General features: G+C 40.9%; 26 protein-coding genes and 1 non-coding gene across 56 annotated transcripts; 12 read left to right on the top strand and 15 right to left on the bottom strand.

The window, feature by feature from the left end:
* Window positions 1–69,396: 69,396 nt before the first annotated feature.
* On the top strand, window positions 69,397–76,565 carry znf710a (zinc finger protein 710a). Of its 2 annotated transcripts, none has more exons than XM_030054351.1 (5): window positions 69,397–69,441; window positions 71,535–73,025; window positions 73,884–74,075; window positions 74,166–74,340; window positions 74,809–76,565. In XM_030054351.1, exons 1-5 carry the CDS (start codon window positions 69,397–69,399, stop codon window positions 74,973–74,975), a joined length of 2,070 nt encoding a protein of 689 aa, XP_029910211.1. In that variant the 3' UTR covers window positions 74,976–76,565. The 2 variants fall into 2 exon arrangements, with proteins under 2 accessions (XP_029910211.1, XP_029910210.1); XM_030054350.1 differs by having other exon boundaries at window positions 71,535–73,055.
* An 84-nt stretch (window positions 76,566–76,649) lies between these two features.
* idh2 (isocitrate dehydrogenase (NADP(+)) 2) lies at window positions 76,650–89,305 on the bottom strand. The gene is made up of 11 exons (XM_030054360.1): window positions 89,068–89,305; window positions 82,690–82,781; window positions 81,758–81,923; window positions 80,680–80,840; window positions 80,352–80,495; window positions 79,537–79,673; window positions 79,060–79,211; window positions 78,791–78,903; window positions 78,464–78,561; window positions 78,285–78,377; window positions 76,650–77,054 (listed from the first exon to the last, which is right to left on the bottom strand). Exons 1-11 carry the CDS (start codon window positions 89,180–89,182, stop codon window positions 76,970–76,972), a joined length of 1,356 nt encoding a protein of 451 aa, XP_029910220.1. The 5' UTR covers window positions 89,183–89,305; the 3' UTR covers window positions 76,650–76,969.
* A 2,788-nt stretch (window positions 89,306–92,093) lies between these two features.
* On the top strand, window positions 92,094–97,014 carry LOC115361085 (retinol dehydrogenase 13-like). Its single transcript, XM_030054364.1, has 7 exons — window positions 92,094–92,377; window positions 94,506–94,646; window positions 94,730–94,921; window positions 95,039–95,200; window positions 95,324–95,440; window positions 96,116–96,320; window positions 96,436–97,014. The coding sequence occupies exons 1-7, from the start codon at window positions 92,314–92,316 to the stop codon at window positions 96,533–96,535; spliced, it is 981 nt and encodes a 326-aa protein (XP_029910224.1). The 5' UTR covers window positions 92,094–92,313; the 3' UTR covers window positions 96,536–97,014.
* A 564-nt stretch (window positions 97,015–97,578) lies between these two features.
* On the bottom strand, window positions 97,579–99,253 carry ankrd34c (ankyrin repeat domain 34C). Of its 2 annotated transcripts, XM_030054357.1 has the most exons (2): window positions 98,629–99,253; window positions 97,579–98,592 (listed from the first exon to the last, which is right to left on the bottom strand). In XM_030054357.1, exons 1-2 carry the CDS (start codon window positions 99,251–99,253, stop codon window positions 97,655–97,657), a joined length of 1,563 nt encoding a protein of 520 aa, XP_029910217.1. In that variant the 3' UTR covers window positions 97,579–97,654. The 2 variants fall into 2 exon arrangements, with proteins under 2 accessions (XP_029910217.1, XP_029910216.1); XM_030054356.1 differs by having other exon boundaries at window positions 97,579–99,253.
* A 44,270-nt stretch (window positions 99,254–143,523) lies between these two features.
* On the top strand, window positions 143,524–168,525 carry rasgrf1 (Ras protein specific guanine nucleotide releasing factor 1). Its single transcript, XM_030054367.1, has 27 exons — window positions 143,524–144,145; window positions 148,360–148,466; window positions 148,789–148,936; window positions 149,931–150,023; window positions 150,123–150,376; window positions 150,878–150,957; window positions 151,182–151,375; window positions 153,492–153,601; window positions 154,684–154,802; window positions 155,447–155,607; window positions 156,475–156,538; window positions 157,340–157,482; window positions 157,600–157,682; window positions 157,765–158,013; window positions 159,808–160,178; window positions 160,313–160,432; window positions 161,590–161,760; window positions 163,624–163,730; window positions 164,551–164,663; window positions 164,770–164,830; window positions 165,158–165,261; window positions 165,373–165,457; window positions 165,572–165,769; window positions 165,857–165,936; window positions 166,024–166,141; window positions 166,260–166,328; window positions 167,115–168,525. The coding sequence occupies exons 1-27, from the start codon at window positions 143,870–143,872 to the stop codon at window positions 167,205–167,207; spliced, it is 3,771 nt and encodes a 1,256-aa protein (XP_029910227.1). The 5' UTR covers window positions 143,524–143,869; the 3' UTR covers window positions 167,208–168,525.
* A 1,818-nt stretch (window positions 168,526–170,343) lies between these two features.
* ctsh (cathepsin H) lies at window positions 170,344–174,256 on the top strand. Its single transcript, XM_030054282.1, has 12 exons — window positions 170,344–170,462; window positions 170,647–170,678; window positions 171,109–171,214; window positions 171,310–171,380; window positions 171,491–171,595; window positions 171,803–171,889; window positions 172,082–172,137; window positions 172,543–172,624; window positions 172,747–172,815; window positions 172,906–173,012; window positions 173,639–173,764; window positions 173,851–174,256. Exons 1-12 carry the CDS (start codon window positions 170,384–170,386, stop codon window positions 173,918–173,920), a joined length of 990 nt encoding a protein of 329 aa, XP_029910142.1. The 5' UTR covers window positions 170,344–170,383; the 3' UTR covers window positions 173,921–174,256.
* A 786-nt stretch (window positions 174,257–175,042) lies between these two features.
* On the top strand, window positions 175,043–184,771 carry blm (BLM RecQ like helicase). Of its 2 annotated transcripts, XM_030054281.1 has the most exons (22): window positions 175,043–175,411; window positions 175,617–175,674; window positions 175,765–176,383; window positions 176,474–176,606; window positions 177,640–177,743; window positions 177,829–177,943; window positions 178,036–178,742; window positions 178,877–179,053; window positions 179,775–179,893; window positions 180,071–180,184; window positions 180,295–180,393; window positions 180,484–180,632; window positions 180,748–180,854; window positions 181,173–181,333; window positions 181,559–181,754; window positions 181,949–182,139; window positions 182,231–182,375; window positions 183,043–183,242; window positions 183,370–183,565; window positions 183,701–183,823; window positions 183,959–184,169; window positions 184,307–184,771. In XM_030054281.1, the coding sequence occupies exons 1-22, from the start codon at window positions 175,317–175,319 to the stop codon at window positions 184,527–184,529; spliced, it is 4,242 nt and encodes a 1,413-aa protein (XP_029910141.1). In that variant the 5' UTR covers window positions 175,043–175,316; the 3' UTR covers window positions 184,530–184,771. The 2 variants fall into 2 exon arrangements, with proteins under 2 accessions (XP_029910141.1, XP_029910140.1); XM_030054280.1 differs by having other exon boundaries at window positions 175,617–176,383.
* A 4,119-nt stretch (window positions 184,772–188,890) lies between these two features.
* On the bottom strand, window positions 188,891–261,620 carry frmd5a (FERM domain containing 5a). Of its 2 annotated transcripts, none has more exons than XM_030053775.1 (14): window positions 261,287–261,620; window positions 205,698–205,802; window positions 203,688–203,730; window positions 203,320–203,398; window positions 200,076–200,173; window positions 199,006–199,129; window positions 197,804–197,891; window positions 197,548–197,636; window positions 197,045–197,108; window positions 196,752–196,843; window positions 195,204–195,278; window positions 194,470–194,538; window positions 194,162–194,268; window positions 188,891–189,678 (listed from the first exon to the last, which is right to left on the bottom strand). In XM_030053775.1, exons 1-14 carry the CDS (start codon window positions 261,386–261,388, stop codon window positions 189,092–189,094), a joined length of 1,722 nt encoding a protein of 573 aa, XP_029909635.1. In that variant the 5' UTR covers window positions 261,389–261,620; the 3' UTR covers window positions 188,891–189,091. The 2 variants fall into 2 exon arrangements, with proteins under 2 accessions (XP_029909635.1, XP_029909636.1); XM_030053776.1 differs by having other exon boundaries at window positions 196,752–196,834.
* Window positions 261,621–262,944: 1,324 nt separating this feature from the next.
* trnah-gug (transfer RNA histidin (anticodon GUG)) lies at window positions 262,945–263,016 on the bottom strand. Its single transcript has one exon. It is a non-coding gene; the product is annotated as a tRNA-His (tRNA).
* Window positions 263,017–264,127: 1,111 nt separating this feature from the next.
* On the bottom strand, window positions 264,128–273,641 carry malt3 (MALT paracaspase 3). 2 transcript variants are annotated; one of them, XM_030052733.1, is made up of 15 exons: window positions 273,259–273,641; window positions 272,527–272,644; window positions 272,305–272,429; window positions 271,976–272,111; window positions 271,643–271,818; window positions 271,286–271,382; window positions 270,686–270,721; window positions 270,333–270,536; window positions 269,168–269,345; window positions 268,949–269,023; window positions 268,559–268,686; window positions 267,359–267,508; window positions 266,471–266,625; window positions 265,009–265,125; window positions 264,128–264,862 (listed from the first exon to the last, which is right to left on the bottom strand). In XM_030052733.1, the coding sequence occupies exons 2-15, from the start codon at window positions 272,621–272,623 to the stop codon at window positions 264,530–264,532; spliced, it is 2,007 nt and encodes a 668-aa protein (XP_029908593.1). In that variant the 5' UTR covers window positions 272,624–272,644; window positions 273,259–273,641; the 3' UTR covers window positions 264,128–264,529. The 2 variants fall into 2 exon arrangements, with proteins under 2 accessions (XP_029908593.1, XP_029908592.1); XM_030052732.1 differs by lacking the exon at window positions 273,259–273,641 and adding an exon at window positions 272,961–273,077.
* A 1,891-nt stretch (window positions 273,642–275,532) lies between these two features.
* Window positions 275,533–290,920, top strand: alpk3a (alpha-kinase 3a). The gene is made up of 14 exons (XM_030053266.1): window positions 275,533–275,856; window positions 276,183–276,500; window positions 277,371–277,492; window positions 278,108–278,225; window positions 278,324–279,713; window positions 283,244–285,671; window positions 285,969–286,116; window positions 286,689–286,816; window positions 286,916–286,951; window positions 287,108–287,382; window positions 287,661–287,749; window positions 287,857–288,074; window positions 288,176–288,224; window positions 288,313–290,920. The coding sequence occupies exons 2-14, from the start codon at window positions 276,361–276,363 to the stop codon at window positions 288,656–288,658; spliced, it is 5,487 nt and encodes a 1,828-aa protein (XP_029909126.1). The 5' UTR covers window positions 275,533–275,856; window positions 276,183–276,360; the 3' UTR covers window positions 288,659–290,920.
* slc28a1 (solute carrier family 28 member 1) lies at window positions 290,897–300,274 on the bottom strand. Its single transcript, XM_030053546.1, has 18 exons — window positions 300,181–300,274; window positions 297,216–297,295; window positions 297,065–297,135; window positions 296,331–296,422; window positions 295,858–296,047; window positions 295,594–295,735; window positions 295,195–295,308; window positions 294,866–294,940; window positions 294,674–294,754; window positions 294,490–294,570; window positions 293,383–293,508; window positions 292,955–293,085; window positions 292,679–292,847; window positions 292,372–292,569; window positions 292,133–292,214; window positions 291,917–292,015; window positions 291,716–291,821; window positions 290,897–291,454 (listed from the first exon to the last, which is right to left on the bottom strand). Exons 1-18 carry the CDS (start codon window positions 300,272–300,274, stop codon window positions 291,343–291,345), a joined length of 2,043 nt encoding a protein of 680 aa, XP_029909406.1. The 3' UTR covers window positions 290,897–291,342.
* Window positions 300,275–301,133: 859 nt separating this feature from the next.
* On the top strand, window positions 301,134–311,384 carry znf592 (zinc finger protein 592). 3 transcript variants are annotated; one of them, XM_030053267.1, is made up of 10 exons: window positions 301,134–301,265; window positions 301,730–304,008; window positions 304,123–304,301; window positions 304,406–304,579; window positions 304,687–304,846; window positions 305,037–305,300; window positions 308,191–308,303; window positions 308,451–308,592; window positions 309,023–309,476; window positions 310,473–311,384. In XM_030053267.1, the coding sequence occupies exons 2-10, from the start codon at window positions 301,750–301,752 to the stop codon at window positions 310,574–310,576; spliced, it is 3,849 nt and encodes a 1,282-aa protein (XP_029909127.1). In that variant the 5' UTR covers window positions 301,134–301,265; window positions 301,730–301,749; the 3' UTR covers window positions 310,577–311,384. The 3 variants fall into 3 exon arrangements, with proteins under 3 accessions (XP_029909127.1, XP_029909129.1, XP_029909130.1); XM_030053269.1 differs by having other exon boundaries at window positions 309,023–311,384; XM_030053270.1 differs by lacking the exons at window positions 308,191–308,303; window positions 308,451–308,592; window positions 309,023–309,476; window positions 310,473–311,384 and adding an exon at window positions 305,661–305,779.
* Window positions 311,385–312,843: 1,459 nt separating this feature from the next.
* kti12 (KTI12 chromatin associated homolog) lies at window positions 312,844–316,337 on the top strand. The gene is made up of 9 exons (XM_030054730.1): window positions 312,844–313,099; window positions 313,965–314,016; window positions 314,120–314,172; window positions 314,276–314,331; window positions 314,474–314,553; window positions 314,712–314,871; window positions 315,021–315,083; window positions 315,218–315,286; window positions 316,134–316,337. The coding sequence occupies exons 1-9, from the start codon at window positions 312,949–312,951 to the stop codon at window positions 316,275–316,277; spliced, it is 828 nt and encodes a 275-aa protein (XP_029910590.1). The 5' UTR covers window positions 312,844–312,948; the 3' UTR covers window positions 316,278–316,337.
* A 2,650-nt stretch (window positions 316,338–318,987) lies between these two features.
* Window positions 318,988–319,977, bottom strand: ch25hl1.1 (cholesterol 25-hydroxylase like 1, tandem duplicate 1). Its single transcript, XM_030052774.1, has one exon. It carries the CDS (start codon window positions 319,954–319,956, stop codon window positions 319,132–319,134), a length of 825 nt encoding a protein of 274 aa, XP_029908634.1. The 5' UTR covers window positions 319,957–319,977; the 3' UTR covers window positions 318,988–319,131.
* Window positions 319,978–321,424: 1,447 nt separating this feature from the next.
* On the bottom strand, window positions 321,425–326,006 carry LOC115361298 (uncharacterized). The gene is made up of 12 exons (XM_030054708.1): window positions 325,868–326,006; window positions 325,068–325,684; window positions 324,691–324,750; window positions 324,522–324,574; window positions 324,281–324,425; window positions 323,774–324,165; window positions 323,442–323,670; window positions 323,186–323,300; window positions 322,674–322,794; window positions 322,469–322,580; window positions 321,762–321,874; window positions 321,425–321,637 (listed from the first exon to the last, which is right to left on the bottom strand). Exons 2-12 carry the CDS (start codon window positions 325,662–325,664, stop codon window positions 321,568–321,570), a joined length of 2,007 nt encoding a protein of 668 aa, XP_029910568.1. The 5' UTR covers window positions 325,665–325,684; window positions 325,868–326,006; the 3' UTR covers window positions 321,425–321,567.
* A 563-nt stretch (window positions 326,007–326,569) lies between these two features.
* ch25hl1.2 (cholesterol 25-hydroxylase like 1, tandem duplicate 2) lies at window positions 326,570–327,403 on the top strand. Its single transcript, XM_030053545.1, has one exon. It carries the CDS (start codon window positions 326,570–326,572, stop codon window positions 327,401–327,403), a length of 834 nt encoding a protein of 277 aa, XP_029909405.1.
* A 1,125-nt stretch (window positions 327,404–328,528) lies between these two features.
* tspan3a (tetraspanin 3a) lies at window positions 328,529–333,259 on the top strand. Its single transcript, XM_030054067.1, has 7 exons — window positions 328,529–328,725; window positions 329,202–329,393; window positions 330,351–330,425; window positions 330,684–330,785; window positions 330,940–331,092; window positions 331,227–331,310; window positions 332,269–333,259. The coding sequence occupies exons 1-7, from the start codon at window positions 328,663–328,665 to the stop codon at window positions 332,359–332,361; spliced, it is 762 nt and encodes a 253-aa protein (XP_029909927.1). The 5' UTR covers window positions 328,529–328,662; the 3' UTR covers window positions 332,362–333,259.
* A 910-nt stretch (window positions 333,260–334,169) lies between these two features.
* Window positions 334,170–341,825, bottom strand: pstpip1a (proline-serine-threonine phosphatase interacting protein 1a). Its single transcript, XM_030054572.1, has 15 exons — window positions 341,402–341,825; window positions 340,043–340,143; window positions 339,877–339,951; window positions 339,721–339,755; window positions 339,480–339,586; window positions 339,143–339,205; window positions 338,512–338,616; window positions 337,358–337,403; window positions 336,826–336,905; window positions 336,395–336,493; window positions 336,185–336,281; window positions 335,908–335,995; window positions 335,693–335,763; window positions 335,283–335,380; window positions 334,170–334,806 (listed from the first exon to the last, which is right to left on the bottom strand). Exons 1-15 carry the CDS (start codon window positions 341,429–341,431, stop codon window positions 334,675–334,677), a joined length of 1,227 nt encoding a protein of 408 aa, XP_029910432.1. The 5' UTR covers window positions 341,432–341,825; the 3' UTR covers window positions 334,170–334,674.
* Window positions 341,826–341,979: 154 nt separating this feature from the next.
* On the bottom strand, window positions 341,980–344,363 carry rcn2 (reticulocalbin 2). Its single transcript, XM_030054573.1, has 8 exons — window positions 344,298–344,363; window positions 343,665–343,813; window positions 343,464–343,566; window positions 343,157–343,353; window positions 342,952–343,065; window positions 342,694–342,787; window positions 342,461–342,603; window positions 341,980–342,287 (listed from the first exon to the last, which is right to left on the bottom strand). The coding sequence occupies exons 2-8, from the start codon at window positions 343,809–343,811 to the stop codon at window positions 342,144–342,146; spliced, it is 942 nt and encodes a 313-aa protein (XP_029910433.1). The 5' UTR covers window positions 343,812–343,813; window positions 344,298–344,363; the 3' UTR covers window positions 341,980–342,143.
* A 1,012-nt stretch (window positions 344,364–345,375) lies between these two features.
* On the top strand, window positions 345,376–406,055 carry scaper (S-phase cyclin A-associated protein in the ER). 4 transcript variants are annotated; one of them, XM_030053574.1, is made up of 32 exons: window positions 345,376–345,380; window positions 345,617–345,669; window positions 348,768–348,885; window positions 351,641–351,717; window positions 352,938–353,135; window positions 356,062–356,162; window positions 356,611–356,727; window positions 357,794–357,915; window positions 358,014–358,300; window positions 358,825–359,175; window positions 360,501–360,668; window positions 360,768–360,834; window positions 360,920–361,037; window positions 361,292–361,403; window positions 361,857–361,997; window positions 362,090–362,245; window positions 362,365–362,507; window positions 362,892–362,973; window positions 363,071–363,223; window positions 365,274–365,381; window positions 368,766–368,902; window positions 372,538–372,603; window positions 372,775–372,901; window positions 380,072–380,187; window positions 388,719–388,842; window positions 390,654–390,883; window positions 392,555–392,710; window positions 395,003–395,240; window positions 397,478–397,627; window positions 403,895–404,086; window positions 404,811–404,859; window positions 405,218–406,055. In XM_030053574.1, exons 6-32 carry the CDS (start codon window positions 356,071–356,073, stop codon window positions 405,313–405,315), a joined length of 3,900 nt encoding a protein of 1,299 aa, XP_029909434.1. In that variant the 5' UTR covers window positions 345,376–345,380; window positions 345,617–345,669; window positions 348,768–348,885; window positions 351,641–351,717; window positions 352,938–353,135; window positions 356,062–356,070; the 3' UTR covers window positions 405,316–406,055. The 4 variants fall into 4 exon arrangements, with proteins under 4 accessions (XP_029909434.1, XP_029909431.1, XP_029909433.1 ...); XM_030053571.1 differs by having other exon boundaries at window positions 345,380–345,669; XM_030053572.1 differs by lacking the exons at window positions 345,376–345,380; window positions 345,617–345,669 and adding an exon at window positions 346,527–346,879.
* A 2,606-nt stretch (window positions 406,056–408,661) lies between these two features.
* isl2a (ISL LIM homeobox 2a) lies at window positions 408,662–412,944 on the bottom strand. Its single transcript, XM_030054091.1, has 6 exons — window positions 412,872–412,944; window positions 412,248–412,437; window positions 411,483–411,742; window positions 410,533–410,819; window positions 409,191–409,358; window positions 408,662–408,796 (listed from the first exon to the last, which is right to left on the bottom strand). Exons 1-6 carry the CDS (start codon window positions 412,927–412,929, stop codon window positions 408,680–408,682), a joined length of 1,080 nt encoding a protein of 359 aa, XP_029909951.1. The 5' UTR covers window positions 412,930–412,944; the 3' UTR covers window positions 408,662–408,679.
* Window positions 412,945–415,895: 2,951 nt separating this feature from the next.
* etfa (electron transfer flavoprotein subunit alpha) lies at window positions 415,896–424,827 on the top strand. Its single transcript, XM_030053350.1, has 12 exons — window positions 415,896–416,016; window positions 417,734–417,883; window positions 418,278–418,359; window positions 418,758–418,840; window positions 419,058–419,157; window positions 419,376–419,486; window positions 419,669–419,770; window positions 420,042–420,110; window positions 420,210–420,292; window positions 421,762–421,827; window positions 422,663–422,743; window positions 424,332–424,827. The coding sequence occupies exons 1-12, from the start codon at window positions 415,978–415,980 to the stop codon at window positions 424,365–424,367; spliced, it is 1,002 nt and encodes a 333-aa protein (XP_029909210.1). The 5' UTR covers window positions 415,896–415,977; the 3' UTR covers window positions 424,368–424,827.
* An 85-nt stretch (window positions 424,828–424,912) lies between these two features.
* tmem266 (transmembrane protein 266) lies at window positions 424,913–451,144 on the bottom strand. The gene is made up of 11 exons (XM_030053349.1): window positions 450,818–451,144; window positions 449,084–449,201; window positions 443,392–443,580; window positions 433,467–433,621; window positions 431,142–431,215; window positions 430,014–430,070; window positions 429,697–429,835; window positions 428,696–428,811; window positions 427,843–428,035; window positions 426,732–426,794; window positions 424,913–426,655 (listed from the first exon to the last, which is right to left on the bottom strand). The coding sequence occupies exons 2-11, from the start codon at window positions 449,095–449,097 to the stop codon at window positions 426,015–426,017; spliced, it is 1,641 nt and encodes a 546-aa protein (XP_029909209.1). The 5' UTR covers window positions 449,098–449,201; window positions 450,818–451,144; the 3' UTR covers window positions 424,913–426,014.
* Window positions 437,671–459,907, bottom strand: lactb (lactamase, beta). 2 transcript variants are annotated; one of them, XM_030053346.1, is made up of 7 exons: window positions 459,264–459,907; window positions 459,101–459,167; window positions 457,373–457,563; window positions 456,934–457,243; window positions 456,673–456,838; window positions 454,018–455,851; window positions 437,671–437,697 (listed from the first exon to the last, which is right to left on the bottom strand). In XM_030053346.1, the coding sequence occupies exons 1-6, from the start codon at window positions 459,648–459,650 to the stop codon at window positions 455,326–455,328; spliced, it is 1,647 nt and encodes a 548-aa protein (XP_029909206.1). In that variant the 5' UTR covers window positions 459,651–459,907; the 3' UTR covers window positions 437,671–437,697; window positions 454,018–455,325. The 2 variants fall into 2 exon arrangements, with proteins under 2 accessions (XP_029909206.1, XP_029909207.1); XM_030053347.1 differs by having other exon boundaries at window positions 459,276–459,905.
* Window positions 459,908–460,590: 683 nt separating this feature from the next.
* Window positions 460,591–472,824, bottom strand: tpm1 (tropomyosin 1 (alpha)). 19 transcript variants are annotated; one of them, XM_030053046.1, is made up of 10 exons: window positions 472,600–472,822; window positions 472,070–472,195; window positions 471,753–471,878; window positions 468,057–468,190; window positions 467,478–467,595; window positions 466,978–467,048; window positions 466,108–466,183; window positions 465,808–465,870; window positions 465,613–465,682; window positions 460,591–461,637 (listed from the first exon to the last, which is right to left on the bottom strand). In XM_030053046.1, the coding sequence occupies exons 1-10, from the start codon at window positions 472,711–472,713 to the stop codon at window positions 461,555–461,557; spliced, it is 981 nt and encodes a 326-aa protein (XP_029908906.1). In that variant the 5' UTR covers window positions 472,714–472,822; the 3' UTR covers window positions 460,591–461,554. The 19 variants fall into 19 exon arrangements, with proteins under 19 accessions (XP_029908906.1, XP_029908896.1, XP_029908893.1 ...); XM_030053037.1 differs by lacking the exons at window positions 460,591–461,637; window positions 466,108–466,183; window positions 471,753–471,878 and adding exons at window positions 463,501–463,612; window positions 464,764–464,842; window positions 466,691–466,766 and having other exon boundaries at window positions 472,600–472,823; XM_030053036.1 differs by lacking the exon at window positions 472,070–472,195.
* Window positions 472,825–484,638: 11,814 nt separating this feature from the next.
* tln2b (talin 2b) lies at window positions 484,639–576,062 on the bottom strand. Its single transcript, XM_030053993.1, has 58 exons — window positions 575,977–576,062; window positions 539,825–539,998; window positions 539,634–539,731; window positions 538,483–538,612; window positions 537,654–537,809; window positions 537,026–537,168; window positions 531,463–531,590; window positions 531,077–531,140; window positions 530,760–530,864; window positions 527,871–528,026; window positions 526,618–526,719; window positions 526,434–526,510; window positions 524,130–524,313; window positions 523,307–523,420; window positions 522,741–522,849; window positions 521,895–522,103; window positions 521,559–521,657; window positions 520,684–520,851; window positions 519,985–520,279; window positions 517,977–518,143; window positions 516,590–516,718; window positions 515,263–515,376; window positions 514,938–515,051; window positions 514,621–514,755; window positions 514,228–514,356; window positions 514,005–514,107; window positions 512,252–512,460; window positions 511,706–511,825; window positions 511,248–511,445; window positions 510,485–510,624; window positions 508,167–508,260; window positions 507,527–507,616; window positions 507,278–507,400; window positions 506,359–506,502; window positions 505,923–506,114; window positions 505,596–505,736; window positions 504,670–504,851; window positions 504,018–504,150; window positions 503,800–503,901; window positions 503,487–503,657; window positions 503,203–503,349; window positions 502,612–502,713; window positions 502,366–502,485; window positions 501,528–501,674; window positions 500,174–500,340; window positions 499,467–499,650; window positions 498,878–499,003; window positions 497,552–497,668; window positions 496,407–496,592; window positions 495,758–495,865; window positions 494,251–494,356; window positions 493,319–493,324; window positions 492,684–492,808; window positions 490,344–490,469; window positions 490,178–490,240; window positions 489,520–489,702; window positions 489,292–489,417; window positions 484,639–486,974 (listed from the first exon to the last, which is right to left on the bottom strand). The coding sequence occupies exons 2-58, from the start codon at window positions 539,958–539,960 to the stop codon at window positions 486,846–486,848; spliced, it is 7,671 nt and encodes a 2,556-aa protein (XP_029909853.1). The 5' UTR covers window positions 539,961–539,998; window positions 575,977–576,062; the 3' UTR covers window positions 484,639–486,845.
* Between the last annotated feature and the right edge of the window lie 654 nt (window positions 576,063–576,716).

Below are 576,716 nucleotides of genomic sequence, written 5' to 3'. Positions count from 1 at the left end.
ATGCTCTTCCTATTTTACAAACAGAGCTTGGCTTGACTTGTTAGTAATATCCTCAGAATGATCCATATCTCTTATAATAAAATGATACATTTGTGTGTTTACTAAACATAAAAAATAAGTGTTTCCCAAGTATGTCTAGGAGAATGTGGATGAATAAGGAGAAAAGAAACTGCACTTATAGATTTTTGGGTTATATGCCAATAGATGTATTAGAGAAGTTTTTTTTTTAAAGTCCTGTTACAGAAGAGTGTTACCAAATAACTTTTACATTCCTCCTCCAAAAATATTTTCAGGGTAAACAGAGAGAGGTGTAAGATAGCGGAGGTGTTGAGACGGGGACGCCTGTTTCTAAAATAGCAGATGCTAATTATATATTTTAGGCACTGCTAAGGAGGCAGATGCAATGCCAAGTTTGAGGTGTTGGGATCTGGAATGCGAGTATCTCAGTGAAGCAGCACAGAGCTGAGATTCCTTCTGGTCACCTGAGATGTAGTCAGGGTGCAGCACGGCCACTTAGTGGATGTCTTCTTTACAGCGCACGCTTTGACATTCTGGAGTCAGTCGGATACCCTCGGTTCCTATTGGAGACTCGCTGCCTGGCACTGGTAACAAACCTCCAGTTGTGACGGATCACCTGCCCCAGCCATGCAGACGACCCTGTGTAAACAATCCACTGAACATGCAGGGGACCCCCTCTCTTACAGACGTCTAAACACGTGGCTTAGACTTGTCAAACAGAGGAAGACTGGCCTTTTTTATTGCCTGTGACCCCATTAATGTAATGGGGGCTTTTGATTGCCTCCAGTCAGCGCAACTCCCGGGCAAAGTGCACCCCACCAGTTACAATAGCAATTACAACACACGGCACAGTGAGTGGGAAAACGTTCAGCGGATGGCAATGGTTAAAAATCAATTTTAAACACGCGACTCGGGGCTTTTGTGATTCCAGGGGAGCACATGAAAATGCTAGTTTGATCGTTTTCTTCAGTATGGCACATACGCAGCCGGCAGAAGAGCTGACAGGTCATTCTATATAAATGAATAACACTCTGGGAATTACAACGCTGCGATAAGCCTCCTGTCTCACATATTAGCTTAATGGAAACACACAAGATAGTGAGACTAGGCTACTTAGAGTCACTGAGGCTGACAGGGCCACTAAGACAATTGAGCTACTCTGGCACTTCACTCGCAGCTTAATGTTATCACTTAGGAGCTCAGTACACTATTTGACTATGTCATCAAGATAAAATCTGTGTTTCACCTCAACTGCAGCAATGTTAACACTATCAAAAGACCTTCTAATGTGTCGAAACAATGTTATTCTTTTGAAACGCATTTGTGACTCGTGCGAGGAAAAACAGTCAGCTTAGAGTCACATCTGCCTCGCTCCAATCCCACCAACTTTCCTGTATTTTTGCAGTGATATCATCCTATTAGCAGAGAGATGTACATCAAGGAACTGCACAGTCCAGGAAAACTTTCCTTGCCTTTTCCGTGCCAGTGCCCACTAAGGCCTTGTCACCGCCAAGCACTTTCCTTTAAAAATACCGACTTTCAGGAAAGGAGGGCTGAGAGCTTAGCATGTTTTATCACTAAAAGCACAAGTTAAAAATATTTCACCACTTAGCAAAAGACAGCTGTGCTTCATACAGGTTGGCAACAGTTGCATGTTCACAGCAGGATATTTGGCCAGAACTACCACCTGCATCGAGCTGAAAAAGAGATGACCAATTGCTGTAGACCTCTACACCAGGGGTCGGCAACCTTTTTGAAACAAAGTGCCAGTTTTAAATTTTCTTCTTACTCCGTGCACTATACTGACATTAACATTAAGTTTATTTATGACACCACATGAAAATGATGTTGGCTTGCTTCCCATACCTGAACACGACATGTTTGATGGATTCAACCTTGTCTGCCTCATCCTTTAAAGTTTTTCCATGTTTTGCCTCGAAAAGGCGTTTAAAACTTGACATTTGCCAAACAAAACTTCAATATCCTTCCTTTAAAAAAGTTCCTCTCTTGTACACTTTGTTAGTGCACGTCTGGTTTGGCCACTGGTTGCTGACCCCTGCTCTAGACCAAAACAGTCTTTGTTCTCACAGCATTTACAGACGTCCTATGGTTTGATTTTTCAGCCTCAGTCTGGTGCATACGTTTAGGCTTGGAAGCATATACAGACTATGTGTGAAAGTATTGCTATTATGAGTACAATGCTAATAGATACTGCCATAGAAAATAATTCTCAGGATGATAAACAGCCATTTCACATATATAGAAGTTGTTTTTTTTTCTTCTTCTCTTTAATGTTTTATTTTGTTTAACTGTAAAGCATGTGATGGTACAGAAGGTGCCATATATATTAAGTTAACCTTTATTTTGTTAGGTTGGTTGTTGTGGTTAGTTTTTCTTTTCTTTTCTTTTTTTCTTTCTTTCCCCAAACTTGTTTTTCACAAATGTCTGACACCCAGGTGAATTTTCTCCTTAAACAAGCGGTGTAGCTCTAATTCGCCCCTCTCTCAGGTGAATGAGCTGTCCGGAAAAGTACCAGCAGAAGTGGCACAGTGTGACCCAGTTGGAGGTGAGTGACTCATTTTGGCAAATGAACCTGACTAGTTCAGTGTGTTGGATGGAGTACAGTATAACCACAATATGATCAATCATGCCTTTCTCAGGGCCAGGTGAATAAAGGATGTCAAGGTTGTTCATCTTGACCCTAATCTAGGTGCTAAAAACTTGAAATGAGGCTAAGATGGGTTCTGGCTCTAGTCTGTGTGCAGTGTTATCATTGATGTAACATATACATAACAGGTTCTTATAGTTCCTGTTTCCTAAGTGTAAAAGCAATTATTACATTACCATTATGGGATATAAATGCCATACAACCAAAATCCCTGACACTGTGGCTCTTAAGCAGAGCTGGTCTGTGGGATGAGTGCCCTCTGGCAGGGTAGTGATGCCAATGAACCATCCCAGGGGAGTGTGTGAGAGCTCTGCAATAATCTGTATGACTCACACCAGGTCCTTTCATTAGATTGTTTCCTGCATGATCCTCTCCTCTATCTCATCATTACTCACTAGTCTGACAACCCCCGAGTTCCCAGCACTGTCCACTTCATTTCTAGTCCTTTTACTATTTGTGCTCCCTCAACCCTTTGTTAATCTGTGTTTATGTTTATTCCAGAGAAACATTTATTTGTAGTGCATAATAGTTATGACTGCCAAACTACTTACTGGATTTACTATGTGTCAAACCACAGCCAGTGGCGCGGGTCCAAACCAAGCGGGCCTGTTTAAAATTCAACAGTGATGGAGTGAGAGGAACAGCTCGGATGCTCCTCAGGTGGCCCACCATGTCCATATCAAAGTGGCAGCAGCTCAACTTTCCTTTATTTTCTACTTCACTTCCCCTTCCCCCACACATACAGTATGCCGCCACATGACAACCATATCCGTTGCCTTCCAGTAACATGACTTCTCATGGCAGGTCAATTGATACTGAAGCCAGTAATACCTCTGATAAGATTTCTCAAAGTTCATATCATAAATAGGTGCACAGAAAATGTGCTGCACCCTCTCCAGCTGGAATCTTTAACCGTGACGAGAAGGGTCCTTTCCTTTTCAAGCCTCTAGGGATGCATTACAGTCAGGGGGAAGGCAGGTGCTGCTGGGACCAGAGGAGGTCAGCGCTTGTCTGAGATGGATTATTCCAGATGCTTAGCGGTTCAGACACAATCAAAAGTCTCTCACTTACGGCACATATATTAAATGGGTGTCTTTACAATGAAATACTAGCTGTATAATGTAAGGAAAATAAATGGTTTGATTGATTTGAGTCACTGATTTTCTTTTGAGCATTACAAAATAAAATGTGTAATCTAAACATGTTTAACTAAAAAACAACACAGGGTGAATTAAATCTCAAAATCTCACTTATTAATACTGCTAAGCGCACTGATTACACCTGGGTCCATGAAGCAAAAAGCTACAATGGTCTCCATGTTTCAATATGCAACATATCCCAGTCAATAAATAAAACAAAATCACCTCAACTCAACTGTAATTAATGGAAAATAACTGCCACAATAGTCCTACTTATGCCCCTGTTCCTCTGGTACAGCTTTACCCATTCATGCTATTAAACATGTACATTCAGATTACAAGTGAAATGAACCAATACATTTATTTAAGGAAACTCCTTATAAAATAAGCAGATGTGAAATACTTTTAGATATTACAAGATCCTCATTGCCTCGGGTGTGAGTGCTTTAAGACAAACACAACAAAAACACTTTTACTGCCACACAGTGGTTTTTGACATAATCCAAATGCTGTCTTTTTTTTTTTTTTAATCATTCCTAGTGAACATCTATTACTCCACTGGTCCGCTCTTGATTAATGTCATTTTGTCTATCAGGTGATAACAGCGAAGGTCAGAATGACAAGAGGAGGAGCAGCTTTTAATTTCAGCTGTCTATTAGCTGTATGCACGCTGTGGCCAGATAGCCTGTTCTCCAGCAAACACAGAAGAAAAATTGCCTCAAGGATAATATGTTCCGTGTCTGCTGTGTCTCAAGAAACCAATTACCTTCACTGTAAACATGACCTCTTTCCTATGGGGAAATCATAAAATGACCCTAAAAGCACCACATGGTTTCCCCTGACCAATCAAAGCAGGCAGTTGTTCTCCACAATAAATCTGCAGCCCAAAGGTCTTCAACATTCACACCTCCTGTCTGGTCACCTTAAGGCTAATGGGATTGTGATTTTAAGATGCGTTAGTTCATCAAGCTACAGTTAAACAAAAGAGAGATATTACGCTGCTAATGTACTCTGCACTTAGGAAAATGACCTTATGTACCATCCTTAATGAGATGAATGGATGGTATAAGACAGTATAAGTGATGGCATTCTTTTTCGCTTGATCTAAGAAGAGGGAAAATCCTGGGAATGAATTAGTTATAACCCCATCTACATGTGGGGCAGACAAGGCATGAAATATTAACCTCGCATCAGACAAAGTGCAAGAGTTAAGGTTAAGCAACTGCTGAAAATCAGCTACATTTTAAACAAACCCAGTGAAGTTTCTGTGCTAGAACTGCACATACCCTTCAAAGAAAATGATGATGAAGGAAAAGTGTTTTGTCTGAGGATCTGCATGAAACAGTTTCTCACCATCAGTTTTCTGAAGCCGTCAAAAAAAAAAAAAAAAAAACTGCATGCAGATAACACTTGCTGTATCATTCATTGAGGCTACATCACTGTCCATGTACACGCCCAGTTTCTTTAGGACAGAAAAAAAGAAAGACATATGTTTCAAGTACCATAAAGAGTCAACTGAGCAATTTTTTTTTCAGAGAAATAAGAAAGTACAGTGGAGTTCTGCTGTTTAATAAAATCTAAGTGAACAAAAACAACAAAAAAGCTTACTGTAATCTCCTATGAGATCTGCTTAGGAGAAAAAGCAATCACTTCTACAAAGGTATTGTAGCTTTCCGTGATACATGCTGAATTACCTCTGAGCCAGCATGGGAATCCGTCTCATCTTTACCATGGAAACCAACACCATACTACATGCACACACACTGAGGGAGCCACAGGGTGTAAAATTCATCTATTGCCATGGCATCCGGCGCCGTGGCGACAAGAAGCTTGCACCGACCAGACCAATTTACTCAGCATCTAACTGGACACTCAGGCAGCCTCCTGTCCTCTCTCTCTCTCTCTCTCTCTCTCTCTCTCTCTCTCTATTCCACTGTCTCTCTCCATACTCCGTTATTCCTTACTCTTTCACAATGCACTTCCTTTGTTATGAGCAAGAAAAATTACCTTTTTCAGAAGAGGACAAGGTCTTGCAGTGCTCAGTGGAAGCAGCTCTCGGTCGAGTGGTGACAGAGGAACAGAAGCTCTGCAGGGATCCCCAGAGATGCCCAGGGCTGCAGCTGAACCGGCACCACACACGCACACATCCACTACCACTATCACCACCAGCAGCAGTAGCAGGAGCAAATCGGAAGGGGAGGGGAAAAAATAAAAAGCAGGAGAGGGGGTTGCTCTATCAGCAGCAGGAGCATTACATCATAGGCTGCTTCTGTGGATGGGTGGGAGAGGAGTGGACCGGGGAAGGGAGGTGCTCCTTGTAGCAGCACTCTCTCTCTGTCACTGCTGAGCACGCTGAACGCATACATAATGCAATATTTATGATCTGTTAATTGTAAAATGCTCTCAGTGGCCAGAGCCGATTAAATAATTAGATCATATGTTCTTAATTTTGCACCATCTCTGGGGGTGACATCACTGTGTACATGAATATGATGTAGACTGTATATAATGTCACTTATTCCCTTAGAGCAAAGACTGTGTGTGCTTGTGTGTGAGTGCGTGCATACGTACAGGGCACAAGGGTCAACACAATGTCTATTTTGCAGCACAATTTGTTTGCGTGACCAGCTCTTTCTTGACGGTGCTCGCAGAGCATGCTGGTATTCAACCTTTGAAAGAAGAAAAAAAAAAAGGTCATTTGAGAATGCTTACAGCAATTGAGAGGGGAAAGGTAGAACTGTTAGGAGTAAACATCTGCTCAGACTGATTACATTTAAACTTGCCTGTCACAACAAATTTGTCCAAAACTGCTGTGTGAACAGTCCGACGCCTGTAGCACGTCTGGGAGGCAGAGGCTGACCATAATGGGGCGGATGTGATGGTTGCCTTTCTCAGTGGTCAGCTGTTAACCACCCACACACTGGCACACCACAAACCACCGCCGCTGACAACAATACTCACAACAATGGTAAGTCATGACCACAGGAGCTTAACGCTGCCTAACAAACATATATGCACAGCCACAAACACACAAGTCAGTACATGCTGCCATAAAGACACACACTGCTGAACTGGCCTGTTGGGGAGGTCCCGACACAGCATATTCAGTCGAGCAGCAGAAAATGACAGCATTCTCCCTCCCAGCAGGAGCCAGTTGTTGTGAGCAGCTCTTTGGTCTATACCTTGGGCTTCCCCCCACCACACTGTTCCCTGAAGATTGAAGCAGACATTGACATCCTTGGATTCCTGTCTTCTGTGAGTGTCACACTGAGTCAGAGAAGGGAAATCGATTGACATTTTAGAATGAAAGTACAGATACGATATGATAGAGAGGAAAATATGGAGCCATATGTGTGAAATCCTCGGGCTCATCACTGTACATCACCAGTAAACAGAGATTAATCAGATAAATCCTGACTGACACTTTGTCATCAGGTTCCTCAACATGCACTTTGTTTAAATAGAAAGCACTTAAAATGTAAAATTACAGAAGCATTTTCGGCAGAAGCTGGGTAGGTTTCAGAGTTGCACTGCAGACATACTGTAACTACTAAATTAAATTTAGAAAAAGAATTCCCAGGATGACTAGTGAGATCATTTTATTCAATTTCCAGTTTATTCTATGATGTCTTATCTGTTCAAAGGCATTAGAATTGTAGTTGACGGATGAACTGAAAAACCAAAGTTGCAATGCAACGGGTAAAAGAATTACAGCTGTAGTTTTCCTTTTTGCAGAATGCAATAACTGTTATCAACCCAAATAATTTAAATAAAAATGCATGGATCTGTTTCTCGAACTATTGCATCCAGCGTTATATAAATAAAGTCAAGAGAAATTCTGAGAGAGAGTTCTTCTCCCTGTACTTAATAACATCCCACTCCCAGCTGTATTCCAGCTCGGGTAAAGTAACAGTATGTCAGTGTCAGCTCCAACTTTATAACATCAAAGGAAAGCAAACCAATGAACACCAAATAAGTGTCACGTTTTTAATGATGAAGCCAGTTTAATTACTTTTATTACCAGCAGAGACAGTGTGAAGAGCTTTCCTCCCTCACCTAGAGATGTTTTTACACCTTTTATTGGTGATATTTAACCAACAAAAGATTTCCAATAGGACCCACTGTTAGTCAGACAGACAGTTCTTGATAATGTTGACTGATGCTGACAAATTGAAAGTCAGCAGGGTTATGCCTCAAGCTATATTGTATAGCTTTAAACCACCACTGAACCTAAGCACAGCCCCATCTAGAGACTACAGCCAACCAGGCATTTGACATTATAGCCCCACGCACATCATGTGGAATGACATGCGTGAAGATCTCCGACTAGTCTTGTAGTTCATTTATATAGATTTTCCTTCCATATGAAGTGGATTTATTTTCTTCTGCTGTCATATAAATGCACTCTGCAAACTGTTTAAAGATATGTGATCTATAAATTAAAAAAAACAAACAAACAAACAAGTAAAAAAAAAAACCTGGCGCATTGACCTTTGCTTGAAGGACAGATGTCTCAGCATGCCATGGTCGTTAGGTCCAAATGGATGGTAAACAGTTTCCACTGCAGCACTGATGACATGGCTGCTAGTGCTGGAGCGCAGCAATGACAGGCCATCGAGGCCTTTAATTTGAGCCCTGATGGCCAGCTAGATTCAAGCTTGGACCTTACGGTGGCCACAGAGCACATGCAGAGGCCATCTGTACCCCACCGAGGTCTCCCCAATAAAGAGAAAAAAAATAAAAAAGCACTGGTATCACATAGTTTCAGTGCCATCACATAGTGCATTTGAATATTATGATACCTGAGAGATAATAATTCAAAACTTATTAAGTCCAGGTGTTTCTTTTATTGCTAACAGACACTCAAACAAAGATTCAATACAGATCAGCCAATATAACTTGCAGATGTGCCCTTTCACAAACACATTAACAATATCATCTCAGTTACAATACGCCCAAACGGAATTAGAAAATAAAGGAGCACTGTGTACGCCGTGAAAAACCTAATAAGTGTGACACAGAACCGAGAACATCAATCCAGCCACTATTTTGTGTGTCTCTTTCATTGTGGAGTGGAGCACAGAGCATTCCTAACATGCTAAGTGTTGTAGGTTGCCTGGAATGTGGACTGTACTTGGACAAGACTGTATGACTTCCACTGTGTGTGTGTGTGTGTGTGTGTATGTGTGTGTGTGACACTGTTCTTCAGTCGACAACGCCCGGGGAATGAGGGTACCCCAGAATGTAAACAGCACTCCAGATGGACCTGACCTTTGCTAACACAAATTGGCTGATCCCTCATGACCGCAGGGGACAGCAGCCTTGAAATATTATTGCTGCAACACATAGCCCATCATTCTATTTCCCATTGCTATGAAAAGCCTCTTTCCCAAGGAATTGTTCTGCTACAGTGTTGCAAAAGATTCCATTATTTCATTGCAAAAGAAAAAAAAACAATGACATTATTGAAGAGCAAGGGGTGACCTTGACTTGAGACTCGTACTCTCGCTGAAGACAATGAGCTGTTTCAGTTGTTACAAACAAAGATTCACAGCAGACACACTGACTATAAGCATTACGACACTTTTTAATCCAATTTTGAAATCTGGAAGCCCTTTATGAGTATGAAAAGAAAGGCAAAATGCAAAACACTTTAAATGAAGTCAAGCTTATAATACATCAATGCTTGGAAAAAAGGGCCTTCTAGCAGCTCTATTGAATGAATACAAAGTCAGTTCTCATGTCTTTGTGTAAGATTATCATGCAAGAACAACTATGGGGCGTTGTGTCCATTCACTTAGTGGAATTTCAAAATATTTGTCTGACTGGACAGCGCAAAGTGATTAATACTACTGCCACTAATGATGTTAGGAATAAAAAAAAATAGCACACTGCTCATTGCTTTATTGGCATGAGCATTACATGAGCACTGACTGAAACTAGATACAGGGCAAAATTAGTACCAACATCCCAAAACTTTAATAAGGATAAAGTTGTCATCAATAATGACATATTCATAAACCATAGTTTGTGTGGTGATGCCCTCTTACATCATAATCCAATTTGAAAATAAGGCCTTCTCTCCTAGGCGGTTAGGTATCATATTTTAAGCATGGAGTAAGAAGTGATCAGCCATGATGTATGGTGCTCATTGATCACACTTAGCAGTAGCATCATCACCCCCCCCAGGCCCTGGAAACCACTTCCCAAATCAAAAGGTCAAAGGTGATTGCTTTGACATTTCTGTGGCTGCTGAACCGAAGCGAGAAAAATCAACCATCATGACAGACGCTCTTCAAGTACCATTTTCACCAATGCAAACAAGGATCTGGAGGTGACATGAGTATTAGTGTAGCAACATAAAGCCTTACACAATTAGTATTCATGCAACCAGACACAATGTCATTACAACAACACATCGTGTTTTCATCAAAAAGGCTAATTTTTTAAACTGGTAATACTCATAAGTGGCATATGCCAGTTATAAAAAATACAAAGCTCTATATTTAAGCTATACAAATGGCACAATAACAAAAAAAAAAAAAAAAAAAAAAAAAAAAAAAACCTGTCCAGCAACACTGCATGAAATATTCAGTAACATTATAATGTCAACATTATTGACATTATGACATCATTGTTAGTGCTGGTCCACTTGCTGTTGTGAATAAAATGACACCCTTTCTTTTGCAAAACTCTTGTCTTGGGCATCTTGTTTAGTCTGAGCACATCCATCGCCAGTCTTATACATAACTACACTTTGTGAAGTTAATTATAAGTTACGTGAACTGTATTAGAAATAATCAAGGACCTCCTTTTTGCGATCTCTTTTAATTTAAGGCTGTGGTTCCACTTGTCTTGTCAATGTGGCTTTTGGGATCAGATGTGCCAGTCTGGAATACAGCCTGTCCGCATACGTTTGTCCAGACTTGACACTTCAATGAGCCTTGCCTGATTGGAAAGTGAATGGATATATTTCCACGCAGATATATTCCACTATAAGTGTTGATAGTTTAACCGGCTTGTGCCCACATGCTGTCCACACCTCACTGGGATCTGAACTCAGTGCGAACCAGGCCATGTGGTCCGGCTGATTGGGTCCAAATACGAGCAAGATCTGATCTCGGAGCGTACAGACTTGACAGTTAATGCATCCCGGCATGATTGGATGGCAAAAGGGCTGTGAGGAGGCTGCTGTCACTAGAAAACTGAACAGCAGTAGTCATTAATATGCCTTGAATGGCCGTCTTAATCCCCGGCCTACACAGCGCCTCCAGTTTCAAGGTAACAGAGTCCTACCCTTGGCAACATACCTTGAAGCCCCTTCTGCTTGGTCAGAGTGAGAGGTTTATTATGAAAGGCTGAACATGTGACCTCCACAGCTTCAAAGGGTCTCATGGACCATGAGACAGCTGCTCCGAAGAAGCTCTGGTACAATGTGGGACATTCACAATCCCATCATACCGCTGCTGGGGATGATGGGATATTACCGGGCAGACTACAGCGGGGCTAGCTAAAGACAACAGTCCATAAACGCGAATATCTCGCTCTCCTCACCCAACCAAAGGACAACAGTTGGTGATGGATGTCCCTGGTGTGCCCACGTCCCACCATAATTTAGCTTGCCCTGTCAAAACAGTTGAAATATTTCTAAGGTGAAGACATGACACATCAGTATAGCTCCTGACCTTGGGATGTTTTGTCTTTGTTTCAAGTGTTGATTTGAAGTAAGAAAATAAACGGTTGAAAAACACTTGCATCAACATGTTTGATCTTTTTTTTTTTTTTTAAATCTGAACACCTAAAGTACATTTAGTTTCATGAAACAGTCACAAAAGCCTTCACAATTCACCTAGGCATAAGAAGTTCTCATGTGTATATTAGTATTTTTTGTTTTTTTATAACTGAGTATATTTCACTGAGAAAATCAGTAGCAGTGATGTGTAAAACATGTCTTCCTTCCTATAGATGAATTTTAACCATGAAGAGGTTTTGGCACACCTCAGAAATCAAAAAAAAAAAAAAAAACTCTGACTCCACATGAATTTCCAACCTGTCTTGGCCACTGAGTTAAAAGGCTACAGGTAACTACTGGGCGCTCTCCTGTTACAGCTCTGCTTCAGCGGTCGCCTTGCTCACCGACACTGCACAGTGTCATGTTCTGCGTTACCTCGGCAACACTGCGATTATGTTAGCCTCTTCATTCAAGTCCTACTCTCGTCCCCCCAAGAAACACTCCTGTTGTCACCACACCCTGAGCTAACAAAGCAGGCCTCTTACGGCACACACTGCCAGTTTCACCTACAAAATAAAAGGTCACAGCCCCACTGGAGGAGGAATAGACACCTCAAACAAATCACGTCAAAGGGTTTGATAAAAAAAAAAAAAAAAAGAATATACAACATATATTTTGCCACCTTAAAAACATAAAAAATACATATTTTTTTAAAATGCATATGCTCTGTTATGTGGATTTTCTTTAAACTCCTAATTTGACAAAATAGTGCAGTATTATATATACCGGTATGCACACTTCATTCAAGAGTCATACAAACACAAAAAAACACAAAAATCAATAATCTATTAAGAAAGGCACATATAGGAATGTAACATAATATTTGACTGATCTGATTATACTTTGATAAACTGTGCATTGGTGATCTGAATATAATAGGATCTTTAATTGTAGCGACATTATTAGTCTATCATATCCGTCATACTATAGATGGAAAAAATTGTGTAAACTATTTTTTTTCCTTCTTTGACTGATGGTATAGACTCCTCAACCATCGTCTCATGTGGGTGGCCCTCTGCCCTGATGGTACTTCTCACCTGCTTCACATCCATTTTTTTCCATATTGGGAGCCAACAGCAATAAATGAGCACAGCCGTTCCCCAGGCTAAAGATGAACTATTCTGACTCTGCATCCAGATCCAACCCTCCCCTGCACTCCTCAGTGACACCTCCTCTCCAAACTACGCATTACTCTGTTTTTCTGTCTCTGACTAAGGTGGGCCGTGTGAGCAGTGGTAATTTGAGGGCTCCACTTAAAGAGCAGGTATACCAACAGCACAGTGAACACACATATTGCCAGCCTGTTTATTTGCTCTGAGCGCCTGTCTGCCACACTTCTAATGACAGGCTGGGAGTCCAATAAAAACTGCGAATCAGCAGCCTCGATTTGATGTTGAAGATTACAGAGGGTGCATCCCTCTGCTCAGCACTGAACATGAGTAGATCTCTATACTCTGCTGCTCTCCATCTGAATAGTTATATTACCTGTACAAGCAGAGGTTCATTACCTACCTCCTCCTCTACGGAAAGCACTCTGATATACTGAGTGACATCTCTCGGTGCAGTTCTGAAACACAGTTAGCTGATCAATTGAGGACATAATCACAATTTTCACGGATACTGAACCTGGCTAAATATGATTAACTATGGCAATAAATGCTGCAGCATCTTATTTCATGCTCAAGTTTATGCATTACGCATTTCAAATAGAGCAGTGTGCCTACCTTGTTTTCTTTGATGGGATTATGTGAATTAATAAATTCCAACCCAATTATACTATTAAAAAATATACAATTTCAGAAAAGGACCATGTTGTGTATTTTTGCTTTCATCTATTAAATTTGTGAAGTATTTCATAACTTTCCTCCTATTGTTATATTTATTGCTTGCATTATCTTTTATTATTTATTTTTCATTGTCTTAAGCTCCCATTCTTCTCCTTTTTTTGTGTGTGCATTAGTCTCTAAAAACATGCTAAACATCCTACATTTTGTCAATTGCTTGTGAAGCACTTTGAATTGCAATTTGATGTGTTTGAAAGGTGCTATGTGAATAAAATTTGACTGACGGATTGTGATAACATGACTATGTAATGACAATGTTGCAGTGGCCAGCACTCAGTACACTCTGTACATTAGTCTTTTCATAACTCAGTATACAAATTAAATCAAACAAATATGACAGTGTTAATGTAATGATGGAGCAAAGGATGAAATGCTAGAGATTTGAGTAAGTACAAAGAGCTGACAGAGCCTTGCAGAAAGTATTATGTAAGCAGCAGGGAACTGTAAGACTTTGCACAAGCCTTCCATAAGTTTTACAGAAGTGGCTTCGTCATCAGTCCACCCTGAGTCATTTCATGAAATATTCAGTATCTGATGCATGGTTAGAGCGGTGCAGGCACGAGCACATACTTCAGTCACTCAGCATTAGCTGTAGCTGACTGAGACGGGAGTCACAGCTGAGTACAGATGAAGGTATGTTACATTACTGGATTCTGTTGAGCTGCTCTGTCCAAAATGTGAACCACGCTAAACCTTGATTGGCATTTGTTTTGCACCCAGAAAAAAATGTTGATCCAACACTGAGAATGGAGGGACAAATTCAATCATTGAATTAACATCAAATTAACACTGAAGCAAAGTAAATTTAGGCAAGTTTCATTAATGCATGATTTTATGTCTTGAAAGTTAATTGAAACCAAGTGGGTTTGAAATTAACAGGCCCAAAAATAACCAAATAAAAAATGAAATAAAACTACTTTCAAAAGCACATTAATTCACTAGAAAACTAAAAAAATTAAAAAAAAAAAAAAAAAAAAAAAAAAATATGTTGGTGTAAATCTGTTTTTAGTGTTGGATCAACATTATTTCCAGGTGCAAAAGTGAGGCTGATTCAGTGTGCGTTGAGCTGATGCATTAATACTAATTCTACATAGAACTGGGCGATAAATTGATTAATTCAGATTTATGTTTTTAGTCGATGCAAAAAATTGAAATTTGACTACATCTGTACTAACATTATATCAGCCACTAAGCACACTATCAAACAGGCCCCATTTCACTCATCTACCCAGAATCTGCATGCCCAGAAACACATGCGTAAATCACCAGCCACATGATCAAGCCCGCAAAGAGTTGGTGAGAAACAATGAAAATCTAGATTAAAATCATGAATCATGAAAAGTTTGAAAAGAAGAATATTGCCCATCATTAATCCTACATAAGTTCAGTTTTTACTCTGCTATCTGGGTATCTGCATCAACACTAAGCCTTGCACTTTGTAGGGCAGATGCAACGATATGAACTCAAATGACAGAAAGTGGAATGGAAAAACAGAGCTCTATTTAAGGAACATCACTTCACTTCCACTTTGTGAACAGATACTAAGAATACAGCAATGTGGGATTCTTCTCAATATCAGTGGCACTGCTGATAAGCCTGGGCCCTTTTCATCAAAGAAGCATGTGATTCGGTTTATGGGTATCCCACCTAGATTTCAAGTATCAGAACATTTCGACACATTACACAAAAAGCAGAGATACAGCATCTTAAACAGTTCCCTCTGCCCCTTTCAGCCAAGAGAGGGCCATGGGCATCATCTGCTAATGACAGCTGTTAAAGGACTGTCATCTGCTGGTTCTTACCCCTTTATTTTTTATTTTGCTGTATGAATCAACCATTTCTCAAGGCATATGCTGCTGAGACTGCGGACTATAGGCAAGGGTGGTGCTGGTGCATCAGAAGAGAGCCTGATTAGGCATTGTGCAGACATTTCGCCATGACCACCTCCTCTCAGTGATTACATGACGAGGACATCTGCAGAAGTGAAAATAGCTCTATGCAGAATGCACTCACTGCACAGATTTAGATTAGAAAATAATCTATTTACTTCTCTCACTGATGTCGCTCAAAGTTGGGGGGTGGGGGGTGGGGGGTACATAAGATAAGATAAGATAAGATAAATATTAAAAATAACATTACTATTAACTACCTGGGAATTGGAGTCTGACTGGAAAATAAAGTAAGTATTTTGTCAGTAAAATAACTTTTCAATTTCCGTTCACTTTGCAGAATCAAGAATGTGAGGACATAAGTTGCATTTTGAGGGCACATACAGCTCAACAGTAGTCCTCAGTTAACCGAGGTCAAACCAGAGTCCAAGCTGAATATGTAGTGTGTGTGCAAACTTTAGTCCCGTGCCAAGCCTAATAATACACTGACCAGAGCATGCACCACCACAGCCAATACGGCAGCACAGGCCTCCATTTCTGTGCCTTGCCCAGAAATCCTCTCAGGTCACTCCTCTCTGTAGGCCTCTAAACTTAGCTCAGCCCAGAAACAGACCAGATCAGAGGACGTCTGCCTGCTGCTGGGTCGCGTGGCAATCCCTCAAAGGGTGCAAAGATATGTGACAACTGCTCACATTCCCAGGCAACATCATGGACAGCATGGAACCGTAACAACAGTCTAATCCCCACCGGTGTGAGCTCTACCCAAGACCTGCAGATGTAGATCAACCATTAAGAAAACACACCATTTTTAAGAGAGCTGGAAGAAGTGGTAAAGAACTAGATCTACTGTACAAATCACATAAAAAAAAAATAAAAAAAAAATGTCAATATTATTTTAATTAACATTTTATCTGAATGTAATATCAGCTCTCTGGCCCCTTTGTTGACCAGCTGCCTTAATCTAATTGATGGAAAATACAATAATGTTTGGCTTGTGGGTTAAAGTTGCAGTCATTAGATAGCACATAGAAGTGGTGAGTGATTATAAAATGCCACAGAATGTGTTGTATTGTGATCCTAAACCAGATAAACCAGATTAAGCCATATATTGTGTGTCAACAGTCTTTGCAAACCGGAGAACCCAGAAGTTCTCACATTGTGTGATCATCTATTTTCATTTGCAAACAAAAAGGAGGATTACATTGCAAGTGTGAATAATGGTGATGTGAAAATTTATAATAACATTTTTTTGACAATAATAACGATCTTACACCCTTTTTAATGAAATGCTGCTGAACAAAGAGCACATGGCAGACCCTCCAGTTATTAAGCGTTGATTTTTCAGTGACAGTTACTTGGAGTTGCCCAAACGTGTTGATAGTGATGTTGTTTGTCCGCACACGGAGGTGACATGGCTCTGGGGGAAAAAATTCAAAGCTATGTGAGAGAGTTAAATTAACTATGATGGGTGTAGAGACACTGGCATGGGGGTGATTTTTACCCTCTGAGTTAACTGGGCTATATGTCATTGCCACAAATGCACCAAGGGGCAGTTCTACTGAATCTGTACTTGTCTAAAAAAACACATTCTTCCTCCACAATGCAAAGAAGTGATTTATATGACAATAGCAACAGCGTGCCATTACGGGAAAACAGTGGCTTTTTGCTCATATGCAAAGCCAGATGGGGCCTCTGTCACACTGGGTCATGATGCGTCTCGGAGACAGATGGACCCTCTGTCACTTTGGGTCACAGTGCGTCTCAAAGACAGTGACCTACGGCATGTTGTCTCAGGACCTCCGACTAGCTGACGAATAGGCTTGTGCATGCACATTGAGTGGGACTAGATATTGATCCTGTCATCCTGATTAATAAGGAGTCACACATCCAGCTGCAGGACATTTTATTGGTTGGTGAGTGTGGAACAGAACTGACGCCTCTGTAGCACAGGGGACAGATTTTTGGCACAGGATACTGTATGTGCAGATATGTGCATTGCATAAGTGATGTGTTGGAATATCAATGGTGTTCGCCCAATGACAGGCGAATGGCTGTGTCCAAACACAGATCAATCTCTGTGCAGCAGCAATTGGTGTTGCCATGCAGATGTGTTTCTAGTACCCTTGCAAATGCACCAATTAGCATGTATTTAATCACTTGAAAGACTGGTATAGTTGAAGCAAAAATTTACTCGTCATATAAGTTGAATTCACAACAAAAGGCATCCTGTATCCCCCACTTGAGAAATCATATATTCACCAGAGTTGGCTAAATTATTGTTAATTATGTTTGTGTTCTGTATATTCTCTGGCAATGTCTTATTTTGCCAGCTCTCAACAAAATGATGTTTTTAAGACTTGCTGTGACTTCTGACAGTCCACACTTTGGTTTCCATTCACTGATAATGAAACCAGGCTTAAGTGCAAGTATCCGTTGCATTTCCTAAAAACGCTGCTCAGTAACAGGGAAACATCAGATACATCTGATAAATTGTAGTCTAGCGAATGTGTACAGACACGTAGCAGACAATGATGTGAAACTTCCAGGTACTGCAGATCTTGTTACCAAATATTTGCACTTACCTAACATTAGGCAGCCAGTGTTCTGATTATACTGTCTTACAGGAGCAGCTTACATCAAATGTGGGTTTCAGATTACAGCGCTCTAAGTTCCATATGCCTTCTCACCGCAACCACAACATACTTCTGGGCTCTATGAAGATAAAGGTTGCCCATCTCATGTAAACATCTGGAATAACCAAATAGTGCCAAAAGCGCACATTATTGTCTTTTTTGTATACTCTGAATATATGTAAGCCTATGATGTCATTTCACTGTTGAAACAGCACCATCAGCTGACCACTACTCTGATGGTGACCTATTTAGAGCATGTATTGGCATATAGACAGTAGACACACTGTATGGTCTCACTGAGGGCATCGTGCAACAGCAACCAGTATAGACCCATGACTGATACGTTCAGTAAATCCTGGATTAAGACTTTAAAGGGTGAAATGTTGTTTTGGTTCTTGAAATGAATGAAGATTGCTGTCAGCACTTGCTGAGTGAGAAAACAAAATTAAGACACACCTGAATTACAGTTTTAGTCACTGGAGTGGAGCTACAGAGAACAGACTGGGAAGCAAAATGCTGTACCTTTTCCTTTGCATTAAGGCTTAGGTGTACAGTAGCTGGAGCAAAACAAAAACAACAACAAAAACAAACAAACAAAAAAAAAACACATTCAAGAGCTTGAGTCTGACCTCTCAGTGGTCTGAAAAATGGACATTAAGTCAGGAGCAGACATTTGCTTGTTACAAATGGCCCTGTTCAAAGTCCTGGAACAGAGTTGAGAGGCTATAGAAAGGAAAAGCAAGCTCATTAGTGTGCAGTAGGACAACAGTGATCACAGCATCACTGACAACGATACCGAGAACGAGAAAACAAAATGATGACCGTTTGTCCTTGAGTTCAGGTCTGGGGTAAATTTTCTATTTTGACCCAACATGCCCAACAGTATAAAACGCTGAATGTTGAAGTGCTTTTTCAGACATTAAAAGCCTCTATTCAAGCAGTAACTGTAATAAATACATAATCTACATAAATCCAAGCCAGTACAGTGTGGCTAGGGATGGGCTTGACAAAAACAAATAAGAAGTGCACGCATTAATGTGTTTGAACATGCAGACAAAATGCAAGATTTACAAGTTGGGTGTAATATGCAGTATTGTTGCAGGTTGTTTGCTTTACGATGTGAGATCTGACTCATTGTTTGAAGTGTGAAGCGCCTCAGTTAAACTTGCGGGGTACAGTAGAAAACCAGCTAGAGGTGTGGAAAACCCAAACATAAGTGGTTTTCTTTCATCATGAAAAAGTCCTGTCTTGAAAACCACACATTTGGCAGCCCCATCCACGCCTCACAAATCTAAACCTCAGAAATGAAACAGACGATGCGCACTTTAAGTGACAGATCCTTATTGTTTATTATCAAACTGCCTTCATGTCATCGCTGCTGGAGATCTTGGGTGCAAACACTTCTGCACAACAGGGAGACAAGAGGATAGAAATAGCCCAGCACTTAGCAGTTTGAAAATGACTCATCAGAGGAACGCTACTTGACACAGAGACAGAGAAAAGTGTCAAAGCCCTGACTTGGTACACGCTGAGATCTAGGCTGGCCAGTGTACTTTCTGACCATCTGTTGTACAAGGCCTCAGTGTTATTAGCACCTCCTGTGTATATTACCTCCGGTGTTTACTGAAATCGCTCAATGAAGCATCCTCTGAACAGATTTATTTTGACAACGCAGGACTCAACCTGCAAGGATTAGTTCTGACGACTGTCAGGAGGAGCCTGCAGAGATGATTTCAGAGGATTTCTTTTTATAATTTGAGCTTCCCCCATCCTCATGCTCCCTCAGCCCTACGGGTCCAATAATGCTGCTGCATAGTATAATTACACATCCATGCATGAACACCTACAGCATGCAAATCTAAATCTACTCACCCATTGTATTCTGAATCAGACTGCAAGCGTGTTTTGTGTCCAGTGACAATCATAATATGTGATATAATCATAATTTTCATAATTTTTCTTTCTTTGTCAAAGGTAACAAACATTTACATATATGCCTACACACCATTACATTCATAGAACAAAAGGCGTGGACAAGTGTGCGTGAAGGATGGATGGAAATTTGTTCTTTTTAAAGAAACAAATGCAATTTTTCCCACAAATCTGTCACACTACCAAGTACTGTGGCAGCAGCCATTTTACTCTCATTAATTAGAGGAAATTTGGATGTGCTATCATTGGTCAAGATGAGGACTTGTCCCATTGTTAAGACTGTGCAACCATTTTGCCATGATGAGGATTCATAATTGTCACAACTACCATTCACAATATAACATTCCCAGGCATAAAATTTTTGCCCCAAGCTGTCAGAGCAGTTCCATCTTAATTTTCCCCACTTCTAAAATCAACAGAAGATGATTTAAATCGCTGGATGACACCACCACTATCCATCATCTCCACTGTAAAGATCATGACATTCCCCAAAATCAATAACTTACTCACAACGATCCCATCCAGCCAACAACAAAATGGTTCAACACTGGCTCGATGCAAATGGTTAAAATCCTGCTCACCTTCTACCAGTTAACTGTCATTGTGGTATTGTCTAAAATGGTGTTTGATTGCTTATTGTCTGTCTATATATGGACCTATCCCTCCAAAATAAATAAATAAAATACATTGAAAAGTTACAGTGAAAAAAAAGTAAAATAAATACAACAAGGCTGTGCACTTCACCTTTCAGTGGAGCCCATAATGAATAAAAAACTTAAAGCCAGAACAATATTTAACCAGAAACCTTTCAAGATGTATAATGGGTACAATTTTTATTAGTTTTTGTTTTGTTCTATGTTAGTAAAAGGTCGTTTTTATTTTGGAGACTCAGGGCAACGTTGTGCAGCTAGGGCTACATTTCAGGGCAATCTCATGCTCAATGCAGAATAGGTCATTTTATGTAATTGTAGCATTTATCAATGTTTTTTGGTCAATATGTAAGCTGGTATTCACAGGAAATGGACACAAAACTGTTGTTTGGGAGAAAGGAGCCTGATCTATGGAGGACTAAAAGGGACAGAATGAAATAAATAAATACATCTTTAAATAAATACTTAAAAGTGTCATTAATTAATTAAAATGGGAATTAAATAAATAAATGTGTCATTAAATAAATAAATGTGTCATTAAATGTGTCATTAATTCATTAAAATACCAGTTCATTTAATGTAAAAACATATATATAATTATTTCATTATTTATTTAATTATTTCATGGACCGGTGTTGCAGTGCTTCATGAATTAATTTTATCTGTCAAAGTCACCCATCAAAGTCAGTGGGCGGGACTAACGTGAATCTAGCCTAATCGATTGCTTAGGTCTGAAGCCTGGAAGTCTGCCGGAGCCGGAGGAGTTTTGCTGAGAGCCTCTCCAGTTAAAGTTGCTGCTTCTCTGAGTAGTTCTGGGCAACTTCTCAACATTTTGTGGCTGCACCTATCTAGCACACATCGCGCACCGCAGTAACATTTGCTCCTGCAAATCCCCCATTTGCTTGAACCGAGTAAAGGTTGCGCCACCAAGTGTGTCAGAATATCAAATCAAATCAAATCAAATCAAATCAAATCAAGCTTTACTGTCATTAAGCTACACATACAGCAGTAGTGCACACAAAATGAGATAGAGTTTTTCACTTGGGATCCCCGAGTGATGGTAAAGTCAGCAGTTTAAAAGTCTAACAGCTTTCTGGAGGAAGCTGTTGCTCATCCTGGCGGTTTTGCTTTTCACCGTTTGCCTGATGGCAGCAGTTCAAAGTATTTGTGGAGCGGGTGAGAAGGGTCTCTGACAGTGTTCAGTGCTCTACTCCTGCAGGGATGGGATGTTTCCATGGAGCCATGTCTCCGCAAAAGCAACCCCACAGCAGTCTCTCTCCTGCGGGTGTCTTAGCAAGCGTAGCTCGTCCAGCTTGTTGTCGAGGGAGCGAACATTAGAGAGCAAGAGCCACGGTCCTGCTGGTCTGGAGGGGTTAGCCTTTAGCCTTTAGCCTGTAGCCTGTAGCCTTTAGCCTGAAGCCTGTAGCCTTTAGCCTGTAGCCTGTAGCCTGTAGCCTTTAGCCCGTAGCCTAGCGTGGATCCCGGCTCTCTTCCCCCTCATTTGTTTACGTTTGCACCGCTTGCGCTCCCTCCTCTCCCTGGTGACGGCCGGTGTAGACGCAGGTAAAATCCCGTGCTGGCGTAGTGGGTCCACATCAAAGCAGAGTGCCTCAGTTCTTGCAGCATGCTTTACCTGATGTTTAGTAAAGTCTCTCGGCTGTAGGTTATGCAACCTGAGCGTCTGGGTTAAGCAAAACAGTTAAAAACTTTCACTCTAGAATATGTTTACTTGCTCTGCATCAATCGATTATCTGAAGTCGATCTGTCTTGGCTTGCTGTGCCTGGTAACCAATCAGGTGTTAGGATCCGCCCACTGACTTTGATGGGTGACTTTGACAGATAAAATTAATTCATGAAGCACTGCAACACCGGTCCATGAAATAATTAAATAAATAATGAAATAATTATATATATGTTTTTACATTAAATGAACTGGTATTTTAATGAATTAATGACACATTTAATGACACATTTATTTATTTAATGACACATTTATTTATTTAATGACATATTTATTTATTTAATGACACATTTATTTATTTAATTCCCATTTTAATTAATTAATGACACTTTTAAGTATTTATTTAAAGATGTATTTATTTATTTCATTCTGTCCCTTTCAGTCCTCCATACTGATCGGGCTGTTGGGTCCATTCCTTTAGATACTGAGGACAGAGTGAGAGAGAGAGAGAGAGAGAGAGAGAGAGAGAGAGAGAGAGAGAGAGAGAGAGAGCTAGAGAGAGAGAGAGCGAGAGAGAGAGAGAGAGAGAGAGAGAGAGAGAGAGAGAGAGAGAGAGAGAGAGAGAGCTATTGGCTGACCATTTTGCCTTTACAGAAATCTGCTTCTGGACTCTTCTGGAAGCTACACACTGAGTCAGATGACACCCACAAGTCCCCCCTTTGGACAAATCACAAAAAAATGAAGTTGGTGTGGCCTGGGATGAAATGGGTGCTTCTTTGTGACATGCCACACCCATTGCCATGCCCCATTTTGGTCAAGGGGTGTGAAAAGATGGGAACTTCTTTCTTGGCCCATGTATCAGCCCAAATCCATGTATCTGTGCCAATGAGTGACGAACGAAACTGATTCATTTATTGTTTCTCTCCAGAGTGCAGGGTTCTTGAGAGGTTTCAATTAATTGTGGAGTATATTTATACCAAATCAGGAGGGGGCATGCTGCATTACCTTTTCAGCAAAATGTGATTTAGCATAGTCTTTCTCTGTCCAGTTTGTTCATCACCTCAGAGAGGTGATGAACAAACTTACCTGCAAGGCTGTGATGATAGCACATCTGTGTCTGAATCATGCTGACAAACCTACACCATAGAGTACTGCACATTAAAGGCCATGCAGGGATCCAGCTTCATGACCCAATGGAGGTTAAAATAGCAACTCTCTTGCCTTTGAAAACAAGCTGAAACAGCTATAAAACCAAATCAACAGCTACACATTACTTCCACTGCTACGGGCTCTTTTCCATCTGCCCAGAAAGGAAGAGCAGGTGTCAAAACATCTTTTTTTCCTCCTTGTTTCCTAGCATGTTTATACCAACTTGCAGATAACAATCAATATATGACAAAAGTAAAATTGGCAAATGAGCTCTCTAACCCATCTGACATGCTCAAATTCATCCATAGCATGGAGATGATAACGATCCACAACATTTATAGCAGTGCATGAAAGAAGTTGACTTCAAAGCTAAAACAAAGAGTTTATGGAGCTGCCATTCGACTACCTAGCAGCACCTTTTGCATCCCGCTTTACAGATACGGGTACCAGTGAATTAGAACATGAAGGCAGTGAAACACAATTCCTCATCATCGCATGACACTGACCTCAGGGTGACCTGCGGGTACAACTGCGCTCAAAGAGAAGTTTCAAGAAATCTGAGAGGGATTTTTCACCTGGCTCAGAGTAGCTCAGCCCATGTACTCTCGAACAAGATTGAGCACTTTCAATGTGTTTAACAGGTCCGCCAAATTACATATTGCTATTGTTGCGTGAGAGGTAACTCGGTGGGTTGGGAAATTCTATTTTATTTGGGCTTATGAATCCCCTTCATAATCACAATTTGACAAAAAAAATCTATTGAGTTGGAAAATGTGTAATGATCAAGCTTGAAAACAAAGCAAGATTTCTTAGTTCCTGAATAGCTGACATACCAGGTTGAACATACTAGGTTTTCATGACAGCATCAATATATAATCCACCAGTGATAGTCTGAAAGCTTAGAGGCTGCACTGCAATTTCGTGAGTAAAACAAAATCAGCTACAATTTTACCCTTGTAACTTAATTTCATTACAGTTTATTCACCATGGCAAAAGACCACAGTCAGCTTTTACAACCGTGGTGATGAAAAAGCTGACTATAAAAAAGAGAGAGGGATTATATTAAGGATCTACACATGACAAAGACCGAAAATGATATCTTTTGAAGTAACAGAAAGCCTTATCAAAGCAGGAATTAGGCCTGCAGCACAACTTGACAAGTTGCGCCTGGGCTTATTAAGTATCATTGACCCGAGGGGTCCATGTGATGGAGTTTCAGTCAGAATTAGACCTGTATAAGACCAGAAATTTGGTGAGATCTGCCTTTAGTTTGTGGCGGTTATTTTGGATACAGCACAGATCCGTTTACAGGGCTGTACCGAGATCAAACAAAACTGTTTCTGTCTGGCCAGATGTGAGGCACACTCAACCTGGCCAAAGTAAAGGGTGTGGAAACCAAATATCCTGACACAGGTAAAGCACTTGTGTGATACATTTCTGGAAGCCAAAAAAAATCTCAACCACATTTTCTCCAGTGCTCCTTGATCTTCCTGTCTTCCTGTTTTCAGTGTTGGCTCAGCAAATAACATTATGCAACAAACCCCTTCCCCTGAGAGATGAATCAAAACTACATCACACTTAATGCATCGTTTTAAAATCAAAGTTTACATGTTCAAGAGCTGAAAACATTCGGCATGCATGTTCTCAGAGCTCTAGCAAGTCCTCGAACCACTAAAACTGCAATAAAGCACGTGTCATTAGAGTGTCACAATACACAGTATTTTCTCCTGTGATTTCCTTTAGACTCTCAGGAAACTGTTAATGCAAATGACGACAAAAACGGAAGACCCTGCGGACAGTCACAGAGGCTGTTCATAGCTTTAGACGCAAACACACAAACATATTTGCCTAAAAGTGTCTCACTGCAGGACCGCCAGGATCAAGACACTTGAATGGACACTACCAGAGCACCCTGCCATCTGATAGGTCAAACTCAAATTAACAAATACCAGTTTGCTTTGGTTTTTAAGGCCTCTGAGACGTGCTTGTACTAAAGGGCTGTATATGTGGTGAACGATAACAGTGTTCAAGGCAAGTCCATGTTTGAGATGCAGTGTGTGTGTGTGTGTGTGTGTATCTACTGTATAAGCATCTAGCAACTAAAAATATCTAATTAACTAAAACACATCCAATGGCTAGATAGTTTAACTGATTGGATGAATTTCAACAAATTGATTTTTGGCTGAATAGAATTTGTGTTGTTTGCATTCAGTGTGAATTGGATAAATTATACATTTTGTAAGATTTTGTTGCCCGTCACAATTTACAATCACCAAGGTCTGTTAAAGCACTTCAGGCTATTTTTTTTCTTTCCTGAGCAGATAGCAAGGCTCCAGTGTAGGGCTTATTGGTGACACAATTTATTTGAGATGCACTCATGCTTACATAATTTGAGTTTCAGATAGGCTTGTGGAATAGTTGGGGGAAAATTTAAAAATGTATAAATGCGAGGCTTTCATTTTCCAAGCAGGTATGGTGTCTCCCTAAAATCATTTCCATTCAGTGCATACAGTCGGTACGGCCTGGAGCTAATCCTCATCATTCAGCAGATCTCTGCAGAGAGAGTACATATGACAGCGGAGATGGGATTATTATTTACTCTAGTATCTCCCCAGTCCCACTGCTGACTGAGAGCCATCACAACTCAGGACCACCACATGCAGATAGATTTGTCACATTTCTGTATTTATACTCATCAAGTGCCCACAGCCCACTCGCCCTTAAAAGCCTTGTATACTCATCATTCTGCTTAATGTCCACTAGGATATGAAGCTAGCTATCATAAACCATGAAAAACATCAGGTTTAATAAGCACATGTGTAGCAGAATTGCCTCTATAGACTTCTACATTTTTAAAATGAATCCTTACAGGTTCATCATTGAAAGACAATTCTTCATAGACATCTGTTACTGAAAATTGTAGCATTCACACTGGCCAGTTTGCTCAAATTGATTTATAATTATCTATTATTATTATTAGGTTACAGCTGGACTGTTAGTTGAGTTTGAAGGGATCACGAAAGAGTCAGACAGCCCATCAAATTTGCACTTTGCGTGCACTCCTGATTAGAATAATGGCATTTGGGAGGTTAAAAATTAAACATACCATTTGGGAGGGATTTTACAATTTCCCCACTCTGCCATAATAAAAATGAAAGGAATATTTTTAAGGCATAAATTATACGAAAGGAAGTGGTTTGTGGTAAATGGTTGCATGACATCTGCCAATGCTTATGTTTACAACCATTAACCTCCTCTCTCACCTAAAACCCACAAGTCCTGTGTCTGCCAGTATTACATGGTAGGTGTGTTTTTATAAAATTATCTAAATCAAAAGCATAAACTGCAAATGATACTTTTAACTTTATGAGTTAAGAGTTTTAACACTTTTAGCACATGTTAATTGAGAATAAACTCCTGCACTTGTATTTTCACCTCTGTTTTGCACCACAGCAGCTAAAGCGGTGAAGAGCAATAATAACCCTGTGACTGGAATTGAACTATGACAAAGAGATTGTAATGAATGATGTGAGTCTGTTTTATTCTATTGTGACAGGTAGGCTGCTATTTTGGGAGGTAGTTTTACAAGCTGACACAACAGAGGTGGTAAGTCAGGATCCAATTAAGATGTGTAATTGCTGCATCTGGAGAAAACCACCTCAACTGTTTCAGATGAATACAGAGTCACAACATCCCTGATAAGATTTAACACCTTCTCTAGAAGCAGACCTCACCTTGCTTAATTAAGTAATAGACAAGCATAGCATCAAATATGACCTTTGGGCCAAGATAATATTATAAGTAATGCAGCATTAACACCTGCTGTGTGTTATGAGTGGTTATCCAGAGGAAAATCAATTAAAATGTAATAATAAATATAATATAACTATAAATAAATACAAATAAACACCATTTCCTCTCATATGAAAAGCTTGCTTGTTAGTGGGCAGAAAACTTTATTTGGAACACATGTCGCATTTTTAAGAGGCAACAATTCAAACTTAAAATGAAGCACTTGGAATTCAGATGGGTAAAACGAAAACTGCTCCATTCTAATAAGCAATGACCTCTGAATATGTATTGCCCTTTTCTTTAAATGCATTGAAATCTTGTTCATTTAGTATAAAAATGAGGTAAGCAAAGCTCTGCAAGCTTGAGGATCTTATTATATTATATTTTCACACAATTACACTTCTGACAACCGGAGCAGGGTGTGCCACTCAGCAATACTCGCGTTAGTGGGTGATTTAAAAGGTCCATGGTGCCAGAGACCTGAAGCTATATGCTGAAACTATATCCCACAAATCATTCACAATATGAGCTGTTTCCATTTTTTAATTATATGAAAATTAAGTAAGCGGTTTACATTCAATTTTGCGCATTGGTCCATGCATACAAAAGAAGCCTATGCCATGGCACACTGAAGGCCATTGACATTCACAAGGTTTTACATCCCCACAAACCTCACACCTGCAGGTTCACATTATGTATGCACAAGTTGTTCTGAGGGAAAAATGCGAGTTGAGAGAAAATGCCTGCGATTTATAGTCAAGCACACTGCAACCCTGCTTTTGTGTAGGTACATATACACATACATACAGCATTTACAGCACACTGGGACACAATTTTAAATATGAAACATTTGTTTGAATCACTTATCACTTACCTAAACTGTGTATATCTCTAAATACCTATATCTATCTATATATCTATATATATATCTATCTATATATATATCTATATATATGAATGCCAAATTTTGAATGAGCATCCAGTTTACATTTGACCCTGAAAGCCAAAGCCTTTCCAAAGTGGTTGTGTGAGAGCAGGTTTCAGCATGATGACTGGACTGGAGTGCAAGAAATATAATATAAAAAAGAATCAAAGGACCATGAAATATAAACATTCTCAACATTTAGATTTGTTCTTTATTTAGGCCACATATAGATCATCCTCCCTCTTTGTAAACATGACAGAGGACTGAAAGACTAATACGAAGTTCCAGTTATGACAAGCTCGTGATTTTAAGACTGCATTAGCCCTTGGGTTTATTCTCTGCAGGCCGTAGCCTGACTAGCAAACAGGCTAAATTGGAATTCACTAAATTGATCCACTTTTTAATGATCTAGATTATCCTTGTAGTTATTCTATACTATCTTAAAAAATAAATACACATAACTGAAGACTCATGACCACCCTTGTAGCATGGATTAGTGGATGCACATCCTATATGTGATAACATCAGACTGAGCAACAGAGGATTAAACAACTCACACACAAGTGCACACACACACACATACACACACACACACACACACACACACACACACACACAGCCCCCTATATCAAAGAGCCCTTCTTGAAGCTTTTCATTGGCAAACAGGTGCTAGATTAAATCGGAAGGGTAAAGACAAAAGCTCAGTGTCTGTTACTTGGCTTGTCACCACAAAAGTCAAGTCAAGGCCTGAAACGATGGAGTGTAGCAGTGTGTATAAAGCAAGGAGTGTTGAAAGACAAATGTGAACGTAATGACAAATAAATCATATCTATTATCTGGTAAAAGCCCGACAAATTGAAGCAGTAAAGGTGATTTCCAACCCTTGATCCACACATTGTATGCACTAATATCAATCTAAATCCAGACAAAACATAACAACATAAAGAGGCAAAACACACAGGGAGTTAAAACAAATGACAAACACAGCAGTGTGCAGAATATCATTGTATTATACAAAATATGAGGTTTAATATCATGATTTTCTCAATAAATTAATTCTACAAAATCGCCTATACATTTGGAAGGCATAAACAGACATAAAAAATGAAAGATATGCCAAAGGACAGCTTTCCTCACACTGAAATGAATTTAACGCCGCTAACACTTTCCAGAAAGTCGCACTGCACAACCCATTTGAACATATAGCATAGTTTTGTGGACACTCCCATCCAAATCAGCTTATAATACCAAGAAGGCAAGTATTTATGGTCCTAATGCGAATAGAGCCAGTAATCCTGCCAGCATTAGTGTCATGCCCTTTCCTTTGGGTTACAGAGGACCAAGCAGTCTCAATCCAATTTTATTTTTTCAGCCTTTAAATTTATTGAAATTGTCCATCAGCCTTCTGTGGAAAGCATGTTCCTTTCAGGCATGGACAAAGACTTCTGTGGAAGACAAACCCGACAGCAATGGAATATTTCTAAAACAGAACACACTCATATGTTACTCCCATGCACCTTGGCCGTTGGGTTATGTCACACGGTTTTTGTAATAGCATCCAGTTTCACCAGTTTGGGCCTCTCTTTTCTTCTAGCTATATCTTCTTCATGTTTAACCAACTCCCACTTGCTTGGGTCAACAGGTTCTTCCTGCACGTTCATTAGCCTATAGCCCCCATATGTATTCAAAGCAATGCTCTGATACCATGATCATAAATATTGCATTGGGCTGGTGGGCTTAATGCTGAGGGCTCATAGCTCCCCTGTGAACATCAGGAGTAAATCAACAACAAAGTCCTAGCCGGGACAGGCCTGCACCTGTACAGCTGGGTGCTGCAGGCCATGACATCATGCAGGGTAACACAATCCTCAGAAAACCCTGTTGTGAGCAATATCAGCCCAGAGGGACATGGTCCACACCAGTAACAACAAATGAACTGGTTGTATCTCTGTGAATAAATAGCTATGTAGCTTTTAAATATTTCATCTGCTTTTTTAATATTATACAGTTCCAAGAAGTAGCACAGAATGCTCGCTGTTTTCTTGTGTCCAGCAGTTTTCCTTCAAGGTTACTGTTTCACTTTCATGCAGAGCTGCATCTCGTGAGCGGAGAGACCAATGAATTTTCTACTTCTGTCCTGCCTCATCTGTTCAATGTCAGTCTCAGTGGTGTCTCATGTATACCAAAGCCTCCTCACGCACATCAATCATAAAAAGCACACAGAGGTCGTCTGTGACTCCCAAGATTTGTAGATGCAGCTAAGGAAAATTTGAATTCTCCGCCTTTGGATTCTGGGTAAATCGATTAAGATATTTCAAGGGTGAAGCCATGCCGTGAGTTTACCGTGCTATCATCCATGGCTCAGAAGTAACAACTTACATGTAAATATGATTACAGTATTCTGATTACTAAAAGCTGGTGACTGCAGTCCATATAGGATTGCATCACCAATCCTACACAGTCAATTAAATTCTAGATATTTTATAAAAAGAAAATAGACCATAAATTGTAAAGGTTGTGGTGCAACCTACTACTAATGTTTGAAAGGCAAGGAATCAAGGAGTCAATTCCACCATTCATGTTTGTCTCAAAAAAGTAGGGAAAAAGAATGCTACAGTAATGTGTTTCAGTCTGTAACAGAATATCTGTTTTGATAGTATCCTCCCCTTCCTGCTTTGGTCAGTTTAGCCTTCCACCCTGAGTTGCACAAGCACTTGATTACTGTTTTGAGCATAGAATCTGTGGCTCCTGAACTGTCTCATGCTGCAGTCATACCAAAAAGTCGACTGCAGTGAATTGTCCCATATGATGAGTTCCCCCTAGTGGCCTCCTGAGTCCACGTCCAGGGACAACCTTGAGGTTTTGTTGGAATGGAACAGATGATGACCAATAAAATGACATCATCCTGGACTGATGTGGTGCCACACTGCTTAGTGGACAAAGACTCCCAATTCTAACCCCTGCCAGTTCAGAAACACAAAGTGTGTGCAGGACAACACAAGCATTAGCTCAGTTCTGGCAAGTTGTGCTACTTTGGCATTGCAGACGTAGCAAAGTAGCAAAAAGCATATGGACCTATAAAGTTTCCACTCTCCGCAGACAGGTGTTTCTCATTTTCTTTTCAGTTTCTGCTCCTTAAATGGGATTACTTACTTGTGCACTCAGTCAAATAAATTAAAACCACTAATTAGAGCAATATGAAATTGTGACTACAACTGAAAATTTCCATGCACATTACTACCTCGTAATTTTAAGGAAAAAGTCTGTGAACATTAAACTGAGTACAGAGGAGATTTTCATTAAATGGGAGTTAAGTGCAACTGGCATTCTTCTACTAAGGCTATGAAGGTAAGCATTAAACTGTGTTAGGAGTTAAATAGGCTGTTACAAAATCATTTTGTCACCTGTCTGGCAAGAAAAAAAACTATAAACCTTAGTTTGTTTGTTTTTTTGTGTGTGTTTTTTTTCCAGTTTCCAAACATATAACTTTGTCTTCTCTTGTCAAAATGCTTATTAAGCCATGTGGATAATTATGTGTTCAAATAATACTCCAGTAAAACTGATTTATCATTTTGTAATAGTAAGACCAGCTGACTGCTCCACTTAACATGACAGATGACATGCAGAAAAGCCCACAGTAGATGGTCTTTGATGGCAAAATACGAGAAACGCATTATGCTACAGGGAGAATTTCTTTTTATTTAGCATTTGGCTGTAGAAAATTGGCAAAAAGACATTATATCTTTTAATATATTCCTCCAGCCAACCCAGAGAGGTGAGGAAAATGTGTGGCAGTCCAATGTTTGTCCAAAATACTCTGTTTGTTGAGGTTTACTTCCTGTACTCTGCTGAAGGAAGACAGAAGGAGGATTCTTTTGGAGTGCATCCAACTTTTTACATGCTTGAACTGACTGGCTGGATTTGCATTCAGTTTGCTTGTGTTTTCCTGCAGCAAGGACACTAAATTTGTAAACATTAGCAGCGCTGAAAATAAATCACACAATGCCACCCCTGCTGCAGCCTGCTTCAGTCAAAAGTCCAACTACAGAGTAACAGAAAAACTACCCCTTCAGAGGGAGTAAACCATAATGAAGTGGAAAGCTGTGTGCACATTTAAAAGACAGAAATGGCAAAAAAGTACACAGTGAGTGACAATAGGTGCCTGTTTTTTTTATTGTCTCCCCTGTCCAGTGGACCTTCTTTCCTTCCTGCCTCCGTTTTCTCCTGCCGCTTTGAAAAGGACCTGATCCTGCTGGAACACGGTCGAATTTTGAGAATAATATGGATCTTTGTTGTACGTACGTCTGGCAGAATATAAATCTGCTAAAATAAAATGCAAATGCAGGCCCACGAACTATCTGCACACTGCACCAGCATCCATAATAATAAAGCCATACGTCACCTGCCAACTTTGTATTGACGTTGGCCTTGAATATGTCTGTTGCTGCCACTCATCAGCTGTAGGACTCGGTCCAGAGCTGAGGAGTCTGGTGCTGGACGGCAGCTCCGCACAGCCTACAGCCCAGCAGACAGCAGCAGTGACAGTCTGAGGAACACCAGGGGTGGGGAGGAAATCTGATTACTGACCCACTGAGTGTAAAGTGAGGCTTCAACACATGTAAACACTTTATCTGATTTCCTGCCCTAAACTCTGGTTTCTTGTCTCCATGTAAATGTAACATATTTTAAGGGGTAATTTGTTGACACGGATCAAAGAGGCTCAATTGTATGGACCTGTACGCCGATCATGGAACATTTCTGAATGTGCTCTCTGGTCTGTTTCCAGATGCCTCACTTGGTGGAAAGCCCAGTCTCCAAATGTGAGCTTATCTGACTAGACGGTGAGTTTTCTTTCAGCCTCCAGGCCGGTCCTCTATTAAAAAATAATGACCTCCGTGGAGGAACCCCACTGTGCTTCATGTCAGGGGTTATTCATTTGTAACATGAACCACAACAATAAATAATTACCACAGACACTGGTTAACTTTTACTTTATGTTTAATACTCCATTACGAGCAAAATTAGTCAGATGTTAATTCATCTTAACTGCTTTTACTAATGTTAATTAATGCACTATAACTCTTAATTGATATATCAGTTAGCACGATATTAGACCAGTGTTACCTGTTACGCTTCCTCTTTGTGCCTTGTGCCGCATACGGCCTTTAAACAAATGTCACCCTGTAGTTATATGGGTATTAGTTTGTTTACTATGCATTGTTTGCTTGAACATGTTGACATTGCTTCAGAAATAACAGAAAACTGCAATGCACTGTGGGTAACATGCACCTCTTGAGTGACTACTGTTGTTGATTCACTCCCTCAGCCTGGAAGGGCCAGTTTCACAGGGTTCACTTGAGGTTTTCGGACAAGTGGAAGGACACTTTGGATGGAGAAGCAGATTTCCCTGAGAGAAAGTCAACAGGGGCATGTTAAACTGCTAATGAAACGCAGCGACAGACTGTAGTGCTGCTTGGATCTGATGTATTGTTCTTGCAATTAAACTTTAGGCGTCCCATTCGTTCTCATCAATGGAGTTGCCATGCAGTGTATCCTTGGCGGACAAGGAAACTTCCAGGACCTTTATCTGTCCTTTGTCCTCTTCTTTTGTTTTGGGATCTTGCCTCAGTGGATAGATATTACATTTAATGTGTCACTTGAGGACACATGAAAGAACCAGTAGTAATTTTAGGGGACACCGATTTGCTGTTGTGCTGTGCTATGCAGTCTGGCAGCCGCTATATGAAGTTAGTCATGGGGAAAAGCCAGTAAAAAGTACACCACGATGTTATTAAGCTTTACAAATTTGACACCTTGTCCACACCTACCAATACAGTCAGAATGGTGGAGAATACTCCTGCAGAGATAACAGCTGAAATAACAACTCAAAATCAAGCTTTTCTACTGTTGCAGTTGCAATGTTGACCATGATTATGATAGAGTCATAACAGATGGAAACTGACTTCTATGTCTTTAATGCGCATGGTAATTCATAATTGTAACGCCAGCGCATGAGTCCTATTTATTTTAACATTCTCATGTTTCTACTTATTCTTAATGCTCTGGGATGCAGCATAATTTTAAGTTAATTTGTTTTTTGCTTTTTGTTTGTTTCTTAATAATTTAATTTTATTGGTTAGGATTTTCTACAACATACCATCTGACAAGAGCAGGTGGTATTTGTGAATCATTTTTACAACATGCACATGGTCCAAAGGGGTCGGAGTTTGGGTTAGATGTTAATGTTAATCACCCAGTTGAATGAATGATGTCATTCGTCTAAAACAGTGTGAGGTGTTGAAACACCGTTTGAGCCAGGTGCAGCACACTTATCTTGAGCAGAACACCGGTGCCATCTAGTGGAATATTTTCGGAAACACGTTCCCAGGGCCGCCTACGCTTTCATTCAAAACTGAGTCAAAGCGTTCATATGGTGCTTTCACGACAATCATCAAAACAGAGGAAAGTGTTTCTGATTTCAGACATTTCAACTATTTAATTTATGCTACAGGTCAAATGGCATTTTCCACAAATAGGTTTGTACTGTCTATGAATGCAAAACATGAATCTGCAGCCATGATCTACTGAGTTGATGAATAGAGCAGTTGCATTTCTATGGTCATGTAAGCAAGTGGGCAAAATTGTGCACATTTAAGCATGAGCAAATATGTTTATTAGATGGGGGTCAAAACATGTCACCAGTTGTTTCTGGTTTTACAATCCAAAGCCTGAAGCGAACACGGCTCCAGTGTTATATTTGGCAAGCAGACATATTCAGCTATAGTTTAAATTAATAACATGCTGTAAACAATAATAATAACAACGATACATTTGAGGAAGTTTTGTAACTGTTTATTTGTATTTCCTCATTATTTTAAACATGATGAACGTGGGTTTAATCATATCAAGCAGCTCTTTTCTTTTTGGATAATTTACAAGATTTACCAGCTTCAAGTCCCTGAGATACCAATTATTTTATTCCTCAGAAAGATTATGGCCACTGCACATGATAAAACTGTGCATCCTTTTTTTTATGACTGAATTCTTTAGACATAAATTGGCATTAAGATGTTATAGAATACAAAAATATTTTACCTTAGTGAGTGCTTAATTTATAGAGGTTTAAAAGAAAAACTGGCTTTGAAAACTTGCACCATGAAAACTAACCTTGTTGCGATGAAAAACTCGGACTCTTCCTGCAATCAAATTTCCTATATGTCCTGGCTCAACCAAGAAAACACCAGACTTAACCATTTGATCTACTGAATATAGAAAATGTCAACATAATACATGGAGTCATACATAATATTCATTGATTCTTCCTTGATGTGCATATCTTTTTTCCATTCTTGAATTCAGACAGCTTTGATATATTTGATCACGAGAGCAGTGTTGCAGGGTTGGGCCAGAGGTGTTACTGTTAACGTGAATGCAAGCAGCAGGGCCATGCAGGGCTGCTGTAACATGCAAGGAATCAGTGATCAATCGTACCTTACTCTTGTAAATTGTGATCTCATAATAATTCACTGTATATATGCATTTTACAATTTTAAAACATCTTTCCTAACTTATACAACCTCAGACTCCCATAGTGCAAATGTGTTTTCAGTCAAGTTAGAACTAATCATTTTAAAGCTTTTATTTTTTTTTTTATCTTCAAGGAGAAGCATGTCCCCAGGCCTTCAAAGAACTAATCTCCTACCTCTCATCATTATCACTTTAGAGTTTAGCTCACTATACCGTGAATGACAATACCTATTAGAGAAATGGTGGAAAGCACGCATGACCCCAGTGGAAACAGGGGTGGTGCACAACAGGCTATATATAGGATAAAACTATGCTTTTCATACAGGGTATGTAGTGCAAAAATGAATGCATCTGCTAATAGACTGATCAGCAATGTGGTTTCTTAAAAAATAAACATTATCAAGTAAATATCAAACCATTCAGTGTAGCAGATGAACTTGCTTATGAAAAATGAATCCTGAGAAACATTAGAAATGTCTGGCCAAGAAAGTGAGCCATCTTCAGAATAGCTGCTTGCTCCTTCACAGGATGACAGGCACGGATGAAGCTGCTGGCCAATGGCAGGCAACAGCCAGACAGACATCACACATTTCATTCAGTGATATTGTAGTCCAAGTGTAAAGGATTTGTCAACAAAAATACACAGTTTCCTATATTTGGGGATTCTCTGCATTAAAAAGAGGTCGGCCTATAGAGGAGGTAGGAGGCAGTGGGTGAGCCCAGTCATTTCCATGTATCTCATGCTCAGTGTCTGAATTAGCAGCCCTTGTCATGTTCAACCAATTATACACACACACACACACACACACACACATATATATATATATATATATATATATATATATATATATATATATATATTCAGAAGGGGGATGTAAGAGAACAGCACCACACTACACCACAGACTATTTACCTGATGTCATCTTCATATCAAATGATAATTTGATATGTCAACAATTAATGCCAATGGAAGCTGAAGGCTCAAGAACTCCCATTATAACATACAACAGTTTACCAAAACAATTCTTAGGTTTAAACAGGGATAATCAGGGATACCTTTTTAGGCTAAATGTTAGTTTTTTTGTTTATTTAGGGATCCCCCTTAGCTGAAAATTCAATCATCATGTAATAATGTAATACAAGCTCAGCTTGATGTGCCTATCTTAAGATTTCCAAATCAGTGACTCAAAAGAAAGATAAACACTGTGTATTTGTTAAAAAAATGCTAATTGCCTAAAACGTTGAAAACTATTCATATTTTGAACCTGTGAGTTTCTTTGTGTATGATTAGGGTGTCCTTGCTCCTCCTAACACAAAGCATCTTTCGAAGGTAAGTGGAACTGGTGCAAAAAGATGACTGTGAAAAAGTGGCACTGCAAAACATTGTGAACTCATTACACCAATTTTAATTAGTTCACAAAACTGAGCATTTTGGTATCATGTAATAAGAACTATAGCACTGCAACAGCACCATATGACCAAATCCTGCGGACAGCTCGTGGTAGTTTCTCTGTAGCTGGCTTTTTAACCTTAAAGGCAAAAATTCACACTGTATTGCATATTCAACAGCATAATAATGAATTCACAACTCTTTCACCTGTGTAGGTTTTTAGTTTGTGTTTCTCTTTTCATAGTGAGCTGGTTGTCATCCCTGCTGTGCTGTGGTAACAAGACTGAGTCAACAGCTTCCAGCCCTGTTTACATTATTTGCTTAAGAAACTGTAGCATGGAGGAGTGTGTATAGTTAAATGTGTTTTTACCTCACACAGAATGGGAACTTGATGATTTGACTGAGTGCCTTGCTAGAAGTTAACCTTTAGGCAAATGATGACAGCTGATGAGGATTTAAAGACAAAAGGGTCCCCGGTTGTGAGGATGACCAACTTACATTACATTAAAAATTGACCTAATTTCTTAATGCTCAATATTTGCTCACTATTTCAAAGCTGAAGCAAATGCTGGGAAGCCAGGCTGCCTACAGAGCGACCAGAGTGACTGCAAAGCTACACTTTTTAATTTACAGATATTATCATGAAAAACAAGAATATTACCGACAATATGCATGATGATGGATACTCGGCTTTAAAGTGGCATGTTAGGCTTCAGGGAGGGAGTTGAATTACAGACAGTGTAAAATAAATAATCATGTGCTGCACAAGCCAAATAATATTTAACATAATGGATTTTTTGTGTCAGGATGTTGTGAGTGCGGTCGGTAAAACTCATCACTGGTCTTGTGGCTTAAACCTGTATCCTGAAACTGTTAAATAATACCTAACTAACAACTAACTAACTGAGAGAGAGACAGGCACAGTTTAAACATGTCCAGGATGCTGTCAGGACAAGACAAAAATATGATTTATTTTGAGGATTGACACTTGATTTGATTTTCCAAAAAAAAAAAAAAAAAGGTCCTGTACCGACAGACGATGATTAAGGCTGATTTGATCATGCGTCACAGTAATTTAGAGCCAAGCATTGAGAGTGAGAACACGATGTGAGGTAATGCCACAAAGCCGCCATCTTTTGAGGATCACTCCCGTCTGACTGTACGCATTGACAGGCAGATTTTTTTGAATAAATGACTGGTTTGGAAGTCTTGTTGTGTCGTCTCGCATAGCCAGACCTATCTTCACACTTCATTTCCGTGCTGTGCCAGTGCTGGGGAAAGTTAGCGTGTTGTGTGGAAAGCTTCCACAGAAAATATCATGACCAATATCGGAGGAACCTCAGCCGACCCTCTAAAGATGGCGACCGGCGTCTGTAGCAACCCGCCTAACTTCCCGCCCACCTCACATTCTCCATAGTCACTGCTGAATTCTCATAAAGAGATGCAGTGAGACATAAAAATGCTTCAAAGGCATCCAGATAATAGCAGAATGCTGGTGTATTAAATGAATAATCATAAAGGGCTCAAGCACTTTTGGTTGCCTGAACTGGTGATACACTCAGATAAAAATAACTGAAACAAGTTAAGACATCAAACAACAAATTAGGGTTCTTTGACTTACTTATATGATACATAAGCTCAAATCGTGTACTTTTTCAAAGGAGAGAGACGGCAATGACAAGAGACAAGAAAGGCAGGGATGTATTAAAAAAGGAATATCAGGAGAGGGGATGACGTGCAGCAAAGGGCTCAGGCTGGAATCGAACCCAGACCACTGCAGCAAGGACTCAGCCTTGATACGAGCTCCACCAGGTGAGCCACCAGGGTGCCCTGCATGTTTAATACTGGCATTAATTTATGTGTGTCTCTGTCTCTGTGTGTCTGATGTTTCTGCTCATCTGGAAGGCACCTCAGTGGAAAAAAAGAAGGAAAAAAGAAAAAAAAAATGTGTGTGGGGGGGAAGGGATGGGCCTGTGCTGCCATTGTGGCAAAGAGAGATTTCATCATTCTGTCTGGCTTGACACTGACACACTGGCAATTTTTCACCTTTAGTTTCTATTGGTTTTTTGTTCAAGACTTTATTAGATGAACTCCAGTATAATTATCTACCACAGCGTGTGAAAAATTGGTTTGCATGCGGTAGTCAGTGTAACACTAGCTGTTTCGGAGCTTGCAGTCAGCCTTTTACGTTACAAAGGAGGTAATGTAAAAATGCCCACAGCCAACCAGGAAAACACACTGGACTTCCAGTTATAATCTTCACTGTTAACTTTTTTGAGTTGTAAAGCATTTAAGAAGGAATCTGTAGTAAATGAAAATAAAACTGATATGAAACTGCTGCTTTTGTTAGATAGTAGAATTGTCTTTATTCATTGTATGACTTCTTTTAGGAGATCATTTATAAATTTTTAACCTTATAGCTGCCAGAAGAAATTGAATTTGATGACTTTGGCACCCTTTTGGGTTTTTAATGCTTGTGTGTCACAGTTCCATGGCAACAACTACTAGTGCCTGGCCTATGAAAACTGCCATAATACAATTTGAATAATGGAATAAACTTGTGTCAGGATGTTAGTTACTTTGTTATTTTCGGTGAATTGGTTTGCATACAAACAAGTAGAGTACTCTCAGTCAGGTTTGGCTGCATTAGCAAGGATTTGGTTAAGGCACTCCCTTTGTGCTGGAAGTCTGTTCTGCACAATTGTACCCAAGGACAAATAGAATAAACATACAGAGAGCAACATATTAAATGAAATTTCTTGCCAATGGTTTCATTTTTCTGCAGTGCTTTTCTATTATACTGTGCTATCAAAATTAATTTGATTTAATGATAGGTCCCCTTCAGACAGGAAATATCTTACACCATGAAGCAATATCATATTGATAGGATCTAGTTTGCAGCCATAGTTTCACCTTAAATATTCTCTCACAATTACACTGCGAATTTTTCTGTGATTTTTGATGTTCGACATGCCCCAGTACTACTTTTCTCCTCCAAATGTGACACATTTTGTCACAATAAATAGAGTAAATAAATAAATTAAATGAAAATTTGCTCTGACTTCACAGCAAATGTGATGCAAGCTTTCCGTTATGGCTGAGATACCCTTACATACACAAAAACACACACAAACACATGTAGATAGGCAGTAAATATTAATTTAATGAATGTACATATGTACAAATTATTCATTTGTTTATGTGCATGCAGTTGCATGCATGTATGTGCACATCATGTTAAAAATTAATGTATTTCACTATGTGTGTGTGAGTATGAGTGTTAAAATGTAATAACTAATGTAACTATTTTAATTACTTCAGTGTAATGTAACTTATTTGATTACTTTTTGATTAATTTTCTGACATTTTTTTTTTTTGTGGGGGGGGGGGGGGGGGGGGGGGGGGGCTTGACAAACAAATTTTACACTGTATTGTGAGGTTAGAGCCCTTTTGTGATTTCAGAGGGAAAATACTGTTGATTTTTCAGCACAGAAAAGGTGTTGTTGTCCGAGGACATGGCCACCCGCCTTGACGTGGTTGCTGGTCACAGCCAGAATCAGGCTGCTTAGAGCAATGTGCACTGATTTGATTGGAAGATGAGAGGTGCAAATTCAAACAAGAGAACCAATCAAAAACAACGCTCGAAATCTGAGGACACACCGAGAATGAAATGAATAAAGTCTGTCTGGGTGCAGAGACAGCTCCGTGTGGACCCTCCTTCCCTTGATGGTGTTGCACTCAAATTTGCCTGAATGGCTGTTGTTAGAAATCTGACCAAAGAATAATGCATTCAGATGTAAGCCCTTTGTAATCATCAACATTTTGATTAATAACTCTAATTTAATCACATTTTTCTTTCTCAGTGACTGTAACTGATTACAGGTTTAATTATTTTGTAATTTAATTTCATACTCTTCAAAGCAGGGGAGCATTTCATTGGACTCTACATGGCTTAAATGGTATAGAATAGGTGTTGTACATGCAACCACAACAAAAATATATTTTCATTGGTGATACCACGGATTTACCTCTAGATAGCTACAGTTGATGGTGATGGTGATAAAAATGTAGGGAGCCATTTTATCTATATTTAATGTTTGATTTTGTTAAATTACCACAGATATTAAATTTCTGTTTTTATACCGAGCTTTTATCATCACACCCAACAAAACATGTCACTCTCTAGGACAAACTCAAAGTGCCCCACACAGGATAGAAGATAAGTGAATAAGGTAGTTGATTTTGACTAAATAAGATATAAATTAAATATTCATACCAAATCTCACAACAAGTACATAATTTATAGAAATCGCTAGTATAGCCTGAAGCCTCATAAATGAAGCAATTTAAAAGCTGTTGGAGGTCTTTTTTGATAATTGCAGTGCCGGTTGAAAAGAATGAAAACTAACGTAATCTAGTGGTGACACAAAACTCAAATATGTTAGAAAAACAAAAGTATAAAGAATGAAGCATCCCTAGTTTTCTCAGCAACGCTGATCTTAAATAGGCATGAAAAGGTGTGTATAGGATAAGAGAATGTAGCGGCATGCTTTTGAGAAGCTGGTGAATCAAAGATGATCTATAGTTATTCATGTATCTGTGATAATATGTTTGCACAAAGTAAAAATACTTGTGCAAAAGATGGTAATCTTCTTCATTAGCTAAATCCTGTATTTCTGTTACTATTGCTTGATTCAGATCTCAGCTGCAAACCACCAACAAGAGTTTTCAATGGTTTGGTGTCATTTTCAAGAATGCAGTGTATGCAGTGACAATTTTATCTTATGAAATGCCAAATTTAATGTCAAACCATTATAGCAGTTTCACACAAAAATATGTGCCTACTTTGATGTTGAATCTTTGAATTAGATTTTTTTGGAGACATTCTCAAGGCTTATTTAATTCAAAACATTTCACATAATATACTGGTTTATAAAGAAGTCAACTATAAAAGCCCTTTCGAATGTCACACTAAAAACACAAGCGTGTCAGGTGAAGTGGGAGAAATTTAAATATTTATAATGGTAATGCTATATGTGCGCATCATAATATGATTTGCAGCACAAAACTACAAAACAGCTTTGCCAGATCAGCCACGCTTATGGGCCGTAATTTCTGCAATATTGTTTGATACCATCTGTATATTTTTCGTAAACAAGTTTGATTTGTTGGCACTCGCAGCTCTCGACTGGTTAGAATTCACTTGGCTCCAAAATCCATATAGCTGTTGGGGTATTGCTCACTGTGAAGTGAAGACAAATACTTCTTAAAATGAGTTGCACAAGCTTTGCTAACAAATGCTAGCAAACATCTCAGGTATCAGAAGCACTAAAACACTGAGGCAGGAGCTTTTTGGACGGACTTAAAGGGCTCTCAGTTCATGATCAATCATTCTTGAACCTGAACTATCCTTTTTACTTAGCAGAGCTGTTGTGCCAAAGTGCACTTTAATTCAAGCCACTTTCCCTTTACAGGTGGTGGAAAACAGCTCGCCTGACTCACTTTACAAAAAAAAAAAAAAAAAAAAAGCTTTCTAGGACTTAGAGGGTTTTTTTTTTCTTCTCTATGAGTTTTCATGTAAACTGTGAGATATACAGCCTAATAGTACTTTACAAAAGTATACTTTTAAAGGTAGCACAAAATGACTATAATACATCAGTGGGGGTTAGATAGAGATGTGGATCAATACAAATGACGTGGTTACCTCACCATGTGCTGAGACTTCTGGTTTTCACAAACTCACTTTTTGAAATGAAAGTGATAAGCGGGATAGTATGTGAAACGTATTTATATATTTATTTTTAACCCAAATCATGATTTTCCAAAAAAAATACAGCAACATATCTGCATACACTTGGTGAAAACAAGCACAGATTCTGCAGATCCCCAAGTGTTTTGCATGCAATCGGGTCAAAGAATCCAGACGTCTCATGTTGAGATATATGTCAGTTTCATTTGAATTTAGGAGGAGGATTATGAGTTGTGTGGAAATTTGCATGTATGGTGTTACAATTCATAGTTGCAATTAAATTTTCAGAACAATGGAACTTTTACTGTCATAACTTGATACTGCTCAGTAAACAATGAAAATGATTGTCAAATGCAGTGTACGGTATATGATGAAGCATGCACAGAAACAGCAGGAGTGTCTCACACTTGGTTCATGTTTTCTGTGTGCTTTGATACCTGAGAGCTCCGCATGGGTACCAACGTGCCGTCTGCATACTTTGACATTCATGCTTTTTGCACCTTAAAGAAGACTGCACACCTGAGGAGTCAGCACTTTAGTGGTGGAGTGGGACTGACCGACTGGCGGGCTGAATCAATGACAGACTGACCTGAATTTGGCCCTTGGAAGACCACAGTGCAGTAGTGATAACATTATGGTAAAAAAGAGGTGGGTACCCAGACATATCCCTGCTGACCTTGGATCAAATACCAGAAGAACGGTACTTCTCAGCTTTCCCTGTCTCGATAAAATATAGCCCTCCTAAGGAGTGTACTGCTCACTCCCTTGAAGCTGGAGTGAAAGTAAGGATAAAATGTTATTGATTACATGTTTATGTAGTGAACCTTTCAGTCTGAAGGCCTCTCTAAACACATGCAAGATACAACAGAGTGGCTGAACTTAATCTGTCCTATTGCTGCTGTCATGTAGAAAGCTTATAACAGCAACTGTGCTGATTTTTCATGTTTGCAGTTGACGGATTACATGGTTCAGTATGGATTCAAATTCTCCATTCCTTGGGCATGTGAAATCCTTTACATGTTTTAGTTTATTCAGTGGACTTTTATAGTCGTCAGTCTAAAAATATAATTTAAAAAAGCTGGTCTGTGATGTTGACTGCCTGTATCATATATGACAGCATCCTAGCAGATGCAAAGATGAATACATCAAAACAATAAAGTAATGGTCTTCACCCCTCACCTACAGCTCTCCAATCCCTCTCCCCTCACACCTGAGTACACATACCCTTATCACAAATAGAGAACAGAGAATATAAGTTTATCACAGTGCCAATGGGGAAAAAAGTTTTGTATTTTACAAGAAAGGGCAGGGCTTATCGGGCTGGGATGCCATGCTTCTCTCCCTATTGGTTAACAATTCAATATGTACAGCAATTCTTAAGTATTGTTATTTGTTTCAATTTATTGCGATTATTGTTTACTGCAATTACACTGATTCATAAATTGTAACAACAAAAATAATAATTATAATAATTGTGAGGAGGTGGTACTTTGAAAACAGAGATTGCTGTGGATATTCATCAGCGACCAGCAAGCAATGCAAAACATCTAGCTCCACTTCTAGGGGTGCAGGGTAGCAGTTTCCCATGACTGTATGGGTCAGCGGTAAATGTGCAACAGCACACATCATATCAGTGCACACATGCTCTTTCACTTGGAATAAGATGGCCATCCAGAAGTTTCTTTGAATAACAGTGAGCATAGAGGCTTACAAGTGCATTAATTACATGTAATACTTACTTGTCATAACATCCTTGTTTGTTTCAGTCATCCAAAGGCAGCTATCCTTGTAGCGACTCTAAGTGAGGTTAGGTCTGAAGCCCTGGAAGGATCAGCAGACACGCATTTTTTGATGCAAGAGACCCACTAGTGCACAGCATACATGAGAAGCAGGAAGGAGGACAAATTCCAACAAGGCAGGTTGGTTTTGATTGGCTCCCTCAAGAGCTGCTAAAATCTACCCAGTCAGGCCTTTTGATCTGGAAGGCCTCTACTAATCAAGTTCTAAGTTCTTGACCTTAACCCTAACCCTAATTCAAATTAGTTAGACTGTCTAACTAATTTGAATCAGAAGAATTGGCGTTTTGGCCAATCAGAATCAAGTATAGTAATTCATTCAACAAATACCATTCTAATTCACTTATGTTTATTTTCAAAAATTATGTCAGAATGTAATGTTGCGAGCATGATGTTGATGCGACACAGGAAAACTGTCCTAACAAGCTTGCATCCTGCCAGGCTGATAATTGCAATTCCTACTAAAAGAATTATATTGCATTTTCCAGGGCAGGAAGTTCAAAATTTGTACCTTATGAAACACATAGATCTCTTCATTAACATTTCTTTTTGGATTTCTGAGCTAAGATTAGAAATAAAATGTCACTTAAAGGGGCATTGAACAAGCTCTTCACCTTTATTGACCACTATTAGTAGGAAATGCAACAACAATTACTGCATTTATGTGCACCTTAATAATCTCATGATTCGCCCTTCTGCAGCAGTGATCTGATGTCTCAAGTGCCACGTAAAGGAAAAAGCCAGTTTCCATAATCGGGGTAAAGGATTAAGAGAAATCAGAGTAAGGCAGCCAGAGTTTTCCTGGAGAAACACAAATACTGTCCCATGTATACCCTTACACCGATCTCTGACTGGGTTTAAGGTGTGCACATGTGCGAGGGGAGAGAGCCGATAGGGAAACTGACATCATAAACACAATAAATACACACTCTACAGTGCTCGGGGGAGTAAAACTACATGCTCTACTTGGCTGGTGAAGAGTGCTTGCTCATTTTAAGTCAACATTACATCCAATAAAAAAAAATATAAGGAAATGAACACATCTGCTGCCCCCATCAGGGAAATAACCACAAGAGGCTGGCTGATGGGTGCTCTCTACCAGCTGTGAGTCATCTGTGGCACCGATGTAACAGTCCAGGTAACGTTGAGGATGGGCAAACCCAATTATCAGGGAGTGCATGTATGCAGGGATATTCCTCAATTCCAGCCAAGCAGATGAACAATTGGGAATATATTTTGTTGTGCTCTTAGAGTCTTAGTAGGAGTAACTTGTTTTAAGTTGTGCAAGGGATGAAACAGACCTGACAGATTCTTGAAACACCAGATGGTGTGACATGGACACATCATCAGTGATCAATGCAGGGACATAGGGTGTTTCAGGTCTTCAATAATCCAACATCCTCCTCCTGAAGATTTTTTCTGCTGCTTCAGTGAGGTTTTTGGTGTCTCTTCTTTCCTGCAACCCTCTGATGCCAAGGGGACTCAGTGTCCAATGTAGAAAATGCCGTGCTAAACCCCTGCAGCCCACCTCAATGGCCTCGCAGCAGGCCACCACACATGCCTTCTATATTCCTCTACCAGTTCAAGATATGTAGCTTTCTTGCACTGGTGGGTCACTTTGATTTGGTCTTCCCAGGAGACAGTGTGTTCCAACGTAACCACTTGCTTAGAAGACTCAGATGTTAGGACTAAATCTGGCCTGAGTGTCGTCTTGGCAATGTGTTCCAGAAACTTCAGCTGTTTCCCTAGGTCAACCCTCAGCTGTCAGTCAAAAGCTGGGGCTAACAGCCTACTTGAGGCCCTGAGCTCCACCTGAGTTTTTCCTCCTGCCCTGACAAAGGCTGTGTTGTACCTCGTTGGGAGCTGATGTTTGCTCTGCTGGACTCTGGTGCAGATGGTGTCACCACCTGGTCATGGCAGCACCTGTTCCTGCCCTCTCCTAAGGCTTTCAGGCAGCAATTCAAGATGTGCTCCAAGGAACCTCTTGCCAGGCACTGTGGGCATGTCAGGGTATTGGCTAGGCTCCAACGATGCAGGTTGGATGGGCTTGGAAGGACATAGTACACTGACTGGTTCAGCAACTTGAGTCCTGCTAGTTTTGATTTCAAACGCTCTGCCCAGGTGATCTTGCAGGCAGTTGTATGGTCTTAGTTAGTCCAAACTCCTTGCTTGTGCATAGCCACTGTCCTTTCCAGCATTCCTAATCAACCTCTGCACAGCTCTCTCCCTGGATCAGCTGATGTCTCTCTCTACCCAGGACTTTGTTGTAGCAAGGTCTTTTGACACAACACACCGGAGCTTATAGTATGTGTGTGCTTCCCATTGCTTGTGGCACTAAATTTCATTCACTTTCTGAAACTGCACATTCTGCAGTTAAACATATCCAAATTTCAGGTCAAATGCACAAATGCAACATACAAAGGCATCCAGTTTGAAAAGCACTAAAATCACCAGCCCTAAGACTCCCACAGACAAACAGAGAACCAATGCAGGACTCTGCTACACATTTAACAAGAGAGCAGATTCCTGTGCAGCTGGACCCACTTAGTGCTTGCAAATCACTCAATGCTGTGAATGCAGCAAATATCCATCTCAAGGAAGTGAATGGATTTAGTGGTGATACAGAACAAAAGATTGTGGATTTGGTGACTAGTGTTTTCAGATATTTATAGAGGACAAATTTAAGTTTTAAAAACTGTGCTTAAAGTTACAAAAGTCATGTTACAGATTGTATGTCTAACGTCGACAGAGTTCTACATCGATGCTAGCAACACAGTGAGAGAAACGGTTCATTCAAACACAGCCCACCTTGTGGCTGAAAGTCTGCAGCTTCACTACATTTTCTGGTAGAAACTCAGACCAACGACCCACCAGTGTAGCGGCTGATAGACACAGATTCAGGACGTACTTACAAAGCATCCTGTGTGCTGATTGGATGAAACTTTGAACTGTGCATGTAGGCCCAACCGTTATGGAGACAGCTTGATGTTACAGTGTGTGTGTGTGTGTGTGTGTGTGTGTGTGTGTGACAGAGAGAGAGAGAGAGAGAGAGAGAGAGAGAGAGAGAGAGAGAGAGAGAGAGAGAGCTTGACTACACTGCACTGACAGACAAAAATACAGAACAGAAAGCGTCCCTTGTGTAGGTGTTCAATGCAGTAATCAATTACATTATTTATTTGGCATATTTTCCACCAGACATTTTGACCGATGATATTTACATCTGCACTTTGCATATGCCAGCTAAGAAAGACCCTGCTGCAGCTGCCTCATATCACTGTTGATGCAGACAAACGCCGCACATTCTGCAAAAAGCATATATTAACTATTTGAAACATCTAGTTAAGAGGCATTATATCACAACACAAAATACTGTTCCACTTTGTCATTTTCTTTTTTTGGCTTGAGAATGAGGCTTAACTTTGTAGATGAAATGCCTTGTAAAGCCTGTCACTCACTTTAGCACTATCCTCCATCAGTGAGCTGTTGAAAATACAAGTGGGAAGTGTGGAGGAGATCAGGGGTGTCTGGAAATTCCAGTGGGGAGTTTTTATTTCCAAAACTGAAAACATGGGGTAGAAAGTGAGTTCTGAGAGCCAGAAATCTCAGCACCAGCCAAAGTAATCATTGAGTCATTGGTATTGATCAGTAGCCCTAATCAAACCCACATTTTGTGCTTGGTGACAGTAAAAATCATACTCAATTCCTCTTTAATATCACTCAGTATAGTTCATTTACTTTCTTTAACAGAGGACAAAGCATTGATCTTAAATCCACATTATGCGCATTATTAGTGTGAATGCAAACATTAAAAAAGGTCAGGTTTGAGAAACCGCTTCATTGTTTCATGTGGGCGAAACTGCCTCACAGACAAAAGGCAGCTCATTATTTCATAACATATTTTACTTAGAAGTTTCAGCATAAGGGATGTAAGTAACAAAAATTTAATTATAAAAACAGATGCCATGAAAGTGCATGTGAATTGAGTAACATGGTCAAATTTCAAGAGCAGCAACAAAGACCATCAACAATAAATTTCAAATTGTCCTTTTGTTCATCACTCACACCACAAAATTGTCATTAAGATCTTAGTGTGAATAATTTTTGCTAAGTTTGGCCCATTTATCATTAAATATGAGTAATTTTTGTTATTACCTCCTTCATACCCACTCAAGCCATGCCAACCGATACTCAGAAAATTGCTTGACTTTCAACCGTCCCTGTGTAAGACAGACTCATCAAAACATGTGGCAGTGGTTTTTGATTCCTCATTGACTTGCACTGGCATGTCTAACTTAAGGCTGGAACAAGTTTCTCAGAAGCAGCTCTGATTTTTCTGAATGTCTTAAAATGGGTTTTCACTGCTATAATCAAAAGGACAAGCTTTTAAAAATTCTGAAATTTCATTTTAAATTGAAAACAAGACCAGCATGGGGAAACAGGCAGTGCTCTGGAAAACTGTTAATGTCTAAGACTGGTGAGAATCCCATTCTAGTACAGTAATGAAATAATAAAATTCAAAAAATGGCAGGGGAACTAAATTTCACAACCATAATCACACACTTACTGGGATCTTTGTTTGGCATTGTTGTTTCATGCATCTCCATCACAGCAAGCTAAAGATCCAATTTTTAACCTTTTTAAATGTACTGTGAGGATGACTGTTCCTTAGACCTATGTTCTCAAATGTTCAGTAACTTGAGCATTACGCATTTAAAAAAAAAAAAAAAAAAAAAAAAAAAAACCTGAATCCAGATATTCTAAGTGTAGGAGCCTAAATGTAGGTTTATTGATGTTTGACTAACTATTATCTAATCATTTAGATTCATATGTAAAACCACATTAGTTTACATGGTTAAGTAGTGGAAATAATATTTACAGTATCTATAAGTTGATGTATTTCCACCTCATATTTGCAATAGTGCAATTAGTTAATTGTGTGATTCACTGCATTTAAGACAGGTGTAGATCATTTGAAATGAATAAAATCTCATTTAGTCTACATTTGTAATGTTATGGATTAGGTGAATATGATTGTTGCTTTTATTGGCTGTGCATTTTTGATTGTTCTTAAATACTCCCACAAGAAAAGAGTCCCTGTGGTAACTTGGAGTCAGGGAGCCTATCAGGTAAGCAGAGAGTGGAGCCACAGTTTTTTTTTTTTTTTTTTACCTTTTTCCTAGTATCGATGATTCTTGTTTCAGTTTGGCTCAGTTAATGACTTTGAAAATGGACAAGTGTTATCTACCAATTATTTCTGTGGTTAAGTGAACAGTTCAACGTTATCGAGTGGCCCTGTGGATTTATTGTTGTGGATAAGGACAAGGGGATTCATTTAGAGCAGTGGTTTCCAACCATGTGCCTTAGAGGGCCAAGAGGCTGCAGGTTTTCATTCCAACCAAAAATTCCACCAGGTGATTTCACTGATCACCTCACCTTCAAGCAGAGAGGAGGAACTGATCAGTGAAATCACCTGGTGGAGTTTTTGGTTGGAATGAAAACCTGCAGCCTCTCGACCCTCCATGGTACATGTTTGGACACCCCTGGTTTAGAGCATCAAGATATGGCTTCAGTCATTGGAAGCCAAATTTTTAGTCAAAAAACTTGCTCTCCACAGACTCATGAAATGTGGAATGACCTGACTCAAAATGGATAGAGGAGGGAAAGTTTGCATGAACTGAAAGTCGAATCTTTCCTTGTTTTGACACAGATTGCTAACCAATGCTAGTTTACAAGGACGGCAGCGTGAGGGAGGATGTTTGACTGAATGATGAAGTGGAATGCATTTTATGGATTAAGCTGTTTATATGGTGCTTTGATAATTTTACTAATTAAGAGCAGAAAATTTCACTTGCTATAAACGGACAAAATGGATAGTAAAAATGACTGAGAAGGCTGAAGAAGGTGACAAGGCTAGACAAGTCCAGGCATGCAGGCACAAATTATCCCAGCTAAATAGCATGGTAAAGCAAATTGAGCTTTTAATGAAAGATGATGAAAACGTTGACACTGTTAAAAATTAATTGTGTGTCAACTTTGGTGGCATACTTAAAGAATTTTCCAACCTAAATGCCGGTTTGTAAAGATTCATGGCTGAGGATGAATTTTTGGATAATCAAAAGCATTGGTTGAACCTAAAAATAAATCAATGATTGATTTTCTCTGGAGATGTGAGGAATGGATGAAAGAGGTTATGAAACAGTCTGAGCAGGCTGAAGAGTGTAATAGACAAAATCAACCTCAAAACACCCAAGTAGAGCCAACTCACAATGAGTGTGTTGCCGTCATCTTCCTCAGTCAGAATAAAGGCCGAAATGGAGCGGTCATAATTAAAGGCAAAGGCTGCAGCTTTATTGGAGAAGTTGGCCATAGAACGAGAAGAAGCAGAGTGGCATGCAGGAAAAAAAAAGATACAGGGAGGCTCAATTGCAAACGGAAGAAAAACAGTGAGAGGCTGATTTTGAGGCTGGGCAAAAAAGAATAGAAGAAGCACTAAAGGCTAACAAGGAAATGCATGCAGTGCAGACTGCTCTTGCCAAGTCGGATACAAAATTCAAAGTTTTTCACAAAATATGAATCCACACAAATGGACATGAGCATCTTTGATGCACAAGGTTGACAAAGAAGAGGTGAAAACTACCTTTCAACCATTATCACAGCATGCCTCATAATCCACTGACGTTAAACCCAACATTCAGTCTGCAATGCCTCGTCAGCAAACAGCTCCACCGGTGCTGTGCCAAATGGGGAATCCAATGACCAACCAGTGATGGATAGTCTGTGCAAGGCCATCTATAAGCAATTTAACATCACAAAGAACCTTCTGAAGAATCACAAAGCTTCATTACTTCCTGATCTCACCATTCCAAAATTCAAGAGTGACTTGCTTGAATATAAATCCTTTATCAGATCTATTGAACATGGAATTGAAGGCCACACTGATGATAGTCGTGTTCACGTATGATTTTTGCTGCACTCCACAAGTGGACAGCCACACATGAATTGAGCTGCATCCATATGGAACCTTCAGCAGGTTATGCTAAAGCAAAAAATGCTAAAGTAGTTTTTTGATTATAACTACAAAAAAGCAGACACCTACATACAGGAGGCTTTGGATTGGCAGGCAGTTAAGCCAGAAAATGGCACTGTGCTACAGTCCTTCACAATGATCCTAAGAGGTTGCTCCAACACAATGACAGATATTACCTACATGGAAGACTTGGACAACAGAGCTAACATAAAGGCACTGGCTAACAAACTTGGAGAAAGTCTGCTTGCAACCCGCAAGAAAAGACAAAGAAAAGAGTACAGCTCAAGATGTTCTAAACGTCTTCAACTAGCAAGTTTTGTATTTACTATACCTGCTTTATGGAAACATAAAAGAAACTACCATGAGCACAAAAAAACCCAGTCGAACAGTAATCAAAACCACAATACACAGAAACACACACAAACCAAGTATTCGCAACAGTCACTGACAGCCCTAGAACTGAAAACAAAGTCGAGAAGGCAAACAAGCTGACAAGAAACAAGCAAAGGAGAACAACACCACCTCAAGGTCTGCAGAAAACTCAAGAGCAATCCATATAAATAAAAGACTGACCTACTGCGAAGCAAAGTTCAGTGTTTTGCATGTTTGAAACATGGTTACATGAGCAGCAGCTGTAAAGAGAAAGTTAATGTCAAGAATGCTCTTGACTGCATCCCATACTGTTAAATATGAACACTACTCGCAAGAAGAAACAGCTAGGGAAGGATGTGAGCAATAATCTATATCAAGTGCCGCTGTGCAAATGACAGAAACTTTTGGTGTCACTGGGGCTGGTATGGAAGACTGCATTCTTCCAAGCAGATGTTGGATTAGTTATAGGAGTAAATGTTTCCATGGTGATGGAGCCACAACAGGTGATCAGCACCATGGATGATGGACTATACGCTGTGAGAATAATATTGGGCTGGACGGTAAATGGACTACTTAGAAGTGGAAGCAATATAATCGAGGCAAACAAATTGAGAGAAGCCACTGTAAATTCAATCTCAGTAGCCAAGCTAGAGGAGCATTAGCAGCTTCAGTTCAAACAGGGCTTTCTTGAGGCTGGACAAAATAAAGACATTGAAATGTTCAAGGATGATCACCAGTTTATGAACATGGTGTCTCGATCTTCAAAACTTTTGGATAGTCATTACAGTGTTTGCCTTCTGGTGAGAAACAAGTCATTCTGCATGCAAAACAACAGATCAGTCATAGAGCAACATGCATTGATCTTTAGGAAAAGATTCATGAGAGATGTTCAAGGATTTAAGGATTCAAGGATTCAAGGGACAAGAATATTTGGAATCCAGTGGTGTACTGAATCAGTTCAAGATCAAATTCAAAGATCAGTCACACACTAGGAGAGGCCTGCTTTCCTTCACCAATTCCATCTTTGACCCGCTGGGCTTTATCACTCCAATAGCACTGCCTGCCTAAAAAATCTTGCAAGATGTATGCTGGCAAAAGTTTGGGTGGGATGAAGACTTGCCAGACAAGCTTAAGAATTTCGGAGTTGTCAGATGCATCAAGACAAGGCAGTATGGTGCACCAATCTTCGCACAGCTACATCACTTATGTGATGCGAGCAAAGTTTATGGAACAATCCATAAACAATCCACCCTGATTATAGCAAAGGCAAGGGTCACGCCCTTGAAGTCTCTAACTATACTAAGGATAGAACTGACCATGGCCACAAATGCAGTCAAGATGGATAAGCTGTTGAAGAAAGACCTTGAACTGGAACTTCATGATTCAATCTTTTGGATGGATAGCCATGACCTAGATGTCAGAAGGGTAGCTCAAGTATTATTCAGATGCAAGAGCCTAAAGATATAAAGGACCAGTGGATGATCTACTGTTCATCCTGGACAAAGATAAAACATGCTGTTTCAAGGTTTCTAAAACTGAAAGATTTTCTTAATAAACTGAAAGCATAGAGAACAAAACAAAACGCATTAAACAGAGAAGGCAGAACAAATTAGTTCAAGAAAACATTCAATGGAACACCTATAACCTGTGAAGATTTGAACAAAGCAGAAATAGAAATTGGCAAGTGCTGTCAAAAACAAAGTTTCAAAGGAACATTAGGGGCTCTAGTTTCGCAGACCAGGCGAGGCGGGGGCGTAGCGCAGATGCGCTTCGCCAACTGGGTGTGGCCAGGCGGATTTTCCAAGTTTGGCACGCCGTTCTCGGTGGCGCAAGTACTCCGCCGTCCCTCCTACCGGCGCAAGGGAGGAGAGAAGGCGTGGAGTGGGTTTGACACAGCCGATTCACATTTAACCAATCAAATGAGCCCCTGTCCTCGCCTTTAAAATGCGCTGCGCGAAGGCGTAATGAAAGTTTACACAGCTGACAAGGAGGTCTACTGCCGCAGGCGGAGCGGAGCCCAGGAGACAGGCGCGGAGCGGAGACCGGCGAGCAGTGCGCACACGTCACCAAAACCTCACAGGCAGGCTTCCGGGATGTCAGGCACATGAACGATGCAATAAATACCGAAAAAAAACACTATTCAATGCTACGATCACAATCAGCACATACATATATCTCCATATCAACTGTCCCGTCACAGCTGATGTCAGATCAAAGGAGATTGGCACCGTTTATGCTGATTGTGAGGTTTTGGTGATGTGCGCCAGCCAGCCAAACTTCCACTGCGCCGGCTCCGCTCCGCCTTGCGCGGAAAGTAGACGTGGTTTCAGGAGGCGAGCTTTTGGCGCACCTCGGCGAAGCCTTTTGGCACAAAACTGTCACTCCGCCAAGCCGAATCTGTCGGCACCTCCCCCCGCTGCGCCACCACTCCCATCTCCGCGCAAGTCCGTCTGCGAAACTTGGACACTGTCCGCCTCTGCCGTTTCGCCGGTCGAAACTAGCTCTGCGCGGGGTTCGCCTCACTGCGCCACCCCGCGCTGCGCCGGGAAACTAGAGCCCTAAAGGGTGAAGAAGTATCTCTCTTTATAAGTTGAACTCAGTACTCCAAGATGGAATCATAAGGGTTAGAGGAAGGTTGAGCCAAGCATCACTTGTAAAAAAAAAAAAAAAAAAAAATATATATATATATATATATATATATATATATATATATATATATATATATATATATATATATATATATATGGACACGCGAACAAGCAGCTCAGTGCAGAATGACCAGAATGGAAGCTCCTGCCTGACGATCTTCCATTCTCAGGAGTTGGCACTGACTATTTCATCCATTCCTGGTGATAAGAAGGAGAGGGAAAGTGAAAGGATAGTGTGTTACCTTCACATATTTCACCATATGTCATACATCTAAAAGTTGCCTCTTCACTTGACACTGATGCATGCCTCAGCGCAATTAGAAGATTTCTTGCCAGAAGAGGACAGGTCAAAGAGATGTATTCAGATAATGTAACCAATATCTGGTTGGCTGACAGTGAGTTTAAGACATTAGTAAAAGAATGGAACACCAGCAAGATTGAAAAACACACAAGAGGAGTATTCAGTGGCATTTCAAACCTCCGACAGGCTCCTACCACAGAGGGAGCTGGGAGCAGCTGATCAGCTCTGTGAGTAAAATTCTGAGCACCACAGAGAAGGAGCAACTCATGGAAGAAGAAGGCCTCCATACCTTGCGGTGTCAAGCTGAGGCTGTCCTAAACCTCAGGTCCATCACAAAGGTGTCCTCAGACCTCATGGAATTAGAGGCCTTATGCCTAACCTTTTGTTTCCCACGGTCAAGCCCAAGTTGCTACCAGGAGTACTCAACAAGGATGATCGGTATGCTAACTGAAGATGACGACAAGTCCAGTAACTCTCAACCATCCTCTGGAAATGCTGGTGCCAATAATACTTCACGTAGCTCCAAGACCATCAGTGGTGGTCCTCGCCTGGAAGGAACTTCTGTGCCGATGATGTGGTGGTGATTGTGGATGTGATTAATGTCCACTTGGAAAATTTGTAAAGACTTGTCCCGACAAGAAAGACTATGTCCCTGAGGTTAAGCATCTCAGCATTGACTATGTATCCCTAGTATCTGGAGGTCTGTTTCTAGAACCATACAAAAATAAAAAGTAAGCTAACGCATGATGAAAGAGCACCCCCTGCTGACAGTGTGCACTTTACTGCACCTAATTGTATTTAATTCCAAAAACTGTATTGCCTGACTATGAAAACATAAGGTAATCCTGTATTCGAGGACTAGACTGTCACATGACATTATGCATTCAAAACAACAGGTGGTAACATGGGGAAAGTTAGGGTCAGAAGTGAAGATGTCATTCTATGGGAGGAGCCAGTGGAACAAGAGTGTGATGACAGTGAGAGTAAACACAGCCACGCACAGGAATTCTGTGAGAAAAAAAAAAGAAAAGAAAAAAAGCTGAGGACAAAGTTGGACCAAGTTTGCCTGTAATCAAAACAAGTTAGGCTAAGGAAGTCAGCTTAATTCCATTTTTACTTTCTTCTCTGTTTTATCATGCTTGAGGTTGGGATTTTTTTTTCTCAGTCAGATTTGTTCCAAGTTCTGTGCCAGTCTACAATTAGACTACACATTTGCTGGTTAACACCCTTTTTAATGCACTGCAATGTTCTGATTGATCTAAAAGATGCTGTAAATCAGCACACCTTTCTTTATTTATGCTTCATTTATTTATGGAATTTAGAGAAGTTTTCTTAAAATGAATATGTTTTCATAACATGATGTTCATGATCTTATATAACCTCTCCATCTCCATAGACTGTCAGAAATGATAAGCCTTCTCCTGCACAAAGCACTTCACACCACAAACAACGCAAGCCTACAGCATTTTCTTGTATAAAAAAAAGACAGATGAATTGCTCCAGCTGTTTACTGCCAAGTGATTTTCACAACAGATGTCATACAAACTTGAAGACCAATTCTAATTAACCTTGTTTAAATATCCATCACTGAACAAAAATCACATTAGAGATAAGAAAATAATAGCTTCATTCACAAGCTAAGCTGCCCCACGCTTCACTGGTAGTGAATACCTGTCTCTAAGGTTTGACTATTTTTTTTTATTTTGAACTGTGTTCTGTTTAATCTATTTTTGTTGGGAAATTTCAACAATTTCCTTTTTTCATATTATTTTAACAATAACACAAAAAAGACTTTCTAAAATCTAATTTGTACACTTGCCATTTTAATAGTCATACATCTCCAATTTGAAGGCTTAGAGCTCATTCATGGTTTATCAGTGTATAAGCATTCAGCCTCATCGTGTTGAAGTGTCGGCAATGGTGTGAAAGTAGTCCTCTTTACCGCTCCCCCTGCCACAAAATAGTTCCACTGTCTCTGAACAGACAAATATGTGTGTGTGTGTGTGTGTGTGTGTGTGGGTGTGTGTGCGTGTGTGTGCATGTGTGTTATTCATATACGCTTAGGTGGTTGGAAGAGATCTGCAGCAGTTTTGTTTCATAGAGAAAGTGATATTGTGATATAACTAAAAATAGAGACAAAATATATCTATATCTATATTTATATGTCAATAGATAGCTTTTAATTTTGTTAAGCGTTAAGCTGTCCATGTGGTGTTTTTCATATGGTACAAGACATATCAGGAGAGAAATAAGCCAGTTTAGACAGGCATGGATTATGATGTCATAAACCTCAGGCACCAATCCCATCAACTGCTGGGTGGTACTTTCCAGCCTCGCCGGACACCTTAGTGTTTTATTTTCAAAAATCAATAAGACCAAGTCAAAATTGGCTGCTATTAGTGTAGCTCAGAGATTTGCTGCTTTTCTGTTGTTTGTTTGTTTATTTGTCTTTGTTTAGATGGATAGATTCTCAAGTACGATACAAGTTACAATTCACATGAATAAAATTAGTGAAGCTAAGAGATTTGCTGCTTTTTTGTTTGTTTGTTTGCTTGTTTTTGTTTAGATGGATAGATTGTCAAATGCGATACAAGTTACAAGTCACATGAATAATATTAGTGTAGCTAAGAGATTTGCTGCTTTTTTGTTGTTTGTTTGCTTGTTTTTGTTTAGATGGGTAGATTATAAAATACGTTACGAGGGGGGGAACTATTTGCATATTCACACATCCATGCATGCTAATTGTGGAGTTATATCTAAATCATTTTAAGGCATAAAAGGAATTTTTTCAAAAAAAAAAAAAACTTCTAAACATGATTTTTTAGGGGTTTAATCTATTGCTGGAGGGTGACTTTAAGGAGCACCACATTGAGATAAAAAGTAATTTTCATTGAAATGTGCCTGCTTTCTGCCCACATTCTCCAGTTTACAATAACATTTGTGTTTATTTTTTGAAATCATATTTGCTAGCCTAGAAACCCATTTTGTCACATAACTGCTAAACATGGTCAGCATAATGGCCAAATAAATGGCTCTATAGTGCACCAAAGGAACTTTCTGGTTGACTTTATTGTACAAATTAAGTTTTTCCATGAGGATTTTTTTTTTTTTTTTTAAATCATAGTCAAATCTGGCATACTCTTGCAATGGTAATGCATACAAGTGACTTAGCACTGCACCAGAAGGAGTTATTGCTAAAGTTGTAGTTGACTTGCTGTTAGTATTTTTTCCACTTAGGTTTTTTCAATGTTGCAAGTGACAGGCTTGAGGCTATTGTATCTTCTTGCGACCCCGTATCCTCATTTGAGGACATGATAGATTTGGAGCTGTAGCTCCCAGACTGCATGTTATCATGACGTTCCCTGATGGGTCTTCAAGAGAACAACCTAGGCTTTACAGAGATGTCACATGTTCGGATGTCGGACCTTGGGAACTTGAAACAGAAGGTGCAAAAGATGCCTGACATTTTATGGAGGAAAGATTCTTAAGTCCTAAAATATCACATTAAATTATATTTTAGTAAATTACCTTTATTTTTTTATTTTATTATTATTATTGAACTTATTTTTGTTGCCGCAAACCCTTGCCCTCCCCCCTCGGAGTCTCAGGATGCAATGATATATGGGACACTGCATATAAAGATTTGGTTACAAATTTCTACCTGATATATTTAGAATATCTAGTTCACTTTCCTTACAGTTAGCTGATTTTCTTCGCATTTGAGTCAGAAATCCAGCGAAAACAAGAAGTTATTTGTACTTGTTAACAATATGTTTATGTGTAAAAATGTATTTCCAAATTCAATTCAAATACAGATTTTAATTTTCAAGCAAATACTATTCATATTCTCTGTCAGGACTTTGGACGACACACCAGATGGCAGAAATGCCATCTTGGGGCACTTGGCTTCGTTCGCATATAAACTGTCCAGACCAGACTACTTACAAAGAAGTCTCCTGAAGCACCAAAATAACTGCAAAGCACGAACAACTTGACTATTCACTTAGAAAGGAAATTGGAAGCATTTTTACAACCGCAAATAAATGATCTTTGAATTTGCCATGAAGGATGTGCTAGGCAGAACTATTTTGCCTGGTAAGCTTTGCAATGTCCTCCTCAAGTGAAGTCAGAAGTGCTTTTTTTAAATGTTGCAGTGTGAATGTCATAATACATAAGCTAAGATTAACCTTTTATTGGAGACTTCCAGCAAATTTGACTTGGACTACATTCACTCCTTTAGAAGACTTGGTTGTTGCACTCTTGAGAGGGCCATTTGAAAGAATCAGATTGTTTGTAAATGATCCACATCTCTAGTTTTCAGTTCAGCTACTTGTTTTACCGTGTAGACTCATCATTCCGGTATTTTTCAAGTATGCTAAATGTTGATTTTCAGCAGCTTTGAATGTGGTATGATTGTTGGCACTAAGCACACTGGTAACAGCACAACTTAAGTTCACTCCACTATCCTACATACAGTTCCCAGATCTCCATTCAGTGGCGTACCTGGGATAAGGTTTATTGTTTATTGTTTGTTGCTTATTTGGATCCCCATTAGTTATTGCATTTTACAACAACTATTTCCCCTGGAGTTCCCCGGAGGATGTTAAAAAGTGCAACATTTAAAATACACAAACACATACATGCAATCCTCACATAGACATATACACAATCATGAACATTACACTACAGAAATTCATAAAACTCATACAAATAGAGCACAATGGGTCCATGCCACCAAATGAGCCGAACAACAAGGTTAGTAGTTTAGATTGGTAGAACCAAACAGATATAAAAATACATATTTGTGTAAATAATTCTTCAGATAAATAAACTTGTAGACAGAAGGTAGGAATTATGTATTTTAGTAAGATGAGTCAGAACCTACAATGAGGCAAGTTTGTAACACATTGTTTAATTTTTTCTTGTTTGACTGTATTATTTCGACTGGAAAATTGTTCCATTGCTCTTAATAGTGTCATTTTCATGTAGTTTGATTTAGGTAAATGAACTGTGAAGCGACATGTTCTGTGCAGTTCTTTAAGGAACACTATGCCTATTAAATGTAAAAGTCATTAAAAAAATAAATATATAAAATTGAACATTGGCATATTTGACATGACAAGACTTATTAAAAAGTAAAGACAGCCAAATTCAAGCTTGTTACCCCCTCTTAACCATCCAATGCACCAGCTCTACTGCAAATCTGGAGGGGAATGTTTGCAACACATGTGCTTCCAGAATATCTGCAGCATCTGCATAATGCTATTAAATCAAAAATCACTTCACATTTCCAGTGTAAAGTTTAAATCCTGCCTTGAAAAATCAGGCTCCTCTTGAGTCAAAATGGGGTCCTACCCAGTACTAGCCAGGTTTACCGAATAAATTGGCCACCATGTGTGCATCATTTGAATGGAAGGGATGGTACTGTCCAAATTATTGCTATACCCAGTCAATCCCACTGTTTGAACTTGGTCTATAAATTTTGATAGGAATAGCCCTATACATTATTAATTTACCAATGAAGAAATGCATGAAGCACATTTACGTCATCCAAATTCAGCCATTCTGACGTGTAGCTAACAACATGAACAAAATGTGACTTTTCAATGGTGTTAGGTTTGGGCAAATGTTGATGTGCTTTATCTTGTATTCGAGAGTAGTGTTTCTGGTGTTATAGACCATGTTCACATAACCTCTCTGCAAATAAACTGAAAAGAAACTCCTCAGATTTAGTGTGCCTACCATCCATATATGTAGGGTATTGTTGGAATGAAATGGAGATCAGACTTGCACCTGTGAAAAGAGTAAACATAGCTGGAGCCACTCATTACAGCATCTTTCATATTGGCCAACATAATTATTATTGTTTGTCACGTGCATCTTTCCCAGGGTAGAGCTGGAAGGTCAGTGTTTTCAATTACAGATTGTATTGCTGATACCCAGTATCAGATTCTTGATCATGACATCATCTGTGCCAGTGGACAGAGTTAACCTCCTGGAGGCCACAAAGGCTGAGCACCGAATACTGTTACTGCCACAGTCAGATAGAGTGGCTGCAATCACATCACTATTGTCAATTAAAGACTGATGCAGTTAGTCTTCATGGATAAGTATGATGTATAATAATCTTTCAAAAGTAGATTATATTCCATTATATCGGTGAAAATCCATAATTTAAAATTTTCACAGATGTAATTGTTTGAGATAGCCAAGTCTCCCTACTGAGAGACAAAAAGAAAAAAGAAAAATAACCTTTAGTTGTAATCTAAGGCTACTATGAATTGTAAATTATTTGTATGATATACTATCAACAAAAATATCTGTTAGTGTAGCCAACAATTTCACAATCATTTTTAAGCATTATTAGGGATAATTAGCACACAGTTCTCTTTAGATCTGCACAGGTCAATTTAATTTGATTGAGTATTTTACGTTATGAAAAATTAGCCCAAAAAACCCAGTGTGGTCTCTTAAAACAACAGCAATATGTTGATCAAATGAGAGAAAGCCTAATAGATCAGCCTTGAGGCTTATTTTGGCCAGTTGTGCCATTTCTTATGCAGCCATGCATTGTCAGACATGTAAAGCTCTGCAATGCAAAAATGTCTAAATCTTGCCATCTTGTCTTGAACAGCACAAGCATGTTTTGCTGAACTGTGTGATCACTGTGATTGTAATCAAACATGCCATAAAGATCCTGCAAATTATGAACATAATTCTGTATAATGATATCATACAGAATGAATAATATTATTATTATTGTAATTCAGTATAAACCATATACAGTGTTGCATAAATAGTACATATGCTGACAGTATTATGGGAATCATAAAATGTGTTCAAATAGTATTCTGAACAGGAAATAGTGTGCTTTGGTTGAATAGCTGAACAGCTCACATGAAATGGAGGAGGGAAAAAATCACACTACATAACACCACAGTATGAGCAGAAATGCTTTACTCATAAATAGTACACATTTTTAACATGTTGTTTACAGTTGTGGTTTGTGGATGTTTGAAGATTTAATAGCTTTAGTAGCATATACAGCGTAAGCCACATGTATTCTGTAGTCTTTATGGTATAAATGTGCTGTATATTAACAGTGATAGAAAGAACATTTTAACATTATCATCATCTCACCATCATGTTCTAGCAACACCAAGGCTACTAATAATGAATAATCTGTAGTAAAACACGGGGAGGTCAAATTTAGCAGTCAATGCAAAAGGTCAAGTGTGTTTGGTTCTCAGTTCATCATGAAATGTGACCAGTTTCAAATAGCACTCCAAGCAGTTCTGTGCCTTAGTCGTATTATGATTGAGAACAAGGACTTGAGCCAGTCTAATTCAGCATGATTGTTTATCCAACATGAATCAAAACAGCTTATAGTCTTTAGTATCCTCTGCATTTGTTAAGACTATACTGTAATTATTGATTTTGCAAACCCACTCAGGTCTACTCCAAATAATCCTTTTCCTTTTCATTCGATTTATTTCCCTTCATTTTCTTCTTAGAATTTATTTCCACTGAAAGGTTTCTGTCTTTTAGAACTTTCACTGTTTTTCTCTGCCTTTTTTTTTTTTTTTTTTTTTTTTTGCTATGCTTTTTCTCTGTCTCTGTTTTATGCTTTTGCTCTGTATCTTTTTCCGTCTCCCCTCCCTGTCTCTGTCCTTCTTTCTCTCCTTTCTTTTTCTTTGGCTGCTTTTCATTCTGTTTTCTTTCATTGTTTTTCTTTTCTTTCTCGCCTAGGGACCCCATTTTTTCTCTTCCTCTATTCAGGTTTTCTTTATTCTCCTTTCTGAATAGTTGTGGTACTTTAAGGGGAAGGGGAAGGAGAGGGAGAGGGGAGGGAGGTTAGTTTCAGTCAAAGCTGCAGCACAAAACTTCCTCCCACACCACATGCAGTGTCTCTTGGAATGAGTTTGTCACTGACTTGACGACACACTCCCCCTCCTATGTATACCACCATGGATGACAACCCTACAGTGAATGGGTATCAGCCCAAAAGACATAAGGCTGCACATGTAATATATTGTTGATTGTCCTTTTAAACATCAATGAGGCATGTTCCAAACAGCCTCTGTGTCCCAGTCACTGTCCCTGGTTAAGCGGTGTTTCGTTCAGTCCTCAGTATCACATGGTGACACATGATGTGGTAGTGCGTTCAACCAACCACAGCTGTGTGTGAATACGATTATCTCCCAACTGAGGTGCATAGAGGGAAGCATTTGTGCTTCACAAGAACATCTTCATCACTGCAGAGAAATGACAGGCTACCTTACAGGAGGCAGCCCCATGTAGGGGAGCGCTACCTACTCAATGGCCTCAGTCTCAGTGGGACTCCACTCAGATAAGCACATCTGCCAGTGCACTCCACTACCAAATCAAAAATAATAAAATGATAAACACCAAGTTGTAAATTTGTTGATGTAGCTGTTAATATGGTAATGAGAAAATAACAGCATATTGTAGGAAAATGCCAATCCATGACTGTGCTCGTGATAGACAAAGCCACACCAACCAGTTAATCTCTGGATATCATGACAGAAATGATTCCTCTGTCTTTATGATAGTGAAAGACTGTACAGCCTTTGCACCTATGGTTTCCGCCTCGGAGTCACACACACATTCTGCCCAGGACAATTTAATGCATGCCTCAATGGCATTGAAAGTGGGTTGGATAAATTGGAAATGATTAAAAATGCAGAATTGACAGGGAAACCGATAAAACTTTCTCTCTATAAGTAAGAACCAAAAACCAGCATGATGGAATGGCAGGCTTGAAGGGGAGAGAAAGGTGAAAGACAGATGAAAGTGAAGAGAGATAAAAGCCGGAGTGAGGAGGGTGTGGGATAAAGCAGGAGGAAGGGAGGCAGAGATGAAAGCAAAATGAGAAAGATAAGAACAGAGTGAGAGAGACAGAGAGGGAAACGGAGGAAGAGATAGATAGTGTACAGAGCAGAGAGAGAGGTAACCATGGAAACAGGAGGAAGGTACAAAAGAAGAGATAGACAAAGGGTTTGATTTAAAAGAATGAAACTTGGACGAAAGAAAAGTAATTCCGACTGAAATTTGTTACCGGGAGGTGGAGGAATAATACAAAAGAGTGACGGCCATAGAGGGACAGTGGCTCTGTCCCCACTGTCTGGTTTAGCCAGTTTGAATGTGGCTGGCTCTAAGCAGCATAAGGCACTCCAGAGACCTCTAGTGTTAATAGGCTTCTGTGGTTCATTGTGGGCCTCACCTTGAGTATATCTGGGGCCATTTCACTACGTAGGACACTAGTACTACTGACAACATTGCGTTTTTCTGTATGTACATCCTCCTGTGTGTGTGTGTGTCGCACAAAGAGTTGAGGCCCATCCTTATGTATGTATTATTGACAAGAGGGAATCTGGTGATATTTTATGAGCATACTTTTCCATGAATCACATAGTAAGAAGAGACTTCAGAGCGACTAAAATAGGATAAAGTATCCTGGTAAATTCCTCTCCCACCTTACTGCAATGAAAAACTGCATTCCTGATAAGAAGATATGAGTTCTCCCTGGTCCTACATTGTGTTTACTGACTTACTGAATGAACTTGAGGTGCATGTTGTATTCTGTGCTGTTGACTATCCTTTCCGTTGGATAAATGCAATGTGCCCGTATATATTAGGATTCATATTTGTATATCTATATAGAGTTACAGACAGACAGAGGGTTTTTATTCTGTGGTTTTTGAGTCTCTTGTGGCTATCCCTCTTTCTCCCTTCCCCCTCTCTGTTTTTCTCTTCTCTCTGTCTTTCTCTTTCGTCCTCTGTCTCTGTTTCTCTCTCACTCACTCCCCCTCCCTCCTCCCTCTTTCTCTTGATCTCTCTCTCCTCTCACTCTCTCTCTCTACTCACGCTCTCTCTCTCTCTCTTGCTCTCCCATGCCCCCCTCTTTTTCTCGCTCTCTCTCCCTTCTCTTTCTCTCTTTCCTTCCATAGCTCTGTCTCACTCCCTCGCCCCCCTCTCTGTTCCTTTTATATCCTCCTTGCTGAATGCTCTTCTCCTCTCCTCCCTCAACTCTGTCTTTTCTCCTTTATATTCAGTATTTTTTTTTTCAAGCTCTCCCCACACTCCTTTCTCCAGTGTTGTCTCCAAGCAGAGCTATTTCATTGCTAATATTCTGTCTTTCCATTTAGTACCCCACTACAGAATGGGGAGAGTAATCTTTTATTTAGGCTTTTGGCTCTGGCCATCTCTGCATCCTGTCTCACTGTTTCTCTGAGACTGATTTGTTGGGTGAATGAAAGACTCAATTTGTTTTAAATATAAAAAAAAGACAAGAAAATAGGTGAATATGGTAAACACTGGTGTTGAATCAGTAATGCAGAATATCCTGTATATTCTTGTTTTTGATGTTGTTGTTGTTGTTGGACTGTTGTTGTTGTTTGTTTGTTTTTTAGCTGGACTGGCGAGTGATTGTCCTGTAGTCCACCTTACTCTGCCCTCAGAGTGCAGATCATGTATACATCTAACATTTAAAGTTTCTGTCCTCTCCTGCATTGCATGTTAGCGAGTGAAGCAAAAATGATAAAGGAGGATGTATTTTTTTTTCCAGGTTTGTGTTCACCTGTCCGTGTGTCTGTCCACTCTCTTATTTCACTGACCTTATCAGTAGTAGCTGGAGGCTCGCAGATAGGGTGTGGCCGCTTTTATACAGTTTTTGCTATATTCCATCTGCGTTGCTCAGATTCAAGCTGTGCGGTTGTCTGTTCTGTGCTTATGAAAAAGCCTGCTGTTTTGTTTGTTTGTTTGTTTGTTTATTTGTTTGTTTTTTCTTTTTTTTTTTCTTTTTTTCTTTTTTTTGGTTTTGTTTTTGGTGAACACTTAATTATGGCAGCTAATCATGCTTGAGACTTACTATTATATCAGAATACCATGCAGAGGTGAGGTTGATCCAGCAGTGGAAAGAACAGAAGGTGTGTGGGCTTCCTTCCTCAGACACAGGTCTGAGACAGATGGCCAGCTAAAATATCAACATCAGTCCAATAACGTAAAGTTCAAAACATAGAGCAAACTAATTTCTCTCCCCGGGGAGCAGAGAAACGGGTCTTGAAAACATGAAAAGAGAATTCTCACCTGAATTTTGTGGCTATCCTAACAACCCTATACGTATCCCTACACCGCTTCCAGTTTGCCTGACAGGCAGAGTGAAAGGATGTTGAATTATAACCGTCACCGAGCACGTCACCCACAGTCACAGCAAACTCTGACTGTATCCAGTCTGTCACTGGGCTAGATGAAGAAACAATACTGACTATGTAAGCTCCCCAACCTATAGCAAGAGAAGAGGGATATATGTATAGGGACTAAGCTAAGGGCTATAGAAGACTGTATTTCTTTGGTAAACTGCCATTTACATTTGTCAGGATGTATGTGTACGCACATTTGTTTTTAACAGAAAAACCTGGGAGTTGTCATCAATGAGTGCTCTACAGTTTTGTGATTCATCGAGCCTCTCCCAGGGGTAAAAGAGACCGCCGATATCTGAACCTCTCTTCTCTCTCTCTCTCTCTCTCTCTCTCTCTCTCTTTTTTTTTTTTCTTTTCTCTGTCTTTCTGTCTCTCCCTCTCCCTGGCTCTCTTCCTCTTGCTCTCAATGGAAAAAAAAAAAAAAGTTATAACTTTGACCTATATCACAGAGAGGATGTGACACCGCACTGCATGGCACTCCTCTTATAGATAAAGAGCACAGAACCAGCCGGTTTGGAAACATAAAGGGACAAGTTGTTGTAGAAATATGCCTAAGTCACATGGACACCCATGTCAGAAGTGTATTGTTTCAGGGGGGAACTGAAAGTGTGCTGGTGTCAGTGGTGTGTGTGCTTGTCCCTGATCTCAGACATCAGATGCATGCACACACACACACACACACACACACACACACACACGCACATACACATACACACACACAAACACATTTGAAATCCCAGTTGAGGGTTAGTGCGCTGTTGAGAGCAGGGCAATGGCTCACTTCCCGCTCTCTCGCATATGCATATAGAAACCTGTGGACAGAGGCGAATGAAATTATTCTTTAATTATTCACTGTATTGTATCCTTTTTTCTGCTATTAGTTTACTGTAGCATTAAACATCCAAATGTAGCCTAAGTAAATGGACAAGTGAGCAGGTTTTGCTGTTATGAAGATTCGGGCCTGGAAAAGAGCCAGTGTATTCCTTCCCCAAACTTTTGTTGTCTGTGTCTTTTTCATTTTCCCCATAGGCTAGTTCTGTGTTGTTTTATGTACGTGTCCCTTGTTGTTTCTTCCATGTGGTTTCTTTGTCTTTCAGCCTCTTATCTCTTTGTTTCTTCCCCTGCTCTCCTTCTATTTTCTCTCCCATTCTCTCCCTCGACTTCCTGCTATCTCTCCCCCTCACTCACACCCTCACTCAATCTCTCTCTCTCCCCCTCCCTCGCGCTCACTCTCATTCCCTATCTCTCCCTCCCCATCCGCTCCCTCTCTCTATCTTTCTCATTCTCACAGCACTCCCAGCCGCTGATGATTGATCAAGGTTTTCAAGGTTTGCCCTTTCCTGTTATTTAGTGGGAAATGTTTATGCACAGTCTCCAGCCTTGCAGTCACAATTGGCATGTGTCCATACAGGGCTGTTGCATATGCACATACGTACACTGTTGTGACAGCAGCACTTTTCCCAGAGATACTGCGTGTGTTTACTAGTTAAAGGCAAGGTAAGCTTGGTTATAATAGCATACCTGTCTCATTATCAAGATCAGCTCCACTACAGACTACCTAAGCACACAACCTGTACTTAGCCCGCAGGTACTGTGCCGCACTGTTTCTCAACACAGCCTGAAAGAAATCTGGAAGTTCAATAGTTAATGTCTTCCCTTGCTGTTTTTCCTTTTCCTTACTCTCTCTCTCTCTCTCTCTCTCTCTCTCTCTCTCTATCTCCTTTCCTCTCTCCATTCCCTTTGCTCTCACCCCCCCTCCTCTCCTTCATTCTGCGCCCCCCCTCTCCTCCACCACCACCTCCACCCCCCCCTTTCTCTTGCTGATGGACTCTTCTTTTTTATTTTCACACTCCACCATCCCCCTTTTTTTCTTCTCTCTTTTTCTCTCTCCTTCTTTCCTCTAGCCCTCCCTCCCCCCTCTTCTCTTTCACTGCGTTTTCTTTCAACCCTCCCTCTATCTCTCTTCCCATCCCCACCCCCTCTCCAGCGCTCCCCCTCCCTCCTCTCCTTTCTTTTTTCTTTTTCTTTTATTCTTTCTTTCTCTTTCTTTTACCACATCCTTTCTTATGCCTCGGCCCTCCCTCCCCCGTCTCTCCTTTCCCTTCTTCCTCCTTTTTGCTGCATTCTCTTCTTCCCTCCCCCACCCCAGCTCTCTTTCCTCTCTCCCTTTTTCTTTCTGTCTCTCTCACCCCCCCTTCCTCTACTCTGCTTCGCTCCCCCTCCCTCCGCTTCTTTCTTCCTTATTCTTTCTCCCCCACGTCTGTCTCCCTCCCTCCCTCCCTCTCTCCTAACTGCTTTTCTCTCCTTTCTTTCTCCTTCTCTTTTCTTTTGTCACTCAATTTTTTTTTTCTTCTGAATTTCTCAGACAGTATACTTCAGGCTGTCTCAATTGTTAATTAGTTTGAATCTAGAAATAATGGCAGCAAACTACACGGTCTCTGGAAAGTTAAAAATTTTAGCATATCTCAGACATTATCTGTCTGACTGTTTGCCTCTGACAGACACACCTCCACCCATAGTCTCTGTGTGTTTGTGCGTGTATGTGTCAGAGAAGAGTGTGTGCCTGCCTATATGTGTGCCTGCATATATGTGTGTTCATGTTTTTGTGTGTGTATGCATACACATTTTTTTTTTTTTCTGCGTGCACACACTGAGGAACTACTGAGTAGATTTTATAATTGTTTGTGCGTTTGAGCACATGCTTGTAAAAGGAAATGCAAAGTATGAGTGTGATCAAGAAAAGATAGAGCTTGTGTCTCTATGTGCCTTAAAGAGAAATGTGTGTTGAAGGGTCATGCTGAATTGTATGTAGTGAGAAAGGGAGATAAGATGTGTATGCGTGTGTGTGTGTGTGTGTGTGTGTGTGTGTGTGTGTGTGTGTGTGTGTGTGTGTGTATGTGTGTGTGTGTGTTTTCTAAGAGAAAAGAGGAGAGAGAAAGAGAAGTGAGATGGGAGGGAGAGGGTGGGAGGAAGAGAAAGAAATGGGGTGATACTGTGTGTGTGTGTGTGTGTGTGTGTGTGTGTGTGTCTGTGAGTGCGTGCGTGCATGTGTGTGTGTGTGTGTGTGTGCGTGCATGTGTGTGTGTGTGTGTGTGTGTGTGTGTGTGGTGGAGTGGGGTGGGGGTGGGGGGCAGGCACAGTCAGTTCTGATAACAGCAACAGTAGGAGGAGGATGAGCCGTGGGACCGCCCCACTCTCCCACAGATATAAATAGGAGGTGGATTTTTTTACTCCACTCATTTCTCCTGAAGGATGAGATCCCTGAAACACCTAAAACATCACTCCAGGAACAATGTGGTGAGTTTGTAACCTAAAGATGGAGAATGTTTTCACTATTGGCAATAGGGGGGCAGTTTTTTACGTGTTGTTAGTGAGGTATTTACACTCTGCCTGTCTGTGTGAGGGGAAGCGAGATTACTTTTTCATATGAGCACCGCAGTGGGAACATCTTTTCACAGATAAGAGTAGACTAACTATTCTTTTTCTCTCCATCTCCGCCACACATCTTCTATTATTATTCTAATTGTTTGGGTTTTGTCCTTAGGTGTCTTTCACTTGCAACTTTAAATGTGAAAGTATGGACTCTTGCAATTACTATCCTTCCTCTCTTTCTCCTTGTCATTTGTCTTTTTCTCTTTCATTTTGTCAGCCTTTCATTTTGCTGTGCTTTTTCTCTTCTCTCCCTTCTCCAGCTCCCCTCCCTCCTTTCCCTCTTTCTCTCTCACTCACTCACTCTGTCTTTCTGTCTCTCCAGCTCCCCCCGCACACCCCTCCCTCTCCTTTTCCTTTCTCTCTTCCCTTCTCTCACATGCTCACTCAATCTCTCCCTTCCCCTCCCTCCCCTCCCGCTCCCCTCTTTCTTTATCTTTCAGCCCCTCCATCTCATTTCTCTCTCCCTCTCCCTCCCTCCACTCCTCCCCCGCCCACAGCTCTTTCTCCTTCTCTCTATACCTCCCTCCCTCTCTTTCTCTCACTCACACACACACACACACACACAAACACACACACACACACACACTTTCAAATACACACCCAGTCTCTCTCCATTTCTTTCTCACAAACACACAGTCTGTCTCTGTCTGACTACTTTAAAAGCAGTAATTATAAATGACGTGGTTATCAGGGCATCCAGGTCTACTCCCCTCTCCCAATACACACACACACACACACACACACACACACACACACACCTTTTTTCCTGCTTTATCTCCTCTTCCTTTTCCCCTCTCTCCATCCACTCTTTCTCCTCTCTCAGTATTGTATCAGGAAAGGGAGCAGCTCTTGCTGGTAATGTATGGTACAGAGTAAAGACTAGTGTGTAGTGTGTAAAGAGGCAAGGGGTCAGAGCTTCTTCATACATTTTCCCACCAGTCAGATTTGTGCTAAGGCAAAACCTGGGTACACCGGGGTACAATACTGACCTCTCGTTTACCAGAGAGGAGCAGTTTGAATGTACCATGACTTCCTCTCCATAGTTTCACTGCTGAGCTTTTTTCAGACAGGCTAGGGTAAACATGTGCATGTGGGTCTGAAACACTTTATCCCGATTCATACAATTATGTGAGCGAGTCTCGCGCTTAGGTCTGGAATACAGAATGAGCTCGAAGCTCAATCGAATGTCTGTTATGGATATGAGACTGCCTGCCAGCATATATCATCTTGTTAAGGAAGCCCAGTGTGGCAGGCATTATGAAGTAGGCAACGGTGAGAGTCTCTGTGTGTTGAACTGAGAGGCTTTGCTCCTCATGAATGGGACAGATAGCTCCAGTGATGAGCCAACCGTGGTCAGCCAGGCTGCCCCGGGACCCCTCAGGAAGTGCTGAGGACAGTCCACGGAAGTCTACTTCCTGGTTGGACCTGCATCCCTTGTTGTATTCTTTATTATTCTAAAGCCTGTCAAGGAAGGAAGCGGGGTGCTAACACAGATCTGCTTTATCTCCTCAATCTAATGTCCTCTGGATTCAGAGCAAAGAAACAAGGCGTAGTCAGAGCGAGGCTTTCAGAGTAACCGTGAAAAACACTATCCTAAGACTCTCCCGGAGACTTTTGGAAAGAAGGTTGTACAACTTTTGATATCTGTTTAGTAATGCTGAGCCCCAATAACTATCTTATATGATTAATTTAGTATCACAAGAACACAAGTTATTAATAATAATAGTACTAATATCATGAGGTTTCAATGAGGAAATGAGGTTACAAGAAGAAAGATTGTGCAACACAGGTTTTGTAATAACAGAATGATGACAAAAATAATCACACGTATATTATGGTTTCCTATACAGTTTTACTATGACAAATTCCTTGTATGCTCTTAAACTACCTGGCAAAAAAATGATTCTGGTTCTAATTTTTTCTAATGTGTGTTACATGTTTTATGTGTTTTTCTGCAGGAGGAGGAGAGTGGCCGCCTGGTGCGGACTTTCCCGAAGATGACTGAGGGCCAAGTGGATGTGGGCACACAGACAGAGCCTGTGGTGGTGCTGTCTCTGGCTCAGGCTGCTGTTCTGGGTCTCATCTCCCAGAATGAAATCTTTGGTGCCACCATTGCTCCCAATGGCTTTTACATGGGAGAGCCCAGGGAGTGTCCCCCACCTCCACCCGAGGCCATGGAGTATGAGTACGCTGACCAGCTGATAGGGGCCAACGGGGACTACCTGGCTGATCCTGCAGGGGAACCGGAGGCCCAACCACACTGCAGCGAAAGGAGGCGGCCCGGGCCCCGTGGGAGAACCAAGAGGCCCAGAAGTGATGGAGCACTGGAAGATCGCCCACACAAAATATCGAGTCCACATGCACAGGTTAAAGGTGAATGTCTTGAGTCTGACACACCTCCTTCCTGCATTCACATGAATGGCAGGCATAGCCCAGGCAAGCCAGAGGATCCAGCCATCCAACATGGCTCACTGAAAGAGGAGCAGGCTTGCGGGAGCTGTCCTGTGTGTGTTAGAGATACATCCAACCAGCAGACAGATGGACAGCCAGAACAAGAACAGGAAGAAAGTGCAGGTAGGGAAAGAGAGGGAAAAGAAGAAGAGCTGGTCGTGGAAGAAGAGGAGGAGGAAGCATTAAACCTCAAGACTAGTGGAGACACTGGAAGCCCCCTGATGAACCGCTACTATGAGTCCAGCGAGGTGGCCTATGAATCTGCTGATATGGCCATGCCTGGGGAGTACGAAGAGAGTAGCCAGGCCATGCTGTGGTCAGACCCAGAGGGCCTTGCCAGGCGCATGCAGATCGACCGGCTGGACATCAACGTCCAGATTGATGAGTCCTACTGCGTGGATGTGGGGGAGGGCCTGAAGCGCTGGAAGTGCCGCATGTGTGAGAAATCCTACACCTCCAAATATAACCTTGTCACTCATATCCTGGGCCATAATGGCATTAAGCCCCATGAATGCCTACACTGTGGTAAGCTCTTCAAGCAACCCAGCCACCTCCAGACCCACCTGCTCACCCACCAGGGCACCCGGCCCCACAAGTGCACCGTGTGTGAAAAGGCTTTCACCCAGACCAGCCACCTGAAGAGGCACATGCTGCAGCACTCAGACGTCAAGCCCTACAGCTGTCGCTTCTGCGGACGTGGCTTTGCCTACCCTAGCGAGCTGCGGACCCACGAGAACAAGCACGAGAACGGTCAGTGCCATGTCTGCTCCCAGTGTGGCATGGAGTTCCCAACCTATGCGCACCTCAAGCGTCACCTGACCAGCCACCAGGGCCCCACCACCTACCAGTGCACAGAGTGCCACAAGTCTTTTGCTTATCGCAGCCAGCTGCAGAACCACCTAATGAAGCACCAGAATGTGCGGCCCTACGTCTGCCCCGAGTGTGGCATGGAGTTTGTCCAGATCCACCACCTCCGACAGCACGCCCTCACTCACAAGGTACTGGCAGCGCACGCCCTCGCACTTAAGGTACTGAAACCCATTAATGTGCCTGATTGTCTTTTGTACCACTTTATGTGTTCAAAACCAAAACCCATTTTAAAGTAGGTTGGGCTCATGCAATCACAATACTGTTTAAAGAGCAGTAAACATTTGATTTAAAAAAAAAAAAAAACAATCACTGTTAACAAGAAGCATAAGAACTCTGTTTGGCGTCTAGTGATTAGTTATAGAATGTGAGCCCAATGAGTGAGACCTCATAGAAAAACTGAGGGTTATATTGCACACTTGTCTCACAGTCTTTTTTTTCCCAAACCAGTTGCTTTGTAAACATAGCCTTCAAAGGCCTTGATTCTTTGTGTGTGGCTCAACCCCCCACTTGCAAGTGTTTTGTGCCGTGTTGTTCGTTGAGCTACTCCCCTTTATGTCAAATGAATCATTGCAGTCTTTTTCTCCATTTAATTATACAGTCTGTGTGATATTCTATAGAATAACCCTCTTTCTTTTCATGACACTGGCTTTTGTTAAATGTTTGAATAAATGTTCAATAAATAGTAAAAGTTTATTCTCCTCATTGTTAAGACTTATCTACTCCATGTCTCAACACTTGGTGGGGCTAATGTAACCTATATGAGCTAGATCAAAAGCCAGTATGCAAATGCTTACACTTTCTTTCTTCTATGTATTGTTGTGTTTGGCACAGCAGTGAATCCCCCATTCCATTAGAACCCCATGACATGTAGCTGTTTCCTTTATGCTTTCCTTGTGTGTTTCTCCCTATGAGTCATTGTTTATTTTACTCTAAACCATATATTCAGCCAAATTAATTAAATGGCCCAAACACTTTTGTTTCCTCAGGGTATGAAAGAATTCAAGTGTGATGTTTGTGCCAGAGAGTTCACTCTGTCTGCCAACCTGAAGAGACACATGTTGATCCATGCCAGTGTGAGGCCCTTCCAGTGCCATGTCTGCTTCAAGACCTTTGTCCAGAAACAGACCCTCAAAACCCACATGATTGTCCACCTGCCGGTCAAGCCTTTCAAATGCAAGGTGAGCGGAGCGAACGGACTTCACAAGATGTCAGGCGGGTCCCCATTGTAATGGAGCAGGGTGAACTGACTGTTCTGCTCTTGTCTCCAGGTATGTGGCAAGTCGTTTAACAGAATGTACAACCTCCTCGGTCACATGCATCTCCATGCTGGCAGCAAGCCCTTCAAGTGTCCTTACTGCACCAGCAAGTTCAACCTGAAGGGCAACCTCAGCCGACACATGAAGGTCAAACACGGCATCCTGGATGCATCGCTGGAAGGACAAGGTGAGTAACTTCGATCAGCTGTCCTTAATTACACCATCTTCAACTTAGTTACCCTCAAACTGATTAAATGCATCAATGACATCTGTATTTGCTGATAGTTTGTGCATGGCTAATTTCTTTACTGGACGGCTTGGTGGGCTTCATGTTGCATTATTGTCACTCAGTCTGTCCCTAATGCACTTTGACTCGGCATGTACTGTAATCTAGTGGCCAAGTGTTTTGATGTTTCTCTGTCACTCCCTCCCTGTGTGTTTAGTAAATATAGCAGTGCCTGGATTAGACATGCCTGTCTCTATCAGTGGAGAATGATATGGAGGCAGGAGAGGAGGGGCAATCTACTGACTGCCCTCTATTAGGCCATGTGTCGTTAGGAAGGACTGTGTGTGTGTGTGTGTGTGTGTGTGTGTGTGTGTGTTACTGAGGACAGGGTGGACTCATTTATGTCACTTTACTTGCTTCCTTCCTCAGAAGCCCCCCAAGACATAGAGAGCCAGGAGGACTATGAGGAGGAGAGCTTTGAATTCAGCGAGAGAGAAAACCGAGCGAACAACAACACCCCTGATATTGCTAAAATATCTGAAATCGAGTACTATAGCAGCTATGGGAAGGGCACAGGGCGCTATAACACTGCATGAATTATTAAAATGACCCCAAATTGGGTAGAAGTGTTAACTAATAAAATGGGATTATGTTTTTTTTTCTGTTAAAAGCATAACACTTGGGTTGTCCTTCACAGGCATGAGGTAACCCAACAAAATCTGCACATTCATATGCACTGGAATCTCTCCTCATGCTCTAATAGTTGGAAATGTATACTGCCTACTTAATTCCATACTTTTCAGTGCTAAAATACTGCAAATCTACTGAAACAATGTAGTATTTGGAACACGTGGACTGTCTGAAGTAAAAGGATTTATTTTTAGCTGAGAAAAAGATTAGATTGTCAGTTGATTAACAATAGGACTATCCTCTGAGCCTAAATTGTAAAGCACATTGTTTTTTTTTTTAAGCTAAAACAAGCATAAAAGCATATGGTAATGTTACAATGCACTTACTCATCCAGACAATCCCAGTCTCTTTCAAGTGAGTCTGTTGGGGTACACTGATGTGTAGGGTGAACAAGTCTTAATATTAATTTCACTTGCCAAAGCTTATCAAGTTGCAGAGGTTAATGAATTTCCTCACTTTGATTTATACTGTGATAAGTTAAAATTGAAGTCTGTAAAATTACTTTGACAGGATTTGCAATCTAAGTTGTATTGTATTTTACTGTACAGAATGTATCAGTCATCCAGTATGCTGGCTGGTACTGTGATCAGTGCATTGCACTGAGGGCCACTGTGTGTGACCAGTCTGGTTTTAGGTTCCTGTATTAACAAGCATCATCCTGCATTGATCCTAGTCTATGAATGTAATTGTTGCTGTGGAATGTTTAAGACGCTAATAAAAAGAAAATCAAAATACCCTTTTAATAGCAGACCCCCCCTCACCAAAGAATTGGATCTAATTTTTTACAAATCTTGCAGCTGAGGGCAGCCACAGTCTCTTTCCCTTTACAGTTGTATTGAGCTGGGACATTGGATTTTGTGGGGGCCCAATGGCAAACCTCAATTACGTTTAGGTTCCCGTTCCCAGTCATCTGTAGATTTCTTCAAAAGATTATCAGAGAGCAATCTGTGGTACTGTTCTCTTTAAGAAACTTCACTATTTCCCCATCCAGGCCTTCATGGGACAGACTGCAACATTTTTCAAAAGCGATGCAAACCCTGCATTCTTATTGCAGTTCTGGTTTTCATGGATGAATTTCAACAAGAATTGTCCCAAAAACTTGGACAGAAATATTAAGTGCCCCTGTGTGTCTGCAAGAGCATGCCATCCATCATGCTGTACACTGGTCTAAAGTGATGAACGACAACCTCCCAACATGTGACAGGGCCATGGACCTCGTGGAAAATGATTTGGGAAATGCTCAATATATTCAGTTTCCCAGTGCTTAGCTTTTCAAACATATAACCTGCAAACAAGGTATCAATTCTCAATGTTGATATAGTGCATTTAAAATAAAATGCTACTTTTTGTGATTTTTTGAGCTTCTGTGTTCATTCCATCAGTTTTAGTGATGAAATAAAGGGGAACTACAAAATGTTCAACTTAAATGGCTTTCTGTATTGTTAGACATTAGTGTGGAGATAATGTGGATAGAAATGTATGTATAATGTTGTGTACCAGACAATACTGTAAAATAATAAATTTATTTACCTTTAAAACATTTGACCTTTCTTTGTTCCAATTCGAAGCAGAACATCATCGGTGGGTCAAACAAGAGGGATTTATTGGCAATTATATTTGACACAGGCTTCAGTCTTCCTCAAGGCATTATACAGTATTTGAGTACAGTACTTCACATTACAAAAATAAAACCCTGGAAATAATGAGACAGGATAGTGAAGGAGGCATTGGATGAAGAACAGCTCTCATCTGCAGAGCAACCTAACAGTACACTACATAATAATCTACGCAGTACGTTTTCCTTCAGATGAAATGTATGTGGTTTTCTTGACCTTTTAAGTTAAAAATGAGGTACAAAAAACAGAATAATGACAACGCCATTTGTACTCTTTCAAGTTGTTCACTTGCCAAGGGCTTTATCCAAATTTTTCTTTATGGCGTCGAGGAAGTCCGTGGTATTGACGTAGTGCTCGTTCAGTTTGCAGCTGAGAAGACAAGACAGGGCAGGGCAAATCACAAAACTCAGTTATGGATTTCAAATGGATCCCATGAAACACAAATGATAGACTCAGCGTCCACATTATTACTGTAATCATTATTACTATCATCATTATTGTTATTCTTATTGTTGTCATTGCTATTATCAATATTACTTATAATTATTATGAATATTTTAGGATGAGCAAGGTGTTTTCTTTCACCCACTTTGAAAAGGAAATGACTGCTGGAGCTAGACACACCTGTTTAAACATCTGAGAAATTGTCGTCCTCCGGGGATTTTCGTGCCACTACTTCAATTTACAGAGAATGATGGTTTAAAAAAATCGACTTTGTGGTACTGTGAGTGCCTCATTGATGAGAGTGGTCAGGGGAGAAAGGCTAGACTTGTTTAAACTAACAGGCGGGCCACAAGTATGTCAACCACAGATTGGCACACTATGAGGAGAAGAAGGGTTCAAAACTCTTGACATAGATGGGCTACAGCAGCAGAAGACCATGCCAGCTTCCACTCGTGTTAGTTAAGAACAGGGTGAAGCTACAGTGTGCATATTAGATACATGCAAAATGAGAATTTGGGAGTAAAGAGCATCAATCCATCCTGCCTTGTCTTAATGGCATGGCTTGATGCAACGAATATTCCCAGCACATACAGTATCAAGCCTCTTACTACCAACTGAGCATTGTCTGAATACCACAGCATTCTTAATTTTTGCTATTCCTGCTTATGAATCCCTTCATGACCACCCTGTATTGAGGGGATGCACCACTTTCTGGAGGATAATATGCCATGTCACAAAGCACATATTGTCTAAATATGGTTTTGGGAACATCAGGTTTACTCCAGCGCACTGCAGTTGCTAGATCTCAACCCAGTAGAGCATCTTTGGGATGAGAAGGAGTGGTTTGCAGCATGGGTATGCTGCCAAAAACTCTGCAGCATTTGTGATGCTACCAAGTCAGTATCGACCAAAATCCCCGTGGAATATTTCCAGATCCCTGTGGAATCAATGCCTTGAAGAATTCAATCTATTGTAGAGGTAAAACAGGGCCCTCCTGGTAGCAAGGTGTATCGAATAATGTGGACAGTGAGTGTATGCTGCAATCCTTACTAAGATGGAGTTGTAAGAGTGATGTGAACAAAAGAATTTTAATAGCGAAAATATTTACACATAAAGATGCTGAGACACAATTAATACAAATATTAAGGAGCTTACTTGGCCAAGCCATGGATGCAACCTGCAAGGTCCTTGGTCATGACTCCACTCTCAACAGTCTCCACACATACCTTCTCCAGAGTCTGGGAGAATCTGCAAATGCACAAAATCATTTAGAAAGACGGCACATTTCATTCTGATCTAAGTATGCTCAATACACAATCTTAAGTCCCTCTTACTTGATAAGGTCAGGATTGCCATCAAGTTTGCCACGGTGCTCCAGGCCTCTGGTCCAGGCGAAAATGCTGGCAATGGGGTTGGTGCTTGTTGGCCGACCCTGCAGGTGCAGAAAGGAAGGATAAAATCAATCTGCTCAGTTACTGCTGAAGAATATTTGTTATATTCCTATTTTCACCACATGATGGCAGTGTAACTACACAGATGATGCAGTCCGTGTGCAATAACAAATATGATATTGCTCACACATGCTCAATATTTCATTGCCAAGCTAAAATGTTTTCCTGTCATAAAGCCATAGGCCTCATACAGACTAAATGGCTAGTAACCTTCTGGTGCTCGCGATAGTGCCTGGTCACTGTGCCGTGGGCAGCCTCAGCTTCGATAGTCTTGCCATCAGGGCACACAAGAACTGAGGTCATCAGGCCCAGAGAGCCAAAACCTGAAACGGACAACAAAATGCAGATTCCTCTTCAAAAATCCACCTTAACACAGTCTCCTCTCTGCTCAAAAACTGACAGACAATTTTCTTCAGAACTTTCAGTATTTCGTAATGTCATTTCCAAGAAACTGCAGTGTCAGTTCCCAAAAATCTTACCCTGTGCCAGGATGTCAGACTGCACATCTCCATCATAGTTCTTGCAGGCCCACACAAAGGCGCCAGAGGACTTCAGGACTTGGGCAACCATATCATCAATAAGTCTGTGCTCATACCAGATCTTCAGTTTGTCAAACTCAGGCTTGTAGTTCCTGTCAAGAAATTTGCAAATGCAAGCCAGGAAAAAAAAAAAGACTTAATGAACACTGACTGCACAACAATGACTACACAAATAAAGCTGCTTTTCACCCACATTAAATAATACCTTAATCAAAGAAACCACTAAATTTCCAATGATACTTTTTAAAATAAAAAATAATACACTTTGTGGTAAAAGATTAATAAAAATGTGTATCAATTAACACATTTTGTACTATGTTCTCGCTGAAAAATAGCAGTCTTACAGGAATTCAGTCTATTTGTGCATAAATAAGCCAAAAGACCAACTGAACAAAGATGAAAACAGAAGACACTCACTTTTCAAAGATATCCTGGAAGATGTCTTTGAATCTACCATCATAGGCTTTGAGAATTGTGTTCTTTGTGCTCATGTACAGGGGCCACTTCTTGCCAATAGCATACTGGAAGCAGCTGTGTGCAAAGCCTGTAATAGACTGTTGGGGCAAAAAAAAAAAAAAAAAAAGCCAAAAACCCATGACTGCTAGAGGTAATATCAATGCCACTGGGGTTAACAACCTTCTGTGTGTTTGCCTGATTAGATCTCTTGCATACACCTCCACTTCACGGCTCTATTTCCCCTCGACAAGTTGAAAGTCATATCGCATGACCTCTGATGTTGTAAAATCAAACAAACTCATGCTGACATAGGCAAACAAGTAGACTGAAAGGAAGATAGTCACAGGGTCAATAATGTGAAATACCATGTGTCAAATTTAACAGATCTACCTATCAGGTTGTTCTTTTATCTGTGAGAGAGTTACATGATTTTACAGAATTACAAGTAACAATTTATATGCTGCAGTTGCTACAGTGGGTTTCCACTATGTGATTTGTGGAAATGTTAACACAAAATTACAATACTTTCGATTTGTTAAATATTCATTTTGTGGTTTATTTAGGTCAGAAAAAGGTGAAATCTGATAATAATAATGGTGGGGGCTGGAGTTTGGACATTTAGCAGACACTTTTGTCCAAAGTGACTTATAGTAAGTACATTTTGTTGTCAGATCTATTTTAAGAATAACAGCAAAACTAAAGCAAGTTGTTATTTATGGAGGCAGATTTTTCAGGAATACTAGAGACTTTAAAACTAATACTTTAGATGAACTCACCTCATCAGTGTTGTACATGCCCATTCCACAGCCGCCAGCAGGGAAATCATAGACTTCCCATTCCTTGCCGGCACTACCATCAGAAGGTGAGAAGATTATCTTGAATTTGCCCGGCTGGTTGACAACAAAGTCTGTTGCTCTGTACTGTAGAAGAAACAAGGAAACTGTTGTAACTTGAACAGAAAAAATCCGATAGCCATCGTGAACTTCCTGGACTTGTTCACAACAAAGTGTAACTTTGCACTCGAGAAGAAGAAAAAAAACATGTTATTGTGAGATGAAGTAAATTACATGGCGAGCACTTGATAGAGTCTAAAATGATGCTGACCTGGTCACCAAAGGCGTGTCTGCCAATGGTGATGGGCTGCGTCCAACCTGGAACAAGCCTGGGAATGTTCTTGCAGATGATTGGCTCACGGAAGACTGTGCCACCCAGGATGTTCCTGATGGTACCATTGGGGCTCTTCCACATCTTCTTCAGGCTAAACTCTAAAAATAAATACAAAAATAACTCAGAATGCAGTAAATGTCACAAGACATTTATAGAAAAACAGAAAATCTTCAGGAAACTAGGTTATCCCAGCCTCTATCTCAAACACAAGGAAGCTTCCTGTTTAGGTGCAATTTCAGACTAGGGTGTAGAGTTTTAAGGTGGTTAAGAGCGTCTCATTCATGCTATTATGAATTCCACTGCAGTTCTGGGCAAGATACACCCATAAGTGCTGTGATTGGTCAGAAGATTTGTTGGGCCTGTTGTCTATTCACTAAAACAGCTTGAATATGACAAGCTGGACAGCACTCACCCAACCATGACCCTAGCCATAAATAACCATGTGGGGTTCCCATGCCCAGAAGCCCTGTGGGTTTCATAATAGCAAATCTCATTCAGGCAGGATACATAGTACGCTCTCTGTTAATGTACCTTATTATCATTGTGAAGTGAGTATACGCTGGTTCCTTAGGTGGAATGGGAAATAACGGGAATAAATTAACAGTTGGCCAGGTGTCCCCACTTCAATCACTAATAGAAATGCTGTGTGAAAAATAACACACATCTGACATTTCCAACATATGTGAAAACTGATAATATGTAATCACGTCGATTCATTTTAGTTCAGTTAATAGTTTCCGGAAAACCACTGGGGTCACTTTTACTGATGATGTCAGAGCTACTTACAGCACATTTAGCCAGCTAGCTGTAAAGAAGGCTTGATTTCTATACAAACTGTCAACACGTTGATGTGTGGCATTCAACGCTAGACATGTGAAGTTTCTTTGTTGCGCTGTCTAAACTCACATAGCCTTTTGGACATCGACGACTCCTAATAAGTAATGTTGTTAACTCAGTGTCAAGCAAACAGGAAGCTTCCTTGCAATGCAGACACAGCTCTAGACTTGTTAAAGACCTTCAACTCTGGCTTCATCGGGCGTGATGGTGGCGCATTTAACAGCCACGCTGTACTTCTTGGTGGCCAGGGCAGAGTCAATGGTGACCTGGTCATCAGTCTGGTCACGGTATGGCAGACCCAAGTCAAAATACTTCAACTCAACGTCGACATTGGACAGGATGAGCTAAAGAACCAAAATAGAGAGAAATAGGAATTATTATCCTTGCTTTAGACCAGCAGCAGCTTTACATTGTTGTTCTCAAGGAAACTGTGTTCAGCTCAGCTTCCTGTGAGATAAAAATCAACAAACCTGACACTGGACACCCTGTGTTCTGGGGACAAAAACACTGCTAACAACTGACACTCCCCGAAAAAAGGACACGCAGATCAAAGCAGGGGCAAGTATAAATCATGAGTATGAAAAATAAATATTAGCAGCAGTAACTCAAATAATAGGCTTATAAAACCTATGGTGCAAGTGTGCAAAGTACTAATACAATCACAGTTCGAAATATTTGCATGGTTATATGATTTATATATTGCATGTTCACATTCTCTCAATAATTCAACAATAAAACCCATCAGCAAATGTCAGAAAACAGGGAGGGATGTTGATCCGTGATTCTCCACGTTTCCTTCGTAAGCCAACGCACCATCTGCTCTCTCCAGAGGCAACCAGCCAGTGACTGAATGAAACCTCGCAAACCCCTCCCCCACATCATAAATACATAATCTTCCTGTCTTCCTCCGCATACACCCCTCCTCCCTCCGCTCTATCCACGTGTCAGTCGGTGATATAAAAATAGACGAGTCAGACAGTGCGGGTAAGTCCTCCACAACGGCAGACAGGCACACACCGGTGTTTGTGAGTTCACCCCCCGAATCCCAAACCCCACCCCACGCGCACACACACACACACACACAGTCCTCCAAACAGACGCCACTTGCACCTTCTCTTTGATGAACTCCCAGATGATCCTGGTCATTTCATCTCCGTCCATCTCCACCACCGGCTTGGCCACTTTGATGCGTTTGTCGGCATCTGTTCATCATACATACAGGAGAGATCATATAAATGAGCTTTCATTGACAACACAGCCCTTAAATGGAAGCAAAAATCCTGTGCCACCCTGGACCAACTGTTCGGTTACTTTTGGGTCAAACGCTGCTGAGCAAACAAAATCATGATGATGGGATCCTGCATTCATTTGTGAAAAAAAGGTCTGATTTTGTTGTTAACTTGAGACCATTATTATATTAACTTCGCATTTCATGGATAGTGTCTGAGTAAAGAAGAACTTCTTCCATATTAGGGTAATCAGCCCAATTATCACATAAACACTTTTTATTGAAACACTTTAGTCTTAACTATCTTAACTGGCATTGATCCCATCTGCATAAACAATACCAATTCAAGGCATGCCTTAAAGATTTGAAGGGTTTTGTTCCAAGACATTATACTGAGCAGACATGAAAAAAAAAACAAAAAACAATGCTACCTAAAACTAAATCTTTCTCAATACCATGGATTATTTTACACTCAAAAACAAACCACTCTGGGCTGACTGTCCTAAAATGCCTCCTAACTTTAATGACAACTCAGCATGCTTTACTTTCGTGCCAGTGATGACTTTTTAATAGCAGTCTTTTTTACTTAATTGCTTTCCACTTGGATCAACCTAGATTTGTATCTCCAGTCATATCTGCTCTCATCCTGCTCAGATTGTGAGAAGCCTGCCAGCAGGACCATTTCAATGAATAGAAGGTACAGGGGGAGGTGCAGAGAATCAAGTGACTCTCTCAGTTCCCAGCCAAGTCAATGCACCCCCACTGCTACCCGAGACTTCCCAGAATAATGCAAGTTAGCATAAGAAATCCAGTGGAATATGTATACGACTGTAACAAAACTTCAAATACAAGACTTTTGAAACTTAATTCAATAGAAATCTGGGATCCGTGTGGGCCTGGGAAGACATTTAATCTTTTAGCAGGCACTAGCAAGCCGTGGTAGCACCTGTCAAAACAGACTCTGTTCTGTTCCCACGTTCTGGACAAGACACATGAACCCTGCTGCTAAGAGATACATGGTGACCATGAAACACTGAAAATAACCTTATAGCAAAGACAGTTGTAACCACGTGCTAAGGCTTGATAATCATGACTATGTTACGCAACAGGATAATGTGGAGTGTATATATATAAAAAACCATAAAGATTTAAGTTACCGTGGTTAAACTGAGTGACTTTTCGACAATGATTTATTTCTCTCCAGGACCACAAGATCAATGTTAATCATTGTCAGAGATTCCCCTAACAAAGACAGTGGTGGGCGCCCCAATTTACTCCAAACCCTAAGGTTAACCAAGCCAAAATGACCAGTCAAAAAGGAAAAAAAAATCTGTTGCTATCATAGGAAACATAATTTAACTACCGGTTCCATTGGGTTGTTGCACACCTTTCAAAGCATAAATCATGCAGCGAAGGAGCAGCCAATCTTGCTGTGCAGTGTAGAAGTCAAAGTCAGTCTCAAAGTCAGTCCAAACTTGCTTTAGCCTATAACTCTCTCTCTCTCTCTCTCTCTCTCTCTCTCTCTCTCTCTCTCTCTGTGTGTGTGTGTGTGTGTGTGTGTGTGTGTGTGTGTGTGTGTGTGCGCGCATGTAGACTGTGGAGCTTCTTTGTGTGGTGCAGCGACTGCAAGGGACACACACTTCACTCACCGACTGTGCATTGTGTATGTGTGTTTGTGCCATTCATAATCATGTGTTTGACTGTGTGTAAAGGTACAATTATTAATAGACAGCGCTATTTCCTTTCAATATTTTATCAGTTGAGATGTTATACTTTCTCTCAATCTGTGCCCAGTAGTGACCAGGTCAGTCCCACAGTCTGTGGTGCTGTCTCCTCTCTCCTTATGTCCTCATTATCATCATTATCATCTGCCTGCTATCAGCAAATATACAGTAGTTTGGATTGTAGTAAACCCATGAAGTCTGAAATAACAAACAGCCAATAGGTTGCAAAATGTAGATAAATAGGTCACTGTCCTTTTATTGGGAAGCAAACTCGTGTTTGTGTGTGTATACAGGGTATATGCAAGAATCTTGAAGTTCATTTTAATATCTTTTTAAGACTTTTACAAGACCCTTTCAATATTTTTTAATACCTCACCGCACAACAACGGAGTACTTTTTACCACGGATCTTTTGTAGCACAGAGGACGTATGTTGCTCAAACACTCGGTATGTAGTGTTAGTGTATGTTTATGAGCTGTAGAACATAATAAATTATCTTGAAGGAGTAGATGCTAAATTATTATTTGTTTTAAAAATGTAAATTAATTATCAAAGGGACCTAACAATTCAACTACCATGAGCAGTAGTATGCCTGTGTGAATGAGCAGTAGTAAGCCTGTGATAACATAGATTGAAAAATAAGCCGAAGTGATATCGCTTCTCTGAATAGACAAGCTAAGCCAGTGTGCCACTCTTAGCCAGTGAAAATAAAGAGGAGTGGCAACTCTTCGCTTTGTTACACAATCTATGTCAGTGCACTGCTGTAGCCTGGAAAGTTTCTTTGCCTTTTGGACTTGTACGGTGCCGGCGCAGTTGTTGTATTTTTTTTCTTAGTGGTGCAGGTGCAGGTGCAGGTGAAACGACTGGAGGGGTTGTGCCACCCAGATTTGCTTCCCTCCGTGTAATTTTCCCCAGACATACGTTCATATTCCACACAAAACAGCATTTAATTCAAAGTATGTCAAATTCCGCGTTAAAAAGAGATTCCTTTTTATTTGGCTAATTCCGCGATTCCGTCCGCGATTCGGCCCTAGTTAAGTTGAACGCATGGATTCATATAACATTTCGGTGCATTCGTAATATGCACTGGGAGCGCCAGAGCATACTTTGTGCTTCTGAATTTCCACCCACCCGCTTGCTCTGGCGCTCTCAAAGACAATTTACGAACACACCCACAATAGCCTAGTTTTTTATGTACCTGTTCATCTTTGTTTTTTAATAAAAATGAATAAATTCACACACTTTTACGATGTTTTGGGACTCAAACTCTTGGACAGCTAATTCAGAAAAAATACTTTCAAAATTTAAGACTATAAAGTCGTGATACGACTTTTTAATACTTTAAGGGTCTTAATTTTCCCAAATTTTTCCAAATTTTTCAAGACCCCACGGATACCCTGGTATAGTCCAAAAAAAAAAAAAAAAAAAAAAGACTCTCCAACGACACTGGCTTATCATTTTTAAAATCATGCATATTCCCCATACTGATGATGATTCTGGAAAACAGCATGTCAGAATGTGTTTTTTCCCCTAACCTAATGGCCTGTTGGAAACCACATGTGCCTTGCCCATAAGGTAACTGTCATCATTGCATTGGTCCTATCAAGAAAACACAATGTCATGGTGATTAAATCAAACTCACATTGTTAGCAGTGTTCACACTAATTCTTTGTGAAGACTGGATTCACTCATACCAGGACATAGATAAAACCAGTAAACCTGTAGAACCACAACCTCCAAAACCCTTTGCTGTTGTGGGATTTTCTGATGGCACTGTTTCATTTCTCGTAATTTTATATCTTAAAGTGGACTACAGATAACATGTGCCAACCCGGTTAACTTCTTCATGAGGGCCAGCAATAAAGTTATAAACTACAAACTGATAAATCTGCAGAAAAACATTTTGAGCAGCATTTTACCACCAGTACAGGTTTTACAACTAGCAAATAAAACAAACAGATATCTCTTTCATCTGCCACTGAATAAGTTATGTGTCTTCTGCAATGCATCACAGTAAGCCATTAAGACCTACTGTTTGGCGGAATTTGTAAACAGTCTAACCTAATTCTACAAAAACAGGGTTTTAACTGTCAAAAGACTCCTTGTGTGTGTGTGTGTGTGTGTGTGTGTGTGTGTGTGTTTTGGGAGTTATATAACTTGAGTTTATCAACAAACTGAATGCTGTAGGGTCAGATGAAACAAAGTCATGCAGGCCTACCCCAGCCCATAATTCACATTCATCAAGTGTTAACCAGCACCTTTTGCATGCATGTCAGTAAGTCAAATATACAATCCAGTATCATTAGATACAATTATGTACCACTGCACAGCCAATCATACTACACTGCATAGCCTAGCCTGTGTCATTTGATTGTAGGTGCCTTTCTTAAGAAACACAACAGTGCATGTAATATGTAGATTTAAAAAAAGAAGTTAATCAGTTTCAGTCTATGCCTAAAAACAAAACCCAACAAAAAAACGCTGAATTTAAAAAGGTCTCAAGTTTACCTATGCAATATTCATTACAGGTGAGCAGTCAAGGACAATCTAAACCCATGGGTGCTTAAAGGTCACCAGAATAACTTTTGGCACTGCCTCATTGCAAGAAAACCCTCAATCCTCTAAAATTACTTAAAGTAATTTCCACAGAGTCCACAGAAGAGGGACTCCAGCATGTTCAGCAATTAGCCATTATAAACAAGCCTGATTGCAGGCCTTTTGGAAAAGGGTTGGTTAATGAATTGTTACACCATACTCCCTAAATCACCTCAAAATGTTGACAAATGGTAAAAGAAGCTGTGGTAAGGCAGGACTATAAAGTTTACTATCTTGGAAGCCAATTGAACCAATATACCTTGTCTTTCTAAAACCCACAGCACAGGAACAGCAGGTTTACCACTTTTACAAGCAAAGTGAAATTTAAAGGGCATGTAATTTTCAGCAGAAGCTGCTGGCAAAGACGACAGCAAAGTGCAACTTGTGACTGCGGTAAAAGAGAAAAAAGGTTTATTATTCAGCCGGCCTCAGTCAGGCTTGTGTTGAAAATCATTATTTTCACCAAAACGCTGCTATATATGTATAAAACAAAAGGCTGTGATGCCACTGCACTGTATGTTTTAAAAAGTGTAGGCCTGCACTGATTAGTATTTGCCTTATGATTTGTCTCACTATGAGTAACCTTTTAACAGGACCAAATTTGTCTGTATTTGTTTACATACTAAGTAAAGTCACCGACTACAAATATCAAATGGCACGTTTATTCAATGACAGTTGTGAGTAGAGTCCTCCATGATACACAGCCAAACAAAGTGCCCTTCAACTGACCCATTGCTTCATAAAGTGGTGCTGGTGTGGGGTAGCTGGGGGCAGAGCAACAGTGAGCAGCACACATGCAGCTTGGTTGTAAATGTAACACCAGGGCCAAGGCCTCTACATATTCAAAAGTTCTCTGGTAAGATATTTATCTACGCCTGGGCTCCAAACTACAGTCAAAGGCATGCATGTGCACTGTTGTAAATTGAAGATTTTTCTAAAAAAAAAAATTATTGAGATACATTCTGCAATAAATAAACCGCATAGGAATATAAGGGCACCGGCAGTGGAGCTACGTGCATAAATGAGCTGTATAAAGCTGTAGTTTATATAACCCAGATGGAAAATATTATGTAGGGCAGACCACTCGTGGCAGCCATTGCTCTCTATAGCTCTGCCTCGTCTTCTGTGGCTGACCTTGCGAAAACTTTTCAACTCAGAGCCTTCACTGTGCACCGATGACCAAGACCACATGATAATTCTTGAATTTCGATGCATGCTTTTACTCATACACCTCTGCATGATTGTTTTATCTCGGTTTCACGTGACCTTATCTGCACTTTGCAGATAACTGCAAACTGACATCACCGCTTAACGCGATGAGGTCCCAGTCATTTGAGACCCAAATTTTTTTGCCTGACATTTTGTCCTTGATTTCTCTATTCATTCGAGCCAACGCTGGTGTATAATTTCGTGAGAATATAGTGATAAGGGTCCAAGTGAATTACACAGTTGAGAAGATGGAGGTGGATCCATAACAGTACATTAAAGGCTGTAACCACAAATAGCTTCTCGCTGTGCTGAAACTTTGTATGGGGAGGACAAAGGCTCGCCTGGTTGGCTTTTGGCTCTGCCGTAATCTTGGCGCTCGAACCCCCCAGATTATCTGAGCAACCTGCAGTTCAGCTGCCGGATAATCGTTTACAAGAGCCGGCGAGTATTATGAGCATCGTCGCTTGTGGCTTGGGAAACCAGCGGCGCAATTAAAATAAATCAGAGTTGGCTAGCAAACGAAACTTAGCCAACGTAGCTGTTAGCACGACGCCGGCTCCCAAGGTTGGATGATTTTTGAGGCAGTTTGACTGAAGCTACCAGCCCGCCAACGTAGCGCTACGATTTAAAACGCTATTCCCGGATTAAGATAGGTGATATGGCAAACGGTGATGATGATGATGATGATGGTGATGGTGATGGTGGTGATAACCTGGTTTGTCGCCAACTCACAGTTTCTTTGTTGCGAAGTCTGGCAAGTAGCAGCCGGCGCAAGCACCGCGGGGTTTCTGGAAAGAGCAGCCGCAGACCTCGACAGAGAGCTGAGGACCTTCAAGTATCCAGCCATGGCTCCGGCCCTTATCACTTTAGGTTGACACTCGACAAAACTCAGAGCAAAGAGGGGCCGAAACAGTCTGCGGCTTGCTGCAATATAGTCAGCACCTCCCCGGCGGGACGCGCTCAGCACTACGTCAGAGTCACACTGACAGAGGAGGGACTGAAACAGCGTTTACAGTTCACCGCTGTCTAGACAACAAAGAGGTCATGCCAGTACACTTTCACTTTCATCATTATCATCATAGCACACTTTTGCCATTGACACGGTTTATTTGTCTTATTCACCATCACCGTGTCCACAATTTAGTCTGCAGCCCACCACTGCATCCCACACACTGCCACCTACACAGCAGCTTTGCTCCAGATTTAAAATGCTCAGGCAGCCTACTTTAGGAGATTTGGGGATGCAGTCAAAGATGTGGTGCTTTTTATATATTGCAAGATGGACGTTTAACAATTTTCACTTTCATTTTCCATTTTCTGAAACAGATGACTGAGAGTGAACAGTGGCTCTGGTGGTACAGTTAAAAAATGAACTGCGCTCAACTCAACTTCCCCACACATTTGCATTCTTTTTCCTGTAGAATATTTATAAATACTTGTGAGGTTTTAGTGACCATGTCGAAGAGTACCTTATTATTACAATTATTTTGTAGCTATTAGTAATATTATTTTGGAAGGTATAACCAATATTCCTGTAGGTTGGTATATGTTTGCGGTGAAATTATATCTACTTGAAAAGTAGAATCTGGAATTACTATTGGATTTATTCGTAATTGTAGTCTAAATATGATGCAGGATCTTGCTCTGCCATACTATTTTTGCCTGTTCATATTACTACTAGTAGTAGTAGCAATAGTAGCATTAAGTTTATTGGTTGTTTCCCTTGCGATTACTCTAATAATTACCACTATATCACTGAGGACAATACATCTTTTAGTAATTACAAGATAAGATAAAGTGAAATCTAAATGATCCTTCCAGGAAATTGGGTCCTTACAGTAGCAAATTGTTATGTACAGACACTGTGCAAGCATGCAAAAGCAGTTCACAAACACCGACTAACCTTATCATGTAAAATATATGTAAGGATGCAGATAAAATACCTACAGAATTTGCAGATTTTTATATGAGCATTGCTAGCTGTTCATGATGTCAAAAACCCCATCTGGTGGTTCTGTATGTAAAGATAGACTGTTAGTTTTGGCACATGTGCAGTGTTGCTTGTTTCATTAACAAATCTAAACAAATCTAGAGAAATATATAGCACTACATACAGATCATAATTTGTAGAAGCTGATGAACAGACTGACCAGAGCATAGGAATGCCCAAAAAAGCATAAAGTCAGTTTTCATTTTATAATTTTTATTTTATAATAAGTCGCCTACATGCTTGTTTATGCAGAAGGAGAGGTGTTTGAACAAATTCACAGGTTAGATCCCAAATCATTTGCTGTCGAGGCTAGTCTCATTCTAAGTCTTCACGGCTGAGGTCCCTCTATATTTAGCTGGGGAAGGTTACCATACTGGGAGAAAGAATGGGAAGTGTGCAGTCACATGACAAGTTTGGAGGGGGGCCAGCAAATGAGCCAGCCCTCAGCTGAAACCACCCGGGTCACCTCTGCAGTACTCGCTCAGTTTGAGAATAGGGGACATGCACTGACAAAAAATGTAAAAAAAAAAAAAAAAAAAAAAAGCGGAAATAGCCCATGCACATATATTAGCCATTTCCACAAGCTTTATGCATGAAGTTCCTCAGCATTGTCATAGCATGCAAGATAATATTACTGAGAAGGTCAGTGAAGGTCAACTGTTTTTGGCTATTAGTTCCACAGTTTTGGTCTGCACCACATAGGGGAAATGCAGTGAAGTAGGCAGTTATGATTGTGTGGCCAGATGGGATCACGGCTATGACATAATCTTATGACTTTCACAGCAACCTTTGAACCTTTAGCATGTAAACACTTGGCACACGGTCCCCTCCTCCAGCGGCACACTGAAATACTTCTCTGTAAAGAACAGTCTCACATATCACCCGTTAAACTCTAAGGTCAAAGCTCAAATGTTAAGCTCTTGTCTGCAGTTAAAAAGTCAGGCACTTAAACCAAGGGTATAACAATTAACTTAGTGACACACAATTCTGACACACGGCATTGTTTTGTTATCAGTAAACCCAGATCCTGTTTTATTATTATTATTATTATTATTATTATTATTATTATTATTATTATTATTACAATTATTATTTCAAGAGTTAGTTGTCCAGTTTGGGAAATGATAATCACTGTTATTGCTGCTTGCATTGCTGATATGTGTTTAATTTTGTCTCCTCAGTGTTAATATGCTTATAGGATATCAATCAATGCTATATACTTGTTCAGAGCCCCTTGACCTCTCAGACCTGATTGATAAATTTGGCTCTGCATGAAAAACTGCAGTTTGGGGAGCTGTGTGGTGTATTTGCTCCATCTGCTGGACAGGATTAAAAAGCATGAGACTGTGTTGGTGAACGTACAGCGACCTCTACTGGAGAAACTGCAGAAACTGCTTGTTTGGCTATGTATTTATTCTGTCACCATCATTATTATTGTCATAGCAATGTTATTATGAGGATATGCTTTGCTAGAGTCACCTCGTTACATTTACCTCAGCTTGATGAATTTACATAATCTCACTCACTCTCAACCTTTTAATATGAAATGAGCTTGTGAGACGTTTCACTTTCACTTTAATGTTTGGATAACTGGTATCAGATGACCGTCAGTATATGAAGTGACCAGGGCTAAAACCCAAGCTGCAAGTTCATAGTTTATTATAGGCTTTTATTTATTTATGTTTTTTTTTTTTTTTTTTTTTTTTTTATTTATTTAAAGACCTTTATTGTGAACCAACAGGATCCCTTTACACGGCTGAGCTTGAGGCGGTACTTCCGGTGCGGAAGGCTGTTATGTAGCCGCACTCTATCAGTGTGAGGTGAGCTGACAAGAGCTGTAGTATTTGTTAAAACTTGAACTTTGCTAGTCATAATTTTCTCACTTGACGAGAGGTAACGTGTTCAAATAAATATAAAGAGTCAAGGTGACGCTGTAGTCGCCTTTCTATGGAGACATCTTCATAAAAAAGGGCAAACAGCGAGCAATAATGCAGAGTCTCATGGCGATTATCGGGCAATATCGCAAAACTATTGCTGTGGCCACAATAACAGGTATGACAGGTATAATTGTTGCTGTTCATAATCAGATATTAATTCACTTGGACGTAAGCATGCTTTTATTCAATGACTGAGTATAAGCTAATGCTGTAAGCTTGAAACTTAATTGTTTGGGTTACGAGTGAATGTGCTGGCAAAATTGTTTCCATTTGCTTGATTTTTTTCTATATTTTTATAACCCTTGTGTGGAGCTCAGTATCATTGTGTAAGTGAATGTAAATAATTGAACACACTCAGCTAACGAGCTACTAATTCAGTAACCACTTTTGATACTGACATATTTGTTGTTGCTGTGTGTTTTCGTAGGTTAATGAATAGGTTTTTGCAGCAATGCTCGGCGGGTCATTCCATGTCATTTCAACAAATTTTCAGGACATCCCACGTACTCGGGTCTCAAAAAATTCCGAAATTTTCGCCAGTTGTTCCTTATTTATCCAATAGGCACACTGTAAAATTTTAGTTTGCTCGGATGGATGCTTTTTGAGATATGGCCAATTTAGTGAGGAGGTTATGTGTCGGTTTTGGTCCTTATTTTTCCTCCATTTTCAGGTGTCAATATCTCAAGAATTACACCTCATAGTAAACTGAAATTTGGTACGATAATACACCTCCACCAACTCTCTCAGAATATACATATGTAGGTTAATAATGAACAAATAATAAACAATAAATGAATGTAAGACAGAAGCAAGCAACAATGGTCTAGTATTGAGGAATTTTTGCAAGTGGTGAAATAGCCCCATATTTGAGATCAAAAATAAAAATGAAGAACTTGCATAAAGCAAAAGTAAGCTTTGAACAGAGATCAGATTTTTTCATATATTCCCACATGCATTTAGGGGCCAATGAAAATCTGACACAAAAACTTGTTTTTGGATTTGGAGAGGCTGCCATCCAGAAACCAATGCATATATCTGACTAACCATTAATGCTGTGAACAGTCCATGTATGTATCTCAAAGCTCTGAAAAAATGAAGAAGCTGGGGCATATACAAAGATGTTTTCTGAAGGCCCAAACATGGGCGACCATGAAACCCGTGTAATTTTTTTCCATTTTTGAGGGGCTGGCATTCCTACCAGTTATGATGTATGACAGATCTTTTTGTATATTCTGAGAGAGTTGGTAGAGGTGTATTATCGTACCAAATTTCAGTTTCCTATGTGCTGTAGTTCTTGAGATATTGACACCTGAAAATGGAGGAAAAATAAGGCCGCACGAAAATCGCACCAAAACCGACACATAACCCCCTCGCTAAATTGGCCTTATCTCAAAAAGTATCCATCCGAGCAGACTAAAATAGTGTGTCTATTGGATAAATAAGGAACAACTGGTGAAAATTTCAGAATTTTTTGAGACCCACATGCGTGGGCCATTTGTTGAAATGACACAGAATGACCCCAGTGTAATATAAAATTGGCGTTGCTCATTGGTTGTTAAGTGTACCAACTGAGGCTGCATTGATATTAGAGGAAGCTGTACTTGTCAGAAGTCATGCTATTTTGAATTTTATGGGAGTTTTGCAAGTTAATTTATAGGACTAGACTGGTTGAATCAATAGATCTTGGCTGGCAGATTATCAGTGGATGTTGTATGTTCTTCGCCATGCTATTGTAGCCACAGAAATAGGAGACTACACAAGTGCATCTGCTAAATTGAGCAAGCAAAATGAGTTTGCATACAGCTATGCAGAGGGCTGATGCACCTGCCTGCCTGTGATTACAATGGTGAAAAACTGACAGAAAATCAGTTAGTTCCTACATTCCTGGAGATCCAGTGTTAGCGACCAGACTGTTTTGTTTTTATCATATGAAATGCATTTAGGAAGGCTAAAATCCCTGTGTGTGTTGATACAAGTTTGAATTTAAATTTTAAATGTTCTAGACTTTTTATGCGGATGTGCCCCCAAGCTGTAAGCTCAAATTGCTCTCATGAAATGTGAAATACAGTTGACAATACTTTGGCACAGAACAGGAAGCTGCAGAACCTGTTAGGCCTAAATAGATTTCATTGTATTCTTTGAAAGGTTCGAAGGCATTACACTTTATAAAGTGACCAGCTGTAGGGAAATATGTCCTTTGTTTGAAGATGTAAAATGACTTTAACTGTTTGGGCTTTCGTAAGGAGTGGGCCTCTTGGGTGTAAAGAAATGGCTGGCAGGCGGGGTGTGTCGGAGCAGAGCTCGGCTGGATGGAAAGACGGTCTTGATTACTGGAGCCAACACTGGGATTGGCAAAGAAACAGCTGTTGACCTGGCTAGCAGGGGTAAGCAACATATTTGATTTTCATATGCTAGCTTTTTGTCAGAAATCAATCCAAACTCACTGAGTTTTTTTGCTCTGCTACAGGTGCGAAGGTCATTCTGGCCTGCAGAGACATGGACCGGGCTAACAAAGCTGCAGAAGACATCAGGCAGAGGAGCGGAAATGATAACGTGATTGTCAAAAAGTTGGACCTGGCATCTCTACAGTCAGTGCGACAACTAGCCAAAGACATCGAAGGAAGTGAAGAGAGGCTGGATGTTCTCATCAATAACGCAGGCACATGTGCACATCATGCTTGACTTTTCTGTGATGTATCCCAACAGCTGTATGGCAATGTGAAAATAACTAAATGTGTGCTATCAGACTGATATCCATTGATGTTCTTACTTTTAGGTGTTATGAGCTGTCCAAAATGGCAGACGGAAGATGGCTTCGAAATGCAGTTTGGTGTGAACCACTTGGGTCACTTCCTTCTGACAAATTGTCTCTTGGATCTTCTAAAGAAGTCAGCTCCAAGCCGGATCGTCAATGTGTCCAGTTTAGCTCATGAAAGAGGTGCAGTATCGTCTCTCCCTTTCTCTTTCATTTCAACAGATACAGAGGTTTTCCTCTCAGAATCGCATTCTTTCTGTTTCGTGCAGTATCAGTAAATAAGGATTTAGTGTTTTCTCTCAACAGGTCAAATCTATTTTGATGACATACACCAGGACAAAGATTACCGGCCTTGGAGAAGCTATTCGCAAAGCAAGCTAGCTAATGTCCTCTTTACAAGGCAACTGGCCAACCGCCTGCAAGGTAGAATAATTTCATAATCTTTTTATATTTCACACCTGACAGTATGAATTATTTAAATCCTCCTATTATCTTTGGGGTCAGTTTGACCCCATTCAATATTTATCATCTCTAAATACATGATTAACATAGGTTTTTTTGCTTCATATTTAATGTCTTTTCCTAATTTAATGGCGATAAGAAGATAAACATAAAATTAACATGCTGATATATTTTCAGTGTCCTGGTTTTCAATGTTTGACCTCAGGCTCTTTTTACATATAAGAAATAGCAACATTTTTGGGTGACACAGAGGAACTACTGTTGTAGTGAGTGATTCCCACAAGAACTTTGATGTGTTAGAGGGGGTGGGTGTGGCGGGTTGTGTTTTATTTAAAGGGCTATTACAGTAGTCAACAAGACACATAAAGTAACTGATACATGAACTTGGGTCATAGTTTTTATTATTGGCTTTTTCTGGAGGTTTAAATTGCTGGAGTCAGATTGACCCCAAATGATTGAAAGAGCTAAGTGAATTCGAAGATAACAGGAGGGTTAAGGACTACAAACTGTTATCACTGAAGTATTGTTATGCCTGATACACAAGTTCTCATTTTTGGTTGTTAGTGGTAATTGGTGGATTATGTACTAATGTGAACAAAATGAATCCAGTACTTCTGATGTCTTGTCATTTTTCAGGCACAGGAGTGACAACATACAGCCTCCATCCTGGAGTCATCCGGACAGAGCTTGGCCGGCACTTCTGGCCCACAATGCCCCTGTGGAAGAGAGTTGTATACACACCTCTGATGCTGTTCATCAAGTCTCCAAAGGAAGGGGCACAGACAACTATCTACTGTGCTGTGGAGGAAAGCCTGCAGAATGAGACTGGACTCTACTACAGGTCAGATACTGTACATCTATAGAATATAGCTTCATGCCTCTTATATTTGCATGGCAGCTTTATTGCTCCCCTGATTAACTAACTCATAAGTCTTTGTCTTATATCTTGACTACAGTGACTGCGCCCCTAAAACAGCTGCCCCCCAGGCCCTAGACGATGAAGCTGCCAAGAAACTGTGGAATCTGAGTGCCTCTATGGTTGGCCTGGCATCATGACGATGATGATGATGATCACAGTACCAATAGACTGCCAAGAGGCCTCGGGAAAGAGAGACACCCTTTTTAATGAGCATCTGTGCAACAAGTAACTTTATCAGCTGAGCTCTTGACTAGTGTGACAAATGAACCCAACTAATGGGCAAACCAGAAATTCACAAGTGATAACATTTATTTAGAACGTACAACAAACTACATAGAAAAATACTATGCATTAAATTAGTTTTTTCTAAGCGAAAGAATGCTTCACAGTTAATTTACATGGAAGTTGTGTGATGTTACATTTTGATTGCCGTTAGTGTGAAATGACATTTTAAAAGACAAGTATCGCCAATGACTGTTGGGTAAAGGCTGTAATGTCATTTAATGTTCCTGGAATACATGATATAGAAAATTACATGTGCTTTGAAAGTTGTTAACTGTTAATAGCATCCCTTTTTTCATCTGGGCAATAAAGTGCTGTTTGACATAGCCCATCACCTGTTTTTTTAAGGCATTACATTAATTCATTCACATCCTCACATTTTCTGAGCCTTGTTAAGGTTCCATATGAGATCAAAAATGTTGAAACAAAACACATTTTGGTTACATCATTATGAACTGTGAATGGTCTTGACACTGAATTTAACATTCCACTCATTTTTTCTTTTTCTTTATCTTGAAGGCACTGTGTACAAATTTGCTACAAACAGTCAAATTTCATCTTACTCAAGCTACATCTGAGACAAGTGCATCACATTTTATCTAAAGTATGTCCATTATGGTACTAGTTACACATGCACAAGATGCATCCAGGTGGCCTGCTGGCTACAAATGTACCCTGTATGTTCCCTACACATTACATTATCATGTTTCAGAGCTAGTTTAGAGGAAATTACCATATCTTGGCATTTACATTGTAAGTGGAATACATTTACAGTGGATGCTTCAAAAGATGAAAATTCTTGGGTTTGAGGGTCACACAAGAAAATATCTATATTGCTCAGTTTATATGTAATTTTTTTTAAATTATACATTATTCAACAACATCTAGCATGGTTTTGTGAGAGCCTGCTTCCTGACAATATGGTGTAAACGCGTCCAGTCCCACAACATGTGCTGCATAAACACAAACACTAGCTAATGTGCCAGCTCTTCAAAATCAGAAAGCTGTTTCATTTGCTCCACTTGCATAGAGTGTCTTCTTATAAGTTTCTTCTTGGACTTGAGACCGCCTCTCTTTGGTGTGTTTGGTGCTACTGGAGCTATAGACCTAAAGCCTGCAGCCAGGGGTGAGGAGGGCTTGCTACTGGCCCCAATATCAGGGATGGGAGGGTTAGGATTAATGTTGAGAGGGGGTAAATGGCCCGGCCTCGTATGGGAGATGTGGTCTAGCAGCAGAGTCCCCGAGCCTCGCCTCTCCAGGAGGCTTGGTGCACGCCTGCGTGCTGTGCCAGGAGAGGATGCGCTGGCATTGCTGTCTAGAGATTCTCTAGAACTGGTCAGCATGGCTAATGATGAGGTGTTCAGTTTCCTTCGCTCCACTGGGACCTTAGGAGAGTCTAGCATGGCAGAGTCTGAATAGAGCTGAGAGTCTGAGTCATAGTGATCATTCCCCAGGTGTCTCCTGTGCACTGTGTCTCTCAGATTGGCTGTTCCACTGTTGCTGCTGCAGCTGTCCTGCTCAGTGGGGATGGTGCTGCGCCAGCCTAGAGGCTGGTGCTGACCTAGAGATCTGTCATATGATGGTTTAGATGTTGGAGGAACTGATAGTGAGGTTGTCATTTTGCAGGGTTGTTCACCCACAAGTGGGAATAAACTGTCCTTGCCATCCACACTGTTCTGTCGAGATAAAGCTGACTTCTTGGTTAGGGAGAGTCCATTCACGCCTGAAACAACATCTTCATCAGAGGTGGCTCTCTTACTTTGATCATGGGTAGCAGCAGCAGCAGCCAGGACAGAAGGAGCAATCAAGCCCCAAGGCTCTGATTGCAGCCGCTTTAGCTGAGGCAATCGTGCACGCTTGGGGTTGGTAGTCCGGCGTGTCGGAGAAGTGGGCCCATTAGCAAGCTTTGCTACTGAGCAAGAGGATGTTTTCAACTTTGTCTGGAAACTAAAAACTGTCTTTTGGTGCTCAATTTGGTTAGGCGAGGAAGATGCACTAACATCAATGTCAGAGGGAGAGGTGCAGTATGCAGTGGAGCATCTCTCCTCTAACTCTGGTGATGGAGGAACATTTAGATACTGCTTAGTGGTTTTAGCCCCAGATGGTGACTTGTCTGTGGTGATTATGATGACTTCCTTGCCTTTAGCTTTGCAGGCATCCAAGAGCAATTTTAGTGTCTCCTTATCATCAGCATTGATGGCATAGACCAGGGCTGAGGCCCCACTTCTGTCTTCCAGACTGGGGTCAGCTCCATTTGTTAGGAGGTGAGCCACCACCTCATGACCAGCCTTCTGGATGCAGGCATGCATTAAGGCTGTCCTGCCCACTTTGTCCTGTATGTTGGGGTCTGCTTGGTTGTCCAGCAGATATTTGACAAGCTTTGCCTTGCTTACACTTTGCTGGTCAGTGTGTTTGGACATACAGGCCACCATGAGTGGTGTCTCTCCTCGCTCATTGCTCTCGTTGATATACGCACCCCCCTCCAACAGGAGCCTGGTGAGTCTCAAGCGCCGGAGCCATACTGCCTTCAGTAGAGAGTTTCCATCTGTCCGCAGCTCCAGTATGTCTGCCATCTCCTGGACAATCACAGATCTCTCCCTCAGCATTGAAAGGCAGCTACAGCTCACAGCCCTGTGAACAAACCATTGAAGCAGTTCAACGTACATGACAAAATGCATATGGTTAAAAAATGCCATTGTATTTGTTCCTCAAAAGATTTGCTGACTGATTCACCACAAGATGATTACTACCAGTAGGTGGCAGCCTGTGTCCAAATGAAATGTTAACAATGAAACGTAAAAGTTGTGATTATTATCTCAAATCTCTGATATGTGCTATTTCATTTTACAACAATAGGTCAGACCTGGAATGGAACAACAAACGACAAGAAACAACAAAACATGTCTGTGTGGGAAAATCACGGTAGCTTTACTTGTTAGATCCACAAACACTGGTGATGAATGATCGAGGTGTGATGGTTGTACATCAAATTTAAAGTTTCCCAATGCTTTGTCAAGATAGCATCTATGTCTTTTTTTCATAATAACTGTGAAATCAACTAGTGAATCAATAAATGTATCCACAAGCTTTAGGTGAACCGAAAGCACCAGCTGCATTTCACCATTTCAATTTAAAACAGAACATTATAGTCAATGAGCGTCAGTGTTATTCTTAATGTCAGGATTTAATGGTGAAAAGACTGCCGATGTGTTTTTATACAGGCTGCATAACCAAGCTGTGCACTGGGAGCAGAGTCGCTGTCCATGGTGCTCATTTTGGATAAGTTGACAGAAATGCGCGCCACTGCAAATCATAGGGTGGTCGTTTAATTCTGTGTGATATTAATAAAATTTCCTTTACAATATAAAGTAATTTCCTACATAACCAATATGATGTTGTTATGTGTAATGCACGAAGTCAGATTACTTGTATGTACCAGCCTCCTGCAAATAATGGAAAGATGTAGCTGTAGATAATAAGGAAATTAAATTGAATTCAACCCGTTTGCATGTAAATTTGTAGTTTAATAATTTTGCACAACAACTTCTGTGATCACAAAGCGTCTTACCTGATCGGAGAACAGGTTTTCCATGTTCAAAGTAGCCACTGCTTTGACATGTAAGAGGGGAAGAAGAAAAAAAGACCATTAGCGATCATTAATGATTCAAAGCAGAAAGTTTAGTGATGCTCCTCACAATATCCTTATTTTTTTTCTGTCGTCGGTGTTTCAAACGGCGTGTCCCAGTTTAAGTTGCAGGGTGCAGCGCCTCTCTGGCACCATAGCGCGTGAGCTGTGTGGCTTTTGTTACGGAGGCATGCCACATCAGTCCAATAGGCTGCATTCCTGTCACTGCGCACTCAAGAATCACAACCTGGAGATGCTGCGGTTAAAAATAACTTACTTTTTTGCTTGTTGAATGAAACGTGTATTCTCTTGACGTCAGAGTCGACAAAAATACATCGCGTCTGGTGAAAACCTCTGTCCTGCGCCTCATACCTGCAGGACAAAAACAAAACCACTGTTACCCGTCCACAAGAAATGTAAATGCTCTGTGTGGTTTTGATGTATTTAAAAAGATCATTGTGTAATGAAGTGGAAACGAACGCGATGAACGGCTATATTATTTTTTCATATAATTGAGGGAATATTGGCATTAGTCTTTAATACTATTTTTCATATTTTTCCCCTAAGAATTTGTTAATCTTTCTCTGTAGTGAGTCTGTTATCCAGTGAGGTTTTACCTCTATGCAATGTGAAACATCAGTATCAGTTTTTAGAATAAAAGCTGGATGCTTTCATTCTTCCTATTTGTTACCATGTATGTGTGTAGAACAATAAAACCAATTCAGATGTAAAATCTGAGAAACATCACCAAAGGATCACCATCAGACTACTATCCTCAGCGAGTATGTGTAATACAGTGACATGCTAAACCTGTGTATATAAATTGGCTTCCTCACACATCCAAAATCACAATCTATAACCTCTCATCATTTATTTAATATGGCCGATCAATTATGTTATGAATGTAGACAAGCTGCAGATCACCAAATCACCATTTGTGATTGACTGGCATGCATCACTATTCAGTAAACTTGGACAGAAAGGAAAACCATACCTAAATGTTTACTGCACAATTAAAGAGGCCAAAACTTGCACCAGCCATCACAGCCATAGAGCCTAATAGGGACATTTCTATTTTTAGGTTGCTATGAGACAGCAGAGAAGCAGTTTCTAATGAGAACAGTGATGTTCTCAGCCCTGCAAGGAACAGGTAATCAGAAACATAACATTCCACTAAGGACTGGGAGGGCTCTTATGGCATTTATTCAAATACATTTTGACGGTGTTTTTCATTTGCACAAGTAACCCACCGGCACATTTGATCATTAGTCCTATGACCCCGACTCTGTTCCTCTGAGACTGGGACTAATCACTTTATTGCCCATCCAAACACTCATTTGATGTCTTAGGACTCCATCCGTCAATGCTGGCTGTGATTTCTCACCTGTGATTGCCTCTCAGACTCCAGGGACATGTTGTTTACAAGGCACATGGAGAAGGTGGTTTATAAAACAGCACATAGTCACTGACTCAGATGAATATGTACCTCCTGTTCAAGAGTGACTCTAGACTGTGGGGTATCTATCTGTATGAAAATAACACCAAGTTCCTTGTGCAAAGATCAGAATTCACTTCAGTCAAAAATAATCTGAGGTTAATGCTTGTACAAAATATTTTTTTTAAATTGGCAAAATGCTTAATATCTTTGAGTAGTGCAGCCCTTATTGTGCTTTCAAGTAGTGAGCATATTGTGTAAAAAAGAAGCTGTGAGATATGCATTTAAAACAAAACATAGGAAGTAGAAAAACTAAAATGTACATAAAATGTAGAAACACATAACTAAAAAAGTATACAATATAGAATAATCATAATTCTGATCTAGATTGGAAATAATTTGATCATTTAGGAGCTGGTGGGCCCTTTTCCAGAGGGAGATTAAGGACCAGGGATCAGGATGAAGGCCAAAGCTATATCCCCAAACGCACTGATTTAGACATATTCATTAGCAAGGGAACCACACGGGTGTCAGCAGCCCTCATACAGCAAGATCTTTGCCCCAGTGATGCTGTCGTCGGCGGTATATTAAAGGGGAAATAAATAATTAAAGTGGAGAGAATAAGCGCCGTCACCCATGGGAGCAGTTTCCATTTTCAGATATCTTACATCGCACCTGCTTCTCTTCCTCCTTCTAAATATAGCCTTTTCTTCCCTCTGCATTGTGAGGTTTTACTCAACAGACTAAAGTAGCACTAGGTCTATTTATGGATCCTAGCAGGGAAAATGTAAAAGTTCTATGTAACTTAAAGATGAGTAATAAATATCAGAATTCGATGTCTCCTAAACAGAAAATCCTTACGCCAAACTAAATTCAACCTTTCAGAAGAAGAAATTAAGTGGAAAAAGAAGTGCAAATAGAAATTAATTCAAAGTGAGATGAAGATCTGAGCCACATGAAACCTAGTATTGGTTATCCAGGTTTCAGACCCTTAATTTCCAGCCATGTCTCCCTTTAAAAATCTTCTTAGTGGCTGAGTGTCTGACCTCACTCACTCCTCAGAGGATAGAATAAAAATCCACATCATCCACAGCAAAAACCTTTTAGAAACATATGCTGATGCAAACCTGTGTATTTCAGACTTGTTTGTTGAGCCGCTATATTTCTATTAGTTTGAGGCATACATGATAATGATGAAAATTTTATAAAAGGGACACAATAGCACCTTATGTAAATTAATTTATAAACCTGCTACAAACTGATCAAGAAAGCTACAGGCCCTTGTTATTTTTTAAAGGATTTAAGAGTTAGATAGAAGGTGGCATTGTCTATGAAGTTGACTAATTTAGCAGTAAAGCATGGTGCTTTTATGGTAAACAATCAGCTTTGATCAGAGGGAGAAAACTGTGTCCACAGAAATTTGAATTCAGCACAGATGCCCCACTGCTGTCATAAAACTGATAGGAATCTTTCCTTTGAAATAAATCTGCTCATCTGCTGGTGTTGCGAAGAATGAGGTAAAAGACAGTGGGTATGGAAAGTCCACATGAGCTGTTTTTCTGCAATTAATTGTGAGGGGAGATCTCCCTTTTTCCCCCCCTGTTCAACCCCTCCGTCTTGACAGCGCCATTTACATCTCGATGGAGAAGTTGATTTTTCCAGAACAGAGCCTGTTATTGTGCCGTTGTTTGTGTTTGTTCCTCTGAGCTAGTTGTCTCTTTAAAAACTGAGTCTGACATTCCCATGGCATTTGGTGTCTCTGCGATTGTATCAAGTGAATGTGTGGGCTGTGACAGCAATGAACTGGCACGAACCCTGCTGCAGCTTTGCACCGGACTGGCTGGATGCATCCTTCCCCACCTCGGCAGATTTAGGAAATGCCTCCAGTGCGGCTTAAAAACCTGCCACCCCTCACATATGTTGGGAATGATTTTCCTCTTCCACTCATGATTATGTCCCGTGAAGTATAACACATTTTCAGACGCTTTGATCTTTTCATATTGCGAAGTGCTACTTTCTCATACTTGAAGTCTTGAAATGGTTCCACTCCTCCTCTCCTTCCCTTCTCCTTCATCACTCCCTCTGTTCTTTCACATCTCACAGTGCAAACCAACACCTGCCCTTCTGGCAAGCAGTAATTGAGTAGAGCATTATTCAAGAGCATTATACAGGCAACAATTTTGCGGGGTGATTATTGTGTGTTGCGGTCGTATCCTAGGAGATTGGTGAATATCTAATAAGGAGTTTGTTATTCATTTTGCAGAGTGGGCACTTTGATGTCCTCTGTGTTGAATTTTCTGTTTTAGTTCAACATCTTCCTAATGAAGCAGAGGGCTCAAAGCTTCAGAATTGGTTGCTTATCAAGTCTACACTCCACTTATCAGGAGGCGTTGTGGAGCCTTTAATTGGATATCGGAAGAGGCGGCATCTTAGTGGCCTGTCAGTAATCAAACAGTCAAGATATATCCTCAGATGACAGATTTGTTAGCATCATTAAGAATTTTGCCACCAGTATCTACCCTAAATGCTGGTGTGTGTGTGTGTGTGCGTGTGTGCGTGTATCCACCAGTGTTTCCAGTTTCAACAATTTCTCTTTGGTTGTTTTAGGAGTTGTGGATTCTCTATAGTTGTCTTACCGGCTACAGAAGTAATTAATGGCAAAATTGATGTTTTGGTAAGACCTGTCACACCCTTGTTCACACCACTAAATAAAAATCTTTCCAATGTGTCTGCACCCCATTGAGTGAACATGGTATCCCTGGACTCTCAGAATTTCTCTTCGTGGTATCAAACATGTTGTCTAATAAAGCTCTGTCAACAGAGAAAATACACATCTCCACCCATAGTTATCTGTATCTACCTACATGGATTCATATATACATGCATAAGGCTGTTCCTGTGTTAACATATAGCTGCAATATCACTTATAGGTAAAATACAGCAATATTTATACATGTCTAATGAGCAAATGGGAAATTATGTTTTTGTTTGGAAGCACTGTAAATTATCCATGTCTGTCAGGAGGTGCGGCACATCTAAAAATGTGGGCACATCAGTGTGGTTACACGGATGTTCTGACAGTGAGTTAGAGAGCTTCACTCTGCTTGTAGTTCACACCCCTGAGACTGTGACGTCTTTGACACCATGAGACACTCTGACCAAAATACACCTCCTCTGCAGCACAAGGTGGGAAACAATCTTTTTCTGTGTCTGTTGTTGGCAGTGACGTCAAATCACTCCTGTCTATCCTTAAGGATGTCAGGACTCATCTGCAGAATCGGACATGACAGCACCAAGCAGGATCAGCCTGGCCTCTGCAAAATGAGTCGCTCCCGAGGTGACAGAACTAACAATAGACCTGCAGCTTCATGAAGATTGCTGCAAGACAGGCTATCTGTCACCTTTCAATTCAACCGTGCACCAGTGGCTCAATCCATGATTAATTATTGAGCCACTGAATCAAAGCTAATATCAGCCTATAGTAGGTTGAACACTTTTATATATCTTCTCTTAACATTTTAGGTAGGAGTTGAATCAGCCATAATCCTGCTCCCATAATAAAAGGCCGATGAATGGAGCTTTTGTGAGGAGAGCTGATTGTTCTTCGGGTTCCAGATAGGAAAATGTGGCAAGTCGAAGAAGGCAAGAGAAGAAAACGTTGCAGCTGGGTTTAATCAACCGTGTTAGGGGGTGGGCAGTGCTGGCAGGTACAAGAGGATAAATAAAAGTCAGTAATTATTGCTGGGTGCTATAAGAACGGGGCTGTGGGGCCATACATTGAGAGTAATCACAGTAAGTGCTTTCTAACTCCATAGAGATGATCTCATGTATAAGCACAGGCTGGGAATACCAAAGGTTGTATGTCTGTATTAATGATATGAAATGACCACTCAGTCAACAGGCACTGGTCCAAATAGACCTTTCTGAAAACTGCTTCCTCTGTGACATTTTTTCTTTTCTTTATTTCTTTATTTATTTTTTACATCCGCTGATTGCACATGATAAATAATGACTCTTAAAAAGCCAACCACATTATCATCTGCCTCTCCCTCTTTCTCTTCCCCTCTCTCTCTCTTAATGGTTCAAGTGATATGATAGGCTGAGCTGTCTGTGTTTGGGTCCTGCTGTTTACGCGAGCAGGAACAGGCAGGACTGATATCAGAGATTCCAACAGGAGGCAGACAGAGCGAGGGCTGTCTCAGCTTGAGCTGCAATGCTCCCGGTTTTTAATCCTTCCCCTGTCTGATTTTGATAAACAGACGCAGGACAATAATACACCGCAAAGGTTATTTAACTGCTATCTTGTTAGACAAAATGCTCAGCATAGACGTGTGAGGCAGATAATGAGCATAATAAAAACACACAGAGCTCAGTAAAAGGAAAAGGAAATTCGTCCACATTCTGGTTCCCTCTGAGTTGCCGGTGTGCTCACAAGGCCCAGGATTGAGATCCCTGCAAGTGTTCCCCTGGGCCAGGAGCTCTCATACCTGACTGAGCAGATCGAGATAAGAACCAGTTATCTTTGCCTCACAGCACTCCATATCCCAGAGGGAGATCACCTCTCCGAGGAGACATGGCAGCCTGGGATTCGATCAAACCAGAACAGTGCCATTTCCTCTGTGTTCGTAACTACTTTCTACAAGCACCTTAAAGGCATGAAAACACCTGACAACTATAGTATAACTAAATACTTCATATCAATTTCATTAATTATTACTAATACTAGAGATGCAACGATACATTCAGTGCATCGATACATCAATTTTAAATTTTGCCAATTCAGTTGAATTGGTTTGCTGAAAGAAATTACTAAAACCAGTTCCTCTTATTTCAGCCTGAATTGATATGGAATTCTTTAAATCAATTCATTCATGATTCTTAAAAAAAATGAGGTTATGTTGTGTTGATGTAACAGATAACATGGATTGTATTTGTGACAAAACTGTGTTCTACAATCAAGTTTTTTTTTAAATATATGTAAATACTGTTAAAGCAATTATTTTTGTCTTTTCACATCTCAGAAGAAAAAAAGACACTCTTACCATATTGTGCATGTTTATTGATGGGTATTTGATTTTGGCTGAATGTACTGAATAACTGAGTCAAATAGCTGTTTGACTGACTTAATCTATATATATTAAAAAATAGCACTTAAATCAAGTCTCCAACTAGCAGTAAATTGTGAAATGACATGAATCTGTGTTAAGCCAGAGATTCATATGCCTAGTAATTACAATTGAGGTTTTTGATGAGTTTGTCTGCTTTGCAAGAAAGGGTGTGATCCTATTCCTGCCCTCAATATCCATTAGTAAGCCAGACATTGTATAAATGATGCAGCTTGACAAACAGATGTTATTATTATTATTTTAGCCAGACACTAAATTTTTTATCTGCAGGTCAGTGGCTGCACAATGATCACGTGAGAGTGTGCAGTGCGGATGGTGGCAGGAGTAGATGGAGTATAAAGAAATCATTTTGACTTGGAACCAGTCAGACCAGGTCTTGATTTACAGTGGAACTGACTGAGGTGGTGGCACCTATTGAACAATTTCACAAACACTGAGCTGCTCATGCACACTAGTCTTAATATTTTCCCCATCTGTTTATTGTAGCTTGGGAAAGTTTCACATTTTATCTGAATATCGGTTATTGTGGCTGTTGATGCAAATGAATGCCCACGCTATCATAATAACATCTACAGGATCTCCCAGCCCTTCAGTACAGTGACTGACATTTAATAACATTCTGATATCACATGGCACTGAGAGGGTATTTTTCATGAGTATGGCCGACTCCACTGGAAGAGAATGACATGAGGAAATCTATACGCTGATGTCCTGTTTGCTCTTCAAAACAGCTTTGGTGTTGTCAGCCACTGATTACTGCACAGAAAGGGGCACAATCAATCTGATGCAAAAACACTTAGATGAGGGGCAGCACAATGACGTCTCTGAAAATCACTGCTATTTTAGCTTTGCGTCATGCTTGTTAACAAAGTTGCGTTTTTACGTGTCACCCTTGACAGAGATTTGAGTGGACCTGAAGATGAACTGGACTAGCCCCTTCCAAGCATGTTCATATCTAAAAGGCTCTCGTGGCATTTGTGTGGGGAAAAAAAGAATCAGTTTTGTTTGGCCGTACACTCAGAGGGATTGAGCTCTAGAAAGAACAGTCTTTTGGCATCATCTCTTTGGGGAGAATTTCTTGTGTAGTACTTTGAGTGATACCAGTGTCTTGGTTTGAAGGATTTTTCAAAAGTACTCCTCTCCCTAGATAAGGAAATAGCAGTGGTATAGAATTAAGGTAGGGCACGGCCTCATTCAGAGGAGGTCAGACAGGCAATGTGCTGGCCCAACCTCGTCTTCGCTTCCTTCCGACCTCTGAATTGCTTTCAAGGAGAAATTTAAAACGAACCTCCAGTACAGAGTCTTTTGTACTGAAATCATGCCCTTCTGCATCGTTTTGTCCTTATTGCAATCATTTTTATTTGCACGGGCGTTTAAAATGCAAATAAAACCTCGGCGTTTCTCTGAATTATCAGCAATTGTGCGTTCTGCAAATGTGACTGAATTTAAAATTTAAATGCTTTATCTAAATCATCATGGCCTCCCCGGGGAATCCCAATGAGCACACATTTCTTTAAGGTGCATTTCTGATATCGCATAGAGGAGGTCAAAGGAGACATCCAACGTTAAAGGAGTGCTGTGATATTTACTATGGTACAACTGTGTCAGACAACAAGGGGACTCATCATTATCATTTGTCTTGTGCCTCCTCCTAATATGAGGTTTGAAGAATGTGGCAGAAGGTCTGTGTTTGTGTGTGCAGGTGTGCATGTGTTTGTCTATATTTGTGCCTTTGTTTATGTGTGTGCAAAATATATGGTGTTGTCAACATTTTATTGTAAGAAAATCTAGATAAATTAGCTTTAAATTAACATTAAATTAATGTATAGTTTCCTTTTTCGGCAGTACATATATCTTGATAGTTTCTGGAAAATTACTAAATGAACTGTGCATAATATACATAATTAATCTTTTATTTGATTGTCATATTACTTGTCTCCTTTTGAAACAGATTTGTTGTGTAAGGTCCTCCACCTCAAACTGGGACCCTGTTCTATTCAGTGGAACACACTGTATGGAGTGGGATCCTGATTACATTAGCACTGATCAAAGGGTTTACCATGCATTTGATTGTGCAAGTGTACAGTCACAAAATGGCCACAGAGCATAATCTGCTGGGCTGTGATATCACAGGCAAAAGGTATGATAAATATAAGACCCGATGTTGTGTTTTGCAGGGAATGATGCTCTGGCAATTAAGGTATTTTTTGAAAACAGAAGATAAAGCGCCATCGTTTATTTGCAACCTGCCTTTCCTTTGATTCCCATTGATTGAACATGTCTGAGGCAGCTTTGTCAATTATCTGCTACAGTCTGATAACGCTGGCTATTCCTCAGCACACACACACACACACACACACACACACACACACACACATATGCATTCACATGAACTTCAGGAATATCCAGTTTTTCATGATTATGAGTATGACTAATCTGGGTATTCTTCCCTTAGAGTTTTGGTTAGAAATGTTTACTCATCTGTGACCACAGCCACCTGGAGCCATCCATGCCCTGTGAATGTGTCTGCTGATAAGATATCCAGGGAAAAAATTTTGGGTCATCACTGTGAAATCAGTTACATGCACGGCACTTGCACTGCCAAGACACAGTTTTAAACTGACCTGCAATTTATCAAACTCTACTCGCTCCATATTGGTTCTGCAGTAGAAACAGTTATATCTGTTGTCAGGTGCTTTGTGTGTTTGTGACCTTTCTGCTGCTTACACTGAGTTGATTGCAACTTCTCTGAAGATTCTCAGTCATCCAGGTCATGGCTATCCAATGGGTGAGTGGACTCAGTGATAGATCCTTGAAGACATTTTACCTCTCATCAGTTTTTCAATTGATTGCAATGAAGAGGAATTTAAGTTTTTTAGTGGCACTTGTGGGCCAAACATTGCCAGCTAATGCCTGTAAATAAATAAAGTATGTTGCAGTAGTTTCCCTATATCACGTAAAAGTCAGTTTAGTGCCATTTTTTTGTATTGCACCTCAGCACTCGTGAGGAGATGTGCTTACAGTGTCACTGTTGATACAGGCACAGATGGAAGGGATGTGCCCTAAATAAATATGTAAGTAGCCATGCTGAGTTTCCCCGTCTCCCACTGCTCCTACTGATGTTATTGATTTAATTGCTGCTTTAAAGCTCAAATGCCTCAACTGAAACAGTCCCTGTGTAAACTAGTCAGCAAAAGCAGCAGGTTGTAGTCCCTAATTGTGAGCACCTCACTATGTGATTATATAACTCCCCTCATTTTAGCAATATCCTCGCCTTCATTCCCAGGTGCACCAGTTTGCCAAAGCAATCTTGTTCATTCTTACTACTGCAACTGATGGTAATGTCTCTCATGCAATTTTGTGGCTGTAAACTTCAGAGGTGGCTGCATTCATGCAACCATGTCCACTGCATGAATATTACAATCTGACGTGATGGTTTCCCTCTTCTGAAAAGGACTGGAATTTTTTAAATAACTTTTTTGTTTGTTTGTTTAACATTTCAGCTGTGATAGATAATATGTAGCAGATGTGTGCTTTAACCCACTGGCCCATGGTAGACACAAGGGAAATTGAATGGGAACTGGCCATTTACTTATATTCATATATATATATTCAGGTCCCATATAAAAGTTTCTGAACATAATAAAGCTAATAACTTACTTTTGACACCCACAATGCAACATCTCTGCAGTTTTGGGGGATGATAAATGTGATCCCCAATTCAGGGCGACGAACTACAGAGCACAGTCCAGAGGGGATTGTTGATGGAACTGAATCGGGTCATCCAAAAGAAAAAAAAAGAAAAAACAAGGGGTGAAGTTTGCAGATACAGTAGGATAGCAGTTTTCACTACCTCATATGCTGCTGTTTTTTTCCCTTCTTGTAACACTAGATAAATTTGTTATTGCAAAACTTTGAGGTGTGTTAGGTTGTACTGTTACCACAACTCAAAAGGTTAAAATCTAAAAAGACTTTATATACATTTGTAATAAATGATCCCTTTTGTGGTAAAATATTTACTACAGAATGGCTTAGACACCAAAGCATGAGAATTCTTATAATTGCTTAAATGCCAAAAATTCATTCTTCATCATTTTGTCACAAAGGGCGTCTGTCTTCTCATGGTAGATAGCTCTTTTATGATAGCTATTTTAAAGAAATTAATAGGTGACATACAAAATAACTCCATGCTTTACTGCTTTTCATTAATGTGCGACTGTGTGAATGTGTGACTGTATTTATGTTACGAGTTTTGCTGCAATATTAACATGTAAAATTGAGGATTTGTTAAGATCCACTGCTGAGGGATTTAAATTCGACTCAACTGATCAACAATAATAAGATAAACATGAAATGAGATTTGAAATGAAGACACTGAAAATAGAGGCATCTGATTTGAGGTTTTTGAGGCGCACTATGTTGGTGAGTGGTTATTGTTGGTAGAGGTCACCAGTCTGGTTCAATCAGTGTGATCAGCCATGCACAGACACGTGGACGCACTGCGGAGAGGCGCAGCGATGCACTGGGCCACAGTTTATAAATAAACCAAATAACGCAAGGTGCCGTCAGTGACCCTTGAGATGTGGCTTTGGGGGGGCAAAAGGCAGATGTTTATCCTGAAGAAACTAATAAAGCACTGTCTGTCAGCGGGGAGGTGAGTCAGCCCGGAGTAGCATCATTAGAGAGATGCCGCGCTCTGATCGTGTCTCTGAGGGGAGATGACCACACAGCCAGCCGAGACCACCAAGAAAACACACAGCGCAAGCATGCCGGCGATACAGTCTGTTCCAGAAACCCTCAGCTTCAAAGGAAATGCCAGGTCTATAGCAAACAAGAAAAAAAAGCATTCATCTTATCAAGCACCTATTGTTAGATAATTCCTAGGTTACTGGCATAAGCCGTTGTTACACGTCTGTCACACAAACTGTCATCTGGAGACACCATGCACGATGATACCTTTTAAGTTTTCACTTTTAACAGTCGCCAAATGATGTACCTAACAGAAATTCACTATCATCAGTCAGGCAAAAAGAAAAGCAGAAAATACAACATATCATAAGCCATCACTGATCTAGTCCCTCCAAACTCTCATCCTCAGCATCATCCTAAATGTTTTACAATTAAAAAATCAACTTAAATGAAAAGGTGTGCACATTAGAGGTAGATGTGACTTTATTTGAGAAAAATCTCGAGGCACACCTGGGCTTATTCCACAGCACTTTAATCTGCCAAGGCACACCAGCTGATAATCACTGCCGAGTCTGAAGTAGACTTCAGATTTGCCTTTATTCATCCTGCTGCAAGTCAACATATGTTCATCGCTCTGCTGTGTAAGACACTTCCTTCCCAGTATTAGGCAGTTTTCCAGTAGTCTTCAAACGCTACCATCTTTATTCAACCTGACGAGTCAGAAAATGCTTGGAACCCACAATGTTAAACAGAGAGCATCAGAATGTAGAGTAGGAAGGCCAGCGCCAAATCTGCAAGCCTAGGTTCAAGCCCCCAAGACAGCAGGTATCTATTGAAGTGCCTTTGAGCATGACTTTGAAGGCAGTTCCAAAGGTGCTGCTCTGTAGCTGACCCTGTGAAGGTGCCCTATTCATTTAAACCCCCAATGTTGTATGTAGTATTATTCCCTCAGTATATCATTCTCAGGTTTTGAAAGCATTGTATAATGGCTGCAGAAAAACTAGATGGCACTCAGTGGAGCATATACCTCCATCCATGTTGTGCTAAAGATATGCCAGTTCAACATATCAGATTTTCACAAATTAATCATTTCTTCCATGCCGCATTATCACCATGTTTCACATCAGAAGATGCACACATTTTAATGACTGTACCAGAAAGGGGACATAAGACATAAGATCTGCCTGTTCAAATTCTAGCCACTTTTAAGCATTTTAGCCAATTACTGCAATACCACGTGGCCTGTCGGCGCTATATTTGTTCATCAGCCACTGGGGGATCGTTTCTACCACACTGCCAAGTTTTGGAGAAATTGGCAGGGTGGTTATGTATAAACCAGAAATCTCTGTAGCTCTCCAGCACCTCGGTGTTGTTTGATAGGATCAGTAATGGAGGTTTTGCCCCTTATGTTTTCTCATAGAAACACAAAGTTTGCCAGACTTACATGAATGTGTTTGGAAGTTATATGCCTTTTTGTGAGAAGCAATGCCCACTGCCTCACCCCCCTTTGGCCAATCAGTTCTTCCTTGCCCCATGACCAACCTTTCCACAAAGCCTTTCATTCAGATCCATTCGCCCCTTTTTGAGAGATCCTGCTAAAAGACAAACTGGTATACAGACAGAATGGAGCAAACCAACCTCCAACTCTGTTGGCAGAGGTAATATGAGACCATCACAGTGAAAATTGGTTTATTCTATGTGTTGCTGTCTTTGTATTTACTCTGTGTCCCAGCTGGAGAACAATTTGGTGTGAAATGTGGCTGAAATGTGAAAACTGACTTAAGGCAGAAAAGTGGGGGCTCAACCAAAACAAGAGGAAGGCTGCCTCAGACAACTTGTTTGTAGCATGTAGGCAAACAAATACACAGACAAGTCCAGACATTGTCCATAGCTGAAACTATAGTCCTGGCATAATCAAGATATCACATTATTCACCCTTACATTGTCAGGAAGAAGAGATGCACTTTGCTGAACAGCTATAGTTACCTGTCTTTTCATAGCTCAAAATCCAAATCTGTCAGGCAGAACTGCATCACATTTCAGTCTGGTCAAAAAACATTTTTTTGCTGGGACAAAAATAATAATTTGTCTCAGATACATTAGCCATTCGGTTACAAATACACAATGCAATACAAGTGATAAATTCACTCACTTTGTATTTAGTGTGCCTTCCGCCCTATGTGCGCTGGGATAGGCTCCAGCAACCCCCTGTGACCCTTGTGAGGATAAGCGGTTTAGAAAATGAATGAATGAATGAATGTATTCAGTGTTTGTGTTTCACTATGTGGCATTGGGCTAACGGAAAACAAAACAAAACACAACACAACAAAACAAAACATTGGGATATTGTAAATGTGGGGAGAGTGGCTTGAATAAATGGTTAATACAAATTTGCATGAAAAAAATTACTTTTTATGCAAACCACTTAAACTGTAAATTTACCTGTTTGTATTTTACCACTGTGGGACAACAAAGACACAGCACTCTGATTATAATGTTGAGAAAAGAAAAAGGAAACCATGTATTAGAGAAGCTTTTGATCAGTGGAGAAAACAGGTTTTTAGCAAAGATTTCATACTGATGCAGATATAACGTTCTTCTTATTCAAATGGTAACTATGTTTGCAAGTTAGCTACCTTATTGTAATACTAGTTGAGGTGATGGAACAATGGGTAGCTGTTAGATAGATACTTTATTCATCCCGAAGGAAATTCACAGTTTTTTCAGCAGTATCCACAGATGTTATATAATTACCTAAAATGCCTGCAGTTTATTCTGTCAGTCAAATAAACGGGCTGGCGCTTCCTTGCCAAGCCACTAGATCTTACAATTCAACAGATATTCACAGGGTCTAAGAACGTACTCTGTATCCATTTGTGTGAAGCTATGAATGTAAACAAACCATGTTGTTTACATGGAAAACTCTTGCTCATCTTTAATTTAAGTATTACATCGGACGTGACTAATTATTACACTTTGAATGTTGCTCAGAGTCCTTCTGATGTTTTTCAACAGGCTGTTTACTGAAATTATGTTGCATTTAAATTATAGGGTCATCATTTTAAGTGCCCTCTTTATTAGATGCATCAGGCGTGCTCCGTTGAAGAAGCCGCATCATAACTTCAGGAAAAGATGAAAGGTGGTGGGATCCGCACCGGCTGTATTTGTGAGTTAACGTGAAAGGGGAAGGAAGTGATCCAGTCCTGTGTTGATACTCTTCCCACAGAGCTGCATAACACCTAAATCTGACAGTTACAAAATGACCTCAAAAAATGTGACGTAGAGTGTCAGACTGAAAATCAGCATCACTCAGAGATCATCAGTTTGTTTTTGTTTTTTGTTGTTGTTGTTGTTGTTTTTTTTGTACCACAGCACACATCTCTTTTTAAATCAAGCCGTGTGGGTAATGAAGGAGCCATGACATAAGACATAGCATGACAATTCACACCTCTGCTGAATCTGACCAAATAACCATGACACATTTGAAAAAGAGGCTGTGAAGAGAAATGTGTCACCAGCCATTACTTATCACTTCTCAGCGATAGAAGCTCTTTTTTTTTTTTTTTTTTTTTACCGGCTGTTACTACATAGATTCATATTTCACATAAAGAATGTGAGCAGTCCGATAGTAACAAGCAGTTTAGTGTTATTCAAATTTCCTAAATGTACACTCCTTAACATTACAATGTGCCTCACAAGGTGACAAACGACAGAGCATTCCAAAATAAAGTGCTTCAATCTTGACTGTAAAGGCTCATGAACTCATTCGGTTTCTTGTAGACAGATGCATAGGATGAAATGTCCATATAGGCAAGAGAGGAGAAAATTCCTGCCACACTGTCCAATATCAGTTTTTACCTGATAAAGGTCTAAGGGCTGAAACGAAATGATTAAATATTAATAGTTTATTGCAAGAATTTTCTCCTCTCTTGCCCCTATAAAGTGCTCACAATATAGATGTCAGGTGACAGTTTCAGAGGGTTGGAGTGACGACTGAAGAGGCACGATCTTCTTCTGATTTCCACCTGGACTAAAAGGCAAGCGTATTTCTCTGCTTCAACATTTAGGCACCATTACAGCATTTACACTTCTTCCCCTCTCCCCTGTATTTCAAACACAGTCAGAAAGGTCAATTGATTTGCGCTTTTGGCTTGCGAAAGGTCAATAAGGTGAATGGCAAAGTCTGCGTCTCATCTGGGAGAAGGAGGGGAGAGGTTCTGCGGTCTTTAGCTTCTCTCAAAGTGTCCAATAAAACGCATTGGCATGTCTTATAAAATTGTAAGGAGGCTCATTCAACATCATTGATAGATAGATAGAGTACATTACTGATCTCCAGAAAGGAGAGTTTTGTTATTGCAGTAGTTACAATGTCTCAAAGACAATATCAGTGGACAAGAGGGACTGTCCACAATGTCCAGAAGGCCAGACAGTGTCCTTCATCACATGCTGACCGCTCTTCCGATCGTCTCTGTCCACCTGCATGAAGGTTGTGCAGCCATGTCTTGGTGAAGCACATGATGCTGCATCCCTGAAACTCCCTTTGACTCCGTTAGCTCATCCATCTTTTTGGCAGGTGCTCTCACATTCCCCATGACAATAGAAAGGATAGCAGGTATATATGTCTTCTTCCTTTCATGCAATTTTACACTTACTCTGCACCCCGTCTCCATCTCCGAAGTTCTTTCACTTCTAGCTTCTCCCCCCTAGAAGACGGCCGACTCTCATAGTGCTGTCAGCTGGTCCAGTGCTGCTTCTAGATGAACATGTTGATTTGAGGGGCGCCCTGTTAGTTCACCTAGTAGAGCGTGTACCATTTTTCAAGGCTGAGTCCTTACCGCAGCAGCCTGGGTTCAAATCTGAGCCTGGGCCTTTTGCTACATGTCAACATCTCTCTCTCTCTCTCTCTTCTGCCTTTCCTCTCTATCTACTGTCAGTATCAGATAAAGCAGAAATGCCAAAAAATAATCTTCAAGCCAGTGTTCAAACAACAAACAGAAAGCAGAACCTTTTACCAGCAACCTGTTTCCATTGCTGTGATATCCACAGAAGGTTAAAAACTGGTAAAAACACTTATAAACACAATAGCGAGTAGTAAAAGAATTAAAACAAACAAGAGACACTGGAGCTGTCATCAATACTCTAGTCGCGTGCTCTATTTCTTTTCAGATTTTCTCGTTGAATACAAAATGTTTGTGTGTGATCATCAGTGCAAAGAAGGAGAGAGACGAGGTAGACGGAGAGTGAGAACAGGAAGAACCAGGTGAGAATGTGACACATGCGGACACATTCATGTATGCTGATGTTCATTTGTTTGTCCTGGAGCTGGAGAAGGACATTTCTGTTTGTTCACATCCTAGAAGTGTCCTTGGAGTTGCCTCCATTTGTGTACATGTGAAGTGGCTCATCTTTGTGAATTTTTATAGCTTTGCTTTTGCTTGTTCTATTTAATTAGTTTGTGGCGGTGACAGATAAAGCAAATAAGACAATTTGGTAAAAAATAAATAATAATAATAATAAAGCCCTTAGTATTCTTGGTGATGACTATCTCTCCTTATACGCCCGGTCTGAGATGATGAACTTGCGGAGGCACTATAGGCTGCCGCTGACAACCAGAAATGTTTCTGCAAAGATGTTCATTCCAAATGCAATCACTTTTTAAAAAAAAATAAAAAATAAATAAATAATGCAATAATTCATTTCCTTTGCCCCATGTTCATATGTTTCTTGTATTCTTACTTTATTTCTCCTCTTATAAGTGGTTTTGGAAAAGTGATTCATTCCAAATGTGCTCACTATTTTAAATTGCAAATGAGGCACTGCAATGATCCGCTGCTCTCACAACATGTACTTATGTTTTTAACTAAACCATTGGTATCTACTTATTCTTACCTTTTCTATGCTTTTATGTTTTGTCATTGTTTTATGTTATGCCATTTAAGTGAAATACAATACTGTTGTCCCCTACATGTGGACAATATAGTTGTATTGTACTGTATTGCATGGTTGACCATCTTCTATTAACATGTGCACACTGGACCCCCTGGAGCTGAAGTGTAGTGGCATGATGATGTGACCGAGCTGCACAAAGCATCTGAGCATCACGTGTTCCCTGTAATACAGAATAGCCTGACATTCAAAATGATTCCCTTGAATGAATTCAGTAAGTCACTTGTTGTTTAGGCTCAGGTGTGTCACTTCTTTAACATTTGCACACCATGTACACAAAAGAGAGCAATTCCAGTCAGATTACTGATTGTCACCGAAGTCCCAGCCCTACCGCGTTAGTGCTGGTGTCATTAATCCGTCCTGTGAGTAAGACTCTGACGTAAGACCTCACAGTAATTAGTGTCACCAGTCGCTTTGCCATGTGTCAAGCCATAGTAACTGCTGAGCTGCATACCAGCCACACGGAAGCAAACCAGTCCCAACAGGCACCGTGCAGCTCCACAAAAATTAATTGCAGGGCTTCTTCTGTGTGTGTCCTGAACCCAGCCTGGGATTGTTTCAATGAGATCTGCCATTCACCCCGTCCCCCTGAGGTTGGCTGGTGCAAAAGGCTGTTTTGTGGCACGCTGTCTGAGGCAGTGGAAGCCTGGGTAAACTCTTAGCACATGGCAGCAGATGGTGGCGGGGCGCTCCAAGCATCAGTGGGTGGTCTGCTGTTAGCTAGAGATGATGGGGATGTGTTACCCACTCAATTTGAGGTGTGCTTGATCTCTTCTTCTTTCCTCATTAAAAAATTATGAAGAGACCATTTTTCATCTCTGAATATCCTGAACATAATCACATCTCATTAAGTGTTCTATTTTTCGACCAGTGGAGATGCCATCTATTCAAATGGATATCATGCATCATTACATGGCCATGGCTGATTTGTAGGTCATGTCAAAATAAATTATCATTAGATATTAATAGGATTCAGATTACCAGTTCCACATCCCCAAATTATAGCCTAATGTATGTTGCTATATAGTGCCCTCTCTGCTTTGTGAGATGCACACCAACCCATCTTTTCCTCTATCGTTTCATTGTGTCGTCATGGTGATGGGTTTTCGTCTTTGTTTCTAATTAAAGAGAGAGCTGTAGATGTATTGACTATCTCAGATCACAGAAAACCTCTCCTCCAATACCTTTCTTCATGTTGTCATCAAGCCGTCAGTCTCTAATTATTACCGTGCACATGCAGCCCCGAGCAACATATATTTGGATGTGCTTTTCTTAGTAGCAGCCACTAATAGAAAAAGAGAACGGTGTTGCATCGTTACCGGCACGTTGTTGTTTCGCTGACACCTTAGAGGTAAACAACTCCTTCTCTCCTTCTTAATCTGTGGTAAACTCTTTTCTCCCCCCTTCTTTTTTGTTTTTGAATAAACTCCATCCGACCTCCACTGACAGACACTTGTGTCAATAAACATGTTTGTTTCCGCAAAGACAAAAACACAAATCTCCACATGTGCACGATTGCAATTTCATCCCAGTGTGTCATAAATCAAAAAATCAAGTTCTCAGTTATGATAGATAGTTTCCATAGTTACCAGGAGAATAGGAAAGAATGAGATTCCTATTTAAATGTGGGTTTTTACCTCATGTTTTTCATCACTTTGATAGGAATGGGCATTGTGTAAGAGTGTTAATAATAAAGTTTAAGTACAATGTCACCACCTTACACATCTGCTCTATGTCACCCTTACCTTGATTCAGTTTAATACCTCATACCTCCTAATAAGCTATGCCTTCCCTTTACTGTATTTATAAGCAATTTTGTGATGAGTAAACAGCACAAGTCTTATTTTCTGTAAAAACTTGTACCATAACACACTCAAAGATGATAAAACAGCAAAATTACAGTCACAGTTGCTGTTGTGCAGATATAGAAACAAACTGAACAGCAGATAATCACAGCAGCACTAATGCCAGCCTCACCAAAGGAAGACTTCAAAGAGACATTGTTGTTTTGTGTGTTACAAGGCAAGTAAATGTATCTCTGCATTATCTCCGTGTGAACACTGGCATCACCGGTTTTCCTATTTCAAATGGCGTTACACTTAATCTTCTATTCCCATTAATCCATAAATTATATGATTCTGCACTTAATCCTCTGAAAATCTTGTTTTTTAAAGTACTAAATAAGGTGGATCTATCTATCTATCCATAGACAGATAGATAGAACATTGGGCTTATTGTCAGCTATTTTAAGAAAATTCGACAAGGTACAGTATGTGTCACGCATCATGGCATGGCAGAGGGTACCCTCCATTACCAAGCTACCGTCACTAGCAAACAAATCAGCCTGGGCATAGCTAAAGTGTCCTTCAGTTGACAAGTGAGGATGCTTGACACTCAGATGTATAACACACATTTCTAATGTCTGCCCTGTTCCGTGAATCACCTTCATGTAACATTGGCTAACCTTGTGTATTTGACATGAATGATGGCTATTCTATTAGATTTGGCTAATCTAGGCTGATTGCATTTACTCCTCTTAAGAAAGCCGTGCTCGGTGTGTGTGCTCCATACACTCCACCTGCATCTGACAGCAAGTGAGGGGCTTTGCAAAAATAGTCTTACAATACCCTCTTGTGTTAACTAATGTAGCTGCAACACGGAGCTCCAAAACTGAGGATCTGTTTTCACTCTTCTAACCTGGAGATGGAAATATTACAGAAAATATTCTCAGGTGAAGACACTATTTTTTAAAATATCATTGTTTAATACAACACTTTATCATAACAAAAGCATAAAGGCATTTTACAAACAAATATGATTGAATTACATTTCTGGCACCCAAAAGAGAATGTTAATGTCTATCTGTGTCTGTGTGGTCGCACATGTAATTACCAAACCAAAAGTATCAGTACATCTAAAGCTCCAGAGTGATTTAATGTTACAAGAAACAGATATTAAAAGTGGCATAAAATGCTACTAGTAACACAATTAAACTCTTGCATGATCAGATGGAAGGAACAACCATAATCTGCACCTTTTGTGTGGCGCAGACCTCATGAAACTCAGTCATTCCTCATGTTTTATCTGTCAGATGTTATTATATCTCTTTGATTTCCTGATTAATGTATTTTATTTGATAGTTTTTCAAATAAACAAGGGAATTCCCTGAGTAGAGGGGCATGTTTTCAAGTACATTTATAAATTTGTCAAACACAATACATCTTGCAAACCTTTACCGTCTAACAGTCATTAATGAGCAAACAAAACGGTATACAGATGTTTTATTGTCAATTTAGCAGCATGTTGTGTCACATTATTCATGTTTAGCCGAGAAAACAGTTTCTTAATTCATCTTTTAGTCATATCTACACTGAAAGTAATGACCTTTAAGTGTAGAAGTCTATGCCTGACTGGAATGTCATAACCACATAATAGATTTAAATTAAATCTGTGCGAATAGCCCTGGGCACTTAACAGTGAATTCGTGTCAAGCCTGATAAACTGGTGGTGCTGCTGCCATTTGACAATATGCCACCACACTCCTAGAAATATTTACCCAGGACCTGTTAGAATGAAAACTTTTTTTATTATTATTATTATTTTGATAGTACAATTACAGTACAGTGTCAGCTTAGGAAATACCTCACTATTGTATTTAAATACTGATCAGTTTAGCCTAAAAGTTGTTTATTTGCACACTGGCAGATTTGTCAGTGAATGGAAATGTCCTCAGGCTCAAAAAATGTAATATAGAGCATGAGTTAATCAAGATTACTGTACATCACTCGCATGCTATGAAAACTGGAACAGGCCTACACTGTACATGTACACACTGCATGTATTAGAGCACAAAAAACATTTACTTTTAAGTGCCGTGAAGCCTTAAAGTCTTTATTTTGGAGGTTGAAAGTGAAACTTGATAAGGTTAAGACCCCGTTGCCCTAATGACCCTGTCACAGATTCACGTATTGAACCTTTTTTTCGCATGTGGCAGCACATAGCGTCCAGTTATCAGTGATGGGAAGTGTCAGACACATGCCCTTATCAGTTCTCCGTCCAACAAATTTTTGATAGATAGCTGGGCTGGAAAAGTGATAAGGAGATGTGCTCAACAACATCATAGCATATACGACATTGTTTAGTACAGCAACAGCATCTCAAAACACAATCTGACCTTAGCAACAACACTGGGAAGAGCCAGATATATATATAAATATATATATTTCACTTGGCTGCCATATCATCACCACAAAAGGCTTGTCCAAAGTGTTCATGCAGGTCGTCTGGCCACAGTTAAAAGCAAAAGCTGGTAGTAACGTACAATTCAAGGTAAAAGAAGGTAAAGTCAAACTTCCTCTGTGGAAGCTCACCAGAACTGTGTCACTTCGTTTTGTTCAGAACCCAAAAGCTGCAGTCACTGTCTTGGTCTTTACCAGGCATGGTAAGACATGCAAGTATCCGTTTAGCACTCATCTGCATCCAACAGGCAAAGTAAGTTCGAGGACACACCCCATGGAGAGTTTTATTTCACTCTAGCCCCACCTCACATCTGCCAGTATCTTGTCTCTTACTGGTTGAAAGTGAGCGCTCAAATTATCTTAACACTCACTGATCTATGTTTTGTCAGTCATCGAGTGTTGGCCAATGCTGTACAAGGGGATTGGCCTTGTCCCAGGAATAGCTTGAAAAAAATAAAAATAAAAAACTCTATTTCCACACATGTGGTTCAGCTGTGCATTCCAGCACACACATACCTGTCAGCTTTCTCTCTGCTCTTAAAAAAAAAAAAAAACAGCAACTGTGTGATATTTGATTGTGGAGGTACAGGTGTGATACTTTTTTCTTATTATAAAAGTTTTGTGAAAAGTTTTGTAATCTAAAATATACTGTGTTGACAAACTATCAATACTTGAACAACTGGGTGCTTACAGCAAGGTTTGGCAAAACTGAGGAAAGAGACCTTGTATAATGTGAACATTTTATTCAGTTGGACAGTTAAATTCTAACTTAACTCAACATGTCAGTATCCTAATCATTATTTTCTTTGCTAGTTAATATTTTCATGATTAGTGCTGCTTTTCTTGCCACAAGAAACTTGATTGCATCATATTACAAAATGAAGGTTTAATCCAAAATGCTATTTAACACTTTTTTGGGAAAATCACCTTAAGTCCTCACTCGCTCTTACAAAAACAGATACTTTAGACATGTTGTAACATTTTATTTGTAAAAGTGTTATATTTTTCCACCCAAGGACCTCAGCTGCTTACTACTTTTTAAAAAGAGCCACAAGTGTTTTTAAATTTGTGCTATCCATCTGTTTGGAACAGTAAGCAATAACCAAGTGTTTTTGAAAATATGGATATCTCATTTTGAAAAAAAGACTCTTCAGAGCTTATTCATTCATTGCAATACAATTTATTACATGAGGATCAGAGAGGATAATCACACACATTTGATAGTGGATGGCTTCGGTGACATGCTCTGACCCCGTCCTGCTTAGTCTGCTGATCAGTGCCTGTTATCTGGCCACTCCTGGGCACGCAGTTGGCAGAGGAAGGACAGCAGACGTCTCTGTATGCTTTAGTGCTGGTTATCTCTATATAGTTCCTCCCCTCAGTGAGAAAGTCCTGCACAAAATAAACATGGCTGGCTCGCTTTTTGATCCAGTTCCGGATTTCTTCTCCACACCAGCCGCCAGCAGCAGTCACACGGATGAGGGGAGATCTGCCTAGCATCTCCTCTGCAGTGCTCTGCTCTCCTCTGGGATTAGCCGCATTGCATTCCCACCGTCAGCAACACCGGGGCCTTCATCCACACATCAGTGTAGGGGTAGGGGGGGAGGTGAGGGGGGGTTGTCTATGCAAACACACACACACACACACACACACACACACACACTCACCACTCTTTCTTTCTCTCTCTCTGCCTCACACACAGTTTTCTCCTCATTTCTTTTCTTGCACTGATGCTTTTCCTATCTTTCCCTCTCTTTCTTTCTCTCTCTCTCTCTCTCTCTCTCTCTCTCTCTCTCTCTCTCACACACACACACACACACACACACACACACACACACACACAAACAAACACAGACAGTCTGATTCAGTCTACAGCACCATCCACTCCCACAGTTTGATGTTTGTCCTCTGAGATGCAAATGCTCTCTCTTTCAGCGGGGAAGTTGAGACACAGAGCAAAGCAGTAGGTTGACAAAATTTTATAGGTTGTTGTTTCTTTGCCTCCTCCCCGCACTGACTGGACAGAAATTCTCTCTCCCCTCCTACACTTGCCGAGGGACTAAGGATCAACTTGTAAGAGCAAAGAGTCAGCGAACACCTCATCACAGTGGCGCTGGAAGCCTGAGAGCAATTCTTTACATTCCACTGACTGCAGCATTTTGATGCAAAATCCTGGATTCCACTGCAACGTCAAATCTGGAGATGCAGTTAAACTACTGTTTCACAGGGCTGAATTCAGACTGTGATGACTTCTTTTGAAATATATGAACTGTCTTTATTCCAATCCTCATTTGTTAGCGCATGATCTTCCTGTGCTAGCGACATCAGAAAAGTGGTGCAAACAACTGTTATGCTTTTGTATATAATATTCTGGATATCTGTACAATATTTTATGTAGTATCTTTACCGAGGCACCATCCACACATTGTTATTATTCTTTGGACTTTTGCATGAAATTCTTTAAAGGTAAAAACAATAAATTTCCACCACAAAAGAAGTTTTGGGTGTATGAAATCACTCATCCTATATATATCAAAGTGATCTGCAGGAGTTAATTATGACCTCTCCCCTAAACTCATTTCTTTCTCTCTCTGCATTTCTCTCTCTGCATTTCTCTCTCTCTCCCTCTCTCTCTCTCTCTCTATCTCTCTCCCTCTCTACTGTCTCATCCTCCTTCCTGATCTAAAGAGGGCATCTCCCAGTGGAGGGAGTCTGTAGTGACCTTGGACCCCGCTGGGTCCCAGGTCACATTTGCTAATTGCTAAATAACGAGAGATGATTGGTTTAAGACAGAGGGGGTTTTCCAATCCATTATTTTGTCTGCAAACAAAAGAGGCAGTCAGTGAAGTGGAGGCTTGATTAGGCTTTTCCTGGGGAGACCAGGTAATTCCCATTAATGATGGCCTGAAGAGGGGGAGGCTTGGGGATTGGCTGACTGTAGGATGCCACTAGAGGTTTGTGAGAAATGTTTTCATGATGAAACAACCTAGCTCTCAACATTATAGCACAAAACAACTGATGTATATTACCTTAAATTCATAATTGCCAGCCGACTGATTCATCTTGCAAGAAACAAGTGAAGTAGCTTCATTTGCATAAAATCTAACATATCAGCAACCTAATGGGAACAGTCTTGCAGCGCTGCATTATGCTCCAGAGTACAGTACAGTGCACATCAGCAGCTGAAAATAATCTCCAGCAGAGGGCACCATGGATGCATTCTATTTATAGTAGTTGACTAAGATTTCTAAAGGGGATTAGAGGCTTCCTGAGGATGCCTTGCTCTGTTTTCAGGGAAAAAGGCCTATTTTCTCTCACTGAGCACTAACAGGAGACTGTGAGGCAGCCATTTATCTATTCTTCAGCATAACAGTCATATTCTCAGTGTTTTCAATGTTATCAATGTACACTGATTTTACTGTGTCTATTGAGTCAGAGTGTTTACCAAGCAAGCCACTGTTTATGGCAATATTTTGGTTTTGGATTTATTTATAGGCTGTGAGGACCACTGGTGATGGTGATATTGATTCTTACATTATTGTGGTGCTAGATCTGGTAGATGGCATCGGAGGCACTAGCATCTATAACACACATATCTCACATCTCTGGCAGACTTTCGCCTAAACCATTTTTGGCAGCACTAAACTTGACTCAGTTGCTATGGACACAGATCATGTTTTCTTTTTCCTCTTTTTTTTTTTTTTTTTTTTTTTTTTTTTAGTGTAGATGTCATTAGGCCTAAACCCTAGTGAAACAGTATTAAGGGTTTGAGCTGCTAGAGGTTAATTTTAAAAGAAAAAAAAGTTGGCATTCATAGACTTTAACATTAATTTGAAAAGTTGACTGGGTGCCTTAAATTTAGTCAGTGGACAGAGTGTGTGTGGGTGGAAAACAGTTGACGAATCCAACCCACCCACTGATGCATCAAGGTAAATGTTTCAAGGAATTCCAGGAGACTAAGAGGAGGAGCTAGTCATACAACACTATAGAGTAGGAAAGTGAGTACCTCATCAAAAGGCACCTGCATGTGGGGTGTGCTGGATGTCAAGCCCCCCACCATCAGCACCCAGCCCCTCCCAGTGATGTGTTTAATTGGTAAAAACTAATCAGAATCAACACAGAATCAAGGGAGTCTCCTGGATAAATTAACTAACCTCCAGGGTTATGCTATGGTCATAAATTGCAAATGTTTCAGCTCCATTTTCTCCAGTTCTCTATGTCAAATGGCACTAAAAATGTATTCAGTATTACATTATATTCAAGATTAGCGGTTGCAGAAAACTCAGATGTTTCTTGAGGCAAAGTACTGTGAGAATTGTACTTGACCTATGTTTTAATGTTACTAATCATACTTTTGTACCTTTTTTTCAGTGAATGTGATTTATTTCCTTGCAGTTGCCACATGTAATGATGATTCAACTTGGTGAATTTTGTACCAATCCAAGTGTTGGGAATGCTCAAGAAGTCGTTTAACAATGCTTTTCAGAAAATTAATGTGATTTTTTTATTCCAGAATCCTGGCCTGGAAGTCCTTCCCCTCCTGCAGTCAGATGTACTTGATGTCATCGCTGATTAGCTGGCAGTTTTGGGGAAAAGCAGTCTAGTGAGAAAATAAGCTGGGGTATATGGAGATGTAGTTCAAGAGTGGAACTGCTCCTGGATTAGCCCATACGTGATGTGTGTTTTTTTCGGTATCATGAAACATTTCTGAATGTGATTCCTTCATGCTCACATTGACCAAGCCAGTGATCTGACCCTCAAAACAACTAAATTCCTCCGTGTGTGCTGACTTGTAACATAATACTTCTAAAAACCATAATGAGCCATAATGAACCGCTGTATCCCATCTTTTCATCATAATTGGTCAGCTGCTAAAATAATAATAAAAGCAGTTGACATCGCTGGCCATGTTCCTGAAAAGTTAATGTTGTTTCAATTGACAAAAGAAATGCCAGCAGCTGCACATTTTGGGCATCGTCTTTAGGGAAGCTGCTTTTTGAGCATGTAACGGCTGCTTCCCATGAGATTTGCTTATGTGAGCTTGAGGTAAGACTGCATTACAATACCAGTGTGAAGTGCACATGCTCCCACTCTGTGCTTACAGTTTCATGAAATACTGTCCACCCAACCTTACTATCTAAAACTGCATATGTTTGAACCTGCATTTTTGTAATGTTGTTGTTGCTTTTACAGTCGGTATTTGAGGCTGAAATGGCAAAAATGCCTCAGAACCTCAAGAATGTGAATATCAGACTTGCCTGAGAAAGACCCTCAATGACAGCTATCAAAAACTCTGAGCAGAGAATGTTAGCCAGAACTGGCCCAGCTGCTGTATGCCATGTAACTCCATTGTCAAGCAAGCCTCACAAGGAGATGGAGTGCATTGCATTCTGAAGCTGTTTGCCCAGAGCTCCTCTAGCTATCAAGGACCTCCTTAGCAAGACTGCAACACATGGTAGGTATATCAAGAGCCCTAAGGAGGGTGCTAATTACTCCTCTGATTGGATTGTGGAATTACAAGGAGAAGAAATGACTCTCACACCCTCCATGCTGACCATTTGATAGTCAAAGTCAACGATCTGGAATCTAGACAAAGGAGAGACAGCAGATCCCCCTTCTGCAGTGCAAAGATGATCATAGCAGGTAAAAGGTGCTAGTGAAAACTGATAATTCATTCTATCCCAGCTCTGCTGTGGCATTATTATGGCACAGTCAGCTATATAGAAATCTTAAAATGTTCTGCTGCCACGTCGTCTTTGTTAAAGCTGAAATTTGTAATGTTTTTAATGAATACATCCTCATGATATCCATGTGGTGAAACTCTAAAATGCGCACATTTGGCTGGATGCCCTCTCCATACTCTATCAATAGGCTTGCCAGGTCACACCTGTGCTGACAGCACTAATAAAGTCTACTTAAAATAGAGCTGTTACACTATCAACCAGATAATTCAACCACAGATGCTCCATATGCAATCTCAGATACACACAGATACAGAAAGGTAAGCTGACACAACACTGAAAATAACCTTAAAACAAACTGGCTGAGCAGTGCTTGCAGCGTGCACACAATACGAACCTAGTGTCATCATCATCCCATGCTCTTGAGTTCAAATATCAACACACCAGTAAATAACAATATCTCATTCACATTAGCTGATTGGTTAGTGATACTTTTACTCTGCTGAACATGAAATGCCTCCCCACTTTTGCTGTAGTTTGAGTCCATGGAGTGACGACATACAGCAATAGGTTTCAGCTTTAAGTTGATAGTTTGGGTTCATACCCCGATGATATTTGAAACGCCATACAGGTGTAATAGTTCCTCCAATTTTGGCCCCTCATCTCCTTCCCTGTCATGAGAATAAGTGTTCCAGTGTTCTCCAAAATGAAGCGGATACAGCCCTGCAAACAAGGAACCAGAGCTCAACAAACATTTTGAAGGATGCACAACACAGATTGGTTGGAGATTTACTCTTTTCCAGCCTTCTTGCTTGCTAAGTGGTGGAACTACTTTGTTTCTGTATCAACACATGACTTATAGTTTTTATTCATGTCTTGTACATTCCTTGTTTGATTTATCAGCATATTGTCTGTGAGCACTTTCATTTTGTCATTTCAGAAATGGAAATGTTATGTCACTTTAGATAGCTAAACCTAAAGGCCCATTAAGCATTTTGTTTTTGATCCTAAAAATAGTTTACATGTAAAAAAGAACATATATTTTGTTAAATATGTTTTTTTTAAATGTACATGACGCATGATAAGTCAGTGGGTTAAGTTTTTTGTCTAGAAACAAAATAACAGAAGCACTACCTTAAACATAATGTAAATCACTGATCCAAGGTTTACATGGGTTTTAGGCTGGACAACACTTCCATATGATTCCCTTAGAAAATTAAATGGAAATCCAAAACCGCCAAATTTCTCCTTAGCTAAAAGTCAAAACTGCACAGAGTTGTTGGTTTAATAGTATCAAGTCTGTGAACAAGCTTCACAAGTATGCAACGCTCTGATTTGGCTTGAAACAACATGGCATTTTGAGTTGAGATCATGAGCGACCTGTTTAAATCAGGCCATGCAGAACATTTAGCCTTTAAAACAGAGGCAGAATTGTCAAAATTATGCACCAAATGCACCAAAAATCTTGAATATTGTGCCCTGGAAAGGATGCTATTTCATGTTATCTAACTGTAGTTTATTCACCTTTAGGCCAGTTTAGACCAATGATTCATTAAACAGCACCGAGTCACATTGACACAGCACAGTTATCTGAAAATATTTCCCTTCTCTCCCACCTCCACCACTCACTGTTACAAACTGCATCAGGCATCTCTGGTAACAAAGCATGCCACTCGTGGTGAAACCATTTACATGTTGTTGTTGTTTTTACTTGTTCCTACATAATTAGGTATCTAGGTCAACAAGTTGTAAATAATGGTAATACTTGTGTGTTTTTGGTTAGACGCCTACCAGGTTTATTCTTTTTACTTGCCCACTAGGTGGCAATCTCAAGTCAACCAGATGGGGCCTGTGTGGCCATCAGTGTCATTATTAGCACATGGTGAGACTGCACTTCTTGAAAAAGAAAGAAAGTAAGAAAGAAGGAATGAATGACAGAAATACAGGCTACCAGATGAAAAATTAGTGGGCTCTGAGTGATGAGCATACCTTCCCTGTAGCTCTCAGTTCCATAGCGACGCTGCTGTTTTCATCCTGGATAAATGATTGTTAAATTTTGAGGTTATTACTTGAGAGGGCTATTCACCATGACAGTTTTTTTACAGAATCTACAGGGCATTTCTGTAATGTAATGCCTATGTAATGCCGTCTTCACATGATGTAAGAAAAATCGGCTGGCAAAGTGCCGTATGTGGTGTTTGATACATATAACTTTGACAGTCATTGGGACTACACTGTGCCTGCTCTCTGTGCTGCTATCGAAACCCACGAACACCTGTCCACAAATACAGGTCATATAATGGAATGAAAAGGTCAGAGCCCCTTTTAATGTTTTAAAATAGTGGACTGCAGCATATTCAAATATGAGGCATCCACATTTGTTATGAAATGTACTGTAATACTCTAATATGCACTTTAAATTCTTTCACTTGAATTAAAAAACAAATCCCATCTGTCTTTTTTGCACTGTCAGTGCGCAAGTGTACTATTTTCTCTTATATTAGCCTTGTTCTAGTCTTTAGCCTCTTCTCTCCAATCACTTAATTTACTCTTCTGACTGACTAATGTTGTTACTACATAAGTCATTTTTGAACAAACTACTGCGCATGTATAACTTTTATGAGATGAGTGACAGTGGTGAGCTTTTGCAGCAGTTAGAATTAGTTGATGGCACTATGCCGGCAAAGCTTGCTTCAACAGGTTGCAGAATGCCAATGACAAATGTTGAGCAACTCAACATCAGTGATGCAGAAGTTTTTCTGAAAATGTTTCCTGCCATAGCAAGCACTTCCCCTATGTATTAGATTTTCTCTCATAACAACCACGTAATACACCCTGGCAATTACATTGTATCGCCCTAGCAACCACCTGGAAACACACTAGCAACCACCTAGTACAGTACACTCAAGGCTGGGTGATACGGTTTAAATTAATATCTCAAGTTCTCAAGGGCTCAAGTGATACAGCTAACGGAGGTAAACAGATGTAACATGTTTTCAGCACTGTCGTGAATCAGTTACTGAATTAAAACTGAATAAAAACTATCACTACTACATTGATTGCCATGGTTAATCTAGCCTGGCAAACTCTAGATTTGACCACTGCTACTACTGCCAATAGTGCAGCCACTTGAAGGACTCATGTCTAGACTCTTTAGCTCAGTGGAGCTTAAGAGTCTCAAACAGTTTCAAACTAAATGAGCTGCATATGGTACTTTATGCTGTAATGTTATGTATTATAGTAATTAATGCTGGGTCTAAGGCCAAATAGAGATGAATGACAGTGAGCGTGAGATAGATTTGGGATGTATACATTTAAGCACTACACCTCAGATGTTATTTTCATATGACAGAGAGATGCAGTCCAAAAAAAAAATGCATCTTGAATACAGAGAGATATTTTCTTCAGTCTTCCTGTGAAGAAACAAACATGTTGAGGGTGAGGGTGGAACAAACATACCAATGCATTTCCACAAAATACTGCAGTAAAAAAAGGAGAAAGGGGGTATTAAAGATCACAACCTCAAATATCAACTCTGCACAGTGTTGCCAAGTCTTGTTGCTATGGAGATTGCATCCTACTGCAGGTGTGAGTAACGACAGAGGAAGTCAACTGTGCTTCCCTCTCTGTCTCTCTCTGCTCCTCTGTATCTTACATGCTCTTCAGTGTATGTGTGTGTGTGCGCGTGTGTGTTTAAGCACGTGTCTGTTTGTGTCTTTGTGTGTGTGTGTGTGTGTGTGTGTGTGTGTGTCTCCACCAGACATATTAAAAACCTGCCTTGAAGATGAACCAGAGCTTTGTGTAAATATTCTTGTGTGAACTTTCCATGATGCCTGCTATATTGTTATTGCATGTTGTTGATTATTACAGTGCACTACAAAGACAAGTGGGCCACATTCACAGGCCGAATTAAGACAATCCTTCGTCCATACGTTAGCTGTCTGAACAAATGGTTTCTTCTCTGCCGTTGTGCTGTGTGTGTGTATGTTGGGGGGCGGGGGTCTCTCCAAAGGCGACAATGGAGGACCTCTGGACTGAACAAATGTAATTAGGCCTCAGGCAGAGTGTGTATAGTGTAGGCTGAAATAAATAGAAGCTAGCATCCAAATCCTGCAAGGAGATCTCCAGTGAACCGAGATGGCTTTGCTTTGCATCAACGCTGTTGGAAGAAATCCAATCTGAAAAGCCAAAGATCTGACCTCACAATGTCCGCAGCATCACACAAACATCAACATGCCACAGTGCTTTTCCTGCACTGCATGTTTTTTTTTTTGTTGTTGTTGTTGTTGTTGTTGTTGTTGTTGTTGTTGTTGGTTGTTTGTTTGTTTGTCTGTTTTGTTTTTGTTTTTGTTTTTGTTTTTGTTTTTACTTGTAGTGAGGCAATTGCTAGTTGAATGCTTATCAAACAAAACAAAATAATCAATAGGTCAGTGTCATCAATAAGGCATTGCATTTTATTTATTAACAATGCATTGTGCAAACAATTCAGTGACATAACTTGTGCATGATGTGTTATAATTAGGTGAACATGAGCCTTCATCACGGACCTGGATGTTAAAACTGGCACGTAATTAATGCAACAAAAAAACTTTCAACAGCAATATCTTATATGCTGAGAAACAAGATGTATTATCCACAGTCATACTCCTTTTGAGTGATTTTACAACAGAAATGCATGAAAACGTTAAATTTAAATCTAAATCAATTGAGTATTTCTTTCCGCAAGAATTACACCCTCACATTGACTTGTCCAATTCTATCAGATTTGGAGCTGTTGTTATGCACTGCAGGCGGCTGCTGCTTGGGTTCCTTGTGGCTTTGTGGCTTTGAGTCTAACCGAGGCAGACTGAGAGAGGCTTGTTAATCCTAGGGCTGCAGCTTCATTCTTTAGGCCACAATCAGGGAAAATGCACTTACTGTGTGACATAAATAGACTTCTAATTTTGATCAGCTAAATATACAGTATAGAGCACAGACATGAGCATGTACCATGTGTTTCTTTTCTTTGTTTTTTTTTTCTGAGGCGAGAAGGAATTTGTCATTAATAAGGGCTGACATTTTCACAGTTCATGGCTCAGTCTGTCTGTGCAAGCGTAGTGGGTCTGCACATTTGTTGCGCAATACGTAAAAGCTTACTGAAGTATCCACGTTTGTTCATCAATACATGTGAAATGAAGATAAAGGCTAAAGATAATTGTACAGTGAAAGGGTATGGGGAGGTGACACCATTATTATTGCTACAAACAAGGAAAAGAGGCTGAAAAAGAACTGTACCTACAGTAGGTTGCAGTACTTCATCATCATCATCATCATCATCAGAAAAACATATGGAATATTTTTACTTGCAACCCCTCTCCCCACCCCACACACAAATAAATGACAAATTGAACACCTAATGATCTGTATCTCATTAGCAGCAGCAGACTGGAAAGGGCACCAGTTTGATAAACAAATATAAATCAAAGATGGCAAGCCAATGATTGCGGGAGATACACTTTTAACGCTGTAGAATTTGGTGTCAGAAGGTCCTCGCCATTGTGCTAACCTGTTAAATCGCCAAGATCGACTGCGATCATTTGTAACCAATGCAGTCTGCAGGAAGAATGCTCCGGTAAAGTGGATTTATGGGTGTGGAGTACAAGAAAACAAAATAAGCCGGACAACAAATCAGATGACATGCCGTCTGTCTGAATGTCATCCAGACAAGTTAAACACCGATGGCGTGCGCAGGCTGGGATGCTGTGGTCATGCTGGGCAGGGTGAGGAGGGTGAAGGGGCTGTTGATGTACTGCATCAGCTGAGATAATAGCATTTTTATTGAGAGCACTCGTCAACAGTGGTATAACCTTGCCTGGGCCTGGTGAGCACTAGGCTGTAGTGTAAGTGATGGCTCTCTGCCAGGATCTGACCATTAAGGCTCATTAGTCCCTATTGATAGCCCTGATGATAGGCACTCCGAAAAGAGGCAGCCAAGGAAAAGGTCAGAGTATGGATCTTAATTTGACCTCACTAACCCATCACTGATTGGCAGCATCTGTCATCCTTAGATTTAATTTAGCAGTGATTGAGTGCTGCAGAGACCATATTGGCAATAACCCCTGCAGGCTGTCTCATTGCCCCTGTTCTTCCAGATGGAATCTGTGCCTGCCAACCTTAATGGCACCGCTGTCTCCTGTGCCCATTTCATTTATGCTATGAATACAGTAGGACTAGGGCTGTGGCCCCGTTCATGTCACCCATATACCTGAGGAGGAATTTGCCGTTTGTTTCCCATGTTAGTCTACCAATTACAGGACAACAACTCTCTGATATACAAACACCTGATCAAATTCAAGAATACAGTAGCTTATTGCATTTCACCTCTTTGTTTAACAATCAAATATCTCAGGTGATTTTTTTTCCCCTGTGATGTTGAACACTCAAAAGCATTTGTGTGTATTTTTATCCAAAGATGAAACTCATCTTGAACAGTTAAGTTTGCTATGAGCACTGGATGAGCAATGGATGAAGCACTGAGGCAGCTGTACATTGTGGACGCCAAGGGAAGTGGGGAATTAGGCAACATCAACAATTAATCTTCTCCAACTCCACTCTAGCCAGCTAGCACAGAGAGGACATGATGAGAAATCATAGGAACGAATGGATAAAATGAGGGAAGACGCTCCAAGGAGGATAGGGCTGATTATGTAATGGAAGGACTTGTTTATGTGTCCCCTCTGAGTTCATATTAGCTGATAGAAGACACCCTGCCTTTGCCGTTTTTCTTGGGCTCTGCCACACTGCATTAATGTCTTTATTCATAGTCACTGGTAATTGGCCTACTTTGAGGCGAGTGTTTGTCTCTAATGTGGACTTGTACATCAGAGAACTACAGTAAGGAAGAAAGGAACCACTATCTTAGGACCTGAAGGTGTAAACCCAAAACTAGAAATGTAAAATATGAAAAGGAAACAACATTACACTACATATGCTCCTGTATCATACTTCTCTGGTTTTTTGAGCTATATACGTTCAACTTAATGGCAATAAACATCAGGAAGTGACTTGACTTTTAAGAGTGAAACACTGAATTACGCATGTTAAGGCATGCATAAACGTAAATGAATGCTTTAAATGTCCAGACACTTTGTTATAGACGATCCAGTGTGCCATCCTAATGGTTTCTCAGCAATTCATTAATTGATATTAATTTGACGATAAAACGCCTGTTTGTTCAACGCCTGTTGCCTCGACTTCTCTCTCCTCACATCTCTTCCTTCGCCTCCTCAGCTGGGATCTTCAGTGGGAGGGACTGAGGTGCGAGGAGGATCAACTGAGAGGGAACCAGGAGCATCAAGCTCTGATTGTTTGCCTTCTGTTCCATGTTGTTCTCAAAACACACAGCAAATGTTGACAGTCATGTTTAAAACTCGGTAAGTGGGAAAATGTAAATGTCTGGACATCAGAGTTTGTAATTCTCAACCCAAACCCTGCCAGGCTCGACCTGATCGTGGCAGCTCAGGCTCAGATTATTTGATTATTCCATCGGGTTTGTTAGGGTCGGGCCCTGCACTGCATTACATAAATGACCTGGAACATGCCACTTTATTTAGGTATTTTAAAATCTATGTGTAGCTCATCTTTTCATTGATTCTTTTAACGTAAAGTATTAATTTGTTTCCAGAATCATTTTATTAAGTCCTCTTTTTATTGTCCAATAAAATATAAATTAATGACTTGCTCTTTAATGGTTAATGTGACACTCTGGGTCCTTGATTTAATTTGCTTCAAAAAAAGAAAAAAGAGTTATGAATCCAGCAATTTATTTCACTTTTAAAAAGTGGATTATGAAACTGATTTACCAGTCTTAATACTTATTTAGGTATTTAATAATCTTTATTTAACTGATGTATTTATTGGTTAGTGTATTTGGTAGATTATAAATCCTTTTTTATCCTTATTTTTAATGATTGATTGAGTGATTGATTCACGTGCAAAGTCTTTTTTTAATTAATTTATGTATTGTCAAATTAATATCAATTCATGAACTGCTCCATTAGTGTTAGGGTGACACACTGGATCATCCTTTGTCATACTTGTATGTAAATAGCAAACAATACACAAGGCTGATTGTTGCAGCCATTTGGGGGTGCTGAGTTTGAGAAGCTGCTGTGGAACCAGATGATGGAGCCAGTGATCTCTTAACAAATTTATTTTGATTTTGAATTTGTAACATATAATTTTCCAGTAATTACAAACCAAAGGACTGCTGATTCTGTGGCTGCTGGTGTACCAAAGAGAGGCCCATAAACTAGATGCTTTCAAATTTATACCAAGATAAAGGGGATGTTTCTCCACTGCAGGCAGTTCAGGTACATTGGTTACAGGAAAGAGTGATGGAGAAAATAAACAAATGAGTGTCCTGACAGTGGGAGACCCCAACTCAAAGTGGAAGGAAAATAAAATTCTGACAATAAAAGCAGGTAGAGGAGGGGATGGACAGGTAGCCACAGCAAAATAACAGAAATTGAATGGAGTAGAGTGGTCACTGAACTGTTTGTCATTATCATTTGGTTGGTACAAAATAAAATGGTGTGTAGATAAATGTTAATTGTTACCACCAACTGGAATGTGGAGGTTACAGCTCTTTACACGGCCACAGCTCTTTACAGTGGCAATGCTTCACATAAAAATGTCTGGCGCTCCAACCATCTTGCTATGTTGTTTAGAATAGGGAAACTCCAATTCAAGTTCTGTGGTTGTAATGAGGTGATCTTCGAACAGTGCTGCAGAAGCATCTTTGTTTGTTGGAATGCAGGTGGCATTCCAACATCAAACGTGCCCATGTGAATCCTCTTTTTTTTTTTTTTTTTTGCCTGACAAAAAAGGAAAGGTCTTAAGCCTGCTTTTAAAGGCAGACACTGTTGCAGATCTCAGGTCATCGAGCGGTCTGTTCCAGAGTGGGGCCATAATAACCGGCTGCACCCTCGCTAGATTTACTTTAAATTTGAGGTGCATGTAGGAGATCAGTGCTTGATGACCTGAGGGGTCTGATTGTTTTGCAGTCAGTGAGTGGGTCAGAGATTTATTTAGAAGCTAAACCATGTCGGGCCTTGTCGACAGGCAGTAATACTTTGAAGTCAATCCTGTACTGTACTGGAGCCAAAGAAGTGAATGAATAATTGGAGCAATATTGTCAGTATTTCTTGTCTTTTTCTCTAGCAGATATGAGAGATGACATGCAAGCTGATAACATGTACAGCAAGTGCAGCAGCAGGTAGCAAACCCCATCTCACAGAGGGCAGAGTGGTGTGGCAGCCAAGCACGGGAAAGGTCAGCAGGCAGAAACATAGTAAAAGAGCCTAGGGCTACTGAAAACAAGTCATGATAATGTGTTAGCATCTATCAGAAAACAGTGCAAAGTAAGTTAAGGAACAGCCAAGGATATGTTTGATGAAATTAACAATAAGTTCTATTTCTATGGAGTAAAAAAGCTGGAGTTGGACAGTAATAGAAGGTAGTTACAGAACCAAAGAGGTTCAGGCCACAGCAGGAAAAAAAAAAAAACTGAAAACATGGAGCCAAAGAGAAGGTAGCAATTAAGCAAAAAAGGCATCAGGAGATGAAAAATAAGATATACAAACAAACAAATAAACTACAACAGTTGCTTAATAGCATCACAGAGAGCTGAGAACAAAGTAAAAGCAAAGACAGAGATAGGACTGCATGGATCTTTCTAAATTGGTCAGATCACCTCTCAAATCTAAGCCCAAAAAGCAGAAGAGAAGGATCTGAAAATCAGTCCAAAAGGCACATGAAGAAAAATGAGCCAGATCTTCCTCCAGATACTCCACGAGCTGCAGAGATGGAACATTACATGCATGTTCATGGATGTGTCTTCCAAAATAAGTGAGTAATAAACAAATGAGCAGTAAGACATGCAAAAGAGCTGTCAGTCCCAAGACATTATAGAGTCTGTTGTTCAGTGCCAGATGTCTTGGCATCCCCACCTTTAAAATCCAAGGCTTTAACATAGTAACAAAATATCACAACAGGTGTTTACATCAGTTTAAGTGTATTGGTAAATGTATTAGACTCAGCTGTTAAATTGAAAATTTGTCCCAGATTTACTGTGCAGGAAAAAATTCAAGCAATTGTTGCCAAACAAGATGATTGCCCATTATAACAAATACTAGGCATTTACAAGAAAATAGTTCTGACATTTTTTTGACAAAACCAGCTATTTGTGGTATAGTTTTTGCACATATCTATCTATCTATCTATCTATCTATCTGTTTGTCTGTCTGTCTACATATCTATTTATCTAAACATGCGATCTGAGCTCATTCATCACAATCATTCTCAAGTATATCAAGATAAGATTTTCAAGGTACACACACCTCGCAGAAAGCCCTGTGACATGTGTGAAATTCAATTACAGACCTGCTGTGGATGCACTCTGTGTAACCCAGGGAGACTGGAGGAAGCAGCAGCCAGGTGGCGACCCTGTAGGCAGCAGCTAGCACAAATCACAATGGCCTGGGCCACTGCCAAGATCTGGGAATCTGCCATTGCACAGCCCACCAACACTCCAAGAGTAGCTCATGGTCACTCATCACAGACACTCTCCACATGTCTCTCTTTCAGCGCACACGGGTCAGTAAAAAGGGAATGCAATACACATTGTTGGCCACTTTGCTCTATAATTCATGTCCTGCTCCTAAAATAGAGCACTCTTAACAGTACTCACTGTTTCATCAGTGCCTGCAGAAAATAGAAACATTGCATCTGAGGTATTAAGAAAAAAGACAAATGCTGCTTATTTATGATTGAGAAACTAGGATTGTAGTAACACTATGCTTTACAATGTTGATGTGTTGCTGATATTAATGTATGTCTGTAGGTGGCTAAGTGACCAAGCTGGTGTCACTATGATGTTGTCTCTCACTCTGCCAGCTGGAGATGGGTGAGGAGTCAAAGGACCATTGGCAGGGCTGAGGTTAGTATGAACTGTAAGTAAATGGGAGCTCGTTCTGGATGGTAAAAGCTCACCCAGGCAGACACAATATCTGTATGTGCACACGCCCAGACTTCCTTACATGTGACCAAGACTCAGTGGCCACTGGGGAATTTGTAAAGTCTCTGCACTGTTACACAACTGTTGTCAGCAACATTAATCTCCACCGGCTTCAACTACAGGACCAAACCAAATCCATGCAAGTGCAGTGTTTGTCCTGGAAACTAAATGTGCAAATGAGAGCTGGAATCGATGGTTTGATGGACCTATTCTGTGGCGTGGCCAGTGATTACTGTACTGCTGGAGCAGAATGCAGCCAGTGTCTCGTGGGGTCTGGTTCCTCCCACTCCCCTACTGATGAGCTGTGAGTGGCAGGCCAGCTAACCGGTCTTGACACAGGAGAATCAGCCTTGAGTTGAGAGGGAGCAGCCGTGGGAGCAATGCCTGCCTGCCACATTGGAGACCATCAGCAAGACATGTCAGGCTCCATTCCAGTTGAAGTCCCAAAACCATGTTATACTGTACTGCAACACAACTGCGTTAGCATGCAGAAACATAGCACTGACCAGAAACTGAATGCAGTTCCATGTTAATTTGATTACAGGGGACACAGCATTTCTGCAACTTCACACATGCAGCTCTGGTTCACAGATGTCTTTCTCCTCCATGTTTAGTGTCATAGCCTGAAAATGATCTTGCTTCTTGTATTCTACTATGCATGTAGATCAGTTATATCTTTAATGTGCAGTAGCACATGCATAGGTCATCTGCATACTGTGGTACGACTGAACAATATGGTAAAAAATACTAATAATATTGTAGTTATTTTGACAGAATTGCAATCACTTTATGGTCACTGATTTTAGTAGAAATTTCAGTTTTTGCATTATTATTTTCATTGTGCTGCAACAACTATTAAAATGATGATTAAGTGATTTTTTGTTGACGCCTGTACAAAACATGTTCTCCCACATCTGAATACAATTAGAAGCTATTTGTAACACCACAGTATTTCACCTGTAAATGTAATTTGTCACATTTTACCTTTATTTAAAAAATACAGCTCCTGCAATTTGGATATTACACTTGGCCATATTGCAGTTTTGACAGTCTTATGATTCATTGCCCTGCTTTGTGGTAACACACTGGCACCACTATGAGGGGTACGGTGTTGCTTAAGCTTAAACACAGGACACAAGCCCTCTTTGAAGGGGTCCTCGTGTGGGCCCTGACAGACAACCTTCCCAACGTTACTGCACTGCAGATTTCCCCCCACATTTCGCTCTTTTATTTAATTCCTCTCTCCCCTTAATCCAGATTGTTTAACACAACATCATGCTTTAAAGGGATTTAGGATGTCTGTTTGTATGTTTGCTTACTCACTTTCAATCAAATAGGCTTTGACTGCCACAACAGCCAACTTGTTTGTTCCTACATGACAATGAGCATGAGGGGGCCTGGATAAAATCCAGATAGCTGTTTCTAAAAAAGGAAGGAGTAATTAGTAAATGTCATTTGAGAAGAGTATGGCGAATTAGAAGCCTGGTGGATCATGTAATTAGGACTCGAGCGTTTTCATAGGCAGCACAGGGAAGGACGGGGACACTATGGCAGCTTTGTCTTCTGCATACTGACAGCACCATGAGCTGTAACAGAAAACGTCAAATGACACACTCAGAAACGAATTCCCGCACAGACACACAGAAACACATTCCTGCAAGCACACACACAACATAATGTCAATCTCAGCGTGAATGTTGCTGCGTGTGAATTCAATCTGCATGCGCTTTTTGGACACATGTTGGTTTTTAAAAGTTTCCAGTGTTTTTCATGCCATATTCTGACATCGTTGTTTTATATGTGAAATTCTCAGTTCACAAGTACAAATTTGTTGTTTTTATTACATGTGAGCAATTTTTCATGTTTTCACCTACCATTACATATGACAACATTTGTTTTACACCTGAAAACCTTACATGCAAAGGCACAATTCATGTTTTTGCATGTACAGATGGAAGCCAACATGTGTTCGAAAGTGCATGTACGGCATTTCACATGTAACTTTTTTGTGCTGGTTCTACCATGAAAAAAAAAAGCTGATTGAAAAATTGAAACCCATTTTACATCTTAAAAAGTTTTATCAAAAAGAGCAAAATAATATATTGACCCACATTATGTAATAGACCATTTTACTGTAAAGCTCTCAATGCAAAGATCAGTAGTGTATGTAAACCACCACCACCACCACCACCGGGAATAAATAAATAAATAAATACTCCCACCTCATGTCAATTTGGGCCATGTTGGGTCACATGCAGAATGTGCTGTGAAAGCAGTATATTGAAGGTCACAAACAGAACACATGCCAGCTATTTTCACATAAAAAGGAATATACCATCATCAAACATTACTGGCAAATAATTAGCCACTCATTAGCTGCACACATGCCAATCCTCCTCCATCAAATGTTTACATGTGGGGGCAGACAGAGCATGTGGGAAGAGAGGGGAGTCTCCAGCAGAGATGCTGAGCCGCTCCTTTGCCAGGGCGCAGGAGCACAGCCGGTTTGATAGAAGCTCCAGCCGCATTTGCTGTATAGCTGCTGCAGGAATGCTGATTCAGATTGCATCAAACAAACAGATTTCATTTATGAATCTGGATGGAGTTGCACTCAGAGACATCATTATGAGTGATACATTTGCTTGCTATTTCAAGATTCGGTGATCCACAGTACAGGATGGACTGAGAATCCACACATGAAACAACAGCAGCAGCATTGTGTTTCAGCCTAGCTAGGGCTTGGTGCATACTGAGTAGACCAACAACAGTGTTATCAGCCTCTCACATGTGTTGTCTATGCAAATCTATTCAATAATTGGCCACATAAATTGCATAGTCATGCTGCATTAAATTAATGTTGGATCAGTTGATTCCAAAAAAAAAAAAAAAAATTGCATCTACTCTTATTTCACTACTTACAGTTGTATCTCAGCTGGGGTTTCATTAATAACCTAAAAATTTCACTTGTGATTAATATTTGGCTAATTGAAGGGGAAAAAAGGCTTGTTGAACTACACACCTCAGAGCTTGGAGGGATTTATGGGTGAATAGATCTGAGAGAGAGCAGATAACAATGGGGATGGAGTAATAAATAAATCTCCTCTCTGAGAAGTAGCCGGAGGACTGACAGGAGCAGATTAGAGCCTATGCCTTTTAAACAAATTGGGTGCTCAAAGAGGCATATTGGCTGTGTGCTAGAGCATGTTTTATAGGCTAGTTCAGCTCTATAACCACTGAGACACAGGATACCTGGCACCCGCCACACAGCATCATACTGCAGCTCTAACATCATGCTTAGCTTTTATTTATTTATTTTTGCAATTACCTATATTAACTAATTCACCAATTAACTACTGCCTCAACCTCTACATTGCAGCAAAACTTACATAATAGTATTCAGAACTAGGGCTAAAGGTGGTAATGGGTATGTAGAGGTAGATAGTCTAATAAATAGATAAACACGTAACATTAGGTGGTATGATGACTGAAAGAACCACAGTGGCAGATACACATTTATTTAATCTTTTACGTACATGCTTTGTAATGAAATTTGTTAACCCCACTTAGTGCGGATGTCCACTCATAATTGTATGCAATCGAAATGTAGGGTTTTTTTTCCCATTCTTCTATTCTGACTTTTAATAGCCATGTGTAGTTTATTTTTTAGTTTTTTTTATTTAATGGGTTCTAAAGGGGCTTTATTTCAGGATAATGTGCAATAAAGCGTTTTACAAAAGTGTTGTCCTATAGGACCAAGGTGAAGGACACATAAGGATGCTATTTTATGACAATGATGTCCTTTATGATAAGACTCTAGGTGCCTCATTTAGCTGCTGTTGTGTTTTATTCCATTTAATGTAATTTCTGATGCTTTAATTTATGAAATGTGAAGACTGCAATGTCTACATCCTAATATACCAAAGCACCAAAATGGGACAGCAGTCTATCTTTAACCATCTACTTTCTGTCACTGACTGGACCCTAATTTACTGTAGTCAGCTCCCCTTTGGGCTTAAAATGCAATAGAAGACATTCTTAGCAACAATCGATCTTCATTGCCAAGAGACACAAGACACTGTAGTCCTCAAGGGTCTAAGATTTGCTGAGGTTTTCCTGTAAGGGGCTACTACATTCTTATTCGTTACATAGCCATTTAAGATGTAAGTATTACACTAAAGAGAGGGGTTAAACAATATCGCACTGGCTTTTTTTTCTGGATCAAGGAACTACTTTTAAATGCAATGTGGAATCTCTTTCTAAACTAACTATACTTGCTTTGCTATAAAAACCATTTATACATGTAGTCTACAAGTGACAGTAAAGAATCAGTTGAGGCTCCAATAACAACTATGCATATAAGTGTAAAAAAGCAAAATAGAGACCACAACCCAAATTTTTGAGTGATAATAAAGTTATGACATATTGCACTTCAATGGGAAGTTTTTGGATGAAGTAAGCATTGTGTAAACTTAAGTAATTTAATCTTTTGAAAAAGCTCATTGCATTTGATGATCTTTATCTTCCCTCCTGCATCTGAAAATGGTCTGTAACCTGGGTTGGTAGGGTGGAAGGGTTGGGGATGGAGAATTCAATTCATCAACATATTTGTTGTATAATGCTTCTCATTACTTGAGGGTTGATTAGATGAATTGAAGCCAAATGTTTGGTATCCTCAATAAAATATATTTACAAGAGAACTAGCTCAGTACACACTGTTGGTTGTTTTGTCACTAACATGTTGATGGGGAAACAAAACTTTCCTACATGAAAAATAAAGTGAAATAATCAACAGCCTGCTAAATGGCTGCTTTCAAATTGAAGTGGCGACTGTATGTTTGTCATTCGAATAAAATGTGTCTCGATCACTAATTTATTCTCATAGCCCGAATGTCTAATTGGCTTAATGGCGGTGACATTGATTGGAAACACAACTTATGCGGCATCTTCAGTTCGCTGTTGTAATGTCCCTGTCCGAGGTCCTGAAATCTGCTTTCCCAAGCATGCGTCATGTGACTTCACCCAGCACTGCCGAGCTCAGCACCAAGCCTACTGGTTTCTGGAGATTTCATGTGAGAAAAGGACAACCCCGAACCCTTTCACTCTCATCTTGCGTTGTTGAGGTTATTTTTAGTCCTCCTGTTCTCTTTTTTGCGACCGGATAATGCGGACCTTCAAAGCCCTCGGAGTATGGCAAAAGCTTTAGGATGCTGGACTTGTGTTCTTCGTTTTGTTCCTGTCTTTTTACTTAAATGCCAGCACGGTGAATGCGTCGGACAGAGTGGACAAGCCTTCTGCTAGAGGTCCGCATTCAGAAAGTCAACATTTTTTTCGGGAGCGAGTTGAAAAGGATGTAACGACCATCTACCTTGACCAGCCGAAGTCTCTTCATCAAAATGCAGAAGGGAATACGACTTAATGATGGTCATGTCACCTACCTGGGGCTTTTGGCAAAAAAGGATGGTACAAGACGAGGGTGCTTGAGCAAAAAGAGCTCAGATAATACAAAATGGCACACAAAGTGGTTTGCTTTATTACAGAATATGCTCTTTTATTTTGAGAACGAGACCAGCTCTCGACCCTCGGGATTATACCTGTTGGAGGGATGTATATGCGACAGGGCGCCTTCACCAAAACCCTCACTGTCAGCCAAGGAGTGTTTAGAAAAGCAGGTATGAAGAGCGTGCGTATCCGCGCGCACGCACCCACACAAACACACGCTCCCTCTCTCTTTCTCCCTCTCTCCCTCTCCGCGCGCACGCATGCACGCAAACGCACACTGGCATTGCTTTATTGTTCCAGGTTTCATTTCACAATTTTGGCAACGTGCAACACTGCAGGTTTTATGCATCGGTGCAGAATCTACAAGCAATTTAAAAATGTGTTTACTGTTGATTCCGTTTTAACTCTATTTTAGTCTTGAACAAAGCGCTGTCTATGCATATTTTTCTTATTAGACTATTGCATGGTGACCTCAAATCCAGCGCAGCGAAATAGCACGAGGTTACAGATTCCTGTATTTCACGTTATGTAATCCATGCATGGCATTAATGATGAGGCAACAATATTAACACCTAATGATATTACAAGATGCCCTAGCAATGGGCTATGCAGCGTTTTGCTTTAGGTTGCAGCAAATCCGGGCTAGATCTTTCACAGTGGTGGGATAGTTTTAAATTTAGGGATAAAGCTCAGTGTTTTTCTGTGATTTTCCTTTTCACATTGAGCGACTGATGCATGCCGGTTGGTCACATATTTTGGTTTTGACTTTCAGTCATCATCCCTTTGAAGTTTTTGGGCCGAGTATCATATCTACTTCCAACAAAACGTGCAGGAAACAGTTATGCTCTCAAGGTCGCCACCCTGCGGGGAAATGGTGAAACAACAGCTGTGGCTCAAGAGCAGTAGGGTTCCAGTGATCAGCCTGCTCTGATGACCAGACAGAATTTATTCCCATTATGTTTCTCAAGGTCTCATTTACATTTCTTAACTACTGTATTGTATGGTATGAACGGTTTATTTGGTGGATTTTTCTAACCCATTTAGTTCTTATGTCAATCTGTATGGTCTTGTGTTGTCTGTACCTGATGCTATTAAAGTGCCATAAAGAATATATGCAGTGGGGTTTGGAAAGTGAAGACATGGCCAGTCTGCAAGAGCTGAGTATTTATGTGATACTGACAGCTTCTCTCCAATATGAGCATGGTAAATCAGAAGCAGAAATGAGAGGAAAAGAAAGGTTACTGTCATGATAATCTGTAAACAATGCTGTTGTGACAATACACTCGAGGAACATTATGCTTCACTGCTCAGGCCTCTGGCTCCCTTCTCTTCAGGCTCTGTGCCTGACTATGTAGGTAGGGCTGCAATCCAAAGTGAGTCTAGGCTCTTCCTGTGAACAGCTGCCCTTGTGCTGACAAAGCAAAATGCAACACACTGGCTAACGTTACGCTCTCCCATTTGCTTTGAAAACAACAACCAAAAGCTCCCTTGTGATGCAGGCTATTGCAAAATTTGGATTCTTTTGTAATTATTGTCAACAATGTTGTGCCCTCTGTTCAGTTTCATCTGTGCATTATTTAGAGAGATGCAGCGGGTGTATTATTTTGTTGTTAATGATTTTTGAGCATTATCTTGAAGGTCTTTTAATTACACAAATGAAAATGTGTGAACATATTCAGATAAGCCTGATCCACAGCCTTTTGATATCTCGGACTGAATTCAGAGCTAACTAATGAAAATGTGTCTGATTCACTTTGCTCAATGAATGCTGCTTTTTGACACTGAAAGAAACTGGAAGGTGCAGAAATAATGACAGACTGATATAAAGAGTTACCTTGCAATGTAAACAATCAAAGCATCCTGCATCCATGGCAAATTTCGATTGGGGCTGTTCAAAAGACAAATAAGAGTAAGAAGATATTACTTATATCTTCTCTCACCACCTAGATTTGTTTGGATTTACGGTTTTGCGACAATGTTTTCCAGAAATCCACCATAATCCCTACATTATATTTATCCTCACATGCAGTTAGTGTGAAAATGATAATGCGTTTGAGCCCAAGGTTTCTATGGCAACCCTTATTTGCATCCTAAAGAATGATGCAGTTGGAAGAGGCGGGGTAACTGTGGAGAGCAGTAGTGAGTTGCATCTCTCCTATTAATGTGAGCGCTATCTGGGCTAAATTTGTTCCTTGCAGTACCTTGGAGGGGTCAGAGTCCATTTATAGAAAACACAGTCCTCTCGCATTGGGAAACAGCAGTGTTTCAGCCCATTCCTCATGAAGCCAGGGTAGCAACTGATGGCTTATGTGCTCTGCTTTGATTTGCCACTTTTAGTATTTGCTCAGACAGATATGTACCTGTATGATACTGATGGCTGAGAGAATGATGAGGCAAGTTTTGGTACAAACCGAAACATAATCCAAAAGGTCTTTCTAACAATGTGGTATTACAATATATTTACATTCCACTTTCTGGGGGGTGATTTTTTGCATCCAGGATATATATTACTTAAGTACCATGTAGTTCAGCAGTCTTTTTTTGAATTTTCTGTAATAAAAAAGGAGTGTTTATCAGCCAGTGGCAATTATCCATGGTATAACTATTCAGTTTTTAGTTATGCCACCATAAAAGAAGAACATAACAGTGATTTTAGAGCAACCATTTATTAAAATCTTTCTATCTATGTAGGTAGGCTTCATGTAGAATCGGCTGATAGATAGATAGATAGATAGATAGATAGATAGATAGATAGATAGATAGATAGATAGATAGATAGATCAGTTCTAATCAGTGCCTTATAAGCTTATATATTTTAGACTTGTTAAAACATAAACCCATTAAAGGTGTTTGAGAGTGCATGACTCAGCCATAAACATAAAACAGACAGTGTGCTTAACATTGCCTCATACCAGACACTCACCCTGCTCTTCGAAAGAGGTTGAGAGAAAACTACAATAACAACATGCATGCCTCCCTGCCAGAAATAGATTTTCTTTGACGGTAGGATGAATACCTAATGAATGTGAAGATGGAAGAGCAGTCAGCCATGAATAATGATCAGTTGCAGGTTGATAAGTGCCTGTTGAACATCTGCAGGCCAAAGATTAGAGTCTGCTTTCACTCAACATGGCTGGCACGGTCCACAAGAAAGATGAAATTTTACCCGTGTCAGCTGGGGTATTCATTCTGCCACAGCGCACCTTGTGGTATTGTGTTTAACAGGCTGCTCTAACTGTGTTTTCATAAAAAATGGCCTTTGCTATATAGATAAACCCAAACATGCAAAACTGGTGCACAAGCAATTAAAGCTTAATAGGACATATTGATAGAAGGTCAAATTTACTAGCATTGTTTGGCATCTTACTGCCCTGATCAGGCGTGTTTGGCAGCTATTTAGGCATTACTAAAAGCTTCTTTTATGTGGGAATATGTGTTGTAATGCTTTGAATGCCTGCAAAAATCACCACATTTAATGAAAATGTCATGCTCCCTATTGAGTTGTCACCTTTATCCAAATTGTTGCCCCTTTGTATCATTTGACAATCTCCAGGGAAGACCTTCCTCTTCTAAAAAGCACCTCTTGAGACAAAAGAGGCACTTTTTTTTGTCTGAAGAGGTGCTTCTTTGCCGGAGAAGGTCTTAGAGGTTGGAAAGTCATTACCAAGTGGCTATTTTTGTTGGTTTGTCTTCATGAATCAGTATCAGCAATACTATCAAATATAGCGATGATGTGAAAGGACACAGAACAGCCTGAGGTACTGTACAAACTCCTAAGCAAAAAGAATATGGGACCCACATGTTAAAAAAAATGCTGGCGGTGGTTTCTCTGCTACAACTACACCACTCAAAATTAGTTGCGGTTAGAAATCAAACGCAAAAGGAAGCACGCTTATCTAAAATAGAGTGAGGCAAAAAAAAAAAAAAAAAAAAAAACGCAAAAAAACAGGCTATCCGTTCACACTGAGTGGAGTTGCTAGGTAACAGGTATCACACAGTTATGTAATTGGCGATGGCTCCAGCCTCCATGTCTTATGGCATTTCCTCATGGGAACCAGAGCCATCCCAGTAACCAGGTTGGGGGAGGTTTCCCTCAGCGTGCTCCATCAATTGCACTGGTGGGCGAGGAAGATGTGGCTTCCCCAGGCCCTATGTGGTTTTAAATCACCCTCTTGATGTCTTCAGCGAGGCAGTGGAACAAACACAGAGAAAAAACAGCTGAGAAGCTTCAGTCAGACCACTTCATAATAGATATATGTAGAGGGTATCCCACGATAAATGTTCCCTTTTGTGCGGCACACTAACCTGTTACATTAATGATGGTTATATCCTCTGTTGTTGCATAACCTAGAACTTTTCACCCTCTTCCCCCTCTTTGTTTCAGTATTATTTCACTGTCAGCTTCACCCACGAAAACCAAAAGGCACTTGAGTTACGCACTGAGGATGTAAAGGACTGCGATGAATGGGTGGCTGCAATATCACATGCCAGGTAAAAGAACACATCAGTGAAATGTGCAGACATGCTAATTATTGGTTTAATTAGCTGGTGCAGGGTAAGTAATCTTTGACCGATGTGCTTAAGCTGTAAAGGATGTTGCCATGGTTTCATGTGCTGGGTTACAATGTAAGGTATAATGCAGATTTAAAAAAAAAAATGGATTGTTCATGAGACAAACCTGATTGCTTTGATGTTAAATTCAATCACACACAGTAGCATAGAATTCGTTTCTCAAGTCTCAATAGTTAAATGTTACATGAGTCATATTACGTGTGTGTGTGTGTGTGTGTGTGTGTGTGTGTGTGTGTAACAGTTACAGAAACTTGGCCACGGAGCATGAGACTCTCATGCAGAAGTATCTTCATCTGCTTCAGATTGTGGAGACAGAGAAAACAGTTGCTAAGCAACTTCGACAACAGATAGAAGATGGGGAAATAGAGATTGAAAGGCTTAAGTCAGAGGTAATATTCACTGTGATTCCTTTATCCTCTGTAGTATTTATTTGGGCTATTTTTGTTGAATTGAACATGAATGGAGCCTCTGATGGCAGTCACTGCAGTGTTAAGGTCCTCAACAGTAAAAGAAGCTCTGGTAAATTTTCCAGGGTTTTGTCCTTTCTGACAAGACCGCAAAAGCTAACAACTGCTGGATTTTCCTTCTGTGGACTTATTCGTGGCGGCCCTGCACATTATCATCTAGACCCACCATAAATAGACTTCTGAACTGGCACAAAAAACATATATTAACAACACGTCTTGCATTATACGCACAGACCATCCCAATATGTGTGTGCATCACATGCTCCTCCAAACCTGCCAACGACACAAATAACAGGACAATCTGTGGGAAAACATTACATTGCAGCATACACAGATTATTTTTATGTTTATCTCATATGTGAAAAAGTATGAGAGACAGGGAGGATAAAAATGGGAGCGCCATCCTGACACAAAGAGATGTGCTCAGGCTAGCCACGCTCCCCTTTGCATCTCCTCTCAGAAACAATCGCACCAATAGGGCTGTGTTCCCTCCTGTGTTCTTCAGATCAAATAGTCATTTTACTTTAATGTGCAAATGTGATGCTTGAAATCAAATTATGTGCTGAATATGCATGAACAGGGCTTTATATTGCATCTCCTCTATGAAATGCAATGATAATTAACTCTCTCACTTTCTACAAAGTAAATGGAGACACTTACCTTCAAACAGTTCAAGGCAGTTCCAGTCTGTGCAGGACAGCTCGGTACATAGTAATATTGCATTTAAATGATCGATATAAATAAATATTCATGCAGAGTTAACCGCCAGTTGAACACAGCTAGTTTGGTCAGTTTAATGGTTTATCTTCAAAAAATGCTTACTGGTCCTGTCCTGTTTGACTCAGTTACTTTGTTTACATGCTGGGAAGTGAAGGGGAATATGTCACTGGGAATGATGATACTACTTTTGTGGCAGATTGCTGGGTTGCTCAAAGACAACGAGAAGATCCACTCTAGCCCTACAGCTGCCCCAAGTGAGGACGACTCAGAGATCAAGAAGATCAAAAAAGTAAAGCCTGTGATTTTAAACCTGTTTCCATATTCTTACCAAGTTTATTATTATGTTTAGAAACTGACCACGGCCTTAAAAAACCCCGCTCCACTGCAGGTCCAGAGCTTCCTACGAGGCTGGATCTGCAGAAGGAAGTGGAAGACCATCATCCAGGATTACATCCGCTCACCGCACGCAGAGAGCATGAGGAAGAGGAACCAGGTGGTGTTCAGCATGTTGGACTCGGAGGCCGAGTACGTCCAGCAGCTCCACATCCTGGTGAACAACTTCTTGAGGCCGCTCCGCATGGCAGCCAGCTCCAAGAAGCCTCCCATCACCCACGACGATGTCAGCAGCATATTCCTCAACAGGTGGGCTTCTTTATCCTCATTCATGCTGTGCTTTTAATTCTCTTGTGGGAAAACATTGATTGGAAACGCTGTCTGACCAGTCACTGTATGTTTGAAATGAAATGATTGACATGAATAAAGTCTCCTAGTTATATTCAATAAAAGGTTCCATGTTGAGTTTTCTGTCGCTACAGTAGGGTGAGTACAGTAAACAAAGAACATGCAGACATGCAATGGAATACAACAGACAGTACAACAATACAGTAATCTGTGTGAACCCCCACAGGCCTATTCAGAAGATAACCGCGCACTCACCCATGCACGCTCTCAGCACCTCTTTGCCACGCATGTAAACATGCACACACATGCGTGCACACACAAAGCCTGCACACTCGTGCTTTCATGCGCACTGTTTCACATCTGGGCTTGCACTGAATAAAACATGATTTGTGAGGTTGAATTGCATATATTTCATATCACTATCACTAATATTTTCCCCCATAATATCTTGCTTTTTTTCAGTGAAACTATCATGTTTCTACATCAGATATTTTACCAGGGTCTAAAAGCCAGAATAGCAAGCTGGCCAACATTAGTGTTGGGTAAGCACCATTTCCTCTTCTTTCTTCATTTCATTTTCATTTATTGTTTCATCATGTGGGTGTTGGGAAGCAATTTGAGACTGTAACTGTGATTAAGGGCTAAACAAATAAAGTTGACTTCTGTGTCAGTAATTATGATGATGGTTTAATCTACAGTAGATGCCCTCGGTGTTGTTTGCTTCATCGTTGAGACTCATCTCTCCTTGGTGTGGCTCTCTCCTCAGCGGACCTGTTTGACATCCTGCTGCCCATGCTGAACATCTACCAGGAGTTTGTGAGGAACCACCAGTACAGCCTGCAGATCCTGGCCCACTGCAAGCAGAACCGGGACTTTGACAAGCTGCTGAAGCAGTATGAGGCCAAGCCCGACTGTGAGGAGAGAACTCTGGAGACCTTCCTCACCTACCCCATGTTCCAGGTTAGCATCTTCCTCTCATCGATACATTGATACATTAGTTCATGAGGGGACGAATGCAGCACTATTGCACCACTGCCATTCTAGGTCTAGTCCTTTCCTCTATGTATGTATTTCACCATGGGTCATATAATTTCTTACCATAGTGTTTGTTTCCATGAATCTACAAATTGTAACTGTGTGTAAACACAAGCACTCACCACGTTATGCAGCTGTTTTCTCTATATTAAAGATGCACCATGTGAAACTGAGGGTTGATTCACGAAAGGACCATTTAGACTCAGGTGACATCAGTGAGTCAAGCCATTGATGAGAACCATGTACACTCAACCATCACATTTCATACTTATTCCGTTTTTTGTTAGTTGAGTCTAAAGCGTCCTCATTTCAGTGCAATTTTACCTTTAAAAGCTGTGTGTCTGTTAAATTTGTACAACTGAAATGGTGTGAAGCTGTTATCAGGCCCAACAATGTTAGCTCTAAAATGAACAACCCCCTTATCACATGCTCCAAGAATGTATCTTCAAATTTAAGGAGTCTTAGAGTTATTTTTAATTCACATCTAAATCTGGACAAACATGTTGAGAAAGGTGTGCGGTCATGTTTTCCACATCTTGTGAAAATATCCAAAAAAAAGTGCTTTTCTGTCTCTTAATGACCAGGAAACCATTTTTTTGTCCCCATGTTTCATCACACCTTGATTACTTTCCCTCCCTGTACACCCGTCTTCCCCAGCAGAGTGTAATACAGCATATTGCCCACTTGTTAGCCTTACATCAGTGGCAACCAGACTACCTTAAGTCTGAAATTTTACTGATCGCCTATAAGGTATGTCTTGGACTAATGCCTAGCTATGTCTCAGAGCCAAGTGCAGCCTGAGATCCTCTGGCATCTCCCTTTCAGTTGTTCAATAGTCTGAGCTGGAGACTGTGATCCAGCTTTCTACATCAGAGCCCTCAGGCTCAATGAGATCAGGCTGGAAAACTCACAAATATTCCTCTAAAAATGCGCTATTTAGGCTTTAACTTGGACTACAGTCCTTATTTGTTCTATTGTTGTGTAGTTATCATGTGCATTTTCTATTTTGCTTTAGGCGTGTTTTTCTTTCTTTTTTTTTTTACTTTGTTTTATGTCAGTATATTGGTTTGGTATCTTAATTGTGCCTTAACCTTCATTGTACCCTAATAATAGTCTCTCTCTCTACCTTACCCAATAATCACCATACGGGTCAATTTTAAGGGTTATTATTCTTCTTTCTGATTGCAAGGTGAAGGGATTCCTTGACCACAATAAAAGTTAAAAAAAAAAAAAAAAAAAAAAATTAAATTAAATTTTTTTAAAAAAAAAAACATAAATTCATAATTTTACATCATAAATTTACAACTTAAATAGAGAATTTGTGACTTCATAATCTGAAAATTTTCAAGTTTTTTTTTTTCTCAGAATTGTATTACTTTAATATTGGAAATTCTGAGTTTTTCCCTTACAATATAATGCGTCCTCCCCCGATCCATTTTTTTTTTTTTTTTTATATTCTAACCAAGTTTTAAGATTTCCAACCAAGGTAGTTAACTCATTAATTCCTGGTTTTGCCAAAATATCATTTTCGCTATTACTGTTTTCTTGTCTCAGTGTTACACACAATTTCTGTGCTCAGTCAAGACATTGTTTCAAAGATGTCACCTCTTCTTGAATGCTCTGACTCTGTTTGGTGTCTCTAAAACATCTCCCATATAGTAGAGTCACTGATTACCATAACAATTTGTCTGCTTTAGTTCAGAATATGACTCTAGTGTTTTTCATGTTCATAAAAAGTGGATGTTTTTGAAGCTCAGGTTTTAATAATGACCATTTTCTGGCAAAGCACACAGTTTCCCCACAGTGCGCTCTGCTGGGCCCTTCTTTGGGCTATGCTGTGTTGATAATAAATTTTGCTGATGACCATAGCTACAACAGTGCACCCCACTGATCTACTTCTCACCATTGTGTGTATCCACACATGTATATTCCTGTACATGTATTTATGTGTGCAAATGCTATTACATTACACCCTGTATGCATGCATGTAAGTTATTATTTGAGTGTAACTCCCCTGCTGTTTTCTATTCTGTCTCTCCAGATTCCCCGCTACATTCTTACGCTCCATGAGCTGCTGGCCCACACACCTCATGAACATGTTGAGAGAAACAGTCTGGACTATGCCAAATCTAAGCTGGAGGAACTCTCCAGGTACATCGGCACAACATCGCCATAACCAAACCTCACACAACACATAAGCTGAAGAAGAAAACTGATCTTTTTGTGTCACAGTGTGCAGACATGAGGACCCAAAACCAAGGAGATGACAGGCCGGCACATATTATGATAGAAGTCTTTTATTGAGTGTCTGAGCAGCGTAGTCCAAAAGACAGGCAGAGGTCATACACCGTAATAGCGGTTCTAAACAAGCAACACTTCCAAATCAGGATTCACAAGACAAAAAACAGGTGACAGGTAAACAGGAATGCAAAACAGGAAGGTCACGCAGAGGAAACAACAAGAACAAGCAGGTGAACAGGACTACAAACTGGCAGGGAAAATACACAAGGAAGAGGAACTAATCAGGAAGACAAGACACTGCTGGTAAGGAGGCAGGGACAGATACTGGAGGGGAAACACTGGAGGCGCTGGATAGGACAAAGCGGGTAAGGCGGAGACCAAGGGAACTAGAATAATAAGGCACATGTGATAACAAAAATAACGAGACTAAACGGGATAGGGTGAGAGCAAGAGAGAAACCGAGAGGCAGAGAGAGAGAGAGAGAGAGATAAAGAGAATAGAAAAATGCAGGAATATAAAACATTGACTGAACACATTTCTCTGTAACATGTCAATGCTTAACACTATCAGCAATGCATGAACAATGTTGAAGTAATGAAGTAAGATTTTTTGGCTACTGGGCATTCATTTGTATTTATTTATTTGAACAAAATCAAATGTGACAATATCTTCGACCAAATCCTTCCATATCGATATTGTGATCATACTGAAGGGATTGCTATTGATGCAATCATGAGAGATTTTTGATCAACAATCATTGGATAGGATATTGGAACAGCTACAACAGACTAATGAGTTCAGAAAATTGCATCCCTTTACTGAAATGCAGCCTTTTAAAAACAAATCAGGAAATCAGGAAATCCCAAATGATATCTAGTCTTACATCACAATATTGATATAATATTGATATACTGCCCAGTCCGATAGTATAGTAGTGTCGTGATGCTGTCCCGCACAGATCAAATTAGACTGATGAAATGTCCTTTCCCCAGAATTATGCACGATGAAGTGAGTGAAACAGAGAACATCAGGAAGAACCTGGCAATAGAGCGCATGATCGTAGAGGGTTGCGAGATTCTCCTCGACACCAGCCAGACGTTTGTAAGACAAGGTAACTCCTGCCTTCAAATGTTGTACTTCAGATCTGCTCCAAGCTGAGGAACCACAGATTACACAGAGCAGCACAGCTGTAGCTGTGGATTTCCTGTCCCTCACCTGTCTGACAGCCCTGATCCATGTTCTCACATCTTCAAACCTCGGCAGGCCTCTACCAGGGAAATTCTCAGATTTCAAAAAAAAAAAAAAAAAAAAAGACCGATCTCTCTCTGAGGAACAGCATGTACTCCTCGTGAGGCGACTCTTTAATTTCCAAGTGTAATTAGACTGTTCTGAGGCAAAACGATGATGAATCTGGGACTGTAAATGTCACACATCCCCAACAGGCCTTGATGGATTTAGAAAGGGAAGATAGAAATAGCAAATTATTTAATCCTATGTGTTTAATACCATATATCCCATATGAATATACCTGTACCTAAGTAAAGTAATTCATAGACAGGACAAGCAATTCTTATTGATACCGTGTTATTTGGTTTCCCCGCTCTGCATTCCTCTCACTCCATTTCTCTGTTCCTTACCCCCCGTCTTCTCCTCTGGCATTTACACATGTATCTCTTTCCCCATCTCTCTCTGTCCTCTATCTGTATCCTATTTACACACACACACATACACACACCCATTCATTCCCACATACAGGGTCTCTCATTCAGGTGCCGATGAGTGAGAAGGGCAAGATCACTCGCGGGCGACTGGGCTCTCTGTCTCTCAAGAAGGAGGGGGAAAGGCAGTGCTTTCTCTTCTCCAAGCATTTAATCATCTGCACCCGGGGTTCGGGGGGAAAGCTTCATCTCACCAAGGTGGGCCTTGAGCTGCTGACCTGGCCTTAGAGCTGCCCCATGCAAATATCACAATTTGTGGCACCACAGACCTTGACTCCCTGAGCTAAACTAAACAGATTAACTCACATGGGTTGAGAGCTACCGGGTTAAAGATGTCATGGCTTTTATCAGCAGCACTGACCACCAGAGCTATACATATGGGCCATGCTCATATATAGGCACTCATTATAGTACACGGTTGGATCCTGTAGCTGATACTGTCATTAATTTGTGTTGTGCAGTGACATTATTTGACCATACTACAACTTATTACTTTAAAGAAAATTCAAGGCTAAAAAACAATTTAAAAACTTAGATCAGTGATTTACATTGTGATTGTGGTGCCATTTTGTTTGTTTCATGTTGATTTCTTTTTTTTTTTTTTTTATTCCACAGTTAAGTAGCCAAAGTTAATCCAGTTACACCACTGGATGACAGTCTCAGCTACAATAGCGTTTAATAGAAAAAAGAAGAAAAAAGTCACATTTCTAAAACAAAATTAGCTGTCAGGTTTCAGTGCCAACCCACAAAAATAAAACAGCAATGGCTTCTTTGTAGACTCGGTGATTTGCAGCAGTTTTAAACAAAGACAAAAATAAATCCAGCATAGAAGACTTAGAGCACAGCTTTTTCTCCCATTAAGCTCCATTGTACTTGCAGCAGCTCTCTATGTGCATTACATTATAGTTTTAACTGCTATTTTCTTGTGTAATTATAATTATACGTATTTTACTGTAAATGTATTGTATGTTATGCTGGTATAGACTGCAATACCACTGATATTGGCTGTTGAGCCAGATGAGGCAGCTGTGCAGATACTAAATGTATACTGAATGTCATTTTCAGAATGGAGTGGTCTCGCTTATAGACTGCACTCTTATGGAGGACCCTGAGGGGACAGATGACGAGTGTGAGTACCTCAGTGTTTTATTCATACAGCAGCTTACAGAAATGTGCACCATATGTACCATGTGTAATGTGGTATATAATCTATTATTACTACAGTACGCTGGAACTTATTAATATTGTATAATTAATATATGGAACAGCTGAAGAGTTATGCTCCAAAGTGAGTCAACCATTAAAAGCAATATGCAGTCAAAGTAACTGATACCATAAAAATCTGGATTAACTATTGCAGTTTTTAAAGGATAGTGAGCTACTTGTTTCTTTTGTTGACTGAATGATGAAGTTTTTCATGTTCCTGGCCCTTAAGTGATTTCATAAAGTCACAGACCTCCATTTGCAATGATTTTGCCCAGTAGACACTGAAATGAAAAGTTTTTGGTGTGTGTTAAGTATTTAATTGTTTTACCATCATACTTGAACTTGAAATAGATTTAAAGAACTGAGATTAAAACATAAGGTTAATGCAATCACTCACAATTACATTTTTGTTTAATTTGTATTATAACAATAAAGTAGGTGAATTAAATTATAGGCAAATCTGACTGTTTTGCCCATGGAAGCCCCTGAAGGACCCCTGGGGTTCCCTGACCCCAGTGATGTAACACATGTTGAACTTCAAATAACAATTTTGCTTTTTAAACAGATGGATATTTTCGCTGTTTGGGGAAAAAAAACACAGAATTTTTGCATAAGCATTACCACTTATGTAAAAAATTGGAAATGATGTGTGTTTGTATTTGTATCTGTAACTGTATCTTTAAGTAAATCTGTGACTGAATGTGTATGTGAATTTGCCTTCAAGCCAAATCAGACAAGAGTGGCCAGGACATGGAGCACCTGGACTTCAAGATTGTGGTGGAGCCCAAAGACAGCCAGTCATTCACAGTCATCCTGGTGGCTTCCTCAAGGCAGGAGAAATCTGCGTGGACCAGTGACATTAGCCAGGCACGTCAACATGCATCACACTCTCCAGCAGTCAGGCAAGGGGGCAAGGATGTCGGCAGTAACCCTACACATTACAGTACTCGCTCACATTTCCCGTGTCTGCTCTGTCTCCTATAGTGCATAGACAACATTCGCTGCAATGGGCTGATGATGAACGCCTTCGAAGACAACTCTAAAGTCACAGTGCCTCAGATGATCAAGTGAGCCTCGTTCACATACGTGCAACTGCTTGCTGTTTTTCCTTGTTTTTCCTATTCTCACGCTGGCTCGATATTTGAGCAGGTCAGACTCCAGCCTGTACTGTGACGACGTGGACATCCGCTTCAGCAAGATGATGAACTCCTGCAAGGTGCTGCAGATCCGTTACGCCAGTGTGGAGCGCCTGTTGGAGAGGCTGACCGACCTCCGTTTCCTCTCCATCGACTTCCTCAACACCTTTCTGCACTCCTACCGCGTGTTCACCAGCGCTGATGTGGTGCTAGACAAACTCATCACCATCTACAAGAAGCCAATCAGTGCCATCCCTGCTCGGTGAGTCACATTAACTTGAGACACATTTAGACATTACTAGGATTTGACAACATTTACAGTAATTTCAGTTGTTTGGCATTGCCCCAGATATTATTACCATGCTGCATGAAGATGTGATTGTTCTGTTGTGTTTGAGAAGTTTCATGGCTGTGGTCCTCTGATCAATGCAATGCTTACTTGCATGTTTGACTGACAACAATGCCCCTTTGGCACAAATACAGGTGTGTGTATTGTTTTCAATTCATCCATGAAAATGCACAAATTTAATCATTTGAATTTCACCATTCATGGGATCGTCAGTGGTTTGAGTGAGGAAATATTGTTGGTCAAGGTGATAATGAGTTCAGAAAGCTACCCCTACAACACCCATTCCAATCCCATAAATGATCAAATTCAAATACTCACATGGGTCACAATCAAATACCAGTGAAATCTGAAATGGGTGATTCATAGCGCCCATGTTTGCAACCCTCCTCCTCCTCTCAGCTGGTTTTACATCTTGCCAATGACTGACCTTCCTACAGATTTGTTTTCTTCTCTCCTATTAACAGATATTTATCAAGTTGAGCATTTTCAACTCTTTTTTGTGTGTCTTGATATGTGGGGGGGTATAGGTAGATACACTGACAGACGGGTGGGGAGAAAGAAAGAATGAAATCCATGATATTATGAGGCATTTAAGAGCTATAACGGCAGATGGATGAAGTGAGCCTGTTTTTTTTTTTTTTTTTTTTTTTTTTTTTAACAGATCAGATCTGTCTCTGTGGCTGGATGGGAGGAGGGTTTAGGGGGTGTTCAGGGTCATGTGCTCTTGTAAGGGCTTTATGTGTGACAGCATTCGTGTTTAGGTTTGTGAGACTAGTGGAAAGTCCTATGATCTTAGAGGCTGTGTGCGTGTGTGTGTGCGTGTGTGTGTGTGTGTGTGTGTGTGTAATTTTGGGTTTGTTTGTTCCTGTTGGTGATTGTGGCTTGGTGAAGTAGCAGATGGAAGAGTAGAGGAGAACAGGCTCTATGATGCTTCTGTATCAGCATGTGTGTATGTGTGCGTGTATGTGTGTGTGTGTGTGTGAGTGTAAGCGCGTGTGTATACATGCGCATGTGTGTGTGTGTGTGTGTGTGTGTGTGTACGTGCGTATGGAAGCATGTGTGTGTTCAGTGGTAGAAGGCAGTAATTGGGTCCAGTCTCTCCTGCCTGCCTGGGAGTGTCTCAACTGGGCTCTGTCGCTCTATGGCAACCGACCTCCATGCTGCAGGACTCCACCCTCCCCTCCCCTCTCCTTGTCTGCAAAAGATCCATAGTGTGAAATATTGATGGCGTGTTGCAGTGGGGCTAACTAACCAGAGCCCCTCCGCAGGCCTAGAGAGAGAGCCCCACTCTGAGGTTTAGATCAGGGGGAGCTCCCCATGCCCACGCCCTGCAGCACGCTCTCCTGTGGCGCTTGTCATGTTTCTGTGAGACACCTCCACTCGGCTGCCTGTGTCAGCAGTGGCCATGCGCACTATCACTCGCTGTGCTATTTATGGGAACCCGTGAGGTCGCCAGGAGGGTGGCAGGGAGAGGGAGAGGTTTTCTGCAACACTGCAGCCTGTATCCTATTCTAAAACAACGAGACGCGGCTGCACAGGGACTTCTTGTTGCTGTGGCTGACTTGGTTTGCATAAATAATTTAGACTGTGTTCTGAATTTAGCTAAGCTCTTTTCACTGATGAGTAGATTAAAACATAGAGTATCCTTACCAAATATCAAAGAAACATATTCCTAAATTCAAACGCATATATCCTCCCTTGATGCAGGTCTCTGGAGTTATTCTTTGCTAGCAGCCAGAACAGCAAGCTCCTGTACGGAGAGCCTCCCAGCTCCCCTCGAGCCAGTCGAAAGTTCTCCTCCCCTCCGCCCCTGGCTATTGCCAAGAATTCATCCCCAAACCGCCGACGCAAGCTCTCCCTCAACATCCCCATCATTACTGGGGGCAAGGCTCTTGACCTGGCTGCCCTCAGCTGCTCTTCAAATGGCTATGCAAGCATGTACTCCTCCATGTCCCCATTCAGCAAGACCACCTTGGACATCAACAAACTCTATGTGTCCAGTCCGATCGCAAACAAAATCCCCGATGAGGGAGAAGCCAAGACGGACAAGGTAGAGGATGCCTCTGTGTGCAAACAAGGTATGTGAGCCTAGGGGGCTTTGTTTTGCTTAACCTTTCCCCAACCTCAGTCAAAATATTCCTATGTTTATTTTCAATGTTAGTTTTCCTGTATCTATGTGTTGCCTAAACTGTGTGCTTTTGGTTTTACACAGATCTCTCTGTACGGGAAGAAAGTGACAATGATCAAAATCAGAGTGATGAAGCAGACCCAGAATCCTCTCCTACCAAGTCACCAACAACCCCCAAAAATGTCAAGTGCAAAAACTCTTCAGGTACATTGTGTCCCAGACAACACAATGACATCATTACGGCTCAGTAGTGTGATCTCCAAGCTCCTGAAGCACACACTGGCATGCCACCTGTATCCCATATCCTAGCCAATGCCTCATTAATCAGTTAGCACCACACATTTTTGTGTTTGACAAAAGAAATAACGATGGCATGAAGAAAACAATGTGAGAGGTTGAAAATATCCTCACAATTTACATATTATTTCATTGCCAAAAGACAGGTAATTGTTTTTTATGGAAATGAAAGCTCTGACTCAGTGTTAGGTTGTAGCCGATCAACATGACAACATTTCTTTAGCAAAAAAAGTGTATTATATTAGAGACACTGCATTGTGCCCAGTATAAGCCATATGAAATGTATGCTGGTGGATGGGTGGATGGTTGTGAAGATGTGGGGAAAGCCAATGCTTGGCTTGAGTAGGTGTTAGGGAAACTTGTGTCATAGCAACTACATCAGGAGCGTGTTTTCCCTTCCGCCCCCAGTAATGAAGCCTGTTTCACTGTAGCTGAGATCCTCTGTGTCTCACAAATGTTATGACAAAATCATGTAACAGATTTTAAAAGCAAACACTGGCCTGAAAATCATGAATTAACTGAATCTGTGAAACAGTTGGTGTCTCACATATAGCCTCTTATGATGTCTCTTTTGAGAAACAGTTTGTGTCTCATATATAGCCTCTTATGATGCCTCTATGTTCTCAGGATTTAAACATAGCAGACTGCGGAGAATCTGTTGATTCCTCTGTTATGCTGATATTTGGCGGCTATATTTAGCTGCAACCATCTTGAATATCAAAGCCTCTTGTAAAGAAAATTCTGCAGGGAGAGAGAAGTGTTAGGCTCTAGTACCCCCTAGTGGAGGCCTCAGCAAAGAGAAAAAAAAAAACACATCCTGCCTCTATAGCCTGCACTGATTCACAATCAGTTAAATGGCCCATAGAAGAAACCCTGAAAGAGCCTGCGTGAAAACCACAAGCTTCAGATAATGACATTTTCTTTATTTGTGAAAGTCAGAACATTTTCCATGTTATGTCTCCATTCACAAAGTAAATCCCCAGATAATTCATGTGGCATCAAAGTGAATCTCTTGCCAGCTCACAGAGGCAGTCACGTTTCCCTATGGCTGTGCTTCCCCGTAGAGTTCTCCCTGTTTTCCTACAACAACGGCATGGTGATGTCCTCATGTCGAGAGCTGGACAACAACCGTAGCGCCCTATCAGCTGCATCTGCATTTGCTATTGCTACAGCCGGCGCCAATGAGGGCACCCCAACCAAGGAAAAATATCGACGGATGTCCCTCGCCAGCACAGGTACACAGACACACCTATCAAGACTAAATTCCAGCTTTAACCCTCCTGTCGTGTTCGCGGTCAAATCTGACCGGTGTACAAGTTTTCTCTCCAAAAAATGCAGTTAATTTCATCTGTTTGTCATGAGGTTCCATGACTTTGTTCACACATGGCATCTGAACACATAAAATAAATTTGGAGAATTTTTATTAATTTTTGAATGTTTTATTTAACTTGTATACACCCATCGTGTTCCCGGTCACAAATGACCGGTCATTAGAAATGAATGGGTAAGACTACAATTAGTCTATAAAATAGAGTTAAACACATTCCCACACTCCTTTCCCACAACATGCAGGTGTCTTTGAGCAGACACAGATGTGTGTGAACACACACACACATACACACACACACACACACACACACACACACACACACACCTGATACCCCTTTCTGGCTTCCATGGCAACCCCCACAGGAAAGTATCTCTCTGACTTCTTTCCCACATCCCAACATGTAGGTGTCTTTGAGCAGGCACACACACACACACACACACACACACACACACACACACACATACACACCCCCTTATAACCCCTTCTGGCTTCCATGGCAACCCCCACGGGAAAGTATCTCTCAGACTTCTTTCCCACACCCCAACATGCAGGTGTCTTTGAGCAGACACAGATGTGTGTGAACACACACACACATACACACACACACACACACACACACACACACCTTATACCCCTTTCTGGCTTCCATGGCAACCCCCATGGGAAAGTATTTCTCAGACTTCTTTCCCACACCCCAACATGTAGGTGTCTTTGAGCAGGCACACACACACACACACACACACACACACACACACACACACACACCTTATACCCCTTTCTGGCTTCCATGGCAACCCCCACGGGAAAGTGTCTCTCAGACTTCTTTCCCGCACCCCAACATGTAGGTGTCTTTGAGCAGGCACACACACACACACACACACACACACACACACACACACACACACACACACACACACAAACACACACACACATGGACACAGACACACACAACTTTGCCCCTTTTTGGCTTCCATGGCAACCCTCACGGGAACCTACCACGGGAACTGCCAACACCTGTCACCTGTCACCTGACACCTGACACCTGTCAGGTGTCAGGTGTCAGGAAGAAGACCCAGCTGAAGTTGTGGTCACCTTTCAGTCCAAAAATGGTCATTTTTCCTGGACCTCATCCCCACCTGAGAGGAATGGTCAGCTTCCATGTGAAAATGTCATGAGGATGACTAACTAAATCATAATGGTCAATGCTGACGGGAACACAAAAGATGCTATTTTTTTGCCACTATTTAGAAAATTGAAATGTTTTCAAAACAGAGTCCTTGGAAAACACTGAAATGAAGTACTCTGTGATAAATACTACAATATGTTTCATCTGAGTATTTGTTATAGTCAAAATAATATCTATATAATGTTTTTTTCCCTAAAAAACGAATGGTATGATCTCAGGTAAATTAGGCCTACAGCACATACATAGCAAATAGAAGTTAAAAACTTGTCATTTTCACAAGAGCAGAAGTTGATAAAAAGATCTAACACAACATTAGGTGATAATATGTATCATAGTGGATTTATAATCAAATATAATGTTACCGGTCACATGTGACCGGGAACCTCATGAGTGTTAGCCCAAAATGAACAGAATAGGAGGGTTAATGGAAGGATAAAATACCTGTTCTGCCAAGAATGACAAAGCACCACTGACCTTAGATTCCCTTGCTGTCAAAAATTCCCTGTCATTCACAAAACAATATACACCATAATGCTGATGAGAGCTGCCATGTCAAAACTCATATGAAACTTTTATCTCCAGGCTTCCCTACAGATCAGAGGAATGGAGACAAAGAGTTTGTCATCAGAAGAGCCGCAACCAACAGAGTCTTGAATGTGCTGAGGCACTGGGTGTCCAAACACTCTCCGGTAAAATAATACAAATACAACGTGTATTACAGTGCTAAAATCATTATCATCCATTCTGTAATCTAAACAGGCTGGGAGCAGGAGACAAAACCAAAGACAAAAACAAGAAACTAGTACAAACAGAACAGAAAACTGAACTGATCAAGGAATCAAGAACAGGTGGATGGACAAGGGAACAGGCAGGGAGCTGATTGGCTGGGAGAAGGGTGGAGAGCAGGTAACACAAGGCAGGTCAGCAGGAGGCAACAAGTTGGTATGTAATAACATGAAGGACAAAAGAACACAGAAAATACCACAACAGAGAAAACAAAGGCAAACACAAATATCATAAATATTATAAATATTTTTTTGCATCTGTAATGTCTATAAACAATGGAGTAAATCCCATTCTGAAAATCTCATTTTCCACCTATATGTCTGTCTGTTGAATACAGCTCAAATATAGATAATCGAGCATATTCTTGAGGTATCTTTAGAGGCAAAATCCACTGAAATTATTTAATGCTCACAAATTAGTTATCGCTTATTACTTATGTACCTTTTATTTCCAAGCCAAGATTTTGGTTTGTTGGCATACCTTGTTGCAGCAGATAACTGGTCAAATGTTGATCACATCGAGATATTTCCAGGGCAGCTGCAGTGGAGTTTGATATCCGAAATGTTTTTAACTTTCTAAAAGATAAATGGTAAACCTTAGATATTTGTGTCGGCCCTCGATAATGCAGTGCAGCCATAGATTGCATCTTTGCAGGCCTGACACTGGTAGCGTGTGATATTTCCTTTAAGGACACAAGGATATGTGCTCTCTCTTTGCTTCCAGGACTTTGAGAGCAACAACGAGCTGAAGACAAAGGTCATTGCCTTCCTGGAAGAAGTGATGCATGACCCTGAGCTGCTGACCCAGGAGAGGAAGGCAGCTGCCAATATCATCAGGTATTGCTATCTAGTTTTAGAAGAAGGACTAGAATTTACCACACATATTAACATATTTACTAGACTGTACGCATGGATCTTTACTGTTGTTTTTCCTCTGGATCAGGACTCTAACTCAGGAAGATCATGGCGACAATCAGATCAGCCTTGAAGAAGTGACAAAATTGGTAAGTAATGGCTGCCAGGAGTGAAGCTGCAATAAAAGACCATCCCCATCAATTGAAACCATAGATTCACTCCAATTCGGGTGTCTGGTATGCACACTTCAGCCACAGGAAGTGAAGAATTAAAACCTGATACCGAACCACAGACAGTCTCCTAAACACCTTTTAGTTCAGTCCAGAGAAAGCTGGTTCACTGACATGTTTAATGACTATTGGGAATCGAAGTTCTAATTTTTCAAATAGTTTCCCCACACTGCCATTTAATCCCACCGACATGTGAGGTTGCCAAGCCCAGCTTCAGGAGATTAAATGCTGTTTTGTCTCTTTTAGGCGGAAGGAGTGAAGGCCGAGCCCTTTGAGAACCACTCCGCCTTGGAGATTGCAGAGCAGCTCACCTTGCTGGACCACCTGGTGTTTAAAGTCATCCCATATGAGTGAGTGCTATCACACCTTCATGTTTGTGGTCAAGACGAACACACATAAAGATTCAGTGTTTTATTTTTCTGATGCTGAACCACTTTTTCTTGTACAACGTGATTTTGCAGAGAATTCTTCGGACAAGGCTGGATGAAGAACGACAAAAACGAAAAAACACCATATATCATGAAAACAACAAAGCACTTCAATGACGTATGTTCCAATCAACAATCGTCAGCCTCCACAATAACTGGCATAATGTTGCTTTTCTTTTTTTGCATAAGTTCAATAGTAAACTCTCGCCTTTTTTTCCCTATCCCCTCAAAGATAAGCAACCTTATTGCCACAGAGATCCTGCGCTGTGAGGATGTGGTCACTCGGGTAGCGGTGATAGAAAAATGGGTGGCTGTAGCAGACATCTGCCGCTGTCTCCATAATTACAACGCCGTGCTCGAGATCACCTCCTCCCTCAACCGCAGCTCTGTCTTCCGCCTCAAGAAGACCTGGCTCAAGGTTTCCAAGCAGGTGCGTATCTCCATACCGGCTGTGTCTCTTGAATCTTGAACGTCTACTGAATGTGTACTTGATGCCCTTTCTACCTTGTTTGTCTAGACAAAAGCGGTGATTGACAAGCTACAGAAGTTGGTTTCATCAGAAGGGAGGTTCAAAAACCTGAGGGAGGCTTTGAAGAAGTGAGTTCTGTTCAAGGACATTGTTTTGTACTGGATCAATAAAGCCAACATGTGGTACAAGTGGATGATGTGCATTTCTCTCACCAGCTGTGATCCTCCCTGTGTGCCGTATCTGGGGATGTACCTCACTGATCTGGCTTTCATCGAGGAGGGTACACCAAACTACACGGAGGATAACTTGGTCAACTTCTCAAAGATGAGGATGGTATGATGCTCTTGCCACTGTATCTTGTTCACTGCAATGTTACAAGGAATACTGTGTGAGTGTGCGTTTGTGTGTTTACCATTAGAGATTTAGACATCCTGCTTCTCATACTTTTCAGATTTCCCACATCATCAGAGAAATCCGGCAGTTTCAGCAAACAGCATACAAGATTGACTATCAACCAAAGGTACACTAATACTGATATATATATATATAAAAAAAGGAATTTTGTATGTTACCCTGAGTTGTCTTGCATGTCCAATGAAAAAGTTTTAATTGCATGCCTGAGAATGAAGGCTCCACACACTATATCTGCTTTTTTAAAGGATCATAACTGTGATTTTGAACCTTTGCTCTATTTACTACAATTTATCCACATTTTACATGGCAACAAATCAAGGAATCAAATACAATTTTCGTTCTTTCTTCTTTTTCTTTTTCTTTTTCTTTTTTTTTTTGGTTTAAACACCCACTTTATAATACTCTGCTTCTGTTGCTATCAAAATTGTTGCCATTGATGAACTACAGAGCTCACAATTGGCTGTGTGAAGCAAACGTTTCCCTGGGGACTATTTTCTGCCATGGAGACTGTTTGACTCCACCCACTTTTAAATCATCAAAACACAACAGTGCTGCTGCTTTTACTAAACTAATGTGGACGACTTCGTTACGGTGATGGAATACTGGTGTGAAGACAGTTTGAAGTCTCTGAAAGTAAATGTTTATATAGTAGTGGAATGAGTGAAGAGAAATGTGAGGTATATGTATCTTTTAGACATTACACTAAACATTCAAAATCACTGGTATGGTCCTTTAAGAAATCTTTCAATATTAATTCTCGACATAACTGATAGTCTTGGCTGTCAAAGTAGTTTTGTAATATCCCAATATACAGATCAAGTTGCTAAAAGAAAATAATCTAAACTATTATTTGGCTCTCACTGGTTTGTTTTTAACATTTCTCTTCACGTAGGCAGCACAGTATCTCCTGGATAACAGCTCTGTTCTGGATGAAGAAAGCATGTATGAGGCCTCACTCAGAATTGAGCCTAAGGTGCCCAACTGATGAGGATGGTGGTCCTCCGTGTTATTTTCTCTGTTAATATTACACATCAGTTAACATTAACTTTTGTATAGTTGTACATGTTTAAAGTATTTTCTCTTCTGTACAGTAGATGTCTGAGGTTGTTTGAGGACACAAAACATTATATAAATATATATATACATATATTTTGTTTCAAATGCCATGCCACCTGCTTTTAGGATATTTTTTTTTCAGTTATGTTGTGGTACTTCAAGCATAATAACAGAGGTCACTACAGTTGTACGCAATTGTGTCTTCTGTGTGACCAATGACATTATTTTGCATTGTCTCATACTTTGTTGATTTTGCACTTTGTGAGCACACATGCTGTCCGCCATTGTTCTCTTTGCTTGAGTTTGTTGATGACTGAGTTACTCTGCAACCAATGTAGCATTGTAAAAAAGAAAAAAAAAAAAAAAACCTAATTGCATCAAATCAGGTAAAAGAGCACAGAGAATATAACTATATATAACGAAGGGGAGGTGTGTTCATGAGAGACGACGGCAAGGTGTGTGAAGCATAGCTGTCTCTGTGCTTTCCAAACCAAAATAAAGGGGGATTTATTTCTTCATTTGTGTCTGCCACCCTGAGATTCATAACATCAACAATGCAAAAGTGGCAAATTCAGTGTGTCTTTTTATTTGTTGTAAATCAGCACTGTCCTGTCTGAGCCTGTTGTCATATCAACTCAGACCTCTTAGTTCATTTAAACACGATACCGCAAATCTCTCTCTGATGTATGCAGACCAACATACAGTGATCCAGCACGGTTATATCTCATTTGATTGCTGTGGGGTGATTTAAGGGGAGGGTTTGGTTGTCTGAATTCACTGTTATGCTCAGCATTGTACAATGACTGATTCATGACTTTTCCCTTTGTTAAAACCTTGTGTCCCTTGGTTTTAAAATTCATCTCAAAGTTACTCATGAAAAAAAACGAACACATGCAAAGACGGTACCGTGTTTTCACGTTTGGCGATACTAGAGTAAAAGGTTGTTGCTCTTCTGTAATTAAAAGACAATCTGTCCTTTTTTTGCTGTTCCAGTGATTGTGGAACGTGACTGTATATCACTCTGTTATATGCATTGCCGTTTAAGAATATGATAAAACATATGTGAATGATCTCTGCCTGCAGCATTCAAACACTATTTTTGTAGTAGTATAAGAGAGAGTAATCAGCTCTTTATATGAACATGGGGAAGTATTTTGTACTTTGTTGTTAATTCACCTTACTGAAGTGTGCTGTACATTTTGTACATGCAACCCTGCATATTTCTCAATGTGGAACTGTGTAATCCTTTCAAAACAATATTGTATCTCAAGCTTAAACACAAATGCTACAACAGTGTGGTCTTGACACCATGACTTAGAGGTAGGAGACAACTTCAAAGTGTTTTGCATTTATACTGTAATCCTGTCTCCATTCTGTTAGCAGGAATATAGTAACGTAGTGCTTATTCTGTGAATATTTGTATGTATTTTTACTATGTATGTACAGTACACTTTTGAAGCTCATGTGGCAGGCATGCAACACCTTCACAGACAGAATAATACTATATACTTATACTGTATACACTTATACATGCACATACTCTTAAGGAATATAAACAAATAAACATTTTGCTGTTAGCAATACCCAGTGGTATGAAAATTATCTTTCAACCCTCATGTTTCCACATCTTAAGAAATATTCCCAAATTTTTGTAATAAATAAAAAATAAATCAATAAATAAAATAAATTTAAAAAGATCTCTAAATATAAGTGATATGATGATAATAATAATAATAACTTAAAAAAAAAAAAGTATGTTTCCCAGTTACCTCTTGCTAATAAATTAATTCTATCTCAGGGGCATTTTGTCTCAAGTGTTTTTGTAGCTCATCAATCAGCCGACATCATGCTCACTATATTACTAATGTGAAATAAAAATAAGTTAAAATAAATGCATTAAATTTATTAAATGCCCCCGCTCTCTCATACCTGTTTCCTCTCTCTCTCTCTCTCTCTCTCTCTCTCTCTCTCTCTAAGCAGCTAATGAAATGATGAAGGCCAGGGGTTTTCAAGTCGACTTTCCTTGAGCTGTGAACACCCATCTGAAGCGATTTGGCCCCATGGGACCCTGATATGAAAAGATATTTTGGTTATTAAATTGTTCAGGTGTCATACTTCCGCACTGACAAATAGATTCAAAGTGGTGAGAATGCGCCAAATCAGCTACTCTTACATGATATGAGGCTCTAATAGTTTCTAGTGAATTAGCCCCTTGAGCTCTAAAGCCACCCTTAAAAGGCTTCAAAGGTAAATAAGCCTTTTTTTTTCTTTTTTTTTTTTTTTTTGCCACATCCTGTATCCTGTATCTGCTGTTTGCAGCGCTTCACAAAAGCTACACAGCTATGATGAGCAAAATAATCAAAACCAAGAATCCATTGGCTGCATCATTACATCATTGCATTAAATAGAAAAATGTCATGGTTATCATTTTATACACATTTCCCTTTAAAGAAATACTCCAAAGTTTTACCCTTTCTCCACCAGATGTTCGATACCATTTTCACCTCTGTATGCCCACTGGTTTGGTTCCTGTGGGTAGTATTTTGTGTTAGCTTAGCAAAAAGACTTGAAGTCTGTCTTATTTACACAATGTATCGTGTGTATTTGAATTAATAGTGTGGTATAATGGTATCAAACATGTTGTCCAAGTCTGGGTAAGTCATTAAAAAAAAGGTATTTTGCCCAAAATGTTGGCATATTCCTTTAATTCAGCAACACAAATTTGGTATCATTAGAAACCTTGGTATATCCACTAAACTTTATGAAAAGTCTGATAGTTCTGAAAAGAGCCCAGCAGCACAGTAATCTCTGCAGTTGGGAGTGGCAAGAGTTGAAGAGGTCCAATCCTACATTCCACATATACTACACAATGTAGGTATCAAAATACACGAGATAATTTGGCCAGATTATTGACTAATTTTTTTTTTTTGTTTGTTTTGTTTTGTTTGTTTTTGTTATCATTATGATATTGCACAACAGGAATAATAAAGGGGAATTCTGAGGAATAGGCGGTGTGAACCTCGTGACTCCTCATCTACTTCCCTGTTAACTTCACTCTCTTTATTGTACAGTAAGTCACCGGCTGCAGGCGGACACGCAGTCAACATGAAGGCTTCAAGTTTCTTTACTTTTACCTTTGTTTTTGTGTCCGCATTAACTGCGGCTTTTCCCCTCACCGAGCAAGGTAAGCCGTTGCGACCACCACTTTTCTGCGGCGAATTGTGCAAATTTTAGCATTTTAAAAACACTTTCACTTTCATAATTACGGCAGGGGGAAAGCGCACTGTATTTTGTGCAGTTACAAAGTGTGTGTTTTTAATGCACCGTAACCTCTTGCATTTATTTGGGGCAATATGATTTGTTTTCAGACGAAGCTCATTTCAAGTCATGGATGGCACAGGTAATTCTATCAAATGTTATCTATATGGCAATATGTGAACTGAACTTTTTCCAATGAGGATGCTTCACTATTACTGTAAAATCACTGTAATATTAATACCACAGTGATAGTAACATGGCAATACTTAAAGTCCAATTGGAACTACTTATGGACTTAAAGTGCTCACAATTGAGCTTAAAGTGTGACCTATCATACTTAATGGTATTTTTTATTTTATTTTCTATGTGGTTATCACTGTGGTGTGACATGTATTCTGTCCCTCTATAAATTGTAACTGGATTACTGTAATTGTGAATGCAAACTCATCTCATGGCCCTTACACCCATATGGACTGATTACTGTGTAAAAATGTTGTTTATCTTAACAGTATTGTTAAAGAGCGGTTGACTGCCTGAAACAATACTGAATTAGCAATTTACCTGATTTACAGTACAACAAAATGTATGACTTGGAGGAGTACTACCTGAGACTTCAGATATTCACAGAGAACAAGAGGAGGATTGACAAGCACAATGAGGGGAATCACTCTTTCACAAGTAGGAACTTCTCGTTTTCTTGTATCAGATCATTTTTGTTTGGCCCCTTGCAAATATTGAATTGTGATCGAGCCTTGTTTGATCCCATCTTACAGTGGGGCTGAATCAGTTTTCTGACATGACTTTCGGTGAATTTAGGAAATCCTTTCTCTTGACTGAGCCACAGGTATGCAGGAAGCCGTTTGCATATTTTATGCTGCAGGAATAAGTTTGCATATCATGTGTTGCAGAGGAGTGGAGAGTCAGTTGTTTTTGTTCACATACTTTCAAATTCAGAACTGCTCTGCCACCAAAGGAAACTACTTAAGCAGCAACGGACCGTATCCGGACTCAATTGACTGGAGAAAGAAGGGAAATTACGTGACACATGTGAAGAATCAGGTACATTGCTGTTGATCTCAATGGTCAAAAACATTGTTGCAAGTGGAACATAGCAGATTTATTCTGTCATAGGCTTTGAAGGGTGACAGTGAATATTATAATCAAATGCTGACATTAGCCCTAGTGTTGTCCTAACATTCGTCTATGTGTTTTTCTCAGGTCTTAGTCTATAAATGTATTGATTGATTGATTGATTTTGCACAAAAGGGACCTTGTGGGAGTTGCTGGACTTTCTCTACCACCGGTTGTTTGGAGTCGGTTACAGCCATTGCCACTGGGAAACTCCCACTACTGGTGATTCATTTTCACTTCTCTTTCAAAAGTGCCGCTCTTGTACTGCAGTGTTTTTACAGTTGCTGATAACGTCACTTAAGTTGTTATTATGGACATTTACTATCATTTTTGCCCCTCTGTGGCTGTATGACAGAGGTAAAATTTAATTATACTCTTTCATTCACCATTGTAACCTACTTTTATGTTGTTTAGTCAGAGCAACAACTGGTGGACTGTGCCCAGAACTTCAACAACCATGGATGTAACGGGTGAGTGTAACTTCTTAGGCTCGTTTCGAGTTGTTATTTGCAAGCAAGAGGGACTTTACAGAGAATGAGCCTATCTCGAGTTCACTAACGTCCTATGAGGAAGCAAAACAAAATACCAGACACACATCAGCATATTCTAGCAAAGCCATACAAAGCCAGCCTGTCTTACATACTGTAGCAGTGCCATCCTAGCCGGAACTACCAGTTTTAGATTGTCGGTGCGCACATGGAAAAAATCCCCCAAATCTGTTACAAATGTTAAAAGAGAAAAAAAAAATGGTCAGGTTAAACAGGGACTCCACAATGGGACAGTACTATTGAGGCTGTATTTGTATTGCTGCCTTTACAACAATAACTGTTTCTATAGAATTTAGTCCTCAAGCGAGATCTTTATTTCTCTTTCAGCGGTCTTCCCAGTCAAGCATTTGAGTACATCAAGTACAGCAAAGGACTCATGACAGAGCAGGACTACCCATACACAGCTGAGGTAAGTGACAGATTTGCCCTCATACATAAACAGAGCTGACTTAAAGAATAACAAATAATGATTTACTGGAATGCTTTGCAGTAATGGCATCAAGACATCAAATACTTTTTTTGTTCCATCAGGAGGGTGATTGCCAGTATAAGCCTGAACTGGCAGCTGTTTCTGTTAAGGAAGTGGTGAACATAACAGCGGTAAGTGTGTATCTATGTGTCTAAGCAAAGCAAATGTTTATGTAACTTGATCCAGTTTTGCTCAGGTGTTGCTATTCTGTTACATGGCAGTATGACGAAATGGGCATGGTGGATGCAGTCGCCACACATAATCCGGTCAGCTTTGCCTTTGAGGTGACCTCTGATTTCATGAGTTATCGAGACGGTGTGTACAGCAGGTGAGAATTAGAGTAATATTGTCATATTTATATTTGTTCTGGTAAATTGTTTGTCCTGTCTTGTATTCATTTCTGATTTACAGGATAAAAAGCTGGATTTATCAGATGCACACCCGCCACAGTACATAAACCAACATGTCCTCCTCATCTTCACCCGTGAATGATTATGCCTTAGCAATATTACAGATACAAATAATTCATTAGTAGTGGACTGTCGCAACAAGAAATCTGCTGCCACTGTTGGAAACAATATTCAAATAATGTAATTTAGTCACATTTCCTGTAGAAAAACAAACGTGTACCAAATTAGACTTAGTAGCGTCAACATGAAGTGTTGCATTTTTTGCAGAGCATCGTACACCAGACCTAAAAGTGGAACCAAAAAAGGGAACAGAGGGTAGAAATGAACAAACTTTTACCTCCAATCACCACTGCTATAAATAAAGATCAGAGAGAGCACTGCCTCTTAATATTTAATCAAAGTGGAAAAACAAGAAGGTCTCTGCACAATGCATATTGTATAAAGTTTCTTACACTCAAAGAAAGGCCATCACAGTCAGTACCATTCATTTCCTCATTCCATGTCCATGAAAAGTCACATGTCTGGTTTCTCCTCTCTCTTGTAGCACTACATGCCACAGCACCACAGACAAGGTGAACCATGCAGTGCTGGCTGTTGGGTATGGTCAGGAGAATGGGAAACCATACTGGATTGTGAAGAATTCATGGGGCACCGGCTGGGGGATCCAGGGGTATGTCCTCAGTGTAATCTTGTTTTAGGAAATGTAATTGAAGATATCAATGGGAGTATAACGACAATGCTGTGCTCCTCTTACAGATATTTTCTCATTGAACGTGGGAAGAACATGTGTGGACTGGCTGCCTGCTCATCTTTTCCTGTGGTGTGAATTGTTGATGATATCAAGCTGCAAAGGGCAGAAAAGGGAGATGGAAGCTGAGATTTTTTTTCCTTGATTCCTGATTTTTTTTTTTTTTTTTTTAATGAACAAATCAGTGGTGTCTGTTTGAATATTGACTACAATCGTTTTTTCCATCCTAACACTAAGTGAAATAGTTTTGTGGATGGATCATATGATTTTATACCAACCAATACCAATATCCTCCTATATATCATCTTTGATCTTCATCAAAAAGTCTACTTCATTGAATTGCTGCCTAAGAGGAACTGATCATTGTCATGGTGTTTCTTGTTACCATATACAGTAATAAAACTTTTTTACTCAGGTCATCTGGTCATCTGAGTCTTTCATCACAATGTAGTTGCAGATGTTCACAGGATGCAGGGTGTGTGGGCATTACGAAATAATGTGAGTGGCTAACTGATCGTATGACTGATATTCATCATCACACAAATAATGCAAGATACATCCTGATAATCTAACCTTACACTGAAACAAAATGCCAATGCATAAAGTATAGTCCCTGAAATGCTGTGAAGTTAAACAAAAACAAAGAGCATGCATAATAATAATTAATGGCTCTTTAAAACTAGACAAACTTAACTGCCTGACATTGCTGTTCAGACCTTATTTGATGGATTCCTGCACAATTTATGCCAGGTAACCATGCAGACTAAACTGTGTGTTGTTGGAGAACCCAGGTTTATTAACACATCTTAAAACATCTTGCACTGGGATGCTGGCCTGTGGTTTTCAGAGTCGCGGTTATGAATATAATAAGTGCAGTGGCTGGGTTCATTTCTCGGTTAGAAAAGGGCCCCTGCACAGGAGATATTACTTAAAACTATTAAGCATATTATCTTATTAACCATATAGTGATTCCATTTCCGTTTTTAAAAGTGCGTTAAAAGTGACATTTACACACACACACACACACACACACACACACACACACACACACACACACACACACACACACAAAAGTGACATTTACACGTTTATAACTGCTCGTGTTGCGCCAGTCGTATACGCCTACATTTCCCAGAATTCTCATTCCTTATTCCGGCCAGCTCTCAGCCAATGAGGAGCAAGCTCGCCGAATAGGCGCTAAACACGCAACACAAATCTGTTGTCTTCTTTTCGCCCTGACTTTCTATGTGGGAACACTGATGGAAACGTACATAAATACTGCCAAGGCAAGGTCGTCGACTCACTCTGGCGAATTACAATCCTGCTGCAAGAAAAACCAACGCCGAAGCGGATGTTTTCCTCCCTTGTCAGCGATGCAGAAGTTGTTCACAAGTTTGTAAACAGATACGCTATGCTAAGTTAGGCTAAACAAGCTAACGTGTGTTCGTCAGGTCATTAGCGCCACTTCCCAAAGATGTCCAGTCTTCCACTAAATAATTTGAAGGAGCAGCTGGCGAGGCACAGCAGTGCTGCTCAGAGCAAGCTGTCCTTGGCTAAACCTAAACCGGGGTGAGTTTTCCAAGTTAGCCAAAGCTACAGTTGGAAGCTATCTGCTCATTGACTGCAAGCTAACATTACTTATCATTTAGACTGGGGCTATCAGTGCCCGCGTCTGTCAAAGATGAAACAGCGTAATTATTTGCACGACGAGGTTAAACGGTGCTGTTAGAGACACACTGTTACATACATTTTCATCAACTCCTCTCCTTTTCAGGGCCTTTTCTTTCAAAAAGAAGTCCACATCTGGCACACCTAAGGCGGACCCGACGAAGGTAAACAACTCAGATGCTTTGGCAAACAGGAGTGTCAATATTCCACCCAACAGTTTTCTGACAAAATCTCCTTTGACGTTTTCAAACAAGCCCCAGAGACCTCCTGCCAAAATCAACAGCTTCTTCTCGGTTAATTCAAAAGCCAAGTCGGACTCCCTCAGCTCAACACTAAACTCTCCCAATGCATCACAACCTGTGTTACCCGTCCCTGCTACAAAGGTGTCTGCTTCTGGCACGAAACATGACAACACCAATTCTCCAAGTTTGGAGTCATCTTTTGGTTGCCCAGTGGATGAATGGGATGACCTTGATGACTTTGAAACCTCTGCCAAAGGAAAAAATGGTTTAGTCGGTCCAGGAGCCTCAGGGAAGAGTGGCAAGTCAGCATCGTTTTCCAATGAGGAAGAAGAAGAACTGACACAGACATTAAACCAAGATGCCTCTCTTGAGATTGTGGCTCCAGAGGTCAGCAGCAACACGGCAGACAAGAGTAGTCTTACTGGAAGAGAACAATCTAGTGGCAAAATGGATGAAGTGGTACACAGTGTGTCCCCTATACACAGTCCCATTGAGGAATCAGCAGAGTGGGAGCTGGAGGATTCGCCCATTAAAAGGACTCGAAAACAGCCACTTGCTCAGCTGAAGTCTGTCACAAGTGACAGTGAAGAAGAGAGTGTTGGAGTGTCTGGGCCCCTTAAAGATAGTACAGGCGAGTAGCTATCTGTATGTCATTCATATGTTGACTGTCAAATGAAAGTAAGTCTCTGGAATATATCTGTTGCCTCTTTTAACCTTGCAGGCGATACATGGATCGATCCAGATGTCATAGAAGTTGGTGACAGCTTGATGATAGCTGACGATGACCCAGATTTCATTCCCCCTTCCCCAGTCCACGATGAAATCAGCTATTCCAGTTCTACAAGAAGGAAAAGGTTTGTGCCTATTGCATTATTAACTTTACTGAGACATTAAAATGATTTCTCTTTCAATTTGGTGTATAACAACACTTATTAGCCTATTAGTAGCCTACTTTGTTAACAATTTTAGGCTGCTTTGACATGTGATAATGTTGCAATAGTAGTAGTAGTAATAGTAGTAGTAGTAGTAGTAATAATAACAATACATTTTATTTCTAATGAACTTTCAAGTCAGCCAAGGCCATTATGCATTTCACAAGACAGCAAACAAGCAATACAAAATAACATGGTAAAGAAGATAAAGCAATAAGTAAAAGTAAAGCATAACATAATGATAACAGTTAAAAACAAACAAGAACAATGAATGTGAATAGAAAAGTTGGTACAGACCTATCACAAAGAGCAACATGGTTATTGGATTACTTGAATAAAGTCTGAAATCAGACTAAACTACTGAGCTTTTTTTTTTTTTTAAATGTGTTGTTTCACTCAAGCTGTCCAGTAGGTTGAAGGCTCATTGCAACTGTGCTGATGATTTTTGTAAAACGTGACGCGGTGTTTTCTGTGGTAACTATGGAACTGCGTAGTTTTTTTTTTCTTCTAATTCTCTATTCTCATTAATAAATATTAATTTCAGTAAAACTTTTGTGTCAGTTCATATTGGCACCTTGCATAAAAACTGTAGTACCCAGGAGGGAAATCTTTACAGCGATTGTGGGAACTTTTGCAGTGTCAGCAGCTTTAGCTTACACCTGTTGTATCATTAAGTATCCATAATTACAATAAAGATTGCTCATTTCTATATTATTTTTTTCTTCTTTCTCCTCTGTAGCACTTTGAGATTGTTAAATGTAAAGTGCATTACAAATAAAATTTATTATTATTATTATTATTGCTCTAATATAGCATATATGCTTTATTTACCTCCTATGTTCTCTGTAGTCTGGACAAAAGAGAAGCAGTGAATGTCCTGGTAGCAATCCAGGATCCACGTTGTAATCAGCAGTAAATAATGTTCATTAACTGCTGATGTTTCTACTCCACGCAGATTGAAGTTGGCTGATTCTGAAAGTCGAGATATCCCAGTAAAAACAAAGGCACCCATCACAATCCTGAATGAAGTATCTAAGTGCCACCGTAAAGAGAAAGCAAGTGGGTGTTGCAGCATTTTCTGATTTGCCTAAGCCAGGTTCAGGCTTGTTTATTCATTTGTTTATCTCTTGTAATCACTTCCCAGATGAGGAACTCTTCATTATCATGGAGTCCATTTGCAGTCTGGTTGACTCCATTCCTGAACATGAACTGATTGCTCTGTCCTGTGGAACCGAGCTTCTGCTGAAAAGGGCTCAAAGGTAGTGTACATTTGAACAGCCACCACCTAGCCTACACTTCATTGTTTTTGACATCTCAGTTTAATTGCTGGTATTTGCCTTTTCGCCCCCAGGAAAAGGATTCTTGTAAATGGCAGTGACACGTCATCTAACCAGCAGCCAGATAGTACTATGATTTTGGAAACCAGTTTTAAAGAAAAGTCTTCACTGACTTGCGACAGTCCTGACATCATGTCATCCATAGCCTCTGTGCCTTCGGATAGAATAGACACCTCCAAGAAGTTTCTTCAGTGCAAGAGATCTTCAGGCGTCTCTGTGGACTATGACTGCAGTGTGTTTGAAGACTCTGGCAGCATTATTAATAGTGTCAAGCCTGATATCACTGGAGACCATGGGAGAACATCTGCTGGAAATCAGAGCACCTGTGATTCTCCATCAGCATTAAGTTTCACAAACCACTCCTATAATTTCTCCAAGAACACAACAACAGTATTTGATGACTCAGATTTATTTTACTCACCTAAGAGTTCTCGGGCAGTTTCACGAATGAGTGTAAGTGATAGTACAGCCAGAACCTCAGCGGACATTAAAGCAACAGAAAACACAGAACCAGATGATTTCTATATTGATGACTTTGACATCGACGACTTGGCTGACTCAGATATCCCTGATTACTTTGATGAACCTGCGAGCTCTTCGGTGTCAAACTCCATCACTGTGACTAAAACAGTCAAAGAAGGGGGGGCAAGCAAGTCATCATGGGAAAGAAAGCCAGCAACACCGGCCCCTTCACCCAAGCCTTCAATGGTTTGCTCCCCAGGTTAGTCTCATGTAAATCCAGCTGCTTTTTTTTTAATGTTTGTTTTCTTTTAATGAAGAATTATGTCAATTGTAGTATGTTGTGTTCTTGATCTTACAGTAAAAACTGTGTTGTTTTTATGCTGTACATGGCAGAACCCAACTTCAGAAACCCTGCCCATGATCGCTTTAGAGGGTTCAGTTTCCCCCACTCGTCAGAGATGATGAAGATCTTTCACAAGCGTTTTGGTCTTCATCAGTTCAGGTTCAATCAACTCGAAGCGATTAATGCTACGCTGCTGGGAGAAGACACATTTGTTCTGATGCCCACAGGTTGGTAATGATTATATATGGGACAGAAACACACTTGTTGAACTTTGCAGCAAAACAGTAGATTTAGAAGATCAACTTAGGTTATGACTTTTAATGTTCCCAGGTGAAGTTGATGCTGAGCCCAGGCTAGATTTTGATTTTACCCTAACCTTAAAGTGATTGTTTGGGTTATCAACCTCCTCAGTGGTATTTTATATGCCAGAAATGATTTTGAGCAGCAACCAAAAGCTGAAAAATGTTTGGAAGGATGCACGACACAGGGTTTATTGAGGAGTTCATATTGATGCTCTTTTCTGGCCTGCTTGCTTGTTAACTGATGGAACTATTTTGTTTCTGTTTCACTAGACAAATTCTTCACTAACCAGATGTATAAACAAACATACAGTGCTGAGGGAAACTGTATTGCTGTGCATCCTTCAAAAGACTTCTCATCTTTTGCTTGCTGCTCAAAATTGTGTTGTTTGCTGGGCCTGTTACACTTCATTCATTTTGAAGAGGAACACTCCCAGTGAGGCACTTGTTCTCATGAAGGGGAAGGAGCTGGCCGGTCAAACTTCGAAAACTTGCAACTGTTTACTTGCCTGAGTTAACCTTAACATGAACCTTAACAAACATTAGCCATACCTGTTAATTTGAAAAGCGATTGAGTCATGCTAAAAACCTGATCTGTGAACAGAGCTCTAGGGTAAATTCACTCTGCACCATGTTTTAATTTCTCTAGGTGGGGGTAAAAGCCTGTGCTACCAGCTGCCTGCCTGCTTGTCTCCAGGAGTCACTGTGGTGGTCTCCCCTCTCAAATCACTTATTGTAGACCAGGTCCAGAAACTCACCACTCTGGATGTAAGTGTTTTTGTTGCCACTTGATCTTTTGGAGCTGAGAGGAATGTGATGATAATGTATGTTGCATTTTCAAAGTCAACAAGTGCTTTTTTTATATTATTATTATTATTATTATTATTTTATTTATTTTTTTTTTTTACAAACTTTTTTGTTGTTTTGTGATTTTGTGCATTTTAGATCCCAGCTACAAGTCTGTCTGGTGATAAAACTGATAGTGAGGCAGGGAAGATTTACATGCAGCTGTCCAAGAAAGACCCCATCATTAAGCTGCTCTATGTCACTCCTGAAAAGGTGAGTTATGTATGATTAATAAATCTATGTTGTAATCGTTATCATATGTTAAAAAGATGATAAAAATGTTCATGTTACTCAAGCCAGACACTTCTCTTCTTTTCCCCAAGGTGAGTGCGAGCAACAGGCTGATCAATGCCCTGCAGAACTTGTATGAGCGAGGCCTTTTGGCCCGGTTTGTCATAGATGAGGCCCATTGCGTCAGTCAGGTATGTTTCTGTTAATTACTTATACAGTATTTGCAGTTTTATTGAGGGAAAAGGCATTGTCAGTAACCTCCATGTCGTTCCACCTTTCAGTGGGGCCACGACTTCCGCCCGGACTACAAGAAGTTGCATGAGCTGCGTCAGAAATTTCCCAGAGTGTCCATGATGGCTCTGACAGCCACTGCCACTCCACGTGTCCAGAAAGACATCCTTCACCAGCTGCAGATGACCCGGCCACAGGTGTATGTGTTCCACATCAGGCCATGGCGTGCTTGGACTTAGCAGCTGCCCTCCTTTGTAAATGTTGACAGCAACCAGACAACAGTAACTGTAAATTTTCATCTGTTATGTTTTCAGGTTTACCATGAGTTTCAATCGAACCAACCTCAAGTATGCTGTGCTGCCCAAGAAACCTAAGAAGGTTGACGAGGACTGCATCAACTGGATCAAGAAGCACTATCCACGTAAATGATTCAGTGATACTTTTAGTAGTCCTGATCCATATTTTCCCCTGGTTTTATTGTGCTGCATTGAACAATATTAAATTCATGTTGGCCAGTCTCCATCTATTCATCCATTATTCACTTCTGGAACTGGACACTGGTAGCGGGCTGAGGAAGGCACCCCAGACCTCATTGTGTCAATATCATTCATAAGAAGCAAGAGAGTGCTCCACTGTGTTTCGGGGGTCTTGAATCATCCTGTGGGCTTAATTTGCAATAATTACCAGCTTGCTCTGTGTTTTCCTCTGTGTATTAACCTCCATCCGCTGTGCACTGCAGGTGACTCAGGCATTGTGTACTGCCTGTCCCGTAATGACTGTGACACCATGGCTGAGAGTCTGCAGAGGGCGGGCCTATTAGCTCTGTCGTATCACGCCGGCCTGAGTGACAGCGACAGAGAATATGTGCAGAGCAAGTGGATCAATCAAGATGGCTGCCAGGTGAGTTCACCTCCCACTGAATGTGTTGTATAAATTAAGACAATGGTTGATGTTTTGGTTTTGTTTGCTTTTTTTAAAATAAAGTTTAGTATTTATAGAACTAATGGTAAGATTTTGTATCCCAGCAGATGTCAGAAAGTTTCACAATGCAAGTGTACACACACACACACACACACACACACACACTTACTTTGCCTTTTTCATTGTGATACCTCTGTCTGCCAGGTTATTTGTGCCACCATAGCCTTTGGCATGGGCATCGACAAGCCTGATGTGCGCTACGTCATCCACGCCAGTCTCCCTAAGTCAGTGGAGGGCTACTACCAGGAGTCAGGGAGAGCTGGCAGAGATGGGGAGATCTCTCACTGTATTCTCTTTTACTCGTATACTGATGTTGTCCGCATCAAGAGGATTATCAGCAGTATGTGGCTAAAATATAAAAGTGCAAAATATGTTTGATTACATATGTTTATCTTTTTAGTTATTTATCTTTTTTGTTAATTGCCTATCCTGTGGCTTATGAAATGGCTCCTAGCATGTTTCCATTTTGAAAATGATTACATTTATGATTTAGGTGGTTCAAATTTAAATGGGTTCTTTTTCTTTTAATCACAGTGGATAAAGAAGGTGACAGACAAGCCAAAGTCACTCATTTCAACAACCTACACAGCATGGTGCATTTCTGTGAAAATGTGATGGAGTGCCGAAGGATTCAGCTGCTCGCCTACTTTGGAGAGCACAAATTCAAAGCCAGCTTCTGCAAGGACCACCCAGACGTCACCTGTGACAATTGTGCCAAACCCAATGTAAGATTAATTTCTTCTTTCATCAAAAACATAAAAATTAATCTATTTCCAGGTTTTTCATTACTCATGAAAATTGCTGTGTATTTTACAGCAATTCAAGATGAGAAATGTTACTGAAGATGTGAAGAAGATTTTGAGGTTTGTCCAGGAGAATTGTGAGAAGGTTGGAGCAAGATATGGAAAGACTGCTCAGCAAAACCGGCTGACTCTCAACATGCTGGTGGACATCTTCCTAGGTACTTGTAATACAACATACAGCTTAATGCATGTTGCATTCAACTGTATTATGGCCATGAGGTTAGCATGATTGTATGGAAGATATTGAAGGTAACTTTCTACACAGTTTTGACCAGTCATTATACACAGAGGATCTGAGCCACACTAAATTCACTGAGGGAAAAAAAAAAATCTGGGCTGTTCCTGGGGCTGTAACCTCATTTATTAAAAATGCTTCTGTGCAAATTAAAAAAAAAAAAAAACAATCACCTCAAACAGGCAATGCAACTACAGTGCAAATCACATCTTGTGCACTACCACTGCAGATGCTTGCTTGTCTCCCCAAACAAACTAACTAAAGCTAACTCTTGCGATGGAAGTTTAGCTTAGCTTACCTTAGCTGTAGAATGACAGAGAAGGCAGCCGGTTAGTCAAATACTGTTCTGCATCGGCCTCTTGCATGAGTGTGCATGAGGGACTTGGCAGAGGTACTGAATCTCAGGTGAGAGGGTTGGAGAATCTATTTGACTTCAAATCTTTGACAAAGTTCTGCCCTTTCTGCAACTTTACCTATACAAGCTTTAAGAGCTGTACATAGGTTCATATTTCCAGTGGACAAAAACTGAATGTTTTCATAAGGGAGACTTTGAAAGGTTGTTTGAGTTGTCTTTTGTTTTTCTTTGTCAGGGTCTAAATCTGCAAAGATCCAGACAGGAATGTTTGGGATGGGAGCAGCTTACTCCAGGCACAACGCTGACCGTCTCTTCAAGAAGCTGGTTCTGGACAACGCCCTGGTGGAGGACCTCTACATCACCAACAACGGCCAGGCAGTCGCTTACATCTCTGCTGGACCCAAGGCCATGAACATCCTGTCTGGACACATGCAGGTCCCACATCACCACTCAGTTTAGCTCATATGCCGTTGGCTTTATAGCAGTGTGAAGAGCCACATTTATTTAGCTGTTTGGTGCTGCTCAAAACTCACATCACTAATTGCCTGTTGTCCTGTTCCAGGTGGAGTTTTATGAGACAGAGAGTGCATCGAGCATCAGGAAACACAAGGCTGCTGTGGCTAAGAACGTCTCCAAGAGAGAGGAGATGGTTCAGAAGTGCCTGAAAGAGCTGACAGATCTGTGCAAACAGCTGGGCAAAGTGTTTGGCATTCACTACTACAACATCTTCTCCACTGCCACCTTGAAAAAGATAGCAGGTAATTTCTGACTGTTATGCGATTAATTGCTGACTGTATTTCCTGATTTTATCAACAGTAGGCTTTTAAATTAGAGTTTAATTCGATTTGAACAAAATTTGAATTGCTTGTCAAACTTTTTTCCACTATGAACAGAGACACTGTCTGCTGACCCTGAAGTCCTTCTGCAAATTGATGGTGTGACAGAGGACAAGCTGGAGAAGTATGGAGCTGAGGTCATAGAGTTGCTGCAGAAATACTCAGAGTGGCAGCTACCTGGTAAGAGATGAACTCAAGTGTTTATATTTTTTCAAATTAATGTACCACATCTGCTTTACTGGCTGAGCTACTGTCAGGATACACATCATGTTCTGCACATGGCAGTGTATCAGCTATGTTTTAACTCTTCCTCAGTGGAGGAGCAGACTGACGGCAATGTGGAGTCTGATGGGTGGATAGACACGACTCGAGGACGCACACATGAATATGATGATTATGGGGACGACACAGAATCCAACTACTTCAGTGAGCACGCTGCCCAAGGACAGAAGAGGAAGAAAGCCCCCTTCTTCAAGTATGCCAAGAAGAAAAAAGGATTTCCCAACAAGAACACCAACTCTAAAGGGTCTGTAGTTTGTTTCACTTTTCATTATTTACTTGACAAGGAGTTTTTCTGAGAGGTCGTGTGTCAAAACATCAAATCTCATGGCTGAAACCGTTTTTTTTCCCCTTTGTGTGCTTGCTGTGGGTTTGTTGATTCAGTCGTGGCTACAGCAACAATAAATCGTGGTCATCATCCAGCTCTAGAGGCGGCTCAAAAGCTCAACCCCAGTCTGCAGGCCGTGGCTCCAGGAACTCAGCATCCAGCGCACCGACAGGCAGGAGACCAGGCTTCATGGCCATCCCAACCCCACAGACCAGCCAGAGACCTTTCCTTAAACCAGCCTTTTCACGCATGAGCTCAGACCAGAACCAGTGGATCTAACCTCCAAGATTCTGCACCAAGATTGCACTTCTAAACCTGTTGGTTTTTACAGCTGTTTACCTGTTCCCACTGTTTGTTTTAACCATTGTCTATTTATGTACAGTTTTTGTCATGTAATCTGACAAACATTGGATTATTTCAATTGTGACTTGTGTTTTTTGTGTGTCCATTTTGATGTACATTTTAATTTAAGGCATATTGACCAAATAAACCTGACTAATTGAACTAACTAAGAAACCTGACTACGAATCAGCCTTCAGTTGGATCTACACTTGCTCTGTCAACATGCCTCCTCTAGATGTCAGTATTGTGAGATTTATGTTTCTGGTGAAGCAGAGTGTGACATTAATCTCTGTCAAGCCATAAACCACCAGAAGTCACCTCACGTTTTTATTAAGTGTTTATTTCAAGTTTGAATAGTTTTTTATTTATTTTTTAATGGCACCAGTTACAAGGGACTATTGGAGAGAAACAATATTTTATACTGACTTGTACAGAAGGTTACCTACAGTACAAACATGGTTCGGAATGGATCAGACTGAACAAGAACTGGATTTGGCACATGGATTTATATATATATTTATATATTTCTATATAGTATGTAAATAAACAGCAACCTCCAATCCCAAGATAGAAAGATGCAGACTACATAAGACGCCACCAGCCATGGATTTGCATATACAAGTGTATATATGCACAGGTTTGTGTGTACTGGGGAGCTGACAGAGGGGCAAAAACATCAAGGTGTTGGTCCTCAATTATGATGACTGATCAGCCCCTCAGTTCTGCATGTATCATCTGCATTTTGACTTTAAATGGGATTTTGTTTGTAAAAGTTAGCCAGGTGATGTTTGCTTGACAGTACAAGAGCCAATCATATTTTTTGGATTCCAGTCCTGACAATGCTGCAAGTGTAATAATATTTGGGACTATTTTTGTAAAGTGATTTATGTAATGATTACTGAAATAATCGACAAAAAAAAAGAGTACAACACACATGACAAAATAAGAAACTGTTCATGAATGATAAATACCTTATGTTGCAATGGACCACAATGTATTTGAATGGCTGCACCTTTAATGCTGTTGTTTGGGCATGGACCTGCTGTTTCTGATTTGTAAACCATGGCTGATGATCACACTACCAGCAAAAGTCAGACATCTACCTAATTTGTAAGCCAACTCCCATGAGAAAAAAAAGAGAAGAAAAAAAAAGTAAACTGTAAACATGACACCAACACCTGAAATGTAAAGGTAAAAACAGGTTTGTCACCAAAAACATACCTGTACAGATAAATTAAGACACACAATAGAGCCAGACGTTTGGGGCTGCCCAATGTACATTTGAAACAGCTTCAGACACAGGCTTGCATTAATACATCTTCATGGGAGATCAATCTTAATGTTTTCACTCGTAGCCTATGAAATTAAAGGGTGGAGTCGTCCATAGTATAGCTGGGAGGGATTTCCTGCCTTTCTTTCTCCATTCCCTCATCTTTGTCACTTTGGTAAACTGCAGAGTTAGGATCCAGGCACAGGGGGAAAAAAATCTGTCACTTAAAATGAAACAGCAGAAATAAAATCAAAAATAAAACGGCAGAGCAAACACTAGCTATATAAGGAAATGGATTTTTATAAAATATCACTGAATGTAATCGTAACTGCCTCCACGGTCACATGATCATTGTAGTTAGAACACCAGTAATTTCGTAAATAGTCGGTTTTACAGAAACAAAGATTTTTTTTAAATTTTTTTTCAATTATCAAACATTATTCATTGTTGGATTTCCATACACAAGTTTGTAGTCATGTCTATTTGCTCTTACAGTTTTTACTGATTATTGCTCATTGAATAATGCTGCCTTAATTGTTGCATGTTCAGAAAGACCATTGAAGCTACATAATGCTGATAGATGAGTAAGAAACAGCTGACCTTTGAAAGAGAAGTCCTGCTAACAACCCTGCCTGGCTGGACTGCTCAGTGTTGTTGACCTTCACTGTACTGTAGATGTCAGCAAAGAAGTAATAAATATGAAGTATGCATGTCCACAAAAAAATCTCACTAACCAAGTCAACGCAGCCCACTCCACCCCGGCACCACCTCAGTGAGGGCAAAGCGCTTCATTCTTTGCAATTTACTGAATGTGACTGGCTTGGAAAAATATGATTTCATACTTGAATAATATATTCCTCAGTACCAAGTTCCTGTATGTTTCCTAATCTGGTTCTAATGGTGCAATTTTCTCTTTGTGCCAGAAATACTGGCGCTGCTCCCTCGGCCAAAGATAACTGATGTCCGTGAAGAATGATGAGCTACAGGAGTGGACCCAGCCACACTGCGTGAATGCCTGATGCATGCTATTGTGTGGTCAAGATGACACTTAACCAAGGACTGACATGCTCTGATCACATGGGAGCAAACTTGCACTCCACAAAGGAAACTAGCACCGTCAGGGCTTTCAGCGGAGCAGCTGTAAGTGTGTGGGGGTTTGTGGTGTTCAACAGAAGGCCAAAACAGGCAACCCTGTGCAGCCAAAAGAGTGATGAGCCACCAAGTGCTCACATCTTCCATTCTCAAGTTATTTTTTTCTACACGCTTTAAAAAGAACTGAGTGATCACTACAGCCTCACCAGAAGGCCTCTGACATCATTCCTCTCTGCCTCTCCTTTCATTTCAAGCCTTTCAATTTCCCTTTCAGTGATTCTTTCTCCCCGTTTGCAAAAAATACGACCGTTCTCTGCCGTCCACCGTCATCACCTTGAACTCTGTAACATTCCAACATACAATCACATTAACACACTCACACCTGCACTTAGTACAGGAGGTAGACACGCAGTACAAAAACAGATTTTACCCAGAATCCTGCAGCCATGACAAAATTATTGCTCTCTCGAGCTCTGAGGCAGAAGAGTCTGCACAGTCACCTCTCAAAACTATGAAAGTAAAAGAAGATGTGGGTTTGAAAGGTGAAAATATGTTTCTTGGAATATTTGGTATCTGTGGTGCTGTAATGACGCCAGGCTGTACATGTCTGAAATGACCATTTGTCTTGGTGTGTAGAAACTGTGCATACGCTGAAGGCTGCGTCGCTGCTGGTGGAGTGAGAGGTGTGATCGGTGTGGAGTGGATCTGGATAAAAACCCTGTTTTTCAGTCCCCCCCTTCCATATTTCCATAAATGCTTTTGACCTCACTTGAAACACAGCGCTAAAAAAGGTATAATTTAATCTTCAATAACAAAATAACATTTCAGTTCTGTTAAAATATACATGGAAAACCTGTCAATATATATTAGGAAACAAACTAATTTGTACAAAAAGTACATCATTACTCTTATTCTAATAATAATATAGTATGATACATAAACCTAAGAGCAAGGTTGATATGAAATCAAAATAAATCATAAATTCTTTATACAAAGAGATAACCGAAATTCACATTTCAACTTGATCAAAAAAAAATGTCAATCAAATTAATTTGAGAAATAATGACCAAACAAATGAGCACATTCAAACGTACTGAAGTATTAAAACCATATGAGCATTGCACATCTATCTAGACTATTTTCTATTGGTGCCAATGGTGCCTTGGTTGATCAGGAATATTTCTCTAAACCGTATCTGACACTAGTGGGTCACATAGCTCTATGGTTACTGGTTTATTTAACTGTATCCTTTATAAAACTTTAGAAAAAACAACTTTGATCTTCACCAGTTCTACTTTGTACACCATTGCATGTATACTTAAGTGTAATTGTCTCCTACAACACTCCACAATATTAAAACCTGCCATCAGTCGCCAGCATCTTCTCAGAAAAGGCATTTGGTAATCGTCCTGACTTTTCTCTGTGTCACGCACCAACTCTGAACCGCCGCTAATTCCACACAGATTATTGTTTTCCTGATGAGGTGAATCTGCTGTTTGACTGTCTAGTTCACATCTGATAATATCTGATGGGGATGAATTCATCTCAAAAGACACGACGTTACCTCACATGTCCCTCACAGCTGCATTAAGCCTAACCTAACTCACTTCCATCTTAATTCTGATGACTTCGCAACTTTCTTGGTTTCCGTTCACCCATATGCTTTCCTTATGCAAATACATGTTTAGAAAGAATAAATAATAAATGAAGGCAACATTCAATTTGTTGCAACAAAATCTCCCGTTCCTAAAAAGGAACTGTTTAAAACACTTCAGTTCTTTGATTTCAGTTTCATATTTTTTTTGTTTGTATTATTTGAAAAAATAAAAATACCTGAAATGACCTGAAATCAAAAAAAAGAAAAGAAAAAAAGGGGTCTTCTGGCTTCATAGAAAACTAAAAAAAAAAAAAAAAAAAATGCAAAACGGAAGGGGGGAAAAATGGGGAGGTAACTGAAAATGGAGGAGAGGAGAGATCCTGGCCTGGTGCTACCAGGACTGGTCCAAGGTTTATGTCTGCAGGAGGATGATGAGAGAAGCAGGGTTCATGGTTGGGACGAGGCTGCCCTCCATCACTCCGGAGTCCTAATCTTCTTCTCAGGCCCCCGAATGGGCTTATGAACTCTACGGCCTCACTCTCACTTGTTAATGAGCAATTCGCCCACCCAGCGGAGCTTGCAGGCAAACCACCGTCTGAGGGGACAAAAGTATTCGTAATGGAACTGCTCAAATTCGGGGGTCTGGCGGATATCACGTAAAAATGCAATGTCAAGGTCTGACTCGGTGAGGATGATGAGGAGGAGGAGCAAGACAAAGAGGAGTCCAATGGTCACAAGGAGCAAACGGAGGACACTTAAGACAAACTTATTCACCTGTTCCACTTCGCTGAGTGCCGAGTCCCCCCCTGCACCCTCTTGTGCCGATCTACCGTCCGCACCAAAATCACCCCCTTCCCCATGTGTGGGAGTGCCTGCCTCCGACTCCTTTTCCTCCTCAATGCTGCACGGTGCTCCATTGATCTGGCGCGACACAGCCAGCTCCATGCTGTGCTCGGCCACCGGGGTGGGCAGAACACTGTCGGAGGGACTGTAGGCCTCATCCGAGATCACCGCCGACCCCTCGCTGGCGTCCGTGGCCTGGCTCCGGGAGCGGGGCATGAAGCTTTCCCCGTGGGACACTGAACGCACAGGTGTAGAATGGGCACTGTCACGCAATGACTCAAGACCTTGCCAGGAGTGGAGGGAGGAGAAGGAGCAGGGTGGAAGAGAGGGAGGAGAGAATAATTAATTACATCACTTCTCACAAATTAGCACAGATTAGATTTTCATTTGGACTAATATTCACCTTAGCATCAACTTGGGCACTTTTGGTCACTCTAGTGTCACTTTATTTGCACTGTCCAGTGTTAATATGCAACTTATTATCACCTTTGCATCACCTTAGAATTAAATTAGTATCATTTTTACATCAACTTTGAATCATCTTAGTATCAACCTGGCATCACCTTAGAATTAACTTAATATCATCTTTGTATCAGCTTGGAATCATATAGCAAGGCATAACCAATAAAGCTGGCATGTTGGTGTTGTGTTCACAGACACAGTATACAGTGGTGCAGAGAGGCTTCTTCTACTATTTGCCCAGTCATTTAGTGAGTGCAGACATACAGGCTCCAAGCTGAGAGCAGAAATCTGATCATGCTTTCCCCAGGGTGAAGCAGACAGGAGGAACAGGGGGAGATATTGTCACTGTACAGAATGCTAATGAGCTGATGCGATAGTAATGTCATTTCCAATGGAGATGAGCCCAACTGTATTTTGAGTACACGTTTCAACGTGCTGGGAATTCAACAGCCATGCAGAGCGTATGCAGCGATGTTTACTTGAGAGGACACTGAGTGATATGATAATTCAAGCAAGCTTCTCAATCAAATGACCATGAAACTTTCTTTTTCATGACTACAACATCCAGAGCGCTCAAATCTGTGACCAGACAGGTGGCAAAAGTACATCACTGAGTCAGCTTTGGGAAATTAATATTTTCTAGGATGCCAATACTGGGCTAAAATAGAATCAGAGATTTTCCCCAACACCAATATCTAATACAAATAACCCTGAGTAACAAGTCAATAATAAAAGCAGACTGCCCAGATTTTTCTCCATTTTAGGAATACACAGAAGGCTGTATTTTTTCAAATGGTGGGAACAGGAAGGGTTTTATATCAGTTATGTTGTTCCACAACCCAACATTAAAGGTCCAAGCTGTCTATTCAGTAAAAGTAATAGATTGGACTGGTACTTGGTATCAGCATTGAATAAAACGGTGTCTGTGAATTCTTACATTTTAAAATAGGATACCACAAGTAAGACCCTACAGCATTTGAGCATCAAAACCTCATAGACGTAATCTAAAAGTGCAATATAGATGAACCAGTAAACGTACTCTTTGATTTCATCCTCATACAAAACCTATAGTCACTCTGACTACATTAAGCCCATGCAATCAGACTGGCCTTTGCCTAATTAAAGCACAACACAACAGGAAGAGGAATCAGACATAACAAAGATAGAGTATATATTTTTAACCAACAGCCATCCAACAATGGCTTATTTTCTAGACATGACGAATGTTCAGCAACAGAAGTAGCAGTACAGTACGGCTTAGTCTCAGCACAGTGTACTGTATCTGTTATTGCATATGAGCAGTGGCTGACTTACTGCTGACTCTGTCACATTCCCCAGAGTGTCACAGCAGCAATATTACACCTTCACTCTAAAGGGGAGGGATTAAAATTCAGCTTTTGAAGAGGAGGCAAATTATAAAACTACAGCATGTGCATTTCATTCAGACATGATAAAAGAACTCTTCCAAACCCCAGGAAATGTATGACAGATTATGTCCGAGGTACAGTCTGAGCCACTGCTGACACAAAAGTTCTGTCAAGGGAGAAGCAGGAGGAAGGTATAAATGCTAGACGGCTGTCAGCGGCCATCTTTATTCGGTGCTGATCTGCCTCAGTTTATCCTACATTGTGCTTACGACTGTAGGGCAGCGAGCAGAAAGCCGATGTCTCATTTAACTTGGCATCTTTCAGAAGACAATGATTGAAGAACTGCCAAGCTCAAACTCTTTAAATTCATAAACTAGAACATCTGACAATTTAAAAAGCAGCACATGAACCAAATGAACACCACTGGTCTATAAATCTAAAATTAATCATCTCATATTGACTCTTTGGAACAAAATACAGCAGCTTTATAAAGAGTCTGTAAATATAAATCAACAGAATAGAGCAGTAGAACCTAAAAGAAAAGTTAAATGTGTGCTCAATCACTGTGACTGTCAGGAAGCACAGGCACTAAACAGGCACGGCGTCATTCCTACTCTGCCAGCATTGATGTGGTAGGGGGTGATTAAAATAGAGACAGAGATTGGCTTCTCCATGTAAAGCGCTCTCCTGGCTGGGTCTGCGAGTTTACCTGGAGGTGTGCTGAGCTGAACGCAGGGCAGAGGGGTGCCAGGGACAGGGGAGGCGCTGGCAGACTGCGGCCCTGTCAGAGCAGGGTAGAGGGGCAGGACGCCTAGGGCCTTCCCCAGCATACGAGGCCCCAGGCTCAGCACGCGGACCTTCACATCCCGGTAGCAGTGGTTGATCATGCGCAGGTGGACATTCACCCTGGTGGTGATGCGGATCAGACACTTGACCATGGCTGTGGCGGACCCTACTGCTGCCGCATGCACGTGTATATCCTGCGCTTATGGTCCCTGTCCCTGGAGTCCAGGCCACGATCTTGCGGTGTGTTAAGCCGGTGGGGTCTGCCTTAGTTACGGTTGGTGGAGACGAGTGTGTGGGGGTCAAGCTGTCAGTTTCTGCGGCAGTTCTAGGATCACCAGCATTGGCCTGGCTGGGTCAGACCCCACCCAAGCAAGTGACATACATGGAGAGCAAGACCCTAGCTATTTTCAGCTGGGGTATTAATACTCATGTAAGACACCCTGTCAGCACACTTAGGGGGTGCACACCTCTCATAGCTCTGTTGAACCAACAGCAATATACCCTCTCAACACACAAGCATGTGTGTGCCGGCTACTGAACGCTAAAAGCTGGCATGTAGCTCGAGTTTTATGCACATGAAATGCGGGGCTCAGCTGTAGCAGTGACAGGTTGCGGTGGTCGCTTTCACCCGGGGCCGTGCAGAACTGTCAGCCTGCTCAGTTTGTCACAGAAAGAGAAGCAAGAAGGCCACCTGTTCTGGCTGAGAAGCCTGCAGGTGGGCTGAATAACTGACTTCAGCTGCCCTTGTATCAGCACAGCATATACACAAATGCTCAGAAATACACACACACACACACACACACACACACACACACAGTCCCACTGCTCTGGGCTCTGGCACTGAAACAGAACCGGCTGACTGACGCACACACCTGCAGAATGTCCCTCCAAGTATGAACTGGGCCAAATGGCTCTGGTTACGCTGTGTTTGTGTGTGTGTGCGTGTTTGTGTGTGTGCACATGCACGGTGTGTTTTCTGCAAAAAGGATGAGCTTCACAAATAGCAGTAATGACTCCCTGATCCACTTAAAAACTTTCTGAATTTCACGCCAGCCCGTCTGTTGTTGGCATAACACAGAATTCAAAAATGCATCTGAAAGGCACAGATTACAACTGTTTCCTGAACAGTATTACAGGTACAATAAATATAATAATTTACTTGCTATAAATTGATTTGAATGGCTGCTGAGATTTTAAGCTCTAGAAATAACTAAGCTATTCCAGCCTCTTTGTTTTGTTTGGGGAAACCTTCCCACACACACACACACACACACACACACACACACACACACCAAGCTATTGTGAACTGTGTGTGGGAACACTAGTCTGTAGAGTATGGTGTTAACCAGACTAGCACATGAATTTCCAGCTCTTGAATGCCCAGTCTTGTTCTGTTGGGTTTAAGTAATGTTATCATATTCACCTCATGCTGTGTGTAGCTACCCTTAGCCACACTGTAAGAAAAACACTGGCTGCTGATTGCTCATTGATGATGTCATGATGTCACATTCACTTCACATCAGAAGGAAGGTATAAAATAATTAAGTGAACAGGGAGGTAACGTAAGCTTATGCCGCAATTCTTCAAGTCTCTTTCAAAAGATATCACTATTAAACCATCAATTTAATCAAATATACTCTTCCTATAGTATGATAGGAAGAGTTGGTTTGTTGTTTTTTAAGACTTGGAGGATAGTACTTAGAAGGTAGCACAGTAAATACCATATGGTGAAACCAGTATAGCACAGCATTATGAGTTGTTGTAGCCAAAATATAGTTGTTTGCATTGTTTCCTATGGCGTTTGATTGACCTGATTTTACTTGTAGCTCCTTTAAACATCTTTAATTTGTAAACCTAAGTTGTGGTGTGGTGTAAAACTATTGCCTCTGACCATGATAAATGAAATATTATTTAGCTTATAACTGCCAACCTCTTGAGTCTGTATGTATATGTGGACAGAACAGCCACTAGATGGTGCTAAGACATCATACCTTTAAAACAATGAAGTGCTCATGTCACCGGACAAAGATGACTGATGAACAATAGCATACACTCTTATACTGTTGGCTTCATTCATCTTTTATGCGCACATAACTTCAATGGCAAAGGCTGACATGTGTGGTCAAAGCCAGGTGTGAAGCTCAGGCCTTACCCTCCATGATAGATATATGGACAGCTCTCCGGCGGGTGCGTGGTACACTGCTGAGGCGTGGGCCGTGTGTGATGGATGGGCAACTTCTGCTGGGCACTAGGCCAGCCCTGCAAAGACAAACACAGGTACAAAAGACAACCATCACTGCACCGAGAACGGCTATAATTGGAGGTTACTCATACTGTAGCAAGCAGAGCTGTTAATAGAAAGACATATACAGTGGTTTGGTGCCTAAAAAGTGAAAGAAAATGAAGCAAATCAACATCTGATTGAGAACATTCGGACCTCTCCTGAATCTGTAACTCTACCTGTGTATTTCTGGAGGTTCTCGTTTGATTTTGGCACTCTGCTCCATCACCTCTTTTGCCACTCGTCCACTGTTATAAAGCATAGAGACGATGCTGAGGATGAGTTACACATGCACAGTCACACACTCATGCATACAACTAGCCAGACACCCCGGTGCCACACAATGTCATGAAAGGCATCGCTGCAGTGCGTTAGTACAGTGCGTGAGCATCAAGATTGAATTAACCCGGTGAACTCGGCTTTCTCAAACTGAATTACCGCCCTTCTGACAAACACACACACATACTCACAGCCAGAAAAAGCAAAACAACAAGGTTTGCCCTTCAACAGCCAAACTCAGCATTCTGCTGACTTGGCTTGTGATCTAATTTCAGTCTTCATACATGAATACTGTTAAAAATGTACTATGTAAACTTAATCTTTAACTTAATCTTTATTTCTGATTATCTATCTGTGAAATCTATTGAATCTATTAAGTATCTATTGAATATAGGACACACAACATGACATGACTTTTCAAAACTGCCGAGTACTCAGTCCCCTTCTTTTTGCCCGTGTCCTCCAGCTTGCAAGGTGTCAGTCCTATCCTCTGGGTAAAGCAGGCTGACGTTATTGCACAGAGGGCCAAGAGGACTTCCCCTCTGGGGCCACCTCTCTCCACCTCCAGGTGGGCGCTTTCTGCAGTGTCCTCCCCTCCCTGTCATCAGTCATACTGTCCTGCTGTGTACTCTACCTGTAGCGGAAACGGCTGCCCTTGAAGAACAGGTTGCTGCTGGACACTGTCCGAACCTGACTTGACTTCTCAAGCCTGAAGAAAGGAGGAAGAAAATAAAGAAGAGGCAAAAGTTAAAAGACAGATTCGATGTCAGCATTTCTGAGTTTCAGGGTTGGATAGCTAATCTGTTTATTGTTAAGGGTGTGAATCTTTGGCTCTCCAGAGATTGAATTTGCTTCATGATTCACTAGTTAGTGATTTGATTTAAGATTGATTTTATTTTTCAGAATGATTCAGTTTGATTTGAGTAAACAGTAATTCAAGTCAACAGTTCACTTGATCTCTTTATTAAGTACACATACAATCCTGACAATAACAATTAAACATTAAACATTGTTTAGTCTACCAAAGACAAAAAAGCTGATTCAGTTCAAAGCATTTCATATAAATTCAGGTCAAAGTCAGAATGATTCATTCTATTTATTTATATTAACAGATCAATGTAGTTGCATGGTTACGATTTATAATCAGTACATCAATGCAACAAATGAACTGTTACATTAATAGAGTGGTAACCAGTGGGAGTTGAGCATATTTCAGCTTGAGGATTGGGGCATGAACTGCTAAAGAGGAAATTTTAGGAGCTCCGGAATTAAATTTGGGAATATGATCTATGAAAATAACAAAAAATCCCACCCTACCTGAATGTCTAGTTGTTTCGTTGTCAAGTGCTCCATTTTGAATTTCCTCGATAGCATACATTTGTTTTGGGAGCATAGGCTACTAATATGACTGCACTGGAAAGCCCTGTGTTATGTGTAACATTTGCCATCTGAGTCCCAGAACAAAGCAGAGCTAGAATCAAATATCCTTTTATTCAATTATGCATGTCCTCTTCTTGCGATATAGACATTACATTCTCTAATGGCTCCATACACTATTCACCATGTTTATATTGTCATAGTAAGTGCAGCATCAATGTTTAATGTCGCATGTTTGCTTTCAAACCATATGCAGGTTCCTCTGGAGCGCAGAGCGTCTCCATCATATGCCCTCCTGCCTTTTAGACCCAGAGACTCTTTATTAAGGCGGTATCATCAGTCTCCCACTGTGCCGAGTCATCAAAAGGTCATTTCATACTAACACCATCGCTGCTTCTGCTGAGCTCTGCCCTTCATTTGCCACCCCCTCCCTCTCTGTGTTACATCCCCTCCCCCTGGGTGCTCTTTTCTTCTCTTTTTTTCATCACCTTTCCAGGGTGTATGGAGAAGATGAGACCCACACCATTAGTAATGGGTGAGACAGGAGAGCTATATCTCAGAAGGAGTGCTGAAGTGCCGGCAGTCTTGTGCCATCGCACACTCATTCACTAAAGGTCAGCGGCACCACACACCTCATTTTCCCGCTGACAAACAACCCAGAGGGCAGGGCTTTTAAGGATCTCAATGTAGCATGACAGCTGGACAGCTTTCACAGATACACAACAGGTAACTATGCATCATGACATTATGGGGGGAAAAAAGAGAAAAACTGGAATGAGATGAGGGGGGAGATATGAGCACTTACTTGTAAAAAGCTTGGTTCTCCACTCCGCACTTCCACAGGTGCTTGCATGCCTCAGGCGTGGGCGCAAAGTACGTCAAGATGATCTTTTTATCCTGCACGTTGGAAATAAAAGGCCGTGCAGGACAATATAACAAAACTGGAGAGAAACCACGGACACTCTACTGCATGATCGCTTGGTGTTGCTCATATAAGTATTCAATGCAACATGACAAGAACATGCTACATCTCCCAGCAGTATTGTTACAACATCTGCTTCACGCCCACTAGCACCATTCAATAATTTATGCTCTCACCTCCTTCTGATTTGCATATATATGGAACGTCTTGCCTTCAAACTTCAGTTTGGTCACCTCGTTCCTGGCCAGGGGAGCAAAACAACAGTTACACCAACAGCCAGTTCAGGAAAGCCACAGCATCATTAAATATTCATGACAACCACTGTGAGATCACATAAGCAGCAATGGATCTCCGTGTTGGGCTGACAAAACAAATAACTCATAATATTCCCTGCAGACAGCGGACGGGGAATGTTGAAACCTGAGTGCTGTTGAAGGCAAACAAACAAAGCTATTATAAATCCTGGAAAACAGGCTGTGTTTAGTTCTACAGAGGAGGCCTGTCTTCATTGTCGCAATATCCCTGTAAATGCAGCTTTGTGATTTGTCAGTTAATAGTGAATAAACAATAAAGGCTGTACTTCGACAGATGTCTAAGTAGAAATAAGTAGGTGTCTATTATTGTCTAAGTAGGTGTCTATTATAAGAGAAGGCTACTGGTATCATACTTCTTGGCTCACCATTTAAGAAAATGAACTCTCTTATTTCCCTGAAGCACCACAAAACCAAATGGCGTGAAGGCAAGGAAAGCTGGGTTTCCAGATACATCCTGTAAGAAAGAAAGCATATAATACAGTCTCAAGTTTTAATAACAAATATATCCAATTAACATATTTAAAAGTCCAAGCTGGAGAGCTTTAAAGCTTTAAAAGATGAACCTACAAATAAATAAATAAATAAAGTGGAACAGCAGTGTTTTCAGAAATGCCACCCAACCTTGCATGGATGAGGATCCACACCATATGTTTCCAGCATCTGGGCTTTCTGCAGGAAATTCAGCTCTGATGTTTCAGGTGTCTGTCCACTGGGAGAGAGCAACAGCAAGCCAAACATCTGTGTTACTGCTCCGCGTGCATCAGCAATGTAATACAAAATGTGTTACAGTGATATTACAAGCCACAGTGAACCCAGACGAGTACATAGAAATGTGTTCCTCGTGATGCGACTCATTCATTTAGACAGAACCCTCTCTTTCGGCAAAGGAGACAGAGAATAGACAGAGATTATAACCAGGGAGGCCAAATATTGATATATCTGTTTATACAAAGTTGTGTAAAATATAGTTAAGGAGCACTTATTGGGTACATTGGATTAAAATCTGTTACATTTAGACTGTCAAGCCTGTACCTTATTATGCATTCATCGTGCTCTGTTTACACTAATCTGCTGCTCACTAGAGGGCAGCAGAGTCTCATAGTGACTGCTATACCGCTCCTAAAGCTGTAACACAAGACTTGGTTGATGTAGTTCCACCCCTATTGTGTCACTCTGCACAACACTGAACTGGCAAGAGTGATAGTTATGATCTCTTTTCCTTCCTGAACTCCTTATGCTTTGATTGTGCGAGCCAACATTAACCTCTAAGTGGCCTCTCAACTAATGGCAACATGACCAAGACGCGTAACACCGTGGCTTTTCACATTAGAAATGACAAAACACTAATTTCAGCTCAATTTGAAGGAAAGTGCTCTTCTCAGACAAATGGCTACATCGTTTTAGCAACAGCATTATCTGATTGGTTTCATTTACCTGACCTTGTGTGGGGGAGCAATGTCAGTGTGTGTCCACTGTGTGAATCATCACCAAGAGGCCAAAGGAGATGCTACATCAGCCAACCGGCTGCCAGAGAGAGTAGTGTGACCCCTCGCTAATAAATGTGCAAATAAAGAATGGGACATGTGCTCAAGACACTCCAGCCACCTCAGGCCTGTTCTCCACTCTCCAGTCAAATAACTGACAATATGCTGGACGGCCAATTTAGTCCAGTCCGATGGCTCCTCACAGGAGATTCTGTTTCGGCCAGTTAAATGTTGTGTCACATGTTCAGCCCAAATGAGTTCAATATCTGCATGTATGTGAGCCAGAGAGATTTGCTCGGCAGGAAGACAGTCTTGGGATAAAAATATTTCAGCTCTTACATCAGCTCTGTCTTGTGTATATCTGCAATCCTCCGCTCCAGCTTCTCTGAGTGCTTAGGGAAGAACTGGAATTTGGAGCTGTAGCCTTCAGGATGCTTCCCAGGGTCATAATCACCGATCTCAGCTGGAGGAAGGCATGGAAAAAAGCAAAATGTACATCTGTTCACAGACATTCACAGCAAATAAAAGGTGTTATCGCTTCACAGGCGGCCTAACGGCTACAATCTTCAGCACACAGCTCCTCTTGCCAATGGAGACATGCTGAATTTGCACAGGACTATTTGCGCTCCTTCATGCCACGCTGCTCTCCCTCAGATGACCCTGATGCTGATTTGTCTCTGCAAGGAGGAGCTGACCAGGCAGCCCATCTTTAATTCAGCAGCCCCTACTCAACAGAGGACCTGCCTTGCCTTCCTACCAACACTAGGCTTTCTGTGATGTCAGCTGCACCACCATACTGTGTTCTGAGAGTGTGTGTGTGTGTGTGTGTGTGTGTGTGGGTGTATATGTGTGGCAGGACTCAACGAAATCGAACTGCAGAGATGATAAGATGCCAGATAACACTTCAAAGACATAATTGAGCGTGACTTGTTGTTTATGAAAAAGAGTGCGCAAGGCATTGAACTAATTATAATGCACCCTATAACCTTTTGCTTTGTAGTAGTTCCACATATATATTGGCATGGAAGACGCATCCTCTGGGCATGAAATGCTTATTTTCTGTTTTAATGACTAGCAGTAGTCACATCTCCTTTAATCAGGTGCTGGGCAGGGAAGCAAGGTGTTTAAGGAGCACTAGATCGTGTAGGGATTTCACTCTCTAATATTTTATGTTTTAAACCATGAAAACCGATTCCGTGTGGAAAAGCACTGAAGGCATACCCTGCCAGGCGCATACTGCACCTTCACTGTATGAGCTAATTCAATTATTTTTCCCCAAAAAAATCTTTTTCTTTTGCAGGAGGGATACATCAGCATAGCGGGCCATAGGGCACTGCAGGGCAGAGGTCATGAACAAAGTGCAGAGCAGTGAGTGGTGCAAGCCAATTCCATCTGTCATCTTCTATTACCTTGAAGGATGTAGGCAGCCAGCATGGCCGCGTCCGAAGTTTTACACAGGAGCCGACCGTGGTAAAGATCTCTCTTGATTTGCAGGAAGACAAGATATCTGTAGAAAAGGACAAAGATGAAGGAAAATGACACTTACTACAACAATATTCAGAAATACTCCTAACCAGTGATATAATTAGGCTTATATTTCTTAGTGAAAACCCAGAAAGACAAATGAGAAAACAACAAGGAAGCAACAGCAAAACAACAAACCTGACAAACCGCAAAAGGATGTTGACTTCGCTTTCCCTTTGGGCGGTTTGAATATTTCTTTTTGATTTAGCTGAAATGAGGATTTTGTTATGGGGTAAGGAGGTTTAAATGACTGTGGGGACAAGTCTGAATAAGGAGGCCCTGAAGCATAAAGCCCCTGCCAAGGCTTTGCTTCTCTTTTAGCTTCAACCAATCAGCTCCTGAAGCTTGGGTGTTAGTCTCAGACAATGCACTGAAACAATTCATTATGATCAGTATCAACAGAAAAAAGTGAAGACTCCTGCACACAAAATTCACCGCTGATGTGTCTTTTATTGTCTGTTAATGTTTTGGCACAATGTATTTATCAAGACCTTTCTCATAGCAGAGGTGAATTTTGTGTTTGGGAATCTTCATTCGTTTTCTAGGCATGATTAAATAGGGATCAGGCGCTTTCCCAGCGCCATGTTCGGGAGTGCCCATGGCGTGCACGTTCTGTATTAATCATCCCATTATTACACCACGGCGCTTAATACCATTAGCAGGGACCATTTTATAATGATAGGTCCCTTGGTGTAAAATGACCTCAATTCTGAGAGTCCGTTAGGATTGTAAAATTCTTGTCAGTTTAGTGCTTAAGTGGGAATGAACTCCGGTAATGTTATCACACTTAGAAGCCGAGAGGAGAGAAGAAGTCATTTAGTGGAACTTCAACTCTCCTGTTACAAAACCTCGGCCATGAGCAGGAAATGAGACATTCACCCCTCTATTTTTCACCATCATCCTCGCAGGCCTGCTCGCCTCTAACTAGGCCACTTCTAAAACAGCTATTAATGCGTCCTGTATGAAGACGTGTTGAAAAAGCACTTACATTTCCCCTGTTGTTCACTCAGCAGCGAGTTCAACAGACCCCTTTTCAAGGTGTGACAAGTGCACGGGTAATGACGTATCCATCCGCCACTTAACAAACACGCCTTTTACACACAAAATCGTGACATAACGCAGAATTTTTACAACACCTTATGGATTTAAAGGAGTGAAAGTATGTAATTACTGTTTCTGGCCCAAGAGGTGGACAAAGAGAAGAGTGTGTCTTGGAAGTTAGTTCCTAAATGTCAGGATCAGATTAATGATGTGTAGATGGAAAGTGTGTTACAGGTGTTGAATAACAACAAAGCCATTTTCTATATTTAATGGGAAAACTGACAGTCTGCTTTCCTCCTCTACAGAATCTTAACATGTCCACATTATCCCCACCAAATGTGATGAAAGGTGACACACACTGAAGGGGACGTCTGTATAACTAATAATTTATTTGATCCCTCGCTCAACCCTTTCCACTCCCATCATATCACTGTCTCCTCCCTCCCTCCCTCCCAGCCTTTCATTCTCCTCCTTTCCTTTCTCCTCTCAATCAGACCTCTTTGTCCCATCAGCTCCAATCATTATGTACTCATCTCCCTGCACGTGAGAGTGGAGAGTCCTCTCTGTGGTCAGCAATAACTGCTTGTAGTTGAAGACAAGCATTTTTACATCCCTTATGTTTCACAAGCACATGCTGTGATGTCATTATCAGGCAATTCAGGGTGTATTGGTTGTGGTTAAACTCTCTATTCAGGGCAGAGTGTGGATTTTCTGGGTGACCTCATTGCAAGCGGTGCTAGGAGATGAGGAAGTCAGACAGAAATGCAAAAATGTGATCCCAGGCAGAACCGGCTGCATGTATATCATTTAGAGGAATTTGCTGGTCGGTGACCCTCAGTTCTCCTTCGTGCCGCTACAATCAGCCCGGCTGAGAGAGCAGAGCCAGGCCCAGATAGAAACCCAGCTAAGCTACACAATGCAACTGGGCATATTTGCAAATTGCATATTTGAAGCCCTCTTAGTGAATTATGAGACTCTACATGAGGTTGTGCCGGCCTAACTATCTAACTTAATTATACCCTTACAACCCTGCTTCTGTTGTCATATTGTCTGCTAGTGTGTTTTCTTTTGCATTAAGACTATATTGTAGTCAGCACCTACTGCACACCTGTCTGGCTATGACGGGGTCTCCTCTTTCTGTGGTCCTTCACAGGATTTATTACATTTTCTTCCCTGTTATATCTGAGTTTTCTCTTGAGGATTAAAACAGGTGGTGATGTCCTGTTTGTTGTAAACTTGTGGGCATGTACAGCCCTTTGAGACTGTAAATGTTTGAACTTCACTATTTTAATACTCCATTCTTTCAGGGTGGAAAAGTGTACATATCAAGGATTTCTTGTGGGCACATAAAGCAAATCTAGGAGGTCTCTGTTGAGTGAAATAGGGTGCCTTTGCCTACTGCAGCCCAATTTTGTCATTTGGTTTGAAAAATGTAGTGTATATGTACACAAAAATCTGGCCTAATGTACCTTTACATCTATATAACGATTTAAGATACCAGGCTCACATCATATTGGCATTCCTCTCAGCGTCACAATGTGCAAACTGTGTGATTTGTAATATTTATCACATTAATTTGTATCACAGACAATAAAGTACTGAGGCATTTTAATTATGAACACCTCTAAGTAATTTTTTAGAAGGAAGGGTGTTTGTTCTGTCCTAAAAACATTCTTGAGTGTACTCGCACGCAAGCCAGAAAAACATGGAGCAAACATATTTGCTTTTAAATAATCATACCAATATTACTACCAACTCTTTCCAAAGCATACCAGACTCTTTGAATGATTTTCTTCTTTTGATTAATTTCAATATGGTACAAAAATATTTTTTTGCAAAGATTTAAATCTTACTTGAGTGAACATATGAGTGAAATCAAGAAATTGAGAAAAAAAATTCATGCCTGTAATGTAGTAAAAGGCTAAAATTTCCAAAAACATTTGTCATTTTTTGAATGAAAACTTAAGTGATTTCTTCTCTGTCAAACCGGGAAAGCTGAATCAAAGGCAAACTCTTGCTGTGGAGAAAAGTGGATAGGGAACCTCTACCAGCTTGTGTGACATGAAAGCCGTTAGCAGGTGGTCATACCGGGTGATTTCCTCCTTGAGAGCAGCAGGATCAGGAGGGTAGAACTTGACTCTCAGACACATCGTGAATGGCGGCTGAGCTGGAGGACAGAAGCAGATGTGTGAGCATTTAAGAAAAGGGCAAGACCCCTTTCAACAAGGCTAGGGGGAAGAGTTCAAATGATAAAGTGGAGGGAAAAAACACCATATTGCATCAAATCACTGTAAGACAGCATAACTGAACTGTGTGGGACTGAGATATTAGTAATTTCATCATTCAGCTACGTAAGAGATAGAGAATAATTTTCCAAGCCAAAAATAAATGAACAATTGAATTGCTCAATTTCCAAAAATTACCCACATGAATAAACACCGACTGAAAATACTTACATTTCATTTGTTTGGCTATTGATTTCGTGAACTCCAACCAGTGCTGCATCAGCAACAGAAAGAAAGACACGCACAGAAAATAATTAGATGTGACAGATACGGCACATGCAAAAAAAATCACCTCTGATTAATATACACCACAGATCATTCATCTGACACTTTCGGTGTTAATTACCATAAGATTCAGCTGTTACTATTGACAGTTTCCAGAAGAAACCTGTTTGTGTCACACATGGTGTCATGTTAATAATGAGCAGCAGTCTCCGACTTCACTGTTCAAAATGAAATATCCACCCAGAATACGGCAAAGATTCATAGAGTATGGAGAATGAATGGGGCTTTCTTTTTATCATAAAATTATGACAATATCAAAGAATACTAGTGAATTAGATCTCACAGGGATCAAACGGCTCGCTGCCATATGACAGTGATGGTCTCTTGAGACATCACTCCAGCAGCACAGCTGATTAGCCGTCATGCTTTGACAGACAGTGAGCTCCAACTAGTGGTGAAAGTTACAACGGCTCCGTGTCTATGGCCAGGCCGGGATCCTGAATCATCCTTCATTCTCTCGGGGAATATTTTCTCTCTGCATCTTCCCCCTAGGTTGTCTCCTGCCCGACCCAGCCCACCCCCAGCAACAGCCACCAAAATAGTCCTGAGTGACAGCATAGCAAATGCAGCATCAGCAGGACCTGGTTCTTGTCTCCAGGACTAAAACATGATCTGAGAACATGTGAATTCTTCATGAATCAAGCAGTGCAGCTACAAGCCTCGCAGCATAACAACTCAAAGCACAGTGTGGGGCCTGATGGAGCAAGCGGCACTCTAAAAAGGGGTTCTGAATGAAGACAAGTTAGGAACACGACTCTTCAATCTGGCCGAGAATCTGTGCCCTGCTCTCTGTCTTCCCCTAAATCAAATCAAATAAATATTTTAAAGTGTATTTCACAAAATAAATTCATAGCAAAATGATTTACAAGGCAACAGGGGGACATAATTCAATTTACCTTCTCTCCTCCACTGCTTTCTTTCCTCTAGCCATTCTATCATTACCCCACCTCTATTTTTTCTATGAAGCACCCTTCTTGAAAACTGAGAAGAAAAATCCGCATATGATAAGAGTCCTTTTGTACTTGAATTGAGCCCCTTTTACTAACCACTGGGTGCGATTTACTTCTGTGCTTTACATTTGGTAACTAGAAAGGACATTGCTTTATATTTATCTCTAGGGGTAACTTTTGAAGTTGAACATACATATATTTATTTATTTATTTATTTATTTATTTACTAGTTTTGCTTTTCAATTCCAGTAATTATGTTACAAGATCACAGGACTGGTAAGTTGAGAAAAACATGAATTCTGAGCTTGTCAAGGCCAGTTTCTCCTATCATTTGCTGTATAAATTAACCGCAAAAAAAGGAAAAAAAGTAGACTGCAAAGCGCTTTGAAATTAGATTCTTTTGTCCTCTGCAGGGATTTTAAAGCAATGATATCTCACATTTTCAGTGTGAGATATCAATGTTTGTAGTTGCCTGTGCTTATGCTTATGCCTGTGCAGTGCTGATAGCTGGAACCTCTGCCTGAATGGTTATGTATACTTTTTATGAAAATAGATATTTGCTCTCAGGTCTCTCTAGAAAAAGAGAACTTGATCTGAATGGCACTACCTGATTGAATAAAGGGTGAATGAAGAAAATGTCAACAAGCATGGACATAAAGGCCCCATGCAAACACACTAGCAAGTCACTAAGTCTCATAAACCTAGTGACATTTTTTGATTCATGTGTCATTTCTTGATACTAGTGGACTGATCTGCCTTATTCCTTCAACATGTTTACACTTGCTCCCCAAAAAAGTCCTGAAACAAGTCGCTGGAAGAGGGGGATTAGCTCATCCTGTTTGCAGTTTTTTTCAGTTCTTTTCAGAAAAACATTTTTTTTTTTTTTTATGACTGAATAAGAGACTAAATTACTGGTTAAGATGTGTCTTCTTTGCAGTGTACATACCCTCTGCTTGTCTGGATCCACATATCTGATGCCAAAGTAGTCTTTCTCCAGCAAGTTGAGGTGGTGGCAGATGAGGTCAAACAGATACTGTCCCTTTGCATCCCGCTGCCATGGAGGAGAGAGGAGACAAGAAAAAAAAAATTTAAAAATTAGTAACTCAGCATGACCACAACAGCTGGGGAGATGAGGAGAAACTGCCCAAAGTTTGAGCGTGGGAAATAATTTCTGCTAGCAGACTGTGCCTCAGATTTTTCAAACCCGGCCACAGATATCTAAGATTCATCCAATATTAATACACAGACAGAGCCATCCACAGAGTCTGAAATAACCTCTTCCACAGCTAAACGAAGAGCTAAAAGAGAGAATGGATTAAATAAGATAACATATGGTTGGGTTTTTGCTAATGCCCTGCATTCTCAACATCCCTCCTGAGCAATGGAGAACATGAGAAACCGTCATGGCACAGAGAGAGAGAGAGAGAGAGAGCTGGGCATCCTCCACTGCTGCCAATACACATCTGATACTCCTTCCTTGCTGTTCACTGCATGCCAGGTTGCATTAAATAACGGATCAGTACAGAACAACAACTGCCCATCCAAGGCAAAACAGATGGACCAGACTGGAAATGTTTTTTTTTTGTTTGTTTGTTTGTTTGTTTTTTGCCTTCTCACTTTGAATTGGAGTATAATCTCAAGTAATCTTCTTCAGAATAATCTGCAACCCAAACTGTCGGATATTTCTGTGTGGTATCTTAAAGGCTTATGTGTAACAAGGCGGTATTTCATAACACTTATAGGAGCACTCCAGCGTTTTGGGCACAACATCCTTTTATTGATTTACCCAGAATGAGACAAGATGTTTGATACCATTTGTACCATCTGTATGTCCAGTGGTTTGGTTCCAACTAGCCTAGTCAAAGTCTGTCAAAGTGAAAAATCAAACTTACAACAACTCTGAAGCTGTTGAATTTACACATAATGTCATCCGTGTTTGAAATACACTTGGAATTACCTATACCTTCAGAGGAGTGCACATCACTGCAATTTATGAACGGACAATGAGTTCAGTGGTTACAGTTCCACCATCTACTTTCTCTTCACTTCTTCTTCTCCAAAGACTTCAAGTCTTTATGAAAAGGTGACATAAAATGCTACCTATAGGAATTGCACCACCGGACATACAGAGGTGAAAATGGTATCAAACATCTTGTCTCAGTCTGGGTAAGTTGCAAAAGGGTATTTTGCCCTAAACGTTCCTTTAAAAACAACAGCACACTGTAGACCCTGAGCTATGAGCGAGTCACCCGCAGTGCACACAGTATGGAGGTCACTGTACATGGCAAAGAGAAGACATATAAAGAGAGACATATAAAGGAATTTAAAGGGATAGTTCATCCAAGTACGAAAAATATATTTTCTCACTTACCTCTAGAGCTGCATATCCATCCCGATAGTTTCTGTGTGATTTGGCTCTATTGCATTCTTCCCTGTCTTCTAGTACCCCATTTGTTTGTGGGGAGTATTGCCTAGTGGAGAACACTTGCAAACTGTATCATTCTGCCTCTATTTCATACTCGGTGATGGCAGATAGATATAGTTTGTAGGTGTTCTTTGGCAGGAAATAGTTGCCAACTAAATTCTTCGCCCCCGAGCGCTGTGCATATCTGTGCCATTGTTTGTGGGAAAAAAAAGTTGTGACTGTTGAGTTTTTCCACAAGTGAATACCCATCTAGTGGAAGAAGGGAGACAGGGAAGACTGAAAGCATAATGGAAATTTTGCCAAATCACATAAAAACTATGTGGATGGACAGACTGAACTAAAGGTTAATATAAATCTAAGATGAAAGAACACAGAAAGATGGTTGAGGATCAGAGAGGACTGTCCACCCACCATTCAACTCTCAGAGCAGTGTTTTGCTTTTTATACCATTCACCCATTACAGATATTATTGGTATAAGTACATTTTAGAGTGATGATTACAACTGCAGCAAGCCAAAAAGCAAGGAAAGACACTGGAGATGGCACACTGTACATATATCAGTCAGTTACTCTGAAATGATTAAAACTAAACAGGAGAGAATCTGATTTGCACCAGAAAATCAGGGAAAAATTGGACTGCACAATCATGTCAGAAAAAATAATGATCTTTAACAGACATCTGGGTAAATTCACATGCCTGGGTATAATGTAGTCATGAGTGAGTGTGGATCTCATGTGCTGACTTTGACATTTCAGCACCTCGACTTCCGCGGCATTAAAGCGCTGTATCAGAACATGTTTCTGATAAATGTGAGGAGGTTGACGAGGTGGGAGTGATAAATCAACATCACCAACGGAGCAGAGATTAATGCTAGTGCCACTTTACTGCCTTCGCTGCTCTCCCCCTCCATGCCACGGGGACACCGTGCCCACGTGAACACACAGCCAAGCTGTCTCTCCGGGGGCCTTTTAAAGGAGCAAAGTAATGGGGTCAGTCAGCACACACACACTTCTTAAGCCTTATTCGGACAGGATTAGTTCTATGGCGGGAGGCGAGGTAATGTAATAATTACCAGGGCATCTACGCTATTTTAGCCCCCTCCGAATTCGCCATCTTGGTAACTTTTATGAACTGTCAGTATAAATTACAGCTTCTTTTAACTACAATGAAATGCAAGCCCCAGGAAATACTAATCCTATTCCAATTCAAATCCACATAAAATATTGCACCACTTAGTGTCGGAAATAACTTTTCTCAGTTTTATTCTTTGTTTGAGGTCTTTTGATAATGGACAAGGCACTAGTCCAGGACTAGTGCTGCACAGCCTCTCTACAAATCTGTATTAACTGTTGTAATTGTTTTATTAATCAATGGACAAACTTAGATGGAGTCGATATGCCCATCTCTGTTTTGACTGAGACTTGTTACAGAGATGCTTTATCCCATCTGAATGAGCCAAATCCATTACAGATGTTCTGTGATAATTACTTTGTACACTTTGTAAGGCTTTATAGTCACACTCCTCATGGACATGTCACACACAGCTGTCAAGAAAAAAAAAAAGCAGCTCAGACCGGTGAAGCTGTTCCTGATAACATGTCAGCCTTAAGTATTTTCACATTCTTGATACTGTACTGAAAAAAGGTATTAAAATGATGATGGTGTGATTTTTGCTGTGGTCTTATATCGGGAAAATACAATTTGTAGGGCCAGGGCATCTCTAGCATCATAATACTTTATTCAATTTTTTTTGTCACACATTTCACTTTTATGAACAAAACTGCAGCTCCTGCAATTTGGATATTGCACTTGGCCCTGTTGTGGCTGAATGGCTGAACATGATAGAGGAGAACAATGAAATGCGCATTTTGTAAACATCACCATCGTTAAACTGTTTATACCAGTTATATTGACTTTTTCCACAAAAAAATAATCAATCTTTCTTAACTAGTACAGAGCTCCAGTGATGTTACTGTTAATTATTATCAGGAGTGACCATTTACTCATTACTGATCATCATTATCATGTGCAACCATTAGCTCATCAACGATCATTATTATCTCGTGTGATCATTATTATCATTAGCTCATTAATGATCATCATTAGTTGCGACTTTCAGCTTGGAGGCACGTCACAGATCACTGACTCGTCCCAGCTCAGTGGCCCAGCCAGCGCCCGAATTCCACTCGACCAGTTTCACAGCAGCCATGTGACATGAAAAAGCAGGGAGAGACAGGTGTTACTGATGAAACTCAGTGAAGGGTCCGTTCAATTCAGGTCTACGTGAGCCAGGCTCCTGGTGTTGTGCATTCTGGTTCACTGGAACAGCTCTGCTTAACTTAAATAGAATTGAACCCTAATTAATGTCATTTGTAACACCCTGCTTTTTCATGTCGCAATGGCTGCTGTGAAAAGGGTCCATTCACTTCCCACTAAACCATGAAGGTCGGAAACTACATTTGACATCTACACCAATCTCAATACTTTTGTGGTCACAGAGCAGACACTATGCTGAAAATTTTGACTACCTGAGCAAAGTCCACCTACAGATGCTCTGTTGAAGAGAATGCATGCCCTCAAGTGTAAAAAATATAATATCAGCTGCTGGTCTCAGCCTCCAAAATGACTCTGGTTCTGAGAGGAGGCCATCCAAGGTGAAGGCTGGACCACATTTAGCCTCCTCAGTCCTCTTAGCTCTAAGTCTTTCTCTGCTCTTTTGTCCTGCGATGGCAGTAGGAGTGTCACTGGCAGCACTCTCCTCCATATCATTACTCGGGCTGCTGATAACAAGCACTTCATTAGGACAAAAGGTCTGTCAATGCTGGGCTTGTCTCTTAATGGCTGTGACTCTCCCTGACCAAACGTCGATAGGAGCTCCGTAACTCGAGGTAACTGACCTTTGTGTAGTGAGACCGAGGGCCTTCATGGGTGCCCACCACTGTCACTTCAAGATTATTCCCTCACAGTAACATTACCAACCAATCTGACATGCCAACTTACTGGATGTAGAAAAAACAGAAGGAGTTGTGGAGCTCGGACGTGCAAACACATGCACACACTGTCTCAAATAATCACACATGCCTGCTAACACACTCAAAAACATATAAATCCCACCAGACATGACAAAATTTCAGGTGATAATTGCATATTTCACTGTTCATAGTCACCACAGTCCATACTCTGTGAATAAATTAAAACTATGAGTCATACAACTTGAGCCCACTTGACTTAGAAATTCAATTTCTATGCACTAAAAGGATGAGAAGCAGGCTGAAAATATTTGTGATGTTGTGCAATGCTTCATTTCTCCTCCAGTGTCATCAGCGAGCCTAAAACCCTGCAAGAGGGAGCCAGCGACAAAGCTAAAAACCAAACAAAACAGTGAAACACTGCTGTATAGAGAGAGCACACTGAGTCAGAAAGGACACCTGCTCTTTTGTTGCAAGAAAGAGAGCAAGTTTGTTAGTATTCCACAGCGCTCCCACCACCCTCCTCCCCTCTTCGCCTCTCTTGCCCACCACCTCTGTCTCTGCTCAACACAGAGCACAGCTGCATTATTCCCCCACTGGTCTCTAATTACAAGATCGAGGTGATTGCAGGAGAGAAAGGATGTGCTGAGAAACGCTGGTGAATTTCTAATTAATACTAATGAACCATCTCCTCGCTTGGCTTGACATCTAAATATAACGTTAAAGCTTGACCATATTTGTGATAGAATTAGGTTTGAACTGTAGCTGAAATGTGTGTTTCACAACAGGTGCGATCAGATTTATAATATCCAACCCTGCCTTGGAGTATTTGTTGAATAAATAGACCCAGTCTCTCACCTTCTGTTACCAAAGACTTCAGAAATAAACTGTGTGCTCATGCATGGGAGTATGGATGGATTAGATCATTGAGACATTATTTCAGCCGTGGCCAAATGTCCCCGTTCTACAGTAAATAATGAAACAGCAACCAAATTTAATTAAATGTCAAACAGCATCATTAACAGATTTCTCTTGCATACTGTTCGGTAGAAACCCTCTACTGGTCGCAGTCAATTTGCTCATCCTGAGAGGAAATTAGGTGCCAACACAGGCAAACAAGAAAATGTTGTGTACCTCACTGGATATAAGGTGCAAAAAAAGGTAATAATCTAGTCTCATTGTAAAAATGGTAGAAAATTGTATCCAGGCAGTTTATTCAGGCTGCTCTGCTCCTTCTTAGCTGAATGCTCATCTAATCAGTTTTTAGGGTTTTTGTCAACAAAGGCATTTTCATTTGTCTGTCACAAATCCAGGATATAGCATGGTCATTTCGTGTGAGGTGGGATATAGAAAACACATTTTACATCGGTTATGCTGGCTATGATCTGAACATTTAATAGCCTAACACATGTCTACTTGGACCTATGGTGATCAGTGTATCCCGTGTGCTTTATGCAGAATAAATATCTGAATGTCCCCGAAACCCCCACAGGCTTCCTGAAAGGAGCCAATAGGCATCTCTAAATGACAGAGCAGGATTAAAAAAAAGTCTCTGGTGTGCTTATCACTGAAAACAACACGGCTGATCTTTTACTTCCTAAGGAGCCCCAAGAGGACAATGGGCACTTTCCTTTCAGATTAATCATTAAAATGGTCTCTATGTCAGCACAGGAACACAGACCATTAATAATAGATTGTATCACTTTATAGTGAGGGTGGGGGAAACATGATGCAGTTGAGTATGTGGGAGTGTGTGTGTATGTGTGAGTGTGTGTGAACAGTGTAAGACTTGGAGTGTACCTGCAGCATTAGAGCCCTAGGGTGATCGCTCTGGTTTCATAAGCAGATTACTTCCCCCAGTCCCAGGAGAGTGAGTGATCACAGCGGTTAGCGCAGCAGAGCCGCTGTGTCTCCAGGTCGAGCTGCATGAAGTTCAAGTCAAGACCCTGCCACTTCAGCTGGGGCCGGGAGCTCACAGAGGCCCCCCCCACATCCACTTTCAGCTGATAAAGAGAGCCTTTAAATGAGTCAGAGGTCTTCTCCATCCACACAGAGATGAATGTATTGCACAGCACAGTGAAAAGCTTCACATCAGTTTCTTGTTTTAAAGCTGAAACCGTGACTTTCTGCACGTTGCGATTCCATGGCACCTCAGCAAAGACGGGGGAGCATGAGACATTTGCAGAGTGAAAATGTCTTGAACGGGCCAGGTAAAACAAATGCAATTACAGTGAAGTGGAAAGTGAGTCCCATTTTCATTTCTACTGTACACATTATGATAACCCATGGGAGTTGTTGGACCATGAAATCGCTCAACAAAACCCTGAAATACTCTGGTGTTCAGATGAGAAAAACTGGAATGGTTGTTTAATTTTGATGTGTTTAAGTCCTCTAACTTTATGTCAAAACCCTGGAAAAGCAAGCAAGATAGTTTGTTTACTTAATAATTACTTTGATCTGTTATTAATATATAGTAAGCCTCTACCTGTGATTTAGGAGTTTTGTCCTCCTTGATAATGGTGTGATGTATCTGAAATTGAAAGATGTTTTAGTTGTCTCTTTGTTCCTTTATTTCTGCTGTTTGATAATGTATGCTGTACCCGACACAATAATAATATTTCATTCATTCATTTTTTTATTATATAATTTACTACAAGGTTGAATAAGGGTGTGCCAATTATCATATAATCGTGTGACTGCGATTATTTAAACCAACATAATCGCTTGATTACATAAACAGTCACTTTCATATACATCTCAGTTAGTGTGCTACCTGTCTTTCACTGTTTCATTTTAATAATTTTAGATCAAATTATTAATAAGAGTTAGTCATGTGTATTAACTGGAGAAATGCAGTGCACACCAAGAAGCCTGTGACTAACATCAAAAGATGTAGGCTAGGCTTGAGACCAATAAACATTATATATACTTAAAGCAGAATAAGTATGTCCTGTTATTAATTTTATTTGGTTTATTACTGTCACTTGTTATTTGTATGGGCTATATTGGTTTACTAAGCATTAAAATTCTGTCTATTGTGTTAATCACCAATAACTCAATCTTCCTTAAAGATGTGCTTGTTATTGGAGTAATATGCTTATTGTGTAATATTATAAAAATAAACAAATAGATTAATAATAAAAGAAGACCGATAAATTGTTAACCATGAGCTGATATTCTGCAATGGTCACAGCCCTAGTGTTGAAATCGTGAAGTAAAATTGCATGGGATAATATATGCCAGGCAAGCCAAAGATTATTTTCCATGTTGTAATAGCGGCATCTGAACACACAGCTGGAGTGTGTATGGTTGAATAATTTACTTTATAGTGTAGCAGCAATGTTTTGAATAGAATTCATCCACCTTATACGCCCCAGCCGTTTGTGCTGTTGGTTTTGTTATTTCTGGCTGCTGAACTTCACAGCAAAGACAAACCAAATAAACCAATCAAACCAATCAAACTGAATAAACAATGCATATGGACAAAACTGAAAACCTACATACTGGCAGACACTGGCACTGTCAACCAGGACAGGGGTGGCCCAACAAGCTGATTGATGCTTTTGACAGTTTTCAACAGCAGGCTATGTAGAGGCTCTCTGCAGTTTTACCATACTCCACCACACACATGGATACTGTACAACAATAAACTCATTAAAAAACACAAGGGATTTCAGGTTAAATGTATCCACAGTGTTACAATACAGTCAAGTGTGGAATGCATTTCACGACATCAGCTCATCAACACTCAGTAGGTAAGAGGTGTGTAAAACAAACCACCATTGTGTGACTCCACATATACAAATTTACACAACACTGTATTTATAGCAAGATCTTTATAAAGAATCACTAGAACATGTTGACATAGTGAATCAATGGGCCGCTGCAGGATTAGAGAAATACCAACTGTCCAACATATTTTGACACGTTTTTTTTGGAGCGCCAGATCTACTAAGGAAACAATTAAACTGACTTAGACTGACTTCTTTCTTAGGGTTTGTATGAGGACAGAACAATTCAGTCTATATGAAACCAGTCAAGTTCTTGCCCTGCGACTCCACACACACACACACACACACACACACACACACACACACACACACAGACAAACTAATCATTGCAGAACTATTAACATCATATACTCAAAAAGCATTGTTTGTTATGAACTGCAGTAATGGATATTTATTATCAACTAGTAAACACATTAATAATGCAGATATATTTTATTGATGGGCTGCCTGTGGGTATCTCCAGTGGCTGGGCCTAATGAGGTAAAAGCAAGTAAGACTAGAGTCAGACAGTGCTGACAGAGCTGTGTACATTTCCATATACTTCAGAGTAAAGTCTAAAACTTTTTCCTGTTTCTGGAACAGGAGTCTTCCTCTCCCCCAAGCAGCCAGTCATCATCACACTCTGCCCCCACAGCTGAGGAGGACAGGAGCAGGAGAGGACAATGTCTGATTCTCAATGTGGCCCGACATCATGGGCCATGCTGAAATCTAGGGGTCAGTGGGAGTATAGCCAATTAAACGCTTCATGTGCATCTCGACTTACTGTTCCCACACACAAGTCAAAAGGAAATTGTAGAAATGCACTAGTCTTGAAGATGCTGTGAACAAAAAAAAAAAAAAAACAACGTCTTTTCTCCCTTAGGTGCACAGCTGATTGATCAGCACATGGTCAGACTCTTGATGTCATTGTGGTAGCTCAATTGCAGCTTTTGATCAGGGTTATTAACTTATATGCAGCCCTGGGCAGTGGAAGGGGATGCATGTAATAGAAAGTGACAGAATATCTTGAGAGTGATTAAAAAGACCCACACAGACTATTTCACAATCATCAATCATCAAAACAGCATGCTAGAGCGACAGGCCAGTATTAGCAAAGACATCATGAGACATCATCATAATGATGCCTAAAGGAACAAAACAGAACTGTATACTACAAAGACAAGGCAGTGTGCATTTTGTGATTTCACACATATCACATGTTAGACTCGTATGCACAGTTTGCATGAACAGTTGGGGAAAAAAATCTGATTCCAGAAATTCAATTAACAGACATCAAGATAAGCACATATGAAAATGAAAAGAAGAAATCAATCACTAAACACTGTTTGGAATATAGCACAGTATATTATTATAGGCAATATGTGCAATATGTGCCAGTACAGAATAAAAGACCTTATTTGTCGTCTAGCCGTTAATTCATGACAAGTGGATTCAGTATGTAACAACAAACAGGTACAAAGTGATGCAGTTACAAGGAGGTTTTGTACCAACAGCACGATGCTATGAACTTGAGAAACAGCACACAGTTCAGACTCACCAGGCATAAAAGTGGGGCATCAAAACATAGCGAGACTGTGTATGGATTTGCCCCAGAAACGTGAGGAATCAAGGGAACAGGCAAAGCAAAAGAGAGATGTGGATAAAGAAGCAACTATTTCCAAAACTTCTTCTGAAAAGTAGATAGTCTGAACAGGTGAAATGAGTTGGCATTTACGATTAATAACAGGAGTACAAGGAAGAGAAATGTTCTAGTCAGCTAAATGCCAAGGCGTCAATTCAAGACCCTTAGCGCACAACATTTTTTTCATAATTGGCATTTTTATCAGTAACCTAACTTGACACAACTGGCACGGCTGTCAGCAAATCATTAATTATGACAATGTAAGAATCTGAATAAAGTTACAGTGATTGAAAACTTTACAATTAAGGCTTTATCAGAACATCCTCAGCACCGCCTTCTTCTCTGTTGAACTAAGCACCCCATTTGAAGTATGAAATGAGTTGATCTTTACCCCAGGCCACAATTCGTGGGCAGGAGCAGCAGGAAGTGTGCTGATCCACCCAAAGTCAGATTTGGCCTTGTCATAACTGTGGAGAGCTGCATTCTGCGACAGCCTCATTTCTCTGAATCATTTATTGAGGAGATTGCATCTCCCTTGGGCTTCCATTAGAGCATTGACACGCAGGGGCAGCGGTGGGCCTCTCACGCCTGCATGCACAGGCAGCTGGTCTCCAGGGCCACACAGCTTCCTGCATTTTTATGGCTGGATTCACCACTGGTAAGTGATCTTTCCTGGGGCTCCCGAGACAATGGAAAGGGTGAAGTGGCACCATGGAGGGACCTTTTTCTCAGCATGAGATGTCTAAAACAGCCAAAGGGTTCCCATTCTAGGAAATGAACCTCAACATCGTTCTCCCCTCCACCAGCCAGTCAATCAGCCTGCTAGTGAGCCAGACACATGCTCTTCGGCCACATAAAAACCTAGAAATGAGGACATATATCTACCAAGTCCACTGCAATTATAGCCGAAAATCTGTTGTCGCTGTTGTGACAAGTGCCAAAATAGCAGTGTACTCAGTGCCTGTGGCAAACTGGATTCAGACACAGCTACACAATATGTAGGATGTATATCATAAGGCACACTGAGTGAAATTCAGGCAGCAAAGCAGCAAGTGGGCAATAAAATATAAACCAAATGCAGTTTGCAAAGAAGCAATACATCAGAATTGTGGCATTATAAGGAACAGTGTGGCCATCTATCTCCCTCAGGTAATCTATGTCAAGCTGTAATCTCTGGCAGCTATTTCTGGCTGACCAGCACCGACTTCCTCTGTGGGTCCACTCTACAGTGTCACACAATGAGAAGAAGTGTGTCTCTCTCTTGCAAACCTCATGCCAGCTAGGAGTGACTTCAACATCAGAGCCAGAAAAATCAAGCATTCCACCTACTCACTACAAAAGCCTTGAATTCTTTCAAAAGCATTCTGCTGCCTTTGCCTCTTCTTGCTCACTTTATTGTGTTGACTTTACTTCAGATTACAGAAGCAATCTAGTTTTATCACTGCATCCTGCTGGCAAATGTGCAGTTTGCTTGTGTTGCCTGGTTGAGTAATGGATCCTCTGAGTGCTTTGGGCTTGAGGCAACAGGGAATACTGTCACACCACCACTACTTTTAGGTTTGTATTTCTAAAGCCATCTGTCAATATACAGTGCTGTATGTGCATGATTATGCTGGAAAAAGCTAGAGAAAGTCTGCAGGAGCTGTTTCGTTAGACTCACATCCATTTGGTAAAGTGCACTTTATACATATGGATGAGGTAAAAACTTTAATTCCACTCCACAATGCATGCAAGGCATTCAGTATTAAAATAGCCGCAGCTCTGTTAAAATGCTCTTAATTATGCAAAAGGGGAAGAGACTCTAACCATGCTCTGACCACAGAGATTGGTGTCACTGTATCCATGAAAATCAGATATACTAGATACACCGAGGACAACAAGAAAGCAGAGTCCACTTCTGTGGGTTTCCCCTGAGTGAATACAGAAACCAACACCGACTCAAAACTGACTCAGACAATAGAGCGCTCCATTACAAGGGATTGCATTTGGAGTGTACACCTCCTAATTTAGTGGATCATACAAACATCATACGTGTTTGAGAGGTGAAAAACAACTTAAAACAGATTGCATCTTGAATCCATTGTCCTCTGCTGAAGCCATTTACTAAGCACCTCAGACTAGGTGATGTGCCTGTCATCACCTTTCTGATCAACACTTTCCTATAGGCTCTGCAGGGGTCTATTTTGGACAAGGTAGCCTCACATCAAGGTAACTCAATGTGACAGAGGAGAAATTTCAAGGAGAAATATCTCCTGGGACATGCTCTTCACCAGAGCCAAGCGGACTCTGAGTTGCCAAACTATTCTTAATGGGAGCCCATACTGCACACACAACCAAGTCTGTATTTTGTATGTTTTGAGGAAGAGTTGGATACCACTGGGAATTACAGAAAGTTCTACCCTCTAAGTTGCCATTTCAGTTCATATTTTCACAATGCAGCAGTGATTCTGAGCAGCTTCAATTGATGCAGAGGTAAGATGGCAAGAAAGGCAATTCCCAGCTGATCAATTCTCCCGTGGCTTCAGATTCAATCAGCCCAAAGGCAAAAATAGGATGGGCTCAAGCAACAAAATATTTTTCCACAATAAAAAAGACTTGTAATTTGGGAGGGATATTACACATTGACAGTAAAAAGATAACTGTTTCTTAGTGAATGCCCATTTCCCACAGAAAGCCGTTTCTTTCTGCCCTTTATCTTGTGCACTCTTGCTACCCATTAAAAGATCTGACGGCAGCAATTTATTGAGGGAGACACACAATGCCTCTACCAGCTGTTTTATTTGTGTCAGCAGATTCTTTACGTAGCAGCAAAAAGGGCCGTTTTTACAAGTGAAGTGTGAAAAATAGGAGGAAAATTGAAAGTGTCAAGAAACACAGAGATGAAAATCTGTGGCGCAGGCTGGCAATCAGAGTTCATCAGTACAGTCAGGAGAGGATTGTGCGATGAAGCCACAGAGTGTGTGAACCCTCACTGGAGGGTTTATCACATTATCAGCACAGTATCAGTGACAATAATGCCAAACAGAGGGTGCCATGGAACTGGAACAATTCAGCCCAGTGGGTGTCCACGCATATTTTACCAACAGGAGGCTGGAGAGAAAGGGCCAGTGGTGAGGACAGCCTGCTAAGCTACAGCTGCCTTTGCCTGCCAGGGGGGAAGTTTTGGCAAAGAAAATGAGGCTGCATGGGGCTCAGTGAACCAGTTGCCTCATTGTTTAAAAAAGCTGAGGGCAGTCACAGACTGTGAACCTCATCTACACCCTGAAACCATCAGCAGACCATGTGGTGCTGCTTTTAATGGTAACCTTTCACACTGAACCTGCCTGGTAATGGATTCTGTTAAGGGTCAGTGTTCTAAAATGCCATTTATGAAATGGAGAGTGATGGAGGAAAAAAAAAACAAAACAAAACACTATCTTAAAAGGCTTGTGGCCACTAACAACAGCCACAAGAAGAAATCCAATAGTGCATTGCTTATGGCTATTGCACTAATAAACAGCAGGCATTAGTCAATGTGTGAATGAGTCTTTGCCAGGAACACTAACGTAAAATGCGTCACGCCTGTGGGCTAAAGCTAGATGTGGTTATGATAATAGTGTGTGCTGTAGGAGTACCCAGTTCCCATTACTGTGGAGGACAGCAGCAGATGAGAATAAATGTCAGGTCTGAGGGGTTGATGCAGTCTGAATTAGAGACATTGAGTCATTGCCCGACAGCCTTACACTACCACTGGGGGAGACCAAACTGGCGCATCACCATCAGAGCTGTGCAGATGCCAGAAAATTAAGTATTGTTTCTATGCTAATCCCAAGAATGACACCGATTGTGCTGCATAGTCTGTTTTGGGGGTATTTGTTACACTTTTTAGTAAGAAAATGTTACTATTGTGCAGTGGAAGAAAAACTGCAAGCCCCTAAAAATCCATTTAGTCTGGGTGACAACAGTATGGAGATGGAGAACGGTACTCTTACCACAGATGTGGATGGTAAAACACACAAAAAAAAAACAAACAAAAAAAAAAAAAACATTTCGAAACAAGTATCTAGCAGTATTTGGACAACATGGCCAAGTACATGGGAAAGTGTGATCCAATGCGTCTGTTATCAGAGCGCTAATGAAACTTGCAAATAATCTAGCTCTGCATGATGCTCTGCATGCAGCCTATTTTGAAATCACTGTACCCACAATGCTAAGCTGTATGTGCAGCTGAGAGATGAGACAGAAAAGCTATTAGAGCCGAGCTGGCAGAGAAATCCATCACTGGTGGGCTGTGGGACTCATGACTCAGAAATTCTCATTGAGAAACTTATTCATTTCCCTGTGCCTGCAGGAAAGCCGAGTATAATTTGGGCAGATGTCACATTTCTCCATCGAACGCGCATACAGGCCACACTGCAGGTGGCGGTGCTGCACTCATAGAAACAGAATTGGGTAGAACCTGTAAGGGCCTTTGGTTCAGGGAAAGTCAGAGTATTTCCAGGTGGTTCCCCTTGCCAAGGCAACAGCTGGACACATTTACTGATATCGCCGCATCGGCAGACGAGTTTGTAGGCCTGACACACGGCTAACAGAAAACATTTTCTGTTCTTCCAGGACGTATTTAACAATTATTTTTGTTTACAATAACTCAGCCCATCAGATTTATCTGACAAAATAAACGAAAGGTAAATGTGCCCGTTTTCCGTATACCTTGAGCGTGTGTGGCACATAACTGCGGTCTCTCTGCTGTAGTTTTGGTTCAGCAACAGGATCTCTCACGACATCAGCAGATTGAGTCACAGCAACATCTCGTGGCCAATGGCAAATGGTTTGTACATTTGTTCAAATAATCAGTGTAGTTATCTCATATTGCCAATATTTTTAATAGTGTTTTGTCATGATGGAAATGTCAGTAAATTTAGTCTACTCATTCCATTTCTGGAGCTCCACCACTTTCTCAGTAGCCACATACACACAGTCAGTTTTTGGGAGTGACTACCATGTTTATGAATGAATGAATGAATGTCATTAGAGTATGTATGGCCCACTTTGGACTGACACTGTGTTTGTACAGGCAAAGGGAGTCATTCCACTCCCCTGATCTCACAATGTCTAAATAACATGTAAACATGATTAAGTTTCTGCTTCAAACCAATAGAGCTGCTGCTATTACAACTTTAGTACTTTGGTACTTTTCAAGTTTAGATTTTTAATTCAATTGACAACAGCAATTGACCAGAGGTGTCAAGCTCCCGATCAAATTTTGGCAATGCAGTTTGCTTCTCTTTTTAGGGCATGTGCTGTCTGCAGAACTCAACATTTTGCATCATTTAGTTTTCTCTCTGATAATCACATTTAGCTGAAGAGTGCACAAGGCCAGAGAATTTTTCTCATATTCTCTCTTTTCCTGGTTTCACACAGGTACTGAGGTTAAATGCGGTGCTGTGGTTTTGAAGGATGGTATTGGGACTGGTAAGCTTTTAAAAGCTCAGTATTCTGCCTACTTAGGAGAGGTCTGGGGAAAAGGTTAATACTTGTTATGCAATGTTGCTCCTGTGTTCACAAAACAAAGGGGCATATCCTTTAGAAATTAGGCTTTCTTGGTTGCAAGCAGTTCTGGAGACCAAAATCATATAATCTGCAAATGTAATGCAGGCATTCTCTTAAATCTGCTTTGATAATGATTTGTGACAGCTGACACAGGGGAGACAGGAGTAAGACAGAGTTATGTTGATGGTCTGTTAGCACTCTACAACTATGCTGTATACAGGAGATGGGATGCATGTTGACAGACTGATCAACAGTCAACACCCACATCCCAATGCTTATCAGCCTGTGCTGGAACAAAAGCCTGCCAGCTGCAGTGTCATACTGTATGCTTAAACATTAGTATGCACACCAGACAGAGCTACCTACCAGACTCAGAGAGACAGTGTCAATCCTCTCATCCTGTAACGCTTAAGGTGGCCAATGGGCCAAGTCCATGTAGTCTTTTAAAAGTTGCTCAACACTAAAACACTTTTTTCAGCATCAAACTGGTATTTAGCACTATGAAATAAAAGAATGCTGCTCATACTGTATGTAGCATGAATGTGCCAGTGCAATATTTATCTCACTAAACCTAGCTCAGTTCATCCTCCACTGGTTAAAATGAACAGATGGCATTCAGTTGGAGATGCTCAAGGATGTTTGTCCTAAGATACATCATTTGGTAAAGAAATGTTCCATCCATTTCCTCTGCAGTCCAACCTCAGAACTCCCTCCTCTCTTCAAACTCACTGCCTTGCATTTTTTTTTTTAGGTTTGTATAGTGGGCGAAGAAACTAAAAAACTGGGTGCAAAATTGGTGGGAGGTGGCTTTTTAGAGTGAGCCTTAGCCCCTCTCACAAGGGAGAGCAAAACAAGGTTGAATGTAATATGTAAGTGTAACATATCTGTAACCCATTCTCCATTAAAAGCAAAGGTTTTTTCAGATGCAATGTGCATTGGGTTGCATTGCAGTATGCAGCGCTTCCATACACGGAGGATTATGGAAGAAAAGAGAGAAAGGGAGGAAGGAAGAGACAAGCCAGAATCAGGGTAAGAGGAGGAGAAAATAGGAACAGAAAAAAAAATGCTGTTTGGTTCATCTCTAGAATCCTCAGTCCACAAGGTGTGAGATCCATGTCGGACCTGCAACGCTTATGAGTTGCTTCCTCTCCTCTAAGAAGCTGAATCTAAAATAAGTCACAGTGCAGATGCCACATTTAATGAGACACAGAAACTTAACAGCAGAAATGTGAATGTCAGAGGTTTATTATGGGTAAACAGAGAAATGTTCACATATAGAACCAAACTGTATATGGATAATCATTCCCAGTAAAGATTTCCTCTCTCTCCTGATTCAGTTTCCTATTCATATAGCAAGTTTAAATCTGTTACTATTAGGGCGTTTGCATCGAGGTGACCTAACCTTCAAAAGTCAAATACGCTGTTTAAAGAGGGGTGTTCATGAGTGCTAGGCTCCACTATAACGGGGGAATTTGGGAAATTATCTTATTGGACACACACAAATGGATCAGCCACCGGGAAACAAAGGGACAGTTCAATGCCTCGGAGCTTTCCAGCGCCCTCTAAAACTGAGCCGTCTTTGATAACTCCCAGAGGACACTGCGGTGAGTCCTCATAAGCGACAGTCTGGCACAGTGATAATGCAACACGATTTGTCATCTGTTCCTTAACATTAGTCCCCTCACAAATCACCGGTATCATTACTTAAACATATAGAGGGACCTGCCCTGAAAATGTGAGAGAAAGTCAAACACATTTTCATGACGATTTACCACATCATCATCATCCCAATAATTACAACAGGATATTAATAATTATGTGTGTATTTAAATTATGTTCATGTTACTTGCAGTCACTGACTTGACATGGGCTGCAAGTAAGGTGAACCTACATTTTTTTAAGCAGAGGATGTGTTACCAGTTTTCAAATGGTCAAAAAGCAGAGGTTTTCTTTAGGAATTTATGCCCAACACATACAGCAAAGCCACTCATTATTAATCTTTAAGTATTATGCGATCCAAAGGAGCAATGCCATTAAAATCTCTGAACCATGTTTTGTTTTATCTAATCTGATCTGATGTAATCTCTAGCTACTTTGCATATAGTGGCCATGACACGCTCCACTCTGTCTTTCGGAGGTGGCACTGAGTTGAACTGAGGGCAAAACAACTCTCCGCCATCCTTTCAGTCCTCAGTTATCTCAAAGTTTCACAGACACAATTGCGAGCAGAGTAATTTCTTTCAGACCTTGTTATTCTCGTTGATTATTTAGTGTGACAGCCATGAAGAGTTTAACTATGAAGGCGAGGGAGGCTGCTGTCTCCGGCCCACAGTGCTGTACTTGGCAAACAAACAGCCAGGCAGGACAAGTTAAAAAGCCCTGTTGAGTTGTTGGCTGGGGATTTGGAGTGACAGCCTATTTGAGAGATTTACTGTGTTGTCACTTAGGAGGCTTCAAGGAGAGGTCTTCCTATTTCTTAAGCCTTGACACAGTTAAAGCTAAATTGGTCACGCTTGAAACATTTTTTTTTTTTCATTGATCAAATGTTTTAATGTGGAATAAAAGTAAACAATGTAATACTTGCTAAGCATGAGCCTAACAAAATGCAAGAACTAGCTTGATCCAATGACAAGTCTGTGCTGTTTCTTCTTAAGAGGGTGTGCTACCAACATCCTACAAGAATTGCAAGATCTGATGTTGAGCTCTTGGCATTACGTACTCTTAAAAGGCATGTGACATTTCCAAGATCAAGTTTCATTAAGTCCTGTAGATCTATATTGCACATATAGTGGCCAAGGAGGATGAAACCCAGTCATTTGAAAAATCATAGGCTAAATGTTGACGCAAAGTTTCTACAGAGCAAGCTGGATTGGAAAGATATAATATATTCATTTCAGTCTGATATATTTGCTGTGCTCTCTTGGAAAAGCAACATTAAAAAGTTATGTAATGTTGACTTTACATACTGTATGCCCGAGTCATGTTAAAGTAGCCCTATTAAATGCAGTCCTGCTCCAATTATGCCTTTTATACCGACAGATTTGCTTCACACTAGGCAACACACCATGACATATGAACCGAAGATTCATGCATTAATATCTTTTTTCATGTACTGCGAAGCGGTAACACAGAAACCGGAGAGAGTTGTTGCCAGCAGTGACTGATACTGGGTGAGTATGACCTGAAAGCAGTGCTTGACAAGAGTTTTCAATGAGATGATACGACATCAGACACGGCCATATTAGCCCAATGTGCCTGTAGCAGCAACTTTATCCTAGAGAGGCTTGAAAATCTGAGCACAAGCCCCGTCACAGTGCACGCCTCTGCAGCTAACCTTGTCTGAGGTTAACCAAGGGGGAAAACGGCTGCCATAAAGAGAGCATGACTTAATTGGTTTGCATGCTTAATTAAATGCTGGTATTTTGAGAGCAATCTGATTGTACAGCTAATATAAATTAAGCCTCTTAGGATAGAACCCAAAACTGGAGCAAAAATAGCACTTTCAAAGGCAATTGTCAGAATTCTTTTAGCCGTCTTTCAATTTCACTCTGAGGCAGCTTAGTTTGTTCTCCTCAGGGGAGACATGCTGGTGATTGTCTTATAGCCCGGAGGGACGAGAGGTTAAAAACATCCCACGCGATCGTACGTGATCCAACATAAATATGTGTGAAGGCAAAGCAGGAAGGAGAATATCTGCTGGTGACCAAGTCGGTCCTCAACCAGGCGGGAGATGACAAAGTAATGGCACTGGTGAGAAGAGGACGCCTACAAAGCTGACTCATTGTAGCCCTGGTGATTAACGATATCCTTTAGCTTCCAGTAGAGATTGTCATCATAAACACATTCTGTCATGTGCCCCCAAAGTTGTCCCCTTTCCAAACCAATCACCAGCATTCTGAGCGTATTCCCATAACCGCTCCCTTCAGCCTCCTAACACTTAGCACAAACCCGCAGGGACAAACATGGCCTTTTCACTCCTTTTATACATGCTGTGTTAAAAAAACTGTCCATCATAAGTTGAACAGACAGCAGTAGACAGCGAGAGACAGCGCAAGAGAACAGGAGAGGGGAGCTGCTTTAGAGAGAGCCCTAATGTTTGATGTAACTTTCCGGCGCTGACTTCTTCTTTTTTTTTTTTCTTTTTTTTTTTTTTTTTTTTGTATTCAATGGCCCATTGTTGCATGTACATGGCAGAGAGCTTAGCATGGTTTGGCATTCATTGCCCAAAGCAGCAGCAGTTAATATGTGTCAGCGTTTATTAAAAAAAAAAAAAAAAAAAAAAAGAGGGCAGCACTTCAAACAGGTTTTCAATAGTGTCATCATAGCTGCAGCAGTAGCCATGACCAGCACTCCTTACAACCATCTGTGTAGCACTGTGCCCAATGGATTCAGCACCCCACTCTTTAATGCATGACCTTGGGATAAAGGTAGGTGACTTTTTGCCGCACACAGCATACACAATATAAAGATAGCACCAGGTCTTCTTAAGTAACGGAGGCTCAAAAATACCTTCAGCTGTCTCCCACACAGCTTATATAAGGTATTGATTTGAGTGTGCCAGACTTTGGGGTGGAGAGACCAATGAGTAAGACGCACTCTGGATAGCTGGGCAAATTAATTCTTAGAGTCTTATCAAATAAATTTTTTTGAAGTTGGAAATGCTGCTACAGTAACTTTTAACATCACTTTGAATTATGACAGTGAAATGACTTTTTAAAAACTGAAAAGTGAGCTCGATAAGTGATTTGAGTGAAGCAGACAACAATACAGCGACCTCACCTTGGCCTGAATCTTTAAAAACACGAACAAAAACTTCTTAATTGAGTCTTTGGCTGCAGTGACTGAAAGAGAGAGTGACAAAATCAAACAAGACTGATCTTTTCCGAGGCAGTTTAGAATGACATCCGAGATGGGTCCGCGGAAACATATAGGGCAGCAAGAGGTCTGACATTACGATAAAAGAAAAATATTCCAAAGATAGGATACATGAAAAGGCGAGGAGAAAAAAGTGTAGGGAGAAAATATCTGACACACTAAATGGAATGTATAGAAAGTAAAAGGAGACGTTAACATCAGCACACCCATATTGTGACAATGAGATAAAGCTCTCCATAACTAATCATTTGAAGAAGACAGCAGAAGAGAATTTGAAACAGCACAGCTAGACCAGTCTAAGAAGTTCAGGAAATTGCATGCCTTTACCATAATGAAGCTTTTAAAAACAAAAAATGACAACACAATACTGAGATATCCAAAAAATCCTTATACCAAGTCTAATACCACAATATCAATATGTATCCCCAAGGCCTGTTTCTCATGGGCTGTTTTTTTTGTTTGTTTGTTTGTTTGGGGGGTTTTTTTGTTTGTGTGTGTTTTTTTTTTGTTTGTTTGTTTGTTTTTTTTTGTTTAGCAAATCATGGCAGTGCAGATGATGGTGCCCCGGCATGTTTGTGATTTCAAAACATTCTTGTCTATCATACAGAAGTGAGGCCTTCAAGTCGCAGGGATCTCCTCATCGGGAACAGAAAGAGATCTCATGGCCAGACACAAACACACAAACTCATAGCTATCAGAGCTACCAGCAACCAAAAGCATTTAGGAATAACACTCCACAGTCCACATTCAAGTCCTCCATGAGCCAATTGCACAAATAAAAGATGATGACTCAGGCAGTGCAACATATGCTCCACAGATCAGTGCATTGTCTGTTATGCCAACCCAGTTGAGAAGGAGTGTGCTTCTCCTGCGCCTCTCGTGCTGGCTTGTGGAGGCTATCGCGCTCATTTATAGCGGCAAGGCCATGGATGTGTCCACGCTCATTCCACGGCTGCTGCATCGGTACGGTTTAGAAAGGCTTCAGTTAACATGGGTTTGCTCGGATGTTAGCTGGGTCTCTCAACATACTTTCAGGAAATGTTATCGTATATAATGGCTCCTAATGTAGCTCATGTTCTATCAGCAGGGGGGTAATTGTGATAACGGTTTTTAGTATTACTTAGCTATTACTGCCATCATGTAATGAGGTGTGATTCTATAGCTCCATACTGACGTTCTGCACCAACGAGAACTGGATAACTAATGTTCCCTGGAGGAGGAAAACAATGTATAATACCAGATGGCCCCTCTCTGCCTGTTATGGCTTGGTGAAGTGCAGTTTTAGATTGAGGGGATGAGATCAAGCAGGGCAATTATAGCCTTAGGGTGAGGGTGGGACATCACTTGCCTGCTGCAGTCTCATTGCCCTTGACAGACATGATGAGAAAAATTCTTCAGATTTAGGATGCAAGAACGCAGCCACCCATACTGATGTGTTGAATTTCATTTCATAAGTTACATTTTTAATCCAATTTTTTAAAGGATTTTTTTTTCTGAAGTATGGCTATAAAAGATGGCCGTGTTGGTAGGTCCACCCAACCATCCATTCAACTTGAACCTAGTGGGCAGATCGCCATGAAATAATTTGGTGAGCACAGCCATGCTCCACACAGGATGAATCCTGTTTTGGTGACATCATCGCCCGCACTCTAGCACTACCATAAGGTACAATTTTGGCTTGTCCACAATTTTTCAAAATGTACTGGTCAGATAACAGTGAAATTTCCCATTCACACTCATCAGAGGATGAACTCATCAGAGAATTTTGGTGACCCCATGACCTTTCCTGTAGCACCACCCTGAGGCCAAAATGTCAACTCTGCACACAAGATATCATGAAATATAATCAGTGGATTGCTGTGATATTTGGTACGTGACTTCCTACTCCCCAAAGGAAGAGCTTTCTTGATTGTGGTGATCCAATGACCTTTCCTCTAGTGACACCCTTGGGACAAAATGTCAAAATTGATAAGTCAGATCATTTTTTGCTTTTTTTTTTTTTTTTGCAATCAGTTACTGCTCTTAGCAAAAACTGAGCCAGTACTGCTCATGCACATGCGTGCGCGCACACACACACACACACACACACACACACACACACACACAAACACAACATAAACATAGCCTTCATAGAACATTTGTATATTCACTAGGACAAGACAAGAATACTGTATTTTTGTGTTTCACTATGTTATGATAGGAAAAACAGTACAACTTGGAACAGTACCCTTTAAAGACAGCAGTGTTGTACAGACCAACCAAGTCATTTTTCTCAACTTGCTCATTCATCTGTGAGGAGACCAAATCTCAAATTTCTAATTAAGATTGCTCTATCTTCCCATTTCAAAAAGAACGTCTGAAAGAATCCACTTCACTGGATATAATGAGATTCTTCATCTCGGTGCTATAATGCCACAGTGGAAAAAGAAGTTTGCCAGTATGACTTAAAATAAAGAGCTCCTTGTTTTTCCCTTTTTACACTCTGCAATATCCATGATGGAAGGAAGAAAAAGAAAAAGCTCCTCTGAATTAAAGCTGCAGGTACTGACTGCATGGAAGACCATTTAAAAATATAATTTAACTGAGAATTTTCGTGTCTTGCTCATCCTCTTCCTCGGTTTAAAAACAAGCATGAGTTCCAGATCCGCAAATTACATAACAGGGATAAAGAGCTGAGATGGGAGAATGAAAACTCCGCGTACGCAAAATGCAAAACATCGATCGTTAATTTATTGCTGATCAGTCCTTCTTTACATCTTTAAAGTTCTGTGATGAATCTATCAATACTCAGCAGAGGTGGACATAAACATTAGCACTAGGCTAAATCAGCCTTTCTTGTGTTTAATCTGAAGGTTATGAGTCTTTGCTGATGAGCAGAGAGACAGTGAATGTGGAGGTGGATGCTGAAAACCAATAAGTCAATTTCCTGACAAGTGCATCTTAGTCAGCTATTGATTATTTTTCACAATAGATGAGTATCCAATGACTAAACTATAAAGAGAAACAGTTTAACACCATAAAACCTGTCAATGCAGCAGAATCAAATGGTCTATTGCGGAGAGCGGGTAAGTTCAAATGAGGCAACTGAATTTTATAGTATTGCCTTTCTGTCTTACTGTTTTGTTGATTGACACTGAACACAAACTGTAGCACATAAATTACCATGATTTCACTTAGCATCTTTAATTAGTAGTTAGTTAGGGCTCTAAAAAATGATAGATTCATTTACTAAAAACAAAAAAGGCTGAAATGTTCAGCCTCTTTCAAACAAATGACGTCTTGATGATCTTAAAATGTTGGGAGGACTCAATAAGAAAGGTTTTTATTTGTAAGGAAAAACATTGTCGACACCTTAGCTACAGAGAGTGACTTAATGGGGCCAGTGGATGAGTGGTGTGCAGGTAGACAGGAAGGGGAGGGGTGGGGGCAGCTGACTGACACACTGTGGATGTGACATCACCCTGCAGGGCTAATGGGAGTGCAGGTGCATGCTGGTCCAGACAGCCGTGCTCAGATCTCATCAGTCAAACAGCATCCTGGCCCCGGAGCATTCGGAGCGATCTAAGGGTGGGTAGAGTGGTCAGAATAGCCACGCAATACCACCAAAGACTTTTTAACTTTTAGCAGGTGTCCCACTTTCTTCTTAAGAGAATCAACATCATTGAGTCCCCAGTTTCCAGAGCTACAGAACTTGCAAAGCTACTGAAGTTTTCAACCCTTATAGATGTCTTTATGGTTATGAAATGGGATTACAAAGATGCTACCTGCGGTGTGTTTAAGGCTTATAGCATGTACTTTCATCTCTCCGATCAATGACCACATTGAGTGAATACAATGGCACATTGCCACAGAGAGTTGAGTGGATGGTTCATCTCAGCCTCTATGCCCTTTTTTTTTTTTTTTTTTTTGAGATGGACCAAGCAAGGAAATCAAAGAGCAGAATCGGTCTGGCTGGTTGAACGTTTGCACAAAACAGCAACGTTGTAGCAAGGAAAAGGCTGGGTCACTTCACAGTGAGCAGCCAAGAGGAACAGATTGCTTCTGCTCTGCATGATCACAGTAGGGACTGGCCTGAAAGGGGTCTTTGTTCGCCTGGGGGGGAAGCTATAATGGCATGGCTTGGCTGCACAGGGTGGCATGTGGTTTGGTCTAACTGGGACCGGGGTGGCGTGGGAGGCTGTACTTTTTGCTGCAGGCCCTTTCCCCTATCTCTCCAGCCTTCACTCATGCAGCTCTGGGATGCACTGGCGGCTATGATGTCATACAGCCTCCCTAGTAACCCCCTGGTAAGCCACATTAAATAAAGCCAATACAAAGTCTGAGATTTAAAAGAAAAGGATTCATATATTCCTGTCAGTCTGATTTCACTGCCCACTTACTTGTACAAATGCTAAACTTGGTTATTCCCAGTGTTAGATCTTGTATTCATTGTGCTCTTGCATGCATAAACAAGCTTTTCTGTCAATCCCAAGGATAACAGTCAGGAAACCAATTAGCGCGTGCCACAAAGGTTCAGGTTAGGGGGTGTTGTTTAGTATTCTATAAACCATGGGTCTGCAAAGGTCTTTGAGACTGTAAACAGTGAGTAAGGGCTATCGCTAAACTTCAGCTGGAATGAGGACAATGCTTTATGATGTTGGGTTTGATAGAAAACATCCGTCACTTCAGACAAAAGCACACAGAGGGGTGTGATACCAGAAGGAGCATGTACGTCAGAACACCATCATCACCCTCTTCATTCACTGCCACTGGGTCTGAGATGGATGAGCTGTCATAAGACTAAAATCTCACAGCCTGCAGGATGGTGCTTCTCCAGTCAGCACAGGGAAACTGTAACTGGAAACCAGGCGATAGATTTTTCAGCATTACACAGTATAAAGCCCCTGGGTGATTCAGACCATACGCCATCAAAAGGCAGGCAAAACTGATTCATTGGAGGAAATTAAACATGCCAAACATTTACATAACAATTAGATGGATGGAAATGCTAGATAGAGGTCTAGGATTTTCAACAAAATCAACATGCAGCTCATAAATAACATCAGAGAATTATCTGCCTTCTACAGGCTAAACAACCATCATCCAATGGAACATTTTACAGATTTTATTTTTCACCCCTTTTCCCTGCTGCTACTCACCACTGTTGGTCTAGTAAGAATGTAGACTACCAAGAGCCCTATTTTCATGGCATTGGTCATAGCATTAACTCAAAACCAACAAAAAAAGTCATGTAGGTTGCTCAACAACACATATATGTTTAGGATTTTGTATATTTGTTCACATACCTGTACCTGGCAAGTGAATCCTATGCCAACGCCCTGAAAATAGAAAAAAAAAAAAAAAAAAAAAAAAACTCTTGACAATAGTGATATTTAATGCCAAAGTGGTACCACTGATCTAAATAAAAAAAACAAAAAACAGACGAATTGAACCACTCCACCCATCTCGCCACTGGTTAGGTTACTTTAAACCTCAAAAATCCCAAACCAGCAAAAACATCCCAAAACCGGTTTAAAGCTGGAGCAAATGTGTAACTTGCCAGTGTTATGCCAGCAGAGTGCCTTAAGTTGGCTTTGTGCCGCCATGACAAGTGTCACCTCCAACGCACATGGACTCTCTTCACCTGACAGCAAAACCTTCCCATGGGAGAACATAACATGCACACAGGTTCATGCACACCCCCCACGCTAAATTTGAAAACACTGTGTTAGCGTCCCATCCACACTACACCATACTAGTGGGGTTGGGCGATATGTCAGATTTTTCCTTCCGCCAACTGTCAGCCCAACAACCAACGACTGCCAATACATTCGCTGCAGGGGTTGGCTGGGGGAGTTGGGGTCAGGCTGAGCAAAACTCAGGAGAGATGCAACAGTCAGACATTTCTCCGTTCTGTCTTTAGAAGCGGCTCAGATTGTCACTAAAGTGAGAATAGCTGGTTCACCTTACAGGCCTGTTCACCTTAAGTGAGCATGGTCATGTTAGGTTAACCCACGGTTGCTGACTCTGGGGTTAACCCCCTTCACTTTAAGCAAGAAACATGGGACATCAGTTTGGGTCTTGTAGAGTTGTAGAATTTATTCTATAAATAGCCTAAACTTTACACACATTGCTCTGCTACAGTCACAGCTACATTTGTCTTTGTCTCTTGACTGCACACTCACTAAACACACAACCTACACACTGAGCTGTCCCTTAAAGGTATGCTATGTTACTTCTATCGCGAAAAAAAAAAAAAAAATCCCTCAAAAAACAACCGGCGATAGACTCAGCCTGTCGCTGATATATTCATCCAATCACCCAACCTTACCTACTAGCATTTGCACCGGAATGCCCAAAACAGTTTAAATCCCCTATCACGCATTCACAGGCTTACGCAACTTAACATTTGTGCTAAGATGTTCAGTCACAGAGGGGGCTTTAAACAGAACTTATTGTCTTTAAAAATATTCAGTATCTCCAGTATCTCCCACCCTTTCAGTCAATTCTGTTTGTCATTTTTTCATTGTTATCGAACAACAGCAGGCTTGGGTTGACTGATTTAGACTTTGAAGAGTGAAAGTGGGCCTAGAAGCCCAGTTGTTTCCATCCCACGGAAACAAGACAACAACTAAATCTGTTTTAATCCTGCCAAATGAGGCTCTTGCTTCCATTTAACTTCCCTAATTATTAAATTCTTCTAATAAAATCTTAATCCCTGCTCTGGGATGAATGGAAAACAAATGACAAGAGTCTACTGAGATATCGATATGATGAGAGAGTGTAGATGGGGAAGATCATCGTCCATTCATGTTTATTATTTTAATTAAATTATGAGAGACAGGGGGATGATGAGTTCATCCCATGGGCACATCCCACGGGCCATGTAAAACTTTTCTGTGCCACCAGAGTCCAAAAGGAAATGTGGATGATCAAAAAATCCACTTGCACTGAAACACACACACACACACACACACACACACACACACACAAATACCAATTTTTTCAAGGCCTTGGTCATATTATATTTGTAATTATCATCTTAGTGTGCCCAAATATTAAGACTTACTCCCAGTAAAGACACCCCCTTCCCTGTCTCACCTCTCGCAGCATTCCTAAAATGTAAAAATGTAAACATTAATAGCCTGATATTAGCCTTCTGATGCAATTTTGCAAAAAATGATTTACGGTTCCCCAAATTAGACACCTCTGGAGTCATTTTCTAAAGCCCTACTCGAATGGGATAAGTTTTCAGGACAATGTCTGTAAAGTAATAATCCTCACAGGACCTCTGTAATGAATTTGGCCCATTCAGACATGATAAAGCATCTCCATAATAAGCATCAGTGAAAAAACAAATGGGCATATCAACTCCATCTACACATTGTCGTCACACCAAAAATGTTCTATGAATCTTATGTAGTTTCCGCTAATTTACCTAAAATTTCAAAGTTTACCCAACAATTCATGCATTTATGTAGACAGTAGTCCTAATGTAGCCAACCAGGTGCATAAAAACCCTACTGCCTGCTACGGAAAATGATTTCACTTTAAGCTGCCACAAGCATCACCCTGTGACAAGTCGATCAACTTTTGAACATCTTTTGATGGCCTTGCTTTTCTGTGTACAGTTGGAGAATAATTATGCCATGAACTCAGGCCAAAAAGAATTTCCATATCCATTATCAAAAGACCCCAAACAAAGAATAAAACTGGGAAACATAATTTCCAAGAGGAGGTGGCACAATATGTTACAAGGATTTGAATTTGCACAAGATTTGTATTTCCTAGGGTTATTTTCACAGAGCATTTCACAGTAGCTAAAAGACACTGTAATTTTTGCTGACACGGGAGAGCGCAGTCCGTAAATGTTACTGAGATGGTGAATTTGGACAGGATTAAAATAGCAGAGATGCTTTGGTAATTATTACATTACACCACCTCCCACAATAAAACTAATCCCATCTGAAAAGGGCTCGTGTCATCTGAAACTGAATGGAAGTGAGCCCCAGAGGTACAGCAGAAATTATTTAAAATGTCTCAAATCATGGCAAATGTATGTAAAAACTGTCACAATTAATATTAAAGGGATAAAAATGTGGAAAAAAGAGTAAAAACTCAAATCACACTGGAATTGTCCTTAGTGCAGGACATGCAGCGCAGGAGATCAGAGCTCCTTCAGGTCTGAAATATTATATTATTAATATTACATTAAAAAACTTGTCGGCGCCATTGTTGTGTTGTCGCTCTAACATCTGAAACAAACTATGCAGCTGTGGAGCTAGCCAGCAAATACACACCTTCCCAGCCACAGACATGGTGGAGGATCTTAGGAAATGATGTTTTCCAGTTTACAATAATTAAATTCTTGACCCTCTTCTTATTAAAAGGTTAGATTGTATATTTTTTGCATTCAGTGGATGCTAACTGTAATCAGTATGGTTACATCTACCTACGCCTGCAAAGCTATCAGGGTTGAGACATCCTTTAAGGAGAAAGTTAATCATTTATATCACTGTACACACACATACCCTCACGCTGCTGCCTATAATCTTGAGTGTTAAGATGTCACAGCAGCAGTTAGTGCTATCAGCTCTAAGAACTAGACTCTATTAAAATAAAAATAAAGAGAAGGTCAAAAGGCCAAAGTCTCTTCTTCGTCTCCCCTTGGTAATAAGAAACCGTGATTAAACAAAGTGACTGACATGGAAATTAGATGAGGATGAGACTTATATGGGTGACCGAGATTTCCTAAATGTGCCTTTTGCTTTCAGAAAGACTGAATATAACCGTACTTTCAGCATTCCACTTTTATTAGATTTGACAAAAAAAAAAGATAACAGACTTAAGAGCAGACTTGACAAGATTTTTTATTCTCATTTTCTAGCCGGTAATATAAAGAGTGAGGTGAGGGAGGTGGTTGGTGTGGTGGTCATGAGACACAAGTTCAGTGTGACAACTCGCTGAATCAAGACAGTTTTGGTTTCACACATGAAGTGAGGCCACTTTTGCGCCTAAACCTAACATTTCCCTAACCTTTACCAAGTCGTTTTGGTGTCTAGACCTAACCATGTGCCACTGACATGCGATAAAATGGAGAAAGCCTTGGTGCATCTCATACAGACGCCAAAGGGTGCCTTTTTGTTGGTAACAGACACTGAAGGGGCGTGACAAAGCCTGGGATGAGAACGGATTGCATTTTCAGGCTAAAATGGACAAAAGATGTGACTGGTGGTGCAGAAATGGCTGAAGAGGATGTCAGTGCACCCAGCCACAGTTTCTCTAATGTGCTCTGCCACAAAAACAGCCATAATGAATGCATCATTATTTAACCTTGTGACATGAAGTCCAGTTGCTTAACATCTTGTATTTGTAGCTGCTGCCTGGGTCAGGCAACTCATCAGTCCACTCTGAAAGGTAATTGCAAATGGGGAAATGCTTCTGGGCGGACAGCTTTTAGTTTTACTCATGATTAGGCTTTTAGTTTTTCTTATAAATAAATGACCAAGGCCTGGTTTTCCCTCGGGGACTATTAGACATCTGTATAAATTGGCATGGAGCATGAAGAATTCATAAAAAGTGCAATTAAAACATTTTTTCTATATTTCACTGCTTTGCCATCACCATTTCTCAAAAATGTGCAAATGCATGGGTCAAAATTTGATTTGATAGAGCGAGTACGCGGCCTGGGTTTAAATCTGAGCCCAGGCATTTTGCTGCATGTCATCCCCTCTCTCTTCTGCCTTTACTGTCCCTCTCTCTACTATAGCTAGCTATTAAATAAAGCATTCATTTAAAAAAAGAGGTATACATATTCAAATTTCTTTTTTATAAATTCCAACTTTTGCTTGTAAAGTGTATAAAGTGTATTTAGATTTATGAACGAGTCCTCTCTTATTTTGCTAAAGACCATTAAAAATTCCTAAGAGTTTTGAGGTGAGGCTTTAATAAAGTAACCAGATTGGTGGGCAACAATTTTGACAAGAAGGCAGAAAAATAAGTGGCTTTTGCAATTCATAAGTCTTCTATTTTCCTTCAGCTGCTCTGTGTTTTCTGTTTACTTGTGTATTTTAATTCAGTGACAGCAGGGATTTTGTTCTTTGTTCTGAATTAATCAATAGGCAACGTGAACTCGTACTAACACATACCGAGGTCGACAGGATTTTTTTTTTTTTTTTTAAACTTCCCTGGATAGATGCACACCCTTGAACTGATGTCACCAGAAAGTCACTTTAAAATAATGAGTCCTCTACACTTCACTTGAGTCCCAGAGAGAACTGGATCTCCAGCAAACTACCAGCTCAGAGCCCAAAACGCTGATCTCATTACCACCATGCAGTCGGGCTTTTAAACGATCAGAGCCCCCTTTCGGTGTGCCTCTGAGCACGTCATCCATCTGCTCCACTGGGATTCAGTCCTACTCTCCTCGCCCTGAGCCCACTGGAGCACCGGCGCTGGATTAGCAGAATGTGCTAATGCTGCACCCTTCAGGCACTAATTACTGTACCAGAACAAGCGGATTTTCATCTGCAGGCTGTTTTGCTCACTGTGATGTGCACACCGCTTTCTGTTGTTCTGGTGTTCTGAGTTGTAAATACAGGACGGGAAGCGGCCCTTTGTTTAGGGAGCTGAAATGAGAACTTCAAGAGTGACAGCTCTTATAAACCCTCCCAGAAGAACTGCGTTGGTACTTCCAGATCACTGGAAGTGACTACGCTGCTTTGAAATCTGTCAGCTTGCATGGGAACTATGCTGATGACTTATAGATGTAGATTGATATGAGAGACCCAAAGCAAAAGCATTAGGGACATTAGGAATAATCATTAACTCATCAACATAATAAGCTCCAACTCAATCCAGATTGCCTTTCTCTGTGTCGCGATAATGCTGTAATGAGTGCAACTGAAGGTGAGTGAGGAAAAGGGATATGAGGTGAGACACATAGCTGGGAACAAAGAAAGTTTGGGCAAACATTACACAGCACACCTTGGGAGCGATGACGAAATGAGCAGTTGCCATGGAGATGAGGTGCTATAGCATCCCAGAACTCCAAGGACATGGAAATGCCATCTTCCTTAACTGCCACTCAGGAACGGCAGAGATAAAGGGGAACGAAAAATCACAGAGTTGGAACGGACTACCGCATGTCAATTCAACCTTTACGCGATTCATGCAAAGGCATTTTGATCCACAAGATCAAGCGGTTGTTCGTGACATTTTTCTCTCATCAATATGTAAAAGCAAAAACGAAATACCTTAGAAACATTACACCAAACATGTTTCACACCCGGAGGATTTTTCACATACAACATACAACAAAAAGTAGACCCCTAATCTTCATGGTTCATTGGACTGAATTCTAAATGTGGAATGTTTTCCCATAATCCTCTCAGGCTAGCGGTTACATAAAACATCTTGATTGAGAAATAATCCACTACGGGATATCAGAACAGGGTCACAGTGAAATAAACCTGCAGAGTGGGCTGTGATCTAAACATAACGGACTGTGGTGGAGGGAAGTAGAAACGGGGATTGCATCAGAGCACAGCCAGAAAAACCTGGATTAGACCTGCACAGATGAAATCAAATAGCTGTTCATGCTCAGTGAAGAGTATCTACAATATGGTCAACTCAGATGATAGCCAGGGTTGATCAGATTGTCTTCCATTTACAAGGCCGGTTTTTAAAAGGAAGCAGCAGTATACTTAATGGCAGCTTTGAATGTCTCTCACATTTCATACTCATATGCATTTTATTTCTGCTGCTTCTGTGACCTTATTCCCTTAAATCCTTTAAAAGGAACGGGGTGTCCATCAGTCTTTTCCCAGCGTTGACACACTGACAGATTTGTGGCCGGGCCTAAAGAATATTATGTCATTGGTCGTCTACCATGCCCCCTCCCTCCTTCTCTGAGTGTCTCCCCACAGACTGACTCATCAGCCAATAACCTTGACAAATGACCTTGAACGCCCACAGTCAGCATAGAGATACTGACAAGATTTACAAAGCCGTATAGATCTGGCATTCAGTCTCTCCCATCTGTGATGTTCCTACTCGTGAAGGACCACCGACCTTCATATGTTGGTGATTCACCAGCTGAACATCTACCGGGGGCTTTTGACAAAACCAGTGGGTTGGTGCACTATAGAAATGTAATACTGCATAGCTACTGACTCAAGGCAGTATTAGTGTTATGCTGTGCCGGTCTTGCTGGTGTTATCCTGTCTCATTGGCCAACTAGTCTTTGGATATTGATGTTTTGCATGTTAAACAGGCATGAAAAAAAGCCACAATATCTGGTTTCTTTAGATTTGTTTTGAAGTGGATCCTGTCAGTGAATCCTGTCAAGTGTGAAGAACAAAACAACCATTACATGCCACCATGAGGGCAGGGCGACATGGACAAAATCAAATGTCACAAAATTTTTGACCGAATACCTCGATATCAGTGTTGAGAGGGTGAAAGTTTGTGGTTTTACAAAATATTTGCACAAGATATTTTTTTATCAACAGTCACCAGTGATGTGAATATGATGACAAAACAGGTTGAGCATCCAGGTTGAGAAACTGGATCCCTTAACTGTCATGAGGCCTTTAAAACTAGGATATGACATAATCCAAAATGATTAAAATGTCAATACCCATCATTTATTACTGTACACAGCACAGTTGCACCACTAGCTTGAGTGATGAGAAACCTACCACTCTGCTGCAGCGTCTTACAAGCTTTCAATATAACAGGACACTCATTTTTCAGCCTTGAAAATAAATGCCTTTATAAAAATGGGAATCGCACAACACAGTAATACATCTTGAAATTGGCCACCCAAGAAATGGTTGCAAAAGGTGCTTTATAACAAGTTTTATTTGTCTTGTACACATCCATAACACTGCTACTGACTCATTATGCTGTGTTAATGACACGTTCCTTGAACTCAGACCTTTAAATTTTCCTCTTGTACATTTCCAACCTGCCACAACATGACATACACAGTGTCGACTCCAGAAAAATGGAAGCTCTTTTACTGGGTGTTTTCCGTGGAATGAAAATTCTGACTCTCTTCTTCTTGGGAGAATTCATTTATTCCAAGTTAACACTATGAATGTCAGTTTCTCATTACCATAGAGCAGGGAAATTGCGCTATGTTGTAAAATAAGTAGATTTGTTATAAAAGAACATTTTAACATGGTCTGGGTTGAAAAATGCTAATCTAATCCTTTAAGCATCTATATTACTACCAAGTAAAAGCATGCATTTTGAGGACATGGTGCAGCAATGAATATAGAGAAACCAGTGGGCTACAAAGGGGGTCTTTATTTTGTTCATATACCAAGCTGGAATATATGCTATGAGCAAAGTAAATTCTTGGCGCTCCAGTGTGTATTACCGATAGCTTTAAATAGCCGCCCAGCCGTGACAGAGAAGGAGCAGATTCTGTCAACACAATCTGTCTCCCACCACTCAGGTAAACAGACAGTGTATCACAGCGCTATCAGCATTCTGGTAAAGCTCCGGATCATCCTCTACAGTGGAAAGCCTGACTAAAGTACCAAAGACATGCACTCTCCTCTGATGCAAAGTGACAAACAGAAAGGATTATTTGTTGTTATTTGATAGCAGCCATGGCAGGGTTAAAGGCATTCTGGACTGACACGGGAGTGATAGATGCAGAAACAGGCAAGAAACATATAGATCTGTGTGCGTTAACAAAGTCCTTGTCGTATGCACCCTGATTCCTAGACCCCGGGAACACTTCTTTGTGATAAATCAAATCAAGGTGATGTCTGGAGTGAAAGAAAAGGGCAATGAAGTATTGACTGTGAAGCCTGGCCAGCTGTCTCGGTCCAAACAGGGCCTGACAGTTGGTTGGTAATTACTGCACAATTCGCACAAGGGCACAGCCTTGGCAAAGACTCAAACGCTCATATTTTGCCCACACTACAATTCAGAGAAATGAAAGTTCAACACTGAGTGAAACTTTATAAAACATTAAAGACAGGCATAATATTCATGTCCATGAAATTAGCAGTCATCAGCCTTGGCTTTTTTCAAGGAGAAGTACATTTGCTTTGAGTTATATAATTGTCAATGCATTGCCAGTTTCATGGTGAAGAACAGTAGCCTAATTCATCCCTGGTATTCAGAAGCACATACATAATTCATATCTTCACTAACATATTATTGAGCTACTTGCAACTTTCAGTAACATCCTTGCTGAGGTAATGATCTCATTAATGTAAAAAAAACAGAGGATGTACAAGATCATCTTACAATTCCCTCACTTCCCTGAGGGCTGAATGTTGACTGTCAAATCTACTATACTTTTGCTGTTACTCTTAACGATTGCTGCTTCCAACTGGATATGTCCTTACTCAGAGATCATGTTGTAAATAAAACTGCCAAAAGTTTCTTTGGGACAACTAAATGTCAAGCTAATGTAGGCTTTTTGACTGAAAAGTCAAAACCACATAGTTGATGCAGTAAATACAAGTTAATGGAGTCATTAAGCTTACTGCCAGTGGTTACTTGCGCAGATAATCTAGAATAATCCCTGCTGGGCCACATTTTCGATATGTGTCACAGCACTCGTCATCCATGATTGGCATCACAATTTGGCCTACAGCTGTAACAGGCCAGCAGCAACAGCCTCAGTCTGCTCCTACCTACAGTGAGTAGATCGGTAATGGGATGTCCAGAAGGGCGCCCCTGGGGCTTTCCATAAAGCTGTGCTGCCACTCTGTTAGGTACTCTCATTCATTATAGAGGCCAGTTAATGCTTAAAGTATGGAAGGCATTTCAGGAAAGCCCACAGGAGCCACGGTGGAGAGCAATGGTCAAGGGGGATGCTGCAAATGAAACTCAGCGATTCATTCAGATGATAGGAAATTTATGTCTCTGCTGATCCCCACACTGAGAAGATACAAGCGTTAAGCTGAGTCAAGTTTATTTATAGTTTTTTTTCTTAAACACAGGAGAGATGAGTCAAGTTTGGTAAACCAAACTAAAGAATAAACCAGTTACAGATTAGCCTAAGTAATAGTAGTAACTGCAGCAAACTACCATTTAAAAAATGTAGTTTAATGTTGGTTCAATCAGGGAAACTACCTGCACCGCCTTCAGGGGCTCACTTTTCGCTTCTCCTCCTTCCACACTACCCTATCAGCAGCTGCCATAGTTTTTTACAGGTTCTTCGTGTGCTATCCAAGATTCAGCTTCATTTCCTCCGGGTTCATTCAGTTCTTTTCCATTTCTTTTAAGGCACTCCCTTTAGGATACCTTCTAAGGTGACCTATCAGTTCATCTGCCTGTCGATCTACTGTATATCATTCAGAAAACCAATCCTAATCTCTGCTTGCCACACACACAGTTGTCTCTCTGTACATCTACCCTATTCATTTTGTGTCCATGTTGTCATTTCAGCTCCGGTTCATTTGTGTAAGCAGTGAGACGGAGGCCGGAGCTAAAAAAAGATGCCGAAAACATCTGCATTGTGAGACCACTTTAAATCCGCTAATGACTAGAAGGCTGAGTGTCAGATGTGCAAACAAAAATTATCGTATCATGCCAGCATGTCAAGCTTGCTAAACCAAAAAGGCAAATCAAAATAAATTACTGCTGGGGAAAAAGTTATTTATGTTTCACTGCAAGCTTCTTACATTGTGGGAGAGATCTCTGTGTGTTTGGAGTGTGCTCCACTGTAGCCTGATATTTGTTTTCATAGGCCAGTTAATATAGAGTGAATATCTGAGTTATCATCATTAATAAAACAAATATTTAAAAAATAGTGTTGGGGACAGCCCTAGATTGTTATTATTATTATTATTATTATTATTATTATTATTATTATTATTATCATTATCAGTCATAGTAGTAGGCTAGTAGTAGTATCATTCCATGTATTTCAATGGAGAGTTTTATCCTTTCATGGTCTAAATGATGTTTCATATGCTTTTCCACCCTAGAAATTTAATTCTATGGCAAACATACGTGTCATTTTTGGTTTAACAATTGCCAAATTTAAAAATATAGTATTTTGTATTGGCATGAAATGCTGTCTGTTGGCAGCTTCAATCCAAAATGTTCAGCCTTTGAAATCCCATATTGGTTGAACCCTGGTTGAACCTTCTTCCCTCCTTACACTCTGTACACCTGAAAGAAGAAGCTGCTGCAGCTGAAGTTCACTGACTCACATCAGCATGGCACACTTCAGGTACAGCTGAGGGTATACAAACATGACAAGAAACAGCTTGGGTGAATGCAGTTTGTGAGCTACAAATGAAAAGCGCGAGTGCGTGAGTATATGAGGAAGAGTAGCAGAGGAAATCTATTAAAATTACATAAAGCTAGCAGGCTTGGGAAGTGTCACAAGTTGATCACACCGTGAGAGAGACTGTAAAATTGCGGCACAGTAGAAAATACAAGCCACACAATGAACAGAAGATACGCTGCGCTGATTCCCCCTACAGAAAGGTGTTTCTAGGGAAGCTGCGGACAGATCCAATAATAATCGTCACAGAATGAGTTCATGATTCATTAGCGTTGCATTGTGCCTGAAGCAGCATGTGGGCGGAGGTGTCTATGCCAACTCCTCTGTAGAGTTTATTCTCCATACTTGCACTGCGAGGAACGGCTTGCGCTAAAAATAGCCGAGCTCACCACAGGCTGGACCGCAGCATCGCATCATCAGCACCATCAGCATCCCCGCAAACCACACAACACCTATTGATCTCCGTATCGATTGGACAGATCTATGCTCATTGAATTCCAGTTAAGACAGCTCATGCAACGTATGGATTGTTTAAAATGGTATTGGCCGCTTGCAGTTTTAATTTTACAACTTATTTCCTTTGCGGATGTAAAACCCTGAGGCAATTATAGCAGAATATTTTATGTAAAACCGATGAAATTTGAAAAATGTAATATTTGGCATAAAATATATACAGTTGCACTAGCAGCAGGGCTGAGCAATATATTGGTATTTTACTGATATTGTAGCATGAGATTAGATATAATCTGGGATTTCACATATCTTAATACAGTGATATGGCATAAGTGTTGTCTTTCCCTGGTTTTAAAGACAGCATTACATTAAAAGGATGCAATTTTCTCAACTTATTAGACTGTTAAACCAATTCTAATGTTTGTATCTACCTGTTTGGTCATTATATCCACATTGACTGTGTAAATGTAATATAAAGGCACCAATAGTCATCCCTCCAGTATCGTCACAACATTAATTTATTTAGTCAGATATCATATTTGATGTGGTACATTTTCCCAAGCCCTAACTAACCGTCCACACAATTGCAGTTTGTCGACACAAAACAGACAAGATGTGTATGTGAGGTGTGTGTGTGTGAGGTTTTTGTAATGTCCTTTTACTGTTTCACACTGTAAGACTCTTTATTGAAACAGCTCTCCCCTCTTGCACTGAATACACACCCACAGAGGCCTGGGGGCAAACAATCACTCTTCCCCTCTGAATGAGTGGGGAGACTGACGTGCTGGGTAGCTGAGCAAACAGCCCCTTTATTCCCCTCAGCGGCACCTGTCTCCTTCCCTGGGGACAGTGGGAAGCTCCAAGAACACCATTTATTGAGAAAGAGAGCGGGAAGCACCGCTGTTGAAACAATCCCCTCCAGACTCCCATTCTGCTGCCATATGGCACACCTCTGCCTCTCCACTCAGCCAAAACACAGACAGCTAAGACACAGAGCTGCCACCCAAGGATAAAGTTATTAGCGCCTGATGTCTCTTCTTTGGAAAAACACAAATACGGTTCATTTTGAGTGCCACCACAGCTCATGTCACAGGCACACAACTTGCGTACACACAGAAAGAGTGAGAAGGAAGGTAAGACACTGATCCGTGGACTGTTTCATCTAAGGGTGGGTGCACACCAGTTTTGCTAGATGCATCATGTTAAATTGTAATTCCCCTATCATGATAACCAGTTTAATTTTAAAAATAAGGGTTTTTACAGTACACTACCTATTGTCTAGGATTAATCAAAGCCAGCATCAAGCCATTCAATTCTTCTTACACACACACTTCACTTAATGCTGGGCAATATGGACAAAATCTAAAATCTCAATATTTTTGACCAAATACATCAATACTGATATTGTGATGATATTGTAAGGATGACTACTACTAAGATACCTACAAGTGAGATTTTTGCTAAACAATCATTGGTAATTAGGATATGGTGTCCAAGCAGAGACAAATATCAGAACAGCTAGAACAGTTCAGAAAATTGCATCCCGACTGTAATGCAGCCTTTAAAACCAGGAAACGACAACACTCATGCCAAATCACAGTATTACGATATCTAAAATACATATCCAGCCTGAAATCATGATATCAATATAATATCGATATATTGCCCAGCCCTAACGTGACATGTATTCTCAAGTGCCGTGTGTCTGCAGGCTCCATTAGCCAACATAACCCACCCAATATATTTGCTTCAGTTAAACCCAGCAGTCATTCAATTAGTTATTAATGTGTTCCAGTTAGAGATAAACTACTGGTAATCTTCTCAAAATAGTCCAGTCATTTTATGAAAAAACCTAGGACAAATTGCAAGAGAAACAAACTCAACTGATTATATTTGTATATTTGTACTATTTATATAGTAACCTTTTAATTCTCTGTTATATAGTAACCTTTTAATTCAAGGTTAGTATATAAATAGTAACCTTTTAATTCACTGTTTAAATGTCTGTTCTGGCATTTATTCTTTACATTCCTCATTAGCTCATATCAAATCAGATAATATGTGATATGCATGTGTAAACAGAATAATTCAAAGAACTTGTAACTGACTTTTTTTCTTGTCTTTGTGTGTGTAATCAACTTGTGAATTTTTATAGTGATATCTGAAAGTAAAATTTTGAACCCCTTTCACCTGTGTGTTAAAAACAGTGTTTTTTGGTATTATATGGTCATATATAGGTGATTTTCAAAACTTTCCACCAATGGGATTTCTTGGGACTTTTTCCCCTCACTTACAACATACTGAGGATACAAAATCAGTTGAGTTTGCTTCTCTTGCAATTTGTCCTAGGTTGACCCCAATTTTGGCCTAAAATTACTGGACTAAAAGGACCCCTCTGTGTTTATACAAATGTTGGTTGTGCAATTATTTTAATGCAGTTTAAACAGTTCATAATTTTCATAATTCAATTCATAATAATTCATATCTTGATGATTTAGCATTAATATCATTTAACATCTTCAGGACATATTAACAATACCACAATAATTCCAAAAACTACAATAATTTTGATTCTAATAGTTACAATTTTGAATGAGTCGGAGCAGAGACATGCAGGCAGCTTAGTTTTCATCTTAAGTGCATTCTTATTCAAAGTATCTTCCCACTGTGTCTTATTCCATATCCACTTCTTAATCCAAGTCAACGTTGCCATCATAATCCCAATAATCTTACATTTGACTGTTAATCAAGACCTCCGATAACCCAGAATTATACATTTCATTTCAGTGCTCACCTGGAAATCTCAAAATAAAGAAAAGACAAGAACTGGAAGCCTTAAGAGCGGCAACTCTGTTTTTACACCAGAGAGGAGGGAGAGTGCATCTGGCTGCTCAGAAGACATCAGATGCTCTATTCAGTCAGTCATGATACAAACGCCCCCAGAGAGACATGCACACTGACAAACATATACATGCACTGCTGTTAAAACCCGAAGCCAAAGCCTGAACACTGAGGCTTGCTTCTCAAAATTCTTGAAATTATGAAGCTCCAACTCGCCATGAGTGCATCACTAACATTTTTCTCCAGACATTTCCCAGTTGTTCAGAACTTACTGTGTTCCAAATGTAATTTTTTGTGATATGTGAATATTCCCTGTTACGACTATAAAAATTACAGTGCAGTAAACCAAATTTTCTGAGCTAAATGAACCTGCAATTGAGTCCTCTATGTCCTTACCACTGTTAGCCAGTGAGGCGTGCAGGCCAATGCAGACAGAGGGCACTCTCTTTTGCTCCCACCCCACCAGCTCACCCCCACAGTCCTCCTGGTGAAACCTCAGAGGACAAAGAGTGCAGGCTGAGACAGATGGAGAGGAGAGGAGAGGCGAGGACAGGAGAGGGCAGGAGATGGAAAGTCACACCTTAACAAACCAGGAAAGATCACAATGTCTCACCTGAACTGATCTGTGGCAGAAATAGTAATGGCTCTTGATCCACCTCCTTGGGACTCAGAGCCCTCCTTGTTTTCAATCTAACCATCTAATCAAGGACTAATTTACATCACCAGTTAAACACAATTAACTTCCAGCAGCTGGACTGAAAACCTGCAGTACTCTGGGTCCGGAGGACCAGGACCGAGAACCACCGAGACAGAGCAGATTACACATTGCTCCCTTTCAGTGGTGAATGATGCTGTTGTATGTTGATTAAAAAGTCCCTGGACATTACTAAATCTACAAGTAAAGAACAGCAGATATTTAATATCAGAGAACTGAAACGTGCAGCCTGTGTTCCTCAGGAGGAATAAAACAAGGGAAAACCATCTTAAGCCGTCCAGATTACCGCAGAGACAAAGCAGGCAGCCAACAATGGTGATTGTTGGCTACGGCTGAAGGTAACAAAGCTGAACACAAACAAAAGCAAACAGAACAAAAGTCGCCACATTTTCAAGTTTCGAAAAGCAATCTAAAAGCATAACAATGAGTATAAACTGACAAAAATGTAACTGCTGCAATCTGGTGTCGTAAAACATCTGGTTTTACCTTAATCCGGGAATTTGAAACAAATTTTCTACTAGAAAGCAAAATTACCACAAACAATTTGAATTGTTTGGAATTTTTTTTTTTTTTTTTTTTCAAAAACAGATGACAAACACTTCTGGAAAAAAAAGAAAAATGAATGTACTGTGCAATGCTTCACGTCTTGTCAAGCCAAAATGGTGAATGTGAATGTTTTTTCTTGATATTATTTGGGGGGGAAATGTGGTTTCTAGATATTAATTCAACTGGAAAAATATGTTTTTTGAAAATTAACTCTTCAGTGGGGAAAGTAAAATAGCCATTTCATACATACGCCATTCACTAATGACCTACTGAAAATCCAACAATCTCCTAGCAACATCAGCACACAGATGAGTGCCTTTCTGGCAAGCATGAAAAAAACTACCACAAACACAAAATGCAAAACGAAACTAATTCACTATTGGTGACAGAGCCTCATTCACATTTATCAAATCCAATAAATAACAGAATTCATTATAGACTGGATATAAGAGCCTTTTCATGACAATATGATCTTTAGCTTTTTTGTTATTTTTTGATGAGAAAGCACTTGCTGAATCAAGCCCACCCCTACAGTGGCCAGCTGGTTTTGTGGTTGTGGCTTGATGTGTATTTCCACTGGCGGGCCTCTTTGTCTCCTGTGTGTGTGTGTGTGTTTGTCTATCTCCTCTCCAGAGACACTCATCTCTGACTGCTGGGCTGACACACACACAAAGGAAAAGGAGAGTGATTGCATGAATGAATAGGTGTTGTAAGTGTAATCTGCAGGCCCAGCCACACGTGCAACAACAGACGCCGTCCAGTCGCCACAGCAGTCTTTATTCGACTGCAAGATGGAACGACTGCTGATATGACATGCAAATATATAAAATACACACACACAGTACAGACACACACACACACACACACACACAAATAATGACTCTCACAAGGCAACTCAGCGCCTGTCATCTTTCTACCCAGTGGAAAACAAAACCCTACTCGCGAGAAAAATTACCAGATGTGGGTGGCAAATTAGACGTAGATGAATTAAACATTCAGGGGAGATTTTTCAACTCTGAATACCAAAACAATCGTCCCACCTCGTCTCAACGTCGTGCTGCACCAGTGCACGCACACCTCTCTCTCTCTCTCTCTCTCTCTCTCTCTCTCTCTCTCTCTCTCTCTCTCTCTCTCTCTCTCTCTCTCTCTCTCTCTCTCTCTCTCTCTCCTCTCTCTCTCTCTCTCTCTCTCTCTCCTCTCTCTCTCTCTCTCTCTCTCTCTCTCTCTCTCTCTCTCTCTCTCTCTCTCTCTCTCTCTCTCTCTCTCTCTCTCTCTCTCTCTCTTCATAAGAGGATTTGTTAAACTGTATGCCGTGGCACACCTGAGAGAAAGGGAGCTTTGTCACTCTTTTGAACCCGGAGATAAAAGACGGCAAATGAGAGCGAAAGTGAGATCCTCAGAGAATGAGCAGACCCTCGTGCTCTCGGTGCAGTTCAAGTGGCCCTCCTCACAGCTCCGGGCCGACATCTGGACAATGATGACAGGATCTTGCATTTCTCTTCGAGCTGCACACTCATTTGTGAGAGTGGCTTTTCTGCAGAGGCCAACTCTGTGTTGCTCAAGATCAGCCACCCTCCATCGTGGTAAACAACATGAGCCTGAAAAGCACATTCTGCCAGTTTCCATGATTTCAGAGGGGGTAGTTACTGTGATCGTCAAACACAGCATAGCACCCAAGCGTGCTCTTAGTGTTTCTTTCCTCCTACATTTCATTACAAATGAAAATTATGAATTATTCCCAATCTAATTTTTTTCACTGGTAGGCTACTGCTGTAAACATTGCATTCCTCCTCACCCCTAAGCATCCCGCAACCATCTTGCTTTGTGACATGACCTGCAGAGCTGAAATAATCAGTAGATTACTCAATTACAGTTTGAGGGTTGATTAACAATTTTGGTCATTTAATAAGTAAAATCCCAAACATTCCTGCTACGATGCTAAGATTTGATTACTTTTTTCTGTTCATGTCATTAGCAAATCAACATTTTTTATTTTATTTATTCATTTATTTATTTTGGCTGCTGGTCATACTAAGTCTGAAGTCATTTAAAGACACCACTTTGGATTCTGCTGACTTCCAATGAGAATTTGTCAGTATTTTTTTACACTTTACAGACTAAATGATTACTCCATTAATCACAAGAATGATCAATAGCTTAAGTGTGAGTGAAAATAATTGCTGGCTGCAGCCTTTCACTGCAGGAATTAGAAAAAGGCTGAACCATGACAAGAAGGGATGCACTTGGTCAGCAAGAAGTTTTAATACACTCTGGTGTTCAAAAGATGATAACTTGGCTCCAAGGGGCCTAATGTGTGCCAAAAATATTTCCAACATGTGACATCAGCATGAATTCTCTCTGTTCTATGCGAAATCCTAACGTTACCATCAGCATGTTGCAGAAACCTGGATTCACCGGATCTGGTGATGCTTCTTGACTTCTGCTGTTGGTCATGACAAGCCTTATAAGCTCGCCGCCTGTTCTCCACCAAGGCGTTGTGTTCACTGCTCTGACCTTGCTGACTGGATGCACTTTGTTTTCACACTGTTCCTCCTCAACCCAAGACACAATGGACCAGAGGGGTGTACTACAAAGCAGGTTTAGTGGGTTAGCGAGGTATGTTGAGTCTAAAGCCAGGCTTTCCTGTATCACGAAGGTGGCTCTATTTTAACTCGGCTAGATCACCATGGTAACTTATGCTTAGCTCATAACCTGGTCCCGACCAGGTTATGAGCTAAGTTTAACCCCGCCCGGCTATAAAAGCGGCGCTATCTCACCCAGGTGAAATCACAAAGTAATTTTTGTCCAGTGAATGGTGGCACAAATGCACAATGCAGGTATACTATTAGTGGTGCACAGACTTCACATTTGGTAGAAATATTCTGTTGTATCACAGACTTTGTTATAGTAGACTAGCCTACTTTTTAAAAAAAAAAAAAAAAAAAAAAAAGGAAACCCTTTATATTACAACGGTGACTGTCACGGCATCCGAAGGTGATGATTGGATGGGAGCAGCCCGTGGTGATTCAAACGCACTCCAAACGCCACTTATTCCGATTTAGAAAAACAGATTTAACAAAAAAGGAGCAAACAAACATCAACAGAAATGATTCCACAATTCTAGTTAAACTTCAAATGTAACGAACAATTATCTGAAACCACTGACAAGTAGCTCTAAGCAGCGTAAATAGTTGTCAAAAATCGTCATGTAACCATGGTAACCACCGCCTGCTCCGTCCGACACTACTAGACTCACCCACACACACCTTCAGTCACCTGACTTAACCTCAGGCTTTACCTCCAATTCCAAGGCAACACTCCCATAAAGCTACTGAAGTTACATATTTCTAAACTAAAATTCATAACACTGAATGAATTGCAGCAATTGTTTAAAATGGCTATAACAGTGACAGAATCCCCAACCTTTGTGCTTCCTTTGAAATGAATTGCCAGCTCTCCTCTCTCGCCTTATTTGCGGCCACAGTGTTGCTCTTAGCGTTAATTTTATTTTTGAAATTTTCACACCTTTTCATAGCTGCTCCTCTTGCGTGAAATATGCAGCCCGTGAACGGTCCATTTTTCGCGGAAGTAGAATCATGACGCCAAAACGCCCCCTTTTATGTGAACGCGCACACAGCACAAAGCTGACAGCCGGACTCAACAAACCTTGATGATAACCACCGTCGTGATACCACTTAACTTTGACTGGAGCTTTAGGTTTTGTTGAGCCTGATAGTGAACACAAAGCCTGGGTATGTTGAGCCTCCTTCGTAGCACAGCCCTCAGATGCACAAAGCATTACGTCAACAAATTATTATATTTTTTGTTTGCATTTATTCTTATTTTGATAGCACCTACTCTTCTCTGGGATTCAACAATATTTTCAATTTTTTTTTCTTTTACAATTGGTCAAGAACACTCTTACCAAGATAAGACAAAACACAACATCACAATCACCTCTGATTTCAGCTGCTGAAGTTTTTTTTTTTTTTTTTTTTCTTCTTAGAAAGCTGCCCTTATGTAGTGTTTAGGAGGCGCTACCTTATGCTAACAACAAATGCTAAAATACACACCAGTTCTCGGACAGGTGGGGCTCATCATTCAGCACACCTGGATAAGAGCAGATTTGGATGGTTAAGAACGTTTGGTGCATCTGGAATGGTCTCTTATTTTTTTTAATTTTTTTTTTCTCTTAACTGAAAAATATGAGATAATAGCCATTTTTGAGGTGTTTCAGCCAGCACAAATGGCACATCTGGCAGCAAGTATCATACAACATTCAAAGTTGCTTATATTACACATCGTATGCATTATACCATTTCGTCAACCTGTCTGCATGCTTTGTACTTAGGCTTTATTTAGACATGACTCACTGTCTGGAATAGGGACATGTACAAAGTGAAGTCAAAACAGTACACACACATATATATATATATATATATATATATATATATATATTTTTTTTTTTTTTTTTTTTTTCTATTTACAGATAGATAGATAGATACATACATACATGCATACATACATATAAGTAAGAGAGACAGACAGAGAGAGACAGAGAGACTAGCTATGTCCAGCACAGACACTGGAGGACCTGACAGCTTTTCACCAGCATGAAAGAAGATGAAGAGGACAAATTAGAAGTTACAGATTATATTTTTCTGATGATTCTAGTCATAATGGTAACCACTGCCTCCATCTCTGGAAGCCAAATCCTACAGAGGAACAGGACCCATGAATCGAGCTGCCTCTCCAACTTAATAAAACTCCATTGAGCCACAAATCCAGTTTGTACAGGCAGAGCCGGTTGAGAAGCTGTGATGAACCCCAGAATAGGCTTTGACTTGCCCTTTGAAAGCAGCAGCTCATCCTCAGTGGTGAGCTACAGTATGATATTTTTTCCGCAGCATCAGAGTGAGAATCCCATAATGCGCACTACACTTGGAAAAGAACTAGCTGGTCAAAATCGACAGAAATGGAGCGGCGAATCTGCGTGCAAATTATTTCTTGTTTACATGATAGGCCACAGCATAGCAAGTGCTTGTGTAACGAGGTAGGCAAAGCGGGGGTTTATGAAGTGGCAGGCAAACTGTAAGAAATTAGTTCTTGTCACAAACCCATCAACAATATTCAGATATCCGGCACTGACATGGTAACAGCAAATCATCTGTCTTAACTTCCTCCTCTATGAACAGCAGTGCCCACACTGAAACCATTACAGAGGAGAGATCCCACAGAGCATGCAGGGACAGAAGCAAACAGGATCTGCAGGGTACAGGCAAACGGATGGAGGATGAAGGCAATGGCAGAAGTGGGGAGGAATGAGATGGCAATCATTAGCTCAAGAAATCCGGCAGCGGAGTGGAACCATGAGGCTTGATGATACAGAGAGAGGTGACCTGTGGAGCAGATGAGGACACTGGCATTTTTTACACTGCACTTTACATTAGGAATGGTTAGGTTGTTTATTTATGTTTGTATGGCCTGCCTGTAGTGTTTATGTTGTGTGTATTGGTATGTGAGGTAGAGGTGCAGGTCTGTTTGTTTTAATGTTTGTTTTACTGTGTTGATAATTTTAATGTTTGTTTTACTGTGTTGATTGTTTTAATGTTATTTGTAAGGACTACAGATGGAAATTAGCTTTCTTGCTAAATCTGGTGCACTCATCTTTTTATTCCTTGAATAGCTAATGAAAGTGCACACTGTCCTTTATAAATTGAATAAAATAAAAAATAAATAAATACCAGGCGGATGAAATGAGAGGAGGATGAAAGCGAAGAGAGGGCACACAGTATATATCCTATGTGTGGAGAGCATCTTCACTGACATTCAGCTCTCTCTCTCATACACACACACCATGCCCCACTCCCTCTCTCTCCTGACTTGTCTTTAAAGTCCCCATGAAGTGAATGCCCATGAGTTTTACTTCCCTGTAACAGTGTATCTTTAAAAGTGACCTCATGCTGCACCAGTACACATAAATAAAAAGCCTTCACAAATTTTCAAGCAAACCCTCCAGTCACCCTATCAAATAAAACAGGGTTTCTCTAACTGATATCCTTCAAGTCTACATCCTCCCTCCTCATCCTGCTGTAACAATGATGTGAAATGACATGAAACTCAAATGACTCAGAAAAATGTTTAATATTTGTGTCTCTCTATCTCGCTCACAGCTCTGATAGCTGGCCTGTCAGAGCTGTCAAACCATGTCAGCTCAACACCTGGCCTTGCACTGATGACTCCCATAATCGTATTAATCTGACACAAAGATACCTTTGGCCTGCAGAGAAAACCCAAAACAGCCAAAATAATGTTATTTATATTATGTAACAAATATATTTGGCAAGATGTTCTAATTTATGCCAACCAAACTCAATGAACTGAACTGAACCAAACTGAAAATTCATACTTAACAACATCATTGTATTCATTATGAATTCTGCTCTGCTAAATTGTGATAAAAGTACAACACAATTACAGACAAAAAATAATATACATATTTTTTGAATATAATTGATATTATGATGTGAATCCTACCTGCACACATATAGAGTAACAAATTCAAGTCTGCAGTCATGCAAGCATGGATAAGACACAGTGCAGTAATACTGTTTGCCACTGTGAGTGTAGTGGTACCAGCATTTCCTTGTGTTTCCTCATTAGTCCACAGAGGCACAGGGCCTTGAACTGTAGAGCGAGACAAAGGCTGGATTCTCTTGTGCACCAGAGAGCCTGAGGCCCAAAAAACAAACAGGAGCAGAGAGATGAGGAGGAGGCAGAGAGGGAGAGGAGGAGAGGTAAGGCCCAGGATAAGGATACGGACGGTGGCATTGTGACATCTGCTCATTAAAAAGCATCGTCACAGCACACTGGCCACTGTTAGAGCTGCAACTTTAAATATTTTGATTTAATTTGACTTCAATTTCCAAATTGCAGGGCAACAAATTATTTTTTCTGCAGAGATGGTTCAAACAGTTTCCAACACAAGGTTGTGGAGAATCCCTGAGCTACAAATTAAACTGAAAAGAAAGCCTGTGCATTGATATTTTATGTTCCCTCTTCTGCAGTCATTAATTTTTAAACACTCTAGTCCATATATACTGTGGTTTATAACTTAATTCAATAAAAAATAAAATGTTGCACTGCTTAGGCTAAGGTCACAAATCCCACAGCATGAGTGTAGATCCACAACAGAGGAGAAAGGCTCTGCGCACAGATTACGTCACTATAAAACACAAACTAAAATCCAATATTAAACAAGGCACTTCCCTTGTCTTTCTAAATGCTGACACAGATTGAACACAGCAATTATAATTCTGCTTGACACCAAAGTATGTCCACAAACTTTTTAAGCTCAGCTTTTGAAGGCAGCTCATATCTAGTTAGCTATCTGTCTTGAGGTGGTGCACTACATTTGGCGATCAGCTAAGCAGGTTACAAGCACCCTTGATTATAAGTGTATTTGATCAAAGCTCAACACCACTTTGTTTTTAGTTTTTTTTACTCATGTGAGTGAGTCAAGGATCCCTGTTGCCTGTCCCCGCTGCACCATGTTAAGTCATTTATGAGGGCAGTGAAGTATATAAATATAACCAATAAGCTGCGCAGTCTGTTTACATTATTATAGCCGGAGGCTCTCAGCTGTTACAACGAACCGTGGCTCAAGTTGAGCTGTGTAGCGGCGCAGGATCATCAGCTCTGTGACAGCGTCCTCCAATCTTCTCTCTGCCGACAGCGATGTGTTGCTCTGACCAGGAGTTTTAATATTCATGCCCCCAGCTGGAGCATAACCTCAGGCTCCGCTCTGTTTCCCTTTGTCACACAATACAGCCCAGACGGGACAATGGAGGACACGGCAGACTGCTACTGACGCAATGACAGACGGCCTGCCTGCTGTCCATCCCGGCCACAAACCCACACACACACATGCACACAAACACACTGGGAAATATGAGAAGGGTATTTGGTGTGACCATCCAAAACAAACACAAAAGAGCACCCACGTCTAGTGGCCTCGGCCTGATGACACAGTGCAACAAAGACACAGTGCCGATAACATTTCTTTGAGAGAGACACAGAATAAATGAATGCATGTGTTTCAAAGAGTCATTTGGCAGCTCATCTTCCACTAAGCTGTTTCATAAATCCTGGGAAGCCAACGCAGGGCAGTCAGAGTTTAATTTCTCTCCAGTACCCCACTGGAATACCAGAGCTGTGAGAATGACAGAAATGAAACACAAGGGAAAGGTTAGGGACCCCCATCCAAAGCCAGCAACACAGCAGCAGCCCTCACAACCTCAGGACGATACATCAGCTCTTTCATTATCACCCCGACATAGCGGAGTGTGTAGCTGGCACGTGGCCGCTTCCACAGACCAAAACCCCCATGAACGGGGCGGGAGAGGGCTGCACGCTGAAGCCGTCCTCTCACCACTCTGCTGTGGAGACACTAGAGTGATGTAATCCTTATCACAACCAGCCATGTGCCACGGGCCCAGCCAATCGTGGTGCTGGTGCGCCGTGACGCTGGTAAACACACGCTGTGTCCTCTTGAGGTTACTCCTCATCAAACATTCAGACCTAGCACACATTTTAATCATTCATACGCAGCATAGCAACAGTGTATCAGCCGTCGTGAGCTCTTAACACACACACAAACACATATACACACAGGCACATGCTAAAATGAATGCTCATATACACACAGTGTCTGACTCTCCTTCAACCCTGGCTGTCATATACCTGGCAGAACTAGCACATGACATCAAGACCCTGACAGAAGGAGAGAGACACAGACAGAGAAAGAGAGAGGGAGAGAGAGAGAGAGAGAGAGAGACAGACAGACAGACAGACAGACAGAGAGGCCCTGCAGTCCCCAGGGGCTTTAAAGAGTCACACTGATTTGAATAGGAAAAAAGCTCATCTCAAACTCACTGCTAAGGTGTCTAGGATACTACAGGCTGGAGCAGTTATCTAGTAATCAGAGAATCAGAGGATTCCCTGTTCGATCCCCCGCTCCAATCCTGATGGGCAGCTTGGCTCCTTGCACGGTAGCCTCTGCCATCAGTGTGTGTGTGAATGGGTGAATGTGAGGCAAACATTGTAAAGCACTTTGAGTGGTCAGTAGAGCAGAAAAGCACTCTATAAGTAGTCCATTTACCATTTACTGTCTTTTTTGGTCCAGAGCTTCACAGACTGATATTTTTCAAAAAGCAACATTTTTTCTTCTTCCACTGTTAGAAACAAAAAAAATCAAATGTTTCAATGCACATGAGAACACAAAGGGCCATTTCTAACACCAAGTGCAAAGCACGTGTCTTAGCTAGTTTCCAACTAATGCAGTTGTCATTTTGCCGTCCACTGCCGACATTGTGCAAATGGAAAATGCACTTGTACCCATCTGTGCACCATGGTCTTAAAATGAGGTGTGGTCATTGTGTGCACTGCTATCTTGGGGCAGGTGAAATTGACCGAGCAACTGACCAACAAAAAACAGGTCTGATGTCAACGGCAAATTATTTTGCTGTTGTTTTAAGGGCACATCATAGGCAGGTGGACAACACTGCTTGTTACATACACACACACACACACACACACACACACACACCTGTTTCACCTCAGGGAGCTCTGATCGAATCCTGCTGTTGCCATAGATGGTCTGCTTGCACCTTCACTTCATGCACAAGCTGATCTGTTCCCTTTGCTGAGAAGTGTGTCTTCTTACCTGGCAAATGCACCATTATAACAGAAATTTGCCAAGGTGCAAGCACACCTAGCTTTCAAAGGGAATGGGAGATGCCACCCTGATCGGATTATTGCAAAACACACCCATGGATTAATTAAGAATCTAAGTACAACCCTTTTAAACCATGCGTCTGGTGCAAAGGCCCTTTTTTCAGCCATTAAAAAAGGAAAAGTTGATTTGGACACGCCCTAAATGCACATGTTCTTCAGCCCATGCACTTAGATCATTAAAATATAGCCCAAAAACACACAAGTCTCTGCTATACAACCATTTGCAAAGTTGCTAAAGTGTGACTGGTGCAGATTTGTTGACATCACTGAGTACCAAATGCAAATACATAAACATAAAGTCCAAAACTATGCGGGTCATTCATATGGACAAATAAGGAGGTAAAGCTCCTATTTAAAGTTACAAATCATACAAATTGTTGAAAATAATGGAGAATGGCTGCCATTATGAAAGTCACAGCTTTGTAAGGTCAGTGTATCTGCTATTAACAGCTGCAATGAAGTGAAGTTTGAGCAGCGTTTGAAAAAAAAAAAATCACTGTGGAAATCATTTTTCAAATTTTTTTTTTTTTTTTTAGTGGCAAAAATGCTGCTTTGGTTTAGGCATAGCTATTACAAGAGCCCACAATGGAAAGAAAAAGAAAAAAAATCACCACTGTGTGGATGTGGCCTTGATGTCTGCAATGAAGATATTTAGTTATACAGATGCAGAAAAAAAAAACAGAAAGACAGGCTTGGATATCTCCTGTGAGAATGGGAATTATGGCAAGAGCCAGACTGACTCTGGGTCAGGACAAGAGCGGGACAGTCTGGGGATGGCACTGGTTGAGGTGGGTGTGACATTAGTCACCTCATCGCTGGTACCCTCCAATAGCATTCAAGGAATAAATCACATTCCTCTTCTATTCTGTGAGTCCTAATGGCCCAGCCTTTGTCAAGGCTTTTGGAAGGGGATATCCTGAGCAGAGTGATCTCACATTTTGTCAGAGTAACTGTGGAGTCACCGTAGCAACAGCTGAGACCCTGGCACCGTGCCTCAAAGTAAGCCACCCCCCCTAAACTACCATCCCCTGGCCTCTTCAGCACAGAGGCAGATCCCATACAGGAGCACCCACCGGTGCAAACATAATGGCTCTAGCCTACTACTTGGAAGGGCAGAAAGTTCTTAAATTTCACAACATGCAATGGAAGCAAACACGGCATACCAATTCATCTCTTAACACTACATCTTCTTCAGCTTCCCTCCCCTGAATGGGACAAAAATGCCCCCAAAAAGCTGTTGGTGATTGTGGTGTCCTCAAACAAAATAGCTATTAGAGCAGCAGGAGCAATCATATGTTCCACAGGGTGTAAGCTATAATTAACTGTGTATCTGGAAAAGAGGGGGCCACGTCACTGTGTTGACAGTCATTCAATAAATCCCTAATTAATTGGAAGCACGTACACAGAACACTGGTGGGTTTTCATAATGAGAAAAGATTTACGCTGATGACGGAGTGCCTCATAAGTACAATGCAAGTTCTATTTCAACACAGGCAGTGATTATGAACACAAGAAAAAACAGGAAAAAGTTTGGGGGGAAATGCCAGTGAAAGTAATCTGAAAAAGAAGGACTGGGAAACCTATTGATTACAACACAGATATGGGATTGAAAAGCACATCCTACTCTTCCAAGAAATACACGCTGGGACATATAAATCTCCTTAAAAAGCTGCACAATACTTTCACAGACCGACGCCACTTTCCCTATGTGTGTAAATGCTCTTTTCCTCTCTGTGCCCTGTCTCCCCACGCACATAAAAATACACCCATATAAAAATACACAATACCTTTTCAACACAAACAACAGACATAGAGGCCCTGTTAAGAAGAGAGATCCTGAATAAATAATAGCATCTGAGGACACGAGTGTGCAACAGTGGTGTTTTCAAGGCTTCAGTGGATGAAGAAGCCGGCAGACAAAACTTTTAAAAGGGCAGAAAACACGGGATAAACAACCTGAGTGAAGAGGTCTCAGGCTCATCAATAATGCATCTGAAAGAGCTAAATTAGAATAATGTGCGAGCTTTGCTTCAGGAGCTGAACAGACTTCATCGATGTCGCTGCGTTTTCATAAAAGCATGAGCACTTTTTGCGCATTCTGTCTGTGCGAATGAACATTACAGGGACATATGTAGAAAAAAAAGAACATCACACAAAAGCATGAGAGCTAACTCAGAAATAGAGTTTTGCCATTTCTACAAGATGCTGCATTCATGAGTATGGACGTACCTTGCCGGGTTTTGGACAAATAATATAATCAGGAATATGATTTAAAAAATAGCATTATTTTATGTGGTTTAGCTGCTATTCAGATGCGACATAGAAATGTGAAGAGCCACTAAACTCTCAGTTTGACTCTGCTGTGACAGAGCATCAGACCAGAAAGCAGAAAAGGCCTGGAGCAAAGAAGGATTTCAGCGACTTCCATCAACCTGCATCTAGATAAGAGCTAAATCTACAGAGCTGTATAATGATGAGCAGTCACTTTTCATCTCCCGAATATACTGGAAAGATCCATAATTCATTACGGCAAAACTTAAGGTTGTGCATTAGGCTGCCTCTGCTTTATCAAGATGGAGACATTTTCTGCCCTCCATGTGAAAGCTATCTACTGAAAGTCTTGGTTTTTATTTTATTTTGCATTAAAACGCCATTGAATGTTCCCTCTGGTGAAGGTGTCTTTGTTGACAGGAACATCGGGGGCAAAGATGCTGAGATGTGATTCGATGTGAGAGAAAGGAGGCTAACTTAAGCCAGGGGCAAATCTGAATTTGGAGCCATTAACCAGTTTAGGGAAACGATCAGTGTAATGGAGACAGGTCTAGTGGGGATAGAATCTCAGCACACTGTTGAAACAGGAGAGCAAAATGAGAGAGACAGAAAGAGGGAGAGAGAAAGAGAGAGAGAGAGAAAGAGAGAGAGAGAGAGAGAGGGAGAGAGAGAGAGAGAGAGAGAGAGAGAGAGAGAGAGAGAGAGAGAGAGAGAGAGAGAGAGAGAGAGAATATATGACCTAGTTATGCCTCTAACTGCTCATTCCCAGTCTAGGTGTCCTGGAATCCTGGGTGTTTGGCAATCTGGTAGCCTGGAAGGGAAGGCAAAGTTACAGCTAAATGGCAAATGAGGAACACACTCCAACGGTACGATTAGTCAGGTGGACTGGCCTGCCTCCCTCCCAGGGCCGTGTTAGACAAGGAGATAGTCAGGATGCCAGACAGTCACACAACTGAGCCGGAGCATTCTCCTCTCTGACTCCCTTCCCCTCCTTCTTTGCAGCTTGCTGACGTCAGCCAGCCAGTCCACACGACACTGCTGCAAACAGCACACCTGCTGGCTTCACAGTCCATCTGGCCCAGCTCCAGCTCTGGTCAGCCCTCGAACAGAGACGCAGCTCTGTTTACAAACTGGGCACACGATCACCGTCCTACAGTGATCGCAGTATCTATCACATGCTTTCTCACGGCAGAACGAGAGGCTCAGTTGCAATATAGCGTGCAGCAAACAATGCATATCAAAGTCACAACAATAACGTGTGTCTTGCTAGTGTTTCAGGTTAAATGTTCCCACGGAGAAGCTTTGATATGCCTGCATGTTGCTAGCTAGTCAAAGGAGCCTCCTGGGATTGCAGTACGAGCCTTCCCCACAACTTAACAGCATCCAGAAAAGAAAAACAAAATCTTGTAATTGATTTGACGGGCCCTCTCACTTTTGTCTTTGATGACATCAGGATGAACATAAAACTACACAACCATCAAAGCAAGCTTTGTGGCAGAGAGACAAAAGTACAAGAAAGACATGGTTTAATACCTGGGCCTTGCCTTCACAATAATAATGTCTCACATAACAATATCAAAGTTTTCTTCTCCACTGAAGCAACGGGCCATGTCTGATGGGAAAGAAGATATTGTACATTAATAATTGCTTGCTGTGGTCACTGTCTAAAATTATTCAATCTCGTATGAATGTTTCTAAGTACTGTGCAGTAGGCATGCTCTGCTCTATTCTCTAACATAGCAACAGGATAGCCTATGTGCATTATTGATGTCAGAGACTATAGCAAAACTGCATGAGCTACAACACTTGTGTGATTGTAAATGATAACTATTATCCATTATTAATACATTTTGTACATTGTTTTAATACAAGTAAATATTATTCCATATGCACAGCTGTCTTACTTCATTTATCCATTTAAGCCACTGATTGTTCTAGCATTAAAAATGTAGAATGTTCCACAAATAAACCTGCAAGTCCATCAAATTAAGAGACAGTTTGAAAAACCTGAGTGCATCTTCAAAGACGCATCCTACCACTGCATCTCTCTTTCAAACTGTAGGCTAATTTGCTGCGTGCATCCTGCATCTTGACAATGTCAACTTTGACACTGCTGGGTGAACTGTCATCCATGTCTGTCCTACAGGACTCCCTGGTGTCTCCATCAGAGCCTGCTACTTCAGTTAAGGATTTTCGCAGTGGAGCTAGGCGTAGACTGCCTAAATCCCCCCTTGATAAGCAATGTTTGGGTGAAGTGGCAAAAATAAGTGTATACAGTCGAAATTAGGAAAAAGGTTTGTGGCACACACACACCAGCAGCGGGACATGCAGGCACTTGCAGTCCCCATGCTGAAACACTCGCCTTCTGCCAGGTCAGAGACAATTGCAGCGCTATTATCTGTTCTGCGGCGGGAATAAACTGTGGTCGACAGGATGAGGGAGGCACAGGTGACTAACCTGAATTGTGCACGTATATTCCGTATCGTCCAGCAGTCTGACGGTGCAGTTGTATTCTCTCTCAAGATTCCTGATGCTGCCACTCATGAATCGGCTCAACATCTTCTCAGAGAATTGCTGCTCTGCGTCTACGACCAGAACAATAAACTCAACACCAGCATGCAAATAATGTCACATTGACCACATTTTCCGCTCCACTAGACGAGCAGCAGCCACGGATTCGCCCGCCGACGTGCGGACCATTGTTGTCCCATTGAGTTTATGTACAGCAGGCCTGTGCCAGGACGAGCAGAATCCAGGGATGCCCGCATCCAGATCCAGAGGTAGCTCACCCTTGTGTGTCTGTGGTCGAGTGGCGGATCATCTCTCACCATTCACCGCTGCAAGTTGAGAAAGAGGGCGGTCCCGCCGAAGACTGACGTCAAACACAACCAACGGGAATGTGCGGCATTTCTCTGCACTTAATACCCAATGTTATTTTTCTAAAGCTACAATTATCCTAAGGACTACCTTTGCACCTGAACCTCAACAGCTGTGAGGTTTGTCAGATATGCCTTATGGGGTTAAAACTTAAATATGGGTCTATACGTTTAATTTGCAAAGCTACTGACTGATTGATGGCTTTAATGCCTTGGCTTCATTTGTATGGACAGCTGATGTAAACCACGCGTCCTCATTTAGCATCCCCAGTGGGACTCACAGTACTGATGACCTCTTGATTTGCCTTACCAAGTACCCCCCGACCAAAAGTAGTGATTGGATCAAGATGCCTGTTGCAGTCCATATGCTGGGTTATTAGGTGTTCCTTAAGTGATTTGCATACTCATCCTTCGCCTGAGGGAAGAAAAATTATTCCAGCCTGACATGCTGCCATGGGTGACAAGAAGCCATTAGCCAGGTGTACAGATATTTCAGTGTAAGTATAATAGTACAATGTTCAAATGTAAACTATCAAAGTTGTCTGGCTGGAGCTGGATGGGTGTAAATGCATGTAGTGATGTGCTACACTTTAAGCCAGACATACTAAAATTAGGACATCAGCTATTATTTATTATAACTCCTCCTGTTATGCAGTGAACAACGCCTGAGTTCGCCTGCCACCCTCAGGCCAGTCATCGCTGGTGCGCTGTACAATGAAGAAAAATTACTATTGCCCCCTTGTGGTCAGTAGTAGTAAAATACACAACGGTCTGGGGACCGCCAAGCGTCCTAGACGGGGGTCCAGGCATAGGGGAGCTCCAGAAACAAGACTGACAATGCAATTTCAGGGTTATTTCATTCACAGGAGGCAAGCACAATGAGATAACGTAACGTTACAAGGAGAAATACTTTGATCACGCTCTACCATAGTGTTACCACCCTGCTTAAATTTATATGAATTCATACTATGATATACGCGTTCACTAATACAACTACACAGCGTTCTCAGATGGGACTTGTTAAGAGAAAATATTAGCCGGAGTCCATTGGCTAACTTGTTACTGCTATTCTAGGGGTGTCTAAAGGACATACAGTAAGCCGTAACACAATACGCATGGCCTCAATAAATGTGTACACAAATTTAGATACAAATTTTCAGTAAAAAGTAAAAACAGGACAAAGTACATGACTATCATAAAGAAAAAAGTCAGCCCGTATGCCGTGACATTGTTTCGCAATGCCGTGACCCGGATTCGAACCGGGGTTGCTGCGGCCACAACGCAGAGTACTAACCACTATACGATCACGGCGAGCTACCGGGGCTGGTGGAAGAGAAGGGGAAGAACTTGCTTAATGTACTCGTCTGCCTGCCGTTTACAACAAAACTCACACTGTTGGAAAGAATGTAGCGGCTGAAAACGGTCAATAATCTGTGACGTAACAACGCATTGCTTAGTTTAGCATGCCCTTGTACAGACTTTGTACTGTAATATGTCCCTATAATATTTCAAGTATTAGTTACAAGAGCAGCAGACGACGTCACTTCTCAGTTTGTTCAGGACATTAGATAGCTGACATTAGCACATAGCTAACGTTAGGATTTTGCAACAATAACTCATTTGCTAGTTATCGTCCATTTTATCGTACAAGACGTGGACAAGAAGCTGATGTTAACTTGTGTGCAGTTTTCTCAACATTAATCTGTCACTTTATAACTTAGTACCCAGTAATGTTACTTTCGAGCACAACCCTAGGCACGTGGGACTACGTTTGTCCAACACAAATAGGAATAAACTTGTATCAGCTGAGCTTAACTTACCATAGCACCCGTTATGTCAGCCAATGAATTCTCCTGAAACTTTTATTTGACTCTATCAAATTAGTTATTACGATTAAGAGTACAGTCATTCTAGAGGACACCACTTTGCAGCACAAAATCGTCCGCCTTTTCCATTATAAATTGATTGATGACAACTAAAAGCGTCAGGTTTTCGGCACAAAAGTGAAGTTAAGTCTTTTATTTTTTTCTTGAAAAGTTAATATTTTAGGCTTCTTGGGCATAACCTTTTAGTGGCCTAAATTACTGCCAGCTGCCAAAATAAGCTCAGAAAATGAGCTACAGCTAAACAAAAAATTTACAGGTTGTAATTCCAAGTGTCATCTTTCACATCCAGTTTTAGCAATTATCTGATCAGTGTAATTCGCTTTTTGCTTAGTGTTGTTTTTGTTTTGACCTGGAACTGGAACTGACAAATCATTTTGACCATTTACCATTACCCTCATTCCATTACATGCAATGTGAGTAGAGCCATAATTAAAGTGCTGATAAAGTAGCTAGACCTTTACCTTTCATATTTAGAGAAACTGATGTCATTTGATAGACTGGGAATTAAAACTCTGAGTCAAAGTTACTGTCATTTATTTACAGTTTAAGCGTACAACTGATGAACCAGTGTGAGCCACCGCTATTATTTATTATTTATTATTATTATTATTATTATTATTATTATTACAATTATAATTACACAGTTTATGCTTAAACCAGCGGTTAAGTAAAGTGTTTATTTTTCTTGAGTGTTAAGCTGAGAACCGAAGGATCCGGTGACATAATAATAATAATTTAAAAAAAAGTCACTACACAACAAATATGTACAGCCATTCAAATTTTCATTCACTCATTCATTCATTATTCACTACTTCACTCAAAAAACATCTGACAGGAGGAAATTCATGATTAGTAATGAGGAATTCCTAATCACACTGATAAATGTACAGCATGTGGATCAAAAATATACACAATATCCGAACCAGAAAGGCTCAGTGTCAAAGAGTGAGGTCTTGAAAATCGTTCTCGTCGTTCTCTTCAGGTTCGTTGCTCCTGGCAGCTGTGACTTTGCCTGTGCATTCTGCTTTTCTGGTGAAGGGACGACATGAGCCGGGCACAGTCTGACACAGCGGTGGCTTGCTGCTTGAAATGATGCCCATACTCTGAGCTGAAGCGCCTTCTTGTCTCTTGGCTGTCCCTGCCTGATTTCTCTTGTACAGTTCACATGATGCCACCAGGGGCTTTCCTATGTCCATCTGCTGGCTTTCTGTAAGGCGCAGCTTATTGTCCATATCAGTATAGTGTAGATCCACCTTGATAACCAGCGATTTCTAACAAAGGAGAAGAATAAACAAATTAGAATTAGAATTATTCCACAAAACGAATCATTCATCTTTGGACTTTGATGATGTTGAACATTCAGAGAAAACATAAAAGGATCAGCATGGGGACACATTCTATATCAGTGTTTTAATACCTGAAGCTTCTGAAGAGCACACAGCCGCAGGGTACAGTCTGGGTTTTCTGATTGCCTAAATAGTAGTGAGTCCATCTCATCAGATCTGCCAGGACCAGAGAATATGTCTTCTGTTGCCTACAGAGTCAGAGAGAGTGGGATAAAAGATGCATCAGTGTCAGCGGTATTTAATCAGCTAATATCAAACATTTTCAAATATAGTCTCAGTAATGATCTGCTTCTTTTACAGTGACTGCACTATGTGAATGCTGCAACACAACATAATGCAGTCCTAGAAATGAATGCATTATGAAATGGACCACTAGATGCCAGTGTGGTCCAAGGGTTAGTCGTTGAGAGGGAAACCAAATTACTACTTCCTGCATGTTCCTCACTTCAGCATTAGCAGCCAGGAAGTCCAAATATGGGCAAAACTTCCTCAGAGATGTGAAACTTGGCCATGAATGGTGATCATTGAGAAATTACTGTTGCTCAGTGGAAACTGCTGGTAGTTCTCATGGTAAGCCATGAGGAATTCGTGATGCAGACACGTTTGCAAGTATACATGAGGAAAAAGGAGAAAAGATTTTACCCTGAACTTTAATGTTTAATATACTCACTAATAAATCAGATTTCAAAGGATGTTGCCATAAAGTTCAAGACTTTAGACAATCATCTGCTGTACTGGATCTACACTCCCAGGACACTATTATAACCCTCCTATTATCTTTGGGGTCAGTTTGATCCCATTCAATGTTTAACTCCTCTAAATACATGATATATTTTTTGCTTCACACTTCAAGACTTTTCCTAATTTAATGGGGACAACTGAGTAAACAAAAAATCAACATGATGAAATATTTTCAGTGATCTGTATCTGTTCTTTGGGGTCAGTTTGACCCTGGGCTTTTTAGCTGTATAAATCATATAGGAAATATGAACATTTTACACACATTTGCTGTAGTTGTTTTGGATGGAGCTAACATAACCACGCCTGCAGTAGAGTGATACTGTGTTAGAGAGTTATATAAAGGTTCTGTTTAGGTAGTCAACAACACATAAACTACCTGACACATAAATGTGGGTGAACAAATATTTTATAATAATTTTCTGGAGGTTTAACTTACTGGGGTCAAATTGATCCCTGTTGATAAAAAATATTTATTATTATATTATTATTGTATATTATTATTATTATTATTATTATTATTGTTGTTGTTGTTGTTGTTGTTGTTGTAATAACAACAACAACTGTTGTTATTATTATATTAATATATTTACCAATATTACTAATATTTTTATTTGAAAATTGAAGGTAACAGGAGGGCTTAGGCCATCACAACAATAGAAACTGAACACTTGCTAACTATAATCTAATCTCTTCAACTTCATGTTGAAAAACACTTTAAACTTTGCACTGACAGGCAATAACTGCATTTATATTGCATGTCTGATAGCTTCAAGAGACAATAAGAGCACTTACTGGTATGCTTGTGAGAGTGACAGTGCAGTCCTGGGCTATGGGTCCTGTTTTCTTCACGGTGGCAAAAGCTACGATGACGTTAGAGAACAGAGCTGAGAAGCTGACCTCCACCTCAACCCCACAAAGAAACACCAGCCGCTTTTTCTGGGGCAGCTCTAAAGAGGAAGAAAAAAAGATGAATTCACCATCTGACAGGACATCCTCTCTTAGACACACTTAAGACCAGTGATAACATATTTTTAAATCATTTTATTTAGGCTGTACTTCTTTATACAGCATTGAATTCTTCAAAAAGTAAGTCTGACTTTGCTTAGCCTTTGATTAACCACATTAGGGACTTTTTACGCTGCTATATTAATTATAGTTGGTGGTTTATCTTCCATTTAATCTGGGGGAAAGTGAGGGGATTCTCAGATTAATCCATGACAAGAATATTCCATTTCAAAAGTAGAAAAGTAAATTTGAGGAAGTTGTGCTGTGACAAGAAGACATCCTTCCATCAAACAGGAAAACACAACCAGTCATGTCAACCGGTTTCCTGTTTTGTTTAACCACAAACAGGAGAGGAGACCACAATGTATGTGCTTCTTCGTACATGTAATTGTCACATGCTGAAGTGTGGGAGGTGTGAGGAACAGTGAACAGCACAGTCTGTTGCTTTCAGGTTGACATCAGATGAAGAAATGGGAATCTTTATGAAAAGTGCTTTCCTAAAGCTGATATTTAAATGAATAATTGCACTGAGGTAACATCCACTGAGATCGAGAATTTAATTTACATAAACTTACTCATCAATTTGCACTGACATTAGTGCTGTTTAATAACGATATCAAAGAAAAACTGAGATTTGGAGTCATTAAAATGCTTGTGGCGTTTTCATCAACTCACCATTGGCTTGTTTCCAGCAGGCGTCTCGCAGGTGGAGTTCCCTCGTGTGGCCCGTGGTCCTGACTGGATCTGTGAGGGAACGTGGTTCCTTCAGGGTGTGTTTGATCTCCACCGCCTGCTTGCCTGTGACTAGTGGGTCTCTGCCTAAATCTGCCATCAGGAGGGTCAAAGAAAAAGCAGATAATCACTAGGCCTGTAGCACCAATACATTTATACTGCAACTTCTCACAAGATTCAGGGTGACACTGTTGGCCAGAAGAAAAGGGAAATTAGGGAGCAAAACCCCATTCAAGACCTTGGATACAGATTCACTTTGGAGAAGATAGCTTCAGAAATATTTTCCGCAAGCTGTCTTCCTCATGTTCTCATTTTGGATGAGAAGACAGCTGTTCATCATCAACATCTCTCTTTCCATTTCTAAATATGTCCCACATAAGATGAGCAGAGATCAAAAGTCAACAAGGGACACTTGGCAATTTGTTCAATAAGCCACTGTCCATATTGTAGCTCTGGGATTTCCAATCAGAAAAATACAAAGAGGCAAAAGTCAAACTAATGAGGCCTACAGGAAATGATTCATGTGGTTCATTAGTGGTTTCTAGTGGGTTCATTTGCTACACACGCACAGTGCTGTCAGCAGGGCATCCTTTCCTAGTAGCAGGACTGATTTGTGAGGAAGCCCGGCCCGTGTGAGCAGTGGCAGGGGGCGCACAAACAGCGCGGCAGCTGTCTTTGACTCTGCAGATCTCGGGTTTCTCGCTGTTCTCCAGCCAACAGTGTGAATTTCCAGAGAATGAGGTCACATGCTAATGCAGCACTACCCCCCAAAATTATGCTATTACAGAGATCAAACGACCAAACACACACTCAGGAGGGGACAACATGATGAGTCCCCACCCCTGCCCAGCCACAGCTACTTGCAAGTCCTTAGTAAACAACCTCAAAATGAGTTGGCAGTGATTGAGAACGGGAGTTATCAACTTGTCTGTGCTCTACCCAACAGACTGCAAAACATATTGTTCCCCTCAGCTCTATTTACTGAGTTTTAATGGAACAACCCGTCACACTATAGTAAACACCACCTCCACTCACCTGCTAAAATCACAGCATGATCCAAAAAAAACATCTACTGCTAGTGGCAGAGCAACATGTAAGATATTCATCATCTCATCAAAAACATGACAGCAGCAGTGCACATACCTTCCGACACCTGCTCCAAGACATGGGTGACCTTTTCAGGCTGTAGGATGTGTTTGTTCAAGTATTTAGTGAAGATTCCTGTGCTCTTTCCCCCATCTTGGACCTCGAAAGCCTCAGCATCTTCACACCTGCAAAGATAAATTTGTTAAATGGTGGTGGTTATCTGTGGTGGTCTATACCACCACCGCAGATGACAAGCCAAGATTTATTTTGGATTTTCTTTAAAGAAAGAAACATGTTGCATGGGTTAAAAAATAATAATTTCATAAACCAATAATATTCTTACACATATTCTCACACTACACAAATATTGCTTGCATTGGCACACTGATTAATTGCATTGGTAATCCATTTTTGTAATGAATCAAGTGATACAGTATTAGTACATACGTGGCATAACCATAAACAGTATTTCCACTGGGCTCCAAGGGCTTGATAACTGATGACATGCAGTCTTGGTTGTACCTTGAAAAAGTTAAAGGCAGCTTTTAACATAAGAATGATGCAATCATCAGAAACTCTTCAAACATACTGATAAAGTAAAAATTGACTGAAATAAACATATCTGCTGAAAATCTATATTTGATGGTCATATCTCAATGAAAATACCATTTTCTACAAGTATCCAGCAGGATTACACTCAGCGCAGTCCTCCTTTGCTGCATGCTCAGCATGACCCTCTGCACACACACACAGTTTTCAGGTCGGTACGGTTGTGGCGCATCAACAGCTACCAAGTAATTCCTCCCAGAGCGCTCGTACCCATGGCCTGCGTAGTAGAAAAGGCCTGCCAAGAATGACAAGATCACATTTAGTCACCAGTACAACACTATTATCATCTATAATCATTTTATACTTGAAACAATCCACAGCCCTGAGATTGAACAACGGACAGCAGCTGCAATCCTAACAAGAAATGTTTCATAGATGAAAGTGACTGCGCAACCAAAGGATGTCTGAGGTCTATCTGACACATTTGAAAGCACGTACACATTCTGGCTCTTCACCTGAAACTCTGATCTATGTCTGTTTCATTTTTCATCAAATAGATGACAGGATAGTAAAAGTGAATATTCTGACACCACAATGTAGTTTTCTTATGATGTTTTTCACTGTACAATAAACTGACCTCATCTATTATTTAATAAATCAGGCAGTTGGTTATATGGCTTTAATATTAATACATTTACTTTTGTACTGATTTATGACAGTAGTGTATTTTACAAGGAGAAAGAATGTGTTTACTTCAGGCTGTAAGCTCCGGTGATTAATCATTAGGCGTTTTTATGTCCTTATATGCTCTCTACTGTTTTGCTGTAACACTGTAGGATTGGTTAACACATGGTCAAAGGGAGAAGTTAAGCTGACAGCTTGTTAGGTTGCTAAACACCCTCTTCGAATGCTAAATAAATCTGCCATCTCAATGAACTACATGCGGTTAGAAAGTGCTATATATAGCAAGGCAGGCTCTGAACATTAAAAGGCTCACACCCCGTCTTTCCATCTCTTATCTGCCCACTTAAATCAAGCTTAGCCAAGACAGGCAAACAATTTTTAAGGGTGGGTTCATGACTCACGATGAGCAAACAACAGAGAAGGGCTGAAAAAAGTACAAAGCAACGTAGTCTGAAATGTTTGTTTCCACAAAATCTCTGTATAATCTTGTCAGCATTCCTCTGAGGACAAACATGAATTAAGGAGAGGATATTCCAGAATTAACACTCCTGATATTATTAAAATATGAAGACAATGCATCAGCACATATTGTTCTCACCATATACACCCCTGTCAAGCAGCTGGATGAACTTGTCAATGGCTGCGAGCATCTCTTCCCTGGTGAGATCCAAGAGGGAAACCACTCTGAAGCCAAGCTGTTGTAGGAGGTTGGCTAGCTCATGTACATCCACAGTGGGGGCCATCAAGCCCGGGTGGTGGGAGTAATTCAGGTTGCCAATAAGAAGAGCTACTTTGTCGCTGGCTAAAATAAAGACCAAAATGGAATTCTAATTATAGTAACATGAGGAAATACCAACACACAAATGGTTCCTACATACTGTCATAGCACACAAAATTCAATCTAAAAACAGCATGAGCTGACACTGCATTTTTTTTTCCATTGAAATATACCTGTGGGAGCTGGAGGAGGACGCTGGTCAGTCGACACTAGAGGACAGGAAAAGGAGGACAACAAAGAAAAAGAATACATATATATATATTTTACAATCAGAGTAACACAATAGCAGATCTCAAACACTGTGATACTGCCCAGGGCAGCACTTGTGGAGCATCCTCTTTAAATAAACAGTCAAACAATTGAGCTCTGTACAGTTTACATGCCACAACATAAACCATTTAAACGGCAACAAGAAGAAACACTGCAGTATCCAGTTTCACTTTACATCACTTTCCTGTTGTGTGTCTACAGCTCTGCCCGAGTACTATTTGGAGTCTGTCAACTTCCTTTTTAGTCTGTAGAGATGGGGAAAGTACCTCCAATCCTTAGCAGAGTGGAAAACACTTAATGTCTAAGCACTAAATCAGTGGAATCACTGAGAGGATTAAGGGGAAAAATCTCTAAATAAGCGACTATCTCTGACAATGGGGGAAGTAGAAAGGGGGAAATACATTCAAACTCTTGCAAGAATGTGGAAACGTGCGATGTCATCTTAGCAATATGGAATACACTATCTTGTTGAATTTCTAAAATACAATATTGTTGTAATTTACCTATGTCAACATCAACCGGGTCTGTCCATCTCTCTTCTAATATGTTAGACACAGAGCACAGGTATGATCCTCCATGGTCAGCTGTTGCATGGTCTATCTGCAGGTAAAACAGGAGATCATGTTCCCATTATTGTTTGTCTGACTGGTTATGCCCATACACGCAGTATTACTTCACCGCAAATCAAACCTTGAGCAAAATATTAACCAAATTTTCAAAATCCATCACCATCCATTACATGACTGGTGAGGGCTGCATGGCACTCAGCCAGTTGAATGACACAGTAACTATGGAACAGAGTAAACACTGACAACCAGCCCTGAGGTAAGTAAGTAAACACTCCTCTCTCTCATCCTCACCTGCAGCGTGTCACTAGTCTTGTCCAGCAGTGCTTGACCGTTTCTGTACCACTGGTAGTGTGGAGTGGGGATGCCAAAGGCAGCGCAGCGCAGGGTAAGTTTCGCCCCCTGCCGGATTGTCTGGGGCTTAGGGTTCACAGCAATATGGGGCTCCCCCTGCCACTGTCCCGGCAGAGCTAATTTTGTCAAGAGAGAACAGGGTATTCAAGCCCGCAGCATTTGCAAGCAACAGACTATATCGCAAATATATATGATGTTTAAAAACAAAACAAATTACACATAACACCACGCTGCTGCATTATAAATAACTACAGAGAGTGACACATGGCGTACCTGAATTAACATCCAGCACCTTGACTTTCACCCACTCACTGAACACACAGTTGCAATACTGGTCATTAACGCGACACACATACAGCTGGGATCTCTGAGCTCTGACTGTCAGTTCTGCTTGAGTGGCGCCAGGAACCTTAAAAAAAAAAAAAAAAAAAATGAGATCAATCATCATAGCTAGGTTAATCAGAGACACCCATGGAAATACTGTGCAAAGGAAAAGGGAGAAAAAAGGTGGTCATGGGTCACTGAGAGGTTGTGGCAAAGATTTCCCCTCGGCTATAAAGGTTTTTCCTCATTCCATTTTATAATTAACAACCTCAACATACCTCCTGTTCATTAGCTGTAAACCACTGGTAGTTCAGGACTCCTGTACCCTCAGCACAGACACTCAGGGTCACCTTATAGTTCACCGGTACACACACAGAGAAAGGGTGGCGCACAATGACAATATCTGAAACAACAACAACAACAAAGGCATATTGATTATCTGAACTCATATTTTGTTCATTCTATAAAGTGACACTGATAAATATTATGCTGCCACATACCCCTGATCATTATTCGAAAGATTTTGGAAGGGTACTGAGTCATCACTGCATTTTCCTCCTTGTTCTGGAAAATGCCAGCATTAGGCAGCATGGACATGGCTGTCTTTTTGGTGAGGCACTTCAAAGAAACAAAACAAGAGACTTATTTTTGAATGACTTCCTATGTTTGTATGCATTATCACCAAAGAAGGGGACAGTGACAAAATAATTACAAGTGGAAGTAACAATAGCAGTCATAGTTACCATGACTGTATAGTTACAACTTTATAATAGGAGTCTTCAAAAGGCATTTTCAATTAACTTTGTCAATTCTCATATAGTTACCATAACTGTATCATAAGAAAGGGGAAAACTCACTTTGTAAAGAAAACAAAACTAAACTCGAAAATGACTGATCGACATTCCTAATAATAAACACAGGTTTGAGTACATACCTGCCCTCAGCTACGAGAGTAGCTGCCGGATCTCGGGCACACAATGTTTCCCTTCTCACAATCTCCCCAACTTAAACCGAATCTAGAGTGCTTGTCAAATTGACATCCCCTTTCCCGGAACAACAAAGCACGTACATGTCTGTAATATAGGCGCCTGAAAAGTCTGAATCTAGCACTGATTGGAAACCATGACTTGCTGAGTTTTTTTTTTTTTTTTCCTTCAGTAATCATAGCTTATTATCACAGGGTTCCGTTTTTTAAACATGTCACAAACAAACAGTCAAAACTTATACCATACCTGCCAACATTTGAGTAGTAAAATCCGGGAGATTTTTGTGGCTGTGGGTGGGGGGTGTCAGCAGCAAAAGATGATATTTACAACACATCCAGGTTTTTAATAATTAGTCAGTAAACTCGGCACTGTCTGACACAGGCTGAAAAATGTGCGCTTTTATTTACAGTTAAAAACATTTCGCCGTGTGTTTCAACTTCTGTTAAACTGACTGAGCTGCGGCGGCTTCCGGTCTGGGCTTTCAAAATAAAACCTTTGTTATTGTGCGCTTCTCATTATTATTAACAAACAAAATTGGGTCTTGCAAATTACGGGAGATTCCCGGGAGAAAAGACAAAACGGGAGGGCGGCAGGAGATGAGTCTAAAATACGGGAGAAACTTGGGAAAAACGGGAATGTTGGCAGCTATGGCCAGATATTGCGACAAATACCCCCCACAGTCTGACTTGTTCCCTTCAGTGTAAAATCGGGAGATTAGCGGGATAAATTACTGACCGGGAGCATTGTGGGAGATAGGGTTAAAATCGGGAGTCTCCCGCGTGAATCGGGAGAGTTGGCAAGTATGCTCATACGGGTATTATGAGCCTTGCAAATTACTTTTGCACTGCCAAATTAGGCTACCGCCATTACGGTAAGGATCAAGCCAATGACTTCTTGTCATGTGCCGTACATGGGCTGAGTTCATTGGGAAAAAATGTTGCTGTAAAAGTGGATTAACTCCACTGACTAACTTTCACAAACATAGTGAAAGTGGTCTGGATTAAACTACCCAAACTACCTATTTAACCCTATAAAGCCATTTGTATCATATATGATACACATTTTCAATTCCGTTTTTCGTTTTCAGTTTAATCAATACTTGACCAAAATACTGTTGTATAACTTTGAACACTTCCCCCTGTTCACCCTGGACCATACCTTTGTCAATTCAAGTACATATCATATATCATACACCAGAAAGGTCGTGTAATAACATATTTTTTGATTTTCTTTTCTTATATATATTTTATTATAGGACTAAATAAAGGGTTCAATTTCAAAAAATTGGAATTTTCTGCCAATTCTTTCATAGTTCAGGCTTTATAGGGTTAACTTTAACAGGAATGGGTTCAACAGGAATAGGCCTATAACTACAACCACAACACCAAAAAAAAAAAAAAAAAAACAATAATAGCAATAATCATCATCATTATCATCACCACCACCATCTAAAAATCAGGATTGACTATTTTAGATTAGATAGATAGATCAGATATATCTTCAGAAGCATCAAAGAATGTGACCATTATGGCCCGAAGAATTAGGAGATCACCCCTTATGTTTAAATATTAGACATAAATGTTATTACATATAAATAAGTATTTTTCTATGTTTTTCTGTGGTTCCAAACAAGTGGTTCAACCCTCTCCCGTCATGCCAAGTATTTTATTAAATTCTCCCATCAGCACACCTGGTTCACCTAAATGACCTGACTGAAAGTGCCAAGACACATCAAAGCTATTGTAACGTCTTTAAAAAAAAAAAAAAAAAAAATTGATTTGGGAACAATTTGAGTTTTTTTCAAAGCTGTTTAGACTCTACTGCTTGATTTAAAGCATTAACTAGTCTGGCTCTGCAATGTGAGGTCTGCTCATCTATTTGAGCCAACCAGGCCTCTGAGGTCATTTGATGCCAACCTTTTAGTCATTCTTTAGTCATCTAGTCAATCTATATCTATCTTATCTTATCTATCTATTAATTCTGTTTTCATTGGAGGCACATTGGCTTTATTGTGCATGGAAGGTGCTATTTAAATGTTTTACACAACTTTTTTCTTGGTTAAATATTTGCTTCATTATTTAAAGCTCCTGAAATATTTAGAAAAAGTTTTAAGCCATCCCAATCACATTGCAAGCACATAGGCTGACGATGACCTGTTTAAAAATGAGATTGAGTGAACAATTTCCACATTATTTGGGCATGTGATTTGTTTTATAAAGTCATGATTCATGCAGTACGCTATTTAACGGAATTACAAAGTATAAAGTCTGTGTACAAAAGTTAATTGAACCTTCTTTTTTGCGAAATGATTTGAAATATGAACCTCTGGTGAGTTGCTGTGTTTTGACCATGTGTTGCAATATCAAGCGAGGGGGGCCGTCCTTAACGCTTGAGCAAAGCACAGGACAACGAGCCTAAGTCGTCAACAGCTACATCATGAACCACGCTGTCTGGACTCATCTGAACACAACTGTGTTTTGCAAGTCCACATGTAACTTAGTGCAGTGTCTCACCTAGATGTGACACCCTACTCTGAACATTAATAACAGGGATCAAGACAGAGCAGAGCAGGGCATTTTTAGAGTAGCACCATGACCGCAAAAATGTTTTCTTGATTTTTGCTATATTGATTCTTACTATATTCAACTTCTTTTGGATTTTATGCTTCTTTACTAAGTCTATTGGCTAGTTTCGGAAAATGTGATGTGCACTTGCACCTATTTGTAGGCCTGCTATAAATAGGGCCCTGGCCTGCTGGCAACACATGCGTGTCCATGATTGACAATTGCAGAGATTTGCCTGTCAGACTCAGGCTCCAAAGCACCAACTGAAAACATTTCAATGGTAAGTTGGAAAGTTTACCATGTTTTATGCTGACCAAAAATATCTAACTTATATGTTTAAATGTATGTTAAAGTCTTAGAAGTAAATGGAATGTGTTAGGGTTATGTTTGACCACCAAAAGCCCCTCAACAGCCTGATAGCTGAACCTATTTATAACTTGCTCCACTGCAAGTGCTTTGCTTGGTCAGAGAGGACCAGCATTGCCTCTGAACAGTGTGTTGGAGTTTTGTAAGAGCAAATGACCTGTCCTTTTAAACATTTTTTTCTTCATTAATTTCAATCAAAATTTAATGATGTTCTTAATGTTCTTCTCTCTTGTTTCACAGTGGCTATTACATGGATAACACACTTCAACTCTGAACTGGGGCATTCAACTTTTTCCAAACTGTGGACGTGAACAAGGAAGAGTTCATTGAGGGTTTAAAAAAATTCCATTGGATTTTTTTTTTATTTTATTTTATTTTATTTTTTTGAGTGTGTGTGTGTGGAGTGCTTCAGTGGACAATGACTTCCAGAAGGCCAATGGCTCGTTCTTTTTCTGGCAACGGGAGAACAAGCAGCTTCAGTGAAGACGAGGGCAACTCCTCCAATGGCCGTTCAGAGACTCGTAATCCTTACCTCTCCAATGTGAGGCCTGAAAACAGGTAGACAACCTCAGCTATATTCCATGTGTAATACAGAGCACATAGACTTTTGATTCTTATTAAACAGGTTCATATTGCTTGGTGGTCAAGAGGGGGAAAAAAACTATGTAAGTAATTTAAGACAATTAACAAAATAAGGAATCTGAAAGTTGACAGATTTGAAGTCATTCAACTGGAAAGAGAAAATGGTGAAGCCAGTCTAACCACAGAGATCCATTTCCATAATCCAGAAATTAAGCATACTAAGCAAGGTAAAATAAACAGAAGCTTTCCTTTTGTCTAAGAGGATAACAGTGTTTAAAATCTCTTATTTGTATTGCACAAGTGAAGATGAGTTCCATGTAAGCCAGTCTCAGTTCACGTGACTGACAAATTCCCTTCATTTGCCTCTTCTCCAAATAGCTATTCACGGTATTCTCACTACAGGCCAACGAGGTAATCCATACTTTTAAAACATCCCTCCCAACTAACATCTTAACCAAACACCCCAGTTTACCCAAGAATGAAACCCCACACACCTTTTAACAGTGATGTAAGTGTTATTGTCAAATGTTGAGTTGCGTTTTTATGTTGATGTCAATATTAGATTGACGACTTTGGTTTGTCTGATTTCTCACTTTGCAATTCACTGTGTCCTCTGTTCAAGTCCTTAGGAAAACATGGTCTCCGTCCAATCTCTGTTCACTACCAATAGTTTAGATTAACATAGTTTTCCCATAATTACAGTTGAATGAACAAGTATTTGGAATGCACTGACCAGCAGTGAAGACGTCACTCAAACAATACTGAACTGGAAAATGTTGCCATTGCTGTTTGAAAGTAGCATCATGTGACAATCTAAAACTTGAATCCAACACTGTTTCCATCCAGGAGCACATTATGTACTGTAATGGCTCAGCTGACTGAGGACATACAACCGTCCTTTGAGACCACCTTGAAATCAAAGGCAGTGTCAGAGAACTGTAATGTAAAATTCACCTGTGTGGTATCGGGTAAGCCAACACTGACATCCCCCGTCTTCCTTCTTTTGCATGTCTGTGCTTGCTGTCTGTTGAAGTAACTGAATTATTTCAGTGTCTGTGATCTGAGGAGACAGGATGTGTTTAATCTGAGAACAAAGAAAGGAGTGCACTTTTACGAGTGATATCTCAGAGAGAGGATTATTACTGAAAATGATCATTCATTAGATTTGATTCAAATTATACATCACTTTACAAGGAGGTTACGAGGTTTCCCAACAGTTAGTAAGAGACTGTTAAACTGCACCAGCAATTACACAATCAAACTACATATTCAAGCAGGTTTTTCAAGATGCGTGTAGAGATTAGGGTTTGGTCACAACAAGCTGTCTTACATCACAACCATGATGCAACAGCTTGAAACATGTCCATTCCAACACCCCTTTCCATCCTTGTTTGCTTCAACATTTCCCAACTAGTCATCCATTTACCAGGATATTGGCTGCACATTTTGTCTCACAGTGTCAGTGTCACACACATGATAAATACTACCATATACATTATACCAATTAAATTGTGGCAACAGAACTGTAATGTTTATGTCTTGGAGGTAATGAGTTGTTCATAATACTCTATCCGTGTCTACAGGTTACCCAGCCCCAGAACTGACATGGTATAAAGATGATATGGAGATGGACCGGTACTGTGGACTCCCAAAATATGAAATCCGCCGTAATGGAAAAACCCACACCCTCCATATTTACAAGTATGCAAAACAATTCATCTCTTAGTTGTTCTTGCATCCTTGCAAAAATGCTTGTGTTATATTTTACCAAGGACTAATAAGTCCCTCTCTCTTTCCAGTTGCACTTTAGATGACGCAGCCATCTATCAGGCCTCAGCTAGCAACAGTAAGGGCATTGTGTCTTGTTCGGGGGTTTTGGAGGTTGGCACCATGAACGAGTACAAGATCCATCAGCGGTTCTTTGCCAAACTTAAGCAGAAAGCAGAGAACAAGAGGAGGGAGCTGGACGAGAGCAAGAAGAAGGGTAAAGAAAACGTTAAGCAGGAGCAACAACGGGGAAGTCCTGAACGTGCCCAAAGGAAGCGGGCCATCCCACCACCAGAAGAGAGCCCAGCAGTCAAGGAGCCAGAGGTAGTGGAGCAGCTGGAGGCATCTGCTGTTGAACATAATGGAGTAAGCGCTGACATCAGGGAGACAGCCCCTGTAAACGTCACAGAAAATGATGTGGAGACTGCACCCACCAAGTCTCCACCTACAGAGACCTTGGCCAAAAAGAAAATGAAGATCACTAATGGTGTAGATGCTGGAGTGAGCAGCAGCAGTAACAGCAGTAGCAGCAGCAGAAGTCACACAATGGGAAATGGGGGTGAAAACTCTTATGATGGGGGCATGAGCTTGGCACAGTTTCTGGCAGAGACACTCCATTCCCAGGTTTCTGAGGAGAAACAGAACTTGTCACGAGTGGAGAAACCCACAGAGATGGATACCTCAATCACAAGTGCCAATAAAGAAAAGGAGATGGAGGAAGAGAGGAAACAAAAAGAGAGGGAGGAAAAAGAGATAGAAAAGGCATTCACAGAAGAGCAGGAAAGAGAGAAAAGGAGAGAACAAGAACTAGCCATAGAGAGGGAGAAAGAAAGAGAAAAGCAGTCAGAGCTGTCACATAAGAAAAGCCACTCCAAACATGGCTCAGACAAACACAAGGCTCATAAGGATCAGGACCACCACCACATCCAGTCCTCCATCTCCTCTGTCCTCCACAGTGTCAAAGACTTCTTCTTTGGTAAGAGTAAGAAGGACTCTCACGATCACAGGGAGAGTGAGGAAAGAGAGGTTGAATACCCACTTACCCCATCGTATCCTTGCCCTCCTCAACAGCAAACACCGCCACTATTTCGGGTGCAGCCGGAAGACAAACCAGAGGTTTGCAAACCTCTCACAGATGAGGTTGTACCTATGGAGACAGACAGGCCGAAGGAGCGTTCGGTAATTGTGGATACAGAAAAGTCACCGAAGCCATTGATACTGCATGGATATGAACAAGAGGAAAGTGTTTTACCCACAGCAGATCTCCCTCCAGCTCATAAACAATGTGAGAGCATTGTGGCTTCTGTGGAGCCAAATGTGGAGGAAGCTGATGAGGCTGTGGAGGCCATGGAGGTGTGCGTGGAGGCAGATGGTCGAGTTCCACAAGAATTACCAACGTCTGGGCTTCCAGTCCCTGCTGAGGTGAGTTACATCTTGTTGACCATTCAGTGCTCCTGTGTGGCAGCCACTTGAGAGTTATTTATAGACTAATGTGTTTGTGTGACAAGATACCAGATGAGCTACTTCAGGCCCAAAGCTCAAACTGTCTCAACATCTGAAGCACAGTAAGAACATAGTTCATCCTGGCTATTTGTAGAAAATCATAGATAGCGAACACAAACAGTGCAAGACTCATTGCCAAAGGATTATAGTGTGATATAAGTATTAACAGTACAGATCAGTCAGAACATGCTATCCATTAGAAAAAAATAGTTTGGCATTGAAAGGATACAGTTTAAGTGAGTCATTCTGACCATGTGAGAGTGTGGTTTTACTGCATCGGTATCACTTCAGAGCAATACAATATACAATATAATATAAAGTGGGGAAGTAAGGATCCATACTGATGATGACAGTTCCACTTACAGTGAATGCATATGGGGGTGGGGGATGTTGTGTGTTTACACCTACATGGCATACTGTAAGATAGGATGTGGATATCTCAAATGGTGTCTGCAACGAGTGCGTCAGAGATAATGATGAAACCTGAATGTCAGAAGTAGATCTCACGTTACAAACAGGGCTATGCGTGAGAGGGCCATGTGGCCGGTCTGTATGTGGAGTTGTAGAGCTGTGAGGCAGGTCTCAGCATGAGATGAGGACCTCGTCACATTGGATGCATTCCTTGCTATCCCCCATATCTTAAAATAAACGCCTTCCTCATCTAGAGAAGAGGGAGGAAAGCTCGACCATTTTCAGAGTGACTTGGCAGTGTTTCTACCGCATTCAGCTGTAAAGATTGTTTGATTCGTTTCATGTGTGAAGATTGTCTGACTGTCACACTCTACTCATTAAAATTTATCAGCCTATATAGTAAGAAAGTTGATAGGTGTACTTAATGGTTAGGTTATCATTTAAGAATTGTTATTAGTTATGTTAAATTTGATCATGTGACTGAGAGTAGGCCATTGTGGATTAACACCACTGGTGTATTAATATAGCTTTGCATCATCACTTCCTTTAATCTTGTAAAGTGATATGTCAGAAAGTCTCTTTGAAATAAGATACATTTGTCTGTCTTGAAGCCAAGGTAACGTTCCTAGGCAGATTAAGAGAAATGTTTGTATGACTGCAATAAATTGAAATACAATGAAATACTAATTGTAACTTCTTCAGAATAAAAAGCTTGCATGCACTTAAAATGCAATTTTTGCTCTTAAATCTGTTTGATAGATGAAACACAACTGCACATAACAGACATCAAAATGTTATCTGCATGTTATTGCAAATTGTATTAAACATGCCCATTTGTATAAATACACAGTTAGGAAGCATTTATTAATTAGGGTTATAATCATATTATGAGGCTGATGTGGGTATTTTAACCCAATTCAATACCGAGTTAGTATAAAAGTTAGAATAAAGTTAGCATTCTGAAAGAATTGTTTGGCATGCTCTCCAAAACTGAGAATTTACAGTTTAAAACATGTTTATTCTAAATGTAATCCCAAAGTCTTTTAATAGTGCTGCTCAGTGAATGTTGCCTAAAATTGAGCCGTCATGAGTTTAACGTTAAACTATGAAGTAAGATGACTGATTTGCAGGGATTTGTTTACACTGTGCAGCAGTAATTTCATTAATCTCTTGCCATGCTGCACACAGACAACGTTTGTGTTGATTAGAGGTCCATGTGTCTGAAGGGGAACTATCTCCACTCTGTTCAAACAACACACACCTGCAGACAGTTTCCCCCAAAATGCTTCATGGCTGAGTGACTTAGGGAAGTCATTAATCCAAACAAGTCATTTAGAGTGTGACTTCTCTTGAAACCAAAAGGTGTAGTTGTGGTCTGAGCTCCATTTTTAGACTCAATTTGACACCAGTTCCCTTCCATTGCTGTAACTTCTGTTTTTCCGTAAATGGTCTCCTCCATCCAAACATGTTGTCTCGATGCTGCACGTGCATTGTTTACTCTTCACACACATTATATTTTATGACCTAAGTAGCGTAAACAGGGGAAGCCGAGGGAAGTGCATGGTACATTTTAACATGTAGTACAGTGCTCTCTGTTTGTTTGTATTTCATTATAATACATATGAATTCCCAGCAATTTTTTACAATTGTTTACAATTCAAAATCAGGGTATATCCTTCTTTTTAGTGCTGATCATCAATCCAAATATTATCAAAAATGAAAATATGGCCATCACAGGAGAGGTATTTTTTTATAAAGATAAAATATGTGACAAAACATCCTTATAAATGAAGTATCACGGTGCTACAGAGATGCCCTGGCCTGTAAAGCATACGCTCCAGACATAAGGAAACACTTTCATTTGGCACAGATCCCAGCAAAAATCATAACATCATCATTTTATTAATTTTGCAATCGGCTTTATTACAAGAAAGATAATACATTTATTTAAAAAAAAAAAAAACAATGAGAAAAATAAGAAAGCAAACTTTTTCAGTTACAATGAAAACTTTGATGCTAAAATCCTTGATCATATTGCATCAGTATCTGTATAAAGACCTGCATTATGACTTTTTTCATTATATTGTTCAGCTCTGTTTTTAATTAAAGTTGATCTGAACAGCAGCACAAATGCTGTGACTATGCACAACTGATATGCATGATTCATGCATGTGGTATGGTCCCTTGCCAAGAAACAAAAATCATTCACTTATTGCTCAAAGCGTGTTTTGTGCAAACAGCACACCTGTTTCAAACATGCTGGAATTCCCCAGTCCTTCTTTCCCTGTATCAGGGACATGCAATAAGTTCTTTGGCTAAGCAATTATTCTAACAGCATTTCATCATTTTCAGTATGTTTGAATAAATCATGAATTTCCTTAAATTATAGAAGAAAAAGGAAACTTTGATGTCCAGTAAAGGAGATAAATATACAATGTTTGCTATTACTAATTTATTTAGAAAAACAAAAACTGACATGTATGTATTTGGTTTCAACATCCTTGTGCATGACACAAGGTCCTGAAATAAACTGACAGGTCACGAACACAAAAAACATAATGAATGAAATGTTCGATTATGAACAGTAATGATTCATTTTGGCAAATAATTGCTTAGCTCTGAGCACAGTGCTCACTTTCTGATATTACACTACGTACATTGCAGTTTACAGTTTGTCACAATTAGTCACTGTTCAGCCTCGTGATGATTTATGGTAGAACAACGTTCCTCAGTCTAAAAATGTCACACTGTCAAAGGTCACCATAGTAAGTCTTAGTCACATGGTTAGCCATAACAAACTCTTTCAGAATTACTTTTAGCTCATAATCATGGCACCTAATCATTTGGTTTCATGAGGTTATTCAGACTATGTGCCAGCCACAAATCAAACTGTTCAAATATTTTTGTACACATATAAATGGGAAAAAAAGCAATATAAATCATGGTGTGTTTCATGGAGTTTACTGTTAAACAAATACGAAAATTAGCATTAAAATGCTCAATCAGTTTAATTTCTTGATTTGTGTGTTTTCCTTCAGACTACAGAAAAAGATTCCCAGGCAGTTGCTGTTATTCCCCAGCAAGAGCCAACTTTCCTGGTAGTTTTGCCAGAGCCAAATCAGCAGGATGACCAAGAAGGCACCCAGGCCTCACCCACAAAAGATCTATCAGGCTTATCACTGACCCAAGCCCTGAGTGAGGAGGAATACTCATCCATATCCAACTTCAGCAGTGGGGGAGATAGCTGTGCTGCTCTTCCTTGCATTATCTCAGCAGCAGACAGTCAGAGCCTCGATGAAGTAAACACTGAAATTTTGCAAGAGAAGGAGATTTATGTCGATAAAAGTAAAGGTGAACTTCACATGCTACAGGGTCAGTCTCCCAGTTATCTGCAGAAGGAAGAGAAAGCTGAAGTGAAATCAGAGATAGAGCCAGGTATAAACACATGTGAAGTTACTGAATTAGTAACACATTCATTGGAAGAGAGAACCCAGACATGTGATTCTAAAACACCAGACCAGGTGCTTCCTACACTGCCTACTTTGGCAGCAGACAGTTTAGAGAGAGATCGCTTAAAAACAGTGAAAGAAATCACTCCCCTTATACAGGAAATGATTGTAGAATTTCCGACCACTGTGGCCCCAGAGAACTTAGCAAATAGTGATCTAAAAATATTGCAAGAATGCAATCCACCAGTAGTGGAAAGCATAGAAAGCTATGACCTCAGCACAAAGGAGAGTTTAGACTCAGATTTGGGAAAAAATGAAGAGGGAAGTGCATTGAAAGAGGTATCCACTTCTGCTTTAGAGAAAAACATAGAAGTTAAGTCCTGTAGCTTGAAAATGGAACAATCACTTTCCAAAGGTGTGAGCACTCATGAAAAGAGTGAGAGCTTGCAGAGAAACGAGATGCCAACAGTTTCTATGGAGAAAGAGTTTGAAATGGAGATAGAGAATGTGACTCAAATGAAAATACACAAAGAGAAAGACAGAGTCAGTGTACCCGAGGAACGCTCTATGATTGCAAATCCAGACGGCAGTGAAAGACACCTGGGTGGGCTCATGGAAAATATCCCAGAAATCCAAATGTCTACTACTAAAGACATCACCGATATTAAACTAACTGTGCCTGAGGAAAGGCTAAATGAACAAATTATAATACCAAAAATTGAAGTGATGGAACCTGAGATCAAAGAGCCTAGTCTGCCATTAACTATTCTGGCACTCAACAAGCCAGAAACAGATCCTGCTATTTTGCAAAAACATGACAAAACTGATGTATCAGAGGTAATAGTCCATGAACGCAGCACGTCTGATTCTTTGTTGCCTCGAGAATTGATACCTACACAGAAAACTATGAATGACGATAACCTCTCACCAGCAATGAAAGTAAAGGAAGTTGCACAACTAGGTGACACAACAGAAATGCAGAATACAAAGAAACCATTTAAGAAAACCACTGAACAGTCTCTTCAGACAGCGTATTCATGTACTTATGACAACAAACTAAGGGAAGCTGTTGATGTATCTGTGAAACCCCATATCTCAGATAAACCACAGCCGGATGAAACACCAAAAACACCTTTGTTTGTGGTGCCCCCAGTTTCTGTCATTTGTGATAAAAGCCCTCATGAAAGCAAGCCACCCACTCTGAATGAATATACAGGAACAGAAACTTTGGCTGCAATGCTGAAGGGAAGAAAGTGTGATCTTGAAAACAGTAACAGTAACATCACACCTGAAAAAAGTCATGGTATGAAACAGGACATAGAAGAAATGGCAAAGAGCATCGCAGAAAACACCCAGTCTATGTTGGATGAACCCAGGATAGATCCCTATATTACTGTTGAGGATCCCCAGAGAGACAAATCCTTTGTAGACAGACTAGGCTTTAAAACCCCTACACATTCAACACTGAGTCCAGCCAGTCTCCGCAAGTTTCTGTCCAAAGCTGCTCCAAGTTCAGACACTCAGGGTGTGATGGCCGTCCCTTCTATCACTGTATGTGACTCCCAGAGTGACAAGACAGAAGAACTGAGTGGAGGATCAACGCCAACATCGCCCCTCTCCTGTGAAAGCAGCCCCCGGCTGAAACGAAGAGACAGCCTTTCACTTATACGCTCTGCCACACCTGAGGAGTTGGCTTCTGGGGCCCGACGCAAGATCTTCATCCCAAAAACCAAAGGAGAGGATGGAGAAGGAGCAGCAGTCAGTGCAGGGAGCCTAGACACCCCAAGCAAGAAGGAGACCCCCTACATGTCACCCAGCCAAGCTCGCAGAGCAGCGTTACTGCAGGCACCCACAGGACAACACACCCCACCGATGGAGAGGCGCTCTCCACTGCTGAGCCGCCGAAAGGCCACCTTGGAGGTGCCAAGAGTTGTAGAGGAGACCCCCAAAGAGGACCCATCAAACACCACGCAAGAAGAAAAACCAGCTGAGAAGGAGAAACTGGACCCATTCAAAGGTAAAAAAAAATAAATAATAATAATAATAAATAAATAAATAAATCTATTGTTTGCACCTGATTAGTATTTAAATGGCTATAGATTCACCTTTTAGTTTGACTTTTTTAAACTGTGATTTAACGGAAATTTTACTTCCGCTGAAGAGGTGGTGTACTGTTAAAGTTCATAGACTCATAAGGCTGATCAGTATACCAGAGCTTGAGGAACTGGAAGCGTTTGAACGTCACCACTTTCTAGTACAGTATATATTTACCTTGCGCTCCCTGCCGGGGGGCCCCTCTGTCATCCACCACCAGCTCCTCAGGTTATCCGCAAGATCAGGGGAGAGCCCTTCCCAGATGCCTCTGGACACCTGAAGCTGTGGTGCCAGTTCTTCAACGTACTCAGTGACTCCATCATTAAGTGGTACAGAGATGAAGAGGAAATATTAGAGGTGAAGAGAAGGTAAACCTCTTGTCCAGTCTCACAACATCTAGATTACTGTGAGCACATGCAACACAGTCCAATCAAAAATCACATGGTGCTCAGTTTGTTGTAAGAATCAATATGATTACTAGTGACCTCCCTGTGTGGCTATTAATGCGAGGACTCCCAAGTGACCAACATAACTGGTTTAGCTGGACATGTTCCAGATATGGGACAGTAATGTAGAGAGGATGAACAGGATTTAACCTGGCCACAGAGTGCATCCCATGGCCATGTCATTCTCTCATTCTCACTGCAGAGCCGTGCAGCTCATGTGACAGTGAACCCCACAGCTGTGACACAGTGAGGTGAATCTCTGGCCAGACACAGACACTGTAAACTGAGACACTATTTCACCATCTCCAGGGGGCATTAAAAGTCTATATATGTGCTATTGGGTGCTGTGTCAGCAGGTTACTCTCTAGCACGTTTACACAAACCAACCTTCTGTCCTACACTGACCTCTAGTGGGCCCATGATGAAGTCTGAATGAAATGAGGTGCAATTCTTGCGAGCTAATTGATTATTTGTTTTACTTTTTTCCCATCAAGTGGAGGAGATGAAAGTCAAGTCGCTCTGGCTATAGTTCAGGCATCCAGTCAAGACTGTGGGGTATACGGCTGCACAATCAAGAATGAATATGGGACTGACACCACTGACTTCCTGCTCAGTGTAGACAGTGAGTGATGGCCTGTGAAATCATATTTGAAATGTAACTCCTAAATTATCAGTAATGTTCTTCCTCTTACTAATCGTTGTGTGTTATTTTATTTCACAGTTCTGTCTGAGATTCTGCTAAAAGATGATTTTGAAGGTAAATCTTCCATTCAGACATGAGCCATATCAACCCCATTTTCCGCTGATGAACATAAGCACTGATACTAATTATTGGAGGAGAAAATGGTATTTTATGTTTATGATATTACTCACTGGGGATTCGAGACATCTTTTTTTGTTTTGTTCCCTCTAGTTGGAGAGGAGATAGAGATGACCCCGCTGCTGTTCAACAAAGGCCTGGCTGACTCTGGCTGCTGGGGTGACAAGTTCTTTGGCCGCATTATGAACGAGCAGGTGCACCTCGGGGAGGGCTGCTCTCACAAAGCCTGCAGGGTGAAGGTCATCTATGGCCTGGATCCTATCTTTGAATCTGGAAGCACCTGCATCATCAAAGTTCAAAACCCCATCGCCTACGGGACCAAAGAGGAGAGCAACCTTGCTGAGAGAAACATGGACATTACTAAGCAGGTGAGTCGTGAGCGTCAATGTGCATCCTCCAAACAATTAACATATTCTCTCAGGTATCATAACAGAACGTTGTTATATTTTTCTAACTTAAATGAAGAGAATTTCTAAATCAAAAAGGTGTTTAGCAAATTGTTTTGAAATATAATAACTTTGTTGCTTGTTGGTGAAGTGCTATTGCTTCAAAACTAAAATGTTTGGTAAACTGCGATGACTAAATATGCCTTTTTACTATAATTACAGCAAATTCATCTTATACAATAAATCCTTTGTTTTGCCAGGAGTGTAAAATCCAAAACATGATTCGGGAATACTGCAAAATCTTTGCTGCTGAAGCGAGGGTTATTGAAAACTTTGGCTTTTCATTGGAGTAAGTAATACAAATGATTAATTTTAATCTGTGAAAAAAGATATCCTTTAAAAAAAATGAGTATCACTGCTTGTGCCCATCCCTTTTATTCTTTTCTATACCGACAGAGTAATTCCTCAGTACCTGATGTACCGTCCTGCAAATTCTGTGCCATATGCCACAGTGGAGGCTGATCTAGACGGTGTGTTCCTTAAATATTGTATGATGGACAATAAAGGCAGGCTGATTACTCGAACCATTTCTGAGGTGGAGCAGAAATGCAGCACCTTCCAGCACTGGATTCATCAGTGGACTCATGGCAATTTACTGGTCACGCACCTGGAGGGTGAGAATCACAGACACGGTTATCAAGAAAGTGACTCAATATCTATAGGGGATCAGACATGTTAACAACCTTTTGTGTGTTTTTTTTTTTTTTTTTTACAGGTGTTGAAACAAAGCTCACTAATGTTAGAGTTGTGACCAAGTCAAAAGGGTTTGTATCTGCATCAGTACATGCAAATATTATGGGGCTGTTTGCAATTTGGATGGTCTGATTACAAAAAATGTCCTCTGTGTTTCAGATACCAAGGACTTACAGAGTACAGCTCTCCTAAAGTATTTGAACAGTTCCTGAGCCACCACCAGTGCAACTACTACTGTGGGCTTCTTGGCCTGCGCCCCCTTAAAACCATGGATAGTCTGCAGCAGCCATCAAAGATAAAGGGCTCCAGGAGCCCCCTGCTGAACCGTAAGCTGAGCAGCTCCTCCAGCCCACAGCTGCAGAGGAAAGGAACAAGCAGCCCTCAGATGCCTAGGAAGCCAACCTCAAGTCCCAAGGCGCCAAGAAAAGTTCAAGAGACAGAAGACAATAAATCAGGTGCCAAAACCAAACCTGCAGAAACTCTTGATGTTGTTCAAATGAGGTAGGAAAAGATGGGCTTATCCATCAAACCTATTTTGTTTCAAGCAAAATTTCAGCTTTAAATGTTTTAACATCACCATTCAAGTTATAAATACCAGCGTGGACTATGAACAACATTACAGCGAGGACAAGGAATGAAAGAGGAATAGCTCATTGACCTCCTTTATTACTCGGGTTATATAAAATTACTGTGAATTTTTCAGTTCCTGTTCCTGGGGAAAGGCTTTCAACTCCAACATCCAACTCAGCTAAATGGTTTATGATGATAAGTGGAGCAACAGTCCCACTAAGTAACCACCTTACAGGTCCCAGAGCCCATATTAGAAGAAAATGTCAATTTCAAGGTGAAATCAGTGATTTTGGAGAAAGATTGTGGATATTTGAAATCAATAGCTAGTTTCACCATCCCTCTTACTCACACTGCCTCCTCTCCCCTCCCCTTCCCCCATCCTGGCACAAGCACCAACGCCCCCTGTTGCAGACTGGCTGGAATAGTGTTGTGCCACTGTGTTTGTTTCCCAATGACAGAGCCAAGGATTACAGAGCCGGACTTTCTTTTTTTCAGCACACTCACAGAACGGAGAGCAAGCAAACCGTAAGGAGATTTGCACTGAATTTGTTGATTTCAAATATCAACAATCTCTCTCCAGAATCGCTGTCTCCACCTTTAACTCTGAGATTGCCCATGTTTACGTATGTATGACCACACCCATTCGGGCTACTTTGCCGCTTTTGCCAGTTTTGAACAGCTGCCTTAGAGACATATCACATGCATAAGTGGTTAAACAACTCTCTTATGAGCTCAGAATAATTATAACAGAAAAAAATGGACACTTACCAAGACTGGAAACTTTGCTGTGCAGTGCTGCTCTGTTCTTTGCAAGAGGAGTAAACCTTTTCAAACTTTGATGTGAACAATGGTGCAGGATGAATGTATTTCCAGCATGATGTCTCTGTATTTAAAGCTGCAAAGAGTGCATTATCTGCTATGTACATCTGTGATGTACAGAAAGTGTGTAGGGCATAATGTTTTTTGTTGTTGTTTTTTTTTTAGACAATATTTATGCTTAGGGTCTTTCTCATGCTTATGCAGAATGTCCGTAATCTACACACCAAAGTTGTGCTCATAGTGTGGAATCACAGCACAATTTTCATGTCAAAGATTTTTGTGTGCACATTTTTGCCACTACTTTTTTGTAGTTATTTAAGTACTTTAGCTTGTTTATTATAGGAGTTGCGTATATGCTTCAACAGTCAATCAGTGCTCTTGTTTCAGTTTCTCAAGACATACACATTGCTTAATGTGAACTGACAAATCAAAGAGGAGCATTGAGAAAGGGCTGCGAAAAATAAACCCTTTAACTACTGAACGCTCATGCTCACTGACATGCAAACACATGAGCGCGTTAACAGCCACTGGGAAGTTAATGAATGAGTTCCACAGTTATCTAACTACTCTGAACCTGACCTGTGGACTATAAACACACATTGAGCAAAACAACCCAGCACACAGGTTCAGCATTTTTCAGAAGCCTTTTTAACTCTAAGTTATACTCCTCTCATGATTTTTTTATTATTATTATTATTATTATTATTGTTATGTTGCACTTTAAGGACAATTGTCAACAGTCCCTTGTTTGGGAAATCAGCAAAGAATAAACAATTGAAAGCATTGCTAGTGTGCACTGGGTCAGTGGCAAGTAAACTATATTGAAATTAAAAAAAACAAAAAACAAAAACAAACAGGTCCCTTTGATCAAATATGTGCTAGCAGGACAATAGTGGTAGCTCACCTTAAGTTGAACAAGCATTGTTAAATTCCAGTGGGAGTCGCTTCCCTTTTGTAAATCAGGAGGAACTTGCATAAAATCCTGTGGGTTTCCCTTAATGGATTCTTGGTTAATGATTAATCAGAAATTTCAAAAAAAGGCAAAATACCCATTTTTACACTTCTGCTGCCATTGCATACAAATTCAGCTTTATTTCATATTTACATATCACATTTTATACAATGTATTTATGAAATATAACCAGAAATCATAACTGAGAAATACATGGGTTGTAATGTAATTATACTGAACAGCAGTCAGTAATTTAAAAAAAAAAAAAAAAAGCTGGGAAATTAACACTGTAATGTTGAGGTGTGATGTCACACCAACAAACTCTGGTATTGTGGGCATGTGTACATAACGTCAATGAAGTAAATATGTGAGACTGAAAAAAATTAGCAGGTGAATGAGTGAGAGAGTGAATGAATAAGAGAAATAAATGGGAGTGTTCACAATGTGTACTGTTGATGTTTGGTATGTTGTCAGCTGATTTTTTTTAACAAATAAAAGTGCAAAACGTTGGTGTCCAACCATGACACATTTTCATTTCCAGACGTTTCTAATCATTTATAATTTTATACATAATTAGCAGTGATGATTGATTTATAAAGTGCAATTCAATTGTCATGTGAAACATTTACATTTACATTTATTTGAATGTTAATTTATGAATTTTTCCTCAGCTAGATTCAAGTATGTTTTTACTCTTTGGTTGGGAATTCAAGACAATGTATGAGTCTACACATTTTTATATTAGTACTGACAGACATAAATACATTAAAAGATAATTGAATTGTAAAAACTTCTTTATGTACATAACCTTATAGTTGTATATTCATTAACTGATTTCAAAGGATGTGCTACATACAAACAGGTACATCAAAAAGACTACAACACTTAGTAAAAAAAAGCGTGACATTTGCTACTGTGCCCCATGACCCCTCGAAGGAGATGGTACCGTTGTTTATAGTGCTGCAAAAGAAAAAAAAAGAGATTTACCAAAATAGCACCACATCATCAGAAGCTATTCAGCTGCATAAGCACAAAAATATCAAATGATGCAAACCTTAAAGTTTATTAATTTTATGTGTACAGCCTCTGAAATACAATTTACCACATGGAGACAAAATTGAACCCTCTATAATATAAAACTGAAAATTATCCTCACGTTCAAATCCAGCCCATAGAGAGCATATCTTGAACATGCTCTGTAAAGTAAATATCCAAGCTTACCTTCCAAAGAGATCGTCACAGCAGGTTTTAATGTTCGTCTCTGTGGTGTTGAAAACAGATGTCCTGAACACCTCCAAACAATCGAGAGGTGGAACATAAAGAATCCCTGAGGAGCAAAGTTAGAGTTAGGCAGCAATAATAAATAAGAAGTGCAAAAGACACAAATTTGAAATTTAGAAAGCTTATTTTAAAAGCTCTCACCTGCAATACAAGCATTAACCAGAGATACGCAGGTTCCTGTGAACAGGGCTCTCAACACCAGATCTGAGACAACGCGTTTTTTGGGCGGGCATATTGCAGCTTTGGAACAAGAAATAGACATTAGACAAAAACAGCTGCCCGGATAGAGAGCGTACCATTGTCTTCTAAGCATGTGCAAAACCCTGACCCTGGAAAAAAATCTGGTAAAATACTCACACAGGCCCCCGATCACAATGCCCAATGAGCTGAAGTTGGCAAACCCACAAAGTGCATAAGTGCTTATAATTTCTGATCGGACCTGTGAAAAACGAAAAACCAGGTGGAGGTAATGCACACAATGAAAGATCGATCCACTTACATTTCTTCATGTATTCATGAACATACAGTATATGTTACCACAGTGACATTATGCCCAATCCATTAAAACCAAAGTCCCCTGAAAAAAACGGACTCACACTTAACCACTGCCTTTCCCCGTTAATAACTTCATCAAGTCCACTGAGCCTGTTGTCCTTCAGGTGTGACAGTTTCTCATACGCCAGAAACTCGTTGAGGAAGAGTTTGGTGCCAATCAGCTCTGCCACAGTGAAAGACTCATCGTATGGTATTCCCATCATGAAGGCCACAGGCATGAACACATAAGAGCAGATCATCTGCAGGCACATGCACAGATATCAGCTCAAGTGGATACTGTTATGGTAAGGTTTTCAGCATGAGCACACAAAATAAAACAAAAAGTGACTCATTCATCTTAAAACATACCTGAAATGTGACTGTGGGATATCCCACCATGCCACCCAGCCACCTCAAACTTGCATTTACAAAATCCAGGATGGCAAGAAAGGCAATCAAGTTGACGGCTATGTTAGCAACAAGACCTATTGAAGCTGATGCCCCACCACTAGCAGCCTCCAAAATGTTCTTTTCATCACTAGGAAGTAAAGCAAAAAAAAAAAAAAAAAAAACATTTATGAGATACACAAAGGTAAATGACGATTAAAGGCATGAGGAGGAGTTAAGACAGAGGTTTATCTATACCCGCAAGCCACTTTAATATTCTTCTTTGACTTGAACTGACTCTCTTCTGTCTCAGGGTAAGACAACTTGGCGATGGCTAAGGCACAAGGAGCAGCCATCACAGAGGCAGACAGCAGGGAGGATGCATCAATCTGTACAATAAAGACATGCCATTTACTTCAGAGAGGAAAAATGATGGAATAAGTGCAATGATGAGCAACAGCGGCAATATTCCATGTGATGTGGAGATTTGGTGTTCAACTTGAAGTAATCAAATTTGTGGGGTGGAAAAAAAAATAATAAAAATGAAAAGCTGATATCATTATCCAAGAAACAGAAAGGTACAACTTTGTGAGGGAAAAAATGTCCCTCTAAAACAGTGTTCTTTTCTTTACTTTTGTTTTACACTGTATGTGATGCAGTTGTGGTAAGAAACAGCTTCAGCTAACCCCAAATGAGATGAACGCCCCCATTACACTCCCTGCAATTGTGGCAAATCCACCGGTCATGACAGCGTGGATCTCGGATTTGGTCATGTCCTTCAGGTAGGGGCGAATCAGCAGTGGGGCCTCGGTCTAATGGATAAACACATTGGGCAGAAATAAACAACTCGGTAAAGTAATTCTACAGTTAGTTTTTCTCTTTTGCTGTAGTTACTATAAATCAGAGGTTCTTCACAGGTGTAGCCTCAGGGTCCACATTCATCCTTATTAAGCCACAGTCCATACACAGGCTGACATGACAGCCATCCAATTTTATTCAACAACAACAACAAAAAAAAAAAAAAACGAGAGAGAGAGAGAGAGAGAGAAGTGCTGTAATCCACAAATGTTTCTGTTGAAAACCCAGACTCTTGTCTAAACGTGTATACATACATACGTTTTTTAATTGAATATCTTAAAATGTAATTTTTTTTAGAATGTTTCACTTTTTTAAATACATTTTCAATTGATACTATGTTTTGCGTGTGTGTATATAGAGAGAGAGATTTTCCAAGGAGAGGTTAAGGAGATTTGTTTGTAGATTCTTGAGGACGGTACACTTTTCATCCAAAGTTTCCACTTTATTATTATTTAATTAGTGAGCCATAAAAGTACTGAATCAGTTACTGATAAGTATACTCCAGCAGCATGAACATGAAGTGCCAGTTACTGAGAAGTAAAACGTCCCCAAGAATCTACAAACAAGTCCAGTTGCTGACAAGTCAGTTCTCCTTGTGTAAACATGACCTGCATAACTGAGAATCTTCATAGTCTTATTAGATTTTGTTGACTTATTTTATCATTTTTTGTTTTCAGATGAGGATCTTCGCTTAAAAATGGTGGCGATATGTGCACTTCAAAATACTTTTTTTGGGGGGTTTTTGGTCTGAGCAGACCACTTGACATGTGGTCTACTTTTGGACCACGACCCACCAGTTAAGAACCACAGCTATAGTTAGTAATCATTGAAAAAAATGCAATAGTAGGCTATAACTAAAGCCCATGCCGTTTCGAAACCAACTGCTGACAGAAGGGTCTTCAAGGTAAAGATTCATTAAGCCTTGCCGGGAATACCTGTCCAACAAATATGTTTCCTGCAACACTCAAGGTCTCTGTGGGGGAGGTTCCCAGCGTTATCTGCATAACCCATGAGATCTACGTGGACAAAAACACATGGCTCATAGTCATAATATTTCACAGACGTAGCATGCAACACACATGATGCTGCCAAGTGCGAGGTCAAGTTTTCATGCTTTACCTTCAAAATGAGCCACTGCATTATCCCAAGAAAGTACAGGACAGACATCACACTGCTGAAGAACACAACGATGGGCAAAGCCTGAAAGGAAGAAGTCATAAGACTGAAGGCAAACACACTTATCATACTGATTAAGGGCCCATATTTCACACACACACACACACATGTTCATTTTTTTTATGAAGTACTCACTTGAAATGCAAAAATATCTGTGATCAGATTTCCAAAAACAAAAGATGATCCAGCTTTTGTGTAGTCAAGGAATATCTGAAATCATAGGCCAAAGGAGACAAAGGGTTATATGGCTTAGAACATTTTCATTCATTTATTACAAATAATTATTTATTAATTACCATTTTACAACAGCAAATCACTATGGCAAGGACTGTATCACAGATAATATCTGCTTAGAAATACTTTCTACTGATTCAGAACGTATATGGCCCACAGATTACACCGCAATAAAGTGGGTCTAAAGATAACTGTCCCCTCTTGTACATAAGGACACTTCCACAACCTACCTGCACTTGCTTTCCAAGCCAGTTGAAAGCTATAAATCCTGGATCTGTTCTTATAATGAAAAGTCCCATACAGAACTGCAAGCCAAGACCCCAAAAGACAGGCCTCCATGACACCTAAAATGTCACATCAACAACAACAACAGTGTTTGACTAAGATAACTGCAAAAAAAAAAAAAAAAAAAAAAAAAAAAAACAGAACCAGGGAGTGTCCATAAACCGTTGTCATGACAAGACAACACTTGCAGTAAATCTTAAGGTGAAACAGGCGCAAGACTAAATCCAAAGTCTCCGGAAGCCAAACTCAAGATAACTTGTGAGATAACCAGTAAGAGCATTGCAAAATAGGTGTCGACGGCAGGACAAATTCACCCTTAGATGGTCATTTGATTTGAAACTTACCTCAGTCCTGTGTGCAGAGAGGAGGAACACGAGCACGATGAACATGCACACACCTCCAAATGAGATGAGCTGGTCAGGGCGCTTACTCGTGTCAACAGCGAGCCATACCACCAACAGGCCCACGACCAGTATGATAAAAACCCTACAGAGGACATAATGCATTCAATAGATATCTATCACCTGTATCGTGTGCAGATCTGTGTTACCATACATATATATATATATATATATATCTATATATACATATGTATGGCATTTACTCACCATTTTATCCATTTCAAGTTTGAATTGAACCATCTTCCCGCAGGTTTGAAACACTGCTTGATGCTGTCTCCCTTGTATTTCTTCAAAAGATCGTAGGATTTAGAGACAACAGCCAAACTGGTTAAGACCACAAGAGCAATGGCTCTCTGGAAGTCCAGCACACAGGCCGCAATGAAGAATGCAACATAACCTGCACAACACAACAAACAGCACTTGCTCAAAAATTAACACAGCATAAGGGATACCTGGGTGTTCTTGAAAACAATGTCCAAGGATTGTTACAGACCGCCACGTATTGCTTAATATGCTCATTACTTCTATCTTGTAATGTTGTCTTGCCTCATAAAAAACATCATTAAGCTCTAAATGTGCATGACACCGCCTGCTGAAGCACTGAATCGATACAGGGGTGCAAAAATGCTAAAACAAATGGGGTCAGATTCATAAAAATAAATAGATAAATAAATAAATACCTGCTCCGAGTATGCCCAGCACAACATATTTGATGGTGTTTGAGTGAGCCTTCATGTAATTCTCTGTGACAGTAAATGGTTTAGAAACTTGGCTGTGGTGCAGAAATAAATAAATTAAAAAAAAAAAAAAAGAGTTAGTTCCCACTGTGTATTACAAGGAGATATGTATATATATATATATATATATATATATATATATATATATATACACATATACATACATACATACATACATACATATATATATATATATATATATATATATATATATATATATATATATATATATATATATATATATATATATATATATATATATATATACATACATACATATATATATATATATATATATATATATATATATATATATATATATATATATATATATATATATATACATATATATATATATACATATATATAATTAAGCAAAAATAAAATGCTGTTTCTTAACAGCATTTTTCCCTTGGTGATTATAAATTGTTGTCTTCATACAGTCAGTTCCTTTCCTTGTTTTGTTTTGTTTTGCTCTGTTTTGCTTTGTTTTCTCTGTAACACAATGAAATCTTGACAGCCAAGAGGACTGTAACAGAAGGAAATCCTGCATTTCTTACGAAATACTGGAGACCAAGAACCATATCTCATCTGTAGTGCACTATTGCGTCTATTATTACACAATACAAAATGTTTCACAGAAAACAAATCACCAAAAATGTAACTGTCTGTCACACCTTAAGTATGATCTCAGTCCCTTTTTAGATTCCTCATTTTTGATGCTTGCACATTCATAGATGTTTTCCTCCTAAAGAGACAAAAGGAATTTTATGCAGGTAACCACGTTGTATTTTTTTCTTTGACCATGATAGATGGGCTAACACATACCTCAATTTCAAAGGCCACATTATCCACGCCATTTCTGTTGGCTTGGGTTGTGTCATGGAGCTGAGTACTGTTGGTTTTCGCTGAAAAACAGAGTCAATACTCACGTAATGTAGCAGCCTTTTGAAGAGCAGAGTTAACTATCACAATAATCACAAAAAAGGAATGCCAAACAAGTAGCGAGAGCAAAGAGCTGCACACACTGTCCTCCTCTTATCTTGTGAAAAACAGTGCACAGAAATACCAGCTCACAAATGCAACACATAGTTCAACTTAAGGGAAAGCAGGGAGGTAATAGCTTACTCATTGTGCATCCTCTAACCCCAAGGTGACAACTGCAGCATTGTAAAATACTGTATGGGAAAATATACTCTGCCCTCAATGAAAAAAAAAAAAAGATCTTATCATTAATTAACAGACATGTTACGTGCTGCTGTGATCCTTTTCTCAGGAAGTACTTGACGTAAGCATAAACGTGATAATGGACTGGGACTGATTTGCTGGACCATAGAAAACCAGCATTTGATTAGAAGTAATCTTTACCAAATAACTCTTTAGATAAGATGTGCAAATATGGTATAAGATATACATTTATTCATCAGAACAGACCTTGAACTTGAAAAAAAAAAAAAAATATATATATATATATATATATATATATATATATATACATTGTGTCTCACACAGTCTGAGAAGGAACCAATAATTTGCAAAAGGTTCATAGGTGGGATCTGCCCTCTGCCTAAACTTTCAACTAATGGCACCACTCCTTGCTTCTTATCGAAAAGGAAAATTTCCAATGAATGCCATGTGATGTAAAGAAATAATATGAGCAAGACCAAGTCAGCTTTTAAAAAAGCATAATCCCCTTACAAATGATAAAAAACAATAATAAAACTCTTCCTTATGTACAAAAGGTAAATGTGTCATGCAGCATGGTTTCTGTTATTAATCATCTTGACAGGAAACCCCTAGATATTTAAGTAGCTGTTCAAACATATTTTAGGGTTGATTACACAAGAAATGCAAAGGGTGAACTTGATTAAGAAATGCTTTATATTTGAGGCCGGCAGTCCTCTACACTTAAATAGGCTGTAATAATAATAATAATTTTAAAAAAGCTGCATATAGTTAATAAGAACCAGTTTTCCTGCAGAGGACAAAGCCAAGTCAGGTCCAAAGTCAGCTAAAACAAAGCATCTTGTGTGTTTCATGTCAAAATGTTATGTCTTTCATCTGTTGTTTTGAAGAATAGGTATACGGGATATCTGGTGCAGAATCAGATAACCTCTTACTAGTTCAATGTGTTTACTGGCTCATTAAAACAATTATGGCGCAATCTGTAATTAATTTTCAGAGTGATAACCTATGATTGGAGTTAATGCAGCTATTTATGCTGCTAATAGCTGTTCATATCTGATCCTGAATTCTCAGATTGCCTGGCTAAAGTGCGGAAGATGATATCGATCCATGGCTCATAAAGCTAAAATGGGAGCTTTGTCGGTCCACCTGGAGGGAAAATGACAAAACATTATTTACACACGGGTGCTATTATATTCTCTGAGTATTCAATAGGCCTTGCACTCCCTGAAATGCTTTAGCAGAAGGTAACAACCTAATTTACAGATTTTGCTGCATAACATTAAATTTATAAGTCATTGGTTCACTTACCTTTTATGATTCTTTTTCATGTACAAATTCATGCCAGTGGGTTCATTATTTGGCGTGGGTATGAATTCTTTAGATGTGGCAGACTGGATAAGTGAAATATGCTCATGTTTCGGGATGATTCTATTTTCCAGACCTGCATGTTGCAATAAAACAATCAAACAAATAAACATAAATAAATGATAACAAATTGGGTTAAATAAGTTTCATAATTCAATTTACATTTAGATTCAGACAGGATAAGCATACTGTTTCTCTGCTGCAGTGACCCATTCCAAAAAGGCTAAATGATGACAAAATGTAAAATTATTGTTTGTTTGTTTGTTTGTTTGTTTGTTTGTTTAATCTTATGTCATTTTTTTTCACAGTCTATGAATGGACTACAGAGAAGTTTGTGCCTGAGCCAAAGGGGTTTTGGCCATAGACTTTCTACTGTGGGGGGACTTGTGTCTCTGAAGTACAGCAGGAAGGGGCGTGACTAATGTATAGCAGAGGCTGACAGGGAGGCAGGGCTCTCGGGGTGTTTCAGCCCTCAGTGCTGTTTGACAGGACACTAGCGGTGCCACGGGTCAACATGCAGGAGCCTCCCACAAAACACATCAAGATGAGCCTGCATAAATGGGTCACAGCCAGGGCCGGGTCTATGCAGGGGCAAGAGGGGGCCTGGCCCCCTCAAATAAATGTTGTGCCCCCTCAAACTAAATCCCCCAAAATATATTCAGTTAGACATGGTAAAAGGTGCTGGAGCACAATGCCCCCTCAACATTTGTGGCTGCCCCCTCATACATGCCTGGCTAGACCCGGCCCTGGTCACAGCCATAGAAATCATCTGTTAATATGATATTTGTGATAACAGCTCACACTCACACATGCACTGCTCCCACCATCAGACAAATATAGAGGCAGTGACCAAGCCAAAACAAAAACAGCCTGAATAACATAGGGCCTACTGCTCTTCCAAAATGGTAATAAGTTAATTAGTTAATCAAGCTGTAACTAACAAACAAACCTGTTTCAAAAGCAGTAACAGTAGAAAGAACTTGTGAATCCAGAGCTGTCTGAAAGTGTGCTGTAGGCTACAGTAGCTGTGATTGGAGATAACATACAGAAGGAGGCAAAGACACCAGAAATAAACAGCCTGGTGGCAGCACAGGGGGGCAGTGAGTGAAGCAATGCAAAAATCTTGAGCCAAGTCTGCTTTTATTATAATGCACAAACACATGGATAGATAAAAGCCTACCAAAAGTTGTTGTTTTTTTTTTTTTAAATGCCTATAAACATTATAACAAACTCAACAAACTGGTGAAGAAAGCTGGCTCTGTTCTGGGCTGCAGCCTCGATCCAGTGGAGGTGGTGGGGGACAGGAGGATGACGGCGAAGCTGTCTTCAATCATGGACAATGTCTCCCATCCACTACATGAGACTGTAAGATCCCTAGAAAGCTCAATCAGTGACAGGCTTCCTCACCCACGGTGCGTGAAGGAGAGGTACTGCAGGTCCTTCCTCCTCTCTGCTTGTCAGACTTTGCAATCAGGTCTGCTCCCAGTAGACCAATAACAACATACGTGCAATATTCTACTACATGTGCAATACCCTCCTTCCCATCCCACCATAACTGCATCACATATGCACCATATTAATTTATCTATACCTGTACTCAAATCTGTATTTGCACTGTGTATTTACACTGCCTTTTGTATAGGTACATTTGACCCAATATACTTTGTATATTGTAGATGTATGCATTTTTATATATCCTTTTATATTTTTTATTCTTTAATCCTTAAGGGGATTACACGGCCACCAACAAAGGATGATAAGGTTGATAAATTTGACCACACTGACAAAGACTAAAACTAAAGGCATTTTCTCGTGTATTTTTAGTTAGTTTTGTAAATATGGTTTCAGTTAGTTTTAATTTGTTCTTTTAAGTCTAGTTTTCATTTTTAGTTCAGTTAAGACAAGTTTACACCCAGTCGTAGTTTTTTAGTTTAGCTTTAGTCAACTGGTTTTCAAGCATACAAATGTGCCTTTTGTACAAATATGGTTTTAACACGCAACAACTCCTATTCCACACATTCACGCATTGTACAAGGGCTGTAACTGCAGTTTGTAGCCACCTAGAGCCTGAAGGGGCCTGAAATACTGTGAATTGTGCTTCTTATTTTTCCACGTTTGGCGGGAGGAGCCACAACTTTCAGCCATAACACCGTCTCTCGTCTGTAAGTCAGCGCCGAGGGCCAAGTCGCCCATGTAACGGAGGAAGAGAAGAAGCGAACTTGGTAGCCTCCTAGCCTAGCTGTGAGCGTCTGCTGCGACTAGCTGCTTAGCAGACCACGTAGCTGTAGGTTTTACTGGAGTTGCTCACCTCAGTCGGGTCCGATGGTAAGCGTCATGTGTTGCGTCGATAAGAGTCGAGTTCACTCGCTGAGTAACATGTTTTGCTCGCTAGCATGTAGCCGGCTAAGCTACATCGCTAACTTGCTATCTGTCAAGCTACACTGGCTGCTAGGCTAACGTAACGTACTGCCTCTGGCTGTGATGTGCAGGTATGATCAAAACAACTGCTCGTGTCCACGGGCATTTGGAGTATTTCAGCATTGGTAGTCATGTAGTAGTATGTAAACATTTTTGGTTTATTAGTAAAGTTGGTTTTCAGTCGACATCTTAGCTTCAGAAAATAACAAGATTGTTTACCTGGAGCTCAGGCTTGCTACAGTTAGCATGGAGAGCTAAGCATAGCTGCTTAATAGTTGGTGATCAGTTTTTAAAAGAGAAGTTGGGTGTACTGGCATCACTTCATCTGACTAAGCCTGTTGTGCTTATGACAGATGTTTGTGTTTTTCCAGGTTTATAACACCGTCCAAACATGGGTGACATGAAAACCCCAGATTTTGATGATCTTTTGGCTGCCTTTGATATCCCAGATGCCACGGGGTTGGATGCCAAAGAACCCATCCAGGAGAGTCATGAGGAGGCAGAGGGTCAGCTGAAGCACGCAGGGATGTGTCTGGATGACAGCCTGTTGGTTAACCAAACTGTCACTGCAACAGACATTCCTGTTGTAAGTGTTATTGTGAAAAACACAAGCCGTCAGGAGTCTTTGGAGGGTTTTTGTGATAGGCTACACTCAGGACCAACGTTGCAAAATGGATTCAGGGGAGCAGGGACCTCCATTGACTCTGATGAGCCAAGCAACACAGGCTTTTCCAAATCATTCGTGTCTTCGTTAAATGGGGATAACTCAAGTGAACTTCTGGGGAAGGCTCCAATTCAGCATAAGCCTGAAGGAACACCAATATTCTCTCAGTCTTTCTCACAGTTTAGTCCCATCTCCAGCCCTGAATCTGAAGACACTCCAAGTAGTAAAGATGACATCTGCCCAAAACAAGAGAGACCCTGTTTCCCTGAAGCTTCAGTTTTGGTGGAGCCTTCTATGTCAGACAATCCAAAAAAACTGGCCCTCAGCATGTTTGATGATTGCCCAAAGGACTCTGATTTCCCCAAGAACACTCCCAGGAGCAGAGGAGAATCCATCCAAACAGAAACTACAAGGACTGAGGAGCCATCTGAAATGTATGTCAGCAACCAAACAGAAAAAGCAGATACAGTACGTGGTACACCCGCCACAGCAAGTGTTAACCAAAACTCTACCGAGAGTGACTGCAATACAGCACCCAAGATGGATATTTCCTCTTCTCTTCCACATGTCAAATCTCAGACATCTAAATTGTCCTCTTGCCTTGAGGCACTGGTAGCTCTCAATGCTAGAAAGGATCCTAGTGAGCAAACTAATCCGAGAGAGCCATCAGCAGTCCAGAATGACTGTATGAAGGCCAGCCCCAAGGTGCCTATATCACCACGAAGCCCCAGGAGTCCTCTTGAGGCTGTGAAACGGCTAATGAAACCCTCTGACAGCCCTGTAAGCATCTGCAGCGACAGTAGTGGCAAAGCATCTCCTGCCATGGCATCTGGCTCACCTCCAGCCATACCAAGGGTCAGAATCAAAACCATCAAAACCATGTCCGGGCAGATCAAGCGTACAGTCACCAGTGTATTGCCTGATTCCGAAACGGACGAAGTGCAGTCCGCATACGAGTCCTCTCCATCGCAGAGTATGATTAGTGACGATTCTTACTGTAATATGTCCCCTCATCACTCCCAAAATGTGGTCGCTGATAGCACTGTTGGACTGCATACTAAAGGTACCGCAATCAGTACATCTTCATCGAAGGTTTTACACAGCAAAACAGAGGGACACTTCAGGAGGTCAGGCGTAATGCAGTCTCCGTCAGTTTTTCATAATACTAACGCTCCTGGCAAAAGATCTGTTGCACACCAAGGGCAGAAACCAAAGAGAATAACATCAGCCCAGACAAGCCACACAACCGGTACACACTTCCTTCCCAAAGCAATGCACTTAGCCAATCTTAACCTGGTCCCTCACAGTGTTGCTGCCTCAGTGACTGCACGGTCCACCTCCCATCAACAGAGCCAGCACACGCTCTCCTCCATGGTGTACAGCACCGTCCCACTGGTGCATCAAGTGAAGACAGCCAACCCTTACCCACGCGCCTCCATGCCCAATACAGCAGCGGGAACCTTAAACAGACTTTTGAACAATGCCAACCCTGTGCCTACGTATGTGCCCAACCTGAATCCGCCTCCAGAGAGCAACATCAGCCTTCCTCCACGGGGATACTGCTGCCTCGAGTGTGGGGACTCCTTTGGGGTGGAGCGGAGTCTCATGTATCATTACGGCAGAAGGAGTGTTCACATTGAAGTAGCGTGTACCCACTGTGCAAAGACAATGGTGTTCTTCAACAAGTGTGCCTTGTTGGCACATGCACGGGAGCACAAGAACAACGGAATGGTGATGCAGTGCACACAGCTGTATATGAAGCCCATTGCGGAGGAACAAATGTTTTTACCCTTGAGTACTGAACCTGTGAAGGTGGACTCCTATCCTTCACCGTCACCCTCACCTAAAATCCAACCGGTCATGCCCCTGTATCCAGACAATTCCATTCGCCACCGGCTGCGTTGCTTCGAGTGCAACAAGCAATTAGGTGACTATAAAGCACTTGCAGGCCATTACCAGAGGCTCTCAGAAGACATGGAAGGACTAGTGAGTAAATATTTCATGGAGATTTTGAAAAGCTCACCAATGTTTTGTCATGCATCTTCATGTTTCATTTGTATTTTTTTATACTTTCCCCTCATGTTCTTCTATGATACATAGATATGCAAGGTGTGCTCAATGTTGCTGCCAAACAAGTGTAGCTTCAGAGCTCACCAGCGCATTCATGCTCACAAGTCTCCCTACTGCTGCCCTGAGTGTGGCGCGCTGAGTCGCTCTGCGGACATCCAGAAGCATGTGAAGGAAAACTGCCTGCATTATGCACGCAAGGCTTGGCACAAGTAAGTGAGCCAGACGCTCAGAACAGGTCTTGTTCAGAAGCCTCGGAGTGACGTAACATAGTGCAACTGACAAGAAATTGGTTTGCTATCCCTGTGTCTTCCAGGTGTCTTCACTGTGATATGGTTTTCAAGACACTTCAAGGTCAAAAGAGTCACATTGAAGAGAAACACTGTGAAGTCTTTTATAAATGCTCCATCTGTCCGGTTGCCTTCAAGTCCTCTGACAGCTGTGAAATTCATTTGAAAAACAAACACAGCGCCAGCAAAATATCCCCTCAGTAAGTCTGTAATTCTTGACTGTGTAAAGATTTACATTTTCCCTTAACGGTGCATTTTCACTGACTTTATTTATTTTTCTCTCCTTCTTCTTCTTCCTCTGTTGCAGGTTAATATTCAAGTGTTCCTGTGAGACTGTGTTCAAGAAAAAGCAGTTGTTCTTTCAGCACTTCCATCAGAATGCCAACAAGCGTGTTACTTGTGTATTCAAGTGTCCAGAATGCAACTCAGTGTTTCCCCAGAAACAACTGTTAATGCAGCACTTCAGGGTTGGCCTCACTTATATTTTCTGTCATGTTTTTGATTGTAAATGTACACATCAGTTGAGAGTAAAACCATTGCAAGTGATCCTCTTAGCAGGAAAATTATTATGGATTTGCAAGGTTCCTTTATTGTGCTTGATCATTAAACTTTAACGTGTAATGTATTTTTTTCCCCTTGTGATGTTCCTTTTTTTAGAGTGTGCATGGTGGAATTTTGAGAGCAGAGGTGGAAAAAAATGGCAAACAAGCGGGCAGGACCGCATGGTACCAGGATGCTCCCTCAACAGTGCAGCAGCTGAAAGGTCACAGCCCTGTCAAACACGCAGATGTTCCCAGAAAGAAGGCAGAGCAGGACAACAAGCCTCGTGTGAAGCCAACCGGCTGGACGTGCGGGGAGTGTCTCCAGTGGTTCCCTGACCGAGATGCCTATGTTTCTCACATGAAGACCAACCACGGCAGGGTGAGCCAGCACAAAAGTCTCCCATGCTGGGAGTTGTTGTAAATGTGTTCTCACTGGAGTTGATTGTGCTAAACCAAAGATGGATCATTCAAAATACATACTGGTGTTTTTTAATTAAAAAGTCTGCCACAACAATCAAATATTCCAACACTTAGTATGGGGGACTGTTTCTATCCACACCTTTACTAACTGTGTGTGTCTTACTTAATAAGTAGGATCAGGTTTTTGTGCTTCATAATTTTTGTCCTGTCTCATTTTTCACTCTGTGAGCATAAAATATCTGCCCTTTTACCAAAACTCTGCTACATGTTGTCGTGTGTAATGCCTTCCCCCACGATCTGTTTTTGCTTTTAATTCTAGGGAGGCATAATAACATCTGGCCAGGAACTGCGGATGAAAACCACCCTTTTTTTTGGCTAACTCAAGCACATTTACAGAACTGTTTATTAATGTGCATCGTTCCTTACAGATCAACAAATAAATAATACATAAATAATTTTCATGACCATCAGTGAGAACTCATTGAATTCATTATAGATTCTTGATTAACTTACAGCTCATGTTGACAAGAAAGGCCTTGTTCAGACTTTGAGCCAAAATCTGCTGTTTGGCTCATCCAGATTGGAGTCAGATTGATTTTATCAAGCCTGACCCACAAAAAAACAACAAAAGCAAAAACATGTGGAATCTGATTTTTTCAAATCAGACATAAGCCACATTTGTCTTTGGTTTCAAACATGATTCAGATCACATTTCTGCAGATGCATCTCAATCTGACTGATCTGGCTGCTCAACACAGTTTTCAAACTGTCCCTAAGATCACTCACAATTACCCCTTTTCCACCAGGGCTGGTTCGGAGCCGGTGCCTGACTTAGCACCAGTTTTTTGGCTTTCCACCGCCCAAGCTGGGGCCAAACTGGTGCCAAACTGGTTCCAAACTGGTGCTAGGCAAGCACCGACTCCGAGCAGGGGCTAAACAGGAGCCAGAGAAAGAACCGATGACGCGGCCCACCGCGTCATTGGTGGGCGGGGTTACAAAACAAAACAGGAACTGCGAACGCTATAAACATAAACAATAATCCCCTAGAAGCCGCGGGTTATACTGATTTTACAACGGCATGGAACGCGGCTCAGCAAATTACATTTAAGGATGAGAAGCACCCGTTTTATAACTAAACATAGCTGCCATTCATTCCGATCACGAATCCGACAGGAAGCCGGCAATAATTGTGTTTTTCACCTCTGTATTGAAATGTAGGCTTGTAAAGACACAAGCAGTATTTGCATCGCTAATAAATCCAGATCCTGCTCCACCCGGGGCCAGAAACTGTATCGGGAAAGCAGCATTATATGCTTGACTGAGACGCGGCTCACGAACATCATCCCTGACTCACTGATCAGTTTCACCAGCTTCAGGACAGGACGGGCGGACAGAGACAGAGACGCTGCAGCCACTGTATAGTATGAGTGTGCAGTTTTATGTGTGTTAAAGTGATGAAGCTGCCGTGACAATGTAATTTCCTGCAAAGGATTAATAAAGTATCATTCATTCATTCATTCATTCATTCATGATGGTTATTGTGATTCTGAGCGAGCGTCTCGCGCACCCGTCATCACGTTTTCCGAAGACGTCATGACGTGGCTCTGACTTGGCTCCACTTTGCTCTTGACCGGTGGAAAAACAAACCGGTTCTTCGTTGGCACCAGTTAAGCACCGGCTCTAGCACCAGCTCCGAACTAGCACCAGGTTTTTTCTGGTGGAAAAGGGGCAAATGTGACACATGCCGATGGTGTGACTCAGTGCAGAGCGGGAGCAGCTTTATAAATGCAGTGTAAAACGTTGCTGCATATATCAGTTTCTGTTACTGATGTCTGCTGTGAGTGAGGAATTCTGCACCTTGGCTTCACAAATGAATTGCAGATGATATGTGTGATTCTGTTTGTGCAGCTTTTTGTTTTGTCTCTGGATTTGAAAAACAGTTCATCAGTTCGCCTGCGTGCACACACTTGTGTCATTGCCAGAGCAAATGATACAAATATCTTAATAGGTGTGGGAATCACCAGTGATCTCATGATTCAACATAATCGATTTTTAGATTAATCAGTAATAATTTATTTACTTCAATTTGTGATGCTTTTGTGTTTACAGTCATAATGGCAGGAATTTCAACAACACTAGCCATGATTGAATTATACTTAAATCCATTAATCAAGTGCCATTTCTTTTAATTTGTACAGATCAACAAAACAAGCACCATGCTTTTTGTTTTGCAGAACCATTCAGAATCATCCAACATATCTCCTTTATACAACCTATACTGTTAAGGGAATACTTCACCACTTTGGGCAAAATACCCTTTTTCCAACTTGCCCAAACTGAGACAAGATGTCCGAGACCATTTTCACGTCTGTACGTCCGGTAGTTCAGTTCAGGTAGCATTTTATGTTTAGCATAAAGACTTGAAGCCTATAGGAGTTATTAGCCTACTTTTGTCAAAGTGAAAAATTAAACCTTACAGCAGCTGCACGGAGGTGGACCGTGCAGTCACTGAGGCAGCCTTACAAAGCTGTCTTATTTACACAATGTATTTGAAATACATGTCTTTGGATTTTAAAAATGAAACCGGAGTCATTTTAAGATAGGTTAGATGGTGGAACTATAACCGCTGAACACATTTACCCATCCGCCTATCGCAATTATCCACACACCTCTGAACGTATAACAGATTAACTTGCAAACAGTGTGGACAGTCCGGTCTAAAGATTGAATTTGAGAGACAAATCAGATGTGCCTGCAGTCTGAAAAAGTGTATGTTTGTTATAAATAGATGTTCCATTCTTAGTATGGCCATGTGCCAAATCATTAATCCTTAAATAATTTCTCAACAGTCACTGAAGAGGTATCCATGTCGACAGTGTGAGAGGTCTTTCAACTCTACGACCAGTTTGAGGAGACACATTCGCAATGACCATGATGGAAAACACAAAATTTATACTTGTTGGTAAGATTTTTTTATATTTTCAAATAAATGAAGATAATGAATAAAATAATGCTGTCACAGTCCTGAGGATTAGATTTAAAACAAAATCCGTTAATTCTTCGAAATCCAATTATTTATCAGCGTGTTGTTTGGTTCTTCATCCTTAAGGTATTGCACCGATACCAACACAATATTTGGGACAAGTGTGATGCTGAAGAATCACATCAGTCTCATGCATGGAATCAAAAATCCTGATCTCAGCCTAATGCCAAAAACAGCCACAGTGGACTCCAACAAGTCCTTGGCGGAGGTAATTTATAATTTTTTAATGCTGTAACATAGAAAGAACAAAATAATCAGACTATTCATACACATGTATACATCTTTCTCTGTATCTTCTGTAATTTTATGCCGCTTTGGTACATTGGGTGATAACTCTAGGTTTGTCATAATGGCATATCTGTAGCTGTGTGGATATAAATAGTTTCAAGTTGAGGTTTTACTGCTAAAATATTTTTAAACCATAATACAGTCATTACCTGTGAAAGGTTTTGGACAACACTATTTGCTTCAAATAATAGTGTAAATTAAAGTATTTATTTTAATCTCACATTTTCCAGCAGTGGTGGTAATCTTGGTCTGATGGTGCACCGCTGCTACAAGAATATACAAATACATGAAAAATTATAAAGAATCTTATTACTAATTATATTAAGATGTGTGGCTTGTGTGATTTGCAGGGGCATATTTCAAAACGACCGGCCGTGGGCACACAGGATGAGGGGCAGGACGGTGGCGGCGGCAGTCGGGACGTTCCCTCAGCGAAGCGTCTGAAAGCTCAGTTTCGTTGTTCCAAGTGCGGCTTCGTCACAGAGGATAGTACACAGTTCCAGCAGCATATACCTCAACACAAAACCGATGGAAACACTCCCCAGTGCCTTCACTGTGGTTTGTGTTTCACATCTCTGCTGTCTCTGAACAGACACCTTTTCATTGTACACAAAGTCAAAGATCCAGAGGAGGAGGAGATGGGGCCGGTGCCGGAGCCAGAGGCCAGGGAGAGGGAGCAAGATAATCTGTCTGTTAGATCAGCAGAGGCTGATGAGGCAAATGATTCGGGAGCAGAGCTCAGTGAAACGGAGCCCTCACAGGCAGAAGAGCCAGCAAGTCTGCACTGTGACACGACCACAGACTGTAAGTTAAAACCAAGCAGTCGCTCTCAAACACAAGCAGCCTCTCTCCAGTAGTGAGAGCCATCTTTGAACCTCTTTAGCGTTTTTGTTTTTTTTTTTTTTTTTTTATGTGAAAAATACAGGTGATCGTGTTCTGCACAGAGGTGGTATATAGTTGTGGGGGCTTTTGTCATTTCTTTCAAGGCAGTCACAGGCCGGTCGATTAAAACAGATTCTTACAAGACAGTATTTTCATACTTGAGATGACGTGAATTCATATGTTGGCGTCCTGTATTATTTTTTCAGTTATCATTTATCACTGTGTATCATTGTGCATGTTGGTATTATATGACATACATCTGTTGAGCCTTTCAGACAGCCACACTTAATTTGTTTTTATGTTCCATTGGTATTTTCAAATGGCTCCAACCATCCTAACAAGAGACTCAGGAATGTCTGTTAATTTTTGAACCCAGTATTGATTGCTAGAATGTGAAGTGGGTGGAACTTTGTTGTTGATAGCCATCTGAATTGTTTAAATTTACTTTGAAATATTATGTTGTGCTACACAGAACATTATATCCTGAATAAAATTCAGGGTGATTGAGGCAGCACTGGTTAAATATAACAGTACTGCAGTTCATATGCATTTTAGGTTAAAATATTTAGACTTATAGTCACAATTTATCACAAAAAATGGCATAGATATATAATATCCATTTAAAAAAAAAAAAGAATAGTTTTGCATTCATATGTAACAGTTAATCAAAATAGCAGTCTTCTGCACGATCACATGCAGGTGTGGAGTTGCCTTGCTAAGCATAGCCCACTAAAATTGGGCTATACATAAAACAATACTTGCTTTTGACTATTTAAAAATTAGACTTCAAGCATTTTAAAATGCTTTTTGATCTTGTGTTTATTGTAAAAGTGTTGCATTTCTGGTTGCATGTTGCCCAAGAGCTGTTCTAATATTTTCATGTTGTTTTTTTCTTTTTCTTTTCTTTCCTTAAATTAGTTCTGTGGAGATGTGGAGAAATGAGGTATTGGATGTGTGGTGCAGCAGTATTGAAAATACCTCAAATTGCCAGAAGTGTATTATTCAGGCAAGTTAACGGATGATATTAACATCAGGGTACACGGTTTTGGAGAATCCAGTGCAGATGTTGTGAGGTGTGTAAGTGAAGGTTGATGGCATGTTGGAATTCATGTTTTAGAAATCAGGGCCTGGAATCACAAAGTCTATTTGGGAGTAGGAGTAATAATATAGAAACACTGGTCAAGTTACAGGACCCTGTTAAAAAACATGATGCATTTAGAGGGAGGAACGCTCTCTGATCGGCACTTGTAGAGTATTTTCTGAGCGCAGGCCCCGATTTGTAAAGCAGTGCATATTGTTTTGTATTTGATACATGATAGTTACTACCTCCATGGTAAATGGCAGTGATTGAAAGTGTTTGAGGAGTTGCAGATAATCTCAGTGCAATGTAAAAACAAGTTTATAAAATGTGTATTATCCCACATTATTAAATTTTATAAATTATTTTGGGAATCATTAACAATATATGGTCATATTGACTTAACTGGCAAGTGAACTTTCTATGTAAGTGCTATATGAGCTGTTTATTTCTCTGTAATCTTAAATATCAGTCTTAAAACTCAACGCTTTGCAGCTGTTGAACTGCAGAGGCTAAAATTACATGTACCTTTCACAACTTGTTCTTTTGTAATGCTTGTTGAAAGATATTTGTACTTTTTGATACTGTGTACAATAACAACTTGTATAGGACGGTCATCGGTGTACATACAGTAGCCAGTGAACTCCATTCTCTGCATTTCTTAACCCATCACATCTACTCAGCATGCATTGGCCCTCGTGCCTTGCTGTTATGTTTACTTAAAATACTTACAAATAAATCGGTGCATTTAATTACATCTGCCTTGTGTGTGGTTTTAAGTGATCGACTGTCTTTAATGTTCAGGACGCGATGGGTGCTAAAGCAAATGAGGTTTTGTTCTTTTCAAGAGGGGAGATGGTATTTGGGTGTGATAATCGGTGATTTTTCATTTGCATACTAACAGTGGTCAGAGCTAATGAGCACCATGTATCCAATAAGTGACCAACCACCGGTGGATGACTTCATCTAATTAGAATATGAAGCCCAGCCTTTCTCAGTATAAGTGCCAGTCTCTAAAGTAACAGCGCAGCACAGAGATTTTGAACCTGAAGCGATTTTGACAGGCATCAGTTTTCTTAGAGTACATATTAGGGATGAGTGGCACTCTGGCAAGGATTTGCAGAACAGGATTTCTGTCTTCTTTGATTCTAATCTCATACATTGCCATGACATCATCGATGACTCTTGATTTAACTGAACTGAGAAATAAAGTTTCCAAGATTAAAGTGAATCCAAGAGGGAATCTGTGGGCTACAGGTAAGGGCAAATACATCTCTTTTTGACAAAGTGTTTAATTTTAATATCTCCTCTGATTGCTGACATTGTGGTGATGTGTGTGTTTTGGTCAATAAGGGCATTTCATGGGCAAGAAAAGTGTTGTGGACAGTTCCCTTGTGGAGTCAACCATTGGGGATTTAAATGTCCCAGTTCAAGACAAAGCTGTCAGCCCTCTGCACAAAACTGAAAACCTGAAGGAGCTGATCGTTCAGATACTGGCGGGTGCTCTGCATGCACACGAGACGCAGGCTTTGGACATGTTAGTATTATTGTTGTTGTCACAGGAAGACATTTAACATAAATATTGGTGCACATCCACTGCATTATTCATGATGTTTTTCTTTTCCTACAGAGGAGGGGATCCTGCTTGAAGAACACTTAAACCCCCTACAACACTATTGGAATAATATGACATCTCACAAAAGCAGAAATTCTGTCCTTTTTTTGTGAAAAATATATGCTAAAACGGTTTACTTTTATGGTTTGAAATGTGGCATGTTATTTATCAGCATTTATCAGTGGTATTTTGTAATATGACAATATGATGTCTGTGCAGCCATCACTGCTTCCATGTTCAGATTGATCCTGTGACCCAACCACTTTGAACCTAATATGTATGTAGTACTACCTTACAATAAAATTGTACCAAAAAATAATTGATTGTCACTTTTTCTCGTCACCACAACTTCACTATTGCATTACCACTGTATTGAATACAGAACTGTTTTTTTATTAACAAATAATATGATCAACAAATGTCAAACAAGCAGCATATGTCTGATTACCATTAATTAAAGAATGTATACTGTATTCATTTATAATATAGGCTGTTTGATATAGCTACTGAATAGCTGAAGCCAAATTCCACCAAATTTGAATATAATATATTTGTCGTTTGTAGCTCCCCCTACTGGTGATTTAGAAAACCTATTGCAATCCTCCAATAACACTTCCGGGTTAAATGACAACATGCTTTTTCTGTAGCTAGCATCCCTTTTAGATTAGTTAGTCGTTTTGTAATAATAACACCTCAGAGCCATGCCTCTTATAGTGATGTGTGGTTACCCATGTAGTGGTAAAACACGACGGGCGGAAGAATTAAAGGACTATTTCGAGCAGAACACAGACCGAAAGGTGCATGTTGTAGGAGACGCGACCATGGCTGTGGAGAGGAACACTGTTTACGCAGGCAAGTTAAACCACCTTAGCCTCTGTTTCATAAAGATAGTCGCGCCAAACTCCTTTCAGAAATGTCGTACAAATGGGTCGGAGGTTTTCTGGTAAATCGGGTCGCATGTTGTCGACTAAGCAGCTCTCATTTTCCATAAAGCCTCGACTTGTACAGTTTTCTCAAGCCGGTGTGCGAGCTGTACCCCTCCTCCACGTTAACGTTACTTTGACGGAGAAACATCGCTAACATAACACCAAAAGTCGACGTATTAATGAACTTTGAGAAGTTTAGTCGATTGAATGTGAGCCGAATGGAAGCCTGGATGGCAGAGAGTCGTGCGGAGTTGTCGGCCTTGTGCTATGAGTTGTTTTTGTTTACTGATAAACAAGACAACATTATATTGCCGCAGTTTTGAATGGAGTTCGGCGTGATGATCTTTCCAAAGTTGCTAAATCTGTGTATTGCTAGGGGTGGAAGTAAGTTACTTTATTTGAGTAGTTTGTTTTCTTGAAATTAATCTAGTTTAATCTAGTACATTTTAAATGCAGAGCACTGACATGAGCAGGTAAAAGCACAAATCAGGCTATTAGGCATTTAATTTCTCCCCATCTTTCTGTCTCCGTCGCTCTCTGTCTCTCTCCCACTCTCTCTCTCTCTCTCTCTCTCTCTCACACACACACAGACACACACATAACCGCATGCTGCTGATACATTGGGTGAATAAAACAATAGGCTTAAGTAGCCGAAAACAGAGCCACGTTTATTTTGTGAATAGCTGGGTCACAAGAAGAAATTCCACTAAAGCTTTGGGTTTCCAGAAAAAAAAAATGTTGATTTGACAACAAGCATTTGCTATAACCTCCTGATGTTGAATGTGTTGCAGATTCACAAAAAGAAAAGAACACGAGAGCAGCTCTGAGAGCTGAAGTAGAGAGGTGGGTTTTTATTAATATTTTGATTACATTCAGAGTTATAGCATGCATTGATGTTACATTGTCACAGTGATATTAAAATGTGTTTCCATTATCCGCTATTCAGGAGAGTCAACAAGGATAACATAGTCATTTTGGATTCATTAAATTACATCAAAGGTAAATCTTAATGCCGATATAGTATAATTACTCAATACTCAGACCGTATTAAAACTTTGTAATTTGTTTGCACTTTTACCTTTGAAGTTGATTCACCTTACAGGCTACAGATATGAACTTTACTGTCTCATCAAACACACACAGACACCTCACTGCCTGGTAAGTGCACAGGAGGAACTAGCACTGGACTTGTTATATCTAAAAATAAATAAATAAATAAAATAAAATAAAAAAAAAAAACTTCCCTAAATATAAATCACATAAGTGAAGCTCAGCAGGCATCTGTCATCTTTTTATGAAGGTGTACTGTTTGACCTCGGCTGAAGAGAGCTCCACATGGAACACAAACAGAGATACTGCTGAGCAGTACACCCAGGAGATGTAAGTCGAAAGCCCTTAGACTTAGGACTATTCAGTCTGTAATTCAGTCAGTGTGCTTTGAGTAGAGTTTTAATAGGCTTCATCCATTTCAAAACTCAACACCTGTAATTCATCTGTCTTATAGTTTGTGTGGCATCTGATTGTTCTTTTTTTTGCAGCTTAGATGGATTAGTGCTGAGATTTGAATCTCCAGACTCGAGAAACCGATGGGACAGTCCTCTGTTCACCATACTCAAAGACGACACTCTTCCATTTGAAGCCATTTCTGATTCTGTTTTCAAAAGAAAAGCACCCCCACCAAACCAGTCCACACAGAGTGTAAGTAATACCCATGGCATGTTTCCATGTGTAGATTAAAGATGCAGCATTTAGTAGAATTAACTGTAATCCTTAATTGGCTGTTCTGCTTTCATAATAACCTGTCAATTAGCAAGTGGTAGAAGTGGTATTTTCATTTTTGACTACAGCAACCACTGTCATCTGCAAACTTCCTGTATGAGCTGGACAAGATCACACAAGATGTGCTGATGGTATGTCTTCATTTGTTCTTTTTTGCAGCTCACCTTTTTACTAGTTTTTTTTTCATGTTTGCAAATGTAATGTACTTGATGCATAAACGTAATGGAAATTCTTGATCATTGTTTTTTTTTTTTTTTTTTTAAAGGCCATTTTTAATGCACAGAAGACAAGTGTCCCTGGGGATCTCATTTCAGTTCCGGGAACTACAGAAAAGATATCCTTTTTACCAAAATCTTTAATGTACAAATATTTATTTAAAGCTTTACTCTCAAATTGATTGATATATTAGCAGAATATAATTATGTGATAGTGTTGTTTTTCTGTTATGTTTTCACTATACAATCCTGTACGTACAAACCAAGTGTCTTGGATCATTCACAGCTGTTTTTATTTTATATATATATTTATGTGTGTGTATTTTCCACTGTCATACGTGAGGCGCCTTATTTTTTTTGTCCATCAGCTTAAGGTATGTCAGATACCCACACCAGTGGGGGAAAAGTCATTCTCAAATAAACACTTCTCAGAAGGGGGTGGGGAGGGGGATTTATGCTCATCAAAGAAGCTCGTTTTAAATTAAATTCAGTTGAAGTCACAGCAACCTGAAAGGTCCTGCGAACTGTGAGATGTGCCGGACAGAATCCAAATTACATAGATGAGTGGACTTGGCTGAGGATTACTTTGGGCCAGTTCTTAGAATCAAACACTTTGAAACTCTCCTTTGAACATTGCTCAAGCAAACAAACTCTGGAGTAAACAAGGTTCTCCAGACCAGTGTTAGAGATTGGCAGCCATGTGCGTTATTTGAAATGACCTCAGTCGCATTCAACTCTTTTAATATTGTCTCATATTATTGTTGTCAAACTGGAAGATGAATCAATAATGCTGTGACCACCAGATATTTTTGGTCACATGTTCAAGGTTAATATTAGCATCTCTTTTCCAGTTCTGTGTCTTTGTCATGGCTGCAGTATTGACATTTATTGAAGACAAATTACTTATTTTCATGACAGAACTCAGTAAAACATTTGCATACTAATGTCCTTGACTTGATGTTGAACATTGAACTCACCAGGAGCTTCAACATGGCAGAGCTACGGAAATTGCGGCGCCAGTTCATCAGCTACACCAAGATGCACCCAACAGAGAATATAGGGCAAATTTCAAACATGTTTGTGCAGTATTTAAACAAGAGCCTTCACTGAAATGTTACAGTATTTGTTTTGTTTTATATTTTCTGTGACAAATAAATTTATTTAAATATCTTTTGGTCATTTGTTTTATTTTCCACTTTGTGTAGACTATACCAAGATTTATTCAGTTGTATCATGTATATAGCTGCACTAACACTTGTGTGAGGTAATACTACGCTTGACCCGATTGTACATGAATAGATGCTCTTTTTATCAAGTGAAATTAATCTGCATTGTTACACCCAAAGCTAAAACCACTTTACACACAAGTCCTGCACAAAAGGGTTTCTTCATAAATTATATTCTAGCTGCAGCATGTCCAGCTTATTTTGTGCATGGAATTTATATTCCCACGATGGAAGCAGGAGCCAAAGACACCACAGAATATATCATTTTGGTGGTGGAATTCCTCCATAATAATGGGATCAGTCTTGTTCAAGACTTCCTTTTTGCCATGTTGTTGCTCATGTTTGCCATGTTTATGAATTCCACCCTTAAGGCCAGTTTTGAATAACTTTTCAAACTATGTAGTATCTGTAGACTAAAGTTAAGTTCAGGTCCCCTCCTGTTGTACTTAACCTCTACATTTATCATTTATATTCATTATATATCAATTATCTACCAATCTGTCTACATATGTACACATATACATAGAAACATTTCTTAGATTCTCTACAAATATAATAAACTTTATTTGTACAGCACCTTTCATGCAAAAATGCAGCTCAAAGTGCTTTACAATTCAGAAATTACTGTGCCTCACGTAAATAGAACGAAATAAAAACAGAATGCCAGTGTTGTAATATAAGATGGAAAATCTACACTTTTCTTCAATACTGTATCCTTACAGTGTAAAAGTTTATAGATATTCTAGAGTTATATTTCACTATATTTTACTAATTATTAAACTCTGTATGCAAAGGGGGTTGCTACTTTATTTTATTTTGTTACTTGTGTTTATTTTTGTGTTTATACTTGTGTATATTTTTCTCTTTTAGTGTTGATAGGTATATTTTGTGTATTTCTGTTCCTGTGTAATGTGTATCTATCTACATGATACATGAGCTTGAGACGTGGCAAACAGCAAGTGCTGACTAATTGGTTGAAAAGCTTCTTACTCCTGGCTGGAATTAGGGAACAAGGAAAATGTGTTGAGTAATGCTCTTTGAAGGAATTAATTTGTTAATGTATCAGTTACATAAGCAGATTGTGAGAGAAAAAACAACAGGGAGTTCTTTACTGAATTGCTCTGTCATATAATTTTGGGACATCTTACGTCCCTGGGATATATCTTGCATAAATTTTTAGTAAAACTTAAAAAAAATCATTTTCATAATAACAGTTGATCAAATACAATGATTATTTATTGTAGAAACAGCCATTTATTAATTATATATCACTACAATCTACATTTTCCCTCTGCCCTTTTTTAATCCCATCAAACTTCTAATTAGCCAAAAAAACAATGAAAAGCACTTATTTACTTTTTATTTCGATAATTTCCCATTCATTAAGTAGAGATAATGATGACACATAAAAGATGTGTGTCAATATATAAAATATTATATGCAAAATAACATTTTTCATGTGTGTCCCCGAAATTATTGTCAACTAAGTTACCAATTTAAAAAAAAACCTCCCAGTAAGGTCTGGTTTACCCATATCCTATGACCTTCACCTTGCGATGTCATTTCATCCTCAAGAAGACACTCAGCAGGCTGCATGGTATGTACTTTCTGCCTTTTCTTAAATATTTCTTATAAAGTAGTGTCTGCGTGAAGGAAGAATTTAGCAAATGTCAACAGTGTTACTCGAATATCATTATTAAATTATGTTTAATAATATTTTACTTAATTATTTCTGTAATAGTTTAAGAAAATCCTTCTCAAAAATGCCATGTGGTATTTGGTTGGAGGCAGCAATGTTGATTTAATGCCTGAAAACAGAAATAATGTCAACTATGTTACCCGAGAAAGATAACTAACTAATTGTTTCCTAAAAACAAAGTAAATAAGTATCAACTTTGTGGCTGAGAAATATGTCATGCTGTATACTTATTTCAACAAAATTACCTTGCATTTCAAAAGTTTTTGAAGAAAATATGTAGACCATTGATTGCAGTCTGTGAAATTGGGGGTTTAAAAGCAAAAAAAAAGTTTGATTTCTTTTTTAATTGGCAATTAAAATTTAAAATATTGGTAAAAGGACACATATTCTACCAGGAAGAGTGGTTGTTTTAATATCTGGCATTTATCCAAAGTTACAATTTGACAGTTTTTGTCCGCAACATAGTTGACGAAATAATCAGTTAATAACTCCTTTTATTTAATTAATATCTGAAATCAATAATTCTGGAGCTTGCCAATTACTAAAAACATAACATTTAAACACTTCTTTGTCAGGGAAAAATATTTATATTGGAAAACATTAACCTTTTTTTTTTTTTTTTTTTTTTTTTTAAATTCTGAAACTCAAAATGTCCCAAAATTATAGAATGACCCTTGTATGAAATGAGGTTACTAATTACTTCTGTAAACTATTGGTTAAGTAATTTGGTGACTTTAATTCATTGGAAAACTGTAAATATTACTGATGTGTCTTTTCTACCATGACAAACTGATTATTCACATTTCAGTATTACTTGCAAGTATGCAGTATTACTTAGTGCAAATGTTAACTGCTGTTTAAGGTATAAGTGTTAAAGTGCATGGAAAAACAAAACTAAGTCTTAACAAGTACAGTCATTTTATTGAATGAAAAGCCAGAAAAATATATTTATGTTCAACATTACACAAAGAAACAGTTCACCACTTAACATATTTACAACATTTAATTTACTCGCTCTTTGCTCGCATTTAATATTTCTTTACAGTTTTCTCTGCAGAGGGACATTGGTACCAAAGATCCGGTCCCAGTGGCTGAAGAAAGGAGCAAAATTACTGCTAGGCTTCTGGTGGTGTATGTCGTGAGCTGGTGCTCCTCCCAGCAGACCAAATGGCACTAGGCGGTTGAGGGTCCACGGCAGGTCATAGCCTATGTGGTCCTCTACAGACATCCAGATGCTGAACACTGTGACACACCAAGTGGTAAATGGGTGACATCTTAAGAGAATCGGGTCCAGGTTGCTCCAGAATCCTACAGTCATCAGCTCTGGGATGCTGAGCTGCTCTGTGGACCAAGAGAAAGGTGCGATGTATTCGTGGTGAATGGCATGAATCCACCTGTAGAGCTGCGCATTCTTGTGGTGTATGAAATGCCAAATGTAGTACTGAGTGTCAAAGAGGAGAAGTGCAGCCAGTCCATCAACGAACACCTCATACACAGTTGGAGCATCATGTGGCAGCACTGGTGCGGGCAGAATGAACATACCAATCATTACAGCTGGCAGAACAAAAAACAAGTGGTTGTACACAGCCTTCATGAAGCTCTTGGCCATCATTCCCAATGTCGGACGCCTGCCCTGCTGGATCTTGTATTTATGGAACGAAGGCAGCCTTTCTCCCAAGAGGTCTAACACAGTGAAGGGTAAACTGAAGAAGAAATAACTGGAGAAGGCGAGCAGGACAGGGAAGAAGGGAGACGAGATGAGGGGTAGGTGATGAAAAAGCAAATAGTCCCAGAGAGGCTGCAGCAGTCGATCTGAGGACCTGGAGGGCAGGAGCTGCAGAGGCAGGTCACTGATGTTCATCATCTTGGTACAGTACCACTAGAGCGTATTGCTGCAAGCTCCAGGATCAAGACACACTCCCTCCTTTATAAAGTCCAGAGCAAAGGACTTTGCCCCGAGATATCCTTTTTTCCAGCGGCTCAGTCAGCATAAAACTTCCTTCACAAGAAGATTACAAAAAAAAAAAAAAAAAAAAAAACCTTTGAGAATGGGCTTTAAACACAAAAACACAGTGGCCCTGAGAGCTCAGTTCACTGTAATTTCAGAGAATGCACACAAACGGACAACACACAAGCAAATTAAGAAAACATCTCCATCAATTTGACAACACATGCACAGCATTCAGAAAACATGCTGCCAAATCAGACAGCACTATAGCTGTCTGTAATGTGTTGTGTTGCCTGAATATGCAGCATTTTCATTCAGCGTTTTATTCATGCTGCATATGTTGTCAAATCGATGTAATGTTTTCTTAATTTGCCTGTGTTTTGTTTATTTGCAAGCTGCATTGAGTTCTCAAGGCGACCATACAAAAAGGATTCCTATTGGCATCCAAAGAGGTCAAAGAAGGTCATTTATTCATTCATGGCAATAAAAATACTTCTCATTTTCTTCGGTAGAAAATTGAAATCCATTGTAAAACTGAACACCTTATTTCAAGTTTAGTAAACTAAACTTGAAATAATTAAACTATGTATATCAAATTAATGGAGTCATTGGCTTTTAAATGACCACATTTGGGAGACTTATTTTTGAGCTATTCTTGAACCATGTTCATTATAAATCTGCATCCCTTAGAAAGAGAGTGTGCACACCTGCTGCTCACAAATGTTCGAAGGTAAATAACTCTGGATATTGTATTATGTAATCGGCCTCAGACTGGGTCAGACAATGACTTAAGTACACGTTGCTTTAAATATCAGGTCTCTAGTTGGCAGGTCACTACTGATTTTAATTATTATTTGTTATTATCAGGAATAACATTGATTTTATGCCTGTCAAGCAATATTAGTGACCATCTACAGGCCTCCAAAATATAATTAACACTTTTTTGATGGCTTTGCTAAACTACTGTTTTCCATGCAAAGTGAAGCTGCATTTAGTTTCTATGCTCCCCACCTGACAAACAAGCTTTCTGAATACCTGAGGCCTGCTAAAAGTGTCAGCTCATTTAAATCAGGGATTACAGCATAATGTTTTTACTGTGGCTTTCCAATAAATTAAATAGGAAAGCTATGCTTACTACACAGAATGCTGAACTGCGTTACTGGTGAGTTTTCTGCAGACATACCATCAAATTCCCAGCTCATGCTACTTATTTTGGTCATCGGCTTAAAGAAAAATTAAGCCTTAACATGTGTCTAAAGGGGACTAGAAACTCATGAGAGAACTGGGATCTAATTTACAAAAAATATCAGAAATATGGTATATGGTATATATTTTAAATATGGTAAAACCTGATTGGTAGATCAAATTCTCACACTGAGGCAAGTAATCATAACAACATGATTTATTGAGAAAATACGCATTATTTCAGTGAAAGAAAAGAGAAGGCCACTGTGGATCATGTATCATATATGATGTATTATTTCATGTTATATCATAAATTACTGCAATAAGGCTCCTCCTCACAGACTATTTCTTTTCAGTGGCTGCCTTCCGCGAAATGGTCTTGTTGGTATTGGTATATTTTTGTCGATCGTTTCTGAAAGACAAAGGAAAAATGAAATGTCATTTGGCTTGGAGGGAAAAAACAATACCGCTTTTTAAATAAAATAATATTACTACTCTGTGGACCATAATATTTATGGGTGATAGATGGCAGCTACCTGTTCATTTTCACTTTGCTCCTGCATCCCAGTCCTCCTTCCCAGTGGCTGGTGTGTGCTCCTCTCGTCATCATGCCTCCACAGCAGATGCAAGGCTTTCCATTGTTGTAGGGCTGCCACAAATTTCAAAGTTCATGCCTCACATGAAGTGCATTTTTAAATGCTTTCAGTAAGAACCAAATACAACATCCTTCTGAGCACTGCACATTGAGCCAATCAACACCATACCAGCTGGATCTTTTTACTACAACCAGAGCCTATCAATTTTATATGAACATTGAAAGGACAACTGAACAATTTGAGCTTCATTCCAAAATCTGATCTGCAGCATTTGCCGTCTACACATACTCTCAAACAATGACTGCTTATGTGAAAATATATATCTTGTTATGGGTTGTTTTAAAAATTAGAAGCCATCTCAAAACCTTTTCTCACCGCCGTCTTTGTTTCTGCAGTTCTGTGACTATGAGATGTTGATTAATCAATTCAAAGTAGCATTTTCCCCAAAATGAATGTGAAAGTACAGAATTTTGTTATGAAATCCCCCACATGCTGTTAACATGCTGAGTCACTGAGACTCTTTATAAAGGGTGGTTTTAATGGTGGCAAATTAGGATTTTAGGTTTTATCTCTCCTGTGAATAAGACAGTCAGTTACTTATTTATGATATACACTAGATGTTTTGTGCCATAGTAGCCTTGTTTCACCTGCTCTTTGGCACAATGGCCACAGATCATCCTGGTGGCTAGTTCCATGGGATGGTCCTGGTCCTCATCGTGGCACACGTCACAGGGGTAAGCTCGGCCACAGCAGGGAAACCTGAGGGCATTGGCGCAGGGATTTCACTGCTCAGAACTCACATGTTATGCATGATGCACTGCGAAATTAGTTAGGGTCCAGTGAAGGAAGTACCTTAGCCAGCGATGGCTCTGTTTGTAATGTTTGCATGCTCCCTTTTCTGGCAGTGGTTTCCCTTTTTGCACAGCAGGATCTCTTATATTCCTTTGACGATTCAGAGCCAAATCTCTGGGGCCTGCATTAAAAAAATGACATTGACAATTGAGGGTTAAAACAGTCATTCATTATATTTTGTTGACCTATGAGTACATCTTGTTGCGCAAGCATATATGTACCAGTGAAAGTATTGCCTGTGTGTATGCATTCTCTTATGTAAAAGCCTTTCTGCTAAAAACTGAGTGAAGGCTTTGGCCAAGACATCGTCTAATTACTGATCTGATTATGATTTTTTTTTTTTTGGTACATAGTGTTATGTTAACGAACATACTGTTTTAAATTGTTCATTGTTATTTAATTATGCAATTTTCAGTCATAGACCTTTGACCAGTGTGATAGATTTCATCATCTAGGGATGTGGGTCAAGTACCTGTTGATCCCTATGTTAGGAAAGGCAAGAGAGCACTGACCTGTTTTACTGGAGCGAGGTTGAATATACTGGAATCTTGTGCTGTCAGCCAGAATGCTGAGTTTGGTGTGGCAGTGCTCGCAATTAAATTCCTTCGTTTGGCCATAGGGAAGGTTCTGCAGAAAAAAATAAACTTTTTTTTTTTTTTTTTCAGCGCTCATCAAAATTTGTATTCTAATTACATCTGGTCACATTTCACATCACATTCTTTCCAAAACAAAATGCAAGCAATGAGAAAGCGGGACATTTTTCGTCACCTGCACAGGGCCCTCTTGGGAGCAGCTGAGGCAGCCTACGGTGAGTTCACAGTCCTGAAGCACAAGGTCAGCAGGGGCAGCATTATGAAGGTCCAGGTAGCCAAGGACATCACTGTAGTGGTGCAGCATGCTGGGTCTGAATGCAACACTGATGCTGGCGTTACATTTTTCACATTGAGCTGTGCAGGGTGTCCTCGCACTCAGTGTCAGGTCTGCTGTTACCTTACACCTGCAGACATACAGCACACGATCAAATTTATCACGCCATCCCGATAAAATTAGAATTTGTGACATGAAATCAGTTATCCTGAGTTTAGGCCATCTCTTATCACCTGTTACACTGAAGACAAACCGTGATCTGTCGGGCCACCACGGTGGCTACGTTGTCCCCAAGCGTCAATCCCAGCAGCTTCACCTCTGTGCCTCTGCGGGGATTACTGATCTTTATGTTCTCCACTGCATGACTGGCTGCCTCTGCCTCCTCCTCCTCCTCCTCCTCTTGTTGATGCTGCTGCTCATCATAAGCAAGACCCCCCTGCTGCACTGTCCTCTCCTTTTCTATCCTTTCCCCATTTCCCTCCTCCATGGCTTCTTCATCAGCGGTGGTATGGGATGCAGGATCAGATGAACCGTTGCTGCTGGCCTCTTCACACACTGTTGCCTGGAGCTTCTGGTATGGTATAAATTGCAATCCGGCTCTTTCTGCATCAATGTCTTTTTTTAACTGTGGATGAGTCAAACATGAGAAAATATTATAATCAGTGTTTAGTGAACAGTGTATAGCATTTCAACAAAAGCATTTGGAGATCAGTGGTTACGCTCAAATGAATTGGTCTCACCTGCCTGGCTCCTTCGGTGAACAGTCTCTCCATGCTACGATCTAACCAACGAAGAAAAGGACGAAAGAGCAGTTCTACCTTTCCCATCAGCTGATTAGTTGCATGCTTGGCCTGAAGCCACTCCAGGGATGCTTGTTTAACATGTCTACATGAGCAGATAAATTATGTTCAAATGATGCAAATACCACATTCTGTTATACGTCACTTGAAATAGGATCAAATATATGAAATTTTGTTTTACCTTCCCATCATTGACGGCAAATCCTGGTCTGCCGGTATATCCAATGTGAAAATCTGAGAAAATAATGATAATGATGAATGAATATTAAATTAAATGAGAAACAATAACAACTGTTTTATTTACAGTACATTTTAAATTTCTTAGTGTAAATGGGAGTAATAATTTTTACCTCCTGGGGATATTTTTCTGGGAAGCTCACCAATATATCAATTTCTTTCAGGTCAAAAGGCTGTGAGTTAGAAAGCAATGAGTCAGTAAGTTTTAGGGCATGACTGGCACCTACAATCATGTCCTTAAAACCATGGCAAGAGAGGATTAACAGCAGGTCAATAATTTACAGGAAAAAAACAACACCTTGTGGACTACGGCCTCAGTAAAACTATGACGCAGTAGAGTGGATTAATGACTCTGACATGGTTCTTACATCTCTGACTGGCTTTTTTTTTTTTTTTTTTAAACACTACAAATACTGCATCTTCACTGATAAAAAAAAATGTGATTCTGTCAGTGGTTATACCTGTTAAGATCAGATCAGGCAATATTTACCCAGTCAGGATCGGTGGCTGCCACTGTGGCCCTGTAAAAAGTAACCTGGCCCTCACTTCCTTCCTGAACAATAAGCTGATCTTTGGGGAAGCGCTTCATCATCTGTCTGATCTCAGTGTCTCGCAGCTGCTTGGCGACATCCTCAGTCAGGTCACTGAGCTTGACCTCCTGGAGGAGGTTGGGGCGTGGAGCGGGCACCCTCTGCGGGAGTCTTCTTCCACCTCCAGGCACAGCCCGGTCATCCACCAGTGGGAACTGTGGTGGGTGCCAGAAACGGCATCTATCCTCCATGGAGCAGAAGCCTGAGATGAAGTAGCGACAGGGGCGGCGACCAGCCCCTGGCGCGACCATGGGGTTGGTGGTCGACCTGGGCCCCACATCTCCAAGACTTCCTGTGACCTGGTCCTGGCTGGGGTACGGCTCTTCCTCACTCTCCAGCTCTGGTCTCCTACTTGTCCTATTCTGATTAGACATGGCCTCATCCCTGGCATGAAGAAACCGGCACCTTCTCCCAAAATTGCAGTGTCTTCCTTGTGAGAAGAAGCGGCACAGCTGTTGGGTCTGGATGCCCCCAGTTACCAGCCCACTGCTCTCCATGGTTTTTTAACACCTTATACCTGGGGAAAATAAAGGAGTGAATACCATCAAACTAGCCTCCAATACACAGAGTAATGTTCATTATAAACGTTACATTTCAGTGCTAGTAGCTGACTACACTTGACACAGTCAGAGAGAGGTTTTTTGCTAATGTTAATCACTACATTTAGCTTAGATAAGACTGCATAAGAAGGTGACAGTACCTCAGCTGCGCCCACACAAGAATGTCACGTGTCAAAGTTTATTCTTCCTACTTAACCAAAACTAACAGGGTGCTGACCAGACGCCCAAAAAATATACAACACTTTACGGTAGTTACCACCCCCCTGCTCCCAAACAACACTGTCACGTGTTGAGTTCAAAGATAACGGTAGAAGGTTCCTCATTTGTTTTACACCGAGTAGGATATTTGTTTGTCGCCACCTAGTGTTTGGGAATGTAAAATGAACGTGCAAAGCTTGGTGGTCTTCCCTCTGCAGTTGTTTACCCTGTTTCTTCCCACAGTATTTCTACATAAGTAAGCGCTGGAAACCTTAAACCATAGGTTAGGATGGTTTAAGGGATTTAATAAAAAGGGAAATGAAAGCTAAAGGACAATTTTCAGAAGGTTAAGACAAAGTTTGGGAGAGTGCACAAAGGTGCCTATTGCAACATCAAATCGTGTGTGTTGGTAAATGATGAAAATATACATTACTTGGCTATACTGCACACCATAGCCTCCACAGAGGTCCAGCTTTATGTTACCGGTTACTCTGGGTGTATGAATAATTTGTAGCCACTGGTCAGTTGATACTACACCTCACCAGAAAACATTCATGGGATGAAGTATTTCCCAGGCACAGTTTGTGGATGGAACATTTACATAAAGACTGACTCCACTCATTCACCTTGTGGTTTTATAAAGGATGGATTTTGCAGATACCAGTTTGGGTGTTTGGGGATGGTGTTTAGGGAATGACTCTTTACTCCAGCCTCTGTGGGACAGCTTAAGGGTCAATTACAGAGACTCTTTGAGATCTCCACTGTTTCCCATTGTTCTGACGGTGTCTTCCTACTTTGTCATTTGTCTTCCCTTCATCATTTGTGACATCATGGGAGACAGGTGGCCGTGGGTCCAGCGATTCAAAATCCAGCCCACCCGACGACCTACAGCCTCCACGCTGCTGCACTGTACAGGAGTCACCCTACACAACCATGCGTTCCTTGTGCTTCCTGCATCAGTGGCCCAGTGGGCATGGAGACCACCTGTGGATCTACCAGTCCAGGCTCCGTCCGTGCTGGAACTGGTTGCTGGAGTCATAGGGAACCTCCTGCTCTTTGACTTCCAGTACTTCATCTGGCACCTCCTTCACCACAAGATCCGCTGGCTGTATGTCACTTTCCATGCCATCCATCATAACTACTCATCTCCCTTTGCTCTAGCCACTCAGTGTCTTGGGGGCTGGGAGCTGGTGACAGTAGGCTTCTGGACCACTCTGAATCCTGTGATCCTCAGATGCCATCTTCTCACCACATGGATCTTCATGGTAGTGCACGTCTATGTTTCCATAGAGGATCACTGTGGCTATGATTTTCCCTGGTCCACATCTCGTTTGATACCCTTTGGCATTTACGGTGGGCCGAGCAAGCATGATGTGCACCATCAGAAACCCAACACCAACTTCGCACCCCATTTTAGCCACTGGGACAAAATATTTGGCACACATGCTGATTTCAGCTTTTCTGTTGCTAAGGAATAGTATTACACTATACATGGTTGTTATCTATCTATCTATCTATCTATCTATCTATCTATCTATCTATCTATCTATCTATCTATCTATCTATCTAGATATAGGCTATGTGTGTGTCCATGAGCTAATATAAAGGTTGTTAGTTAAATAGTAAATGTGCTACTTTAAACAGAGTGAAGGAAGCGTTTTATTAAAACAGTATTGAAATGTATTTTTAGAAAATTGTGTTCTCAAAGTTTGACACAAAATGAAAGACATTCCTGTGGCATGTGTTGACAAGATACCTCCATTCACTGTATTCTGAAATAGCTTATCATTTGAATCATGTAAACTATGTAAGCAATGCCTTTAAGTCTCCAGTCTTCTAATGTTTCCGATTGCTTTACTCTGAAAGTGATCCTGAACTTCAGACATGGCTTATGTTACATTCTTCCTGACATAAATAAAACATCCTTTGAGCTACTTTTCCGGTCCATAACAGGGTCAAGTTTCATTTCATTTGACTAAGGGGCTTGAAATACCCAGGTGCAGTGACAAAATTATTCAAATATGAAGCACAGCTTGATCCCCAGGCTCTGGTCTCATTTATACATTGTTGATGCACAACCTTTTTTTCTTCATAAATAAAACCTAGATGCCAGTGTAGCCTTATAGGCTTGTTTGTGATCCAGCATGAGCAGTTTACCTCTCCTGTTCTTGGGATGCTTCATGCATAAATTACCTTACATTAGGATTTGTATTCTGAGGCCAGTTTTCCTCTTACATTTCGGTGGTCATGTAACCTGACCACTGATCTGAGATAGGTAGGTAACTGCTACTGATACTTTAAAACTATGACTTATGCATAAGGAACACCAGTTTAACTTATGTATATCAAGGCAAATGCTGCAATTCTGCTACAGGCCACCAGATGTCAGCAAAGCACTCCATCTGAAATGTTTTTTTTTTTTTTTTTTTTTTCAGATCCTACTTAATTTTTAATGTAATATGTTATGTAATACCTCACAGAGATAGTAGTAATTATAAATTAAAACAATGCCTCATAAACCTCAATACACAATATCAGTGAAATGTGTCATGCTTTGTTCCAGCCGGTTCTCGTGGGGTGGCGCTGCACCGCCTGTAAACAAATCCATCATCGGCACAGGCAGTTGAGCTGGAGGGGGTATGGAGTAACCTACGTGTTGAGGATTAAGGCAGGGCATGATTGAATAAAAAACAGTTTAATATCCTGCCAGCTATTCCACCGAAACCCCGTCTTAAACATGGGGCAGTGCGGCATCACGTCGTCGAAGACGGTGTTGGTCTTCCTGAACCTCATATTTTGGGTAAGTTTAACCGAGTCTGTCGGAGTTGTACGTGCGTCACAGCAGCACCAACTAACTAGCGAGGTTAGCCGTATCCCCGCTAAGCTAACGCTAGCGCAGCCGGGACAGCTGACCTTTGTTTTAGTCGGGGAATGATCTGTTTCAACGACAGTAAAATACAGAGAGATGATTTAATATGCTTTATAATTTATTAACACACACTGCATGCTACATTTAGCGTCTTTCACAACGTGAATAAGCCATTGGTCTTAAAAATGCCATTAGATAAGGCTAATCTTTTTACAACAGCTTCTTGCAACGCTATCACCTTTGATCTCTCAAAACAGGATCCGGTGGTGTCGGTGGCATAGCTGCAGGTCTGGCCAGAAAGGCTGCATACTTTCCGCAACAGAATTGCAGCTGGATGTTGTCATTTTTTGCCCTGTTTTGCTGTGCACAGGCCTAAATAAAATCTTCGCTTCTTTGTCGTCCCGCAGGCAGCAGCTGGCATCTTGTGCTATGTTGGAGCCTATGTCTTCATCACATACGACGACTATGACCACTTCTTCGAGGACATGTACACCCTTATTCCCGCTGTGGTGATCATTGCAGTCGGAGCCCTCTTGTTCATCATTGGGCTCATTGGATGCTGTGCTACAATAAGAGAGAGCTACTGTGGCCTTGCATCGGTCAGTAAACATTTTCAGCTGACAGGTCATGATTAGGCAAATGAAAGCTGCACATACTGCACGTACTTACTGGTACGGCTAATCTTTTCTGACTGATGCTACTGTGTGGTTAGGTATTACTTAAAGAAGTTTAAACTGAGAATTAGGATCACAGGGTGCGGATTCATTAGTAGTAGCACAAATGCTAGTTTTAACCATCCTATTGTTTGACCCCATTCAGTGTTTGAAGTCTCTAAATGAATGATCAGCATCATTTTATTTGCTTCATGTGCAATGACTTTTTCTGATTTAATGGGGACAAGTGGGTGAACACGAAATTAACATGATGATATGTTTTCAATGTGCTGGACACATTTTGCATGCTTTAGTGTTTCTTGCATTAGGTTTTTTGATGGAGATATGTAGTATATTGTGGATGATAACATGCCATTCATAATCTTCAAAACATTTCCCTCTACTTTAGGGCCCTAACAGAACATAACAACACATATAGTAGTGCAAGAACCACTGACAGGATTTTCAGAAAAACTGATGCATAAAGACGCATAAAGAACCTGTCTCATAAATTTGGGAAACTTTTTTTTTTATGATCATAATTTTCTGGAGGTCATTTACTTTGGGGTCAAATGACCCAAACATTAGGAAATGTAAAGGTAATAAGAGGGTTAAAAATACCATCACTAATTTACTGTCTGTCCATAGCATCGCCAGTACAAAAAGCCTAAAAATCCCAAAACAGTGCAGTGGAGGAAAAATCTTCCTCTTCTCCTCATAGCAGCAGTTTGTAGGTTTATAAGGAATACCCTATATAGTCTAAGTTACACAAGTAAAAATAGAAAACAACTTCAGAGCCATGCTATACTGTTCACTTGCATGTATGCTGGCTCTCAGGGGAAACCCTTTGATTCAGGTGTTTGTTTAGTGTACGTATCCTAAATCCTGTAATACAATCCACAGTTTGTCATCATTCTTCTGCTGGTCTTCATGACAGAAGTGGCCGTGGTGGTTCTTGGTTACATTTACAGAGCAAAGGTGAGTCAGTATTCACTTAACTCCAGATAAAAGCAGAAGCAGCGTGTCCCTTAACACTTCCCCTGCCACCAGAGAGCAGGAACACTCTGTACACTCTGCCAACCACAGATAAAGATTAAAGTTATCTGTGGTTGGCAGAGTGCTTTAAAGAAAAAAAAAAAATCATGCTTGCACCATTCAAGGAGACATGTTATCAAACATAAAGTCTCATTCTTGTGCTTTGGGTTTGTGTAAAGCACTGTTTCTGGTTGTTTTCAGGTTGAAGATGAAGTTAATGACTCCATCAAGAAAGTGTATGATGAGTACAACGGCACCAACAGCAATGCACAGAGTCGTGCCATCGACTACGTGCAGAGACAGGTAAGAAAATCGTGGTATTGCAGGAAATGCTAAATCAAGTCAACGGTAAAAGTGATATTTCCTTCTTCTTGTTGTGGGTGATAGAATCATACCTGTGGGGCAAGTCACTGCCAGTTGTGATATATTTTCATACTTTTTTTCATACCTTTTACAGCTTCAGTGTTGTGGAATTCACAATTACTCAGATTGGCAGTATACACGTTGGTTTGAGGAATCAAAAAACAACAGTGCACCCATCAGCTGTTGCAAAGCTAACATCGGAAGCTGCACGGGGTCCCTCACTCATCCTGAAGATCTCTACCCAGAGGTAAAGCCTTTTTAAAGCAGTTTTATTAAGTTAATGTTCCTAACAGAGCTAATATTTGACATGGCGGGACCTCCCACAGCTTTATACTTTTGAATACAGACATTTTATGTGTGTGTGTTTGTTTGTGTGTGTAGGGATGTGAAGCACTGGTTGTGAAGAAGTTGAAGGAAATTATGATGTATGTCATCTGGACTGCCCTGACATTTGCTGCCATCCAGGTATTCAACTTTCATCAACATGCCTTGTCTCATAAAATATAAAATGTCACAGATTTTTAACAAAAACTGAGTAACGTAGGACTCAGGGGGTTTTATCTGGTAAATCACTGTCTGTCCTCTGGGGTAACCGGTGCTATACACTATGTGCTTTGAGTAATGTCTTTATCAGGCTAAAGAGAAATGGACATGACAGTCACTGCCTGCGTCACTTTGGTGGCAGGGAAAGTACAGCACAATATTGTTAGAGAGTCTTACATAAGAGATTACACATAGCCTAGTCTGTTTTTTTCCTCCAAATGTTCCAGTTAGTCATTTCAGGGTTTTTTCTTTCACGAGCTTAAGAAATTACTTTTTGAATGTGCTCTTTCTTCATATTGGATATTCTTTTCCATTTTTTTTCATTCTTGCTATATATGGACAGCAAATAGTGGGTAACATGGGAGTGAGCACCAGGTGACAGATATTGCTTTTTTTCTCATGTCACCTGTTTAAGCATTCAGGTTATTTCAGCTTTCATATATCTGACCACCTGTGGAAAAGCATGTCAGATGTTATCTATGAAAACAGTAACTTATTTGCCTTTGTTGACCCATTTCAATCCTGTCATTTTAATACAAAAATGTTCTTCTCTTTGAAGTATTATGGTAAAATAGTTAGACACATGTCTGCAAGAATGCCCTCTGTATTGTGTACTGTATAGAATCTGGCCATGTGTTTTAACTGAGTGACAGTAAACTGCACACTGTACAAAGCACAACAAATACATAACTCTGGGATTTGATTTAATGATTTGGCCTAAAACTGTAATCATATTTCACCCTGGGCTGAATCAACATAAAGTCATTTGTCCAAAGTGAGTGGGATAAGATGCACAGTTACAGCTACGAAGTTAAAGTGGATGATTGTAACTGATAAAATGGCATTAACACCAAACACGAATGTTCCCGTCTCCTCTCAGATGCTGGGGATGCTGTGTGCCTGTGTTGTGCTTTGCCGAAGGAGCAGAGACCCGGCCTATGAGCTTCTTATCACAGGGGGCACCTATGCATAAAGAAGACCTTGCTCACTTCAAGACACACGCACACACACAGATACACATACACACTATGACACACTTAAACGCTATGATACGCTCACAAGTTAAGAGAGATTTACATGAATCCTGGTTGAGAACGTGAATAGAATGTATTTCTACAATAACCAGTTATTCATTTTACCCTTTTTTTTTTTTTCTTCCCCAAAAAAGCTGTTGGCCAAATTCTTGAATGGTCAGTGAGAATGAGATATCAAATGTATTCTGTTGCTCTGACTACCTACGTTTTACCCTTGGTTTGAGGCTGACAAGTATGGGTTTGCTAGACCTCCTGCACTGTATGGAGTAATATGTGGACAGGGTACATTTCCTCACATGTTTGCACTATGTGTATGGCTTTGGAATATTTTATAAATATTTAAATCTGTCATGTATATTACTTGAATGAAAGACTTTCTCTTTGTACAGTTTTACCTTGTACAACCACCATCACTACTATGTCTACTAATACTGCAACTAGTACTACTACTATTACTACTACTACCATTATTATTACTACTACTACTGCTACTACTACTACTACCACTGGCTCTGTTTCAAACCTCCCCACCTTCACCAGCAGTATCCTATTCTACTAAGAGATAGTGCAGTGGACTCTTTAGTCCAAGTTAATGACACTGCAGGATTCTGCTTTTAACTTTGACTTTTACTTTGCTTAGCTTGTACTCCCCTTCAGAACGTTGGGTTTTTCTAGTTGTATTGCACCCTTTACCTAAGAAATCTATTTGCCCTATAGCCGTTTTATTTGTTTTTTTGTCTGAGCAGCCCTACTGATGATAGTTCTAGAAATTTAATGATATGTAGCAGTGAAAGACTCAAGAATGTAAATAAAATGTTGGGGAACGTAGAATCGAAATCTGTGTATTCTCTTCATTGTGTGTTTTCTTTCTCAGTTTGGTTTCTCTTGTTGGTTATTTCTTGTCTTAACAAATGATAAATTATGCTGCACTGGTCACCAGTTTTTTTTTTTTTTTTTAATCTCCCTCTAGACAAAGCATATACCCAGTGGGTTTTGTCACTGGATGAACAAGAAGTCGGCTTTGTATAGAGAAGGGTCAGAGTTCAGCACTTTCCCATGATGCGGGGGTTTAAAGGATTCACACAAGAAGTCAGATGGTTTGGTGCTGATGGTGATTATGCGATAAGGATAAGCTTTGTGTTAAGGTCGCCTCTAAAAAGTAGGTTCCAGGTTTTTATAGGCTTGAACAGTAAATATTTAAACTCTTGCTGCATTAATTAGATCTAGTTCTATCTTTGTAATTTGTCTGCATAACAGGAATCATATCTAGTAACAGCTGAAGAACAACTGGGAAACTTCACGCTCACAGTTGTGAAAGGGCTCAACACAGGTGACTATCTGATGGACACTGAGTTGGTGATTCATTTCCTGCTGTGGAGTAACCCGACACTTGTGAACCAAAGAGATCAGACTGCTCAGTCACATTCTCAAGAATGATGGCTGGATGCATTTTAACTGCATGTGTTACATGTGTTTGTGCTGAGATAGTCCTGATTTGATCTTAGAGTCCACTTAAAATTATTGACAGTAGTATCCACCGCACAAAACTGGCCATGTAGAAAAAGTTAAAGAATGGAAATGCAGTTTTATCACATGCTAAATAAGGTTTGTGGTTGGCTTTGTTAGCAGGCCAGTCATTAATCAAGTCGGTGCTGAATGAAATGAAATCAAAGCTGACAAAGCAATAAATTAAAACCTGATGGTATATATGCCTTTCATACTGAGTAGTTAGAAATGGTCACTAATTTATGAACCATCTCTGACTGAAGTATGCCCTTTAGATGTGAGAATATACAAATTTGATAACAAACAAAATTACTTTGGTAAATGGTTTATATTTTCAGTTCAGTATGGGCAAAATATATAGTGCAACAACAGAAATAAAGAAAAAAATAGCTGGACAACTGGGATGTTAGACTTACAATGTGACATTCAATACCAGTGTGCATGAATAACCTTGACCATGTGTGGCAGAACAGTCAGTTCCTTGTCTGCCCTTGGTGTGGTGATCTCACACTAGCGGTGGTGTCTAAACTTGACAGACCCCCGACCCCCCCCCCCCCCCAAAAAAAGTTCCATTTTCAGTCATATTAATAAATAATTCACTACTCAATATTAGATGGCAATGAATGCTGAAGAATCATGACCATCTGACATCAATATACAGCAACTTGAAAGGACATGGTGTTTATATATTACACAAAAAAACAGCTGCAGTAGCCTATAATCCCACATACGAAAGTCTAATAAACTCATTGTTTGCCAAGGTAAGAGCCTGGAACCAAACCCGATTGTCCATTCCTCTCCACTGTCCACCAGCCGTCCAAGCCTTGATCTATGACAACCACAACATCCCCAGTACATAAAGAGTGCTCATCCTCCCCCTAAAGACAGACAGAGGAGATTATTGTTGGTATGAGAGAGAGTCATTTCACTGTAGGATATTTAAAGATCTTGAATGAAAAATGAAAAAAAAAAAAAGTCCCATCTCCCAATAATGTTGCATGCCCTTTCCCACTTCTTTCTTTCTTTCTTCATCCAACTATGAATTATATAACAGAGATATGGGAATCTACAGAGGAAACTATAAAGTGAAAGAAAAAAAGTCAAGTTGTTTTACTTTTGTTTTTCTTTTCTTTCTGTCCTACACAGTCGTTTACCACACCAGCTCATCATTCACACTTACGTCCTAGTCTCTGTTCAGTGTAATGCTTGTGAGACTGCAGTATTGTATGCATGCATGTGATATCATGTAACATCTATATTGTTATGTGTTTGTCTTGCCTCACAAATTAAGAAAAAAAAATAATAAAATAAATATCTTGAATGAAAAGTCTGACATCAGAGCCAGCAGCCTGACCTGGGCCACATAGTCATACATCGCTATGTACTCCTCACGGTTCGGCTGGCTCTGCTGAAATTCAGGAACGGAGGCGTAAACTCCATCTGTTGCTGCGACTGGGAAAGTTCACAGGAGGGCAGACATATTCAGACATGCGGCTTTTGTGTCGAGCACTTTGCAGCTTTGCAAACAACACTGTTGTGCTGAGCCAAGAACATGATATATCACATGCAAGCAAAGGAAAGCTGAGCAAATCATTAGCGGAAGTTGTGTGCCACCTGCTGGTGCAAATAAAATAATAGCAATATCGCAACATAGTAGTAACAGCATATCTTGTGTCTCAGGAATGAAGTCAGCCTTTGTGCACCATCATACTTTGCAAAAGAGCTAAACATTGTCATGATGCTCAAATCATTTTGATGCCATACCAGTCGGTTGCACACTTGTCTCATTCATGCTTGTTTTGGAGCCGCTGTTTCCCTGCAGAAGATTTGAAAACCTAGAAATTGTGAACAATATTTGTTAAGAAATACAAGACTTGCTCTGAAATTGAAACATTTCACACAATGATTATAATGACGTTTCCTGTTTAGCACCAATGCTTCTCTATTCTGTAATTTTGATGATAAAAATCTGATCTGACCTTTTAATGACTCCTCCCACAAAACCAGCACTGCCATTACTGTCTGCTGCAGTGTCCCTCTTATAGTAGTTCTGGTATTCAATTGGAGCTGTCGAAGGAAAATCGGATTTCAGTAAAGAAAAGAAAAATCCTTAATATAAGGAAGACATGCATCACTTCAACAAACACAACATTTCATTCCAAAGCTTGCAAAGCAGGAGTTCACAGATAATAGTGAAATTTTCAACCTGGAGTAAATTCATATCCAAATAAGGGAGGTTGCATGACATGTGCCTACCTGGTGGACTTGAGCCAGTGCTTTTCATCTCCACAAAGCAGTTGTTGTCAGTGATGAGGTCGCAGTTTTCCAATGTTTTTCTGACGTCCTCATAACACTGAAAGAGCCAAATTCAAACATACGCATTCAAAAGGATTTTTCATGCCATGCATACACATGGTAATCTATTCTGTCCTGTGGCTGATGATGTGTGACAACAGCTGGACACACCTCATCATCTTTGACACACTGCATCGAGAAATGGTTGCAGTGCACCCACAGAGCATTTCTCAGCACATTGATGCGGTCTTCCTCCTGCTGCTGAAACACCTACAAAACAAACCCTCAGCATGTCATTATTTCACAACGGTTAAGAAATACTTACAGAGTATTACAGTGTTACACTTAGCTGGTAACCATTTTTATAAATAATGAAATTAAAATATTTGTGTAATGTGGGAGTATACTGTAGTTCTTGTGCAACTCTGCGCAGCAGTGCTCAGTGAGTTGCTTCACTTTTGTTGATTTGAAAACCCTGGTGCTGGAAATTTTTCTGCCTGTCTGCAGGAAGCATTACACATCGTACACATTTTCATTGACAAAACAGCATTCCTCGCTTGACCAGTAAGGAGAGAAATACAGCTTTTATTGCTTCACTTTACCTCGCATGTGCTCTCATGAGTTGATTCCCACTCTTGACGAATCTTGTCAAGATGTTCAATGTTTAACATGTATTGTTTCTCTGAAGAAAAACAAAACAATTAATTTTCAGATAAATCAAAGTGTTTTTTTTTTTTTTTTTTTGGTTAACAGTGATTGCTCAGTTGTTGATACTGGGGGTTCACAGTCAGGGACACCAAAAAAATCTATAAGCCAATCTTCATGTTTGCATGCTATTTCTGGAATAAAAGGGGAAGTAAGTGTGACCACCATCCAGAAAAAAAAAAGCATTTCTGGTGAACTTCAGTAGCTTCAAAAGTGCATCATGTGTTTCTGTGGCACTTCATTTTGAGTATATATGTGTATATCTATCTATTTATCTATCCATCTATCTATCTATCTATATGTATATATATGTATACACACACACACACACACACACACACACACACACATACATATATATATATGTACAACACAGCTAAATTCTTTCAGGGTGCACATGACATGTCATATCTCATTATTTGTCCTTACCAGCTTCTACTGCAGCTTCTCTGCACTGTTTGGATTTGTTGTGCAACTGAAAAAGAAGAGTTTACACAATGACACATTGCCTCTATTTCTTTAAACCTGTTCGAGGAAATACATTGCCTTATGAAAGATTTGTTCAAGTGTTTAACATACAATTTTTGTGATGAAATTCAAAACCGACACACATTCAGTAGGTCAAAGTCAATTTTTTCCCAAGTGAATTCCATATTGAAATGCAGACATCACTTTAACATGGCACAATCAAGTATTAAAGATCCAGTGCAAGGAGAATTTCCTAATCTCTGTCAGTGTTGTAGCATAATTGTGGAATAACTGTCACTGTTGACAGTTCGGTTAAATTTGTCTATTGCCCTTTGAGAAACTATCCCTCTGGCTGGCAACTGAAGCAATTTGTTTTAGAAATCCAAACTAATTGCTGGTGTCTTATACCCAAATGAACTGAATGCTCTCATTTGTCCACAGTGTGGACAGATAATGAGGTGCCCAGTGGTGTGCCAGATAGCCAGGCCCACGGATAATGCAATAGAAAGACAGAGGAGAGAGGTTATGTAGCAATGCAGAGCAGTGAATTTTTTTAACAGAATTTTTCCACCTGAAAAATAGGGTAAAACACAGGTGTTACTGATGACATTAATATGGTTTCATTCCATACAGTAGCTCTAACAGAACCTTATGTAGTTACACCTGTGTTTACTCTGCTATTTCATGTCAAAAAAAAGAAAAAAAAAAAAACAAAGGTTGCTGTGGAAAATTACCTCTGATTGTGTGGGTGTACAGAAGTAAGACAAAGACCAGGACAGAGGGAGGGAGAACCTGCTTTCTGATGATCCTATGGTACATTTAATTAAGCATGAAATTTGGAAAAAAAAAAAAAAAAAAAAAAACAATTTTGTGATTTTTACAGCCAAATATACCATGAATGTTAAAATCATCTACTTGATCTCTACATGGTAATGCATGATGCACAGCATATGTACAGCCTTCTGAGAACTGGCTGAGCAGAAATGGGCACTTAAGCAATTATAATAAATTAGATGAACTGTCAAATAATACAAGGATGATAGTCGTTGTGTGCTATTGCACTGGATCAGAGAGCAGGACATATCTGATGTGTGTTCAACAGCATCATGGTTTACCTTCTCAGTCTGTTTGGGAGTGCCTGTGGGAGCGCTGCTCATCCTCTCAGCAGCTTGCTCTGCCTCATCAGCCTCTCTGCAGCGCTGCTCATACGACCTTTTAGACTAGGGAAATTAATCATAAACCATATGTAATGTTTAATTTCCAACCAAACCTTAGTGCTGCTGTGAATGTTTTACAGGAAACTGCTCCAGGAAGGGGAAATATGCTTAATAGAGACGGGGGTGACATGTGCAGTAAATCAGGAAGAATACCACTTCCTTCTAGCTCACACTGCTTTATATGTCCTAAACACCTATTAGGGTATGGCAAATTCTTGATGATGAATTTGCGAAAGTATCTTCCTGTTGCATGTCTCGGGTACACAGTGCAATGTTTCTCTGCTCCATCTATTTGCAGAGAGGCATATCAACACTAATACTGTGCATACACAAGCAGGATGTACCTTTACTAAATTTGTGCCACCGCACTGATGACTAAAGCAGCCAACCATTGCCACACGTAAGATCTTCACTAAATATATCTTCTGTTACACAGAAAAATGATCCCCCTACCAAAACCAGCTACAGCAAAGTGCTATGGTCTAACCATGCAGATCACTGTGACACTGAGAATGTGAGTTGACCTTACATCCATTGTTTTCTTGAACAGGGAGACTTTAGCCTTCTGGACCTTCTCCATCATGCCTTCATACTGAGGAAAAAAGGAAAAAAATATTACCAAAAATATTATCATGACATTTACCAACTACAACAATACAATCAGCATTTGTCATTCCTCAAACTGGTTATAATCAGTTTATGTGCATCCAGTCTCATTACTGAGTTCAAATAGTCCAAAAGAAATTATATATGGGTGCTTGAATTCTCCTACAATGCTGAAAATTATACAGGAAGAACCTTACTTGGAGATGAAATTGTTTTTTAGTTTGCCTCCGTGCAGTTAACAAGAAAAAATGAACAGTCACCTTTTTTCTCTGTTCTTTCTGTCGTTCCCTAAACTGCTCAATCCTCTTCATCTCCTCCTTTAGTAGTCCAGAGAGCTGAATGTGCAGGTTTCCAATGTTCTCAATTTCTGGATAACACAAACACACAACATTAAAAACTGTTTGAAAATAAGAAAAAAAAAAGATGCATTAAACCTAAAATACACATGCAACAGACATACATAGCTGGCATAAAAAGCCTCAAGTTATCTGCTGGACTTACGTCTTTTCATTTCGTCAATAGATGTTCTCAGGGTGCTGGAAACACAAGACGAGGATAGAAAATTTGTAGAAGCTAAATTGTAATGTCACACAACAGGTAGGCTCAGACATCGTGATGTGCATATTTATGCTCAAACAAACTCACACACACACATACCTGATCTCATATAGACCCCCAGCCTTACGGGCAATTGTGACCAGTTCTTTGCCATATCTTTCCTCCGCTGACGCCCTACACAAAGGAAGTCATATGCAGCTGAACCACATAAAATGAGGGCATACTATTCAAATGTGTGCAACATGCCAGTGGTTTGAAGGCCCACCTCATTTTCAAGAGTTCTTCCACGTCTTTGCATGTCCGCCGACCATCGCAAAGTCTTTGAACTATGGTCTCATACCCGGCATTGCTGATGAAGTCAACTCCCTGGAAGCATTGAATACTATAGCTTTGATAGCCAACCTCTCCACAATAAAGCAATATTTACTCTAAGGGCTCCAACACCAACATAAAACAAAAGTCAGAATAAGCTCTGTCCAGAGAACATCAACACACTAACCACTGATCTGTCCCAAAATTTGTTTGCATCATTTAAACATTCAACTATGTATTTGAGGCCTTTCATTTCAAAATGCTGCATATCCATATTTGTAAGAAAATGTTGCCATTAGATTCCATGAATGCCACTAATGGGTAAAGGTCTTACCATAGGTGAGAATTTAAATAACACTCCATGGCATTTTTTTTTTTATTTTTATGCTGGCATCTTTTGTAAAAATAGGATTCCTAAAACAAAATGTATTAGCCTGTTTCAATAAGCTACCATAAGCTCAAACAAGAGGATAGATTTCTGACAACCTAGTGGATTTCTTGTTAGATAGACGTTTTGGGTTTTGATCAAAATGTATTTGTTTGAGCTGAAATATATTAAAAACATTCAGTATTATGAGACATGACATAGATTCATTAAACATAGGCTGGATTCTCAAGCGTTAATTTGCAAAGGTTTCAAGGGGATTATTGTGTGGACCCTCCCATGCAAATCTACCCCCCAGCTGTCTACCGATTTGTAGATTATATCTCTGACAAAGCATCACAGTTAAAAGATCAAAGGGAAGCAGCAAGTTGAGAGGAGCCTGTTTTACAGGAAACACTTTGCAAAGCATGGAAGAGAAGCGTAGATGATCTCCGTTATAAAAATTATGTCACTGCTCTCCTGAACTGAAAAACTGTACCCACAAATCTGTTCATTTTGTAAATCAGGCCTGGACCTACATGACATTCAGAGATTATGTTCACAACAAAGATGAAAAATCAGTATTTTGATTATCATGTACCGATACATTAAATACTTTTGTTTTCTATCACAGAAACTATAAGGAGTTCCTTTCCAGTAGATTTCAAAATGAAGCAAATGCACTGAAGATTTGCAATTCATCTCAAGGGAGACCACATTTAGCTTAATAGGTCACTATTTAGTAACTAAAAATACAAAAAGCATAAATTACACTGGAGGGAGGTGGTTGTTTTTACTTTAGTTTTTACTTCAAAGTTGCAATGAACCAGCGCAACAATGAGTTCTCACTTCAGTGTGGACGATTCTCTCACTCAAAGTCAACTTCAGCTTTAGATCTGAACGTGATCAAAGGAAAGTCTGTGAAATAGTAACACCACAGCAACTTACCCAAAAGGCGTCTTTGAACTGTAATGTCATCCCGGCAGTGTGTAAAAAAATATTCCCTGTTTGAAATTTCACTTGAAGTTATTTTATTAAGCCTGGCAGTTTGTCAGGCGGATGGTCGATGCTCAGTGAAACTGATGACACATTCAGGAAACCAGCCTTAAAACAGTAGTGGCTTACACGTTTGGCTTGAATGAGGAAGAGCTACAACATGTTATTGGCCGCCGCAACCAGACTGATATTTAAGATAACAGTCACGTCACTAAATTTAATTGCTCCTAGTAATATTAAACCTCTAAACATTCTTACAATATAAAAAAAATAATAATAATTAATATTTCACCCCACATCTTAAAAAAAAAAATCCTTCCCTCTGGAGATTTTTATGATTTTTAATTTGTTAGCACTTGCATTTTAAGGATGCACAGAATGCTAAACTATGTAATGCTCTGAAGTGAATGCAATACATGTGGTTGATGTACTGAAATCCCACACTGGGCACTGTGGAAAATGTTTTTCTTTCACTTTGTTCTCAAGATATCTCCTCTGCTTGTCAAGTAGGAACAACTCACTGCCAAGAGGAAGGTGCATATCCTTGCATTGCATGTTCAGTTTTCAGACTTTGAATGAAAAAAAGGGAGGGGCAGAAACCCATGCAAAATGTTAGGCTAACATACATTAACAAACATACATACATTGCTATGGACACAAATGAGAAAACTCTAAAATACACAAGAATATAAAGCTATAATTCGTCATGTGATACATGCAGCTGTCTGCCATAGTCTGTCACTTCACTGTTCATGAATGTTTCTAGATTCTTCAGGACCTCGGCCTCTGAAATTTGCCCGTCACCATCATGGTCCATTTCCTTGATGAGGTGAAGAGCCTGTTGATGACATGAGAGCAATATAAGCAAAGGAATGTGAGAATACACTGCCATGCTGCAATGTTTTATTTTCCTAGGGAGACCATTTACCAAATTATTCAGAATCAATTGTGTTTCCTGATGCCACTACATGAACAAAATCTTGGGGTTGTGCTGGAAGGGATGAGTCTCACCTCTTCTCTTGCTGAGCCATAGCTGTTAGGTGCAACCCATCGCAGCTGCTCCTCTCGGTTCAACTTGCCATCCTTATCTTGATCATACAAGTCTTTAAAGCGCACTGTCTCTTCAATCTCCCACTGCGATGGGGTATTGCCCTCTGACAAAGAAAAAAAAAACATCTGCAATGCATCGAGGAAGCACAAGAGGCATAAGATGAATGAATCTAACAACATGTAGGTCATCTCACCATCACTGCGAACATCTCCAATAAATTCACTTAGACTGATGAATCCATCTTTGTTCGTGTCATATTCACTCAACACGTCTTCAATGGCAAAATCCTGTTAGAATAACAAGTAAATAATCACATTTTAATTCAAGAAATGTAAAGAGTGAGCCTGTAACGTATGACTGTGCATAGGAGTTATTTTTATTTAAGCGACAGAAGGTGCAGGCTTAACACTTTATCAAATTTTCTGTGTATGTGTAAGTGTTGGTGGCTTACAGACATGTGATCCACTTCAGACGGATGTGTGAAGGCGAGAAACTCTGTCACATTGAGGCCTGGTGTGCCGTCCACATCAGCAAATTCAAAGCGCCTCCTCTCCTTTTGGTGGAGCTGACAAGGATACGAGTCTAAATCGAGGCAACTCAAAAAATATAAGCTGCTGAATGTGATTTTTAGGTATACAGAATAAGAGTATGCATACATATCTGAGGGACTCTTGCTCAGGATCTTCCAGAACAGCACTGTCATCAAAACTGATGAGCTGATCGTGAGCGACCATGTTGTATTCCTCCCACGATACAACACCATCACTGTCTGTATCAAACTCGGGGAAGCGCTCCTCAGCATCATCCAGGGCATATTTCCTGTAGACGTGCTGAATCCACAGGGTGATCTCTTCTGCAAATAAAACAGCGTGCAGACTGACTGTGATGCTGTGTGACTGTGCATGACTTCACTCTGAGCAAAGGTTGAGATGTTAGCGAGGGCACAAGTAAATGTGACGTTACCTGCACTTAACAACTTATCAGAATTTTTATCAATCTTCTTCACGATTGCCATCATCCTTTGCCGCTTCTCTGCCGGGCTCAGTTTCTTTGTCTCCTCGGAGTCCTGGCAGTGCATAAATGAAAACAGGGAGAGATTTAAGGGGTTAAATGGATTTAGAGCAGCGATGGAGGCCGAGACGATGAATAAAGATGTTGAATAACCTCATTTCCAAGCAGGACATGCATGTCATGCTCAGGGTTGTGCTGCTGACCAATATAATGATCTTCGTGAAGATACTTGTGGGAGCTTTCACCAAACACAAACTGCAGTATCAACAGCGCTGAGGTCATCGATGTGAGGGAGGCCATCTCTGGAGAAACACAAATGATCTATGTCAGAAAAAATGATTTCCTTTCTTAGGCAATGGGCTCGAATACAATACAAATTAGCAAAATCATGTTAATTAGAATAGGTATTTGATTGTAAACAGAGGATGATAAGCCCAGGCCAGACCAAGTGCAATGGTACTGCCTTGTGGCCAGCTGGTAACTTGAACTAAAGGAAGCAACACTTTCTGTTTTGTGAGGTGTGTGTGTGTGTGTGTGTGTGTGTGTGTGTGTGTGTGTGTGAGAGAGAGAGAGAGAGAGAGAGAGAGAGAGAGAGAGAGAGAGAGAGAGAGAGAGAGAGAGAGAGAGAGAGAGAGAGACATGCAATATATGATTGTGGACACTCGTAATGACGACAGAGTCTAACAAAATTGTAATAGTCAGTAATAGTTAAAGTCTTGATAAAAGCTCCACTGCTTCACGTAACTAAATACAGCACATTTTGCAGATGAGAGATATTTCTATTACCTGGAAAAGTTGTCCGAACAAGGCTCGATTCACCTGTCAAGCCAGCTAGAAAAAAACAAACAAAACAAAAACACTTCCAGTGACAACCTTCAAAATAAAATGCCCAAATGGGCGTATATCTCAGCGGTATCTCGACTGTTTGGAGCTGTTGCAGAACTGAAAATAGTGGATGCAAATTGCATGCAAATCCAGGCCTGTGGAAGATGCCATGTGTGCAGGGCTTCTGAACATAAATAAATATGTTGTCAAACACCAACCTTGCACATGCACTGCTGCTCCCGTGCCATAGATTTTATGAACAAAATGATACACCGAGTCCAGCTGAATGAAAAAGGGTAAACATCTTTTCCAAGAGTCTAAATACATGCACACATTTTTTTTTATTTCTTATGCTCATATTTTTATATTTCCTATGTGTTTTTATATTTCTTATAATTTCATTCATGCTTATAAAATACTATTCTCTTGAGAATTTGATCAAATACAACTGATCCAATTTGCTCTTGGGGATAAATAAAATATTTCGGATTCTGATTCTAGTACATGATTGGAGTTTAGGAGTTTAGGAGTTTATTTATTTATTTTGACAGCACTGTATGACCATATGCAGTTACACTCCATAAACACCGTTGTAATGTTACTTTTTCCTTGTTTTGTACACCATAAGCCTCATTAGGCCCTCGCCCTCCAACGGAGAGAGGGCCTATTGTTATTTATTATTATTATTATTATTATTATTATTATTATTATTATTATTCCTTTTACCTTTGGAGTTACATTTACTCTTCATTTGCGCTTTTATTTTGTAGGTAATATAGCCGTGCCTGCTCCAGCTTTCTCGACGTAACTTGACGCACGGCTCTGGCTTGACGCAGACGCAGAAATCAACCAGACTCCCGCCCATCTACATGGTTGCCATAGCAGAGGGTGTGAGTCCCGCCCCTCTAAAATCTTTCCCACCCTTTGACCCACATTACACTGCATGTGATTGGCCCATATACAGTCGGGGTCCACCTTCCACTGAGCTCATTGGACACATGTAACTGCCTATCAAAATTATAAACCCTCACACTTCCTGCTTTTGTTAGGTTGTCCTTGCTGTCATTTATCTAATATGTTTCTGCATCAACTCTTAAAACAAGGCAACTTTGTCCGTTGTCTGTAGACTTTCGCTTTCACGGAACAGTGAACTTCCTGTTTGTCGATGTCAAAAGATAGTCGCCACGATGGCCGACGGCGTGGCGCTGGTCAACACCGTCTCTGCCCAAGAATTAGCCAAGGAGGGGACGGGAGGGAGAGGTCTGGGAGCAATAGCTCAGGCTCCTCGCATGGAGGAGGCAAAAGCAGGAATACATCCATAACCGCTCTGAAGGTATGTCATGATTTATCACCTTATTGCTCACAGTTAAATTACAATAGATTAGTTACCTAGCAACACCGCAGCGCATCCTTTGCTAACCAGAGCTAACTAAGGATACTTAGAGTTGAAGGTGTGTTTTACCTGAGTTCAAGCAAAAATCACACATTTTTGGTTGACTTTCCCTTTGGGGGCCTGGTGGTGTCTGTCTAAGAGCTGTTCCCGAAGGGATTCCCCCCCCATGCCAGCCTTTCTCAGACACACCCACTCGTGTTTATGTCAAACGATGAAGGCCTGCGTTTGACAGAGGAGGAAGGATGCTCATCTGTGAGTGCAATTTAATTACCAAAGCAATAATGCAACGATAGGAGTGTGTTTGTGAGGACATGGGTATTATAAGTCAGCTTTTCACTTGCTGAGACAGTGTTGTCCTCGAGTTTGCATGAACTCCCAGACTTTGTAACTCTCATAGTCTTGTGAGTGGTAGGTGGTACCATTTGTTGGCAGTCAAACCATGTGGGTTTGTGTTTTGTGTCCCCCAGCAGCGTATGATTCATCAGATGCCGAGTCCAATCAGATCCAGAGCGTCAGTCTGTGTGGCTGAGAGTACGGCCAGGCTTATATTAGTACACTCTTTGAGCCTGCAGCCAGACTCTCATCACTGGCAGCAAAGGATGGGGGCTGAGCAGCAGGCCTACTGTGTGTGCACATGACTGCGCAGTGTTGTGGCAGAAGGAGAAGGAGAGGAGGAGGGGATGGGGGTGGGGGGACTGATGCAGAGCTAGGAGAGGAGAGGAGAGAGGCTGAGAGGCTGTAAACATAGGAAGCTGCATACAGTGGAGAGCAGAGTGGCAGGCAAACGGACAGCAGCAGGCACCGACTCAGGCCTAAAGGGTGGCTGCTAACTCAGCAGAGTGCTGAGGGCTCAGGCTAGATTACAGACCGAGTTACAGACAGAGCACGCAAAGTTAAAGACAGGCAGGCTACTAAACACTTGTCTCTCTCAATCGCTATTGGTGGAGGAGTTGTCACAGCTGGGCAAGTTACTATAGCAGTGTGGGCTACACAGTAGGAGTCTATTTTGGTCCTGCTGTCAGATGACGATGTCACCTTGCACAAGTGGCAATGCTGGTTGAGGGGAAACAGGTTGCCTGAAGTGGGCTGGAAAACTATGTCAGGGGCGGATAAGGACGAGGAACCTGCTTACAGACTCTACTTCTATTCTGTATGTACCTTCTAATCTTTTGCTTTCCCTCTGTCTTTCTCCTTCACGGTCTCGCTCTCACCCGCTGTCTTGCTGCATGCATCTGTTTGTAGACCTTTTCGAAGGGTAACCCTACACCTGCCCCCTCACTCAGCACAATCCAAAAGGTTAGCTCTTTCCTGTGCATGGGGAAGATTGCCTGGCCAGAGAACACAGCTGAAGTTATGCTCCTAGATGCATCTTATTCCTCTACAGTGCAGTTCAGGTGACAGGTTGTTTGCAGCTGATTAAGTGGATCAAGGGAGCCTTGTCTTAAGCCCTTTCTGCCTCAGGCTGCTGCACACAGTTAGCCATCAGTTGTGAGTAGGTTATAGGCTAGGTATTCTCACAACAGTCATCTGTCATCTGATGGCTGCTAAGCACAGGAAACACTGAGTAAATATTTACAGTCTGCAGGGAGATGATTTGCTATGATGGTGACCTAGCTCTCTAGATTTTGCTGTTTTTAGCAAGGCCGATTTTGTTTTATGATCTGCTATCTCCATGAGAGGCTATTTTTTTCTTCATGGGAGAATGAAACCCAAGCTACTCTACATGTAAAGAAATTTGCTCACCAAATGTAGGTCAGCTGGGTATCTCCCCCAGCGACATTAAATAGTAGCAGGCCAATACACTGTCTGCGCACTGTTTATGCATGTGTAAAACCTAACGAGCCATTGTCACTTTATCTCCGTTAGACTGTAACACTAGTCTAAAATATTGTTACATAGCATGTTTACATAATCTCAGGCCTAATTATCACATGCCTCTGCATTGCTTTTGATGAAACCTGAAGTGTCTCACTGTTGTTTGGTAGTGCCCATTTATTCTGATTGCAAGATGGTAGAGAAATCATTTTGCTGCAGCCTCTCAGTTGAATAGCGGTGCCAGTGAGACAGCCAGGAAAAGTGAGAGAATGATTTGTTCCATGACTCAGTTGCTACTAAGGGGAGAACTTGTGCTTGATTTTTGTGTTGTTTTTAGGCAGCAATTTATTTTGCTAACTTTGAAGCCATATGTAATAGCTATCCCACAAGAATAGCCAAGGTTGATCTGGATTTCAGTCAACAGTAAATTGAATAATTTATGGATTGTACAGAATTGTACATGCTATTCTACTTGAATAGGGAACATTTAGTATGTTGAGCCTCAAGACATTGCCTTCTGTTCTGCTTTGCAACCAGATTACCAGAGGTCAGAATATATAGAGATGTAAAACGTCCAGCTGCCTGTAATGCCAAGTAGCCTATCAGGTACATAGAGTTTTTTTCTTGTGTTCTTTGCATTGCAAAGTGGAGTCTTACTGCATATGGGCTGTGAAACAGATTTGCTCCAAGCCTTTATGCATGAGCTCTCAGACCACGCTGTGATGTGACAGAATGTTTATGTGACATGGGCAGGGAGAGGGAGCATAGTCGGATCATTACTTTAATTGGAATATATATGAAGGTTCAAGCATCTTTGGGTGCGCCTTGTAATTTCAAATATATCAGTGTTGTATTTCATTATAGAGTGCCTGTATGTCCCGTAGGAAAAGGATGTGACATGACATCTCATGGCGTTTCTTTCTGTTCACAGTATCTGCTTTAGCTGAAGCTACAGTGAAGTTCACTGATGCATACTCAATGCGTAGGTCAACCATGATGCACATTGTGCACAAAGCAGGCTGGAGCTTCTGCCTCCAGCTTTTTCTTGTCAGTTACTTTTTTCCATACTCTTCATGCTCATAAAATTGTGGGTTTGAACCCAGCTCACACATGTCGTCCCTTCTTGCTCTACACCATTTTGCCTTCCACTTTCCACAACAGGCTCTAGGATAAAGTGTATAGTTGACTAGTGGGGTGACTTGTATCCTCTGTTGTTCCTGCAGGCATCCTTCCAGCGCTCCAACAGCCATGACAAAGTGAGGAAGATAGTGGCTGAGGAGGGCCGCGCTGCCCGAAACCTCATTGCCTGGAGTGTACCCCTAGAAAACAAAGAGGAGGAAGGTGGGTGACTTGTATGAAAACAAAGTGTCAACAAACAGACTTGTACTTCCTGCCACTCTGTCTCAGACAAACTGTTAAATATGCCCGTGCTGACAATGGAAAAAAAAAAAAAAAAAAAAACATGAGTGGATATGGTGCTGTTCTGAAGTTTGTTTGCTTTCCAGCAGGTTTCAGGTTTTTGCACTCTGGAAAGGGTTAATATTGAAGTTAAAAGAGTAGATAGGCAAGTTAGCGCATGACCTTTTAATTGTGCAAGTTTTCAACCAGCAGTGTCAGGCACTGTTAATATCAACTTCAGGTGTTTTACTCATATTTTTGGCCCACCAGGAGAGGCTAAGTAATTTATCTGGGGCACCACAAAGACCAGCTCTGGCAAGGTCATGTCAACCCAGATAGTGCTTTCAGCTGTATTACAAAATCACTTGGAACAAAATGTCATTCGTTTTCTCACCTTACAACTATTTTGATTTGACCACAGACTAAGAATCTCTTAAAAGATAATTTTGTTTGTTTTCAATCTGGCACCAGACAATTGATTGTGTTCAAAATTTCAACACTTACTTAGTTGTAGAGCCTTTATACCCCCAGGTCGCTGGGAGTCACTGTCCAATATACACAAATGCGGAACCAAAGTGGTAATCTCTAAAAACTGAATCCAAAACGTGATTAAACACATCCTTTCAACATAATACTACTCACATTACAGTGGGACCTTCCTGCATCCAATAGCTGACATTGCCTGCCATTTAGCAGTGGCAGAAGAGAATCAATTGGACTATTGTAACTGAAACTGTCTGTCATGACAATTGTTAAATCACAGCTATTTAAAGATAAGTATAACTGCAGTATGGGTTGTTATTTTGCAGAAAAAAAAACATTTTGGACAGCAGCTGTCCTGGCCACAGTCAATGATCATAATGGCTAAAACTAGGAAAATAAAATCCAGGTTAAATATAACCTTAGTTACCCCTTAAATTATCCCTTAATTATCCTTTAAGGGGACATTATAGCTAGTACCTGTAAAATATTTTTGGTAGCAGAGTTCACTGAGCTATGTGGTCTTGTCCTAAGCTGTTTGATCAGTCTATTAAAAGATGATGTATTTTTTTTTTTTTTTACTTGCTAATATATCCAAAAATAAAGCTGTAATAAACTATTAAACTGCACTTTTTCACAGTGTAGCAGTGTGGTTGGCATTGTAACATAGCTGTGTTCCTGCTCATTTATTTGGGCTTCATGCCAAAGTAAGCTGTGAGGTCTACCCTTCCCTTCCCTCGCCTTCACACTCTCTCGCTCTCTCCGACCCTCTCTCTTCCTTTTCTATTTGTGTTTGGGTCATTTTGGTTGTATTACGTAAGTCTTCTTGGCTGCTCCTCAGTTTGTGTGTGTGCTAAGTTTATATTAATGGAGTAATCTAACGAATGGCCAGTCCAGTGAAAGTCTTGTTGTATGTGCCTTGAATAATCCATGAATAAGACTAATTTTCTTATCCACCTCTAGTGTCTCGCCCATTGATAGGATTAGGCTATGGTAGGCCATTTATATTATAGGGGAAAAAAGTAAGACCCTGCAGTAATGGTAAATACTTCATGGTGATATGTTCGCTGTTCACAAAGTACAAGATGTTTACATGCCACAGTAAGATGCTTAATATCAGAAAAACACATACATCTTTACCGGGATTTTTATAATCCGAGTATGAGCTGGAGGTTGCCTGGGTTGCTGTATTTGTGACGATTACATGTGTAAACACCATGTTAGTTGGGTTAGGGCTGGGTGATATAGTGAATATTTACAATATATTCATGATAATTTTGTTAATTGTGAATGTCATGGTGATTGAATGCTCTCTTATGTGTTATTATTATTTTATTTGCTCTTATGAATGAGATTATGGAGCAACAGAAAGAGGCATAAAAATATCCCTGTCTGTATGACCTAAATTGCAGTTGACAGTTATTGCAACAGCTGTTATGATGCAGTTTAGAAGCTAATTAGAAGCCAGTGAAGTATATTTTCCAAGTTTGTTTTTCTAATAGAATTGCTTATGGTGTAACACTAGGTAATGTTTATCTATAACTTGCAAGCTAACCATATAACCCACTTGAGAACAAATTAGAATGACAACATAAGCAATAATCCTAGTTACCGATCATACGTCAGGTATAAATGACAAAGGAAAGTAGTTAATTTAAGCCCGTTATTCATTTGTCCAGCCTTTTGTGTACATGTTTGTGTGACAGTGGGAGAAGTGAAGATGAGAAAGAGAACTGAGTGCAAAAAATCTGTTGTGTGTGTGGGAGAGAGGAAGAGGAGAGCTCTTTACACTAAAATAAATTTGTGCCTTTTGCCCCTCCTCACTCATACACACACACACTCCAAGATATCTATTGCAGATTGTCATAAGACGTTGTGAATATTGTGATATAACTTTTTTACCGTATTGCACTGCCCTAACTGGTTTGAGAGGGGAATTATCTGTGAAAGTTAACAGACACATAAACTGCTTCGATCACAACAAGATCATTATTAAAGCCATACTGATTGTTAAGTCAAGTCCCAGTTGACCAAGAAGCAGTACGTCAAAGGCAGCCGGACTTGAATATGTATGTCTTGAAAATGTTTCAGCACTCATCCAAGTGGCTTCTTCAGTTCTATGAAGCCTCTTGATTGAGTGACGAAACAAGACAAACAACCAGAGTCCAGCTGACCTACAACTTATTGATATATGACACCTTTTCTCTCCTTCACACAGCAAAGTCCAAAAGCAACTCCAGCAGCAGTTCAAGGGGTCAGCGAATCAACTCTGGACTACACAGGAATAAGAAACAGGTTGGTGTATCACATCTGTGCACTAGAGGGCACCATACACCTAGTTAAGTCTCCCTCCCTTTAGCCTTTTATTGGTCCTGCCAGTCAGATATAAGTTAATAGCAACAACACTGCCAGGAGGGCAGATCCACCTTGGGTCACCTGTCTTTTAGCTTTATGCATGCATGCTAAAAATGGCTGTAGCTGCCATATATAAACAGCTGAGAAGTTCTGATCACGCTGTGTTTGTCATCACAATTTTTTAATTTTAATTTATTCCCTTTGGTGGTGCTTGGATTCATTGTGTTGTTGTTATTTTTTATTTATTTATTTATTTTTTTTATTTTTTTAATTTACTGGAATAGCTTTCATTATTCTACTGCAGGCAAACTGATAGTTGAGCCTCTTTTCTTCTGGTTCGTCTATCTTATCTTTTTTTTTTTTTTACTTGTTTTACCCTTTTTAACTTTTGTATTGTTCCAGGTCTAGATAGGTAGATATACTTTATTGATCCCAACCAGGGAAATTCTCGAAAAGCCAGCCTGTATGCCGTGACATTGTTTCGCAATGCCATGACCCGGATTTGAACTGGGGTTGCTGCGGCCACAACGCAGAGTACTAACCACTATACGATCACGGTGAGCTACCGTGGCTGGTGGTGGTTTTATTCATAAATCAAATCATTCGCCTATTTTTTCTCATGCAAAATGTGTGATGAAAAATTTCCTTTGTGTAAACTAACCACTTTGTAACTCCTTTTTTGAAAGTTGCTACATAAATTAAATTTCCCCTTCTTCTTTTTCTTCTTCTTTTTACAGTTGTGCAAAAAAAAAAAAAAAAAATTCAAAACAACTCAGTATTGTGATATTTTTTGCAATCCTGTATAGATTCTTTAGCCACCTGTATTGATCGGTGTTTATACTCTTTTTTTCATATGAATTTATGACATGTTCATCTTTGTAAACTGTGAAGTGAATGAATTGTGCTAATTTTGCTTGAATAAATTGTAACAATAACGTTATTTGAAACTTTCAGAAATTATCATATAGTATTTTGCATAGTCTACACAAGTGTTATGCAGCAGGTTGTATTTTAAGGTATATTTCTTCATTCTCAGTCAATTTTGTCAAAGTATTCCAGTATGTCTTGATACACATTGCATTGTGAGCCAGGTACCATGATGTGTATTGTATCGTGAGGTCCTATATGTCAATGTTAACTGTAGTGTTTGCTCTGTGCAGAATACAGGCGTGGAAAACAAGGGTACAGCTGGTTCACTGTTGGACAAAGGGGCAGAGAAAAGCCCCACCAAAGCCAGACAGCCACGCAAGGTTGACCTGCGAGCGCGCTACTGGGCCTTCCTCTTTGACAATCTGCGTCGGGCTGTGGATGAGATCTACGTCACCTGTGAATCTGATCAGAGTGTCGTAGAATGCAAGGTCAGTCTCCCTCTGACAAAAAAAAAAAAAATCTTTAATTGTGAATGTAGATTCCGGTTTCAGGATCAGTGGCTTCATTATCTGGCCTTAAAAAACAGAAATGCCCCATTTAGAGAGAGTGAAGGCTGTTACACTTGGTGAACACTAGAGGGGGACATTGAGATCTTGACCAAATTTCTCCCTCCCAGCTTGCATTCCTCCTGATTTCTGCTTTATGTCAGAGGGGCTCTCTTAAGGCTTGCTGGTGAGAGAATTATCACAGGGCTCTCTCTTTGGGAGTGAATATTGATGACAGATTGTAAACAATATAATTGTACATGTGTTGTGTTGGTTGTCGGGCGTTTGCTGACAAGAAATCGAGCCTGGCTATTTCCACTCCTTTTTGGATTGTATCTTGCATCTCTGTTGCTGATAAGGTTAATGTCATGTCTGCCATTGCATTTAGTGGAACTATGCGCTTTGTTTTTGGTGCTGTGATGTTGGTATTCCTGGACTTACACTGGCATGATGTTGCTGTTCCCGGGCTGTATCGATTCCTCTGCCATGCTGCATTATGCTGAGCATGGTTCTGGTGACGGCTTGCGGTCAGTGCCGTAGTCGCGCTCCCTGTGCTGTGGTTGGCCTGCTGTCAGTGCCATAGCCCAGCTCCCTGTGGTGTGATCAGCATGTTGTCAGTTGGTCTGTATCAGACATCTGGCTGCTAGGTGTTTTTCACATACTCTTGTATTCCCCCCACATCCTCATGCTGCCTTAATGGCCATGGAGCTGGGTGCTGCTCCTAATCCCCATCCCACCCAGCTTGTGCCTAATGGACACTGATAGATGATGGAGTCATCTAGAGGGGAAGCAGAGTGCTCTGATAGCTCACAGCCACAATCCCCTGGTGTAGCTGAAGGCAATCTGTGTGTTTTCACACAAACAGCTCAACATTTTCCACCTACAAACTTACAAGCTATAACGTGGGCTAGTAACATTCTTATACTGATGCATATTGATTCTAAATTCTGCAGTCTGACTGCATCAATCTGGTAAACAAAGTAAATAAAATTAACCCCTCTGACTTTAACCTAAGTCACTATGAAATACTTTGAATCAAATCATTCACAATTCTTTTTTTAAAGAGCTGACGTTGTGGTTGATCTAACAGAATGTTATTAATTACAGCTGTCTTTGTCTTTTTTAAGAATAATGTCGAAGCTTTTTATGGTGTCATTTTTTCCCTAGATTTCAAAAGGCAAAGGATATTCCTACATTATTGCACGTGATATTTTATAGATGTAACGTTCTGACTTACTGAACTGACTCGAATTGTTAACTCAAATCGTGGTTTTCAAACTCGAATCATATTGAATCTTTCCCAAAAAAAGTTCTTAAATCAAATCGACATATAGCAAATCATGAATTTAACTAAATCTCTATTAAGATGGCACCCCTAGCATAAACACAACTCTGGTCAGGAAATTTTGCCTTTTTATCACTTGTATTATTATAGAAGTTTGTTCTGCTTTTTGTATGGTTTAGAATAAGAAACTCAGGATTGTACTAACATGCACTGGTTCCCTGATCAGAGGGGAATTGTTCAGTCCAGCAGAAGCATTCATGCGTGCTTACTAAAAATGCCCACATTTTTTTAACCAACAGCCTCCTGGCCTAATTAGTTCTTATAAGCAGTTTTTCCATCTGACCCCTGACTTATTTGACCCATCACACAGAAGAGGGAAGGAAAGCACTTGCCTCTTTTTTATTTAGGCAGTTGAGGCTCTCTGTTCTTCAGTGAACTCAAATGTAGAATCTACAAGATTTGCTTAAACAGGCTTTGCTGGCCTGGACTCAATTAAAACTGAGGAATAATCAAAAGAGAGAAAAAGTTTTGGATTTTTGACTTGGCATAGAAATCTATCCTGAAGCATGTTGTATCCGTTCATCGTCCTCTCTACAGACCGCAGGCTTTTACTGCCCATCTTACTTTATGGTCACATGCCTCTGGCAGGTTAAACATTTTGTCATCCCTCATGAAATGTTATGGGAGGGTTGTATTTAGGTAAGTGTGCCTGTTAACATGCTGGAGAGTCAGAGCTTTATGGTGCCTTCACTCACTGTTGGTTTTTCTGTCAGAGGGGAAGCAAGCCTCCCTCCATCACAGCCTTCATTACCAAATGAACACTGGGCCATGGTGCTGGGCTTTGCCTGTTAACCAGCTCTAATCAGTAGACCTGCTGCCGGACACATCTTTCACTGGCCTGACTTGTCTATTAACTAAAAGCATTGTGAAGCTTTACTCTCAATTACCACTCCCTTCACGCTCCCCATCAATCAGCTCTGTCTGTTTCATTAGAGCTCTGGGAAAAAGCTCCACACAGCCCACCACTCAGAACGGCCACCTCTGTGAGAAACAGTCCAAGTGCGCATAATAGGCTTCAGCTATAAGCCTAGTATATGTGCAATTCTTCTTTGGCTCTTGCCTACATGCTTTAACAAAATGTTTTAGAGGCAACGTTTTGTGCACAAGAGCTTGATGGATCATATCATGTGCTCAAACTCCAGCCACATTGCCTCACACCAGTACTCTTAACTCACCAGAGATCCCTGTGACTATTTTTTTTAACTGACCTAAGTAGCATATTTGGGCCTGCAATAAATATTCAATATCCCTGTTTTTGGTATCAAGACAAATAAGAACTAATCTGAAATACTGCAGTCTTTTTGTGAGATTAACATACATCACTGTCACTCTCAGTAAGGTTTACATATTTCTGTCTGATTCTTAATTTTCCATAGTTCAACATTTAGTCTGATGAAATGATGCCTATCTAAGGCTTTCACTGATATATGTTTTTTTGAGGCAAATTTGTTGCACACCTGCCTTGTACCTGTTTTTGCTGACAGCCTACTGTGTATTCAGTCCATTTTTAATTGTTTTCTTTAGGAGGTGTTGATGATGCTGGATAACTATGTAAGGGATTTCAAAGCGCTCATAGACTGGATTCAGCTCCAGGAGAAGTTGGAGAAAACTGACGCTCAGAATAGGTAAACTATGGTTTCTCTTTCTCATTTCCTCTCTCTCTCTGTCTCTCTCTCTCAGTCCCTATTTTCAATTGCTCCCTGAGGTGAAACTGGAAGTGGCTGTGTCTGGTCCCTGGCTTTGAGTTGCAAACAGAATGGATCAATAGCCTTGGCTTTAATTCAAAGAGATCCATGAGTTTATTGGCTTCTCTTTAACACGGTGACCACTGCAACCGTAAATTGACTAAGAAATGAAATTCCCAGTGCTACCTCCCAATTTGTTCATTTAAAGTGTACTGTTAATCAATAAGACAACCTGAAAGTTTTACATGGCTCATTTATTGCATAAATTGCTGCAAGTGAATCAGCCATTTAACTAATTTCCAAAAGAGTGAGCCAAGTGTGTATTTGGCTACTTGGAAATGTAATTTGTGTTAGTTAAATAGTGTTTGTTGCTCTCATTTTTGTCCAGGCCCACCTCTTTAGCCTGGGAGGTGCGCAAGATGTCTCCAGGACGTCATGTGATGCCGAGCCCCTCCTCTGACAGAATTGTTGCATCTCCTAGTGCACGTCGCTCCCTCAGCTTTGGGTAAGCTCTCTTGTGATCATCTCTTATAGGAAAGCAGTGCCAGTCTGCCATGCTGGCCCTCAGTTCGTTTTTTTTCCAGCACCATTAGGTATTTGATTTGATTGTAAAGATCAACAGAAACTTTAATTTGGTTAATATTGTATCGCAAGACATCCTGTTATTAGCAAATCAATATTTGAAATGATGCGCTAAGCCCTGCCTGTCCTGAAGGGGTTAGGCAATGCAGACTACTTTATCTACTAATAGGGCGATTGATTGCTGATGGTGAAGCATTTGTTTAATGTAATTTGTTGAGTCTCTCACTCTTTGGCCACAGAATCAGTGGGAGGTGTAGATGAAAGTGTCGGTTAAAGACTGCTGAAGCATCGGTTCAATATGTGCAGTGCTCTGTAATTGGATGCTGCAGGAAATGGATATTGATCATGACGGAAGCCTGTTGCCCAATACAGTCCTGTGCTGTCTTACAGTGAAGCGTGCCGGGGTTAGATAGACACTTTTTAGACCTCTGAAGTATCTCAGACAGGGAGCAAGAGCTGCTCAGTTACTGGATGCTTGGTTATTGCTTTACTAACAAGCCGTTGTTGTAATGGCACAATAATGCTGAAAAGTTTACCCAGGCACAGTTAGGGCTGACAGATTGATTGAAATATTAAAATTGCAATATGGCCAAGTGCAATATCCGAATAGCAGATGCTTCGGTTTTTGGAAAAGGTAAAATATGTAACAAAATAACAATTTTAAATGAAGTATTGTGGAGCCACAGAGATGCCCTGGCCTACAAACTGTATTCTCCAGACAAAAGAAAATATGCTTGTTTGGTACAGACTCCAGCAATGATCATAACACCACTGTTTTAATGTTTTTTTTTTCTTTGTTTGTTTTTTCCAGTGAAAATGAAAATGCAAAAGATGCAAAAATGATCATTCCCTCTATAACTGTGCAATCTCTTAAAATGTGTGCAATATAATTTTTTAACCATAGCGTTCAGCCCTGGTCACCCAGGGCTTCATTTTACAGTTTGCTAGCTGTTTGTGCTCATACCCTCATTTGTGTGTGTGTTCTCCAGTGGTCCTCCACCTACACTTGCTGCAGCCCGGCTCACAGGCCCCAGCTGGGCTGACCGGGTGAAGTGCACCCAGTCCCTACCCAACTCTGGTCAACCTGCCACCTGCCCAGTAGAGAAACCAGGTAAAAATGTCTCCTCCTACACAGACAACTGCAAGAGCACTCTGACAGAATGCACAATTTGTTCTCCTGGACTGAGAGAGTGACTGTGTGTTTTTCAGGAAAGAAGGATGCTGAGGGCTGGGAGACTGTCCAGAGAGGACGTCCTGCCAGGCCTCGCTCTGCCGCCATAGTTGCCAAGGTCAGTCCGGTCTTGGCTCATGTCACCCCCAAACAGGACAGTGCCAAGGAGAGCCAGTCACAGCTACTGCCACAAGAAGAGCAGCAACTCTGCCCTCCCTGTCCCCAGGACAAGGACGGGGCCCAGACGGACTCTGAGCAGCCAGTCCCTGTGGAGCCTGGCCCCATGGAGAAGGCTGGAGATTCTGAAAACAGGCACATGATGGAGGTACTGAGGCCCACTCCCTTATTCTCTGATGTCTCTGCCCACCAGCATTCCCCAGATATCAATTATTCACAAGGAGCAGAGTAACACTACACTGTTTTATCAGCCACATTGTTTTTGTTTTGGGCTCCACGGTATTCATAGACAGGCTGTCCAGACAGGGATATCAGCTTTAAGGCGATTGATTGTACGCTGACATTTCAGAGGCAGAAATCCCATTCTCACTCTCATGAAACAAATACTTTATTGATGCCTCAAAACACACTTGGTAAGGGTGTGCTATCGGCATTGGTTGATTTTGAAATACAAATCTGTATTTCTAATCTCTCTGCATCTTTTGATCAAAATTGAATGTTTAGGGCATGGTAGTGCCAGCCTCCTTGCATGATGTGTGTTTTCAGCTGTGCATCACTGTTGGTTTGGTTTGATTTTGTTTTTTGGTTTTGTTATTGCTCTCATGAATTGCTTGAAATATGCATGTCTTTAATTGAGTTTGCGTGTGTTTGTGTGTGACTGTGTCGGTGCAGCCCCCAGCAGAGAGTGTCCAAGATTCGGGGCAGTGCGTCGACGCACCCTGTGAAGACGCGCCTCCCCCAATATCAGCTCTCACCCCTTCCCAAGTCCCAGAGCTCACCCCAACCTCAGCCCCAGTCCCACCCACAACCATATCCCTCCCAGTCCCAGTCCCCACTATGGTCCTCTCCCCATCCCCAGATCTACCCCAGATGGATGGGCTTGGTACACTGCCGGCCTTGGGGGACAGTGGGGCTGTGGGGGGCGCGTCGCAGGGCATGGCCACATCTGCTCCAGGACAGGCTGAGACTCCCATGGCAGCGGTGAAACTGGAGAGTGTGCTGGACCCCACAGAGCTTTCTACTGTGAGTGCTGAGAGATGGAGGAGCAGAGGGAGGGGAGGGCGGGGGGCCAGGGATTCCCCAGGGTCCTTCACCGCCTAAACAAAGTCAATCTAAAGAAACCTCCAGACCAAATGTGCTGGCAAGGCTGCATAGCTGCGTGCAGTGTTGTCATAGCACCAGTTAGTATGAGGGGGGCGGGCTGTAGTTGTGAGTTGATAGCCTTTGTACTCAAGTAAGGTGCTGCCCAATGATCTTGAGCTTGTTTTGGTTGTTATCATGTAGAAACAGCGAGACAACCAGAAATGAATTTCCAATTCGTATTCAGGCCAAAGGGTTTTGTATTGCCAATGACAGGCGTAGTCTCTATTGTAAAGCACTATGATGGGTTCAGCCATCTCTGTGCAGTTAATCAAAGATTACCTTCCTCTTACACAGGTCCTGTCAGATTTTGACAGAGCTTGAACCCCTTATTAAGGTTTTTTTTTTTTTTTAAAAAAAACCTTGAGGCAAAATTCTTCCAGATCTACAGGGAAGTTTATCTGAGATGAGATTAAACACTGATGTGGTCTATGCTGGTCTGTGCTGGGCTGGCTAGGCACGTGTTGGGTGGTTTAGACAGACGGTTTGCAGACCCCATGTAAGAGACAAACATCCTCAGAATTTAGAAAAGGCTCTCCTTCTTTTACCTTTTATAAGTTAATGTAGAATGGTGGCTACCCTCAGATAATATATGACTCATTTCCATACTGTAGCCATCTCATGAAAATATCCCCACCCCAAAAATGTATTGATTATAGTCCTCCAATCAGAAGAAGGATGGAGCGAATTCCTTTTCCATTTAGGACTGTTTGGATGCAGTTATCATTTCAAAAATGTTTCAAAGACAAAACAATCAGCTGTGTACTGAGCTTTGTAATTAAGCTCTCAGAGAAATGTTTCATCAGTTGTCCTCCTTCCACCATCTCTTCATCCTCACAGTGAACATGTCCTGCATGACTCTTGAATGCTTCCTCACTTGTGATTCTTGTGATAACTGTGTGGTACAAACTGTGATTGGGTTGATTTGGTGTTCCCTTTGACCTTTTGAATTGCACTCCAAGTTCAGTGAAGTCAGATCAACTCCACGAGAGCTGAAACATCTATAGGTATTTGAGAGACCCCTTTAATGGTTGTGGTACAGGAGGTGCTACACACCAAATACTTTTCTGTAGATTAGAACATCAACCCAGTTTTTCCATTTGACAATATTTGATTTGATTTGGACAACTTTTTTTTTTTTTTCAAATTTTTTGTATTTGTGTGAAAATGATGATGTGTGTGAGTTGGTATCTGTGCCCTGTGTCTAGCCCCAGTCCATGGCAGAGGTCCTGGCCAAGAAAGAAGAACTGGCTGACCGTCTAGAAAGGGCAAATGAGGAGGCCATCGCCAGCGCCATTGCTGAGGAGGAGCAGCTGACCAGAGAGATTCAGGCTGAGAACAACGACCTGGAGACAGACAACGAAAGTGACTTCTCTGTAAGATTCCTTATACGCAGTCATATATTTGTGTTTGTTTTGTTTTTTCTTTTATGCAAGTTGACAGCCATTAGTAAAAACCTCATCTTTTTACTACAGGCTAGCATTGGCAATGGAAGCTGTGGACTCAATATGGATTGGAGTGATATGCTGGCAGATTATGACGGTATGGAGGTCAGCTTTCACTCTTGTTAATGACATACATTACATTTAAGCCTACTTATTATTTCCTGCGCTGATCATTCCTGCAGCTCGAGAGCCATGGCGTCAGAGCACCTCCTGGGGGGATATGGTGGAAGAGGAACCTGCACGGCCTCCTGGGCATGGGATCCACATGCATGAGAAGTTGTCCTCACCGTCACGTAAAAGGTGAGGGTTTTTTTTTTTTTTTTGGGAAGAGCCAGGAACACTTACCACTGTGGAGCGGTACTTAGTCACTGCCCTCAGTTTGTTAGCTTTATTTTAATAAGAATTTAGACTGGCAGCCTGACAGTCAAGAGCTAACTTAGACAACAGAAACTCAAAACTGACCCAAGTGCATATCAGAATTCACTACTGCCTTGTGCATTGTTTAGAAGAATACAGAAGGAGATGAATGGATTGTTTCCCTGTTTTTTTGCCAGAACCATTGCTGAGTCCAAGAAGAAACATGAGGAGAAGCAGCTTAAGGCCCAGCAGCTGAGGGACAAGCTTCGGGAGGAAAAGACACACAAACTACAGAAACTTTTGGAGAGGGTGAGTGAGTACTCATGCAGAGTGAAAGGAAAGCACCCTAAAGAAACCTGGTGAAGGCTAAGCCCAGCCTTGCTCACAAGGAGAGGTTCTGTCAGCGCACCGCCAGATAGAATCACTAAATATTGTAGCCCCCACCCCCCTGACTTTCATCCAGGCCAGCTGGCCACGGACACTTGTGAGAGAGACCCCTGGCCAAAGTCAACAGTCTTTCATGAAGTTTGTTTTTGTTCTCCAGGCCATGGTGAGATGAGTGAGTCCTAGAATAAATCAGGATTAACCACATAAATACATGAAGTGGTGTATATTCACATTAATCCCCATGTGGACACACTGGAGAGGGTAACAACTGATGGACCAAGAAACTGTTGTCTGTACTGGCTTGGAGAATGTACATGTCTCTTTTTAACATGTTCATATACCCCTCCTGCCGCTCACTCCGCACACTCTTTGCAGGAGAAAGAGGTAAGGAAATGGAAGGAGGAGTTGTTAGATCAGCGTCGCAGGATGATGGAGGAGAAGCTGTTGCATGCAGAGTTCAAGCGGGAGCTGCAGCTCCAGGCCATCGTGAAGAAGGCCCAGGAGGAAGAGGCCAAGGTAGAAGAATTTCTCCGACAGGTTGTAATCAGAAGTCCGACAGCTGAGGAATTTCCAAGGTATATAAATAAATAATGTATGTGTCTGTGCAGGTGAACGAAATAGCATTCATCAATACTCTGGAAGCCCAGAACAAGAGGCATGATGTGTTGGCCAAGTTGAATGAGTATGAGCAGCGCCTTAATGAGCTGCAAGAAGAGAGACAGAGGAGACAGGAGGAGAAGCAGGCCAGAGACGAGGCTGTACAGGTATCGCAGACAACAGTCCGTGCTCTTTCAGACCTCTTTGCGTCACATTTCATTTGTCTACCTCTATGTCTACCTCTCACATTTTGGTTCTTCTTCCACCTCCTCTGCTCATTCTGTAGGAGCGTAAACGGGCTCTGGAAGCAGAGCGGCAAGCGAGGGTGGAGGAGCTGTTGATGCGGAGGAAGGAGCAGGAGGCTCGTATTGAACAGCAGAGGCAGGAGAAAGAGAGGGCTAGAGAAGATGCAGCACGGGAGAGAGCCAGGTTTGTATTCCTGTTTCATTTCAGTACAGTTGTGACTAGGTATGAACTGATATGTCAGTTGGTCAATATCGGTTTTAAAAAGCTGTATCAGTATCGGTCTGAAAAAATATTTTTACCAGTTATTTTGCAGATACTTGACTGATAATGAAATTTGGCTTTTTGTGACCCACGGTCTAAAAAGTTGCACTTGTCTTGCGCCTGTATTTGTATTCAGATTCTTACAAAAATTTGTGTTGGTATTGGCTGTTATGGTGTCAAAGATATCAAATATTGGTACTGGCCCCAAAAAATATATTGATCCATCCCTTGTAGCAGGTTTTAAATGTAGTTCGTAAACTCTGATTTAGAGTGGATTTCGAATGTTCTTGTCCGTCCTCTCTTCAGAGACCGAGAGGAGCGCCTGGCTGCTCTGAGCGCTGCACAACAGGAGGCCATGGAGGAACTGCAGAAGAAAATTCAGATGAAAGTAAATTACACTGCGCCACCTCACATCTTCACAGTCAGCATACTGGGTACTGGAATCCCTGTTTACCATGTGACTTCTTATCTGCCCTCTTACCCAGCACGATGAAAGCAGCCGTAGGCATATGGAGCAAATCGAGCAGAGGAAGGAGAAGGCAGCTGAGCTCAGCAGCGGTCGGCATGCCAACACCGACTACGCCCCCAAACTGACACCGTACGAGCGCAAGAAACAGTGCTCCCTTTGCAATGTTGTGGTACGTAGAGATTCTTCCCATCAGTGTCAGGGCTTAGTTTTAAATCAGTCATACTCCCAGGCTCTTTGATGTATTTCGCTCATCAGTGTAATTAGCATTAGAGTGATGCTGACTATGTTGTCTTAAGGGATATAACAAAAAACTTATCAACACACTACATCACTTTCTAAATGGCTTAATTCATTCTCCAAAGTGAAGGCGACCTTTCATTTATTTATTTATTTATTTTTGTCATGAACCAAAAAACTGATTTCCACTGTTATACATGGACGTAGGGGAGAGATACAGACACATTGGCTAGAGCAAAGCAGCTGTGGGTAAGTTCACTGTGTTATTTGGCAGGCTGTTATACATAAAATGCTGACAGGAAGGTGATTCAGAGGATTTTTTGGAAGAGAGCACATTTAAATGTGGATTTAACTGCATTGATTAAACATGAACTCAAACAGATTTATGACTGGGCGTGATTATGCTTTTCTAGTGTCAGGCAACAAATCCACAGGCAGACACTTTTATCTGTGATGGACCAGCTACCACAGAAGCAAGGGTGAGACACCTTGACGCTCCAAACCAGCATCAGATAAAGAGGAGGGTCGAGGGTGATAGAAGGAATCTTGTTAAAATATTAGATGACCTTGGCCAGCATCTGACACCAGAGATCATGGATGGGTCAGCAGCAAGCACTCTATTTAATGACATTAAACAGAGGCCATCCTAAATGGGCTTTGTTCCAACACTGGAAGAACAACAGCAGTGCCTGTTTTACACATGCTTCCTGTTGTGGCTATTTTTCAACCGTGCGACACTTTTTACACTTGTAAACATCTGTGGTGAGTCCAGTATTGCCCACATCTTGATTTCACAGTACTGACTTAAATTGTATTTTAGGGTCATCAGATGGAACAAATTTAAAGTGCCACATTCTATGTCAATGTGGGAATTTTTGTAAGAATTGAAAGATTTATTCATTATAAAGATCCTACAACAGAGTCTGGTTCTGGTTCAGACTGGACAGAAGATTCTAGCATATGAGGCGCCTCAGTAGCTCACATGGTAGAGTGTACTGCTAATTCCGAACTTCAGTGGGCCAGGTTGTAATCCGGCCCGCCCCCCTCTCTTTCCCTTGCCTTTCCTGTCTCTCTCTGCTGTCATTATCAAATAAAGCAGAAATGCCCAAAAGAAGTATCTTTAAAAAAAAATTAAGCATATAGGCTGGGTTGGGTTGGATTTTTAGCCTTGTGTCTCAAATTTGTCAGTGCACAGCAAAGAAAACAACTGAACCAAGCCGAAACAACATATGGTACGCAAAGTTAAATAAGTCCACAAACATGAAGCGATGAAAGAATTCATTAAAGTGACTATGGATTTGACTAATCTAACCTAATGTTAAATTTATGTTTTCCATCCATCCATCCTTCCATTTTAATCTGAAGTTGGCAGTGCTACATAGACTACAGTTTATGAGTAGCCTTAAGATAACATTCAACACTTTGCTCTGGTTGGCGAGTTGGGTTGTTTTCAGACAAAAATTTCTCAAACACGATTGGGTCTTGTTCAAAATATCAGGCTCTACTACTCTGTCCTTTCGAGGGATAGTGTATTGAAATATAATCAAGGCGTTGCAGGCTTGCATAATATGGCCTATGTAACAAATTTCTTTTTTTTTTCTTTTCTTTTTTTTTTTTTTTTTTTGGTATTTCTGCTTTATTGACCGGCACAGTAGAGAGAGACAGGGAAAAACAGGGGCAAGAGAGGGGATGATGTGCAGCAAATGGCCAGAGGTTGGATTCAAATCCAGGACACTGATCAGCCTTAACAAGTGGTACACGCTCTGAGCTACTGGGTCACCCACCTATGTAACAATTTAACATTTTCTTTGCCCAGTCATTGCGTTAGACAGAGGTTCAGCAGTGGCAGGTCATGTCCTATTGAAAAGCCCATGTGGTATATCATTTCACCAGTCTCCCATGGGGCTCTGTTGACCCCTTCCTGCCTCCGTCTCCATTGTGTCCTCAGCAGTGACCTCTGACCACAGTGTTTGTGTTTGCAGATCACCTCGGAGGTGCACCTGTTCAGCCACACCAAGGGCAAGAGGCACCAACAGGCCGTGCGAGACAGTAGCAGCATCCAGGGACGGGAGCTTTCTGATGAGGAAGTGGTGCGTATCCCCTGACATCCAGCCAAGCACAACACCAACAACATCTATTCACCTTTTAGAAGAATACCACCGTTCCTGTGTAATATAAAGACAAGAGAGACAGTTGTCTTTTATTACTTGGCTATTCTTATGTTTTTATGCATCCTCTTATGCATTGTCAAGGCTCTTTTGCTTGGCTTTGTGAGATTACAAATGGGCCTTGATATGTACACAGTTCGGGTTCAGCGCTTCAGTGGAGGGGTGACATCACCCCCTTGTCTCCAGGCTGTTTTGTCATGCAGTACTTTCCATGGGAAGGCAGATCGTTAATGCAAGGTAACCTCTCAGGCTGCAATATGAGATTGGCTTTTCAACAGTGCTCTTTGTGAGGCTGACAACTGTTGGTGCTATACGCAGCACCTTTGGCCTCAACCCCTCCTTCATTTAAAGCTTTTTTCAGTGGGGAATAATTGATACCCCCCTTCCCCTCCTCTAAATCATTTCCTTTCCAAATGCATAATTTTTTCTGTTTGACAGTATAATAAACAAGGCAAGGGAGAGAAGCAATTCACCAGCACTATAAACATTGTTCATATACAAGCTCTGCATCCAGTACATTTGCAGTATATCCCTCTCTGTATATAGCTGCATTGGTAGCCATGTTATTGAGCCTTTACTGTTTGGCTGTATGCAATTCAGTGAAAGTTTAAACCTCCATATCTAATCATACATACAGCTTGTTATTAGTCTTTACCATATCTATGAAAGATAATATTTTGCTGTTCTGGGTCTACTTTTGTTTCTTTTAATGTGCAATAGGTGATCAATCCATCCTTAGAGAGTTATGTCCTAGGACTTTGTTTAGGCAGACTTAGCTGGCCCCTTGTTATTTATGTCAAAGCTCATTTTGGTGTCCACTATTTCATTCATGTGACCGCCAACTATTTTCCAGACTGCAGCTCTATAAGTCTTGCTGCAATGAAAGATTTTTAATTAAAATGAAGATGGTTGGCTGAACTGTGCAAAGGTCGCTCCATAGTTTTTCAGCCGAAGCGGACTGTAGGTGCCCCGTGCCTTCAAAAGCCTTCATATTTAGTCATTTCCTCTCTTTCTGAAGGACTTGTGAATTAAATTGGAAATACAATGATTATCAACAGGATGGGATGGATGTGCAGGGAGAACGCCTAGTATTGCAATCACTCTCTTTACTTACATTTATGAGTTGTCATCTGTCCTGGTTTAATATGATGGAGGTGATGTTCAACACCCCTGGCTCCTGACATGTGGAATATGTGTGTTGTTCACCTTTTGACATGGCAGCTCAAAAACATAAATGGCATCGGAGTGAGGGCCCTTTCCCTCTGCTGTCACTCCCTGTCTGTAATGCTAGGCAAGCTTGGCCAGCAGAGGGACCACAAGGCTGTAGAGGGATGATACAGGCTGTGGGTACCAGAGCTGACCTGCCAAAGGCACTGAATAGTCCTAAAGGTCTTGTTGTTGAAACAGCTCTGATGGCCATGAATTGAGAACCTTGATGAAATATCCAGAGAGCCAGCTGAAGCGATCTGCTGCCTCCCCAGAACTGTTCGTCATCTAGTTATAGGAATGAAGCTCCTGTTACTGATATCAACCGAGTGATCATAAGAAGATATATTTGGACCATATTTTTTTTTCTTTCTTTTTTTTTTTTTGCATTTCAGTTTAAGTTTGGTTTCGGTTTTAGGTGTTTTATTGCTCAGCCCTCCTTGAATATCACTGATAGCATTCAGTTCAATACAAAAAATGTCATGTGAACCACTGTAGCACTGGTAACTCAATCCAGTGTAGCATCATATCTTAGCTAGTAGCCAACATGAAATACAGCTGTCTTTTTCACGCCAAATGGAAAGCCTACCTCTCAGGCCTTTGTACATGACAAAGGAGGTGCAGGGTGAACACATCACTTTGACTGTGTATTGGTGTAGGCTGCCTTTTAGTTCTACTGTGTGTGTGTGTGTGTGTGTGTGTGTGTCTGTGTGTGTGTGTCTGTGTGTGTACATGTTTGTATGTGTGAATGAGAGTGAGAGAGAGGGATGTGTAGAGTGGTATTGTATTACTCCCACCATAGCCAGTCTGTGGTATTGTGCAGGGGCAGTGCCTGTTGGCCTGTGTCTCAGCTCCTTTGTTTCACTGGCTCAGTGGGAGACACCTGTCTGTCATCGAGTCTGATTGTGTCAAACACTCCTCACAAGCTCTACAGCACGGTCTCTCTCTCTCTCTCTGACACACACACACACACACACACACACACAACTAGGAAACACAATACTCATATGTTGCAGTGTCCCTTTCTTTTCTAGTTATTGTCATCCCCTTTCCCCTCTTCTACTCTTGTTACTATCTCTGTGAAGCTTTCAAAAGGAGACTTAAATCATTCTTAAAACATTTAAGTGTGTGACCAGCTGCATCACAAATTCAGTACTTTAACAAATCAGTCATTTTGTGACAACGTTCGAAAATCTTTTAAGAATTGATTTTAGATCTACTTGAGTATTTTGCAGCACTCCTTGACATAGTATGAATCTGACTCTGTCTAGAGTAGACCACCTAAGGACACCTCTCTTTCAACAGCTCATATGAAAACGCCTATTCAGGCAGCAGGTGCACTGCAAACACTTGTGACCAAAGGTTATGGCATCCCACAGGTTAGCAAGACTGCTGAATGGAAACCCTTTATCTGTCAGGCCATCCTGTCCTCTGGGGTACTGGATGACAGGATAATTGGGTAATTGGTTTCTTGCACATGCATCATGTCATTCAAATTGGGTTACATTCCCCTGTCTCCTGGTGGAGATATCGGAATCATCTGACAGGGCTAGACGGGAAGAAACACCTCTAGCCCTTTAGTTTGTCCGTGGGCGTGTGGCTTCAAAAGAGCAAAGGGTTTTGGAGGTACCCCGGTAATTACAGGATATAATGACATTACTGAGAGGTGTAGTTCTACATGTCATACAATGGATACATGTCACCTTTTTAAAACGAATAACTACTCTGCTTAGAAAATGCTTTCCAGGAATTAGCTTTTTTTCTGCATTATTTCCGTGGTAATTTTTAGGAAGATTGCTGCATTAATGTTTTTACTCAACTCTGTTTACCTCCTTTGGAAAAACTCTTAATTTTAGTGTAGCATACTTAACATTTTTGCAACAAGAACAGCTTTTAGACTAACATTTGGACTTTTAACTCTCTCCGAAAATGTTCCCGCACATTTGTCAGCAAAGAGAATATTCCTCACTTGCGCCGCTCTCTGTCCCATTTTCTCTTATGTATGTATGCCCTTTTGGCACTGTCTCTGCAGCATATAAAAACTGATATCTTTTTTCACCTATATATGCTCATTGATACATGGATTTTGTTTTTATTCAGGAGCATCTCTCCTTGAAGAAATACATTGTGGATATTGTGACGGACAGCTCGGTCTCATCGGAGAGCATAAAGGATGGAGAGGAGAGGCAGAAGGCACGGAAGAAGGCAAAGAAGCTCCGCGCAAGGATGAACTCCAGGTCATTTATCCATTCTCCATTTTCTCTCTCTCTCGCTCTCTCCCTCTCACTTCCAGAGACACAGAGGACAAAACTGTGCCAGGACTCTTTTATGAGTGACAAGGAGATGGAAAGCAGATGTTATGTGCATCCCAGCTGTCCGCAGAGTAACACTGATGAGCTTAATTTATGGCCACTTTCTGTGATTGCAAAGCAAAACTGGGAATCGATCCTGGGGCCCTGGCTTTCACCTGTAAAGAGCTTTTCCCCAAATTGCTGTCATGGCACTGCCAAAACGGAAGGCTGCCTCAGTATACAGTATGTATGTTAAAGTATGTATAAACCATTAATATTTTTTTTCTTTGAGCTATACATTTTTAAATGACATATCAAAAAAAATCAATAGTAATCAACAAATAGGAGGTAGCGCTCGACTGTGTCAGAACCTGAACCCAAGCTCAATCATTTTAGCAAGCTGTCACAACAGTTATGGACAGGACTAGAGAAGGGCAGCGTGATGTTGACAGTGTGAAAAAGGTTCCAGAAAATGCCAGGAAACCAACACACTATAAAGAATTAAAGGGCATACAGTAATCTAAGATTTTTATCCGTCGTTATTGGTGACCAAGGAATTACAGCATCTTCAGTATGTCTCTGGCAGAGCATATGCTGACCTGTAATTGATGCAAACAGGAAAGTCACATTTTCAAAATAAAGGCAAGTTAGTACACTAATAAGAGCAGAGAGCAAACACTATAACAACACTGTAACAATGACGCTTATTTGTTTTTATTTTTGTGTTGTCTTTCTTTTTTCCATTGGCTTGAGAACAAAGTGTTTTGTGAAGCCGGTAACTTTCTCGCAGCACTGTCCTCCATTGGTGAGTGAATTCAAATGGCCTGGGAGTGTTGGCAGTCCCAAAACACTGTACAGGCCAGAAAGAAAGTTTTGTAAGCCAGAAATCTCAGCACCTGGCAAAGTAATTGTTGAGTCATCAGTATTGATCAACAACTGTATCAAATGGACTCACATATATCATGGTCTTTTGTGCTCTGCTCCAGCAAAAATTTTACTTGTTGCACCTTTAATGATGGGAAATTTCTTATAGGTTAATTCACTGAGTTAGTGACATGACTTTATCAAGACTGCATTGTCAGGGTAGGTATTACTTTTCCTACACTCAATGAGCATTGTTATTATGCTCTTCAAGAGAAACTGTTTATTCAAAAGAATAATAAAAGGCACCCACAGGCCTGACGTACCCATCCCATTCTGCTACAGTGTTTTATTATCCGCATTGCTGCTTTGGTTTTCTGAGGCTCAGCGGTGCTGAGAAAGTGACAACATGATCTGCCTCTGTTCACTGTCACTCTGGCCCCAGCCCTGCTGAGACTAGCACTCAAAGGGAGCAGGCTTTCAGAGGTCATAAATAACACAGGGCCCCAGTAAGCATAAAGGTGAGCTGCTCCACCGCTGGGTGGAAATGAGCCATTTTATTGGAACACCGTATGGTGTCCGTAAAACACAAGAGGTTTTCACTAGACCTCTAGGCCAACTCACAGCCCTGTTCTGTCATAAAGCAGTGCACATACATTTTAACCCACATGTTTATTTTGTGGCTTGGCTAACTTACTCTAATAGTAAGTGTTTGGGGTAGGAAAATATGCCATTAAAATGGCATGTAAGTAGCCTGTCAGTTAGTGTCAGGATGGGTTCTTAACTTGGAAACCCAAGCCTGCATTTATCCTCTTGTACAAGCTGTTTGCCTGTAGCTGGTTGCATGTAGTCGGCTCAGCGGGGAACAGAGTGACCAGTGTGTTCTGACCTCAGAGGGAGGTGTGTGTACAAAGACACTCCTGTATGGGACATGAAGTGGTGAGCACAGCTATAACTCATTTCGCCCAGTGTGCTGCCCCAGATGGAGAAAATAGTGGAGCTGGAGGGGTCTTGCTGGTAAATGAACACATACACACTTCCTAATGCACATACGAGCTAAATGGATTTTACGCACATTGAGCTATTTAGACATTTGCATCTGCTTAGGTCTATTTTGCAAAGCTGTATACATTTAATCACTATTTTGATCTGTTTTTGCTGCATAGGACAGGGATTCCCTGGAAAAAAAAATCATGCATAGATGTTATGATTTTTTTTTTTGGTGGTTTTGCATTGTAGATATGTGCTTTTTACCTTATGCTGATTGCTAAAAAATTATTGCCCCAAGTGTATTTAGCCAGGCTTGCTTCTGACAATGATCAATTGCCTAGAAATTGCTGCCCATTGAACCAGGGTGGGAATAAAACTGTCAGGGATTAATATTGTAATATTAAGAATGACAAACGGTCCAGGTATCGTTCAGACCCTTGTCAGTGTGCCTGTATCAGCCATTCAGCCTGCTCAGAGACCATGGAAAATAATGTTTTCAAATGATGGACCCCTTACACCCCAACAGTGGTTTAACTGGTCAGCTTTACTTGAAGAGAGTCTGCAGCATTGAAACATTTTGACCTTATATTCACACATACGTTTCAAGGAACCTCAGTACAAAGCAATATTGTTTGGTAATAGAATTGAAAAGAACTTAACAATATATCATATCTTGTTTCCCAGCATCACACAGTGGTCAGCTGACATGCAGTGACTCGGTTTTGTTTTAACCACACTGTATTATATTTAAAGTCTGAACAGCTGAACAGCAGCCCTCTCTTCTTTTTGCATGGTAATGAGGCTATTCTTGTGAGTCAGTCGTGAGCTATATTTGTATGTTTTGTCTTTAAACTAATTTTACCGTAAATCTGCAAATGTAAAGTTAACAAAGGAAACCGTGAACAATAGGAATTACCAATAAGAAATCGGTACATTTGTTTTCTGGACATTAAAACATGTATATTTTTTACCCTGGGGAGGAAAAGGTTTTGGCATACCAGTGTCCTCTTGAGCTGGCTGTGAAGCAAGATATCAGTTGCTGTTGGATGACTGCCTGTGAGATTGTGAATTCTGGACTGGGCCTTGGTTGGTCCAGATTTGGTCCTTAGGGATTTGTCCACCTGTCTTCTTCCAGGAAGTGTTTGTTTTTATCAGTTTATGGATGGATAACCGTAAGGCCCTCTATCTAACTGATCGATAGTTCTTATCTTGTCTGGGAATGCCTGATTGACAGATAGAAACAGGCCACCCAATCTCTCACACACACATACACACACACACACACGCACACAGAGTTTGTGTTTCGCAGTGTCTGACTGCTGGGCTGATGCCACAGAGATACCAGTCCCCTGATGACCATCGCTTTCTTGGAGGTCACGCTTTCCAAATACTGGCCGCGCTGCAAGAGAACCCTATTAACTGTTTATTTGACAATGAGCGAAATAAAGAATTTGAGCCGCCCTTGTTAAGTTTATGACTTGAGGGAAGAAGAATTTAAAGGTAGAAGTAAGTTTGGGTGATATGAGTAGATGGCAGCAAAACACCAAGTCCCTACAGAGCTAATGTCTGATTATTTTAAGCCAAGTTACTTGGTGAATGCCTGACAGGCCAAATAAACAGTCGGACTCAAACTTTTTCTCTCTGCGCTTTTCATTCTTCATGTTCTTTACTGACAGGCCACGCATTTTTTCTTGGGATTGAAAGACTTTTTCCTCCTCCTCCGTCTGCAGGGCAAAGGAATATGAGATGTCAGTGGAGGCAAAGACACAGGTCCCCGACTCCCCGTACAAGGCCAAGTATGTTTTTTTTTTTTTTTCTTTCAGCTTTCCTAATTATCTGTAATAATTATAAAGCAGTGATAGGTAGAATCTGATTGGTGTCATTGGAAAGATGCAGGTTTAACATGTTTGTGGTGTTTGTGAACAGTGCTTGTTTATATTGACAGTATTTCCTACCTGTATGTTCAGGCTGCAGCGCCTGGTGAAGGACCTGTTGAAGCAGCTGCAGGGTCAAGACAGCGGCCACTGGGCCAACAACAAAGTGTCTGGCCTGGACAGGACCTTGGGCGAGATCTCCCGCATCCTGGAGAAACAGGTACAGCAAGGAAAGGATCACACTAACAGTCAAAATTTATATATACAGTGTGTCTGTTTAAGCTGTTCTTTGTTAACAGAGGATTTTTCAGATATTTTTGGCTTTATGGTGAGGATCAAAAATCTTCAACACACCCATACGTCTGCGTTCCTTTTAAATGGATGTCTGTTAACAATGATTTGAAGATGTGTCTTACTGTTGCAGTTTTACCACACTAGTCCTCCCCTGACATCTTATTAGTTGCATAATATGCTGGTATCTTGAGAATGTCCTGCTTCAGTTCAGCACATCGTCCATGCTGCTTTGCTGTCGGCCGAACAATCTGCAGCAGTCTTCAGGACTGCAGGACAGGCCAGCCCTTTGGCTTGTCTCTCGAGTGATGAGTTGTGTTTGGCTCTGGCTCCTTCTGTCTCACCCTCCCAATGCAGAGTATCACTTACTCCAAAACTACTTGCCCTCGGTTATTGGTTAATGCAGACCAGATTAGCTGTGTTTTCATTGTGCACATGGTACCAATCGAGGAGCTTCCTATCACCAGAGCAAGCATTGTCTTGTGTCTATGTAGCTTGCACGACTCACATGTCATTGGTTTAGACAATGGTAAATTGGATTTCCAGATGAAATGCCATCAATGCAAAAGACTTTATGGAACAAAGGCATGAAAATTTAGCTTTTTTCAGAGAATTTGCTTTTTTCTTTTCATTTCTTTACATTTCTATGAATTTATATAAATTGCATGATATAATGGCAGACAATTACTGCAATAGTTGATTTGAAACATCTTTTAAACACAGTGGGTCTGGAATTCTTGTTGCATGGCATTTTTTGACAGTAAAACTCACTTCAGTTTGAGACTGAGAGAAGGAACTGAAGCACCTGTCACAGTGTTTATGAAGTAGAGAATATACAGTCCACTTCCTGTAATGAGGCATAAATTTCCTGCCAAGTTGCGGTTCAAGCCATCATTACATCCCACTCTGCATGGTGGCGTGCATGAGGATAGAGAGTTTATGGTGTCTCATCACTGACAAAGAGGGGATGGCTAGAGAGGCTATTACCGAATTTCCCCAGAGAGGCAAAGGAAGAGGTGGCTGAGGTGGGTGGCACAGCACCCTGTAAGTGGAGAGGAGGAGACCAATGTGATGTGAGTAGCATACAAGCTGTCACTACACAAGGGCTCCTCCCCTCAGCTTCACACACTCCCAGTGGGAGGTCAGAGGTCAGTGGGCCAGGAGCTGTGCTCCATTCAACACTGGTGTTACAGACATAGAGACAGATCAAGGCTTAGCCCTTGCGGCTTGTTTTCTACCTCTCTTTTTAAAAGCACTTTTTAAACTGTATTGTAATTTTGTTTAAATTTAACCATCCCTGTACAAAAACATCCACCTAAACCCATGTGTAGCCATGTGATTGGCTAGGGAGGCAACCTGGGGAGCACTTCCTTCTCTAATCCCTGGACAAAGTCAAATAAATAAGAGTCTCCGTCAGCGTGGCTGTCTGGCCCCTGAGTCACTTCAAGTCAGGACCGTTTAGATTATTTGACCTAACAAGCATCTCTCATGTCATTGAGTCACCTAGAGATTTGTTTTTCTCCGCCATATCTGATTCAGTCTCCACTTTCTCTGCTAATTCCTTAGACAACACCCAACCCTCCCCCCTGCTCTGCTGCTTGAGCCCCCCTTCCCCTGCTCGCTAGCTGGGTCTAGTCTCTGACCCCACTGCGCTTCTCCCTCTGTGGCCACTAATGGTTTATTTTGTGTCAAACCAAATTTTTTCTCAACTATTGGGTGATTGAAAAGAGCAATTTTTCCTTGTGAACCCCTCTTTTTTTTTGCAGCAATCTTGCCTTATTATTAAGCACTCATATTTATATACTGTCCAAAGTGTTTACCACTGCTTTCAAATAAAGGCTTTGCATTAAAAGGCAGTGTTTATGACAGGTAAGGAACTGTCAGGAACACGGCGCTCTGAGAACCAAAGCCTGCAGACTGTATTTACATTTTCATTTGCCAGCTGTCAAGGCCCAGTTGAGCCATCCAGTGGGCTTGGAGGGAGCTGTATCTGGGGACATGGGGGTTGGTGCAGGGCGGCCGTGTCTCTGGCATGGGCCTCCAGCAGACTGACAGATACAGCCCAGATCAGCCATGTCAGAACTTTGTCAAAGACAGCAAAGGTGACTGTAATGAGTTTGTGAGTTTCTGTTTAGAAATTCTCTTTCATAATGAGCGAAATCATTCTTGCGCCACACATGGATGAAATTGTGAGCATTAAACTATCACAGATTATTTTTCCTTTATTGCTTGTTTTAAGAAACCGCTTTACAAAGTACAAAATGAAGTGATCAACAAATGCATGAGTAAGCTTATTTTACTTGTCTGCTGTATACTAAGCGTTTGTTGTTGGCAGTGCCCATTAAGTAAGTAAATTAAGGTTTTCCAATACATCACTCCTAGTATTATTTTCAGTGATAGTTTAAATATTTCTGTTTTGTCTGTTTATGAGCCTTGCAATTCATAGATTTTTGTCTTTCTCGTTGTTTGTAGTCATCCTGATGTAAACATGAAATAATTAATCTGGAGCTTAATAGATGAATCATCATCAGTTTTAGATGGCTTTTTTCTTTAACATGTTACTATTTTCTCCCATTAGACCAAGCCACTTTGAACCATTGTACAATAAGGCCCATAAATCCAGAGATCGGGGGCTGTCATTTGTCCCCAAAGAGCCTTATTTTGGTTTCCTCACCACAAGACCAATAGGGAGTGAAACAGTCATAAACCTCTTGGTGTAGTAGTTACAACTAGGGGCTGTCTGCGGTTTCTGTGGCTGGTTTGATTTTGCACCACACTGGCCTTTGATTAATCTTTGTTCATTTTATAGAATAAACACAGTTTGTGGTATTACCGATTTCCACGTTCTCTTTCAGCACTCACGCAGCGTACTAAATAATGTGCCGTTATGTCTTGTAAACACACAAGTTTATGCTCTGCCTCAAAATGTTTATCCCAGCAGTCTTGTTGTGGTTTACAGAAGACTCAGCCCACAGAACTTTGTTTACCCCTCACAGGCTTTTCTGTGAGGCTGTACAATGACGAAATTCATTTTAAGGAGAGGGATCTATTGTACCCATTTCACTCTTTGTTAGACAATACTAGTGAAGGAAGGAACTTACTAATCATTCATAGGTGGAGATCAAGGTTGATGCCCATCCTTAATGAACTCTCTTCCAGTTGTTGCCCATCTGTTGCTGGGGCGGGACAGCGGAGCCTGAACCCTCCCCTCTGCTTTAATTTGGAGGGGACTACAAAGCACAGTCTGGGTCATCCATCTCAACACCAAAGCAGCAAGAATTACCAGCTGCTTGTCCCTCTGATTAGCCTGGGCAATAATGGTCACCCTGGATAATAATTGGATAAGTTTACTCCAGTTGTATAATTCAGGAGCTATCCTTTGCCTCATTTCCTTTTAACGCTCTGGCAGAGGGCTGTCTTTTTTGGAGAATAAATGAGATGCTCATTCTGTTATTGCTTTATTTGAGCTTCTGCTGTGGTGTGTGTGATCAGACGCAGACACATGGCCCCGCAAGAACATTGGGTGGAGCGTCTTTGTTGTAACCGTCTCTCAGAAATGTACAGTAATTTGTGAATCCCCGCCGTTCATACAATGACAGACATTGTTTTCATCTTGTTTAAAAGTTTGTATACAAATTCAGCTTAGTGTGTATAGTCACTGTCACAGTAATTACATACAAACGTGATTTCTGTTGCCCTTACGTGGTGAGGTTTGCAGAAAAGATATATCATCACCAGATGTTGCGTCCCATTTGCTCAGAAAGACAACTGCTTTGTACAGCACGAAGATCAACACTTGCTGACTGCAGAGCTGTTATGAGGCAAAACAAGCCTTCATCTTTAGTCATTTTGTTTTTGGTGAAATGTGTGTCTTCACAGTAATTTCTCCGGTGCCTTTTTTGTTTTCTGTGGGCCATTGCATGTGTAGACGACCTAAAGATAGTATGTCAGGTAGTTTGAACATAATCCTCTTCACCCTTATTGTTCCATCATCACAACAGATAAATCTGTCAGCAAAGCAGAAAAGGCACCGACTAGCCAAGCAGCTCTCATCTGGCTTTCACAGGAGACAGCCAGGACTGGGCAGGTCCCAGTTACCCCCTTTAATACCATTTGATAAGCATCTATGAAAGAGCTGCCTTTTCTCATTTAGCCTAGAAGCTTTTAGGTAGGTGTGTTGATGGGAGGGTTAAGAGAGGGGTTAAGCCAACCTCAGTGACTGGGACCAAATTGATTAGGCATGGAAACTGTTGGCAACCTATAGAAAAGGAAGTCATGATGAAGTCTTTAACAAACAGAGCTCGGACTGTTGGGGCCTTGTAAAGGAGCTGCGTAATCCTCATCATACACACGTCAAGAGTCCCTAGTGTGCTTATGTCGACGTTTTTGTCCCAAATCCTAGACAAATGCTGTGTGTGTGCCTGCCACCGGATCTTGAGGAGCAGTTACCTCAGCAGCGGGCATGACTGACAGATGAAGAGCTTATCTGTAATTTGGCAAAGCGCTTCTCTCTCAATGTGTTCAGGCTTGTTGGCAACTTCCCATCTGCAGAACAAAAGCATTGTGAAGTGGCTGGATTTCAGTGCTGTCACACTAGTGAGGAGCCTGTAACCTCATTAGTTGGAGGAGTGACCTGCAGTGTAACATGGTCCATGCCCTCCACAGTTCTGTGTGAAGAAAGCCCTCCATCAGCAGCCCCCCCCCCCCCCCCCCCCCAGCCCCGTTCTTCCCTGTCAACCCAGGCACAAACATGCCAGATAAGAGCGTTTGCTCCTGCCTTTGTACTTGTTGATTTATAGGACACTGTAGCAACAGCATCTCACCCCCTGCCAACTACTCTACCTTCCCTCTCCTATCATCACACAAGGGCATGACCCAACTATTCAGATGTTTGTTCATAAATCTCACGATGTGGATTGATCCTTTTTCCCCAACTAAGTTCATTTGTTTGTTCTCCATGTAAAGCTCAACTATTCCATAAGAGTGATCTGGTGCCCAGAAGGGGTTTATGGGAAAAAAGTAACAAATATTAAAAACAAAAGTGCATAACCTCAAAGCAGAGAGAGCTACCTGACAAATCCCCAGAGCTCCTACTATATACCCTCAGTATCAGCTTTATTAGATTCCAATATATTTTTTTACTCCAAAGACTCTATTGGGTTGAGATGTAGGGACTACACATGACATTGAAGTAAACTCAAGTCACCATCATGTTGCTGGAACTATCTTCAGACAATACTTGCTTTTTGACATGGAGCATAGTCCTGCTGGATCTATTCATTTGAAAAAGGCTAAACTGTGGCTATGAAAACATGTGTCTGCTCATTTGGAACTAACAGACCTAATTTGAGGAAAGAAAACATTCTCCACACCATAACAACATCACCCGCCTGAACCACTGGAACAGCAGAGTATGCATTCTTGAATTTATATTGTTTACAACAAATTCACAATGGAAAACAGGACTCCTTGGTCCTTTGAGTAAGTCTTGCTGTTCTCCTTTGACCTCTCTGATCAATGAGGTGCTTTCGCTCACTGGACTGCTTCTAATGGGATTTTTTTTTTGTTTGTTTGTTTATCACACTATCCACCGGGAACTCTAGACACTGTATTTCCTCAAAATCCTGTAAGGGCAGCCATTTGTGATATGCTGGAACTGCTGCATCTGACACCAACAGTAATACCAAATCAGAGTTGCTTAAATCAGGTGTCCTGTTCATTCTAATATTTAGTGGAGCAGTACCTAGAGCTCTCAACCCTCAACCCTGTCTGCATACTTTCCATTTTAGTTTTAACATGATGGTACATCTGTAGGAGCAAGCAGGTTGTGTTAACAGGCAATTTTACCAAGTAAAGTTGATTTGAATGTAGTCTCTCGGTTGATAAAACCAGACAAGAATAAATAGCTCACTAGAGTGCAATAAAAAGTCAGTAGCAAATACAAAGCTCTTGTTCAGGCATGAAACACATAATTTTAATTTACAAATTAGGTAATTAGGTAAAAGAGTACCAGCCCAGATTATTTTGCTCTTGACTTAAGCCACTCAAAAGCAGGAACATTTACTCAAAATGCCTTCTACCAGACGTCAATCACCTTCATCACATTCTTGTGAAAGACTAGAGGTAGTTGCACCTGACTTTACCACTGTTACTGTGTATTCTAGGCTACAATAGGACAGGTTAAAATAGATTTTAAAAAGCCCTGATAAAATAGGAATATAGGAACTGGTTGTAACTTTGTAAAATGTATTTTCAGGTGCTTAGTTTTGAGAACATAAAAACTCAGAGAAGTCACACCTTTACACAGTCACCAACAACAGCACCATGTTTGCTTTTATCCCTTCTGGCCAGAGACACAGAATGATACAATCATCTTGAAACTTTATGAAATGTCTGTCAGTATACTGGCTTGTTGGTCATTTGTCTATAAAATCTTTGAGTTGGGAAAGAATGAAAAAAAAAATTGGAGAGGGCAATCGAAATAAAGAGGTCCTCTGAGATGGCACTGTTTACCCACACACACTGGTATCAGGTTGTAAGAAGGTTTTATATACATGGGTCTTTGCTCCCTCTAAACACTGATTCAACAGTTGACATAATGTCAGTGTAGCATCTTCCTTTCCACCCTCCATGAAGTATGGAAAATGTAGTAGATCCTATATGTTGTCAGCTTGGTTATGATTATAAAAAAAAATCTGAGATTCTATGCTGCATCAAATCCTATAAGAGTAAATTCCTTAATTTTACAAATCTCAGGTTTTTCTTTTCTTTGTTTTTCTCCTGGGCCTTTTCTGTAGATTTTGCTTAGTCCATGTTCATCTGAAGAGACCACCCTGGTGCTGAGTGGAGCCTGCAGAGCATTTGCCCTGTTGTGCACTTTTTAGATTTAACAGGAATACTTTAGGGATCACTTTGTTTCAGATTTCATTCCCTCACCCCTTTTGGAAAAAAACAGAGGTTCCCTCCCTGGTGAGAGCAATGTAATCCCCTGTCCAGCCTGTGGCTTGTTGTCCCTGACACACACTCTCTCTCTCCCTCTCTCTCTTTCTGTGTCTCCCTCTGTCTCTCTCTCTCTCTCTGTGTGTCCTCGTCTCAACAGAATAATGCAGATCAAGTGGCTTTCCAAGTGGGAGGTGGTCTGTCTGCTCTGGAACAAATTCTGCAAGTCGTCACTGCTGCCTCCACACCCACCGCAGCTCCACGTATACCTCTAAAGTGAGTGCCATCATCTGATGCCAGTATTTACATATCATTCATAAATGCATACTTGAATATAGAAATATAGTATCTCTGAAAAAGTGGCATATGTGCTCAGGTATGCACAACTTCCGGTAATCTAATGCACAGCTCAACACAGCAGATCAGTTACTATACGCTTAAGTTGATTATGATGATTCAGTTACGTTTCGGGTCCAAGCCAGCAGCGTGAACTGACCCTTTAGCTGATGATTTGTACGATTTGATTTCTGAGACAATGAGCAGGCCATTTAAAACCCTAAAGGTCGGTCATTCTAATTACCTGTTGTTGTTGTTGTTGACACCAGGTGGTTAGGCTAGACATTGGTCAGCGTGATCTTGTGGATGAAGCGTGAGCTCAACTTTAGGTTCAGTGTCTATGCAAGTAAAGACAGTGTCCCTTTCCATTGATGCATCAGAGTGACTACATCAGTTACTCCTATTCAGGCTGCAGTCAAATACATAAAATCATAAAATAACAACAACAACAAAAACTGTATTTGCCAAGTTAAACAAATAAATCACAATAACTCACTGACAGGATTTCTTAGTATATAACCCTGCTCTGCATGTGGTACATTACATGTTTTAATTACAGAGTGAATAGTATACTGTGTCAAAGAAACACAGTTGTATTTGCATAACTCATATTGTAAGTGGAGCATGTTCATAATTACTCTAACACTGGATCACTAAGATAAACGTAAACTTATTCCCCATAGTCTCAGTGTTACACCAAAATTCCCTTTGGCCTTCAGGTACAACAGGTACAAAAACACTGGGTGTGTTTGGCCTAGCTATAAATGCAGGCTGGCTATATGAGTGATGAAATAAAGGTATTAACATTTCTCTTTTTTGCATTTCTGGTTGTACCTAAAAACATTTAAAAACATTTTGCAAACCCAAAGGCCTAAAAAAGGCCTCTGGTTGGTCCATACCTTTCGATTTTTTGATTTTTAGAAGCCTTTAGCTTAACCGACGTTACATCCCGTCTTCCTAGTGACTTGGCTTTGACCGTATCCTCTCACTGACCTCACTGACAGCACTGCATTATTTACTATTTGTGATGTTTTTGCAGTTGTGTAAAGCAATTGAGCTAATCTCAGCTAAGATACTTTAGCTCTGTTTATCGTGGACTCATCTCAATAAATACTCACTAAATGTATTAATGAATAACAATGCTGCCTTTCTAGAAATGGAAAGCATTTCCATTTTGGTAATCAATTTATGTTCATTCTTTTCTCTTGAAACACAAAAAGCACATCTGTCCCATTTATCATTTAGAGTGCAGAGTATTTTTGAGTTGTGGGCCTGGTGTTTGCGTGGCTTGCCAGTAGATAACCTCGGAGAGGCTGCCATATTCACTAGTGGGACTCGCTAATGGACTGGAATGGCCTTGCTCCCCCATTCATTAGCATTTACTGGTCTCTGAATCTCCACTAATGGACAAATGCTACTTATATTTAAAAGGCTTTTACAGGGCATCACATGTATATTGATTTTTTTTTTACCCTCTCTTTCTCAATCACTGTAATCTCTGGGAATTTTAAGCAGACTTCTGAATTGTAAGAAATGTTATTAACTTGAATGGAGAGACTGTCTTCTTTGCACATAGAGTTTGTTTGCTGAGTTTGTTTGCACATGTGTGCATGATAGCTTAAGTACACACAATACCTTCTTGGCATTTAAGCTATCCTCCTGACATGATTTAGTAAAGGAAGAGGAGGTGAAGATCTGAGGCATGTCTTTCATCCTCTGTGTACCCATCCAATCAAACTCTGGAGTGAGTTATGAGTAATGATAATGGAATGGCCTTGAAATGCCACTTCTTTCATAACTGAACCTTCCCCATGCCTAAACAGGTTTCTCTACAGAGCATTTTACATATGCATGACACTGATAACAAATTACACAGACCCAGTAATTCCTAAAAGTTTTTTTTTTTGTCCCTTATTCAGAATCAGGCTAGATACTTAAGTTTTCTGGCTTGCACTTCAGTCAGTCCTGTATCAAATGCTGCATTTTGCCGCTGGACCCCAGAGAGCTTTACCAGCTGTGAACTGAAGACTGAACTGAAGATAAGCCCCAGATGAACACATGAATTCAGGCTAATCCCATAAAGACAATGTGCTCTACTTTACAGGTTGAACCAGCCTGTTCTTTTGTAGCTTGTACTGTAAATGTAGTTTTGTATGCAAACAAAAGGAGCTGCATTGTTTTTAATCCGGGTGTTCCCAGGAGCATTTTAATATTAACAACCTTAGTTCAACTACTCTTACTTGACTCCTTTTTTAATATTTGAAAGGACATGGAAACAGCAAAACCTAGTCTTTACAATGAAGCCAAGTCAGGTCAGTGTAGTGAGGAGCTAGTGACGAGATGCAACACAAGGACGCAGACTGGCTGTCTACTTATCACTCTCCGTCATCTGGATGGCTGCACGGCATAATGGGCTGCTAGACAGACGCTCGCCCCAGAGTACGCTACATTATCTGTTTACAGTAATGCTGCTGTATTGATCACCTACTCCTCCCAGATAAGCAGAGTGATTTACAAAAAAAGGCAGCTGCGGAGATGCTCATGCCATATCTCTCCCAAGGGAAGCTGATTCCATCTTGTTACCATTACATTAATGAGCTAATTCCACTGCGAGGCTTTGCTAATGTCCTGGTGTAACCCTGTGGCCGCTGGAATGTCTAAACCTGGACACAGGCAGCCACTGTCATTAGCTTCAACTAGACAGATGATATCTCACAAAATGCACAGTCGCATCCCAGATGCTAACCTGTAAAGTTTTCCATGAACCAATTTTTTTCATTATTAAACACTGGCTCTCATAAGGGTGTATAATTTGCATGATACATAATATTGATTGCCCCCCTTACTTTTTCATTAGTCGAGCTTATCAGTAAAAACGTTCAAAGCCTTTTGTTTTCATTTTTAAAATGAAATTTACATGCAGTATTGTGCTGTCTGCACAGTAGTTGTGTGTGAGTCTCATTCTCTCATGGAAAGAATGCATGCATTAAGTTAATAGAGGTTACATGTTAACGATAAATGATTGCAGAACCCGATGCCTGTCTGCACCAAGAGTATGCGGCATCACTTTTTTGTATGAAGCTTTGTCATAGTCTGGGAATTTTAAAAGAAATGGCATGAAAACCTAGACAGGGCAGCTACTCTTCCTGTTTTAATACTTAGTTATGAATGTATCTTTCCTTTTTCTCTTATCATCATGATAATTTCAGTTCAAAGAAATCCTAAACCGGAGTCAGAGATAGCAAATGTTTTGCAAATTGCTATTTATACATTTAGTTGGCAGCTTGTCCCTCTGTCTTCCATTAGGGGTCACTGGAGGGAAGAGAGGAAGACACTTGGCTTATGCACTCTTTGCAAAACATGCTCAGCACCAGTCCAGGCTCCATCAGCCTGTACACACCTCATGCTTTGAAGACCTAAATGAGAAAGAACAAAGGGCAGGTTCAAAGGACACCATGACCTATGAAACTTGCAGGCAAAGGGCTTGTTTATAAGTTCATATTCCACAGTGTTAGTGTGCATGATAATGATTTCAGTCGACTGAAACTATAAGGTAACTTGAACTGGTAACTTCTAGAGACGGCTTTACGAGTGCTCGGACATGTGTGTTAACCCAATTTGTATTTCCAGCTCTGTCTCACATGACCTGGTGTATCCTGTGAAATCAGACCTGCTACCTATGGTTTTATTTCAGGATGTTTTCTAGCATTTGTGGGCGTGCGTGTGTGCATGTGCATGCTTGCTCCTGTGCGTGATGCTGCGTGACGGCTCATCAGATTTCTTTCCCTTCATACCCACCCAGTGTGGCACGACAGGCAGAATAGATGTCTTGGAAGCACTCAGGGTATCAGAGAGATCAACAGCAGAATCAAATTAAATGTCATTTAGATAGCAGTGAATGAAAGGATTGTTTGACAGCACAGGGAAATGGATTTGCTCCTCACCTTTTATTTTGGCTTAGGATTCTTTTTCTTCCCCTGAACACAAATTTTCCCTGTTTAAGAAGCGGGGACTCAACCTGATCTGGAAGTTGGTCAGATTTCTGCAGCGTTGCTCCAGTCAGGCTTGACTGGGCACATAGGAAACGCACAGAGGGGGCGGGAAATGTGAGACTCAGGTTGAGGAGCACAGATCTCTTGGTTGATAACTTAAGTCAGTGACAAAAAGCATAAAGAGCCTTTTACATGCTTGTTGTCCTGTTGTCAACTGTGAGCGGTGGAAGAGGGATTTGGCTCTTCACTATTACAAATAATCTGTGCTTTATTCTGACGGATGCACACAATCCATTTTGTTATTTGTTTACTATGACTGCTCATTGCACTTTCAGTTTTATCTGCCTGGCAGGGAGGTATTGTTTTTTGCTTCGCATTTACTCTCAAGACTTCCCAGAGACTAGTGTTTCACAGAATACTTGAACAGCAAACCTGATGCACAGTGTTGACAAGTTGTCTATCTGTTCTTTTTAGCATTCTGCAATCATGAATTGGCTGAACTGTCGACCTGTTTCAGAAAACAGATACATTTGTATACATTATGCAACCTATGGACATTCATGTATTGTGCTCGCGATCGAAATGCAAAGGCGCATAGTAAGCTATGTAGGGCTTTTGAGATAATTAAACAGAGTGAGTTGGATATTTCCTTATTGTCCAGCAGCACTTTGAATGTCAGACTGAAAGCCTGATTCCCCACCTAACTAGTCAACTACCTTTTAGGAGTAGACGATGAATACTGAAATTCAGTAGTTGTGAATGGCCTACCAGAGACTGAAGCCTAAAGTCTCTCCTTGGGTGTATATTGGAGGAATCCTGACCTTAGTTCCAATTTCTTCTTCCCACCCATCTGCCTATCAGCCCTTGGGTTACTCAGTGGATTTGATGATGATTTAAACTTAAGAGTTTTAATTCAGAGGTCACTGACACCCAATTCCCCCAGCACCCACTCCATCATGTTTGGGCCTGTTGGCCACCCAGGTAGAGCCCCAGAGGGCTGCAGGGGGGCTAGGACAGGATCAGGTGTGATCCGTCCCTCTGCCTCTTGGCCTCATTTCTCTATGGATCTGTATAGCCTCACAAGGAAAATGGTATTCCCTGGCTGTCTGAGGTTAAGCTGTTTAGTGTAGGTGAGCAGATTACATCTGTTATTTACATCTCACTTTCTTTCAGTATGCACTGTGTTTTACCTTCTTTACATCAAGTTGAATTTGGGTGTGGCAGTTACAGGTTGTAACATTATTTCAGTATTGACTTCTTCAAAATAAGCATTATGCAAAGAGTAATAATGTACTAGGTAGGTGGTAATAGCTTGGTTATGCTCCTATTGGGCACACTATTTGTCCATCAATCTGTGCAGTATAATGAGAACCACATAATGTTGTAGGTGGAGGAATGTTGCCTGCTTACAGTACATATGCTGGCACACATTTGTCCCCACCTAGTTTTTGTGCAACATGAGACAAGGTGGTGTGTCGCTTTACCAAATTGTTCCTCAAAATCTTTCACATGAGCTGTCATTGAAGGGCACTGAGATAGTGAGATTCCCAGAGAGGGCGGGCTATCAGGTGTCATGCTCATCAAGCTCAATTAGGTGGGAGGAAACCAAAGACAGATCACTGTGATGGTTCATTGTACAAACTGGTGTAAGGGCATAACTCAAACATGCCTCTGACAGACTCCTGATTTGTTCAGAGACGTCCAAAGGCAAGGCTGATTAGCTGGGTTACAAAGCAATTGCATGCTCATTACATGAGCAGTTGAGTGAGTTGATTGTGAAGCCAAAGGGAGGCACACAACTCATCATCTGTGTTGCGATGAAATGATGGAATCTGAATCTTGTGGCTGGATAATAACCGTCATGCCCTGTATTTAATTTTCTAAAACAATTATTTAAGTGTCGCATACCCCTACTCCCAAAATGTTTTAAATGTTTTTGTAAAGGTTACATAAATTTTACTCTCCCTGTTCATGCTATACGCTAAAAAATGTCAACACAAATGAAAATCACTGTGTATTTTCAACCATAATAACAAGTTAAAGGTCATGCTAAATACCAAAGAACTACCACCTCAAATTTTACCATCAAATTGAATCAACACCTCTGTTACACAGTCTTACTGTATCTCGTAAGCTTTACATAGTTGGTGCTTTTCAGAAACTGATTTTATCCAGGGTAAACGCATAAATGTGACTTGGTGAAAGGAGAGCAAAATCTGTTGAATTGTCCTTCACTCAGTTTCCTTCATCAAAAGGTTCAAGGAAACTGAGTGAGAAGGACTGAGGATGCCCTCAAAGGTTAAACATGGCAATGTATCTTTAATGGATAACTATTGTGTTCTCCTGGACAAGGTGCACCCTGTGGTGCATACACTGTCCCTTATTATTTTCCCCTGCATGCATATTCCCTGATTATACTGCCACAATACACACTGCTAAACAAATATTAAATTAGTTTAATGAACGCCAGGATGAAGTTAGATGGCTTCTGTGGCTTCCCCAGTCAAAAGTTTTGGAGTGTTGAGTGAAAATGGTATCTCCACTTTCTTCATTGCTCAATGAATATAACCCTGTATGACAGTATTCTTGGGAGTTGTTCTGAAGGCAAAGGGTGAAGCTACTCATTACATGTTTCAAATTCATATTTTGTCTCCATTATTTTTTCCATTAAGTTACTCCCTGTGTCTCAGTGAATCATGAGGTAGCAACTGACAGCTGTATGGCTCCCTAATCAGATAAGAAATCAGTGTGTCCACCTTTAAATATTTGAGAGTTGCGACCACTTGGAGGGTTTTTCCCCACTTCCTCCATAGGAAATGTCAAGCCTATAAATACAGTACAGTAAGGGGTGGATGAGAGGGCCAGATCTTAGTTCTCATTGATATAACCAGCTGAGCTTTATCTTGTTTGTATGCAACAGCTATATGACAGTAATCAAGTCAGTCCTAGCCTGTTTTTCATCTCATGTAGGTTAAGAATGACTTTCCTGCTACTATGCCCTACTTCACTCAATAAGGACTTGATCTTAAATGTCATGAGAGTGACTAGGGGAACCCAAAATAACCCTCCTCCTGTGGAGGAATGTGCATGGCAGTTACCAACGTCCCAGTTCCATAAGGTATATGATAGTAATAAAGTTACTGCAATACTAATGACAATGTGAAGAATATATATTTTTGGATGCTCGGCTTTGTTTCATGTTCATTAGAGAATCAGTGAGTCACGATACTGGTTGGCTGCACACAGAGCAAAGGCTGGGCTGATTCTCATGTTACCTCACCTCTCGCTCCATACAGCCTGCTTGTCTTGAACCATTATGGCCAACTTTACCCACCTTCTTCACTCTTTCAAAATTAATAAGTGCAGTACACTCAGCACCACATAGGACAGTAACAATTTACAAGAAGTCTCATATTATGGTAGATGTTTTTTTTTTTTTTTGTTATTTAAGTGCTCTGTGCTCTGTTCTGTTTTGAGGTGGGCAGGAGCAAGCTTTAATGTTCGATTTGGAGGCTATCCCATCGCTCAAAATATAGTGCTTCTCACATTAACACCACATTCCATGTCTGACAGCTTAACACTGAAATGTCAATATAACGACGGGGAGAAATGACTAAAATGCCCACTACCAAATGAAAAACAAAGAGTGGAGGAAGTTATTGACCGACTTGGGTCTGCCTCAGTCTAATCTATTTTCCTCTTCCATGCCAACTTGGTTTGACCGAAAACGTGCAGCAGATGTGAAGGTTTCGGTAGATATCAAAATGTTTACCAGTTGAAATAAACATGGCCTACTTTAGGCACTGGAGAGGCAGATTCCATTCTTCCAGCAAGCAGATAGGACACGCCACTCCGCCAATGGCTAAAATATACAGTTGTCAGAAAATATTAACTGATGAAAGGGGGGTGAGGGGGAGCAGCAGTCACAGCGGAACGATTGGTCAGTTATCTGAAGCATTAATCTTCTCTGGGGCTTGTTTTAAAGCAGACAGAATACAGAGGCACGCTGACTGGCTCGGCACTGGCCACTGCCTGGGGCTGCCTGGCGGCTGTGAGGAGCTGCTGAGAGGAATGGTTTTATCTCTGCAGAGGAAACGCTGCACCATCTCAGCGAAGATGGGCCAGAGATTGCGCTCTGCTCCTCTGAAGGTGGTTCTGCTGAGGGGAGTCTCCACATAAGTAGTTGATATGAGTGTTTTATTTCTCAGATCGGCTTCCCTATTCACGCTGTCAGTGAGATATGCGTTTGACTTGTGAAGACAAACTACACCCTTAAGGAACCACAAATACAGAGGAGTGTGTTTGGTTTCCTGATGACTGCAGATAGTCTTGTCAGTGCCCAGGGCGAGAAACCTACGTTCTTATAGTATTTTTTTTTTTTTTTTTTTTTTTTTATGAATTGTTCAGGGAGTAGGGGCTTGCCTTCAGTTGTTTCTTTAACTTGTGATTAATTATGGTTTGTCTGCCTTTCTGTGTCAGGTCTCTCTGTGCTGCTGTAAACACATACTACCTGGCCTGTTCCCGCTGCCCCCTCAACTGCTCCTATGTGCTGTTCAGCAACAAGATAGCCCTCCTCATGGACCTGCTGCTACATCAGCTAACAGTAAGTCCAAGCACCCAAACATGTCACACACACCTAACTTAACATTACTGATAGAATTGCCCATAAATCCTGAATCAGTGACAATAAATCTTTGGTGTGATTAAACAACTGTTCTAACCACATTATTCCACATTACACAGTACAGTAAGTATGCTGACAAGCTGAATTTACTTTGATTATTTATTTATTTTTTTTAATCCTCTGCACACATAGAATGAGGCTTTGATGTTAACCTTTCCTTGTTTTGTTATAAATTCATGTGTTGATTCCCAGTGCTTTCAAGTCCTGCCTTTTCACTTGTGTTTGTTTCTGGCCCAGTGTTAATAAAAGACAGAGTGAGACACACGCTAACAAGTAACAAACCCTTGCCCAGCCACACTTCAGATGCCTCTGGACTGAGGGAATGTGAGAGCGCAGTTAGTCAGTCAGTCAGGCAGGCGGGCAGCATGGCGGTGAACATGTCAGCCCATATCCTTCAGCACTCTGTAAGAGGGACTGTAAACATCAGCCCACTCCAAACATCTAACGGTGGCGGCTGGCCGGGGCCGCCTACGCTCGGCGCAGCACAGACAGGACAAGGCACAGACACGGGGCTGTGGTACATGCATGAACTCTACTGGGGCTTCCTTCTCCAGTCCCGAGTTCCAATCCAAAGCAGTCATATTTCCTGAGGGCACACAGGGAGAGGTTAGCCTGTATGCTTCAGTTTATATAAAACATATCCCAGCAGCTGCTCTGATGACTGACATATTTAACAGCACCACAGGAGACAAACTAACTTTTCTGCATCAGTTTGACACTGATGAAGAATGGGGCTCAAATAATTATTCATGCATCTGCTCATCCCTCTCTTGTTGAGTTGTTTAAAGATTTAATATTTTCACAAAGTTTTGCATTTGTTATTTGTTGTCTAACTGTGCACATATGCGTCTGTGTCTGTCTACATTCTGGCATGCGTGTGTGTGAGCAAGGGAGTGGGAAGGTGGGGGTCGCGCTGCCTTCTGAGCATGTCCCCCTTTGTAATTAGATTTGTGGAGAATTTCAGCGGATTTACCTATGTAGTCAGCATGCACCATAACCATGGGACTAAGTTAAATGTTTTTGCCTCAGCTGGGTTTTCCATATTGAATGATGTCAGTGACACTATATCTTAAAAGTGGACCTCTTCTTCAGTGTTTTTGTGTCATTCTGTATTTCTCCATCCTCTCAATCATACAGCGGGTGTACAGTGTAGTAAACACAGAATACCTTCCCTGTTTGTGTCAGTGTCTTTTTTTAAACCGTCTCAGTTTCTGTTTCTCATCTGTGTGACTGGAGAATATCTCCGAGAGCTCTCATATGCCACCATGCTGGCACATCAACACTGGCTGTCACACTGATTGTTAATCACCAATTTATGTGCTGGAGCTAATGAATAGTAAAGTAACAAATGTGGGGTTATTTATGTCTGGCTGTATCATTTACCAGCGAGGTGAAAAGAGCCTGCACTGATCAACAAAAGCAAGCTATATATTCTCTGTTGCCTTAGGGTTAATTGGATGGCATTTAAAATGCATGCTGAGGTTTAAAAGGTCCTGTCTTTTGTTGTCTCTCATCTTGGTGGATACTGTGTCTAATGTCATCTAGATACTGTCGCATGTCTACTGCAATCTGTCAGTGCCAAGGTTTGTTATAGGGGAAGAAAACTTGATGATGCATATGATCATAGGTTTAATTGTTGCTTGTTATGGGCTACCTTGTTCAAAAACAGCACTTTAACCAGGGTTTCTTAACATTTAACTCAAGAGTCTTTGCTTGTCGTCATTCCACAGCTGTACGTCCCAGATGAGGACAAGTCCATCTTTGGGCGCAGTATGAACAAACAGGTGTTTGAAGGCTTGACAACAGGCTTGCTGCAGACCAGTGCCACCATCCTTGGGTTCCTTTGGCCCAATATGTCTGAGAGTGAGCAAGGCGAAAATTCAAGGATCTGCTCCCCCGACGCCAAGGCCAAGAACTCTGCCACAGAGTCCTTCAACACTCGAGCACAGGACCTAATCAGGTACACTTTTTCCCATCCTCTCTCTCCTGCTATTGCACTGCTCCCCTCCGCCTTCATAGCACCACTTTCTCTCCTCTCACGACCTTTTTACCTCCTTTAGTACATCCCTCCTCCACTCCTCTTCACTGGGTTGAGAGTTGGTCAACCTCTGATTTCCTCAGCAGCATGCCTTATGTAAAGAATAGGCTGACAAAATGTCAGATCTTTTGGAAATAGTCCAACTGGCTTTTTGGTAGAATGGGAGTAGTGTGAGAGTGAGGGTGTATTCTGGCATCCTTCCAACTTGTTCTTTTTTCACACATTCAGCATCACATTTTATGTCAAATGTGTTTCCATGGGGGCCACAAGACAGCATAAACAAAGAGCTCTCCTAAAGCTTTAGAGGGTCCCCTTGAACCTGGACTTGGAGCTGGCCATGTGAGTCTGGACTGTTGGGGTCGGAGCTGTGTTGGGGAAATGTGGGCTGTGAGGAAAGGCAGGCCTAGCCGCTGAAGCCTTGAGGAAGACTAGAGTCTTTGCACCAACCCTCCCACAAACCATGATTCATCTGGTCAGAGCAGCTGCACAGGCCCACCACTCTCATCCACTGACCTAGTCGTAACCCTGGAGACAGGGGAGGGCCTGAGAAAAATGGTGTCGTCAGATTGGTAATCCCTAGAAGGAGCAGAAGATTTACCTCAACTGCCTCATGTAATGTATATGTTAGTGAGGAAGGACGAAAGATCAAAACATTTTTAGCTTTTGCAACACTCTCCCATTATGCCAAACTATAGATCACACAGAAAGGAGACTGCTATTTCCTTTCTTCTCACTACCAGTTGCTCCGTTTGCTTTTCAGTGCTCTCATCCCCTGCCATTGTCAATAAATGTTCCCAAAGCATGTGGCTTACATGTTGAGAAACAGGGGTGAGACTGACCACCAAGCAGTTCCTCAAACAGACAGCAGGCATTTAACATCGCAGCCAGTGTGAGGAAAGTTCCTTTCAACCAAGGTAAAGCTGTGAAAGAGCTAAAGAGGATGAAGTCAAAACAATGGGCTGTGGTTCAAGTGTCAGATGACCTGCTGTGGAGGCTGAAAACAGGCATAATCACCTGCTTTGAGAGGACCTCACTGTGAGTGACAGTTGTAACAAAAAAAGTTATGTGAATGACAACCACCACATCTTACAGACATGGAGGTCTCAATTGACCGCTGTGATACTCCCTAGATTTTCTAAGGTACGGGTGTCAGAGCTGAGCAGGGGAGGTCCAGGCATACCTGAGCTGTGAGAAGATGGCCCCAGGTCAGCAGACTGTCAAGGGCCCAGAGCTGGGCTGGCACAAGGGCCACAGCAGTCCTCTAATGACACTATTAGCAGTGATTTGTGGCTGAAAGAGTACAGGGAACCTGATCATGAGACCTGTCTTTGGCAAAGACAAATTGGGGATATCACAAGGGGGTGGTGGGTGGGCGGGGGTGGACTAGGTCTTAGGTGAGATATCAGATTTCGACTGCAGTGCTGTGGAGGTATGCACAGTAAAGGCCTTTGTCCAAATGAGTTTTTTTTTTTTTTTTTTTTTAACAGACTGGTGAAATGTTTCATTTTGTAAAATTTCTGTTTAAATGTTTGATTGAACATTGAGAAAGCAGTAAAAATCACTGTAAATGTGCTCTTCTTTTGTTTCCTCCAGCTATGTAGTGAACATGGGTTTGATTGACAAGCTGTATGGGTGCTTCCTGTCAGTCCAAGGTCCTGTAGACGAGTGTCCCAAGATGTCTGCCTTTCTTCAGCAGGCCTCAGCTCTGCTGCATAGCATATGTAAGCTGTGCTTCGTTGTGACTGGACGGTGAGCATGTCTCTTTCTCTGTTACCCACCTTAGACATTCCTGCAATCTGTTGATCCCTCTCTTACACAGACACACACGCTTTGGTGTGTCTAATGAAAGAGAGTGAGTCACTGTCAGTACTTTTAATGTCAGGGGCTCCCATAAAGACGGGGCCCATGGTTCCTCAAACAAAGACTGCGGTTGCTCTGCAATCAGCCAGCAGGTCGTTTCCTCCAGTCAGCTAACTGGCTAAAGCCATCGTTACTGAATATAGAGATAGGCATCTACTTGACCCCAGCACTCTGTCACTCACCATAAACCTTAGCCTGCAGCGCGGGGGGAGCCCACCCACATGTGCTAGGGTGACCTCCACTCAGAGAGGTTCAGTGGCACCGCTGACAGAGGCTAAGCACACAGTCACACTGAGCGACATCCGCACCACAATTTCTCACTCAAAAGGAAAAGAAATGCTGACCTTGATAGCATGGCCAGATGTGTTTGTTGTCGTAGGTAGACACTTAAAAGAGAATTAAAATGAGCCATTGGTGGTTTTTTTTTTTACATCTTTCCTTTTATTCTGTATTTGTAAGACTTCATCAGTGTAACAGACACAAATTCGATCCACAGAAGGTTTTTTTCATACCCACCTTACCTTTTACACTATACTGGCAGTACATTACATTACATCAAGATCCTGTGACTGTTTTCACTGTCCAGTCTGTGTCACCCAGTGCATTACTGTACCCTGCCAGCTGCTAGGTGCCGCTGCGACAATGACCAGCTGCTTTACACCGGCGTGGCACAGGACAGCTAGTCCTGTGTGTGTCATTGAATATCTGTGAGAAAACACGGTGTCAGACCTTGTAGGTTTAATGAGCACACTGTTTTGTGTTATTATCAATACTCAGATAATCCAGCCAACCAGCCCTGTTCTGCCAGCGTTCTCTCCCCGTCATATGTGAGAATGCTCAGTGGGGTTGTGGAATATTTTGACCATGCCAGTTGCTGTGTCAGGGGATTATAATGGCATTAGGAGACTGTGTTCCTGCCGAGCAGCACATTTCCACGCAGAGCCTGTTGGCTAACATCAAGTATCAGCATGCACCGTGGGTTCCATCCAGAGGTCACACAGCCCCCGTTCTATATGGCTGCAAATCATAGCTCATGCTGCTGCAGAGGTCTTAAATTATCTGTCTGTGCTAGATACTGGATTTCCAGCAGGGTGTCCTTTGCATTGCACCTGAAAAAAAATCCTCTCTTTGAATTCTAATTCAGTGGTGTCTCAGTTTTATAAAATTGTCAGGTAAACTGCAATGTAAAGTCCCCTAATGTTTCACTGTGCAACCCAGTGAGCTTCAGAAGCAAATTGTAGTAACTCAAAATTAGTTATTTTCAATGATAATTTGTAATTCATTTCAAAATAACAATGAATATCTGAAATCCCTCACACTAATGTCAAGCAGGTTGAAGTTTCTCTTTGAAGCGTTCCTTTGCCCATATTGTCAAGCTTATATTCAAGAATATGTTTGCATATCCTCTTTCCAATCAGTATTATCCCAAGCTGTAGTCTCAACTCTGATGTGCACCGACATGATGATGTTACCAATCCCTTAACCAACAGGGTGGGAGCGTGTAGCCAAAAAAACGCATCATCTTCAATCGCATCAGGTGGGCTTTGATTAAATGTGCAGGAGTAGTCAGCACCTTGTCAGGCAGCTCAGTTCAGTCTGCCAGCATGGAGTCTTCGCCACGAGCTTCACGTCATTGCGTTACTATGGTTATTGTACCCAGAGTGGAGGAGCAGAGGCTAAACTGTCTTGCAGGGCCCACTCTTCAGCTACAACCAAACTCTCACCCAGCAAATCTCTCTAGCTAAGTCACTTAATACGGCAGGTATGTAGCGCTAACAGCACAGTATGGCTGTCTAAAGGAAAAGTCTTGTCTTGGCCCTTGTCTAGCAAGTAAATCTAGAAGCCAAAGAGGTCTAAGCTGTTATTTGTGCCCTCACTCCCGGGCCATCTCTGTGAAGAAAACAGCCATCACCCTCTCAGGTTGAGTGCCTTTTGTCTGCATGACAGAGCTCTTCAGTTCACAGTGGCTGTGTATGCAAAGTCTCTTACCACAGACTTATATAATGGGCAGGGACGGGTCTTGGCAGTACATGTACATGTAAATAAAATGTGTTTGATTCAGGTTCCACTATGTCTCTGTACGCTTGTCAGTATTCTCTTCCAAATTGATTGGTCTTGTTTTTTGTTCAATTAAATCTCATTTGGATGACAACACATTTATTTTCCCTCTCTCTCCCCCAGTGCTCCCAGTATATTTGACAATAAGCGCCAGGACCCAACTGGACTGACAGCCCTGCTGCAGTCCACAGACCTGGTGGGAGTGGTGCACACCCTGTATTGTATCCTGCTGCACAGCTCCCTGCCAGAGTCTGCTGCCCAGAGTCCTCAGGAACCCTATGCCCCTGGGGTCATCCAGGTCGCTCTGCAAGGCATTCGCTTCCTCAACAGTTTTGCCCTGCTTGACCTCTCTGCCTTCCAGGTACCAAACATGAACTCTTATTCCATTCACATCCTTTTTTTTTTTCAAATTGATATCAAATTCCTTATAGGTCCCACAAATCACCATGTTTAGGATGAACAGGAAATCAGCATGCAGTCCTGTCTGATACTGATGTTTTCTATTCCTATATCATGCTGATGCTCTGAATGACTGAATGGGTTGTAATATTGTTTTCATTTTATGCGCAACAGGATGAATGAACTGTTATCTTGGGTGTTTGAATAAACGCTAAACAGTAAAAAGAGCAATTAAACGGCCTTGACACTGAATCCCTGTTTAATGTATCACTGTTTGAATGGCTACCAAACTTATATCACAGCAGACTTACTTTAACCCTCCTATTATGTTTGGGGTCAATTTGACCCCAACCAATGTTTAACATCTCTAAATGAATGATTAACATCATTTTTTTTTGCTTCATATTTAATGTGTGTTCCTAATGTAATGGGCACTACCGGGTAAAGATGAAATTGACATGATAATATGTTTTCAATGTCCTATTCACACTTTGTAATGCATTGGTTATAAATAACAAAAATCTGTACTTAGAAATGATATAAAGCCACTAAAACACCAAAAATTACTATTTCTTTCCAATTTTAGGTCAATCAGTGAGATTTTATGGTGATTTGCATATTTTTCCTTTGTCGCATAATAGGAATACTGGATGTATAAGTGGGGGTGGGGTGGAGTTATGTTTTCTTTAAAGGGCTGTTTAGGTCGTCAAAAAAGAAACATCAAGTACCTGACACATAAACTTTGATAACAATTTTAGTTATAATAATTTTGCGGAAGTTTAAACTGCAGGGGTCAAATTGACCCCTGCTGTTCAAAAATGTGAACATAACAGGAGGGTTAAAGATGGCCATAAATATTTCTGTTGTCCCTCCTGTGTGCTTATGATCAGATGGATGCTAGCTCCTTTGTTAGGAGCTATTAGAAGAGGAGTTGTTCTCCTTGGGATATGGCTGACCTGGGGACATAAACATGGATGCCCCTTGACCCCAGGTCTGTTGTTAGAGTTGAATAGAGCCCAGTGGGTTAGCAGTTTGTGTGGACCGGGAGTGATTAGCACTGTACCCAGGACCGTACATTACCCATGAGGAGAGGGCGACAGCTTCACTGTGCTAAGTCAGAGCATAGACAGAAAGGCGTGAGAGGAAGTGAGAATGTTATTAATTATTTTAATGTCTCCCAATAATTACTTTGAAGCAGCTTCCACCCGCTAACCCACCACACTTAGGCTATTCAAAACAGCTGGAGGTCAAAGGATTTCACTGCCTGAGTTTTATGAACATTTTAAGTAATGTTTCTTTTTGGCTGAGAGTTGTAATCACCTTGTGTTTCACATTACCTCACAGCACCTTCTAATATGTATTGCAGTAGATGGCGAGGTGATCAGAATGCAAGCTCACTCTTCAGCAGCATCAATTACCAATAATGGGTTTCGAGGGAAATTTCCGATGTGATAATGCAGTATAAATAACTGGGATTTTGCAGTGCTGCCCTTTTAGTTTCTCACAGGCTTTTCACATGCTCATTAATTTTCTCCCCAAAGCCCTGAATAACTTTGCTTTGTGATGTTGGTATCATCAGCAAAAAAATGAAGTCGTTCATAATATTCATTGACCAATATTGGAATGTTTGTCTGCTATTGCTTTTCTTCACCTCAACCGTTCTCATTAATTGTAACATGGTGCACATGAGTTTGATGGATATATTGCCAGTTTGCATAGGTCATCAGGCTTAAAAATAGCAGCAAACTTGTCGTGTAATGTTTTTATTGAAGTGTTTACTTGCAATGCTATGGCACCCGACTGTCCAGTGAATTTGTGATGGGCTTATAGTGCTCTGTCACACTGACATGTTTAGTAAATACTGTCTGTAGGCTTCTGCTTACGTCTCTGAGCAGGACCATTTTTTTTCATGGTTATAGTGGGACCCGTCCACCTCCATTTGGGTCACTCATACTGTAACAAGATATCAGTTCCCACTGGCAAAGCATACAATTCCCATCCATCGCTTTTAATAAAACAAATCCTGCCTTTAATTATTTTGCATTGTTGTCGTGTTGTACTCTCCTTAACTACGGTTCTAAGTAGCTTATGCTTAATTTAACGAGATCATAATCAGTTAATTTAAATCAATTTTTGAATTAAACTGAAGGCCCGAGGTCCTGTTGTACACATTGATGTGATTTGTCTGTGTTGTTTCAGTCTGTTCTCGGAGCTGAGGGCCTGTCTCTAGCTTTCCGTCACATTGTCAGCTCCCTGCTCTGGTACTGTACCCAGCATTCCTCTGAAGAGCTGCTGCACGAGGTCATCATCTGTGTGGGCTACTTCACCGTTAATCACCCTGACAACCAGGTAAACCAGTTTGAACCTGCACTGACTTTGCAAAATTGAAACATGTCTGGTTAAAAGAACAATAAGCCATTATCAACATTTATCGCTTTTTCTGGTACTTTTTTTTTTATGTCTTTATGCCGGTGACAACCAGTGGCTGGAGGCATTATGTTTTCAGGTTCTGCACAAACCACTTGGACTTCAGGATGAATCAATTAGACTTTGGTGGTCAGAGGTTGTTTTTTTCTTTATACCATAACTCAGGAATTCATATGCTAATTATGACAAAGTTTAACACAAATGTGTACGAGGATAAAATGATAATGTGATGACATTTTATATCCAAAAGGTCAAGTATGAATTTCATTGTGACGTCATTATCTTCTGCAAATACATTTTTCTGGCCATCATTCAATGCCATAACTCAGCGTTTTAACTTCACCTCCTCTCCGTGTATGACAACCAGGACAGGGGCCTCATGTTCCTCTGGTTGTCCACCACAACCTCATTGGTTTTCTTGATATTGAGCTTCAGGTGATTATCGTTGCATCATGTGATGAAGCTCTCTTATCAGTCCTCTGTACTCCTCTGTAAAAATAGTGTAAAAGTGCAGACAGCATGTTTCTCACTGGAAATTATTCACTGGAATCATAGATATCAATACGGTGATAACTTCCATTTTGCTTAATACGATGCTTAATACCTTTTGTTAAATTCCTCCAACGTCTTCACTACAAATATTATGCAAGTCTGGACCAACATAAACTGCTACTTGACTGGTTGGTGGAGGCATCCAACTACAAGGTGGTATTTCTCTTTTTTTCAGTTGCAAAAAGCCATTTTAAATTGGTGCATCCCAGTAATATCATCTTACCATTGTTCTGCTCATGTATTATTTGTCAGAAAGAGGGTGTAGTTTTTGTCGTTGCTATTATTGTAACAAAAGGCACCTGTTTAAAGATTCATGCCTTGGCACCTTTCTGCTTTTAGTCTGTGTGTCGCCTATTGTCCCTGAGAGTGACCCATTGTTCCCTCCTGGTAAAGCTGGGCCATGTGCAGGCCCAAGTGTTACATCTACTTAGGGGGCTCTGTGGAAATGAGCAGGATGTGATGGAGCAGACTTGGCTGCTGTGTAATTGGCTGTCATGCATGGCCCGTCTACTGGGCCCCTGCTTAGCTGTGCTACAGTTGGCTGGGCTTTGATTATGTCAAGCCTGACCCACACAGGCGGCAGCCAAAGCTTGAGTCTCAAACCTCCACTACGTCAGTCATGTCCTCACAGCTGCAGTCTACCCTCATCCCAACAATTTATAGGCTGATTACTGTTTCTAATTTGCCAGATTTTTTTGTTCTAATTAAAGGATCCACCTCCACTTTATGGCAGTTCAGCTCTCCTCCTAACCTCCTAACCAATTTAATTATTCTGATGTGCAGAATTAGCATTTGTTGGTCATTGGAGATCTAATTTGCATATTATATTGGATAATTGAATGAGGACTGATTATTGAATTAAAGGGGTGACAGATGAGTCGCCTTTGTACACTCACAGAAAAGTTAACAGTGTAGCCACGTTTGACTACATCTGGCTTTTTTTTTTTTTTTCATTTGCTAATTTGAATTTGCCCAATGCAATGATCTGTCATTCCTTGGCAACCTGGGCACTGCAAACGGGAAAGGTCCTCTACCCTAATGAAAAAGCTCTCTTACCCTGTTTTCAGGTTTATGAATTTAGAAAAAAAAATACACATGTATTATAAAGTATAGATGAATCAGGAAACAAGATCCCACACAATCTCCATACACAAAGTTGATACTTGCCAGTGGTCCGGTTCCTGGAATATGTCCATGCAGTTCCGCACAAAGATGGATGGCGCTAAGGAGAATATTTAGAGCAGCTTGAGCTTTTCTCAAGCTAATGTAAGCATTGGCAGAACACAAAAGCAGCCCGACCCAAGGCCCATGCGGTCTCAGAGACTGCTGATTCACTGTCGGCTCACCAGCTTTTGTTTATAAATGTGCTCTAGAAATAAGGCTGCTCATAAAAAGCAGAACTTTGAAGCAGCACTACATGTAGTGATGTATTCCCTCTGTTCTGGGGGCATGAATAATTCACCTTGTCATACAAAAAGCCATTGGGAGAGTGACATATGTAGTCTTGTGTGTTTTTCAAGTGTGGCGCTGCTCATGGGGGCCATTGAGCCTTGTTAGCCATATGTTTCATTGTCTGTTAGGTCGGTCAATAGAGACTGTTTCACACAAAAAAAAGCAGGCAAATGAAACCTCTTCTTTCACTGACTTGTTACTGTACATCATTTTCTCCAAAAGATGTACCGGTAATCTCCCTTGTCTTGCGGCTCTTAAATACGGTGATTCATTTGTGAATCATCCATGGTGATGATCTGTAGATTCTTTGAGCTGACGGAACTGTAATTGTAAACTGTTGACATGTTAACCCACCCAACTCCCGCTTACTTTCTAAAAAGGCACTAGCAATCTGACTGGAGTGGAGAGGTCTTAAGAAAACTTTGCTTTCTCGATAAATGGAAAATGGCCACACACACACACACACACACAAGCACTGTGAGCTGAACATGCACGCGCACAGAGGTATTCAAGCAGATCCTGTTTCAGGTAGAGTATGGAAAATTTCTAATGTAATGGGATAATTACATTTTCCCTAGATTGACTCCTGAGATTAACTGCTGAATTCCTCCTCACTTTGCTATATTTCGGCAAAATGTTTTCTTCATACTAGAGGGGCTCCCACGATCTGTGAATTGTCTCTAGACTGAACATCCCATACACACATTTCCACAGCACAGTGTTATCTGTGGGGTCATTCCTTTCCTTCCCATTCTCTATGAGGGCGTTTCCTCTGCCCTGCAGGCCTAAGCCAAGCTCTAGGCCTGTAATTCCTGTTAACCTGATGTTGAAACGCTCCCTTCAACAGTCCATTACTGCCAAGACAACCAAGCCCTCACTGCCTCCAGGGTAAGTGTGGCTCGTGCAGACCATAGGGAGCCAACGCTGGGGAATGCACACTCTGTATCACCCAGCAGAGTAAACAGAGTTAGAGAGAGACAGACAGACACACTCTCGGCTAACTGGCAGGAGAGGACTTGATTGTTAGCCCGGTAGATGATTTACACTCTCCTTCTAGGGTGAACACAGGTCCAACTGACTTAAGTGAAGTTGAGGACATTTTTATCCCCGTAAACCTTTCAGTGAGGAGTTTCCATTTGTCTATAATACCATCGTCAGGATAGTTTCAGAGCAGAACTATCAGCAGTAGGATCTAGGATGGAATGACAGTGTCAGCTCATAGAGATAAATAAAGAGTTATTAGGCTTTATTGTGTAAACACCAGGTTTTATGGGTTCTTAAAATAACTGACAATTGCCTTAAAAGTCAAGTTGGGGTGTCTGTGTCAATGTCTGCATTGCCAGCATCCAATTGTTCCAAGGCAATTTATCCACCATGTAGTGCACGCCTCCGTAAAGGATTGTAAATGCCGTAAGGTGGATCTTAAGAGGTATTTGACCAACTTTTCTGTGCGTGGACTGTGGTGTCTGCTGGTGTGCTGTGCCTGTCTTATCAGTAAGGCAGTTCCACTGTGATGGATCTGGTTTATATTGTGGATTCAAGTGTCAGATATATAGCCCTATTCTGATGCTGGTTCCTCCTGAGGTGTTTGGACCGTCTAGACATGAGGATGAATAGAGATTCCCCCAGGTGTTGGTGATTGTCACCCTTCTTAAGTTCTTATGTATGCACCACATCACAAATCATTTGTATTGTTCAGGATTTACAGTGGATCTGCAGAGTCTCATCTGACAGTGCTGGTGCGTCATCCATAGGTTAATTGTACTATTTAACATTTATGCCTCGTTGTGTGTCCAAATAAGGCCTGGTTTCTTTAGTCTTCTGTTCTTAAACCTTTTTTTTTTTTTTACCTTAGTGTCTGTTCTAACATTGTGGTTTTCCCGGGAATTTGTTTGCGTTTCAGAACATTAACTTTACACACTCTTTGTTGTCATTGTGGACAGTGAGGAAGTTATGTAATGGAAGCGTCATAAAAACACAGCCCTGTTTGCCTGGTCTCTGAATTTAAGAAAGAACAGAACACCCAGACACTTGAGTTTTTACGGGGTCTGTGTTATTCGGGTCTGATGCATGGGTTCAGATGCTTATTTCTCCTTTTATGATGTCAGGGTTTGAAGAGATACTTCAGTTGAACGAGGAGAAATAATGCTAAGGCATAATCCTTGTTGTCTTTGAGCACTGGTGTTGCTTTTCACCTGGGAGAGGCCTGGAAAGTTGGCAGTGGACTTGGTTTCTTTGTAACCCCTAGTCCAGCGCTGCCACCAGGCTTTGTTTTATGTCTTTCTGCATCAGGCACTTGAGGGTGGACAATTTGTTTAGGCAGCTGAAGATGGAACTCTGCATAGTGGAGGATTATGAGATTGCTGGATGATTTGTGGGTAGGGATCTCCTCAGAGCCTCAGCTCAAACACCCAACACTTACTTGGGTGTTAAATTATTATACCTAAACCATAAATGTTCTGGATTATAATATTCATGCAGCACATGGACGCACAAGAGCATTTTTTTTTCTTTTTCTGCTGAACTATGATTTTGCCTCTCCTGTATTCAGTAGCCTAAATTTATGACCATCCATTGCCAGTTTGTCTTTGGGCAGTGTTGCAATGGAGATGATAAATATGATGATCAAGGATTTATTGAAAAGTATTATGAAAATGCCGAAACTTTGTGCGCTGAAAATAAGCAGCTCTACTTTTGAAAACAACCAGAGCCTTAGGTTTTTTCCCCTTCCCTCTCTGGCTGAATTTGCCAAGTTAGTCCAACATTCCTTTGTGAAAAAAACACTTTTTGGGTCACTTAAACGAGGATGATTTTGCTTGCTTTTAAGAGTGCAAGCATATTCAGATAGTATAGGCTGATCCTTGTAATGTACAAATGACTATTTCTTCAGTGCTGTAAACAAGCTATAATACAGAACAAAGCAAAAATATATGTGACCGTGATTTCAAATATTGAACTAGCTGGGCTGTGTTTGTTTCATTTTTCTTGAGATTAAAAAATGAAAATGTCATTTGCAAATGAACAAAAACTCATTTCTCCTCATACTTTAGGCATCCATACTGCATTCAGATATTAATTTGCTCAGCCCAGGTTCAATAAATTGTATGACCTGGCTAATGTGTATTCTTTAAACAAATAATAATAGGAAATGACACAGCCCTTTGAACGCGGCTGTAGAAGGCAGCTCTGAGAAGCTTCACCTTGAACTGATAAAAGCAATGAATTATCGCTTTGTTTATCTTGCTGTTAAAACCCGGAGTGCATTATCAAAGGAGAACGCACTGGAAGAGTATTACGAAGTGTATTTTTAAAATCTTGTAAATCCTGTAAATTTATGTTACCGTGTCTGGGGGACCTCACCTTTTCCTTCTGGTTTCCATTGGGGTTGAGCCCCAGCCCCGTTGTCTGTACCTGTAAAGCAGTGGGGTGTTTTTTCAGCCAGGATTTACTGTGCTGACCCCCTGGCTCTCAAAGGAGCGCTGATGGTCTTCCCAGACTCAGGGGAGATGCCCAGAGCATTAGGCCGGGACCCTTGCCTTTGGACCAGTTCCCCCTCTAATCAAATGAGGCTGGGAGTGATTTGGTTTTAATATTGGTGGCCCGGATGTGATGGTGCGTGATTGACGGGCTGTGGTGAGGGAGAGCAGGATGTCGGCCGGGTGAAAATTCCATTAATGGTATTGCTCATTTCTTAAAGTGGGGGTGGCCATGCAATGGTGGAGGTTCACCCTGCCTTTCACCCGTGACCCCACCCCTTTGCGCCCCTGTTGCACTGTGAGTGCCCTCTCAACCTGATCTGCACTCCTGTTTGACAGGAATAGGCTTTTGCACTGAGTCTGACTCCACATCTCAGTGGCACTTGCAAAATGTAACAGTGAAGTTTTAACTGTTGTTGTAATGACATCGAAGCACTCTCATTTCATATTTCTCATTTACCCCCAGCTCTGCAATTGCTGGTTTTACAAAGGAAGAACAAAACATCCCATCATTGTGTTTTATAGCCTGTAATTGTGCAGTGGGAGGCTGTGCCCTCCAGTTCTCCTCCTAATGGCTGTTTGTGTGTTGTTTTAGTGGCAGATTTACATGTGGGAGGGGTGCAGGGCGGTGATTTACAACCAGTCCTGCCACTGACTGGCTGCCTGGCTGGCTGAGTGACTGACTGGCCCTGCTCCGTGTGTGTTCCAGGTGATAGTGCAGTCTGGCCGCCAGCCCAGCGTGCTGCAGAAACTGTGTCAGCTGCCCTTCCAGTACTTCAGCCACCCGCGCCTCATCAGAGTGCTCTTCCCCTCCCTCATCTCGGCCTGCTATAACAACCCACAGAACAAGGTCATTCTGCAGCAGGAGATGAGCTGTGTGCTGCTAGCTACATTCATTCAGGTAAATCTGGGAACATGTTTACACATGTATGCATGCAAACACCTTCACACAAACACACAGTCACTGAACAATTCAATGATTTGTAAATAAAATATCCCAGAACTATGAATTTCAGCACAGTTTTCACATTATGGATTAGAAACTTCTCCATCCTCTGCAATAGCTGATATCCACGTGTTCATCTCATCCCTGGTGAATGTATGAAATAACAGCAAGGCTTCACAAACAATAGATGGTGTCCTCCACAATGGATTTACCTGCCGCTGGTTCAGCTCCCTGTAAACAGCTTGTCTCCGTCATCTCCCTCTGACAACAGGCCTCTCACTGTTCTGTAGCCACCACTGTTTAGACTCAGATTAACTTTCATTCAGTGGGGAGACGAGCCATTGTCATTTCTTTCAAACAAAGCAATAATGCATGGCGTCTCGCCCTGATGCCCTCGTTGTTAACCTCAAGAGCATTCCTTGGAGTGAAACGGTTTGATCTGAAATGATTCCTCATCCTCCCCGTGTATACAAAACATAGTTTTTGTAACTACAAGGGAGATTTTTTTGTTGTTGCTATTTTAAAAGCTGGAAAATTCTGCTGACATATGTTTGTCTTTGCTGTAAGGCTGCATTATTTAGTTGTTTTTGCAGTGAGGCAAATGAGATTATACACCCACACACACACTCAGGTCTTCTATGTAGAAGGCACTAACTGTTCCTTTTCATATTTCACCCAGGACTGTGCCTCAAGTGAGAAAGATCCAGACAATAAAGCAAAGCAAGGAGGTGAGTTACTGAACTGTGAACCATGAAAAAAAATGGATGATTTTATATTTTGAATATTTTTAACTTTATAAGTTGCACTGGCTTAAAAAAGCTTATACCTCACCTAAATAAAAGTATTTTAACTGCTAATTCCTCTTATATTTTTAACACCATTTCAACAAAATATAATGTGACCCGTAAATAATGCACTGGAGTATTATGTGCCAACATGTAATGAAGAATTCCTTACAGCATATAAATGTCACTGCGCAAATTATTTTAATAACGGCTTTCTTTGTGAAATTCTGCCGATTTTAAGACAGTTAAGAATTTCTGTTGTACAGAGTATAATTTTCCTTTTCTCTGTCTCCCTACAAAGTCTTTCAGCCGCTGGATTACTGTGAGTTGTCTAACCGCTTTCCAAGAGATCAGTGGGACTCGGCGCTGCAGTTTTTCCTTAAGAAACAGGAGGAGTAATAGAGTTGCACACTGTCCTCACAATGGATATGCGTAAAGTAAACACTACAAGGGAGACGGAGACATGGTTATCCACTCTGCTTCATTTTTCCTTTTTTGATTTTTTTTTTTCTTTACCTTGACTTGAGGTCTGCACATAAAACTGTTATTCAAACTTTGCCAAAATATGTAAAATTTTGTGGTTGTTAAGCCTTATCATTTGTTCGTGTATTTGTTATGATTTCTTAGAAATCATTCGTTGATCATGTACAAACCAGTTGTTCATGTCTCGCATTTACAGTTCTGATGCTCACAGCTATTCCATTCAGTGCCCAAAATAGCCATTTGTTTTTGTCTTTGTTACTGTTGTGGATAGAAATGGTCATGCACACATACACAAAAATAATAATAATTAAAAAAAATAAAACGTTTTATTATGCTGTAATAATTCACTTTCTAAACATTTCTGTAAATTCTTTGTGTTAATTTATTTATCTTTGCTCATCATTTAGAATGTGAATGACCTGACCAGAATGTTATTCCTGTAGTTTACATGGTGCAAGTTTTGTACAAGTTATACAAACTGTCCTGATTGCTGGTATCTGTTAAGAGTTCTGTATGTTTTTCAAGTTCACATATGTCCTTGTTTTTTTGTTTTTGTTATGATTTTCTCTGGTGGGAAGCACTTAAAAATTAATATAATATATTACGTAATTTACCTTTGTCTATCACAAAAAATAAACAAATCACTTATGCTGACATCATTGTTCTCAGACTGTTTTTTATATGAAATGACCATGTTTTATTGATGTCTTGAGTATGGCTCTGCAACACTTGGCATATGTTGACTTGAACACTGATTTTCTGTGTTTGTGTCAAGCCTTTGTGAACTCAGCTAAAATTAGCACATCTTTACATTAATTAATGAGATGGACAAAAGCAAGTTGTAGAAGTCCAATGTCAGCTAATCTCTCAATTCCGAAAGCAGGAGTCCTGTAACGTTTACATCCTCACAAATTCTGTGCAGAAATATACTATAAACGGTAAAGGAATGCACTGATTGCACGAGAAATTCCTATTCATACTGGACATACAGCAGATTCACTTTTTGATTCCTCTTACTGTTGATGTATTTTAATGGTTCATCATTGCAGGAACAAAGCTGCACGTTTTACAGCCAGCTGATGAAAAATTAAAGAAAAAAAAAACTCTTAAGCATGCATGTAAGAAGAACAAATATGAATCTCTAAAACTGTGAAACTGTCCGTCTGCGCTTTCCGCACGCATGGTGTTGATCCAGGCCTCCTCCAGCTATAAATTGTCCAGATCACACTATAGTACTTTAAGTTTTCAACTGTTGTGTGATGATTTGGAAATTGAGACTTTATTGCCCAAAATGCCATTATGATGGTATAGTATTCACCTAACAAAGAATAACTAGGCTATAACGTGCAAGCCTGTTCACAGGGACTTCTGACTTCATAACATCATCGAATTTTATTTTATTTCTGTCTTTCATGGAATGACTGTAGCCTGATATTCTTATTGTAATGCTGCTTTATTTTATTTCATTTTATTATGCTAATAGGCTACTTTTCGAACAGGTTGTACCCTACTTCTAATTGCAGTTCTTCTTTGTAAGGACTTGAAACAGTCGCTTATTTGGAGACTTTGTTGCCTTCAACTCTGATGTGCCATGACGTTCACTTAACACAATTTTGAGTTTGAATGAGACTCCGTTTCCTTCACTGATAAACGCTGATCCTCGTCAACAAATTGTTGAGGTGTAGTGTGTCAGTCCTGGCTTGACCTATATGCTCTCATGTCCAGCGGCTATTTGCCATTCGGGATTCCTACTGGAATGAAAATAAACTCAAGACAAGCCAGGATGCGTCCGCAGGCTGGGAGTCCCCTCAGCGCTGCTGCACACACACTCACACACACACGGAGACAGAGAGAGAGCTGGGTTTTGTTGAGGGTCCATTCAGTGTATCGTTTGCAGGTGATGCCAAATGCAGATAAGGGGCCGCCGCTGCTTGTCCTCTGTCTAGACTTGTAACCATGGGCGTCAAGAAGAAATGGCAATGTATGACACTTGCCACTAGGCTTAAAAAAAAAAAAAAAAAAAAAAGTCCAATCTTGTAGTTTTCATCACTATAATGGAGGGTAATTAACATGCAAAAATTGTTAGAAATAGAATTGGAAGACATGTCTAAAAAATGACGTCAGAGGAGCATACGGGACGAATAAAACCTTTCAAACTGTGTGAGTCTGTGTGATAGTGCGCTAGGCATGACAAGTAGTCCTAATATCTGGTCAGCCATGAGTCCTTGCTCCACTTGGCCCGAGAATTTTATTAAATATGAGTTCAAAGGTTTTGGTTGCACATGATCTCAATGATAGAGATAAGGGATATTTCTGAGAGGCACTCAGCGCATCCAAAATCTGACCAATATTTTGCAATATTGATTTTTTTCTCTCTCTCTCTCTTTAATTGCCTACACACGTCCTCACATTTGTTACATGTCATTTTTTGGGAGCAGACATGAGATTTATTTTGAAAATCATCCTGTATTGGGATCTGTTCTTATCTGGGGGCTATCAGCTCTTCAGGCTCTATAACTTGAACGCAGTGCCATACATTATGAGCAGCAGGTGCGTTACCATTTACAGTACTTTAAACTGATTTATTTTGCAAACGAATTAAAATTATTCTTAATCCTTTCCCAACAAATAGATTTTGCATGCAATAACCAGTTAGACCTATATGGTTTTATTGATAGGATCAGCTATGTCCGTCTTCATAATAAATAACAATAACTTATTTTCTTGCAAAAACTCAAAACAATCCGCATCTCATCTGTTTCATCAATTTACAGGAGTCAATATCGAATCTTCTTTACATATCATGCACATCTACAGAGATTGGATTCTGGGCCCATACGACCTGCTAAACATGAAAAATAACGTTCAGACGTCCAGTACAGACTCAGAGCGTGTGTTTGAATCCCACGGCACACTCCTCACACGTCCCATCCAGGTTTAGCCTGCACTGACACCGCAGGCAAGGTGCTGTAGGCTTTAAAGCCCCTCCAACATGTGTCCATCAACAGCGGCGTGTCCTGCCGAGGTGTCCATGAGCAAGTCAGGGAACCCTTACCTGCTGGGTTTGAGTGTCGGCTAAATGCCTGCAATGTAAATGTAATAGTCAATCCTTTAGACGGGAGGGTCATGAGTTGCACACTTGAGAGATGGGGATATATCCTCAAGCATAATCCAGCGTAGTCCTGTTTTTGTTGCTCTTCAATGAATGTCTCTGATATTCAAGAGTTCTGTGCGCGTCCACGCAGAGGACACGGGTGCGCGCTCGGGCTCCGATCAGGCCTCACGTGTCAACGGGACTGGGCACCATGCTGTTCGGTGTGTCCGGTAACTGCGACGACAATGAAGTCACATCACTGCCCGAAGAGTTCCCCATTGAGCCCGACTCTGAGAAAGACACCTGCCAAGATAAACACGTGGAGGCCCGTCAGCTCAATAAATAAACAACATATCTCTTTACTGTGTGTTTTAGGCTATTTTTAGTTTATCCTGAGAAAAAGCTTATTTGCCTGCAGGAAATTTTATACGAACTTTGATAGAGCATAACTGCACGAGAAACACATCAGCATCACCTTTTGCATGAGCAAAAGTTGGATCGACCACAATAGATCTCTCTCTCTCTCTCTCTCTCTCTCTCTCTCTCTCTCTCTGTCTGTCTGTCTGTCTGTCTGTCTGTCTGTCTGTCTGTCTGTCTGTCTGTCTGTCTGTCTGTCTGTCTGTCTGTGTGTGTGTGTGTGTGTGTGTGTGTGTGTGTGTGTGTGTGTGTGTGTGTGTGTGCAGTTTTTTTTCCTTACCAGCTGCTGGAAGGCAGGCTGGTCCAGGTCGCTCTGCAAGGCAAAGTCGCTCAGGGTTTTCCAAGGTGGCTGGTAAGTTTGCACCTCCACGGGATTCCCTTGGACGGTGTTATCGTGACGAATAGGGCTGCCTGCCACCAAAGGGGTCCCCGTCAGGCCCTGCAGATTCTACAGGGCAAACGAAAGCACTCATTTACCTCACCTCTTGGCCAGTCATGCAGCCTACGAGGCTAAAAGTCATCTCAGGATAAAGGATTTTTCTGCCATGTAGCCACATTATCCTGTATGAACATGCAGTGGTGAATTAAACCCGTGGCTGAATTAGGAGTATCACCAATATAAAGAAAAGAACTACTAATGTAGCCCACACAAAAGTCAACTAAATATCCAGAAGAGCTTTGACCCTGTCACCATTCAACTTAGACTGCTCATTATGATGCATTTACATCATACAAATATATCAACCTATGACAGTGACGTTACACTTAATCCCCTCAGTAATAATAGGTTGGGAAAACTGAGTTTATCCTGCACCACATCTCCTACCATTTGCCTATGAAGCGCATAAACATCTCTCTGGTGGATTAAAAATAGTCCCGATCATCGATAACAATCAGTCGGTCGGTGTGTAAAACCAGGCTGGACGAGAGACACTGTGATTATGTTTTATAATCAGTTCCCGGTTGAAAAAAAAAAAAAAAAAAAAAAAAAAAAAAACAGCAATAAAAGGTACAAAGAAGCAGAGTTTGGAACAGGAGCCTACGGATTTTTCTCTATAAGGAGCTGTATAATGTAACGAATTATAATCACAATTTCATTTTATTATTAGGCTATTATTATTATTATCATTATCATTATCATTATTATTATTATTATTATTATTATATTGTTGTTATTATCATTTTATTATTATTACAGACATAATTCCAGAAACGTGTTATTGTTTGTTATCAGCCCCTATAAATATTAGTTTGAAGATGGATGATCCGATTTGGTATTTGTCGTCCTGTGCATGGTTTAGATGAAGTGTGGAAGGACGGTATTATTGCCATGAGGATATTACCTTATTTATTTAGCTATTTATTTATTCCGTGGAGCACAAGGACAAATACATTGAACATCCACGTTATATAGTTACTTTGATAATATACAGAGGATGACAAAGGAAATCGGACAAAAACACAGAAAAGTTTGGGCTAACCAGTGTAACAAATTGGGAGAAAGGCCTGATGTCATTACTTTTGAAATTAGAGACAAATAATGTAGCCCAGTGTATGACTTTTGATTATTATTATTATTTTTTTTAGAGTGCCTGGACACAAGTTGCATTGAATGAACTCACGGTTTTGTCACTGTGCTGCTGCTGCTGGAGCTGCTTCATGAGAATGGATCTCTTCTTGTCTTTGCAGCGCTTGTTCTGAAACCAGACGCGGATGACCCTGGGGCTCAGGCCCGTCATCTCCACCAGCTGTTCCTTCATCAGAGCATCCGGTCTGGGGTTGGCGTTGTAGCAGGTCCGCAGGGTGTGGAGCTGCTTCTCGTTCAGCACCGTCCGGACCCGGGTGGTCTTCTCAGACTGCTTATGGACGTGGTTTCTATGATGAGGAGGATGTCGAACCGACACCGGGTCTGATGTGAAAACAAACGAGGAGCTTTAGTTTACTCCTTGAAAATTCGTTTAAATAAATCACTGTCATCAGACCCTAACCTTGCGAAAAAATTATAATAACCTTATAATATATTTTAGAAGGATTCTATGCAAATATCACAGTCCACAAATAAATGAATAGTAGGCTATACAGTGCCATAGTGATACTATAAGAAAACTCACTACTGACTACCACAGCCACACTTAGCGTCACCAAAATATTAGACTATTATAGAAATAGTCATTTAGCCTACCATCACCGGGCTATTTTCAGTCTTCTTAACAATTTCAAGGTAATATTTTCAACTTAATTCTTGTGTAGTCGACTTTGTTTTAATTTCCAGTTCATTTCTGACCGGCCACGAAAATCATATCATAAAATCATAAAACATTTGCTGAATAAAACGGGCTCACATGGTAAAGGCACCAACGACAAAATAACCACAAAACAAATGATATATAAAAGAAACCAAATAGCCTAATATTCTGATAAATAATACTAAAAACGATAACAACAAAGGAAATAATAATAATAATAATAATAATAATAATAATAATAATAATAACAATAATAATAATAATAATAATAATAATAAAGGCCTAATCATGCAGTCATTTTCATGGCACGAACAGGCTGTGCCTACCTGGGACATGCAGCGGTCTGGAGTGAATGCTTCCCGGGCTGAGGGGGCTCCCTGCGGAGGCCCGCTCTAGCAATAAGCCGTGATCAGCCCGACAGAGCAGCTCGTCGTCCCGCAGAGAGAACTCGTCCCCTGGCAGGAGGTGTCTGCTGCACACCGAGCACCGAAAACACTCCATGTGGTACACGTTGTCCCGGGCTCTCATCACCAGATCGCTGCTGCAGAAGCCCATGTTACACTTTGCACATTTGATGCCAAATAATCTGCAATGAGCACGGAGGAACACTGGTCTCAGTGAACGAGGTTTTGGGTGAGATTAATTTGATGCTGCTCTTGGTCAAGTTCAATTCAAAGGGGACAAAGAGGCTGTGATCGGATAGCCTGTACCCCCAGGAGCCACGAGACTGAAGACAATTCAGACGATTAAAAAAATAAATGACTTAGACTATGTGACACAAAACTGAGGCCTACAGTTTTGACGCACGTTTGCGCTCTTTCATTTGCACACTAAAGGTATGCATTTGAATTGAACACTAGGTACACCTGTGAGAATCTATTGATTTCTTTCCTTTTTTTGTAGGCTTATTTGTAAACTCCTGGTGTCTTCTAAATCTATCACAGTCCTTTTATTTAGGCTACTGCATTTCATTCTATCTAGGCTACATCTCACTCTCTGCTTTTTGCCATCTCACCTCCTCTCATCTCACAGGTTTGCTTTCTCAGTAAAGGCCTCTCAAAACTCTGGGAAGTCACAGTGAACTCCTATACCTCACATAATCTCTTTTACAGTATGTCTTGCCGTCTCGGACGAAGCAAGTGCACGTCTCGTCCAGGTACTGGCTGCACTCGGCGCACTTGAGGCAGGCTGCGTGCCACTCCAGGTCCGGAGAGACTCTCAGGATGTACTGGTCATGTATCTGACTTCCACAGCCCACACACATTGCGATTCCCGACTTCTCTGTGGAGGGAATGAACACTTTAATGCGACACTGTGCGCTCTTTTAATCCCCTGATGTCTTTGTTAAATCCACTCAACCCTCCCACCCTGACTAGTAAAGAGCCTTTAATCCTACAGGCTAATAAAGTTTAGAAGGATGCAATGTAAATTCCACAACAAACCTGGGTCCTTACAGGAACATTATTGTGAGCCCAGAGGAGATCAAAATACCGCACTGTATACAGAATCACAATAAATTCACCATTGATAACCACAATAAAAGTTGCTATCGGCATGGTGATTTTTCATGGTGGCATGTCTGTTGAACATGACTTATTTGCAGGTTTCGATATGCACACCTCGAAAACAATTACCGATTAATCTACAGGCTACAAACTACACGCTGAGCAGGACATAAAAGTGAAAAAGCAATCAAAATGCAGTGGAAAGCTTACTTTTGGAATGATCCCCCATATCATCCAAGAAAGAAGAATTGAACAGGATATCCACCATACAGGAGAAGTAGCCCAGTGCACGCCGACAGATGGAGGAAAAGGAGTGGGAGAGGAGCGCGTCCCGTCCCTGGCTGGGTGATAAACTTGTATTCCTCGACTGAGAGGTGGAGAGAAAACAAAGTCCCTCGACCAGTGACGTCTGCAGACCTGGACCTCTGTGAGTCTGGGGAGAGGGTGCGATGCAAATCTCCTCATGGACCCCGACTGATTTTTTTTCCTTCTTTTTTTTTTTTTTTTTTTTTTCTTGTGTGACTGAATGCAGGGTTTCCTTTCTTTTTGTCCTAAAAACAGAGCAGTGTCTCTGGGCATTTGTAGATCACCTCGACTGGCTGAAAGACAACAAACCAGTCACTGCTGTAATATTACTCTCAGGACTTGCAGTTTTTCTGTGACACTCAATAGACTTGAGTTGAGTGTCCTGTTTATTTTTTACTTCACATTTTATATCACTATAATATTCCTACAACCCTCCTATTGAGACTCATATGACTTAGTGGTATGTGGTAACTTAGTAGTAACCTTATGTTACTCTATATCTATCTATCTATCTATCTATCTATCTAGATAGATATAACTTTTTTAGAATACAAAAAATACAAAGTTTTTCAGTTAAATTCAATTTTATTTTCCTGCATATAATATATGTATGCCTTTTTGCTGTATTGCTGGGATGTTTAGGCTATATTCGTCCTAAATAATTTAAAAATATATGTTTTCTCTCAAGTTCAGTTGCTACTAAAATAAAAAATGTAAAGAGAAAAGTACATACATATATAGCCTATGTTGTATGTTAACCTAGAATAAATATTTTTCTTGTTATTCTAGTGATTATTATGTTATTATGAAATCTAATATTTCACTTTATAGGCTCTTCCCACACATTTTACTGTGACAGAGCCCTCTACTGGATGAGGATCACAGGTCTCAGTGACGATCTGGATCCCAAATGAGGGCAGGAGGACTGAGCAATAAATCTTTTTCTTTTGAGGAGCCACGGATTTGTCTCCTGTGCGGATGTAAACACGTGATTGAAGCTGAGGCTGCTTCAGTGTCTGCACTCGACATGCACTTTGTGTTTTCATGTAACAAGGCAAGGAGAGCAAACTGAATCTAGGAATGCCTCAGAAAATGATTTAGTCCAGACATTTTATTTTTTATTTTTATTTTGCCTCAGAAAATGATTTAGTCCAGTTTGCTCATAACATCTTAACTATATAGGCTACCCTGTATCACCCAGGGAGAGACAGAGACAGAAAGAGAGAGAGAGAGAGAGAGAGAGAGAGAGAGAGAGAGAGAGAGAGAGAGAGAGAGAGAGAGAGAGAGAGAGAGAGAGAGAGAGATGCAACAGAGAAATTTTCACACATTTCAACAGCATTTTAAATTATTTCGAGATCAACATGTCACTCTCTTCTTCGATTATAAAGACAAATGTATCGGCTCAAAATTTAGTTTAAATAAACGTAATATATAACCTGAACCAGAAATCATGAATGCTAAACTCTCCCAAAAGCTCAAAGCTCGACGTCACACAACTCTGCATATATACATTTATAAATGTATAAACTGGAGCCAATAAATTTGAGGCGCAACATGAGGCAGGTTTTTGGTTTTTATTTAGTTTTCCACCAGACGTGATGTGTCACAACGCACACACAGACACACACACGCACACACAGACACAAAGACATACACACACACACACACACACACACACTCACACAGACAGACAGACAGACAGACAGACAGACAGACAGACAGACAGACAGACACACACACACACACACACACACACACACACACATACACACGCACACACACACACACATCGTATCTTCGTCTGCATTGAACTGCTGTCAATGAGACTATTGACCTCGAAGAGCAAAATGTGCCCTGAAAAGTCTCTGAAAAATCTCTCGTTTAAAAAGCTGAAAGATGTTAATTTTGTATGATGAATAACCAACAGTTCAGACAAGCCGTGTCGGCTCTATCTTTATTTTCCACAAATTTATTTTGCTTTATTTTAGGATTAGCCTACTGTTTTTTTTTTTTTTTTTTTTTTTTTTTTTTTCAAATAAGGTATTGTATCTATATAAAGTGTTGATTTTCTAAATGTATGCATTTATTTATTTATTTTGGTAGAACTGCTGCTTGAAAAAGAAGAGCCGTTTTGTTATGTGTAGACTGCAACGGAAAGCTGAAATGCTGGAAATCAGCATTGATAGAATTATCAGCTGGATGACGCCTAATGCATGCAGCAATTTCAAAAGGCAGGCCTTTTTTTTTTTTTTTCGCTTTAAGAGGCTGGAAATAATAATGACAAACCTTTGTCATTACAGGAGAGGAGGAAAGACAGATCACTATTGCTGGACAGCCTGAAATAACAAGAAACAAATTTTGGTTATGAACCGTGCCCTTTTCGTGGATTTGCGCATGTTTGAAAAGTTAATTAAGAGGCTTCCACCAAAGGATTTCTAAATTCGATTTTTCTTTGCTTCATCTTCAAGATATGCTGTCTTAAAAATAACAATTTTGTACACAGCCTTGTGTTTAGGCTGTCTTAATAGTATTCGGCGTGCTTATAAAAGACGCGCTTTGTTGAACATTGCACTGAGCTGAGGAAGATGTGACACATGGATGGCATATGTTAAAAACAAATTGTAACAGCTATTTTCAGCGAGTTGGAGCTGCTTGGGTTATTAAACTTATTTCCACCACTGTCCCTGCAAGATATGATTTTATTCCCACTGCGTAGTGAGAATAAAGTAGTGCTCATTGGCTGATTCAGAAGAAAATGGATGGAGCCTCATTACCAGACTCACCATATAGGCCTAAAGCTGCGTATTTTCTGTCATCCACACGGACCATTCAGATTTATGCCTTCTGCATATTTTGCATATGCCGCGGAAGGGAAGGCACGGGTTAAATTGTAGGCTACCGAGCGGAAGTTGTTCTCTTTGTCTCGCGAGAAGTCGGCCCAAACTTCCCACTCACCTTTAGCATAGATTTGTCTCTTGCAGCGTTGAGAAGCAGGCGAGCCGGGTCCAAGATGCACAGGGCTTTCAACAAAACAAACCTGAGACAGCTGGTAAGAGCATGACAGACTCAAAACGGCAACATTAGCCTTACACAGGATCACACAACGTAAACAAATAAACATGTGTTAGCTTGCTACCTGCGTCTGCTGCTGCTGCTTATTGGTTAGCGATAATACCAGCAGCTAGCTACATACCTGTCTTGCTTTTACAAGACAGGAGTACACTTAATGTTTGCATGTGGCAGCATTGAGAGCTTTGGTTAATTCATTTTTTTGTCATTCAGTTGACAGAGTCAGTGCTCATGTAGACTAACAGAGGTAACTTTGCTCTTGAGCTAACGTTAGCGTTAGCCGGTCGTGTTAGCATGGTCGGGTGCTTATGAAACCTCGTAAACAACAGTTATGAAACTGCGAAAAATGCCATTGATATCAGTGGTGTCACGAAAAAACATCTATTTCTGGTGAAAAGTCTAGTCCAGTAGATAATGACCTGAAAAGCTCCATTATAACGACAGTTTTCTTTATTTTCCAAATGTCATTTTAGTGACATTTATGTAATTTAACCATCCTGTTACCTTCAAATTCGCCATTTTTTTTTTTTTTTTTTTTAATCAGCTGGGGTCAGTTTTATCCGTCATGTTTCTCACTGACCACCTTTATAAGCCTTTTAAATAAGACATAAACCCCACACTCACCAAAACTTATGCAACTAAGTCTCTCCTTCCCAAATGTCATTTGACCTTCTTACACTGCCACAGCTGTGGTTATGTGGAGGGTCTTAAAGCAGAGGGAAGTGTTTTGACGATTAGAAATGGCATGTTATAGTTCCTCAGTGTCATCCAAAACAGTTAAAGTAAAAGTGTGTCCAGTGTTGATTTTTTTTTTTTTTTAGCTGTATATGCTGTATACAGTTAAAACAGCCAGGGGTCAAATAAACCCCAAAGAAACACTGATGTGTACAAAATGTGTGCAGGACACTGAAAACATCATACATTAATTTGATGTTTTCTGCTTTAAATGAGGGAAAATCTTCACATATGAAGCAAAAAACAATGTTAATCATCCTCAAAGATGATAGCAGGGTTAAAAGTCTCAGACCTGCAGATAAGGCTGGTATGATCCTGTTTTCACTTGACAGTGCTGTTTCTGCCGCTCAAGAGGTTACATCCACTTTGTATAGGTACTTCCACTGGTAGCATTAACTAGGTTTGCTTGTAGAATATTTGATGGCAAACTTCAGTGTTAACTTAATTCCTGTAAGAAAGTGACTGCATTCAAGTTTGAACAGCACAGAATCCACTAGAACCAGTGCACAGTGTTTCCTCTGTATTCATTTTGCACTAGTGCACCACCACAGCAAGGAATTTACCACCACCGTCAGAGAAAATGTGAAGTTGATACAGTTAATATTGTAATCGTGTCTTAATGTTATCTAAAACTAAAAACTATAGTCCAGTGTTTTAGAAGTAGGCTAATGATTTTAATGTGATTAAAATCATTTAGGAATCAGAATCAGAAATACTTTATTGATATTTGAGGGGAAACTTAGTCAGTAGCAGTTGCTCAAATTCTCACAAGAAGAATATTTTTATATAAGCATAAGAGAAATTATAAGAACTATAACAATAAATAAGAATAAGCACTATGAAACATGCTTTCCAACTTGTTTTTCATATGTGAGACCATTTTACCTGACATAACTACCATATATGTCTTTGTTTTATTGCCGAAAAATTTTATTCACAGTTGTTGACATTTTCCTCAACAGACTGGTCTCCTCCAGAGGTTTCAAAGTACCTTGGTTGTAGCAGAGCACAACAATGAGAAGCTGACACCCATCACACTCAGTGCCATCACTGCCGCCAATAAGCTGGGAGGAGAGGTGGCCTGTTTGGTTGCTGGAACGGACTGCTCCAAGGTAGGCAGTGCTTTTGGGACTGAGCTGCTTGTGGCCTCTTACTTATGGTACTTCAGGTGTTTATGTGACTACCACAAAGGCTCTGTTAGTGAGTCTTTGCCTCTATTGCATCTTACTCAGACAGTCCTCGAAACAAACACCTTGTGTCATTGCAAGGACGCAAAAAGACAGCATATTGAACATGCCCATGTTGTTTTTTTTCTTTTTTTTTTTCTTTTTTACTCTGTGTAGCTTTTATCTGTTGTTTTATTGTACTTGTTTTATCTTTGTAAAGTGTCCTTGAGTGTTGAGAAAGGTGCTTATAAATAAAATGTATTATTATTATTATTGTTATTATTATTAAATAGATATTAAATGTCGTAACCTAGGTTCATTCAGTTTTTTGTCCTCTCAGGTTGCTGAGGAAATCAGTAAAGTCCACGGTGTCAAGAAAGTTCTGGTGGCCCAGCATGCCTCGTACAAAGGTGCTCTGCCAGGTATGTAGCCTGAAAGAGACTTGATGTACAGTATTTTTAAATTAACCTTTATCTAGGGAAGATAAACTGGGTATACATATTTTTTTTCCAGTAATAGTTTGTTCCATACCGAAAAAGTCATGCACATTCACACCTAGAAATTGCCCAGTACAACCCCAATGTTCTGCTGTTTTCTGAGCAACTGGGGCTGAAGTGCATTGCTCTAGGGCATCTAGATAATACTTGCTTTGGAAGGGGGGAGTGTTTCTCATTCATTTCCTCAGCTGATATTTATGAGGTGGTCTGTGTTTCTCACAAGCAACACTCTGGTTATGAGCTTTCCTCTCTGACCTATATTACACAACTTGTTCTTGTTCATGGCATAGTGAGACAAAAATTGCTGCCCTCTTTTTCTGCAGAGGAGCTGACTCCCCTTGTCTTGGCAACCCAACAGCAATTCAACTTCACCCACATCTGCGCAGGTGCCTCTGCCTTTGGAAAGGTAGGACAAAGAGAAGAGTGTCATCATTATGCATTTTGTGGAATGGTGTTAGTGATATTGTGTCTGAATCTACAATGTGTACATTCAGTGTGTACCTACCGATGAAATCTGTACACTACACTATTACACTGTGTAGTGTACTTGTTACCACTGGGTTGAGCAGAAGTGTGATTGATCTATGCATATTTCCCTGCTTATGTGCCATTTTATTTTGCAGAACCTGCTCCCCAGAGTGGCTGCCAAGTTGGATGTGGCCCCAATTTCGGATATTATTGAGATCAAGTCTCCAGACACTTTTGTCAGAACCATCTATGCTGGTAACTACTGTCATTTTATCATACTAATGAAACAGCCAAGCATTTCTTGTCTCATAATTTTTGATTAGTATTGAAATGGTTCAGTGGGAACTTTAAACAAATGGCTCATTTTAACTGCATTTAGGACAGCTTTCAGTGACGTAGACATAGATCTAACTTGAATTACTGCTGAGGTATTTTTTGTAATAGTTTATGTTATTAATGCTTGCATTACACAGGGAATGCTCTCAGCACTGTGAAATGTAATGAGAATATCAAGATCTTCACTGTCAGAGGGACGTCTTTTGAGCCAGCTCCAGTGGAGGGAGGAAGTGCCACATCAGAAGACGGTACAGTAGCTAACAAATTTTTCCATAAAGATGCACTATATGCTATGATAAGAACTGACTGTTAATCTTCTGTGTATTAAGTTTTTTTATATAAAAAATAACATACATTTTTTTGGCATTGTCTTTTTAATATGATGATCTGGTTAATAATCATTGGTGCTTCTCTAATTTGTTGACTGCAGTGGCTGCATCCACGCCCCTTGGGCTGTCTGAGTGGCTGGAACAGAGCCTTACCAAGAGTGACCGTCCTGAGCTGACCAGTGCCAAAGTCGTGGTGTCTGGAGGTACAAATTCATTAACGGCTTTCAGTATTACAAATGGTCTTAGCAATGTTTTCCAAAGAGTAATTTGGAACCCACAAGTGATTTGCTGGAAGATTGAAAATGGTCCCCATCTCTTTGAGAAGGGATTGGTTTCTAATGATTTGTTTCTTGTTGTGAAACATTCCCTAACTCCTTGCAGTGTATGGTAAAATAAAATACTGCAGATCTGTAGGTTGGTACAGTAAAAATTATACTACTGCTTGTCAACAAATCAGCTTGTTTTCTTTCGCAGGAAGGGGCTTGAAGAGTGGAGATAACTTCAAGCTGCTCTATGACCTTGCTGACAAAATGAATGCCGCAGGTTAGATGGTGGTAAAATATTAATGTTATGAAACTGTGTCATTCACTGTGCTTGCTTTTAGTATGGTACATTTTAAATTATATAATACTCTGTTTTCAGTCGGTGCATCCAGAGCTGCAGTGGACGCCGGATATGTTCCTAACGATATGCAGGTTGGACAGACAGGCAAGATTGTAGCACCAGTAAGTAATTCATCTTCTGAGGTGGTATATGGTGCCACTTCAAGACACATGCACAACAAACAAAGAACACTGACATTAGACTTTTTCTAGCTCTCATCAAATTAGAAACTCTAAAATCTGGTATATAGGAAGCAAGACTTAACCACAGATGCACTTCTTTTGATATAGAGCTGAACCCTGGTAAGAATATCAGTTTGTATCAGACTTGTGCAAATTGCAGATACCAGCTACTTTGACAAATGCCTGTCCTTATCTTATAGAGCATTCCCGAAATTCTGTATGATCAAGATGGCTGCTTTGCCCTCTAAAAGGGTTAACGTCCCATTATCTGATTCAGCTGGGATGGCCCAGCTATGATTATCCACACATTAGGCCCCATGAAATGTACTTGATGGCACACCCAGGGCCCTAAATGATTTAACTGATCCATTAAAGCAGACTGCAGTGAATGTCGGGTCAGAGCCTCAGTCCACGCCAGCCTGCCCAAATAGGGTTTTCCAAATGTTTTGACAGGCATGTTGAATTTGGCACCATGCATTAAATGTAGTTTGAATTGTTTTTTTTCCTTTGCCTTTCTGAAAATGGCAAGTATCATATTCATTACAATGAAGTATTCACATAGAATTATTTCTCCTATTACTGATTCAAGTACAGTTCATTGTTACTGAAATTAGTGCTATCAAAGGAACAAGTGTTCAATAACATGTCACTCTCTGTGATGTTTACAGACGGTTAGTCTCTGTATTGTTCAGTGTAATCAAAACTGTCAGATGTTATACCTGAGCAGCCTCAGAGGGGAGTGTCTCTTTTAGGGAACAGCTTGGCAGCATAGGAGCATGGATTGAAACTTCTGATCTGATGTTAGTGTTACCAAACAATGGCATCCCCTCCATACTTGAATGGCTTGCAGGTGATGCAGTTGGGTTGCATGTAAAGAAGTGTGTACTCACACCTGAGGAGCACTGGCTGAAGTGCAGAAACACATTGTCTTGCTGCACAGATTTTGCAATTTGAATGACCATCAGCAGCTTGCTAGGATTAGAATATTATAGTATAACAAAGGCTTTCCAGAGATACACAGGAATAGAAACCTATATAGTTTTCTGTCTTTGTGTATCTCTTAAAAGTCCTCATCTGGCTAGAGCAATAAAGCATTTGATGCATTTAGTTTTTACGCTCAATATATTTGTGTTCACAAATTGCAGCAACATTAAATGAGCACTGAAATATTCATATGGTTGTGCATTAAGCTGAGAGCCAGTTATGTGTTTTCCCAATGGGACTGGAGAGATGCAGGGATAGCGCAGCCCTCTGCCACATGTACGTTACTCATCCTGTGATAGATTACACACCCAGTCAATGTGCCATTGGCCAGGGCTGCTGCGCCATAGTTCTGAGCTGTACTGAGATGACACTTCATGTCTGTATGCAGCTAACGCTTGGTTGTTGTGCTTATTTTCTGTTCACAGGAGTTGTACATTGCTGTTGGTATCTCTGGAGCTATTCAACATTTGGCTGGAATGAAAGACAGCAAGGTAAAGTTGCTAGGGGCCTCATGAAAAAATCCCCACGCTCTCCCAAAGATCAGTTATTTAATTTCATTTTATGTTTCATCCTTTTATATTTTTTTCTGTACATTTTTGTCTGGATTCAGATTTTAACTGTGTGTACATGTTTACTATCAATGTAGGTGAAAATAAACACAATCAAAGTGGGACTTTTTTGATGTGTGATTTTACTTAATTGGTTGCTGCAGGTCAGCTTAGCTTTCTGAGTCTGGTCACTGGTATGCTGGCTAAACGTGCACATCAATTATTGTCTTAGTACAGCTACATCAGTACCATTGGAAATCAAATTAAATTTCACTGTTGAACAGATATGTGCCACTTCTAAGTTGACCATTTTTGGGCGAGAGAATCAATGAACATTTGAAATTCTCTCAGACTTTCCTGGAATTAAATTAATTTAAATTAAATTAATTAATTTGATTATTTATTTTTTTACTTTGCGGTGAACATATGCAGGTGAACCTGCACATGATACCTAATTCACACACTGTTGGCATACAGCACTCCACAAACAGCAGTGGTTGCTACACCTCTTGCCATTGTTTTTAAAGGTTTCTGCCCATCTGTTCAGTGTCTTTCACTTAAACAAATGTTATACAATTGTTGAGCATTATTCACAATGGCATTCTGCAGTCAAGACTAAATAGCATTTTCACTCCTGGTTTCTGTCATTCATCTGTGAATTTTATAAAGCAGAGGAGGTAGAATAATTAACATATCATTTAATTGTAGCAAATATTTGAGGCAGTTTGTTCATTCTTCTTTTGTACCACGTATCCTAAACATGTCCCTCTCCTTTCAGACTATTGTTGCTATCAACAAGGACCCAGAGGCTCCCATTTTCCAGGTGGCAGACTATGGCTTGGTAGCTGATCTTTTCAAGGTGAGAAACATATTGTTAAAACAATGTCAAGATGAGCTTACACAAGGACGCTACCAAGCAGTGGACCTAAGACTCAACACTACTCATTACTGCAGTTTCCAACTGCGTGGATAGACACTGGACGTTTTGATAGGCAAGAGTCCAGAGTGACAATCAGAATATAACATTTGCCATCTTGCTGATAAATGTTGCACGATGCATTATTCCACCTAATGGAAATGTGCAACTGTTGAATTATTGAGTTCTTGAATTAATCAGAGGTGAGTTGTAGCAGGAACTTGGCATTAAAAGAGAGGCACACAGGCCTCCCACAAGCTTATAAAAAGGGATCAATAGTTACCTGAAGGTGGCTGGGTGGAACTTTTCGGGTTTATATTCAGCTTCTTCTTGCCAGCCCTTTTACACGCTTGGTTTGTTTCTTGTGTCTAGCTGGTAGTTGGGGATATTGAGCCAGGAAGGTTGGCACAACTAACATGGGAGTTGAGCGCTTGCTTGTGAAAGGCTAGTAGCCGATATTTTCATGTGTGTCCTGTTGGTCATGTTTTATTTAGCCCCTCAGTAGTACATGAGCAGCCCAGGTGTCCTGCTAAACTCTGTAGAAGTGATTAGTAATAATAGCTAGTGGCAGTAGAGTTGTGACCTACTGGGTGAGATCACCTTACATGTGATCACTCCTCAGATAACTGATTAAAATGTATGGGCTTTCTCCTTTTTCTCCAATGGAAAATTGATACCTGGCAGTAACTCAGGTGGTGACAGATGATTTAGTTCTTAAGTTGCCTGGCTCATAATGATTGCCAGTCAAACAATTTTTAACTCAAATTCATCACATAAAATTGGATGAATTGGAATTGGAATTTCTGCCCTTCAGAACAAAACAAAGCAATGCAACCTCCATAATCAATGTGTTGGTTTATGGGCCAGATGCATCCCTAGTAAATCTTGCTCTGCATTTATCAACCTTTCAGAAATGTTTGTGCGCCTGCCGCCTGGTGTTGTCTTGATAAATCTCAGATGAGAGTTGGAGTGTGCTCATTTACCCTGAGAGCACTAGTATGCATCACTTAATGTGTAATAAGTCCATAAATCTCAATATGCAGAATATATTGGGGACGCTTAAAATGACAGGTTCTTGTAGACAGTTCTCCAGTTGTAAAGCCTGCAAGTATTTGAAACTGGTGCAACAAGGATTGGGCACAGAATTGCAGTAACCTATAGTTCACTTAAGATGTCTAAATAATTTTCACAATGTATTGAAGTTAGTTAGCTCTAACAGCTCTAACCCTAACTATCCAATAAAATATCTTTTAACTTCAAGCTTAACTTCAAGGTTTATGCCTTGAGAAAATATTTGAAAGTTTGAAGTTTACGTGTTGGTCTTGAGTTAGAGGTACACACACACACACACACACATAAATGTCAGAAAAATGCCATTATGTCCTGTGTAAAATGTTTGTTGCATGATTTCCTTAGCAACTTGCTAGATAAACAAAACCCAACACTTCTCATAAGTTACAACTTTGAGGTTTTCCATGTCACGGAAATAGGCTAGGGATTATTTTAAGTCTCTCTACTGTCTCGTCCTCAGGCTGTTCCTGAGATGACTGAAGCACTGAACAAGTGAGCAGGAACAAAATCCCACCACAAGCTCCTATCCCACAACTTGCTGGGAAGTCAGACAGCAACCACAGGGACATGTCCACCAGCGTCTGCCTTAACAAAACTTCTGGGGCTTTGTGTATCTGATGCATAAATTATTTCATCATCCTCTCTCTGGCTGGCAACAGAAGAACATTCTCAGTCTACAAATAAGTGTCAGTTTTATACTTAAGTATTAAATGTCCATGAATAAGGTTTTACTTACCTTTGGTGGAGGGTTATTTTACATCTCCAATAGTGTGTATTTTGTCATTTTATTTAACTTTCTGGCGCAATAAAAGCCCTCTTAGGGAATTCTGGACTTGTCTGTAGACCTCTGACTCCATGATGTAGTTGACTGTATGATGTAGTAGCAAAGACTGTCTACTTTATCAGAAATGCTCTATAAAATGTAATGGCATGCATTAAATTGTTTACTAAAGACAGTTGTTCACATTTTGCCTTGTTTTCCTTTTATTGGCTTCCTGCTGCAGTTCTTTCTCTCCATGAGCATTATACAAAATGCCTGTTGACATGAACAGGATTAGATTGCAATATTTAAGAGGCAAATCTTGAAGGTTCATGCTATAATACTTTTCTTTCTGAGTGACAATTTATAATAGGTCCACTGTAAATCCCTCTCTTTATTTGGCTGTGATGTGATGATCAAACCCATCCTGAAATATTTACATAGCTTTCAAACAGTAATGTCAAGAAAATGTAATAATATTTTAGACCTGAATGTTTTGAAATCTATCATGTGCAGGTAGATACCAGTTTTTATATCAATTAGGCATGTATAGGACATGCTGTATTTTGCAAAGACTCTGTAAACACGACTCAGTTGGGTTTGGTCAGACTTCATCCATGGCACCCGGTTAAAAACTTTATGAATCACTTGAAATCTTCCACGTTTGCCGAACTTTTTCCACTCATAGAATTTAAATACAAATGTTAACATTGCTAATATAGAAAGACAAAGATAAGAAAGAAGTTGAGATCACTGCTCAACATCTGAACGCAGATCAAATTTACCCTGCAGCAGTCCTGTCAAAAAGGACTGATCTTTGTGAGGCTGGAGACACTAGACTGACTACCAAAACATGAACAGTTATCATACCATTAATACAAGCCTAACATATTGGGATGTCCCTCGAGTGATCTCATCAGTCTAGCATCTCCATTTCCTACAAAGTATTGGAGGAACAAAGCCCCCAGCACCGCCCCCTCCCCGGTTTCACGTCCTCCAAGTAATATCACAATTTAACACATCAAAGCCAGATTTTCTGCACAGACCAGTTGTCTGAAATTTTTGGGGAAGAGTCCCAATGCTGGTTTCTTTTGGTAAAGTTTTCATAAGTTTTTTTTTTTTTTTTTTTTTAAGTGTCAATTCCTGATATACTTAGTGCCTGATCATAAGTCTGCCTTTTCTGTCCTCCATGCCCTTCATTTGTGCTGCTCTGGTAAGGAAACCAGTCTCAGTTCCAGCATACTCACACTAACAGTATGAAGAGGAGGACAGACATACAGTATGTGTGCCATGACCCCCAAGACTGGGGGGCTTAGTCAAGCGTGTGTTTTTGCAATTGATCTGAAGAGTGAGTCCTGCGATGCCCTCATGCCAGGTGCTGTCTTATGTCTCTGACAGACGGCCAACTGGGGCGTCCACTGGCTCCATCATTCTGTATTTTTCCTCTAGAATAGGCTCACTGCTCTGCAAATGAATAACAGGCTTGGTGTGAAGCCCAACTCGGCTCTCCTGGTTCCTCTTGTTGTAGATGTTGACCCTGTGCTCCAGCTCAGGGCTGGTTTTGGTGGAGCCTGCAGGGCTGGGCAGTTTGAGGTTGACAGGGTCCAGACCCTTTTGGGTGAGACACGAGTCCTCAGACAGAGAGGAGAGCAGCTCCTGCACCACAGCACTGGGATTTCCTCGTGGCTGTGTGCCCAGGGCCAGAGGGCTGCTGTAGGGTGGAGGGTAGCAGCGCTGGCCACTGTAGTCTGTGGAGGTGGAAGCCTCACGCACCGTAGAGCTGCAGTCTGTGGTGGAGCCCAGCGTGTGGCTACTGATGCTGTGCTGGTGGGCACTGAAGCTGGAGCGGGACACTGTGGTGGTGGAGGCTTCGCTGACAGAGCTGCCAGTCCGCTGCAAACGGCTGGATGGCACTGCATCGGCACTCACCAAAGAAGAGGGAAGCTGGCTGGGGTTGTTAGGCAGGTGCACGTCTATGGCTGCTGTGGTGATGACACGTGCAGCTGGGTCTGGGATCCCAATATCTACCAGGGAAACAGCACACATTGTATATGGCCTTAGAATATGCTGGTGCAACAACAGATGTGAGAAAATACTTACCGCTGCTTGGCTCACTGTAATACTGGCTGATGTAGTTGTTCATGTCATCTTGAACAAGGTGATCTGAAAAAATAAGACATGGATACTTAATATACTCAATATCAGACACACTAAAAGTGAATGCAATGTGCGTTTTAAGATACTGTAACCATGGGTAATATAAAGAGAGAACAAAGGTTTTATGGATCCATCTTTGCACATCAGCTTGTTCAGTGATTTAAAATCCATACCCCTTGGTTATGTTTAGATAATAGAAAGCTCACAGCACCTGAATGATTAAAGTGCCAAACTTGCGGTGCGATGTATTCTGACCCTAAATCAGTTCAAGTGTACCTCTACACAGTCCCTCAGGACTGTTTGATGGGTTATATTCATTTATATTTCTGCGTCAAATATTCATTTTATGAACGTCCCAAGGGAGGTGCACATTGCTCAGCTTAAAATGCGACACAGACAATCTCTGAATGATTAATAGTAGGAGCATATAAGAGCAGGCCCAGTTAAAAGGCTGCCTGACTGGACACACCATACCTCAGAAGTATGGCAAAGTCACATGGTGATTTATAGCTTTGATAAAGGAATAGCCTCGATGTTTTGAGCCCTGACATCACCTGCACTGACAGCGCTTTGTTCCTTTAAGTCCTGTAAGTTATGACCTGTCACTGTTTGAAAGTTTTATAGTCCATCTATTCATTTAAGTGTGGCGGCAGTGTTTTCGATTTGGATTCTAAGATGAATGTTTTGAGCAGTGAGCATAGCACCACCCTGCCAGTGTGTGATGTCCACCATCAATAAACATGGAGGATCACAGAATGTGTTGTATACTATTTACAGAGGCTTATGGTTTGATGTGATTTTTCCTTTTATACTTGTAACTTAATTTTGTTTTCCAGCATATTAAAATTCCAACATATTCACATTATCACAATCAGCTGAAGGCACCACTGTTCCAACATGGCTCAAAGCACTGAGAGCATTTCTGCATTCGTCCAACCACTTAGCATGGACCTGGTCTACCATGGCAAGCAGTCTTAATCTTCCCGGCTGCTTGGAGATCTTTGGTTTACTCACAGTATGTAATATGAACGAGCTGGGTGTTCCAGACTATTACCTGCAGGCCCCCCGGGCTCTCTTGCTTTAGCCGGCCCGTGATGCTCGCTGGCTCCAGGGGCCAATCCGTCCACCTCTTGGAAGCCGCTGCTCTGTTTACCCCACATATGGTGGATCTGCATGGCTGCCTCTCGCTCTGCCACTAGATCCAGGTCCTGTTGGGCTAGGTGGGCCCTCAGTTGCCTGATTTCAAACTAAAAGGAGAGTGGGGTACACAAATAGTGGCAGAAAGAACGTAAGAGAATTGTCATTTTCTTTGAATTGTCAATACAAATTCATGCAGAACATTTTAAGGTTGTTTAACACTGACAAGGACATAGTGATTTCATATTAGAGTGACTTCACTCTAATATGCAATCAGCTTTTGTCCAGAGGCATGCATTGCCTCTTTGTTGTATGCTTGTTTAATTCTGTTTACTGAATTGGTTGCATCACAGCTGACCTTAGAACACATACTGTACCGCCATACATCTCTGGAACAGTGTTGGATATACTATAAAACACTTCCCCCCCCCGCTTTTAGGTTGATATTGGAGGAAATAAAGATCTCTCAGTGAATGTACTTTCACACTTACGAGAACACGCTTCAGTTGAGCAATAAACGCTGAAAGCAATCATACAGCTCTATTAATATTAAATTAAGCCGTGATCAATAGATTGCTTTGAGGCAATGGAGCCTGGCTACCACATGACTTCTCCAGCGAGTGTAATTTATATTTTGTGAAGATATGCTGTGAGTTTTACGTGCACAGATTTTGTCTTCCTGCATAGTACTTTGCTGCCCTCTCTTGGTGGTATGCTGCTATGGCGATATATAACAACTCAATAAATAGGTAGGGCATGAGAAGACATACTGCCTGTTCCTGGCAGATCTGGGTGAGACGGTCAAGCTGCTCCTCCCTCACTGCTTTGGCCTTCTCATATTGTTGGATCTCCAGCTCCATCTCCACCTTCACTTGCAGCACGTAGGCTGGAACAAGAGGGCACATAACACTGTACTATACCAGTGGTGTCAGATCGTACCACTGAGGGCCTGCAGGTTATCATTCCAAACAGTTAATTACGTCTGATTGCATTTATGAGCTTTTTCCTCTTTGGATGAAGTTGTGTTAGATAGAGAAATCAGCTGCTGTAGTTTTGGGTTGAAATGAAAACTTGCATGTTCATGATTTGTGACATCTGCCTAAAAACTGATGTAACAACTTGAGGGCAATCCCTTTTTTTTTTTTTCTCAGAAGAAGATGTGACAACTCATATTGCAGCAGTTACTGCATGGGATGTAATTATGTTGTTATGTAGTGTGAGTAGCTAAAACATGCAATCAAGAGACTGAGAAAACTATTTTGTTATTCAGAACTGGTCATGGCCTAGTCGTGTGACTGACGTGATCCAACAGTCCTTTGTGAAGTTATGTGGCACACAATGCAATTAATCTAGTCCAGTTGTCATTCTCACTAATTTGGGGTTCTTTCTTTCAGCATATGCATTCTACAGCCACAAGGGGGAGCAGCATAGTTTAAAAAGAGGTTTGCCAACAAAACACAAAATGTCCTGTTTGCACCTGTGTGTAAAATAATTTGCATATAACAGCTGGTGTGAGAACATTTAGTACAGAAGTTCACTGAGAGAGACGCTTTCCAAGGAGGTGTCAGGTGTTCCTGGGGAAAGATAATGAAATAGTGAAAAAATAATGAACCAAACAACGTCAAGATGGAACAGAGCTGTTACCGCAGAGACCACGCTGCACTATCTATCTCAGTGACCTGACAGTAAAGGACAGGACACAGGGGACATCAGCCCCCAGCCCTCCCAGCAGCCCCAGCGTCCCCACCCCCCTTGTCCCTCCCAGCCTTACCATCGATGATCCTCTTGACCCTCCAGATGCGCAGTGTGATGATGAGGCCGATGGCATCCCAGGGGCTACTGGGGCCGTTGGCAACTGTGGAGGCCACCATGGGGGCCAGAGAGAGGACGATGACAGCTCCATCAAACACCTGAGAAAATAACACAAACACACACACACACACACACACACACACACACACAGATATACACACCAGGCTACTTAATGTCTATAGTTTTCAAGTTGCCACACTGAGGTATGACATTGAGGGAATGACACTGCAGTGAAAGGGGCCCGAGTCAGGACTAATGGGACCCTTGGGAGCTTACCTCTACTTTGTTCTCTATGTAATCCCATATCCCCAACACCACAATCCTGAACACCGTCTGAGACAGAGGGGCAGAGATGGAGAGAGAGAGAGAGAGAGAGAGAGAGAGAGAGAGGAGGTTAGACGCAGGCTGAGAAGGAGGGAGACAAGGACAGAATAATAGTGTGACAGAAACTGGGAGATGGCAGCGGAATAAACTGGGTAGCCGCGGATATTAAACTCATTCTTCCTTCAGTTGTAATTCCCAATAAAAAAAATAAAAAAAACTGAAAATCTCAGCAAAAGGAATGGTGGCTGTGATTCTGATTTCTTTCATTTCTCTGCCGGCATTTCATCAATGATATCATCTTCACACACATCACAAGCGGCACAGCAGGATTGTATCAAAACAATTAAAGACACAGTATTCACCCCTTTCTGCTGACACAGCAGGGGCGATAGAGGGCAAACACTCCCTTTTTTCTCTGTTCCTCTTCTGCCACCCCCCAACCTACATACTCATTTCAGATATTCAAGGAGGCTGTGAAGGAGAAACCAGCCACCCAGCTGTTTCCAGTGTTTAAATGAATCGTTAAGGGTTGCTTTTATTGATAAGTTAAAACTACACGAAAAGGAAAAAAAAAAGTGGAGAGGTCGAGTATATGGAACAAAGACAAATGTTGCTGGCTGTAAGGAAAATGGTAATCAATACAACACACCTGAGGCCCTGACAATATTTAAAAGTAGTGGCACAGAGCAGCCCCATCTGCATTTTAAAGTGATGGTGTTGCAGATCAATAGAATACCTCAAACGGGACCGAATGTTTCAGCGTTAACAACATATACTGTACATAAGCAAATATCTGAGGTTTTGCAGCAGATTAGGGTAGAGGCTTTCTAATCTTTCCACTTAATGCTCAGAGTCCACTTACACGTCCAATAATTAGAATGCAATAATCATCACAGGGCTGAAGACACGGGGCGTTTCATGGTGTTGTTAGTAATTAAATGAATATCCACCCCTACCTCACCGGCCACATACTGCACAACATAGCACGAATCAATAGGCAGCTGCATCAGCTGTAAGTGAGCCCGCGTTTGTGGTTAGTGAGAGAGGGGGGAAGAGAGCGAGGAAGAGGAAGAGACTCACCTCGGTGAAGAACACAGAGAGAATGGCCAGGCTGATCCAGTGGATGATGCTTGCAAACTGGAATGCATTGTTAACTATAAAAAAAAAAAAAACAAAAAACAAATAAATACATAAAAAAAGGAGCATTTTTTTTTTTTTTTTTTTTTTTTAGCAATGGCTAGTCCAGTGGTTTTCAAACTTTTTCATGTTCTGGACCCCTAAGTTGGTTTTCACTAAGCCTCAAACCCCCATTCAAAGTCATTTTACCTGAAGGAACCCGGTATGAAATGTTATAGTATGGATGATATTCTGGTTTGTATTAAGCATTAAATTGTTTAGATGTCATACTTCAACACTGACAAATAGATTCAAAGCACTGAAATTAATGGTAAAGTAATCATTCACACATTTTTTTGCATCATTAGAATTTCGAATGAATTAAACTATTAAACTATTCCTCATTCTGCCGAGGACTTCCTCGCAAGCCCCTCAAGGATCCCTCGGGATAGATGGATAAGCTCACATACAGCACACACACACACACACACACACACACATATATATATATATATATAGATGGAGTGACTTCATGAATATGAATACATATTGTAGATGCAAATGTGTATGTATCTTCCTGCCTATTCATCAGGCTAATTGTAGACAGTTTCAGACAACACTGGCTTGTCAGCTGAGGTGCTTCTTTGCACGCGCCACCTCCCCTCCAATCTGTCTTTGTTTGCCACGTTCAGTGATCTGTCTATCAGTCCATTCATCTTCCTCCATTCCTCGCCGCACTCTTCCAGCAGCCAGCTCTCTATTGCCCAATTTCTTTGTCCGTTAATCTCCCTTCAAGCATTTGTCTTACTTCTCCTTTGTCTGTCCTGTCTCGTCTGTACGTCCCAGAGGAATAGTAAAGCCTGAATGCATTCAGATACGGCTGGAGTGACATTCCTGCCAGGCAAGCATTCTTCTCTCAGCCCTCTGACATCACACAGGCCACGACCCCTGACCTTCTACTTATGATAGATGAGGACATCTCCATGAGGCCAAATGATGTAGATGAAGGTGATATCGGTGTGACACAGGTCACACTGTCATTTCAACCACCTGACACTCTGGATTAACTATGGAATACTAATGGGAGGGTTATATTCCCAAGACCATGATGGATCAGAGCCTCGAGTCCATGGATAGATACTCACTGACAGCGCCTCATTATACATTAGGTGTATGAGATGAGGCTGACTGCTAGCATTTATACTTATCCTCACACCCTCACATAAGTATTTCACATCTATTATCTTTTGTCAAAGGCAAATCTGTAATAAATGATGCAATATCAATTTAGGCTGAAGGGAAAGGGTGATGGTAAAAATGTTAGCATCATCCTGAGTGAAATGTATAGCTGACTGAATTTATTGAAACTCATCCACAAATAACACATTGTACAATATAGTACAGTATAGTGCGGGTAGGATATTACAGTATAGTGCAGTACAGTGTACTATAGTGCAATATAGTATAGCATAGCATACCACAGTAAATGTAATACAGTGTGGTGCAGTATATTAAAAATGCACTGTAGTATGCTATAGTGCAGTATACTGTAGTTTAGTATAGTGCAGTATACTGTAGTATAGTATAGTGTATTAAAAATATACTGTAATATATTTCAAAGCCATATACTGTAGTTTAGTGTAGTGTAGTGTTGTATAATATAGTACAGTATATTAATAGTTTTGTATAGCATAGTGTACACAATTTGATATTGTTGTAGGAGGAAAAAGATCAAATATATCTTTAAAGGGATACATTGATATTTTAAATTTTGAATATTTTCTTTATTCTTTTTCTTCAAAGGACTTTTGTCACATTGAAACAAAAAAAGGTTCTACATTAGCCCACTGGTTTATACCTTTATTTACTACCAATTATTCAGGGTCACATGTAGAAAAATCAACTTCTTCTGATCCGGTCCACGTTATAATGTAATGTTACCACCTGGCCTTTTCACCATGTCTAACTCCTTTGTACAAAGCTGCTGTCTATTTCAGGCCAATATTCTTCTTAATAACAAGAACAGTATGTGATTTTCCTGTGTTACCAAAGCACTGGCGAGCTAGATCCCTTGTATTAGGCCTGTGTACAGTCTATCCACTGACAAAATGCTTTTGTATAACAATTTGTCAACAGTGGTGCTAAGCAGTCCACTTGTCAATCCCTCCAAGAGCGCTAGGCAAGATGCTGAACAGAGAGTACCAACTTGTCAGTATCATGCTTTCAAAGCCATAAGCTCAGCTGACATCACACTGATTTGGCCCCCATCACCATGTTATAGACACTCACACTGCAACAGCTTGGTGTCTATCAGCAGCTCCAGCGTCAGCAGCAGCACCACCAGAATGACACAGGCCACCAGGAAGCAGTTGAAGCCTGCCGACAGCAGACACACCTGCCACAGCGCAGCCCTTCTCCCGCAGCACGGCTTCAGCCAGTTCGACCTGACCGGGGGAGAGAGAGAGAGAGAGAGAGAGAGAGAGAGAGAGAGAGAGAGAGAGAGAGAGAGAGAGAGAGAGAGAGAGAGAGAGAGAGAGAGAGAGAGAGAGAGAGAGAGAGAGAGAGAGAGAGAGAGAGAGAGAGAGAGAGAGAGAGAGAGAGATGATAAATGATGGGTCTAACAGTAGGATTACTTTAAAATGTAACATTGGTATACAATGTAAATATGACAGGTAGCACACAAGGTCAAATGAATAAAACACAAGAAATGTTAAGATACACAAATCATGAGACGTGTTCAACCTTGAGTTTGCAGTGTTTTGTATCAATCAATGTTCCTCCAAATATTTTTTCAGCAGAGGGCACTGTTCTGCATACTGATCAAACAACACTTAGATATCTAGGTGTTGTTTGAGATAGAGCAATGTTACCAGACATTCCACATAAGCATATTTGATGATGTTTCAAGCACTAAATTGTCAGTTCTCTCTTTTTTCTGGGTTAAACCCAAATGTGACCATCTTAATATATTTCATAGTGTCTTATTTTAGTTTGAGTCTACATAATCAGTTATTTAATAGTCATTCCTCCCTGTCCCTTCCCATCACTGCTCTCTCCTCCCAGTGCACTTCATTTTACAGAGTGGTGGGATAGGCGGAGAGGGAACGAATACCATTACACTTTAATATAGACACCCTTATATTCAGTGTAGAGTGTAAATATATGTTGTGGCATTGGGATGGTATGTTAGCATTAAATAATTCTGTGCATTAATATGAGATGTCATTCCTTCTGTCCCACTGCCTCCAATGAAGCACTGGTGCTTTCAAACCCTTTTTTTCCTGCAACTTTACTCTTCCCTTTTTTGTAAGCTCTTCTTTCGTGCCATCATCAACCAGTGTATTTCATTAGAATAGCCATTAGTTAGTTTGTGCATATTTTTGGAACATGATCCCATGAGATTTGTTGTAATCTACATTCCACTATTAAAACACTTGTTTTGACTCATCAAAACCTGCTTGTACACAAAGCATTACCAGATTTAATGCCTGAAATACCACAGCATCCATAAAAAAGGATCAGAACAAGTTTATTTTTAACTTGAAAAATGATGTGATATTTGACTCAGTATGTGTGATATGATCTCTTTATCTGTGTAGAGACATATTATACACTTCTCGCTGATGATAAAGTGAGGCTCCGGTGAGATCAGAGTGTCCTGGGGTTTAGTTCCTTCCGCGCTGCCCGGCTGACTGACTGGACCGGTGTCGAGGTGAAGCTGTCTTGCTAGAAGGACTGTGTAGCTGAAAGACCACATGGCTGGCTGCTTGGCTAAATGCTTGTCTGTGTGGCTGGTGGGCTAACAACATGGCTGGCAGGCTGGTGGTTAACTCACAGACTCCCCTCCTTGTTTCAGTTCTGGATGACTGACTAGCTAGCTGGCTGGCTGACTGACTGACCACATGATGTGGCTCTCTGCGGATGACAGTGGGGCTGCATCTCCACCATCTGGAGGGCACAGACACTCTGTCACACACAGCCAAAAAGATGATTGCTTAACAGAATGACAGTGCCTTCATCTGATTTTCCATGACAATGTTTACACTCTCATTGCTTTGTCCCTGGCCGCCTGCTGAGAGAGCAGCAAAGAGGGGGGCTGAGGGAGAAAGCAGACTTGCATCAGTAATAAGACCTTTATATTCCCTGATCCCAGTGTCAGTCTGTTGTACACACTGTCACTCCCCCTGGCGATTTAACAGCTAGCCCTCTATACATCCTCCTCCACATTGCCATGTATTTTCCATTAGTGTGTAGTGTGCCGGTGTCCCTGGTGTGCCGGCTCCTTGTCTAAGTGCACCGTCCCTGCAGATGTGAGAGTCAGACCTGTCTTAAATCCATCTCTACTCTCCCCTCCAAGTCCCCCCCAATCAGAGACTGTGACTGGTTGAGACTCCCGGGGATTTATGGTCAATAAATAATGACAAATCTCTAGGAGGCACACAGGGCTTTCCCTTTCTGTCACAACTCTGCATTCCACACAAAAGCTGCACAGACATACTCTCAGAAAGACAGACACAGAAAGTAAGGTGTGTTTGTGTGTGAGCGGCGGGGTTGGTGTCCTTTCTCGCAGGCACACTGAGAAAGGTAGTATGTTCCCTCAAAAATAGCAGCTATCTGTTGTCACCTGTCCCCCCATAGGAGGAAAGCTGTGGGCAAAGTCTATCAGAGGACAAGAGTGGGTACAATTTATTCTACTCTCCTCTCACTTCAGCTCAGAATGGAGGAGGCAAACACTGAGAGAGGAAGTGGGGTGTAGCCGGTTCAAAGGCATTGGGACTCAGCCAAAAGAGAACTGGAAGAGAGAGCCAGAGTGGTGGTGGTGGTGAGGAGGGGGGATTGGTGGCGATGGAAGCAAGACAAAGAAGGAGAGCAGCATAGAGGAACAGGGGAAGACACAGATGGAGTGAAAGACATACAGAGGGAGAGGATCCTGATGAGCGGACTCAGTTTGAAGCTATAGCTGAACCTGTGGTGGAGGACAACCACAAATCCTGTCCATCCTCCACCAAGGTCAGCACAGAGGTTGGAGCAAGGCCATGCTGTGTCAATGAGCTCTCCCAGGGCCTAACCGGTGCACTCGGCCCACCAGTCATTCTGTACCAGCCCATGCCAACAGATTAGGAGCTCAACACCTGAGGTGAGAACGAGGCAGTGGAGGGTATTGGTATCATTAGCAGATACCATGGAGACTTTCCCCAGCACAGATCTGTTCCCAAGGAACAATGTCAAACCACATCTGCCAGTGGAAGAGAGCCCAGAAAAATAAACATTTACCTAATGATATGCCTAACACATAGTCACCAGACATTTGTGGGCCATTAGTTAAAAGGTGGAATGAGCAGCACACAGAGCATTCTGAGAAACACCTCACTTACCTTCAGGATTGAAAAGCATGATTTAACTCATACTGTGTGGAATCATAATTCATTCAGACCGCTCCCCAAAGCCAGGCAGAAAAGGTATTAATTTAATAAACCTGTAAAGAAAAACCCTGTCTGGAAGCAGCGTAAATGGCAGTGATGGATTACTCCATGCTCAGAAACTTAATTTTGGGGAAATCACTTTAAACCTTGAGCGCTGAGGACCTGAAGTATTTATGAGGAAGTGAAACTGCTTCAGTGGTGGAGCGTTTCAAGTGAAGGAAGAAAATCACCTCACTCACTCCCAGGGTCACGGCTGGTTCGGATCGAATGGGCAATACTTCAAGGACTGGTCAGACACTTGTGTGTGCAGATTTGCGTGCGCGCACACGCGCACACACACACACACACACACACACACACACACACACACACGCACACACACACGCACAGAAACACACATCATTAAAGACATGGGGCGAGGAGGAAATGAGAGATGCAGGGTAGCATGTACTGTGGACAGGTTTATGAAGACATCAAGCGGCCAGCGGCCGCAGCTGTAACCCAGTGAGTGAAGATCGAAGCGTGGCCGACAGCGGCGCAGAGGATAGGGATTAGACCAAGAGGCTGATCAATAATGGCCTGAGATGGAGGTGATGGCATGCTGTACATGACACCGGCTGCAGCAGACCTCACAGCAGAGTGGCCGGGCAGGACAGAGTGTACAAAGACGTCAGGCAAGGTGACTGGCACAGAGCATGGTGTCTGGCCTCTCTGCTGGGGCCCATTCACACAGACCGGATGGAGCTCTGGCTCCAGCCCCAGCCAGGCCTTACTGAAGAGGAGGAGGGCCTACCACAGGGAGCATCTCTTTCATTATACTGTCTCCTGTAATTCAGACAGGGTACACAATGTAAAGTCATTAAGTAGAAGTTAAAAGGGAATTAAATCAGCTCTGTGTGTATGTTTGTGAGTGTGTTAGAGAAAGGGAAGGGAGGGGGTGCAAAAGAGGAAATTCATTCAGAAATAATGAGTTTGCACAACTCAACTTATCCCATGTATTGATTCTCCCTACTAGGACCACACACACACACACACACACACACACACACACACACACACACACACACACACACACACACACACACACACACACACAGCTAATGAATAACTGCAAACACTCACTGCTCCCTCAAAATGTTTAGAAAGTAAGGTGTAAAGCGTTAGAGCACTGAACGACTTGCACTGCTCTACCAATCTTCTAAATAATTGATTGGAACTCTTGATTGATGTCTTGATTGCACATTTACAACAGAGCAAGTCTGCTCAATAAAAAACTCCAACACATTAAGATACAGGCGCACAGCATCTACCACACCATTACGCTTGTTTCCAAAAACAATTAATTATGCCACGACTCTCAAACATGAGCAGCCGCTCAGCTCACAGCCTCGTCCCAGAATCAGATCACTGCAAGGACACCTGCAACTGAGAAATTTTGTCCTAAAATATTAAATATCCCTCTCAGGAAAAAAAGGCCTCTTGAAACAAATCATTTTATGGTACAAAAATACATATGATTCTATTTTTATTTATTTACAAATTTTTTAATTCATATGTAGACTTATTTGGTTTGCAAATTTTGGAATGAATGACTGACTGTTACAAGGTAGGATGTCTGCCTTTTCATGAATATAGCATTGTCATTCATTTCTTTTACCAGTTTTATTCTTCTGCTTTAACACTATCTTTGTTTGTCTACTTTTGGGTCCCTTGTTTTCTTTTTGTATGTGAAGCACTTTGGGCTGCATTTTGTATGAAAGATGCTATACAAATAAAGTTTTTTATTATCACTTTTTATTATCATTATATAACCTGACCCAGTTTTTCTGCCGCCTCTCAATTTCTCTGTCTCTGTACTGATAACTATACAGCCCTGTGGTTCTTCCAGTATAAACTCCAACCAATTCACACCAATCTGCTGAACTCAGCAGGCATGGGTAGAGGAAAATGGACCACAACTGTGAGGCTGCAGGCTACTGAACAGCAGAGGTTGGAGGACTTCATCCCATTCAGGCTGTTCAAGCTCTCTAGGTTACACTTGTTCCTTAACTTACTTTGTACACTTGAAGTAGCATTTCATATAATCCCTGATATATGCACCTTTGCCTCCTGAAGAAGCACAGGTGGGGCATTGCCCTAGATTGTTTGAAAATTAAGACAAATGCCAAAATAACAACTGGCTAAATCTCTATCCCCTGTAACCACTGCTGAGTCATCTGTGCTATCACAGCCAATAGAGGCAAAGGAGCCCTTTGAGAGGAAAAACCAACTAAGCATTAAATATGCTGAATAAAGCTCCAACTGATGTTATCATAGGTAATCAATTTTACATCTCAGAGCTTCTACATCTATACTCGCCATTAATCACTCACAGTCTCATGCCCGGGTAATTAGCAAATACTTCTGCAGTGAACCAACAAATCAAATGAAAAGTGGTAATGGAATTTCAGGTGCCAGGAAAGTTTAGGCTTCTATCTTGAATGTTACCTGGTTTTGTGTCATCTTTGATTTGCAAGTAAACTATTTTCTTTTGAGCCTCTGACGCAAAAGCATGAAGATTTCCAGTAACCAGGACTTTCCTCATGCATCCCCTCCGCTCTCCTTGCATCCTTGATCTGTGGTACAGTGTGTCTACCTAGCCAAGAGGACTTGAAGCTGGTCTTTGCCAGAGAAATGGGCCACAGATACTAAGTAAATGGAGATGGATGGGGCTCCATGTGCGGAGCAGCAGACAAGCTGTCCCTGATAAATGGGTTTTCACCAGGACACTTGATCTCTCTTGCTCTCAGCCCAAAAAGCAATCTCGCACTTTGCATGTCTGTGAATATTAACAAACCCTCAAACTCTGCACTCAAATGTCATCTATTGTGTCGCACATGGTGACAGGCAAGAGAACCAGTTTGATGGAGAGGACTGTTCCTCTATGTGTTTGAAATAGAGTTGGAGGGAAAAAAGAGAAATCCCTCTCTCTTTTCAGACATCCATCAACACAGAACAGGTATAGTATGACTCTGGATTTAAAGGCCCATGAAATATTGCTCCTGCCAAGGCTCATAATAGACTTTGGCAAGCCTTTTTAGTGTTGTATTCTACACTCTAAATGTTTGTAATTATTACATCTGAGTTCAACCTTAATTCCTGGGTTTGATATGTGTAAGTGAGCGTTATATTCTGATGTGCTGCTGAGTGGAGGTAATGTCTGGTCAGCAGCTAGAGTGGCTGGAGGACTTTATTTCAGTGGTGAACTCTGAGTACTAGTAAAGTAATCAATCTAGGCCGGCCTGGCCACACGTAAGCTTATCTAATACCCAACTTTTCAGCATAACGCTGTATTAGCTAGCCCCTGTCACTGCACAGCACTACACGCGGTTAATCCCACACTACTGTCCGACATGGACACACACAACATTCATCAAATGGAGCCATTTCCTTCTAATCTGCGGCCTAATCTGTGAATGAAAGTGTGGAGGAGGGTTGCTTGCTTCATTCCTCCCTCCATCCTTCTCTTTATCCCTTTCCTTCTCCTCTCTCTCCTCCAGTCAAAGCGGCAGGTTGACCCATATGAACCATCTGTCATTGCTGCAATGACTCTCACCTCACACTATGGCCTTAGAGATCAGTGGCATATGCTGCTGCGGCCACTGCTGCAGGCGGCAGGCTGATCTGGGGATGATAGCCCAGGCCGAGCGTGGGCCGTGGAGACAGGGAGCCTTCTCCATGAGCCTGGGCTCCACTGAGTCTGGAGGTCACGCTACTGCGAAAGGTCAAAATTAAGGAAGAAAACAATCTTGACACAACACCTCACTGCTGCATCGCCGTAAAGACAAGTAGTCTATATATTAATTGGCCCTACACATGCAATACCCAAGATCGAAAGGCCTTCATTATGTACAGAAGTGTGGCTTTAAATATTTCTTAATGAGACGCTTGACGGGAGGCTGCAAATAAAGCGTAATGTCAAAAGCTAAAAATATATACCAAAGGGACAAATGGGGTGAGGGACATGCAGGGATGTACTAAAGGGACCAAACACCCAATTTCCCCAGTATTTCTGATTCTGCTTCTGATTTTGAAGGAGGCTCTGATATCACACCACCTTTGTCTGGACTTTCCAGCAAGTTATGGAGAAGATGGTGCAGCCAAAATCTATTAATAATTCCATCCAGCTCACCACTGTACAGGATCTGCGAGTACTGCGTGTGCCCCTTGTAGTCCACAAGAACATCCACCTCCTACGTAATCGCCCACGTTTGCTGATAAAGAGCCATGTGAAGCTGCCATGCAGGACTGAATGCACATCTCTAGTGTGTATTCTTGTGCTGTTTTTACTACCATATGGAGCAAAACAAAACCAGGCCCTCATCATCAAAGCCTTATGCTCAGTTCACTGGTGATGGGCCTTATCTTATCCCACCTCTAACTATTAACTATATAAACATTGCTATAGAGCTGTAGCCTTGACCTTATTGCTTTTCCTCACACTGTCTATATCAGTAGCCAAAGTCATAACTAAAGCTCATTGCAAACTTTCCAAACCCAATAACAATGAATTTAATGATCAAATAAAAACAGAATAAAATGCAAATTACAACAGGCTGGCACTTGTTCATGGACCAGTTACCTGCAGTTGTATTTGCATCCGGAGAAGGACAAGAAGTGAAGTGAAAAAACAAAAACAAAAACATTTCTCAGGAATGTCAAGTCACAGTGACTTCAGAAAAAAAACTGTCTTGTTGATCATGTGAATCTAAACACGGAAGAACAGCAGTATCAGGAGAGATATAATCTTTGTATATAATAATCTAGATTGTACAGATAGTAACATTAGCCCAAATATTTAGATGAGTCTTCTTTGTGCATGCAAAGAATGCAAAGCAATCAGTAAATTACTCTTGTCATTACGGCCTCTGATGAGCTTCATTTAAAAATTCTTAGCACACACCACATCTTCCCTTTATGGCATTCCTTTGATGCTACACACATGAGTCACAGAGGCAGCCAAAACCTGTGACAAGTTGGTTTAGTGCCTTTTTCCTTGAACACTTCCAAAGAGCAGATGTCTCTATGAAACTATAGTGAAACCGAGGTGACAAGTATGTCTTGGAATGCCTGTGGCTTGAAAATCAGAAATTCCAATCTAAAAAGCTTGTTGAACACATTGTAACTCCAGCTTCTGCTTCAGAAGCACTGCTGTCTGTCTTCACAAGGCTGACTAGTTTTTGACTTTCTGGACTTTGAAAAAAAAAAAAAAAAAGGTATTACTCTGATCAAGAAATGTCTGCTTTACTTTAAATAAAGAAAGATCTATTCACATTGTGGCATCTGACTTCATAAATCCCTCTGAGACCCATGTTGGCGCTGCATGACTTTTCCACTCCACTGTGTCACTTCCCAGGGGACCAAGGTGTCATATGGCCCCATCGTCATACGAGTGCCCACAGTGACGCTGAGTGCACGGGGCTGCCAGCTCCCTCCGTCTCCTGCGCCACTGGTATATGTATTTTTGTGTGCATTGTGGGTTTTTTGTGAACAAGAGGGAGCGAGAGAGAGCTCATGAGGAAGGGTGGGAGAGTGGGTGTTTGGGACAGGACCCATCTGTCCCTGCCCTCCGTCCCACAGAGCCAAAGGCCCGGACCAGGCCAGACTAGGCAAGGTCCGTCCGGGCGTGGTCAGCTGACACACCAGGGCTTGGACGGTGAAATGCTGGATGCTCTAATTAAGCTTATGCTGTTTGTTGACTTTCTCTGCATGGATGCCAACATCGCAGCATGCCAAAGGCTTGTGAGTCACGCTTCCTGTGCGGAGAGCCATGGACACTTGCTACAAGGGTGCTCTGGGAGGGGTGTGTCCTGTCCTGAGAGTACTGGCCCTGCAGCCTGGTGATATGATGATAAGAAAACAACGTGCACACCCAGGACAAGCAGACCCTATGGACAGAAACAACACTGCCACAGGGCTCTGACATTTCAGGGAAAATATGGTGCTAACGACACTCTTTGTTTTCTGCCAAAAAATCCACCGGATGAAAAGAAAGCCTGTCTTGAGTGGAGAGAATCTGCTGTGTCATTGAGCTGAAATGAACATGTCAGTTAAGGTATTGTCCATTTACCAGGGTGACACTAATAAATTCATTGCCAAATATCTTGGACTCTCAGCTCTATTATAAAATGAGAGGTGATTCAGTATGCCAGGTGTAATTATCATGTGCAATAACCAGCAATAGACAGAGTGAAGGCAGAGCCTCTCCCTGCCAGGGTGAATTATAGACTGTAGTAATTGCAATTCTGTCTAATTATGGATACAGCCCTTCCACACAACAAGCAGAGACAATGTTTCAAACACCAGTTCTCTAATATCTTGTTAAATTTGATGGCAGGCATTATGAATATCAATCAATGAGCAATTATACTTTGTGCTTTTTAGTGCACAGACTCGTAGACAGATTTCTTTGATTATCATGCTATTCATTTGTTTGGCATGATCTTTGATATACCTCAAATGATGAAAATTGAAGTCTATATTTTCACTTCAGTCACATAATACTTAATCACATTCCTTCAGCACAGGGTCATATTCAACACTGTTTTCTTCTACATGAGTGCCTCACACTCGTGATGTGGTCTTGAGAAAGTCATGGCAGTCACAGGTGTGTATTATCTCCTGTATCCTGTGAGAAAGATTTAATCTCTAGAGATTTTTTCAACGGATAAAGGCTTTAGCTGTTCATAACCTCACCAAATCTACAATGGTGAAGGTGAAGGAATGTGGTGAAGCAACTACATGGGGCATACCCTTCTCTGTTGTCTTCTTCGTCCGGGTTAGAGATGAGCTGCGATCCAGCTAAGGAGATGTCCAGGGCAGCCAGAGGCAAATCTCTGTAGGCGAAGCTGACCAGCTGGACAGGGGCTACACACTGGTTGTCCTCCTCCACCTGTTGGGAGATTACCTCCAGCTCTGAGGCTCCAGCTTGGGGAGGGGCCCTGTGCAACACACACCACAACAGGCATTAGAGTCAGCATTAGAGTCAGAGCACCGGATGAGCAGGTGACGGGTTTCGCCTTAGCAACACAAGATTTTTCAAATGGCATAAAGTTTGGTATGATACTGGAAGGCACAGAAGAGCTTTTTCATTGTATTTATTTTGGGGTGTCTGATTTTGATTTATCAAGTTTAAAAGCAGGGTTTCTCCTGGCTATATTTGGCAGAACCAGACAAAATGTCATTTCAATGTCCAATGAGGTTCTAAAGCCAGGATGTGCAGGGAGGGCTGTGATGCTACAGGCTCAGCCAATAGCAGACAAGGAGAAGGAGTCAAGCAGGAGTATGAGTCTCACACGGCTTGGCACCCGTCCCAGTGCAGCCAATGTGAGGACATCAATAATTTCAATGCTTAACAGTGGAGGAAGGCATTGATTACAAGACAGAGGGAACAAAAGCCATTGGGTTGGTGAATTCTAAGGCCTCCATGCTGGAGGTGAAACAGGGTGGGAGGAAACAGTTAGTAGAAGATCACTGAGCAGACACTCCTTCCTGTTAAATGTTAATGTAGTCAGACCCGGAGAGGAAAATAGGTCTTTCTCTTCCCTGACTTACTTTTTGAGTAATTGCTATTTAACGTACTCCCTTCAAAGGTTATTTTCTTATTCTCATAGGTGACCAAGAATAACTCCAAATACACTGTCTAACATGGCACTATATGCTGTCACTGTGCAAATCAAAATGACCCTCATCATTCTCATGTGCCATCCACTGCATACAATACATGGCACATTCTCCCTTTGCTGATATGTTGTTTAGCATGAGAGTCGAATGCGCCATGATTAACATGCTCACAGCAAAGCACACCCGTCTGTTTCAGTGGTATCTGTGTACTTTGGTACCTCTGACCCATCACAACAAGGACACTAATCAGTCATGACAGACACAAACTGTTCAGTGCATCAAAATCACATTTCCAGACAATCACAGAGCAAGCCAGGAGCCATTATGTGCAAAGTCCAGTTGAGTGGCTGGTTGCCATCCTGGGGAAGGAGTGGAGGCTTCACATCTGAACACGCTACTCCCTTCAATGGTGCAGGCAAGGACAGTCAGTAGGACGCTAAAGGCTGGGATCTTTTCAGAGGCATGCAATATTAGCAAACGCCGTGAGGAAGCAAAAAGGTTAACATAGAGCACGCGTGGCTGGGGGAAATAATCTAGCACCCATACAGAGGGTGCATTAAGAAGTACAGCTTACCATGAAGTCCAGAGAGGGAAAAAACCCTGCTTCTCTGTTAAGTAATGTCACTGTTGATGTTGGTTTAACACACTCAGTGCTAGACCAAGATCTGTAAGACCGTGTGCATACAGGAATTCTATACAGCCTCACAAAAGCAGTTAAATGGAACTGCTTATAGCTCAGCTAACTCAAAAAGTTATTAAAGTAGTTTCATTGTTACTGCACAAAGAGCACAGGTTTCACCAGCAAGCAGAATATTGACTTCCATCTGTTCAAGAATTATAATCAACCTATTTTATTTTTTTCTTCCTTGTAGTATTTGTGCAAATACAATTCTTCTCAATCATTATGTTTTAGACAGTAGTTTAACAAGCTTTAACAAGGAGGTCTATTTCCTTCTGGTGTGTAATCACTGCGCAGGGATTGGCACCTTCAGAGTAAGAGCGACCCATGGCTCTACCCCCACTGTTTTTACATTGCATTGCTATAAATCACCGTGCAGCAATCAATAGATATATATAAATATAAAAGAGGCTTTCGGCTCCATCTCATTGGCTGGGCAATTTAATGCTGTTGGCCACAAAAAAAAAAAAGGCGTAATTATTTTTCCTTAAATACAGAGTTAAGAAATGTGGAGATCGGGATTAGATGATTTCATTATCAATATTCTTGATGCTGTCATTTCTCTGGGGCTGAAAGATACTTCACGCTTTTATAGCAAGGTACTGCTAAATAATTCCTTCCCTACAGAGAGATGCCACGGAACCATATTTCTTGAGCATTCACAAAAAACCTATTTCCACTTGGACATTTTCGATAGGGACATCTTCTTGGCATAGATCTTTAGTATAAATGAATCTCATTTGTAATCCATGGTATGGTACCCTGAGTTTTCTTCAGCCTGATGTAGGAGAGCAACGCAAATACCACCGGTGTCCAGTACTGCTGAACTCAACAGAATGTAAAACTAAATTATATCTTTTTTACTGTGAATACTAAATCCCATGCACATAAAGGAGGTTCACATTGTGGGATAAATTACCTCAGGATGCATTGCACCCAACTTGGACTGTAGTTAAGGCCACATTAATCGAATATGAGTAAAGCGCCAGCTGACATCTGATAAAGTTCAAGTTAAATAAAGACAAAACTGTTGAGTCCAACTTCAGAGTGAGTTTAATCTGGTTTAAATTGTTGGGCTATGTTTATAAATATTACATGGCTGCATTCCAAACATACTGTTTTGGGTAACAGCAAGGGAAAAATGGGAAAATGAAAAAAATCTTTAAAAATTCATACGTTATTAAAGTCAAACCTGAGTCTGAAACTGAGTATGCCCACTTGAGATCTGTACCCAGCATTCAAAAAATGTCCCTGTATATTATTGGGCAACAACTGCTTTAAGGGTAGAGAGGAATGGTTTTGGCTGGAAGGTGTGTGGTTCAAATCCCCTCCCATTAATAACTGTGAAACAAGTATGTGCTTAAAAAGAGGGGTATGTGCTTGGTAATATGTTAATATTGTAAAATTACACATAGATATAATGTTATAAGCATGGCACTGTTGGGCAAGTCTAATAGAGGACAAAAGCAATGATCATATACTCTAAATGTGGCTATTTTTCTACATAGCAAATTAGAAAAAACCTATAAATATCAGAGATAAGAAGTCCTTCTGTGACTGTCACTTCATATTTTCATGTGCGTCGATTCTGAGAAAAAATAATCTACTTCTGTCACTTCATAGGATGTCAAAGTGCTGTCTCAGCATGCGCTGATGTTGTGTAGAGGGCATTGGTATCGTTGTCATTCTGAGTGCTCACTGCCACGACATTTCTGGCCAGCTGTCTACAACCCTAGCACACTGTCTCACCCAATAAGCCTGCATGCAGACACTTGGCTATTCCACAATGGACAGCAAATAATTGCCCTGATATCATGAGGAAAGACAGGACCAAGAAGCCAAATCACTTCTGTGGACACCAACCAACCATCTCTTGACAGCATCCTTGACTTAGGCCCTTGACACAGTGATACATCTGTAAGATCAGATCTTTTTGGTAACGTCCACTCTTTCAGTCTAGGGGGAAAATACTGCTGTTGACAATCCCATTGCATCAATGAAGAGTGAAGGCATTTGATCTCGGGAGTCTTCTCTTTACTGATAACAGGAAATAATTCAGCTTTGAATCCACCGTCTCACATCCACAACATGGACACCTCAATTAGCAGGCAGAGAAGACGATGCCTGGAAAACAGAGACTTGCTCAGCAGACATCCCAGCAGCAGCTGCTTGATCTCAAAAACCAGCTGCCAGGCACAGACATCAAGCAACAAGCCATCATGATGCTGAGAATGGGCACACAGCACCATTATAGACAATGTTATTTGTGATTATCTCCAAGAAAGACAAAATAACTTACACTTGGAAAAAGACTTTTGGGTAAAAAGAAAGTTGTTGCAACAAAAGTAGTCTCAAAATTATTCTAAACAAAACAAACAAACTAATGCAACTCCCTTCATCCAGTGTACATTAATAATAAAAATTCTAATAACTAATAGACTAACTGATCAACTATAGGTTAAAATGTATACTGTAAATGTGGTGTATGACATTTAGAGGCCATCACCAGAGAAAATGTTAATTCGAGCAAAGTGAACAACCAAAACATTGTGAAAACCTTATTATTTTTTCTGAGTATACCATAAATATAAAGGTTGTCCCTATGGAGTTCTTCAGAACACCTAACATAATCATAAATGAATAGATGCATTAACAATATGAAACCCAACAAATAAATTTCATAGCATTTTTAAGATAAACATGGACCATGGTTGCTCAAGCGGTGACCCCACTAACCAGCAGCTGATCTTATTCTGATGACTGGAGAGAGGCTTCATTATGCCGAGAAAAAATAACAATACAGCAACGTGGTGCCGGATCACATGACACCGAAGTTAGTTACAATAAATGTTAGCTGACCTGTTTCAAAGCCACTGGGCTCCTCAGGGTGTGTGGTGTACTCTCTTTGTGTGCTGAATGGAACGAAATGTACAAACAGCTCCATACAAGGCCTAAAGAAAGAGCACTGCCTTGCCACTTATAAAGGCATACACCAGCCACTACTGTGGTAAACGTAATTATCAGCATATTGGTATAGTCCATCCACATTAAGGGTCCACAAACAGACTAATTCAAAATAAATTTGTGTGAAAAATTATGTTGGCAAGTTTTATTTTTGTCCATTTTGCCAATTTTCTCTGTGGTTTGCATAAATTAATGGTAAACCATGACATTAAATGCAGGCACAAAAAAAAAATCTATCTTAGAAAAGATTGAATTCTTAAGTAAATATATAAGAAAACTCCCATTGACCTGTGTTGTATTTATGAGCATCATATATTTCTCCCGTCCCGCCTCTCACTGTTTCCAGAGCAGAGATATGCTACATCACTACAGAGAGACAAACAGGATTTACAGTAACATCCAGTCTAAGAGAGCAGGGGTGAAAATAGCTCCAAAGACCTCTCTCTGCATGAGAGTTTCCCATCTGTCACTTCACCGGGGAGTAACTGGCTTTCAGCAGCATTAATTCATGCCTTTGTACCACTGCAACCAGACAACACATAATGTATGTTATCTGGTTACAGACGTTTTGCCCCCAACATTTCCTTTCCAAAGGGCCTTGGATCAGATTGACCATCAAATGTATTAATCTACCATCTGAGCCCTCTGGTCTGAGGCCCAGATAGAGATCTCTGTTGGAAGCAGCATGCTGTGCCTTTAAGTGGAAGATGCAGCTGATTGAACCCATTTTGCATTCACCCCTCACTCCACTCCACTCCACTCCACTCCACGCTACTCCACTCCATTCCCCTGCTCCCTCCCTTTCCCTTCTCTTAGCCCCAACCCTGGCTGTCATCAGGATGCAGGGCCTGTCTGGGGGACCACACAGAGAGTAATTATTAATAAGAGAAGATGACAAGTCAACATCCCTCCTGAATGCTAAGAGATGCCAGCAGAGACTGGAGATGGCCAGGCGCTCGCTTACAGAGGCTGGATGAGGCCAGCCCAGCTTTCCCACTGATCTCAGTTCAAAGTAATTCACAGGAGGGGCATGGGGGTATGCAGGTGCCATTCTTACAATCATCCTCCCACACTGAGTCGCCCATTGCAAAAGACTGTGTGCTCATAAATGGATATTTAAGATTTCACACTCTCTCAGACATGGTATCAAACAAGATTCTGCCTAGTGTTGTACTTACTGGGGGTTGCTCATGTCGCTGTCTTGTTGCTGTGAATAGACGTCCACACCAAATGACCCCAATTGTGAATTGTAATCTCACCACTGCAGAGACCTGGCTCCTACCACACCTAGGGAGACTAAAAAAAGAACAATGTAACTACAAGAGGAAAAAGCAGCAAATAATGAAGTATTGTGTATGCCTGTTTGAGTAGTAAAGCACAGTTATATGTACAATCTACAGTATGGCATCGGCGTCTATGTGAATACTTTGTCTGATAATGTCCTGTCTTAACTTGAGTTAAAGCTCTGCTATGCTCATCTATTCTGCCAGTAAACACTAAACTGCAATGGATTTAAAATCTCCTCCAATATACGTTCCGCTCTGTGAATCAGGGGCTGAGGAACATCACACCTCTTGCATAGCAAGTACAGCAGGATGCTAGCTCTTTGTGCCACAGGATAGAGAGCCATTGATGTTCAAGTCCATTCAGTGAAAGCCCACTCCAGCTGCTTTGCAGGAACAGACATGACATGACCAGACAGGAAAATCAGAAACACATAGCCACTGCTTTTAAGGGAAATACTAACCATTATGCAATGTCCCATTCTTTATACAAAGAACTAAATATGTGCATGTGCAAGTGGCACTTAGAAATTACACAGAGTTGCCCGCAAGAGTTGAATTCAAACTGCAACTACTAAGCATCATGTACATACGCCAACCTTCAGTTATCACATAGCATGGCATGGCCAGGTTGATTTATACAGTATTTCATGGATTTAGGGTAGTATATGACAAAGAAAGACATAGGGAAAACCTTCAGACATGGAGAGGTGAGGAGTCAGCATTCACAGCCACAGCAGACCACGGCAGAGTAATGTAGTATAACACAGCAGATTAAATGCTACTCAAGGTAAATCAATCCAGGTCATTCAAGGGCTGGGACTGATTTTGAATCACTGCAGTATACCCCCAAAATATGGGCTTTTTAGTCCAAAACCAGGAAAGAAATAATTGCTCTGGCAGTATAGGTCAGCTACATAGCCACAATATTGTGCGAGATGTAAAGAAATACCATATATAGAAATACCATACCATGCACAGAGAGACAGCAAGGCAAGCACATTGCCAAAATACTGATCAAAGCAGGTTCTGTACATTGTGTAAGCAATCACTGTAGAGGTGACCAGAAAGGCACGTTGTGTCTATAGGTAGGTGTGATTCTCTCAGAAGATCCTGCAAGCCAAATGATCTCTGGATTTGGGGAAACACAATTATGAGAGGGACCAGATTTCAAAATCAGCATCTTGAGTTGCCACTTATTACTAAGTAGGCTAATAGTCTACAGTAATTGCTTTGTCAATAGAGGTGGTAGTCCACATAGGCAGCATTATTACTATACCCAATTCATTTCAGGACATACGCTGGTATGATATTTAGGTCCAATATTATGCAGTTAGTCCAATGAAGGTGCATTAGCAATCAGTTTTGACCACACATAAGCACTTATGGTAGAGTTAAATCCAGTCATCTTAGAGGCCACACAGCTTTGGTAGTCTCTCGTTCTGGCTCAGGCTTAAATCGATGCAAAAACAATAGTTTACTTTGAGCATTGGCATGAAAAAAATGAAGACCTGACCACCAGGATGACATTTATTTAGAGGCAGATCTGAGCTGGGAATTCAAAGCCAAAAACACATGAACGGAATGTGTGAAATGGAGCATCTTTAAACTCGGGAAAGGCACACTTACCATTTTCGTTTGCTCTACATTGTGTAAAGTATGGTCGTGACTCCTTTGCCCTCGCAGTGATGATGGTTAATATCTCCCTCGCCGATGATGATGATGATCAGTGTGAGGGAAGCTCAGCTCTTGCTGTGTGTAGGCTGCGATTCTCCTTAAATCTGTATTGGCCAAGCACCCGTATTGCATCTTGGAATACAGCGCACAACGAAAACACCTACTCCGGACTGAAAGCACCATCCTTCAGCAAGATGCTCTGCCTGTCACTGAATCAGGAAGATAACGACATCTTTGAAAAGAGGCATAATGCTCACAGGGCTTCCCCCACAATCACACCAGGGACTCCATGTGCCCAATAATAAGAGGTTCACGACCAGGAGCTGTCCAGGCGCTGAAAACGGGATTCCATTACCTACAGACGTGCGGCGAGCCGAGTCCTCGTAAAGCACGGCGTCGGGGTTACATTAAAAAAACATAGACAAAACAAGACACCTAGATATGCTCTGTTTTGCTGTTGTAAGCCATGAGAGCCCCGCAGACGTCCCTCTCTCTATGCCACCCTGGAAGCGTCGACGTAGAAAAATACTCTCGCTTCACTTCACCTCTTGAGCTTCAGAGTTCCTCGCGATAACAACGCACCCGAGCGAAAAATCACAATATTCAGTGACTTACAGTACGTCTGTGGCACACTTTATAGGGATTTATCGTATTCAATAGGATTGGTTTACCATCACTGGCAGGTGTCACTATAATATTGTGATCTGTGGTCTCTAGATACTTGCATGTTTGCTGATATTTGAGCAGTATCCTTCTAAAATTTATCATAGGATTACCTAGTTCTCATACATTCGCGTGGCCTTTCTCAAATGTAACTATAACTCCAAAACTGCTGGCCTCAGCATGAGCTATTTCAATATGCTGACATTGATTTTAGCCAAATAAAAATTTCCAAGCAGGTCAAACTTTGTGCGGAGGGCAGTTAACTTGTACATTAAGGCCAAAGGTAAAAGCCTACAGAAAGTGAATCTCCTCAAAATACAGTAGCATACACACCAATGCAGCGTGCTTGCATATGGCAATCTGGGAGTAGCCTTGATTTTACTAAGAATGAAATGGGCCTGTTGATGAGTCAACTAACGGTTTTGAACAGAAAAATAATAGCAAGTGGTGTGGTCTGTTATTAGACTGCAAAAAGTTCCCACGATGCCATTCATACCTGCGCGTTTTCGCCTCCTTTGCATGCCACTCATTCCACTGCTTATTACCAAACCCAGACACGCTGAAGTCACACAAACAACAGGTGATTTCCTCTCCCACCCACATTGTCCAGTGATGCAACTGCACAGACACCTAGTGAAGAACGAGAACGACAGTCTAATCAAGGTCAAAACGCAGGCATCCTGTGATATTCTCTTACAGAGATGATCAGTCACACCGTGCGCCGTGTCATACTGAGATGGCTATGTTACCCATATTTCTCACACTTATTCAATTACACCGTTTCTTACAACACTATGATGTGACTTTGAATGAGGAGGTAGAATCCTGACATTTAGCATGCCATTTACAATGTGGACAAACTGCAATCACAACATTTTTTAGCCAGAGGAACCCGCCCACATGGCAGCGTCTTCAGAGGCCTAATAAAAAGCAGTTCAGAGTTATTTTGAGCCTTCACTATGACTCACCTTGGGAACCTGCACTAACCTACCAGGAGCTGGGATTTCTTGAGCTGGTAAGGGGAGATTGAAAACAGTTTTGGTTTATTATGTGCAAGGTGACGAGATCTTACTGTATGTCAGAGCTCACGTCGCTTCACAGTACCTGTGTGGTAAGAAATGGGTGTGATGTGTAGGCAGTTTTCATAGTTGGCATCCGGTTATTTCAAGTTGTGACAGGTTCTTGGGGGTGAAGGTGGCGATCACTCCTTTCTGTGACACTTAATGTTTCATATTTTTAGGAAACAGCAAGGAAGAGAAACATCGCAAATGATGGCAGGTAAAACAAACCTTATTTTAAGAGGTATTTTACGCTTTGTAATGATAATATACAGTGCTGTTAACAAGTCCTTATTGTCACTGGTAACAACTAACACCAAGTAATAAGTTGTTGCTGCATGTAATTTCATTTGAGGAAGGTATTTCTCCACTGTAACCAGTTTCCAGTAATATTCTTGATATCAAGAAGAAATAGAAGAACGTTTTCTGAAATGTTGCCATTATTTCTACAGAACATGGTAACCTTTGTGGTGAAGAGGAGGCCACATACTGCATGAATGGAGGGACATGCTATAAAATACCCTCTATGGACGTACTCTCCTGTGTGTAAGTGACTCAAAATTAAAATTTGCATTTAAAGATGTACGAATGTGTGCCTGGGTGTCTTCTACCACAATGTGGAGTATACAGTTTCCATGACATGGCATAAGATTGTGTTGACCAAACTTCTTCCATTCTTCCATGCTGACAGTTTTCTTACACTGCTGTACTTCATATCTGACTTCAGGTGTGGGGACAATTACAAGGGCAGCAGATGTGAGCAGTTCCAGCTCCTCAGCATTTCCAGTAACGCAGGGCAGGCCGGGTTAATTGCTGCCGTGGTCATCATTGTCCTCCTCATCTTAGTGGTGGGGGTTGTTGTTATCTACTATACATGCAAGTAAGTAACTGATGGATTTAGGGATGGTTCATATTCTCAAAGCATCTAAAAATAGCATTAGGATGTGGAGGTATTGGCTGTCTACATAAGCTGTATTATACAGTCGTGGTATTATTGTGCTCTCGCCAAAAATGCATTCTGGCAAAGCTAAGGAAATTTACTTATGTCCTCATATAGGGTGCTGAGATCCAAATCACAACAGAATCAAGAGAGCAGTCAGCAGCAGTACTGGAAAATAAAACCAAGAGTATGAGCCCTCTCTCATCTTACATGTATGATCTGTTTTGGTACTACACTGGATGGGATGATGAAATAGTTTCCAGACGTGAGTGTGTAAGTTGCTCTGTTGGACTGGATGCTGCTTGGGATTTGATTGCTATGAAAGACCAAGTAGAAGGAGGAAAATGTTCTACTACCCTGCGCTGACCTTTACTGGCTGGTGAAACTCTGTCTGGATTATTATTGCAACCCCGATTCATGCATAACTAACAGTCATATGATTTCTGGATTCGATTTGCTTCAGTAAGGTGTTTTTTTTTTTTTGTTACCACACACACACACACACACACACACACACACAGGGTATGAAAAAAGGGGGTGAGTGGGAAATGAACAGTATGTAACACAGTCTTTTTAACATGGCTATGAATTTAGCACTGTTGTTACATAAGGACAGTCACATTTCAACCTATATGCATTGTAGCCTGCAATGCGTTTACAAAGCATAGTTGGGCTATGTAAAAAAGGTTAACTTTGAGATGCTATTTTTAACTCGTGTTGCTCAATACTGAAATGCTATGCGTCACTGAATGAATGTAAGCCTACTGTAATTTATAAATATTTTGTGATTATTTAATTACATGTAAATATATGCAATTATCCTTACTGAGTGATTTCATTGTGATTATGGGTGGAAACCATGCACACATACACACCCAAGTGACAGATTTTCTAATTAGTTTATCCAAGGCCAATCACCTGTCCCCTTACATCTAAAAATAGGGGCACAGGAAACCCCAGTGGTTTTATAATCAAGACTGAGGACATTAAATCAGCTTCAATTCAGTCAACTCAGGAGGGGAATTAAAATTCATGGGACTTTCCAAAGTTTCATTTGTCTTTCATTTGTCTGCCCACTTAAATTCTTAATAACTGAATTTGGATAACTGACATTTTAGCACTCCTTCAAATTATTATGCACTATGATTATTATGCACTTTCTGAGCATCAAAATCAGAATTATTTCCTTTTTGAGTGAGATTCAAAGACTTTAAGTCAAGATGGTTTCTGGTCTAAATATAAAAATCTTTGGCTTTTGTACATAAGTTATATTTGGAGCCTACAACAGATATCTAATATGTTGTTGTGAGTAGAGATCATTAACTGGCCATTCATGGATGTGGAATCAGAGGTGCCACAACACAATGTTTTAATTAGCACTAGATACTTTAGTGTAGGACAACAAAAGTTTCATTTTTCTCAAATTATAAATGCACACATTAAACATACCAGGTTGTTTTGTTACCATTTAAGGGAGAGCTACATGCACATCTGTATTTCTGGATGTATACAAATGGATCTCATAGGTCCACTGGCTTCTTTTAGAATTAGAAATAGTGTATTGCTTCCACCTAGTGGTGGTAAGACTTTTCTGATGGTTAAGCCAAGTATCGGGCTGGAGAGTAATTTGTGCTTATCTGAATGCAAAACTAATAGAATGTAAATTTCCATGTTTCAAGATTTATTATCTTTCTAAACACTTTGTTCAAACACATGTAAAACTAGTATCAAAATACATTAGTGGTTGCATTATTTAGCACCGCAGTGTAAACCTACACATTTCCATAAACAACTTACTCTCATAAACCTCTGGCCTTGTCAAACTCATGGGCGATTTTCAACGCCGTGCTGTTCAGTCCCACAGACTGCATGTTAGTGATGATGGTGACCACTACACCCTGTGGGAGGACTGGGCTTTGTCCTTGGCGCTCAACTGTCTCCTGGCTGGGTAACACCAGGAGGACACTGCTAGCCCCCACAGCACCTCCTGTGTGGGAGACGTAGTGCCTGCGAATCCTGCACTGGCCATACTTCTGCAGCTTCTCCACTACCAGCCAGCCTTGGGCATAAAGTCCATCCTTATCCCAGCTGGCCTCTGTCCTCTCCACTGGGGCCCACATGTCCAGGGCAGTTTTGGGTTTGAGGAAGCCAGGCAGCAAACCTCTGGTGTCCTTCACGTGGGCCATCTGGTAGCTATAGAGCAGGGCATTACCGAACAGCAGCAGGTCTCCCACAGTGGACAGAAAGCCACCTCCAGCCCATTTGTAGGAGTTGTCTACATATGGGCAGTTCACAACCCGTCCTTTCTTGTTAACATGGTAAAATCTGTGGAGGAGCACAATCTGAAAATATGAACTCACTCCATCACATATTTGTGTCATGTACACTTAAAGGAACAGTTTAACCAATACACAAAGATAGTTTCCGACTAATTACTAGTGCAGTATATCCATATAGATAGTGTCAGTGTGATCTGGTGATTTTTCCAGTCTGCCACTATCCCCAATCTGATGTTATTTTGTGGAGCTCAAACTGTCAACAATTTAGCAGTGAAACTCTTCACAGCAGCACTTTCCAAAAACTGACACACATACCTGGCATAATCCACAGAGTTCAGGCGTGAACTGTTTCACTGCAAACTATTTTCTAGAGAGGCAGAAGGACACAGTGAGCCAGTGTTTTTGAGCAGGAATTATTTCCAATTAAACTCTTCACCCCAGAGGGCTGTAGATTATGCTGGGTATGAGTGCCATTGTTTTGGAGCCATAGTGTGTTTTGGTTCCATAGCTTTTCAGATGTAAAATGTCACAGTTTGAGATCCACAAAACTGCACTGTGGTGTGCTGGGAGACAGGGAAGACTGGTACCCCTCGCCAAATCACACAGAAACTATATGGATAGATAGACTGCACTAGGGTAAGTGGGAAAGCATCTTTCTTTGTAATTTAAGTGAACTGTTCTTTCAATCATTTGATTGTTTATGATGAACAATCAAATGATAATAATAGCAGCACGTTTCTACACAGTTTAACTCTAAAGTAAAAGGACAGTTATTTGTGATGTAGCTGATGCATCTTCCTAACCCAAACATTTTAGCCTGACACACAGGTTTGAGCCTGACTGGACCTTAGTCACAGCCTACTGTACCTTGAGCGGTGGTAGATTATAGGATCGTTCTCGTCTGGCACAGTGTTGCGCATTCCCAGCTCACGGAACATGCTCATCATGTGATCCAGGAAGCGCTGACCGGAAGCTCGTTCCATAACGGCACTGAGGAGGGTGAAGGCATGCGTGGAGTATAGGAAAGTGGTACCTGTATATGGCAATAAATGGACTTCATTTAATACAACACTATGACAAAATTCTGACATTAATTTCATCAGTTTAGTAAACACGTGTGCACTGTACCAGGTTTGAAAATGAGCGGGTCGTCCTTGAATAGGTCCAGGGCATGAATGACACTGTCAAAGTTGTCTTTCAGGTAGTACTCCTCGTGTTCAAACTCTTTTTTCTTCTGAGCCTGATTGGCCTCTTTGTCTTTGGTGCTGTTTTCTGTTATGAGTTTATCTTTATTTTCAGTTAAGCTCTTTTCCTCTTTGACTGGTGGCCTCAAAGGTTGCTTGGATTTCTCCCTGTCCTCCCTCACTTTCTTTGCGTCTTTCTCATAATGCCGTATACCACTTAGGTGAGACAGAACCATACGGGTAGTTATCATAACCTGAAAAACAGGAACAGAGTAAGTTATAAACATGGGAAAAAAAGCCACAAAAAAGGAAGGAGAGCATAAGATTGCTGAAGATGAGGAAACAATGACCGTTTCTGTTTATACTTTTTTCAAGTAACTTACATCTTCTCCATCAAACTGTTTCTGGGGAAACTCGGGGACGTATTTCTGGACTGGGACGTCAAGGTCCAGTTTTCCCTCTTCACACAGTCGTGCAGCAGCTGCAGATGTGAGGGGCTTACTGATGCTGGCGATTCGCATCACTGTCTCGGGGCTGCATGGTACGCGATTCTCCAAATCAGCATAACCAAGCCCTGAATTAGATTAAAATTTAAATACACAATAAATTCAGAATTGGAACCTGATTTTATTAAAATATGTTTAATATGCTGCATTGCATTTTAACAGCAGTACATTTACCATTAGCATATTAATTCTGATATATTAGTAAACAATCAGCCCACTACAGGTGAACTGAGCATTGCTAGCTTCCTAACTCTGTACTACATTTTACATTGTGTGCTCCAGGATCAAGCTTCTCTGAAAATCTGCTGGATTACAACAGAAAGAGGGTTGTTCTTCCAGAGAAAATGGAGTTAAATTGTAAAAGCTCCTATGTTTATGTTAATAATTGTTGTTATTGTCCTCTATCCCTTTTCTTACTCTTCAAAACAAACAAGCATAGTGATGCCAGGAAGCAAAAGGGGTTACAGAAACAATTATGAGTTGAGTTTTAAAGGCTGCATTAAAGTAAAGGGATACAACTTTCTTAACCTTTCTAGCTGCTACCTCATCCTGCTCGGTCATCATAAGCACAATAAGCAATGATTGTTAATCAAATATCTCTTGTGTGTAAATATCTTATAACAATACCAACAGAAAACCCTACTTGATCCTCACAATATCGATATTTAAGTATTCAAAGATATCATATTATAGGGTAACTAAACGCCATACCCAAATCTCTGAAGCTTGAGCTAAAATAGTGAAAAGTGGGGTGCCTGGTCTTTGGTGGCACTCATAAGCCAGACATGTACTTGCTACCTCACATATCTTGTGTCCACTTGGAGTGTAGAGTTAATTTTTGAGGATGTGCACAACCAACACTCCAAAAAAGGACATGAGGTGGCCATCATGTGCATGCGAATACATAACTAAAAACAAGTACATTTCTGGCTGTAGAGATGTAGAGCAGGTGGAGGCATCAGAATCAGAAATATTTTATTGAGCCCCAGGGGGAAATTAGGTCAGTTGCAGTAGCTCAAATTAAATATAAATATATAAGAAATATAAAAATATGTGCATTAGAAATTTGTAAAAAAAAAAACAAAAAACAAAACAAAACAACAACTCTGCATTATGTATAAATGTGCATTAATTCTTGCAAAATAAAAAAATAAAATGTGTATTCATTGCACACAAATATTACAACAATAAATACAGAAATAAGAAATTGAGCTTGTGTAAAAACAGTCTATCTATATACACCATGTATACACAGGGATGCTGCACAGTTGAACTGTTTTAAAATCCACCAGGCTTGAATGATTGCACAGTATAGTAGTTAAATAAAACTTTAAATAATGAATGAATGAAGCACATTACTTTTCACCATAAGAGATCAGGATTCACAGAGTGAGTGTGTTTGGGGTTTAGGTACTCTTTAATTGTGTCCATATTGTCCTGCCTTACTAACAACACCACTGGAAAGAAAGAGAAGATACAAAACTTCTCAACCACTGTCTCATTTTTTTCTAGGTTATCCTACCATAGCATCACAAGTAACTCGGCAACAACATATTGATGTTTAAAAATGATATACATGGCACCTTGAACCTGGCAGGCACCAACCTTCACACCAGACTTGACTGCCATCCACAGACACCCCAACCACCAACCCTGGGGCCCCGACCTCATCCTGACAACAGGAAGACATCTGTGAAAACTGAGCTGCCGCAGCTGAGCAGCCAATTTAGGTTAGGCAGGAGATTGTGAGCAGAAAACACGGTTATACCTCTGAGCCTACCTTTATCCGCCGCACCAGGTCTCTGCTCACTTTGATGGCCACATTGTATCGCGCGCTCCTCAGTGCATCTGTTGCTTTATCGTCGCACGAGGTGCTTGCTGTGTCAAAGTGATATTTCAGCCCTAAAGCCAAAGCTATTCCCGCACCAACCCCACAGACCCAAAGCTTGGACTTTGACCGAGATTTGAAAAAGGCTGAACTTGACCCTCCGACAAACCGCCTTTGTTGCTGAATAAAAACACTCCGCTTATCTGTCGCCCTGTTGTTGACTCGCGCTCCGGCTCGCAGTGTCAACAAACCAGACGCACGCGCTGTTAGCGGAGTACAATATCTACATTTGGCACACAAACTGTTTGGCAATAGCAACCGTGACATTGTTAGAAATGCTACACTTTCTTCTACAACTACTGCTAGTTGGCAGTCCGCTGGAGCCTGGAGGTTAAATATAATCTACTTCCTGTTTACTTTCACGAACCAGACAAAGTTAATCAATGCACGATGCGGCTAACGTCGAGCGAAGAGCGACGTCACCAAGAAAAGGGATAGGCTGGTGTCAGTCTGCGGTTTGAGATAAGAGCAGTTTACGCGTCGCTTCAGTGACATTAAGTGCACTTTGTTTTTTTTCCCGTACAGACTTTTATAGTCATGACGCAGACATGCGTTCATGTCTCGCAAGTTTAGCCTGTTGCGCTTTCCCGTCTCTCTCGCGCGTCCCCAGACACACGCGCGCGCACACGCACACACACGCAAGCATGCACAGGGAAATCGTCTCATTATCGCCCCGCTTGTGTGATAACACAAGTCATACACAAGCTACTTAGTGCCCGTCTGCACCCTTGGTAAGGTATGTTGGCCTTATGCCTTATATCTACAACACAAACTTTTCCAATGCGGTTTCTTCGTACGTGGGTTTAAATTAGGTGCAGGCCTATGGCACTGTTTCCTAACTCTTGGCAAAAACCTCAGTGCAGGTCAGTGAAGAGGAGAGTCACTCGTGACGCTGTTTTTCTTCTGGAAGTCAGTTCGGCCAGGCCAAAATGAGCGAAGAGCAAATGTAATAAAGGTGGAAGATGAACAGATCTGTATTTGTCCCGAAAAGAAACACACTGGCATAAGGGAGGCCTGTGTGACAGGGAGGATGAGGTGGTCCAAATAAATTATAAGCTGCCCACTATCTTTGCAAGAGTTTTGCTTCACCCCAATATCTAGGCTATTGCAAGAGCTCACTTTTTCCATGACAAACTAGGTCAATTAGACTAGGCCTGAGTGATGAACAAAAATGCTAAACGCTTAAAACAAACCAGTTAAAACAAGCTGAGAACATGTGCTTTTATTTATATTCATTTGTACATTTCAATTGATATACACTTGAAACATCTACATTAATAAAACATTGCTAAAACAATGCACAACCAGATGAAATCTTTTTTTAGACAAGATGAAAAACATCTGAACCATGGTTTTAAAGAAGGGTACTGAAAAGGTGTTAGCAAGAAAACATTGCCATATACTGTAATGATGTTCACGCTCAGCAGAAAAATAAATACAATTTGGGAGTAAAGAAAGATCCCTTTCTAACCAGTTACATGTTGGCACAAAAATAAAAGTAAACAAAAGAAAGTGGGATTTTGGCCTTCACAAAGGCAGTCAGTCCTAAAATAGTTTTCTGTAACTGCTGAAAGATACAGTAGCACCAGTATACATGTAGACAGGCCTATCCAATGTATACTCACACTTGTGTGGAAATTTTGGATGGAGTGGGGGGAGTTAAAATTACTTTTCTACAATATGAGCAATGTGCATAATGTTGAGGTTCATTAAGTGCAAAATTTCTCACTTTGTTGTTGGGTAGTAACTACATGTTCTGTGCATAATCAAGGTGGAATGGCACGAACCAGAGTAGCTTCAATGCAAGATGTATAAAACTCTGTAACCAAAGGCACGTCACTTCACCAGATGACTTGTCAAAAAAAAACAAAAAAACAGGAAAAAAAAAACTTCAGCTCAAAGATTGCAAAATGCAGACATCGTTACAAGATTAAAACTGGCTTGCAAAACAACTGTTTCTCAGTGTAGGCTTCATAAGGGAACGGTGGGCTTTACCTTCCCTTAGCTTTGCTCCTTGGTTGAGATCCACTGAAGGCAGGATGGTGCAATAGAAATAGCATCTGGCTGTTTGCTCTCCACCATGGGCAAGGTACGAGAAGAGGGGTTTATGGCAAGCAAGGTGCAAGTAGAAAAAGCCAAAACCACAGTGTGTGTGGGGTCAGACCATGCTTTCACATATTATTTAGTTCCATTAGAGTCTGGTCCAGCATCTGGTGCATATCGAGGTTCTCTTCTTTAGCATGTGACAGTTTCTCTGTTAGAATACCAAACGGAGAAGATTTAATTTCACACAAGTAGGCAACAATTGAGTCAGTTGGTTAACTTGCATTAATAGTTAAGCTGGCTACATCATTCAGGTCAGTCATTAAATTTGTGTATACTGTTTAACCAGACCTTTAATACACAAAGAAAACAAGAAATGTGTTGTTTTGGTTTAAACAAGCGCATATTATGAAATGCAAGCAACCATGCAGACACTTTATAGTCGACAACAAAGAATTTCCCATAAGACTTCACAGAAACACAATACACAACAAAAAACGACAACTGTATAATGCAATGATGCGAGGCTGTAAGAATAATATATATATGAGAATCCCTGATTTTCAGTATATTTTAAATAGACTTTTCAGCAACAGCCACACAAATCTCAAGCAGTGCAAGCATCGTACACGTACAACGCAAAGTTAGGTAGCGTTTCTTACATGGGGATCAGATTGTCATCATATACACGTTAAAAAGCAAATGGTTAAAGAGACGAAACTTTCACACAATTTAGTCCTCATTCAAGGCCACTCGTAGTTCATTAGTGAGAAGGCGGTTTTTCTCAAGTTGCTGGTAGAGGCGGTCTTTGCAGTCAGACAGCAAGTAAGAAAACAGAGGAGAAGGAGAAGAAATCAGAGGAAAACAGGAAAAGAGCAGAGAGAACTTACCTCTTCTAAAGCAGGTCAATGGAAATTTTTTATATTTTTTCTAATCATTGTTGGCAACCATAATGCAAATATCTGAATGGCCTTTAACCAACATAGTAGATCAAATGAGGTTATGTTTTGTTTTTTGTACGAGGGAGTAATCCACCCTCGTTATCATCCTTTTTTAAATTTGTTTAAGAGGAAGGAGAGTGCAGACAGAGAGCATAGCAGATTCAAATCAAGTTAAAAGAAAAACACTGCAAGGCTCAGCCTTCAGATTGATTATGGTCCACAGCCATCATCAGTGTATCAGTGGCAATAGTTTGGTCTGGCAGATTTGAGGCCATATAAATGTTCTGCAGTCTGATAGCTTTCATTTTAACTGCAACAGGAGTCTCACCTTATGCTGCTGTTTTTTTTTAAAAAAAAAACGACCTAATCCAGAATGAATGAAGCTGTATTTATTTAAATAAATGACAGGATACCGTATATCATACAATCACCATGTGTCATCATCACTGGTATCTCAATGGCGAGTCAACAATCCTTCTCAGTCATTTTCATCCAACTTTGTCCACCACTCAGGTGGGACTCAAACCCTACATGCTGCACTGAACTCTACCATTACACCCACTGCTTTACTTGACTACAATCTTTCCAGGTACAACCCAACATCGATTAATTCACTTTTTCTCCCCCAAAAATAGCACCTGCTACTCCTGTCACAGTACTTTGTGTTGAAAAGTGCTTGCATGCATCAGTTTCAAATGCTGTGAGAGCAAAAAAACTCTCATCTCAAATTACATTCAAGTACCGCTAGCTGTTTAAGGTACTGTGGTTGCGACACTACTGTGACGGTCCTAGTATTTCAACTTTACAGAGCAATATTCGAATGTGAAATGAAATCTGCAAAACTGATTAACTATGGTGGGGATGATGCTAAATGGTCAACATAATAGCGTCTTGAGAATCACAAAACGAAAACAATAAAATACATAACTTAAAATCAAGGCTTCCTGGTTTTATTAGAGCCACTTAATAAATAGAAATCGAAAAGAAAAAAAAAACAGAAAAGGACAGAGTAAAGAGATACAGCTTACATAGAAGGAAGGACGTTTATTTTTACACAACGCAGAAAGAGTCTAGGATTCTGTACAAGAGATGGGATGCAACTTAACTTTGACATGAGGATGAAAACATGAGGAGGAGAGGAAAGCAAAGACAGAGAGAGATGGGAAATGGAGAGAAGGCTGGAGAGAGCAGACAGATGCTGCTCAGCCGGCAGGAGGCTTCTTTGATGAGGGGTAAACAATTTATCTGTGTGGAAGAGAAGAGGTACAGTGAACCAGAGAGTCGGTGGGGGCCTGTGGAAATTTGAGAAGCGCACCACAATGCACCAGATTCACTGGAATCACGACATGGCACAGCAAAAATGAAACCACAATGCACTGCTGAAATGCATTGTGAGGGAGGACAGGCTGAAAACTCAAACACACACTTGAGACTAGACCAATGTCTCTCCTCAGACAACATCAAGACCTTTCTGGTGAATCATGAGGAGAAGCACTTGACCAGTCAGAAATGGTGCGCCTTGTGAATCTCCAACGATTTCACCAAATGTTGGGATTTTAACAAGGAAGATGGTAAACTGACAGCTCACCTTAACAGGACAAAAAGAAACCTCCAACAAACAAATAGAGGGCCTTTCTTCTAGACAGAAGTAGACCATATTAGTAGATGAAAGTGGACTACATTTGATGAAGGGGGAAACACACCACCATGAATTACAGAAAGTGAAAAAACAGATTCATTGAAATGCTTTGTTTACACAGTGTACTGCATTTCAACAGACTGTTCACATGCTTAGACTGAGGTGTCAAAATATAAATATTTTGAAACTGGGCGGGGGATAGTAAGATTTCTCAGCAGAAATACTCACAAAAGGAACATTGATTACTTTTAACATAAAAAGTAATGCAACTTGTAATTGAATTTAAAAAAAAACAAACAAAAAAAAAAAAAAAACAGAAAACCATGCTGTGTTATATTCATATAAACACTGATCCAGGCCTGCTAACGGTACACATAATTACTGATGCTGCTTTCACAAAGGCCATGTTGTCATAACCACACTCATGAGGAAGTGGTAGAGGAAACCACTTAGAGTGCGTTGTAATTATTCAAAGTTTGCTTTTAAACAAAACTCACAGTTCCACAGACATGGAATACTGCACTGTCTATTTCAAGACTATCTTACTGCTTCAAAAGAATTTATCAATAACATAGCTGCATGGTTAATCATTTGAAGCTGTAGGATCAGAAACAACAGATGGAAGGAGCAGTAATGACCAGTACATGAAAACGTAGGGGGAATAAGAGGGAGTGTGGTGGCCGGAATACAGGGAGGACATGTGCAAGGGAAGGCGGGGTGATGGAGGCACAAGCAGGCACAGCAAGTTGAGAATTACATGGAAGTCATGTCGTTGAGGGCGTGGTCCAGCTCCTCGCTGATGGCCTTGTACTTCAGTTTCTGGGCATACAACTCATCTATTTGTGGGCCAGGGACACAGGGGCGGTGCAGTGAAACGGAGTGGAGGTGGAGGAGTGCATGGGAAGGAGGGAAAAGGTGGAAGATCCAGACCATTGGCAAGACACACCAGAGAGAGAGGTGATGCACAGGAGAGGAGAAGAGCGAAAGACAGAGGTGACGGACACATTGCAAACAGAAAAAAAGGGGAAAAAAATGTTACACCAGAGGATGGCAGTATAGAAATGAAACAAATACCAGGACTAAATCCCTCAGCACTAGCAAATTATAGACCTCTTATTTCTTTGCCATATGGCTTTATGTTCAGTCGTCAGCCCTCACCGTGACCTCTTGCTGCAGGGCAACATCTATATAGGCCTGATTAATAGGTGGGACCTACTCTAACTTCACACCTTCATGAATAAACACCAGTCACACAATGTCCTATCAACAAAGCCACTCCTTCCCACCTATAGGATCCAAATGGAATCAGCTACGCATGATATACAAAAGATAAGGGAACACTACAAAAAAATTAGGATTGACCTGAAGTTGAGCGGAAAGCAGAAGAAAAGCAAAGAGTGGCTTAAAAGAGAAAATGAGATTTTAAAAAAAGGAAGGAAAAAGGAATTGAGCACTTACCCAAACATCATAAGTAAAAGTGACTGATATAATAAATATTTCAAAATGCTGACCAGGTTCCCATTCTGGAATGTGTGTGTGTGTGTGTGTGTGTGTGTGTGTGTGTGTGTAAAAAAAAAAAGAAAAAAGGAAAAAAAAAAAATCATACCTTCCAGGTCATCAATGGTCTTCTCAAGCTTGGCTACTGATCTCTCAGCGAACTCAGCACGAGTCTCAGCCTGTGGTAGTGAGACAGATTCATGGGTCAGTTTCAAACACAAACTGTGACACTGCACCTGTGACATTTGTAAAAATGGTCCGGGCCTCTGGCCAGCAGTCCCAGATAAGGCCTTGGGAAACTTGCCTCCTTCAGCTTGTCAGTGAGGACCTTGATCTCCTCCTCATACTTGTCCTCCTTCTGTGAGTACTGTGGGAGAAAAACAGAGGCAGGAGTCAAACACGGTAGGGGCATGAGTGGGCGGCAGTCAAACTCATGGATCTAATAGAGTTTATTTCCATACACTTATACAGACAAAGGCAAGAATTACAGAATAAGACTGAAATGGAGAAATATGTCTCTCCGGGCTCTTCTGCTCCTTATCCACCAAGTCTATTGGTGATCTGTGGGGACTGACAGCATGCACTGGGCAGGAGCCATACTTACCTTCTCAGCCTGGGCCTCCAGTGACTTCAGGTTGTTGGTCACAGTTTTCAGCTCTTCCTCAAGCTCAGAGCATTTGCTGTTGTTTTTGACAAAGGGGTAAAGTGCAAAAGAGAAGAAGAGGAAAGGGGAACAAATAGGGAAACAAAGACAGACAAACCAGAGGTGGACACAAAACAAGTAGAGGGAAAGTAAGAAAAGGGGAAAGGAAACAGAATAAATAAGAACTACAGGGATTAAATGAGGAGGGAACCCCAAGTATCTCAAAGTACCCCAACAGAGCAGGACAGTGAGAATAGCAAGGTGAGGGATGTGACTCCTCACACAAGAAAAAAACTAAGATAGAGTCTCATAGATGTCCAGATTTCATATCCAATTGTGCTCCTTACTGTGAGATGCCATTCTCACACAGTTCCTGCCAAGTTGGAGGTGTGAAAGTCTAGTATACCCAAAATAAACAGCATAAAAGAGGAAAAGACATGCACAGCAAGCAAGACAGAGGCTTCATTCAGCAAGTTGAATGAAGGTGACATGGGAAGGGCCACTAAGCAAAGATACAACAGCATATAATGGTTGCCTCTAGTACCTGTGTGACTGAGTTGTTTAGCATTTTCATGGTTTGCTCCAAAACTCTTAGCTCATCCTCCAATCTTCGAGCTCGTCTGTTAGTGGGTGTGGTGTATGCAAGCCAAAACCATTCAAGCCGTGGAACACATGCAAATTATCAGCACATGCAATAAGAACACAGAGGTACATTGTTGAAGTGAAGATGAGTCACGTGTTTTGTGTATTATTGTTATAAGCTGGACTGTTGAAACATCAGCATACATGCAGGTTAAAACTACAAAATCATGAAAAGGTGAAACACCTTACCCTTCTGAAAGCTCAGCGCGCTCCTCTGTACGCTCCAGGTCACCCTCAATGATGACCAGCTTACGGGCCACCTTTAGGTGCAGCACAACAAAGTGTTACAATGCAACACACACATGATGACAATGACACATGGAACAGCGTGACATTATTAGAAGGAGGATACAGGGTGTTCCTCATATCCATTCCCTCTGCTAACATGGAGCAAATCACTCATGTTACTACATACCAGTTTTAGAAAACAATATAGTAACTGTGTGAGTGTAGCGCTACATTTTGGACTCTGGATATTATTATCAAAAAATAGGTACATAGTCAAAATCCAACAGTTGTCAACCACTGATAGGGAGAATGTCAGAAAGCCACAAATCAAAGCGGCCTAGAATGGAGATCAGCTTCACAAAATGGCATGGAATGTCAGTCTGGGCGTATGTGGAAAAAGCAGCTGCATGTTTGGTGGTGCTGAAACCAGATGAAGTGCTGCCAATGGTTGAGAAACTCGCCTCCTCGTATTTGCGGTCAGCCTCCTCAGCAATGTGCTTGGCCTCCTTCAGCTGGATCTCCTGCAGCTCCATCTTCTCCTCGTCCTTCATGGCCCTGTTCTCAATGACCTTCATGCCTCTGGATGAGGAACAAACAGGCAAGACGTGTTAGGAATCACTTCCTCTTACAGACCTGAGGTAATGTAATGCCGATCGAAAAAAAAAAAAAAAAAAAAAGGGAGAGGGAACTGAGATGAGGACTGCCGGACAGCAGACACAATCATTCTAAGGACACAAGCCTTGCCTAGTGCACATTAGTAGGCTGGTGAATCTTTGATATACCTTTCCAAAGTCAAAGGCTGATGGTTGTCTGGTGTGGCGGGAGGGGGTGAGGGTGTGGGGGGGCTGCAGCTACAGTGATGGTGAACTGTCTGGCATCAAGCCGTGCAGCACAGAGGAGCTGCTTATACTCAAAACAAAGGGATGGAAACACAGCCACATGGCCTATTTATCCCTCGCCACCTGGCCTCTGCAGAAGCAGGGCAAGACAGACATAGCAGAGATTAGAGGTCTAAGTCTCTGCTGCCCAGAGGAACCCACCTCTCGCTCTCATCAGCAGCCTTCTCAGCCTCCTCCAGCTTGGTCAGGGCAGTGGCCAGACGCTCCTGAGCACGATCCAACTCCTCCTCAACCAGCTGGATACGTCTGTTAAGGGAAGCGACATCTCCCTCAGCCTAGAGGGGGAGAGGAGGCGTATGTCAGAGGAGCTTGGAGATCACCGACCTTTAACAAACAGGACCAGAATTCATACATGCACACACATCAACAATCAAATACCATCAGCACAGAGAATGCAGGGGATTTAGATTTTTTGGTTTGCTTAGCACCACACTTGAGCGTGATTACATGCCCAGTGGTGAGTGTAATAATGCCTGTTTAAATGGGCTTCTCTCTATGTGCCACCTGTTGGGAGAAGCAGAGGGCTGTCCTGGGAGGATTCCCTGTGCCCCTCATTGATTATGTATAATGATAATGATGCCTCAGGCGGACAGAGGGTTGAATACCCTGCCTCATTACTTGGCCCTGGAGAGAACATTAACAAGACTCATGTCAAAGGGCCAGGGACAATTACACTGAAAATGTCTGCACACGTGATATACATACAAGTGCAGACGACTCCCTGGACAGACCACAACTGTACAGCAGGAGTTATTTTGTGTAATTTAACTGGTCACGTGGACCATTACTTGAAACTTATTGGTGCATGTTAACTAAACTCTATCTGTAGTTAAGAATTCCTAAACAGTAAGAGGATATGATATTAAAGCAATGACATAAATGACGCAGGTGTTCCCTATGAATAATTTAACCCGTCGCTGCTTCTGCTTTTCTATTTCTGTTCAGTGACTTCAAGTAAGAGTGTCTAATCTTGAAAATGCTCGTTGAGGCCAGACTGTAAAACTGCCCACACTTTAAGCACTTAAGCAGTCCAACCCAAAGGTCTTTTCAACTTGTAAACTACTCTGACTTTAAGGTGTGCTGTGTCGGGGCAAAGTGCATCTCTGCTTGCAAAGTGTGTCCAGTAACTTTCTAATAATCAAGCAGTGGGTTCAGTGTCTGATTAACATACACCACATATAAACATGGTGAGTTTGAAACAAGTTCAGATGAGGGAAACAAAGGCTCTTGTAGGCTTATTTCCCGCCTCTGTAACTGCAGCAACTGTATCTTCACACAAGGGAAATCATGCTTCTCTTTCTATGTGAAAGCCCCTTGTCCTTATATGGACAAGTTAGACCAAAGCTGACGGAGCATGCAGGCACCTTTACAGTTGCCCATGCCACATTTGATAACTTCCTGGTTATTCACTATAATTTATTCCGAGGTTGAATCCACTAGTGCTGCTGCTGCTGCTGTGTGTGTGTGTGTGTATACATGACCTCCTTTACAGCAGGTTTCAAAGAGTGCTACAATTAAGTGCATCAAAGACGATGCGACTTGAGAGGTGCAACAAAATGACAGTGTGACATGATTGCTCAACTGCCGCGGGGCAATCAACGGCCTACCAATTACAATCATTTCGGCTACAACAACCTAACTTCAGCTTTAACAGGCTATTAAATCGTGCGCAGCGGACTTTGTGGTGGCACCGGAGCCAAGTAAAGCTTAGCATACAGCACCGCAGTGTGTCCACAGAAATCCCGCTATGTCACCGCTGCCTGCACCAATTCAAACTATCGCCTAGAACAAACACACTGGACAGAAAAGGTAGAGAATTCACTCCGGGTTTTAACGCATTTGCCTCAGAGCTCCTGGCTATGTGCGGTAAACATGCTTACTTCTTCTCTGGCTTTCCTCTGCAAGCCCAACTCCTTCTGTAATCTCTCAGCTCTCTCCTCTGCACCGTCTGCCTGCTCTTGCAAGGATTTTATTTTCCGTTTGACCGCCTCCAGCGATGTAGCTCCGGCCATTATTTACTAGTTCTTGTGAAAAACGCACAGCGGCTACAGGCTACAGCAGAATTTCCGAGAAATTGACATGGAGCGAAATGACGTCCTTGATTGTACTAAAGGCTGCGTGAAGACAGGCTGGACCGTGCGCGAGGTTTTTAAAGACGCACTCGGCAATGCCTGCAATTTATTCAGGAAGTAACGATTATTTCAAATTTAGGTATTGAGCTCTGTTGCACATTATCAGGAAACACACTATTCCGTTTTTTTACGTTTTTATTTTCACAGTCTTTGCTCATAAATTAATAATTATGATATCTGACTGACACTCAGTATCAGTGACGCTTCAATGATAAGGACACGCCCAGTTAATATCATCAGCATCCTTAGGTCGCAGTTGGTTGACAGATACAGAGCGCCCTCTGCGGGTCAATTCTGAGTAGTACATATAGTGAAATATTTTGAGACCACAAGCAGGTCTTTTTTTTTTTTTTTTTTTTTTTTTTTTTAGGAGGATATTATATTGATATCACACCAAGTCCAATTTCAAATACAAAGAAATATCATAAAATATGTTAAGTAGTTGGCAAATCAATATAAACTCGGAGCTGAGTACCTTAGACAAATTTGAAGTTCCTGTGAGAATTTATGAGAATTTATTAGAATTTCGCAGTTTGGGATCAATAAAGTAAATCTATCTATCTATAGGAAGATTATTATATTATAGTGGTATCACACTATTTAGTGCGAGAGGGTCACAACAGGTTATACACCCAGACTGTCAACTCTCTATTTAGAACCATGTAGGCACACAATAAGTCTAAAATGAATAATGTTGTAGGATTGTTATAATATATATATTTTTTATTATAATATGCCTTTTTTTTCGTCAGGTATCAGCCACACTGCAAAATTACTCTAGCGGTCATTCTTGTGAGTCATCATTATTGGGCCTTTTAACCTTCTCGGCAGCGTTTGGCTAAAAAAAAAAACAAAAAACAAAACAAACAAAACAAAAAACAAAAAACAAAACAAAACAAACAAAAAAAAAAAACAAAGACGGTCACAGTCTTAAATGTCCATCCCATCTACTTTTTTGTGGTCGTTTTCCTGTCATGCAGGCTAGTTTCCAAGGGTTAAAATAGCCCACTGACCAGTAAGAATTGAGCAATTATTAAATCTACCATTGAGAAATTTATCTTGTTAATTCACTTCACTGCCATTTTGATAGGAAACTCCAACTATTCCCTGTGGTAAGCAGCGGGCGCAGCCCTGAGATGTGAGCTCTATGTTGACCATATAAAGCAGTGGGCTATATTTATCCAGGCGCTTGCTCCTTGCGCTCTTTGGAAGACTGCACATTTGGCAAGTTCCCTTTCCACTCAGCTCAGGACGTAAAGGCCTAATGAAAATATCTAAGGGGGCAAAAGAAAATGATAGTAAGTCACCATTTTGATAAACACTACCCAGTTTTATCTCAGTTTAATAAACATTGCGACCATACATTCTTTGCGCTGATTGATGAGTGATTGTATTGTGACCACTGGTAATACAAAAATGACAGTTCAAAAGCATTAGGACCTAAAGTCTAATGAAAAGATTTCACTTTTTTTTTTTTTTTTTTTTTTTGCCAAGGATGAGCAGGTGTGTAACACCTTCTTATACAGGTAAATCATTTCAGGGATGTAAGATGACAGAGGTGTTTTGCATAACCACTTAGACATGGGTCCTATGGTGTTGCACTGTCATTTCAGATATTCCCAGTGACTTAACAAAAGAATGTGCACGAAGCTTGGTGCAGGAAAGGTGCCAGTGCCATTGTGTAGGCCTACCCCTCCTTACTCACGTCTGTGGCTTTCTTCTCAGCCAGCTCAAGTTTCTCCTGGGCATCTTTAAGAGCCTCGGAGTACTTGTCGAGCTCATCCTCAGTTCCCTTCAGCTTCTTCTGCAGGGCTACCAAATCGTCCTCAAGCTGAAGCGTGATTTCGTGCGGACAGTTTCAGAGGTGATCAGCAGGGAAACGGGGTGCGTGAGCGCGCACAGGCGCATGAGCGCGGACAGACAGACAGACCGACAGGCAGACAAAGAGACAGACAGGAAGACAGAACAAGGGAAGAGAGAGGAGAAAAGTTTAGGAAACTCATGCAAATCAGATTAAAGTACCTTGGTGGCGACCTCCTCGGCGTTCAGCAGCTTTTCCTCAGCAGTTTGGAACTCCTCAAACACTTTATCTCTTTCGTCCTCAGTTATACGCAATTTCTTTTCCAACTCTCTCATGTCATCCTCTAACTTAACATGCATATAAAAGACAACAAATTGAATAAAACACGAAAAAGCATGCTTTTACAAATTATTACAAGACATAATGTTTCGTTTCTCTCAGTTTCTTTATCTGTTATTGATAGTTGATCAATCGTTGACATAGTAATTAACAACATTATGATTTACATCACCAATTGGCCAAGAAGTTGAGATGAAGTATTAGAATATCCCCCAAAAATCAAGAAAAACAAATAGGTTAACTTAATTTTCGCGCAAATCCTTATTTCGATTTATCCAAGAAAGTAATTAATCCGTACTGGGGAGATGATCCGTTTAACTGGAGTTAAAAGGCAGGGGTTTTACAGCCACTGGTTTTCCTGCCTTTTCTATGGATCTTTGTGATTTTCCAAAAGGAAAAAAAAAATGCCGACCTGTTTGCTTCTGTCCTCTGCTGCCTTCTTGTCTCCCTCAGCCTGCTCAGCTCTGTCCAAGGCATTCTCCTTGTCGAGCTTGAGCATCTGCATCTTCTTCTTGATGGCATCCATGGCTGCTTATTGTTGTTTGGCCGCACCAAATGTCCAAAAGAGACCCAAGAGGAGAGAGAGGCTAGAGCGTCTGTGCCTAACTGAACGCAAAGCTGGAGTGCAAGCTCTTCCTGACTGTGCCCTGTCAAATATCTACTTTCAAGGGGGGGTGACTACATGCCTTTGGACATGCAATACTTTTTTGGAGCAGGCGAGAAGGGGTGCCCCGTCGTTTTTTAAGGATCTGCTCAGCGATTCGTTCCTCCCAGACATTTGACCATTGATATGCCTATATATGGGGCCCGAGGGGCAAGCCGTTTGTTCCCATTGAAAGGCTTCCTATTGCTAATGTAATAAAAGCCATTGAATAGGCAGAGAACATGGAGATGAAGACCGCTGCTGCAGGATGGCTGCCTCATTAGTTCTCTTTATTGCATCTGTGTACAGGATACTTTGATTGATATAACAACCCATTTAAAACAATATGCGGAAACTGTGTCTTTTATTCAGTTCCCTTTGTGTTTGTTCAAGCATTTCTTAGATCTGCTCCATGTTTGCCTTTCATGCACATTATGTCTTGTCTGTTTTGATTTAAAGACTGTGTTCTCCTGCTCAACTGTTTCTTCTTTTGCCCTGTGACAGGCTGGGATCTGGACCATAGGCAGATGGACTAGCAGTCTCTGCACAGGCTTTTACCAGTTTAAAGCTACTGTGTGTGTGTGTGTGTGTGTGTGTGTGTGTGTGTGTGTGTGTGTGAGAGAGAGAGAGAGAGAATGTGTGTATGGAGTGAGTTCCTCAGTGATGAGGTGTTGCATTAGCTCAGGGCAAGTGTGCTGTCTGCGAAGAACTACTGCTGGTGAGAGACCTAAGCCAAGCAGACCCTAGAGGCATTGTTCACAATCTGAGAGGCGTAAGATAGGGAAGTGTGTACCTGATAATGTATCAGATATCCTCCCTGTAAACTGTTGATGTGTCAGTTGGCTGTGGCTGGACATCCTCCCCGGGATTACCAGGCTGGATGACTTTTATACCTCAATTACAGCAGCTGAGCAGCTTGTTGACTTGGGATTAGAGAAATGTTAACTGCTTTTCAAACACTGTTTCAATTTAGAAATCATTTAACACTTGAAACAGGGGCAAAGTGTCACATTTGCAACTGACTTACATCTGTTGAATTTGAATTGTATTTTAAATTCATTTCTGAGTTAATTATCCGACCCAATCAGCCGATTCAACCAATATTCAAACAGAGCAATATTTGCTCTACTTTTAGTATTTTAACATTTTATATTTCAGTGAACTGAGCTAATGAAAAAGCTGAAACATACATGGGTGGTAAGTGAGGACATACTGAGTGTCTTCTAAAAGATTCTCAAGGAGATATTTTTAGGACCGCCTTCTCTTTCGCACACCTGCCTTGGTCCGTAAAATGGATCCAAGGCACTCTGCCAAATGTCCAAGGCCTATCCCACTATTAGATACATCCCTAAAATAATCTCTGTCGGACTCAGGCTTTGGTCTGCTTTTTAGATTATTGTTGGTATGGCCAGCAGATGTAACGACTCGAAAAAGAAACTTGTGTGATGTGTTGGTAGAATCAGCACAACTAAACTCAACTCATCTCAAGTCAACTCAGCTCAGCTCAGCTCAACTCAACTCAACTCAACTCAACTCAACTCAACTCAACTCAGCTCAGCTCAGCTCAACTCAACTCAACTCAACTCAACTCAACTCAACTCAACTCAACTCAACTCAACTCAACTCAACTCAACTCAACTCAACTCAACTCAACTCAACTCAACTCAACTCAACTCAGCTCAATTCATATTTTCAGACTGCTTATTTCAGTCAGTCAGAGGATAGACCAAGACAAGAGCACAGCATAATCAGATCAGGAACCATGCTTACCATTTGTTCACCACATTGCATTACTATAACTGGAGTTGCTGCCTTAATTCAGACATAAGCCTCGTTTCCAGACGCTGGAGTTTAAAACTGTCATGGACTTTGATTGGCAGGTAGAGTAATATGAAAAAATATTTTGATAATCCTGCCTGCAGGGCCAGGCCATGTTGTACCAGATAGTCATTTGTATAATTTTGATTGGCAGTGAAATATACAGACGTAGATCTGGCCTTATTTCCGCCTGCTTTTCTGTCCTCTGGCTGAGAACACCAATTTTAGTTAATACATGTGATTTGAGGATCAAGATTCTGGAAACTTCAGTTCTGTGACCTTTTTCTCAGTCTGCAGAGGCGTAACTGGTGATTTATGCTCATATAAAAATACTGCCCTGAGAAAGCTGCGGCATACAACATTAGTGCATTAGTGCTGCATAATATCCCTTTCTGTTACTAAGTGAGGTCAGTAATATAAAGTTGCATGGATGTATTTAGATATAACCATTTAAAATATGTTGACATTTCAAACACAGTTACACAGTTACAGTATACACATCATAGAGTCTTGTATGAATGCTCATTGAAATGTATGATATAGTTGTTACCCTCCCCACTGACAGTAAAGCACTTTATGCCTGCCTGGACTCTATATTATGGAATTGCAATTTGATCTGATCCTGATCTTAATTGTCTTAACAGTGTTTTCACTCGAAGCACTCAGGGGAGATTTGTAGGGGCATGCCGGATTTGCCACAGCATTCTGGGAATGAAAATAAGCTCCATTATAATATCTTCTTTTAACATACTGACATTGTAAAAATAGCTAAAGGTCCAGTACCTTTACTTAAAGAGTCCGCAAATCTCTGTCTGTCTAAACTGATGCTGCATTCCGACTTTGATCCCATTTAAAAAATAAAGGTAATGGATGTTTTACTGCATTCACACATGCAGGTTTAGTTGTTTACAGGTGCACTTTGGAGAAAGTGAAAGGGAGAGTGAATGAAAAAAAATCATACTCAAGGACAGGTTTGAGACACTTTGAAAACTGCAATCTCTTTCAGTACTTTAGTTTTTGTAGTGTTTCCGCTGTGGCATCTTTCTGGAGCTCCAATATGTTTCTTTTACCTTTACACTCATGTTGAACATTTTCCATTGGCATAATTTTGCTTTCTTTCATAAAAAAAACTCAGCTTTTCCATTTACATTTTAAAATCCAAACTACCATTTGTAGCACTTTATATATATGTACACACACACACACACGCACGCACACACACACACACACACACACACACACACACACACACACACACACACACACACACACACACATATATATATATATATATATATATAACCTTATAAATGTGAAAGCACTTTGAATTTTCACATCACCTTCTACTATGTGAAGGTTTTATTGTTTTGCTGGACGGGGAAACTCATATTTGGCAGAGTATTCACCCTCCTGAGTGTTAGACCTGATCTGGAATCAGACTGGCTGTATGTAACAACCTCTTTATCAGACAACTGTGTATAATTTATCAGATCTGAGATTGTTTGAGATGTTGTGACTGTGACGATCACTGGATGAATCTGGACTCAGGTTTTCAGGTGCTGTAAGAAAACAGTGGAGAGAGCACAGTTTGATTTGAAAGACAGGTACAGCAACATTTAGATTTACTATCGTATCATCATCCATATTGTACCACCAAGCAAAATTATGATTGCAAGCATAGTTATGGACAAAGTTAAAAATAATAACGATACATAGGACCAAAACAAAACAAAACAAAATAACTCTCTGGAGACATAGACAAAAAATAGCACAACAGTGACAGAATCAGTAACCGCAGACTTAATGTGTAAATGGGACAGACAAGGTGTCAAGTATGCAAAGACTATTACATATGCATATTCAGGAAACTGATAAGATTTAAGCCGCAGCTCTGAAATGGTGGCCCAGATGGAGGAGCTCATTGGGATCCTGACGACAGAGCCACACCTCTATAGAAAAGTGTGTCACTGCGTCAGTTCATCTGGTAGGACAACAGTGACCACCTCTTGTGTATGTGAACCCTTCAGTTCTCCCCTGTGGCTGCTGAGTGATGAGCTGAGCTTTACTCGGTTGTTGTGTCTGAAAACAAGTTTGCATAAGAGGACCCTTGGGAGAGAAGCTTACGGTTCTGTTGCATTAAATAAAGCTATCTGAGCCTCTGTGGAAGCTCAGTCATAATGCCTGTGTGTTATACATAGCAGCAAGTGTGGGGTATTCTCTTTGAAAAAAGAAAAAAAAAAAGAAGAAAAAAGATATAACTCTGCTCATTGTTTGCTCTTAACCAAGGTATTCATTTTGGTGACAGGTCTGTGGTTATTTACTAACTCCCAAATACTGATCAGCTGAGGTGCAACAGTGAGGGAATCCAGTGTTGAGTCCCCCTGTCTTAGTGCACAGCCAGTGAAACTCTGAGAAGCACAGTGTTGGTGGGCTCCTTGTCAAATACCATCTGAGGATTTCTGCAGACATGGTCCAGATATATATAGAGAGCCCCTTGGCTCCCAGTGACAGTACCCCCGGGACTAGATAGCTCCATGCAGGGGCATATTCATTTACTGCAGCAAATAGGGAGAGGGGGTAGGGCGGGATGCAACCCAAGCTGTAACCCGAGTGCTGCCGATGCCCCAATGTCATTAAGTTTCTTCACAGTTATGTTCCACTGGCTTAAAGTCCTGACTCTTGAACCGGGATAGACTGAACGCAAATGGACATCTGGTCACAACCTGTGAACCCAGGCAATTGCAATAAATTAGGTGATAGATACAATTAGGCGTGCACACCTTAAATTATGTCAGTTTTGCATGCTCATAAATCTGCCTTTAAAATAGCATAGATGAGACAAATCAGTTGTAATGCTGCTTAAATGCTCTGCTTCATTAAGGGAAACCGGCAGTATGCTTGACCCAACTTTTATTAGACCTCTGCTTTATCGTTTGAGGAGTCAAATTCCACAAGTAGGAAGGTCAAATATTTCAGCTGCAGGTGCCCCATTGAAGATGGGTAGAATTCCACTTATGCTGGATTTTTCCTACAGTACAGTAGCTGCTGATAATAGACAAGCTCTGTCATCCCCCAGACTGTTGAAATCTGTATTGAGGGTGTTACAAGCCAGGAATGGGGCCTTAACTTTCTTTTCTTTGGCAGTTTTTTAGAAATCCCTGGGAGAGATACATTTTTAGGAGCATAAACTCGAATCTGCTGAGGCTGACCTTAAAGGAAATTGTGGTAATATGTACAGTACATCCTTTCATTGGCAATTCTCAACTTGACATCTTGTACAGATGTTAAATTTAATATCCTGTTCTCACACATATTGAAAGTACATTTGGTTACAGTTGAAAGAAGGATATTTCCAGAGTTTAGACTTTTGTATTAAAGAGAGAAAAGACTTCAAAGAAGGTGTAAAGCTGCCTCAAGGATACTACTTCATTCAAAGGAAACAAGCTGAGCTGTGGGGTAAAAATACCAAAAGTGAAGGTTTTCCTGTGGTAAAAAGACAACTGCCGGTCTCAGTTATAATGGTGGAATATTTGCGGCCAACTCAGGGCTCTTCCCAAACTGTTTGTTTGTGTTCCTCCTCTACAGATGGGAACACACAGAGGCAGGAATGTCAGCCATATCTGATGCTGCTCAGTCAGCTTAGCAACACAAAGGGGGGAAATGCATTCGGGGGGAACTGTCACGATTCATTTCAAATTCATGCGGGGTGCCATGCTAGAATCCCAGCGCAAAGTTAAATCAAATGCCAGACATGATATAGCATGAATACTGGCCAAAAACGCTTGCTAACATAATGTGTGAATCTTTCTTCAAATGAGGACAACAACATTTACTGTGAAAGGCTTTGCTTCCTGCTCTTTTACTGTGCTTATTTGTGCACAGCAAAGGGCAAGCCAACAGGGGGAAGGAGAGTAAATGATTGTTTACAGGCAACTTGAACTTCTCCCAGCTCGAGATAAGAGATTCCTTATACAGCATCAGTGCTGTGCTCTGCTCAGGAATTCTTCCTTCAGGGATCAGAGGCTGCTGAAAGCTTGCTCTCAATATGGGGGAGATCTTTCTAACTCATTGACCTGAACACTCACTGTCCTCGACTGCTGCTTCGTAGACATTGTTCTGCTCTTGCTGATGGTTTCACCCGCTCATAATTATTGCTTTTAGCCTCTTTTACAATTTTTTGTATCTCAGTATATTTCCCAACATCCTGTTGTTAAGGCTCCTCAAATGTTTGCCTTAAATCGTTTGCCCCTCATGTCAAAAGGGTAGAAGTTTCCGTGTTTGCACACAGAGGGAGAATCTTTCATATATGTGTCCATATATGGGCTCTCTGGTGTAGTTGCCTTGTGTCAGTGAGAGTGGAGAAGACAGAGGAGAGGGCTAGGCTGCAAAGGCTTTTTGTGAGGTCCAAAGACATACTTGATATTTCTTTCCATTCCAGAGGGCTATAAAACTTCTTGGTATGCACTTACAGCTGAGCCACTGTGCTCCCTTTTATACTCCACTGTGTCAGAGCCTTCTGGCACAGAGAAATGAAACAATGGGATGTAGAGGAGGATGCTATGCTTGTAAGGTAGTACTGTAGATTAAGGAGAACATTTTTCTTGTTCCTTTTTCTCACTGCAATTAAACACATCTTCATTACATCTGCTCAAAAAGCAGAATCCATTTGAGCTTACTTCTTGAGCTAGAGTAAACCCTTACAGTTTCCATTCTTGGTACAAAAAAGAAAAAAAATGAATTAGAAAGTGAAGGTCTAAATCTAGTTTATGGGCACGAACTCCAAATCCCAAAGTGACCATGAGTTGGCTGAAGTAAAGCCATATTTTGGAGCCTGTGTGAGAATCTGTGGCGATGAGACATTCCAGTGTAGTTTTGAGTGACTGCTTTAAAAGCTTGCAGACTTGTGCTCACTGTGACTGGGCCATAGCGGTTTCCCTATGGTGAGGAATGCCACAGGAATCCACGGCTCTGCGGTACCTGCATTCTTATACCAAAAGCCCATCTGTGTCCCTGTGTTTGATCACATGCCGTGACTGTTTTCCAGCCAGATGCAGACTCACTGCACAGTTAGGTAAAAAACAATTGTGCAAAGTAATAAAAAAAACTGTCTGACTGCATAGACCTGAGAATAAATAGACCAGATCCATCTGGTGTGGTCTGGGTAGTTCCTGCCCAGAGGCCATAGATAACAACGTGTGATAAGAGTGTAATTGTCCTCTGAGGCTGCTAAAAGAACTCATCATTCACATTAAAAAAATTGGAAAGCTAACAGAGAAAATATGAGGGAAGTTTTTGAATTACTCCCGTCCCGGTCTTTGGGTCAGTCTTTGGCTGTGTAAATACAGTAGAGGAAGAGCAAATCAAGTAAACTATGTGTTACACAGATAGTAGTATAGAGTCACATTGATTAATCATTCTGCCTGTCCTCAGTCTAAATCCCCTCATGAAAAATGGCGCCAGTGCAGAGAAAAATCTGCTGATCATTGAGTGGAGCTGTTTATTCAGCTTTAATACAGGGTGGGGAGGCCACAGAACCGAGAGGAAAAAGGAGCCAAGGACTTTTTCTGTGCATAAATGTGGCCTGTCCTCTAACTAATGTTCAACAAAGTTTCCTTATTAAGACAGAGGGGACTGGATGGACGAGTGTTGCATTTCACTCTAGACAGTTTATATCCCAGGAGACACTGCAGATCAGTTCCAGTCTGCAGAACAGTCTGACACAGACGGCTCTTCTGTTCCACAATTCCCTCTCAGCGCTGTTTCAGTCATCAAAAAAAGAGAAAAAAATCATTACAAATCCTGGGAAAGCTTATATTTTAAAGACTGGGTGTTAGAGTCAGATACCATCATTTAATAGATATTCCTTATGTTACTTGAAGAGTTGTCCAAAATTAGCCCCCCCTGGTTTAAGTCTCAGCTCTGGCCGAATATAGCCCTGCTGTCATTGCTGACTAAGAAATACTGTGCCTTCCTTACATGACAGGCAAAGGTGCTGCTGTGCTGTCCTGGTAGAGGGGGGACAACCAATACTGTCACACAGCGGAGGATGGACACTTGGAGGGTGACTACCGCTAACCCAGATGTACTACATCAAAGCACCACCCACCTGTTAAAGGATATCTTGAAAAAATGGGTGAAATCTGTCTGCTGCAACATTACATAAGAGCCAGAATGTAGGACACTTCCTGCAATCTGACACTCAAAATATCACTTTTATGATATGTGTGGCGGCTGGGGCAGTGACAGCATGAACTTATGAACCAAATTTTCTTGTCATTTTTTATATATAGCCTGGTTTTTATTTCATCCAAAAAAAAAAAAAAAAAAAAAAAAATTCTTGCCTTCTCTCCAAATTCAGGAGGCACCATCTGTTAAATATCTTGGAGAATATAAAATAAGAAACAGTCAAATCAAACAACACATCATTTGGAGAAATATTATTACAGTAACCTTCTCATCTGTCATTCAAGGAGTCTCAAGGAAACCAACATTAACCAGTTCTCAGTGATGAACCACGCTGACAGAGACTGTTTACTATCCTCATTAGATAGGAGGCTGTGCAATGGATGAGTGCTGGAGCCAGCATGTTGGGATCGCCCCTACCGATGGCCTAAAATAGTCATGTGTTCCAGACCTGAGTAAAAGGCCACCTTAGATCCATCAGCTGCTGTCTCCCATGTTTATGTTAGGCAGCAGTTCTTCACAGAGCAGAATCCTATTTGTCCATGTGAGAGGCCGGAATGTGAGTTAGAGTAACAGAAGCATCTTTTAACACAATGACCTCACTTGCTTAGGTAAGACCATAAGTCACTACAATATTCCAGAGTGGGTCTTTTTTCAGGATTTTTTCAGAGCATATTTATCTCAGACACAGGGTGTAAGCCGAAATGAAGAGTTAATTCGCAAAAAACAAAACAACAACAGATAAACACCATTCCTGAAAAAAAATGACCTGCCGGCAGTTGCAAATATAATGATTCACAACATGAACTTTCTGAATCCAATATTTTGGCCTGTGCATTGGCCTGCTAGTTTGTGTGTGTGTGTGTGTGTGTGTGTGTGTGTGTGTGTGTGTGTGTGTGTGTGTGTGTGTGTGTGTTTGAAGATATTACCCTAACCCATAAAACATGGTTTACAGCATTGAATACAGTTGGAGATCTATACTTTTGCCAACAAGCTCTTTAAATGTGTTCTCATATTCCTCTGCAGATCATACAGTCAATATATCTGCTTTTCAGAGGCAGCATCCTCACAGCAGGTCAGTGTCTTGCTTAAGGTATCTGGGTATAAGGTATCAGGTGAATTAAACTACCACACCAGCACAGTTTTAGGTCTGGACTGTGCAAAACATTCTGACAAAGTGGACTGAAGCCAAACATCAACAACAGACATTAAATTTATACAGGGGTTCAACTCTGTTGTCAGTTCGGTTTAAGATGGAATTTTATGGGACCTTAAACTTCACATATTCATAGCCTCGCTAAGCTCCTTCCATAGTCCACAGTATATATATCACAGTCCCATTGCAGTATGTTAAAAATGCACAACCCCAAACCAAAAAAAAAAAAAAAAAAAAAAAAAAAACCTTTCCTGACTTTTTTTTTCTCCAAACCATGCTTTCCCTCTCTTCACTTTCTGCTTGCAGAGGAGAAACAGATCCATTTGGCTCTGGGCAGGGCCGCTCCGCTCCGAAAATGAGAAAAGAGCATGATGCCCTCTAAACCTTATCCAAGTTTAGCCTTTCTTGGTCTGGTTTCCACAAAGCAAAGCAAAGCGAAGCAAAACGAAGCAAAACGAAACGAAACGAAACAAAACAAAACAAAACAAAACAAAACAAAACAAAACAAAACAAAACAAAACAAAACAAAACAAAACAAAACAAAACAAAACAAAAGTCCAGTTCACGTGCAGTTATGCACAATTAATTAGTTTTGTCTAACAATCCACAATTGTATAAGCAAATTCCAAAATGCTAACAGATAAAGGTATACATACAGAAATTTCAGTATTACATACAGCACCATAATATAGTAAATTTCCAACCCATGCTGTACGATGTGACAACTCTAATGCCACTGAGGCTCCACAGCACAACCCATGCCTCCATTTCCTTGTAAACAATACTTCACCGCTTCACTTATGAATCATAACTTTCTTGTCATTTAAAAATTTAAATATCTAAAGTTGTGGCATTAAGAAGTGCCTTCAGAGCCAGGTGTGTTTGTTGTTGTTCTGCACTGGCTTACACATTCCTGAATTTCACCAATGTGCGAAAGAGGAATGATGAAAGTCAAGAGTTGACCCCATGTCAATTAGTTTAGCCATGGGTCGACACGGCTTCGTTTTTGCGAAGTTGAGTGCAGAACAAAGCCTGAGCTAAATGGTTGCCAGGCTGTGGAGATTAGGCACGGCACAAGCCACAGTGACTGCAATATAAACCCTCCACATGGTAAATGTAACACATTTTGGGGGTCAGAGCTCTCCCGTTGGGGTGCTAAGGATCTCTGCATGTTCCATGGGCCCCAAAAGCCTATCACTGACTGTTATGAATGACATATCCCATTGTGTTAGGGATCATATATCAAACCCAGGGGTGAAAAAGTACACCATGCATGCAGGTGCAGGACATGGGTGACAGAAATTAATTAAAAAAAAAAAAAAAAAGAAAATACTGATCCAGCTTCATTGTATTGACAAAGTGGAAACCCTGCCAAATCACACAGAAACTATGTGGATGGAAATGTAAGTTCCTTTAATGCCAATCTGCTGACTTCCAGCTTGATGTTCATTCGATGCTTTGTAGAAGTATGATTAAAAATCTTTGCTTACAAGTAAATGAGAGATAGAAAGAGACTGGGCATCAGAAAGAGAATATTTGGATGGAAAAGTGAACAGAGGGGTGAGTGAGTGCATGAAAGAGTGGAGACAAGGCATAAATAATAAAATAATCACTATTTGGTGCAACAATCATGCTGAGGCCATGGAGGTATTTGAGTTCCTGTGCCAAATGGAAATTTTGCAGATCTCTGGCCACGGTGGAAACTTGATTACAGCTGTAATGTAGTGGTTTACTAATCCTTCTGCAATCATGGAGTTCATGACAACAAGAGGACAGACTAGACCAGACCAGACTGTGGGCTCTGCTAAACATCACCCATCTACTGGGGGTTTTGATACTTCAGTAGAAATGCCAGCGTTAACCAAACATCTTCCTGTTCTTCTGGAATAGTGAGTGTGTAAGAGAGAGTCAGTGAGAAAGAGAGACAGAAAGAGAAACAGAGAGAAAGACAGAGAGAGTGAATTCTAGAACAGTAGTTTGTATTGTGAAACTCCCTGTTTAACCCGTGGCTTCAGTTTCCTCTCTCCACAATGTGGCCTGGCTTTGCATGAGACCCAAACACTAAAACAGCCAAATATGGTGCTCATTAGGAAGACTCAGTCTATTGTGCTAGACACCTCAACCCATCCTTGATACATTCAGTCCCCATTAATGTCCCTACAATGAAAGAAAGTCAGCTCCAGAATGGAAACAGCTGAGATAAAAAGGTTCAAATCCATTCTGATTTGTCCTGAGGAGAAGGCCGACATGATAACTGAAAACAAAACTGAAATGGTTTTCACATTTCATTGCTCTGTAGTCATATCAGGCTGTGAAAGCTGGAGCACAACATTCATGTTAAGTCTCATCATTGCACCAAAACATCTAAATGGGAATCTCTGCATAGTTCAAGGTCTGGTCTATGAACCGAGGGGGAGAAAAAGGACATACACTGTGTCCATATTTGGTCTGGCTAACTTTGCCAAGCCTCCCACTAGAGCATATTTCTCCAAACAACCATTGACCCTTCCAGCTGAGCTATGAAGGATAACACTGACATCTGCTGGAAAGAATGTAGGATGACTGGTAAACTTTTTGTTTTTCATGTGGGCATCTCTTTGCTCAACAATGTCACATGAATATCAAAAAGAACAAAATATTCTCATCTGAACTGGTTGTTTGAAAGTCTTTATTTTTTGGTGAATACAAAAAATACTTTTGTGACCAGATAAATAATATACATACAGCATAAACTCATAAAACTAATGCAGTCTGTTAAAGAAAGCACAACACCTATTCATAACAGAGCTAGTAACGGTTCCTATTTCAGTTAATACTCGAACAAATCGGTTAGACAATATATCTCAGGATAATTCTTACATTTATTAATAAAAACTTCATTTTATAGTGGTTAAACAATGAAACAAGGAAGTTTCTCGGTCCAACATTGACGAGGGACTTAAGTATCGTAATGAATTTCTCGACTTTTAATCACAAATTGCCACATGCTCATGGAATGCAATGTAGTGTTAGTCTTCTGGTAGAGTCTCTAAATCCTAAGGTATCCATGGATGCCCTTTTATATCAGCATATAAGATGGTAGGCAGATAGGCCACCAGCCAAGGCATTGTATTGTATGGCATAGGACTAGGTGATAGTTTAAGACCTCGACAGGGATTAGACTGGCATAATGTTCTGATCCAGAGAGGACGAGGCTAAGGCCCCCACCCAGCCTGCTCTTCAGCTGCTCGCAGGGCAGACTCACGTAAGGCACTAGTACACGATGCAGACCAGATGCTGACAAGAATAGACTGAGAAGACGGACTGGTTACAACCGCCAACATATTAGACGTTAACATACTAAACAAACTGAATTATCATTGATTAAGACTCCCAAATCAGAGCTTGAAGCCATTTCATTCTACTGTGTTAGGAGGGCTTCCTACATTGAAAACGATGGAGGCCGATAACTGCCTTCCTCAGTGCATAAGGGTATGACCAATCTAAGTGCATTCTGCAGCCTTCTTCTTCTTGTTCAAGAGCCCAAAGTGAAAATATGATTGCACACACAATCTTCCCACCAAATACTGCACTGACTCTCATTGATTTGCAAGAATATGCAAAGTAATGTATTGCTATAGACAGAGTCAAGAGTGAAAATGCCTCCAAACGCGAGGGCAGTGACTGGCGGAGAATAATTCTTCAGGACTGTGTGTGCACGCATGTGTGTGTGTGTGTGCACTGTGGGCACTCAAACAAAATCTGGCCACTGTCAAAAGAATTGGAATTATACCACGAAGACAAGAGAGAGCAAACATGACAAACAATGTAAACAAATGTTCCTTGTACAGCTCAGTGTGTATGAGGGAAGGAGGGCTGGTGGGGGCGGAGTTAGATGGTGCGTTGGTCCTCCTGAGGAACGAAACAGGTTTGGTTGCAGACAGACCCTGTTTTTATTCTCAACAAACCTTATTTCACCTGTCCGCTACTTAAATAGCTATACATCAGTTGTTAAAAATGAAAAATAAGTCAAGAATGAGTATATGTTTATAGCTATTGTATGCCGATGGCCTATCACTCTTTTCACGTTGTCATCCAGTCTGATCAGAGCCACTCTCTGTTTGGTGCTAAGCTGAACAATATAGTCTCTCAGAACCGTTATTTTCTAGACATTTGCTGGTTCAACAGCAAACCCCAAGTTCACATTTATATTATCAAAATACTAGTGCCTTTCCACGCTATACTACTCTATTGGTTAGTAGCTTGATTGATATGTATAGACATTATGGTGCATGCAAGCCAGTGGTGAAATGAGGCATCAGGTTCTTGCCATTTGATTGACTATGTGTTTTATTTAATGTGTGAAGTAGAAGCTATGGATCCCTAGGTTAGGTCTGCCAGCTGCATCAGGCCGTTTCTATTTGCTCTAAACCTGCTTTTGTAACATTCAACAAAATACAGAAGACGCCTGCGTTCTGACCATTTTGATCCATGATTGTAACGGTCGGTAACACTCATGAATAAGTAACACTCACAAAGCAGTGATGCCTATTATCATACAGCTTCCTTATTCGTTAAAATGTACTGTCTCCATTTGCGCATAGTGACAACTGTAACAACCTTCGCCGTGTTGAAGTCTGATTCCATTCTCTGACAAATACATACACACGTCACACACACACATACATACACACACACACAGACACACGTACAAATACACTACAGAGCACAGGCACTTGTTTTTTTCGCATCAAACAGGCCTGTTTCAAGTGCTGTATGCTGCTCGCTTAGATCAGAGAAGCAGCCAATCACACATCGGCAATGTCTCTCCATAGCAAGATGGTCCAATCAGATGCTCGTATCCTGCCTGCCCAGCCAATCAGCCCTCATCCTCCCTCAGTTCGCTGGGCAGGAACTTGTACTGCTGCTGTCTGATCTGAGCCAGCTTCTTCCGGGCCTCCTCCAGCTCTCGCTCCTTTCTCAGCATCTCCTCCTGTGCAGCAATGATCTGAGGAGGAGAGGAACAGCTGACAGACAGTGTGCCTTTCATAATCCTGTGGGTAACTTGAAGTGGAAAATCAATGGTTGCATTGGACTCAGCTCACAGGATACAAAATTTGCCATGTGGCAGCATGGCAAATTGGAGAACATTTACAGAAAAAGACAATTTAATGAGAAAGTGTAGCGTACAGCATAATAAAAATTATATCATTTCAAATATTCACTGATTTACATCCAGTACAGAAACATCTGGCTATAAAAATCTATTGAGAATCTTTCCTCAGATTACTCAGAATATGGGTTATATGCTATTCTATTATATATTAAAAGGACTCTCACAGACTTCACACAAGGGCTTTCTTTAATGCGGGCAACAGAAAACTCATAACCTAATTAAGGTAGCTTGTCTGTGGCAACAAACTGAATTCCTTAAAAATTAAGTATGCATTAAGAATGTGTTTTCTTTTCTTAAGTGCAGAGCTCTGGTTGATTTGGGAGATGGCGGATTGTAGGTTATTACAGTATGACTGCCCAACTTTAAAGACAACAGCTTAGGGACAGATGTGCCTCTGGAAGGGTGAAAACTATGTGTGCGTGCATGTGTGTTGGTGGGTGTGTGTGTGTGTGTGTGTGTGTGTGTGTGTGTGTGTGTGTGTGAGTGTGTCTGTCCCAGTTTGCCAAATACACACTGGATTTTGAGCTCACTGAAAACCTCGCTGAGAGACGGCTTGGTAGAGCTGCACAGCTTTTTGTGCCTAGTGTTGGAGTTTGAGAGTTTTCTTTAACTGGGAATTGTTTTATGATGAATTATTTCCAAAATCAGAAGTGTTTGTCCTTATTCCACAGAAAAACTAGCAAAGTGGAAGGAGACAAAATTTCCATTGAATACAATACAATGCAATACAATACAACTCCATCCCACCCACTGTACATTATTCCAAACTGCTATTACAGTGAATATTGTTCTTGCAATATACAACTTTTACATGACATTTGATCTTTAACTGATCATATATGTCATTTTTGGTTAATAGTGTCAAAAAACGGTGTCTTAAACTACTATATGAATCTCTCTGGATGGTTACAATTACAATAAAGATGTCTTGGTAAAGTGAGCTACAGCATACCCACCCTTTTTTCCCCATCATGCCTTCATGTATATTTTACTGAAATGTATATTAATAAATGGCAGCCTCTCACTTTCTGTGTGATTGAAGAGACTAATAATTGTAAAGCACTGGGTCTTTTTCCCCCAGTAAAATAGTCTATAATAGCTTAGGTTGGACAGACTGGCAACACGGGAGAAGCTTCATATAATATTCTCATGCTCATTTCACATATCAGCCACGCACGACTGAGCAGCAACAGCAGATCTGTACGAAGGACCTGCTGACACAAACCATGTGGGCTGGAGGAAACAAAGAATTACTGTCATGATTAAGAGCATCAAAGTGTATTCCGGCTATTCTCCACTCCAGCAGGGAAATGATGAGGCAAGTCATCATTAAAAATACTTTTTAACAAACACTGTATTTGGTCTGGGACAGGAAAACAAAGATTAGGTGCAGAAAGGATTCAGGATCAATGCTTTCTATAAGGTGATAGTTTGCTGACTGTCTAGGTTATCACACTGACCAAATGAAAACATCTTCTTGATCATCAGTAATTGCTCTACATATTGACAGAAGTTTTGTTATATTTGGGTTTGAAGGTTTTAGTGTCATACTATGATGCATGGACTTCGACATACCATAAGATTCAGCAAACTGAATGACAGTGATGAGCTGATTGTAGTTGTTTTAGGTTTTAGAAATCAATTAGAATTTATGATTGCATTTTACAAAAAACATACACCATACTATATTACGATATAAAATGATCAGCAAATAGACAATCACAGAAATGATCAGATGACTAACCGGGATTTCACAACCGTATGAGATATGGACTAAACCATTCCAGATGAACACTAAAGCTTCCTGTGGCAACCCAGACTTTTTGGATGAGTAGACATCCACTCCTAAATAACTTTCAGTTTGGGCAAGGATGAATGAGAAGTGATTTGTTTGTTGTTTGCTTTGACAGAGGAATGCTAAAATGCTTCAAGAGACATGATGTTCACACGGCTGCGGGTGCCTGCTAAACAACTTCGGAAAGCTTTGATGCCAATGAGCTGTTTCTCCGTAACATCTATCTTACTTTTTAGAACCATGTAAACTATTTCAGGGGGCACAAAAGTTCACTGAAAATGCTAAACTACAAAATAGGAATGTGATTTGATTTGCAGGCCTTGCAAAAACAAAATTTTCATCATTTCTTCTCACCTGGGCTATGCCTCCAACAAATTTGGTCTTCACCACCACGCTGTCATCCTCAGCTTTGTCAAATGCTGCTTTCTGAGCCGCCTTCACCAGGTTGTCCGATGCACGTTTTACCGCGTTGCCAGCAGCCTTTGTAGATGACAGACTCAATGTTACCACACACAAAATCAATGTGGTCATAGTAAATTTCAATGTGCAAAAGAAAATTGGCATAATTGTCGGGCTGCTTACCTGCAGTCTCCTCATGGCTTCAGAGTCTTGGTCAGCCTTGACCTTGCAGGCCACTAGCAGCTGAGCTGTGGAGGCTGCAACCTGTTTGGCTGAGGAAATGAGCTTCTCCTCACTGGCATGGCCCTGGACTGAGGCGTTGGCTGCCTCACACAGGTTACTGGTGGCTGCTGCTACCATACGCGCCTACAAAAAACATCATATTCACGCTTAATTACAGTTTAGTTTACAGTTTTGTTTAACACTGCGGGATGAAACTGCACAATTTGCCTTCCTGTTCTGGCACTAAATTAAATGCTGCTTGAAAACTATACTTCCAGGTTGCTTTCAGTTCACACAAGCGAAGAAAAATGGGAAGAAAGAAGAAAATAAAACAGAAAAAACCCTTTGATATAGCCTTGTAATTGTGACACAAAGTAATTAGCCATGGTATAGTTTCAGTAATACAATTCCAGTCAAAACTGCGTGGTTGATGTAAAACGTGTGGGAATGTTGTGACAGACCTGCTTTCCAATGTCTGCAATACTGCAAATGCAGTGAGTTTCACTGGCAGGTAACAGGATTAGTCATCATTGTGTGAACCCGTATGGCATTTGGTATTTACATATAGGGGTTCAACAAATCAACAAATGTTTGATCCTAAACTTAAACTAATACTCACAGCTGATATGAGGCCCTGTGACCACTGACCGTCATCCACTGCATTTGCTTGATTGGCTCCAACCTGGGGCAGAGAATGAGGATGAAAAGATGCCAATACGGTTCTACATTATTCACATGAATGTATATATATATCATGCTGAGTGTCTGTGTGGGTGCTGTCTGACCTTGCCTTGTGCCACTAGTTCTCTCTGAGCTGCTGATGCAGATTTAACAAGAGCACTAGTGGCTGCAGCGATGGACTTTGCTGCCTCTAGGATCTGCTCCTCAAAATCCAGCGTCTCATCTGCCTGCTGAAAGCAGAACCACAAATCAACTTAGACTTTAAAGTGCAACATCTTACAATGAGAGAGATTACAAAGTGGCATTAATACTTTATCATTTGTTATAAGGAGCATAATTTATGAAGATTAGCATTATCTTTTCAAATGAAGCAACACGAAAACGTTTAGTTTCTAGCGGCAGTTAGCGCCCCCACAACTGAACTCCCACAGAACTGAACTGAAGATCAGGATGACGATCAATGCATTGATTCAGGGACAATTTACAAACGGCCATCTCTGCCTGAGCAGTCAACAACATGTCATTGACCACAGATCTCCATAAACACATAAGGCACACGTGGCTGGAGACAGGGCGGGACACTGTAGGAATATGTTTGATATATAGTTGGACTGAATAACAACCTAATATATCAAACATATCAGACAGAGCCCTGCAGAGAAGGCTTCCAGGTCTACAACAGCTCAGAGAATGGGGGGGGCAGGGAGGCATGCTGGGGCAGGAGACCCCCCACATACTGGGTGGGAGGAACAAAGGAGCAGGAAGGAGAGGAGGGGAGCACAGAGGAGGAAATATGGAATAAGAAGAGGATAAAAGGTTTTTTAGTCATTCGCAGATTAATTCTTTGACAGAGGCATCTAGATACCTGTTTGACACTGGCTGCATATAATTACCTCTCTGATAAAATTTTATGTTGGCTTAGTCATGCTACTTTATTATCTTTGCCTCAGAATGGAGTGAATGTGACAAAAGTTCCTTTGCTGTCTACTCCAGTAGCAGGAGAGGAGAATTTTTCAACACATTCAAATACTTTTTAAAAGGCCATATTCACACAATCAAAGGAAGCCTATATGCTATCACTCTGCTATAGGGTAGTTAGTTTTATCAATTACAACTTGATCCTGCCTCATTACCACAAGCATGAGACTAACTTCGCAGACAGGAATGTGTGAATATGTACTTCAAGACTTTATAGATCTTCATTTTATAGAAGCAATAATCACCCTGTGCCAAAAATCATGGGCTCATATCGCTAGAAAATCTTTCTTCCATAGCCATGTCTTCTGTCTTTAGTTTAATTTTTTTTCTTGATGTGGAATTTCAACATCCCATCACAGACTTACAGACATGACAAACCATCCTCTCTCATTTCTGGGTATAGGTGATACTAATAAATGTTTCAAAAAAACAAAACAAAACAAAACAAAAAAATAAGCCATCCTCACATCTGTGTAGTGAACTTTATAGGTATTCCCCCTTAAATGCCTCTTGGTACGACTGCACCATCCTATTACATCACTAGAGGGAGACCCTGACATCCAAAATGCTTGTACCTCTCTAATTCCCTTCATAAATGCTAAGCTTCTCTTAAGCGCAGCATATATGTATGGAGTTACAATGTGACGTCTTCAGTCCAAAATGAGGTTACCAACATATGTTTTTCTTCATACACACAGAGGGACTGGGTGAAGTGACAAGCACTGTGTATACTGGAAGAGGTATAGAAAAGGGGAAAAGCACTACAGGCACAGAAAGATCACTGGGATCTAGCTATCCAGTCTCCAGAGACAAACAAACAAAACATCATGCAGAAGCACACCACAAATGCAACCTCACATTGCACAGTGCAACACAAAAAGTGTCTTCACTTTCATAAAGCATCACCTCTATCATTACTACCGCCTGTCCTCCACTATATTTTCATTTGTTATTGTGTTTGGATTTTTGTGCAATACCACAGCATGGGGTAGATGAATAGCAGGTTTATAAAGCCTCCCTCAGTTTAGCATTAGAGAGGAGAAACACTAATAAAACAAAGGAAATAGGTTCAATAAGACAGAGGGCCTCCTCTTCGAAAAGGGCCGTAGTCAGTTCATCATACATTTGAACTCATGCCAACATAAGCCGCAGGACCAGGCGATGTAATTGTCTCCCGGCAATGCAACTCAACTCAATAATCTCCAAAAGTGACCTTGATGTAACTTTTCAATGATCATGCATCAGCTCACTGAACCATTTGTCTGAGTCAACACTGTGTAAAAAAAAAATGTTTTTATTTTATTTTAATGACATCGGGATAGCAGCTTAGTCACCAAAAAAGATGACTCCACTTCAAAGTCAGTGTCACCTTTTCCTACCTTCGGCCCACATAGTCTCCCTGCTGATTAATGGCAAAAAGCAGTGATGGTTGTGTGGGAGGAGAGGGCTGAGAGGGGCACTAATACCTTGGGCTTGGCCCTGGGTTTCAGCTGCTCTAGTTTCTTGGCTGCAGCTTCGATGGACGCTGCAGCTCCGAGGAGCTCAGCCTCAGCAATAACAGTGGGGTCTTCAGGGTCCACCCATTCTGAACCTGAAAGTGATCACCACAAACCCAGACAGGAATTATCACACACTTTCTAAGCGCAGAAAAAAGGGCCAGCATTTCATTCACTTTAGAAAACAGGATATCTCTGTGATTTAAAAAAACAAAACAGTCAATATTATGCCTCAACCAAATGTTTGCATGTTCATTCACACAATCCAAGTTTCTTCTTTAGACTACAGCCAAGTTCCTTAGCCTCACTCCGAGGAACTGATTGCAGTATGACTGTAATGCCTCAAAGTTAAGTAAGATTAACTAAGAGTTAGGAGAAATACACATTTGATGGATCATTGTCTTTTTATAGGTTTTAAAGTGCCCATAAAATGGAGCTGTTTGGGAACAGCTTGGTGAAGCAGATGGAATGATGTTTTCGTAGATTATGTTGAGCCCTGGGGAAATCTGTGCTGCACCCCCGCCCCCTACCCCGCTACCCCTATCCCCCCCTCTGAGTCTATGAAAGGTGATCTGGAGGAACAAAACACACCATATCCCACTTACCTCCATCTGAAGCAGCAATGAAAGAGAAAGAGAGAGGGAGAGAGAGAGAGAGAGAGAAGGAGAGCACAAGGGACATTAGAGAAGAAGTGGATAGCCCCGGTGGGTCTCAGGCTGTACGCTGAAATCTAATTCTCATCCAAACACAATCTATTAGTCCTTTCAGAGATGTGGCAACACGGCTTCTAGAGGCAACACTCTGGTAAGTCTGTGTCACAACCACCCAGCAGAGCTCAATTTGGAACAATTTTCACAGCAATCACTCGACAGCACAATTTCAATATTCTAAAGTGATTTTCATAACCTGTCTTAGAGACACAGACAGGTTTGGTGGCTTGACGCAGTAATGCCATAAATATCATCCATGCACAAGAGGATTAGGGTTCCTTTGCCTAATCTCTCTAGCATCACAATGCTGTCATGTTCTTGCATTTTTATCAAAATGAGCTAGTTCCTAATGGGAATCCCCTTGCCAGGAACAGAGTATAAATTATATATTATGTTCTGCTAGTTCAGGCATTCCCAGCTTTAAGGTCAGAACGTCATATCCTTTGATATGAAAACAGAGTTCCTTGAAAAACTAATTAATAATAAAATGACCACATTAATGTCTGACAGTCATTTTAAAATTAGGTTCTATGTAGAGCACAGAAGCTGTGAAATCCATGCAGCCTTACTAGCCCAAATACAGTTGCCACTGACCAGCTAAGAGCGAAGATTTCTGATCCCCTGAGGAAAGAAAAAGTGAATTTACACTCTTTCATACTACAAACACATAAAATGTCAAATATGCATTACTTCAATTTACTTTTTAGGATCCCCAAAAAATGTTGACCTCAGTATGGGGTCTCTAGATGGTGTTTGTGTGAATATGTGTGTATTGTATGTGTGAGAGAGTGTGTGATTGTGTATGGCAGCATGGTGTGTGGCCTCACCCTTCATGGCCTCAGCTGTCTGGATGAGCTCTGTCACACACGCCGCCACATGCTTCGAGTGTACGGCCAGCTGCTGCTTCTGCTCCATTGTGGGTTTCTGGAGCACCTGGACATGTGAGAGACCATTGCAGGCATGAAGACACACACACACACACACACATACACACACGCACATGTATTACGAGAGCAAATTCAGCAGGCAAGCTTAAAAAGCACATTCTGTCTCTCTTTAAATATTTATACATATATGCTAGACTACTTGCACCTGGACATTCATGCCTGCTCTCATTCAAGCACACACACAAACACACACACACACACACACACACACACACACACACACACACACTCACACACTGCTTGACAAATTGATTAAGCCACACATGCAAGGAAGCAGAAAGTTTCACATTCTTCCAAACTGCAGATGATTAATCAAACTAATAACAGCTAACACTAAACAATATCTCAATCTGTTTTGCCATCTTACGAGCGTGTCTCGACTACAGATTATAAGAGGCTCTTGAGCTGCGTATTGTCCCGCCATAATCACCATGATATATTAAAAACAACCAGTTATGTGAATGAGGGCGTTAATTAGGCTAATTAATGCTCTAATTAGCAAATATGTCTATGTTGACACACTCCACTTGTCTTCACGAAACACATGGGTTTATTAAAGTCTTAAAGAGTTATCACAGTTTCGGGAGTCAGTTTTCCCTCATTAACATGCAAATTTATGCAGCAAGGTACTCCAAAATCTAGGAGGATCATCTCCTGTATAGGGGGAAGCTGTGGTAAAAATGTACTGTTAAATATACTGTTAAATTTTTGTGTTTGCACAGACACACACACACACACACACACACACACACACACACACACACATACACACACACACACACACACATGTACACACGCACACACACAAGTGCAAAAATAGCTGCCACCTGTGATTGAGCTGTGAGATTTTAGCTGTTACTCTGCAGTCTGGTGGCAGTGAGGTTGAAAGTACAGCTCACCTCTAAAATCAACACCCTTCTGAGCTTCTCATCATCATTAACAGTATTTGGGCTATTAACAGCAGGCAACATAAGATATGTGCACAACTTGACAAGTATTATACATCACTAATGAGCGATGGAGGGCGGATGCCTTGCAAATGCCCTTGGATATAAAGTAATTCTTGGATTTCAACTCTTCAGTTCTGTCATGCTTGGCTGAAGACTGCTGTGAGCATGGTAATCATTCATGAGATCATTTTTCAGTCATCGGTTCATTATGATGACGCAGTGAAAACAGGGACAAGCAAGTGTGGCAGACAAGAAGCCAGGGAGGATTTGTTGAGCACTGTGAAGTTTGCACCTTGTGAATGAAACCTGTAAACTTGCTTCTTAAGAGTAAAGATCATAATCTCCTCATCAAATAGCTGCAGACATACACGCTCACTCAGAAATTCACACAAGACACTTCCCACCTCTCACAGCTATGAGACTCGCTTCACTCTAACCTGCAGCACTTGCTCCAGAAGGTTGATATATCCGGTGGTACACTCAGAGCCAAACTGCAGGGCCTTGCTCCTCAATTCGTCGCCCACGTCAGGGTAGCATGCTGCTTGCTGGAGAGGAGACAAAAACAACATCATATGGTAAATACCGACAGGAGACAAAAATACTGTTCCACATGAATGTCAAGAATCAAGAAACTGCAAAATGTGCAAGTGTGCCATTTGAGGTTTTGGGCACCTCTAATTTTAAGTTACTTGTCATCAAAATATCATTTGGGGATGTAAACATTACCTCAACACCAATTACACAAAGTAAGACCTGCACGTAATGAAGATCTTATTTTTCACAGTTTCAGTAAATATCTTGGTTTTCAACAAGAAAACAACACTGTATATAATGCTGTCCTGTCTTCACTTTGGCCTTGTTATGAGTGCTCTGCGGTAGCTGAAGGACGTACTGACTGATGTTCCGCGGCATGACTTTGAAAAGTGAGTGAGTCACTACCGCAAGCAGTAACAGCGGGAGCAGTCATCTAAAGTAAACTAGACTCTGCTGTCCTATCTCCACCCAGCAGGCTGGGCTCACATGTTCCCTGGCAGCCTGGTGCTGTCTGTGTGAGGCTTTTACTGGCAGGGTAGTGTGGATTAGCACCTTGCAGGTGGTCAGCATATCAGAGATGGCTTTGCGGCTCAGGTTGGCAGTGGCGATCACGTCCTCCTGCTGAGCCGAGTTGCCTGCCGCCACCGCCTTGGCCGTCGCTATGGTGATGCCCTTTGTCATGCGGATGAACTCCTCAGGTGTGGTGGACCTGTCAGGGACGTCTTTGGACTGGAACACCTGGCCACAAGATGAGTCAGTCACACCGTTGACCACAGGTACTCTGATATAGGTTTGACTGAGGATCAGGTATGTTGATATAGACTGGACCAATCGGAGAGAGGAAATGAGGAAGTCCACATGGACAAGAGCTGTACAAGAAAATCAATACAGCTGAGTATCATATTACTTTTCGCAATACTGTATTGATTCTCTGGCCCTTTGTACTGACATGTATCATTTATGCAGTTGGCTAGTTGGCTGTTTTGAATTAGAATGGGAATTAAACAATTTTGAGTCAGTTTGTCATCTAATTTATCATATAACATTTTGTATATTTTACTAGTCTACCTAGGTGTTATGTGGCAAGTTACAGTTTAAACTCTATTTAAACACTTTTAGTAATTTCCGTAGAGTACTGCAATGTATTGGGATACAAATCGTATCATGATGCACGTATTGTGAAAAGTATTGTATTATGAGGTCCTCCCCAAAACCCAACCCTCAAATGGACCGCACATAGTAGTAGCAACTGTAAAAGCAAGGAGGACAGATCTTTCCGATCTTGATGGCAATATATTAGGGAGCAAGATGGACTGTGTTTGATTTGGCTTTGGCTGCATTCCTTGGTAACGCCTGCTCTGGGGCTAAGGGTCTTCTGATAAGGATTAGCAGTACATGAGAAAAAAAAAAGCTCCTGAAATCTTCTTCCTTTCTCACCCTCCCTGTGCCTACTACCCAGTCCCTGATAAGAGCTGTGAGAAACCTGCAGGGGCTGAAGGGGAAGGAGGCGGAACAGAGTTGAATACTGTAGATGCTAGAAGAAAAGAGAACAAAAAGCTCTCCTATTTTGCTTAGTGTTACAGACATACTGTAGATACACCTGACCTGCTGTGAGCCAGCTTGGCAAGGAGGCTGTGCCTCATCAGTAGAGTCCCAATAGGACAGAGAGAATGGTTTGGCCTGTCAGGCACTCTTACTGTCAGCTCCTGCTTGATGCACTCAATGGTGGCCTCCAGTGCCCTCGTCCCACGAGTGGCTTCATCCTCCACTGCCTTCACTGTTTTTAGAAGAGACGTCACATTGGTGACCATGACCTGTCAAATAAAGGAGGTAATAATGCTCAGAATCAAACCAGAAGATGGAGCTCTTTCTCCTCAGTTAGCATCAACAAAACCTGTTTTTTCTGCCTTCTCTAATTTTACTATAATGAATAATGTTTACATAAATTGAAGGCGATGATCTAATGCATGGCTGTATTCAAACTAATCAGATCATTAGTATGAAAACAGGCTGGGGAAAGAAAGATGCATTTCAACATTCAAAGCAGCTGGTTTTGTAATGCTAGCACATTCCCAGGCTGGAAAGAGAAAAATTTCAAATGATTCAGCTATGTCTGTGCATCATTTTTCAAAGGGTACAATATGTTGTGGAAGGTTTGGAATCTGTGCAACATGATCACCAGGAGTTTGAGAGGGTCCCATTCGCAGGTCACCATATGTTGGAGAAATAGAAACAATCTGTCAGCATGACTAAGTCCACGGGTGGCCCTATTTCCATTTAGACGAGAAAGTAGAGGAAACTCTGTGCAACAGTTAGGGTTATATGGTGTGGGTGGATAGATAGCTAGAAGCAAAACAATTAACTGTGGAGGTTTAAAGAGGGGTTTTAGAGAGGCAAACCTCTGCTTAAGGGTTGCTGCACAGTTATCACAAACTAAATACTTCAATCTTGATTTGTTCACTGTACTGGCGACAGCCGCACCAAGGTTAGGGCACAATGAGACCCAAAAGATCTCCAGTCTATTTTTCACCCCAAAGCTGCTGGGATATATCTGCAAAAGTGGTCATGAGGATGGCGAGAGGGTAAAGTGACAAGAAAACGGTTGGCTTGGCTGAGCTTTGCTTCAAGCACAGACTCGAGAGATAAGATAACCTTCCATTCACAACGGTCACAATGCAGAAATAACTGTTTGTACACACAAAGACAGTTCTGAGACGAGCGCACTAACACACACACACACACACACACACACACACACACACACACACACACACACACACAAGCCATCATAGTGACACTGGAACATACAGATATGACAGAGAGAATGCCAAACAAACCCTGATAAGGACTGTCATATGGCACTCCCAGATAAGTCAAGCGCAACATAGCTGTAAATGCAAAGACAGCATTCCCAGTGTGTTTATCCGCATATCCTGACACAGTATATCTCAAGAAGAACGCAGCAGCTGAGTAATAAATTGATAACTCTTGGCGCTGGAATCAATGCAGTGCTAAACCTCTACCTTGGCAGCGCTCTTCAGCTGATACATGGACGGGTCGTCTGCTGGCTTGCCCGCAGCGCACTTGGTGGCTCCAATGAGCTCGGCCAGAGCCTTGGCCACATCCCGCACCGCGTTTATCAGAACAACCTGAGGAGATAGAGCCGGAATCAATACAACACAATGGCCAGAGTATAGTCTATCAGTAGCACCCTTGGGAGAGGATTTAACACTGCTGTGCTTATCACTCCCACCTAGTCATGATACTTCAGACTTAGTGGAGGGAAGAAATAGAGGCTTACACACATGGGGAAAGGACATAGAGTGTACATCAGATGAAACTGCACTTACACAGACAACCTGACCCTGGGTGAATGGAAAGATAGAGGTCATCCATTGCAGAGGGCTAAAACTACACAATAAGCTACTACTACTGCTACTACTACTACTACTACTACTACTACTACTACTATTACTACTACTACTAATAATAATAATAACAATACTATAATAACTATGTGCAGAATCGGCATTTATATGAGGTCAAAAAGTCTGTGGTTTTAGCAGACTTTGTTTATTGTAAATGTGTTTTTGATTGCTGTAAGTGTGATACCTGTGTCTCAGGGTCCTCGGAGCCCATACTGGTTGCTCCCAGTTTGACCACCTCAGTGAGCTGGGTGATGGTCTTGGCAGAGGACTGCGCAGCCTGGGCCAGTTTCTCCTGGCTGGATGCGGCTCCAGCCACCAGCAGCTTGGTGTCCTCCACCAGCGCCTTGGCTGTCTTCAAGATGCTCTCCCTGAGGGATTGGACACATTATGTCACAATCTGCTCTGCAGTCACACTCAAGTACCAGCAATATGAAAGGAAGCTGTCCTATTCCTAAACAGAAGGCGTCTTTAATAAAGCCTGTTTTCGATTTACATTCATTATGTGAAATGTTTCTCAGTTTTCAGCTTAAGTGGGGAACTGCTGAATGAACTGCATTTCTCAAAGCTGCAGTTCTTGTTCTGACTAATTACAGGACTATGAAGCAAATGTACTGCAGTGTGCAAACCTTGCCAGTCCAATTGAAATGATTATTTTTTCTTTTTTTAGCTAAACAATACACCTTTGTGTGCTGAATTTTATGATCTCAGCACCCTTACAACCTATTCTAAATCTCTTGCCTATTTTCAACATTGTTGTTAAATTACAAATGAAAACAATTACTGAAAAGTGGATTTTCCCTTCTTATTCCTTAATTCCTTTCCTTCCTTGTAGTTTTTTTCATTCAACATCAGCAATATCTTGGTCTCATGTTTGTGACAAGGTCATTGCACCTGTGGTCAGCGAAAGACTCTTCGTTCTCAGGGTTCAGTGTTCCAGCTGAGGCGAACATGATCGTAGTGTCCAGATCAGCAATGATGCCAGAAACGGCGCTGGCTGCTGTGATGCAGGCCTGGGTGCCTTTGTTCCCAGCCTGCAATGCTGACAGCACCAAGGACACCTGAAACATATATAAAGCACTGCATTTGATACATTTCCATCCAACAAACTGTTTTCAGACAAGATAGTGGCATAAAATCAACATACAACCACAAATTTTCTATGTTTTGGGCATGTTTAATCATTAGAACACAGTTTTCCTCTTAAAATCATATTGATGAGGCCTTTGTATGCCAGCTCAGCCAGGTGGACAATCTTTGCAGACCATGAAAAACCACGAGCAATCTGGTCAAAGTTGATTAAGGGAGAAAGCTGGCAGCAAGACAAAAGAGCAGGGTTAAACATGCATTAGATCAGAGTCTGCTGCACATTCACTTAAGCCAATGAGCCTGACGCTGCAAATCACAGAACTCCCTCTAAGGCTGTACTACTACTACTCTACTGCTGTCTGCCCATCACTCACAAACAAATGGGAAGCCCTGAGAGGTACATTTCAATGAGGCACAAGCTTTAGATATCAATACGCATGAGGCCACAAATTATTCAAATCTGATATGAGTCCTCATTCAAATCATGGGCTGGGTAGGGAAAGAAATTATAATTTGTGTGCAGCAAGCCTAGCGAGCTACAGGGTCAAAGCAGGGGCACATTAATAGTCTCACTACACTGTATGAGGGTGGTCAGGAGAGCACACTCTTATGACCTGTATGACTGGTGGGCTGCTGTGGCGAGGCACAAGCTATTACCTTCTTAATTGCTCAACATAAAACTTGTATTCTTTTGAGTCACTATACCAGTTCAGCATTAGGACTAATTGGGATTATATGGCTGACAAATAAGTGGAGACTGTATTACACTGAATAAACCTTGGAGAAAACAGTGAGAAGCATTCCTGTCAGCTACACTACAGTAAACAACTATTCACAGCCAAATTGTCTCTTCTTAAAGCCAGCACATGCAAGGAAACTAATTACAACACATTCTTTCTTACATAATTTGAATTGTAAATCTTCATATAATGATGATGAGTACAGCATGAAATATATTTTCATAAAAACGATAATGGTGGCTAATGCAACTACTTAACTCCAAATGGCAGAGATGACAAATTCTAGCTGACATTCTTTATGAAACAGCGAAAATAGCCTGCAGTTAAAAAATAGGCCTAAAAAAGCTTAATTCTGAAGTGGAATATTTTGGAAGATTATTTTACCAGTTGGAAAGCAACTGTAGCTCCACGTAGCTTACCTTCTCAGTGACAGCACGGGCACACTCGATGAGCTCTCTCTTAGAGAAGCTGTCTGTGGGGCTGAGCTGCAGGGCTCCAGCTTTCTGGACCAGGTAGATACAGCCATGGCCCAGCTCTTGCACCCGTGTCTTTATCTGGAAACCCACCTGAAAGCATAACAGGGCAGCTGCTAGTACTGCGTCCATCCTCTGGTCTTTGTATCAATGCCTAGACAATGGCAATCATGTCCTGAACTGGCATGTCTTTTATCCGCTGGGCGGATGAAAACTCATTTCTAGCACCCTCAGAGAGGGTATGCTGGCACTACACCTTAAATTTCCTGACTGAGATTCACGGGTGGGTGGTACTTCATTATAAGCATCACTATAGGCTTTTAGACTTGTAGAGGTACAATGTCGCTATGGTAACCAGCAGGGTTTCCAGCAGCCTGTTATATACAAGATATTGATGAGAGCTGTGTGCTTATTAGGCCAATGTTTTCACACATTGCTGTCCTCTGGACTACACAGAAGCTTTAAGAAAAGACTACGTGGGCGCTGAGAACGATATATGCTGGAGGGGTGAGAATATATTTCTGTTTGATCTCACGCTGTCGGCAGCAGCCTTGAGGAAGGGGCGTCATATCAAAGAACGGCAAACATCTGCTTTGATCTGTGTGTGAGTAAATACATCCGAATTCATTTTTTGGGGGGTAAAATGCAGACCTAAACTTATATTTTAGACTGATGTTTCAGGAACACAACGGCAATGCGAAATACAGTGCGATAGAGTTAATGTTTCATAAACATACATCATTTTCCCCGCTTCCTCTGTAAGAGAGAGATCATGCCTATTCACCTCCTCAGGCTCTGCGGTGGCTGCTGCCAGGCGTCCTTGGTGTGCTAGCTGCCCATAGTCCACTGTCACCTGCGAGGCAAGGCCACCAAGCTCTTCTGGACACGTCACAGACTTAGTCATCTGGGCACAGAGAGAACATGCAGTATATCATCATCACAGGCAGATTAACTTGGCAACAGCCATTACAAATATTGTTGTCATGCTGACTGATATGAAACTGGGGTGAACGTGGATATCTAAGCTCACCATCTCCTGTGCAGTGATGGCAATGGCCTTGGAGAATTTCACCATGGTGGTCTGATAATCCACAAAGGAGCCCTCAGGTTCAGGAGGCGTTCCTTCATCCAGCTGTGGATGTCAACACAAAGGCATTTACAAAAAAATTCCACAGTGTATTATTTATACCAAATATACTGATTATTTTGTCATTTGTGAATATTTAATAATTAATTCTGTATAAGCTTTAAGGTGACGGTAAAATAAAATAGAAAAAAATGTGAAGACTAAGGGTAATATCTGACAGATATGTAGATATCTGACTATGTGCAAATCATCTTCAGTTATTAATAGCACTGTCATCACATTGACATATCCCCTGGCAGGGTGAGTGAGAGCTAACATCACCAGTGGGTTGTGGATTTAACACTTCTTATCTATCTGACTAATGAGAGTCACAGAGAAGGACGTGCTCTCCGGCGTACCCACTGTGGATTCATCTTACTTTGCCGTATAGACCATTAGGAGCGTAAATAAACATCAAAATGACATCACTTTGAGCCAGCTGAATGGCATAGATGATGACACACATACACTCTCACACACCCTACTGTAACTCACTATTCCCATGGCCTCAGCAATGGACTCCACCATGCCCCCAACCATGCCTCCCTCACTGGCTGCCTCGTTCAAAGTCACCATGATGTCATCTACTGCCTCCTTCATAAGCTGGGCAGCTTCCGAGATGGCATCGTGGGTATGGGAAGCCTGTGGACACAGTCAAAAGCCCCAACCACATGAATATTTTTTTGTGATGATGAACCGACCCTCCAAAAAAGAAGTTCATCCTCTCAACTAAGCATTGTGAATGTTTGTATAAACTATAATTGAGAACTGCTTAGTACCTTAGGGTTTCCTCCCCCTTCCTTGGCAGCATAGAGCATTTGCAGGGCAGACTCAGAGAGAGTTTTTGTCTGGTCCAGGATGGTCATCTGCTGCTGGTGGTCCTGGATTTTAGATGCCAGGCCTACTGATGCCACAATGAGGGGTTCAAAGTAGCTGGCCAGTTGAGTCACCTGGAAAAACGGGGTTAGGAGAACAGTCTGACACACAGAGGAAGGGCTGGATCATAAGATATTAGCATCAGAATGTTTTTTTTTCCTTTGGAAAGGCTGTGAAAGCCTGAAGGGATGAAGAGATATATGGTCAGACCAGCACCTTGTGTCCCAGCTGGGCAGCTTCACCTCGGGCTGCAGTGGAGATAGGATCAATCAGATGGCCAATCTCCTGCACAGAGGATGTTAGCTGATCCTGCAGAGCCTGGTGAGATACAACAGCAGAGAATTACAGAAGTCACAACAGAAAAACTACAGGCTCCACTAAGACAGAGCCCTCTCTCTGGGACATGACAGAACTAAAAGGATAGCTGAACTCACTTCCATGGAGATGTCATCTCTACAGGGCAAGGTCTGTCCAACAGCAGCCAGAGAGGCTTGCTCAATGTCCCGGATACACTTATTGATGTTGTCAATGGCGTAATCACACTCCCTCTGCCCTGGTGCCTTATCCCTATCAAACAAAGATAACAAATAATGCTTTTATTCATGATGCAAAACTGGTGAGTAAACACGCAATCAAAATCCATATTACATCTGGCAGTGACTGTTCTCCAGGGGGAAGTCAAATGTGGACTATTCCATGATTTAGCTGCTGTGAGAATGGTGTACGCATCCAACTTGAGGGTGATAATAATGAGGAGCGAGGGCGCTTCTGTTCCAAACAGTGAGACGGGACACTACCCTCAGTAAAATTACAAAAAAAAAAAAAAAAAAAAAAATGATTTAAGCAGATGTGCTACAGATTCAAATTGGAAAAAAACACAGACTCATCTTTCTAACTGCTCCATTGTGTTCATTATTTCATTACAAGGCACAGGGAATCTCAGCAGCTAGAAACTCCTATGCCAATTTATTGCTAGTTTTGCACAGAATGAGCCTCTGGTTTCAAAATCTGTTTCTTTCCAACTGTGAGCAAACCTTCATAGACTTTCTAAATAATCCAACAGTGAGGGGTGTGATTGATACTCACCTGATGGACGTGATTAGGCTCTTGATGGAGTCAGACACTGTGCGTGAGTGGCCAGCCAGTATGGACCAGGTAGGAGGGTCTTTGGGGTTGAGGACCAAAGAGCGGGCTGTTTCCAGAAGAAGGGTGGAGCTATCTAGCATTGAACGGGCTGAACGCACAATAGGCTCCTGGGCTGCTGAGCCCTGGGTAAAAGAAAAAAGATTAGCGCAGGTGAACACGGCCCAGGTAACACTTCACCGGTGAAATGGTAACCACACTGCAATGACACAGTTGTTAATATTCCTTGACTATCTTGGCGAGATCAAAGGTGCAATCAAAGGGAGGGATGAGATTAGAAAGGCAGCTTTACAGAGATGCAGGAAAAAACACCTTCAGTCTTTATGATCCGAGCCAAAGCCTCCCTTGACAATTAGATTAACAAGCTGAAGATTAGAGCAGCTGTGCTGAGAGAGAGTGCCGTTAAACACTGCCCTCCAACAGATTACAGCCATAAAGCTTTTAGAGGTGTGTGAGGACTGTTCTGTTCAAATTGTAAAATAAAATCCATTCGGTTTCTCCTTGAGCCTTTTCTTGATATTAAAAGAAAAGGTAAAATTACACATCAATCCAATCCCCCCAAGCTTTTCCGTACAAACCTGTCTGTGATGGCTGAATGGAAGATTCAAGGAGATTGAGTGCAGAAGTCACAAACATATTCATTAAATCTTTTGAAAAAGTATATTTAAGATGTTCCTGTGCAAAAAGATGGACCAGCTGTACAAATAGGATGTTTCTGGGATTAAAAAAAAACTCATCAAATTTTACATTTACATTTTTTCCCATTCTTTCAAATGTCAAAGCTTTAACTGGTCTGTAACAAAATGTAATATTCTAAATCTGGCATTACATAAAAAAACACCTGAAAGTGCTCATGTGCACGTACATACCTCATTACTGATCTGAGCAGGAATGCTAGCAAACTCAGGATTGTTTGCAAATGTGGACAAGTTCTCCACAGCTTCAAGGAGAGGAGTTGTGGCAACAGAGCACCTGTTTCTGTTCTCCTCAGAAAAATCTCCATCTAAGGCCTGAAACAAAACCACGTCTCCAAATATTAGGATTTAGTGTTAGTTAATAATCAGTTAAGATATGATGGTAATGTGATTAGATAGCTAAATCTCCAGAGCAAAACTTTTTACTGAATTTGAGTGAATTCTACTTTCTACAGCTATCTACCAGGCATTGAAAAAAAATATTTTCGTTTACAAATTTACATTCATCGTTGGATTAGTTGGGGAGTTGACCTTGATGGTTTTGACGAGGTTGGCTGTGGTGTTGGCCACCTCTTTGGCTGACTGGACAAACTGTCTCCTTGCCACAGGGTTGGAGGTTTTTGAAGAAGCCAGGCGGCAGGCATTACAGAGGGCTGAGGTATGTTTGGCTACAATTGTCGCTGCAGACAAGACCTACAAAAAAAAAAAAAAAAAAAAAAGGAAACAGCGTTGTGTAAAATTAGGTTGTCTGGTGAGGTGAGCAGGAGAGAGCAAACTACTTTTGACATTAAGAAATCGATTTTAAGGTTCCCAAACTTAATGATCCATTTAATTGCAAATTAAGTTGCAAGCAATCTACGTTATAGTCCCCATTCCAGTCTCCATATGCCAGCAAATGGTCCTGTGCTGTTTTGCCGTCCCAGATGGACCTTCTCACCTGTGAGGGACTGCTGGCTGGGTCCACTAGGTTCTGACAAGCCATCTGTATAGCCTGGTTGGCTCTTGCAAACTGGATGGGATCCACCAGCCCCTCATGGCCTGACTGGCTATTTGGATCAGACACACCTACCAGATAAGAGGCCTACAGGACAGAAAACAAAAGCATAGTTACTTCTAAATGGGAAATGGGAAAATGAATAAAATTATGTAAGCAAAATACTGTCACAAAATACTCGCTATTGTCAGGTTCATTTAAAAAATCTCCATATTGCTAATGGCCTTCAGGACCTGTAATCAGTCAAACCAAAGTTATGTCATTGTCTCTGCATAAGTAACTGTGCTGTACCCGGGCATGGAGCAAGATGTGAGGAAAAAACCCACTGCTATTGCCCAGATAAAGGCGCTTTGCTTTTCCCCATCAGGAGAAACTGGCTCCTGCTCTGTGGCTTGTCAACAAGTGGGGGGTAAAACAGCCTGATGCACCACAACACTTTCTAGTTTTGATTGGAACGTTTGATTTAACCTGCCTCCTAACAAGGACCAGCTTTGCTTTAATTTTTTTCATATGTAAAAAAAACATCCAAAATGAACTCTGTAAGTGGATTACTTGATTACACTGAGCAAATTATTTCAACAGCATTTGTATAGGAATGATTCTGTCTCAAGCTTTTTGATCCATATAGGTGGTTGATCACTGTAACTGTGATCACTACAAGTGGTTTCCACTGTATACAAATTTAGCTTCTTTTGATGACTTCTGTGATAAATTCTGGGCATAGACACAGAATAGGGAGCAAGTCTTAGTTAGGACTGTGAAAAAGAAAATTAGAGTAGTAGAAAGCGGAGAAGGGCAGAGGAAAGGATAGCAGCAGAAGGAAACACAGTCATAGTGAGTTAGTAACAAGACGTGATCTCACCTGTCCTGCAGCCTCCGTCAGCCCACAAAGGGCCTTAGAGGCCATGCCCACACTCTCCCCAAAGGCTGGCACATCGCCTGTCTTACAGTGTTGAGATATTCCTGCCATGGACTCCCCTAGGACCTGAGGCATGTGGAAATGGAAAAAAAAAAAAAAAAAAAAAACATGAAGGAATTACATCTTCAGCTGCCTATTATATTAAATATTGCTGACTGAAGTGGCACACACAATTGTTCTGAAAGGCTCTACCTTTGAATTCTCCATGACACTCTCGATGCAGTCAAAGTAGGAGAGCTCACTGACAGGTTCGTTGGGATTATCTAGCAGCCCTCTGACAGCCTGGGCACAGAGGTGTGTTATAAAAAGTTAACCTGCAGACACGCAACTGAATATTCCTGCCCTTATATAACTGAGCTTTTCAAATACATTGAATTCAGATAAGTGACAGTCATCTTTGAGTTTTTAAAATACACAGCATTAATGTACATTACTTTGACATAAATTAAATTATGTTTCGGTAAGCCAAAATGCTTCTGTCGCACAAGTGTCATTAGTACAGGCAGCTCTCAATGTGATGTCAATCAAAACTGCAGTAGTCAGTGATAAATGCCAGTCGGTGACATGGGAAGGAGAGTGTGCCTCAGCGGGAGGGACTTGAGACTCAGTGGAGGTAAATGATTGCCTGATTATTTCCCATGGAGACAGAACACAGCAGCACATACAATAATGTCACTACTGAACCTAATGAATAATAGGTGGATAGCAATTGTGAAAAAAAAAATCTACGCAGTTTCCCTGAGGAAAAACATCCAACCTTATATGGGCAACAGAAAACAGGCCTGAAGGGGAGTGTGTGTATGGTGCGGTGTATGTCTGCGGGGACAGCTACCTCCAACTCCCTCAAGGCGTTGTCACACTCCTTTTGTCCTGCTGCTTGCTGGGTACAGAGCGTGATCAGCTGGTTAATACTCTCTGTCACCGCCCTGAAACACAAGGGTAGCCACACAGGGTTTTTACCTCTCACATGTATCTCTGCACGCACACACAGCCTGCCTTCGCTCACACACTACCTATAATACACACTCACAAACGCTCCATGTGAGAGGTGAATGCGGTGCACAGGAGTGCCGTGATTGCACTGAGTTTGTGTTCAGCCTTGCTGAGCACAGACAGGCTCTAGCCAAGGCTTCCATCTTCCTAATTAGACAGAGGGAAGTCAGTCAGGCCCAAAGCCCTGTGGGACTGGCTGCTTGGCTTCTCTCCACTAGGGGGGAGGATACTCCCTCTAGCACTGCCGAGTAGACATGGCATAGGAGTGGCATACAGATGCAGCAGGGAGATGATTTGTGACATTTAAGAGTAAAATGCAATTTTTTTTTCAAAGCTTGCTTGAGGCAGGGAAATGAGCAATCATTTGGAAGGCATTCAAAAAATCTTTTGAAAGCTACTATAAGACCTTGTATTCTCAGTCATTTTGTACAGATACATGCTCAACTGCTAACTTTCTTGACTCTCTAGACTAAAAATCAATTGGCAAACAGCAAAAGAAATCTTTGACAGAAGAAGTAACATGAGAGGAACTTGACCAGGCTATTTCTATACTTAAAGCCAATAAATCTTATGGAACAGATGGTACAAAACATTTCGATCAAAACTCTCATCTTTACTCCTGAAATCTTTCAGTTACGCACTTCTTAAAGCAGAAGCCCCTTACTATTGGATTTAGGCAATCATATCAGTAATTCCAAAGGAAGGGAAGGACAGGAAAGAATGTGGTTCGTATAGGCCTATTTTGGTGCTAAATGCTTATCAAAAAGAATAGAGGTCATTTTAGCTGACCTGATAGAATTGGACCAGACTGGATTTATCCCAAATAGGCAAACACATGATACTATAAGACAATCCCTCCATGTCACATTATCCGAAACAAGACTGGTGCTATTTTATTAGTCTAGACACCACAAAGGCATTTGATTCAGTGACTTGGGAATATCTGTGCGAAGCACCTTGCAGGTTTGGATTTAAAGATAATACCATCCAGTGCTTCAACGCCTTGTACTCCTCACCTTCTGCAAAACTAAGGATAAACAGCCACTTATCACAGACAATACCCCTAAAAAGGTGGTACATGGAAGGGCTGCTAGCCTTGTTTTCCCTATTCACAGAGCCACTGGCCTTGGCGATCAGAGAGCATGCAGGAATTAAAGGCATTTCCATTAGAGGACATGAACAAAAAACTGCCTGTATGCCGATGATGTTTCTTTTGTTTATTTCTGATCCTAACAACAGCATTCCAATTCTGATATCCGATCTTGAGGTTTTTGGAACTTACTCAGGCTATAAATTATTACATAACATCCAAAAGCCTCAAACCCTGGTATACTTCTCACCAGCACAGGAACTGTGGGCGAGATTTGCCTTTAAATTCATCGATGAGTCAATAGCTATGCAATATCTAGGTGTGATTCTTACCAAAGATATAAACAGACTTTACAAATATAACCATAATCCAGCCACTAAAGATATATAATCAGATGTTAATGGAAGGAATTGAACTGAAAACATTAAAATGAATATTTTACCATGCCTCCTACACCTGTTTCAGTCATTACCAGTTGCAGTGCCACATAATCATTTCATGGAATGGGATAAGTTGATTTCATCATTTATTTACAAGACCTTGTAACAAATTTCAAACCTACAATTAACAAAAGAAAAGGGGGGTGGAATGGTTGTACATTGTAAATGAGATCTCTAAAATGGAAAAAAAAAATGACACAGATACTGAGACTTCAAATAGAGATTTTTGCTAAATGCTGTGAAAATGGTTTCTATGTAACTGGTAATGAGAGAAACTCAGATTTAATTTAACCCATTCTGACAGTTAATAAGAATTGTAATTGGATGTAAAGAATATCCCTGAAATACTGTACATTTCTTGAAATCACTGAATATCTGTACCCATGAAGCCTTTGTTATGTTCTGTTACATTTAATTTCTTTCTTTTTTTTTTTTTGGAAAAAGAACTACAAAATTAAATAAATAAAAAACAGCCTGCTAGAGGCGTGAAACTGGTCTCAAAATTCTTATACTGGAAAAATGTTTCAATCTGCTGGAAGATACTTTATGACATCCATAAGAAGCACCTTCTCATTTCTCAAAGAAAATGTCCCACACATATCTGGTACTATCTGTGTCTTATCACACCTTGCCGCCACAGCTAGGAGATTCTTAGCATTAGCTGCTCCTGGATCCACGGACAGAGACTTGGCAGCCAGCAGCAGCTTGCTGGATGCCATGGAGATATTCTTCAGATTACCAATCACTTGGATCTGGTCATCCTTGCTCTGCACAGCCAAGGAGAAAGACAACACAGCTGTTTTTGAGAATGGATATAGTGCTGTGACAAATATAGTCATATGGACAGTATGTCTTTCTAACAGCAAATCTGCAGTATTCACCAGCAACAGCTGTCTAGGCATGGGCATTGTATCTAAGTCCTGAATGTGCATTTGATGTGTGTTCCCTCCACATATACCCTCTTTCCTCACTCTGCAGGCCTCTTTAAGCCTGATTAAGGCCCGGGTGTCATGCTACATCAACTCTAGTCCCAGACAATCTATCCAAATTAATGAGCAAAATAACCAGAACAAGAACATCGTCAAAGATCTCATTACATCTGAGCTCTCGGGGACAATCATGTGCCTAAGTGAATTAGATGAAAAGGTCTAATTAACAAATGAGCTAAATAGCTTAGGTGCTAAAGTGACATAAAAGTATGAATCCAATCACTCAACTTTGACTACCTAACAGCCATTCTGATTTAGTCTATCAGCAGTTTGAGTGCTCTTCACTACCTGTAAAAAATCAGGCATCATGATTTATTATAACTAGTCTGGCAGTGATGAATCATTCAAGACATCCTCTGTGGAAACTGTGGACATGATGTGTGACAGCTCATGAAACCTACTTGGGTGTGGCCTGCCATCTCGATGCCCGCATCCAGGAACTCATCAAAGTCTTGGCTGAACTTCCCTGAGGCCACAGCCAGCTGGCTGCTGGTGCCACGAGAGGAGTGGACCACCTCTCCTGCAGAGTGGTTGAGCTCAGCTGCTGTGTGGTTCAGATCAGTCTGGGCCTCCTGGAATGTCTTACTGCAGGGAGGAAGCTTCAAAGGCGAGATGCACATCAATTATAACCATGCTGTAGTACTCAAAATGTCATTACCAGTTAAACATAGACAACCAGTTTAGGTTTAGGCTGGTACTGGAATGCGGTACTGTACTGTACAGACCTTCAGTTCTTATGGGTGATGTGTGAGAAGTAGGTGTGTTTATTTTTGCGCTGAAAGCTACACAAACCTCTGCTAGCACCTCATACTGAAAAGTGTCAAGAAACTCCTGAGTAAAAGCTTGCAGCAGGACTCACAGTGTCCACGAGGAGCTTCTTGCTGGCCTCTCCAATGCTCCTGAGGGCCATGTCTACATCCTTCTGGCCTGGCAGGCAATTCACGCAATTATTCAGGGAGTGGGACACAGCTTTGGCCACCTGAAACACAGCACAATGCTCTGTCACCGGGCTGCCATTAGTCATTCTAACAATGTGCTACACAATACACAGTCCCAGAGCACGGCTATAAGGGGAAGAACATCTCAAATGCAAATTGTGCTCACAGTGGTGCACAACAATCCGTGTCACTAATTTATGCTGCTGTCACAGACATATGCCAAACAATATGTTTATCCCTGGGAGGGCTGTTGGAGAATGAACAGTTTCACTCTAGCACTCCTGAGAGAGGCCTGCCAGGGAAGAGACAGAGGGGAGGAAATAGCAACGCTAAGAGAGGATAATTGTTATGGAAAGGAGAAATGTTTACAAATCAGTAGAGGGGAGAGAGGGACCTGAGAGGAACAATGTGATCTCAACATGAATAGTGCTGCCTTGAGGGTATACCTTACTGGGAACCATGCTTACCTGTGCTAGTCTCTGCTGACTCTCAGCATCTCCGGGGTGAACGAGGGCCTGGTGGGCTTCGTGGATCAGCATGGACGAACCCTCCATGACACACTGGGCTGAGTCAAGCATTGCAGCTGCAGCCTGAGGCTCCTTCGTGCTGGCTGCCACACCTCTGGCTGCCTGGGCCAGTGTCCTCAAAGCCTGTGCCGTTTCTCTTGCAGCCACACCTAGCACCATTTAGACACATGGTAAAATAATGGGGAGCAATTTAACCTCCTAAACTCTGCTCCTCCCATCAGTTGGTTTGTTGTTGCTCTGCTGCTGGTTCAAACTGCCCTAACTTATTTTAAATTCTACTTTAGATCCCAAGGTTTCCAAAGATACCAAATATGTCCTGAGCCAAAACATCTATCTATTTTCCATGTGATGTAATGGTGAAGCCAGAAACAATGGCATCTTGGGTTTGAATATGTCACTCAACATTAAGCATAATGTGGCTTAAGTGAGATGCTGCAACCAGCAGAAACAGGATATATATGATGCAAAATATGGAAAAAAAAATGTTTGAAGCCACTCAAGGGCAAATTTAATGGAAAAACAAGGGGTTAAACTATAGCTAGATGAAATGTGAAAGGACCCTGCAGCAAACAAAAACAAAAATATGTATCATGTATGATTTTAAAGGCAATGAGGCTGTGTCTTCAGTTTCTCAAGGTTATTAATATATCAAAAAAAAAAAAAAAAAAAAAACCTTTGTCAAGGTGAATTTATCATCTACCACAATCCACCCAGACAAAAGTATTTGCTGAAATATTAGTACTAGTATAGCATGATCTTTTCGATAATTCATGTAAAATGAGACACTGATGAAACAGCATGATGCATGCACACCTGATACAGCATCTAGTAATTTTGAGTGTAATGAATGAATGACATGATGTTTGTATTCTCCTGTGTTTTACTGTGATTTAATTGCTATGTATTGACACCCAGTAACCATGTTTCTATAGATACAGAAGCCAATGTTTTACTAAACAATTAATTTCAATCTCATTTTCTCCTCTTTGCAGCAGTCTTGTGCTTAAGTAATGCAAACAATAAGGTCTGTATGTCTTGACTAGAATAGTGTTGGCAATTTGCAAATCAACTGCCAGTACTACACAGAAGGTACACTGAAACACCCTCATTGTTAAAATAAATTAGTTACTATAGTAAAATATGGCCTCATATGGGAGGTGCCCTTAGCTTATTATACATGAAGCTGAGAAGAAAAGCACCAAATTGCATCAAATTGCATTATCCAGCCAAGTGGAGCCATTTGCTGATGGAATGTTAAATCTAGTGAAAATAAGATTAATGAGTAGCTAGCAGCATCCTAGGCCGCAGCATGAAGTGCTGCCTGGGAGCATTCATTGTTAGAATACGCTATTCACTATCTGTCTTCATCTCTCTTCCCCTGAGAGCATCAATTGAGCAAGAACTGAAGACAAAACAGCTGGGCCATGCTGGATCCAAAGGGCTCAGTTTTAGGCAACAGCAATAATAGCACCAAATAAAGGAGTCAGAATTTCTTCTGCCTGCTTTATCCTCTTACTCCCACTTGGCACCGCTAACAAGGACTACATTTTTCAATAAAAAATGACACTCCAGGAATTTATCTATAGAATGCATATTAATTACATATAATACACTAAATGAATATCACTACATTTTACAGAGGCTAATTACTCTGAAATCTCAGACCTGTCTGTGCAGAAGAGCCTTCTCTTACCTGTATAATGTTCATTGCCCTGTGCAGCACAGGTCAGCAACTGGGCCATGGAGGATCCCACAGCTTTCGATGTGCTTCCTAGGTCTTGAGCGCACTTCTCCAGCTGTGTGTACAACAGAAAACACAAATAAGCCAAAGGATTTGTATCCTTAATCTCTTTGCAAGAGGCTGACATCTATAATGTTTCCAATTAACTTTACTGTAAACACTGTCTTGTACTGACTGATTCCCCCGGAAGAGGTTTGAGCTGCCCGTCGATGACAGACATCTTGGCGTCCTGAAGCTCACTCCTGAGAGTCTGCACTGTTTTGAGGGCTGAGTCGATCTCCAGAGGACCACAGGCTTCATGGGCCTTCAACCATTGCACAGAAAAAGTGTTTATCACATGTGCCCCATCCACTGTGCAAAACAAATAGGCTGCAGTCCTGTAATTCATGCTTGATATCTCTTTTTTATGTATGGGATCTAAGATCAGGGTATTTCTACTGAATGTACTATAAAGACACATTTTACATGCAATAATACCAAAAAAATACCAAGATAAACAAATAGTGGCAAAAATTCCTGCAGCAGTGGAATGTATTCTGCTATCTCCAGCAGTGTTGTGTGCAGAAACCTTTTGGGTAGCAGTCCTGAGTTCTGCCAGGCAGGTAGCCAGGTTCTTGGCACACTGGCCCAGTTGCATAGCAGCAGCCTGGTCAGCCACTGTGGGAACGGCTGATTTTGCAGACGTCACCATCTTACTTCCAGGCTGGAGATCCAGGTGACAGAAAAGCAACAACAGCAACACTTAAACACACTTACTGACAAGCGTGTACAGTTATAAAGTTATGAAGCTGTACAATTGCACAAGCAGAAGAACAGATTTCTTTTTCTTTTGGTGTAATGACAGAGATGAGGAGGTTATGATTGTGTAATGGTAAAACGCTCAACCTGCAGGAAGCTTTGACTGGCCATGATGAGGGCCAGCTGGGCACTCAGCTCCTCAGGCTGGGCTTGGCTGCTCCTCATGCCCTGGACCAACTGGGGAATGCTATCTGCTACCGCCTGCATGTGTCCATGGATACACAAACATATCAATTTCCATACAACCCAGACTATTGTTATTAAGTCTGCATTAAAGAGACTAGCAATATGCATCATATATTATACTGGATCCAGGACTGTGTCATATAATACTTGATTCGACAATGATTTTTATACAGTAATAACAATACTGATCCCTTCTTATGTCAGTCTTGAGAGTGTATGTCCATACCTTGCAGCTGTGCACTAGCTGTTGGTGCGAGGCAGTATTTTTGTTGGAAGCAGCAGCATTTTGAGCAGCTGCGATGGTCTGTGTAGCAGCAGCCGCGGCCTGCTTAGCCGCTATCTGTTCAGAAGATACCAATAGAAATCATTTAGGATAAAGCGGGATAGTAAGGTCTGGCTAAGGGTAATACTGGATTTTGCTGTGTACAGTATTATATTACTAAGTTCGGTCTTCAGACAGAGCTGATCTAATCAAACTAAGAAGGGTCACAAACCAAAGGGTTTGTGAGAAGAAGAAATGGATGGGATTAGTCCAAGTCTGTGGACCTCTATTCTTTATTTCATGATAGGTTCTACATTGCTCTCACCTTGCAATGTTTACAACACCAAGCACTAAAAAAAAAAATATACTGCTTAGTTGACACTAATCCGCAGGCACAAGGCTAGCTTTGAAGTGACGGCAAGATTGAAAATAGAGAGAGAGGACATTTTTTGTTTAGTGGATGGAGGAAGCGAGGATGGGAAAAAGAGGCCTGGAATACAATGATATCTTTGTCCAGAGGAAAACAAGCAAGACTGCACTACACTTGGAAGTAGGATGAGAGGCAGGAAGAGCATTCCTACAGAGTATTTATTCTATATATTCCTAAATATATAGATACATTTATAAAAATGTGTTTGTGCCAATTGTTACACACAGTCTTTAGCTGTTCAGCATGCTGACACTCTGAATGGCCTTCATTGCCTCACATGGCTCCTTGACTGAAGCGACCATAAGCACCCTGTCTGTGACCGTCTGATGCAACAGAGGCAGACTGAGATATATGTTTGATCATGAGCTGATCCCAGCCTTGGGTAACGAACAGTTTATGTGCTTGGGAAATTGAACACTGGGAGCTCTGAAGCGGAGAGGGGGTAGTCATTAGGGGCAAACTGATACCAGAGGGTAAACACAGATCTTTACACTTAGATTAGCTCATTCACAGCACTAATAGGATTCACAGCCCTCTGCTGCAGGAAAGAGAAATAACACACACAAATATGCTAAATGTGCTTCATTTGCATGAATCAATGCTGAGTTATTTCAGCATTTTGACATGGATTTCCTTTTGCCTGAGGACTAAACTATATGACTTGCCTCTTCTTTTGCTCTCTACCTGCAGATATGTGCTTCTGAATCTGATTTAAAACACACTGTTTTTTTCTCTAGTGCTGGGGAGACATGGGGGCATTACTGCATGACACTTTTGAAGGTATGGACAAGCTTGTGGGAGGGTTGTGTACAATTAAGGTCAAGCAACACAAAGATAAGAATGTGTTGTCATATGACTCACTTCCAGCCTGTTGACCAATTTCTTCTTTATGGCGTTTTGAGCTGCAGCGTTAGTGGCCACACGCAGCCCCTCAGCTGCCTCTCTCAGCCTCTGCTGCTGGTCCTCATTCTCTGGGTAGGCAGCAGCCCCCTAAGAGCACAAACACACATAAATACACATAAATATGTGCGCACACAGACACCCACACCCACACACATGCACATATACATAAAGTACATAATATGTATAATCAGAGCTCAGCAGTGACAGCAGTGAGACATCAAATCCCCTCTTACAGTCTTAACAACTCTGGCAATAGACACAACACGCAATAGATGCAAAGAGGCATTTAGCTCTGTCGGCTTTCTGACAGTTTCCAAGGAAACCGTCAGTGCCAAATTCCGATTTCCCCTTGATAATGGCAGTGATGTGGTGATTAATGTGTCACAGATCAAAAACATCTAACGAGCCATAAGCAGTGTTTCACTTGCCTGGGTTTTTCACATTGATAATATCCTGCTCATTTATACTTGCCGACGGTGCCAGGGGCTTATTAAGAACCACTGATGCTGTGCCCTTTCATTCAGCTGCGAAATGATGCTCGTGGCTACTGCATACAGTAATACCAAAAATCTGTTTTTCATCAAGCGACAGCGGCTCAGTTTCATTTTTTACACCATATTTGACATTTATTATTACATTTGGCAGACTCAGTACAAGAACGCTGGCAAGTGACACTGCTAACAGAAAGTAAGCAAACGAAAATACAGTTTACAGGTTACAGTAATTAGAAATGGGTTTGGAAATTTTTTTGTTTAGAAGTTAACATTATTTTGCACAACTTGAAATAACAGATTATAGTAATTGTGCACTGAAGTAGTCATATCCAAACTAAAATCGTTAAACTACAATTGTTAATACTACAAAATATACAGATTTTTAAACAAAGGAATGAGATAGTAGCCCAAGGTAATGAGATGATGTCATGATATTGGAGTATTTCAGTCGATTAGACTGACAGGGTATATTGATACATAAAATAAAAAATCAAAGCATGAATGAATGAATGCATATTGATTATGTGATGATAGTAGGGATGACTGTAGGGATGACTCTTGGTGTTTCCATATGATATTTACACACAAGAGATTTCTGATAAACAATCATTAGTAATGATTGGAATGAATATGATGACTGAGCACATACAGGCACGTTCAGAAAATTGCTGTAATGCAGCCTGTAAAACCCGGAAAAGACAACATTTATGCCATAATCACGATTTTAGGATATCCAAAATCCCAGACAATATCTAGTGTCATATGATAATATTGATACACTGCCAAAGCAGATCAGTAATCCATAATTTTTATTGGATTACATCTTGATAGTAAGCCTGACACCGCCTTACCTTAGCAGCCTCCACCATCCTAGCTGTGGCATCTGCCAGGAGTTTGGCTGCAGCCAGCAGTTTCTTAGAGTTGTCAACATCCACCTCTGCCTCAGCGTCTGATCTCATGGCATTGACTAAGTCGGACGTGGCTTGGGCTAGCACCCTGGCCTGACGCACCATCTCCCCTATTCACACACAGATGCACACACAGTAAGTATGCACACATGTACACATGCAGACAAGTGTGCATAATATACATAAGGCAGCACTAAGACAAGGACACATTACACCTGGAATTCAGCTTCTGTTGCCTGAGACATATCAGTGAACTTGAAAAATAAGAGTGCATAACCTAAAAGTGTGGGTTATTGGCCATTTGATGTACATATAGTGAATTATAAAACTGGCAATTTTTGAAATATTTGAATGTTGCAGAATGCTTTTGATATTGAGATGAATTTACGCTACTGATTTATGGCAGGCTATTACATGACGTAATTAGGGATGAATGATAATATCGACACTGGTATTAGCTGATACTGGCTTTAAAATTAAATACTGGTATCAGCCCAAAATGAAAATTTCTGCCAATATGACATGCCAATATGTGAAATTGGTCATGTTTTATGGCATGAGTCGAAGAACTTTTTTTTATTTTGCCTGCTGAAAGTGTATATTTTGAAAAGCATTTGTATTTTATGTCTGCATCTGCTATAATAAAAGTAGGTATAATAACATGTTAATTTCACTACAGGAGACACTGGATCTTCTGTGCAATTAAGAGGAAAAAATAAGTGCATGTGTCATTATTGGCACTGGCAATCAGCCAAAGAGCTGGAAAATGCTGGTGTATCAGATATCGGCAAAAAAATCCAATATCACACATTCCTAGATGTATTATTCTGTCAAGTTTACTACATCCTGTATTTTCTGTGTCTCCTGATAGGAGCACTGAGTGTTAACTGCACACAGGTGTTTGAAAACATTATATCTACTTTCTTGACAGTTTGAAACTGCACCCCGATGAAGGCAACAACTGAAACGTGTCGGTGGTGACAAAATAGTCCATAAATAGTTTCAAATTGAAACTGAGAAGTGTGTGGTTTTCCCATTGTTTTTTTTCTATATCTGAGACATATTGAACCGCTGACATTTCTTTGATTGTCCTGCTCTTGAGGAGTCACACCAGAGTTTTCACCTACATCTGACCTTACAGCTAGGTTTCTTGTTACTCATCCCTTCTCATACAAATTAAAGTTTTAGAAATATATGTAACATGTAACACTTCTCCCCACACACACCCTCTATAAAAAGCTGTATTTCCTGAACACCCACCTCCAGCTGGAAATAACTCAAGCAGAGAAAATCATGAAAGACAAGACATTGAGGTACTTTACAACCCACACCTTAAAGCCTAGAGAAACAAAAACAGCACTCTCTATCTCTCAAATGAACTCTGAACACTGAATGTTATCTATCTCTCCAGATTTTTTTTCTTTTCTTTTCTTGATGATTTATGAAATAAAAAGAGCTTCCCCTCCCAAAACTGCAAAGGTCATGTGTTTCCTTTTAAATTTCAAAGCCTCCCTGATGCTGATTGAGAACAGACTGGGAGCTCTGTAGTGGTTTTGGATGACATGTTTTCTACAACCCCTTGAGAACTGGCTGGGTTTGGAAATTCTTCAGCCTCATGGTTTGAACCATAACAAATACCCTATGCTTTGAAAATATTTCAACAGGAGATATTTTAAAATCACTTAATATGAACCATAACCTGGCAATTTCTTAAGTCCCTCCTAGCCTAACTAAATAAGAACAAGTCCACCAAAAGCATAGAAAGCAAGGAGCAGAAAAGATCACCCAAACATGACCACAGTTTATCTTTCGAAGCCCTTGGATAATAGCAAGCATATTGATTGTGGCAAATTCACGGAGTACCAAACTGATTGAAAACCACAAGATTTTAATCTGAGGCACCCTGGAACAAAAATTGCCCTTCAACACTCTGCTTTACACATGAACTCACCAGCGTCACCCATGGAAGTGAAGATATTTTCGGTGACGTTCATGATCGTGTCAGTGGCCTGGTCGTATCGTCCGATGGGTTCTCCACAGCTGGCATAGTGGCGGACATGCTGCAACAGATCGCTGAGAGCCTGGCTCACCACACCGGCTGCTGCCCCAACTTGCTTCAGCAGCTCGCCATCGTCGCTGGCTGAACGGCAAGCCTTGACGCAGGTCTCTACAGAGCGGTCCACCAGCTTCCCAGCCTCAACGAGCTGCTCCTGACAAACTGGGGAGCTGATGGTTGGGCTCACCACCTACACCACAAAGAGTCATGATGTGAAGTGTTCAATTTTTTTTTTTAATTCCAATTCAGCTATGTTAACATGTAACATGAAAATGCTACAGGTATACAGTGGTCTGTGATAAAGCAGTCTTAATTAATCATTCATGGTATGAGCTGTAAACCTCCAAAAGAAAACATTTCTTAATTTTTGGGTTTAAAAAAAAAGCACCTTCTGAATTAGTTGAAGTAAAACAGATCTGACCATAAAACCAACATTTTTTATTTTTTTTTAAATAGTACATTATGATGATAACAATTATCACAGCTACTATAGTAGTAGATGTCCCATCTATGTTATTAAAATCATTTTCTATTTATGTTTTTATCTACCTTTACTTACATGATGTTTGAACTAAACAGGCTTTGGATCAGTACCTTGGTGCAGGCCACCAGCTGTGAGGTGGATAGGGCACACTGAGTGGCAGCTGCGATCACCCGGTTCTGCAATGTGGTGTCTTCGGCCACCTGGGCCACATTCTTGGCCTTCAGGACTAACATAGCAGCTGCATTGGCCACTGCTTTGGCCAGATTCATCAGGATGTCCTGAAACACATTCATCAATGTCCTTCACTGAAACACAGCGCAGCTGTGCACATATGACTGAAAGGACCAAGGAAGACACTATGATCTAAATGTTTTCAGCTCATCATTTTGATTGATATCATGTCTATTCTGGCTAACTACTGTGCAAAGACATATTGTGCCAGTGCAAAACGTGAGTCCTTCACTGGAGCAAGACAGTGATGGTGGCATTTACGGTGTGAATAATAAGTTACACTATGTGAATTACAATACCTCTAAGTTAGAATTAGTTTATGTACAGCAGTGTTTGTCCAAGGTAATTGAGACCAAGATTGTATTCAGTATGATAAATATACCTTGCCCTCTTGACAGGATAAACTAAGGAGAGAGCAAGGTGGCTGAAAGGATTTAAATCATTTAGTTACTAGAGGATGTGTGTGTGGCAGCTAAAGCAACTGTAGCATAAAAGGATAAATGAGGCAGATGGTGAAGGCTATGGATAAGCTTGTGCTATTGGGTGTCTTGCATACAGTGTTGTCATTTTTAATACTCAGAGCTCTCCTCCTGAAACTGTGTTATCAATTTCACATTAAGTAATGGTCTAATAATAAAGCCTGAAGTCATTACGTGCAGTGTGTGTGCTGAAATTTTACAAGGGGGCTTGAGAATGTATGTGTCTTCCTGTTTGGCATCAGTGTCATAGGAACAGTGTGTGGGCGGTGTCCAACCTGGAACCTCTCATCAGTCTCGCCCTCCCCCATGTGACGGAGCAGGTCCCCGCTGGCCTGACCGATGCTTCCTGCCGCAGTCAGCACCGTCTGTCTGGGCTGCATGAGGATGACATCACCACATTCATAACATTGGCCGGGCCTGCTCTCACACAGGCTTCCGTGCTTTATCTAAAACAGACTCCTGGACTGAAAATCAAACCAGTAAACACTACTAATAATACATCTTCACTAGGACATTGATAAAAATAAAAACATGCAATGTGATATGTGTCTTTGTGACAAATGGATAGTGAAGGTTAGGTCACTACAATATTCACAATCAGTGTGGCTCACCTCTGCAGCTGCCGGCTCAACAGATCTAAGCAGATCTGACACAGCCCCTGCCAGCGTCCTGGCAGCACCCATTAGCTTGTGCCCACTGCCCACCTCATCATCCATTAGTGCTGCTAGCAGCTTGACGCCCTTGGACATTTCCGTGAGGTTGGATGAAATGGTGGTGATGGCACAGCCCACTGCTGTGTAGTCAGTTTCTGTCGGCTCACCTGCAAAGAATGGATCACCATCATTAGATACTCAACCTCTGCTGTGCATCTTAATTTGTTACAATGCTGCCACATTGATTTACTTTGTCCATGGGGCAACTCTGCGTGTCAAATACTGTAGCACACACATCAGTATCAGCGCCATAATTAGAGCCCATTTGACATGGTTTTGTGAAGATAAGTCTGTGGATGGACCAAGTGACTGTGAGGAGGAAAAACTTTCTACTGCATGGTTAGAGCAGTCTAAGTGCTATCCAACAGATGGCTAGGTAAGATTAAAACCCAGCAAAAGTCTGGCAAGAACTTGGCTGGCACTGTACCCAGCAACAGAGGACGCAGGGGGAGACACTGCCAGTAAGTTGAGCTGCAGGACAACATACTCAAGATTTATTTATCAGTGGAAATATTTATCAGGGAAAATGGGAAATGCCCACTTAATAAGGTTGGGCCCCAGCTTCAATGAGGGTTTGACATTGGCTTGGAGAACACGTTTATTGATTTACACCCCAGAATTTCCTTTTAAGCTTTGTCCAGCAAAGTCATACAGTAAACAATAATTCTGGTGTATGAATACATGAAAATAGATAAAAGATAGCACATTCCAAAATCGTGATTCAGGATTCCCTTGGGCACTCACCTGCAGTGAGATTGACCACAGATGCTGTTCCAGCAGTGATGGCATCAACTTGAGAGTGGATTTCATGTTTGGATTCATCCACTTTGTTCTGAACCCAAACCCGGGATGCCTTTTGGTGGAGGAGTGAAAGGAAGGCCATTGGCTTTCATCACAGTGGGTGATTTTCAGCTCATATAAACTTTTTCGTCAAGGATTAAAGGAGCAGGGCTGCACAACTCCCACAGCTTTGGAAATATTCATCTCAAGCTTTAAAATACAGTACACCATCCATATTTAGAGCCAATTTTATCATCTAATTATATGAAATTTGAGAAACAAGATGGACTGTAATGTGATACGAATGCTTGACTGTTTTTAAGATCTCTTTGCTTTGCTAAACACGTTGTGTCAGCGAGAGTGGAGGAGAGGCCAAGACTGTATCTTTTGATAAAAAGTATTTGCTTAAAGTGGAAATTCAATAAGCTACTTTAAAACAAAATAACTGTATTTTACAGGGGAGGCCATTTTATAGAAAGCAGGCCTGCATAAGTGTTATGAAAGGTGGAAACTTTAAGTGTTGAACTTACCAAGTCGTGACCCAGTGGAGGCAGGCTATCTACATGTCCCAAGTCAGCCTGGGCCTGCTGCACTGCCTGCATACTGCTGTTGATAGTCCCCATCAGGGCCTGCTGGGCCAAACTCTGAGCAGACAACATATTGAACACTCTGTATTAAATAATTGCATACTGACACCTTTCGTGTTCATCTAAAATAGGCTAAAACGTATTGTATGCATTGTGTGTTGATGCAACATTAAGAAAATCTTAATATCACAAGTGATGTCCATAAAAGACAGCATGAGCATGAATGACTCTTCAATCCCGCACTCATGCACAGCCCTGTTTACATTGTTCGTCCTGGATGTGATTGGACGTGACTCTGGACATTGATTTATCTATCACACAGTGTTTTGGACAGTGTTTATCACATTTTGACGAAACTTTGGAGAGTGTATCTCACAGATGCATTCTGGCATTTCCAAAATGGCACTGACTACACTGCTCCTCCCTTCATCTATGTGTCCCAAACAATATCCAGGACATCAGTGATTGTATTTTGACAGAACCTGAGAAAATGATGCCCCTTAACACTGCATTTTGATATTCCTAAAATTACAATGATGTGCCCAATTGGGGAACTCAATGTTTGTTCAGCCTCTCATGGGCAATAGTTGTTGTGTTGCTGATGATGTTTTCAAAATTACACTCAGTGGATCAAGGTTAGCTATAATTACATGTCAACACAAGGTGACATTTTTGTTACTGACTGGGCCTGAAGGGGAAAACAATATTTGTCTGGAATGACGTGTTCGCTGGAGCCTTGCTTGCAATAGAAGATGGCTGTACTCACCAGTGGGGGCATGTGCCCTCTGTGCATCTGCCCTGTGGTGATCTGCTGCTGGGCGGAGGGCATAGTACCCATGTTGAAGGTATCGGGGCCACCGACAGACCCAGAGCGGATAATACCTGGTAGTGCTACTGAGCCATGCTCCACACGACCCACCCGGTTGAACTGTTGCTGCAGGATTGTGGACCTAAGACGGGACAGATAGAGACAGAGAAAGAGATAGCAAGTGCATGAGAAACTTTAATGAATAGGGAGCTCAGTTGCTACATACTGTATATACACAAAAATGTCACCTGAAGGCCCAAAGTGCAAGAGCAGCCAGGAGCGGGCTCTTGGCACGTGCACATGCTAATGTGAAGTACAAGGACACTGTGACATAAAGAACACATTAGCTGCTGAAAAGATCAAACTAGAGATCTTGTGGTGAAATGCGGTCTCTCAAGCCACTAAGCCACCCTGCTGCCAAAAGTCAATGGGCTACCTTTTTGCGCCGACGCAGATCAAGTGCAGTAAATTTGCACTGGTGAAGTAATTTTGTTTGTTCAGTGGCTGTGATGAACATGGTGCAGTAGACCAGAAACTTGGCTGTAATTGTAATTGTTTGGGTTTAATTTGATAGTGGTAGGACAGGAAACAAGTGTGTATTTTTTTTTGAGAAAACTCCAATTTCCACAGCTCTCTGTGGATATTGAAATAAGTGGGTTACTTCAGTCAGGATTATTCTGGGGAGCTGTCAGTTTATACAATTACGTAAATGGCTTAAACAGACTAGTGCTTCACTTACAGTATCGGTAATTGTGGCATTATTATGTGCATTTAAATGTAGCCAAATATGACAATCTTTTCACTTCAGAAAAATTACTCAGGGAAAAAAATGCAGGCAGTCAATAAAATGATGCAAAGAAGTTTTAATGCACTACATAGTTTGTTGTAAGTGCGCTGTTATTGTGTGAATCATTCTTCCCACAGGCATTTAGCCTTTACAATAGCACACACGCACAATAACTGCATGCAAGTTTTTTTGTTGATTTGCCTACCTTTGTTGTTTTCATTATTGTATTTACTGCATTTATTGCAATTCAAGCATTTTTTATCCAATAAGAAAACAACATTTCAACGTGAAGTATATTCATATTTGGGGTGTTGTGTAGTCATATTCTGAGTGCCATATATCCTGAAGAAACTGCACCTCCTTAACATGAACATCTGTTTGTCTTGGACTCTCATCCCCGTTATGGAAAGTGTGCTGGTTATAAGAGAATGAGAGGAGCTGATTTGCCCATGGTCTAAAAGTAAGAGTATGTATTGTGGGTCATTGGCAAGATCAACAATATATGGTCAAAGTAAGTACCAGCACAACGGTTTTATTCATGGATGATGCTTGCGTAATGGTGTTTGTGGTATTTTTTATAGCCTCCTCCCCTGGAGGGCAACACACATGCTTATGTCAGCCAACATCCTATTTCCAGATTACTGTCTTTATGATCTGGTCATTGAGGAGACACTGTAACAGTTATCTCGATAACAACTGCTCCCTCTTTGAGTATGCATTGTCAGAAAAACACTGCACAGAAAAATGTCTGTTTTGCTGCCCTGCTCCACAGATGCTGCCGACTCTATTGGTTAATTATGGCTTGTTTTGAGAGGCAGCAATTATGTTTTTGTGCTGAGAACCAGAACATGAGTCAATTGGCCCATAAGCAGCGGGAGGACGATGCTCCATTCTATCACAGGGTGGGTTCACTCGAAGCTGCGCGGATTTCTGATAACAACACATCTCCAAGATCTGTGTGACAGAGCATTGGTCCATCTGCATTAACTTCATTACTTTCAGTCGCTAAGCTACAAGACAAAATTAGGAGAGACAGCAACCAACTGGGACATAAAAATTACCGCAGAAAACAGCTTCCAACAAGATATCTTAACTTGTGCCTTCCAAACCATCTAGCTCTCCTTTGTGAATTAAGATGATAATGTAATAGCTTTGCCCTGAGGCAGTTTTTGTATTTAGGTTTCAAACGAAAATTGCCCAAGAAGGCAGTGGAACAAATTCTATTCTGGAATACAGAGACCGGTATTCGTGATATTTTAAAATTCAAAATGCTGTTTGTGTGTTTAATTCGAACATTACTCCTCTTGGGGGTACTATGCTGGGCATGCAGAAATGTAATTATATGCACAATTAAACTGTGAGGTTTAAATTCACAAGAGGAGTAACTAGGCTGTGCTGCCTGAATCTGACTGGTCAGCACACTCCTCTACTTAACAGCGCAAAGACCCTCAAGTTAATACATGAACCCTTCTCACTTCTTAGGGGAAACCGATTCCTCCAGCATTGTGGATTCCTCATCTCCCTCAAGGCCGAAACGGTCCTTACTCTGCTTCTGTAGAGAGGTAGAAACAGTACAGTTAACAAAGCATGCTAAAATCATATCCTGCACAATACAGTATGAATTCACCAAGGTGCTATGTTTGATTTGTAATTACTTGCCTTTTTGAGTATGATGTCAATGTATCCCGCAATAAGCTGGGAGATTTGTTCTCCCTCTGTAGTCTGAACAGAGTAGTAACTCTCCTGGTATTCTCCAAAATCCTAAAGAGTGAAAAGAAGACAGAGCCAAGATTCAGGGCAAATCAAGTGGCCTTAAAGTCTCAGTATTCTGACATGCTCCTCTTCTTTATAACATATTCTGGCCTAACAAGATCAAGGCCTTTGCACAAATGAAAAAAATGGCCTTACTAAGGGTAAAGCTTTGAATAAACTGCCCTAGCAACACCATCATCCCTACTTTTAATGAAAAGAAAAAATGACTGGCCTCTAGAACACATCCAACTTCTTCAAAGAACTGATTTAAAATGAGATGGACTGAATCTACTCACTTCAAAGCATTCTATGGAGAAACGGAGGTGAAATACAACAATTCAAATATACCTTCAAGTATTTTTTTTTTAAATTTACATATTGCATTAATCTTGGGGTAGTTATTTCCAGTTGCTGCTGACAAGATGCAAAATATAGATTTAAAAAAACGCAAGGTCTGAGTTATGTGACAAAATTAGAGAGAGGTTAATTCATTAAAACATGGGCTTCATGAATGTCAGTGATTTACAGAACAGAAGACAACCTTTAAGGTTCACTTTTGTACTGTAATTCACTGACACCTTGCATTCTTTTCAGTGCTTATACTTTAAATAGGTATTTAAGAATATTTTTTGAGCATTTCTGCTCTATTAGACAGTCACAGGCAATGACATGCAGCAAAGGGTCTGGGCTGGATGTGAACCCAGGCTGCTGCAGCTTAGCCTCAGTATTATGAGGTGCACGCTCTACATTGCGAGCCACCAGGGCACCCCTGCTCACACTTTCTGGTCTGCGCACCCTCCTTCATAAAGGAGATTTTCTGTCTGTGCATGGGGTTTTTCTTCTTAACAAGCGATATATAAAATTGAAAAAGCCTTCAGATGAATAAAACATCCAAATGCCCCTTTTTCATCCTCTATTGTAAACTTGGATGAAATAGCTGAGCAACATGCTGATAACATTCAATATTATAGTTAAAGGGCTTAACAGTTTTAATGAAGCTGTTTGATTTGGAAAAGGCAAACTGGCGACACTCTACATGATGTAGAGTTGTGTAAACCAGAGAATGCTCACAGTATAAATGAATGTGTTCACAAGATTATGAATGCATAATGTCCGACTCAAATGGGACTGAGAACTTCCTGAAGAGGTTCACACAGTACCAGTGTGAAGCTCTTGGGGGAGGCAGCCCATCTCTTGACTGTGGTCAGGGGCCACTCCTGCACCACATCCTTCGTCTTCTCATCCACTCGCATCACCGACTCTTTGGTTATCCCCAGCAGCCGAGGCACCAGCTTATTTTTGCTCTTCATCTTTTCCTGTCGGATAGGAAGACATCAGACGACATTTATGTTGGTGTTAACACCTACGCAGATGATTCATTCAAGGCATAAACGCCGAATAGTTGTGAGATTCTGATGCTGCTGTTGTAATACACATGCCGCTCCTGTGGCTTGAAGCCTCAATAGGAGGAGGGAAGGAGCAGATGTGAAGTGACCCTGCAGAGTTCAGCCATGTTTAACTGCTGCTCTATTGAGCAGGGTCTCCCCGGGCTTTAGTCACTGTCAGCACACCAGCATGGTGCTTCCACTAGCTCTTTGCCTGCCTGGCTCCAGTGCCCTCTATTCTCTGCCCACTGAAAATGTATTAAAGCTCACTTCAGAGCCTGAGCCTACACTTGGCTTTCCTCCAGGGGTGCAGAGGACAACACAAAAATTAGCGGTTTGTGGATACGGGGGAGTTCAAAATACCTCTCTTGTCTTCGAGCTATTGTTTTCATCTCTGCGTCAAAATGTAGAGCTCCAAGGAGGGAACAAAGGCCTCTAAGTAGAACAGCTTCAACAGTTCAATGTTCACAATACAACACAAGGACAGATAACATTATACCAGTGACCATGATAGCTATGTATAAAGACTTATTTAAAACTTCTATTGTTTTCAGTTACATTAGTTGAGTACCATATTTATTTGGGTTGTATGCACGCAGGAAGTCGGATTTTTGTAATCTGAAGTGGGAGGCTAAGCAAGAGATTGTATCTTACATCTAACCTCGGTTAAGGCATGGGAACATCTGCTGCTGCAGGAATGCACAACAGAAGGCTGGATCAATGTCAGAACCCTTTTACTGGCCTGAACCAAGCATCACAGACCTGCACGCATGGTTGCACACACACACACACACACACACACACACACACACACACACACAACACAAACACACACACACACACACACACACACACACTTATTTACTTCCATATCTGTGAAGTTTACAGCAAAACGGTTGTTGTCTTAGGTAGCCTGCAGTGATTAAAGACTGACAGATGACTAATGTGACGTTACAATAAACTCTCAGACGATGCTTCAACAAAGGCAGGTCTATGCTTTTTCTTCTGCTCGCAGCCGACGAAGAGTGCAGCTGGAGTGAATTATTCAACAGTGCCTTGCAATCTCCATCACTACATTTCCTCATCACGCACAGACACTGCTTGTACATTTGGACGCAAACACGTGCTCACACACTCGCACACACTCGCACAAAAAACACTCTTGACCTTGCAGTCTGCTTTAAGTACAGGGCCAAACATTCCATTTATAGTCCATTAAGACCATAACAGACAACGGCACTCTTTCTCTTTTTCCTACAGGATCAAAACCAAATGGGCTGCTGCCAGAGAGCTTTTATAATACCTGCTGGTGCGACTTCATCATGTTCGCCCGCTGCAACCCTGCCCCACCACTCTGTCCACCACACCAGAACAGAATTGCCATTGTCACAAGCATTTCAAAGCACTGTTTGTGCTTCTACACGGCAAAACGCACATTGTTTCACTGTGAGAATGATCCTTTGTTATTATAATGGCTATATAAATCTTTTGGTGTTTCCAGTGAGTTTTCATACCTGCTTGACAGCACGGTGCATATCACACAAGCTTTGTAATTGCACAGCTGCCACTCATTAGTACAAGAGCATGTCTGCTTGCTATAACTAGATTACTCATTAAAGTGATATTGCTCAGTAATTATTAACTGCAAGAACTGCTTTTCCTAGAAATGTGTGCTTGTGTCTAATGTGTATGATGAATCTGTTTATATGGGAAGTGACTATATATAAATTTGACACTCGGTGATGCAACCTATGAATGGCACACTGGTCTTACATGCAAGGAGTGAAGGGTGGGTGTGGCATCAGGGAGCCAACATGGAGAATTTTCACTAGCTCACTTGATAAATCACTCAGTGAGGCACAGGTCTACCCTGGAGGAGGTGAGGTGCATTTTGCCATTTGTGTATTTTGACATTTTGAATGTTCGTCACTAGTTTTCTCCTTTATCAGGCTGACAACTGTGTAAATAAACACCGTTGTTTTTTCACCTTACTCTTCATTCCTGGTTGTTCTGTGTTGCTCATGCTGCATTCACGTCATGTAGTATTCACAGTGAGCACCATCTTCTCACTTCTAAGTAGTACTCATGTCAAAATCCAATTCTTAATTACAACTGGGAATCACATATTTTTCTGAAAGCTATATAAAGTATCTGAGAAATGGCAGGCTTAAATCAGTCACACACACCAAAATTAAAGAGTAACTAAAACCCATACTCAAATATCTGTGAAGCCTGACCTCTAATGGTGAAAAGCAGGGGCCTGGTCTTCGGTCACAGGTGATAGCACCACTCAGCAGGTGATGACACCACCAGGTTCCCTGTTTTTTTACTATTCAGGTCAGACTTTGCAGAGATTTAGTTACTCTTTAAAGGTAAAGAAAGCCCAAATGAATGCTACTTTCATCGGGGATACTTTTTTCTAACTGCAAATCCACTCTGGCTGTAATAAAACTTAATGGTTTAAAAAAAAATAATGGTTTGATAGTGTTATCTTTTGATGTAGACTTGAAAATGTCCTGTTTGAAGAAGTCCGACTTTCCAAATGACTTAAACACTTGCAAGTAGTGACAGTGGGAGCTTTTTCTACCTCTTCCTTCCTTCCCATATGATGTAAAATGATATATTATACTTCCTAATGTAATTGGGAGCGGTGTTGGGCCTTACCTTCACTAGGAAGAAGGACACCCCATAGGTCTGGAGGGATCTGGCAAGCTTCACATACTTCACTTTTGCCTCAATCTCGGTCATTTCTCCACAGTTCTTATGATCCTGGACGGAGAGCAACAATAAAATCTCAGAATCCTCAAACAGGAACATTAGGTTGATTAATTTGTCTTAGACACTGTAATCTACGCAGTATATTTTATCAATTCATGCCAAAAAAAAAAAAAAATCATATATTTTCCTCAGGCTAAGCACACTTTTAAACATGGGTTCTTTTAGACATAACATTCGACCAAACAGCACTGCAATGTACATACTTGGAATATTTTCTTCTCCGACCCCCTCTGCTTGATGTACTCTTTAGGTAAGAACTCCTTCAGGCTGTGGGGATAAATGACATTTTTACATGGTTACTCGTTGGTGCTACAGGCGTTTCCTTTTCTATTAACATACTTCCATATATGAGGTCATTCTTGCCCCAGTGCCTGCATATCAGACAAGTGTTGTACCAGCTGACATCACCCCTGAGCATTCCTGTGGAGGAAGTCCCTGAAGGAATGGCCTGTACCGAAGTACAAGGAGATAACCGCTGTATCTGGATGGCTGTGAACCGAACATGTGAAAGGACAACACAATGTGCCGGGTGTTTGACGGATGAGGTTTGCGGTGGTGCTAATGCATCTCTCTGATAAGGGAAGCTTACTCGAGGAATCCAGGCTTGTGTTTGTGTTCCACATGGGGTCCGAACTGGATCTGAGCCTGGATCCCAGCAAACTCACAGGCTTTATCAAACGACACGGGGTGGGAGCCATTCAGTATATCGTCCCTGGCCTAGAGAAGAAAAAAGAAGCGGTGAGTAAGTGACAGCCAGACGTAAATCCAGGAAAGAAAAAATCATGGAAATACAAAAGAGAGAGAATCAATCAGTTTTCACCCAACAGAGCTCCATAATGAGCACTTCATTTTGCGCTTTGAGTGTAGCTTCAGAGACTGTGTCTGCTAAGTGAATAAGCGAGTGCATTTCTAGAATAGTAACATCACACAAACACATAGCTCAGATTCATTCACACAGGGGAGCCAAATAAGATTTGTTTGCGACAATAAAAAACGTTTTCGAGGCTTTCAAATGTAACAGCTTGAATTTGTCATCACGGTCCTTTACGTGTTATTAAAAGAGAAGAGACACCATACTGTACAGACAAATCAGTCTCTCACAGTATACCATCTGCATTACAAATGGTCCTCAATCTGTCATTAGGAAATAAAACGACTTTTTGTTAGGCAAAATACGGCAATGTCTGTTTGGTGCTGTCGAGATATGATTTATCTTTCAATGCTTTCTCAGTCAAGTCCGTACTCCAGCGAGCTCCACATTAGGCCGTCTTAAAACTGTTTAGTTAGCTGAAAGGGGAAGATGCCTTTGTTGACATCTTTCAGTAATGGTTGTCAGAGTATGCTGTTTTCTCCAGGGGGCAGTAAGCTCTCTCTCGTTCTCTCTCTCTCTCTCTCTCTCTCTCTCTCTCTCTCTCTCTCTCCCTGTCTCTCTTTCTAGTTCACTGCTGCAAGATTAATGGCTCCCAAAGCTGAGAGGCTAGCTGACAGTGAGAAAGGCTCCATCAGAGCTTTTAGCATTAGCATATGAGTGCACAGGCCCAACTCCACTTATTCTTACATCCCATTACATCAACAGCAAACTAAACAGCAGTGTACCGCTGTAATGACGACAACAATCTCCTCCACTCACAACTGAGCCTCTTCTGCAGTGTAATTTACAGTGAAGTATAAAAGCTATTACTGAACACAAATTATCCCTGACACATGCCATTCATTCTCTTTCTCTGTGACTCACTGCCACCCACATAGTGTATTTTGGGGGAATAAGGCTCTGGGAATGACAGGTGAACTAGTTGCAAAAGTTTACATTTTGAAATAAGTGCTGATGGGCAGTTGTGGATATATGCTGATTTTCACTGTGGAGGCGAGTGATTCAGAAAAGGTCCTTAGGTTTCAGGAATCTGCAGTGGAGTTTCAGGTATATGTGTCCATAAGGGCCTGTGTGGAGGATGACTGGCCGCAGTATGATTTTACCATGTTTGTCCATAAAGACAACAGCGAGGGCAGACCTTCAGTTTCTCATAGTGGGCATGGGCAGTGATACAGGCCCTGATTCTAGGACATTCTAATGGAGCCGCACAAGTGGAAATGAACCACAAAACATCAGAAGCTGTGACACATATAGCCTAAGGCTACAACGCTGAGGTCAACCAGTCCACCATGCCCCACAGAGCACAGAGTATAACACAGCCATAAAATACATGCTGACATAGGGACACACTAAAGTAACTAAATGCACACTCTGTTCAATCACTAATAAATCGATGAACAAATGAATAATGAGGACTCTCATGACCTGTGTAACACACAAGGTTATATGGAAATAAGGTCTAAATGGACCAAACTGAAAACATGGAGGCGTCCTGGTGGCTCAGTTGGCTTTAGCACATACCATACCCACACTGTCCGGTGTTCAAATCCAAACATGGACCTTTATCTTGTGTCACCCCCCCACACTGTCTCTCTCCCCACCTTCCCTGATCCTGTGTACTGTAAATTTTCCAAGAAAGCAAAAATGACAGAATATATCAGTTTGACTGTAAGATACTAACCTCATTAAAAATGTAACACCTCACAAAAATACTGATATAAGATAAAAGGAAATAATGGCAATGGAAATAATACTATTTTTTTTTTTTAACATAACCAGTCGTCAGAGGAACAGACTGAATCCAATCATTTATACTGAATGATGAACTTCAGGTCATGCTGTATATTTTTTGGTGGAATATGGTAGAATTTTGGACACAAACTCCTGTGCCTCTTGGTTCAAAGACCACAATTATTTTGACAGTTGAGAGGAGCAAGCAAAAGCACAAGAGCACCACAGAGAGGGCAATGCTCCAGCTGTGAAGATTTGTCCTGTTCTTCGTGATACATGACAGAAAGGGAGTGGCTGGGTAGTAAAAGAGATTAGTTTGTTTCTGGCAGAGAAGCCGCTATGCATGTGTGTGTGTGTGTGTGTGGGCGGGGTTGAAATCATGGAAGCTTCACATCATTAATAAACATTTGAGCTCATTGCTGGGATGCTCTCCCAAAGAAATGCCAACATTAATATCATAATCTGTGCAATCTGAATTAAGTGATGAACGAGGCAGTGAAAGGCTGTGTTCGAAAATCGCACATGTGTGTGTGTATGTGAGCAAGAGAAAAGAACTGAAAAGAAAAGAAAAGACAAGAAAAGAAGGTGAAAGGAAAGAGTGTTTCATATCATGTCTCGGAAAAGGCACCAGGGGGGAATCCGAGGCCCGGGGTATGTTCCATCAAGCCTAAGAAAGGCATCTCTCTTCTGGCTCTGTCTGCCCTTTTTAACACAGTGACAAATTAGAGCCACTGCCATATGAAGAGTCTCTGTGATCTGCCTGTGTAACAATCTGAGCATGAGAGAGGGAGGGAGAGAGGGAGAAATAGATGGGGAAGGCCAGCGGAGAAGCAAAAGGAGGCGTGGGCGGGGGGGTGGGGCAGTTATTGTAAAAGGAAATATGAGTCTGTGTTGTAAGGAGAATATGATATGTATTGTGCTATAATATGTGCTTGGGTAAGAGGGTGGGGATGTGTGTGATTCTGTCAGAATGTGTATGAGCTCGAGGGGGGGGGTGAAGACAGGCAAACCAGAAGGGAAGGAAAATGAGGGCAAGAGCAAAAGAGGTAAAAACAGGAACAGACAGATAGAGGGGAGTAGCAGGGAGGGACAGAGAGTCAGCTATGGGTGGGTGTCTATTATGGACATATTCAGGAACTCCCAAGGCAGCTGGGCCTGGAGGGATGAAGGGACTCTAATATGAATGACTGCGTATATTTATCTCCACCAGGTGGCAGCCTGACGATTGGTCGGGTGTGTGTGTGTGTGTGTGTGTGTGTGTGTTGGCTAATCTGAGAAACTACTGGCCCTATTGGCCTACATTTTTTTTGTGCACAGTTATGCCTGTATGGTGGAGAACCCAGTGGTTGTGGAGATTCAAAGCATTTGGTAAGTTTGTTCTCGCTATTTCTGCTCTGTCTCTTCATTCACTGTTTAGCTAACTTGACCATCGCTGCTCTCTCTCTCCCTCTCTCTCTCTCTCTCTCTCTCTCTCTCTCTCTTCTTAAATTACTGGTTATATCGCATCTCTACTTCTGTTGTTTTCACAATAAGAGCCCTAGATAACTGCGTAACTCTCTATCTTGTGGGATCTTAAATTCACTAAGAGCATTTCAGTCATTGGCAGCACTAATAAGAAGCGAGGCATGATAGTGGAAATATTATGTTGAAGCTTTTTGTGAATTACTTGGCCTACTGATTGTTATTTGGAAACAATAGCAAACCGATTGTTTGGGTGAGCGAGAGCGAGCAAGCGAGAGAGACAGCTGAGAGAAAAAGTGGGAAAGACTGAAGCCTCTATTAATGACTGTAATGACCAACACACGCAGTGCTCTGACCATTACAGTCCACCATCTCCGTCAAAAGCCATATGACTTCTGGCAAAGAGCCAGAAAAGGCTCACAAGCCATAGGGTCCCGACCACTGGTATAATGTGTGTAATAAAGTGAAACATGTAGAGAATAAGAAACAGCTAAACTTGATAGGCTTTGGGAGTTTTACAGTATATTTTCTATACCATACTGTATTATATTTGAATCATACATTGAATTTAATGTGTAATTTCTAATTGTAAAGTGTTTGAAAATACAATTGGCTGCTGAGTGTCTCCTGAGTTTTGCTCAGCATTCGTCTAGTTTAGACATTGATAGTGATTGCTAGTTTTTCTTCACTATGTTAAAGCTTTTCTCTTTTCATGTGGAAGTGCATGCAACATGATTTGAGCATGTGTTGAGCAAAATGTGTTGCATTCATTTGTGCGTGCATGTGCCTTAATATATTCAGTCTGCTCTCCTTCTTTTGCTCTCTCTCTCTCTCTATCTACAAGTGTGTTTAAGTGTGTATGTGTGGTACTCCGCACCCTGCTCTGAGTCCAGGTGTCAGTGGGGAGCTCTCCTGCCCACCTCAAGGCTGGAGGGGCTAATGTGAATGCAGTGGGGTGTGCAGTGAGCAAAGCCTGACTAGTGCGGTGCCGACTCAGCTGACCCCTCAGGGGAGCGCCTGGTGCCAGCAGCTCTGCCTTGGTTTACAACACTGGTAAAACCAGCACTGCCAAACACACACACACACACACACACAGAGGGAGACTGAGAGAGAGGGAGAGAGAGAGAGAGAGAGAGAGAGAGAGAGAGAGAGAGACTTAACTACACAAGACACACCTGCAAAAGCAGAGCAGGAAACAGAGGCAGCCTAATCTAAACGTGCCCAGCCTCAGATCATCCTTTGCAAACTGAAAAAGACCCTGGCCATATAGGAACTAGAGCCCAACCTTGGGCAATACAAGCAGCTGTATGGGTGCTGATACCTACAGTATGCAGCAGGCTGTGTGCTTGCAAGGCCAGCTGGATTCAGTGGCGTAGAGTACTGTGTGAAGGGAAACATAGAGGAACTAAGCATCTAAGACCAAAGCTGTGCCTTCGGATGCCAGGGTTTAGCTGTGAGGCTGCCTGGCTCGCTCTTCAAAACCAAATAAAACCTGGCTGGGCCACACCTGAGCCAACCAACCTGGCCAAGAGATGGCTGTAAGGTACAACACAGAGAACTGATGGCTACTAAGTATATTTAGGACAGCTCCTGTCTCCAGTCTTTAAAAGCTACCATCCTACGTACCTGCCTACCTGACCAACTAACTGACTAACTAAAGGGATATATAAATAAAAAGCATAAAACATTAGTGCTCTCTCAGCATTAAGTGTTGGGGCCCAGGACTAAATGTGTTTTAAATCATCTTCTCTCTCCACTATTTTTCTTCATTCTGAGCTATGCTATCCAATAAAGCAAAAATTCTGTGCAAATATCTTGATGGACATCTTGATCTTTGCTTCACAAAACCAATATTTACAACAAAATGCAGTCAAAGGCACATCACACCACGGATAAATCTAGGCAGGTTGAAACAACATACTGTGGCTAATACAGAGGTAGTTAGGATGCAGCACTGGCAATTTTAGGGATAGGTATCAGGAAGCTTCACATCCTGAAAGTGCAAGAGAAGATGTTTTCATGTGTGCACAGGTATCCGTGTATGTTTGTGTATGAGCGTCTGCCATATGCATGTGTTTGAAAAGCTTACCTGAACATAGAGCAGGTTTAGCTGAACGGGGTCCCGTGAGTCTACGTTCTGGTCCGAATAGAAGAACTTGCGCCTGAGCAGCAGAGTCTCGCTTTCCTCCACCCCTTGCTCTCTGAATGTCCTGCTGTGGTCCAGCCAGTTCACTGTCCAAGTGATATAAATAATGTGTTAACATTCAAACTGAAATGAAGTCATACTTGATTTATAAAGATTTCACTAGAGGAGGATACTACGGGTGAAATTAATTGGGCAGTTTGAAAAGGCAGACAGATGGACTTAGACAGACAATCTACCAAATTAATCATAGGCAAGTGAACTTTTTGACGGGGCATGAGGAGTGTCATTTGCATTATTTTCTGCTGAGAAGAAAACTCATTTTCAGCCATGTTGGAGGGTGATTTATACATTCACACGTTTCAGAATTTAATTGGTGTCCTCTGGGCAAAAGATAACAGTGTTAATTTCATTAAACTTTGATATGTCTATGCTATAAATTAGACTTGTGTGAAACAGCAACATTTCAGATGTTGGTGTATGTGATTCATTGATGTAAAAATAGGAAGAGTTTGAGCCATCAAGAAATCGATGACATTTTTGTCGATTTTGGGAAGCCTACTCTCAAACTCACAATCATCATCTGTGTGGAGCTTGGCTTTGAGCTTTTCCATCTTCCTCTCGTCCCGTAGCAGCAGAGTTCTGTCTTTCTTCAGCGTCCCCATCCCGTCCTCCTTCTTGTCATCTGTCGTCTCCTGAATGAGTGAGTACTCCTCATAGTTTGTGATTCCTGAAAAGGGCAGAAATAAGGCAGCGAACTCACCAAGGAGGCGATGCATAAGGCCACCCTGACAACTAGCGCTATGACTGAGAAACTATCTCTCCTGTGCTCCTCCACTCTATTCTCTCTCTCTCCCTTGAAACACACATGAAGGAAAGCTGGTGCAGAGCCAGCAAACTATATTGGGCACAGAGGAGAAGAAGCCAAGCAGAAAGACGCACTCTAAACAAACAGTGGCCGATAAAGAGATCTGCCAGACACACATCCCTCTTCTCCTCACCCAATAGAGTTTGATTGCAGCCCCGTATAATTGAAATACACGGCCTAGGGAACACTTCTGTCACAGGCAAGGATGGCACAGTCTGGGACTTCACAACAACGCTATATCATTTAGCAGGAATAAGCTTATTTGAGCTTGACAAATCATGCCCATCGTGCTTTAAACAGAAAGTGATTAGGACTTTATCAAGTGTGCATAAATGCTCTGAAGTACTTAACAAATGCTTTTCTGTTCGCATATGAACTTATGTAATAACACAGTGAGATAAGGGAACCTTTCAACTCCATATGTAGTGAAGTGAATATGCCTTGGACTAAAAATAAGACAGAGGATGAATAATTCAAGCCAGGGCAGTGGGTTGACAACATTCATATTAGCTGTAGCGGGAAGAGTATCGCTAACCTATTCTACTGCATATGGTTACAAGCAGCTCCCCGACAGTTTTTGAGTCATCCACCATGATGGTTTTAACTGCGCCATCAAGCATTTTGATTTTTTGTGGCCTCTGCTTCTTCTTGTACTCCAAGACATCCTGAGAAACAAAAGAGAAAGCATGATGTAAAATCAGCATCTGTATACCTTATAGTATTCCTTATATACCTCAGTATCAACATTGTGATGATATTGCAGGGATGACTGTTTACAATAACATATAAGATACTTACACCAAAGAGATTTTTGATGAACAGTCATTGTGATAACCAAGGAGGTAGATGCAAATAACAGTACAGCTAGAACAGTCTAAAACTTGACCATCCCTACAAATAATCTCATAGCTCTTGAAGCACAAAAAGCAAGGAGGTATAAATCATTAGGACTAATGACAAGTGACAACTATAGGAGTGCACGCAGTGGAGTGGAGATCTCCACAGGGCGTATCTCCCCTTTTCCAGGCTATAGGCGACCTTATGTGGAAGACTTGGCAGAGACTCACCAGCCAATTGTATTCTCAAACTGTATGACTCAAATTTAATACAGTACAGCATAGAAAATATGCCGAAAAACTCCCAAATCCTCTCGAGTTTAGCTTTTTCTTGTTCTCTCTATATGTGTTTGACTTTATTACACACTTTATAGCAGTAATCAGGAACCTATGGCTCGCGAGCCATTTTTGGCTCTTTTCTAGAAGTCATGTGTCTTTAGACAGAAACAGAAAGTTTTTGAATCACCGCAACCACGAGAGGTTCTTCATCATACAGACATAAGTTGTGAGATTAGCTGCAGACAGACATGCACAAACAGACAAACACCTGACCAAATGATGAGCTTCTCCACAACTGCATGGGAGGTGTATGTAACTTTAAGTTACACACACCCCCCTTTAAGTCCAAACCACCCAAAAAATATCTTCCCGCTACAAATGAACTCAACCATGGTTCAATTTGATCTGGACTGAAATCAGCTCTTTTTGTCAGACTAAGGTTCTCTGTTTGGTCCGGACTGTGATCTGGGAGGTTTCACACCTGTGATTTTGATTCAGATCAAACTGAAAAGTCTGAAAGTCTGGAGCAAAAAAGGCAGCAGTGCAAACTCCTGAAATTACTTAATCTTACCCCATTTCGCAGCATGTAGTAATCCAGAGTTCTGCCAGACTCCAGCCAGATTCCTTTCCTGGGATCATCATCAGACAGGAAGAGGCCATAATCTGAGGCTGAAACACAAAGGGAGACAGAGAATGCAAGTGTAGATGTCTACAGGTTTCCATCATATAATGTAGCTTTGCCATTCTGGAGTCGTCTGGTACCTTGTCCAGTCTGAGCTTCTGGGACCCTTTCTCTAATAATTCTGCAGGCGTCATACACAGGCGTGGATGGTTCAAACTGCATGGTCTTCACCACATTGCACTGGCGGACACAGATCTTTAGTGACAAGGCCACCATCTTGGTGGGTAGTACAATGGCCTGACCAACCTACACACCTGGAAAACAACAGAAACAGGGACAGAAAAAAAAATGTAATTCTGAGTGTAAATAGGAAAGTCACAGTGGCCATTAGCAGAAATGGACCATCTGCATTATGCTTGGTATTAAAAGGCCACTATTATAAGTTACTCTCATGAAACAATAATAGTGCAGTGCTTTGAGTCTCTGTACTATATTGCAACACCACAAGGTACAAAACAACTCATCACAATTATCTCTGCAGGGACGTTTCTACATGTTACACTGAATGAGAGTCGCAGGCTATCAGCGCTTCCAACTGCAGCTCTTCGTTCCTCCCCGCTGTTCTGATATTAAAAAGGTTAAGTGAATGGGGAAGTTCTGCTTGATAGCAGTGTGTTTAGTATTAGTTGAACCAGGGTAAGTAATGGTGCCTTTCAGCAGAACAAGGGAAAAGAACACATCTGCTAATCAGCAGAAATAACAGAACCTAAGTCATAACACTGAGAACGACATTCCAAAATCACATTATTATGCCCTCCTGCTTACACACACACACACACACACACACACACACACAGAGGGAGAGAGAGAGAGAGAGAGAGAGAGAGAGAGAGAGAGAGAGAGAGAGAGAGAGAGAGAGAGAGAGAGAGAGAGAGAGAGAGAGAGAGAGAGAGAGATGCAGACTATGAGAAACATCGGTGGGTGTTTGTCACATACTGCAATTTGGGTGAATCAGTTCAGGTACTCTCCTACTGTATCTGTGAAAAAAGGAGAGGAGACCTATACTGCACTGTCTTCTGTCTTATCCTTGGTGTCAACAGGAAGGGATGAACAGATCACACTGTTGAATATAGGACCATCTATACCAGAATTACAGATGTTATAATCTGGTTATTGTTTGACCACAGTACAAAAATTTGTTACTCATTCAAAGCTGATTCATCTTGTTACTATTTTCTGGAAAAGCTGTGTAGCTCAGCACTGATTCCAAGCGTGCATTTTGCTATACTCCATGGTCTATTTCAGCACTAGTAAAAGAAACTCAGCTTTTTGTGCATATGAAGAACGGGGATTCAAATCTCCAAACTGACATAAGTCAGAGTATCATAGCCAAAGATCAGGACTTTGTCATAGCCACGTTTAAGTTTTCTTGTGGTCAGGATTAATCAAGCCCCTTTGAGGCAGAGCTGAGAAAGTTTGAGAGGTAAACTTTCTATAATGATGAACTGTGAATGAGCTCTCCTGTGGTGGTGGCTCTGTCATGGCCATGTGCTCCTCTCCAATAGCCCCCCTCAGAGCCCCTGCCTGCTTGAGTCTTTCTCTATACAGAGTGGCAAAGACAGCCACAAAGAAGAAGGGGTAATGGCGCTGCATGGACTCTCCTCCATACAGGCTGGCAGAGAAGCCCCACAGAGTCTTTGTCATCCTGCTGCTGCACACTCTCTTCTAGAGAAGCAGCTTGAGACCCCAAGCTGACAGTGAGGCAGGTTGCACGAGTGCATACAAAGATGCAAAATGTAGATGCATACACAGGCATCGACATATGTCTGTGCACACACACACACTTCACATTATGCAGGGAAACTGTACATTTGTTGGATTCTCCACAGTGTATTCCTACAGCTGCAACTTAGAACAATTGAGAGGTAAGAAAAAAAAGCCAGGTTTCCTTGCAATAACAGATATTTGCAGAGGAATGTATTATTGCAACAATCACTTTAATATCTGTTGTGAGTAGCATCAGTCACTTCAGAGAGTAACTACTGAGGAAGTCGCATGATGAAACCCAGGAGGATAATCATAATCCCCAAGCTCGCAGTGGTGTGAGAGACCATTTTTCACCAGGATCCTCGTGCAAACACACAAATGCAGCCAGCTCCTCATTAGTTGAGCTTTCAAGTGCGGATGGATTCAGAGAGGGGAAATGAGGAACAGCTTACTTATGTTACTTTCTGTTAAGAGGGATTTATTTTATTTATTACCATTTCTACATCACTGCTGACTTATAACAGCACTTTTTGAAACCCATCCCCCATGACAATCACTGATCCATCAGAAAGGCTTCCTGTATTGAATTAGGTTTGTTTACTACTCCAAAAACATTTAGATGTGAAAATGGCCAAAGAGCAGCTTGGTGGGGAGTATAAACATGGACAATTCAATAGAGACCGGGGAAGGCAGGAGCCATCTGGAGGGGATATAGCTCTAATGATTGACTGTAATAACAGCAGTAGCACAGAGCCTGAGAGCAACAACTGCTGCGATTACTGGACCAGTCTGTCACACAACAACCACGGAGACAGTTGGGCAGCAAACTTAAACAAAGTCCTTCTGGCAAGGGTTGAGTTTGTGTGCATCTCAATAGTTCTAGTGGAGAAGCTATTGTTCAGTGAACGACTCTTGAGAACATGATATTGGGTGTTGATCACAATGAATACCACTCCTTCATTGTAACAATAAATGGAGTATCTCAGTCGGTTGGTTTTCATTTTAACAATACCGCAATAAATGCCTGTGACTGCTTACAACATTTTCTCATGCTGTGTGGATATGAGGAGGCAGAGCATGCAGAGTACAACATAAGCCAGGATCAGATGTCCTCCTGAACGAGGAATTCCTGGGCTACATGGGAAGCGAGCCATGGCCATGACTTCCAGCTATGATGGGTAAACAAGCTCTTACAGCTGTTTCAAAAGTGTTCAGAGCAATAGTCAAAATTACATGTTGCACCACACAATTTCACCCCTTGTGATTTATATCAGAAGTCAGCATAATATGGCCTGGCATATCAATTCGTGCTTTATGAATGCTTTATACATGAAAGACACATGAAATGTTTTCTCCACACAATGTGGAGAAAACATTTGTTATTTCACAACAAACAAGAAACCAAAGATTCATGAGGTACAGGGAGAACTAACACTCAGTATTTTATTCATCTTTTAGGATGGCAACAAACTTCCTGACCTGCAGGAAAACAAACAAGAGAAAAGAAGGAAAACAGTGGAATTCAAGATGTGGACTTAAATGAGATGGAGCAGTAATAAAATGTTCATAATATGATTATCTTCTACTGTAGTATCAAACCTAACCCGAGCGGTTTATATCACTGAATGATTTACAAGGTGAAGGCCATTACACTGCAGTCACAGGGGAAATAGTAAATATTAATCGGAAAAGTAATTTTAAACTCTGTCTTCTTTAGCTGTTCTTGTGAACAGAAGAGAAAATAGTGATATACAAACATCTCTAGTCTTGCTAACACAATTTAGCAGCTCTCTAAACTAGCAGTGAATGCTGTGTGTACAAACAGCCACTCTGGGATCAATGGTAGATTACTATGGCAACTCCTAAGTGACCATAGTTATTGTAAAGGAGGAAAATGAGATTTTAACAAGCTGTAGTACAATAACAAGCCCAAAGCTTCAATAAAATGGCTACAGTTAAATAGCAAAAAAAAAAAAAAAAATACGGTCTGCCACCACCTTACAAATGCAGTGAACTGGCATTTACTATTGCATAGTATCTCCAGAATTGCAGACTACTATAATGCTGTAATTTAAGCATGTAGTGTGTCAATGGTATTGAGTGGGGGGTTGAAAATAATTCCATCATCAGCAGTTCTCTAGATTGTTGAGAGCGGCAGGATGAAAGCGCGTGTGTGCTGAGGATATGCTAATAAGCTCAGTCGCTCCTTTTTTCTGTTATCCTTACATCCTGCACTGACAATCTGAGCACAACATTGAGCCTTTTATCCTGGTCTGACTGAAAGCAGGGTCAGTTTTGTGCAAGTCCACAGGCGTATACGGAGAAAAACACACAGCCATTAGTGCATAGGCTGTATAGTGGGTTGTATAGATATGTAAGTAAGTAAAATGGCTTGCATGCTGTCTACTATTGTCTTAATTATGTATTCAAATTCATATTTTCTTTCTACCACATTATGAAATCACTGTCTGACTCCACAATGTAAAAATAACAAGGTCAGGTGTGTTAATTAATTCCCCCAGATTTTAAGGCTGTAAAGCCTCATGTTCTGGTTGAAAATTTAATGACCTTCAAGTTATCAGTTTAAGCATTTCACATCTTAATTGGAATTTGGTAAATCAGGGGTCGTAACAACAGTGTGCAAGGAGAGGGCATTAATCAGCCATCGTAAATACATCCTCTGTTATGACGCTTTCTTGATTTACTACAAACATATAGCAAATTATTATTCATCTATTTAACAGCCTAGGGCTGTCCTCTAAGTAGCACATGGGGCCACAGACACATCATTCTGTCAGCTTGCCGTCACCGCGCTAATAACCTCAGGAGAATATGATTACAAAACACTGGAGCAAAAAGTGAAATGTAAGCTGCCAAATGATTGATGGATGATGCAGCTTTATGCAGTGGCTGAACTAGTCTCTGTTAGAGGTGGCAGTAGAGCATATCACTGCATCATCATTTCAAACAAAACATGTACCAATTCCAAATGTCACTTTTCTAAGTCTCTGAAGAAACAAGAGTAGGTCAAAACCTAGTATATGGCTGGACCGTGTATATATGTTTTTATTGCGCACTTGCTCTGGCAATGTAAATGTCTGTTTTGCTCATATCAGTACAGCTCTTTTCAACTGAATTAAACTGAACTGAAAACCAGGAGGAGTTGCAAATTGGTGATGTACAATTCCCGTAGGCTACTGTAATTACTGTAAGCGGCGTAACTACATTTAAAAAACGGCTATTTTTACTTTGAACAGTGGCTGTACTGAACAGATCATTATTATTATTATTATTATTGTTATTAGTTGTAGTAGTAGTAGTAGTATTTTGAAAGTGGAATGGCCAATGGGGAAACTTCAACACTTGGCCGACCTAGGGTGTAACTTCATCACTCAGTCAGTGAGTCAGTGAGTCAATGGCAGACGTTCGCATTTGTAGGGCTGGCTCTGCTGTTGCGATCCAGCCAACTGGGCCTATTTTCATTTGTTATCACGACTCATGTTCCACTTCCCTTCACAGAACACTTGAATCGAGAGTCTAACTCTGAATACAATTCCTATAATTAACTATCAGTCAAAGGTTTCCACTTCCATGCTTATCGTGTCCACCGTTTTACAAATAAATGATTAATTCCTCCATAGACCAGAGCAATCACAGCATTATGAATTTAGTTTAACCTCTACTATTTTAAGTTCACCAGGAATGCTGTCAAAGAGCTGCCATATTATAAGTGGCTTGTGCAGAAATATCTTCATTAAGTGTCAGTAAAACAGTGCTTGTTGATTCAGATCAAAAAGACAACAAAGCCACCCTCTAAATCCCAACCAAACCACAAATACACTGAGGATGTTTTTAAGCAACATTAAAAAATGGACCATGCCTCTATCACCCAGTCTCATGGGCTATAGGTTTTGCTCTTGGGCCAGAGGCTCTGCTGTAATGCAATTTGAAGGTACAGATTCTGACAGAAATTATTAATCTTGCCCTTGTCGCAGGGAGAGAGAAAGAGCAGCTCCTCTTACGCTAAAAATATCCAGCAAAGTAGAACGTCCTCTAGCACTGTTTCAGATGGATCCACATCAGGATGGGCGGAATAAATAGAAACATTTTTTCTTGATCAATACAGTCAATTCAGTCTGGCATTTATTAATACATATAATGTGGCATTACACCAAAAGAAATTTCTTTAATTCTAAAATCTTAATTCTCAAAAGATAACACAGCTGAGCGACTTATACAATGAGTTGTACTAGGCAGATCAGAAAGCTAAGTTCTCTACGATGAGTTGATTAGACAAGTGGCTCAGGGATTTCCTTGCCCCAATTGCATTACTTTTATAAGATCTTATTGGTTTAGGGTGTCCAACTAATTATAAAGCATTTAAATGATAAAGTTAAAACACCCCACAGACCTAGCAGTCCTAAAGTCAATACATTAGGCTCTTAGAGCTCACAGTATTCTTCAGTATGTAACATCCCTCATCTCATTTAGAGATTTGAGGAATGAGCTGCCTAACAGATGAAGGCAGAAACAGCTACTAGATGAGACTCCACCCAGCAGATGCAGTCAGTGAGTCACTCAGTCAATCCTTGAGTCCATCACTCAGACAGAGAGACAGTTGGTCAGTCAACCTGTGTACTCATGGTGGGTTGACACGGCCTCTGACTCTGTCTTAATTCTCTGTCTCAGTGGGAGCGGTTGAAGGAGGGGGAAATAGGACCGACAGATTTTCTCCAAATCTTTTAGTTCCATTTCACCCGGGCGCAGCCCTCTAATGGAACTCTGTTGGTTTAACAAGTCATCTAGTTGCCTCAGTGAAGTACACTTTGCATTCATTTACTTAGCCAATCAGAATGAACCTACTTACTCCTACATGCTTATGTTAAAAAAAAAAGATGTTGGAATTGGTCCAGGCCGGCAACTGGCTCATCACAACAGGCTTGAAATACATTTACTTCACATCTCAGTGGTGCTAGAGCAGCAGGAAATTCCTGTGCTTCACCTCTGAAGGAATAGCCTATGAATACAACAGGAATGATGTTTGCTATCTCCTCCTTCATCCGCCCTCTCAAAATGTGTGGACTCAGCTGTGGAGCCACTGCACCACCAGGGGATTCAGGTCCTGTTTTATCTTCACGACCTGATTTTCATGGCCGAGCCAGGGAGAGGACCATGTTTGAAAAAGCGCAATTGGTGCAGCACCAAGGAGAACGAATGAACCTCAGTTGAGAAAACACACTCAAATGAACAGTAACTATGCAGACAGTGCAGCAGGTGGAGTTGGGCAGGGAAGGCACAGTGCTCACTAGGGATGGGAAGATTAACCGATTACAAGCGCGGGCAAGATACGAGTGCATCGGTAGAGCAGCTGGTGCATCGGTTTTTCCATCTTTGCATCGATAAAATCTGATCCATTGAATTATTAGATGTTCTATGCCTTTATTTAGAAATGTGTCTCATCCTTACATTACGGAGCAGATGCCGACTGATGTGTTAATGGGTTAATGGGTGTTAATGCATTAATGTCATTGATTTTGCACACAATAAAAGTTTTTGCTCATATCAAAGGCTTTAGTTATTCAGGGCCCTGCTGGGCTGCTTTATCAACCTGCGTTTATTCCAAGATGGCACAAACAGGTGCCATGCTGGTGACCAATCCCTCACAACACAGGCAAAAAAAACATCATTGGGTAGAAGAGCCTTTTTTTTTTGTATTTCATACACTAGGCAGGACGTAAATGCTGACACAGGCCGATGGAGTATGGTAAATAAGATCAATGTCTTCACTGAAGTCAGCAGGCACTACAGTTGCAGGCAGGCAGAGGGTCAAACGATGAGCAGTGCAACCAGGCAATGGTACAAAATCAGCCAATGGGGGACGATGTCAAACTTATACAACTGAATCAGGCAACAGACCAAGTAACAAGCAAGCACACTAGAGTAATCTGGCAGAGAGTATGAGGCTGACAGATATATATACACACTAATGACAAGACGAGATGCAGCAGATGAAGATGAACGAGGGCTGCATGCTGATTGGTGGATGTGGGCAGGTGACATCAGTGGATGGGAACTACAGGACCTATGCAGGGACAAACACAACACACACACACACACACACACACACACACACACACACACACAACACAGAGACAGTGAGACAGAGAAAGAAACAGAGAGCAACTGGAACACCAAAGTTCATGACAGTGTAGGTGTTCATGGATGGGGGGTGAGATAGGAGTGCCTTGAGATAAGTCGCTGGTGTGTGGCCTTCCTGGGACAACTGACACATCAGCTGGTCAGAAATAACACAGAACCTGTTAGTCCTTCAACACTTTGCCCCACTGATAAGTGGAAAAGATGTGGTCGTGTGGGATGACAACTGGGCCACAGTGGCCTTCATAAACAGGAAGGGCACAATTTGGTCCACACCTTTTGAAGGTAGCAGTGAACTTGTGGCTTGTGACGTATCTGCTTTCGAAAAGGCACAAGGTTCAACAACACTGATGGCCTCATTGCCAAGGAGGAGTAAAAAGCCACATAGAGTCAGTTAGTTCAGCACTCACTGTCCTCATTTTGGCAGTGTCTGAAAACACTCTCTCTTGTCCTCTGCCTCTACTCTCTGCTCATACAATACAACAACAATCACAGCTGTTGCTAGCCCAAAGAGTCCGATCCTTGGAACGCCACTGATTTAAAAAAAAACAACTCCATCTCCCACCTACCTAATGGTAACAGAAAAAAAATGTCTTCAGGATGGCAGATCTGAACCACAACACACTGTTGACTGTGCTTCTCACTGAAGCCATAGATGCATTTAATCATGCGCCATAGCCAAACACACTCCTTCTGTCCCCTGAGTCTCTTCCATCCTCTACTGATGGTGGTGGGACAGGAAAGACATTCTGCTGACCCCAGACCACACAACAGCTCTTTGGTGTGATACAAGTGCTTGCAGAGGCATCTTTGGCAATTCCTCAGTTTTGGGGAGCACAGTCACATGCAAACATGGTCCTTGCACCTGAGAAAATCACCTGTTTTACATCCTGGATGATATTCCTGGAGTTTTATCTTCCTCCTTGGAAAGGGAGAAGAAAGTTGCATCATTGCGTGTGGTACATGCTATCAGTATGCAACCATACTGCTAAAGTCAGATGCCCACAGCAGCTGTTTATGTGCTATGGGCTCTGTTTTACATAGATGGTGTAAAAGTTGATTGCCTTATTCAGTGTGGCGTCATGATCAGTGTCCTGTCCATTTGTCACATTATATCTGTTGGACATATCTGGGTCTTTGTTCTGATCTCTGCTTGCTTAGAGACACAGAACATGGCTTGAAGAGGTCTCCGAGTTGTCTGATAGTGTAGTAACACTGAAGAGAACTGTCATTGTATTGATTATGCCATACTAGTTTTCACTCCTCATTCACTTCCTTGACATGGATAAATAGCTTGGACGAGAACAGCAGTGGTCTCCTTGCATTTTTACCAGTGCTCATCGATGGTGATGTTCAAAGTTAAGTGAACAACTCCAGCTAGTATCCTACAAGGTCAGTTCCCTTCCGTCTAGTTGTGGATGAAAATGCCACTGACCCTGACTGAGTCATCTGTGTGCACTATAAAAGTCAATCAGATCTGTGTACAGCATGACGCAGCAGAGGATGCAGTCATCAAGCTTTGCTGCCTAAACCAACAGAGCCCCACAGAGTGCTGGGCCTGTGTGAAACACAGCTGCTGTCTATGATGAAAAAATCATCACTGATTGAGCCCCTACCTGTGGCAGTCCCATATTATTCTGGATAAGGTATGATACTAACAGACAGAGAGATAGATTCTTTATTGCCCTCACATAGACACACGGGTACATAGATACAATAAATACTACCAGCATGAAGAACATCCATACAACATGTAAAACATCCACACACATGAAAAACATCCGTACAGAAAACATCCACATTTATGCATACAAACGTGTTAATTCTAACTCTGTAATAACAGGCAGTCCTCCAGTAGGACTCTACTGGCATAACCACTCCTTGCAGAACGACAACTTAAAATCTGGTCATTAGTTAAACGAATGCAGTTAGTTTGCGATGATGTTGTGAGTCCAGGCCTTCAACACTTTGAATGTGTGTGTTTCAGCCATCAATCACCAGACTTGCTTCCACATAAAGCTGGCATCAGCTTGGCTATGTGTGTGTGTGTGTGTGTGTGTTGGGGAGATGAGGGAAGGGGATTTACCCCAGAACAAATTGACTGGCTACTTTCAGAGCTTAAAATCTCAGCAGCAATGATGGTAAAAGTAACATTTCTAATTGTTTAGCTCATGCTGGATAGTACATTTGTAATGTAACTGCTGCATTTATGATGTTGTACTAATAATGAAATGGTGCTTATCAACTGACTTCAATATTTGTATCATTACTCAACTGGTGCAACGTTTTTGTCTCTCTTCTTAGTGTATATTCAACCCACACAGATGCATGTTGAGTTCATGTTCTCAGAAACATTACCATCACGTCTTAGTTACCACATTAACTGTAAAGAACCAACTCCATGGTGACATTAGCAGCATAGCATGCATCTGTTGGTGAAAATACAATCTTAACACCATGATACACCATGATTAGTTGGTGTCCATGGTGCTGTGTGTCTCCCAGCACAGCTTTAACCTGCAGAGGGCAATAGCAAATGATGGTCAAGAACATTTCAAGAAGGATAGCTCTACTAACCCTTTTTTTCAGGGAAATCAACAGCCAAATATTAAACAACTGGCTTTTGCAGATGGATAAGGGTTTTGGCAGTTTGGCTTTTTGACGATCTACTTTCCCAGAAGCAGCATGCAATACACAAGCGCCCCAAAACGTGATACTTTAAGTAGGAGCGATGAGAGTACACTGCAAATGAAATCAAATCAAGGGCAATGCTCTCCCAGCCATGTCCCTGAAGCCAAGAGGGAGACTCAATTAACCTGATGTTGCTCTTCTCTTTCCTATTGTACTGAAATGATTCGTGTTTGCTAGGGCTACAGCATGACACAACTGAAATGCTATTTTATCAGATGTAGACAGAGAGGCATGGGGGGAAAGGAGCAGGGTGAAGCGATTCCACAGATGTAATGTGACAGTAATTAGCGCAAGATTATACAAGTACAAGCCTACTAAAAGTAACTATATGAGTTTCCGACCTTTCTGAAAAATATATGAAAATGACTGCAGACTTGGCTCAGGAAATCATTGCAAAACAGTTTCCCAAGGCCATAGTTGAGATGCTCCCTCGGATCGCGGTGTCTTGCCCAGTTAAAATAACAGCCTACACCATACAGTAACAATGAGATTGATGCAGCCTTTCCTACTATGCAAGGCACATCTGTAGACAAGGCAGATCGATCATATAATAACACAAACACCACAGTATGTACACAATAAATAGCTCAACCTTTTATTAACTGTAAAGCAGACCACATTGGATTTAATGCCTGAGACTGTAGCAAAAGCAAGTGTGATAGGTGGAGTGGCAGCTTCAGACCAAACAAAGTTACACACATTGATACACAGAACACATGCATACACACAAAAACACACACACACATGCCTTACCAGAGGCCCAATAGGCTTCAGTCACTTAAATATTCTTTGCATCAGTATGAGACAGCATGCTCACAGCTCTGGCTTGCACATTCTACCATGTGGGTCATGTCCTGTAAATCAGGTGATTTCAATCTCCTGTCTATGCAGCCTCCCCAGCACTGAGCCTCTCTCATACCTCTGAAGTCCCTGGCCTGAGTGGCTGACTGCCTGCTACCACTAGCATGCTGATTACAGTATCAAGAGCAGTGGAACGTAACATACACTGGCCCCAGTCCAAAGTGTGATACTCCAAGGGACTCTCTCAGTGTGTTAAATCCTCTGGCATGCTGAACAGGAAGACCCCAGACACACAAAGGCAAACATTCATTGTGCTGGTTCTTTCAGCAAAGACCAGCATTTAGTAAAAAAAAAAAAAAAAAAAAAAAAAAAAAAAACATCCAAAAGCTGAAATGCTCTTTGTTATTAAGCCTGTTTAATGGTGAAATGCATTTTTATTAGTTTCTATTAACTGGTGTTTGTTAGTCATACTGTCAGTGACCTCAGTGGCACGTTTTATGAGGCAACACTTTGTCAGTATTGTGATCTATTACAGTATCAAAGTGGTCTTTATAACAGTAAAATCCCTTGTTGAAAGTGAGTGAAACCTTGTTGCATGAGACAAGTTCAGGGAGAGGCCATGTTTTTGGCCCATTGTTTCCAGATCAGTGACTCAGCCCACAGTTGCCATGGCTGCTGCCGTGCCCACCTTTTCCTGGACATATAAGGCTGGACAGAAGCAGCAGCCACACACACTCTGCCCTACAGTCCATTACTGTGACCGCTTCCAGGGTCATCTCTATGAACAATACACTCGGCAATACTTGAAGGATTTCAGCTAAAGTCAGCTTTCAAATGTCAAGTGGACAAGGTCAGAGAGCTTTCACAATGTTATGGAGTGCTTTCTCTTTGTACATTTTTGTGCAGTCCTGGTGTCATCCAGAGGGCCTCTAAGCTATCCTGTCACAAGTACATAGAAGATTTCAGTAGAAAAAGAGATTGAGAGAGTTGACTTTGATTCACTTTGATAGAGCGTGTCTGAAAAATGAAAATATCTCTCTGTAAAACTGTCACTTTAGTTTTACTGCTTCATTGGAGGTTCTGTAGTGAAACATAATGTAACATTGTATTGTAGGGCTTTGCACTGTGGGACTGAGAAACTTAAGATGATTTTTTTTTTTTTTTTTTTTTTTTTTGCAGTCATTGTAGTCATTTATCAATCGACAACCCAGAACTACTGGTGCATTGATCCCACACCTTGCAATATGCTATCAATACTGTAACACAGTCATCATCACAAAACGGGCTCGGCCTGAAAACACAACTTTTCCGAGTGTAGTTAAAAAGAGGTACAGTTACACACAGACAGGCACGCCTGACTGTATGGAGAAAGCACTTAGGCAAGACCCTTTTCCTCACACTCAATTAACCAAACAGCTTTCTAGCTTATGTTCCCTCCCAAAATGATTAATGATTGGTCAACATCCAGAATGAACAATAAAAGTTGAAGGCAAACTGATGGAGGCCAAGGCAAACGAAAAACTCCATTATTCAGTAAACTTGGGAGTACATTCCAAACACAGTATCATTGTGCGACTTCGTGCAGCTTTGTTTTTCTCTCAGCAAGGACTAAAAGCGTCGGAGAATCAAATGTTTAAATTGGCTGGAAAAGGGATATACAACAGCTTTCCCCCAGACAAATATTATACACTTCAGAAAGTTCTTCAAGAGGATGCCATGTGCAAGAGGCTTCAGACAAATTGGGAGCCTTTTCTAAAGATTGCTTCACAGACGTACGTGTGGCATATTTACACTGGATAACAAGATAGTTTCTTCCAATATTTCCTGCTACAAACCCCCTGAGAGGAGGTATGCTATAAAATAAATGCATTTCTAGTCTGACTCTGTCTGTTCGGTCTAGAATACAACCCTCTTGGAAATAAAGACACATTTAAGGGTTCTTGAAAGATGAACTCGATAAAAGTGAAAATAAAAATCAGAATGATACCAGGGACTTGATGCCTTCCAGTTCCTTGCAACACAATCTAAAAGAAAAGATATAAGGGAGGTGAGGGTGGTTAAAAAAAAAAAAAAAAAAAGACGTTTTGATACAAATGTCATTTTAACATTTATTGCAGTTGGAATCTAGTTAGATTCTATGCAAACATGATGCACTGGTTGAAAGCAACAAGTTTGGTCCATTAAAGACAATATTCCATCATGTTGAATTTGAGAAACATAAACTTGTGCATCGTAAACACCATCATTCACTGTACTTTGTTTAGCCCTGTATATCCTAAAATGGAATTTGATACAGTTGCACATAAATTGTGTATTTTAGAAGCCTTGCCATCAAACTTGACTGCCCGAAAAGCAAGTTTCCACCCTTCTCATTGGATTTGCACCCTTAAACTATGCCCAAGTGTTTCTGATTACAAGAAACAAACATTTCTTGCTTAAATCCACCTCATAAACATCTGGCCGACTCAAAACACACCCACGCTCAGCACGGACACCCTCACATATTGCGCAAGAGGGTCAGCTGGGGGAAACTATGCTGATTACTTACATTCTTCTGTGACTGCAGTTTCTACATGTTTCCAGGGCAGTGCCACTGGGGCAGTGGGAAGAGCACAGTGATAACCCTGCAGTCACATCCTGCAGCCTGACCCTCATCAAAAAGTGGAGCCATATGATAAGGACTGGAGCATGTAAAGGATGCTGCCATGCTTAGTTAAGGACTCACAGGCTCACTATTTCATGCTCCACATCTGCTGGTTGCCATAGCAACCATGGTTTTGGGCAATTCCCAGGTCAGGTGGCTTCTGTCAGCTCAAAAGGAAATAGAGAGAGAGAGAGAGAGAGAGAGAGAGAGAGAGAGAGAGAGAGAGAGAAGAGAGAGAAGGGGGCCTTTTGGTGTGCAGTGCTGGTTACAGCAGAAAACCAATGCCATGAATGACAAAACACTCAGAATTTCATTACTTGTTCTTGAAAGTCAATGGTCATTAAAGTTTCTTCAACCTGCCCGCTGCACACACCCTCAATCTTTAAAAAGAAAGACTGTCACTACAGTCTCACATCAACCAAGATCTTCCCTTGTTTTTATTGAACAATTGATTTTTATTCCACAATTTCTCATGAGACTACAGATGAAAAATACCAATGGCTAATGTTGCTCAAGGATCAAGGATTGCAGAGGATATTTTACAAGAGAAAGAAGAAAGAAAAAACAGGCAAAAAACAGGAAGGCAATAAGCAAGGGCAACACTATTATTACTGCTGAATTAGAACATTTGTGACTCAGCAAAATCTGCGACAAAAATGAAAGGAAAAAAACACTTCAACAAACAGTCATGCCACAGTAGTAAAGGCAATCACTACTTCACACAGTTTGAATGTGCAGATACCCTGCAGTTTTGCGGAGACACAAGAATGTAATAATTAATACTTAAAAAGGTTACTGTTACACATATAGTGGATATCCATACCTTTCAGGCTTTAGATCATGTGATAACACAAAACATGACACAATTGTATTTTTAAGCCATTGTATATGCTTCATCTGTGGAAAAACACAGTAATTACTAGTAGCTGATGGCAGAATTCACTTTTTAATAAATGCATCAACGTGATCCATAGTTTGTGGAGACTGATAGAAAATAATCAGAACCTTAGAAAAGAATAGCTGCACATCAGAAAGGCTTTACAATTACAAGCCAGTCATTATGACAGCATGGGTGCAGCTGAATAGCCCAGTGTGTATTCTGTACTAACAGAAGCAGAAAGAGACAATCATTAGAATCAGGCTGCTGCAGGGCCGGGTCCCAGTGGCTCAGTCAGAGCCTCTGTGAGAGGCTCTCAGACTCATTGGGGAAGGCTAGAGGAAACATGCTGCAGGCCAAGCGTTTCCCAGCACCCCTCTCTTTAACCTGATTACTGTAATGAGCTTAGAGACTGTTGAATTCAGAGCATCTAACACAGATGCGGACAAACAGGCTGCCACTCACTCACTCACTGACTCTCACTGGCAAATGAATGCAAAGCGCATCATCAGGCCCAAGCCCAGCATAACTAAATGGCTCATTGAGCATAAAAATTGTAAGGGTAATGGATAAGAGGAGGGTAAGCAGACCTTAAGTGCAACACATTGACCCCACTCTGCTGATTCCAACCCTGGATACCTGGCTCTCTGCATGGTGTGCATTTAAGGTAAGGAATATCAAGCTGTGTGCCCAAGTGTACCCAAGTGTACCCAAGTGGTATCACCTTGAATAATACTAACATAAGGCGTTTGAGTCTGCATCTGTATACCAATAATTGCCAAAGACGTCAAACAGGACTTTTCACTTATATGTCACAAATACTCAGAAGGCAATCCTTTAAACTGTGCAATCCTGTTGATTGGCCTGTCTATGAATGGGATGGCTTAAAGCAATCTGACAACTCTCCACAAAAAAACCTCTCAGTGTGTACCCTACCATTTAAGTGCTCAAGATTGAAGGGCATTGTTTAAATGTGCTGAGTTTAACCCTCGGTGGATCCAGTGTTTTCACATGGATAGGGCCTTAATCATGTGCAATACCAGTGGGAAACACCAAAACTCTAAGGTAAATTCTAACATACATAAACCTGTACACAAGTGCAGGCATGCCTAAAAATAAAGTAAGCACACAGAAAAGTCTGGGTTAACAGAACTTAAAACATCAATCTACCTATGCATGCATCCATTTTCTATAACTGCTAATTCTTATTCAGTGTTGGGGGCCTGGAGACAGACAGGGCTGACTCAAACATGTGGCTCGCAATCTGCACAAAACTCAAGTAATCTTATGCAGTTTGAATCATGCCCTTTGTGAAAGGTTGCAATCAGCTGCATCAAATTTGCCTTGACATCTTGTCGAAAGCTCGGTGTGTTGCACCAGGTGCTCATTTTGACACTAAAATTGTACATACTTTTGCCAAAGTTACAGTCATTCTTAAAGAGCAGAACGGGAGGTCTCATAAAACTTCTGCATTCTTATGTTTTCAGTTTTTGTGTTCGTATTCCATCGCATAGAGATTGTGTATGATATAAGCGTACATTCTTCTGCACCCAAGGACTTGACCTGATTACAGATATGCACAGTGCATTCACCATACTACGAAATAAACAGGAGAACATTGGAATGGTGAATAGTTTACTGGGAATGATACACTCTTTACTGGGGGTAGTTATTTTCCTCCCTGCAATCAGAGTGTGTTTAAGTTTGGTGTATTCCCTGTCAAAGGCAGGGCATCTGCTGAAGGACAAGCAGAATCTGTATAACCCACATAAACGGTTGCATTCTCAAATAGAAAAAGTTAAGCGTATCCTGTCCTTGGAGAAAGTACATTCTTGGGGCTAATACTGGACTTATGAAAGGTCCATGAACATATTTCTTCTATCCTTCCTTAGAGACCTAAAGATCAGCTGCAGAGGATGACATGTTCCATTAGTAAAAGATAATTTGGAGCACTAAAAGTGATGGCTAGGTTCCGCAGCCCAGTCAGTCTTGGCATAGGCTGGATGGATAAGTAGGGACCTTCCTGATGGGGCTATCAGAGGAAGCTGGGGCTTGACTGATGCTCACAGGCACAGACAATTTGTTATTGAATTGAGTCCCATTTGGAAAGAGTCATAGATCTCTTAGGTTCCAGTATCAGGACAGCCTACATCCCTTGAAGATACACTATTTCAAGATTCTACCAGTTTATCCTTTACCTGGCAATAGAGGAACAGGTTTTCTCTGGGAAGCTCTCAAAAAGTGGCTCAAAATATTGTCCCGTTGGGATTTTTCAATCAGTGTGTAACACCACAGAAAGACGTCTAGGTGCAGAATGTGTGGCACCAAATCACCTGGTTGATGAAACTCAAGCCCATTAAGATGAAAAAGATTATTTTGTCTGTGTTGTTGACATTTGCTAAGGTGCCCTTAATGACAGCTAAATAGCACAGATCCTGAGAGGATGAAAATGATGGCGCATGCCTCGACTCTGCCATAAGGCTCACAAGCAACCACATTCCACTCTGAAATGACAGTTTCCTTCACACTTTGTCCTCGTACCAAAGAGTTTCTTTAATTGTCAGATTTGATCCATTGCTTTCTAAGGGTGCTCCGCCTGATCGGCCAGCTATCGTTATCAGCCAGTTTTTTAGAGAGAGTAATTAGTAAAGTAATTATCATTACTTTAGTAATGTGATTGTAGTAACTTCCCCTACAGTGGCCCCTCACTCAGCTGTCGATAACAGAGACATTGCAATGACAAGGAGAACAAAACACCAAAAGAAATAGCAGCCAAAATGATGGAATGGAAAATTGTGGGCTGACTGACTTGAAACAATATTTTGGCTCCAGCCTTACAGATATAGATACAGGAGATACACATAGAGGTAGAAGTTTCTTTTTTGTTACTTGTTTCGTGCTGTGCACTTTATTGCCTGTAGTCCATTATCTCCTAAATGCAGAGAAAATGGAGGGCTGACTGCCTTGAAACAATATTTTAGCTATAGCCTTTTTTTTGCTGCAGTTGTGTGTTATGCACATTTAACTTTTAATTTTGACTATTTTTTTTCAAATTTTATTAATTTTATTCTACATGAAAGCTATATTTGTTAAGCTCTAAGCTGCTTCCAATAACCAAGCGTAGCAGGCTGCTATGGTTTAAGTTGTGTCTCTAAGAGAGAAAGGGGAATAAATAAACAGTTGTTAGTTCATGACACTGTCTCATCTCATAATTTTAATACTTGATATTCAACATTGTTAAGAATAGTAAATATATAATGCTACATGATAAATAGAAGGCTTCAAATAGACCGTGTGATCAGTGGTCAGTATCGCCCAATACTGTAATTGGCCCCTATTGCTTTTGTATTTTAACACACTGATTCTAGGCTTGCTGCTTGCAGGTGTTGCATGGTAGTTGTAATCCTTGTCAATATGAAGAAATACCTTACTATGTATGTCTGGTATAAAAATGAAATAGTCAGCCTGCCACCATTGTCACGTTTACTTTGTTTTAGCTGCATTTTAGTCTCAGTTTGCCTCATCATGGCATATCCACAGGGGAAAAGATTTGTAAGATTATGTAGCTTTGCTAAATCACTCAAAACTTTATGTAGTTCTGCACACCTCAGTTACCTGTGTCCTACTAATGCTATCCAGCCAAGGAAATGGAATTGCAGAAGAGATACCTTATCACCTCTATCAAATCTCTGTTTCCCTGTACACACTGTAGGTGACACAGAATGCAGTATTGGGAGGAAAAAATGATAAAATTGGATGGTCTATTGTGAATTAGGGGTGTAAATCACAAGTTTCATTATGACACAATATTATGCCATTTTTAGGGACAACAATGTGATATTTGCACAGTATCATATCATACACAAAGTCTGCACGATCTGATTTAGGTTTGATTCAGTTCAGTGGTTTACAATCAATATCACATGCACAATCTGTTACATTTCTATTAACTCTTAAATATGATTTGAATTTTTTTTTTTTATTGTATTTTGAGCTCTAGGCCTATTCTATTCTGTTCCCTAAATGTATTCTTTACAATTAAAATTAAAAAATACATCTTTGAAAAACAAATCTTTCTTTTTAATAGAAAGAATAACAACAACAACAACAATGATAATAATAATAATAATAATAATAATAATAATAATAATAAATATAATAATAAACTGTTTGGTTAACTTAACTTAAAAAACCCTTGATGACCTTCCACTTATGAACATAAATAATGCATATATATGTCTCATCACTTTTGATTTACAGTACAACATATTTTAGTATTGAGTATTTTATCTTATGATAGCGTTTGCAGGTGGCATGAGTTTTTTTTTTCTGAAATCCTTAATATTTCCAAAGTGCTGATTTATTCCCGAGATGGGAGTAAATTTTTCTTGGCTGCTGCATGACCCTGCTGGCGCTCTTACAGTTTGAAGGAAGGACGCGTGCCTGGACAGAAATGATCACACACATGTGGCATGGGAAATTCAAAATAAAATCATAACGTAATTTTAAAAATGATAGTGATCAACGTTTTCACTGATGATGATGATCTGATGATATTGGATTATTGATCATTTAATTTAATACACTGATCGATAGTTAAACCCCTGGTATGAATGATAATTTTTTTTTAGTGTGCTGTCTTGTATCTTGTGACAATACAGTGTAAGAAACATTCTTGGACAGTGAATGATTCCAGCCCTGTCCTTTGTGGATGACTCTTTAAAATAGAGTGGTACCTTTGGAGACAATGCACCGGGAGGATAAACAAGTATCAGCTCTGAGTGTGAAATGTATACATTTCCACAGAGAATATCCACGGAAAAAAATGATAAATGTAAATCTTCAGTGTTTTGGTGCACCCATGTGTGTTTTGTATCATTCATTCTAAGTCAATCACTCGTGTCCAAACTCTCAAACAGCTGAATGGGACTTTGAAGAAGAAGATAACAAATATCTTGTTCATGGAATCATCTCATTTTCTGCTCCTGATTCCTGGCTATGGAAATGCAACTATTCACTCAGGTGAGCACAACATAACAGCACTGCGTATAATATGACATAAAATATCAGTATGATAGTAAATTTAGCATTTTCATGTGTCTTTGATGTGTCATGGGGCTGCAATGCACATGGCGGCTTTCTGATTGCTTACAGTTGTAAGTGTCCCAGTATCAGTAGTTCAGCAATTCTGCTGTGTGGTGTCATGCTTTCTGAGATCTGCTAATTGCCTCAATGAATTTTGCCACCATAGCACACAACTCATTAATGCTGACACAGACTTCTAATTAGTTAAGTGGGGGCATTCAGCCAATCTTTAGAAGTAATAACTAGAATACTTATTATTTCTGCTTTCTGAGTAACTCTGATGACATTTCATTATCAACAACATACACAAACATCAAAACAAACAGTATGTTATCAACAAACATGAACAAGATCTAACTGGAAAGCTCATTATTTTCATAGACAACATGTGACAATTTTGCAGTATTTGTGGAATGTAGTTTCACAGGCATTTACTCTCAACAGCATACAGATACTGTGACAGATACAGATCCTACATAATGTATTATTGGTATGATTGATGAATTTATTGATCATTAGGGGGAAACTGACGTAGCTGTGCTGTCCACAAACACAGAGAACCAGAATGCCAATATGAGAAGTAAAAAAAAAAGGGACAAATAGAAATGCACACAGACGGTACACACCCAGAGCATTAAATACATGATTATCTGCCTCACATTTGCGATGCATACCGTGTGTCACCATAAAATGACCTCATTAAAGAGCCTAATGGCTGCATGCAGAAAGCTCTTGAGCCCCTTTAGACCTCTTGAATGGCTCAGAGGAGCATCTGGGCAATGACAGCCAGTCATTGAAAGCACCTCAGTTTCACCTTGATCATCAATAAAGTTATTAATCAATCAAATGAACAAGGCAACAGAATGAGTTCCAATGGTTAGTTTTTTTTGTTAGTTTTTTTTTTTTTTTCCCTTAAGTATTTTGGCATTTCTGTTCACTGGAGAGCATAAAATGCGTTCAGCAGTGGGAGGAACAAACAGGGAGGAGGCATAGCATACACACTCCTATGTGCTGTATAGTAGGTCATGAGCCAGATTCAGACTCATGATTTTAGCTGCATGCAACTTAATCCTATAAACCATAAGAAATCATTTTAATGGGCTTGGTCACAACTGCATTGTTCAATCCTTTGCCAGCAACTCGCATATGGAGTTATAGCATGCATGTATGCATACATGCACAATCTACAGTGCACTACTCAAGCAGCACAATAACAAGAATCAATATTAACATTTCTGAATAACACTATTTATCCACAATATGTCTCTCAGCTACACTTCATCATCTTCATCATCTTCTGCTTTTGTCTTTCCGCTTCACAGTGTCTAGTCCTGGATCTGTGAGCTTTCCAAATCTGTCAGTTTTGAGTGAAAAAAACACAAGCCACTCTATTTTTGTCCTCTTTACAGTGGATAATATAACAAGGACAATAAGATTTGTCCAGTTTTGTCCATTAGGCATTGTTTATTTGGTATGGGATTTATCCGCTGTAACTACTGTCTTTGCTTATGAAATCCAGCAACCAGAGATACGGACAAAAGCAAGAATGGGTGGGGCACATAAGGTCAATATAAGCTGTCTGTCTGAGAAGAGCGCCTTAAATCATTTGCAAAGCTTAAAGCCAGGAAGGCACTGGAAGCATGAGACATAAGTGTTTTCAAATGCCCCGATTGTTTTCAATGGCTTAACATGCATTTTTTGGCTTCTGTGCTTGCGTTTGTGTGTCTGTGTGTTTGTCTGTGTGTTTGCACCTCATAGAGGGCAGAATTTCACGCAAACACTAACACAGAAAACACACTGAAGGCACACATACACTGAAAGGCTTAAATGGATTTACATTCATAATGCTGCGTTCTAAAATTAGTAGGGTGATATGGCTCTGTGGCTCACATACCTGCATGTGGTGCAAAAGTGAGTGATATCTTAAAACAGCAGAGATTAAGGATATGGGGAGATTAGTTTTGTTGTTTTACAGTAACACACTGCACTCATAAAATAATGCACTATCCTCCTTGATAATCCAAATGACCTTTATTGTCAACACACTGGAAACTAGAATATGCCAGTACTGATTCACCCCTAGCATAGTATGTGATGCAGTTATAGTAGCATGGGGATATTCAAATCAATTACAAGACAATGAATTACTGGCACTATTTATTTTGTCAATGCTTGAGTCTATTATGAGAGCAAAGGCATTACACTGTACAACACCACCACAGTGGTAAATGTTCTGTGTAGTCTGCTGTTGCTCTCTTAACAATGTCATTGAGAAAAGAAACCCAGGCTGTAGGCACTAGACAGGCACATGGGCATACAAGCATGCAGGCAGAGAATGAATTGCACCCTTTTCTGGTTCACGATAACTGGACAGCCCATCCAGTTTGTCGCTGCCACTCTGCACATCACTGGCAGGAATAGTATCATCAGATTCACGGGCAGAGATGTGGGGGAGAGGAGAGAACCTGCCATCCTCCACATCCAGCTGTAGCTAACAAGACAGAAGTTACGCTCCAAAGATCTGCAGGGAAGGAAGGAAAGCCAGTGGTACTTAAAGCCATCTTCACTCTCTCTTAAACTTGTGCATCTAATTGTGAGGCTGAGCACATAGCTGTGGTACCACGGTTGGACAGAGATTCTTTAATCTCCCTTTTTATATGATATTGTCATGTAATCTCTATGTAGCTGCACAGGGAGCAGCGCAGAGAGGCAGGAAATGAAATCAATGCTATGTCTCTTCGCTGGGTGTTACTTCATTAGCATGGGTGCTACAGATGTAGCAGTAAATCTGATTTATGAAAGGGCGACAACGAATGCACCACAGACAGGCAGGGGGATTCATAACAGCATATGATAGGGACACTCAACGCCCTGGGTTTCACCACATATTTACCAATGTTTGACGGAGCAAAAAACAGGAACAAATCCCACGATCATACAGCATGCGTTCCCTGTTGTAGCAATGTAGAATTTGGATGTGGAGTCAAGCTGCATCAAATCCTATTAGGCTAACGACCAGTTCTGAGCGCTTGTAGCTGAGTTTTATTATTTCAATTTCATGATGAAAAAAATTGTGACTACAAAGTTGTCACAATCAGTGATGAGGTTGTAAATAAAAAGGGTGGGAGAGAAGGCCTACCATTAATCATCCTGAGGCAAGCCTGATTGTACCAAAATCAGTCACTCAGTTGCAAAATCAGTCCTCCATACCCTACCCTCATATAAAGTACAGCAGTTCATCCACTAAGCTCTCATGACTGCCTTGTTTTTTTTTAATAATGCTGAGCATTGGGCACAACAAATTAATGCATACCTATCCGTTCCATGGTGGCAGAGTAGGGTCCACTTTCCAGACTGTTTGCTGATAATATTTTGGTCTACAATACATTTCTATCCATTTCTATACTATACTCCCTTTTTCAGGTTCATAGGGAGCCTACAGCCTGCCATGCGCTGGGTGCTAGGCAGGGAAACACAGGTTTCCAGACCATGACAAGGCTCTGACTTGCATGTCTTTGCAGACACAGGGAGAACATGCAGACTCCACCCAGAAAGGACCAGACTGAAACCAAAAACCCTCTTGCAGTGAGGTAACAATGCTAACCCCTTAGCCACCATGCCACCCACTACAATATGCTTAGAATTTAAAATGAAATAATTTTCAACCATCAAAGAATGCTCTGAAACAGAACCACACCTTATAATTACGCCATCATCATCACACATGAAAAGAAATGGAAATTTTCAATAAATACATTGTTTAAAAAAATCATGTGGGGTGACATCATGTACCTTGGTTAGAAGTCATAACATGCAAATATTTTGCTTTGGTGAAAAGTCATCAGCCACTTGTCTTTCATTAGTGAGCCAAGCAGCTCGGTGTGGTACATCTGGGCACCAGCTGTGGCTGTACAGCGGCATTCAAAGGTCAGTAGGTTAGCGTCCTTCTGGAGTAACAACATGTAATCCTACTGTAGCTATGGAGATGCTGTGGAAAATTAAACGACACAGACCGTACAGCCAGTTGCTCATAAGAGAGCCATTGATATACCCGCCCCCTCCCCATTCCTGGAAAACAGAGATTCCAAATGATTAGTTGTGCCCTCCCATGGGACAGAGACGGCTGGGGAGGGGGGTGTGTAATTTAATTAGCCCCACAGTTCTGCACCAAATCTGACCTGTGAAGAAAGGCAGACAGATCCATCTCATGGAGACATCCTAGACGTGCAGGCCTAGTGTGTGCATGGAAGATATTGGCAGCATATCATCGGTTTACATTAAAAATAGTCTCACTCTCTATAGGACTGCTTGGGGTATATTCGACCAATGAATCTCTATACTGGCGACACTGAGCAATTTTACTTAATTCACTCCTCAAATAGCCTAAGCAAACATTAAGAAACATATTCACTCAAAGATTATCTGAATGAGGATAGTTTGCATGCTGAGAACAACAGAGAGACGAGCTTGCTGCCATATATGACAAGCCAGCCACATTCTAAGCAATGCCTCTGAGACTCAGCTATGTGTCGAGGATGCTGTCTCCCACTGAAGTTGCATAAAGCTCGCCCTTTCAGAGCACAGCCATGCTCTGCTGTCTCTTTGTCTCTCCTCCCAGTGGGGATTTTATACAGCTTTACAGTGCCTCACTCCATGAGGTTCCTGTAATTTATGACAGCCTTTTCCCAGGCACAGTGAAATCAAATCAAACTGTAAATATAGTGCATGTCTCCCAGTATGAGCTCTTTACATAGGCCAGTAGATCACAAACAAATGCCAGAGATCCTGACAGTCATTAAATAACAGCATCAATAATCCCACATGTGGCAGCACTACATTAAATTTTGGATTATGAAAAGGGCAGCAAGCATAGATAATGAATGAGACACACCACCAACACACAAATCAGAGGAAATGAAAAATTACTAGAGGAACTGAGCTGCACTTCAGTCGAGTAATACTGTCTTCAAAGGGAGAGGCACCAGCCTGGATGATTAGTGCTGGTATGACCCTTGGCCCCAAGCTGGCACACACATCTGGCTGTGTTATGTGACACCATCCCAGCCAGACCGGCAGGAGAGGAGCCATCTCTTGGGTATAGCCAAGCGGGGGGGCATGTCCACTGTGGGTGGGCAGCCACCCACTATCAGCTGAAGGTCCATCAATCTCCTGTCCGTGGAAACTGAAGACTCGACGGAGAGACAGACTAACAGCTGTCATATAGCGGGCTGAACAGATGGTAAAGGTGGGAAGAAATTAACACTGTATCATTTTAAACTTACAAACAGCATTTCAATATGGGCAAGACATTTGGGAAAACTAAAAAAAAAAAAAAAAGGTAGGCTACTTCTGCAGCTTCAACATTTTTCTATTAATAGACCCCACCCTTAAAAAAATCACTTCTCAGGCTGTGTCCTGTATTGTCAATTGTTGATTGCTGCACATTATATATTCTCTCAGAAATGCTTGGTGCAGAGCAATGTGCATACCACTGGCAATTTGTTCACATCTATCAGTGTGAGAAAATATTTTGATGTTTTCTTGATGAAAGCATAAACTGTTTCTTGTACAGAGAGGCCTCTGGTAATGAAGAGGCGAATACAATACCATGCAATAGCTGTTTCATTTTGTCTATCTATATTCAGTAATGCAGGTTTTTCAGACGACTCCTGCACTCGAGCAGGCAGAAAGGGCAGATAACATGAAACATGAAAGCCTTCATGCATGAATTTCATTCTATAACATGCATTAAACTTGTTTGTCCTTTTATATCATACATTCACAAGAATCAAAAAGAAATATGGTAGACTGAGAAATGCTCTAATTCATGTTTCACAGGTCATCATCAAATGAAACCATAACTAAAATGCCATAGAATTAGGTACTATCTGACTGCATCATACATCAAAAAAGCATATGCAAAGAGAGAAACCTTTATCATTATTATTACTATTATTATCGTTATTATTTGTGATTTGTGATCAGTTATTTCGAAATAACTAGAAATAGAAGTGCCAGTAGAATATCAGACACTACTCACGAACAAACATTTTGGACTTCAGTGACCAGAATATGGTCAAATTTGAGAACACCACCAAAAAAAGTGGCATGGTAAAAATAAACATCACATTATCCACATAATACTAGGGTGCTTAGTGCTGTACTGTACTACACGCATTGTTCTGAAATTCATGATTACAGAGCACACCTTGAGTATGCATGATGTATCCACATGCCACTGGAGCCAGCATGTTTTCTGAATAGGTTTAAGGTCATCTCTACTGGCTGAAAACAGAGCTACTCTGGCTCCAGAGGGCTGTCATCAGCAAAGCACACTTGAGTTGTGGTATCAAAGCTATTAAGCCATTACTATGTCCAGTTAGCCACTGCTTCATATTGCATACAGTTAATGGTAAACCACCAACATGGCTGCTTCCACTGAAATATGACTAATCTTACATGGCACACAGTCCCTATACACTGTATGCATACTGCACCAGGCACAAATGAAAGTCTAAATGACTAAGTATCTAACAGTGATCTTGTGTTTTCATGACCTATTGACACTGATGATGTTAGTTTTTATAGACCCAAATGGGTGCTACATGTTAAGTTGGTAAAATAGTTCTATAAATAGCATTAATAATCTAATGAGTTACTCTTCCAATGTGCACATTTATAGGCAGAGTGAAGCAATTTCACAGCAGAATAGCCTCTGGCAAGAAATAAGAGAGCATAATGAAATGGCGAGGATCAAATGTATGTATACATAATATGATAGGCCACCCTTGTTGACTGTACCAGCAGCTCTTACAGTCTCTAGTGTCATTCTTTCCTCCCCAGTCGAGGTCAGATGATGCAATGGCTCTCATGCTATACTTTACAGTAGATGAACAGAAGCTAGTTGCTCTTATCCTGCTTCTCCTCAGAGTAATGATACACACAATTCCACAAGATCCAAGAGGGCTTCCAAGAGATTAAGACTCAATCCTGGTTCTGAGCTCCATGTCAAACTAACCTAGCACTAGCCAACTTGTGATGTCACTAATAGTCCCAGATGCATGGACTGAGCTGTAAAACAAGGTGGAGAGACCAAGGAGGAAGAGTTTAGTTTAGAAACTACTGTAGGGCGACCTCAATCAGCCCTTTCCTCAGTGGATGCAATATAGTTACAGGAAATACAACACCAGTAAATACAAACTGTCAATCACTACCGTTAGGCCAGACAACACATATTCTAAAGAAGGTCAATATATTCAGTTCACATACAGCTGTGACAAAGAATAGAGCACCAACAAACAAGGTTACAGTAAGGGGCATCATGGTGTATTATCTGATTTGATTTGAACTCTCCTCCAAGTCAAAGATATTTATAACGATGCTGCGCTGTCAGGCCAGTTGACCTTATTCCCACAGCACCCGTTTTGAATTTACATCACACTTAGGGTGGGAAACTACTGGGAGGAGTAGTCTATCGGCTATAGTGCGGTAGAAAGATTATTCAAATAGTTAACGTAAAAACTATTTGAGTTTGGACTGAATGGAAAAACATTTACTTGAAGTAATTCACAATTTTGCTAAAGATATGATTGCAATAAAATTAACTTGAGTATTAGACATCAAGGCACTAATTCTGAAGAATGGTCCTTTTCAGAGTGATAAATGATTGATGCAGTATTTTAATGTTGTAAATGGTCCCCTGGTGCAAGGTATAACTACTCAATAAAATATACCTTTGAGTGGCTTCAATTTTAACAATGAAATTATAAGAGTTTATTGCTTCGTTTTGCATTTAAAATCTTGTTCAGCAAAATACCTAATCATTATAATCATCAAATAAATGTGGTGGAGTAAAAAGTATATTGTTTACCTCTGAAATATAAAAGTATAAAGTCTCATGAAATGGAATTATCCATATCCAAGTGAAGTGCCAGTACCTCAAATTGTACTTAAGCACAATACTTAAGTAAATATACGTAGTTACTTTCCATTTCTATCCATTTCTGTATATTAGAGTGACCATACATTCCTGTTTTCCAGGGATAGTCCTCAGATTTGTTGATTTGTCCTCGCAGGCGCTGTCCTGGGAAATATCCCCTTACATCATTAATGAACACACCAGGAGAGGCTGAGTCATTTTCACTATTGGACAAGGAAATTATGTTCTTTGTGGATTTAACATAGCTTTGTCCATGCAGGAGTAGCATTGCAGGACAACACTGGTAATGTTAATTTAGTCTATGCAAGTTTCTGATTTTAAGGAATGATCAGGATAGTAAATAATATATGTATTACTTTATTATTCTCATAGACTACTGAGGGAGCATTTCATGTCTGTCAGAATCAAGAAAGTATCAGGCAATTAACTTGCAATTAAAACAAACAAACAAACAAACAACAAGAAAAAAAATCCAGTCAACTCACCTTAATATAGAAACCTAACTTTGCTTCAACACATAATCAGGAACCTGATAGACCTAACAGTTGTAAAATTAGCTCAGAGAAAACAAATACAATGACTGCTTGAATTTAGCAGGGCAGCAGACCTATTGCGGACAAGATTCCTTAATTCTTGAAATCCATTTATTTCTAAGACGCTATTTCTAGCAATTAATGAAAGTAGAAATGTTTCTCAAATTCTCAATATTTGTATAATGTGTATCTTGGTACACTACAGTGACAAACAGTCAGCTCTTCTCAGTATACTCTGCCACCATGAGTCTGAAGTTCAACAAGGCCACTGAGCTCTATATAGAGCATCACTACAAATCAAGCTGTGAACTCTTGAGTCAACTTTATCAGTCAATCTCCAAAATAGAGCAACCTATGTAATCCTAGATATCGCCTTCCATTGAGAGTAACCAGAGAATCCCTCTGCCCTTACGACAAGGTCAGCGCTGATGAGCTGAATATACTGTACAAGGCTAAAGTAACACAATCACTCATACAGTACCTCTTCCAGCTGCTAAAAGCACTTCCGCCGGTCCAATATGAAATCATTTTGGCTAGAGTCTGTCAGAGCAGTCCACAGTTCAGAGACTCAAGGTGCTGACACCATATAGCTATAAGCCAGGAGAGAGAGGGAGAGAGAGAGAGAGAGAGAGAGAGAGAGAGAGAGAGAGAGAGAGAGAGAGAGAGAGAGAGAGAGAGAGAGAGAGAGAGAGAGAGAGAGAGAGAGAGAGAGAGAGAGATCTTGCTGGGTCAGCAACCCCAGCAGCCTGCAGAGGATCAGAGCAGAGGACAGCAGTAATTTCAGTGCTGCTCTTCAGACAGGAAAGTCCTCTCCTCTCCCCCAGGCAGTCACAAACACCGCCTGACAGATGCTGTACACAGAAAGAACCTGACGGGGCCTCAATTAACCTTGATGTGAAAGTACTGCCTTGTCAATTCTCCCTAAATAAGATCAACAGCGCCGCTCAACAACAATGACATTTTGTTTACTTTAACGGTTGTTATTCCATCTCGCCTCTGTCCCAGTGCAACTAACCTTTACTCTAACTGTCCAAAAATTTGTAAGCGTCTCAACCCCTGAGCCTATTTCATTGTGGACAATTAATATTGACTGTGATGACAAAAACTGTGCTTCAATAAAAAAAAAAAAATACTGTCATTGTGTCAAAAACAACAACTCTATGTCACTTCATCAAATTGTTAATGCCTTACCGTATTTTGGTCTAGAACCTCTAGCACTCAGCTGTGTTTGGCTGTGATGTATCATTAGTGTGGATCGATGGCAAGTGGCTCGATCACTAGGATCTCTGCCCCACTGTCATTGACCTCTGGCTCCTGTGGTGTCCTCAGGGACCCCCTGCCAGTGAAAAACACGCAGAGCATGCTGATGGAGGGGGCAAAAGCAGCAGAGCCTCTGAGAGTATGCCTCTAATGCGCTCCCACTGTGACAATGACCACAACAACACACTTCCAGTGTTTTTCAACAGGAGTACACAATTAATGGACTCCACATAAATACATGGAGTACTAATGGCCTCAGCATATATACAGTAATGTCTGTGTACATAAGAGGAGCAATTACTTTTGTGTAATTATGAGTCATCATGCATCCACTCAGAATGCACTGTGAACACAAAAAATAAGTGAATCCTCAGTCTTCTTTAGAGAGCAATTATAAATACAGTTTTTAATAAAACAGAAAGAGTGTTTCTTGCAGTAGATGCTCTAAACTCCCTGCACAATGGCCCAAAAATAACCTGGGCAGGTTGCCACAGGGCGGCTATTATTCACCAGGCACAAGCAGCCATCATAATGGCAGAAAGACAACCAGGTGATTAAGTCTGTTTTATGGGTTCTGTGGCCATTATCATCCACAGTGACAGTTTGCACTGAAAAAGAAACATTTGTTTCAGTTCATGGTACAACAAGGGGAAACTTGTTAACTGTGCAATACTGTCCAGTAGCTTGTTGTGTGTTAAAATAATGTAGCAAATTTAAATTGGTAATACAGCACACAGACTTGTCAAAGACCATGGAGCATTAGTTGCTCTTTTACCCCTCTACACTTTTAAATGAGGCTGCAGTATATTATATCACATGATCTTTACTGGTGATGATCAATTTCCCCAGCCAGAGCCGGCTTAGTTCCTGGCCAACCCATTGCTTTTCTATAGCACTAAAACATGCATCATCTCATCTACAAGGACTGTGCCTGTCTGCACCAATGACACCTTTCCAGACGACATTAACAAGTGTTAATTCCATCTCTCTTGTCTGTCAAATTACAACAAGAGCTATTGTCTGCCACAAATGAAATGGGATGAAATCTTTATTCCCAAATGAAATTTTTTTCTTTTCATTTTATTTTAACATAAACACTAAAGCTTTTATCAGATGCTAAAGTATACAGCATAAAGCAGCTGCCCCAAGAAAATTTGGCTCACATGATCTTTTTTACCCAGTAACCCATGTACTGAGCCATGTACTGTTGGTAAAAGTTATGTCACTCCTATTGGCTACAAGCTCAGACTGGCATCTAATCTGACCCACTGATGAGCAGCCAGTGCCACTGCCTCTGACCTGAGCCACACCATGCTGTCGTCTAGTGACCTACTTCTGGGCTTCCCCTGCACGTTAACACAGCCATGCCAGTTTGGACCAAAAATAACAACATAGCATATACTCATCAACCACCAATGTCTGCTTTGTTAGCGTCTACATCACCTCTAACGCTGTCCTCTCTGGGTTTTTTTTTTTTTTTTTTTTTGGCTTTATGTACACATATAATCAAAGCGCATTGGAAACAAGACCACTGCTGAGTTTGTCTTTTGCTAGCCCACAAAAAATTTCCGTTAGAATAATGACCACACAGTGGAACAGGAAATAAGAGAGGTTTTTTGTCAAAGAATGGTAAAAGGTATACTGTTCAAGCAGTTAGACACAATAGGTGAACTCCTCTCTACCTCAATGCAAAAAGCACACATCAGCTTACACTGTGCAAGATATAGACCAAAAGCGACAACCTCATCAATAAAAAAAAATAAACAGCAACAAATTGGAATGATTATCTTGTTCCTCGTGTTTCAGAAACCAGTGAGTAAAACAGAATGCCACACATTACAGGATCAACAACTGAGTGATTTTGTCACAATCCTGTGTTTGCCTTCGTTTTCTGTATTATGGTGCTTTCTGTACTCTTTTGTCCTTCCTGTTATCCCATAGTCTTATCCAGCTTGTTGCTCACCTGCCCTACATTGTCTTGTTAACCCTGCCCTTGTGTTACCTGCGCTCTACCCTTCTCCCAGTCAATCAACTCCCCGCCTGTTCCTCTGTCCACCTATTCTGGATTCCCTCTTTAGTTCTGTTTGTATTTGAGGCCCACTTTCAGTTCAGTCTTTACCAGTTCATTGTTCTCTTTGGATTTGTCTCCTGCTTGCATTGTCCCAGTTTCCTCGTGATTTCCTGTACACCTGTCTACTTATTATTCAACAGCGAAGGCTTTTTTGATCTCAGCCTTGCCTCCCGGTTTGCATATGTCCATTTGCCTGCTCTCTCCATCACAGACCTGTGGATATAATAACTCTGAATACACTGTTGCACTGTAATAGCCCATAATTATTACACAAGTGTACAGCCAATATAATCTTATCCAAATCTAACCTTTAATTAATGAGATCAACCTCACTTCTAATCTTCAAGCATGTTGGGCAGGTGGTCAAGTTTCAGAGTCTAATGAAAAAATGTAGCCAACATTATATGCCTCACATATCGATTGCCTGCCACATCCATCTGCTGGGAAACATGCAGGAATTATTAATAGAGATTGCGGTGCATATTCGAGGAATGAGAATAGCAGTGGGCTCATACATCTGCCAGCAGGTCTACAGGAAAGATCTCGGGGTTAGTCAGGCCCAAAGGAGGTTGCAATCACAAAGACAGCGGCGAGAAAATGCATAGGAGAGATCTACTTCGCTGGTAAACACAGAACACAAAGGCTAGGCCAGAGGACTAGCATGGGGTGTGTTTTAGTTTCCACCTCCTACACACTCATGCATTAAATATGGTTCAACAATCACACTCTCCAGTGACTCTCAAAACCCTCACTTCCCAACCCTCCAACTAAACATTTCCTGGGGAATTCCATCCAGGAATGTATTCCCGATGACGGAGCAACTACAACAGCTGACAGGAAAATCACTTGCTTATAGGGAAACACAGGCGAGGCCCTCTTTCAAACAACAGCTGTTCTCAATATTTAACATGTTCATAAGCAACAAAAATGCAGCAAATGCACAGGAATATAAGACAATGTTATTAGATTGCTTACTTTCTCCAAAGATCAGATTTTAAGTGCTTCCCTCTGTGGTTAAAAGTACCTCATAAGCATGCAGTAGGCTACATATCAAGACTATGTTTGGGTCCATTGATTCCCAGGTAGTTAGATACTGGGCTAAGAATTTTATGTGACCTTAAGTTGTTGAAGCACAGATATCCTTAATTGGTTTCCATAACCTAGAATCACTTTGATAATGGCTTTAATAGGTGCCAATGGCAGTAGCAGTGGCCATTTAAGAGTACTGGTTTCAATTAGCTCTGCAACACAAAATTATATTTCAGAAGATTAGACAAGAGAAAAACTAGTGCAGTGATATCTGCTATATTGTAACGCTATTGTTAAATAGCATACATTATGAGTCCATAAGTAACATAGAATATATTTGGAGCTTAGTGGAGAATACTGATACTAATACTAATATATATAATATATATAATACTAATAATATCTTTAAGGAAACTGGTGTCATGTGAATTGACACCAAAGAAAAGAAACACTGAGCCAAGTGTGTCTGTTTCCATTTAGTGATTAGACAATAATTAAGGCAGTTGCAAAGATACATTTTAAAACTGTTAAGATTAATGTCGTGCACATGCTTACTACAGTGGTAAATATTTATTTTATATCCTCAAGTCTTTGCTTATGAATAGCACCATGTGTTTCATTTGATGGAACTGCAGGCCTTCATCAGTTGCTGCCGGCGGGTGCATGCTGCATGTGAGCTTGTGACATTGGTGGTGCTGTGATCTAATTATATCTGTGTAGTGTGCTGAGAGAAACTGTACGGTATGTATTGCAGATGCTTGGTAGACTGGTAAGGCCCCTATATTTCTGTAATGAAACATGTGCAATCAAATGGATAACAGTTTGAAGCAAATCCAATGTATCGTTGCTAAGACTTTCTTTAAAATGAGACGTTTTAATTTAAAGTGTTATTTGTTTGGAGCAGCACCACAACCAGTATGTCCATATTCAGTATATCACATACACACACACACACACACACACACATACACATGCACATGCACAGAGTCTTATGACTAGTCTGACAGTAAATAACATGAATCCTACAGACAATCCAGCTCAAGTCCTATATCAAAAAGGTATTTACAACTCATAAATCCTTTCCAACACTAAGTAATTTCCAGATTATTCTCTTTGGGCAGATTTTCTGACAATCTGCCCTTCAACAAGACCTTTTCTTGACACTAACAGGGACACACATACTGTACTATCTTATTGCTTTCAGTGTGAAAAGTCAACCAACAGGCATTTAAGAGTAAATGCAAGAAATCACACCTTCTTGTTATTGTCTGCAAGGTAAAGATATTGCGACACTGACAATGTACCAATGTAATAAAACTGCACATAATGCTGGCATAAATATTTGAGCTTCATTTCAAGATGATCAAATCTGCCCAAGGCGTTTGAGAGCTCTTCCATGGTAAAACAAAGTGGAGTACTGTTGGTAATTTTCACAAACAAGCTTGGCTCAGAGAGGTCAGGATGGGTGAGTAACAATAAACACGGCATACCATTTAAATATTGGAAGCACCCAATTTAATGTCATTACCTGCCCCATACTGCCAAGTGTCTAACTCTCAACATCTAATCTTCATCTAAGCACATTTTAAAACACTAGATGTCCATTGCAAACTGTGTGCATTCTACAAAGGCTGAATATGGCAAAGCAAGAGGCAACCATCTTCAAGCACTTTGCCCATTATCAGCATCAAGGTCAGACCTACATAATCCACAGTACCATGTGTCACACTGACAAGGGCAAACAACCAATCTCTGTGTTTGTGGCTGGCTAGATGCAAGAAATTCATTAGGGATGCAACAAAAATGTCTTATATTCTGTGAAATGGAAGATCACAGATCACATGTTTTGAAACAATGCTTCTTTAAACATACAACTGAGGAGCTCATATGCAATTTCATACAATGTGGTTGGTGGGAGCTTTTATCCATAGCACCTTACAGTACCATGAGCAAATGCATTTTTGCACGTGTAGCCCCCAGTGGGAATCTAAGCCCTGTAAGTGGTGCCAAGCTATATTGAGCTATACAGGATCACAGCTCACTGCATCGCTCGACCTTATCAGTTATGTTGCACAGGTAAGACGTGTCACTCTGTATTAGCATTGATTTGAAAGTCCCCTCACGCTATAACTATCCTTGAATTGACCCTTGAGATCTAAGATGCCTCTCGTAGTTAGTGTTTGAGCTGCCGTGCAGGAGAGTGGGGTTTGATTGTTAAAACAGCCGGTCATAGGATCTAAAAGCTTCCTCACTACTGGAGATGAGAATGTCACAAGACGCTGATGTGTAACTAATGAGGTTTGCCCATGACAAGTCATCCCAGCAGTCATACATTTAATCCACAAAGTATAATGCATCTAAAACCATTCATGTGAACAGCGGTTTACTGTGTGGGCCTGGAAGCTTGTAGCCACTCCCAAAGCAGACCTATATGCCCCATCAGCTGCCGTATACCTGTGCAAAACAACCATGTGACACAGCTCATAAAATCCATCTTTACAAAAGCGGTATAAATCTAAGCACCTGTGTGGGTTGGCAGGGCTGCCTAGTGATTAAAGAGACAGTCCTTCAATCAAACAACCTGGTTCAAGTCCTGAGTTGGCAAACATCCTCCCTTCTTAAGTGTCCTGGAGAAAGTCACCCAATCCCTATCGGCTGGCCCTGCACTCTGACCTCCGTGGAGGGGGAATTTGCCTTCTGCGATGAGGGAAATAGTACATTACCATTATTATTATTTTTTTTTTCATTAGTGTTACAAAGCATTACTGGGCTTATAGGCTATAGGAATTAAATTTGCCCAAAGTAATCATTATCCCATGTCTATCACTGCATGCCCATTGCTACACACCATTTTTTTTCAATTTACTGTAAGTCATAAATGGTTTGATCCAAGCCATTAAATTATTACACCAGCAATGCCAGCTCTGATTTTGCTGATCCAGATATCATTCAGGTTAAGTACAAGTTACTGTACAGTACGCTACAGTCTTTGTAGGTCAGGAAGGCTACTGGGGTGGACAGCATCACAGTTGCCTATTTTAGCACGAAATTTGGGAAGTATAAATATTTAACACAACAACAACAACGCCAAACAAGTAGGTCAATGAAATATTCATCTTAGGCTGTTATTTCTTATCTGTCAATGTCAATTGCAATCAGCCACATTTGCACGAAGGGGGTCATTTGGATACCACAGCAGATTAAGTGAATCGCCTGCTATGAAACCCAAAGAAAAGCAAAGAGATATCGGCTACATCACACTAATAACATGAAGAGATCCGTCTCTCCAGCCTCTTAATATGAAATGCTCTCAGCGCTTCTGCTGAACATCGAGCAGTCTGCCTTGCTGAGGATCCCGTTTTGGGGGGCACAACACCTTGAACAAACAGCGACCGGGGTGTAAAACAAGAAAGGTTAGAAAATTAATGCGAAATCCTACCTGATGTCTGCTACTCGTTAATGCATGCGAGCTGACTTGGATGTAGGCTAGGCGATACACACACATACACACACACACGCACACACACACACTACAAGCGGTTCAGCTCTGCCTGCCTGCCTGCCTGCCTCCTCCACGGCATCAAGCCCCTCCTCGTTTATCGTACAGTGGGGAGATGAGAGAGGAAAAAAATGATCACATTTCTATGCGCCGAAAAAAAGGAAGCGCGTCACATTCACCTTCTTCTTCAGGCTGGTTTTCAAATATGATGGAGATGTATGTGGAAGCAGGCAAACATAAAATAAATATTGAGGCAGCTGAGCACTCTCTCTCGGCCAGTTTTATCCGGGAATGCTGTCCCTGGTGTTAAAAACAGCAGGCCTATCATAATCGTATAGTTCCTCCGTGTAGTATAATGTAGTGTGTGTGTGTGTGTGTGTGTGTGTGTGTGTGTGTGTGTGTGTGTGTGTGTGTGTGTGTGTGAATGGGTGAGAGAAAAAAATGTGAATGATTGAGTTCTCTCATCTGTCCATGTTGCGGATTTGGGCAGTGAAGCATACCTGCCAAAAGCCTGTCAGCAAACTAAGCATCAGTGGACGGCAGTCCTCCTCATTGCCGTGCTTTATCCCACTTTGACACAAGATCAATGACACGTGGAAGATGATGTTGTATAACCAGAGGCCCCTGTCCGCAGCAAATGATAACAAAACCGCATGCAATCCATCTCAAACGAATAAGAG

The sequence above is a fragment of the Myripristis murdjan genome, chromosome 6 (genome assembly GCF_902150065.1).
Source record: "Myripristis murdjan chromosome 6, fMyrMur1.1, whole genome shotgun sequence".
NCBI lineage: Eukaryota > Metazoa > Chordata > Actinopteri > Holocentriformes > Holocentridae > Myripristis > Myripristis murdjan.
The sequence above is the reverse complement of the archived record's forward strand: the minus strand, read 5'-3'. Positions and strand labels throughout refer to the sequence as shown.

Bases quoted from the DNA above. Each gene is read 5' to 3' on its own strand.
- znf710a (XM_030054350.1), top strand. From the start codon at position 69,397: ATGAGATCCCTGAAACACCTAAAACATCACTCCAGGAACAATGTG. The intron at 73,056-73,883 runs GTACTGAAACCC...TTGTTTCCTCAG, and splicing joins CGCACGCCCTCGCACTTAAG to GGTATGAAAGAATTCAAGTG. The intron at 74,076-74,165 runs GTGAGCGGAGCG...TCTTGTCTCCAG, and splicing joins TCAAGCCTTTCAAATGCAAG to GTATGTGGCAAGTCGTTTAA.
- idh2 (XM_030054360.1), bottom strand. From the start codon at position 89,182: ATGGCTGGATACTTGAAGGTCCTCAGCTCTCTGTCGAGGTCTGCGGCT. The intron at 79,212-79,536 runs GTGAGTGTCTTC...ATTTCTTGACAG, and splicing joins TTCCAGGATATCTTTGAAAA to GAACTACAAGCCTGAGTTTG. The intron at 78,562-78,790 runs GTTACTAGCCAT...CTGCACCTGCAG, and splicing joins ACTATCGCGAGCACCAGAAG to GGTCGGCCAACAAGCACCAA.
- LOC115361085 (XM_030054364.1), top strand. From the start codon at position 92,314: ATGCAGAGTCTCATGGCGATTATCGGGCAATATCGCAAAACTATTGCT. The intron at 95,201-95,323 runs GTGCAGTATCGT...TTCTCTCAACAG, and splicing joins CAGTTTAGCTCATGAAAGAG to GTCAAATCTATTTTGATGAC. The intron at 96,321-96,435 runs GTCAGATACTGT...TCTTGACTACAG, and splicing joins GAGACTGGACTCTACTACAG to TGACTGCGCCCCTAAAACAG.
- ankrd34c (XM_030054356.1), bottom strand. From the start codon at position 99,253: ATGGCAGACATACTGGAGCTGCGGACAGATGGAAACTCTCTACTGAAG.
- rasgrf1 (XM_030054367.1), top strand. From the start codon at position 143,870: ATGCAGAAGGGAATACGACTTAATGATGGTCATGTCACCTACCTGGGG. The intron at 144,146-148,359 runs GTATGAAGAGCG...TCTTTGTTTCAG, and splicing joins AGGAGTGTTTAGAAAAGCAG to TATTATTTCACTGTCAGCTT. The intron at 150,958-151,181 runs GTAAGCACCATT...CTCTCTCCTCAG, and splicing joins CTGGCCAACATTAGTGTTGG to CGGACCTGTTTGACATCCTG.
- ctsh (XM_030054282.1), top strand. From the start codon at position 170,384: ATGAAGGCTTCAAGTTTCTTTACTTTTACCTTTGTTTTTGTGTCCGCA. The intron at 172,138-172,542 runs GTGAGTGTAACT...TTTCTCTTTCAG, and splicing joins AACAACCATGGATGTAACGG to CGGTCTTCCCAGTCAAGCAT. The intron at 172,816-172,905 runs GTAAGTGTGTAT...GTTACATGGCAG, and splicing joins AAGTGGTGAACATAACAGCG to TATGACGAAATGGGCATGGT.
- blm (XM_030054280.1), top strand. From the start codon at position 175,317: ATGTCCAGTCTTCCACTAAATAATTTGAAGGAGCAGCTGGCGAGGCAC. The intron at 179,054-179,774 runs GTTGGTAATGAT...TAATTTCTCTAG, and splicing joins ATTTGTTCTGATGCCCACAG to GTGGGGGTAAAAGCCTGTGC. The intron at 180,633-180,747 runs GTATGTGTTCCA...TTATGTTTTCAG, and splicing joins CAGATGACCCGGCCACAGGT to GTTTACCATGAGTTTCAATC.
- frmd5a (XM_030053775.1), bottom strand. From the start codon at position 261,388: ATGTTGAGCCGATTCATGAGTGGCAGCATCAGGAATCTTGAGAGAGAA. The intron at 199,130-200,075 runs GTAATAGAAGAT...GCCTTCCTCCAG, and splicing joins GGCTGCCTACATCCTTCAAG to CTGAGATCGGTGATTATGAC. The intron at 197,109-197,547 runs GTGAGCCAAGAA...TCCCCTGGCCAG, and splicing joins AGAGTTCATTTTCTTAAATG to GAACGAGGTGACCAAACTGA.
- malt3 (XM_030052733.1), bottom strand. From the start codon at position 272,623: ATGTCCATGCTGCCTAATGCTGGCATTTTCCAGAACAAGGAGGAAAAT. The intron at 272,430-272,526 runs GTATGTGGCAGC...TTGTTGTTTCAG, and splicing joins CTTTCGAATAATGATCAGGG to ATATTGTCATTGTGCGCCAC. The intron at 271,819-271,975 runs GTACGCCATGTG...TGACAAAATTAG, and splicing joins GGTGCTGGATGTTAATTCAG to CTCTGCCGGGACAGTGGCAG.
- alpk3a (XM_030053266.1), top strand. From the start codon at position 276,361: ATGACTTCCAGAAGGCCAATGGCTCGTTCTTTTTCTGGCAACGGGAGA. The intron at 277,493-278,107 runs GTAAGCCAACAC...CCGTGTCTACAG, and splicing joins ATTCACCTGTGTGGTATCGG to GTTACCCAGCCCCAGAACTG. The intron at 288,075-288,175 runs GTGAGAATCACA...TTTTTTTTACAG, and splicing joins ACTGGTCACGCACCTGGAGG to GTGTTGAAACAAAGCTCACT.
- slc28a1 (XM_030053546.1), bottom strand. From the start codon at position 300,274: ATGATTGAAGACAGCTTCGCCGTCATCCTCCTGTCCCCCACCACCTCC. The intron at 297,296-300,180 runs GTTTGTTGAGTT...TCTGTTTTTCAG, and splicing joins AGAGCCAGCTTTCTTCACCA to CGAAAACCAACAGTACTCAG. The intron at 294,941-295,194 runs GTAGGTTGTGGA...CTATGATTTCAG, and splicing joins GGCTTGGAAAGCAAGTGCAG to ATATTCCTTGACTACACAAA.
- znf592 (XM_030053267.1), top strand. From the start codon at position 301,750: ATGGGTGACATGAAAACCCCAGATTTTGATGATCTTTTGGCTGCCTTT. The intron at 304,009-304,122 runs GTGAGTAAATAT...TATGATACATAG, and splicing joins CAGAAGACATGGAAGGACTA to ATATGCAAGGTGTGCTCAAT. The intron at 304,580-304,686 runs GTAAGTCTGTAA...CCTCTGTTGCAG, and splicing joins GCCAGCAAAATATCCCCTCA to GTTAATATTCAAGTGTTCCT.
- kti12 (XM_030054730.1), top strand. From the start codon at position 312,949: ATGCCTCTTATAGTGATGTGTGGTTACCCATGTAGTGGTAAAACACGA. The intron at 314,173-314,275 runs GTAAATCTTAAT...TTCACCTTACAG, and splicing joins TTCATTAAATTACATCAAAG to GCTACAGATATGAACTTTAC. The intron at 314,872-315,020 runs GTAAGTAATACC...TTTTGACTACAG, and splicing joins CAAACCAGTCCACACAGAGT to CAACCACTGTCATCTGCAAA.
- ch25hl1.1 (XM_030052774.1), bottom strand. From the start codon at position 319,956: ATGATGAACATCAGTGACCTGCCTCTGCAGCTCCTGCCCTCCAGGTCC.
- LOC115361298 (XM_030054708.1), bottom strand. From the start codon at position 325,664: ATGGAGAGCAGTGGGCTGGTAACTGGGGGCATCCAGACCCAACAGCTG. The intron at 324,575-324,690 runs GTAAAAATTATT...TTATTTTCTCAG, and splicing joins CAGAAAAATATCCCCAGGAG to ATTTTCACATTGGATATACC. The intron at 323,671-323,773 runs GTGATAAGAGAT...GTATGTCTGCAG, and splicing joins GTTTGTCTTCAGTGTAACAG to GTGTAAGGTAACAGCAGACC.
- ch25hl1.2 (XM_030053545.1), top strand. From the start codon at position 326,570: ATGGATTTTGCAGATACCAGTTTGGGTGTTTGGGGATGGTGTTTAGGG.
- tspan3a (XM_030054067.1), top strand. From the start codon at position 328,663: ATGGGGCAGTGCGGCATCACGTCGTCGAAGACGGTGTTGGTCTTCCTG. The intron at 329,394-330,350 runs GTCAGTAAACAT...TACAATCCACAG, and splicing joins GCTACTGTGGCCTTGCATCG to TTTGTCATCATTCTTCTGCT. The intron at 331,093-331,226 runs GTAAAGCCTTTT...TTGTGTGTGTAG, and splicing joins CTGAAGATCTCTACCCAGAG to GGATGTGAAGCACTGGTTGT.
- pstpip1a (XM_030054572.1), bottom strand. From the start codon at position 341,431: ATGACATTACAGTTCAAAGACGCCTTTTGG. The intron at 336,906-337,357 runs GTAAGGACAAAT...GTTTTTCTTCAG, and splicing joins AGAAGCTGCAGTAGAAGCTG to AGAAACAATACATGTTAAAC. The intron at 335,764-335,907 runs GTCAGATCAGAT...CACAATTTCTAG, and splicing joins GTGGGAGGAGTCATTAAAAG to GTTTTCAAATCTTCTGCAGG.
- rcn2 (XM_030054573.1), bottom strand. From the start codon at position 343,811: ATGGCCTCCCTCACATCGATGACCTCAGCGCTGTTGATACTGCAGTTT. The intron at 343,354-343,463 runs GTAACGTCACAT...TTTTATTTGCAG, and splicing joins TGATAAGTTGTTAAGTGCAG to AAGAGATCACCCTGTGGATT. The intron at 342,288-342,460 runs GTGAGACTCATC...TGTCATCAACAG, and splicing joins ATGGCTCAGCAAGAGAAGAG to GCTCTTCACCTCATCAAGGA.
- scaper (XM_030053571.1), top strand. From the start codon at position 345,502: ATGTCAAAAGATAGTCGCCACGATGGCCGACGGCGTGGCGCTGGTCAA. The intron at 359,176-360,500 runs GTGAGTGCTGAG...CCCTGTGTCTAG, and splicing joins ACCCCACAGAGCTTTCTACT to CCCCAGTCCATGGCAGAGGT. The intron at 388,843-390,653 runs GTAAGTCCAAGC...GTCATTCCACAG, and splicing joins TGCTGCTACATCAGCTAACA to CTGTACGTCCCAGATGAGGA.
- isl2a (XM_030054091.1), bottom strand. From the start codon at position 412,929: ATGGTGGATATCCTGTTCAATTCTTCTTTCTTGGATGATATGGGGGAT. The intron at 412,438-412,871 runs GTAAGCTTTCCA...TTCCCTCCACAG, and splicing joins TATGGGGGATCATTCCAAAA to AGAAGTCGGGAATCGCAATG. The intron at 409,359-410,532 runs GTGAGTTCATTC...TTTGCCCTGTAG, and splicing joins AGCAGCACAGTGACAAAACC to AATCTGCAGGGCCTGACGGG.
- etfa (XM_030053350.1), top strand. From the start codon at position 415,978: ATGCACAGGGCTTTCAACAAAACAAACCTGAGACAGCTG. The intron at 420,111-420,209 runs GTTAGATGGTGG...CTCTGTTTTCAG, and splicing joins TGACAAAATGAATGCCGCAG to TCGGTGCATCCAGAGCTGCA. The intron at 420,293-421,761 runs GTAAGTAATTCA...TTCTGTTCACAG, and splicing joins CAGGCAAGATTGTAGCACCA to GAGTTGTACATTGCTGTTGG.
- tmem266 (XM_030053349.1), bottom strand. The intron at 431,216-433,466 runs GTGAGTGTCTAT...TTTTTTTTATAG, and splicing joins AGACACCAAGCTGTTGCAGT to TTAACAATGCATTCCAGTTT. The intron at 429,836-430,013 runs GTAAGCTCCCAA...TTATTTTCTCAG, and splicing joins ACATAGAGAACAAAGTAGAG to GTGTTTGATGGAGCTGTCAT.
- lactb (XM_030053346.1), bottom strand. From the start codon at position 459,650: ATGTCACGGTTGCTATTGCCAAACAGTTTGTGTGCCAAATGTAGATAT. The intron at 459,168-459,263 runs GTATAACCGTGT...TCCTGTTGTCAG, and splicing joins GGATAAAGGTAGGCTCAGAG to GATGAGGTCGGGGCCCCAGG. The intron at 457,244-457,372 runs GTAAGTTACTTG...CCTGTTTTTCAG, and splicing joins AACAGTTTGATGGAGAAGAT to GTTATGATAACTACCCGTAT.
- tpm1 (XM_030053030.1), bottom strand. From the start codon at position 472,713: ATGGATGCCATCAAGAAGAAGATGCAGATGCTCAAGCTCGACAAGGAG. The intron at 467,596-468,056 runs GTGGGTTCCTCT...TTCCTCATCCAG, and splicing joins GCTGCTGATGAGAGCGAGAG to AGGCATGAAGGTCATTGAGA. The intron at 467,049-467,477 runs GCGAGTTTCTCA...CTGCACCTAAAG, and splicing joins CTGACCGCAAATACGAGGAG to GTGGCCCGTAAGCTGGTCAT.
- tln2b (XM_030053993.1), bottom strand. From the start codon at position 539,960: ATGGTGGCCTTGTCACTAAAGATCTGTGTCCGCCAGTGCAATGTGGTG. The intron at 502,486-502,611 runs GTGAGCTTAGAT...CTCTGTGCCCAG, and splicing joins CCATCACTGCACAGGAGATG to ATGACTAAGTCTGTGACGTG. The intron at 499,651-500,173 runs GTGCAATGACCT...CCAATCCCTCAG, and splicing joins GAGTCTTTCGCTGACCACAG to GGAGAGCATCTTGAAGACAG.